The following is a 468,899-nucleotide window of genomic DNA, read 5'->3' as shown; positions in this document are numbered from 1 at the left end:
TAGTGATGATGAGCAGAAGTTCAGACTGTCCACTAGAACAAAAGATGCTAGAACTTAGGTGGTTTAGTCTCAAGAAGAAAAGGCTTGAAAAGCATACAATATTCTTCACCAAGAAAAGGCTCTTTGAAAAGGAGGGGAAAGAATCTTTTCTCTTGTTTACATTGGCTGTTATGAGAGAGAATGAGCTTAAATTGTAGCAAGAAAAATCTAGGAAAGCTTCCTAACGAAAAAGGTGGTGAAATGCTGTGATGACTTGCCTGGAAAGTTGTGGAGTGTACCTCTCTGGAAGATGAGTCTAAATTAATTCTGCCATGAGGCAATGTGAAGATTTCTGGAGACCCTTTTCCAGTCCTTGTTTCCTTCAATTCTGTGTTTTCTGTTAGAACATCTTTGTTCCTTAGACATGAAAATGTTTTGCTTGTTACTGAAAGTTCTTACATTATATGGCTAAACTGCACACACTTATGTCATCACAAGGAAAGGGATGAAGAACTGTGGAGGGCATATAATTCGTAGAATCATAGAATGGGATCTTCTTATATTGTATAAGCTCAACAGATCATTGTAGCACAAGGGACAATTTGTTCCAGGAAAGCTTCTCGAATACTGGCCGGCATTGATCAAGCCCCACCACGCTGCAATGGCAATGACATTGAGTGACAATGACAGTGACATTGAGACAGAGTGGCTTAGCTGCTCTAGCCCTAATTCTTCTCCCTTCCTGCCTCTGTTATGGTTTGTATTTCACTGGGCCTATTTTGTGCAGCTATACTGTATTTTGTATTTGCAACAGCGCCCCAGTCAAGATTCTGCATGCTTATGAATGGAACAAAAGTTGGATGGGGTGCCTGAGAAAATGTTTGTGATGCCATGAACTCAAATCCTACTGTCACTTCCAGATCCTCTATGCCAAACCCACAAAACATCTTTAAAACAGAATGTTAATGCTACAGATTACTTAGGTATTTTATGAAGGGACTTTATAGATCCTGCCCACCACCCCATTCTGTGCTTTATCTGAAATATGGAACCTCTTCATCTGGATTCTAAAAAGTATTTAGAAAGAAACACAACAACACAATAACACTCAGAGTAACAATAGCTGAGATGTACTAGACTGTTAATATTTCACAGGGCAACAGACAGGGAGTGAATTCATAAGCAGTGCAGTGAATGGTTTTCAGCAGTTCCATTGAAAAATCAACCTCTTCCACTGTCCCCCTGCACCTCCACAACTACCTGTCTGGTCTCTGTTTTGGTACCTGCTTAATATTTCAACTACATTACATATGATAACATTTTTTCCCAAGTTTTCTATTTCTAAGAGGAATTTCATCCCCTGTTGTCACAGAGACATTATGTATTAAGTTTTATTGCCATGTATGTCCTCTTGTATGTGCATCTTTGATGCCTTAGATCTCTTTACAGTCACTAGGCTGAAAACACATAGGTTAACCAGAACCAGTATTTCCTTACACATCACCTACTTACCACACACAGAAGATGTACAGGCTACCTTACTTTCACACAGATACTGTTATATATCTGTTTTCAGAAAGTTTATATTGATACAGGAGTATGGGCATGGTTTCAAAACAGGATGGGATGATTTTAATCTGTGCTGCTGTTGAAAGCGTTAATGTTTGAAAGTAATATGACAAACTAGGTCCATGGTCCCCTACAACAGCAGCAGAGCCCCTAAAACTGGGGAAGCGTTTTTGATCACTTGGCTACTCATGCAAGTGAATCTTATGATTAAGGTAAGTTTTCTACCTTTATTAAAGAAGTAAAATTGAGAAATGAAGTTATATTCTGATTTTATAAGAGTCAAATAGCAATTACAATTGCTAGACCATGAAAGAGTCATTGTTGATGTCGCTTAAGACACTTGAAAACTCAGAAAGGACTAACTGAAAGCTAATATTGTGACAGTGTTTTGAAAGAGTAAATGAATTAGCAAAGGTAAACACACACCTTTCAGCCTGACATCAGTAAGGGTAGGGCATATGAAGGACTTGATTAACTGGTAGTTTAAAGGATAGTTAACATATTGTTGTTAACGTGCTTACTGATAAGGTATCTTGTCTGTTACAGTATTCAGGTAAGATTACATTTTAGGATTAAACAGGTACTGGTATTAACATGTTAAAACTTCCACTTCCTCAGATGTCTGTCTTGGTATTACACAAGATTTTGACTAAAGGAGCTGGAAAAATGCCTATGAGCAAATCTCAAAAACCTCTTGAAAACTGGGAAATTTTCACCAACTAATTATACTTCTAATTCAGTTCTCTATAGGCATGTTTCTAGACCTGCACTATTTTTAGCACAGCATTTTAACCAATAATCTAGAAAACCAGATCAATCTTCCCCACCGTAAATTTGTCACTGATAAAGCCTGCAGATGTCTCAAAGAACAGTGATAAAAAGTAAAGGGCAGGTCACTGGTACTGGATGATATGAAGTTGAGCATATATAGTGGTAACAGAATAGCCACATACAAAATATGACCAGGGCTATAATTGCAGGAGAAGATACTGGGTCTTGTCTCATAGAAGAATATGAGAATCATCATATGGTACCCCCCTGTGTTGCCAATCATCAAAAAGGGCTAATAAAATCACTGGACATGTGTACAGGGAAAAGAATTTTAATCTTACTTCTGCACCTGGTACTGGAATGACTGCTGCTACATTCAGCCTAATGAGTACAATTCAGGATGGATGTTGCAACTTGAAGAAAGTTCAAAGAATTGCTAAGAGAATGATTCAAGAGCTGGGAAAAAAATAAAAGGAGAGAAAGAGATTTCAGGAACTAGGCCTATTTACATTAGCTAAGACACGTATAATAGATGGCTAAACGGCTCTTTTTAAATTCTTAATAGTTGAAGCAGGAAGCATTGATAATGGGCTTTTCAGTCCAACAGATAAATGTATGACAAGGTCCAACAGGTAGGCTTTGGCAATAAATGAAGCAAGACTATACACAGAGATACTTTTTTTGTTTGCTAAAGGTAATTAACACAGGAACAATCCCTTAAAAGTAACAGTGGAATTTCTCTTTCCAGGAATTCAAAAACTGGATGTTTTTTTCACAAATGACCTTTAGTTCAAACCCTCAGTGTTACTGAAGCCTTACAGCTGTTCTATGGTAAGGTAACTTGACTGTTGAAGACCTTGTGTTTACATCTATGTGAAAACTAGCAAGAAGAAATTAGCAAGTGGGAGATGGAAGAAGGGAGAAAAAAACTGAAAGAATGAAAATAAATAGAATTTAGTTTCATTTATCTATATACTTGAATTGCTTGTTTTGATAAAGGTCTCTCTATCCACTACAGTTCAATAGTATCTGTCATTTCCTTTCTAGAGCCAACATGCAACATTATTATACAATGTGAAAGAGCAGAAGGGGTTCAAGCACACAGCTACTGGCATCAGACAAGTGTACCACTTGTGTTCTGTTAATATAATCTGAGGTATAGTTTGGCATTCTCTTCCTGTCATGTCTCCAGAGGGTGGCTGTCGCTCTCCTACTGCCCGGATATACCCACATCCAAAATCTAAGAAGAAAAACAAAGAATGGTTTGCCCTCATGTTTAGAATGACTGTGGGGTCATCCAAAACTGGGCATATATCATTTAAAATTTCTGTTCTTCCATGCCAGCTCCAGAGACTAGGATGACATGACATGTTAAAATCCGTGGGTTGGACATAAAAACTGAAGGGAGACGTTCTATGCTTTTCCTACTTAACAGCCTGTGGCTACTCAAATGTAAAATATTGTACAAGTGTTGATTTCATACTAGGAGCAAAACATGTTACTTTTGTGCAAGATGATTTCCCTTTCAGACAAAACTAGAGAATATAAGCTGTATTTATATAGTCCTTTTCCATTCATGACAGTACTGTTTCCAGGGTCTTATCACTGGTATGCATCACAAGGTCTTATCACCTTTTAAACTTGTAAGTCCACACACTGCCACAGCCACATGCTCTGTTCCTTTTTCTCTGACAGCTTCAGTGTGGCAGTTGCACTGTGCAAGCTCCTCACAAGCCACAGCACCATCAGCTGAAATAAAGAAGCCTTAACCTCATCGTTTCACTGAAGACTAAGGGATTAAAAGACAGGTACTGTGCTTTGATGCTCATGATGCAAGTCTCTTGCATCCCTAGAAGAAACCACTCACCTAGTCTGGTTATCCCACAGATACTGTCATTTAGAAGATACACAAAGTGGAATAATATAGGGAGAATTTTCACCTTGAACAAGTGGAACCAGAAAAAAACACCCAAACAACCAAAATGACCTATGAAACAGTTTCTCCCTTGAGGTTTTGGTCCATCACTCTCAGTTATAAATTCTTTTAACTACAACTGTAATTCCTTACTTGTTCACATTAACATCTGCTTTGTTCCTGCCTACACATTTCTCTTGATAATATTCTTTCTACTTTCAAACACATATCCTTCCCTGATGGGACGGGATTCTCCAAATTGGAATGAGGGGCACAAAAACTTGGATTACCTACAGTGGAACACAAGCCTCACCTGCTCTGTCTTCTATCTTAAGCTCCAGCAATGAATCAACAGAATAACCCCCTGCCCTCTGAGTCCTGAAGCTGATCTCCTGTCATGTATCTCAGCTCCTCCATGAGAGCTTTCCTCTTTTCTGAATTTTCCAGATAACTCTCAGCAGCTGTCTCTGCCTGCCTACAGATGGAAACTTTGTCCTACTTACAAAGCAAAATATTTTAATGGCCATGGTAGAAAAGACAAGTCAATTTTAACCTAAAAGTAACATATGCTTTGTAGCCCTGTATTTTTTAAGTAGTCTGCAAATTTTTTTGCAGATTAAAGTTTGCTTTGGTTTGCCTCTATGAGACATCAAATCTCACTATACTGTATTAGTGACAGCTGCTATTCCTGGCCTTATTCCACTCTCAAAATGTTTTCTGTCTTGAACCGTATGTTTCACATAGAGTTACTGAAAGAGTTTCACTAGCGAAGCCTGTTGAGATGAATCATCCCTCCTTCAAAGGTGTCATGGGATATGCAGCGGAGTAATAAGAGCATTAACTCAGTTACATAGTATAAATAAAATCATACATGTCAGTCATGCGTTGCTGGGATAGAAAAAGTGACTCAAATGAAAAGAAATACTAACTGATGTGGAATGAGCTTTCCCAGGCTAGATTACCTAAAGGCAGGGAAGGTGTAGCTTTAAACTATAATAGAATTAGGATGGGTTTGTACACATTAGTTACAGGGGCAGCCTCAATTACATCTCTGGGTTTAACTGCTGATATCTATGAGATTTTTGCTTAACAACTATCCAGCAAAATAAGTCCACTTTCAGTGGTCCACATGCATGTAAACAAAAAGACGCCCCTAATAATCCATCATTCTTACCATGCTTTTTGGGGATTATTTTGCCTCACACTAGCTGCAACAGACACTTTGTGAGCCAGAATCTCTGGTCCAGTCAAGCCAGGCTCTAGGCAAGCCTGATGGGTAGAGCTGAGGTAGGTCTGAAAGACATTCAGTGTCTGCAGGTACTGCAACTGCTCAGGATACAATCCCTGGATCACAGAGCAGCTGGCTGCTCTGACTGATGCTGGGTTTCCCACAGTCCTGAAGTACAAACATATAATCTGTCCGTAAAAAAAAAAAAAAAAAAAAAAATTAAAAAAAAAAAAGGTATTTTTTAGAAGAGGTCTGTGGTAAGTGATGGATTCTCCTGCAGCACGACTGGAATAGACCTCTCAATGCAGAATGCCACATCTATTTTTGGAAAAGCACAAATGGAGCCAATTGAATGATCTCACTGGCTAGTAATTTCTTTGAAATAGTTTATCACATACATGAAAATACACTGCATGCTATCACTGTTTGCATTTTAATTAACTTATAGTATTTTTCTTGATGTCTAAACTTCAGTGTGTATGCCTTCAAGTGGCAGTATAGAAACCATTGGAAATGATAGAATCACAAAATGGTTTGGGTCGGAAGGGACATTAAAGATCATGTAGCCCCCACCCTCTGCCACAGGCAGGGGCACCTTGCACTAGACCAGGTTGCTCCAAGCCCTGTCCAACCTGGCCTTGAGCACTGCCAGGGATGCGACAGCCACAACTTCTTGAAAAGGCAACATTTTCCAATGCTTCACCACCTCCACAGGGAAGAATCTTTTCTTAATATCTAATCTAAATTTCCCTTCTTTCAGTTTAAAACCATTTTTGCTTGTCCCCTGCATGCCCTTGTAAAAAAGTCCCTCTCCAGATTTTGTGTAAGCCTCCTTTAGGTATTGGAAGACTGTTATAAGAGCTCCCCTGAGCCTTCCTTTCTCCAGGCTGATCATACCCATGTAGTTGTCCAGGCACGCAGCACTGGAGAAGTTAATTATGCACATGCAGCATTTATTGGTTGACCCACAGGTATTTAAAAATTATAGAAGACTCCTAAGGCTGTTTCAACCTACTCATCTCTAACACCTAGACAAACTTATACACATTTGCATCCAAAATCCATATTACATATAGGAGACTGAAGTTTTCCAAACTTAAATTAGTAGCATTTAAATAAGAAACCCACAAAACCAAATCAAGTATTAATGCTGGCTGCTAGAGCATGCCAGCATTTCACTACACATATAAATGTGGAAGATTTAGCATTTTTGCACTCATTCTCCTGCAGGCACGGCTGAGGAATGTTTAGACGATCTCAACCACAGCCATATTAGGACAGCATTAGGTACACGTCTCAAGTCCAGAAGGAGTTTTATAAGTTATACTCCAGACAATGGAGGCTTAGACATATAACTCACTGGACTGATGCATTCTTGTGTGTCATCCACTCATTTAGAATTTTACAGAATAAAATTGCATCTTTGGTCTCCTGCTGAAATGCAACTGTTTTCCAAGAATGTTGTTTTATCACCCAAGGTTATACGCAAGAAGAACCTTCAGGGCCAGGGGAGAGGGGTAATGAGATGAACTTTTGTTCCTAGAACTAGGTCTGGGGTGTGTGGACATCCCTCCTGCTTCCTTTTACCCACCTCTACTATTTGATGCCCCTCTTTTTAGCTTTTTCAGTGCAGCACCTAAAATAAAGCAAGAGAGACAGTGCTATTTCTAGACCTTCTAAAAGGTGAGTTTATAGTCATTATTAAGAATCAAAGTTTTTGGGCTTCTACATTTATACCATTCCTTTCTGACCATCTATGACCCATTGCAGAGGGGCCCTATAACCACATATCATTTTCAAGTTGCTTTCAGGTGATTTCAGGAATGCTGTCTCCTTGTCGCAGTGCAGCATTGGGATTCAAGGCGCCTAAGTGTTATTTTTTGCCTCTGTCACTGGTTAACAGGAAAACAGTGGCTAATCCTTCAAGCCCCAATCTTACTGTTTCTGTTTTTTTTTTTAATTGAGGACAGTACTGCTTACCTCTGTTGTTTTGAGATCTGCTACTGAAAACTGTAAAAGCTAGAAGTCTCTGCAACTCATAAGTTACTCTTGCTACAACAGTATGTGCCACACTTATCATATTCTATCAAGCAGGTAAATACTCCAGAAAACTTGCGTCCTTAAACAGATAAGAATGTATGGCACAATATATGACACATTATGTAAAACACAATTGTGATGGGGTAACTTCATCTACCTGTCATGTCTGATGATTTCTAGTACACTCCAAATAGGGAAGCCCAGCTTGTACATCTTTTCTGACAAGGGGTATTTTGTGAATCACTGGTAAATGGTCCTTCTGAGATATCAGGTCTCTAGAAGCACAAACAAAGTAAATGTAGTATAAATACTGTGAACTTCTCTCAACAAACAAAGTATAAAGTTCCAAGTTTCAGTTCAAAAGGATATAAGTTTAAACTGTCTTTTAATCTTTATGCACTTTTAATGTGCATATCTACACATAATCTTCATGGATTGTTTACAGCTTGTTTATAGCTACAGTGTGCACTCTTCAGTGAATTTATTATTTAGATATCTAGAAAGAAGTAGGAATGGAGCAGGAAGAAAAGTCTGAAAACTCAGTTTCAAAACATTCAAAATTACTTAAAGAAGGTTCATCTAAAAAGGAAAAATCAGTTTCCTTATTAAGCATAGAAACATTCAGGACAACTGGTTTGAAAGTCCCTGAAGCCACATTACATTTCTGGAAACATTAATAGACTAGGAATAAAAAGAGACCCAGATCTTACACAGATTGAACAACTATGACTATGAACTAAACTGTTTATGTTCAGTGGTCCACAGAAAGACAAAATAAAATGAAAAATTGTGATTGAACCATTACCATCTGTCCTGGGTAGCAGTCAATTTTTCTCCTTCTTAGTAGCTCGTGCAGTGCTGTGTTTTTGACTTTTGGCCTGGGACAACGCTGATAACACCAATGTTTTTAGTTGTTGCTCAGTAATGTTTAGTCTGACCAAGGACTTTGTGAGTCTCATGCTCTGCCAGGGAGGAGGAGAAGCAGGGAGGAAGCAGAGACAGGACACCTGATCCAAACTAGCCAAAGGGGTATTCCATACCACAGCATGTCATGCCCAGGATGTAACTGGGAGTTACCCGGAAGGGCTGGTTCACTGCTCAGTTGGGCTATTATCGACGTGTGGTATTGTATTCTCTTCCCTTGTTATTTCCCTTATCATTATTATCATTTTTGGTAGCAGAAGTAATTTGCGTTATACCTTAGTTACTGGACTGTTCTTATCTCAATCCGTGGGAAGATCCTCAGGACAGTGAGAAGAGCGTGCAGCAAGCTCACTGCCCTGGACTTCAAGAGAGCACTTTGGTCTCTTCAGGAACTTGGGATACAGCCCTAGAGGCAGGGGGGCCCAAGACTGTTGGTTGATATTCAAGGATCACCTGCTACAAGCTCAGGAGTGTTGCATCCCAACTAGAAGGAAGTGCAGCAGGAGGCCCAGGAGACCTCCATAGATGGATAAGGAGCTCCTGAGGAAAATTCGAGGGGAAAAAAGAGACTTATAATAAGTGGAAGCAAGGACAGGAGGCCTGGGAAGAATACAGGGATGTTGTCCGGGAAGCTAGGGACCAGGTTAGGAAAGCTAAGGCTCAGTTAGAATTAAACTTAGCTGGAGGTATTAAGGATAACAGGAAGGGATTCTACAGGTACATAGCAAATAAAAAACAGACTAGGGAGAATGTAGGCCCCCTCAGGAAGCTCTCGGGAGAACTGGCTACACAGGATTTGGAGAAGGCTGAGGTTCTGAATGACTTCTTTGCCTCGGTCTTCACTGGCGAAGGCTCTGACCGCACCACCCAAGTCTTGGAAGGCAGATGCAGGGACTGTGAGAATGAAGACCTTGCGCCCACTGTAGGAGAGGAACTGGTTCCAGACCATCTTAAAAATCTGAACGTGCACAAGTCCATGGGTCCTGATGAGATCCATCCACGGGTCCTGAAGGAGCTGGTGAATGAAGTTGCGAAGCCGCTGGCCATCATATTTGAGAAATCATGGCAGTCAGGTGAAGCTCCCGAATACTGGAAAAAGGGAAATATAACCCCCATTTTCAAGAAGGGGAAAACGGATGACCCAGGGAATTACAGACCAGTCAGTCTCACCTCTGTGCCTGACAAAATCTTGGAGCAGATTCTCCTGGAAGGCATGCTAAGGCACATGAAAAACAACAAGGTGCTTTGTGACAGCCAGCATGGCTTCACTAAGGGGAAATCCTGCCTGACCAATTTAGTGGCCTTCTATGATGGGGTTACAGAACTGATGGACAGGGGTAGAGCAGTTGAGGTCATCTACCTGGACTTGTGTAAAGTGCTCGACACTGTCTCAACACGACGTCCTTGTCTCTAAATTGGAGAGACATCAATTTGATGGATGGACCACTCGGTGGATAAAGAACTGGCTGGATGGCCGCATGCAAAGAGTTGTGGTCGATGGCTCAATGTCCGGCTGGAGACCAGTAACGAGTGGTGTCCCTCAGGGATCGGTGCTGGGACCGGTCTTGTTCAACATCTTTGTCGCTGACATGGACAGTGGGATTGAGTGCGCCCTCAGCAAGTTTGCCAATGACACCAAGCTGTGTGGTTCGGTTGATACCCTGGAGGGAAGGAATGCCATCCAGAGGGACCTCGACACGCTTGTGAGGTGGGCTGATGCCAACCTCATGAAGTTTAACCATGCCAAGTGCAAGGTCCTACACCTGGGTCACAGCAATCCCAGGCACAGCTACAGGTTGGGCAGAGAAGAGATTCAGAGCAGCCCTGCGGAGAAGGACTTGAGGGTGTTGGTGGATGAGAAAATGAACATGAGCCGGCTTCAGTGTGCGCTTGCAGCCCAGAAAGCCAACCGTATCCTGGGCTGCATCAAAAGGAGTGTGACCAGCAGGTCGAAGGAGGTGATCCTGCCCCTCTACTCTGCTCTCATGAGACCTCACCTGGGGTATTGTGTGCAGTTCTGGTGTCCTCGACATAAAAAGGACATGGAACTGTTGGAAGAAGTCCAGAGGAGGGCCACGAGGATGATCAGGGGACTGGAGCACCTCCCGTGTGAAGACAGGCTGAGGAAGTTGGGGCTGTTCATTCTGGAGAAGGCTGCGTGGAGACCTCATAGCAGCCTTCCAGTATCTGAAGGGGGCCTATAGGGATGCTGGGGATGGACTCTTCATTAGGGACTGTAGTGATAGGACAAGGGGTAACGGGTTAAAACTTAAACAGGGGAAGTTTAGATTGGATATAAGGAAGAAGTTCTGTTAGGGTGGGGAGACACTGGAATGGGTTGCCCAGGGAGGTTGTGAACGCTCCATCCCTGGCAGTGTTCAAGGCCAGGTTGGACGAAGCCTTAGGTGAGATGGTTTAGTGTGAGGTGTCCCTGCCCATGGCAGGGGTGTTGGAACTAGATGATCTTAAGGTCCTTTCCAACCCTAACTATTCTGTGATTCTATGAAACACATTGTTTCGATTCTCCTCCCTGTCCCTCTGGGAGAGGGGGAGTATGGGGGGGTGGGGTGGGGAGTGGAGAAAGGCGGGGGGAAGTGAGTGCGCGGGCTATGTGTATTACTGACTGCACTTAAACTGTGACACCATCCTGTGAGATATTCCTGTCAGTTTGAAAAATGAAATGAAAACCCAGATGAAATCAGAGAGCTGCTACTTATAATGTTGACGATAATTATGTTCAGCTTCAACTCAGTTTCATTCAGCAGCTGGCATCCTATTATCCCAAGTGGGCATGACCTACTGGAAACATTTGTCCAATATAAAATCTTCAAGGGATCCTAGAGCTTGTTGTTAAGTTTTCAGCTTGGGCCGACAAGTTACAACTTGCATACAAATTTTACTTGTGCTTCACATCTTTGCTAGAGATTTAATTTTTAAACTAAAAACGAAACGTAGCCAAAAAACTTTACAAAGTCCTTAACCAATCTATTCTAGGGAAGTTAATTTTAGCAATGATACTGAATCTCCCCTGCTGTACTTTTTTAATTAGCTGTTTTCACATCTAATGTTTCCATTTTCTTCTTTGCAGAAGCATTGTTCATGGTTATGGGCTGAAATCCCATCTTTCCTTAGTCTTCTCTTCTCTAGACTAAACAATGCCAATTCCTTCCACCCTCCCTCATGCTTCTTCTAGACTGTTGCTCATTCTTTTTTATTCCTTTCTGGATTGTCTCCAGTGTGTCTACATTTTTCTTGAAGTATGGTGCCCAAAACAGTACTCCTTGGCACTCTCCAGTGTCAAGGAGAGTGGAAGAATTACATTGTACACTTTGTGTAGAACACTTTCACTCCAAGATCCCTTTATTTTGCTTAAATTTGGTTAATACTTGATACGTAAGTGTAGGGATATTATTTATTAAACTGAAAATATATGTTCAGAGAGCATCTTTCCATGTGAAAGCTGGGTTCATGTATAGTGTTACGATGAAGGTCTTAAGGCCTCAATGTTGTAAACATTTGTTTTACTTCATTACAGGCCATGCCAGTAAACCAAAATTCATCTCTGATGCACTGTACAAAATGGTCCCCATTTACAGATCCTCTAGCAGGCACACACAGTTTTCAGAGATAGATGGCAGATTTTGTTTTATTAAAACAGAAACAGCTATTGCCTAGCTTTCTAGACACTGAGTTCAATTTGAGGAGATCTTTGCTTACAAGAAACATTAGACCACGGATACGTTCAGAAGTTTGCATGCTGTTACAAAGTATAAAAGCCTTGCTACATTAATATACCTTCAAGCTGAAACATTGTTTTATTAAAGTCAATTGCATATTGTCAACCTGGCTTTCACCATTGCTTCTAAAGCTTGGTAGGTAACAAGTGTTGTTTACTGTTTATAATTGCTCTACCAAAATTGCCTTGGATAACGGTCTATAGAGACTAAGGCAGCATAAATATTTATCCTCGTAATTGATATACCAGCCACCCCCCATTACTTCATTGTGTTGCCTTACATTTTTGCCTCCTACAAAAAAAAAAGAGGATTTGGGACAGATCTTCATAGGATTCCCTAGCAAAACTTAAGGATTATTTTTTGGTGTGAGAGAAGGTAGGAAGGATGTAGAACAGCAGTAAAAATGTCCTGACTGTAGATAACTTACTCCTTATTCTTCCACAGACTTCTTGCGTGGCATGAGCAGGTGACTTAACTATCATGTGCCCCTTTGTATTTCATGAGCTCTTGCAGAAAAACATTCTTTTATTCCTTCAAAGCAAACTCTTTTCCCTAGTTATTGTGGGACAGATTCCTGTCTGATAACAGAGAAAGCACAAGAGACTGTAAGTATCTTCATATTAAAGTGTATTATATCTACTTTGATTTTGAGATATTATTAGCTTCAGGGGTGCAATAATATTATGCTCCTATGTTCTGGCACTGCTTAGCTAAATCAATAAAAACTACAGATAAACATCACCATTTGTACCAGAGCAAATTTTGCATACTCTCAGTTTCTTCTGTTAAATAATGGTTTAAAATACATAAAAGCTTCAGGTAACAGATAAGTTGTGGTGGTCAAAGTTTAAAGACTAATATAGATAATTCTTTTTATGATTTGGCTCTTGTTCTGCTATTTCCTCAGCAAAAATAACATTCCCTTCTTTGCCCTAGTTCCTATTTAAATTTATTTATATATTAAAACATCAAAGTGCTTTTGCTCCTTAATCTATTGTGTAAGCCAGCAATGACAAGTGAAAAGAAGGAATTCTGTGAATGTTCTGGAAAAGATACAATAGTCTACAGTAGTGATTTTCCTGAAATGAATGGTTGGTTGCTATGTTTTCAATACCGTGCACTGAAGAGTTCTGTAATATCCTAGGATATAGATTGTTATTCTAATCTTATTTGCCCAGCCTTGAAGTTAGTTCACTGACGTCATTGTCTTCAAGGTAAAAGACACTGCCTATTGAACTATACAGCTATTAACTCCTGTTTGCATTCACTCTTTTCTTTCAAGTTGCAGGCTTACTTAGTAGTGCCAGTATAAAAGTTGAATGAGAATTTCAAATATACTTATTCTAGATTTCCTCTGCTGTAGCAAAGGACATGATTTGACCTGCAGTCACACTTCATTTTCCTATACATACACCATAACAGATAGTGAGACTAGATGCTTGAGACAGTTCCATTTTACTCAAGACTCACTGACCTCTGTGAATTGACATGGGTGTCTAAAACACCAGCTCAACAAGCTGAATTTTTTTCATGTTTGTCCAGTCCCAAGTGTAATAGATCTTTGACCTCTGGATAATATTTGAGCAACAGCAATAAACACTGCTAATTATTCTGTGTTAAATATGACATGCATTCAAGAACAGGAGAGTTAATGATAAAAGTTTTTGTTCACATATGTTTCCTTATTTGTGTCTGAAACACTTGACTTGCACAGTTCAATTCCATAGAGCTAAAGGCAATCTGGAAGTTATTCAGTATATTCCATAGATACAGAACTGTATCTACTAAAACTTTCTGGAAGACGCTCACTGGAAAAACTCATTTCCTACTGCCTAATTCAAATTCTTCTTCTTGCAGCTTAAAATCATTACTTTTTATTGTATATGAATGGACATAAGTAATAGTTTATTTCCTACTTTGTTGCTATCGTTTATGCACCTGAATAGGATGAGGGGTAAGGGGTGTTATCCCCTTATCTCAATGGATATGGCTGGCTACATAAGTTAGCCATTAAGCAAGCCTCCTCTCTCCCCTCAAATTCATTTGCAGGTATTGAATTTTAGTGTGGACTCAAATTTTTGGTTTTGGGTTGTTTTGTTGTTGGTTTGGTGGGGGTTTTGTTTGTTTGGTTTTGGTTTTTTGTTTTTTTTTTACTTTTTATTTAACTACCTCTATTTTCTGTTATAGAAAACACACTGGAAATTGTTTGTGCTAGAGTGTGCATTTAGTAATGCAGCATCAGCAAATTCAGACCAAAATTGTCAATGAAGCAGACAGTATACCACAACTTAGCTCTAGTTACTCCTGTACCTCTCAGCCAAATGATTACACCTTCTCCCCAGACCCAAGCACAGGACTTTAAACACTGGTTTGTCTAAGTCACAAGTCTAGACATTACAGATTTGCACACTTCAAATGTCATTTGGTTTAAATCTCTTCTTACAAGACAGCTGATTGCGGTAGAGCATGTGTTAGTAGGAGTCACACAGTAGAAGCCCCTGTCTAGTTATGCAGCACTAACAGGGACAATTGCAATGATCCCTAACGAAGTCTGTGAACTTGGGCTGACATTAGTTTCCCCTGCAGTTGCATCAGCAGTACCTGCTTACAAACATATAGTCTCCTGGCCACTCACCTTCCCAATGGAAGAAAGGTCACACATCCTCTGTTCCATTCAAATTCTTTTCTTACCCTGATGTTACTCTACACTAAATTTATATGGATGAAAAAGGCAGAGACTGGAGCTCATTTATACTGGAACGCAGGCAATAAGATATTACTTGAGCATTAGAAGTAGTAAACTGAATTAGCAATCAACATCCACCACAGTGCATTCTGAAACACAATTAATTTGCTCAAAATACAATTAATTGTATTTTGAATTTGCAACTACTTAGACCTAGCGTCAAAAAGTACTGTTTCTCACAAATAGATACAAACCTATAAATGGAACAACTAAGGTATCATTTAACGCTTGCTGCCTTTGACAAGGGATACTTCTTGGCTATAACAAATTTCCAAAGGAGGATTAGGGTTTGACAGTTGTCAGGCCACAAGATAATATTGGGCTGCTGTGAAAAAATAATGTAGTTTTATGCAAATTGAGACAATCTGTCATGAAAGTACACAAAAATTGGACTAAACCTCAAGAAACACAATGCAGTATGCATTAGATAATGTGAGGAGGTTGGAGTGCTGTAAAAGTCTGATACAATCTTCAAGAAGAACCCATATCAATCACAGGGGAAAAATTAACTTCAGAACCACAGACACTTTTTTTTTCTTAATAGTTGTAGGTAGGCAGCTCTGATAGTCCCTGAAATGTAGAAGATACAATTCTAAATCCTTTATTTTTCTAACGATATCTGGTTTCATCTGTTATGCTATTTAAATTACTGTAAATGTCCCTTAGTTGCAATGTACAGTAGTAGATGTAAATGTACTTAACTGCAATTCAAGAATCCATGAACCTGGAACATTCACTTACTGGCACATTTCTGAGAAAGACTGAAAATGTCCTCTGCTCCTTACATTCCAGATTAATGTAATCATCTCTCTGTATTAAAACCAGAAGATGCAATCATCCCACCAAGATCAAGTTCTGCTCTCAGATCTGTGAGAAGTCTGTCAGAAAGTGGTAACAGAGAAGACAGGGTTCAGCTTCCTGTGAGCACACAGTGGCAACCTCTAAGTGATATCATTTCAGGACTCTGGTTTGGCAAAATGTGCATGCCAGACACAGGAAACCGAGAAAAATAAGATAAACCACAGAAGCCTTCAAAATTGTATCATTTTTACAGTTTAATGAGAAGATGGATGTTCTCACTGCAACTGACCTCCAAGAACTAGATTTTTAAGCCAATACAAATATTAGCTTAGTCTCTGAATCTTCATATAATACCAGGCACAGGAAAATCCAGCTTAGTTTTGATCAGCTTTTTAGACCGTTAACCAACATGGGTTTTTCTTAGCAACACCAAATCAGGAGAGCAGGCTTTTGTTTGTTTGGAGTTTGTTTTAATTTATTTTTTAATACTGATTACCCTAAAAACAAAAACCAAAGCCAACCAACCAAAAAAATATTCAATGGTCTATAATACTTAGCAGCCATAATCTCAGCAAACAGCATTCTCTATGTTTACTTATTTATAAATCAATATTTAGATTATTTAGTTTTAGCTTAAAAGGTTTTTTTTTTAAATGTTCATTGTAATTCAGGTGAAAAATGAAGGTCATTGTATTTACTTATAAAAAATTGTTTTAATATACTAAAGCTAGTGTTAACTAATTTTAAATGGTCTTGATTGGCAAAAAGGTTGAGAGATGAACTAACTAAAATTGTATTTAGTTTAACCAAATTAGCTAATTACTAAAAAAAAAATAATGCTAATGATAGAAATGTGCTAACTGACCTCAAAATAACCACATTCAGATGCATTTACCAAGTGCCTTGAATGAACAACTATCTGCTGAAAACGTACTTGCCAGCTAGTCTACTTTAAACTGTTCTCATTTGTGTCACACAAATGGTTTCTGGGACAGGCATTTTTCCCAGTTTGGCCATAAATTCTAAACAAAATAATAATGAACAAGACAGCTATGGTCTGGATTTTAGGTAACACTACCTTCCATACTAAAACGTCATATTCTTTTTAGCCATCATTACTAACCCCTATATAGCAACAACTGTTTCAACAGTTCCAGGTGTGACAACAGTGCAAGTTAACCCAATTAAGCTAGTACTGTATTTTTGATGCCTAGAATCTTCCAAAGTCAAGGTACTACAGCTCTACACAGAGCAAGTGTATTTATTCAGGTTGAGAAGCGTTTCCTCTTTGTCTGATGGATATAAATATAAATAGGGTAAACATTTTTTCCCCTCTTGACTATAAAAAAATCACAATAATTAACTAAATTATGATTGCACAATAAATGTGTGTGCTATCTCCAATAAGTTGTAAGGAATCAATAGTAGAACACGCTGAACCTTCCCAGGATGCCATTCTTGGCTTTCTGAGTAGCACTGTTACAAATTCCTTATGTCTGAGCACTTGCATGCAGTAGTGAACAGGAGAACTAAATGTCAATCCAAGTACAATAGGGCATAATCTCCCCTACCTACCACTTGGCTTTGTGCCAACTTAATACTAGTTATGTAGGAAATAGTGCCATTAGTCCAAACAACCATTTAAGAAACTCTAACTATTGTAAGAACACAATTGTATCAAAAGGCTCCATATATCAACCATTTTTCTTTTAAAGAAAAGAAACAGTTTTCTACAAGTGGGCTCTCAATTCATGAGCTGATGAGAAGGAACAGTCAGATAAGTGACTCATCCTTGTCATGAGATTTGTCAAGAACCGTAACAGGTCCTCCTGAAATGTGGGCCTTTCTGCAATGAGGTGTTTTTGTGTGCTCAGCTGCATCCTATATCAATTTAGATGTATTTGTCCTCTTAGTATACTTTTAACATAACTCACAGCAGTATATAATCATGCCACTAGATGTATAATTTTTTATTTGTGTTAGTCTTGAACTGGTACTCTGACAGTTGCATGATTGTATTTTAGTAAATTTCACATGTATTTAACGTAATACTTGCAGCTTTTCGTTGAGCCAGATACAGCAGAAAAATCATGTGGTCAAAGACAAATCCTTTCCTCTGTCTCTAGATACACACTTCAAATCTCTGCAGACTCATCCTTAGAGAACAGGACTGGAACACTTCTTATTTTCATCGTACAAACTGCAAAGCAAAGTATGGGAAATGATAAAGTTTGCCCAGGATGACTCGGGTGATAGCAGCAAAGCAGGAATTCCAATGGACTACTAACAGACACAGGAGCAACTTTCATACGCCAGTATAAAAAGCTGTTCCAATTCATCCAACTTGAAGAGAAGCAGTAAACCCCTGACTAAACATTCGAAAAATGACCTAGCTAATGCTATTCTTGATAATTTGGTTACCTATGAAATAACGTTAAAATGTAATTTATGTTCTGTTTACTATTTGAAATTCTCTCACTTTAGAGTATAAGGAAAAAAAATTTTGCATACTTCCTTATCTAAAAACAAGAAGGATTTTCAAATACAAGGAGTAGGAAGGGTAATTGTTTCTTAAAAAGCACTGCCATAATGCTGTAACAGCTAACTGCAGACACTGCAGGAATTAAAAATATATCATCTGGATTTTTAAGTTTCTAGGAAGTAGTCTTATTAGCCTTGAGTTTAAAAGCTCTGTTAAGTGAAATAACACAACACCCGTTTTCAAGTGCAATCCAATTCTTTGTTTTCGTTTCACTTGACAGAATTTTATAATTATTGTTTTGAAAGTGCTGTCTAGTAAGAATGTGGCAACAAAATGTTAATGGTTTTTGCTAGAAAGTTTAGTTTAAAAATGAAGTAGGAAACTTCTCTGCTGTTGACAGCCAAAAAGTTTGGCTGTCTATGGTCTATGTAAAATTGATTAATTAATCTCATCTGTAACCAGCTCTGAATTGGCCTATATATGGTTACAATGGGAGCAAGGGGCAAGCTACACAGGTTTCTAACTACCAAGTAGTTTAAAGAAAAAAATACCAAGCAATTACAACAAATACCCTCCACCCCCCTAAAAATATTGTAAGATCCAAGCCAGATTTTCTTTCTCTTGCTACCATGGAGGTACTGACACCTTCTGGAAGCGAGTGAGGTGGCCAAACAAAAGCTTCTGATCCACTTCCAGCTGTAAAGAACTGCCAAAAATAAAATTCATTTGGCTTCAAAGTGGTAAGTTCTACTCTATTTCCAGAGGCTCTCTCACTCAGAACTTTATATTAAGTTCTGTTGAGTACTCAAACAAATCATTAATGAGGAAAGATGATAACAATTTCAGAGAGATCTATCAGAATTAAACCCAATCAGCTTGGAAGTAATACATTTAGTCACTCCCTTCATGAGGCAACCAACAGATCAATACTATTGAACTGACCTACTTTAATACAACACACAAAAATAACACAAGCCAATGGACTAAAGACAAGCCAGGCTTAAAAAACTAAAAACCAAATCCATCATTTGACTGCTTGTACTATTACAGTTGTTGCAATGATTTCTCCTTCACTGCAAGTAATTAAATGGTCTGTTTTCTAAAAAAGTCTGGTGCTCCCTGAGATACTGGACTTGAAATAAGCTGAACAAAATCCTAAATACCTGTTTAACAAGGGCTGCATAGCAGTTCATACTAACTCCTCCTGTTTTTAAAGTAATGCAAAGGAGAAAACTTCCTATTTTCCCAGACTCAGTCTTGTCTGTCTTTTGGTACTGCTCTATGTACCTCAGACATTTAGAGTGCCTTGCTCAAGGCCATATGTACATTTGAAACACTGAACACAATTACTTCAAAGGCATTAAGGAATCCTTCCCAAAACAGGACCTCACACAGGTATATGCCATGTTCCAAACCCAGAATTTTACATCTGTTAGAAGTATGAGTTAGCCTGGAGCACAGGAGTCTGGGGAGAAAAAAAAAAAAATCTATTGGAACAGAAACTAACCCTTTACACAAGGCAAGTCCCCCGACAAGCATTTTTATGCTCCTGACCTAATGTTTCCTACAGTCTCCTATATGAAGGAAGAAAATATGTAGTCCTACATTCCACAGAGAACTGGAGATCAACGGTAGTCAGATGCTGGATTTTGGGATGAATAAACTGAACTCAGTAATAAAAACAAGGCAGAGGGTCCTACTTCCAAATGGGGCAATAACCTATATCATTCACTGCAGAACATTATTCTTCAGTCTAAAGTGAAGGTCAAAACTTAGGTTTAAGAAGTGATTAAAAAAAAAAAACAAAACAACAAATCACAATAGAAGTAATTTAGATGCAGCATCAGATTTTAAACAGATGGAGCGGTGCATTTTATTGCATTACATAAGCTATTCAGGGCACAGTAGATGTGTCCTAATCTGTTTCTCACAGACATATTAGTTGTATCTCAAATTAATTTAACTCGCCTTCTTGCAAAATCTGACAAAATTGACTCCGTGTCTGGCATATGCATTCTGCAGACAAAAAATGATGTGAACTGTTTTAAATACATGCCTTCAGCATGGAATTCCTCAGTCTCTACTAAAATATTCCTTAATTGAGAAGAATGTTACACAGGATTTGTAATAGTAAGAAAAATACCTGCTCAATACCTCTCCTGCAGTAGTTTCAGAGGAACCTCCCACATCCTTCATGGTGCAAAACACCAGGAGAGACAACCCTTTCTCAAGCCTCTTTCCAAGCAGTAATACCACAATCAGCCAGAAAAAAAAGAAAAAAAAAAAGCCTTAAAACTCTGAGTACTTCCAGACAGTTACTTTTCTACCTGAGTTTGAAGGAGACAAGTTGTAAATGTCTACAGATATATGTAGATATATGTGCACATTTCTCCAGCAGTTACTTCCTGCTGCAGCTGTTCTCCACCTCTTCTGATTTCCAACACCCTCTTCAAACCTGATCCCTAGAATGGTTGTTTTGTTATTCATTCTACCTGTTGCTTTTTTTTTCTTTTTATGACAAATTCTGTTACTTTTCCTCATCTCTTCCCTTTCACCTTTAAGTTTCCATCATCTAGTGCAACTGTTTCTTGTGTGCAGAAGTCATTCTACTTCTGGCACAGCACAAACACACATTCTCTGTAGAGTCATTGTCTGTCTGTCTTGCATTCCCTATCAGTGCTATTCTACGTATTTAAAAGGCTCTACAACATAAGACCTATCCCACAGATATGGAAGTTGCTGTGACTTACCAAATATGACCATAAAAGAAAATAAAGGCCTCATCAGAACCAGCACCAGATCATCTAGAATTGTTTCTCATGTTCTCATGATGATTCTATTTTGCCATCCATAATCCCTAAGATATGTCATCAATATTTTATAATAGAGACACTAGAAGCATGTATTTTTGATGGCTGTTATTTAAGGGTACTTAGATCTAGTTAAAGTTTTTAACTTGGAGTAAATCCAGAGGTCCACAAAGATGCTCAGAGGACTGGAGTATCTCTCTTATGAGGACAGGCTAAGAGAACTGGGCTTGTTCAGCCTGGAGAAGAGAATGCTCTGGGGAAACACTAGAGCAGTCTTCCAGTACCTAAAGGGGTCTACAAGAAATCTGGAGAGGGACTTTTTATAAGGGCATATAGTGATGAGACAAGGATAATGGCTTTAAAACTGAAAGAGGGTAGATTTAGATCAGATATTAAGAAGAAATTCTTTACTGTGAGTGTGGTGAGATACTGAAATGGGTTATCCAGAGAAGCTCTGAATGCCCCAACCCTAGAAGTGTTTAAGCAGGTTGGACAGGGCTTTGAGCAGCCTGGTCCAGTGGGAAGTGTCCCTGTCTGTGGCAGAGGTGTTGGAACTAGATGATCTTGAAGGTGCCTTCCAACCCAAATCATTTTATGGTTAAATTTATGTACTCTAGCAACAGTGATTCAGCGCTAGCTCATCCTATACCTGTATAGCACTTTGTAGCTAACAAATTCAGGAATTACTTTCTGTCTTGCCTTTCCCTCCCCACACTTTCTCCTATCCTCTTGCTATCAGATTAAAGCTCTTCCTAACTGTTCTTGAAACTACATTGCCTGGTTTCTGCATTACCTATCCAGCTGGCATAAATATTCACCCTGTCATCTCACTGCCAAACTCAAACAACACAAGACAGCCACAGGAACAAGTATATTAATTTCTAGACTTTAACAACTAAATTGGAGTTGTTGCAGCCAGATTCGGGGCTGCTATCAGTATAAGACAACCTCAAAAAGGGATCTCCCCCCTTTTTCCTTCACTCTTACACTAATAATTTTAATTTGGTACCACATTATTCCTAGACCAAGGTGCTGTTGAAATAATAAGTAAGTAATTATTTTTTGATGCAAGTATTAAGTGCAAAGAATTGACTCTCAGCTTCAAAATCTCAGAATTGTAAACTTCTTTGTTACCCACAAATTGTTACCACTAATTGATACATAAAATCTAAATACTATGAGCTTCTAGTATTTCATAAAGCACCAGTATGCCAATAATACATAGAGAAAGTCACAGTACTGCAAATCCTACTAAAATACTATTTAAATGTAATTACTGATTTTACAATCAGTGTGCAAAGCCCTATGGTCTTCAAATTTTTTTCAGTCCCGTAAAAGTGACACTAACTACCGTATTGATTCATGTGAAAGGGAACATGTGGTTGATACACTAAGCGTTGTATTTTGAACAAAAAGATTTAAGCAGAAACATTCTTTTGAATTTGGACAGGTCACTTACCTACAGTTTCAAAACCATTACTTGATTTGGGTGATCACAGACATACATTAATTCTTTGTGATACTGAATATTTGCAGTTCATAAGACTATTCTGATGAAGGAATGGCTAATTGGCACCTTGATTAGACCACCATTAGTAAATTTATTTCCATATTATTTCCAGACCAGATTCACCCTTTTAATAGCATACAGCAATGCCATCTGTTTTGTGATAATACTTTGAAGTCCTGCTGATAAAATTAGAGAGTATTAGTTATAGAAACTAAAAACGTAAAAGGAATATCAGATTAAAAAGCAAACAACACACATAGACATATGCCTCTAAGTTGAGTTGCCATCTGTTTTCATTTCCTCCCACTAATTTCATGTTTTCCCACCACCCTCATATGCTCTATCTTTCAAATGCCTGCTTTTTGAAACAGCTAAACTCTCCCTCCTTCTTGCTAAGTGTTTTTTGGGGCGTTGGTTTGTTTTTGGTTTTTTTTTTTAATTATTTCCACTGGGGAACATTTTATTTTATTCCTCTGTCTCCCCAACCCCCCAATTTCTCCTAGTTTCAGTTCCTTATATCCCATAACTTCAGCACAAATATAGAAATAAGATGACTGCTCCCACAAATGCTCACATAACCTACTCTTGTAAGTAGCTCTTTTGTGAGGTAATGCAGCCGGTCACCTTAGTTTCACAGATGCAAATTCTCTTACAGAGAAAAAAAGTAAGATAAAAAAAAACTAAATCAAAAAAACACAACCTGAAAACCACAATAAAACCAACCTGCCTCTCATAGGTCAATTTCGAGCTTCAGATACTTGCAAAAAGCTTGGAGACGGAGGGAAAACATTTATCTCAGGAATGGAGAGGATGTATTTCACATATCCTTTTGTACCTTCATCTGCTGCAGAGAGATACTACCCTTTCCTGAGGGAAAAAAACAAAAAAAAACAAAAAACCAAAACACCAAAAACCCACCAACCCAAATCTTTACATTGACTCAAATCCTGATTTTAATGGTAGATATCTTAAAATCTCAGTTTTTAATAATTGAGTCATCCAAACCAAGGACTCCAGTGCTCTGGATTCTTTCCTTTTAGTTGGTCAGCTGTTAAAGACTGAAGCTTGACTTGTTGCAAGGACAACACTTTTCTGTAACCCTTAGCTTTGAGTACTGATACTTTCTGTCTGTGGGTGGATAAGACTACAAAAGTGGAAAGAGCAAGTATAACAGAGGAAAACACTGTATTTCTTCAGAGATCATTCTATTAATGTGAGAATTTTGGACCAAATATGTGATATTCCTTTTTGTAATCCCAAAGTTATTCCCAACAATAATATGACTGTATGAAACAGAAAGGTAACTGCTGAGTGAGTGGATCTTACCTGACAGGGAAAATAAAGTTATTAGAGTGCTGGAAGTATAGTGAAGGCTGTTATGAACACTGAACAGCAGTTATATTCTTCTTTTGGGGCCAGACTAATCTCAAAAGGAAACAAGAAAAAAAATAATATCAACTACTAAAAATTAAGGCACAATCTTGTTCTGCTGCTGCTATGCAAAGGCAAAGCCACAGTTGCTGTAGAAACTTGGATTGTGTGTGTGACCGACATAAAATGCCTAGGGCAGCTGAAAAAAGGTTTGGACAGAAGTTTAGCATGGAGACTTGGAATAAGAGAACATAGGCATCTGAAGGATTTTATTACAGTCAGTATAAAACTGTACTTTTCAATTCACACTTCTATAAAAAAAGATGACAAATCACTAGTCAGCCTAAAATATAGTTGGTTTTCAAAGAATCTTTTCTATATGTATGAAATATCCAGCAGGTAAATTTTTGCAATGATAAAAAATGCACCCTATTATGCACAGCATACAGGTCATTGGAATATAGCCCTCTGAACATGACTATGTTCCAGATGATTAAAGATTTCTTCTTCTGTTTCTGGAGTAAGCTGTATATTATCTTTGATTGGAGACAATGGATCTGACTTTCTACAAGAAGGAAGTTTTTCATATTCTCTGTACAAAAAAAAAAGACAAAACAAAACCCAAGAATGTTATATTACATGTTTCAAGCACAGGCCTGTAAGAACATAAGGTTTAAAGCAAAGCAAGACCCCTTGTCTAATTACCCACTTACTTATCTATGAATAAGACCAGAATAAAAATCTGGGATGGGAAGTTTTAATTTCAATTTTATTAAAACTGAATGTGATTTACAACTGCTCCAATTATCCTGTGGCAGAATGACAGCTATTAGCTTTATATATAAAAGCGTGTATGTACCCGATCCTACTCCGGGTTGTATGTGTTTCCTTAACATTTAAGTCTTCTGAATAACTATAGTTCCATACAAATGCTGCAAGTCTTGCCATTAGGACAGAACAGATTAGCGTCCCACAAGATTTATTTGCCATCAAACAATGTAATTCTGAAGACATAAGGCTAATTTAGAAACATTTTAAAATCTGAAAACAAAACCAACCACCATAAACAAAATACTCAGAACTAAATAAGACCTGGCAGTGAGAAAAGCTTTTTGTGAAATAAGAACCATCTAAAAGCTAATAAAAAAGTACTTTATAATACTTTATTTATATAGAAGTAATATGTAAAAAAAATATATATTCCCAGTACATACCCAGACATTAGAGAAAAACCAAAACTGGACATACAAACTGTGGATGTTGGGAGCTAAGTCTTGCAACCATCAGCAGAGAAAAGGAGCAGAGTGCCATCTAGGCTCACTCTGTTCTATCTGCCTGTTTTCTGATAAATCAAAATACACTCACTTTCTCCCTGTGAACAACCCTTGTCAGACATTGCCAATTAGAGGTCAAGCAAGACATACACAAATATTTTCACTTCCTCTTTGAAACTATCATTCTTAACCTGCATCAAAAGGATAATAAAAAGCAAGCTTTCTAAAAATTTTAATACTGCAGGTAACATTTTTAAATAGAAGTCAGTTGTGTGTTTATAATGGCCTATGATAAAGCCCAAACTGACTAAAACATATTCAGCTGATTTAACACATGCTCACCAGTCTCATATTTGTTACTCAGTGCAAAGACAATACTTTTGTCCTACTCACATTTGGTTTCAGATTAAAGAGAATAATAATTTCATTTGAATAAAGCTTATTTATTCAAAGTTGAGATTTCTACTTGAGCTAGGAAAACTCTGGGGGAGCTTTTACCTGAGCCACAGGAAAAGCATAAGCTAGAATACCTATGCTATTTATTTTCTAATAAAACATAATCATTCTCCTTTAAGTTCAAGCCTTGAAGATATTTGCAGAAACTTCCAGTTAGCCAAGTCATCTACACCAGGGAAAACAGTAGAATTTTATAATCTGCTAAAATGTCTCTTGTAACGAGAAACTTCAGTGAACAAACGCTCCACAAGTTCATCATCATTTCGAAAGCAAAACAGTACTGACAATCAGCCATCTCAAACTGTGAGAGGTACATAAAGTTACCTAGAAACAACCTTGCATTCAGTTAAGTTTAGCAACTTTTATGCAGCTTTTGCATTTAGACTAAGAAATGCCTTTTGGAATTTGATTCCAAACAATGGTAATAATTTTTATATAAATTATGTTAAACTAAATGCACTACTTGAATAAATGAAATTTAGCTGATACCTTTTCCTGGTTAGAAAGCAAAAGAGTAATTAGAAGAGCATATTTAACAGAAATCATACTTTATTGTTTTATCAAGATTAGGAAATTAATGTAGAAAATACCAATCTTAAGCTATTATCTTTATTGATCTGTATGGAGGATACTTGTAGAGTCTGCTTTGAAAATATTTTTTGGGAAAAATAAAAGTATATAAGGTGCTAAGTAAGGGGTCAAAGCAACTCACCTTTTAAACTGGAAGTTTTTCCAGAGTTCACTAATGGTGGCTTGCAATCCCAGTGTATTTTCAGCATCACAGTGATTTCTCTTTTGCACAGGTGACAGTTTCCTACTTAATCCACTTACTTTAGCTGGTATTAATGGCTTGAGCTTTGGTACAATACGCGACCCTATACAACTGGATTTACGTAAACCAGGAACCTGTGAGATTTCGATATTACAGTACAAATGGTTAAAATGACAACATGCAGGTGACAGGTATTATGATGCAAAGCTTATAATAAAAAAAAAAGTGGTTTACATTGTGTTGATGTAATGCCACCTGAATTGCTACAAGATATATTTAGATAGCTTCTATAATCTAAAAAGTGTCGTCTCAAACACATTAGACATAATGCAGCTGGAAGAAGTAGCAAACCAGCTCCTATAGTGGTTTGTTTTCCAAGAGGTTGCAAATATGTATTTTTTTTGAATGCATATTTTGAAGTCTATTGAAGATTTATCTTCTCATCTGTTTACATGACTCTTCAATGTCAGCTCTCAGAACTTTAACAGAAGCTACTATCTGGTATTGCACTCTCTGAAACCTGACTTTCATGAAAAATGGAGTCATAAGCAGAGGACAGGTGTCAGTATGATTACCCCAGTGATCATTAGACCTATAGTCAGACCTTCTTATCCAGTTTCTATACCTGGAACTCAAAACAGCTGTGCTTGGCCAGAATACCTCTTTCATGAACCAGTCTTAAGTTCAGCACTTCAATTAAAAGAAAAATAATTTCTTCATTAGATAGTTTTGCTATTCACCAACCATATTACTACAAAAAAAAAGTGTGCCTCAGCTGTTTCCAAGCGCAGAATCAATTTTTTCATATTTAGAAGAAGTGAAATATCACACGAAATAGGTCACGTCAGAATAAATATGTAACTTTCATTTTCATATTCTTATCCCTAACCACAATTTCTTACACACCTGTCATTTTTCTGGGGTCACTATCAGGCTACGTATCTGATAGCTACTCAGACTGCTGCTATCACACATTCTAATACTGATACAACACTGTTGATCATTTTTGCCTTTTCAGACTTTGTGCACAAGAGGTAACAAGTTTATTTTGAACAACAGAAGAAACACAATAAAGACCGATCTGGAAAAAAAAAAAAAAGGCCTTTTTTTTTTTCCTGTGAATTGCTTACCACATCTCAAATTAATTTATACCTATTGCTATTTATTTAATCATTCTTTTCCCATCACAGCACAGTAATTAATAACATGCAATATGCTTTGGGGCAGAGTTAAAACTTTGTTTGCCAAATAAGTCCAGAAGTGGCAAAAGGCCAAAAATGTCTTATTCACATTTTCCATCATATTCTTCTCTTACATATGTTTACCATTTCCCCCCAGTTTTGGGGGAAGTAGCCATTTGGAAGCATTAGCACATTTTACTGTTTGAGCCACTCTGCTACTTCATGCTAGATATGAACTACTCACAATTACCAGCTTCTAAGTGATCATTCACTTCTAGCCTGCTATTTTAACTTCTGTCTGTCATTATGAAGACCAAAACATAATTATTAGAAATACAATACCTGCAGAAGAGACAATGAGTGTCTACAATTGCAAGTTCCTATTTTACAGTTGGCTACATAAGGTAAGTTTAAAGACACCCAGGTTGTAAATAACACTCATATTTCCCATTTGGATCATGTTAAGAATAAAGCATTTTGCTCTAAATGAATCGCATTTTCCTTTTTGCTGCATCATCTGTAGAAGATGGCACAGCCCTGCCTACTTCAGGTGCTTAACTTAACTAATGTAAATAGTAAACACTCACATGAGGAAATGCTATCGATCACCTAACATTTCTTCATCTTAAAATACTAGATATTGACAGCTTTTACTTCAAAGAGAACTCACACCTCAGTTCTTTACAAAAGGATATTGAATTTTGTCACATATACTTGTTACAGTTTTTTTTATCCAAATGAATTTTTTTCTACCTGAATGGACTAAGTGGATCTTGGAATCCCAAACAAAATTGGGGGGTTAAATTTAAAATGTAGGCAAAAAAAATTTCAACAGGAATACTAGGAAAAATAAAATCCTAAACCTCCATACTTTATAGTATTTTGCTCTGGATGCATCATCTCGGCCATTTTGCAACAGCATGTGAAGTCACCCATAATTCTACATTTCTTTGTGATACTGAATTACATCAGAGTTATAACTTAAAAAACCCCAAAGTAGGCAGAGCTGAGAAACTCATAATCAGAGTAAATTGCTCTTTTGTCACAGCCTCTTTGCTGAGCTCATAGCAATTATAGAATATAATTCAGTAAAAAACTACAGCTGGAATACTATCATTAAAAGTTCCGCATGGTCCTAGAAAGTTCACTATCTTATTACCATCTGCTAGAGAAAATCTTCTATTAGTTTTGCTATTAGAGTTAACTAGCCAGGCACTTCACATTTTGAATTGGAACCATGACAAGAGCTGACAACGTCACCAAATTGCCTCATTTCTTGACGTTCTTTACAGATCAACTATATATTTTATAGCTTACCAAGATTAGAATTTATATTTTAAGTAATTGACTGCATCTTCACCAAATCTGGAACTTGTTGCTCCCTTTGGTGTCTTTTACTGTGCTTAACACCAACAAAGATTTCCTTTGTTTAACTTTCAGTAAGCAATTCTAAGGGAAAATTGAGCCAAAACTACTGCTTCTTGTCTCTACAACCACTACAAGTCTGGCTACTTGTAGTTCCAATGGTCTCACTGGTGCTACGACTCACCCCAGCTTGAGAGTCTGGACAGGCCAAAGTTCCAATACCACTGACCTTTGGGTTGCTGTCAAGTTAGTTTTCAGCCAGGTCAGTTTTCTGGTCCAAGTCATGATAGGTATTATTTCTAGTACATAAAGGAAATGGAGGAAATGCATGGCTAAGAAATGGGGAAAATCCTCCTATTAAGGGTTTGCTTTTAGCTATGCCTCCTGTCCTCAAAGAATCTCCTCAGGAGATTCTTATTGTCTGAAGAGCTCCAAGTGTCCTGAAAATTTGTTTATATATGGTGCTTATATTACCTCAATACTTCCATACTGTGTATTCCCTTGTATTTAGCATATTCAGTCTCCCAGTATACTTTTGAGTAAAACATTAAAGCAAAACATGAAATACATTCTTTAAAACAAAATAATAAAAGTGTGAATGATTTCATTTCATTGCTCAGTCTTGTTGAGGAGAAGAAGTGGGCAAAAGATTAATCTAACCAAAAAGAATTAATTCTTGTAATCAGGTGTTCCAGAATAAAGGTTTAAATTCCAGTTTAACACAGACGTTACTAACAATAACCACAAGATGTCACTATTATACAAAACACACAATACTTTTTGTCAGAGAAACTTGTGATTTTTAGTCCATCTAAAAGAAAGAAGTTAGTAGGGGTATGCATGAAAGGACGGAAGAGTCTTCTTTTGACTTACTAATCTTTTGGCCAATTCTGATGACAATGCCCAAGGAGTCAGCAAACTTTTAGCTCTTATGGTCTTGGAAGTTTTGTAAACAAGACAGGGGACATAAATTTATTCCCTTATTACCCTTAAACACTTAAGCACATAGAAGAAAATTTGCCTGTCCTTCCATACTGATTTATCAGTGCCTAACAAGGCTTTTACCTAAAAAACACTAAACAAGAAAGGCTGAATGAAACCCTTCCAGATTATGAAATTTAAACACACTTTTTCGAGTCAAAGAGGAAGGTGACTGCTAAACTAGCAAATTTATCAAAACAAGCAATGAAATGAGGTTGTATCTCATGACTGTATTTGGATTAGAACATAACTGTAATTTGTATCATAAAACCTGTGTATTTGGCACACTGAGGAAAATTAAAATTTGGAGGTTTTGTCTTAGCTTGGCTTCATATTTTATACCAAAGCATCTAAAAATTACCAAAGAAGTTGCAACTTTGATATCAATCATAAGTGGTAAGGTTATAGTTAATCTCAGCTCTGATATGGATGAACAAGTGCATAGTTTTTTCTTGCCAACAAGTGCATTGCTTAAGATTCTTTCACTGAGTCCCAAAATAAGCTAGTAAAGGCAAAAACTATTTTTTCAGACTTAAGTACAGCACAGAGTAAAGTTAAAAGAATTCTTACCTTGCTCTTTATGATAGTATTTTTTCTGTCAGCTTGAAGAGCAGAAAATACTGGAGACCGAGTACATTGGTATTTAGCCAGTTTTGAATTGGAGTCAGATTCCTTCATCAAGAGAAAATTCATTTGGTTTTAAAACTTTTTTTTTAAACATACAATGTATATTTTTATATCTACACATTAAGGCATATAAGGCATATATATATCTACACTTTAAGGTATAATTTTTTCAGCAGTTCTAAGAACTTATACAAAACACTGAGCTTATTTTCAGCAAGCAACACCATGGTGACATACAAATGCTTTTCTGAAAGAACTTCTTCAGTGACTAACAAGAGCAGAGCAAAAAAACTAGCCTACCAAGCTTTTTAATGTCTCACTGTAATGATAGCAATGGAAAGACTGAAGATGAAGTAAAACCAGAGAACAGACTTGATTTAAGCTAGTAAATCAACCCATTCTACACAGCTATGAAGCATTAACCAGGTTTGTCAACACAAGCTACATAACCTGCAGGGTATCATTCTGAAAATAAGAGTTTGCTGCCTGATTCCTTTTACAATTTAAAAGTGAAAGTAAATAGTGAAACAATGTCTAGTTTTCTTACTTCCACATCTGAACTGTTGTTAGAGACATGTGGTATTTCTGAAGACTTCAAACTGCATTCTGATAGCTTACAAGACCTTTGAGACTGTGATGACTGTTCCAGTTCTGTTAAGGGGAAAGATCCTTCCTCAGATTCGCCACACACTGCCCCAGTCTCTTTTTGTACATCATCAATCTGATCTTCCTGCGATATCTTGCAGCTGCTTCTCTGTTGGTGAAACTGCTGTGAAAATACAGTACGAGATGGACCATGATTTCCTGAATTTATAAGGCTGCTAAACCACCGGAAGCAGTTTTGTTGTGTTTCTCCAGGAGATGTAAAGATAGTCCTTGTTGATTTTTCAGTTTCTGAAATCTGGGAAACATCTTCTACATGTTCTACTTCCTGTTTCTGGCAATCCTTATCAGTATCTTGAGTTAGATCATGGTCATCCTCCTTTGCTTTACTGTCAAACATAATTGCATCATTGCAGAAAAACCTAAAGAGTAAAAGAAAAAGAAAGTAACTGCAAATGGGTATATTACCTCCAAAATCCAATAGCTCTTTATCTATCAATTTTATTTTTTTAAGTTCACTTGCAGACACAAGTTATTTTGACAATGGTCAAAGTCATAGGCCTTCAGGGAGGCTTTTAACAGATAAAAGTGAAAAAGAAGAACATTCCCCACCCCATATGTAAACATATGGCTGAAATACTAACAAGGTTGCTCATGTGAAAAAGAGAAACAATCAGGAATCCTGCAAAATTTAAGAATATATTTACCAGCTATCATAAGACTAAAGCAATGAAGTGTTTCACTATTGTTATCAAGGAAACTTGAAATAATCTAGTTCTTTTCCATGCTATAAAAGCAGCTCCTAAAAATAAATACAAATCAGATTTTTAAGAAGCTGAGCATTGCTTTAGAAAAGAAGCTACAACCACTGATAACTCTTAATTTTTGATGCAAAATAATTTTCAGCCCAGGAAACACCTTTAAGGCACACTACCTAAAAGCTAAAGAATGTCAGTATTAAGAGTTCTGTAAAATTACTCTGCACAATATGCAAAGTATTCAAGATAAAAATTACACAATAAAAGACATAATTGTGATAGTGCTTCATAAAAATCAATTCAAGTAGTTGTGGCCAAATGCAACCAATGAAGCCATAAACAAACAAAACCGAAGAACTCCAAAGTCCTTCTTCCCAAAGTCTTGCTGCAAAGATCAGGTGCACTGACTGAATGGGATTGGATAAGAGGCATTTGTCACACAATATGACCCCATATGGCTTTACTGAAACAAACAAAAATCACTGTCAGCATAAGTCAATATATTCACTAACTGCTTACATATTGGGCACAAAACAGCTACTGTTTTTTTTGGGTGTATGACATATATCAAACATCATATAAATACAACCTTTACCAAGAAAAGAAATACGTCCAGTTCTCAATTAATTTCAACACCCAGAGGCTAGACTGTATTGAATAGTCTCACTGTCTTCATGTCTGCTGTAAAATCCTGACATTATTCACTTACCTATCTCACACATAGATAGGAGGCCTACCACCATCTCAGCTCAGGTGCATTAATAGTATTTCATTAAAAACATCTGAGATAGCATTTTTCTCATTTTCAGTATTGAGGTTATTTCAGCAGCCAGGATAGCAAGGAGTATTTTTGCTACTTATTAAAATAAGTGACGCAAGCATACCTGCTTCTCGTTCCTGGAACAATTACGGCATCCTTCTCTTTGTTTTTCCTTTGTAGAAAGGAAGCAAATTTATTTCTAACTCGGGGCAGAGAGTTAGAGCTTTCCTGAGTGACAGAATTCCCTGAGGAATCGAGGCTTTGTATTGCTGAGACATTCTTTTGTGTCTGGCCATCACAATCACTCTCCTTGATTTTTTTTGCTTTTGAAAATGAATATTGGCTCAACAGATCTCCATCAGAGATTTCTTCTAAATATAAAGAATTAAAGAACTTAAGCATTACTGTAGCAGATGTTCTAGAATTAACCAGTTATGAGAGAACTAAGCACTACATTCTGACTCTGACAAGCTTAAAAGTATGATGAGGTTCGATAAGAACATTCTAGACACTACAGTTTAGAAGCCTGTAACACAGTTGTTTTCTAGTACATAGCCTTAAAAATAACTTTATGTGAAAATGGAGATTGAGTGAAGGAAGAAAGCCTGAAAATATTTTTGTTGTTCTTTGCTGTAATTTTTGTGGTTTTTTTTATTTTAAACACTTTGAAATGAACTTTAAAGGGATCTGGACAGGCTGGATCGATGAGTTGTGGCTGATAGTATGAGGTTCAACAAGGAAAAGTTCCGGGTCCTACATTTGGACCACAACAACCCCATGCAACATTGCAGGCTTGGGGAAGAATGGCTGAAAAGCTGCTCAGCAGAAAAGGACATAGGGGTGCCGATTGATGGTGGCTGAACATGAGCCATCTTGCGCCCAGGCAACCAAAAAGGCTAACGGCATCCTCACCTCTGTCAGAAACAGTGTAGCCAGCAGTTTAGGGGTAATGGTTGGACTTGACAATCTTGAAGGTCTTCTCCAACCTAATTGATTCTATGATGCTATGAAAGTAAAACTAAAGTTGACTCAAAAGGCAGGTTGCTAAACTAACTATAGATTTCAGTAAACCAGAGAGTAGGAAGATACCAGGAGTAACAAAAGCAAAAAAAGGAGTCTTAGTAGCATAATCAGAAAGCAAAGGAAATAGAAGAAAATACTTAACATAGTGTAAGCACAATGAGAACAAAATGCCCTTCTATTACAAGCCCACTTTAAACACATACAACTTAGGTGGTATAGAAGACAAGAGAGCACAGATTTACTGGAGAAAGTGAGAAAATTGGAATAAAGAATACCTATGCGATACAGCTAGCTCTGTGTTAGAAGAACACAGAAAACATTCTTTAAATTTGTCTGGCCAAATATCAACTGCAGGAAAAGTAATCTATTTTCATTTCTTCACAAGCCATTATAAGATGGAAATTCAAGCCGAAAATATAATAAATGTTATTAAATATGACAAATTTAGAATTGAAAATGACATTTTATAGCAAATCCAAGGAAGTCAAAATCAAGTGCTGCAGAAAGTTTGCTGCCATCCTTAATCATTATGTAGGCTTTAATATTGTGGCTTGTTAATCTTGCAGCTTGTGGAAAACATAGTGCAGTTAATAAAAGTCAGTTAGACCCCTAAAATCTCATACCATTAAGTCTAAGACAAAATTCTTCCTTTTCCCACAGCTTTCTACTGTTATTTATGTACTTATTTTAATAAAAACATACCACTCCTTTGCCTTTTTGCCAAGAGCTCTTTGCCTGGAAGTTTTAGCCCTTTAACACTAATTATCTTCTCCATGCCTTTGGTTGTTGGTTTCTCTAGTAAATGCGTTTCATGAGGAACAGTATCTGCATTAGGGCCAAGCTTATAGTCTCTGCTCCAAATGCTATTTACATGATTAGCAGGCCTCTCATTCCAGTCACAACTTTTCTGCCGCACAGGCTATTAAAAAAAAATAAAACAAACAATTAAAAAAAACCCAAGTCATAGGTTTACAACTTTGTCTTCTACATATGATTTCTTGATTTGGCATGTAAGGACACTTCGACACTTGCACTAAAACTAGCAATATACTCTATGCAAACATTTCCTTTTTTGTCCCTATATTTTTCATGTTTTTCATACAAATTCTCTTTTGTGCTGCCATGACTTCATTCCAATATGGTGGAAGTGACTAACTGCTCATCTCAGACAAAATTAAAAGTTTAAATTTTATTCCTATTCAGAAAACTTAATTTGGGAAAATAATTTCCTCAGAGTAATATACTTGGAAGAAATCCAAATGTCCAAAAATTCTTTTAAACCAATTATTTCTGTCAATAATATTAAATACTTATCAAAAAGTCTGTAAGTAAATCAAACATTAAAGTCAAATTTCATGAAAAGTAAGATTTTAACTGTACGAAGAATGAGAAATACGTGTGTGGCAACATAAATTTTCTGTAACAGCAGATTAGTTTTTACTACCAAATCAGCTGCAGATAATTTTCAGTCATATTTTTCCATGAATGTTCAAGATCCACATCAAAATCTTAATACATAACTTTAGAACAAAGATGTTACCTGTGCAGTGTCAGGGTTATAATTATCAGTTTGTTCCATTGTGTTGATATCAACGTTGCCAATGGCAATTTGAAAAGCAGTACCATCACCAAAATGCCTGTTCCCATTATATTAAAGGAAAGTAACCGAATATTACATTAAATTTCAATAATAGTAGCATGAAAGTTAAACTAGTGTTTTCCCATTTTTGTACTAAAAAACTCTGGCAGAATATTAACCAAAAGCATTAATATTACTATATATGGCTCAATCTGATACAACAGCTACTGTAATACACCTGCAGTGCTTGGCAAATCACAGAAGTCAAAATGAAAACCTTCACTCATCAGCAGGAAAGTTAACATCTTTCTCCTTCCTAATTTCTGAAGTTCTAAAGATTAAGCGGCTTGAAGAACACACAAATCTAAGAGATACTTCAACAGCCCCCTCATTCTTCATTTTCCTAACCGTCCATGATAAAATTTGTGCTGCACAAACATAGCAAAATGCTACTTGTTCTGTAGGAAGGGATATCTGGTAAAACAGGATATGCTTAGATTAGGGAATGAGTTGTATGCAGATTACAAGAAGTAAACTGGCAAAGATTGTAACACACTTAACAGACAAAATTTAAGGACAGTCATAAAGTGACTTAAATAGTTTAAAAATAACCTGTATTTGATGATTTGATTTTTAAAAACAAATAAAGAAGAACAAATTAAACACTTTTTAAATTGCACAAAAGCCAGGCTTTAGTCAATAGCAGAGATGCAATGGAAACGTGCAAGTACCTGCAGATGCAATAAAAATTATAAGAGACCATATCTGCTCGTCCTTATTTCCCTACTCTGCTATTTCAACACAAAGGATACCGTCCTGCATAAATTAGTGTTTCTGGATCAATATCATCTTCATATGGATTCAGAGGAACTAATTTTCTGTTGACAGGATCAAAAACTAACTGATAAAGGAATGTATTATTGGCTCGTGTAAAACCCTGTATGTATTCTTCTGGTACTGTTATATTCATCTTCAAGTACTGTCCCATTTTCTTAATAACCTATCAAACAAACAAACAAAAAAGCTTAACTGTTTCATTCAAACTGGGTACAAAAGAAGTTAAATACAGTTCAAGTAAGTATTTTTGCTTGTAATTATATGTAGAATGCATATCCCGTTACAGCAGGAAGATTCAACTTAAACAGGTGAAGGAAAAAAGTTCCATGCATTATATTCCCACTATTAAGTTGTTTACAATCACATGAATAACAATTCAACTCTTTACAAATACTTCTTGTCCAATAAATAAATATAAAAACTGAATAGAAATACATCTCCTCAAGGTATATTTGTTAAAACTAGTGCATATTAAATTGCATCGTGTTTATCATCAGACCACATTAGCAATTCATGGCTTTTTTTAGGATAGAAAAAAGCAAAACTAGGCAGATTTCCCCTTCATAATTCATCACAAAAGACTACATATCGATTTGGTGCCTCCTCCTATGTATTGTTACTGCATTACAACTTCCTAATACTTCATTGAACTCTATATTTTCCAGTTTCACAGAAAGCATATTAAATTTTTTCAAAGATCAAGTTTATCATACTGCTAGAGGCAAGATTTTCGGCTCCTCTCCAAATAAAACATCAGCTGTGTTTTGGCCGTGCATTCTAAATACAGGCAAATTTACTAATTTCAAGAAGAGTTTGAATTGGCACTGTAGGGCTCTTCGTATCTTTTGATTTATTCGTGACTTTCCAGTACTGCTGGAAAACAGCAGTGATGTATTACATAAAAGATCACTGAGTAAAAAGTTTCTCAAAATTATTAAATCTTGACATTTTGCTCAAAAAGACATACATTAAAAGAAACCATGATTTGTATGGGAAACATTAAAAGTTCCCCTTTTACTTCCACAAAAGCCAACAAAACCTGTTGCTTTGATGATGCCTGTGAGAGAAAAAAAACACGAAAGCATGCAAGTAACTGAACAAAGAAGATAATACAGGAAGTTAATTAGACTGCATATTTAAATGCTCTCCTGGACTAGATTTACCTGCCTTCAGGACAGCCATAGCCACATAAGGTATTTCTCTTATTAGCTCTTAAAAACCTCTCCTCTCTCTTACTAGCTACACAGAAATTATTCCCACTCTCTTATAGCCTCTAGATTTTGTTTTTATTGGCTAAGACAACTAACCAAAACAAAAAAACAACCAACCAAAACAAAACAAAAAAATAATTTTGGTTTTGCACCATACCAGCCTTTTCTTCCACAATGTTTTGCTATATAAATGTCAGTATCCATATGTATGTAAATACATGCAAAAAATTAATCAAATAAAATTCCAAATCACTGCCCCTCTCACACAAAGATGAAAGTGTACTTATGCAAAATTAAAAGAGTTCAATTAGCAGTTCTATAAACTAATCTGCAAAACCAGAAGAGCAGGTAATGAGGGGAAAAAACTTCCAGAGCCTTACAAAAAATTAAGTCTCTCCTCAAATACAACACCTAATCCCTTGAAGGATTAGAACAATTCTTCATGTAAGTTTGCTTTGGTGTATTTCATTAAACATACATATTAGCTCCAACATCTCAGTAAAGTTCAGCATCTTTTAGAATTCTGCTTAAAATGGACATTTTTAATTCAGTGTTACTTTTCTATCTACTGGTACAGACTCCCAAAAAGCCAACACACAAAGAGAAAGCAAATTTACCTTTATAATATCTGGATTGTTGGCTAATTTTAGTAACTTGCATGCTTTAGCTAACCCAATTCCATGAATCGATGAGAGGTAGTCACAACCAGAAAGAATACACATGTAGCGGAATTTCTCTTCTGTAAACACATTTCCAAGCTGCTTGCAGTTCCCTAGTCGAGCTTGATCTATCTCTAGCCCGTTTCCAAACTTGTCAATTTTCAGAAACACCTGGAAATTAAGAGGAAGTGAAAACAATCATTTTCACCCATATAAGCTAGTTTGTTGCACTTGGTAGAAACAACAGAAGCTGAATGCTATTCCTATGCCATCCATTTCCCCCATTTACTCTAAAAGTGTAAGTCAAACACATCTGGCAACTTCAAACTCTGCTTTAAGATATGAGGAAGAGGTAGAAGGCTATTAGTATTTTCTTCCATACCTTTTTACATCCAAAAGCTAAAAGATCAGAGTCTTCAGTAATTATAGCTTGAACAATGCCAGTCTTATTAAGATAAGCCAACTGAGCATCAGCTTCGTAAGGAGCAACAATGCAGTCAACTCCCCGGGCTCGTGCAGCCTGTACATAAACAAGAAGCATACAAGTACTTTGCATTAATCTTCAGTAACTACTTGAAGATATTTGAAAGCATAAGAACCTCTACCTTAAAAACTGAAACCATGATCTCTTTAATAAAACACCCATCCTCCTCGCGTTAAGAGTCCAGCAGTTCACATTCAACCCCAAGCTCTGAGCAGCTTAGACCTATACAGACTGACAAAACCAGCCTGTTTTTGTGGTGACAGTGTTGTAACAGTGCTACAGGGCTGGCCTGTAACACTACCCTCACTGCATTTGACCACAGGTGCCAGCTTCAAACTTACAGAAGTTACATTCTGGACAAAGGAAAACAGCATTAGAACAAATGTAATACTATTTTGATAAAGATCCTATGGCTGCAGTGGAAGGATAGCAAAAAGCTACTAGAAAGGTTTTAAACAGCCAAATTTTATTTCTGTAGTCTATTCTGAGGAACGAGCTGGGGGGAAATAAAATTGTGTTTAGTTTTTGTGAAGCAAAGGTAAAACCGTTGGTGTTACCAAAGTCAGTTCATAGCAGTATGTATTTCAATTGACACACCATCATAATTATTTATCAAGTCAAGTGCCTCTACGTTCAGACTTATTTTTAAAATGAAAGTTTGAGAACACATCATGGGGTTTGGTGTGGTAAACTGCAAACTGGCTTCAGCGGTTGGACTAGATAATCCCCAGAAGTCCCTTTCAACCCTAACAATTCTATATATGTATGTATATATTTAGAATTGTATGTGATTTATATCATTGGGCATCAAATTTGAAGTTTGTTATCTGTGCCTAACGTAATTCAACGTATGTAGGATGATTAGAGGCTAAGAAGTGGGAGATGTTTTTCTTGACTACATAGAAGAGGTTGCCATACAAAAAGAATAAAGAAATGTTACCTACTGTATAGATTATTTTTAAATCCATTGGTATCGAACAGCATTGACAACTTACTTTAATAACTTCATGAGCCATAGCATGGGTAACATTTACACTGCGCCCAAAACACTCTCTAGCTTCTGACAGTCTCCCTTCCTGCAACAATTTTTTCCCCTTCAGAAGACTGGCTTGACGCTTCCTGAAAGATAAAACAAAAATACCCACCAATCTCAGATTATTTTCTCTTAACAGAACAAGTAGCAGGAAGGACTGCAACAGGTAGGAAAGGGGGGAATATCTGTTCTACTGTATAATATTCTAAAACACAAGAATAAGTCATTGTATCAACAAAGACAATTAGATTGTCATGTTGAAACTTATAATGTTTTCTCAGGAAAACAAAGACAACTCTAGAAACTACAATCCACAGTGTAAAAGGAGATGTGCCCACTCTCAGGTTACATATCCCATAAAATATATTTAATGGAATTTGGGAGTATCTGACATTAGATACTTATTGGTTTAGAGGACAGAAGGCATCATTTATTTAATTTCAACTACTGGCAATTGTTTGCCCCATGCTGAAGGGAGCACATGTACCATGAGAACTTATAAATAAAAAGAATTAGTGAAAAATTCTCACTGCTTCAGTGAGAAGTCCCATTATATAGAGACCTGAATCCAAACATGAAACAAGTTTATTGGATTATTTGTATAGAAAGATGAGGAAGGTTGTGTTATTTGGCGATTTTTGTCCAGACATGATGAGGGAAGGTAAGCTAAAAGCCTTTAATACATTACAGGAGCTAATGCTCAGAGGTTTACTTCCTTCCTCTGTAAGAAGTGCTTTCATTTATGAACTGCATTTCTATTTTTGGAATAAAACCTCCAAGAAGAGGTTTGTATGATTCTGAAATGTAAATTAAATGAAATAACACTACATTGCAGGAAAGTTTATGGGAGATTACTACCTATCAGAAGTTTGAGGGGTTTTCAATTTTGAAAATGACTTGTAGTGTTAAACATACTGCTTTGCTTTCAAATCAATGCAGTTTAGTACTTACTCTCGTCGGGCCTTTTCCACTTCCTTCTTAGAAGGCAGGGTGCATCCATCAAATACCAAAATTGGTATAATTCCAAATGAGAGGAGCATATCAACAAGTTTCATACAAAAAGCTACATAACTGAATCAACAATAACAAAAGCAAGAAAAAAAAAGTTGAGCTTTATTGTTAAGCACAAGTCTATTGCATATTTTCTTCCAGGAAAAGAGAACTGCATGTTTAGGACTAACTGTTCAAGATCAGCCATCATATGTGCATGGAAACAAGATTTGATAATAAAATATTGATGTAGTTAAATTCAACTGTTCCAAAGTTTCCTACGACTTTTAATGTTTCTCCTGTCAATCAGTTTCTTTCTCAATGGAAGTGTATCCTACTCTTAACGACTCTGAGGTATCTCTGCTACATTCAGAGGCGGGCAGCAGGGTTGGAAGAAACACTACAGTTCTTCAACAGAAGTAGGAGTTACAGATTTGAACCCATTTGCAAACCACCAACTCCCTCTTGCCTCCAATTAAACATTTAATCAACATTTCATAAGTGAAGCTTTATCTAAACTAATCAGTGTATTTTTTTTTTCTGAAAATATAAAGCGTAACCTTCTTTTAAAATCATAGTCAATCCAGAACAAAAGCTCAACTCAGTTTTCCAGAGATGGGCAAAAACTTATGCAAATCTGATCTAAGCTCCAAAGCTGAACTTGAAATACAACTAGTTTCTCTTTGTTTCCTTCCTTAGAAATATAACTGTGTAAGTAAAAAAAGCCATGTTACATCCGAAAAACCTATTCTAAAAATATAGTATATTAAGCAAAAACACCATTTATTCAAAGCACACCACATCTGTCAGAATTCCTCAGTATCATTGTAACTGTTGCCACAGCAGTGTTGACAACCTATCACTTCATACAAACAACTTTCCTGAAAATAACGCTAAAGTTGAAACATATGAATTGCACCATAATTGAGAGCAAGACATGCTGGAAAAACAAACAAACTCACCTAACTGCTGAGGTTATAACAGAAAATATTTTAGAGCTCCCCCCCCATACTTACAGCAAACATTCCCATTTCCAAGCAGTACAACTGGGACTGGCAATTGAGAAGCAACAGTAAGAAGTGAAACCGATTTATCTTAGCTTTTAGCTCAAGACACGTTAAGCTAACAAAACTTAACTCGTAAGAGGGCCAAGAGGAAACATAACAAAGACTCACACATCTGTTGGCTCTCCTCGGACCAGCTTCTCAGCACAAGCATAAGCGCCTTTGTGCAGCCAGCAGTACGTGTCTACAGCTACCGTCTGCCCTTTGTATTTCTTCACATGGGTAGGTTCCGCGGCCTCCTTGATAAATTGGAGCAGGCCCTGAATCCCCATGATGCTGGCTGAGCTGCAGGCGGGAAAAGCCAACGCGTGAGGACAAGGAGCCTCCTGCTGGATTGCGGGCACGGCGCTGCACAGGACCCGAGATATGAGCAGCTCCAGCGCGGCTGAAGCGCCTCTCCGCCGACCAAAGAGATGCAAAGCCTCGAACGCGGCGGGAACGGGACCAGCAAGCGGCTGGTAGGCAGCGGGCACAGGGTCGGGAGGGGGCGCGAGAGGAGACAAGCGCTGGCATACCCCCACCGCCTAGCACAGGGATCAGAGGGCCCTCCCGGCGCTGTACCCGAACCCGGGAGGGCCTAAGGCAGCTCTCCCGGCTCGGCCCCAACCCCCCCCCCCTCCAAAGGCGCGACTGCCCGGGAAGCGGGGAAAGCGGCGCTGAGGGGAGCGGGGAAAGCGGCGCTGAGGGGAGCGGGGAAAGCGGCGCTGAGGGGAGCGGGGAAAGCGGCGCTGAGGGGAGCGGGGAAAGCGGCGCTGAGGGGAGCGGGGAAAGCGGCGCTGAGGGGAGCGGGGAAAGCGGCGCTGAGGGGAGCGGGGAAAGCGGCGCTGAGGGGAGCGGGGAAAGCGGCGCTGAGGGGAGCGGGGAAAGCGGCGCTGAGGGGAGCGGGGAAAGCGGCGCTGAGGGGAGCGGGGAAAGCGGCGCTGAGGGGAGCGGGGAAAGCGGCGCTGAGGGGAGCGGGGAAAGCGGCGCTGAGGGGAGCGGGAGCGCGATCGCCGAGCGCACCCGACAGCACCTCGCTGCGGGAGAACCGAGGGCCCGCACCGCCCCGCTCCGCTCAAGCCGCGGCGCGCGGCAGCCACCTATGGTTTTCAAGCATCGCGCGCTCAGGGCGCTGGCCCCGCCCCTGCAGCGAACAAGTCCCAGCGTGCTCCGCGCGGGAGAGGCCCGGACCATCACGGCGCAAGCTCCACCCTCTTGAGGCGGACCCGCCCGGTCCGGCCTGTGGGGTGGTGTGGGCAACAGAGAAGAGGCGGGAAGGAGAGAAAAAGGAGAGGAGAGCGGCGTGGTCTGGGCAGTTAGGTCGGTGGTCAAGCTGACCCTGAGCTCCTCGTCATTTAGGATTCGTTCCCGTGCTGGGTACCGGGAGATTCCTGGAGCCTGCTACTCATTTAAAACTGGGCTTGAAAGATTCAGTGCTTGTAGGACAGCTGCAAATGCGGGGAAAACAGGCTCTGAAATCTGCCTCTGGCAAAGGAAGTGCGGCTACTTTAAGCATCTAAAGAGATCTTGAAGCTTATCTGGTTAGAACCTGCCTTCCGTGAGCAGGGACACCTTCCGCTAGACCAGGTTGCTCAAAGCCCTGTCCAACCTGAACTTGAACACTGCCAGGGATGGGGCAGCCACAGTTTCTTTGGGCAACCTGTGCCAGGGCCTCACCACCCTTACAGGGAAGAATTTCATCCTAATGTCTAAGCTAAATCTACCCTTTTCCAGTTTAAAATAGTTCTCCTTGTATTGTTACGTGCCCATGTAAAAAGTCCCTCTCCAGACTAGGATGATAAGGGAGTCTGCAGTGCCAACCTTAATTTCTTCCTTCACACATGCTGGAACCTCAAATAGTCTCAGATTGATCTTACTCCTGATGTTTGTTGTCCTCATACATTGCTAAAAAAAAAACAGTATAGAAACTAAAGAATGGGGAGAGAATTGGAACAAATGAGAGACTATGCATGCAATACTTGATTATGTATGTCATTTTTCTCTACACTCGTAAAAGCATGCATGTCTGCTTCATTTGTTGAGCGAGTACTTAGATAAGACTGGAAATAATACAATACGTTTCCAGCCACAAGTAATGAGATCACTGGACTAGAATTTTGCCAGCACTCTAAAGACTAATCAGTGCACTGGAGCAGGTGTTTTTATTCACTGATTTTCTCAAATTAAAAAAGAAAGCATGATGTTTGACTGCTTTATTAAGCTGCTCCTAGTGAAGGTCTGGTGATAAAATCCTGATTAGGGGTCATGTCTCTATGAAGAGAATATGAGAAATTACGATACTGTCTTGGAATGGAGGAAATGTGATTAAATGAGGAGGAATAAAATGTAATACTTCGTTTGAAATTTCACAGAGTTTAAATATCTGGTATGTTTGTAATTATAAACAGGAAATGACTTATTTATATGATTAAGTTTTCCATTCCTGAGCAACATGGTTGTACATGCCCTTCCAGGCCTCATGGAATAGCATAAATACCATAAATAACATAAATAAATATTGCATAAATGTAATAACTAACTGGTGTAAAAGTAATAGCATAAATTCACTTAAGAGTATCTTGAAGAGCTTTCCTTCCCTCCCCCACCCCTGCCTGTTTCCTACACAGGCAGGAACTATCGGATGGGCTTATCCTTGTGTGACATGTCTGCTGTGTCCTGAGGAGATCCTGATGTCACTCCAGGAGGCACAGCCTAAACATGGAAATGAAGAAAACAGTCCTCCAGCAGAGGGCTGGTCAGAGCACACAGTGACATCTCCCACATCAAGACTAGCGCCACATTTGCCACAACACAAGCCATCTGAGATGTTGGTACTGCAGCTCCACTGCAAGGATTTCAAGTTATGAGTGAAAATTAGATTGTCTGGAGTAAAATGATCAACAGTCGACAATATTTGAGTTTGAGATATGTCATAGAGCTTCTTTTTCTTGTTAGTTAACAAAAAGGTATGCTTAAATAAAAATCTGCAGTGAGAAATATATCTGAGCTTTCCATTTTGAAGTCTGTATAGTTCTGACTCAGTCAGCAGGGCAGAAAAACAATGTTTCCAGACAGTGGACAGCAAGGCCTAAATTCAGTGCACTTTGGAAAAAGCGCATCTGAATTATAGCTCCTTAAGAATATTGTGTGTGCACTGAGAAATGCATAGAAATAATCTGGCCACAGTAACAGCGCAAGATGTTTTAAAGCTGAAAATATTGTTTAAATTTCTTTTTGCTGATTCTTCTTTTCACTCCATGATTCTGTCTGTATTTGATATGCTCTGGAAGTTTAAATTCAATTGCAACTAGAATTCCATTTGGATTAGGGTCTCTTAAGAATATGTTCTTATATAAATTCTGACATTTCTTTTTCCTTCAAACTTCTGTGTTAATGGGAAGAACAATAATCAAGGTAGACAATACATCCATACCTTTTAAAATGTCAAGAGCAATTCAATTAGATCTACTTTTGATTGTTTCCTCTAGCTTACATTAAAAATGGTCATAAGGTGAACCTCAGAGTCAGAAGCACTGAAGCCAAAGAACTTGCATTGAAAGAAGCCAGAGATCCAGAATTCTTGCTCATCTCAGATTTTCCTGTTTGATTCCTTAAATGTGAAAGGGTGGCTATCTTGGAGCTGAAGAGTTAGCATGATATGCATTAACATTCAGTTTGTTACACATATCTTCAGCCTGACTATCTATGACCGACTTTCATTACATCTCATAGCTTATACAAAATAATAGTTTTACACAGTGAGTCAAAGGCTTTGACTCAGTAGAACTGTCTTGACTTAACAAGACAGTAGAACTGTCTTGACTTAAAATGGCTAAAGATACTGGTCCTTCAGCTCAACAGTGCCTTGTGGAAGGAAGTAGTCAGAGGATAATACTTTGGTGAGTGATTCCTTTAAAGAATACTGTAGTATTGCAGTTTTATTTCCCATAGATACTACAGGAAACTGAAGAGTAGCAATGAGTTGTGGTTGTCTACAAAACTTAGAATAATATATATAATCATTTCCTTTCACAGGTAGCTCATGTATCTGGAGAATTTGCTAGGACTACAAATTACTATGCCAAATTCCTGTTGTGTTTTTTATTTCCTTGGCTTGTTTTGTAATAGTGACTGGCAGAACACATTTCAAACAGACATAGAAATAGAAAGTGTAGCAGGAACATTTTTGTTTCCTTTACAATTGTTTTGTTTCATGTAATAAAAAAGAAGAGCTATAGATTACAGCCTTGCTGACCCCCAATGGAAATTTAAGATACGTCCCCAAGATAAGTGTGCTAAAGTACCTTGAGAAGTGCTTCTTTCTCAACACTGACTATAGAGAGGAAATGGGATCACTAGGTTGGATGCAGACAACTAATCTTTTCACAGCCAAGGTCAAGCAAAATTAGATTTGTCCTTACTGTGCACCACAGTGGACAAGGACATCTTACAGATTTTCAGTAAACTTCCTTCCCTACATTGTCTGGCACTGCTTGAATTGTTTTCACAGGGTAGATTAAAACACTTGGAATGAAAATAGGCACTTTGCAGAAGCTTTCAACCAGTTCTGGTGACATCTGATCAGGTGTCTGATTTATACTAGTTTTTCAAAAATTTCAGTGAATTCCTTCTTATTGCCACTGTATTGTCTTTAGTGAATAAAAATTTGATCACTTCTATTTCAGAAGGTCTGGCTGCCAATTAGTTTGACTATTCAATAAGTATGTAGGAAAAGAAATTCAGTCTCTCTCTGATAGACAGCAGTAGTACATTTACTGCACCCTTCATCTGCCTTTTATTAAAATTTCCATATTTTCACACTTTGGTTTGTGTTTTTTTTTTAGCTTAGCTAAGAAGCCAGACCTCAATGGCACTAACAAAGTCATGTACACACTTGTACACATTTGAGAGAAGTCTAGAGAAGACATTCTTAAAGCTGTATTTAGTAGCAGAGGAGATATTTTTAAAAGCTCCTCATTTATGAGGCAAATATTGTGTCAATACTGTTAGTAAAGTCATTAAAAACCCAGATTATCTAGTTAATATTGCAACTGCCATCTGCTTCAGTAAAACCAGGCCAAAAACATGATTTATGTGAAAGGTATCTCACTTATCAACAGAAATACTAGTGAGAGGATGTAGGTTTGGTAGAAGATTTGTATTTTTTGGATTCATAAGTGGTTCCATGAGAAATATGCTGAGCAACAATCACTCTAATGTGCAAGAATGATATTAACTGACAGTTAATTGCTGTCAGTTCCTGAAAAACGTCCTTGTGAAGCTCAGCTTTATTAGCTGTATTTATCTGACAGTGTGTACTAAGTGTGTCATGATTTAAACCCAGCTGGCAACTCAGTACTATGCAGCTGCTCACAAACCATCCTCTGCCCCCCACCCTGGGCTGTATGGGGAGGAGAATCAAAAGAATGCAAACTCCACAGGTTGAGATAAGAACCGTTTAATAACTAAATTACAATGTGCTACTTCCACTACTAATGATGATGATGATAAGGGAAGTAACAAGGGGAGAGAAGATAAAACTAAAAGGGGAACGGAAAAAACATAAACACAGGTGATGCAGAACACAATTGCTTAGTACCCGCTGACTGTTACACAGCCTGACCAGAGCCAGGATTGGTGCCTTCTGGGTAACTCCCCCCAGTTTATATACTGGGCATGACGTGTTGTGGTATGGAATACATCTTTGGCTAGTTTGGGTCAGGTGTCCTATCTCTGCTTCCTCCTGGCTTCTTGTACCCCTTCAGACCAGCAGAGCATGAGAGACTGAAAAGTCCTTGATCAGGGTAAGCACTATTCAGCGACAAGTAAAACATCACTGTGTTATCAGCATTGTTCTCAGATTAAGTCCAAAACACAGCACTGCACCAGCTACTAGGAAGAAAATTAACTCCATCCCAGCCAAAACCAGCACAGAGTGTGTTCCTCCTTTCTTATTAATCTGTAGTTTACCAAAACTCAAGTAGTCTAAACAGGGATCATACATTATGTCAAAGAAGTTAAAGCAGATGACCAGCTGTAACAGAATGAAACAAGCCATGGATTACCACAATGATTCAGTAGCCAGTCTAGTTTCCAGAGTGATAGGCAGTATGTAACACATCTATTTTAGTTCTTGTTATTAACTAGCTGGCTGATTCACCAGCCATGTTGTTTTACATCAGAGGACAACAATTTCTAGGAAGGCAGGAAAGTCAATGCCTGAGGCAGTCTGTGTGTCAGCCATCTCAATCTAATCTGTTCCTCTTTGTCGCCAGACTCAGATCCTTACACAAGCTCAGCTTGCACAATCTTACAGTGCCTTGCAATGATAGGTTGGTTGTGCTCTGTTATGGATGTACTGAACACAGGTAAAAATGCCATCTTCCTTGGTCTTTACAATACAGAAGAGGCATAAAAGAGTTATATTTCAAATTTCTATTTACCTTCATAGAAAACTTTTCTTGTACACATTGTCAGTATGAGGATATATGAGCCACAGACATGACACCCAGTCACTGTGTCTGAAACTTTATAGATGATGACTGCATTCATTTTGAGTACCTGTATAGACACAACATGTTAATGATGTGAAATGCTGTCTTGTTACTCTCCAGAGGTTTGTCAGTGCTAAGGCAGGGATGTATAGGAGAATTAAGCCAAGGAGGACAATCCCAAATCCAAGCAAAACCCCACTGAAGCTTGCAAGACTTTTGTCGAAACACAGTGAAGTAGCTCAGGGGCTAGAGGTGATTTTTGCTGCTTTTTTTTTTAAATTCACCATATATGTATCACCAGAAAGCATTTTCGTCAGTTCATAAGCAACAGTCGAAGTATGTGTATTTGCAGCAACAGTTTGCTGTTACAGCAGGTGGGCATGCATGCAGGAATATTACCTGTAACACTCATAAAATCTCTCAGGCTCCGTATGTTTCTAGAGGCACTAGAATGCTAACCCCTGTCTCTTCATGTAAGGGCCCAACAATTTTTTTTTTTTTTTTTTAATGGGGGTGTGCAAATGATTTACTTTTTAGAAGGAATTTCCATTTGAAAAAAAAAATATCATAGAAGTAATTTAATATTTTGCACAACTGTCTGTAGAAGCTTAGAGGAACCTGGTTCATTATTTACTCTACAATGAGAAGCCTGAAAGAAGATGTGGAAAGAGGTGCATTTTGCTGATTCATTCTTTAAGAAAATACTGAAAAGTACAGACAGTACATCCAGTTATCACAACCAAGAGACAATTGGTTAACTGTGGTTCTTCACTCCTTATTAAAAATACTCTGAAGTAATACATAATGAGAAGTAGAATGCGATCCTATCCGTCAGCAACATGTAGCTGTGAACTGCTGCACATCAGTAACAACGTGAGAACACCAGGAAAAGAAATCATACTATGCTGGATCATGGATGCAAAACTGAATCAGCATCATGGAAGACTCCTGCATTGAAGACTACTTGGTTGATTCACTGTGAAAAACAAAACACCAGCAGTCTGTCTATTTTTTTCTACATTTCTTTATTTATTTTCTACATTTCTTTATGTCTCTGTGTTTTCTTATTATAAATTGATGTATTTTCTCCTTTCTTCATGTTGAGATCCTTCTGCTTCCAGTATTCCAAAGGACATCCCTGTCCCCACCCTGCCAATCTGCCTTTTTGTCTTCATCTTTCAACTCAGAGGACTTTTCAGCTTGCCATCTCCAGTTGTTTCAGTTCTTTTCTCTGCCAGGCATACCTTGGATTGATTCTGAGTGCAGAAAATGTATTTTCTCGTAACAGATGGCTTTAAATGCATATATGAGTGTGCACAAAACCAGATATATCCTATCACCTTTCCTACGGTGAAGTCTCGGAAAAATTCCTAGGCTTCCTCCAAAAGACCCCCAAAATTAAAACCAGAATTATGCCATTAAACCTCAAAACCCTCTTCATTACAAGTTTTGCCACCTTTACTGATGATACTGACTATTCCAAGTTTTCCCTTGGTGTGGTTGTGGTGCTTGCAGGTTTGTTGTGTTTTTTCGGTATCCATAAACGTGTCAGTATAGAGAACAAAAGCACATTAAGCTTGTAGTATACCAATGCGTATTTTTTTCCCTTTTGTGATCCTTTGTTGTGAAATGGCACATCTGGGTGCAGCTGAAGCCCCTGTGCCGCATAGCTGCATGGCTCAAACTGGCCTCTAGAGACCTCTGGAACAGAGGAAGCGCCAGCTGAAGCAAAGTGCCACGGTCAGTCCAGTTTCACTTTTGCACGTGCAGAGGAAGGAGCAACTCTCTCTCCCTTTCTTTATAGGTAAGCCTTCAAACTAGTCCCACAGTGATTGCTACCAGTTTAAAATAGCATAAGTTTAGCTATGATCAACAGAGAGCTTGGAGCCTGTTATTTTGTTCCTTATGCATGTGGACTTCCACCATTGTGCTGAAGAAGACAAACAGGTACATTCTCTAGCATATTCCTCCTAGCTGCACATGCTTCTGTGCTTCTCCGAACACCATCCCTTTGAGTTAAAATCCTTTGGAAAGGTGTGTGCTTTGCTATGATGAAGTTCAAAATAGCAGTTCTAGCCTGTATTACTGTGACTTCACATTTTAGCGCTGCAGCCCCGGATGTCGTCCAGAAAAGCAGTCTGGGTTCATAAAGGTCGTCCAGACTCTCCAGGTCTGCCCAGAGCCTGAGCTATGCTGAGGCAACTTTCTTCCAGTTTGAGAATTATATAGAGCTCTCCCTCCACATATCTTTAAGGCCTGATCTAGTAGTGTTAACAGCTTGATTCAATCATTAACAAGAAATTGCAAAAAGACAAGCAAGCTGCCGCAGATGATAACAAACAGTTTAGCAGGGGGTGGGAAAGGAACAGCTGTGTTATCCTATTTAAGATGAGAGCCTAAAACAAAGGAAACCGAAGTCCTTCTGGGGCAGGTGAGCAGCGCCTGGGAGTTGTTGCTGTTGATTTAACTTGGTGCTGGGCCTCACTATACCTCAGGTAAGCTATTCTCGCACTCGCACTTGCACTTGCACTCGCACTCGCACTCTCTGCATGTGCAGCCTCTTCTTCTGAGAAAAGGGGTTTTGAAATATTCTTTTCCCCAGTGTTTCCGGTAATGCAAACAGTGAACTAGTAGGTGAAGGTCTGTGTCTCAAGGAAATCTGAGGAAGCATGAACTATACAATGACTTAGATAAAAACTTGCTTTTAGCCTAGTAGCTTAAGTAAAAGCACTTGTTAACTGAAAGGTTAAAAAGAAATTAAAAAAGCTGTTAATTATGCTCTATAGGAAAACTGATAAGATTCTCAGGGATCTGAGTCAAACTCAACTGTTTTGGTACTTTCAGCCCAGAAAGAAGAGAGGGAGACAGATGTTTGCTTTTCATATACAGGCTCCTTAGTGTGGATGAGCTCAGTGGGCAGCAGAGTTTATCTCTAAAAAGCCAGCAGGATTCCCTCATAGTGGGAAAATAATACTTTGCTGCATTATTTGGGTGAAATTGCCCTTTTCCAAGAGTAGGCACCTGCTGGGAGGGTGCTTCCATACTGTATCCTGCCCTCTCAATATTGCTGGCTGCTTTCACACACTCTCAGGCCAGATACTATGGACAGATTCTTGCAGATCTTCTTTCTTATTCTGTCCATTGTCTGCTCCTCTTATCCTCTGCATCTCTGCAGGAGATGTAATGATAGGGGCAGGACAGACAGCAGGGCAGCCTGCCTCATCTTCAAATGCATCTGCTTACGTACTCCTCTTCTAACCTATGTTGAGAGTTTTTATTTAGTCATGGAAGTGAAAAGTATCCTTTTCTTATTCTGCTCTTCACTGACTTGACTCACTCATTTCATATCCATCCAACATGGTTACACTCAAGACACTGATCTTTCTAAAGGTGTAATGCCTTCAAACCAGAAAGCACTGCCAGCATCTTGATGGATTCCAGCTTTCCGAAAAAGGCAGAGTTAGCAAAGGCTTAGAAACATCTTAGCTCCTTTGGAGAGAGTGGAGACTTAAGAACTAAAGAGAATAGAGTCACTCCTTAATGCACTCACTGGTAAGTATCTATAATGCTACCAAATTAGCTCAGCCTGGAACACAGCTAGAGGTTGAGCTTTGTAGCCCTCAGTTTTTATCAGTCTGCTTATTTTATATGAGCCCAGTGCTGGTCTGAGCTGACATAGCCTCTAGTTCCTGTAGTCATGTGGATAACAGAAAGACATTTCATACAGGCCAATGAGATACACATGTTCTAGCAAATTTTGTTAGAATTTTATTAAATTTCAGAGGTGAAAAAAAGGGAGACTTTGGTTGAAAAGAAATTATTTCAAATATTTTGCTGGGATCTAGTGCTTTTCTGGGATCAGATAGAATGATCAAATAGAGTTTGTGCTTTCGGGGGAAATGAAGGAGGCTCAGTGATCTACCATACCCCTCACCCTGTTATTCTGGGGGAATACTGTCATTTGGAAACACTGCATCAGTTACATCTAGCCACACTATGCTCTATTCCATTTCATTTCTCATACAAATACTTTTCTTCTTTGTGCCACATGGAACAATATTAAAATAGGTTAATCAGTAACCAATGATTCCAGCAGCAGCTGAACAGTCTCTCATATGCTCCCAGCTGTAAGTAATCTAAACCCTTTCTCTTTTTCTGTTATGTAGGTACTGAGATATTCCATACTGCTGAGTCTTCCAGCAGCAAATGAAGAATATGTATATGTTCCTCCTTTCCACTTTATATTTGCTTTTGAAATCCACTGGCACCAAAGAGGTTATATTTGGTCATAATAATTTCACAGAATATCAAGTGGGCAACATGAACCTGATTCTCTCTGTCCCACACGGTGGGTCAATGGAACCCAAAGACATCCCTGATCGAGAAGCTGCTTGTTGGGATGCAAAGACATCCTCTTGTATTTTCTCTCATGAGTGTCCTCCTGGAAGTATCCAAAGTTATAAGAAATGCAAAGTGTCTACCAACCAAGACAGGTATACTATAGAGGTTGCTCAAGCTCTTGCTGAAGAAATCAACAACATTACTGGTGGCTTATTCCCACATATCATTATAAACCACCTTCAGAGATTCAAGATGGATGCTAACAGGGTAAAGGAAGAAGCCTGCTTTGGAATTCCCCAAGCAGAACAGGCATGGGAGGAATACATGGGATTTTTGACCACTGCAAAAAGACAGATGACAGAGGGCCTGATTCTGGATATCCATGGACAAGCACATCCTGAACGATGGATAGAATTAGGTTACACTCTTTCAAAAACTTCTCTTAACTCGGGGGACTTTTCTGCATTGTGTTCCTCAATTAGCCATCTGGCCAGTCAACTAGTAAATGTGTCTTCTCAGACTTTGGTTGCAGGGAACAGAAGTTTGGGTAAATATATTGAAGAACAAGATAACAGTTATGTCTGTGTGCCTTCTCCATCCAATCCTAGCCCAAATAATGGGAGCTATTATAGTGGTGGATACATAACAAAGACTTTTGGTTCCCATAGCTCTGGCACTGTTGATGCCATTCAGCTTGAACTACCCCAGTGGGTGAGAGCAGCTGAAGAACGTCCCAGATTTTGTAAAGCACTAGCAAGGGCTGTAATGAAATTCTGGCAAACTAACTACTGCAGCCAGCACAACCGTGAATTTCTGCTGTGCTGAAAGATGCTATCCTTTAAAGATAGCTTTCCATAATATAGTAATGATCTGGAACAATGGAAAAGCTGATACACTTGGAACATTTAGGCCTGCAATATAATTGTGGATGATGGTGGAAAGAAACTAACTTGCAAAGGAATACAGAGACATCTACATAAAATCCACAGCTAATACCAATAAGCCCATTAATACACAGCTTTCTACTACATCCAGCATTGAAAAGACTTCTTGAAAATAAGTGGGTATATTTGGAAGTATCATTTGTCTGGTATGCTGCTCTGTGCCTAATTTCTTTCCAATAGCATTCTGTAGCACACAATAAACTGTTCTTCTTATAATTGAATTCTGTGCAGTGTTTTAGTAGATGGCCTGTTCAAAGAAATGAAGCATCTCTGCTTTTCTTATGATACTTAAGACAATAGGATTGTCTTGTGTAATATATTTTGGGCTGGGACCAGTTTCCATTTGGTGTTTATAAAGCCCTAGGAGCTGGAACTCTTCAAGTAAACAGTAACGTTGAGCAATGACACCCAGTCTGAACTACTTCAGGTTTTGTTAATTTAATGAATAATGAAAAAAATCTCTTGAGAGCATTACAGTGCTAAAATCTTGTCACAGTTTAAGTAGCACAACAGTAAGGTGTTATCTTTAGAAGCCTTCCATCCAGTTACAACATATCATGCATTTTTGACAGTTATACTTACAGCATGCTTCCCTCCTGAGAGCTGGTCCATTGATTTCATACAGCATAGGATTAAACACTTGATTGTTAACTGGGAATAGTATTGCATTGCGGATGGGCTCTTCTCCACCACGGAGAACATAGCGGCATAAATAGATGTGAGTCTGTTTATGCTACAGTAGACAAATCAGCTTTTGGAAAACATGGGCAATTAATAAGGAAGACTGAAAAGAGTAAAATTCATAAATTAAGAACCTATGAAATCCTATCAGTGCTAAAGGTTTGATAAAAATGAAAGAATGGGTTAATAGTTCTGAGTAAATAGTTCTGAGTAAATAAACAGTCAATCAACTAAAGAGAAGCAGGATTTCTGCATCTTGCAGCCACAGTAAAATACTTAAGTTCTAACTATAAATAGGGACAATATCAAAGAGAAAATCTTGCATGACTATAAAGCAGAACACATAAGAGCAATGGAAGAGGAGCTCTCTGAACCTGAACTGTTCACTTTTAATAATCTTTGAAGACTAAGCAATTTTCAGGTAACTTGAAGAGAGCTGACTAGCTGTCTTTCAAAGGCAAATAGGACTCATGGAACTGCAGGGTGTTACCTTTCATATGCTAACTGCTAAATCATGGGTCAGATGAAGGGAGCACAGATAGTAAATGAGGGATTACATCTTATCTGGTGACACTTGTTTTGTCAGACAAACTTGATTTTAGTTTTAATCACAAGGTTAATTGTGGTTATGTAGTGGGTTAACCCTGGCAGACACAAAGCACCCACCCAGTTGCTTGCTTGCATCCAGTGGGATGCAGGAGAGATTTGGAAGAGCAAAAGTTAGAAATCTTGTGGGTTGAGATAATGAGAGTTTAATAGGTGAAGCAAAGCTGCATGTGCAAACAAAATAAAGTACAGAATCCATCCACTGCTTCCCATCAGCAGGCAGATGTTTAACCATTTCCTGGGAAGCAGGGCCTCAATGTGCATAATGGTTACATGGGAAGACAGGTACCATAACCACAAATATCTTGATTTGCTCCTCCATTCCATAAACTGTTATTGCTGAGCAGGACATCATATGGAATGTATTAGGTTCACCCCAGCCAGATCCTGAACAGTTGATAATAGTATTTTTAAACACCTTCCCGCAAGATATTTTGCTAAAAAAAAAATATTTGCAGATCAAACACCATTCATTACTAGTAATACAGAAACCGCATTTTTTTTCCCCCAAAATAGTAGGTAATAATGGCACTAGTTACAGGAATTACCTTAAATACTTGCCACAGCGACACACTTGGCAATGATTTGTACCTTTAGTGAAACAAAGGATGATAGAATATGTATTCTGTGACCTGTGTCATGTTGTGGCAGTGTCTGGGAATGCTGAAATGCCAGGAAGCATTCAGGGAATCATGACTGATAATGAATTGAATATGAGCTCAGCATGTAGTTTTCTTGTTTAGAGGGTGAACATGCTCTCTGAAAGCATAAGCAAGGAATTAAGAGGCAGAAACAGCAGGACATATTAACTCCTTTTTGGGAATCTGATGTTTATCTGATTGTGAGTGTAAAATACAGTTCTGACACATTAGACACTTAAAAAAACACATAACCACTGTGGTGGAAAGGCTTAAAAAGGCTACAGAAATCTGCCTTATAGTGACTCACAAAGCTCAAATTACAGTTAACTTTGCTATGAAGAGTAATTGTGAGGCTGACAGAGCCTGGGTAAAGGAGAATGCCATCTTTAATGGTATTTTTAAATAAGGCGGTTTCTCATCATTTGAACCTAGTTCTCAATCTTTCTTCTGTCTTATCTCCACATGATTAACAGGAATCTAAATGAAGACATTTGACTAGGATACTGTGGCATATCTGTGCTAACTACAGAACATCCCATCATCTCTTTGCCTAGCTAAGGACACAAAAGTTCTTGAGAGAAAGGTTAGAGCAGTACCTCTGGAATAACATTTCATATTCTTCAGAGGAATCTATCTATATAGCTAGCAAAAGCAAATTTATGGCTCTGAATCTTTAAGCAGTTAATCACAGTAAGGTCCTTTTCCTTCTTAACCATCAAAAAGTGGAGTGAGATAGACTCTTCTGTGAGTATCTTGTTATAACCATATAGTCTTTATCACATTTTTTTATCTGCATGAAAGACTGGATTAGAAGTAAAGATTTGATTTCGAGATGTTCTACTTAATTGTGAAATGCTTTTAAATATAATTAAAAATCAAAAAGAAACAGAGAAAAAATGAAATAAGGAACCTGTTAATCCACTTGCCCTGAAGATGGACGCTATGTTTATTTGTCTTGACCCTGTTCTCCACCTGTTCGCATTGTCTATCCAGTGGCACTTGGTGTCTCAGCTTTTCTCTTCTGAAGACCTTGAAAAATAAATTGCAAAATTTCAAGAACTAAATAATATATTCAGGTGAACAGACCAATTGATAGTGTTTTGTAACAACACAGACAAAAGAAAATATTTATTGTGCATGCAGCTCATAGAAAAAATCTGATCTCATTTCACTGTAAATCCATCGCAGTGCCATTGGCTTCAGTGTAGTTGCTCCTACTTTGCCAAGGCAGAAGACCCCCTGTATTTTATTTTCTTCTTCTGGAAGAAAATGAAACGTAGATTTCCAAGGCACAATAATGGTCAGAAGGATAGCATACGTGCCAACTATTTGAACAAGTTTTCTGTTTTCTGAGATACTCTGTAATGCTGCATGCACAAGCATTAAACCATGTAGATTTAAATGCAGAGTACCCTATTCATCCCACCTAACTAGCCATCTAGATGCTAGAGTCTCATCCAAGCTAGTTTTCTAGGTAACCTCTATAGAAAGACATCACCACCTCTACTTGGGGTGATTCTTTCCATCCTATGATAGGTGGGATAAACACCTGTGGACATTCTGGTCTTTCTCCATAGATGGAAAAACCTAGGAAGCCTTGCTAGACAGCTTGCAATAAATCAAAGCAATAGTACTTATAAAACAGTATTAACTTACAATAGCCACATCTTTGTGCAAATAAGAATTAATTTTGCGGGGCTGGCTAAAATTGTTGAGTTTGAGTAAAAAGCTAATGAGGTGAGATTGAACAGGAGAAGCAAGTGTCTGGAATACTCACTTGGTGGCATTTTCTCTTCAGCTGGCTTCTCAAGCTTCCACCAAACGGAGAATGGAGTTGGATGGGTAGTAATGCAAACCGTGTTTGAAAATTAAATTGAGAAGCAGATAGTTAACAATAGAATGGCAGAGTATATGATTGTGATAATTTACCAGTGCTAAAGGCTTCTGCTTTATGAATGCCACTGCAAAAGGTAGAAAGCACTTATACTTACCTTATATATAGGAAGATACCCAAATACTGCACCAGCCAATCTGTTTCCAGGCTCAAAACATTTCACAGGTTGTTTATAGATCTGACCAAGGGAAGCCAAAGTCAGTGCATTACTAGCTGAAGACAAATGATAATGAAGACATTAGCTCTGTTATTGGATTGCATGGTAAGATTCATGTTATCTGCAGAAATGTATATTACTACTATCTAAAGAGATTAGGGTTTATGCACAGGTTTTCTCTGTACCATGTAAAGGCTACCTTGAACTTTTTTTTTTCGTTTTCTTTAAATAGGAGGGATCATTATTCTACTACAGAAAATGCATATGCAGCAAAATCCCAGCTTCCTAAGGAACACAACATGAAGAGTTAACAGCAAAATGCCTTTTATCACCTAAGTTAAAGCTAGTTTTAAACACTTAGTTCTCTGACCTATTAACGCTTTGGATAAGATCAATGAAGGAATAGTAGTAACAGTTTAACAGATACCACATCTTCAACAATGTAAAACATTTATGAAGGAATCTTTTCCAGTATCTGTCTGCTAATTCTCAGCATTATTCATGCTCATTAATTACTAGGCCTTACCTATTTCAGAAAGATATGACAACTGAATTATGGTGAGCTAATCATATACTCTAGGTATTTGAACAGCCACTGAATAGCACACTCTAGTCTAAAGTGCAAACTGAAGTTCACTGTTTTTTTCCGCTCTAAGGCAAATGATAGGAAATCAAACTCTTTTCTCATCAAAAGCTTAATAAGAAAGAGACTCTGGTGCTAACATGTATAATGTATCTTCTGCTATGAGACCTCCCATAAGTCATCTTTCCAAACAACTATGTAAAATGCAAAGCAGAGCCTACCTCTACTGTCTTCACCTACAATGTACTCAGCCACTGACTTTGCTACAATAAATTTCATGTTTTATACCCAGCCTCAACATATTTTTCCCACTAACTGTTCTTTCTTATTATACAACACTGTATCTACACCTGCTGAACAAACGGGGACCAGTGATCAACTGCCAATATTTTGTAGTGCATCCTTCTACAAAAAAGTAGGTACGCAAGTCTCTGTGGTTTAAACACAGGCTGCTCTGGAGATTGTGGAGCACCTGTGACTGGTATAACTGACTTAAGGGAGCTCACCAACTTGTTGCTGTTTTGGGGTGAAATGATGGAATGCCTCAAAACTACACACTTGACTAGCTTTGTGTAGCAGCAAGTAATCCACTAGCTTCAATAGATTCTACGATTCTCTAAACAGTGGAGAAGTGTCTTCCACTCACCTTGTCATTCTTTCTTCCAGGGTACACGAAAAAAGTAGCTGACCACATGGGGTAATGCTGTTTTTTACTGACTACTGTTTGGAACTTAGCTGGCCACATTAGAATTGTGGTACATAGGAAACTCATGGTACCACAAAGTTTAGGAGAGGTTTTTAAAGCATTCATAACCCTCACTGGCTTTTGACCAATAACCTCTGGGTCAGAGAAAGAATGGTCAGAAAGGTACTAATGGAAGCCTTTTTGGCAAGTGGCCATAGGATTTGTATCTTTTTCTGCTACAACTGCAAGAGAAGTTTTATCTGTTCCCATGACTTTTAAGGGCTAAGCCAGGTAAAAATGGAGGACCTCAACAATTATTTAATTCAAGTTATAGAAAATATTTATAACAATATCTAAAATAACTCAGAATTCTCCTGGTTTCTGATTTTATGGGAACTTTAAAAGAACTATTGTGTATAATCAGGAATTCAGTCTTGTTCTAGTATTTTCACACTTCCTTTGAGTAAATTTAAGATACTTAGGATTTCTGTTGGAGCATGTGAAAATTCTAGGTTTTTTTTAATGCTGTTAAACCAAATAATTGTTGAATCATTGTGTGCTACCTTCTAAATTGGAATTTGTAAGTGTGAAACAATGAGAATGAAAACCAGAGAGGTTTCTTCAAACCTTCTGATCATGCATCTTTGTTCTAGCTTGTCCATTGAATGAGAAGGATATGTAGGATTATTTATGGCTAATTTCTCAATGATATATATAATTGTATTTCCTCTGTGTTGCACAGAACAGAAACAAGTTTGTCATATATGTTAGCTACCTTTGGAGAAGCTAGAGATTTGAAAAACTTTGAGTCCTGAATTGTGTCCATATGTTTAAGACCTTTTAGATCTGAAGGTGGTCTGGTCAGTGACTTCCACCTGTAAAGGCAAGACAGAAAAAATCTGATGCTCCTATAAAAATGCAACATTATTAGCTGGCTCCAAAATAAAATTATTTTGAAGTATAAGTTATTCCACATATCTCAAAAATACAATTTATATTAGGACATTCATAGGTGTCACAAAGTGCTCCACTAGCGCTTTGTCAATCCAGATACTGGCTTGTCATCTTTAGAAGGCTGGCAATGTTAATATAAAAAACACTAGTTACAATAGCTGGGTGCTAATCTGCTGTCTGATAATGGTTTTTCAGCATTTCTGTCAGTTCTAATTACCGTTCCTGTATGCTGCTTAGGAATAAAGAAAGTTCCCTCTGCTCATATATCTGGTTTCCAAATTTAGAAAGAAATGATCTGGAGCGTAGATTAACAGTTTCATTTCTTATCAGAAAAATTAAGTCAGGTCACACAAGCTAAAGTATTATAAACTACAAAGAGAAACTGAGACTGTTCTTTTATATGGGCCTGTCTACATGCTAGCATTTTTCAATAGATAACTTGAACTGCTTGTTTAAACTGTAAGCACCTATGCTCTTCAACTGGGTTTGTACCTTTCCAGGTATATGCACATTTGGACGATATCTGTAATTAGCATTTATAACTTGTTTTGTTAATTGAAATTCTAAAATAGAACTTAGTGACTTGACAGCTATCCAATAATCAAACTGTAGTAGTATCATAAAGTGACTTGACCGAAGAGAAGCGTCGGTGTCCTGTAAAGAACAAAGCCTAGCATCCATAAGTAACACAGCCTTTTGGATGATGGTTGCCTAGCTATCCATTACACGTTTGGTACAATTAATCCAGAGGCATCCAGTTAGTCTTAAGGTGGCAGCACATACAGAGTATATAGAATAAGACTGAAACTTTCTATTGTGCAACATGTGTCCACTTTATCTTTTTTTTCCCCAGTTCTCTGCACAGCTAAGCCGGCTTTGCTGCCAGTCTAATTAATGTGCTTCTAATGTATAATAGCTGTTCTCCTTTACTGAAATAGTTGAATAGTCCTTCACAACTAGTCACAGTTTGACAGAGGCATGTCATTTATGGAAAGGTTCTTCAAAGTTAGCTGGCTTAATTATAGTATCTTTGATTCCAGAGGTTTCAAATTAATTGCTGACTATTCAAAAGGACTACAGGGGTTAGTCCTTCAAACACAGCCAAGCACTTCACTATATTTGATGAGTTAGCGTTTTGACTTCAGTGGGACTACTCACATTATTAAGGATTCTAAGGAATAGTAAGTGTTATCAGGATACTGACCTAAATGGAATAATAGAAAAGCACCCAAGAGATTTGCCATTGTCCCAGAGTGCTTTGGTTAGAAGGCAGCTGTTGTGGCTTAAACCCAGCTGGTAACTCAGTACCATGCAACTGCTCACTCACGCCCCCTTTATCCCCCTGCCCCGGGTGGGATGTGGAAGAGAATCGAAAGAATGTAAACCCCACAGGTTGAGGTAAGAACCATTTAATAACTAAAGTACAATATAATACTGCTACTACTACTAATGAAGATGATAAGGGAAATAACAAGGGGAAAGAAAACTAGGAGGGGAAAGGAAAAATTCCCAATAAACAGAGGCGATGCACAGTACAATTGCTCACCACCAGCTGACTGATACCCTGCCCAATCCTAGCAGTGATCTGGGCCTTCCGGGTAACTTCACTGTTTATATACTGGGCATGACGTGCTGTGGTATGGAATAACCCTTTGGCTAGTTTGGGTCAAGTGTCCTGTCTCCCTGATCCTTCCTGCCTTCTTGTACCCCTCTTCACTGGCAGAGCATGAGACACTCTTGATCAGGGTAAGCACTACTCAGTGACAACTAAAACACTGGTGAGTTATCAGCATTATCCTCAGACTAAGTCCAAAACACAGGTCTGTACCAGCTACTAGGAAGAAAATTAACTCTATCCCAGGTGAAACCAGGACAGCAGCATAAGAACTGACTGGGTATATATGAAGCCTTATCACTAAAGTAGGCATGACTTTTAAGTCTGGGAGTAATTTTTCTCAGATTTGGACTGCTCTGTTATTAATGGTACTATGCACATTGCCTCTGAAGAGTTCATCTTCAATATTTATGTTAGTTTGGTCAATGCACTAATTAATGAACCAGGGAGCTCCAGGAATATGACTTAAGCTAGAAGTCCAAGGTTCTCTGGCTTGACTTGTAACTAACCTAAATCCCTTGAGAACTCTTATCTAGAATGAGAGAGGTCCAGGACTGCTATTGAACACACAACACTTAATGCAAGTGTCAGAATGCTGTGATCAGAGGTACGTGAATGTATCCATAACATCCCATCAAATTTAAGAAGAATGTTTTTTAAACTGAAAGATTAAATTTGGCTTATTTTTACAGAAGGATTTGGTTTTGAGTTAAAACTATTCACATTAAGATTTTAAAATAAATTTTCTGGAATCCCAGAAGGATATTAGCTTGTGGAACTGGAAAGGAAACAGGCTGCTAACCTGAACAGTGTATATAACATACATCCTCTAATTAGACTAAAATATGAGACAATTATCTAGCCATCACTATTACTGAATTCAAATCCCAAGCATCACTTAGTCCTGGCTGTCACCTAGTCATAACAATTCAGAGGTCTATCCATGCTGTGTAGAAACATTTATACAAAGGACTTTTCCAAATAACTCATAGGAAATACTAATAATTCTTTCTGACCTTCAGGTGCTTTTTACATGTATTTTCAGAACTGTTTGCTCAGTCCTACGTGTATGTAAACATATGAGATCTTACTTGTCCCTGTCCACCACGAGAGGATATTCAAGCTCCTCCTCTTCCATATACTTGCTTTCTTCTTTAATTATAATAGGAAAGGTATTAACATCACAAGGCAAAATCAACCGAGTAGTATCTGGTAATTCAAACTTCCTGGGTTGTCCGTAGTAACCAAGATAGTGTCCATTCATCGCATTCCAGAGCCTACAGACATAGTAGAAGCAGTGCCAGAGGACAGAAAGAAAAAAATGGATACTCTTAGAAGTGGCACATAAGTGAGAAAATACCGCTCTACATTATCAAGTTCTGCAGCACTGTTCTGGAGTTCAGTGTGCTAGTCATAAAAAAAAAACCAATGTGATTGAAGTTCACTGTTTATAATGTAAGTAACTTGAGAGTAAAAATGTCTCAGAAGGATGTTGTAAAAATCAGAAAACAAAGAGTTCATCTTTAGAATTACAAAACTGAGTAAAGGCAGTGGTATCCTGAGTTGCTCCTACAGTAAGGTGCTGCCACCAAAGCAGGATCTACACAAAATTTCCTCATTAATTACCCCAAATGCCCAAAAGAAACCCCTTCGTGTGTACTTGTTAGCAGAAAAGGAATTACCATTATCTATAAAGCATTTCAGGCTGCAATGGATTAATTACATAAGCATTGAGTAGATGCAGTGCTTAGGACCCACATCAATTTAACAACTATTGAAAGCTAAAATAGGATTAGAACAGGTGGCCATTTCTAAAATGATGGAGCCATTAACTATGCATTCAAGGTCACCTTGCTGGAGGAAAAATGACAGTCTGCAAAAGGTCTGACTTCCTAAGAAACCTGGAAGCTTTACCCTAAATTACTAGTTTTTTTCAGGTGCAGAACAGAAAATGCCCTCAATGTATTTATTTCAGTTCCTGCCTATATAGAAGTCCAGCAAGAAGAGGAACTCTGGAGACAGTTCTACTGATTAGCCATAGCCATAAGAAGCAGTACCTGACTGAACCATCAATAGATGCTGTTACTACCACATTTTTCTCCTCTTCATGAAATAAGTCAACCACTTCAGTAGCATGTGCCCTCCAGCAGGCCTCCTCCTTTATTTGCTGAGGTAAAAAAGCAACATAACCACATTTCAGCAGTTCTGTAAGGTTGGTAGCTTAGTGGATTTATCCGCATGGTTTTCTGAAAATTCAGAGGTGAAAAAGGAATCCCCCCATGAAACAATCTGTGAATGGCATATGGTGGAAACACCACTCAGAGGACATGGATAAATTCACTCTTAACATAGCCTCTTTGAACACAATGGAATAATGTTAACAGCTTTTTACTTATGTTTTTCTTGCTTTTCACAACACAAGTTATTATTTCAAGCAAAAGACGTGACCTTTATGTGCAGGAAACATTTTTAGTCCCCATAGTGCTCTGAATCCATTTTTCTGCTTGTCGTATCTTGGTATACTGTTCAAGTTAAGAAAAGCTGGCAGATATTTGCTTACATTTTTGTCTTTTTGCAGATCTTCTAAGAATGAGGCAATGCGCCAGCGCATAACGTGTCCCTCTGTTTAAAAAGCAAAAATCAAAACATTAATAAATTTCATTAGTGCTGCACATTCACTTGCTGCTACCATATGCTCTTGTAAACATTGGGCAGAATAAAGCAGAGATTACAGGTCAGTCAATGTTATTTTAAGGTGAATGTCACCATCTCAGTGTCAAGCACAGGGTAGAAAACTATGGGCTATTCACTAATATGCGAAAAAATATATATACTCTTTGTGAACAAGGTATCATTAAATGGATAGGTTTGAAATGGAAAAAATTTAAAGTTTTTTCTTTAAATGACATGAGTAAAAAATAAGTCATCTCGCCAAGACAGTTTTCTATTGTACAAACTAGGTACGAGAGCTTCCTGGGGTTTAAACTGTTTTACAATCCTGGTGAAATAGATGAAGTTGATTAATTGCAGACATAATGAAAGCTTGATATTTGACAACCTTTTAGTGAGCTCATGTGAAGCTAGAATCAAAGAACCATTTTCCTTATGGCCTGCAACTGCTCAGTTTACCGCCTAAGCTCTCTCTTTCCTGATGAAGTTGCCTTTTATCTCTTGTTTCTACTATTACACAGAAAAATCTTTTGTGTAATTCCAACTTTCATATTGGTCACATCTGGTTTCTAGGCCTGTATGCTTTCAGGCAAGAAAGGAGGCTGACAGAGAAGTTGACATTTTCCTAACAAGGAAAAATATATAATGGGAACAAAAAATTGGTAGTAGCACTGCAGATAGAAGAGAAGGGTGTGGAAAGCATGTAAAGCAAATACATAGTGGCACAAATACAAAAGGACAAAGGGAGGGTATCAGATGAATAGGTAATAGGGTGGATACTTTTCCACAACTAATTAAAATCCTGTTCAGTGCATGCTGAACTCATTTACTGATTTGACTCAGTGGGGAGTGGAAACTACGTTTTCAGCATCAGTATCAAGGTACTGCTCAGTTTTACAACAAATGGAGAAAATGAGAAAAAAACTTTCTCCATCCAACCTCTGACAGTATAAGAGCAGGAAGCTCGCAAGAAACAGTTCTAATAGTAATTTTAGAAGAAAACTGACACATTAAAGGACAAAAATCTCATTTGACAGATGCAGAAGAGGAAAATCTCCAGGGTGATTCTAAAGGCTTGGAGGAGGATCAGACAGCAGATGACTTTCTGCCAAATGAAAGCCAGATTTCGTGTGAAATTAAGTCTAACAAAGAGCTGCTAGCACAGACCACGAGTGCCTTCTTTCCTTATACAGCAGCATACTGCTGAAGCCATTACTGTACACTCCACATCAATGTCCAAATCATGGCTCTTGGTACAGTCACAGCTGCAGTTTCTTATTTAGTTTTATTACTATGGATGTGAAATTTTTGCCTTTTTTTTTAGCAGCAAACTTTGCCCTTGGTATTAACACAATAAGAAATGGAAATAAGATGGAAAGTATATGCAGGGCATGTGAATGAAGAAAATTTTAATGTCTTTTATAAAAACATTTCTGCTGATAATGCTGCTAAAACTAAGCTTTAATCTACCATCCTTTCATACTAGAAAATACCTTTTTCAATTATTTAATTATAGCTTTGATGGAGAAAGTCTGGAAGCATTTGGGCATTCATTTCCACATTTCTGGCACATTTACAGACTGTCCTGAACAAAATGACTATCATGTTTACTCACCCTTACTGCCTGCCAAAAGTATTTTAGTGGAGATGTCTGTACAAAGTGCTGTCAGAGGAACTGAAGGATGTTTTGAAAATGGCAAAAGTTCTTTCACCAAGTTTCCCTAAAATACATAAACACATACATATTTGTCTTTAAAATATATACATTAAACAAACAAAAATCAATGCATCGGAAGTTGAGTTCCATTGATTTGATCTATTCAGCATTACTCAGCTCATATCTATTCAAAAAGATGCTAAAAAAGTAGTTATCTAATTACTGAATGACCAAGATAGCTGGGGTGTATTCTGGATTGCTGTCTCTTCTACATCAAGAGAAGCAGCTATTTTACTGTTCAGTGATCATACCATGGTACTCCCCCTTTTTACAGTATTTACTTTTTATCTCTTGTTTAGAGTAACATGTGTGATCACATATTTTCTGGAATATGTCTTATGGATCTCAAGTAAGACAACTAAGCCATTGAATTTCTGTTGCATGACTGGCTTTAAAAGCTGATTACAGCTGTAGACTCTATGTGTCTACTATTCGCTCCCTGTTTGTAACCTTACTAGTGCTAGCTGCTAGCTGGCTTGTGCAATGTTCCAGACCTATTTCTCATCTTCTGACAATAGGATACTCTGCCTTGACTAATATCCTTTCTTAGAATATAACTGGTTTGGGTGAAAAGTCAACTTTCAGACTTTGAAATAACATTACAGTCAGTTTTTGTTAAAATTATTTCAAATAATGTTTCTTCAACTAATTTGTATCTGTGGAAGAAACTGTTAAGAAAAAAATCAATAAAATATCTGCTTCTGCAATTGCTAGTTAAAAAGCACGTTTTCATGTTTTCAAAGATTAGTAGATTTACCTTCTCAATAGTCCAGTCCCATCCCAAAGACATTCAGATAGCTACCTGAATACTCCATAGGCAGATACAGCCATTTTCATGAGCAGAAGCCAGTATGGGTGAGTGTCCCGCTTCAGCTTTGGGTACATACTGCATACTCTTGCAACTAGTTGTGTCTTCTGCTTTGTAACACAAATAATCATACATTTTCTCAACAATTTTTAGAGCTGCTTTTGAATGCCCAGAAATTACAAAATGCTAGAAAAAATGTAAATTTGAAAACAAACTCCATCATCAAGATGACATTACTCTGAAAACATTACAGATATACATAAAAGACAACTGAAAAGAAATCAGAACAATCTTCATGATCTTATCTAAACCATCCAGAACTATTGCTTCATGATGGTGGGGGAACTTTACTCAGAGTGTAGCAAAATTTTACAGAAACTGCAAGCACCAGTGAGAGTGGAGGAGAAGTGCAAGACAATGGTCATCAGGATCTGCAGCATGCATGAGGCTTCTGGAGATTACTGTAAATTCAACAGTGAAGTTTAATAACTAAATGACACTTAATTCTGGAATCACAGATTTCTGTACTTACTTTTTCAGTTCAAAACTTTAGCTTAATGCAAGGTGGTGGTTACAGAAAATCTTTTTTGAGTTCCTGCTATGACTTCCCTAGTGTTGGAGAAGCTGGGGTGGGGATGCCTTATGAAGACGCTCAGTGAAATGGATATTCAGTAGATGCAGGAATGAGTGCCTATTTCATTGGGCAGCTGCAAGGCTTAGGGATATTTTGGTTTCAGAGCATGTTTTCTTTGGAAAATCAGTTCAGCTTAAATCCACATTTCAGATGATCAAATTTCTTGTTATTGGGAAAGTCTGCTTTACAGCAGAGGTTGAACAAAGGATTCAGAAGAATCCAGGTTTGCTTCTTGCAAATTCATGACTCCATTTGCACAGCTTTAACTCTTAAGCACTTTGTTCTCTGTTGTTTTCTGTTGTTTTAAGGATATATATCATAGGAAGACTTTTCCTTCTAAAATTTCATTTTCTTTTGAAGATTTTGTCTGTGAGGTCGTTCAGTCATATGTGAGTCAAGTTGGCTTTTGCTATACTGTTTCAATGATTAATTGCTCAAATATTTATGTGGCAGACAACTGTGTACAGTTGACATTCCCATATTCTGCAAGGTTTTCAGCATCATGTCTACTTAGAAAAGGCAGCAATTAAGCCCTTGCATATCCTGCATCATGGCCTGGCTTTTGGGAAATAACTACAAATCAGGAGGGAGCAGAAGATGTTGAGGTGTGTCATCCACATACCAATGGTATACCAATTATTATAAATACGGTTTGTCATTCAAACCGACAGACTCATTTTCTGTGGTAATCTGGACCAAATTCATGGACCAGCAACAAAGAGAATGAAAAACGTTTCCATACCTGTTGTCTTTTCAGTATTAATTTCATCACTTTTTACATTTTCCTAATAGCAAGGAATAAGATGTAACAGAATTAGAAAACAGAACATGAGTGTAACTACAGAACAGTTCTCCAGTTGAAATTATTTTAAGAATTTATTTTATTTTAATTGAAGGATTTAAATATTTCCACAGTTTCCATTCAATCTGGGACAGCACTGAGTGAAAATAAGGAACAATTCATCTGAAGAGAATCAAAATCACAGATAACCAAATCACAAATGAAATTAATTGGTATTTAGCATCATGCTAAAGGTAAATTTGGATGAATGGCATTATCTTTTTAGGATAAGCAATGTCAATCATTTAGAGTCATGTGAATGTAACCTACATTTCTTAGAGAGTTTAATTCTTGGCACTACATTGAGCAAAGATGAGCAAAATACATAAGTAGCAATAACATTTACTCACATCTGCATCTTCAGTATGAGAATTGTGAGAGTCCTTCATTTGTACCTTACTACATAGGCTTTTGAGGATCCCCAAGGCTGACAGTATGCTGGTCTCAAAAATTGCCAAGTCTAATAAGGCAGGAAAAACTATGCAGCCACCAGTGTTTGAGATATTGTGGTATCAATAGGATACCACAGGACAAGCCACTTCAGTCTCATCCTACCTATTGATCTGTAGGGCTTGATATGTTGGGGTTTTGGGGGTCTTTCTAAGAGCTGCAATTGGCTGTCCGTTTTGTTGCTCTAATGACTAAATAGCAAAGATATTGTATACTTTAGTTTGTGGATGACAGTCAGGCCTGTGCCTACTTGGGGATCTCTGAATGTGCCATACTCTGCTGAAACAACATTGTGGAAAGAATCTGGGAGGTAGCAGGGTTTTTTTTTCTTTTTGCCTGCTTGCTGTTTGTTACTGTGCAGATGTGGCATGTTCTGGCATAAAAAGATAAAACATGTGACAAAAATCATAATGCTACCCTTAGTAAAAATACACAGACTGAAACACTTGATGGTAAATAAAAAAAAAAATAAAATCATACTGTCATTTGAAAGAATGCATCCAAGCAAGTGTGACTGCAAAGTAGATGTATTTCCAGTTTTATTCAAGTACTTCATGATTTCTCTATTTTACCTTCCCCTTTGAGTTTTCTGTACTCAGTACTCGCGTACTGCTGTTTCTCACCATTTGAAAGTCAGCACTGCTATTGATCAGCGTCTGACAAACACTTTGGTAGTCAGCTATTCCATGTATCACTGAGCCAGCTGCCTGACAGAATGTATTCTTAATTCCCCACCTCATTCAGCTTAGGGGAACAAAGTTTGTTTCCCTGCAATTCTTGATATTTACTTGTGTGCATGTCTTTATGGAGGGAATTTAGTAAGCTACAGGATTTTAAAAACAAAACTAAGATGAAAACAGAAATTTGCTTTGAATGCTACTGAACCCATGAAGCCACCATACCTACCTCTTGCAGGCTCAAAGAACTGCTCTTGTGATCTGGAGTGGCATCATTATGACTCCTCACAGTAGCGGTAGTAGAGGACAGGGAACTGTATTTCCTGTGTGAAAGAAATTATTGGAGATCACTCACATTCTTGAAGAAACTGTTTTCTGTCTGGAAAAACAAAACAACATCATCCAGTGTAATAAAGCATAATAAAATAGTGCCTGAATTGATCACACTAAGGGTTGGTGGTGTTTTAGAAATTTATGCAAGTAGCTAGGCAATATTTGCATATTACACAGCCAACCACTCCTGTTAGGAGTTTTGAGCAAATTAAATCCATAGTAAATCAAAATTAACACTGGTGTTTATCCTCAAGAAGTGAAGAGGAAAAAATTCAGTGCATGTCAGTGGCTTGTTCCCTTTCATCTTACCCAGCACTTTGTTCTGCAAATTTTTTTTTCAATGAATTATAGATTATTTTCAATCTGTTAGGATTCTGTGGAAGAAAATCAGAAAAAAAATGTGTGGGGTCTTCAATGTTTATGTTTCTGTGTCAAGAAAAGTTCCTACTGTGCTAATGAGAGACTCCTGCCACATAACTTACACCAATTTCACATCTGCTCTTTGTTGTATCTGAACAACAGGGATAATGCAAAACCCCTATAGGAAGTATATAGCAGGTTTCCCACTTAAATTTGGACAGGTGGCTGTAGCTTTGTAATTTTTCAATGTTTGATTTCACAAACTTGCTAGCATTCTTGAACATTGTGTGTCTATATGTTATCACAGCCAAATTCATCCAGGTACCTTCCTAATACATACAAAACATCCTAAGCCTATATGGTTCGAAGTCATTGTTGGATCCTCCTACTTATGCATAATCATAACTTTTCCTGATTTATACAAATTTCTATTTGTGAATTGTAATCACCACATTTTCAATTTAGTTAGGATTTCCCAAACTGATCATTAAGCTATAATGTAAAATGTAATGTAAAAAAAGCAAATTTATGTTCAGTTAAGTGGCACTTGTACATTTACTACTTGTACATGTAGTAAATGCATAAGCTACTTAAAGGTTTTAAAGCAAAGTAAGACCATAAATCATTCTTATGGTTCAGGAGAGCAAAAATGCTGCCTAATTGCTTAAGACCTTAAAGTCACATTAAGTATTTAAACCATATTGAGCCCTTCTGCCTACTGGTGCCTTTGAACAACCATTGGAAGCCAGGCTTCTGATGTTATGTACACGTGCAATGCTTTTCTCTCAAAATGAGCATATTTGGCTAAAATTCTATTGTCCATCCAACACTAAAACCCTATGCCAGCTTCTAGTTTGTTTTAAGATGAAACTTGAGGCTGCACACTTCAATGAGCTTGCCTCTCTGATCAGAGTATCTAATAGCATGAGGATTGTATCCATTTTGAAATAAAGAAAAAGCCTGTTGCCACAAAGATTTATCTCATAGAGATAAGAATCAAAGAAGGTACAGTACACAGGAAAACTGATACCTGACAAAAGCTGATTTCTGATGAATTCTTTAACAGAATTGAGAGTTATGAGGTCAAAAGGACAAAAGGATAGCTTAGTGGAGGAGTAAAAAAATAATATTTATATCATAAATCATAATATTTATGATTGATAAGCATTAAGGATAGGAAAGCTAATTAACTGTTTGAACTCGAAGTGATTAAATGCAAAGAAAATCTCAATTTAAATCAGCTGTCTTGGACAAATATTACATGGGTGTACAACAAATGACTGCACCTGTCCTGGGGGTAGATACAGTGCACACAGTTACCTGGAAGAGAAAGCAGTATGTACAAGGAATAACACAGCATTGACTCCAGATGCCTGAAGAACTGAAGCCTGGCTGTCTTCATTAATGTTACACCTAAAAATAAAGATGTTTGTACAGGATGTGTCAGAGAGGTTGCGTACTATTCCCAGAAAAAGTTGCAAGCTTTATTTGTAATCTAAAAAATCAAACATGTCATTTCCCAGAAAGCATGTCACCTAAAAGTGTTAGACACAGTTTTTTAGAGTCAGTTAATCAATTATGATGGATTAATGTCAGTGAAGTGTAGGTACAAAATGTGCCTGTGTCAGGAAAACCAGGAACCTGATGGAATGATGAACATTTTGTTCAGTCAAGTATTTTCCTGAGAATTAGTATCTAAGAGAAAAGTAAAGTAACTTATGTTGAAGTTAACTGCTAAGTTAATGTTAGAAAAGTACCTATTCCTGTCATTCAAACCAGCCACGTGAACCCTGGGTAAAATACTCTACTTCCAAATTGACTTTCCTGTCTTCTATGCATCCACATTAATTTGCTTCCTCATAAATGAGGAGGCAAAAGCAAAAGAGACAGAGCCAGAACTGAGTTAAGTTTCATTATTTCCTGCAATACAGAAAAACTCAGCTCACTTTCTCACAAACACGCCAATTTTACATATGAAGGATGCTATGAAACTACTGGGTAGGATAAGTAAATATTGACTTTGTATGGTATGAAAAGGCGTGTATTCCACCACCACCACAGAAATACTGCCGTTCTGCTCCACACAGTCTAACCAGACATGTTGTTGTTTTTCATTTTCCTCATTGTCCTGGGTTCAGCAGTAGCAGTCATTTTTCTCCTTCTTAGTAGCTGATGCAGTGCTGTGTTTTTGACTTTCGGCCTGGGAACAGCACTGGTAACACCGATGTTTTTAGTTGCTGCTCAGTAATATTTACTCTGACCAGGGACTTTCTGAGTCTCATGCTCTGCCTGGGAGGAGGGGAAGCTGGGAGGAAGCAGAGACAGGACACCTGATCCAAACTAGCCAAAGGGGTATTCCATACCACAGCACGTCATGCCCAGTATATAAACTGGGGGCAGTTACCCGGAAGGGCTAGATCACTGCTGGGTCGGGCTGGGTATCGGTCAGCAGGTGGTGAGTGGTTGTATTCTCTTCCCTTGTTATTTCCCTCACCATTATGATTCTTGGTGGTAGCAGTAGTGGTTTTGTGTTATACCTTAGTTACTGGCTGTTCTTATCTCAACCCGTGGGAGTTACATTCTTTCGATTCTCCTCCGAATCCCTCTGGGAGCCAGGGGAGGAAGGTGGGGGAGAGTGAGCGAGCATCTGTGTGGTTCTGGGTTGCCGGTTGGGCTTAAACCACAACACTCATGTAGCAATTTAGTCTGATGAGAATATCTAGAACCAATATGCTCACATCTTGTCACTTTCTGTGAAAGGATTTTACTCCCAAACCTCCAAATCTACTTGAGATTTCCCCTTGTTGAACCTGACTTCCAGTCATCTAGGTATTGACAATTATACTGAAGTGATAATGTAGAACATCTGCCATTGTCATGTGAAGTAGTATTATTTCTAGATGTCCTTCCAGACATGAGACTTCCTAAATAAGGATGTTTCTTCAGCTCAGTAGCAGCCTCTAGTCAATGACAGAGTGATTTACATAGAGTTGCCTCAGTGGCAGTGCTGAGTTATGTTAAAATACTATTCTTAATTACATCATCCTTTCCCCAGATGACTCTTGTCTCTTGACCATGTCTCCTACCTGCAATGTCAGGAATAGCTAACAAAGTATATTGAAGTGGGAGGGAGAGGGGCACACATAGTTTATTACTTTAACTCCTGCTTGGCCATCACCCTTTATAGCTGGTTGTTTTAGCATTCCCAGTATGCCATTTGAAAAGTTTGTATGAAATACTGGAGGTCAAAATGTCTCCTTGAAAGCAATACTTACAAGCATCTCACAGTGGCAGATTCGAAATCCCACAGAATTATTGCACCGTTTGCACTTCCTGTAGCTATCAAACTGCATCCTTCTACTTTTAAAACAGCAAAACATTTGATTTCCACAGAAGGTACAAAATTCTACAAAGAACATTGAAAAAAAAGTTGATTAGAAGCAGTGTGGACACTAGAGAGTAAAATGTTGTAACTGTTAGTTTAATAAGGTGCCTAAATTGACAGTGTCTGCAACAACTGTGTATTGAATGCTATTCTAATCCTATTGTATTTGAGCCACACAGAAGCACCAGAAGGAAGCAGGGTGTATTTGAGCCACACAGGAGAACCAGAAGGAAGCAGGGCATGATAGTACTCCCTGCTACAGAGGACAGGAGCCTCCATCTGCTAACCTGACCTGCTACCTACAGCACAGTTGCAATTAGAGCACATAAAAACTGCTGTAAGAACTAAAGATTAATCAGAAGTAGGTACCTATGGAGATAGGGTAATCAGGTTAAAGGAATAAGTCACTGAACAGAAATATAACAACCTTTCCTTAAACATCATCTAGATCTGTTACAAAGTTAGTGAAATTATACAAAACAAAACTTAAGTCTCATGGACTAAGTTAAATTGGTCAACAACTGAAATATAATTTGACATTTTACCAAAACAATAATAAGAAGAAATGGAATCACTTTAATACCCAGCTTGATCTTTATATGCCACTATTCCTGATGGTCAGTCTAGTTATAGTGATGAATGACACTGAATTTCTAGAAGACTTTATACAAGAACCTCAACTTACTATTTTTTACAGAAATGTAAGTTATATGTTCAGAGCAGCTGCTTCATCATGGCAAAAAACCATGCAATGAATTACTAGGCAGATATAGCCATTGAAAACAATCACTTTCTTACATGATTTATTTTAGACCTTCAGTGTGCTGATAATTTTGAATACTTATTTGGTTCTTATCCTATTACTAAACATTAAATCTTTGAGGGCACAGTAAACATTTTACTTTCTAATCTTTCGTAAATTATGCAGAATTTGAAGCGTTTTTCACCTCTGTATCATTCTTTGGAGAGCTGGTGTCAGACAGAAGCTGAATATCCGGGAAAAAATCATGTGTTTGTAAGGTGTCAGGCTTCAGTAAGAGAGACACAACTGGATTCTTTCGTGGAAATGATACTGCCTCAGGAAGCACCCATGTGACATACAGGTATGTTTCAGCTGAGTTACCCTATTAAAATAACTGACTCAATGAAAAAGGAAGGAAAGGATTTCTCTGTTCATAAGGCAATTATCAGTGAGTGTGTGTCAAAAGCTTATTTCTGTGTCAAACTATAAAAACTGTTATAGGTATCACCTAGCATATACCTACACTGCAAACTGACACATCAGCCAGAAATGTTCCAGTTTACTTTAAATTACCTGCTGTTATATTATAAGTTGTGGAGTTCAGAGCTTTTGATTTTATTCAGCTTAGCTACCTTCTTAAAGTAAGTTGTCTCTTCAGTTATAGCTGCTTATTTTATTAACGCTGCTGGTCTTCAGTTCACATCTACCATACCAGCAAAACTGGTGGTTGTTCCAATTGTGTGAGAAGAAGAAGCCACAAGTCCATGGCATACAAATGACTGGAATACGTCAGCAATATCTGAGTCTGAGGGCTCAGCTGCTGATTGGGACAGTAATGTTACAAAGGACAAGTATTCAGAACCCAAGGAGGTGATGCTGTGTCTTCCACTGCCCAAGGAGTGCGTTAAGGCAGAAAGGCAGCCGTGAAGCAAGAAAAAATACAGCTTCCTCATGAGAACATGGCCGTAGGCCTGAGCTACTGTTTAAAAGGAGAGCTTTTACCAGTGCAGTGGGGCTAAATACATAAACAGGAATTGCAGGAACAGTTCTAGCCAGTCACAGCTGCTGGTGAACTAGAAACTCTTAAAACAGGGTAAACACTGTCTATAATAACAGCAGCATTATTGTAAAGCTTTTATCTTAAAGTTTTGACTGAAAAGTCAAAAGTCAATCACAAACAGAAAAGCAAAATGCAAATTTCATCAGAATGAGGAAAACCAGCAAGAGCTAATGAACATATTAATACTTAGACAGAAAGGCAGAAAGCTAATTTGACAATATGCAGAAACTGGATTGTTCCTTGACAGTTTCTAAAAATGTATCTACTAACTAACGATGAAGTCCTATTTTACCGCAAAATTTAGGAGCTACCAAATGAAGTGAGGGGCGAAAAAAAGATGTATTTGAAAAACCTGAATGATTTTCATCTTCCCACTCTGTTCCAAAGCAAGAAGTGCATGCTGACTCTCATCAGCCTTCAGATAAACTATCTTCAGCAGACGACGCTGATCTTTGCTGCACTGGGCCAAAGGCAAGGCTTTAACTTCCTGGCCACTTTCAGACACCCAGATTTTCACTGTTCCTACACATGGATGAGAAAGATATACAAAAGGGAATGAACTTTTCATCACCTGTGCTTCAAGTCAGAAACTTGAACTGGATCAAACAGAGAAAGCAGAAGTAAAAAGAAAATCCAATTGGAGGTTCTGAGCTATGTCACTGGCCTTTTGAAAGCCGTAACAGCGTGTGTGTTTCTTAGGAAAGCACCTTCAGGGACACAAAACTTACAAGAAAACATCTTCACCACTAGGTCCACCATGTTTCCATCTTTTTTTTTCCGTGGCTGTTTTATGCTACAGCCCAGGATAAAAGACAGAACCTATCTTACTTCTGTTTCTGAACTAACAACATCGGAGAGCTGGCAGAGTGTGGTCTGTCAGGCAGAAGACTTTAGGTTCTCAGCTACAGCAAGGAGCAGAGGCACCTGGTTGCTGGACTTGTCCCACAGAGCTAGTGGGGAGAAAGAGTTACAGCATTATTTTAAGTGAAGCAGTTATTACGTATGACTTCACTTCTGTATGGCTTGACAGAATTCACCTTCTGTCATGCTCTTATAATCTTAAAGTGCAGTCTCTACTCTCAAGTATAAGCAAGAAACATTAGCCAGTATACCAAGTGGAAAAGGTCATCCCTTTATGTGATGCAGCTTTCATATATGTAATATATTTTAATGCTTCAGGTGTGTACTCTTGAACATTTGAATGTGAAAAGAATTATTCAGTTATGTTACCAGATTACAAAACTATGAAAAGTTTTCTGCAGAATTCAGTGTAGCACTTGTGTATTGGAGAGGTCTTGTCACATCACCTAAACTTGATGCACCCTAAATAAAACCTGTGAAAAATTCAGGAAACATGTAGATACATGTACTCTAGTGTTCAGTGTCTGCAGACACTGTAAAATTGATCTTGGATACTATAAAATTGAAAACCTGCTGTTTTCTGTCTGCAGCCATTTCATTACAGATCTAAGTGCTATGAGGAACCACCTTTTCAGACCAAGAGCTTTGAAGACAGTCTTCTGGAGAGCAATAGGCTAACAAAGTACCAGGGCCCAAGCAGCCAAAAATCACCCTTCTGTGAACTATCTACCAGATAAAACCCAACCAAGACATGCCCCCTTTTCCCCATACAGACATCTGTGAGTTCCTTCCCACCTTGGAAGAAAGCCAAAATTCAATCTTCTGACAATGTAAGAATCAAGGCAAAAAGTTCCATCTCCTCTTCTAATATGTCATTTTAAATAAGTGCAATAAAAATGTAATAAATATTTCATTACTTTACCATCACATGCTCCAGTAACAAAATAAAACCCATGTATTTCAATGGCTGCACAGGTCACTTCAGTATTCAGCCCATGCGCATCTTCCATCTGATATACTTGATATCCCGTTTCCAGGTCCCAGACCTGGAAAAATAAGACAGTAATTATTTTTACTATATCCTCTAAAACTCATCACACAATGTGTTCCAGTGTGAATGACTAATGCTTCCAAGAGAAAATTTTCATGTCAGTGAAAAACATTCTCTTTTACAATAGCACACTGCCATGTTCTATTACTGAAATACTAATGTAATTCCCTGAAAATGTTCCTCTCCCCAGAGAAGCCATTCCAGCAAGGGGGGACAGTATTTAATATGCTACGAGAAAGACCCTTGTTAAGTCAGAGAAGTTTTTGTTAAATGATTTTTTACAGTGCAAAAGCAAAGAAATCTAACTAGAAATAATGGAACTATAATTTCTATGCCAAACAACAAAATGAGGCTCTGAATAATAAAAAGTAACCACCTAATTGCCCAGTAACTTATTTGTAATTAAAAAAAGCTGAGACTTTTATTTTTCATTTTAAATGGAGACAGCTTACACTCACCTTCAGTATTGACTCAGAGCAGATAGTGAGAATCTGGTGAAAAGCCCAGTTGTAAACTAAAACGTTGATGCTTTTCTTATGTGTCCTTGGCACGTATTTTGTATCTTGTATCATATGAGTTAAGGGATAAATATCAATGACATCTGAACCTGCACAGGGTGAGAGGTGTGGGAATATATACATTTTGAGTATCATAGGAGTTACTTTCCCTGCATATAGAAAGATTTTATGTAAAACATAGGATTCGAATTCTTCTGAAGACGGTAAGGAATATTGTCTGTTTCTTCAGCATATGTGTTCTCTAAACAAGAAAACATTCACATGTGCCCCCCACAAAGGGCACTGAACAATGGCTAAGTATTTACCTGCCTTAAACCACCACCTACCCACCTTTGATGGGACTGATACCCTGACTCCAAGTCATTAGGAGTCATAAATCCCCATCTCAGATGTCAGTAGGCAATGCTGATGTCTTTCTAGTACCTTCCTTCATACAGCACTGTGAATTTGAATGGTGTTTTCCAGACATTTTACAGTGCTTTCAGATTAGAAGGATTGCAAAGACAGAGATATAGGTGGGGACAATATGACAAAAGAAAGTACAAGGTTTTTACAACGGAGGCTCACAAGCCAGACTACATATGCAGCTTCCTTTTGCAGTTCTAGTTACAGTTCTACCAGGAGAGGAGCAGCAGTCAGCAGTGAGTATGCAGCAAAGGACCAAGTTGCCTAATACTTGGTGTAAGTCCAGGCATAGAGGACAGCAGCTTGGAAAAAGGCACAGAAGGAAATCTATGGCAATATTTAAATGACGCATGAAGGTGATAGTGATTTATGGATGAAAAAATAACTGAAAATCTCTGTAAAACTAGGTACATAGCAATGAGAATTCATTTGCCCATGTACAGCCTCAGTCTCGTGCCCTTTTCAGGGGCAAGGAGGCATTCACTTAACCTTTTAATGGAATCATTAACAGAATCCAGGACTAGATTTTTTCCGATATTTAGGTACTGCTCCAGTCATTGTTTCTAAGGCCAAAGTTACCTCCTTTTGTCAAGGATTTATCAATGCAAAATCCATACACCGCTAAGCCTTGAAAATCTTACTAACAAATTTGAAGAAAAGATGATATCCTTTATCCTTTAGAAATTAAAATAATCTTTAAAAACTTGACTGATTAATATTCTTGGCATTTTTAAAATAAGAACTGAAGTTTCTTAAGATTTGCAATGAGTACCAAATGCCTAAATTGATACAACAATTTGTGGGCACTAGTCCAGTGTATATATATTTGGGCTTCTAAAACAACTTTATTGGCAATGAGATTCAGCAGAAACTAGCAGATCACTGAAAGGAAAAGAAAAAAAGAAAAAAAAGAAGTCTCACATTCATGTCCTCAGATTTGACAAGCTTTGCAAGCGTTGTGCCTTGTTCCTCATCCAAGGATAGAAAAAGCTGTCTCCAAAAACAATTATTTGTCTGGTATGTCTCAGGCCTCGATAGCCCCAGAAAAGGTTCAAAGCTGGGGTTTTTTTTCAGTGGCTACATCTCTGGGGAAGGTAAACCCTGCCAGTTTCCGGAGTCTCTGCCTTAGACGCAGAAGGCTAACATCCTTCGCCTGTAAAGCTTTGGTCCCTTGGAGGTTCCAGGCTCCTTGTTATACAGTCAGGAAACAGAGCCCAGAAACTAAGTTGAGTTCCCACAGTATTTTATTCCTGACCAATTGGATAATACATCTGTTGACAGCAGAGATTGTGGGGCTTTCTGTAGCTACTGAGTTAAATAAGGTGTTTGAATGCATTTGTGAGGTCTCCACAGAGACTGTACTTTGCTGCTTTGATCTCCAAATGGTAGGAAGGTGCTAGATGAATAGTTAGGGGAGTATCAGTGGCCTAGTAGCTTTCAAGAAATGGCAAGGCTACAGAAAATATCTGTAGTTTATTTTTTCTGAGGAAGCCTCGCCTTACCCTCAGAAAAGGCTTTCTCATTTCCTTTTGTTCCGGCTGTTAATTCCCATGCTGCATATTTTTGATGCATATTTCTATATTGAAATTAGCACTGTATATAACAAGATCCACTTTAAAATGGTCTTAATGTGCAAATACCTCCCAGTATTCTGTACATCTTATATACTTTATTTCTTTACTCAGCTTCAGCAGTATGTAACCATCAAGAAAATCTCATTCTAGGAGACGGGACATTTTCTCATACATCAACTGCAGCAACATACCGGAGATAAGCACGCCATTATCATTGTCAAATAACATGACAGAGTTCTCCATCTCTTCAGGGTTGACTTGAGTATCATGGAAGACCTGCAGCAGTGAAAGAGTCTGTATGTCCCACACTCTAAAAATCTGGAGGGAGAGAGCAGGGAGAAAATTTTGTACTATATCATGATTGGATTTTCAACTACTTTTCATTTCTATGATAGTAATATTATAGTCTCCAATGAAAATCACATTGTTAAGCATGGTACTTCCCCAAATTAGCAAAACAAATATCAAAGATATCTTTATCCCCATTTTACTAAGGATAAAAGGCCCAGAAAGGCTGAGCTCTGTAATCTTGACCTGACAAGTCCATAGTAGAACCAGATCTGAGAATTGGTGCTACTCCTTAATGACAAGATGGATCAGTTGTGTCATACTTTTCAGTCAGTCACTTACAGATATATGCCAATAGTTCAAAAGCTCATATTTGTACTGGACTATCAAATGGTGTGCAACAGTAAAAAGATAAATTTCACAGGGTTCCAGGTAAAGGAATTCCTGTAATCTTTGACTGACAGCAGATGTTGGAGCAAATCAGGATCAGGAAACACTGCAGAAGGATCATTTTAATGCATAGGTAGTTCTTGTGTTCTCCGTAAGCAAATGGTAGTGGTCACAGCCTGGATACTAATCTCTAAGGAGCACTAGATACATTAGATATATTTGGTTTTACTTTCAGTTTCAGTGGAGAACACAATGTAAAATTCTTTAAACCGCAGAATTACTTGATAGTAATTGTATATTATTCATCCTGCCTGATTGCCTGATCAAAAGCTGTGTTGAACTCACTGCTATCCCATGCAAACTGCTCTTAGTCCTAAAAGAAATCATGATTTAATTTCTCAGATGTCATGGCTTTTAGTGTGGTATATTTTCTTGCAAGATAATCTTACTATAAAAAAAAATCAAAAGTCATTCTGTCATCACATCTGACTGCAATTTTTATTCAGCTGCCGAAACCATGGTGAGTTTTATGTAGGCATTTGTGCAAGGTATCTGTATTCATTCACTTGTGTTACTAAAAGGTGGGGCTGCATTTTTAATTGGGATTTTGACATGTTGGTACAGTGCTTCCATCAATATCGGGAGTGTTGTGGGTGTTGACAAAATTCATTGAATCATTGCATTAAATGATCCATATAATGTAAATCCACAAAACACATCAGGACAAACCCCTGAAATATTCAACTGATTTTGATGACTGAGCTCCATCTCAGACAGAAATTTTGTATAAATAATTCTGCTTCCTGTGCTACAGTCCCTGGAGGTCTTCCTCTCTCAGCTGTTCCTTATTCTTTGTCACTCAGTTGACATCTTAGTGGCTTTTCTTTGGTGATTTTGATGCAGTTAGGCAAATTCGTGGGCTTGGCCAGGAAGCATGAAGCAGCCATCCTGCCCTGACTGGGGCTGGGCTGCTGTTTCTCTAAAAGAGCTTGAATTTTGGGAGATCTGATGAAGAAAAAAAACCCCAAAAAACAACTAGGAAAAATCCTAGGGAAATCTGTAGCCATTTGTTTGATTCATCCCAGGATCTCCTGTATTAATATTATGTTAAAGGTAGGTCCAAGTCCAAGGGCGTCTGCAGCATACCGCTTTGGTGAAGTTTCGTGCATTATATTCCTGAAAACCTGCTTGATTCACCCACAGGTAAAACCAGCTGTATTGGTACATTAATCCGTCCGTTGTGGATAGACCACCCAGTAAGCCCCTTGAAACCAGCCTGAGCATCAGTCCATAACAGCTGAGCATTGTAACAGAAAAAGAATAAAGTGGAATTAGGACAGAGAGACTGGAAGCTCATTTTGAAATTGTTGGTTTTTTATTTTTTGCCTGATATATTAGCACAATCACTGGAAGCTCTGAAAAACAGCCAGACTAGCCTGAACATAGAACTCTGATTGGCACTTTCATATAATTTCATAAAAGACAAGCTACTTGCTAAGGCCATTAACAAGTCATGACCCAAGAAATGACTTACAGCCAGACTTATATGAGAAGTGCTAGAAAATAGTATCTGATGTGTAACTCAAATTCAGCACAGTCATGCTGCTACTGACTTATAAAAGTTGGTGACTGGTAGAAGGAAGACAGATTAAATTATCATTAAAGAAATTTGATTTGCAAAGTAATTGCTTTTAGATCATCTTTCCTAACACCAAGCTAGAAATCTGACAGGAAGAACTCTGAGGAAAAAACAAGAACAATCTGTCAGCCTCATAAATAAAACAGCTACAATCGAATTCACTGCTGAAAATTCAGAAAATTCAGTTCCGTAAAGTTGCTCACCTTTTAATACAAAGACCTTTGAAAACTTGAAATAGCCCTGAGAAATACTTTCTACGCAGATTTGCAATTAGATAATTTTATGTCTGTAGAGCACCACTAATATATGTGCATTTGATCCCATAAAAACTTAAACTGTTTGCGGGTGTCCTGAACCCAGGACAGTGGGGTTGTTTTTTTTTTTAATGTAAATAATCCAGGAAAAAAATTCATTTTATACCTATAAAAACAGAAAGTAAGTGGTTTCCCAAATGGCACACAGCAAATATTAGTCTGAAACATAACGCACAAGTTTTGACTATTTCAGCTTTCTTCACCATAGACTTTTCCTTTCTTAATTCGGAAATCTATTTATTTCTCTGTTGAACAGAGTGTGTGCCCATTACAATTCACAGGCAATATGTCATGTCCTTAAAAATGCTTTTGATAATGAGGAAGACTTCACTTGTGCATATGTTCATGTTATGAGTTCTTTTCAATTGCCAGGAATTATTTCTTCCCAAGGCACACTCACCATGACTGAGAATGAATGTTTGTTACTCTGTATGTTATAAAATGTTACGGTATAGGTCTTTTTTTCACTAAAAAGAGGATCTCAGCACAGGGAAAACACCATTGCCAAAAAGAAAAAAAAAAAAGGCTTAAAGAAACCATGCTGAAAGCCCCCACAAATAGAAGAATGTTCACTGTATGCAGAATAAACATAGAGACAACAGTGGATGAAAATTATTCAGGGAAATACACAGATTTTGAGGTTATTGGAATTTCCATTAGTAACCTGATTTTAAAGGAAGTTATATTGGATCAGCAAAATTCTGAAGAGGAAGGAAAGAAAAGAAACAGATCCATCCTTTGGCACCACAGAGAAGTTCATGGTGGGTGTTTCAGAATTTTAAATAGAAGAAAATTTTTCCTGAATACTTTCTTTGTTTTCAGGAAAGCTCAAAAGGAAAATGCTCTAAGGAACTTCTACAGAGACTAAATTTTCCCTGATACAATACTGAGTTAGAGGAACCATGTCCAACATATTCCTCTGATAGGCTTCTGATTACATTTCAGTTTACTCAGACATGCAATTTCTAAAGCATACCAAAAGAGAAACAGGCAGTGAGAAGGCTTGAGAAAAGAAATCCAGCTGAATAGAAAAAATGGTGAAACTGTTCATCCACCTGACAGTAGACCAGCAAAAATAGAGAGAAGAACTGGTGAAGAAAGTTGAGAAAGTCAGGGCAATGTTGCAGGTAGATCTCCAAGCTCAATTCTGGCACAGTTACAATTAAAGCATGTAAAAACAGTTAGTGCTGATTTTACAGCAACAAGTGAATCTAAGTAAAAGCCTCTTGCACTATTTCTCGCTGCTTGTTCAGCTATTAATGCCAGTACCACATTAAGAAAATGCAGTCACTTAAAGTGACAGCAAACACCTGGACAAATCACAGTATTCATAAATCTCTTCCCTCCTTCCAGCTTTCTTCCTTTCCCACCCTGTGGGCAGGGATGGGGAGATTACATAGACCACTGTTCCACATGAGTGATTCCCACACAAGGCATCCCTAGCGTGGCCACTAGATATAATGTCACTGCTATTCATCTGCGTCAGCACACACATGACTGCATGAATTCAGGCACAGAGAGTGGCAACAAAAAGCATGCAATTTGGAAATTGGGAGGTGACTAGGGGGAGTTGCCTTGGGGATGCTTTGTTAATAGTAACTTCATTGTCCTACTTATTTATTGAAGAACTTTCTTATCTCGCCTGTAACAGCGTCAGCAAACTACTTTGTTATCCTTTCCAGGACCACAGTCTGGATCAGTTCCCTCTGTTCTAGGCACTCCTCTTGTGTCTTTCATTTTTCAAACCAGTGGCAAACCCACCTGGTTACAGATGGAATTTCCACAGACAAAGCAAAATTTGAAACCATATCAATCCAGAATTCAGCGGGGTTCTTGTCAAAGCCTTCTGAGAACCCTTTAAAAAAATGAAAGATGTATATTTGCATACATAAACACTTCTCTTTCAAGCACCACCTTCCTTCAAGCCCTAAAAATCAGAGCATAGAAAAAAGCCTGAACTATCTTTTCCCTCTAGTCTAAAGCGTATGTTTTATGAGTATGTAAAAACAGTAACACCCTCTGTTCTATTTTTCTTAATACACACACACAGACAGACACAGAGCAGATTCATTTTACTAAATTAAATGGGAGCAGCAGAGGGAGGCAGAACAAAGGTGGCAAACAGGACAAGACAAAATTGGTAAAGAAATATTTTACATGTTCTCAGTACAATAAAGTTCAGGTTCAGGAACACTTATTTCATGCTGGGTTGCTATGAGGAAGCCACTGTGGAAGCATGCTTTGACTTTGAAAGAAGTGAATCCTCTTCTGCCCCTTTCTGTCTGCAATTAACTGAGACAGAAAAGCACTGAAGAGCCCAGGATTTGCTGACCCTCCCACACCCAGCAAGAGATAATCCCTTCAAATTACTGCTAGTTAAGAATAAGAAAGTGACCTTAATACACTGCTTTGAAGAAAGTAACAACTCTCAAGATAAAACAGTAACTTCTTTTTAGTACTTCCAAGCTCTCACATCCTGCAGATATTTTTTGTAAGCTCATGAAAATTTGGGTTTTTTTGAAAGACAGACAACTTTCCTCAGTTTTACAGAATGGTGATGCTGCAAGTTTTTAAAACAGTTTATGAAAAAACACTTGTGCAGGAAAATCCAAAATCCAACCACTCTTGGGGCAGAAAGAAGTTACACTAGCCACAGCATGCACTATAGGCACAGACAGGAAGAGTAAGCAACAAAGCTGATTTTCTGTTTGAGTGTTCAGTTCATCTGGCCCTATTTGCTACACTGTTCAACTGTGGGGATTGGAGTCTCCACAGTCTATGTGGAATATTTACAGATTCATACAGAACCTCAAAGACAAAAATCACCAGGCATGAAGCACAGATCAGACTGCAGTTCTGCTTGCTCTATTACTTATTAGAGTAAGTTATCTGGAGAGAGTGCCATTATGTGTCTTGTGATCCCTGAAGGTGATCCTGCAAAGTATTATAATTCGCTGTAGTTATTAGAAGACGTGGGAACAAATTGATGTCAATGGGATTACTTGTGAGGCTAAGGCGAGGAGGATTTGGCTCTAAGCATATTAATGCAATGTGGTGTAGCAGATGGTACTTTAACTAGTGTCTTATTCAGACAGTAATTTGGCAAAGTTCAAAATTATGAACATTTCAATTTACTTCCTCAGATAGTACCATTAGGCTGGTAATATATAAGGTTGCTTTCCTTTTCCCAAATGTGGAGGAATGCTGGAAATAAACTGGTTTATATGCAATAGTGAGTCTACTTGCGTAGCAATGAGCCTGCAGGGTATTTACTGGGTGCTATGCAGTGACTGAGAGTGTGTAAAGGCTTTGTATGCCCCTCTCTGTGCTCTGTGTACTGAAAACAAACCTACCTGATCCCTAATGCAAACATAAAATAACCCCCAACACCTCTGGAAAACAGTTTCAGTGGACATTTAGATGGTTTGTGGGTCAGAAGCTGGAGGCTAAAGGTGTAGGACAGAGGTGACTGCCTATGAAAACCTGTATCAGAGGAGCTCAAAAAGTCAGGTTCTTCCTACCAATTTTGAGCCAATCTTAGAAGGATGCCCTAACCCTAGACATAAGGTTTGAAGTGATTTTACTTTTTCACAGAAACAGCATCACAGAACGGCTTAGGTTGGAAGGGACCACTGGAGAGTACCTTGTCTAAGTGCACTGTTCAAGTGGGGCCACCTCAAGCAGGTTGCCCAGGACCATGGAGACTCCACAACCTCTCTGGGCAACTTGCACCAGTGCTCCTTTTCCATCCCAGTAAAAGAAGTGTTTCCTGATGTGCAGACACAACCCCCTGTGATTCAGGATTCAGTTTTCATTTCCTCTGGTCCTGTTGCTGGGCGCCACTGAAAAGAGCATGGCTCCATCTTTACACCCTCCTTTCTGATACTTATATACGCTGATGATCTCCCTTGAGTCTTCTCTTTTCTAGGTTATTTTGTAGGTTTGTTTTTATTTTTGCAAACTACTCAACACACAAAGTAATTCAAATGATGGAAAATGGGACAGGAAATAACAGAAAACAGGGTAAGTTATATGAAAAGTCCAGAGAATAATATTCAACATTCTTGAAGGATTATGCAATATAAGAGGAGAATAAAATTCTTAATAGCAGGGTGGAACAAATAAACTGAAGAGAATAAAAGCTCAGCAGCAAGAGAAGGATTAACTTTAACTTTCAAAGCAGTATATGAAAGATGTTGCCACATGATTTCTGTGCAGAACGACTGGAGCAAATTTCCCAAATGCCTCTTTTTCAAATTATCTCAGTTAAATTGAATATTGTTGACATACAGAACATTCTAGTAACAGCCGCAATTAGCAAGGGTTTGACATAAAGTAAACATTGTGCTTCCAGCTCACCTGTTTCCCAGAAGACAAATGACTGTATTATAAATATATCCTTGAAACAATGTCATGTGCTTTCAAAATAGGCTGGAAAAAAATCCACACTAACTCACACAGACATTGATACAATCACAAGACAGACAAAAGACATTTATGACTTCCTACAGGGATATTGCACAGCCAGATTGCCATTATGCAGATCTGGAGAGAGAGCACTGGAGACTGATAACATAAAGGTTTGAGTAAATATGCAAAAGTCAGAAAATACAAAAATATGTAAGATATCTTTACCTCACTTCATCCTCCCTGAAACACATAAAAATCTGCCCTTGAGTTCTGTAAGAATAAAACTAATATATATATATATATATGTATATATATAGCAGAGTTAATTTAATATGGGCAAATTTCAGCAGGGAGGTGTTTATGTACTTGCATCAAGTTGGCTGTATTAGGTTTTGAAGAAATTACAAATGGAATGAAACTCTGCTATGCCCCAGAATGGAGAAGTGAGAAATCACCCTGTTTATTGTACTAGTCCCCTGCCACATGTAAATGTGTGCATTGCTCTTTTGGTATTTACTGCCAAAAATGAAATTACTTTTAGAGAGAAGAGAAAGTCTAAAGAACACTCTCTTCACTGATTTAAAAGAAAAGTTTTTTGCTGTTTACAAATGAGACCACACAGTGGTGTAAAGGCTGGGAATATATACTCCTTGCACTAGCCCTGTTGATCATCAGACAAAACTGAGATTGTTTTTAGACACTGAAGCCTGTGGGTTTAAATCTTGCTCAGCTGACTTACTTAAGTGATATAATTCAACCAAACCCACCACTGGAGGTATTCTAGTAAAACAAATGGAAGAACTGGCAATTTCGGCTTACCAATTTCCACTAACAACTCAAGTTAGGCAAGACATGAAATTGTAGCCTCTGCTGTTCCAGTTGTGAATCCCCTCTCTGCACTAAATAAGATAGAGTTTGTCACTGCTTCACAGCCTTTCAGTACAAGGACTATGCAGTCTGGTCTGGACTCTTCCATGGCCTTAATCTTGTTTCCACAGAGCACTATGAGTGTAAGATCATTTTTCATATAATGATCTGCTTCCTGCAGCATCTTCAGGTTTAATAACCCCTGTCCCTATGAGGTTGTTTGTTTTTTTTTTTAACTTAATGCTTTCTGAATGTATTCGGAGTTCTGTTATATGAAAAGAATGAAGCTATACATGTTTCAGGCTGCAGAACGAGAATAAGAATGAGCAAACTATAGACAAGAAGAGGCAATGAAGGACTGAATGATATGGAGAGATAAAAATGAACACAGCAGAGATTTCTTGTGCAGCATTCTTCTACCTAGGGTATAGTGCCAGGTTAGTTTTCCATTATTTCTCTGCTCCACAGATTGCTCTCATATTACCCTGTACTTGGTAGAATTGATTCTCCAGCTGACTGGGCCCATTTTAAAAAAGGCCAGCAATTTCTATTAAATTTGTAGAAAAATGCCTTTAGTGCCAATGTAACAACCAGGCAGATTAAGTACTTTTATAAAGGATAGACTTGCCTGGTTTGAAACATCCACCTCATGTCATGGTTCATCATCTAACTAGTGTATTCTGAAGCATCCAAGGATGCTACTTAGCTGTAATTCCAAGTCCAAAGATAGAGCTTTTTAAAGGATTTGCATATTCTACGAGGATTTCTCTTCAGTAAAAATATATTGCCTCAGTGCTTGAATAAGCTATATTATTTCATTTTGTACCCCTTCAGACCTAAGATAAAAGGTGTAAAATAGTTGTAACCAACTATAGTGGGTCATACAGCACTTTTTTCTCTTTTTTATAATGATAATGATCACTAAAATTACAAGCATAAATCAAGAGAATAGGCTGTTGCAACCATATTGGAAAATATGTTTCCTGATATGTGGGTTAGTGGCTTCTGCAGAATAATTCCAATCAAAGAGTTCCTTATGTACATTTGTATTTACAAATAAATACGTACACTTTCATTTTCATGCCAGTGACCTAATCTATGACTGCAACATGATGAAACTTTAGCAAAGTGTCCATGTATTATGTAAAAACCCAAGACTATTTTGGTGCAGTGATACAGAGGACTGGTTAATACCTTCAGCCAAATTTAAGAGCATTTTCTCTTTGGAAACATTTACAATGAAAAGGGAGACAGTAAGTGTAGTTGTGATGAATGTGGTTCGTCTTGTTCTGTGATATATAATTTAACACAGAGAATAGTTTGTGTTTGTGGGAAATCTCAACATAAGATTTGGAACATGTTGCTATGATTAAGAACAAATAGATCACATTGATATTTCAGATCTCCTAATAAATTCACTTAACTGAACAGATGGAGAAAAAGACATGGCTGTGGAGTACAACTATATTTGCAACGATGCACACTTGGCTTTAAGTTCTTCAAAACCTGGAAGATCAGGAACAGATCTGTTTCCAGGAATATTATATTCTGAAGCAAATCCAGCAGCACAGAATTAACACAGTCCCTGCCTTGGCCCTCCCCTATTTCTCAGTGTCACTACAGTGGAAACACTAAATCATATGACTAAAGGGCATAAGAAATTATTTCCAAATCTATGGCTCTGTCTAATTTGTAGTTATTGATAAGAGAATTTGAAACACACATTATTTTTAATAGCTGCCTGACATCGGTTTAGTAATGATTTGTTCCATCAAGAAATCCTTAAAGTATTGGCGCAAACAAAGTGCAGAACTAGTTTGAGGAATTTTTGTTTTCTTAAATTGAGCAATCATTTGAGTTCAAATTCCAAAACAGTTTCTTAATTCTTTCTTAATCTTTTTTCAATTAAACATCATAGAAGGTTTCTTCAATGTTTTCCAGAAAGCTGCACTGCACCCTGGCCAAAGTGCCCCAGTGTAAACAAAGAATCTGCTCAAAATAGTTTAGATGAATTTCAAGTTTGGCTTGTATTGGATGCCTTCAATATTGTCTTTAATCTAGCATCTATTTATAAGTAATTTATTGGTTCTGAAAAACTCTTGCACTTCAGAAATAAAGATAACCCTTCTTTGATTTCAGGTCTACACGATCATGCTCTTCACAGAGAAAATTTAATTTTGGGGATTTCCAAAAAAGTATTAATTTAGCCTTCCTAAGCTTTTCCCTAATTCTGTTCTGTCAAACAGCTAATGAAAAATCTGTTAACTATAAGGAGATTTTGTTTCCCTTGGTTACAGTGCTTCTGTGAGACCGTTATCTGTCTGATGTATTTTCAGCAAAGATATGTGGACTCTCCTTGTTTTGTTTCAGGAACCTCCTATATCACAGTGAATGAAAGATGAAAACAAAGTAGAGGAAACTATTTTGATTTTTCTTATGCTAGCCCTTATTGGAAAGCAAATTGGTCTTTGTCACAATAAAGTCATTGCCACTTTATTTGTAAAGTCCCTTAGACTTCTCTATGAGGGATCCCTTCTTTTTTGATATAGTTTTCAACTGTGACAAGAGTTACCTGACTTCTGAAAGTCTAGGAATTTATTTCTTTATATTTTTGAGGAGTGTGATTTCTATTTATAACTTAAAGAGCTGTTTGAAGACACTTAGCTTTTAATTAAAACACTTCCACATATTCATTTTCATGTACAACTGATCTTACTGATGTCACAGCACAACTTAGCTACATTTAGTTAAGATCAGGTATCCTCATACATGGAGACTCATAAAATAGATTTTGCTTCCCTTGGAATCATGTTGAATCACAGAAAGGCCCAGAAGGGACCTCAAGAAGCCTTCTGGTCCTTTACTTCCCCAGGGCCTTCATTCTTATTTGCTTTTCTATAAATATCTTCATGTACACTCATTTCCCTAAGTCATGTCTTATGTCTTATTCCATTTTTCCTACATGTATAGCTCACAGGCTATCTGTCAAAACCCTCCTTAATTTGGCAGCAATGTATGAGTGTAGGAAATGTACAGTTACCTACAGAATAGACAGGTATAGATTTACAGGAGGAAGGGGGAATGGGTATGGCTCTGGGATTATGTGATGATGGGAGATTTCTGGTGACTTATTTTCAGATAGTAGTACTTTTAGAAGGGTGTGGATTATTTTAAGAATAGGATTAAAGACATGAAAAGGTGGTATTTACTGGTACCTCAGTGAGCAGTGGTAAGCAGTTATGGCAGAAGAGCAGCACAGACAGAATAGCTCGGTAATATTTCCATCTATTTCCAGCAAATCTTGCAATATCTGGTTGAAGAAGTTTTATTATTGATTTTAAACAGGAGGAGTTCAGGTTCAATATAAGGAGGAAGTTCTTTACTGTGAGGGTGGTGAGGCACTGGAATGGGTTGCCCTAAGAAGTGGTAAATGCTCCATTCCTGGCAGTGTTCAAGGCCAGGTTGGACAGAGCCTTGGGCAACATGGTCTAGTGTGATGCATCCCTGCCCATAGCAGGGGGGTTGGAACTAGAGGATCTTAGGGTCCTTTCCAACCCAAACCATTCTATGATTATATTACTATTCCTGTTCATGGACAATATTTTGGACCAGTAAACCTTGTAAAAGGTGCTCATCAGAAAGAGGTCAATAGTTGAACATGATGTATAGAGTCACCAGTGTAAGAAAAACTCAACCTATGGATTTAGTAAGCTAACAGGAAGAGAGAAGAGTAAATGAAGCTGTAGGAAGCTTTTGCAGGTGATCACTACAGAATGGAGCATTCAAGTACAGGTTATGAAATAATTCCAGCAGTCGCCAAAGTAATATGGAAATTAGGGTTAATATCTACTGTTGTAAGTATTCTTTTGTCACATTCAGAAAGAAAATATGTCAAATAGTTCCATTCTAGCCTTGCTTCTCGATACAAAATTTTGGAAATTCTAAGCTAAAACTTCACCTTTTATTAAAATAAAAGAATGGATGAGATTAGGGCTATATGCCATCAAAAGTACTTACTCTAAACCAAATTTCTACTTGCATTTATAGCATTGATTTCCATGAAGTTAAGCATTTTACCTTTGCAGAGGAAAGGCTGATCACATGTTGATCTTTTTCATTTGTCACAATTTCCACAACGCTATGTAGGTGCCCCGATAGCTTCCCTGAAGGCTTACTATTAACAGCAGGATGCCACAAACGAAGATATTTGTCATTACCTGAAAGGAAAAAAAAAAAGACCGAGTAGTCACTGGTATTACAAATAAGCTTTGTAATGGAGAGCTGTGTTGTCAAGTCTCTTGCTTCCACCAAGTAGGCAATTCCCACATAAGGATGTGAATTCTTCATTCTAAGGGCTGGATTCCAGCTTATGTTTTCATTGCTTATCCCCAAACTTGTATGAAAAACACATAATTGACTTGTGTTTCAAATTTTTTTCATTTTGCCAGAGGAATGTCAGAGACATGGGGTATGACTACTAGTGCTGGTCCCATAGAAGCAAAATCCTTTATTAGAAATAGAACTGTGACTATGATTTTTTCCTTCAATGATCTAATTTAGAAAAAACATCAAAACACTTTTTGTGTCCGCTTAGCCAGGAAAGGAAGGGCCAACCACCTCTATGGAAAAGGGTGGGCATGAAGAACAGGATGGGGAGCAGGTATGAAAGTTGAGGACTGATACAAAACAATAGCCGCTGATGAGTGATTTTGTGTCTTGGCAATCAGGTCTTTCATATTTATTTGTGTGTTCAAACATTAAATTTACTCACATTATAGAGAATAATCCTTGATTGCATTGTAAATGAATCTTTCTGTACTGTTTTTGTCATAATTTCCATAAATATTTCAAAACACAAAGATGTATTAGTAAACTCCTGAGTTTACATACTGATCTAAACACAGCTGTACCTCGTGCAATGAAATAATTCACATTTCTCACAGGAGTTTCAAGAGAACATGAGCACAATTTAAGTTTGACATTAATTTATATTTCAATTTCAAATCCTGGCAAATATTGCAATTAAATGAATTGTATGCCATTACTTGAACACTTTATTAACACACAATAAATGAAATAGCCATATTTTTATCTATACTTCAGTTTGAGTTTCAGTTTTTTCTTGGCTTGAAGTGTAGAAAACAAAAAACATATAGACTAGGAATTCCATGGTCCAAGAGAACATTCACCGAACCTGAACACTATGACACTGAGCTCAGTTTTGTTAAAAGAGAGAAAAGCTCTTGCAGTCTTCTCTCCAGGGATCTTCCTTAAGCTTGTTCAATCTACTGCCATTGGTCAGTCCCTTCCTCCATCTCTCACTCCAGAAATCTGTTACTTTTTTTCTTACTACAGCAATATTCAATTCATTTACAAGCACCCCATCTCCCTTTTACTCCATTAAAAATTGTCCTCTCACTTAAATTGGTTCCACTGTTTATGTAGCTTCTCTCTAAATGAGAGAGTCTCCCTTGAGAAATGATCTATTCTTAAAATAGCTACAACAGAAAGTAATTTTGGTATATGCTGGCTCATTTCACAAGTGTGACTGAGAATTCAACCATGCAAACAGCTGCACTAGCACAATGGAGGGATAATTTCTGCACAGGAAAGAGGAGCCATGGATAAGTAGCTAACCAGCAGTAACTTCAGTGGGAATCAGTTTCTTTTCAGGGCAAATTTCAGACAGAACTAATCTACATTAGCTGTCTGCGCAGTAAGCGTTACAGGAGGTAACTTAAAAGGCTATAACTGCACTAGTGAAGTCCTTTTGGATGGGGAGCTACAGAACATGATGGGCTCCTGCTCACTTCCTCATATGCTGTGTTGGGCTTTCATAGACATGTCCTGAAAGTTAGCAGAACCTGTGTGATCCAGCCAGTACACATTACTGAGAAACAAGGCCATGGAAGTAAAACTCAGCTTGCAAACCTTCTATGGGGTCAACAGGAGGGCACAAAAAATGGTAGACAGAAGCCTCCAGTGAGATTGATGAGATGAGTTATAATGTCAGAGGGAACAAACACTGCTTCAGACAACACACCCTTTAGCAGCCCCAAATGAAAACTGTCATGTCTTAAAACTGGGGTGAACTAAGAAGGAGCTGTTGACAGTATCTGACCAACTCAGCTACCTACTTGATGCACTCTGAGGAACAGTATCTTTCTTAGTCTTCCTAATTGCTCTGTTCTTTATATTCCTGAGGTGACAGCAGATGAATGAAAAGGGGATACCACCCTTTAACTGAGGCACAGGATTTCTTTTACAGATAGAATCATTAGTACATGTTATTTACTTATATTAATAGGAATAACAAGCAACATCAGGAAAGAAAACGTTTTCCTACATTAATAATGCTGTTTGCTTCTCATGTTATATAGTGGACCAGTTTTATATCCTTTTACTGATGTGGATTTGGTTTTAGTAGATGTGTTCTGTCCCCTTTTTCTGTACTAATGCCAGATTGGCCTGAACATTTGCTGCCTCACTGCTTCACTGGAACATTTGCTGGAACATGTATTCTCTCTGTGCTCCAAATATGCCTCCAGGATTCAGAATCCTGTCACAGAAGACATGGGTACTAACCACGTTCAAGAAAAGCTTGAAAATGAATTATCTTTCTACATATCTGTTAGCAAATATTTAAGATTCTGTGAAATCAATGATTTAAATCATGATGGGCTCAGTTCAGTGTTCTCTCATCCCAACTAAATAATTATGAAAATATATAGGGTCTGTTGTTGCTTTTTTGTTTGGTTGGTTGTTTTGGGGGGTTTGTTTTTTTCTAGGCTTGGTTGTATTTTGTTATGGATTTGTTTGGTTTTGGTTTTGTTTTCTGGTTGTATTTTTTTGGGGGTGTGAGAGGCTTTTGTTGGTTTGCTTGTTTTTTGGTGTTTTTTTTAAACTCAGATTCTCTGACCACAGCTCTATTCTAACTGGATGTTATGGATTCCAATACCATTTTTGAACATGTGATGCTTTGTCAAATCATTTTCATTGCTTACACTGTTCTGCTGAGATGTCTGCGTCTCAATGGTGTTGGAACCCCCTTGAGAACAATAGCATTTTTGAATGACAAATGCTAGGCCTAGCTTAGCATCCTCTGATAAAATAGAAATGAAAAATATAACTCGTGTTTTCTTTCTATACTGCTTTTCTCACACAGACATACCCCTTATTCTTTAAAACAGCTTGTCATACCTTCAAGCCTGACTTCAAAATAATCTTGAGTTGTAATATTTACAAAACCTCTTTGGAACAGTTAGATAACTGGTAAATTAACACAAGTTCATATGTTTATCATATTGACCAATGTCTCTTTCTTTTTCTGCAGTCATATATTCTTCTTAAATTTAGAATGCATCACAGAAAAGAGTCTGCAATGCTTCTGAAGGCTAATACTAGTCCTGAAATGTGGTTTCTGTAACTAGGATTCTTGAGAAATTCCTGAAAATGTCAATGCCAATGTATAGCGCCAGTAAAAGAAAAATATGTTACGAGTTACTTCACTTGTGCCAGGAATACACAAAGAATACTAAGCAAGTACAAAGGACTTCCTTGTATCAGTCTTAAGCTGCTACTGCTATACTTAGAAATTACTAATTGTTTTTCTTCTATTTTATTGTTCACAGAAGAACCATACCTGGATTTGAGGAACTAATAGTGTTAGAAGTTGCTGTGTCATATCATTTAAAAGTGATCACCTCCAGCTTTTATATATACACATAATTTGGTTTTAACTGTAGCTGTTTCCTGAGCTGATAAGACACGATTGGAATTGAAATGGATACAGAATAAGAAGAAAACCATATAATTTTACCCTTCAACATAATATTAATGCAAAATACTACACAGAAAAGTTATTCTAAATTACTGTGGGCTATGTATTTTAGGCCACTATCAGGCTTTTAACACTTTACTGGATGAAGTCTAGCTTTTAGCATAAAAAGTGAATGCTGTAGCAAGTTTGCTTTTATCTTTCTTATTCATTATTATAAATGTCAGATATCAGGAAGACAAAATTATGTTGAGTCACAGAACTGACAAACTCATTAATTTATTCAAATACATCTAAATAAATTATGAAAGAGTAAGGCTGTTAAAACATGACTTCTGAAATAGTCACTTCACATTGTAATAATACATTGTAGTGTTTTGAGTACTATTTGCACTATAAATACCTGTCTAAATATCAATAGTTTGGGAGTTAGTAAAGTGGTTAGTAGATTTATCCCCACTGAATACTTTAGAAGCTAGCCTACAATCAAAGGTTGGATTTGTTTCTTTTAATTGCTGGATGTGACATATGAACATAGCTTCCGCAAATGTTTGCCTATGTCACCAAGAAATCTATATATTATGATACATGAATTATTCACCTGCTCTGGTCATTGATTGTTTTAACTGGATCATCAATACATGTTTCTCAGCTAGACAACAGATATGGAGATACAGAAACATAGTGCACTCTAGTCAGACTATTGCATCATCATGAGCAGTGTATTTTCTTAATATAGCACTGAACTCTAAAGCTCAACTTTTAGTAGATGGAACTCTCAAGCACTGTAACTTTGTTCTTAATTCTGGGTGCAGCTTCATAGTAGCCCTTGGTTAATCTAAACTTCACAGTGAAATTTGAAAGAGATGATCCTTTCCTGTCTGTCTTTGGCCATGCATTCTCACTGTCTCCTGTGACTGTTAGTAATTTAGCTCAGGAATAATTTAATTTTGTGCTTAAAGGAAGCAGCAGAGCTAAGCACTGGGAATAATGGTGAGAGGCAGGAGGATGCCATTTAATATCAAGGTGAAGGTCAATGAATGAACAAACAATACAGGATTCCAACTCAAGGATATGTAAATGTTATGGTCCAGAAATAGACTAAAATATTGTTACAAGTACAATTCTTATACTTTTTCAAAATCTTCATTACAGAATCCTTGAACACCGTATTATTAAGCTTTTGTCATGTTACCCATGCTTTCTGTACTTTTGTGCAGTGAAAGTCAAGACAAATTAAAATGCAGTATTGAGAAAGCTCGTCTGCTTCTACAGTATTCTGATTAGGTAGCTGTTTAGATGGGATAGGAGGTTCTGCATTCCAAGTCTAGCCTCCAGCCTCTATACTTTCAAAAATTTTAAGCAGATGAGGGCATTTCTTTCGGCAACTGCTGCTATTCAGAAAACCCTTCTCAAACTTATCTGCTCTAATTTGTGGTCTAATATTTATCCTCCTTATATTTTTAAAGACAGCAACGATATTCCTTGTTAATTACCATTTTTCTAGGTTATAAAAAATGCACTCTTCAGTCTCTGTGTGATAGGTTTTCCCCAACCTTTTTCACATTCAATTAATCTTTTTCAGACATGGCTCATATCAACCATACAGTGAATTCCAGTAAAACGTGAGGTTTTAGTAGTGTTAGATTCAGAGAAGTTAATGCTTTGTTACCTGTAGGACAGATATTTCAACTAACACATGTACCTAGGGCAAGTATTGCTTCATGACTGCCCTATTCCTATACTCTGCCATAAGCCTTTATTGCTGGTCACTGTCAATGAGGGGATAGTGCGTTAGGCTGACCTTTGGTCTGGCATACCATAGCTAGTCTTACGAAGGAAGTTTATGCAGATTTTTCTCTTCCTCTGCTATTTCTGTAAGAATTTTCAGTGTGTGACAGAAACTTTTATTAGTTCTTGTGTAATTGACCTGTACTATTCCGACACTTCATGATGGTTTTAATACTACAGTAGAATCCTCCAGTTTTACCTGTAGGAAATGCTAACCACATTCTGTTTTATAGGATCTGATTGCTTAACACAGGAAAGGATGGCCAAAGAGTAATAGGAAAGGATGGGAGCCCTGCTAATAATGCAAGGAATAATGTGTATAACCTGGCCAAGACCATCACTGTGACTTGGAAAGGTGCCTTAGAGTAGTTCAACATATTGTTTCTCCTGTTTTATCTTATGAGAAGAGAAGGCTGTGTAGAGACCTCATAGCAACCTTCCAATATCTGAAAGCGATCTACAAGGATGCCGGAGAGGGACTCTTCATCAGGGACTGTAGTGGTAGGACAAGAGGTAACAGGTTAAAACATAAATAGGGGAAGTTCAGGCTAGATATAAACAAAAAGTTCTTTACTGTGAGGGTGGAGAAGCACTGGAAAAGGTTGTTCAAAGAAGCGGTAAATGCTCCATCGCTGGCAGTGTTCAAGGACAGGTTGCACAGAGCCTTGGGTGACATGGTCTAGGGTGAGGCATCCCTGCCCATGGCAGGGGAGTTGGAACTAGATGATCTTAAGGTCATTTCCAACCAAGCCATTCTATGATTCTATGATACTTGATTCCAAGCCAGACTGAGCCCTTGATAGATTCCTGTAAGGAAGTATATCTTTTCAGAGTAAGGCTCCCAGCAATTAAAAGCAAGACATCTATTTCCTATAATTTAAGACACTATCTTAAGAATTATTTAAATTTTTAAGATACTAACTCAGCTTTACTTGATCTTATTTAACTGGGGAAAAAAAACCACAACAGTACAATCTCTTGAGAAAAAAATCCAATACTTACCACCAGTGACAATTAGTTTTGCTTTTCTACAGTATGTAAAGGCATTGACTCCTTTAGGGACAGAAAATTCCTTTACAGGTCTGTAATCATTAATGAAAGAAAAAAAAATTATTACAGGTAAGAAACATTAGGAAAATAGTCTACAGTCATTCCACCTTATTTTTCTATAGTATATAAATAGCTGTTTGCATAATGTATACAGTCTCTTGTTAAAAGCAAATTGATTTATAACAGTGACTTATATAGCCTTACAGTGATACTAGCATTAATAAAATAGGAACATACTGAACTTTCCATTAAAATAATAAGTCTCTGATTTGAACATCTTAATCCTTTATCAGTCATACTCCAAACAGTATACTAAAATGGTAGCTGTTGATAAAGTAAACCCTCACACACATCTCCATGCTTAAAGCAGTTCATCACTGAGGAAAGTATCAAACCAACTGCCTTTGCCCATTCCATACATGGAGGTGTATTATGGCCTCTATTTTTGCATGAAGTGCAGTTACTTTTCTGCTGCTTATGTATAATTGTATAATGCATAGCCTCTATTTTATCTATTTTGTGTTGTATAACAACATGAAGACACCACAGGCCTCTGAACTCAGCTGAATTATTCTGTTGTATTCACTGATGAAGCACAGGAATTCAAACACCCAACACAGACTGGGATTATCTCAGTGTCCCTTCCAAACCCATCCTTTGAGCAACTTCTGCTTGTCTCTCCATGTTTCATACATTCCTACTAATAAGTGAATATTTTCTTGATCTTTGAGCAATAGCATGACTAACACCAGCCTCTCCCAGGAAACAGTGACTGTCAATGTAAATTGGCTGTACAGAATTAAATGGGTACACATTTAATTTTTTTCCTTGAAATCCAGACAAGTAGGTAGTTCATTTATTCCAGGCTAAATTGTAACCATAGATATTGAAAACATTACTGATAACAGTAAATTTTACAAAAGACTCTGGAAACTTTGAAGATTAATGAAAGAGCTTATTCTTTCTAGGCTGTTCACTCCCTATTACATAGCAGAAGCAAAGCTTTCTTTCCAGACCTCTAACAGAGGAGTCCCAATTCTCTTAATGATATAAAATAGCAACTAATTGATATAAATGTGTGGCAGATTTCATCAGGATTTATTATCTTTTTTCCCTTAATTCTTTAATGTAATACTTTTATATAACCCTCTATTGGCTCTTTAATGAATGGTCTTGATACTCTTCTGTCCTGGGTTTAAACCACGACATCTTCCAACATCAGTGTGAATAAGGGCTTCTGGCAGCATGAATTCCTGCCCAAGTCATGGCCTTCCAACAGAAGCACCTTATGATCCCACCTACACCCTCCCAGTTTTAGATACAAGAAAAGTTTATAACTGCTTATCAGCCATTATCCACAAAGAAACTTGACAGTCACATAGGAGATAAGATCATTGCATCCCCCTTCAAGCACAATAGCAATTGCTGGCTGCAATGTTAACTGGGGAAATTTATTTTGTTGGCACCAGTAAGTCATATATTTCAAGTATAATTACGTATGAAATTGGCATTTCAAAGAAATTTGATCCATGCCCATTTTTAGAGCTATTAATTTCATTTTAACAGCTGTGTAATTTTTCAGTTGTCTAAATATAATTTCATTGAGGTGTTGCATGAAACTACTTAGAGAAATGTATTTATTCAGTTGGAGACAAAATTATAATCAATGTTAAATGAAAAAGACCTACCCAGATATTTATAGTTAATGTTCTGTATTACAATGTAAGGTGGTAGCATACACTCTTTTGACCATACTTTTGGCTCTGCAGTCTTTGTTTTCTTTCTCTTCAAATTAATTCCAAAACTCTTAACAAAATCAAATGGGGTTTCTCAGCTTTTCTCTTTATACAGTATATGACCTTGGACAAGCTCTATTTCATATTTCACTTTCCTAACCCGAACAGACATGCAATGCTCATAAAAACTGAAATTATTAGATTGATGCAAGAATTATTATGTGAATATTTATGGCCTACATTATACAAGACATTAACTGGATTATCATAATTGTTACTAGCTTTCAAAACCTATTTCTCTCTGGATGTACCTTACAGAGGAATTGTGAAACTGATCTGATGTTTACAATGCTTTGAGATATTTGAATGAACAGTTCTATCTATAAGTTATTTAAAGTTCTTTACATCCGATTGTCTTTGTATTATCTATTTTCTAATTGGGCTATAAACTATTCTAAAATCATAGATTAGAAAGGCTTGGAATCAGCTGTAGCACTGATGGCCATACGAATAAGGATATGGCCAAATAAGGAGGCCACAACCTCTTTCCTGTATAGTAAATCAATTTCACAGCTCTCAGAATAAATTGTTTTGTTGGTTGAAGCTTATGTAACTGAAATTGTGAAATTAAAACCATAAATGAAACTTAAAGATATTTTAGTGTGCATATAAATTTTTAATGAATGGATATATGACATACACGTAACAAAGCAATCATTCTTCTAACTAAAATTAGCCTGCTGAGAAGTTGGAGTGAACAACACTGCCAACACAACTTATTTTTAAGGGCTGTGAGTAATGAACATATACGGATAGTTGTCTCCTACATCAAAAGCTAACAAACAAAATTGTTATGCATTTAAGCAGCTGTATTTTTGTTTGTATTAACAATACTTACAGAAAAGACAACTTCCATACAACAGGATGGCACCTTGCAAGGCACTGATCTCATGCAAAGTTATATAGCAAGAGGTCTGTTTTTTCAGAAGATGTGATATACTTACAAGTTGTCCTCTAGTCGCTTTACATCATCCAAAACAAATGAACAAATGCTGTCTGAGGAGCAGGATCCAAAACAATGTAGGTCAGAAATATACTTAACTTTCATAACCCAGTCGTCATGTAGCTTGCGCTTAACACTAGGGATATAAATTGAGATGTTATTGGGATACACTAGCATCAACTGCAGTATGTCCATGGGGAGACAGGGATTTTTACTGTGAGATTATACATAACCTATGCTAAAATTTAATATCCAGGGCAGATACAGAGCCAAAAGCAAGCAGAGCTAAAATTAGGGTTGTATATGCACTTCTCTATTTGCAATTATGCTTCCATCTAATAAGGCACAATAAAGCTGTGCCTATGTCAAACTGGGTAACAGCAATTGTGAATTCTTCCATGGAAGTTGAAAGTTCTCTTGTAAGATCCCCTACTGGTAATGATGGCAGTTCTTTCACACAACAGTAAGCAAATCACACTTGCTACAGTTTGAAAAATTCTTTTTTTGGTAGATGGGGTTAATTTATACAGAAAAGCTAATCCTCCATGTACTCAGGAGAAAACCAAAATAGAAAACCAAAATTGCTAGACTGATACTATTTTATCATAAGCAACTTACATGTGAAAAGTTTTGGAGTCCAAGACCTGAAGTTGTGATTCTCTTTTGCCTTTACGTTTTTTTAATGCCAAGTGATCACTGTTCACAGTAAGCAAATAAACATAACCCTTATCGTCTCCCATTAGGATAGTATCCTTAGCCACTTGCTTTGATACAGTCACCGTGCAAACACAGAGCAGGCAATTTTCCATTGGTTTGATGACAAAGCAAATATTCTGTGAAATACAGTAGGTAATTGATTAGCTATTGCATGCAAGCCCTTAAGTTAACTGAACATCATGCTTATCTACTCGCTTCACCATTCAATTCTTGACTTTGTTTTTTCAAGCTCCCCCTGTGATAGCTGTTTCCTGCTATTAGAAACTCACAGAAGATCATCACTAAGTGAAGTTAAATGCAAATTTCAAAGATTTCATTGGGGCTTTATTTCATAGGTTACTTTTCTATTTCAGTGAGGAAATAGTTACAAATTTTAGGGAGGATCTCACCATGCTAAGTGGGATGGTGTATTTGCTAAGACTCTCTATGATTTCCTGTTCAAAAATAAGATGCTGTCTAGTAGAAAATGGGAAATAGACAAATTAAAGAATTATTCAAACCACTAAATGCAGCAATAACACAGGGAAAGAAATTATATTTGAGTCCTAACTATTAATACAACCTGGAAGAACCAAGTGTACTTATGTGGGCAGGTGTTTCAATTTTCAGGAATTGAGATACTTGGAATGAATACAGCTGCAAGCCACTGTGGCATTTTTCTAGACTGAGAAGGTCTGGAAATGGGATTTTGGGTCATCTCCATTATGCTGGTCACTGGTTCTACTGCCTGACTCCATCCTTGCCAACCCAAACTGGCAACTGTTCAAATGCCATAGAAATTAACTGCTTCAATGTTGTCCATGTAGCAGAAACATTAAGGAGACATAACAGATATAGAACTGTCTATATGTTATTTCTGTGGTCTTGAATGAGAACTGCTCCTATTCAGTGATAGTCAGGAGACTTTCAACTCTTGCTGACGTAATGACTGGAGGAAACCTGGAGAATAACGTGTGGAGAATAAATTTTTGAGCCTTCCAAATTGGACTGACAGAAAAGCTTCCATTCACCTGTCTGAGCATGGCGAGCATCAAAATATTTTACCCATGTGGTGCAAAATATAAATTCCACTGTTTCATGCAGTTCCTACAAAGAAAAATGTTAATGCCTTCATCCTGTTAGAACAACAAAAAGTGAATTTATATTGAAAACAAAGACTAATCTTCTTCATGCTTCCTCTTTAACATTTGCCTGACCCAACATAATACCTGACTTTTATAGTTCCAGATGATGACTGTCCTTTCAGTTACAGCCACAACACATTTCAGTTGAGGGAGGAAATCGCACCCTGTGATCCAAGCAGTATCCTGATGAAAATAAAAAAAGATAGCTAAAGAAGGATTTTCTCTATACCTCTATATACAGATCTTAATGTAAAATGATTTCTCCTGCAAATTCTAAGATTAGAGACTCAAATTCACTACCACATTGGCCAGAGGTTTGGGTTTGGCTTGGATTTTTTTAAGACATTAATAGATAGCTGTTTTTTTTTTTCCTCCAAAAATGTAATGGACCTTCCTAAACGAGAGTGAGATTGAAATGGAAAATGGTCCATTTGCTATGTGTGCAATGGCAGAATTAACTATTACTTTAAAATAATTCAAAACATTTATAAAATAATACTGACTGAAACATCTTTCTTTTCAAGATTAAAGTGACAAAGAAACTTTTGATACACATTTAAACTGTTACACTGTTACTGCAGTTCTTCAAGTAAGCTATAACCCCTTGTAGTATCTAAAAATTAGTTCCAGTGGAAATACTTGACAAAGAGTTAAAACAAGGACCTATGTTGCTAAAGATACAGTTTATATCCACAAAGTGAGTTCAGAAGCAAAAATCACAGTACTAAACCCATAGTGAACTGAAGGCAGTTGATGACACTTCTACTTTTATTTCCATTATTGAATGCAAAATTGGTTGACAGAGTGATGTCAACACTTGCAGGAGAAAGCTTCTTTCCTTCCTAATGGCCTGTGGACAAGTGGTAATACATTTACAAGGATTTCAACTCTGCTGTTTTCAACAATAACATGCAGAAAATGTCAGACCTGCAGATACCTTATGGATTGCTTGGTAATTACCTTATGGATTGCTTGGTAATTCTTATGGAAGACTTTGTCAACTGTGGCTTTTGAGGGTCCTTAAAATAGTGTCCAGAGAACAATGACTTACTGATGTGGGAAAGCTGATTTTACACTTCTAATTTAGCCACTGTTTTGTAGTGCTGGCTTGTGATGATGCAATCAAAGTAAAAGAGCTGCATCTTGCAAAGGTTTTCCTGGCTATCACATGTACTGAGATAGTAGAAAGGCAAAAGGAAAATCAAAACCAAGCAGTAAGGAGAATCTTTCCATTTGAGATTTTACGAAGCCTGAGGGACAGATGTCCCTTTGCTTTCTTTTTGTGTTGTAGTTGAATTTTAGGCAATAAAACAAGCCCTGATGAAAGGACTTAAAATATTGATACTAAAAATGTATTTCACATACTTGCCTAGAGATACAACCAAGAATCTATGATATTACTTTGAAATTATTAAACAGAACAAATCACATTACAGGACAGTGGCCCGAGAAGGCATGACTAGTCCTTATGTACAAATCAAATGTCCCCCCTCTGTTGAAAAGTTATATGCAGTCCTGGTAACTGAATCTTTCCAAGTCAGTCACTATATGCCTTGAGAGGGGACTTATCCCAGCTGAACACAAAGTATTTCTCACCTATCTGGGAGAAACAGCTCAGTTAACCTGCAAATATAATCTTGGAAGTTAGAAGAAAGTCTGATGTCTGACAATAGTTAAGGAAGAATGAGTGGGAAAGGCTAGACATTAGCTTGGCAACTCAAGGGAAATATCTTCATTATACTTAAATGTATTTTAGGCATATTAGCTCAAGGCTAGTATTCTGGTTTCCCACACTGAGGTCAGATTCAAATACTTTGAGGACACAGGACAGAGTGAAAATGGCTGTTATCATTCAGGCAGGCAGGGGACATGCTCTTGGGATGCAATTTACTAATTCTAGCAGAGGAATTAAGCAAAATATTGGAACAACAATGTTCACATGTCCAGGATTGAGCTACCATTTTTCAGACATGTTTTTTTAAATGTTTCAAAGAGCAAACATTTTCCTCTAACCTCTGCCCCAAGGCCTACTCTCAAAGTCTACTCTCCTGACGCTTTCTTCTAGAGGAGCTATAAGTAACTTCTTCAACATCCTGTGAAATCCTTTCTTTTTCTTCTTATCCCATGTCTACCTGGAGGTAAAAATGCACTGGGTATTTACTGGGTGCTCACACATGACACAGACTTCTGAGTTTTTCCTTCAGCTGAGATCAGAGCTCTTTCCACAGGATAGAATAACTGAATAGAGAAAGCTAGATCATTTCTCACTAATGGTAGAAATGAATGATAGGGACCCTTTGCCCCTTTCAAAATCTGATATAGCCACTTGAGTCAATTAATTAATTTTAGATTTTCATACACAGAGATAAATGAGATTCAACCTCTCACATCCAGGAAAAATGAGAAACATTTAACTTTCCACAACTAAGCATCTAAACTTTACAAAATTTAGGTAGTGTCTTAATTACATTAGAAACTAAGTTATTCTATATACTTACATTTTTCAGGGAGGCAGAGTCTCTGCCTCCCACCAATCTACAGAATAATTTTAGCTCCGGTTTTATTATACAATTCTGGATAACAGTTTCTCCCTCACTATTCTCTCCATGTAGCTAATGATGCTGAGTCACCAAATAGGGTAAGGCCATCAGCTTCAGCTTCCCTGTCTTGTCACAGCATCTGTGACTACAAAATCACGCTGTCAAACCAGAACTTGTCAACTCTTAGCTGGTAGGCACCCACACATTGCTAGGGAAAGGTACACCGATGCTTAGCATGTTCTCAGGGAAAACTCTTCATTCATTGGTTTGAGGACTATTACTCTCCTAAATAATTAACAGTGAAAGGGTAACAGATGTTGGAATAACTTGTGCCTTCCGTTCTGTCTGATTTTACTCCAAATAGGAACAAGTCTATGTAATTCATGAAGGGAAAGGCCAGCTTGCAGTTAAATAAACATTTGAAAACCAGTCAAGGAAAATTGAGCTTGATTTTTCTTTTCCAGTGAACCATCCTAGCCATTGTACTGTAGCATCCACTAGCTTAGAGACATGATTATCATTAAGATATTATTTCACTAAAAAGGAGAGAAAAAATGACAGAAATGACAACCTAAGAAGTATTAAACCCACTTCTGGCTTGAAGAGTAAACAAGAATGCCTGTTCATATGAAGGTTCTTTTAGAGGATCTATACAAAGGCTACATACATCAACTTATGTCTAATACATATACAAATAAAACCATATGATGTACACATTCGTATTTTCCATACAGCATCTGAATGTGAACTTTGAGTGAAAGAAGAAAGCTAGAGAAGCAATGAATACTCCAAGAGGGGGAAAATGTTGGCCTAGACAGATTTTCTTTTCTAAGATTCTCCTCTCTATAGAAGATAAATATTCTAATTGCTAACTGGGAGTCTAAAAATGTAGCTGAAAAAATCACGTTTCAACACATAACATGCAATTTTTATATGCCAGAAGAAAGCAAGAATTAGTAAAACATACCCCCAATTTATCCTTTCCTTTTGCATTATTTATAGACTTTATATGTTATATTTGACAATATAACAGCAAAAGTAGCAAAAAATGTGTTTATTGCACCAATTTATTAGAAGTTGACAGTCAGGGAAAGATCCAGCATAAAGAAATTGAAGTTTCCTGTAACAAGCAGCAGAAGTGCTTGCATGTGTATAACTGAATCATTCTTAAGATTGTCTCTAAATTTGTCTCTAATAATTCCAGAGAAACTACTACTACTTAAATTACACCAACCTATGGCACCCTATGACAAATTATGCAGAAGTCTCAAGGTTGGCAGTAGCATTAGAATAATGCTAAGTTTCTAATTATTTCATTTTAGTGCCTGCCGATTTTTAATTCATTTCACAGGAGGAAAGTGAACTTACTTCAATAGAGGTGTTTGCCAGAACCTTCATCTGAAAAAAAAACAAACAAATATATGCTGTCACAACAACAAGTTTACAATTAAATTAAAAGTCTGAAGACAGTCAGCTCTCCTCTATCACAGGTAGAACAGAACAACAGTACTCAACAGAAGGAATCTGCAGTTAAGGTCTTCTGAGAAAGATCTTTAACCTACTTGTGTGCCCCCTATATACTGAGGAACTAAAAACCCCTCTCTTTCTCTCACAGTGCTTTGTTTGTTGGCTTGTGGGGGGTTTTTGGTTGTGGGGGGTTTGTTTTGGTTTGGGGATTTTTTTGTTTTGTTTGGTTGTTTTTTTTTGTTTGGTTTGGGTTTGTTATATTTTTAAATTGAAGTGAGCTAAATAAGTGAAACCGTACCATTTTTTTTTTTTACTGTGGAGTACAGATCAGCTGTTCTTCTGATAGAATTGTGCTTCTAATGGTCCTTCACAGCTAGAACAGCTTCAAATCCTGGAAGAAGTAGGATGTGACATATAGAAACCCAAGCTACTGCTGACTGAGATTACACACCAACTAGTGCCAGCAAAATACTAGGTACAAGTAGCACTTCAGGCTGCAAATACAAATACCCATGGCACAGCATTTTTCAGCAAACTATTAGTGAACAGTGTAGTGTATGGCTCTGAAGCGTTTAAAATCCCAGGGTGGTAAGTATACCTGTCACCATCATCCAATAGAGACAGGATTGCCTGACCAAATATTATTCATTCATGTACATAGAACATGCTGACTTCTGCAGGATATATGTGCATCCAAGAACACCTTATGTTTAATAATCTTTAAAATGCAACAATTATACAAAACCAACCCTCTCTATTTGTCAATTCACTGCTCACGTACTCATATTTTGGCCCCTTCATCCAGAACACAAGTCCTACGAAGCGGCATCTTCATATTCTCTTACCAATATGCTGCAAAGCCAAACTAGAGAAAACAACTCACTAGCTGAAATTTTAATGCCAGCTCTTTCCAAATCCTTGGTGTTTGAGAGTAGAAGAATGATACAAAAGTTGCTAACTCTACATTTGCTTTTGTGATGTGGAGTCATATTCTAGCAGGAGGACTCAAAATGATTGCAATGCTAAAGAACTAAAGTTTTCTCTTGCTTGCATGAAGATATATCAGAGCAATTCTAATGAAGTCAAAAGTCATTTGCTCAGATCAACAGAGATCAGAGACTGCATCATGAGTAAATGACTGCTGTTGTAATGCCTTAGTCATTTGCAGAACATACAGTTTTATACATGAGATTTGAGGTCTAATTTGCTGTGTTAAGCTGCTGGGTGTAAGGTCATTTACACTGCAGTCACTGATGTCAGAGTGACATCAGTCCAGTTTATGAGGAGGCAGCAATTCAAGTTGAAAGCAGCATGAAGAAGCAGGGGGTGGGGAAGAGAGCTATTTTTAACACAATACTTAGTGCAATTATTTTTTGCAGATAGAGGGATAATACGTCAGAGGACAGAGAACTAGGCTTTCAAATAAATTATTTTAGTATTTACCAAAACTGCATTACTGCTTTGTTGCCTAATCATCCACAAGAGTACTTTCTTGCCTTACGTGCTCCTTTCATAAGCATTATGCAATAATTAGCTAAAGCTCCTAGAAAGGATTAGTGCTGTGTTAAAGCTTTATTGTATTGTTTGAAGCAATTTTTATCAAACTGGTTGTATGAAAATTGTTCAAATGTAAAGTGTCAATGAGTATAGATGTGTGATGTACCTCATAGCATCCAGAAATGTGTACCTCTAAATAGTAACATGATAATCTGGGATAATAATTTCCAAATTTTACTTTAACAGCATCTTGAACCTGAACTTCTACTTAAAATGGTGCTCTTTTAGAGTCTGCTGATAAGGGAGTTACTGCAAAGCAGTATCATGTAGACTGTCAGAAAATTCAAGACTTTCAGGTTTCTAGATGTTGCTATATTGAGTAACTCTTCTTTGCAAACAACTGATAATGATTTCTGCCCATTCTAGATATTTTGTGTAGTTGTAGAAAATAGTTAATTCCCTGGTTTCCATTAGATATGCAAAAGTTAATTACAGTAGCATATTTTGTATTAAGGAAAACTTTTTCTAAAAAGAAATATGTAATATTTCTAATAATAAATAATATTTATATTAAACTATCTTCTGTTAAGAATGTTTCTTATTAGCTATCTCTACTTTCTATCAACTTTTATGGACTGTTCAGTAGGTTTATAATTGAAAATCACAGTGTATATTTCCTACTGTATTTAAAAAAGATAGAAAAAGTTAACTTTAATTAAAAAAGATACCTAGATTTTTAAAATTTTTTTTTTAATGGGTAAGTTTGCATCCTGGATCACAGTTCACCCAGTTCCCATCTATGCTGCCTAATGGAAAAATTAAGTTTGTTTGAGTCAGAATTACCTGCTTGTTAAAAACAGTTAGCACTCCTTTCTGAGAGGATGTTACTATGAAATCCAGATGGGGCACCTTCACTATACCCTTAATCGCATCATCTCTCTTCACAACTGTCAATGAGAAAATATTACTCTTCATCTTCCAGACACAAAAAATCTAAACAAATTAAATCATAGTATCAACAACATTTTCTCTTCTTGAAATGATATTGGTACCAACTCCATGACAGTAGTGCATTATACTATACATTATCCTATACTTGATTTAAATAATCATGTTTCACCTTCAAATATCACTAATGCATTATGGATGTGCTAGGTCTTTTTATATTATTTGAAAATTACAGAAACGCAGAGTAATAAATAAGTAACTGCATAAATAAATACTCAGAGTCAGAACATTAATATTTTCAGAATAATCTGGGAAAATGAACAATTGGGCAAGGCAGCAGTGGAATGTTCAGATGCAGTAAGTTTAGTAAAAAAAACATATTCTGGACTACATAAGAAGAAAAAGACTCATGAATAATAAGCAAAGACAGAAATACAATCGTATCTCTGTACTTCCACTAAAATGTGCAACACACAGCATTAAAAAATATTAGTTTTGGATACAAAATGAAGTATATTACCTGTATGAGCAATCTGCTGTTTTTTGGATAGAAGAAAAACCATGTTTTCTTCTTTCAGCTGGGAAGACATGCCATCACTTTCTCCTAAGAAACAGCCAAAAATCTAAACAGAACAAACCAGGCAATTTATAATAAAACTACTTCTGGAATATTTGTTTACATGCATAAAGTCAAATATTTATCTGACATTTTCCTCATTTAATATCCTTTCAGTAAGTTTTCTAATGTTATTGGCCTTAACCTTAGCTGTCAATATCATTTTAGATTTCTGAGATCTGCTACTAAGATCAAAATGTTTCTTGAATGTTTGGAAAGAAGCCAGCACACACAGGGCTTCTAGAAATAAAAGCCATCTAATTGATGAAGCTGTTTATACAGCTTTGCCTCCTAACAACTGTTTGTAAATTATCATCTCCAGTTTCCCTTTCCCAGTTAAGCTACTTGTGCTTCCTCAGCCAGACCTCAGCTGAAATTAAAATCAGTAAAAGGCAGACAAAATAGACGTCTCTATAAACTGAGAGATTCAAAGCAAAATAGTGGTTTAGCCTACACAGAAGAAGAGCTTTTCCATACAGAAAAAGTAATCCCCTTTTGCCCATTTTTTTTAAATTCTTTTTCAGCTAACCCTAAGCCAGGCAATGTTGCATTTTTACTGATCATGACAGAGAACCCCTACACAGACTATCCAGGTAAGTAGCTCATTTCTGTTCCAGGGTGTGATAATACTTCAGTGTTTCAGTTCTCCAAACCACAAGCTCTATACCCGTGTACATTTCCTCAGGAAACAAGTTCAGCCACACTGCGCCACAGATTTTTTAACCTCCTTTCTCAGTATATATAATGGACATTATATATATAGACTTCCATGAGTTCTAAAAGCAATGCCCCTTTGGATGCTAGACAAAACTTTGCACTGTTTTCTAGCTCAGTATTTTTCATACTATACAACAGAACTCACATTTTTCTCCTTTGAGAGATTCAGATGTACATCTTTTAAAAAAGAAAAATATTCTTACACAACATTACTCTTCATCTTTCACTTCCCAGCTCCCTCCTTACCACGCACACAATTTTCTACCATACATCATCAGTCAATACATTATTTGTCTATTACAGACCCTTACATCACTCTTCCTAGTTTCTTGTAATATCACCTTGTGTGGGGAGTGAAGGCAATAGATTTGCATGAAGACAGTTTGGGAGTGAGTTCTGAGGCCTTGGTGCTTGACAAGCCCTGGGGCGATGAGTTGGAATGCTGAAGGACAGAGAAGGTCGAAAAACAAGCCTTGGGAGGACGGGCCAGGATGTAGTTGTGGTGGGAATCTCAGTTGAAGGTATGGAGGTTGTAAGAGGGTCTGCAGCATTGTGATTGGACTATTTGCCTGGAGATTGAACGTGGCATGCTTGTGCAGGTTGGGAAAGTACTGAACAAGGGGATAAAAATGGGCTTGGTGGTAATAAAGTTGGATTTGAATCTCCTCATCAACTTGAGTCCGTGTCGTGAAACGCCACAGCCTTGTGACTTTTTCTTTAATGACAGACTGACCCAGCATCAGGTCACTCCCAAATCCTGACAAGATGCCAGATGCAATGGTTGGGCTAGGCCAGTAGCTGCCCTAAAGCCAACAAAGATGGAAGTTCTCAGATCAGTGAGACACCTAGGTGTGCCCTGTCATGCTTCTTATATACATGAGATGGTGCTACATCTGAACTTCTGCTCAGCAGGCAGAACACTGCCAAAGAAAGGGCATCTTGGAAATCCCTTTCAGGTGCATAAATGTCTTCTGCTGACTCCAGCACAGAGACAGGGGATACCAACAAGCTCCACCCCATAATGTCTACCAGAGGTTGACAAAGAGCATAAAAGATGACTCAAAATGCATTTTATATGTCTCTCAGATGTTTGGCATTAGAAAAATAGAGCTTTCAAAGTGCCAGCTACATTTAGGAAAGGGATGCAGAAGCCGATTTCCCAAGCCATTGATAAATGATAGCTGCTAGACTGTCCAGTGTATGACTAAGGGTAGATCCTAATTTAACAAAGGTTAAAGAGAAGGTTTTAAATTCCTTTAATGTTGGGTTGTTTATTGTTTTGTTTTGGTTTGTTTTTTTGAATAAAATAGTGGCCTTTGAGTATGGGGAGACTGTTGTGGAGACTGCTGGGAACTTAGGAAACCCTTGAACATGGAGGTACTTGAAAAAGAGAAATGTCAGGAAGAAATAAGAACACTTACACAAGACTGTGACCCTTTAGGTCATGGAAATATATTTGGAAGATTCTGTCAAGCTAAAAAGAGGCCAGATATGGAGAGGTAAATTTGAAAGAAAATAAGATCTGTGAGAGCAGTAAGAGGGGAACAAAGGGTCAGGGACAGAGTTCTGGGAAAGAAGGGTGGGAGGAAAGAGAGGCAGAGATGATAAAAGAGAAATATCAAAGGAGCACAGTGACGTGGATCCCTCTTCCTTAACTTTTGAGACTGAGGGCGTGCTCAGCAGTGCTAAAAGCAGCAGGGGAACTCAGCAGAACAGGGATGAAATACAGTCCTTTTTTAGAAAAAAAAAATCACATTAGAAAACTGGAGCACAAACAGCCGAAACCGTGATGGCTATTTAGGATGTTGCAGAAAAATAGCTTTTCAATGATACATGGCTTCATTCCCGACTCCAGTACCTCTCCAGGATTACCTGAACCATTTTGAAAACGTACAGTTTTTCAAGAAACAAAATTTTGAAAAGACCACCACCACATAATACATAGAACACAAACCAACCCTATTTTATTTTATTTGAACCCATTCAAATAAACCTGTAAATACCTGGTTTGATGCAATCATTACAGATAGGATGTTACCACAATTGCAGTAGATCAAAAAGCTGACATTGAAGTTATGGTTGATGCAAATTAGGCTTAGACAACAATCAATTGATCAATGCAATGATTATTCTGTTTCAGTGCAAGCTAAATCTAGAGAATTCCAGGAGTCAGCAGTTTTCTTACTTCAGTTTTCAACTCTTTCTCTATACCCTGACTCTCTATACCCACACTACCCATAAAATAAATCTTAACCTTTTGACCTGAAAGGAGTTTAGCTTTATGTTCTACAATGTTTAGATAGCTTGTAATACTTATCACTGTCATATTTCCCTCTAAATGGAAAGAAAACAAAACACCCAAAAAAACTCACTGGAGGTTTTCCATGCAGTATTTTATTTCAAACTCATGGATAATGCTGTTTCAAAGTAAAGAAATCCATGTCAGATTGAAGCTGATTAAACAGTCTGATCTTTGTCTATTTCATAACTGAATTATCACCTCCATCATGAATGCATTTCCATTTACATAATACTAAATATTTCTCCCCACAGGAGAAAATAAATAAAAACCTCCAACATGAATACTTTAATCAGGATTCTTTTGAACAGAGAAATAACAAATATTTTTATTTCACTCCTTACAGCACTTATTATAATCTCACCGATATCCATCTTCTAATGAAATGCATACTGTGAGATGCTGAAGATTCATTGAATGCCACACTCCTCTTTTCTCAGGAAATTTTATACACAGGGTATTTTAAAAGGCTGTCATCAGTCAGCTCACAGTTGGTAAAATCTGACGAATGCTCACAAAAATGGTTTCTGGAGAATTTTATCCTAAGCAAATCGCGCACACATTTCATAAGGAAACTAAAGGGGCTTCACTTCCTTCATTAGACAGCATACTGTGCTTGCCTGTGTAATTATGTAACCCAGGTAACAAGTCTGATTGCATTGGAAACCTCAAGTAAGGTTTTGGAGTCAAAAACGCTCATTCCAGTAAACAAACTGAGCTTCCTTCAGAAGCTCTTCCTTCAGTTCTCTTATAAACTAATGAGCAGGAACATTATTTGCTACTCTTCTGCTTCCCTAAACAAAGGATCATCAGTCTGGCAATCACCATAAATACAGAAGTACTATACTCTACCAGTCCCTGCTTCATACCCATAGAGCAGATCTTATGATATATAGGATACGTGTCTAGCTTGCCACATCTACACAACAGACCATGTCACCTCTCTCTAATCCCAGACAAAGAGTAGTAAGAAGTTTGAAATTAGGTAGATAATTTTGAATAGTACAAGAATTTGACTACTGCTGCAATTGTGCAGTTCTTCAGCATGTCTTTTGGCAGCTGGTCATTTCAGGAGCTTAGTGTGTACATCATGTACCAGCAAATCCAGAGATATCTTCCCCGTCCCCTATTTTTACAGTTTCAAATAAAACCTGAGCAGATCCAGGACTTCACCTTTAAGTTTCCTGTCATGTTGAAAGAGGAAGGAAGAAAGGGTAACATATGAGCTGGAGACATGCAAAGATAAAAGATTTCAAATTTAGCTCTCACAAAGTGAATTTCATAACAGAGGAATTGGATTTGGCCTTAAATTCTATCTGTTAAAGAGGGCTTATCTGTAAATTCTTTAGAAGGCAGTTATGTGATGTTTAATGTCTTCTACAGCTAACTTTCAAAGATTTCCCCCAGGCCTTTATTGAAGAAAATCTTTAACGCCTGACATGAGCAAAGTTTGTGAGTAATGTGCCATTATAATTAAAAGCAATGCTAAGGGAGGTATTGATCAGAAATATTCCCACACAAAACCATATTAAATTGAAAAGACTGAACACACTAGTTTTAGGATGGTATTAAGAAATTACAGGAATTGCTAACAATATGTAAAGAACAGATGTTGGTCATCTTTAAGGTTCAAATAATAATGTGATGTTCCAGCATAACATAAATGGAAATCTGCTGATTAATTTATAGTTCATGCCACTTTTTAATACCTTGCCTTCTGGCTTTAATTCCAGCAAGGACTTGCCATGTATGTAATGCCACCTATGCTATCATAGGATATAACTCCCCTATATAGGGAGTTATATCCCATCTACACAATTCTGTTTTCAGGTGAAAAATAAAGACAGGATCTTTTAGTAACACATGATATAGATGCTCTTGATATAAATTGGCTCTAACAACGTCAAATCAGTCATTGTTATAGAGCAGTTGATTGAAATACTATCCATGGGAAATAACTTGATAGAAGATACTTTTCTAGAACAAGTGTTTATAATTTCTCATAATGTGCAAAAAAAGGTGCAACATGTTTAAAAGAAACAAGACTTTTTCACAAAATGTGTAAAATATGGATGCTATGGAAGTATCCTTTTTAGGTGAGTTGAGAAGTAATTTACAAATGGATAGATTAAAAAACCATCAAGGGTTACTAAACACAGAGTGCAGTTGCAACTTTGGCACAAGAAATCCTTAAGCTACGTGCAGCCAGAAGCAAGGAGGCGTGAGCCAGGACTACTATTTCATAGTTACCTCTTTCTTACACATTTTTTACAAAGATCTGCTATTTGCCACCATTAGAGAGAGAAAATTTGATTAAATGGATCTCATGCATCAACACAATCAGATAATACCTACTGAATTCTCTGGTTAAAAAACTCTCTACTAAAATGCTGCCATAACTCTAATGCTTCACATTTAAAGTAAAGCTCAGATTTATCCCTGTGAAAAGGGGAAGAGGGAGGAGAGGAAGCAGAGGAAAGAGAGAAAAGAGAGGAAAGAAAGGAAGCAAAAGGAAGTATTTCTGATGGTTTAGCTATAGATAGGACTTATCCTGAGAGCATAAATTGCATGCTATAATCATGACAGATTTCATATTTTGTCAATAAGCCTGCGGCCAAAGCATATCACTGAAGTAGTTTGGGAGAAGACCTGGACATACTCAGGCTCTATGTTCCAGATCCTGCTATCTTGTCAGGAATCTAGCATATCAAACTTGTGTGAGGACAAGCAGTTCTGGTAGACAGCTCAGTGCTCTTTTATAAAATAAGCAGGAAAAGTATTTTTATTTAGTTAGATCATCCTTTAACATTTATTCATGTGCATCTACATAATAGGCTCAAGGATCTTGGTTCAGAGAGAACAGAGACCAACTTCCTCAACTCATGTAAACCAGTGGAGCATAATTAAGATTTAATAAAGTATTTAATTTGCAAGTTCAGCTACCAAACAGATAGGGGCAGGAAAGAAAAGTAGTTCACCTACAAATAAAAATTTAACTTAAGCAGGCTTCATTTAATTCATTCTAATTAACCTTTCTTGTCAGACTTCCAATGACATGCCTTTATAAGGACAGATACCTCTCAGAGTTTGAAAGAATGGAATAATTAATTTCATTAAAAAATTAGATTAAAAGTCCTGCTTGCTGAAATTACTGGACAGCTTTTGTAACAAGCACAGTATGGGCAAATCTTGCTCTTAAGAGCCTGCTACAATTAGCAGCACAGATTATGCCACGTGTTAAACTGGTTTGCATGATATATTTAGAAGTCTGAAATTAGACAGAGATCTTCAGCAGAAGATGCAGTACAGTGAGTGTCTTAGCAAAAACTTGTAGAGACAATGCTATAATTTCAAATTACCCACCTGTTTACCCACGTAAAAAGGGGGAAAGGCAGGGCTCAGCAAAGGTCTTCCATACCTTATCTTTCACTGACACTTGTTAAAAATAAACATCATTTCTTGAATAGGATAACAGCGACAAGTAAGCTACTCCAAGCTACTTCTTCAATGTAGTTTTTGTTTAGATCAACCAAAACAATACATTTAATCTAATTTTCGAGTTTCAAAGGAATATCTGTTTTCCAAATAATATTGGGTTTTGGGGGAGAAATGGTGGCCGGGATAAATAACGACATGTGAGTGCCCCATTATGCCATGGAACACATGAACAACAGACTCATGAACAATACATAATTAACAGTTAAATACTGTTACCTTTTAAGATTCTAATTGGTTGTTTATATTTAATAAAGTTTTAGAAATCCTTACCTCACACCATTCTATCCTTACATCAGGATTGTTGCTGAGCTTCCAGAAAAAGGCCTTAACATTATAGTCCTTCACTTCTGCACCAAAAAGTGCCTGTGTGGCTGCACAGAACTTTTCATAGTCTATCTCATCTGCGTGGGAGGAACAATACCCAGAGAGTTAGAACCTGTCAAGCTACAGCTTCCTTCCTTATCCTCCCTACCTACTGGTTTATTTCTCCTTCAATATCAACAGCATGTCAGTTCTAGCTCCTCATACTGTATTCAGTGAGGTATTTTGCAAAACAGTTCAGTCTTTTAAAAACTACCTGATTTGCAATGCATGACAGGAAACAGATAAAAGAACAGGGGACAAATTCTTACCTCTGCTTTCTCCCCTTACTTTCACACCATGATTCTGGTATGTTGCTCTGAACCTTAACGCTGTCTGGCATAAAGTTTATCCTTTCATGCAACAATAGGCACTTGTATTGAGTAAAGCAAACCTTTGAACTCATTACTTACAATAAAGCAACTGGATTTACATAATTCATTGGTTTTGTGTTTTTACAGATCAGTAGAAACATTGCATTGTGCTAACCTGTATATGTGGCAGCACCAACAATTGTTATTTTGTGAACAATATCCATAGCATTATAATTTGACCTGAATCCTAACAGAAGGAGAAAAGCATTCTCATAGTGCGATATGCCTGTTTCTTGCAAAAATCAGTAAGTCACAGTTCGAACATTAATTTGAGGTCTATAGTCTTGCCTACCTTCTCTCCATATAAAAATTACACTTTTCCATCAGAAGAAAATATCTCTTACCATCATCTTTAATATGCAAGCCTAATTTCTCCTTTGTCTTCTGGGTTACTAGTTTTTCAACTAGTTTCTGAAACTCCTTCACAGCATTCTTGAAATCCATCAATTCAGGAGCAGAGCGACTTTCCTTATCACAATCTTTCTCAGACATCCTTCATTAACAGAAAACAAGGTAGACAGAACACGGTAAGAGGAAGAGATCTTCTTACAGCCTGGTCCAAGCCATTTTTCACTCCTTAAACTCCCACAGGAGTTCATATAAGAAGCAACTGCATGATAGGTGTACGAAGCATATTAAAGAGGTGACTCAAGCTGGCACCTTAAGCTGGCAAACATAGTATGAACTGTTGATGTCACAACCCCTATTACGTCACAGAATTCTACTGGCCCTAGGTTACGAACAAGGATCACTAATAACCTATCAAGTGAGATTATATCATGGCATCTCATGCAACTGGTGGTTAAACAGGCATGAACTTTCTCACTTTCAGAGACAGACATCATCAGGGTTCAATTCTGCTGTATCAGGCACCCCATAGCAACATCAGAGCACATTCTCCAGTAACAAAGCAACTTTATCTTATCTTTCAGACTTCTGTACACAGTGAGGAGGAAGGACAATTATACTAGTTATCTCTAAGTTTCATATTGTTTTCTTATGCTTTAGATTATTTTCAAGTTTTCTGCCAAAAGCTGTGCATCAGCTAACGCAGTTAGGAATAACTGCAACTGCGTATTCCCTTGGATCCACAATTCATCTGGAGAAGAATGACAGAGCCAATTATCTGTTTAGATATGCTCTGTGACAGGAGACTGAGACCAGCCTTATGATATTCTAGTATGTGCTACTGCTGCAAGGCTCAGCCAGGGAACTTGATCTAGGTGAGGATGTCTGGTTTTATAGTAGCAATAAGAACATTTTAGGAGGGATATTAAGTTATAAATCAGTATTCATATAGTAAAAAGAGGCCAAAACCATCCAATTCAAACAAAAAAGAACAAGAAAAGCACTTTTTCACAGTTCTTAGAAGTAGCATTTAATGTTTGCTTCTTTAGTCAATCTCAGTTTCTTGAATATATGCCTTCTTGACCTCAACTGTATTCCAAATTCCTACTCAATGAACAAGAACTTCCAACCTAGAAAAAAAATTACCCTACAGAAACATTTTCAGTTGTATAAATCATTATAAATAAGACTGCAAAAAAATCCAGTTATGGAGTGGTAGAGCTTTAGTCATTTTCAGCTGTCCAATTGCCTCCCCCTTGAACTCTTAGGGGTCTGCATTTAACTTGCACTTAAATTAAGATTAAGATCAGGATACTATATCAAAGTACCATTCTGGTTTTTGTTCTTGGGGTATACTTAAACAAAAGCAGTATGGGGCTATTCAGAAAGTAAAATTGCAGCTACCACTTTCTTTTGAAAGTGGCAGCCCAGAGCACTCACTACCTGATCAAAATTGTTTGATAGTCCACCCAATGTCTTGAGATCAAACATGAGTTTTGCCCTACAAAAGCACCAGTTCCTGTGTTATATTTGTGTTACTTTTCTATACCACAGCATCTTAAATTTTTCACGAAATACTGGAAACCTAAGGTATCCAACTGGAGTGGTGGAAAAGTGGATTGGTTTTTCCTCTGAAAATAAAGAAAAAGAAAGAAAAGATGAAAGAAAATTACATCCAAAACTATCCTCTGAATGAGTAACACAGTGACTACTGAAGAAACAGCAATACCAGTTCTTGTAAGAATATTCTAAAGAATTAAGCTTCATTCATTCCTTGAAAAGGAATGATATAAAAACCTTTCTTCAAAGAATAGTTCAGTGCAGTGACTTTTAAGAAGGAAGCATTTTCCTGAAAAAACAGGTGCTTGAAAAAGAAGTTCTGTGGTTTGCACCTGTGATCATCAGTAGTCTTCTACTGACTAAACTGTCACAGGTTTTTTAAAAAAGGTTTTAAGTATTGGTAATTAGTATGTCAATTACTTTGGATCATGTTATAATCGCAGATTCTCTGCATATGGAAGCTAGTTATCTTGATCAGGGTTCTGGATTCTACACCTCAGATGATCAACTTTTAGTTCCGAACCCTTTACCGAATCTTACCCTTTATTCTTGATCACATTTTGCAAATTGTAAAGGCTTGCCATTTGTTGACACTGCCATCTGAGGCAGTGTATTCTGCTGTGAAGTCAGAACTGTTCTTGTCTTGGCTCTGCCATTTCTTTTTTCTTGGTAAACTTATCAGGTTGCTAAAAACTACCTGTAACACAGGAGCAACACCCCAACCTGGAATTAATTCCTTTGTAGTATTACTAATCCTTATAAGTTAATGTCCACATTTTATGTGTGCCATATCTGCAGTTCTTTTTGTATCACTGCACTACGTTGACATTAAATTCTGGCATCTTTCTGTTTATCATGCTATTCTCACATCTCCTGTGCATTACATGAATATTATTGACATAATAAGCATAATTGAACTGTAATTGAAAATGAATAAAACTGTTCATGGTATTAGCAGTGAAATGCATTTACATTTGTTCACTGATCTACCAGTTAATGAAGTCATTAATTCATATTCATTACACAATCCCACATTTCTGTGATCAACAAAACTTGAAGTATTTCTGAGAAGCACATCAGTGATAATGAGTTGATGCTGGTATCTCCTGCAATTACAAAAAGGTGGAGCTCATGAAGAAATCACAAAAAAACTTGTCCCCCTTTTTATTGCCCTCACCAAGGTAATTTACATAATCCTGGATTATTTTCATTTTTATATCAGTGCAGACAGTAGTTCTTTATTAAGCATATGATTAAGTTTGGGATGAGAAAATCTGGCTAGAACAACCAGGCCAAAATATCCCCTTTGGCCCTACTGTCCTTGTTTCTAAATTTAATTGAGGCATCATACATTCATAAGGTTTAAATCCAGAAAAGACCTTGATATCTCCTACTTTCATCTCGTCCATGTTACAGATCATTAAATATCAGCCATTTATCACTATAACAAGCCAAACAACTTTGTTCTAAAGCACAATTTACAGAAAGATATGAAGTTTTAATCTGCAGATGCTCAGAGATCCATGATATTTGCTCCAAAGGTTAATTGCTCACATTGTTAAAATTTAAGCCTCCTGTGTGAATTTGATTAGCTTCAGCAGTTGTTGGAGTGTCTTCACTGATTTAGAGTAATCATTAGTATATTGTCCTGCTAGGGGCCTTTGTACCTGAATTACTTCTCCCTTTTTTCTCTTGTTAATTAAATCAGCTTGAACTCTCTGCCTCCTCCTGCAACACCTTCCTTCAGGACTCAAAATAATGTTTGTGATTCTTTTACACATTTTTTCAGCTTTTCAGTATCTTTAAAGAATGCAGATGCCACGTTATTGTGCTATATCATAATAAACTGATAATAATAATGGTCAAATAATGAATTGCAGTCTGTTTGTTAAGCTCACTTTTCATGAGACCATTTTTATCAATTTCTTTGTATTGTTCTTTACCTCTTGACCTCTAGATCAGCTTTTCTATTACTTCACCCAAGGCTGATGACAGACTTATTGGTCAAGCCTTTCTTGAATTGCTGTGCATGGATTCCCTGCTCTGTGGAGATTATGTAGTTGAAAAGAAAGAAGACATCATCTTTTTTGCTATTTAAATGATCGATATCAATCATTTAAATATGTTTCAAGAATATAAAAGCCACTTCTTCTTCTTAAAAAAAAACCAACCAAAGAAAAAAAAAACAACAAACAGATAAAGACCATAGTCTTTATACACACTTGGGAAAATCAGCTGAACATCTTTGAAATATACAGGGAAGACAATCTGGTATTAAAGAAAGTTACTAAAAATAGTGCATGCATTGCCTCTGCATGAAATAGCTAGTTCTCCAGGGGAAGTGGTGTTTCAAGATATGCCACCTAACAAAAGCAAACTGCTTGAGTTAGATACAAAAAAACAGCATTGAAAAGGGAGAGATAGCTTGGAAAAGGGAGGATAGCTTGAAAAGGAAAATGGAAAAGGAAACGGATAGGTTGAGGATGCATTTTTGCTAGTTCCAACAGTAATTCTCTAAGACAAAGTTTCCCTTGTGTGCCAAAGTACTCAGTATCTTGGTCAGAGTCCTGGTGTCTTTGATACATTGCTTCCAGCTGAACCCTTGTTCTGCAGCGTTTCCTGTTGGTTAATTTTTCATCTAAGGTTGTACAACATCGGGCTATATGTCTCATTTCCCAACTGTTATTACAGTGATTTAAGGACTACAAAAGGTAATCCTTAAGGATTCCTTAAGGTTCATCCTCAGAGTGGAAAAGGTTCAACCTCAGAGTGGAAAAGTTAAGAACATTCAACCTCAGAGTGGAAAAGTTAAGAACAGAAAGCTATGTTATGTTACCTTGCAACCACCCACAAAGAAACTTTATGTTATATAGCACAATAAAATACACAGAAACCCCAAATAAGGAAGAATTGCTTTCAGTACCAGCTGATTCTGTTGTTTTCGATGTTTAAACTAAAAAAATGTACAGCACAATTTTAAAATAAGATGTGATGACTGAGTGGACTGACATACAAAAGTGGAGAAGGTGGGAACTGCATTAGAAGATAAGCTAAACCTGAAAGGGAAATTCAATATTAAATTGATGAGTAACAGGAAGTCCTTGCATTAGTAAGTCTACAATAGCATTAACTCAGTGAAAAGCCTTTTCTTTCCTGTCTCCCTTACTGAGATTGTGGAAGGCATTGGATATGGAATAAGGCAGAGATAATGTTTATTCAGAAGTCAAACCTCCCAACTCTCCTTCTCTCAGTGTGTAATCTTACTAGTCAGAATTATTGGAAATTCTCAGGCCAGTGAAAAATCAATTATTTACAGTCTTTATCTCAAGAAGTATAATGAAATTCTATGCAAATTTCAGAGTTTTGACCATGTTATTTTACAACTCGCAACAAATAACCCAAAGCTACTGCAGAAGACAAACAAGCAAAAGGTAATAGATCTTCTTTCCTTCCTCTACTCCTTCTATTCAGTGACAAATAGTCTCCAAGTAACATGATGGTTCAGAATAGCCCAAAGAAAACACAGTAGCTCTGAAATGGCCTTAGTTCATAGAATCACAGAATCACATAACCATAGAATGGTTTGGGTTAGAAGGGACCTTAAAGATCATGTAGTTTTATTCCCCCTGCTATGGGCAGAGACACCTTCCACTAGACTGGGCTGCTCAAAGCCCCATATAACCTGACCTTGGACACTGCCAGCAATGGGGCAGCCACAGCTTCTCTGGGCAGCCAAGGTGTACACATGGCAGGTATACTAGAACTTAGATGCCATGCAACATGCTGCAGCCAACTTCCAACTCCAGCACAGGTGCTCTTACAGCATCTCATCACCTCCCAGGGTGGCCTACTTGGGTCCCCTTCCTGCTGCAAACATTTGTGCTTCAGTGAAATATGTTTGAACCACACACTTTTCTAAATCCAGAATACTCTCAGAGTCTTGCAACTTTTCCACTTAGCCTGCTTTGTGATCTAAACATCACATCCCAATGTGAACTGGATTAAATAGCTAGGATTACAATTCTGCAAGATCAAGATCTAATCTCAAACTTTGCCATTAGGCTTGTGTATTTTTTTTGCTCTTACATATTGTATTATCAACAGATGTAGATCTATATTAAAAGCCTTGTTTTAATGCCAAGTGGTGGGAACAGATGAAAGGTTCCTTTTGTCCATAAACTCTCCTTGCTCTACACACTGCAGCTATATATAGATAGAGTGAATAATCGCTTGGCTTTCATCTGCCTTTAAGGCAGAATTGCAAAAAGAACATGGAATCAAAAAAAAAAAAAGACAGGAGAAAAATGTAAAAATACAAATTAAAAAGCTGAAGCCAGGGTTTTTTTGGGAGACTTCTTTTTGGTTTTGTTTTTCTTTTTTTAATTTTTCTTTCCTTCTTTTCTCTTTTCTGGGACTGCAGCCTGGCAGCCATGCCCTTTGAAATAATTTTTACAAAGTTCAAAACAGGCAACAAATCACCAGCATCTTCTGATTCCTGAAACAAATGTATTGAGTAAAACTTCTTTTCTGCTCACTATCTGCTTGTCAGGAAAGAGCCTATGACTTGAAAGGCATGATAGCAGAAGATAAAGATAGAAACTGTATATAGATACGTGTTTTGAAAGATATCAAACCAACTCAACTACCCGTGTTTTCAGTCTCAGTTCACAAGGAAACACACCCTCAGTCTAGCCCTTTTCATATCACTACGTGTATAAGGGAGGAAAAGAAACAGAGGTATCGTTTGCCAAGACATATTTCCATGAAAATTCTGTTGCTTCCACAGGTGACATTAATTGTTTGGAATTAGATACTAAGAAGGAATTAGAAGCTTTTCCTTCTAATTCTAAACTAAGAATAGATCTAAACTGAAAGTTTTATTTGGGCCTTTGTGAAGGCTGTAACACACCAGCACATGTGTGGGTCTGCTAAGAAAGCAAACTGGAGGTCTTCCTGTGAAGAAAACTGGTGTTTGACTTGGCAAGGTGTTTTAGGCCTTGCTGAGCAAAAATTACTGTGATATTCTCAGGGACCATTTGGGTTTGAAGTCAGTACTGCCACCCTAGCACATCTGGGGGCCAGTACAACACCCTCACTAAAACCTGCTAGGGCTGTACACAGGCAGCTTGGCCGTTCTTGTACTGTTTTCACACAACACACACCAGAGACAAACATAAAACTACGTGACTTAGTAGCACAAATTTGGTACCTTTCTTGCTCCGTGGCTGACAAAAAGGTGTTCACTTGTGCTGTAAGTTTGCTTGGGTCATGATGCTGGTGTTTGCTTTAAGGGTACAAATACTGCCATCTCCGTGCACTGTGGGGAAGCACCTCAGAAGAAACTATTGCTATAATAGGAGTTTTCATCAGCAGGATATCTGGAGAAGTTTAACTATGGGTTCAGCAGTTTATACCTCTCCCAAGAGTGGGGCACAAAAGAGATCTGCCCAAACATGTCTCCTTAGAAGGAACCACTGCTGAAGGCAGCCGTGCCGAGCCAAAACACACAGAGAACTTTTTAGGGAAGATGAGAATACAGCCACATCCCAGCCATGACGAGACTGCTCACCGCAGCAAATAACAGAATGAGGGGAGCTACTTGTTGGGAAGGAGCCATCCGGCACCAGCGTGTGGCGGCAGTAAGGCCCCCCTCGGGCGGGCAAGGGTGAGGCCACTCTAGGGCGCGCCCTCAGTGGGCGGGAAGCCGGAGGGGGCTCCTCCTCCTGCCCTCACTAGCTCTCTGCTATGGGGCTAGGAGCGGGCGGAGAGGTTTATCTCTGCTGCGGCCGGTCTGCGAGCCATGCACTCGGGGAACAGCACGGGCACGACCAGCCGCCCGGAGCCCGCGGCGGCAGAGCAAGAGGTGCCGGGCGAGCGGCCTCTCTTCAGCGCCAGCACTTACGAGCTGCTGGCGCTGCTCGTCGCCACCATAGGCGTGCTGGGCTTGTGCAACAACTTGCTGGTGCTGGTGCTCTACTACAAGTTCAAGCGGCTTCGCACGCCCACCAACCTCTTCCTCGTCAACATCAGCCTCAGCGACCTGCTGGTGTCTGTCTTCGGGGTGAGCCTTACCTTCATGTCCTGCTTGAGGAGCCGCTGGGTGTGGGACGCTGCCGGCTGCGTCTGGGACGGCTTCAGCAACAGCCTCTTCGGTGGGTGCTGGGGTCACGGTCGCCTCCTGTCCCGCTGAGTCTCTCCTCCCGGCTGCCCGTACTCTCCCTGTCAGCTTTCCCGGGGCTTCCGTCCCCCCTCCTGCCTGTTCCCAATCGTCACATACCCCCTCCCCAGCCGTCGCCTCTCCCCCGCCCTGAAGCGACCGCCTCGTCCCGGGAGTTTACTTCATCATCCCTTCGTCCCCTTTCAGTCAGCTCACTCCGTCCCCCGCTCCCCTCTGGGAGAGGCGCTTTCCCTCCCGGGGAGAAGGAAGAGTGAGGAGCAGCAGCTGTGGTGGCTGCCAGGGAGAAAGGGTCGGGTCCCCCCTCCTGGCGGCTCCGCACGGCAGAGTTCTGGGAAGGTCGACAGCGCTGAGGAGAATGACGCGTAGCAGACATTAAATTCATTGGGAATCCGTTTCGGCCTCCAGCCCATGCCGATGTGACGGGAAACTTAGGGAAAAAAAGCAGCGTTGTTAAAAGGGGTCTCCGAGTTGGCTGAGTGCTGCTCGGACAGCACGAGGTTGTATTGTATGTGGGGAAACGCTGTGGTCAGCGGGCGAGTAGCGCGTCCGACCTTGATGTCAGGGCCAGCATTGCCCTGCCCCGGTGGCACGGCTGGAAACGCGGCTGCACACCGCGGCAGTTCTGCCTGTCCGCCTCCAACGCTGCCCACCCTGCGGCAGTACCGCCAATTCCTCTGACCATATGCGAAATTCAAGGACTGTCGTAGCAGTGGCAAAGGAATACGGCTTTGCTTTACTGATAAAGGATGCTGCAGAAGAGCAAGGGTTGTGTTTCTGGTGGTGAAAATGGCTATCAGTAGCCAAATCTAAAGCTCATGTCGGGTACTTTTTTTCTGGGAGAGGTGTGTAAGTTAAAGGTGGATCACAGTGTGCCCGTGCAATGTGTATGCGCTGAAAATTGGCTCTAGTAAGGCAAATGAAAGTCTTTAGTAAGCTTTGTAGTTTTCCTGCTGAGTCTTTGTTTCACATGGCACTCTGGTCTACCTTTGGGTTGCTGGAACAAAGCAGATCAGTCATGATCACAGTTGATGGAATAGATGGGAACCTAGCTGACAGCTGATTTCCACTCATGATTGGGAGACATAACAAAGTTTGTTTTTTTTGTCACAGTGTATTTGGTATATATGTTTATGTTCATCATGACTCTTTTTCAGAAAGAGGCAGGAGAACGTAGGTGTGAAGCTGTTCTATGACCTTCATACTTGGCCACACTGGGGCTCCTGGCCAATGCTCTTGGTGTGGACAACAGTGTGATCATGAGAAACTGCATGGCCCCATGAGTAAACAATTACAGATGTGGCATAGAGCCAGATGTTTTCTAAGCGTATAAAAGCAGGACTCTCTTGTAGCCAAATCTGAAGCCTCACCTACAGGTGGACGCACTGTGCAGGAATTTTCCCAGCTACCTGACACTCCTGGCATTGGCTGCAATGGGGCTTCCCAGCTGGAAGTGTGGGCCTGGATGATGATTCAGTGGTAATTGGTGATGTATTTCTTCTTAATTTGCTCTCTCTATGCAGCAATGATTTGACACATTGCTAATTTTGCGGTATACTTTACTCTTTTTTACTATATATGTGTGTGTATATATGATTTGCTTTATAGTACTTATTTACTATATAGAGATATATACCTGATTTGGATTAGTGTGCTTATTTAATAAACCGTGCATGTTGTATAGCTAGTGACTGGTACTGCATAATGCAGCAAAAACCTTATGGCTTGTATGGCTTGGAAGCTGTGGTGGATGCAAGATATAGTTACCCCCTTGTGCAAGGTTTGGTACTGGATGATTTCTGTGGTACACAGCTCTCAGACATTTGCTAGTGTTACCAGGGAAAGCAGATGTTCATGTTCTGAAACTTTTCAGTTCAGAAAGTGGCAACAGAGCTACAGACTGCGTCTAGGGATAACTGGCTGTATTTTGTGTTCTTAGCAATAGTTCCCTTCTGCATTATGATAACTTTATCACTCTGCAACCCCATGTAGTAATACCTGCTTGTGTTGTGTTGTATAGCTCAGAATTTGCTGTTCGTGCTACTGTTGGCTGCTTTTCCTGGGACTGGAAAGTTTTTCATTGAGCCTTTAGTATATTCAGAGTTCTGGTTGCTACAGTGCAAAACGGATCATTTTGACTACTGAACATACGTCCTTGTACACAAGTAGAATCCCTATTTTCTTATTTTACATTAAAATTTGAAGTCAAGATACAGTTCAGGTACATATGTCTTCACAACAGAGGCCAGGAAAAGAGCTTCTCTTTGCTATTACAAAGCCATTCTTAGCATGCCGTATACTAGTGTGGGGAAAGCAACATAGATAACTAACAGACAAGTCTTTGATGACGTTGTTGTCTGTCTTAGACAGTAATCCCCATTTAATTAATTATACTGAGTTCCAGTATTTATTTTTTAATGGGTGGTGTACCCTGGTGGAATATGATACCTACTTCAATTAAGTGATGTATTTAAACTGTGAAGGTTGCTTCTCCGTGAGGTGTGCAGTCAATTCTATGCTGGTCCCACTGAGCCTGCCACCCTCTCGTTATGTAAAAGCTTTTAACTTTTCCCCTGTCTGTAGTTGACCAAGCTGTGAACAGCAGTGATCCGTGCAATCTCTTCATCCGATTTAGTAAGACTACTCGTACCTAAGAGGTTTGCTGTCTGTCACTGAGAGCATAAGTTTTTGGGTATAATTGCTAGAGCAGACACTTGGCAGGTAAACATACCCAAATGTCTTTAAAGTACAGATACCCTCTAACCTGAAGCAAGTATTTGCGCAATACAGGCTCAAGGCATATAATCTTTGTGTGCATCTTCTGCCTTTTCACAAGCAGGTTAACAAGAGTTTTTAAAATGACAGTGATTGTTGCAGAACTTGATGTGCACAAGAGAAGTTTTTACCCTGCCCATTCCCAGGCAATGGATATCTGCTTTAATGCCTTCTGTACATAGAAATAGGTTCTTACTTCTGAACAGAAGTAAGCTAGTCTGATCCTGTGGAATGTACATATATAACTTTCAAACATACATCACTTCAGCTACAAGAAATGGCAACCATCTGCCAGTAGTGTTCTTCTAATACTTTCTGTTATGTTTAATTAAGCAAAGGAAGAAAAGAGTGGTAAAACTGAATAGTAATAGAAATGGTCTTGAGAAACAGGAGTAAAAATCACATATCTGAGGCAGTCTCTGGACAGAAGATTGCATAGTAAGGGTGTACTTTGGGGTTGGCTTTCTATTATTAAACTTCCATTGTTTGTGATTAAAAGGCTAGTGCTACTGAAGTGTGATTAGAGACATTTGTATTTCCTAACTGTAAGCTATTCTTGTAAGGGAAATAAGCACTGCCAGCTTTTAATGTCAAGTTAATTGAAAGTATTATGACCCTTCTGGACAAGTCGCCACTGGCATGTGGTGGGTTGATCCTGATGAGCTACCAAGTAAATGTTAAGATCCAGGTGTATACTCCCTTCCAGTAATGTGAACTGGATCATGGGGAATTTTGTAAGCAGTCTTACTTTTCCCTAGAAGAGCTGCAGAGTGTATAGCTGAGGTTATGCTATTTACTTGTTTCAAGGCAAGCTGACTACCTCCCTACTCCTTCCTTCTGTCACACACATATATCATGCTGAAGTAAGGATTAATTGCTAGAGACTTTCCTGTGGACCTGGCTTTAAAACAAAGCAAAGCAAAACCATTTTTCTGTGTATAATTGTTAGCTATGTTATCTAAGACTTTTCACACTGAAGGAATGAGGCCCTGTGCCACCCTCTTGTGTTACTAATGTATGTTATATGCACTGACTTAATCTCACTAAAAGCATTTTATATGGTCAGTCAGCAGATGATTTTAGGATCTTGTGTTACAGACAGATGGAGACTCGGTGTGCATTCAGCTTTAGCAATTTTTTTCCAAGCGAGTTGATCACTTGTGGGATTGAACATGGAAGAGATGTTAATTCCTCTGTAGTTTTATAGGAGAGGTGTATATAAAACATACAAGTCTATTATGCCTAGAAGTGATTTTTGTCTACCTAGATTTTCCTGCAGATGCTCTAATTTCTTGAAAATTCAGAAGTGATACATAGCTATTGCCTAAAACATATCATACACCTAATTGCTGAATTTAAAAAGACTGGTTATATGTTTTGTAATACACAGCTGAAGACTGAAGTAGCACCTTGTCTTGGACAAGTTGTTTCAACTAAATTGCTGCTGCCTAGCTTTTCAAATGTGAATGAGGCAAGGGGGATTTCAGAAGACAGGCTTTCCCCTCTGATCAGTATGCAAAATAGTAATTCAATATTTGGATGTAGGTCAAGGATTAATTGATATAGAAAATATGTTCTTTAACAGAAGTCATGGTCTGTCTCAGAGTTGAATCTCTTTTGCTACATTATGCCATAGCATAATTTCTTCCTCTCCTCTTTGAGAGAAGAGACTGGGGAGAACTTACAGTACTTAAAAGGGGCCTATAATAAAGACCGGAAGAGACTTTTTAGCAGGGCCTGTTGCAATAGGAAGAGGGGTGATGGTTTGAAACTAAGAGAGGGAAGATTCAGGCTGGATGCAAGGAAAACATTCTTTACACTGATCTGTTATGGTCGAAATTTGTCTTTCAGTTTGATTTCTGAGCATGCAAAGAAGTAAACTGGTAGTTTTATTTTCTACTGCTATGTATTTCCATCCTTTCCCACCAAAAAGTACTGTCTAGGATATTGAGTATAACAAATGCTGCTTGAAACTGTCCCTTGACATCAGTTAACTCCAGCTGAATTACATTTAAACAAAAATGTATAAATTCTCCCTTCCCAACTTCTCATTTAATTTCCTCATTTGAGAGGAAATTTTCCTTCCTTGCAATCAGTGCAGCAGAGGTACAGGTTATTGCCCAAACCAGATATGAGCGACTCATAAAATTTTATATATTAGTTTTAGTTTGTGTTTTATAGAAATACGGTTGAACTTAACACTACTGTTAGCATATGGAAAAAACTTGCAGACTGACAAAATACGCGTTACACACTGACTGTGGCAAGTTGTCTGAACAAACTTTTTCAATATCTTTGTTGCTGTGAATGTTATTAGTTTGTGTCATTACATGTGGAAGTGGCAGGCATATTCGAGCTCTTGCCACTTAGAGTCCCTTGGGCATCTTCTGCTTTTATGGTTTTGCAGCTTCATAATGGAATTTGTTGCCACAAAGTGTGCACACAGAATAGCTGAAATTCCCAGTAGTTGGAAAACTCAAATGACATATAAAGTTTCCAGTCATTGTTACAGATCATTCAAAGATATTAAAGTCAGTTTATACTGACTGATACTGGTCTCGCAATGAGGTTATTCTAGTTATGTGAGGTAATCTGTGCTGCTTCTTTCTCAGAGCTTTTGTTAGACATGTTGAATGTGCTTTGGTTGCATGTTGATGCAGAATGGAAAAGATGTATAGTGGGGAGGAATTCAGATTTTTTTTTATGTTTTAGTCTTGTTCTTCCCTATACTGAAGTTGTATTAAAAAACCAAGGACATCCTCCATCCCCTAGTGAAAAACTGGACCTTATGATCCATTGACATTTAGTGGAACATAAACTCCTAAGAAATGTTGACAATTCTGAAGATTCTACCTATTGAGATTTTTTTTTTTTTTTGGGGGGGGGTTTGTACTTTAGATTTAGGAACAAAAGAAATAGTTGGAATATCTACAAGCTGGAAAACTGTTACCAAGAATTACAGTCATTATTTTGGTCAAAAGTAAGAGCTCCCCAGTTTGTGGTGTAACTGAGAATTGTGCAGTTGCTTGTATTTTGAGGGCTTAAACAACTTGTAGCATTTGAAACCTTGAAATCCCAGGTTTAACTTTCAAATTACACAGACTTTACAGTAAAATCAAGGTAAGTTTTATGACCCCAAGGGTCATCTGGTCCAACCTTTCTTGGCAAAAGCACAGTCTAGACAACATGACCCAAAACGCTGTCCCGCTGAACCTTAAGTGTCCAGTGTTGAGGAGTCCACCACTTCCCTCAGGAGATTATTCCGATGGTTGATTGTTCTTGTTGTGAAAAATTTTCCTCTAGCGTCCAGTTGGAATCTTCCCAGGAATAACCCCTCATCTCTTTCATGTGACCCTGTGTAAAAAGGGAGTATCCCTTTTCTTTGTAGCCACCCTTTAAATACTGAAACATGGTGATAAAGGTCTCCCCTGAGCCTTCTTTCCTCAAGGCTGAACAAAACCAGTTCTCTCAGCCTTTCTCACATGTTTTCCCAGTCCTTTTGACATCTTTTTGGCTCTTGACTGGACCCTTTCCAGCCTGTCCACATCTCTTTTGCACAGCAGGGACCAAAACTGGACACAGTATTCCAGGTGTGGCCTGACAAGCACTGAGTAGAGTGCTTTGTTGATGCAACCCAGCATCCTGTTGGCTTTCTTTGCCACAGCTGCACACTGTTTACTCTTATTAAGCCTATTGTCCACCAAGATCACCACATCCCTTTCCACAGAGCTGCTCCCCAGCTGGGCAGATCCCAGCCTGTGCTGCACTCCTGGGTTATGTTTTCCCAGACCTTAACAGTTGTCCTGTTGAACTTCCACTGCGTCTTGTCAGCCCACTCCTCCAACCTATCCAGGTCTCTTGGCAGGGTGGCCTTCCCCACTCCATTTGGTATCATCAGTACACTTCATCAGGGTACACTAGATCCCATCACCCAGGTCATTCATGAAGGTATTAAATGGCATTGGGCCCAATATTGATCTCAGGGGGACCCCACTAGTGACAGGTCTCCAATTTGAAAAGGAGCCATTCACCACCACCTTCTGGGTGCAGTCAGTTCCCCACCCACCACACAGACCACTTGTCTAGACCGTAATACAGCAGTTTCTCTAGGAGGAGGCAGGGGGAGACTGTATCAAAAGCCTTGGAGAAATCCAGGTAGACAATGTCCAGCACTGGCCCCACATCAACTGAGCAGGTTGTAGAAGTCAGGTTTGTCAAGTGCGATTGCCCCTGGTGAATCCATGCTGGCTTCTCCCAGTTACGTGCTTCATTTGACTTGTGAAAGACCCCAGGAGGATTCATTCCATAACTTTCCCAGGGACTGAAGACTGATGGGCCTGAAATATCCTGGATCCTCCTTTAAGCCCTTCTTGTAGATGGAGGTGACATTTGCCTTCTAGTCTTCTGGGTTGTCCCCCAGTCTCCATGACTTCTCAAAGATTATGGAGACAGACCTTGCAACAATGTCAGCCACCTCTCTTAAACCCTCAGGTGTACGCTGTCAGGGCCCATCTATTTGTAGGTGTCAGGCTCCTGTAATATTTCATATACGAACTCTTCCTTCACTGATGGTGGACCTGTGTTTGCATCAACCTGGATTTTTGTTTCCAAGGCCTGGGATTAATGTCAAGCCCAGGAAATATGTAATATTTCCATATGTAATATGGAAACAGTTCTAAAACATTCCTATGCAGTGTAATGGGTGTTTAACTGAAGTCGTAAGAGTTACTCTCTAGAATTTCTATGTTAAAAAGATGGACAGTCAAATCTGCAAATTTACAACCCTAAGTTTTCTGCATTCTATGGGAGTAAAGTAGTGTGAAAAAGAAGTGCATGAAATATTTTATTGGTTTTGGTAACATTAAAGGAGGGAAAGAAAACAAAACAAGAAACAAACCCTGTTCAGTCTTCGGTATGCCTCTGAGTTAAATAGCTTCAGAAATGCTGATGACACTACTCAGAAATTGCTCCTCTGACTATTTCTGTTCCACTCGGCAATGTCTGAATGCTGAGAGATACTGCCTGTATTTCAATTTGCTCATTCAGTAAAAGCAGTTTATTGGTAGTGTCAGGATAAGGTAATGCTGAGAGCTGAAAAATCTCTGATTTATGGCATAACATGTTAGTAAGTGTACAGTGGGGTTGAAAGAGTACACAGATAATTGAAAATAACACTGATATTTTTATGATATCAGCAAGATAGGAAAGGACACTCAAAATAACCCAATGTCTTACAAGTGGGACTCCTTCAGCAATATAACACTTTCCTGGTTGTTCTTTGGTATGCAAAGACTCTCGAGAAATCTTCAAAGAAATTGGAATTCTCCTAGTAATTTTGGTCACGTTAAAGGTGTATAGCTATGCTCAGTTGTTGAAGGCTTTCTCTGACTTGAGTCTGAACTCTGAATTCCCTAGGTTTGTAACAGATTTTGTTATTGCTGAGTATCTCATTTCTTTATGGCAGCTAAATCTCAAAAAAAAAAAAAAAAAAACAAAAAAAAACAAATACCCCAACCTTAAAACAGTTCCCCCCCCCTCCCCCCCGCCCCCGTGAAGCCCACCCTAAAACAGACAACCCCCCCTAAAACCAAACAACCCAATGACAACAGTAGCAAACCCTTCAACAACTGTTAACAGAAGAAGCTCAGTGTGAGCATGATCTCTCACTTCATGAAGTAATATTTAGGAAGAAGTATTGGCTTGTTCTATTTTATTTTTTTTCCTTGTCCTTCTTCATGGTTATTGTATGTCATGGGTCACGTCAGCACCCTTCTCTGAGGAGTCTTAAAGTTAGTGGTACTGTTTGAGTTAGTAGTTAGTGAGTGATGGGGTGTTAACCAAAAAGTATATTGGTGTTAGATTCACAATATGAGCCAGCTAATTGTGAGTTAACCTGCTGGCAAAGGAAATGTTTATTAGGAGGACTTCAGTCCACTTTGCAATGTTTGTGAGTAATTTAATTGATTTTCTTTATTTTTCTTACAGGAATTGTTTCAATTATGACTCTCACTGTTCTTGCCTATGAACGCTACATTCGAGTAGTTCATGCTAAAGTGATTGACTTCTCTTGGTCTTGGCGGGCTATCACATACATCTGGCTCTACTCATTAGCCTGGACTGGAGCACCTCTTTTGGGCTGGAACAGATACACACTGGAAATTCATGGATTAGGTTGCTCCGTTGACTGGAAGTCAAAAGACCCCAATGATACCTCCTTTGTAATCCTTTTTTTCCTTGGGTGTCTAGTAGCACCTGTGGGGATCATGGCCTATTGCTATGGCCATATTGTCTATGCAGTAAGAATGGTAAGTTAATTCAAATAAGAGTTCTCTTACTGTAGCATTTTCAGTGAAAAATGCTGTATATTAAGCTTGGATCAGAGTCTAAATTCACACTCTTGCTTCCTATTCCAACTTTTGAATGTTTAATGTTCATTCATGTCAGGTACCAATAGACAGGATGTAGGGTTGGAGGAGAACCAACCTAAAGACACCAAGATCTGTTTGTTGTGTAGTTTGACAGGGAGGTAGTTTAAGGAATGCTCACACTCACTAACTCACATCAGGGTTTTTTTTTGCCTTGAAAAGGGGCAAATATAAAACTGCAGTTTTCCTGATCAGAGAACTGTCTTCTCCTCACCACTCCTGAGAAGACAACCCTGTAAAACTCTTCCAAGTGGAGATTAAGCCCTGTTAAAACAGTTTCTTATGTTAAGGCGACCCATTTTAATTCAGTCCAGATCCTTGTGTCAGAAAGTGTTAATGTTTTGTATTCTGTGAATAATTAGCATGGATCCCTTCAAGTTTGTGGTCAACAGTATTGGCACAACAAATAATTGTTATGGAGAACACTCACATGCATGTCCCACATCTTTTCCTCATCTTATGACTCATTCAGATAACACTGGGAACCGGCTGCCTAGTGTTCTGCTGTAAATGGAGTTTTCATAATTGCAGGGTAACAAACTAAGTGGCAGAGCAGTACAGAAAAATCTATTTATGCAATTATCTTCTCTTTAAAGATTGCTGATGACACAGATCTGCAGGATTGTCTAACTAGTCAGACAAAGGATCACTAAATGTAAACTGAACTTGCTTATGCCAGTGGGTGAGAGCAAGTCAGTTTTCTAAAATACTTATACGTGCAGCATGTTTTGTTACATCACTGGATTTGTTGTTTTCCAGCAGATATGCTATCCTGTTTTTCTTCTAATTATATTTTTACACCTAATATACCCAGTAAAAGTCTGGTATGCGTGACATAAAATTCCAGAATTGTGGTTCATATGAGAAGATATGTAGTGTCTGTGCCTAAAACTGAATTAGCAGATTAGTTATAAAGAAATGTAGAACTATTAATTTTCAAGTAAACTATAGAGCTATCGTACTTCACCATTTTATTTTTTTTCTTCTGCAGCTTCGCTGTGTGGAAGATTTCCAGACTGTTCAAGTGGTCAAACTTCTAAAATATGAAAAGAAAGTGGCTAAAATGTGTTTCTTAATGATCTCCACGTTTCTTATTTGTTGGATGCCCTATGCAGTGGTTTCCCTCCTGGTAACGTATGGCTATAGCAACCTTGTAACTCCAACAGTAGCCATCATCCCATCTTTCTTTGCGAAGTCAAGCACTGCTTATAATCCAGTCATCTATATCTTCATGAGTAGAAAGGTAGGTACATTAAAGTAAATCAGATTTAAACTTTTCAATTGGTTATTCAAATAAGAATCTTTAATCTGTAAATCTTAATTTTTTTTAATTTATTTTTTAATTTGAACAGCTAGAATAAATGGTAAAGATCTGGTATAATTAAAATCCCTGATGGTGATTTAAATACTACCTTATCAGAAACTGATTTTAAATGTCTGAATTTACACATGAGCACACACATTAAAGGGAAGGGGAGGGGTGTCAAAATTTGTGTCTGGTTTTGGCAGTTTACCCATGAAATGGATTACACCTAGAAAACCTCATCTGAATCACTCCCTCATCACAACAGAAATCCACCGCAGAAAATTCATAATATCCAGGTTTTTTTAGGAGATAAAAAGCCTGCCTTTGACTTTTCTATTATTGCAACACAACGATTGAACAACTCTGCATACTATTTCATGTTACACCAGTAACAATTTTCAGAGCTACTATTCATTGCAGCACCTCTAAAGAAAGAGGCTAAACACATACAGACCCCCCCCCATGCTTCCACAATTAGTTCTACTTTATTCACTCCAGCATGATAATAAATATAGCATACAGATATGAGCCTGAGCTATGAAGCCAAATAGAAACCACAGCAATCACAGTGACTGTCTTCAGCCACTATAAATTCCATTCTATAAACAATCACTCCCTAGGCTGTTTCCCCGCCCAGCCTTGCACCCATGCCCACAAATATTCTCTGGCTTGCTCAAGACGCAGGTGCACTGTCAGCAATCTTATTCTTTAATTATCCACTTAGGGGGAACAGGACAGCTTGCAGTTCCCATATCTCCCCCTTTTTTGTGTTGCACGATCAAGGCGGCAAGCACTTTGGCTTTGGTTCTTTGCAAGCTGGCAACAAGTCTCCACATCAGATGGAGGAGAAGCAAAGTAAAGTGGTGGTGTCCAGGCTCCAAAGACAAGATCTCACCAATGCACTAGCCAGACGTACTGGGAGCCTTGGGAACCTGAAGATAGATGCTGTTACTTCCAAAGACACAGTCCTTGGCTTTCCTTGTCTCCTTCTCTGCTTCTGCTTAAGGAGTCTTAAATCACACAAGAGCAGCTTCTTGATATTAGCATTTGAAGATGGAAGGTTCAAATACAATAGTTACTTATTGTATTATTATAGCTTATAATAGTTATGCTAACTTCTGCTTTTTTATCTTGAGGGTGATGAAACCTGCTTTAGGTGACTGTGCTTGAGCAGGATATTTGGACTAAATAATCTCTTGTGCCAACCATAGGCTGCTTAGCCTGCCCTTCCCTTCTGAATGGCCCTCTTTTAACAGAGGAGGCCACCTGTCACAGCAAGATCTGGCATAGCATGTGTTCCCAGCACTCAGTGCCTACTGAGTTACAGCCAACAGTAGAGCTAAAGGTTCTTCTTGGTGGCAAACACAGAGGCCAACCCAGCCTTGTTCTTGACTGTACTAAGAGGCATTTGGCCAGCCTCAGTCCTTGCACCTCATTGTCAAGGCAGAGTTTCACCAGCCTCATCCAGTAACAAGTCACTACCATGGGAAAGCACACACAGATTTACATTAGCAGTATAACTACTACAGGGTGCAGCAGTACATTGAGGGTAGTAGTGACAGTGGAGGACCAGCCACAGAAAACTTCCCACCAGTGATGTTCTCCCACCTTCTTAATTTGTTCTGTTACCTGCTTTATAACACTACCAGCATGATGTACAGTTATTAGGATCTTTCTAGCTTCTGCCTTAGCATATTCTAGCAGCTACTGTAAATTTGCATGCTCGACATCTCTTTTACAAGTGAGAAATCCATACTGATAGGGGTTGGGGTTTTACTACGATATAGTGTGTAGTTTCTTACTAGCAACTGGCTAGTAAATGCAGGTGGTTTATACATAAAATCATAGGCTCTAATAATAGCTACATTGCAAGCACATGTATTTGAGTTGTTAAACGCAGTCTGGTTATAGACTTCATTGATTTGCATGTATTATTATTTGTCTCTCAATTGGAGAGGCATCAATTTGATGGGTGGACCACTCTGTGGATAAAGAACTGGCTGGATGGCCTCACGCAAAGAGTTGTGGTCAATGGCTCAGTGTCTGGCTGGAGACCAGTAACGAGTGGTGTCCCTTGGGGATCGCTGTTGGGACCGGTCTTGTTCAACATCTTTGTGGCTGACATGGACAGTGGGATTGAGTGCACCCTCAGCAAGTTTGCCAATGACACCAAGCTGTGTGGTTCGGTTGATACCCTGGAGAGAAGGAATGCCATCCAGAGGGACCTTGACACGCTTGTGAGGTGGGCTGATACCAACCTCATGAAGTTTAACCATGCCAAGTGCAAGGTCCTACACCTGGGTCACAGCAATCCCAGGCACAGCTACAGGTTGGGCAGAGAAGAGATTCAGAGCAGCCCTGTGGAGAGAAACTTGAGGGTGTTGGTCGATGAGAAAATGAACATGAGCCGGCTTCAGTGTGCGCTTGCAGCCCAGAAAGCCAACCACATCCTGGGCTGCATGAAAAGGAGCGTAACCAGCAGGTTGAAGGAGGTGATCCTGCCCCTCTACTCTGCTCTCATGAGACCTCACCTGGAGTATTGTGTGCAGTTCTGGTGTCCTCGACATAAAAAGGACATGGAACTGTTGGAAGAAGTCCAGAGAAGGGCCACGAGGAGGATGACCAGGGGACTGGAGCACTTCCTGTATGAAGACAGGCTGAGGAAGTTGGGGCTGTTCATTCTGGAGAAGAGAAGGCTGTGTGGAGACCTCATAGTGGCCTTCCAGTATCTGAAGGGGGCCTATAGGGATGCGGGGGATGGACTCTTCATTAGGGACTGTAGTGATAGGACAAGGGGTAACGGATTAAAACTTAAACAGGGGAAGTTTAGGTTGGATGTAAGGAGGAAATTCTTTCCTGTTAGGGTGGGGAGACACTGGAATGGGTTGCCCAGGGAGGTTGTGAGTGCTCCATCCTTGGCAGTGTTCAAGGCCAGGTTGGACGAAGCCTTAGGTGATATGGTTTAGTGTGAGGTGTCCCTGCCCATGGCAGGGGGGTTGGAATTAGATGATCTCAAGGTCCTTTCCAACCCTAACTATTCTATGATTCTATGATTGCTAGTTAAGCCAGAAAAGTATTAATTGGAGAGGACTCCATACCTACAGCGCTCATCACAGTACTTGCAGTTTGATGTAGACTTCTCAGTTGCCCCCAAGTAATGTTTTGCAAATCTTTCCTTTTTCTCTGTCTCATTCTGATTGGGGTCTTCAAGGTCAGCTCTAGCATCTGAGGCACTGGGTTCTTCAACTTGTCTGTCCAGCTCATGGTTTGGCTTGACAACCTTTGCAGGCAACCACTGCAGACCTGCAGGTAGGAGGGCACAAGCATACCCCACCCCCAGGTTATCAGCTCCACAGGCCCTTCCCGTTTCTGTGGCCCCAAAGGGTCACGATACCACACTCCAGCACATTCAGAAGGTGGAGTGTCAGAGGAAAATGTCATTGTAGTGCAGTGACAGGAGTATTCATGCAAGATTGAGTGCAATTCAAAAAATTCAGTGTATAGATGGCATTGTCTAATTGTTCTTGAGGGACCATATTCCCCCTTTTTTGTTTTTGTAGCATGAATTTCAGAACAGTGTGAGCTCATTTCACAATCCCCTGGCTTCCTGTAGAGGACTGGGGAATACCAGTGACATGCATGACACCCGATTGTTGTAAAAATAGTGATAAAGCTAATGAATTATTCACAGGGCTATTCTCTGTTTTCAGCTGGGAAGGAACTCCTCAGGTAGCATATGCATGTGTTAAATGTTGGATAACATCACGGGCCTTCTCTCCTTTATGGGCAGAAGCTGAAATCACATGTGAAAATGTGTCAACAGACATATGAACATATTTAAAGGCACCAAAGGAAGCGATATGTGTAACATTTGTTTGCCAAATCTCATTTGCCTTTAAGCCATGAAGATTTACACCCATGGCAAATGAGGACTGAGCTGTTGACTGACAGTCAGGGCAAGACTTGACCATTTGCTTTGCTTGAGAAGAAGACAGGTTAAACTGTTTCTTTAAAGCAGAGGCATTCTGATGAAAAGAGGAATGTGAAGTGGCTGCAGAAGTAAATGCTGAGAGTTAACAGTCAAGGAGTTTGCTATGTCTACCCGCAGTTAAAAGGGCCAGGCAGGTTGGAATGCAATCTAATATGACCAATGAAAACAGAATATATCCTAGTTTCCAAACAAAGTTTTAGCTTCAGCAAAATGTCAGTGCACAGTTATTGATTTAACATGCTAAAAGGAAGGCATGATAACAATCAAACAACATATTCTGAGTCACAAACAATATTTAAGGATTCTGCAGGGAACAACTGTAGCTCATGCAAGACTGCAGCAATTTCAACAAGCAGTGTAGAGTCATCCACATGTATAACAGAGGATTGCCAGGAATCATTTTCAAACCAAACAACAGCAGCTTTGCTGTTTTTTTTCTAGAGCCATCAACAAAAATGGTTTTAGCGTCTTGAATGGGTTGCGTTTGAATTACGTATCACTCCTGTAGATCAAAATCTGAAAAAGCTTTTAGCAATTTATGTTTTGGAGTACCATATTTTTTTTTTTTCCTGTAAAGTCTGCTAACACTGTTTGGAAAGAAACAGACTGAGGAAAAGGGACCTGAAAGTCTGTTACAGTTAATGGTAAATACAATTCTTTAGGGTCGTTGCCTGTTAAATGTTGAACCCTTGTACAGCCTTTGGCGACTAAGTCAACAATCATATTTAATGGTTCTGTCACAGTCTTTCTCTGGGTATGTGGTAAAAAAACCCATTTAAAAAAGTAAACAGAATTACTGTTGATTTGACATCTAACTCCTAATGGCCTTTGTTGCGTATTAACAACAAGCAGAGAAATTGGCAAGTGTAAATGCATTTTATCTGCCTGTAGCATCTCAATTTTTTGAGTCACTGTATTCAAAGTGTCAATACTTTTAGGGGTAAGCTGACAAGGAGAATTCAAGTCTGAGTCCCCTTGTAATAAATCAGAGAGTGGTTCAAGGTTGGCATTAGTAATACTCAACATAGGACCCACCCAATTAATAGTACCTAAGAGCTTCTTTAAATCATTCAAATTTGTGATTTTGTTTGCCAATTTTATCTTCTGAGGCTTTACTGTTTTTTTTTCAGTTAGCACCCACCCCAAATATTTCCAGGGTGGCATTTTTTGTATTTTTTCCTGGGCAATTTGTAGACCAAAAGAACATAAATTTTCTGCTAAATGATTAACGTTACTTTCTAAATACTGTTCTGTTTCTGCACAGACCAAAATGTCATCCATATAATGATAAATTATTGATTCAGGAAATGTGCTCCTAGTTGGTGATATAGCTGTGGAAACTACTAGCTGACAGAGCGTTGGACTGTTTGTCATTCCTTATGGCAAAATAGTCCATTGATAGCTTTGAATGGAGCAGCACAGTTGACTGAAGGCACAGAAAAATCAAAATTATCTCAATCTGCAGGATGCAAAGGAATTGTAAAAAAAGCAATCCTTCAAATCCATAATGTAAAGAAACCATTCAGGTGGAATCATAGTAGGATTAGGCAAACCTGGTTGTAAAGCCCCCGTGGGTTGCATTACATTATCAGTTGCAAGCAGATCTTGTAAGAGTCGCCATTTCTCTGATTTCTTTAGAATTGCAAAAATGGGTGTGTTCTAGGGGCTAGTAGATGGAACAATATGTCCTGCTTTCAGCTGCTCTTCAACCAATAAATGTGGTTGCTCCAATTTTTCCCCTTTTAAAGGTCACTGATCAACCCAAACTGTTTTTTCTGTTAACCATGAGAGTTTGAGCATGGGCTTCAGATCAGTGAGGATAAATTTGCCCCATCTCTGGTAAGCAACAAATTCCATTGCATTTGCAAATCTCACCCCACAGATTCATAGAAACTGGGAGTATACATGGTTGAAAATCAGCTACAGCACCGTCCGGTGCAATAGCTTTGAGGACTCGACTACTTTTAAAAGGAGACTGCATACCTCCTATTCTGGCTACTGTTGCTAAAGTCTTTTCAAAGGGCCAATCAGTCAGCCATTGAGATTGTGAAATAATCAAAACATCTGCCCCATCATCTAGTAATCCACTAAAGTCTCTATTCTCTATTTGCAAATTCAATAAATGTTGTTTCTGATTAATGTCCTGGGTCTAATAAACCTCAGCTTTTCCACAGCTTCCAAATCCAGAGGTATTCCTTGTGTTAATTTCTACTTTTGGCACCCAATATGGAATCAAAACAAGTTGTGCTAGTTTTTGACCTTTTGGAATTTTACAACTGCCATTTAAGGAAGATGCTAAAATTTTCGTTTCTCCAGTATAATCTGAATCTGTTACTCCTGGATGAATGTTTATTCCTTGGAGAGTTGTACTTGAGTGTAGTAACAAAAGATCCATAAACCCCTTTGGTAAAGGTCCCCAAACATTGGTAGCTATAGCTTTAACAGTGGCACAATCTAATTGGGTGTTGGTGCTTGTTGCCACATCCAAGCAGATGCTGCCTGTTCTGGTAGCTGCGACATAGGAGATGGAGCATTTGCTGGAAAACCCCTGTTGTTTTGAGGGGTATTAGGTTTTGCCGCACCCCTCTTGGAGTTTCCCAACAAAGGATTTCCATCCTTATCAAATTTAGATTTACACTGATTGCTCCAGTGATATCCTTTCTTGCATCTGGGACAGAGTTGAGATGGTGTTTTTTCTTTCTGCTTTTGTTTCTTTTGGGGACACATTTTACTAACATGTCTTCCTGTCCACAGTTAAAACATTTTTGCTGACACATGTTGAGTTTTGATAATGCAGCAGCCAATGCAGAAGCCTTATGAGCCTCCATACCTATATCCTGACATGTTTTAATAAACTCGGCGATGTCTGTAAACTTTTCCCTGACTGGGGCTAAAGCAGCTTTGCAATCTCCCTTTGCATTTTCATATGCTAGCTGAAATAAAAGCACACCAGCACCCTCAGGATTATCAATCTGCCTTTGTATAGCATTGCTTAATCAGTCTATAAAAGACAAATAGGGTTCCCGAAACCCTTGGTGAACAGTTGCGAAAGAAGTAGTTTTCTTTCTTGATTCACGTACTCACCTCCAGGCTTGTACAGCCATATGAGCAGCTTGCTGGATTTGATGATAAGGGTGCAACCATTGCCTGTTAACATATCAGCATCTATTGGTGTTCCTCTTTGAGCATTATCTAATATCTGTAAAGCCACTAAGTCACTATATTCCGATCTCCAGACGAGTATTGATCAGGTGTCAAAATTGTTTGCATTAAAGTGTGCCAATCCCATGGTACCATAGATCCTGAACTAGCCATCATTTCTAGCAGACCTAATGTATAAGGACTTTGAATTCCATTTTCCATCACTGATTTTTTCAATTCCTTAAATACTGTGTACGGAATACTTTCATGTACTGGTTGTTGTTGTCCCTGCCCATCTGTTCTATAAAATACAGGTAAAGTGAAAGCAATGTCTCCAATAAGATCACCATCCTCTATCCCCAAATGAGGAATATTTGATGTGAATACCTTTAATGGCATCAGAGGCGGATGTAAATTTGGCTCCTTTTCTGAATCTATGGGGCCAGAAGTAAAAGGATTATCCGGCTTCTCAGAAAAGATATTTTCATCCTTCTGTCCTTGCTCTTTCAAATTGTTGGTATTTTGGTAATTTGTTTTATCAGGTTTCTGAATTATATCGTCAGCAGGTTGCAAATTAGATAATGCAGAATAGACAAAACGCCATGTCACTATTAAATCAACAGGAACCTCCATACCAAGGTGATTTTGAGTTTGTAAATGTTCTCCCACTCTCTCCCATATCTGAGTATAAGATGACCCTGTTGCTGGAAACCAGTTGCAATTTGGTTTGACCCATAACAAAAGTTTCATTGCTTCTCTCTCAGACAAATGATATCCAGAGGATTTTAAAATTTGCTGTAAAACTTTCAAATACAGTTTCTGTTTGGCTGATTCTACTTGTCCCATTTTTCTAATGCAATGCCATGATTCCCTGTACAATGGGTGATACTGACCTGTAACAGGGAAATGGCGGTACCAGGAATTCCCTGTCGGGTTGCATGGACACTGCAGTGTCAAGCAGTTTAGTGCCTCACATGGGGCACCATTTGCAGTGTTTGTAAAGAAAGAGGCTAAACGCACGCCCGCACACACACACCATGCTTCCACAACTAGTTCTACTTTATTCACTCCAGCATGGTAATATATAGCATACAGATACGGGCCTGAGCTGTGAAGCCAAACAGAAACCACATCAATCACAGTGACTGTCTTCAGCCACTATAAATTCCATTTTACAAACAGTCACTCCCCAGGCTGTTTCCCAGCCTGGGCTTGCACCCATGCACACAAATACTCCCTGGCTTGCTCAAGACCCAGGTGCGCTATCAGCAATTCTTCTTCTTTAATTATCCACATAGGGGAAACAGGACAGCTTGCAGTTCCTGCATTCATAGCCAGAGTCTCATGTGGATGACAGTGAAATGTTTTCTGGGGACAAAAGCATTAACATGCTGTTAAGAAGACATACTTTTCCATGAGAAACAAATTTATATTTTTGTCTGCTTTTGTGTTCTTCATTATGAAAAGTAGACTGCTGATATAATGGTGGTAATAGCTCATTTCAGTGCTTTACAGAGCAGAGAGACAATGGAAGTATTTGGAGTTATCAGTGGCATGCCAAATATATGGAAACTAGGGAACTACACATCTTTTTCTAAGTCATCAAGTTATAACCACTGAATGTTGGTGAATTTATTTAGACATAAAGATAGCTTCACCGTAACCCAGAACACTAACTGGAAGTGTAATGCACATTGTAAACTTCTGAAACCAAAATTGTATAGAGTTAAAGATATCTGGATTTTTATAGAATCACTTGAGAAAGGGTATAAAACCATGAATGATTGCTAGAAGGGTTTCCTTGGGATTTCATTGTCTTTTGGCTCATTATAGAGATGGAACTGTCTGAGATTTCCTACCTGGTTTGCAATTGCCATGCAGCAGCCTGGGCCAGCCAGCAGCCAGTGGGGACAAGGCAGCCAAGTCACTGGGTCTCATCCGCCAAGTGGGCAGCCAGGCAAAGGCCGTAGTGCAGCTCAGGCCAGGACTGAGGGCAAAGGTGGTGCTGTTTCTGAGTGAAGGCAGGAAGCCCCCAACATGCTGTCTTGCAGCTCCCCGCCTCCCCCAGCTCATTTCATAACAAGCTGATGCAAGTTTACACAGCTGCACGGTGTCAGAGCTGACACGGATATTGGGAGCTAATAATAATCATGTTCAAAAAGGAGTATTTTTCAACAGAGGGATTTTGATTTTTTTTTAATACCGTGACACTGACTCTGTACCCAGATATCAGGCTGAGTAATTTATCTGAAAAAGATTGTGTAGGTTCTGATATCTAGAAGCAAATCAAACTGGGACCAGGAAAAATGCCAGTGAAGTCATAGCCAGGATAAGAACGAATCGGCTGAACACACTGATTGGAGATACAATGTGAAGTACTTCTCACTCACTTCTAATTCCAGATTAAGACCAAAATGATATTTTCACTCATCTTCTGGGATGTTTTGCTTTTAAAAGGAATTCTAAAACCAGTTCTTCTCTAGAATATCCTTCCTCTATTTGACTGTTCTAACATGCTTGTGCTTTCTCACTTCTCTGCTACTCTGAGGTAAGACATCATCTCCAAAACCTTAAAGGCTTCCACATGACCATTCTCTTGCACCAGATTGTCCTTCTCTATCACCTTGTAACTTTATAGATCCCCTTCCCAAAAGGACCTATTGCCTCACCTGTGTCAGAATAGCATTAATTTCCTATGAGAAAACCTTGTTCCAAACTGGCATGTTGGAGAGTTTCTTGCATAATAGTTGGAAAAACAAATACCCATGCAGGATAATACAGAATGATTTTTTACACAGCTAAATAGAAGACTGTTAAGAAAAATGTCCTCCTTCCTTTTCAGGGAAAAGGTGGATTGTTTCTTTCCCTGCCCTCTTTGTTGCTGTGTGTTTTTTTTCCTTGCAAAACCAGAGAATTTCCCCAAAGGATCATATTTGAGCTTTAGATGTGTGAAGATGTGGAACTGCTGAGTGAGTGTATCTTTTAACCCCCATACCTGAATCTTTGCTTTGTGAAGGGTGACCATAATTGGAGCATGTGAAACAGTGCTACTGCTGGAATTATCATTCTTTCTCCTGATATGAGCTTTCAATAAATACTTTGCATTAATTTAGACACAAGGTCGAACAAACTTCCTGTATCATAAGTGGTTTCTAGTTAGCTGAAAGACTTCTATTCTCCTCCATATTCAGTGGGAACACTTTAGTTCTGTGTTACCAGCCATGGCAATTTCATTTTATGTCTGTGTCCTTCAGTGCTTTTCTTAACATTCCAGACTCTGGAATTAAAAGGAAGAAAACACTTTCTGTCCCCTTCCTCCCCTTGTTTCTTCCCTCTGCATCCTTCTGTGAAGTGTTTATGAGAATATCTTCCCCTGCTAGATCAAATGTGTGACCTTTGAATACAGGAACAATGCCTATACCCCCTAGGCTGTGGAGCCTAGACCCTGTGTTCTTTGCAGATCTTGCTGCTGGTGAAATATTCAGTTGCACTTCAGTGCTCCCTACTGGCTAGGTGATCCTAAAGATACCCACTAAAAAGCCACCATATTTGTTACAGAAGTCTGTTATTTTGAGTCATTTACTGTACTGCTGTCATCACTAGATCATATGTGATAGTGAACACTTAGGAAGTGAACACTTAGGAAGTTGTAACTTCATTCTATATATTCTCTCTTGCAGTTTAGACGGTGCCTCTTACAACTCCTGTGCTTCCGCCTGATGAGATTCCCGAGGACCATGAAAGAGACGCCAGTGACAGGGAATGATAAACCAGTACGGCCGATAGTTATGTCTCAGAAAGCAGGAGACAGGCCAAAGAAGAAAGTGACTTTCAGCTCTTCCTCTATAATTTTTATCATCACCAGTGATGAAACTCGGCAAATAGATGACAACAGGAAACATGATGAGACAAAAGTAAATGTCATTCAAGTAAAGCCACTATAGGGATGAGTTAAAGAGATGTGAGAATGAGATGGACTTCAGCCAGTAGACTGTTTAGGTTGGAAACCAGTTTTAGTGGCAATGCCTGTGGACTGCCAAGGGAAACCTCATTCTTAAGCTGTGAAATACTGAAGGGATTCTGCATCTAAGGCTCTGCAGGCAATTCAGTTTTGATCACAGTACTGAAATCTCTTCATCTGTGCCAAAATTGCTGATGGATGTCTTTACTATTCATTTTCTTAAAGCATATTGTAGGACTTCTATTCAGGAGATCTTGGTCAGGCTGGAGGAATGCACAGACAGAAATGTTACAAAGTTCAGCAAGGGCAAGTGCAGAGTCCTGCGCTTGGGAAGGAAGAACAATTCTGTAGCACAGCAGGCCAAGCCCTGGCTGCCTGGGATGCAGCTCTGTGGAAAAGGATGTGGAGTCCTGTTACACGAGGACGTGAGCCTGCAGTGTGCCCTGGTAGCAAGGAAGGGTAGCAGCACCTTAGGCTGTACTGACAGTATTGGAGCCAGTAGTCTGAAGTAATTATGTCCTTGATTCAGTCTTCAGTGGACCATATCTACATTACTGCATCGACTTTTGGGACCCCAAAGCAAGACAGATATCTGTAAACTGGGGTGAGTTCAGTGGAGTCCCCGAAGATTGTCAGGGGTTGTAGTACCTTGCCTTGTGAGGAGAGGCTGGGGGTACTCCTCTTTACCAGCGTGGAGATGGAGCATCCTCACAGGAACCTAATATCAGCCTTCCAATAGAAATGGGGAGGTTTTCAACAAGATGGAGCAAGGCTCTTCAGGGCAATTCATAGTGGAAGTATCACAGACAATGAGCATGAACTGAAATAAGAGATTTGGGTGAGTAATAAGGAAAAGGTTTTTCACCCAAGAATAGCCAAACAATGGAACAAGTCATACTAGAGGCTTCCCAAGGTTCCTTTAGTATGGTGTTATAAGGGAAGAAGGAGGAAGAATGTTTGAGGTTTCCTACAGTTCAGTTGGTCTGAATTGGTGCTTTGCAGTGTAGGGGGTGAGAAAAGTGATGTCATCAATGACTGGGACTACAGTTAAACCAAAAGGCCTGAGAAAGCTGTCCTCTGTGCCCAGCAAGCCATTCTCTTGGTGCTATCTGGTAGGACCCATGAGATACATAGTGAAGAAAATCCTGCCAATCAAAGCATCAATGAAAAAAGGTCAGTGAAAAGGGAGACTTGGTTTGGGTTTTGTTTTTTGTTTTTGTTTTTGTTTTTCAGTTATTACTATTATGTGCTTTATGCATCTGTATCTTACATCCATTTATTCTGTACATGAACAGAACAGGACCAGGAACATCATCCTGTATTAATCCTGAACCTGCTCTGGCATTCTGGTGAAAGTAACTGTTAGGCAAAAGTTACCTTGCTCTTCTCTAATTGTAGTTGTAATGTGAGTGATGAGAGATCTAGTTGTAGTGTAAGTAATGATTTTCTTTGAGCTCAGTGAACAGAACAGATAGAGAATTTTGTCCTTTTTTTTACACATTTTAAAATATTGTTGGTACAAAATGGTGACAGGATTCTGTCCCAGACGTGGCTTCCTGTCAGCATGGGGTGAGTAAGAGAACTAATTTTTAATTATGGCAGTTGGTTCTCCACCGCATCCATTGCACCAGTGTAATTTCTCTGCCTCAGTCTGATAACAGGCAGTATGGATCTGCAACATGCAGCTTTTCGATCTCTGTGAAAGCTGTGAGAAAAGTAAGAAATTTCTTGTTTCCTCTGGGGACAAATCTTCTGAGAGGTTCAGAGGGAATGTGCACAATTACTGTTGGCACTGTAGCTTAGTCCTCTAGTCAAGAATGAAGCTTAAAAAAATAAATACAAAAAATCAGGGTCTAAACGTAGAAGCTTTCAGCTAGTGTTCCTGGGAGTAGGGAGTGACTTCAGCTCAGAACAAGTGACATGGTGCTGTACCTGTGCTTTTGAAGAGGTAAATTTGTTATACATGCACCCCTCCAGAGCTTTAGCACTGGTAAACAGGCTCTGTGTTGTGTTTAAAAGTGCATCTGGAGTCCACTTTGGTTTCTGGATTAAATCGTATAATCTGAGAGAAAACAGATGGTGATATACTCGTCTTTGTTTCTTTCATATTTGTTATTTTTAATTTATTTAGTTTTTAAAATATGTTATTTTAAATGCGCAGAAAGTTGTCTTAACCATGTCAGATATCTGCTCTTACTGAAGCATGTTCATTGCAATTTCAAGAACTACGTTTTCAGTCAGTGATCACTACATCTATGCACATTCATATTTACAAATGGAGAAAGATGTACATTAGCATTCCATGTCATTATTCCATCCTTTTAACAAAATGTTTGGTATTTTAATGATTTCTGTATAATGAGTCTTCAGTGAGTGATTAAATGTACTTTATTTATATCAATGTGTTCTCGGTGAAGTACTTTTTCCCCCACCAAGAGGGAGATGGTTTGGTATCGTTACTTGTTAGGTACTGCTTGAATTATTGAAATGGCATTATCTCCTGAGAAAATAATAGCATTTCAGGATTCCAGCTGACCTTTGTAAAGAACAAGGAACGAGTATAGTGTCTATAAACTAAAAATACCCAAGATTTATGAAGGTCAAATTTGAGTAATTAACAACAATATATGATTTTTAATGATTGATGTGCAACGATTATTAAAATACATAGCACATTAACAATTATGTAATATATGAAAACTAAACACTAAATATTGTTGTAAAATTGTTATCTTGGCTACTTTACATAACTTGGTGGCCTAAAACGATAAATCTTGTGAAACATTTATGATAACTTGTTATAGCCCGTAAAGCTTCACTAGCTTTGTAAATGTACCCATGTGAAGTTAGCATGCTGCAGTCCTGTTTGCTCGTCTTAAGCTTAACTATTTTCTGTGGGTGGCCGCAGCACTGATGCAAAATTCACACCCTGACACAGAACTTAAGCACTGTAGCAGTGAGGCTTTTAATATCACCAGGTTATTTACAGATTTTTTTAAATCTCTCTTAAAAAATTCAAGTCAGTCTTTGTTCTATTCTAGGGATGTCACAACTGGCTAGTTTAGCAAGGACTCGTGGGACCTTTCTCTCCCGTTACAGGGAATGGAAGAGGAAGATGGTTAGCATTAACATTTGGACCATTAGCTGTTCCTAAAGTAACAGAAATGCAAACTAAGAAAGAGAGGGAGAAAGTGCAAAGGGCAAAAGGACACATTATTTATGAAGATTTTAAATAAACTAGTTGGTAAGAACTTTCATGATCCTGTCATCAAAGGGAAGTGGCAGGTGTGGTGAGTACCATGACAGCCTCAGAGCCAATTAATTTCTCTTAATGATGTTTCTTGATTTCATGCATTACTGGAAAAATACATATGATGATTTAGCTAGGATGTTATTTGTAACCTGCAAATGCAGGAACCTTGGTTAACTTGCTGCCCAGCAGCTGCTGGTCCCAGACTCTGTTGTGAGGCATTTCCACATCCCTTTCATGCTGAGGAAGGATCCCTTCTCATCCTGTGTTATGGGGCAGCCATGAATCCTGAAGCTGTATCCACTGACTGCTGCTATCCATTTGCTGCTGACCTGGGTCTTATGGAGGCAAGGAACTGTGTGATGTGAGTTTAGATCTGCTCCACAGCCTTGTGACCTTCCTCCTTTTTCAGCTTCCAGAAGCATCTAGTTTTATGCTCCATGTATCTGACTTTATACAAGAGTCAAGTCTTAAACTACTTACACATTATCTTTTATCACAATGATTACATCAGTCAGCAGATCAGTATTCACATGCATTATCCTTTGTGCTCCTGTCCTTTACGTAATAGTGGTATCCTGCTGCTATTTCGTGCTAGAATACTGCAACAGCTAAGTGAAATGGATATTTGAGCACTATATTGTGCTAAGCCATCCAGAAAGAACAGCCTTTAGGACTACATTTATCCTTGGCTTATATCAACAACCTTCCGCTCCAGAATGGAATTTCACTGAATAATACTCAGAGGTAAGAGATGAGAAAAATCTGACTATGATGGTAGAAGATTTCACAATCTCATATTTGACCCACATATAAACATCCCAGGTTTAAAATATCTCTTGTCAGGTATTTTATTTCTTTTGACAGTCTATTTCACCGCAGTTAAGGAGCCTTATTTTTTTGTCTATCACAAAGGAAAAAAGAGGAGGAGGGGGGTGAGGCTGGAACAGTCCCAGAGGGTGGGGATGCCAGCTCCTGCTGCTGTTAAAGGTTGGCAGTAGGTGCCCCTTTTGAGTTGGACTGCTACTTGCACATGCTCAAGTCCCTCCCTCTGTGGCAGCTAGAGCAGGATGAAAAGCAGGAGAGAGAAGAGCACAGCTGATCTCCCTTTCTTTTGCTGCAGGCAAGCGGTTCCGCCTTGTCCCACTTGTCTGACACCCAAGGCCACTTTGCCTGCTGCTCTGACCTGGCTTGGCTTCTCATTTATCCAGTGCAAGCCAAACATTATGAATGAGTTTTTCTCTTTCTCTCTCTCCTTACCAGATTAGTATTGAAGAATTACTTGTAACGCATTAAAGCTGGAGAGGAAATTAAATTGATTTTCAGTACAAATTAGAATGCAGGTTATTAGCAACAGACTTGGCATCAAACGCAGCCTGGAGCTGGCTCTTCTGCCTCCCCTTTGCTGCATTTTCAAACAGCGTTTGCGCTCCCTCTTGTGGCTTGCTCAGGCCAGTGCCTGTTGACAGGAGAACGAGCCTGGCCTCCTAAAACCCTGTTTTCATTACACATTTCCCCTGCATACGGGAAGAGTCACTATTTCATGTCTATTATATTTAGTTTATACTGAGTATGCTTCTGTCTTTGAAAAATTAGGTGAAATAGATATCTGTAAGTAATAGGAAATCTGGCCTGTCACAGTGATAATTTGAGGAGCTTATGTCTTTGCTCGTTCTGGAGAGTGCAGTCAGATAGGAGGCTGGTTATATAGATTGTGCAGGCATGGTGCTGGAGCAGCATATTAAAGTGCTTCTAAATCAGTTTTTTGCCTTGCTGAAACTTTGTCCAAGTGAAGGTAAAATCCCATCTGTTACTTGTCAAGGCAGCCTGAGGTCTGCTCTGAGGGAGAATAAAGTGTATGCGTGCTGGTTAGCCATGCTAGTTTTAACCAGTCTATCTTTATGGATAGATGATTGAGACTGAGGCCAGGATACAGTGTAGAATTATTAAACCTTACATACTAACTTCCTGGTTACCTACTGGCACTTCTTTATTTATATTAAGTTTCCAGGTGTAGCTAAAGTGGGATTTTGTTCCTGTGATGGATGGATCTCAGGCAGCAATTGGAAAATACTCTTATCTTCACCTATCCAATTGTCTTCATGGTTTAGGGAATTGACTTGCATCAATACACCCTCAGTATACTGTGTCTTTCATTTGCTGTGCTGGTGTGAGGTGTGTATTGAATAGATGGCATGGGCCATGGCTGATACCTTGAACAGTGCCTGTGCAAATTCCATCTGCAATTAGTCTTTTCTAAGGCATGCTGCAGCCTTCAGAAAGAGGTGCTTACACAACTGGGCAGTATTTTCTTTCCTTATGCCAAATACATCTTTATTTTGGCACTCTTTCAGTAACATGTTTGGCAGTTGGGTCTGAGGAGAGCTTAAAGCATGCTTGATGGGCTGTTGAACATGAATTCTGATTATCCTCCTAGAGGTAAAATACAGAAGAGCATTTTTGTCCACTTTTGAACTCTCATCACTGAGCTTAAAACATCTTTTGGTTAGAGAGTATTAGTACAGCATCTATGTGCATCACACAATACCAGACTACACTTCCATTTCACATGAGGGCTTCTATTAATAATGACTCATAGCTTTGTAGATATAGTTGCAAAATAAGTGTTTTCTCTGAACCCATTAGAAGACAATGAAATTTTACAAATCACAGAACTATGCATGGTTTTCAGTTGCCTGAAAGCTTCCAAATGAGGGGATATTTGGGGGGGGGGGGGAACTTGTAGGTGTAGGAAGACATTCTTTTCTTTTCAAAAATACTAGAAAAATGCCTTCTAGTGTGAGGCAATGATGGCAGACATATGACTAGTACACATGATGTTTAAGAGTATAAACAGTGTCAAGAGATGCTCAGTAAATAAATAGTTCAAGTAACATAGCTACTTACAGCTACACAAAATAGTCCAATTCATGAATATTAGATGTATTTAAAATTTTAAGTGGAAGCTTAGCTGTAGATTTCTCTTTCCTGCCCTGAAGCTACTTCTATTAAAGTTAATAGCATGTCTGGTTTCCAGAGAATTGCCATGAAATGTTCTGACAGTGGAGGGGAGCATTTGTTTTGATAAGTGTATTGAAATAGCTTGTTGGTACCTCTTGATGCAATAATGTGTGATAGAATAATAACCATATTTACTTTGAGTTTTCTCTAACTAAGTTTTATACATCCAGATCAGGGTATTGTTGTAAAAGACACTGAGCTTTTAAAATAAATTTGGGAGATCATATGCTGCCAATGTCCAAGGTGAAATAAGGCATCAGTGATTAGAAATGGATGTGCTGCTGCCTGAAGCAGACAGAATGTTTTCAGGAGCAGTACCTCCTAAGCTTTTACCTTTTCAACATCATCTCCTAATAACTGGTCCTTGAAAAACTACAAAGAGGCATAATAATGCATCTTTGTCAGAAAGATAATGAACGGCAACAGAAATTATGTCTGAAAGGTCAAATATAGAAAATTTGTTAACCATGTCTTTCTTTATCTATGCATTTATTATCCTTTGAATTTTTAGACTAACAAAGCATTGCTTTTTCTGAGTGAAGGCCCTTCCATTTTTTTTTCTGTTTTTCAACCAGTTATAACATTCTTTCACCAAGATTGTGTTCCTTTCTAAGAGAAAGGCTCAGATGTGTGGATTTTGGTGAGTAAAGAGGGAAGCACACCATACTTGAGATCTATACCTTATTTCAAGGTTTGTGAAGTTACCATTAACTTGGCAGTGGGGAAAAGGACTGAATTACTATCTACAGAAATTGTGAAGTGAGACAGCATTAGCATGTACTTTAAATCTAATATACCCAATCATTTATTTTGCACATAATACACGGTTATATGTAAACATAAGGGATCTGTTGGTCCTAAGAATATGTCAACTTCCATTTGAAAGAGTTTGGCGTGTGCTACAATTACATAGTGAGACAAATAAGGTGCGTCACCCTGCAGAGGGAGCCGTTGGGTTATCGAGCCAACCATAACTACTGTATTTTTGTTGCTGGATTTTTTGTGTGTGTGTACTTCATTTGTTGTGTGGTTGATTCGAGGGGTTTGATTTGGTTGGTTTGGTTGGTTTGAGGGTTTTATTTGTATGCGGTTTGTTTGTGTTTTGTTGGTTTTTAATACTGAGCTTGCAAGAATGTTTACAGTTTTAGTTTCCTTCCGGCTTTGCTAAATTTTGCAGAAGCTCATCTCTTAAACGATTTGCCCTTCCTAGAGGTGACAATTACATGCTTAGTGCTTTCTCTACTAATGAAACAAGACAGGAAAAGAGGTCCATCCTGTTCCAGGGTACCAAGGACAATGCTTAATTTGTATAAAATGCAGCAGACCTCACAAGGGTACAAACTGTCCAAGCATCATAAACTGCTCTGTGCAGATGGGAGCAGCATTCTGCTGTGACTGAGGAAAGGAGGACTGAGTTACTTTCATAGGAAGGAAGCCTTACCACCGCGGGCAGTCTAATGTAACATGCACAGAGAAGAGGTGGTCTTTACTTACCAGAATTGTATTTGTTGTTGTTTCTAGTTTTAATTATACTGTACCCCACCATTGCTAGACTTCTTCCAAACCAGAAGGCTTGTTTGCCTGTCGCTGAGGTAACTCTGGCATTGCCTCAGATGTTGGCAGTAGACACATGCTGGATTGTAATTATGTCAGACTGAGAGTTCCTCTTGGAAAGCTAAACCTGTTCCATTTGCATTATATGTGGACTCAACTGGAAGACACAGACCTATTCTAAGAGATTTTTAATTGCAAAGATCTTCAAGATATCTTTCATGGTGCAGTGTCATACTTCTTGTAATGTCTCCTACCTCTTACTCTCAGGAATTCTCTCTTCACTTAAAGGTATTTATTTTGCTTTCTTCATAAATAAGTGTGCCACCAAATTAGGAACTCCACTCACTTCAGAACAGTAAAAGTCTGAAAAACACAACAAATAATTTTCACCAGACTGTCAGTCCGTTTCCTACTATTTGTGACACTTTCCCCTTGATTTTGGAGTCATTTAGCATCTATAAGAAGGGATGTACCAGTGGTCTGCAGGATTTTCCTGTGTTATGACAGGCTCATAGTGTCTTTCTTGGTGTCAATGTGAAACCAAGGAGAGCTCCTGTTCTTTCACAGGTCCAAACGTTAGTTTGTTTAGTCAACTTTAAATCTGTGTTGCCTGGAAAGAGTTTTCCTATATTTTCTGGCTTGTCCTTGTGTCTTTATATCCTTTCTTAAACAGTCCTCCTTTGGCTCTTCTATACCCTGGTTTAGATAATATTGGAGGCTTCTCTCCCCACTGAAGTTTTCCATTCTGAAGAGAGAGGAGCATGCTTTAATTTTAAGACCTGCTAGTTTTTCCCTAGTAGATTTTCAGTCCAAAGGTCTCAAATGTGGCTACATTTTGGTCAAATCATGATGAGACTTACTAACTTGTAACATCTTTCCCAGTGACACTTCTCCAAATCTAACTTGCTTAAAATTAAGGGCAAGAATTTTTAATATTTTCTCAAGCTGAAGAATATACATCAAAGGTCTGAAAACTATGTTGGGGGATGAGAAAAGACCAGTGGAATGGGGAGGCCAGGAAGCAGTATCAGTGCTGCAAACAGCTCTCCCTACTCCTTTCCCAGCCAGTGAAGTGCATGTTTCTCCTGCTTCCCTTTCTTCACTGGGTAACCTTCTGTCCCAGGCAAAATTCATAATTCATAAAGGCAGGGTAAACTTTTTTCCCCATCCCTAATGGATTCAATTCAGTACATGCTGCTTGGACTGTTATGTAAACATGGAAATCTTTCACAGTGATTTTACGCTCGTGTAAAACTATGCTAGTACTTTAGTTAGGTTTTGGCTTTATATTTTCTCATGTCCACTTATGTCTTTGTAGCTCAGCCATCTCGTTGCTACTGTAAATGACCTTGGAAAAGATTTGGCCATGCAAGTCTCTTCTTGGAGGCTTTCACATGAGTCTGTAATGATGCTTTTTTCCACTGCATGTCTGGAAGTCCTGAAAGCAATAGCAGCATTTTTCTGACAGATCTACTAGATAGAAACTGGGGGACTCCTGATCCAGGTGGTGGTACACTGTAGTTCAGGCAAACCTGTGTGGTACATACAATGATTTTACTCAATCCACTGTTGCCCAGGGGATTGGCAGCAGAAGCCTGCAAAGCCCTGGTGGCACTTAGTTCCCACCTGAAGAGTCACTAAGACCTGGGCTTGGAAAGCTGAGTGGGGCTAAGGAGCCAATGGTCACAGCTTGTTCTTCGTGAGTGATAAGTGAACAGGGGCTCAATGCAGCTGGGTCAAGAAACTCTGGCCAGGGAGTGCAAAAACCAGCATCTGACTGGAATGGACTGTCTGGAGTAAGTATCATCAGTTATCAGCTGGAAGAAGTAGAGTTATTCAGCTTACCTTGAAGCAGATACATGTGTTTGATTAAATGCCAAGTTATGTGGACTCCACTGCCCTTTATCAACTGAAAACTGTATTGACAGTGATGCCTGCTTGTAGCAACTGCATGGCCTCAAGTTGCTGCTCCACGAGGGTGCAGGTCACCTGTTGATCCTGTATCAAATTTAGCAGATATCTGTGGATGTCTTGAATACCCTGGAGCATCTCAGATTGCAGTAGCCACCCATATGGGTGCAAAAGTATGGAGACTTACATCTCCACTGACTACAGTGGAAACCTATACATTTAGTTCATATCCAAGCATCCAAATATGGCTGATTATGGCTTGAATCGTCCACTTCTTGGCTTTTAATACAATGACTGTCACTTCATAGAGTTCTGTTGCTGGCTCCTGTTTCCTTCCCATCTCTTTCTTTCTGTCTTGAGGACACTAGCATGAACTTTACCCAGACAGCATAGTTACCTGGCAGTCAATAACCTAGCACCATGGCTGTCAGATGTAATAGTGCTTTATCTAGATGCATGGTCTTGCCCAGTTTTTTGCAGTTATGTCAGATGGCTGACAGTTTGATGCAAGCAGTTGTCTGGACAATACTCTGCGTGTATTGTGATCATTGCTGATTTCTCACATGAGTTTGACACTAACGAACACGGTTCCACTAAATGGTGTAATTTCCTTGGAATAGGAAAAACATTGCACTGAAATGTTTTTGGCTAGCACTACTTGAGAAGAATGAGACAAAAAGAGGTCTTTCAGTCTTTTCTATAAATAAAAAGTCTTTAAACATGTTTATGCCATAGCAAGTCTGTAGGGCTTCTTGTCATTTCAAAGTGAGCAGCTGCTGAAGTATTATAGGCTTCAACTGGGGATAGTTAATGCTACTGTAAAAGTAGCAGAAGTGAGGGAGAGAAATTGTTGAGAATATTACTCCTGAAAATCATGTTCTAACAGAAGTAGTTTTTCTTGGAACAGATTATTAGTCTGAAAAGGACAATTTTGACTTCCCCACAGAGAGTGAAGAACCATCAATTGACAAATTTACTGTTCCTGAGAATCTCTCAAGTCCACTGCTTTTTGTTCCTTCATACCTGTGGCAGCATTCTGAATCTAAAATAATTTTCAACTTGTTTTTATCAGTTTGTTGACAACCAGTGGAAATGCCAAATGGAGATGCAAAATTCTGCCAAATCAAGATTACAGGGATTTGCATGCATTTAGCTTTCTGGGGAAATCAGCTGCATGAGATACAAGGCGAAAGGGACTCAATACAAAGCTTCTCCAGTAGAATCTACTTTGCATCCTGATGCAGTAGGTATCTCCATATCACTCTTCCATTACTGCCTGATCACCCCAAATTATCCTCACATTTCTCTACAGTGACACAGTACTGTATCTCATACAAGAAATCAAGCTGAAGACAGGCCCCACAGGAAAGTCTGTGACAGCTGAGGGAATGTTTTCCTGTAGTAAGTGCTCTGTGAACTCTCCTGCTCTTGCAAAGACAACTCTTCCAACAGAGAATTGAACCGCTTTTCTTGCCAAGCAAGAAGATCTATTTACTGCTGCTAACAAGGAAGGTGAAGAAAGCAGAGAGAGCCACGGGGGGGGATGATTTTTCTGCGTGTGAAAATAATTGTCTTTCATTAAATAACTTGCAGTCCCAAACTTCAATACTATTTCTTTAGCAGCTATTTTGGGATTCAAGAACATTTGAAAGTTATATTTAATTCCAGTGTCTAATTATTTTTTTAATCTTCATTTTTAAAGGCTGTTGGAATAAAGGTCACAAAATGCTAACTATAAATTGCCCAGGTCACTGCCTTTCGGTAGCTGTTGCAAGAACGGGCAACAGTGTTTTAACTATAATATCTATTAAATATGCTAAAATATGTTTCTACTCCTATTATCCTAGCAAACATGAAGCTCACAAGGCATAATGATTTAGCAGACATTTTTCCACAGCTTGATCAACCACTGAGTTGATATAAGAATCCCTTTCAAATACAGTTGTTAGCAGTAATAGCAATGCTAGATGTTTCTTTTTATCAGCTAATGACTTAGTTTCAGGGAACACGGGTAGACATCGTGGCTATCTTTTTCCATAGTGCAGTACAAAATAAGTCATTACCAGAAGTTCAAACCTTCAAAACACTTAACAGATAAGAGCCAGCTTTGTCTGTCTTGGAGGCAGACATTCCCTTAATTTTGTGAAAAGAGAACACAGGGGTTGAGTGCCTTCCCAGCTTGTTGTCTTAGTCAGACTTCTTCATCTGTCAGATTTCCCCACAGTCACTCTCACACTTGGCTCTCAGTATTACACTGCAGTAAGATCTGGAAAATTATTAGCAAGAGAACAAGTTCTTTGGGGATGAACTTTTTGTTTTGTTTGCATATTGTGCCCGTCCTGGTTGATACTGACTGTAAATATATGACACCTTACATTACACACCTTGATGTCTCATATGGAAAGGAACAGTATTAGCACTCTTGCTCATTATGCAAGACATCTAGCTGCAGTAAATTTTGGCACATCAAGTCTTAGCTCCAGATTGACAAGACAGATCACGATAGAGGCTGTTCAGATGGCCTGAGACTGACCGTGGGTAATAAAATACTGTCTCATGTTCATGGACATGAATCCATTGTGGAATGCCTTGGCAGCAATACCAGAAACAATGCTTCAGCACATGCAGGGTAAATAAGCAAGCATGTAGAGAGAATAAAAAAGTGTAGCTTGAAATAATGTGTTACAAGCATTTGGATGAAGCAATGCTCAGAGAAAATAGGATGAGAGCAAAATCTGTGTGTGGCTGTTAAAAAGGTTTTGGCCTGGGCTTAGCAGTGAAGTATGAAGTATTGGAGCCATAGCTATTAGGCAGGGGGACAGAAAGGACATGGCAACAAAGGTGCTACTGAGGAACTGGGGAGACAGATCTACAACAGATAGCTGGATGGGAAGTGAGAGCAGAGGAAGATTAAAGAATCTGGCAGGAGTCTGATACCCACAGAAATAGCTGTCTTCTCTTCCCTCAGGCTATCCTTCTGAAAATAGGACAGCTGCTGATAGTGTAGCTCCTTTGTTGATGATATAGAGAAGTTATGTTTTAACTGCTAATTTGCCAGAGATGTCACTCAGTAAACCTGAAAATCTGTACCAAAATAAATAAGAAACTCTATTTAACATGGGCTGAATGACAATTAGTTATCTGTTGAGTTTGCCAAGTCAGAGGAGAATGTCACAGGTCAGTTGGCTGATATCAGCAGTTTCTACTCACCACAGAAGAGGTTAAAGTCAGTGGGAGACTGGTGTAGGCAGTGACCTTTAAAGTTAAACACAATTGTTTAACAGATTAAATTGCCTTGACTATCTGTGGATTTTTTATTTAAATGAAGTTATACCATTCTTCCTCCCTCTCTTTGCATTGGTATTGTCACCTGGTGGTGTTTACAGGAAGCATTAGAAAAGAAGCTAAGCTACAGACCCAGCAGAGTTCTTCAAGGTCAGCTATTACGTAGCTGTTGCCTATAAACACCATTGTGAATATGCTGTCAAGGTCCACAGGCTTTTCATTCCCAGCAACTGCCATTTTCTGTTAGTGGTAATTGGGAAGTAAATCAGGACCTTATGATATATCAAGTCACTAAATCAGAGCTTCACTTCTCCTTTTGGTGGCATAAGCACTGAGAAGCAGTTAGTATGAGTTTCATATTAATGCTTAAGGATGCTTCGATATCACAAGAAGCACTGGAATTCAAGGGCAGAAAAACTACAGCACAGAAAAGGAACACATGTATTTTGAGGCTTTAAACACAGTAACAATGAAACACAGTAAGAAACAGCTATATGAAATACTGTGGACTATCTATGACCTTCTCAGTAGAACAAATTAAACTAAGATTAAACTCCTCAAAGCCATCTGTAACAGCAAGCTCAGACCCATGCTAGTATCGTTTTGCAGTAACATTAAGGTGAAGTACCCTCTAGCGCTGAGCAGCTCTGGACACAGGGAAACCCCAGGCCTAATTCTGATGCAGTGATCTCAGTTTGAAATGCTAAATTGGTGCCAGACTATGACGACACAGGAGACAGAAGAAAAACTGCGAGTGTCAACAAGTGTCCATCTGTCTGTGTCTCTAAGCATCCTTTGTGCATGTGTAATTCACCCAGAAGGAAGCTATCAGTGCTCTGTGTTAGCTTCTGGCTGAGCCCTCTTCCTCTTTCTTTTCCTTTTCCTTTACTTTCCCTTGAGCAGTAGTGAACCTGGCAAAGTTTGAGTTCAGTTTTTTTTGTTCATTCATTTTTTTCTTTTGCTACCAAGAAACCAGTGGGTTTTTATATAGGCATTTTGGGCCAGTGAGGTTGCCTGTGTATGAAGAAATACATTTGCATGATAAAGCCTGCAGTTCTTTGTTACCTCTAAACTAAATTTTTTGTCCAGTTCTGGGTCTGCCTTTCTTTAAGTGACTACTGTTGAGTTGCATATAGCTGCAGGGTCTCCAGTTCCAGGATGTGTCCCATCCCATCTCATCCCATGACTGCAATCCTCTACACTGCATCTAGTTTTACCATTGCTTAAGTCCTCTTCTGTCATATTGGACCTGTATTTCTCTATGCCACATCATTATGTTAGAGTCATAAACATCTTACTCTAGATAAGATTTTTTTTTTTTTACTTGTAACTATTATCAGTATAGAAACTTTGCTTTTGCCATGCAAAGAAGTAAACCAAGTTAACCACAGTGACCTGGTAGTTGGAAAAATTGAAGTGAACCAAGTGAAAACAAAGCTGCAGGCAGGTCAAGCTAGGTCACACAGAGCAAGCCTGACAATCCTATGTAGTGAGGCCATGCAAACAGTGTGCAGCCTGTGACTGCAATGGCAATACTTTCCTGGCACATGCTCTTTGTAACACATGAGGAAAGGTGCATGTTTGGGTTTTAGCTTCTGGGTGCAATTCTCCCAGCTCATTCCAGTACCTCCATTCCTGTCTGTGGTTATATCTGTGTCAATACCTTTTCTTTGGCACTAGCAGTAGTGTATGCTGTCCTAGATTTCTATCCCAAACTGCAAAATGTCAGAAAAGATTTTACTCTCAAACTTTAGTTACCTTGGGCAAAGACAAAGCACGGAAGGTTTAAGCTGACAAGGAATATAATAAGTGAGGATTGTCTTCAGTTAGAAGACTCAAATAACTTTTTGCAATCTTGATTGCCTCTAGCTACTTGCAAAAGCCATAATGAAACATCTTCTCTTTAAAGCCAGATTTGCCTTCTGGGCTCATGCTGGGAGTTCAGCTTGTTAGACATAAGAAGACAATCTTCCAAGTGGAATACAGATTTTGCAGAGGTAAAAAATGAGGCAGGCTCATAGCTGATGTTAGTCCTTAAAGACCCATCAGTGCTGAACAATGTTTAAAAAACGTCTACTGGAAGATCAACCAAAACATCAGATTCTTCAAGTCTGCAGTAATATGTTTTTTTTCATCTCAATGTCAACCTACAGTCAATCTGGATTCTGCTTTACAGGGTCATCTTCAGCTACACAAGACTACTGAAGATGCCAGTATTTAGAACAGAGAACTCACCCTTCATTTTCAGTGAAAAAACAGCTGCAAGTTTAACCTCTTTCTTCACTCCCAACTGTGAAAGTATCCCGTGGGGAGAAAGTGCTGCTTGACTTGGGATTACAGTATTAAGAAACTGTTTTTTTCACTTATTAATGTTTTAAATCCATCATTCAGTTGTATTTCCTCAACCCTTTTCTGCCAAGCAGATGTGGTAGCTACGAATGGGCTGGCAGCTGTCAGCAGAGAGATGTTATAAAGCCTTCACAGGTAGCATTTTGCTGTCAGCTGCATCAGAGGTGTTAGGAATTTAAATAAGTGGCCTACAGAGTGAATTTTACTCACTGAAAGAACTTGGTGCTGCTCAGCAGCATGGTTAAAAACAAATGTTGAAATCCTAAGCACAAAGTATTGTAAGCAGAAACCTGATTGCTTATGTTGTGGGATGTGAAGGAGGCAGAAGCGAAAGAGATAGGATCCAGAGCTGGGGCAAAGGGAATGGAGAGACCATTTTTCCTCTCCTGCTGCTGCTGGGTGATCTGGCAGTGAATCAACAGCAACTGGTGAGTCTTGAGTTCCCCGTCTTTCTTCTTCTCCACCTCCTCCTTTCCTGTCCTCCCCCTGTCCCCTTCAATACCTCCCATCCTACATTACCCTTTGGCAGCAAGTTGTACTTGCCCTTGGTGGCTTCCCAGGACTTCTGTGAATCGAAGTAGGCATCAGGTCCACAGGCATTTCAGTGCCTGCAAGCAGTTCTGCCATTCTCCATATCCTATTTTGTCTCAACCTGAAAGGGTGCTGCTTATGAGAGGGACATACTTGCCTGGCTTTAATGCAGAAAGAGCCTGTCAGTGCCTGTGTGGCAACTTTCATGTGAAACATGCTTAAAAATAGACAGGTTTTCCAGAATGTCCAATACCTTGCAGCATGTCCCAGGGTTGCAACCTCCTCTGCAGCATTTGTACATCAATTGGTGACTGCCTTGATGATACAAAAGTCTCTGAAATGTCACCTTGGGAATAGAGTCACTGAGTTTATTTCAGTCAGGTCCTAACTCATTTTGTCATTTTGTGTGGCTGGGGTAACATAAACCCACCTGAGACCTCTTGTGAAAGGATCCCACTTCATTAATGAATTCTTAGGTGAAAGAAAGCTTGTATAGTGTTGAGGACATTGAAAGTCCCTAATGCCATCCTCAGTTTAATAGTGTTTGCAAAAACCAGAAAAGCTTTAAAGTGTGGCTCTCAGTCACCTCCACACTTTACCATTTTCTTTCCTCTGAATCAGAGGAAAGTTCTACAAAAACCAGGTTTATGATCACTTTTGTGGGCAATCTTGGTGTGTTAGCATGTTTCAGTAGAAAGCTAGAAGAAGACAGTGTGTTTGGGTTGCACATTTGTCCTCTGTAACGAAGTGTGGTGGGAGGTACAAAACTATCAAGGACACGAGAGATAGATTTGAAAGCTTTGTCTTAGTCTTAACATACAGTTTATTATCAAGAAAGCTCTTCCTATTAGAAATGCTAAACTGCATGGTAGCTGCAAGCTTACAAATGCAAGGAAAAGGGAGAGAATAGGAAATGTCGCTTGAAGGTTTCATTAATCTACAGAGTTGTTTAATAAATCAGTGCTTATATCTATTTATCAACCTGACAGCTGCTTCCCTTGTCGCCATCCCACTGCTTGTTGACATCATGTTTATTTCTTCATTTTTTGAGAATGGAACATTAAGGCAAGAAAAACTGGTGTAAGAAGCGACTGGTATGGGGACTAATGGAGCTACTGAAAATGAAATCTTTCATTGATTTTGCTTGAAAGAGAAGGTGACCCTACTCCGTGTGAAGCTGTAACCATGGCAGCAAATCCAGTCACTGGGAAAAAAAAAAATTATGCTGCTTTTGCAGTAGGAGGTAGAAATGGACACTGAGCTGAATGTTTTCAAGCCTATGATTGGGAGCTTGAGATTTTTTCATTTAATAGGCTTTGACTTTGAAGATGGATTGTGCTACTATATTTCTTGCAGAAAAGATGTCAGTGGGAAGAGATCACATTTGGTAATTGGGCCACACCAGCCTAGAGAGCTGAGGGATGCTTGCATTAGGATAAAGATGAATCCCCAATGATAGTTTCCAATAACAGGTATCAGGGATACAAAAAAGTGCCCCAGATACATATGGACCAACTGTTACTTAGATAATGCACTTTTACATCATTGACTGCATAAAGGGACCTTGAAGCATTGAAAAAGGGCTTGGATGTAACCAGGAATTGAGGCCATAGCACTTACAGGGCACTGTAAGTCTCTCAAGTTCTTTACAAAGAGCTAATTCTCATTATTGCCTGGGAAAGAGGGCAGCACAGCTACTGAGCCAGCAAGGTTGGCTTGCTTGCCTAAAGCCAGAGAGAAAAATCTATGTCAAAACTAGTGCCGCAAACCACGGTTTTCAACCCCTTGCCCAGAGCATTCCTGATCCTGCACCAGTTGCCCCCACAGCTCCCAGAGTGTCCTCCTGAGCTGTCCAGGCATGGCCACTTTAATCACTGATGCACGTTGCCCTAAAACATGTTGTGCTACTCTTGAGAGGTTGGAGGGATTCCCAGCCATGGAGAGAGCTAAGGGGTCCTGATCTGGCAGGTTACTCTACAGGTACATTCTCTCCTCTGCATCCACAGTGGGAGCTGTTTGAGGGCTGATACCCATTAAAAACTTAGTTCCTGTGTGTCTCCTCAGGCTTGCTTCAGTCAGTTTGCAAAGGCTTTGTTGAGCACTAGTGTATAAACAAAGAGGGCCAGAGTGCACATTCTCCATTTTACAGAAAAGTAAGCAGTATACCCCTATTCATGAGGCAGAACTGGTTGCAATCCGCATAGTGTAAGCGATCCCTTCTTGTGTGTAACATAAATACTCTCTAAGGCCATAGCTGATTGGTACACTGGGAAGGTTACTGGGAAATGGCAGCAACCTTTGGCTTCTATTGAGCCAAACCATTCTTTGGAACGTTTTTAATTAAGATTAACGTACCCCTAAGTGTATGTCAATGATAGCAACATAAACTGGTGTACAGTCCTGCAACCCAAAAGAAATGTTCATTATTATATTAAAATGTTGTATCTATTAGGCACTGTGTGCTTAATCCGGGACCCATGTTTCTCTTTGTAATTGCATCAAGAGTAATTGACTTGGACTCCAGAAATAGGAAGCTTGTTTCATAGCAGCACTTCTACTCAAAAAACATTTTGTATCCCTGCTGTGCTAAATAACCACACTAAAATTAAAAACACTTGTTCTTGTAATGTCAGGTAAGAGAGTGACATATACACAAGCTGCTGGTTCTGCTTATTTTTGATGGAGGTTGCCCTGTAGACATAATTTCAGCAGTAATGCATATCCAAGTGGAATTCACAGGAAATGAGAGAAATCAATATGCAACTTCAAATGTAGCCTTCAAAATCAAGCAATACCAGGAATCTTGCTCTCTGCCACAACTGGGAATGCTGTATGCATTCTCAAGTGGAATGCATGTTTTCTGTATATAATATCAAAAGGTTTCTTTTTAAATGCAAGCATCTGATCCCAAACAACCTTACTGGTTTTACAAAAGTCTGTGGCCTGATTTGTACATCCTGGAGACATGACCAGCATAAATAAGACTTCCTGCAGAGAGGCCAGTCACATTTCCAGTGGAGCTATTAAGAAATCTGTTTCTCAGCAGGTGATTCTTGTTGCTCCAATAAAGACATCCACTGAGGTTTATATCTATAGGACTGTCCCCTCGCCCAGCCCAAGCTAAATAGGGAAGTGGAAATGTGACTTTCAGTGGGCAATAAAGCAAAGGGAATTTTCTTCAATAGGCACCGAGGAATTAGAGTCTTGAAAAATATTTGTTTGAGGATAGCGATCAAAGAGAGAAGCAGAGGTCAGAGAAAAAGGCAAGTGTGAAAGCTAGAGAATCAGAGGATGGGAGAAAAAGAAATTGAAAATATATGGCAAACACTGTAATGATTTTGCTTGTGGATTTCAAAGGAAGACAAGGATCAGACTTCCTCCAGTGCTGGGTCATTGATGGAAGACTTCACTCAGATTCTCCAAAGATGCATTTTCCATCTTGACAGCTAACAAATGATGGTGCAGGCTGACTCGCAAACCTCTTTTTCAATAGACTAATCTGCTACTGGGATTTTTCTGGCACCTTCTTTTTTTAAAAAAAAAAAGTAGAAATTGCAAGAGAAATAGACACAATAAAAGCAGATCTCTGCTTCCTCACTTCCTTTTCATATGAATCCCTGCTTTTCCTATTCAAAACTAATTCTGGTGCTGTGTAGGGAATATATATATCCAACATAGTAAATGGGAATAGGGAAAGAAACAACTGGCTGCAGAAAGGCAGGAAAAGAGAAACTAATAGAACTGAACATTCAGTGGCAGGAGAGCATCCACACAATGGGAGGACATGAGAAAAAAATTAAAGCAATGTGATTTTTAAGGAAAAAGTCTGATTCAGATGGACATATTTAGGGTCGAAATAGTAGCTAGATATATGAACAGTTAGGGGACGCACAAGGTTAAGCAAGATGTTGTCCCAAACTACTATTCAGGCAGTAAATAATAATTTCTATACTGTTTCAGTTTTAGCAAATTTGCATATAAAAAAATCTGCAACGAACACCTCTGAAGTAAAAGTTTTAATAAACCTGTATTGGTTGGTTTTGCATAACCTAAGCAGAACTAGCAGGGTATATTTCTAAATGACTAAAGAAGACTGTTAAAACCTTATGGCAAGATTAACTTTGTGTGAGTCAGATTAGCATATTGAAAAGGCATAATCATATTGCCAACAGGAGATAAAAATGTCCAGTTTTGCAGAAATCTTTGGTTTTTGCTGTACTGTGATCAGCTGCATACTATAGCCATGTTGTACTAGGAGTTTAACTGTGAAGCCACATAATATTAGATACCTTCTAGTGTCATATGTTATTGGAATATTATTTATAAAATCCTCATTTGGCTTAGCAAAGGTGATACTAGTAGAACTCTGAAGGAATGTTTCTATGCTGAGAGATCAGAATTGTCCACAAAATGCTCTAATGGTCACTGATCTGGATAGCCATACTATTAAAAAGTTCTTTAGGCTTTGATATGGCTGTTTCAAAGTGGATGGTAAATATCGGTGAGCATATGCATCTGAATGTGTGTGTATGTGCAGAATAAAAGTTAAAACACGGGTACACACACAGAAGGCAAAGGAAAACTGCTAGTACAGAACATAAGGGTTTGTGTCTATTGAGTTACTGGACTATATTAGAATTTTTATATAAAAATTCACTTTTTGGATCCTGAAAATGCTAATCACTGCTTGTTATAATTTACACATGTTCTTCAGAGCAAAACCACACTAAACTCCCAAAACCTCTTACAAGATGCCTGCACTTCCCTCGCTGACAGCTGTGTGGTCAGAACATGAGCCAACAGGGATCAACAAACTAATGAGAAAGTCTTTTGATGGAGGTGACAGAGCTGAATGCCCACATAGGCTGAAGCCTGAGGCAGGTGCCTGTTAGTCTGGGTGTACAGAAAGCATTTACTTTAAAGACAAGGCATACCATGAGCGAGCTAAATCATAAATTGCTTCAACCCTGGCTTTTGTTGCAAAACTTCTCTCCTTGCCTCCTTTCTCCTTCTCCTCTCCACTCCCCAATGTGTTGCACTTGCTTGGATGGTGGATTCATGTTAGTACTTGACCAGTGGGTAGTTTAACCATATTAAGAAAGAAGTTAGATTATGACGGGAATGGTGACTTTGTCCAATTGTAATTAACAGGCTAGCTGCTTCCATACTTGTGATTCACATTGAACATCACAAATGCTGTTCTGTACAAAAAAGAGTGTGAAGAACATAATCAGTATGGGTAGGATTTTGAACAGACCTGTGGGTCCAACTTTTTGGGGCTTTGACCCACCTATTCACTGGTTAGGCTAATTGAAATAAACAAGAGGAATACTAAACTACAACTGTTAGGATAATGGGTAACATTACATATCGAAATTACACAGATCACAGTTTTGCTTTCTTATTAGATATCTACTTGTTCATCCACACAGCTCAGGTAGGGTGCTCTTTGCCAGGGTTGTATTGTATCACTTTGTTGTACTTATTTGGGATCATGCTCAATAATTCCTCAGGGGAATCTTTCAGTCACCACCTTGCTTGCATAAATATGTGGCTTGAATGTTGACCATTCTTTCTTGTCCAGTTAATTTTATTGTTGTTCAGAGCAGAAATTCAGGCAAATGTCAAAGACATAAAAACATTTCCAAATAAGCTAATCAGTGAGTATTGTTCAGGGTCTGCTGGTTTCCTTCAGCAATGCAGCGAAGTGAAGTCTTTCACAGACAGAGGACTACTCCTAGAAAACAAAGAGGAAGACTTTGCTTTGTGACTGGGTGGGGACAAAAATCCCCAGCTGACATATTGCAACATGTATTTCTATAATGCTGAGGAGGGAGGTCTAGTTCATTTTCTTCTTGTGTACTACAATTCCTCCCTGCTGACTGCTCCATTATTTGTAGCATGTTGCTAGTAAACATATCAAGCATCGCACTGGGGCTACATCTGACAGTAACAATACTCTTAGTTTTGTGTAAACTTTAAAAGTTAATTGTGGAGTTTTTCAATATTTCTTCTCTGAGAGTGTGGTTTTAGTTTCTTGGCTACATACTCAATTGCATTGTATTGTTTCATGGGAACAAGAAAAGGATGTAATTGAATAAATAGTCTTAGACTAAGGTTTATGTCCATCAGTATATATTTAAAATTATATGGTTATAGTAGGCCTGTACCTGTGTAGGGGGGTCCACCAGTGCTCACCCCCTGCCTGCCCTTCCAGCCAGCTGCCACCATCCTCTAGCATGGAAAATGGAAAAGCTCAAGAAGAGGGATAGAGCACACACTGGTATCTATTTTCCATTCTTGTGTCTTCTTCAGCAGCCTAATTAATTTATGTATACATGAGTTTCTTTAAATTCTAGCCCTGGGGGAAGGAAATTTAGGATTAATCTTCATAAAGAAAGAGCTTCCCTGTGTCTAAGAGCTCCCAGTGTAACCTTCCAGGATGTCACCTGTGCAGAGAATGGGCTCTTCCAGTGACTCCCCCAGCACAGCATGTGGAGTGCTGGCATCACCAACCACCTTCTCCTTCATTCAGTGTCTAATTTAGGGTGCCTTGCAGCTGCAGCCCAGAACTGACTCTCTGCCCACTTCTGTGCTGACAGAAGGGCAGGGCGATGCAGAAAGCCAATGTCCTTCAGAAACACCCTTGGATTTCTCTCTTAGTTCAGCTGTTCTGGACCCCCTAAACCAGAGGGCACGAAAGCCACCCAGAACTCACATCAGGAGGGTTACTTACTGCTGTCTTTAAGAGCATTGATGCAGCTGAAAATCTGTCCCTTCCCCCTTAATCTTACCTCCCCCTTTCTTTACTGATTCAGTGTTAGTGAATCAAAATGCCAGGCAGAATATTCAGCAGCTAATAGGTGAGAGGATCAGCTAAATAAAATAACTAGGATCAGTGGGAGCAAGCTAACCTTATTATGTGAGGAGACATGTGAGTAGATGTATTAGTAGACAAAGTTATGTTTGGTTTTGGATTAGGTGTACTGCCCTGAACTCACTGCAGTCATTTAGGTGGAAAATGGTATAGAATTTAAAAACCAGGCTGGTGGCAGGAGGGACATTTTGTTTCCTCCCAGGACAAACTAGAAAATTCGCATGTACCTTCCTATATTCAACTTCTTTTCTGTGACTGGGAAAGTAGCCAAATGAAGATGTTTTCATGACAAGTAAAACAAAAAAGTGGCGACTACCTATGTTTCAACAGATGCCTGCGGATACCAATGGAGATCAATCAGCAGAAATTACCTGTTCAAAGAAAATCATAAATTAATGATTTTATCATAAAATAATGATAATTAAAATAGATAATTCTGCTGGATGCCTGTCATCCTCGATTAGAAGATTACACTCCTCAAGATGTCACAGCTGAAAAGTGGGAGTCAGCCACACAAAAAGCCTTATTTCATTATGTAACTGAACACCTTTGGATATATTTGATGGATAAATAAAAAGGCAATGATCTCATGAATCTCCATTTGGAATAAGTATGTATTTCAACAATTAAACTGAAGGAATAAAAAAGTTGCATAGATTGTTACTAATATGACTGGTGAAATGATGAATGTCTGAAAGAGGAAAAAAGAGCTGCTTTTCCCATGGATAGACATCACTAGTTCTGCTCTCCCAGAAAGGCTATTTACTTTCAAACAGGGCCTTCCTGCATTCGATCTCCTACATCAGTCAAGATAAAGACCAGAGTGTATAAGCTTTTTCCCTCAACAGTCTCTGAAACAGCTTGGGATCTCTAGACAATAATGTGCATAGGGTCCAGTGGAGATGTCCAACAGATGGCTTGGGAGACTTCAAGCCAGTTCCCAAAAGCAATTTAGGAATTAAGGAGCTGGTGGGATGTGGATTTACTTGGGAAATGGAATTTTACATCTCCTGAATTACCACACTGCTTCCAAATGTTTGCCTCAAACCTAGTTCTGTCAAGGATACAGGGTGAGCTAAAAAGCATTCAGTTTAATTGTGTAGGTGTAAACCCATTTTCAGTTTGTACAGCTATTTAGTTTTCCAGGCAAGGTGCTATATGTTTGACTGGTTTTGTAGGTAGAGCTTATGGATGGGAAGTACAGTACAGTATTTTGAGGTCAGAACTGCTGAACCAGATAAGCAGAAGGACTTAGTGACAGATAAAGCCTGTAAAGACACTGCGAAGGAAGCTAATTTGGCAAAGATACAGAGAGGTTTTAGAAGAAAATCTGCAGAGATGGAACTTTCAGGCTGATCTGAAAATGCATCATCTGGAGCCCAGATTACTTTTATTTGGAATTTCAATTCCATGCACAAAGCTAGGAACAACAGAATACTGGAAGAGGACATTAAAAAGTGAACTCTGAGGAAGCAAAGTTAGGATCCATCCAAACCAAAGTGAAATAGTTAAACAAAAAAGCTGACAGAAGTTAGCTGTCTTTGAGCTAGGGAAAAAGTAAATGCTACTCACAGCTACTTAATACGGATAAAAAGAAATCTCCTAGAGAGATATTTTAGAAAAGGATCTTTCTGTCCCAGAAAGTGTGTGATTTATCACTGAACTGGAACAGTCACACTAACAACTCAAACAGTTTTCACAAAATACCTCAGTGGGAAGATGCTCTGAGAAAGAACACGCACAGGAGGGACACAACAATGACAGCAACAATGTCCATGCACCATGGTATCAAAGTTTTATAGCAAAAATGCAGAAAGAAAATCTGAGTTGAAAAGAGTCTCTGTTACAAGAGATGCTTCTAAAACCATGGGCTTATAAATGAGTGCGGACCCAGGAACAAGGATGAGGACAGCACCCCCCCCCCCGGTGGGGAGCAGTACCATGCCAGAGGCATCCACAGAAACATTACCAAGGTCAGCACACAGACAAACCTGCTTGGAAATACCAAGTGTATAAGATGCAACACTACCAAGTTGCTGAATATCCCAGCCAGGGGAAAGATGCTGAGGACACACTGCTGGAGAGTTGTGGCTACTCCTAAGAGAAACAGGCAGCTTGTGTTAGGCTGTTACTCTGGGAATGCCTGAGGGAGTGCTGCTGCTGCTGGGGATGGAAAGTGAGCCCTGAGTTCATATACCAGAAGCTACACAGGTCAGTGATCAGATGGCTTCTCTGCAGCACTGTCTGGCTTAACTTCTCATCCTGGAAAGGAAGCATTTTCATTTTGAGCAGAATTTGTGCCTACAGCCTTAGTTATTGAACTCACATTATAAAACGATGGTCTGGAGGCCAGAAGGATAGGTAGCCTGAAGTATTACCAGTAAGAAGCTTCCCTGAATCGCACTAAGCACATCTTTCTGTAAATTATTAAGCATTAAAGAAACAAAACAACTCACTTTCATCATCCATTTTTCCACTACACTGAGCCTAGGCAATAAAAATCAGTGGAAGGAGTTTTCACTTTCCACTACTGCAGATTATACCATATTTGTTTGAAACCAGCTACCTCTCGTTCATGTTTACCCATAAGCCCATTTACACAGTATAAAACAGCCTTAAAGAGTGTCATTTACATTCACACACACTTCAAGGGCTCTTTATTTTGCCTGAGTACCAAACAGAGCCACAGCAGCCTCCATGAAAGTGGAAATTGGGCATGGTTCCTCTAACAATGAACTTTATTTGGGCAGATCTGCACCCAGCATCATGAAGGGGAAGGGCACTTGGGCAGCTGAGGATGAGAAGTAATGTATAAAGCATTGCCCATGAGGCTGTGTCCTTTAGCACACACCTGTCCTTCCCTCTTTCCTCTCCTTCTGGTACATCTGTTGCAGTACAGAGCTCTCATCTCTAAATAAGAGAGAGGCAGCAAAAATTATTTGATCATGATTTCATGTGATTCCCTGGGTAGGTAAAAATAAAGTTGCTAAACTGGTGACCATGCATGAATCTCACAGAAGTGACAGCACCAACTCCTCTGTGCTTTTCTTTTATAGCAGTGCTAAAAATAGCAAATAGGATGTTGGCCTGAGATTTTATAAGACTGACTGTGTTTCCTGATGACAAAGAAATAACCTGGCAACATTCATGCCAGTGCCAGAGAAGAATATGGCATGGAATAAATTACATCAGGAACAACCAGAAATGAGAAGAACCTTTTCACCAAAATCTGAGGAGAAGATTTCACTGGGGAGAGCAGAAGACTGATGGGTCTCAGGGTGGTTAGTGTGAGGCTAGGACCAGGAGCAGATGGTATGCAATCAATATCACATGCTGAGAGAAGGCATGGCCCCTTCTTCCCTCCTATATGCAAGAGCTAAGTTATTTTGTTATGAATTCTAAATAGGATATCCAAGAGACTTCTCTGGTTTCAATGTCAATAATAGTGCTCAGATAGCACTAATGATCACCTCTTGCTGTTCCCCCACATTACTCCAAACATATCTCCAGATTTCTTCCCTTTTGATTTCACTTTAGGATCAAAATCTCTGCATTTGTCATTAAACAGAATTATCAGACTGTGGCCAGTGCTAGTGAGAAGGAAAATGTGGTGAACAAGAGATTTCTGTAACCTCAATGTACAATTATTTTTCGAAGCACACTTTTGTGTGTAAGGATTGAGGGAGGGTGGAAGAAACGCAGTCAAGAAAGAAAGGGCTCCTCTCTAATCAGAATCATGTCTCTGCACCCTTTTTGTCTTCAGAAGAGTCTCACAAGACTGGCTGGGAGAAAACCTGACCCAAGCAGACTTTCAATCAAGTTAAAACTGCTACCAGAAGTGCCTAATAAATCGATCATGCAAAAGCACTTCACAATTGCTATTGCTTTTCTAGCCCACAGTCATGAGTAATCCCTCGTTTCCTTCCTTCTTTCTTCCACAGGATATTACAAGGCAGAACAGATTGCCAAGAGAGCAAATGAAGGGATGGCACCACAAGCAGCTGTCAAGTTTGGATTCCTTAGATAGGAACAGTCTGATCAGCAGCAAAACCCAAGGAAATATTTGGTTTTGAAGAATTTTCTCAAGCACCATGGGGAACAGAGAACAGGAGAGGGAGAGCAGCAAAAGATTATTTTGCTGCCTGTTTAATTTTGCTCTATGTAGCCATCTATATAATTGCAGAATACAAGTTGCTCTGTGTCCATTACATAAAGGAGATGCCCAGTATGATAAAAATGAAACGGAAATTTACCAAATGCTCAAAGGATATAGCTCACATTGAGAAGAATACTATGTCATTACAAAGCCATGAGTATCTTTTATAGTTAGAATGCACAGCTAACTGAAAAGGACAATTATTGCCAGGCCAGATGAAAGCAGGTGAATGTAAAGACTCAATTAACCTCTTCATTATGGAAATTTTGCCACTTGGTTCAGGACTGGACTTCCTAATTTATTTGGGCAAGCTTCATCTATATGATTTGTTCAGTCCTTTCAGTTTTTACCTTTGATATCTCTTTTGTATTTCTAAAGGGTCTCAAGGGATTAGTGCCTAAGGTCTTGGTGGTCATGTACACAGTTAAATACAGACAGAAGAGACACTTTCAGTGATCTTTCTAGCAGCAGTATAAGTTGTTTCAATGCTTGTATGACACTAAGGGTGTGGAGTGGCAATCTTCCAGTTTTTGCAGGAGCTGGCAGCTAGTATTGGTCCTTAATGGAACAGCAACATATTTCTCTTTCAGATTTGCAGTTTCTAAATGTCACTCTTTTATTGTTGATTTATAGAGACCTTTTCTTCTCAGACCCAACCAGAGCAATATATATACATGAAATAGATATTATAAACTCCAAAATAATGCTTTTTGCCCTTGATTGAAAAAAAAGTATGGTAACGCTTTGTAATTTTTGTCTCCTTGAAGCCATTTTATAAAGTAAATCAAATGGCTGGATGCCTCTGAAAGGGAAGTCTAATTTTATGTAGAACATAGCACAGTGCACTGAAGAATAAAGATGAATGGCTGCTAATTTACAGACACTCTTGACCATATATTTAACTTCTGTAAAAGATTGTCGTCTCCCTATTTTGAAAAATTTGAATGACTAATGCACCTGTACTGTTTACTGAGAGGTATACTTCAGATTTGTCTTCTAATATTTTACTTGAACACCCTGATGACCCCAAAACCTACATGAAATGGGGAAAAAATAATAATCTAATAATAACAGTACCACAAATGAGACTTTAATTGGACAGAGCCAGGAAGGACAGTCAGTAACTCAGCAGTCTTACCCCTGTTATTTCCCTTGAAGGAAGAGATAGTATTCGATGGTCACTTCTGCCTCACAGCCTGAATCCCAGGGAATTACAGATATTTCGTCAGTCCACCAAGTCATAGTAGCCTTCTGTGTCACTAACAATGCAAATGTTGCACATACAGATGATGACTGCATCTCCATGCCTCTCTGCCCTGATTCGGTTGGCACTGACTTCCCTGGAGCCACACCAGTTTCAGGCTGTGCTGTAGCTATAGCATGTTCCTCCATCTTAGCAGAGTCATGCATCCTTTCCTGGACCACATTTTAGATAGGCTTTTGATCTCAGCAATTGCAGGCATCCTGTAGGCCTCCCTCCAGCAAATTTATCTGCATAAAAAGATATTTTGCATGATTGCCTGGACAATACCATCATAGGTGAAGCATCTGCAACATAGCCTTTGGTACAGACTCCAAAACCTTTGAAACCAGCAGGCCAGAACATCTCAAAGCATGCCCCTTTGGCCAGACATGCCTTTTCAGGAAAGCAGGTTCACAGGGAGTGATGGTGTAAATGTACTTATATCATCTGCTGGAAAGGTTAAACAACACTGACAAAGGTCATAACATCGGGGAGTAAGTGGCCTCAACTGTTGCTCTGTCCTACAGCTTCAGCTAGTGTTATCCCTCTCATGATAAGACCTTGTACTCTTCGTTTGTGCCTGACCCACATAACACAATGTTGAACACCATTTCTACTTTCTACAGAAAATCTATATCAAATGACCGAAATCTGGGGCTTTTATCAAGTGTTTATATGGTAAATACACAAAGTATTATATGAAGCTTAAATACAGTGTATTAAATCACTTTGTAAAGCCAGAAAAAAAATAATTTACAAGTATTATTGTATTACAAGTATTATTTTAGACACAATTCAGAGAATTGAAAATTCTCAGATAAAGTGTTATTGACGTTTCAGAATAAAGTATTATGAATTAAAGGAAGCAGAATGGCTGCCGAGAGGCCTAAAGATGGTTAATTTAGATGCAGAGCTTAGTCTGAGTACAAGGTTGAATTTAAAGATGTAAACAGTTAATTGCCAGTGTGACATATAATAAATTGATATGATATTTTAACATGTACTTTTGGATAATAAGAATGATTTCAGAGAAGCAGCTATACAGAACAGCAGTGAAAGTCTTTCCACCCTGGTGCACTACAATGTTACTATTTCCTGCAGTTTCTTGATGAGGTTGAACTGCATTATCCACAGTAACTATTTATGTGTGTTTGATTAAATTTATAAATAGATTGTCAGAAAATAAAGTTACAGGAAATAACGGGGAAAATAAGAATGAAAAAACTAAAGATACATTGTCATGGGTAAAGTAAAAATAAAAGTGAAACCAAAGAATTGGTAAAACTCTTCCTCAGAGGCACATGATTAACATTTCTCTTTCTAAATGACTGCTAAGTAAAAGGCCCAAGTGTTGGGTTTACCCTGTCAGATTTTTTTTCTCTGTATTCTGGTTAGTTGTAATATTAGTAATCATACTTAATCTGTCAATAGCAATGTAATAAGTGTGCTTTTTCCAGTGGGAGCCCCTAACCCTAGTTAGCTTTTGTAGTAATGTGGCCACCCGGCAACATGAGCACTGACATGACTGCTGTACCATGGCAATCACAAAGGCCTGCTAAGAACTGATAAAAAATTGCTCCATCCCCAGTTCTTGCACAAAATTATTTACTATCTGTGTGGTTTTCAAGTAGGACAATGAGACAGGAAGTCCTGAAACTTCTCCAAGAGGTAAGATGTGGCTGTGTGAAGAACTGAGAGAAATTAAATTAAACAAAAGGAAAGTCAGCAACTAAGATTGTCAGAAGCAGATTAGATCAGATGCTTTTGTTTTAGTGAGAAAAAGATTAAGATTGTTTGTTTCCCATGTTCAATGTTTTTCTTTTTTGTCCTTGCATAATTATTTCTCATGTCAAATGGCCAAACCAGGAAAGCCTAATCCATAACTGAAAAGGAAACCCCAGAAAACATGCTTTGTTTCAAGAAGGAAAAAATAATTGAAATTTTGAACTGATGATTTTTAGAATGACTGTGTCTGCTATTGATTTAATTTCTCCTCTTTTTTTTATATTGATGAAAATCTAGAGGGGATGCCTCAGAGGGATAAAGAAGACCCATTCTCAGAGCTGAGGTCTGGTAGCTGACAGGAACTCTGAAGGTGCAAATGCCTTTACATAGCACAAGGAGGATTCAGGGTTATCACAAGATGACTCAACCTGGTTGAAGAGCACTTTACTGGTGCATGCACTTTCCACACATGCCATAAAATTTCATGGCAGTGCATTAACCTGCTGGTTTGGAGCCTTCTATTCCCAATGAGGTCTTGGTGTTCTTTAGGTGGACATCTGGAGCAGATCTTCATCCAAAAGAAATTCAGATTCTGTATATTGACAGCTCACTGTAATGCACACCAACACACAGTAAATGGGGACAGCTGGGGAACTTACTCCACTACTGCTCTGAACTAAAGTACAAATGTAGACACACTTTAACAACTTCACTGAGGTCTGGTCACATCTTGTCATGCAATTTCTGTGGGAGCTTGTTCTGGAGCCTTCATTAGGAGACAAACCACAAATACAGCATTTATGATCAGGTTTGGGTGATATCCTATGTTGCAATTTTTTCTCACCTGCTCTAACAATGTAAAAAGTACCTGCTTTAAGTAGTTGTAATGCTTTCAGAAGGCGTTCGGTCAGCGGTGCTAGAGTCTGGGTTTTCCTACATCTCAGGAAGGTTTGCACAATACACAAGTCACTGATAAGTCCTTTAAGATGAAAGGATCACTTCTTAAAGGGATAATTCACATTTCTGGTGCATCAAATTATGACTTGTCAATATCGCACAAGAACAAGTATAATATATCATGAGGATCTTACTATAAAATTTTGTCTATTTGGGAAATAAAGGCATACATTATTTGTGGTTTAGATAAACTACTGAAAAGCTACCAGATTAAAATTACTTTTTGTCCCATACAATTGACTGCTACTGATGACCTAGGTGAGGCAGCTTCTAGATACCAAGCTCTTTGCCATCTGGTCTTTCAGAAGAGCAAAAACCCTGTATTTGCTTTGAAAGCAGCTCTGCCATATGGCAGCAACAGCACCTATTTGAATTCTCAAGGCTGAAGTATACCCTTTAGTTTTCATGAGAATTCTTGAAACTTCCTTGCAGAAATCTGGCATTGGAATAACATCCAAGCTGCCCATCTGAATGTGAGCCACAGGTTTTTTTTCAGTATTCTGATCCCCCTCTAACAGATACTTTCTTCATATTCATTTGCCAAACATGCATAAGATTACATGTCCTCATGAATATATTTGCCCTTTAAGTTGCTGAACACTGTGCATGTTCAGCAACTAATGCTGCATGATTCCTTTGTAAAGTGCTTTGATTTGGCCTGCAGTCAAAGCACCTGAATTACTTCTAACATCTCGGCTTGACAAGAAGATGTAATTGTATTAGTTTCTCAGTTTTTGCGAAAACACTTTAATTTAGGTCCAAATAATACTCAAATTTCAAGCAGCTAAATTCCCAGCTGAGACCTCCTGTATCATCCTGAGGATTAATTTTAGACAGAATGTCAGCTACTAATCAACACTAAGGATCCAATTACTTGTAATTTTTCCAGACTGCTAAATGAATTGTTGCTTGATGAACTGCCTCAAAAATATATTCGAATATGGTACTGTAAATTGTCTATAACGCCTCTAACAAAAGTTCACTTCTCTTTCTGCAGAGGCGTAATCAAAGCCAAAATTATGCGAGAGTGAAGTAAAGAGACAAAGTGCAGTAAATGTCACTGGCAACTAGTGGCTTTAAAGAAGGCATCTTCAAACACCTTGTAAGACACAGTGTTTACCTTTGATGTCTCTTGCTGGGCTTCTAACCTTTTTGTGCAGAATCTGGGACCAGGTGGCTCTTGGAAGTGCAGAACAAACTCTACTCCTGTTGTGAGGAAAGAGGATCTATACCATGTCTAGTGAGCTTTCTCCTCACTGTGACATTTAAAATACTAGAAACACAAGGGAATTCCTTTTGTCCCAAGTCACATTTCAATGGTATGCTCAGCTGCTTTGATGGAGGTGCCAGAGAGAAGCAGGCCAAAATTTGAGTACCACTTTCCCTCAGAGACAGCAGGTGCCATGCCAGGGATAGACAGAGGGAAGGAGAGCAACAAAGGTATGTGCACAATGCCTGGAGGTAATGTCTCTTTGAGGAGCCTGGACCTACCAAAGGCAGATCTCATGAGCCCAGGTGTGACGAGGCCTCCAGCCTCTCCAACACAGCAGCTGTTTTCAGCCTAGAATTTCTGAGATAAAATAATTTGTCAGCATGGGTCATCCCAAGCCACTCATCACCAGCTATGCCTGAAACGTTGCCCATTTCTTTTTACTTAGATAGTGGTTTAGACACAAAATCGGCCAAACTTTACACTTGTACCCTGACAACAGCTGTGGTCTGTAGAAAGGGTTTATTTTCTGATAAAAGATCACAAGTTTTCTGCAGCCATCACTGTTTTTCCTAACCCACAGAATTCAGTTACCAATTCTAAATGGCAGTACATATCATTCCAGAGCTAAAGGTAAATTGTCGTTAAAGCAGAAGACTTTAAAGACATTTTTCTCTTAGGGCTGGATCTTTCCAGTGACACAAGTCATTATCAGTACAGGTGACTGCAGTTGTGCAAATTTATCTGTTTTTTTTCCCTCTCCTTTCTTTTCTGCATCTCATTGAGAGCATGTTAAGTCCTGTAAGAAGGCTGTGGTTTACTTTTAGGAGAGAAGGCAAGAGGCTCCAGGGCCTTGGTATGCTTGAATTAACCTGGCCTAATAAGCTGTCTGAATCTACCTGTTTTTAATTGCCCAGCCAGCTAAAAACACCCCTCTTTGATCATACAGATATATTTTGTCAGCTTTGATTTTTCTTTTCTCCCCTTCTCACCTATCAGTCTGTCACCAGCTGCTGTCATCTGTGAAATGCCAGTGCAACAAGTTGCAGTCGTGGTTTACTGTCACGGTCTGGTAGCATCCACTCTCAAAAAAAAAAATAAGCAAGCAGATGCACAGGCCCAGAACTGCAATGTTAGCTGACATAAAACTTCATGTGGTGAAAGAGCATAACCAAATAAACCTTGGTTATAGGAATGCTCTGGCGGGGACGGTTGTGTGGTTAACAATGTAGAAACAACCATCATGGATCAGCCCACTCTCCTCCAAATGTGGCCAGCAACAGATGAAGAATAAAACTAGACAGATGGAGGAGAGATTTCCTCAGAAATATTTCCCTAGTTCACCAAGTTTGCAGCTTGGTAATTCCCAAGACCAGAGAAGATGCTTTTTGAATTTAATGGCCCTTGACAATTTTTTCTTCTATGTATTTGTCCAGTTGTTTCCATAGCCATATAACTTAGCACCCTCAGTGCCCTTTGTCTCCAAAATCAGATTACTTGTTCACCATTTCCATTACTAAGGAATCTGTAAAGTCCCAGTTCTCTTCATGGAAGAGCCGAGGACTTCACCCTTTCCTTCCAGATGGAGCTCAACCCCAAAACCTCAAGCCTTCAGCTGATACAAGATTTTTCTGAGTGTAATGAAATTCACAAAGTACTTTAAGCGTGAACTTTTTCTCTAAACATATTTAACAAGGGAACTGGGGCTGGTGTCAAAGTTACTTCTTACTGAAGGATCAACTACTGTTTAATCTTCACATCAGTTTTTGCTACTGAGACTTTATTCTAGACTCTAATCTTTCCATACCTCACGTTATATATGAAATAAATATAATGAAAATTACTTTTTGCTCTGTGTCATATCTACTTGCACGCTTCTCATTTTACATGCGCAGTCACGCCTGCATCCTCTGCTAAAAACTGGAATTCCGTACTATAAAGTAACAATGTGGCTGTTATAGAGTTACAAACACTGGTTGCCATTATACATTTTACCAAGAGGCCAATTTGTCCCTCCACTCTCAAGCTATTGATACATCCTGGTAAAGGGCCTGACACGACCATATAACCCAAAAGGTGCCTCTTCCTATAGCCTAAAGAGACGCTTCTCCAGCTGGGGTGGGCATGAAGTCTTTGAATTTGCTGTCGTACTATTATAGATGATTATATATATAGTTATATAGGATATGTACATATGTCTTTAAGACATGTAGAGATATATGAGGAGATACATATAGCTATTGTAGATAGATTAAGACAACATCTGGATGACTTTAGAACCACAGAAAAATCTATTCTGGGCATGCAATGGGGAAGCCTGCACTTGAGTGTTCCCACCACCTACAGCCTCCAGCATCGAGCATGCACTTGTCCGAGAAGCTTAGAAGGCTGAAGCAAATTTATTGCTCCCAGTAACTGCTTCTGGCACAGCACATCTGGTTGGATCTCACTTTCATAGTACATGCATCTTAATGAAAGTTATGGAGAAAGACCAAGGTAAAAAAAAATCATTGTTTCACCTATATCTGAACACAGAATTGTAATTTGCCTTTACAATGCTGTTCAACTGGTAACTTTTTCTTGGATATCGTAACATATAGGATGTTTTATGAATACACAGAAAAGTTATTCATTCTCTTTCCCGTATGAGGCAACAGTAACTATTTATACAGCTGCAGAGCTGTCTGGGGTTTAATTTCCCTAATACAGTTTCAATATGAACTTCCAATGCAATCTAAGCACACCACTAATAATAAAATCTTATTTACTTGTGATATCAACTACACTATAATTTTGCTAAATGATTTTTCTTAATTGTCTAGCTTTTTTCCATGAGTGCTGTCAATCTGCTTCCAGATCTTCATTTAGCTTCAGCAGTAGTCCACCCTCTCATCCAAATGCAATGCTGGAATGCACCCGAGAACCATCATACCCCATAGAAAATGTTTAAATATATGCAAAAAAAGGATTTTGAGTATTTTTAAATCAAAATGTCTTTAGTTAAGTGTTTACAATTTACTAACAATTAGGCTTGTAACTGTTTCAAACAAGCCTGCAATCACTTTATGGCGGCATGTAACAGGAACCGATTAGAAGACACATCCTGGCTTGAAGAAGTTGTCATTTAAATACATCAAGCAATCAAAAGTGGCAGAGGCAAACAGCACCGCAAGCTGAAATCTCTTGTTAATGATAAATTAGCGGCAGAGGCAAGACAATAGTCAAGGTCTCCAGGGCCTCACTGTTTCTTGATCACTTTGCTCCATCTTGCACATGTACATTTTGGCCCTAGCCACGCGGTCTTTCTTTCCAGTGAACAAACAACATTTGCTTCACTTCCAGCAACAAACTTATATTTAATCAACCAGTTTATTAAAGCATGAAGGAAAACTGGTCATGACTTCAGATGCTTTACTGCTGGAATTAACAAGCTGGCTGTTGCCAGCACTAAACTTGGAAGTGCTAATGGTAATTAAAACGTATTTTCAAGTAAATCTGACAGTTTTAAGGTGGAGAAGTATTTGTTACTCATGTGAGTTTCCAGACTGTGTATTAAAAAATAAGTGCTACTTTCTTCAGGAAGATGTCAGCTGTGAGAAAGAAATAATTACTAATGAATTATTAATGATGTGTGATACAGAATTTTTTCTCCTACAGTGAGTTTATGGCTGTATGTGTCCTCCAAACTCTTTGCATAAGAGAAGCTTGAAACTAGAATTTAACTGTATTTTGTTAACTTTTTAATTGTTTTACTGTTGTTATGCAGAAGGATACGGCAAAATAGTGTTGACATAAACTATCAGGAAATTTATTATCATTTCACAAAACCCCATGTAGCCCATTCAGTGAATTTCCCCCCAGGTGCTTTTGTGTAAAACACCTTACATTAACAAAGTCCTCTAACACTAGCTCAAATGGGACTTCTCCAAAACGTAATCTTCTTAGTTTTTCAACATATTCACATTACACAGTGTGAAAAAATAAAGGAAGGATAAATATGCTTTGTTTTGCACTTCATTTTCTAATCCTGCTTCCTGGCTAATTCAATCTACTGGATCACTGGCAGGGACATGGGATAGGTTAAAAAAATGTCAACTGCCAGATCACCAAGGGACTTGAATTAATGTTCTTTTGCGCAGAATGGAAGCATATGAACCAGAGTGCAGCTCTACTTGGAAAATTACCGTCAAACAGTACCATCTCTATTAACACAGCTGCTGACTTGTGCAGAAATCAGATTTTACTTGAGTTAACCTTCAAAAAACAGTGTCAGAGTGACTGCTAACTAATATTCTCTTGCTACACCAACAGTGTTTCCTATTAACAGCTGATGCAGGTCACACCTGTAGAACTCCACAAGTGTTACTTGTAAGAACCCATAGACGCCCTTACAATAATGTGAAGAAAGCAAGGTCATATTCATTCAACTTGACAACTGCTATCAAGATTCCATTTTCTTCCTGTAAAAAGGGAAAGCACACTTGATAAAATACCCTTCATATAAATAATACAGGTTTCATAGTATGGGCTTCTGCTTAGTTTGTCTTCATTACAGTTCCTTTCCAAGGCTGGAGTTCTGTCTTCATGTATAATCAGACATTTCCTTCAAATACTTCTTCCACAGATGTTCTAGCTTGCTTCCCTATCAACTTCGACAGGAAACGGCGAGGATCTCTTACCAATCATTTCTTTAAGTGCAAGCTATATAATGCTTTATTTGAAGAGAATGCTAAAGGCTTGAAGTTATACTCTACGAGTAAGAGGCTGAAGCTAAAGCTTTATCTAGGCATTATGTAAGAATGCCTCCAATAAGCAACTTTTGCTTCTGCAGCCCATGCCTGCCTCAGCAGGTGCCAGAAAGGAGTGATGACGAATTCTGCTGAAACAAGATACTATTGACTTACACCATTAAAAACCTACAAATTTTTGTCATCTTTGCTCATTTCTTTCATCCAGCTTTTTATGAGTCACTGAATTATTTCTAAATCCCAAACATAACTGAGTGACTAGCTCACTTACAAAACAACGGTGAAAAGAAGGACTCATACTGGATTATTAAATTGATGACTGTAAATCTGTTTACATAGAAACCTTTTAATAACTTATTTATGCATGACTTTCTCAAATCATTGCTAAAGGGCAGGCATTGACCTGCAAACGGAAGGTACTCTACAGTCCCTGTTGCCAGAGCACTTGCCTTCTGAAGGCCTCAAAAAGATTTAGCTTTTAGCTACTACTAATGATTTGAGAATGAATTTGTCATAGGAAATTATTTGTTACTTAAAACCCATTGCAATTCTGTCATGGACACACTAACTCAAAATGCTGCCTTATTTTTTTTTAAGGTTTATAGCTGGAAATGCCTTTTGGCTTCATGTGGTTTCTTTCCTGACAGGAGGAAAAAATGGGGAAGTCGGAAGGTCTGCAAATGGCATAAGTAGGTCTGTTAAAGGGGTATGAATCTGCTTTGGAGAAAGAAAATATGCTCTTTCAACAGAAGAATACATAATGGGTAATAGATCACTTGTGAGGGAAAACGAGCTATTGGCTGCATGTTGGGATGGGGTAGAGGTATCGGCACAGAGGAGCCTCTTCAATCTTCTGGTGAAACACTACCTGGGCATGGCAAACTCTATATGGGAAAATATATGTCCCACACGGGACACTTTCTCTTGACACCTTGATAACACATACAAAATGTTTTGATGATCAATATAAAAATACACACTAAACTCTCTGTGGAAGCAACCTCTGCCAATAGTCTTTAGACTGATAAATATCTTGTGGAAGATGCAAACAAACTGGTGTTAGAAGTCTTTCTTCCTTCATAAAATCCAAGAGAAGAAAATCAGTGTTCCATGTGTAAGACCTGCTCAAAGAAACAAGGCAGTGGCCTATTTTCTAGATATGTGATATAAGACAGGTATTTGGAAAAATCTGCCTCTATGGCAAGGGGAATAAATCTGTAAAAAAAAATCCAAGCAAAAAATTAAAGGTTTCAAGGAGTTAATGATTTGTATGAAATAACCACTTTCCTACTTCATTGAAGAAACACCAGTTACAGGCCACAAACATCGTACAGCTAAAATGTTACTGTGAAAAGAAAACATAAAACCCAGTGTACATATTCAGTGACTGCCTTATATTAATTCATTAGCTTAACCCTTGTAGAAAACCCCACTGACTTACTGGAATGTACAAGACTATAAGGGGACGTTGAAGTTTGACAGTCTTCTGTGTCTTCCTAGACAGAAGTCACAGTCCTCAACAAGTAACAATGAGAAAAAGTGCACCAGGGAGTAAGAAGTTTAGGGCTGTCCCATGAGGAGGCACAAGCAGGAGCTGTGGTGACCCCAGCACATGCCATACCCTCACTGACCATGGCACAGTCACACTTTGTCTTGAGATGGCAGATGAAGATGGGATGCTGGTAACAGATTCCACCCACAGCCTCAGGCATATGAAGTAAGTGATGAACTGGTCCAGGGTCCTTTCAGTGAGTCTTGTCAGGAGCAGCACGAGACAGGGCTGAAGACAGTGCTGGAGAGGTTACAATGTAGTTTAAAAGTCCACATGAGAGACAGGTACCCCTGCAGTCACTGCTCAGGGGAGAAAAGGGGTTCCTCAGGGCAATTAAGAGCAATCAGTGGCCCTGATACAGTATCACTTACATACAACGTGTTTTAGTACAATGTACACACATTGATACTAAACAAAGTGCTGGTGGTATGAAAAGCCTGATCAAGGCCAGTAGAGCTGTTTCTGGATTTTGGCCTGTTACCGCTGTTTGAGTTTCTTGGTGACGTGTGCTTCTTTTTGATAATGTGAAATAATCTGAACAATTATGAAGCTATTAATAAGCAGGAAAAGTAAGCCTGCCAACCATATAAGTAAAAAAGTGTTATAGCCTTTGAACTCCAGAAAATACGCAGGAGCAAGCCACAGGCCCTGTCCAACAAGCCAGAGGAAGAGAAGCAGCACACTACGATGCCAGGACATCTTAACACTAGGCATTATGAGGGGCAAAAGGCAGAGATACCAGACAAAGTACTGGGATGTGCACACTTTGTTGAAAGTCACAAAAACTGCAGTGTGAAGGAAACAACAGAAGGCAAGGTCTCTGTAAAATGCTATGGACGCAACCAGGAGCAAAAGCAGCTGAGGCAGGAAAGCTGCAAGCCCAAGGGCAAAACTCCATTTGCTCTCTGCAGTTAAGTACAGCATGTAGAAGTAGGGAGAGAAGTTATGACGGATATCCCTCCTGGTCAGGTGGTAGAAGTAGGCATGCTCCAAAAACTCCCAGCCATAGAGGTGGTAAAACACAACAGTCAAGGCAGCCAGCACAGATCCAGCAACCGCACCAAAAAGCAACACATCGCGGTTCAGTACCTTCACAAAAAGCCGCCAGGGGTACGCTATTAATGTAAACTTTGGGTTTCTGCCACCCCCTGCCCCTTTCCCGCCACACGCTTTAGTCCGCAGGTGAAGCGCTATGGGCAGCGCGTAGGTCAGCGGGTATATTTTCATGTGTACAGCCAGCCCGTAGCAGACCGCGGCCTTCCCTACGCTGCCCCCCTCCACCAAGTACAGCGTGGCGAGCACCAGTACCGCCACCAGGGCCTCCGCGTTGCCCCGGCTGGAGATGGCCATGGGCAGCGGGTTGAAGAGCCAGGCGGCAGCGCAGCACCCACACGCCTTGCCGGCGGTGGTTCCCCGGCGCCGCAGGGCCCAGTAGGCGATGACAGCAACCGCCAGGTCCGCCGCCACGAAGAGCAGCTTCCCGAAGACCTCGGCGAGGTAGACGTTGGGCATCAGGACCCAGGCCAGCAGCGGGGTGTAGCGGTAGGTGGCCCGTCCGTAGGGCGACCGCCCCTCGGTCACCAGTCGCGCCGCGTCGGTAAACACCCGGTAGTCGACGTCGGTGTACCGCACACGCATGGCGCCGTCCTGGTGTAGCCCGTACAGCACCAGGCCCAGCCTCGCCAGCAGCGCCGCGCACAGCGCCGCTCCCAGCCCCCACCGCCCCGCCGCCATGCCCCTCCCGCAGCGAGCCGCACCGGCGGCGGAGGGGGGGGGGGGGCGCGCAGACCCCGCGTGCCGAGCGCGGGAGAGCGCGTGGTGCGCGGACACGGGCGGCAGGCCGCAACCCTGACTTCCGCCTGCGCGCGTGGGAAACGGGCGGCACGGCGCACGCGCGTGGCCGTTGGGCGGCGGCGCGTGCGCAGTGCGGGCGCTGAAGCCGTAGCCCTTGGGGCTGGTGGGATGAGGCTGGGAGGCGCGGTTACCTCCGTGGCGGGCAGGGATCTGGTCCCGGGTGTTCCGTGCTCTGCCCGCGGCGCGGCCCCGTCGGCTCACGCCCAGAATGAGGGAGGTGTGCGGCGCCGTGGCGCTGCTGTGGTGCTTTGTGTGTGTTCTGGCTGCCCTGCGGCTGACGGGCACCCGAGTCAGGCGTGCAGGGGGCTGCGGTACCGCCAGTGCTCCAGCGGCGGCTGCCGGCGCCTCCTGAGGCAGGGCGTAAGGTGCGGTGTAAAGCTGTAGGGCTCGGTGAGCAGGGCGGCAGCAGCCTCGGTAAGAAGGCGGAGGAAAAATAACATTTACCTTTTGCAAACGGCTGTGTTTTGCCTAGACGTATGAGCTCTTTCTAAAGCACTTAGGCAAGCTTCCTTACCACAGTACCTCTCTTGTTTAACTAGATCAGAATCAGTACCGTGGAAATCAGAGCTTAAGAGTTATTTATAACGAAGAAATTAATTTCACCATACTTTAATCCCCGCCCCCCCCCCCCATGTTTTTTAAATAGTTTTCCTGTCTAACTATTTTATCTCAAATTTGAATTGGGGCCGACTGAAAACCTGATATTTATTACTTACCCATATTATGGTTTTCATATTAGAACCGAGTAGGGCATTTTTAGACATGCTTTATTCATCAAAACCCATGTGTTTGCTTGTTCAGTATCTAATTGGAATTGCATTCTTTCTACTGAATGGTGGTGTTTGGGAACATTTGGGGAGCTGCAGCATTGCTGGTTTACACTGCTTACAGAAAAGTCAGCTTTTTCTCTCTTCGGAGAACTGGGAGCAGATGTTTTTTATTTTTTTTTGGCACAGAAGTCTTGGAGCCTGTCCTAGCTGGTAGGGCATCCCAGGGACAAAAGACGTACCTGTTTGTGTGCACACAGCTATTCATTTTTGTATCTTAAGGCTGTTTTACTCTGCATAATAATACATGGGAGAAGCATAGTAGCTAGCTAGATCAACTGATTCTTGTTTGGTTTTCCTCTTGTTTGTGTAGGTTACCAGATATTTATGTATTATGTACCAAACTGGACACTTCAACAGGAAACTCAAAAAGACTTTGCCAGTAACCCTCCACATTACGTAGTTAAGACCGAAAACTGATGGTTAGGGTATTTTGGGGATAGGGTATGAGGGTGGTTGTTACTCTCTGATAAATAATTGATTACTCATTACTGCTGTTCTACTTTATAACAGGAAAGATTTGTAACATTGTGCTTCCTTCCTTCTTTTATGTATCTTGTTCTATAATGGTTGGGATGCTTTTACAGAAGGTTGTATTACCTTATCCTTTATTGTGCCCAGGGTATCCTCTGAAAATGCTAGAAGTGGAAACTTAATAGAATCACTGGGACTGAGATCACTTGATATTCTGTGGAACTACAAGTCTAAGCAAAAGTATGCATATAGATAGTCTTACATTTTTTGTTTCAGGAAGGTTATTGCTTACGAAGAACTGTCCTTGCCATCTGCCTACTCTTTCCCAGGATTGTTTCAGATGCCTTTGTTGCCTCTTTGGATGGATTATGTTTTATTATTTCAAATCCTTTGGGGAAAGTGTTTATTGTCAGAACAGAATGCTTTGGAGTTTGTTTGCTGAAGTGTCTTAAGTTTAATGATACTGGTTAAATAATACCAGTTTAATAAATAAACAGGAGTTTGCTGGTCTCAAATGTTTTTTGTCTGACAGTCTGTTTTCAGACAAATCTTTTATTCTCATCTGAAGTTAATAGAAGTTATGAACCTGTCCATAGTGACTGTTTTATCTGGATTCTAAAGAGTAAAAGGCAGGTAATTTAATTCTAAAGGCTGTGAAGTTAATAAAAAAGCTACCCTAGCTATTGTTGCATATACTATGTCTGTGTGCATTGCCTGAGCTGTAAAAAGAATTGATTTTCCTTATCAATAATGTAACATCTTGAAAATAAACTTGAAGCTCTTTGGAGAATTAAGGTTTGGCTCAAATGTGAGTTTGGCTTTAGATTTGATACCAGCTTGCTTAATGTGATTTGTCATGTACTGTAGACTGTAATGCAGGAAGGAGAGCCGTCTTATTAAAGTTATAAATCTGTTGTTCCTGTAAAATGCTAGTTTTATTTATACAAGCCACCAGGAGCCACTTTTAGGAAATGCTAGGAGATAAAAATAATAGAACTGCTGGGACTGAAGCTGATTGATTACAGTTTGCATGAAGATAGATGAAACATTAACTAAATAGAAATGCATATATATATATATATATATGTATATATATACACACACATGTATAAACAGATTTTTTCCATTACCTACCACACCTGCATTTGGTTTACACAGTTTCAAAGATGATACTATCAGAAACTGGAGTCACATCTCTGTGTGCCTCTGCTGTGTAGTCATGATGCGGGGGATGATAAGCCTGATCTCAGATGTTAACTTCTCACATCTTCATCTTCTGTAATAGAGACTGCTTCAGCAGCACCAGGACATACATTCGAGAAACTACCTCACATGGCCTGTTATTGCTTAAGACTTAAAACAGTAGTTAGTAGCAGTGCAGGACAGTGAAGCTAGAACTATTGTTATGCAAAATACTCTTAGGCCTAAAGAAAGTTGCAACTATCTGAAAAACAAGATACAACTGGACGGTGACAGCTGGTGAGTGAGGGGGAGAGTGACAAGTTGGTTCCTTGTCACTCAGGAGCAGTAATGGCGGCTGGTTATGTACTTGCCTTTCAGGTGTTTTCTGTCCACAGTATGGTGAAAGGAGGAGGGATAAGCTGAGGCTGCTTTCATAGATGAACAAAAACTAGAACTGATAGATACAGTAGGGCTAAATATTGGAGGCACTACCTAATTACATTTGAGAAGCTAGAGGAGAATAAGAAGGCTAAGGAAGGGTTATGAAGAAGTTGACAATGAATTAGAAGATGATTCCAGTAGCAGTGCTTTGAAATAACAAGGGGAGACATGGTGGCTGGTAGCAGTGCAGGAAAAAGAGAGAACAAGTGTTGGGTTGCAGTGATGAGAGCCTTACTAATATTCAGGTGGCCTGTGACAATAAACAAGCTTAAATACCTGAAAAGTTACGGAAGAAAGAGCAGTAAGAGGCTTCTTGGGAGGAAGGCAGCTGGAGGATCCTTTCACGTGATGTATTTTGAGCTCATTCTATTAAGGTCTCGGGGTGAGGCAGTTCTCATGCATGTTTGTTCTGCATTAGCTAATTGTTGATGGTTAGCTGTAGTTTGAGATAGTGCTGTTGAGTTAGGAAATAAAATTTGATAATTTTTTTAATAAATTGTCTTACTGTGTGCAATATCAGAAGTCTGTATGTGTAAAAGGTGGTAGGAAAGCTGAGTATTTAAAATACTTGGAAGATTTTGGAAAGTAGTTGCTATATGGTCTTCAGACTTCTGAAAAGGGAGGCTGCTGAGCTATGATTTATTAGAGTTCTTTTTTATTTTTCTTGGGTGTTGAATGCATAATGTCTCTGCACAAGAAATACTTCTGCTCAATATATTTGTCAACTGACAGTAAACTTTTGATAATGTGATTAGTACAATATGTTTCTTTCAGCACATGAAATTTGATAGAAAAAGTGCCTAATGCTTATGTTAGATATTTTTGGCATAATAAAATGGATTTGTTTTGCAGATATGATTGATGCCTTTCAAATATTTGTAGTGTGTTGAGCTTCAGATATTATTGGCAAAAGGGAATTATAGTCAAGATTATGTAATGAAATGTTCATTTCTGCTTTAATACTGGAATAAGTAATACAAGAGACTTTGCAAAAAATAGAATGAAAACACGCATTAGAGCTCTTCACAGAAGGAAGTCACTATTATAGATATGCCACCACTATTCCCTTAAGCTTTTTCTGTTAACATGTTTACATAAAACTGCTTGATAAATCTATACCCTTACTCACACATTGTGCTAAAAATCTGTTATTCAGAGGATCTGCCTTGTAAAGGGATTTTTTTTTTTTTCACCACATGATAATTTTGCACAATATGCTCTAAGTGGTGTCTGCAGAGTTCTGTTTGCAGTGGTTATGCTGATTTTATGTCAGTGTATTTGGTAAAATGCTCGCCCTTCAGGAAAAATAAGTATTGGATAAAAATGAGCCTGTAGGGAAACCTGTTAAAAATTACTATTTCAGGAAAAAGACTACGGCTGAGAAAATGCATATGGCGGGTTAGTCAGCAAGAATAAGTCTACTGGAGTATGATGCTGGCCTAGGGAGAGATTCAAAAAAACATGGCCTGTTTTGCCTTAAGGCTGCAGTGTATCTGAAGTGTGATACTGTAAAAAGAGTTACCCACTTCTAAGTTGGGCAAGAAAGTGCTTTACCCCTTTTCACATTTCTGCTACAGCACTAACTAGTGGGGCGGGCAGCCCAGTGGATTAGGATTCCAGAAGTGTGAGTGTACAACAAAGAAAGGAGTTGAATTTCCTCCGCTTTTTTTTTTTTTTTTGGTCTGTTTACTTCTGCTAACAAAAGAATGGATGGAGAGAACTGCTGAGAGCCCAGGCAGGAGAGAAACTAGAGCCAAATGACAAATTCTGAATTTAAGAGATTGTTGGATGGTGGAGTGTTCTTGGCATACAGCTGATGGTTCTGACCATTGTGCAGAGCCCAGCAACACACTCAGAAAGCATGAGCTTCTGGCATCTATAAACAGCTGAATCTGTGTTAGGCATAGTTTCTTGCCAATTTTTGAAAGTGTAAGGGAATCAGTTGTTATCGAGAACTGGTGAAGTCTCTGTTAGAGAATTCTATAGACGTATATACATATTCATATATTAAAGCTATATATATTATATATATAAATTTGTTATATATATGTATGAAAAGCATACTTAATTAGCTGTGTCTTTCTTTCTGATTGTCCACTTTTTAAAATCTTTTTAGATATCTCTGTTTTGTCTGAAAATTGGGGCAGTGGAGCTTGAGAATGACACATATGGGATCTGTCCTCTGTTCAAACAATAATATTTGTGACCCTTTATATAAAGTGAGGAGATTAGGTTTTGCATGTCAGCATCTGAGATGCCCTCGGCTCAATAGCCATTACCCACCAGTGCAGCCAGCCGTAAGCATCCTAAACAGCATTCAGTCACGATACTCGATTTTTACATGATTAAGAAAAACACTTCTTGTACTTTTAGTTTATAACCACTTGTTTTCCAATTCTTTGGAGGAGGAAAAGAGACAAAACTTGGAATTTATTATTTGATTTTTTTTTTTAATCTCCTCACACAATTGCTCTTTTATGAAACATAGAGGACAGCCTGTAGTTAGGGGGGCATGGGAAGAGAAATCTGTCTTCTGAGCCTAAGACAGACCACTGCCTTCTGCACCTACAGTGAGACCTCCACTAATACCCAGTTCATGAGATTATATTGAGGTACAGGAAAGAAACACACAACTGTATTCTGAATCTCTGGTCTTGCTTTTAGGTTGACAAGTAGACATCAAGTATAGAAAGAAAATTACATCAGGTTCTGCTGCTGAGCTTGTTTATTTCCTAACAGTACTTTTGCAACAGATGGGACATAGACATGAAAAAGTGCAAAAGGTAATCAATAGTTTTTTTTTCAGAAATAGGTGTGAATTTGTCTCAGTGGTTGAAGTAATATAATAAGTTAGTTCTTTTGGTGCAGAATTCTGGGGTGTAACTCATAAGTTAAAGGATTTGTGGTTGAGGCCACAAGTTTATCATCATCCCTTGAAACAGCACAAGCTGGCGCTGGAACGCAAACTGCTTCTATGGATAGCTAAACTCGGGAAACTTGGCCTCTTCTAGCTTAGGTGACAGTTGGGTTCCATGGGATCAAAGAACATGAGAGTTTTGATCAAACTTTTTTTCAGAGGAAGAAACAGCCATAGCTTCTTTTGGTCTTTCCCATATCCTTCCCTGGACTTTATTCTATTTAAGATTCTGTTTGTGCTGTTGCTTCTCTAGTAGGGAAATTCTACTTTTGAAAAGTTGGTGTGAATTTAATCTCTGAATACTGTTCAGTATTATGCTACTGCAGGAGAGATGGGGAGACAAACACAGGTATTATGAACTTACTGTGCCCAAAGTAAAAGGAAACAATTCTGATTAATGAGTCCTTTAATGTCTAGCAGAGGGCTGTAACCTGCCACAGCTCCATTTATGACATTTCAGTATCTTCCCATGCTGTGCTCTCTTCTCTTGATTTCCTAGTTAAGAGGACTAAAATGAGAACTAGTTACGCCGACACATAGTAAAAAAAACATAATTGGAAGGCACAGGGTATGAAAAGCAAATCAAACAGGGGTATAACTCTCTAATAAACAACAAGTTCTGTGGAGAAAGGTGAAATGTGATTTATTTGCTATTGCAAGTTTGGTCAATACAAATAACTGTATAGTCATAATGGACTTGAGTTTATCACTTGGAATGTTGTGCTTCAGTGGAAGTAGGATAAGCAAGAAGATTGAACGTGTAAGTTTGTTAAAAACCCCTGCTTATTATTAGCAGCGTTGGATACCATTTCTTAAGAGTTTCTGCTGGAAAAAATGGTTGCAGATGCTACAAAGGTTTAGTTTACACAACTGCTAAGAAAACTTACGCAGTCCATCAGAATGGTAGGTGATTTACCCAAGATGTAGGACACCTGCATCTGGAAAGGTTTACATCCTGGAAAGGACACCTTCATCCCTGGAGGTGCTGTGCGGCATAGTTTTGTAAACTCTGGAGGAAGAAGAACAATATGTGGGAAAGACAGTTCTTAACTGCAGGTTTGATCAACACTGCTGTGGGATTATTTTGGCTTGTTTAAAAAAGAAAACAACCAAAACTAAACAATTCTGTGTTAAGACTTGCCAGAGGACTAGAGATCTCAAGTGCCTCTGCAAGTTTTGGGAGAAAGGTGATAGACTAATAGAAATGCCGTTATTGCTCCTGCAAATGAAGGACTGCCGTGGGAATTGAAGACACCAGGAATGAATGTCACTCTAAGCATCACTCCTAAGAGCTTCAGTCAGAAATTCCTGCTTCTTCTAGGAGGTACAGTTGTCCAGACATGCTACAGAGTTGTTGCATACCAGGCTTTGCTGTTCTGTGCCTGTGTTTGTAGTTGTGGAGATAAGAACAAGTAACTCTGCTTACAGATGTAACTAAAACTCACAGATTTGGCTGAAATGAGCAGTAGGGACTAGACTGTCCTCACCCTCTCTGTTTCTTATGCTTTTGGGCATGAAGTGGATTTCCAATGACGTGTTGATGCTTTTTTTCCAATGATGTGTTGGTGCTTTTTTTTTTCCAGTAGACACAAAAATGAATTATAAATCTCTACTGTAGATAAAGCAGCTGTATTATTTTATGTAGCAGTTAAAGGTTTTTAAAATTACTTAATAAAATCAATGATTCAGTTTCCTGCTTTTATCTTCATGGTCAAAACTAATCAGTGGATCAGAGAATGTCTTAATTTCTTTTATATTGTGTGACCAAAAAAAAAAAAACCCCAAAAACCTTATAAAGAGCTGCTGCCTTTCCTTTTCAACACTAAACATCTTAATGTTTCTTCTGTCAGTAATCCCGATGACACTGTTGCACTTACTTTCAATACCAGATACAAATGCTGAAAACTGAAGAACAAAAATAAAAGTCTTTTAACCTTCTCCTTTCTTCTTGATGGTGTTTGGATCTGGTCACAGTGAAAACAAGGGGAAGATAGGTGTGGGGGTCAGTGGGAGCACCTTTTAGCTTCCTTTGGGGAAATCTCACATGCTTAGTTGAGGGCTGTTTTACCACCTACTTTTTTTGTGCTGACGTAATGTCTTGGGGAGCTGTTCTGAAGCTGTATGTTATGAGAAAGCAGGCCTGTAAGCACTGTATTAGAGAATAAATATAAATAAAAGCAGGTGCTTTTGGATTGCTTCTTGACATCCTTTTACCCCATGGTAATATTCTGCAGCCGGACTATTTTCTCAGCTGTGACTGTGCAGCTGATTAGAAACAGCTGTTAAAAAAAGGCAGTGCCCAGCTGCTGGGGCTAACAGTGCTGGTAGGGCTGCAGAGGTACTGTTTGCGGGGAGCTGCAAGCGTGTGCAGGGAGAAGGTAGGAGTTCTCCTGTGGGAGTGGTGAAAGAAGGAATAGCTCTCTGTTGTTCAGTTTGCTGTTCTTGAATGGTGATGTATAGAAAAATGTGCAGGTGAGGTTTCTTAGCTCTCCTGGCCTGGGAAGAAAGAATAGCCTGTAGGAAAGAGGAGCAGCTGTTAGGGACCTGTGGTCTGTAGAGACATGGGTAATGCTCTGGTCCTCCCAAAGCTGGTTTTGTGCTTTGCTTCCAGGTATCTCTAAGCTCTATCTATCCAAGTAGAAGAGGTCTACACTGAAAAAATAAATCATGTGTTAGCTGTGCTCACAAAAGAGTGCTCTGGGTAATGGTTGATACTGCTAGCCAGCTATATAGTGTGTGTGGAAAAATCCGAGTAAAGATTATCTGGATTTCTGTGTCCTTCAAAAGCTTTGAAAAAATCCGGTTGTTCTCTGTTGCTTAAAATTTCAAATACGTGCTCTGAAATGGAATAAAATGTTCTTTTAGCTGCCTTTGCTACCTATGGTGCTTTTGGCTATAACAAATAAAGATCTTCCCTGTCTTATCTCATGAACGATTTACAACTGGTTAAATAACTATTTTCTGCAGATGGCATAGTCTTCTAAATATTTGTTAGAGAAAGAATCCTTAATTTTGCTGAAAAAGTTGAAGTGCATTTATAGGAAAATGTGTAGCTGTGGTTTTAGTGCTGTTGGGGTTTTTTGTTTGTTTTTGATTTGTTGCGTCTTCTTTTTTTTAATAGCTCATCAGGGAGATCTTGAAAAGTGTCCCTGAGTAATAATTCTACCTTAATATTAATTTTGCAGTATCCTGTTGTGCACAGTGGCTAAGATGCTTTTGTACTTGGCACTACAGAATCATCAACTAAAGGTAGACTGTCCTAGAGACTTAGCTGTAGAGGATGTATTCTGCAGTAGCTGTCTTTGGAAATTCACTTTTTCTTTTCTTTTTTTTTTCTCTCCCAATGACTAGTGTTTTCTATATCCTAAATATTTAGATACTCTTTATTCAAACTCTGGCAGTTACTTGGCTGGATTAGTTGCTTATGCACACTTTCTGTTTGAGCTCTGCCTCTTGCTGTGTCAATGATCTCAGGTGGTGATGCTTCTGCAGAGTGTAATTACCTGGTAGCAAAGTTCATATTGTCTTTGGTGCTGTCTATAGCTGTTGCAGTTCTGTTCCTGCTTCTCTCACCTCCTGGTTGTATAGGATGATTCTGCCTCTAACCTTATGTACATGTGTCTCTTAACTCAGCCTTCAGAGCTTATTCATTCATTGTTGATTCAGAGTGACAGCTGTGTCATCAATCTGTTAGTCATTTTTCCCCCAGTTGGTGTGCTGAAGTATACTTTCCTTCCTACATAAGCTCAAGGATGCTCTCTGGCCCCTTGTGTTCTGCAGGACTGCTGCACCTGGATCTGAAGTTGACTGGATCCAAAGATAGGGTCCATTGATATGAGTGCTCAGTGTCTCAATGGTAAAACCTCTCTCACAGGAAAGTAAAACCACAGTGCAGAATTCAGGCAAGCCATGGTTGTAGACTTGGGACAATTCATACGTAACGTTCTACATCTGCAGTGTAACTGGGAACAGGCATGTCGCTTGTTTCAGTATTGTTTGGCTTTATTCATTCTGATTACTGTTGAATTTCAATGTTTGTCCTTGCTGACTGCCATGTTTCTGAGTTTGAAAAGCTGCTGCCAGAATTTGAGTCTGCTGATACATACTTTACATATGTGTAAGTAGAGATTCAACCAGTGATTATTCTCTGTCAGAGTAGATCCTGCTTTACATGTGCATAGTAGATTAGGAGAGGCTGCCTTTTCAGAAAAAGAACAGTTATGTCTGATGTTCATTTGTCAGATCTTTCAAAGAATTGATTGTGCCAAAAAAATACAGCACAAAAATATCCCCTGGGTAAGTTGTACATTAGGTTGAAATATTGATGCAATGAAAAGTAACAGTGGCGTTCCTTATTTAGATGGTTTTGTATGTGTACAAAATGTAAGGTAATAATTTCTGCAAAATTTCTGTAATAATTTCTGTAAAAATAAATCAGTCAGCACTTGATACTTACCAAGGGGCTGTGCTATTTAAGGATGATGGAAATCTTCAGAGTTCCTTCAGCAACCCAGACTGGAACTGTGCAAAATTAACATTGTGTTGGACTGTGTCATGCTTTTACAAAATGCATACATTACTTGCGATGGATCTTACTATTTAAGTGCTTTCTGGGGTAACTGTATTTCCTAATTTGACAATTAGAATAAAAGAAAAATTTTCTACTTGCAGTATAAATCATACTGTCGTAATTTTTAGCTGGCATAAACCAGAAGCAGTTGAAAAGTGGAACATCTGCATCAGTGAGCCTGTGTGCTTCTTTCTTCTGGAGGACCACTCTGTCAGGTTTTAATTCCTATTAAATTAGGAACCCTAGTATCATTAAAAGATGCATCAGTTCTTTATATTAAATGGTTAGGAAAATCAAGAACACTTTTTTTTTTCCTGGTTTTGTGTTGTATTTATTGAGTTGCTGGCTGTTCTACAATTGATATCTAATAACAGTTTTTCTTTCTGAGAGCCAGGCTACCCATAGAATTGTGTAGGAAAATATTGGGCAGAGCTTGCTTAGAGGATGTTGCTAGCCTCCTCCCATAGCACCATCTACATCATAAAAATTCATTTATTTGGTGTCTCTTCTGATATTCGTCTGAATTTGAAAGTTCAATCTTAATATCTCAAGTGGAAAGAGATATCATGTTGAGAGTTGAGTTCCACATATCCTTTAGTGTCCTATGAATGCAAAACCTTGTGTGTATTTTCTGATTGAAATAAATCGGTCTGTCTACCTCACCCCCTGGAGAATTCTTAAGAGCTTAAAAAATGCATATTAGAAAGTAATTTTTAAGTCTGAAATATTTAATCTCTTTCTCCTTACACCTCACAGACTTCCATGGTTGTGGCTTTTCATGTGGCAGTAATCATGGGGGCATCACACATTTCTGTGTTTATGGTTTTAAAAAAGAAAGCTAGGCAAATTTTCACATAAACCAGTAGAAGTTCTAATAGATAATTCTAATCTATATTTGCTTTAATTTGTAGGCAAATATTAACATAACCTATGTACTGTTTTTCCAACCCGAATGACTTACAAATGAACACTGGTGAAAAAATGCTATTAACAATTTTTATTAATGTAATCTTTGCAGCATTCTCTGTGGATTGGACAATACTCTGTCACCAAGGTATTGACTTCTGTGGAGATACTTGAAAAATAATAGGTACTCCATGAGACTGGGAGGCCTGGTACAGCTGGATAAGTAGGAACCTTGAGTGTTTTGATCACTGTTCTTTTAACCTGCTCAGAACACTCATAATCAGCACTGTAGTGATGATGTAATCATAGAATCATTTAGGTTGGAAAAGGCCTTTAAAATCGAGTCCAACTGTAATGATCCAGATTCATTCCCTTCCTGCCTTTTGTAAGCCTGGGACATCTGTCCTGGCTGTAGATACCACTGTTCTAATGAGAGAGGTGGGTAGGACAGAGAGCTGCTGAAAAGAGCTACGTGGTGTTGGTGGTGGTGAAGTATTTTTCAGGTGTTTCATGCTAGTGACAGTGGTACCAAGAAGATCAGACACCAAATGAATTTGTCTGGTTATTTAAGAAAAGTCATTATGCTATGTATGTAATGTGTTTGCAGTAGGATTTATAATAACCTCAGGAGCTGATCAGTATTTGTGTTCTCACTTGGTCTTCAGGATGTTGCTTTGGGGGTTACCAAAAAGCAATAGAGAATGTGACAGAATAAGCCATTTCCTATAAAATAGGAAGTTTACTTTAGTTCAGAACTGAAATGTATTCTGTTTCTTGAGCTATGGAGGCTTTTACTATAAATTAAGACTGATATGTTAGTGTAGGTTGGGTTGTGCATGTGATAGGTTTACTCTGGCATTCTTCTCCACTTTTGATCTTTTAGATATGAGAAATGAGGAAGGCTACTGGCAGATTGGGGGATGGTGAGTGCTAAGTCTGACCTTGATTGCAGTGTAATCCTTGTAGAGGAGGCAGCAAATGGGCCTCCATGTTCAGAACAAATCATAAAGCAGAATTGAAATACAGTCAGTACATTTGTGTGAGGTGTTTACTTTGAGATAATATTTACTTATACACGCTCCTCTATTGTACGGCAAAAGCACATCCAATAAGCCTGCTCTGAAGGGTTCTTTATTTTCTAAAGGTAAATATTTTTCTATATGTAGGGGAGGGGAAGGAGAATGACTATCTAGGAGGCAAATGTGAGCAACAGTGAGAGGCAAAATATTGTCAGTCTTCCCAGTGATTTCTGATTGCATTGTTTTTTACTTCTTTTTTTTTTTTAAAGCTACTCCATGTCATCATAATATATCTTTGATTAAGTATCAGCTTATGTGATGTTGCTACTGTAATTCTCTGAAAGTCCAACAATTATGACATGAATTACTGCTTTTCCATGGTGCTTTTTGCTTAAATGCAGAGGCATATAAAGGTGAAGGAAATCCCGTTAAGCTTGGCTAGTTTAAGCTCGTTCAAAGAAAATGATTGGAGAGTAAAAAAAAAAAAGCTAGAAGGTTGTTTTTTTTTGTTTGTTTTTTTTTTTTGAGGTATCGTGAAAAGATTTAGGGTCAGTATTAACAACTCCATGTGAGAGTCAGTTTGATTTGAATGTCATTTCCAGTGTCTGTTCCCAAAAGGCCTAGATCACTCTATCTGAAAGCCATACCGAGTTAAAGATTAATAGCAATAGAGAGGGAAATATTGTGAGGGATGGAGTGGGGGAAGACTAATGTCTTACAGGCTTGATTTACTAGCTTTTAGAGGTTAATTTGTAACACAGAATTTTATGAACTATTGAATTTCATGAACTACTTGACTCTGTTCCCATGTAAACTTAAGCCTTCATTCTTTCAACTTTTGCAGGATACCTTTTAAAGTTTAAACTTCTGTAGGTAAAGAAAAACTAAAACTAGTCTTTGGTTCATCAACGCAAAATATGATTCACCACAGTAATGTTTCTGTTCTCTTTCTGGAACAAGATAATGCAGGATATCAAGGTTTTGTGTGTAGACAGTCAGTAGTGGTACCTAAATCAGTAGTGCAGAACTATACCAGCTGACCTTAGGATGATTTGAGAACTGACTGGCTGTCAGCATGCCCTTGCTTTAGAAAGGGCTTAGAAATACTTAGGGAATGTAGAATTGAACAAAAGTGGCCTGGGTTTATCTTACAGAATGTTTGCTGTCCAAAAATTAGATGTTGTGGTTGTCTAGCCCAAGCTAGCTCTCTAGCTTCCCTCTGTAACTAATGAAAAGAACTTGTACTTCCAAAGAGCTGTAGCGAGTCCGCCAAAATGTAACTGTCAGAAAAAGATGGATGACAGGAATACTTTGTTTCTCTGTGTCTTTCATATATTCTTATACTGAATTGTTAGGTGTGACAAATTCCTTCCTTGGGTTTTGCAGGGCATGGCACTGATAATTCTGTCCCACAAACTTTAAGATGGTAGTGCCCATCACCTATGTTTCCTACTTAGTTTAAAACATTTTATAGATGCTGTTGTATTATAACTGGGTAGAAATACCTGCAGTCAAATAGCCTGCTGAAAGAGAAGATTTTCTATGAGAATCTTCCCTTCCATGATATTTTCACAGATTTTTAGCATTCTAGTTAGTAGTGTAGTTCCTCTGTTCTTAGTCAGCTGTGAGACTTTCTTCAAATTACGCTTATTAAACTGGAGTTCTTAAATATGACCTCTTGGGGATAGTTTTAGTAATGAATCTCACTGAACTCAGGAGTGCTACTTTGTGAATTAATCTCAGCTCTGACCTGTGATCTTAGCAGGTAATTAATAATAAAAAAAGGTGACAACCCTAATTTCTGTAGAAGATCCCAGGTAGAATGAGAGAGGCATGTAAAGAATTTTGCTTAGGAGCAGTAGGAGGAAGGCTGTAGCAACTGTGTGTTAGCTTTACCACAGAACCATTACCAGGGAACTGGCAGTGTTAAGCAGTTCAGCTTATGAGTTAATGACATAAGCTAAATTTACTCCTTTATAGTAAGTAAAAATGAAGGGTCCAAGGAGGGTGGTGGGAGGAAGATCTTATGCAAGGTGAGTGCAGTATTAGGTTCTGACAAAGTTTTACTGATTGAAGGCTTTGTATTTAGAGGTTGTACTTAAGGGGGGGAGGGGAAAGTGGTTTTGGGTACTAAAAAGGTTGAGCCATTCTAGTTCAGACTGCCAATCCATACAGAAGACCTTGTACTTTCTTCCCCATAGTCCCAACCCACTCTTACTTATCTATTTATTTATAGATGTGGCCAGTTCTGAATATATGTAGAAGTGATATGAAGAATCCTTAACCAGTAAATCATTTGATATTAGTTTCCAGCCAAATCTTTGGAATAGCAAAGCCTATCTGATATGTTTTGATTGTGCATATAAGTAACTCTGAGACTTTTGTGAGTCTTTAATTTTTACTTCAATGATATATGGTATGTAATAAAGCAGCTTTTCCCATTCAGAGGGAAGACAGCCTTTAAACTTTGCCTTTTGTTTCCAGGAAGAAAATATTTTTTCTTCAGATAAATAGTTCTGTAGCTTTTTGGTTTTTGCTTTTTTTTTTTTTCTTTGAGAAAAAAAAAATCCCTCTCCCATCCTCTTCAGTTTGTGAGCGGAGAGTTCACTGGGAAATATAAGATGCTGTCCTCCATCAAAGTACACTGGAAGGATGTGTAGGATTCTGCAACAGATTGAAAACTTTGCTTCTTAACCCAAACTGTTCAATCATTAGAAAGTCACCCTTGTTCTTAGACTTGTATTTAATCAATATGCCTAAATTGATTGTACAGCTGAGAAAGGTACCTCTGTGGACAAGTGACTTCAGGATTACTTAGCAGCGTAAAACAGTATCTGTCCTCCTTCAGATCCGTGTACAATCTGTCTCTGTGCCTACACACCAGCTCTCTCTTTCCTTCTAGCTTCTTTTCCAGTTCCAGTGTCTACTGCCTTGGATTCTCAGTTCATGTCCTTTTGTTAAGTCCAGAGAGTTCTAGTGTCATTTTCACCTTAAAACCCCCTCGTGCTTTTGAATTGGCCTTTCCAGGGGGAAAGGTCTTTGCCCTCCATCCAGATATGTCTCTTGTGGGGACCTCTGGCCTCCAGCTTTGCTCACAACAATTCAAACTAGCAAATGCAGGGTAATGTCTGGCCACAGCAGCCTTCACCATCTTGGTGAGGACTTCAGGACAAGTCGGCCTTAGACCATCACCTTTTGAGGGAATAAATTTAGCCCAGCAGTTTTTGGTAGAACTCTAAGCAACTTCAACACTTTTAAGAGCAGTGTTAGCTTTAACAGATGATATTACCAGTCTTTTGTATGCTTGCTTGTTTAGCATTGTATGTTTTAACTTGGCAAGTGAATCTTGTCAGTACAATTATATCATGGTGTAGAAGTCAGGAGTTTTTCTAACACATTAGAATTTAACTGAAACAGAACTGAGTCTGGGTTCAGGGAGAGGAGAAATTATCATCTGAAACAAGTAGTTCTTGCATCAAAACCAACCAAGAAGTATTTTGACGAGACACAGAGCACATATACTTCTAGAGAGCTATGGGCTTCTCAGCATGACAGTGCTTGCCATACAATTGGTAGGAGGGATACCTCCTTAAATTTGGAAATGAGGAAGTATCTGTACTAAACTAAAATGGTTGTTTAAAGTGTGGAGCGCTTGGCTTTGTGAATTTTCATTACTAGATGTGTTATTTTTTGCAAAATGTTCTAGTTCAGCTTCTTTCTTCCCCCCATCTTTTTTTAAAGGAGTGGGAAGGAGTCACACATTTTTAATGCATTTTTAATATGATAGTCTGAAAATAATTCTAAACAGAATATTCACAGTAACTGTAATGAATAAAGAAGCTGTTATCTTAAACCTTGTTACTTCTGTACTGCTACATTCCAAGAGATGATATCCCTCTCGAGGAGAGCTCAGAAAAAGTTGAGAGCACAGTCTTTTTCAAAAAGACCTTGCTTATACGACCACAAGTCAGTTGTTCAGACAACCTACGTGATGTGGTTTTATTTCTCTTTGCACACTAAATGGAACAATACGGGGGAGGGAGCAATAACCAGTTTAGGCCTTGTGACTACATCTACGTTAGGAAACTTAGCAGGGCTAGGAGTTGTGTTTCAGCACTGTGCAGTGATTCTCTATTCAGTGAGTTTCCTGGTGTGATTTTTACCTGAGGCAATCATTGCTCTTTCTGACAATGCCTTGTGATGGATAGCGTAGGCTAGCAATCATTTCCAGTAGGCAGAAGAGAAGAAATTCTCCTTGTTTTGAGGGAGGACAGGTTTGCCATATGGTTGCAGACTTTTGAGCCACACTTCCTCATAGTAAGTGAATGAAGAATGGCTTCTTTTTAATTTCTTATAGAAATGTAGTTCTGCAGCCCAGTAGGAGAAGGACTGAGTTCTTAAAAGATGCAAGTGTGAGAAAAATTGGAATTATTTTCAGCAATGGGAGTCTCAGCAGAAGCATCTTGGAGGAGATGGCTGATACCCTGAGTCTGTAGCAGTATGCAAATGGTGTAGGAAACAAATATAGTTAAAGTTTGAGTTCTTCCAGAATAACAATGGTCACGAAACACTTTTTTTTTCAATTTATTTTTTTAAAGCCAATTGGTTTGCAAATAGAGAATGGAAGGTTATCTGTAGCTTTTGAACTCTTACAGTTCAGGGAAGTCAGTGGAAATTTTGCATGAAGCTGCTGAAACAACTTGAAAAGTAACTATATATCAAGCCACCTTCACCTGGCACTGATATTCAGGTGCTGATTAGTGTTTGGAAATACCAGAAAATAAGTTATTCCTCGGACTTCTGGTTCTCCCTGCAAAGTACACTAATTATCTGCACTTGAATTTAGTCAGTGTCAGGATCTACTTTTAAATCTTATTTAAAAGTCCATAATTAATTAACAGACAGAATTGTTAGATTAAAATATGAAACATCCTTTTCCTAAACATTCACCTGTCACTGGAACAGTGCTTACTAATCATACGATAGGGTTTGTATTAAACACTGATTTTTGAAAAGCTAATAATTATTTTCATGTAGAAATACTGTTTTCCTGACAACCTACATAAAATCGAGATCTAGATAGTTTGTGGAATGTATAAAAGCCCTTGCCTTGCATGTTACGTGTCTCAGAATATAAAGCAAATGCAGTTTTTAGCTTCAGAAATAATACATCTTCCATTTGAAATTGCTTATGTGTCTGTATTTGAGTCTTTTACAAGCCCTTCTTTCTGCTTTCTTTCTCTCATGTAAAACATACTTCCGTAATCCTAGGAATACCACGCCTAGCTTTTTAAAAAAATTAATGTCTTCAGAGAGAAATGCCTCTCTGTATGCTAAAGCCTCCCTCTTGGGCAATAAATTTTGTCTTTTTATTCTGTTTTTGGTCTACCTGTACTTGACTAACTATGGGTCAGAAAGTTTTCTTACTACTGTCTCTCTCCTTTAAATTCATGGTCCTAACTTTGTCTCCAGTCCTTCATCTCCTTGTGTCATACCTGCAAGTTTCTCAGGTTTCTTATTTTCCTCCAAATGTCTGTCCTCATTTTGCTCCTTATTCCCAAATGTTTGTCTTGGTGCTATTCATTAAGTAACATACCAAGTCTGTCTTTGATTCTATTTGTGACCAAGGGCTATTGCACTTCTCTCCTGTACTAATCTCATGTATTTGTATTAAATGTCTCTGTTGTGTTCTGTGTCAGAAACAAGCTCCCTGGGTTCTTAGGATGCTGCTGGGATGAGATTTCAAAGAGGCCTTGTCAGGTGGAATTCTTCAGGGCCAGGATACGCTCCTTCTCCTTGGTGTACATCAAGGAGCTGTGATTTCTAAGGTCTTTGCCATGTAGATGGGATTTTGAAAGCTCTGGAATTACCAGGTCTGTCCTAACTTCTCAGGCCTCTCACTGTACAAGTTGGGAAGCTGTTGCTGTCCTGAGAAAAGTTTCTGGGTTTTTCTGTGCTTTGAGAAGCTGAGCCTTGCTTGGAGCCCTGTGCTGGTGCTCTGAGCTCCTGCCTGGTTGGGTGGCCTGGATAGTCAGTGTATCAATATGTAAAGTATTAAAAAATAGTGCAGGATTGAGAGAAAGGCAGAGGAAGGAAGGGATTGTTGCTGTCTCAGTGCTGTAACTGAAGGGTAAAATTCAAGCCCCAGTGAGCACAGAATCCTAAGGGTTGGAAGGGACCTAAAAAGATCATCTAGTCCAACCCTCCTGCAAGAGCAGGGTAACCTAGAGTACATCACACAGGAACTTGTCCAGGCGGGCCTTGAATATCTCCAATGTAGGAGACTCCACAACCCCCCTGGGCAACCCGTTCCAGTGCTCTGTCACTCTCACAGTAAAGACATTTTTCCTGATGTTCACATGGAACCTCCTATGCTCCAGTTTACACCCATTGCCCCTTGTCCTAGCACGTTGGACTTTGAATTCACTACACAAGAAATTAGTTTTCCAGGTTAGTTAGTGTCTCGCTTTCTGAAGGCAGTGTATTCCTAATGAGAGAAAACAACACAGGAAAGGAGAGCATAGTTTCTCGGCAACCCAGAACTGACTCATGCTGCCAGCATCATAACTAGCAGTTAGAGCCCTCCCAGGCTCTGTAATGGACATGTTTCTCTGGTAATCATGACTGCTTTTGAGCTTTTCCCCATCTCTTTGAGAAAGAAATCAGGAAGATAAACTATAGTTTATCTGGTTCTCCTGGATATATCTTAGTTGCAGTACAGCAGAACAAATAGGAAGGAATTCCTTCCCACCTTGCCTTCCTGAAAGAGGTGTTTGTGCTATAGCCTTTGGTAATTCCAGAAAGTGAAATCCTTTATTTAGAACAGGATGCAGCCAAACAAGATCCTGGAGCCAAACTCTTGTATAACATCACATTGGTATAGGTAATAAGAGCCACATAAGATTGGTGCCCAGAGCTGATGCATTAAATGGCATTTGGTGAATGAATGAATGAATGAATGGTGGAGATGCTTGGTTAATTTTTTTCCAAGTCATCTAATTTAATTTACAGAAGTGAAATACTAAAGTAATGCCATTAAAACTGATAATAATTAGAAATCACAGCATTTGTTGACTATAGCAACATTAACCTGAGAGTAATGTAAATATGTTTCTTCTAATTAAACAGAATTATAAAAAGTTGAAGATCTGAAAAAAAAATAAATTAAACATGCATTACATCCCACTTGTGATGCCCCAGAAAGCTCCTTTTTCCATTCTACTTTTTGCTGCTTCATATGTTTTACATTTGCTTCCAGTCTTTTAGATACCATTCCAAGAAAATCTGCAAAAATAGTTCATCAACATTAAATGAAGCCAGTTGGACTTTGGCGGACAATGTGCTCAGGTTCCCTCATTGGTAGAGATGCTCTATTGGGCTTGAACATCAGTGTTGCATTCAAGTGATTATTCATTTATTTTTAAAGGGAAGAGATACCACCTTATAAATGGCTTATTGGAACTTTTGAAGATCATATCTGATTTCTTGCTTTTTAATTGGGGGGGGGGGGTGGTGTTTTGTTTTGTTTTTTCTGGAGATAGTTTCTACAAGGCTGGGTTACAGATGTTTTATAGCTACTTGGCTTCCACTATGCAAATAAATTAATAATGTCTTTTTTGGCAGGGGAGCTGGGCAAAGAAGGATCTTGGAATATTGCAGAAAAGATACGTTGAAATAGCAAAACTCAGTTCCTTGTGCTGATGGATGAACCTATGAATATTTGATCTCAGTAAATACTGAGAAAGCATTCTTCTAGGATGTAGAGCAGTGGTGGTTTGAGGAAGAAGGAAGGTCCCATGAGGTGGCCCTCTCTGTTACTTTGCAAAGGTTTTGATGCAGATTGTATCTCATTTCTCGAAGGTTGTAGGACTTCCTTTTAGAGGATTTGTTCCAGAATGAATACTGCTTAAGTTTGTCTGTTTTGCCATGTATAATCATTGTTTCAAAGCAGTCTCCTCTCCGCACTCATGGACTGCACTACTGAGTGGCAATTCTTTGCTTTTCTGCAGACTGCAGGAAGCAGGAATCAGCATTTTGTATGAGGAGGAGGAAGTGTGACTTCTCTTCGTTTCCCTCTGAATGGCTGGCCTGAAGAGTTTATCTAGGTAGCATTGTCCAAGCACTGTGTAGTTTAATGGAGAGAAGCCAGCCTGAAGAGGACTGTTGTGGATGCAGCACTAGTATCCTGTGATGACAGCATTATTACTTGGTAACATTTAGAACTGAAACATTTTCATGTTGCTGTTAAATTGCCCATCATCTGTTCAAGCTCATGACTTTATCCTCTTCCTGCTCTAATTAATGAGTGCTGGCCTTCCACTGTCACAGGTGCCTGCATACAAATTATTGGGATAGTGGGTGTACCTTCCGAGATGAGGGTGAGGAGGACAATTGAAAGCTGTATTGTGACTAGCAAAACAATATAGGTATTCATTTATTTATTGCTACAGTGTTAGCAACAATATACCGGGATATGCTTCACCAAACCAAAGTGACATTAACTGGCTAAAAGAAGTTGTTAGGCAGGGATGTGCCTACAATTCCATATCTGCAATTTGCTTCCTATAGGGGAGTCTCATGCCTAATGAATCTTATTGTGAAAGTGATTGTTATTTTGCAGGATATTATCAGCCTATATTGTAAGATTGATTCCATATTTCAGGGTCCTTCCTCTTAATATCTTTGCAAAGTTCAATTTTCAATTTTTTTTTTTTTTTTTTAGGAGAATGAAAAGTACTTCCACTTACAAGAACTGAAATGGTAATATGGCCATAGCTATCATCTCTAAACAACTCAGAAATGAAACATGAAGTCAACTGAGAAAAGCTGTGGCTGAATCTGTGGGCCTAGCCATTGGTCACTTCTGATCAGTGGAAGTGTCTTGAGTGCTGCTTTTTGCTAGGTGAGCTTTTGGTCTAAGGTGAACTAAGTAAGCTAAATGCAGATTTTCCTTCTGTTTATTATTCCACTACCAAATTTTTTGGAACAATTTAAGCCAATATGAAACCACTTTCTCTTATGAATATATGCTAGATATAACTGCATTTTAGTGCCATAAAATTATCTGTTGCATATATTACATAGCCACAGTCACAAATGTAGAACAAGCAATATCATGAGGCCAGACACACAAGTTAGAAAACCTTTGTGTTAGAATCCTGTGGCACTATCAGATGAGCAAATGCTGCATAGGAGAGAACGTGAAAGAAACTATGAGTTTGACTGTAAATTTCAGTTCCCTCTACCACATAAAAGCCATTTACTTAGGTTTTTACAGTCCCTATTGTGGCTTTTTGTGCCTTTAGAGAAATCCCTGAAAACTATTATGGCTTAGACTAATAAATTAGCTTTCTATGTTTTGCAACAAGCCTTGTTCACAGTATGCTAGAGATTGGAAGGGACCTCAAAAGATCATCTAGTTCAATCCCCCTGCTGGAGCAGGAACACCTAGATAATGTTACACAGGAATGTGTCCAGGCGGGTTTTGAATGTCTCCAGAGAAGGAGACTCCACAACCTCCCTGGGCAGCCTGTTCCAGTGTTCCGTCACCCTCACTGAGAAGAAGTTTCTTCTCAAGTTTAAGTGGAACCTCTTGTGTTCCAGTTTGTACCCATTACCCCTTGTCCTATCGTTGTTTGCCACTGAGTAGAGCCTGGCTCCATCCTCGTGACACTCCCCCTTTATATATTTATAGACACTAATAAGGTCACCCCTCAGTCTCCTCTTCTCTAAACTGTAGAGACCCAGCTCCCTCAGTCTTTCCTCATAAGGGAGATGCTCCACTCCCTTAATCATCTTCGTTGCCCTGCGCTGGACTCTCTCCAGCAGCTCCCTGTCCTTCTTGAACTGAGGGGCCCAGAACTGGACACAATATTCCAGATGCGGTCTCACCAGGGCAGAGTAGAGGGGAAGGAGGACCTCTCTCGACCTGCTAACTACCTCCCTTCTAATACACCCCAGGATGCCATTGGCCTTCTTGGCCACAAGGGCACAGTGTTGGCTCATGGTCATCCTGTCGTCCACTAGGACCCCCAGGTCTCTCTCCCCTACACTGCTCTCTAACAGGTCGTTCCCCAACCTATACTGGAACCTGGGGTTGTTCCTGCCCAGATGCAGGACTCTACACTTTCCCTTGTTATATTTCATCAAGTTACTCCCTGCCCAACTCTCCAGCCTGTCCAGGTCTCTCTGGATGGCAGCACAGCCTTCTGGCGTATCAGCCACTCCTCCCAGCTTAGTGTCATCAGCAAACTTGCTGATAGTACACTCAATTCCCTCATCTAAATCATTGATGAATATATTAAATAATAGCGGTCCCAGTACTGACCCTTGAGGCACTCCACTAGTTACAGGCCTCCAACTAGACTCAGCCCCATAGACTACAACTCTCTGGCTTCTCTCCTTCAGCCAGTTCGCAGTCCACCTCACTACCTGATCATCCAGACCACACTTCCTCAATTTAGCTGTGAGGATGCTGTGGGAGACTGTGTCAAATGCTTTGCTGAAGTCAAGGTAGACCACATCCACCGCTCTGCCATCATCCATCCACCGTGTTATTTCCTCGTAAAAGGCTATGAGATTGGTCAAGCATGATTTCCCCTTGGTGAAGCCATGTTGACTGCCCCTCATAACCCTCTTATCCTTGATATGCCTTAAGATGGCACCAAGGATAAGGTGTTCCATCACTTTCCCAGGGATGGAGGTGAGGCTGACCGGTCTATAGTTACCCGGGTCCTCCTTCTTGCCCTTTTTGAAGACTGGAGTGATATTTGCTTTCCTCCAGTCCTCAGGCACCTCTCCCGTTTCCCAAGACTTGGTAAAGATGATGGAGAGTGGTCTAGCAATGACTTCCGCCAGTTCCCTCAGCACCCGCGGGTGCATCCCATCTGGACCCATGGATTTATGGATGTCCAGATTGCTCAACTGGTCTCTAACCCATTCCTCATCGACTAAGGCAAACCGCTCCGTTGACCTGACTTCATCTAAGGTCTCAGGGGTAAAGGACTCTTCAGGACTGCCTGCAGCAGAGTAGACAGAGACAAAGAAGGCATTGTTCCTTATTAGCTAAATTTTTTCATAGATACAAAGCCATGCTCTCCCTGTCTAAAACTTGTTCAGAACTTGGTCCCTCATTTTTGTAGTCAGGAAGTAGATGGTACCAATTAATTTTAAAGACTCATTGCTAATCAATAGTGGACTGTTTCTGCTCTGTACCTGTAATGCTCTTTGCTTTTTGTCCTGTCTCCAAGTATTTTGGTTCCTCATGACTCCATGAACTTTACCTTAATTTTCTTTGTTGAGATGAAAAGCTAAGTGCAGTCTTCTTTTCTATAGTGCTCAGATTTTTTTTCCTTATATATCACTGGGTTTAGTTTTCCTTTTGTTAATTTTATCCTGATAATCTAACTGATTTGTAGAGAAAATGGGATCAATTCTTGCTTTCTGTATTATTATCCTCCTTGCTCCCTCTCTCTCATCCTAGTTCATCCTTTTCCTTTGCTGTTGGCAGCTGCACAAGTTTCATTTGACATACAGAGTCATTGAGATTGTCTGTTTCCCCATTAAATAAGTAGTACTGTCCTCCCCCACTGTGGAATATTTTTCAGTCTGGATATATTCATGCTACCTTCCTGCTTGATGATCATGACCTCTTTATTCACTTGTATCCACCTCTCTCCTATTATCCAAAGGCCCATGACTAAGTAGCTTTCTCTACTCCTGGTCTTTATATTGTGCAAATCTCATGCTGAATGCCAGATTCCCTTGCATAAAATTTTAGTTCCCTATCTAGGCACAGCAAAGCTCTGCTTTCTTTAGCTTCAGTTTATTTTAGTGCTCTTTTTTGTCTCTATTCTCTTGCAAAAAATAAGATTTAAACCATTGGTATATTAGGGGGAAAAAATTCTTGTCATGCTAAGCATTTTAGCTGTCAGACACCTCATCAGGATTCAGTGTCTGCTTCTAGTACTGCAGTAGAAGCTAGTGACAAAGCCAGCCACATATATCCCTGTGTTTAGCAGTTCTTTACATTAACTAGAGAATGACGCTGTGCACAGTAACAAAGATGTGACATTTTGGAAAGAGAGTACACAAAATGAGATTTTCTACATGTCTTGTATCTTCTAAATTCCTTCTTATTGTTTTACCTCACTGCCTGGCTATTTAAGGCTATGAGCCCAAGGTCAGGTTTACTTAGTTTTCCTTGCTTGCAAAGTAGCTTGATGTTATCGTATAGTTTAAGTAAAGATGTGTGTGTTACACAATAGCTCCCAAATATTGCAGCTGAGGCAAGTTTGATATCAAAGGTTTTGTAAGACTTCTTGACTGTCTAAACTGTTCTGGCTGACTGCTTTGAACATCTAGATTTATTGTTGTTCAATCCCTTCTTCCTAACCTCTTGTTATGATTTGTGAGAGATTACAGCCAAGAGGTGTTTTTCTTTGATTGTTTGTTTTTAATAAATATAATTTGATGTCTCAGCTAATTGTTTTGAACTACGCATTTGCACTTTGGAGATTTAGAAGTTTCCTTTAATATTTGAGATATTGTATACAAGTTGAAGGTCTGCTAATAAACGTGAAGTCTGAAGGGAAAATCTTTGTGGTCAGGGGTGAGTTCTGCAAAGGGCTTGAGTTTATACTGTGGTTTGAAAAAAAAACCAAAACCAACCCAACCCACGCTCCTACTTTATGGTTCTGTTACCTTTTTTTTTTTGCTTAAATGGAGATCTCCGGTCAACATAGAGACCTGCTTATTTGCTTTTTGTCATTTTTAGTCCCTTGAGTTTCTGAGAATTTAATTTTAAAAACCCAACCAAAGCCCTCCTTCCAACCTGAATGCTATGTAGGGTTTTAAAAGTACGAAATGCCATTTGTTTTCTGAGAGAGAATAACTGTATCTATTGTGTGCACTTGTATATAAATGGATGTAGATTGGTTCAGTTTGTGATGCATAATCAGCAAATTGATTCTGTCTGATTTTAACCTTTAGAAAAACAAAGTGACCTTCGGGGGAAGAAAGATGTTTGATTAGATTATCTGTGGATGTGAGGCAGGGAATTCATGAATGATAGAGGGAACTTTAAAATGAAAGGTGGGGGAAGGGAAGGAAAGAAAAGTGATGAAGGAAGCCTGTTAAACTGCTGAGCTCTCTTTTTCTCCAGTGCATTCAGCTCAATGAATTAATGAGATTAAGTCACATCGACCCTTATCGCTGGATGGACTGAACAAAGGGAGTATCAGTAGTAGCTTGCATAGCCAAGTTAAGCACTTGCAGGCTACCTACAATGGTGTGCTATTTCCTGACTTGATAGCTGCCACAGATTTTATCATTTTTGTAACATGTGTAAACCTAGCTTACAGTTGAAAAGATATAGTGAAAAAAGATCTCTTTTCTAATATGAGAAAGCACCTGTAATGACTGACAAAAACATACAAAATTCAGCATGTACTCTACTTTTGGCATTTACCTATTTGTCAGAACCTTCTAGAAATTTTGTCTTTTGTGTAAACAGGAGGAGATCAAATACACTAAGGACAATTTTTATTTTTCAAAATTTCTCAAGTTTCTCCTTAATGTCTCATTATGAACTTAAATGCATCTGCCAGTTCCCCCAAAGCATTTCAGCGATTTGCAAAACTGCTCCTGCTTATTCTGTGCCTTCTGTATTTCTTCTGAGCCTCTTCTTTTTTCCTTGTTTTTTTCTGCTGTGTTATTTTTATTTTTCAGCTTAATTCTTTGCCACACAAATTATTCCTCCAGCTAATTCTTGGTGTCTCCCATTAATTCTGTTGTGCTGTATTTCAAGGATTAATCTCTTCTGGTCTGTAACCATGGTATTCTCATACCTTGTGTACTTTTCCCCCTCCCTTTATAGGGTTTCTGAGTCCTCCTTACTCTAGTCCTTTCATGCCAAAGGATTCTAAATCAGTAACTTATTCCTGATTAATTCTTAAGTGGCTTATTCTATTTTGATCTGAGCAAATGCGGTCCTATGAATCAGGCCTGAGAGAGTTCCTTGATTAAAGGGGAAGGGCCAGTTACTTGGTTTGTTGGAGTCTTGATGTTTTAGCCACAAAAACACAACAAAATACTACTGGTATGGTTTTTGTGTTTGTGTTTTCTTTCAAACATGAAAGTACTGTCAGTTTGAATTAGGCTAATGGCTTGGACTAAAAGAATTGCGGGTAAGTTTACAGAACTGCAATCACTGTTTTCTTTCTCTGCTTAATATAAAGTTGCTCAGTAGTTGAACACTCCTGTGTGACATACACAGCATCTGAAGATATGTGTATTAACTTAGAGATTTCTAATATTAGCCTCTGAGGAGAGTGTCATAAATACCAAGTGTTAAGAGATGCTGAGAGCAAATACATTCTTATCGGAAGCAGAGACCAAGTGTGCAGTTCCCCAAAATGTTTGTTTATTCTGTGTCAATAATATTTTTACATAAAATGGAAAAGCCTCCCCAGGAGCTGTTTTGGGAGTTGGGAGACCAGGACTCAAAATCTTGCTTGAGTTAAGGATGTTGGTATGATGAGATCCAAATTTGACTCAAAAGCCCATTTCCTTTTTTCTGGAGATTAGTTCTATTCCTACATGCTTGCTTGATTTTTCTAGTTGGCAATTTAGATGTAAGAACAGGACTAATTAATCTTGAGTTTTCCAGGCAGTTTTTAAGCAATACAGTGTAATATGTCTCATTTCTGTAGGTGCTTCAATTTTTGGAGGAAATGAGGGTGTATGGCTGGTTGTGGTAGTTCTTTCTGTGGAATGAAACTGTTGATCCCTACTACTTCTGAATCAGAGAGCTAATGTAACCTCTTTGACTGAGAAAGACTGCCCTCTTTTGGGTATAATTAGAACTGGTTTAGATGTCAAGACTGCAGTACAAGTTTGTTCTGCTTTGTAGAAGCTGTTGAATTTTCATGGATAGCTGCGGTAGGGCACCATGTTGTGATCAAATTCTATGTAGCTGTGGATTTTCTGTGACAGCAATAAGCGACATTTTCAGTAGGGTTTGAAATTAGTTTCATTAAAGTTTTAAATATATGCAGATTTTACCGTAGTGATCTATATGGTGTATGTGTATATATAGTGTCTGTACTTTAAAAAAAGTATTATGGAAATTTGGGCTTTCCTTATTTATGAGAATTTTCCATTCCTGTGTAATATATCTGTCCATGAATAGTTTTTTTCTTATTATTATTCTATTAGTTCAGAGTTTTTTTTCTTGTTAAATATAGACTGGGGTTTTTTTGTTACCACCTTCTTTTCTGGTTTTAAAGCCCTCTTTTTATTGTTTTTTAACTCTTGCTATAACCAGCAGAATACAAATAGCTTTGCTCTTCGGCATCATAAATTGACAAAGGTAATTGCAGTTTCAGTTTTTGACAAACCAAATGCCTAGGGCTTAAAAAAAGGTCCATGAAAGAAGCAGTGAAGTTTCAGTCCTGTGTTCAGTTCTCGCAAATATATACTGTAATCGGTAATCATCTGAATGACATTTGAAGACCTACATTAAATGGATTGATTGCAATTCACTCCTGAAGGAGCAGGTGTTCAAATCACATAAGAAAGGTCAAGAATTTGGCCTGGAATCACTAGCTTCCAGTTCAGAGCCTGGCAGTGAAATACTTGTGGTTCTGCAGGGTCACAAATGTTATCAGTTCAACTAAAGTAGACAGACCTTCTCTGTGCTTAAACAGGCTAGTGGAAAAAAAAACTGTGTTTTATACTTTAAGGTAGCACAGTACTAACTCATGCTAGTATTTAGAGCCTGGGTAACTAGAATGTTTGAATTTTCAGTAAATTTAAATGTGCTTGTTTATAATGCAGTAATGTTTTAAAGACTTGGTCATGGAACAAGATCATGCTGTGCTAAGAGCTTGCACAGCATGTCTTTACTCCAAGGAACATTTGGTCTAGGCATAAGATGGGATAAATTGATGAATATAGGCAGCGTACTGACACAGTGCTACAGCACTGGTCAGCAGGACAGACAATAGAATTCCTGATCTCTTTCACATCCAGATAGATTGTCATATACTTTCTGACATAATATTTTGAGTTAAAAATGCCCGTGTACTATGTGTACCATGGCACATGATGTTAGTGGAATACTTGAGTTGTACTGATGGTGCAAACTACACACAGAAAATGTAGTTACCACCTTGCAAAATTATGTGTGCTTTATTGCCTTGTTAGATAAAGCTGCCCCTTGGCAGCCTTTCTCATCTTCTTTGTTTTATTAATGAGTAGTTTTGCCTTGCATTTTGAAGCAGGCCATTCCTCTTCTGGCAGACTATGCTTTCTGGGGATGCTAATGCTGCTCGTGTATGAGATAAGTGATGACTCTCAACATGGGAAAGATGTGTAAGTAATTTATGAATTAAAGCCTTTTATAGGCTATTGAACAAACATATTCAACTGTAGTAGAATGAGATTATCCAGTTACATGTGTTTAGAAGAAATTACTTTCTTTGTAACTTGCATTTATGGAGATAGTCAAGCCCAGTGTCTCTTTCACCTCAAAGTAATGACAAAAAGGAAATTCTGTTGGGCTGTTTGTGGTTTTTCTCTTCAGTTTAACCCTTTTAGCATTTAGAGCTTCTATTTCATTTTGATAGTTGACATGCTAATGAAGTGGAAGAAATCTTGGTGTGCTTCAGCATAGCAAGTCTGTAGTTACGAGACACATTCCTGGGATGTTTGAGTTACTTCTCTGTTTCTGAGGACAAGATTAAAGACTGTGTGTGAAATATAGTTCCTTTTGATGTTACTGGACAAACACGTATTGACTTCAGTAGGTCTGACTACATACTTCCTTTAAGGTAGGTCTGACTACATACTAAGTCTGTCTACATACTTCCTTTAAAACTTCATTTATGATAATTAAATTTGGTTATTTTCAAAGAAAATACATAAACCTTACCTAAGTAGTATAGCGTTTTGTATTTGACTTCATTTGCGAAATTAATCGGAATGGTTAAAGCAAAAGCAAGACTGGAGGCAGTATAGCCAAAATCTAACTCAGCTGGGGATACCTCTGCCTTTAATTTTGAAGAGATTCTCCGAAAATAAAAGCTTGGAAATGTTGCTGCCTAAATTAGACGGGTTTCTTGGGGAGTTTTTCAAAGACACATAACCTGTGCCAAAAATCTATTTTCTGAATAGCTTCTAGTAAATAGGTAGGTTGGAGTCATCTTGTACACAACATGTATGTAATCCAAGAATTGCTATACAACAGTTTCATTTTCTCTGTTTTTTGGTTTGTTTTTTATTTGGGTTTTTTGTTGTTGTTTTGTTGTTTTTTTTTTCTCACTTGGATTAGTAACAAGATGAGGCTGAGTAAGAAAACAACTGTATGACTTTATTGGAAACTTGCTAATGTTTGATTTTTCTGCCCTTTAATGCAATTACTATGTTAAGTGTTGGCTGGCAGAACAACTGGAAGGAATCTGGGTATTATATTTTTAATGATTTTTCTCCTTTCCTTCCTCTGGGGTAAAATTGCATTTAGAGTGTATTTTGTGCAGTCCCCACTTTTAGTCACAAAAAGAAGTTTGTACACCAGTCCGATACATAAGATTTTGAGTTTATATTGATGCCATACAACCACAAGGGTGTTGCTTCTTAACATTTGGAGGCATTTCCCTTGACTGCCAGTGCAGCTGTCAGTCCTGCGTAGTCAACTCTGTGAGATCTGAATGCTGCAGTGCTGCTCATTTAGGTTGTCAGTGTGAAAGCTAAGAAAGTTATAGACTGGGGTCTTTATTGCTGGTACCCATTTCTCAACGAGAACTGGACTCAGTTACAATGTCTGCTGGAAGATTAGCATTTTGATTCACATTTTCTTGCTTAGGTTCATCAAGACGCTGTTGTATGTCAAGTGGATTTTAATGGGAACAAGTCTTAGCTGTGTTTGCTCTTTAGCGTCATAATTTTTTCTGCCCACTATTTTCACCACTGATATTTCTTCACTTTCCTCTTGTGCTGTTGAATTCTTTCACTTCTGTTGATCTCTCTTCCATCTCAAAACTCCAGCTTACTTTCTTGTTCACACAGTTTGTTTCCACATTGCCTTTTCCTTGTGATACACTAAATTATTTTATCCTCTGTAAAAGTCAAGACAGGTGTCTGCTGCGGAGCTCCTTTCCTTTATCTCATTGAACTGAGTTGTTGATTCCTACTGTATGTTGTGTCACTCCACCTTTTTACTATTTTTCTGTCTGAAGAACATTCCTATTAGTGTTTGAGATCATCTTTCATACTTTGATGTTTGTTGTAGGACCACTCTCAAGCTGATGTCTTCCTTTCCTCAGCTCACCAGGGAGTCAAGATCAGCCCTGTCCTTTCTCCTGTATTTTGTTTTGGCCACTGTGATTACCAGATGTTGCCTTAGCTAACTTATCACATTCTTTGTTAAAATATCTGAAGGCCTCCAAAAAGTTTGGAAAAGTAGTTAGAAGTAGTTGTAATAGCAAACTTCTAGCAGGATAGTGTTGATTTGCTTGAGTCTCTGAGATGTAAGAAAGGTAGAAAAAGTAAGAGTAGAGATGATGCAGTATGTGGGGAAAGCACTGTGCTGGATTGCTTAATTTACCAGCGCACTTAAGGTACAGTGCACAAGAGGTGATGACTTCTTCTGCAAGACCATCCTTGTATTAAGAGCTACTGATTCCAGAAAAAGACTTTCAAATGGGAATATTCCAAAGTTTAACCAGTTATGTATCTTTTGTGTTCTTGAGGCTGTTGAGTTCTGGGCATTTCAGCCCTTACATAAAATCAAAGCCTTCTTGTCCATAAATCATGAAGGAGACTTGGGGACCTGATCTTTTTTCTTTTATCTTGGCCAGTGCGAAGCCTTCACAAGTTAGGGACATAGCAAAACAGCCCTGAGCGTGTCCTGAGATGTCCTTAAGGCTCCTTCCTATTCGGCTGGAGCAGACTCGCTCTCTGCTCTCTCCGTTCTGCTGCTCAGAGAGATCTGCAGTGCCAACACGGCACAAGCTCTCCTTAGTTCTTACTGAGAAAAAAAAAAACAACAAAATACGTCAAGTGTCCAGTATAAGGCAGAGGAACAGGCAGATTCCCTGTTGCTGTCAGTAAAGGTGTAAGAAGGCGGCGACACACTTTCCTTCCCGGTGTCTCTCCACCACCAACTGCCCGCCCTTCTTTCCCCTATCCCATTAGCCCACATTCTCTTCCTGCCCAGCCCTCCAGTGCTGCCTAATCTCATTTACAGGGGCTGCTGCCAGATCTGCTGGCAGCTGCAGTTTCTTGGCCGCTGTTTTCGGTGAGCAAGCCGAGAGCGCCGAGCTCAGCAGCAGCAGGAGGAGGAGGAGGAGGGCTGCTGCTGTGTGGCAGAGCGGCAGCAACAGCAGCGGCAGCAGCACCTTTGACGTGCCCGTCCCCCACGTGACGGCCACTCCATTGCGGGGAGGGAGCTGAGCTGAGCTGCCGCTGCTTCGGCAGAGCAAGGGGGAGCCGCAGCCTCGGCGGCGGCACCGGCAGCGGCGCCTCCGCCCGCAGTGCGTGTGCGTGTGTGTGTGATGAGCGATCGCCGCGTCTCTCCGCCCGCTGCCGGCTGACACGGACCGCGCGGGGCGCGCCAGGAGCAGCAGAAGGAGGCACGGAGCCGCGGGCACTGCGCAGTGACCTTGGCCCAGGAGGTAAACGAGCCGCTCCTCCGCGCCCCGTGCAGCCCGCGGGGGGAGGCCGGGGCGCCGCCGACAGCACTCTCCGGAGGCGCTGCCGCTGTCCGCGGTGCTGAAGCGACGGGCGCGGAGCCGGGCTCCCGGCGGGTTCTGCCGGTCATTTGGTGCCGAAAGGTACCCACGGACGGGCACTGCAGGGGCAGGGCAGAGAGAACCGGCGCTGTGGACAATGTGCAGTGGAGCCCGCACGGGAGAGGTCTGGGGGCAGGGGAGGGCTTTGGAGCTAAGTGTTTGGAGTAGAGCTCATCCCTCCGTGCTCTCGGCAGCCGCCAGTGTGGTCTGTAGATAGAGCGCATTCTTACACCTGCGTGCAAAGCCGGAGCTACGGCATGATCTGAGCTCTTGCTTGGTGCTGCTCCCGTGTGACCGGGGGGGGGAGGGCGGGGAGAAGACGGGGCTGGCGGCGGAGCCGGCGTTTTGCAGTGAAGTACGACGAAACTAGGTGAAAGCAACCGGAAAGATTTTCTGGCTTGTTTCTTCCTTGAGCCTCATCACCTGCTTCCCTCCCCCGGCGTATGTGTGAGAGCACGCACGTGCTGGAGAATTAAAAAGAAGTTTAAAGCGTCTGGTTTGCTTTTTGTGCATTTGAGGGCTGTGAAAGTTGCTATGGCCCGAGCCCTGAGGAGAGAGCACTGCCGGATGCGCAGTGGTGGGCTGAGCCAGCCCTTCCAAAACTGTCGTGTTCTGGAGGGTGCAGGGTGTCCTTTGAAGAAGCCTGGTCAGGGGAGGGAGGAGTACTTCGTGAGGAGGCGTCTTCATGATGGGGTTGTTTGTGGTATGTTAGGGAGCCATTCGGAGTGACAATTCATTAGTGTCTAAATTAGATTAATATACTGCATTCATTATTTACAGGCAAAAGAGAGTAGTGACAGTAAATGGTGAATTAGCAGCTTTGCTCCAATGTAAATATCTGTTGGAGTAAAAGCATACGCCTGTTCTGATAGTATATTGGTAGAAAGTCAGGTCCATTAATCATCAGGGAAGGAAGGAGACGTGAAGTGATGTTTCACTGAAACCACTTTTACCTTTTACAGTGTGACATTCAAAAGAGGATCAAACTTGTGGGACATGGCACAAGGAAATAATTATGGGCAAAGCAGCAATGGGGTGGCTGATGAATCCCCAAACATGTTGGTGTACAGAAAGGTAAGCCTTTGTGTTTCAAAAGCTGAGAAAGGGCCTTCAGGAAATGGTGAAATCGTGGGCTCTTTTGCCTAGCAAGTGAGGCCATTATTTTTGTTGTTTCTCTTCAATTTAATGAGTAGATGCTGCTGCTGTGCTCTGTTGAATGGAGCAGTTTGATTTCAGAAAGTGATCACCTGCCACTAATCAGGAGTATTTTGTGTCTATTGACATTTGTTCTGCCTTAACACAGTTTAAATGCCATGTGCAAAGTAGATCTCTATCCCAGGTACTACTAAATGACTCTTGTTTTGAGAAATGGCTGAATCAGTTGTTTTCAAATGGTAAAATACATGTGTCTCAGAAGCAGTTGGTTTTCAACCACCTATATGTGATGTATTTCATTCATTTTCTGCATCGATACACATGGTGTGTTATGGTAGTGATCTTCCAGAGACTGGAATATGTTCTGTATTCAAGTGTTCACTTGTAAAATGTGTTTGTAAAATGAATTCCTATATTCTAAAGCTAAATATTAACTGTAGAAAACAATATTTCATATTTCTGTGTCTAGACAAAGATTTTCAGAGTGCAGGGAAATCGGAACCATTAACTTATTTCATATGAGGGGAAAATCTGATTAAAGATATTAGTTATCTGCAGTTGCTACAACTTAAAACAAACACATGCACTCCAGGGAGTCTTCCTGGGAAGGATTTCTAACATAGTTGTTCTAATAGCATCAATATACAAATTTCCAGACATTGAACTCCAGTAGTGGGGCTTATTTGGCCACTGTACTTTTATTTAAGTGACAGTAAATTCTTGGGAATTTTGATATATGTCTATATTTTTATATTTTTATAAAGCTTTAATTGTGCTCATAAAAAAGGAATAAAATAAATTAAAATAATGGAGAAAACCCAAATTTGCTGTCACAAACTGAAATACATAATTAAGCAACTACTTATTTATTTGTAGAACACAGTGCTTTCTAACCTATTTGTGGTTGGTTTTAATCATGTGGGAAAAATCAATATTTTTACTTTGTTAGAGGCATTGACTTTTCCTTTTGCAAGTTCACTGTAGTAGAAAGTATTTGGTATATATTGAGTTTAGTCTTTGAGGTGAACTGAGGTATCATTGGTAATGGTGGTAAGTGTTCTTTTCCCAGAAATTAAAAAATAGTCTTAAATTGAAGTCTGATTCATTCTTTATCTTCCTATTTTCAAGTAAGTTGCTGGTTTCTGTTAGTTGGTTGTATTTGCTGTTTTGAAAGATTAGGCTCTTTTTACGTATGTGAATGTATTTATGAACTAGTTACTTCTGTAAAAATACAGGATTACCTTACCATTAACACCACAGGTTTGTTTCAAAATACAATTGTGTGCATGAATTTATATGTGAAAACATGCTGCATGTATTAAAAGCAATACCAAAGCTCTTATTGTTCTTTACAGGTTTTTGATCTTTCTAAACAGAGTATTTGCACATCTGTTGTGTACTTCCACTCTGAGATCGGCTTATTTAGTACACAGAGGGGGAACCCAGAAACTGTTTCTCTTCTCCCGTGGTGACTTTGCTTGGTCAGGCTTGTGACCTGTTGTACTTAGAGTGACCTTATGCCGAAAATTAACATTGTCCCTGAGCATCTTCCAGATTGAAATGAAACTGTCAAGGCAAGGGATGAGAATCCTGGTGATACAGACAAATTTTGAAAATGGGGAGCTGAGTAGGGCACAAAACCTCAGGTATATGCTCAGCAATTCATAGCAGTTGTCTGTGAGAAAGGGATGATATCAGTCTGTGTCTTCCAGTGTAGCAGTAGTCCTTCCCTTGTTGCTGCTAAAGTGCAAGTGGTGCCCTGAATATTAAACTTCCGAAGAACGCTGACCTTTTACAGCATTACCTTCAATATTTAATTTTGTACATGTCAACTTATTTTTGTAGCAGGGTGAATCATAAGATCATTTAAGATTGTGCACACTGATGTTAGAGCAGACTTAAGTAGTCCTTCATTTGGCGGTTTTCAAGGAATAGGCAACAAAATAATAGATAACTTTTAAAGAAGATGTGAAATCATCTGCCTTTTGTGTGGTATGATGTTGCTGTAATCAAATGTGTTATAATTTTTGTGTCTGAAATGCAGGAGGAGGATAGTTAGGTGGAAATAATTTTATTTCAGAATATGTCATCTCTGAATATAATTCTTTAATAGCAACAACTAAATCACAGGATTCCTTGTAATACATTTGCAAAACACAATACTCCTCTGTCTGTCACTGTGGGAAATGAACGCACTGTGCTGTGTGAACAAAGGACTAGAGTTGCCAGCTTCATGAAGGACTTTTTCTTTTTTTTAACCTGGAAAAGTATTAATAGTTGTTAGAAAAAAACACAAATGCTGGCTTCAGAAGGAAACTGAATTTGAAGTCCTGTATTTTGAGTAATGCTGTGGAAATCCAGTGATGCAGAAGTGCTTTCTTCCAGTAGTTTATACGACATCAACCCTTGGAATAGCACACATTTTGATATGTGGACCTGCAAGGAATATATGGAACAATTCTTACTGCTTGTGTTAATGAAGAGCTAAAACTTGGCGTTGTTGAGTGAAGAGGATTACTTTGGCTATAAAGCACAATTTTGTAATCTGGCAATTCTGCTAGTCTGTCTAACTTTCAGATATAATCCGAACTAAGCATGTTCTAAACTACATGGAGTTGCAGCTCTGGCTTTCCTAAATCCTTATTCTTTCAGGAGCATTTTAGAACAAATTTTGCATGGAATGAAGTTCTGGTATTTACAAATGCAGTACTTAAGTCATGAATCACTATTACACGTTAAGTAAATTGCAAACTCCTCACAAAAAAGGCGGCTTTTCTGTTTACTAAAATGTATTTGATTTGTAATTAGTTATTTATTTGAAGGGTTAAAGAGAGATGGATTTTCGAATTGTTATCTAGAGTAATACAGACTGTAGATAGCTGCTTTTTCTCATAGTAGGTTTTATTCATAGACAAAGAAGAGTTTCATTGCGTTTTGCTTTCAGATATGATTTTTTGGGTTTTGTTTTTTGTGTGTTTTTTTTTTGTTTTTAAATCAGCATAGGAAAATTAAATGTTCAATGAATACCTACCTTAGAATTACTTATTTGAAGCTGTGATGGAAAGATACCAGCATTGATAAATAGATCCTTATATCATTTTTACACTGCCTTTTAAGATGCTTGTGTCAGTGTTTTTACACCTTGGGGGATAGTTTTTATTTTAGTAGAACGTCAGATGCATTATTCTTTTTGGCTATCAGCCTAATTATAAAGTAGTGACATGTGACACATCATTGGTACTGACATACCTCAGAAAAAGTCCTGAATTTTTCTGCTAGTAGCCTGAAGCAAACATGAAAAATGTAAACCCCCTGCTTTTACTTCCTAAGAGTCCATTCCAGTCAGCAATTAAAAGAGATAAGACACTGGAATCTGTAGTGTTTTAACATCACAAGTTGTTCACAGAAATCTCAGATTTCAACAACACTAACATGTACTGCTGTAAGCTAGGTCTTAAAGTATAAACTTGAGATGTAATCTAAGGCCCATGTTGTGCAGCTTTTTAGAGCCTCACCTGATTTTCTTTTTTTTTTTTTTCTTCAAATGCATGGCTCAAATAATTAAAAGAATAAGACTTGTCTTCTGAGGAAAGTCCATTTTAGACCTACAGCTGGTCCTGCTAAACCTTTGTTTGTCTTTCTGGTCTGTGCTTTACTTAGTTTTTTTTTAGTCAAACATGTTGCAAGGATTAGGAGTTCTAATTTGTAAGCGTAACGGTTACTGTATTGCTGTCTGAACTAGCTTCATTTAAGAGATGATAGCTTTATTTTGTAGCAATAAAATTAACCTTGTCTAAATAGTAATATTCTGTGGCTGAGACTTTAATTCTCTACCTTCCTCACTGCCCTGAGTGTTAAAGTAGCTTTTGCCAAAGCTGGTCAGAATTACTAACATTTGGGGCTTTCAGTGCTGTAATGAAGATAATAAGGTGTTTGCTCTGTTCTTGTGACAATTGTTGAAGGTTATATATGCCAGTACTCATGTATAGCAAGGGCTGAATTTGTAATCTCAAGCTTCTTAGTTTCCTGTGATCTGATATTCTTCATAGAAGCTATGCTTCCAAAGCATGATCCTTGCAAATGTTGTTGTAAAGGAACAATAGCTATGCAGAGACAGCATTTGAGGAAATAGTGACCACCATCTTCTAATGACCTTCTCTCCTCTGCTTGCACCAGAGACTACTTCCAGTGTAGTGTGCAGGTAATACTGTGTTCTCATGTGGCTTTTATCAACTGCTCCCTTAAAAACGATTGTGTGAAGAAAGTGGTATTGCAGATAACTATTCCTTAGAGCCTGTGAGACTAGAAAGGGCATGATAGGTAGGATTTTTCTAAGTTCTGTCACTCACTTTGATAAGGGATGAGTTAGTCTGACACTGTGCATTTCTGAATATGCTATCACATCCTATGGAGGCATCTTGCTTCCAGTGTAAAATACTGAGTTTATTACTAAATTGCAAATGCCAGGGTACTCTGAGGTACTAGAGATAAGTGTTTTTTGTTTTTAATTACTGTATACCTCTACATTATGCAGTTTCTTCTTCTCAGAATAAGGGTGGGACTGGTCTGAGTTTTGGATGCTAGTCTTGATTTTATTCCAACACTCACCATTATAAAATTGACAGAGAAAGGTCCATTCCACCTTAGGAATTCCAGCTGTAGGAAGAGCAAAATTTACCTCCCTATCCAGTACAAAGAATGGCTGAGGGAATTGCAGTTGTTTTACCTGGAGAAAATGAGGCTGAGGAGAGACCTTATTGCTCTCTACAACTACTTGAAGGACATTGTAGAGAGTTGGGTGTCAGTCTCTTCTTCCAAGTAACAAGTTATAGGGCAAGAGGAAATGGCCTCAGGTTGTGTCAGGGGAGGTTTAGGTTTGATGTTAGGAAAAGCTGCTTCACCAAAAGGATTGTCAGATGTTGGAACAGCCTGCCCAGGGGAAGTGTTAGAGGCACTGTCCCTGGAGGTATTTAGAAGACGTGTAGATGTGGCACTTAGGGACATAGTTTAGTGGTAGACTTAGCACTGCTAGGTTAATGTTTGAACTTGATTATCTTGAGATCTTTTTCAATGACAATCTTAAAGTGGTTTTCAGCCTAAACGATTCTGCGATTCTATGAGTGTTATGAGGATGATGATGTAGTTCTGGAGCAGTTGGTTGATAGTTAAGTAAGCTATTACATAGGTAATATTTAGGGGGGCAGGAACTTGGTACTGAAGGACAGAATAGTTGCTAGATGCTGTGGAGTGCCTTTCATATGGTAAGACTGCATGTTTCCCTCTACACTCTCACCCTCATGTTTGGTATTTACCCCCTGTGCAGGTCATTCACTTTCTTGTATCCTCTCTTGGAACGGTTGTTGATAGTACTATGTGCAGTGTGTATGTTTTGGCATCTTTTGTGATAAGAGCAGTATAGAGGATTTGATTGACTTCACAACTATACAGAACTGCTGAAAATGCCAAGGAACCCTGATTAAAAATACGTCAATATGAGTCTGCAGGTGGCTAACTCTGAGAAAGAGGCACCTGTCATGTCTGTTTGCTTTGGAGAGTCTTGTTTGTATTTTCCATCCTTTCTGTTCTCCTTTTCCTTCCACTAGGTGTAGAAATGTATCAGGTGATACTGCAGTGAGAGAGGTTTACTGCTGCTTACTGTTCTGAGCTTAATGTGCTCAGATCACTGGCATTACTGGCAAATGCAAAAACCCCAAAGAATTCTGTGCCTCCATGTTACTTCCTTTCTCCATCCCACATGTGCCGTCTGAAAACTGTATGTGCCTGTTTTGATTGTGCATTGTCATTTTCAGTTTCTCTCCTTCTTTCCTTTGAAGCAGTCTACATTTGTAGCTATGGAAACAATGATGCTATTGATAGTGACATGCAATTCAGAGTCAGAAATTGTTTGTTTTGAAGTTTTGAATTTTGTTTTCTTCAGACTTACAACCTTCTCTGTGGACTGCAGGAATTTTTATAGTAACCTCTATCATATGATAACATTTGACAGATTTCCACCAAAGCTGATATGAACTATAATGAGGCCACATTAAAATACTTGCATGTAAATACAACCTGTTATAATGTGGCTATTTTCCCAATTCAAGAATCATAAACCCACTGAAACACAGTTGTAATTTTTAGTATAGGAAACACTACACCAGATTCTACACATCAGTCTGTAAAAGCTGCTAAAGGAGAAGAAACTGGGCTTATTTTCCACGGCAAGGGGATTGGTAGAGAATATTGATTCTTTGATTGCCACCAGCTATATAAAAAAAGTCTATTTACAAATCTAAATGTCAGGTCAAACCTAGAAAGAACAGAATAAAGTCAGCAGCAGAATGTTTAATTGTTTGGTTTTTTTTTTTTTACATGCTATAAAACTTTTCAGACAAAATGTTGGGGAAAAGTAAAGATACATAATATAGAATGTGATCAATAGCTGGTTTTCAACTCTAAAAAATAAAGCTTTTACAAAAGAGATGCATATAATTATTCTGTGTGTTACAGGTGGATAAAATGAAGCGTGACAGTGACATTTCAGAGCAGTGGAAAAGCTAAAAATCTTTTGGTAAAACAGAGCAAACTATTTTCTACAGATGAGCGAGCCGTTAGGGCTGAGTTTGCAATACACTGTCTGGAATGGCTTCCATTATTCCTTTGTAAATTTTATTTATTGTTACTAGAAACTGACTGCAGTGTTAGGGAAGAAGTTGGAAATATAAGAAACTGCCTTTTGTCAACTTGTTCAAGGCAAGAAAAATCTGGATTTTCATAGTGGTAATATGACTCTTACAAAAATGAATAAGGGAGGAAAACTTTGAGAGTGTTAGTAGTAGTAGGAGGAGATTGGCCACTGAAGAAAAACATCTTCAAACAAATCTTTGAGATGATGGTGCAGCAAAGTGGATTGTTTCATGTACAATTTTCCATGGTGAAGGGGTCAGCTGAGAATTTTAATTTTTGGTCTTGCTTGCCACTAGCTATTAAAAAAAAAAAAAGTTGGAGTTAAAAAGGTTGAGCTAGTTATTAAAGTATGCATCGGTTATAAGAGTAATTAGAATAGATACAGTGGGAATGAGGTTGGCCGGGAAGCCACAGGGGACATTAGTTCTTCAGGCTGAGCTGTCTGAGAAGCAGAGTTGAGAACTGTAGCTTCATCTGGAGAGTGAGGTCTGCCTGAGGTTAGTGTAGGAAAGCAGGCTGGCCAAGAAATGGAGCTGTAGGAACAGGTATAGAAGCATCTTATAAAGCCATTGTTACTGTTAGTGAAGCTTTTACTAGATAACATACAGACTTCTTAACTGACAGGAATGGAAGTTTGGCATTTGGACTATTTAGCCTCCTAAAATGTGGGGTCTGTTTCGTGATCATGTGTGTATATGTTTGAAAGCTTCCTTTGTCAGATGGTGCTATGGATCTCTCTCCATTTGTTTGCAATGCTCTATGTATATCTGAGAAAACCACTTTATGAGCTGAGTTTTGGAGATAATGCTGTGTTTGCGAATGGTGATTGGGGCATCATAAGCCTGTCGTTACCTCTTTTCTTCTTCAAATATACTTCTGGGTAAAAGATTACTGCTGATGAATAGGAACTGGAGAGATGATGCCATAATGTGTACCTTATCCATATTTTTCTAATGAAGATACCTTTTTTTTTATAATTGTGCTATTTCTACTAAATTGAGGACATCTTTGATACCCATTAAATAAAATCTGGAGTGTATTAAATCCACAGTGTCATTCAAACGAGAAATCCATTTGGTGAGTTCTCTAAGAATCAATCATGTTGCATTCATATCAAAGCTGCTCTGATTTAATTCTGAAAACAACTGAATCAAGAACCAAATAGACCCCCAGGACCAGAGATAGAAATTTATCCTTCACAGTGAAGCTGTCATTCTCCAGACGTTGTTGTACCAGTTTTACCAAAACCATGTAAAATGGGAATTTTGAAGCTGTATTAACTCTTCTGCATCAATTCTGCTAGAGTTGTGTGTTTGCTTCTGCACTGAATCCTCTTTGACTAACATAAAGTTCTAGGAAGGACGGATTGTACCGCAGAGGAAGAGATGCAAACGCAGAAGGTCTCTTCAAAATTCAGTTCAGATGTGCAAGGATTATCTAGCTGAAAGTGAAAATTGCTCCCTGTAATACCAAAGGATATTTTTTCTTTCTGTTCCAGTTACTCTTGATGACGTAGATGGTTGTATAATGTGAATGTACATGCATATGCACTTCTAGTATTTCAGCAGTCTAACCTAACAAACGGATTGGCAGTTATAAATACACTCTCAGCAGTGCAGAGTCCTGCTCTCGTGTGACGAGCAGTGGTGTAGTGGGATGGATCTGCTTTTGTGATAGTGTGGGGGGCCAGGACTCTTGCTGGCATGTTGCTTTGGTGGCCGTCATGCTTTTCTGAGTGTTCTTTGCTGTTTAAATACCAATCCACAGTAAAAGAAGAAAATATTCACACAGCCCCCATGGAATTTATTTGGAAAGAACATTAGCCAGGCCCACTTTTATTGTAATGTTGTTATTGATTCATAATTGATCATAATTGAATAAACATGAACAAAAGATTCTATTAGAGGCCATTTAAATATATAATAGTTTTAAACAATATCTCATGTATATAATGTAACACTATGATACTTCATTTTCCGTATTGTAAAAATAAATTGCACTGAAGTATTTTGAATAGCTGTTAATTAAGAGCACCTTAAATTCTGGTGGAAAACCACAGTTTTTCTGATCTACTTTGATACTGGGATGAATAAGCAGTTTACTGAATGTCTTTTGAAAGAAAGACATACTAGTGCTTCGTAACACCTACACTTCTCTGAACTATAGGCTGTAAGAAGCAGTAATCTGTGAACTAGATTCTGCACTCGGATGTAGATTCATGCCATTGCTTAATATTGGCAGGAACCATACGATTGCATTTAATATAGAGTCAATACCAAGAAGAAGAAGAATGTCAAAGCTTAATAATAAAAGCTCAGAATTACACAAACTTGAGGCAGGATTTTACAATAAAAATTCTTTTTACGATATACATTTTTGTCTGTATGGAGGAGAAAATATAGAACATTCCATGGCTGTGCTACAAAACCCCAGATGTTGGCACATTTAGTTCTGCAGGCTTATAAGTGTGTTCTGAGGAATAAGTTCCAAATTGTAAAATGGGATGGCTTCTTAGTAGCAAGTGGAAAAGTTAGCATAGCCCTGTACAATAGCATTATGCATAGATTAAGATTTCTGCATGGCTTGAGTAGTTTATTTTAGCTGTGTCACCTGTAAACCAGGTGGTCTGCAGTATAATTAAAGTAATCTTAGGTAAAATTCTGTGAAGATCAGTTGTTTACTTTGTACAGAGTACCTTAAATTTATCGAAGTACAGCATTACATGGTAAAGTACAACCATCACAGGAATGCAGTTTTAGACAATTAGAATACTATAAACAATGAGAATTCTACCCAGCTGTTCACAGTATTACTAGCTTTCAAATGTCTTTTTTTTGTATTTTTTTTTTTAAGAGTTACTAAGCAACAGTAAACCTCATTCAAGTCACTAGGAGCTAAAGGTTTTTAGTACCTTTTCATATATCCTGTCTATTACTCTGTGGAATCATCCTTCTACGTGAATGAAATAATTAGATTCTGGCTCCTGTGGTTTGGAGGGAACACCAGTGTCCATCAGAGTAGAACAGCCATTCAACAGAGTGAAGTTAATGCATTGGTTTGGTTTCTAAGAGAGAGAAGAAATAGCTTTGACTTGTTTATAAATGATGTAGTGCTTTATTTGTGCTCATTTCTTAAAAACCTGTAGTAGCACAAGAATAGAATCTCTGCTATAGGAAAACCTTTCCAAGATTTAAGCAATTGTTCTGTTCTACAGGCGGTTGTGACCTGAAGCACTTAGGCTCATTTGTAGTGGGAGAAAAAAAAAGCCCCCAAAAAAGGAATATTGGATCTTGCTTTCTCTTTACCATCACCACCACTTCTACAGCATTACTTCTGGATATTGAAGTTCATGTTCAGTGGTTTACTAAACACGATGTTCTGTTCTTATATGGAGGTAGTGTTTGTATCTCATTTTGAGGTACATTTCAGAAGAAAAGCGTTTGGACACGTTTTGTTTATAGAGTTGTGTTCGTATTTACCTGTGTGGCATCATCATGCATTAACCTTTTAACACAAACTCTGGTACACAGTTGGTCAGGCAGGCCACAGCCAGTACTATTTTCTCTGGGTTTCTTTTGGTTTATGTTGTTTTCTGTCTAGAAACCGGGGGCTAACTGATTCCAGGACACTGGATTTAATACTCCTTTCTAGTTCTGTATTCCAATGCTTAGGAGCTCTCACTTCAAACTACAGAAAATAGGACATGTTGTACAGGCATAAACGTGTAACCATGGATTGCCTCTGAAGGTTCTACCTTTCCTTCCAAATTGCTGATGTCTGTTATCTAAATGAAGGTAAACACAGATGCTGAGATCTCAGTTTATGTTGTCTAGAAGGGTGTTAGCACAGGACTTTGGCTTGACAGCCTTTTCTTTTTTTCTTTTTTTTTCTTTTAATGTATTGAGGATCTGTACTTCTTGCTTCCCTTTCAAACAGGAATTCTACCCTTTGTGTCCTGTGTAATGGTTTCTTTAAGTAGATCATTTTATGTGGCTTGTTCTTGGTCATTCTTGGCGATATTAAAGGCCATAGAGCAGGTTCAAGGACAAAACGCTGAAAGAAAACTTCCCTTGTAATATGTTTGTCTTCATGCGAGCTGTACCATCAATTACTCTGTCTAGCGAATATGGCAAGATAAGCAGGTTTGAATGAGACAACCCGGTTGGTGCAAGTGCTTCTGAAAATGGTGCCGGAGCTTCACTAGGTGGTGCTCGTCTCCCTGAATAGTGAGCAAGCATCCATCCCACACTGAGAGGGATTCTTGTTGAGGAAGCACTGAGTAAACGCTGTCTTGTAAACAGTGTCTTCCACGCTAGGTATTAATGTTGGTGTCCCGGTCAAATTGTTGATCAGGTCTTTTGGTGGTGGTTTTCTCTCACTGGTGCTTGTTTGGTGGTTTCCAGGGTGGGAAGCCTCTTTCATCAGCCAGCCTGAACACTGCTGTTTGTTGCTTGCACTCGTGTTACACAAAGGAGGCTGCTGGGCTTAGTGTTCTGTTGGCAAGCTGAAAAGATAATTTCTGTGCATAAAATTTACAACCTAAGTATAAAAAAGAGAGGTGGCAAAGTGATCTGTGGAGACTAATCAGAGGAGGCTGAGCCTAGGTAATTTCTTTTTTTTTTGACACAATACCTGGAATGGTCATTGCATCATCTTCAGAATCGTATTTGAGGATCACCAAGATGAAAGTAAAGCTGCCTACAAATTCATAGTCTTTCACATGACTTGGTCCAAATACTAGTGGTTTTGTTCTTAGCTTGACAGGCCTTAGCAAGAGGAAATATGTTTCTGTATGTTCTTACTTTTCTCCCTTATGCCACCTTTTTGATCTTTTCATAGAATCCGTATAGACATGGTAAACGGATTTTACCTGAGTAGTCCATAGTTGACATAAATATACTAGCATCAGTATAAATTTTAGCTATGTTGTTGATTACAGATAAATGTTTTTGTCCTATTCTTTTTGCAAGTAATCTTGAATAGTACTTACATGACAGACCACTTAAATGCTTATGTATTAGCCACATAGACTTCAGTATTACTAAAAACGTTCAGTGTGCTGTGTTATTGCGTTATTAGCTATCCTTGGGAAAGGTACTTCCTTGAATATTTGAAACATGTAATAGAAGCAGTTGAGGGGGAAAATGTCCTGTCCCATCACCCTCTCTCCCCTTCCCCCTTTTTTAATTTTAAAAGTAAGTTCTTTCCTATTTACCTTGTAGAAGTACCACTTGGGTTATTAAGGTTAATTCCTTGAAAAGCAGTCCCACACAGTTCCTATGTCAGTGAAATGCTACAGAAGTTCTTACATGGTGGTGTCCTGGTAGTAGAGTAGTAGCATGCTAGATGTCTGAATTCCAACTTTTTCCCACTGACGTAGGCTATACTGTAGAATGAATTAGATGAAAAAAATGTTTATATTTTCCATTCAAAACCAGTAAATGTAATGACTTTTGAATGAATTGCCCTTCTACAAGCTAAATTAGTTTTCATAATTGACATATCACTTGTAGTATTACCTACTATTAATGCAGTGAATGACTTCTGACAAGTGAGAACAAACAGCGTAACAGTCATTAGCCAGTGTAACAACTTTTTCTTCAAAGAAGAGATGGAGGATGTCTTGAGGATGTAATCTGCATTAGAACACAATGGAAAAGCAGTGGCAGATAGCTTGTTATACTGAAATGCAGCAGTAGCCATACTTTCTGCTAATGCTGGGATGCCTTGTGATGAGTAGTCTGTTACACCACTCTTCTAATCAGTCAGATCTCAGATGATTGCCTCCCTTTAAGATGGAATGTGATCATGCAGAGGGAGACTCTTGAGTGTGAGAGAAGGAAGGTTAAGTCTAGGTTGTGCTGCTGAGTAGTTTTGAATAAATCATTCTATGTCAAGCAGACTGAAAGTCATGCATACACGTTGTGCTTAACTCCTTAGGATGCTGATAAGCAAGAGATAAGTATTATTTTAGATAGTGTATGAAACAGCATTTATCTGAAAAATCTCTCCCCACTTCGCTGAGTAGGAAGATTGGAATTGGAGAAACTTTTAATTTGTGCAATGCAGTAAAACTGTGAATTCTTCTTGGCTGGAGAATTCTAATATTACCAAAACGTGGCTTGCTTAAGAGCAAGGAGAGTATCTACAGTCAAGTATTGCATTTAGAAAATTGAGCAGTTGGAACATGGTTATGAATCATAGTCCTGCTGTCCTGTTTGACAAAGTGGTAGTAATTTTGTGCCTCTCTTTCCTAAGTGTAATTTGGAGATAATTCAGATGGATTACAAAGAGTCACTGAGGTTAAGATAATTATATTTTTGGCTAGCGTATAGTATAGCGATGACAATATTGCAATAACAAATATTGCCTTTTTTTTTATTTTTTTTCCCCTGGTACACCTTTTTTTTCAGTTGTTTTTCACAATTCCACTGTGATTCATTACAGATGTAACCTTTGACTTTCTGACTAACAGATTTTGTGTTCCTTTCGAGTGAGGTTTTGTCAGCATGGAGATCTCTGTCTGACTCCCAGCAGAGTGTTAAGTGGAGAGACAGTGGCTGAATTTCCACATGGTGTGCTGATAGTGTACTTTCTACAGTCATTGTTTCTGTTTCTTTACCTGCTTTGAAATCGTAAGCGAGCGCTGACATAGGGAAAGGAGATGTATGTGTCTTACAGTACAGGCCCATCTGTGAAGACCAGATGGCATCTGTAACAATTTTTCCAATGATTTGGTTATTTTCCCTGCCATTTCCTGTAAATTGTCTAGGGGAAACTCATGTGCTGAAACAAGCAAGAATAATGGAAGTGCTGACCTTTATTGACAGTGGCATTTTGTGCTTTCTAACCTCTGCAGCCTTATCTCACTTCTGTAATGCTTATAAATACTGTGTTTCAAATAAAATGTAATTCTATGGAATCCAAGCACACTTCTTTTTTGTTTTGCCGCTGAAAGAACAGAGGATATCTGTCACTAAAGTGATGCGTGGGAGCCATGTTTATGAGATTTTGCTTTCCAGCAATTTAAAACTAGTCAGAAAACCGAATAAATTGTGGCAAGTGTAACTAAAGGGACATTAATCCACACTGTATTTTCCCCATGCTTTAATTTTTGTAACAGATACTGTGATTGTATGTCTCAGCAATATATCCTAACATTCAATATGCTGAAGCAGAAAGTCCATTCTCTCAATCTGTATTCATATGTATAGTGAGAGTTTAATATGAGTAGTGATGATTTTAGTGAACCTATGCAGCTTTCCTACACAGTATTCCTGTGAAATACTTTGAACAGAGTCTTGGGTGACATGGTTTAGTGTGACATGGTTTAGTGTGATCCCTGCCCATGGCAGGGGGGTTGGACCTAGATGATCTTAAGGTCCTTTCCAACCCTAACTGTTCTATGATTCTATGAAATATGAGTAAACATACAAAATAGATATTATTGGCATCTGTGCCATCACCAGGGTGCAGTTCCTCAAACTGTGTGTGTGCATGTTTACAGCTGGTATTCTAGCTATCACTAAATTTTCCCACCCAGCTTACATAGTATGGTTCTCTCTGTTATTATTACTTTTTACATGCATACATAGAAATGTTTTGCCTTTGGACAAATGGGGAGAATCGTGTAGAGGAAAGAGTCTGCTGTATAAAAGTACATGGAACTTTATCTGCAGGTTTGGGCATTGATTATTAAATAACCAGTGTTACTTAGCTAGGTCATATCTTGTCTAAGAGATTCAAATATATTCAGATTTCTGACAACTATTACTCCTGAACTAGCAACTCCCCTCTTAAAACTGTAGAGCATTTCTCTTGGGCACTTACCTCTTCTACTAACAGAACTGTGTGCTCTGGAATTATTTAGATTTGCTAATGACATAAACCATTTTCCTCACTTTGGATTAGTGTCCAGTTTCTTTTCCACTTTTCATAAACTTTTGTCAAGTAGCATTAGAAGTACCTTAGCATGTAACTTCTAAAATCCATGATACTAAACCAATTTATTTGTGAAAAATACCTTGACCTCTCAGAAGCTGTGAGTTTTCTTGATTATAAATGGCAACTCGGGAGTCCTAACAGTAGAATTGATGTCACTTTAATTTTTTTTTTAGAATGTTGCTGTCTGCTAATGAGATTGGGTCATGGTCCTAGACAGTGCATGGTTTTAAGTCTGATGCTATGTTAGGTTTTATGCTGTGTCCAAGCAAGGTATATGAAAAATTACAATTTGAGACTGACCAAACTTTTCCTTCTGCAATCACAAAACACTTTTATGAGACATCGTGCATTTATTTTTATACCTTTGGTTCAGTTTTCGCTGCTTCAGTTCTGTATGGAAATCTAATAAAAACCTTTCATTAGCATCATTTTATTGCCTTGAAGTTCTAGGAAAGTTCTGTGAGCAAGGAACCAAACTAAATGCCCCATGCAGTTTGTGGGCTAAAGAAATGCACCTTGTATGTATAGCCAAGATTTTTTTTTCTTAGTCTAATTTAAAGTATTAGCATTCTAGTAGGAGTTATTTGTCCAGTTGGAATGCTCCGCACAGATAGACACATCTATATCCCTAATTATGCAATTGTTGTCAGTTACAAATTCTAGTATAGTTAAAACTTATATACAGAAGCTGTTCAGTACCTATTTCTTTCTCTGGTACTAGGCTCAAGTTTTCGAGGCTTCTTAGGGTGCTAGTGTCAATAGTGCCAAGTTACATTCTAGAAGGATGGTAAAGGAGTACATCTGCATCCTGATATAAAGAGTATGATGTTGATACTGAGTATTTCTTCCTTGCTTCTCTTGGATTGGTTTGTACTTTTGTGTTTGTTAACACAGTCTTTCTTGCTTGCTCTTTCTTTGCTGTTTCCCAGATTTCATTTTATATCTGAATTTTACTATATGTGGTATGTTTTACGCAGGTCCCAAGTTTGCATTCCTTTACCAGGAATTCAACGAGACTTGATTTGTAATTTTACCCCTGGCACACAGGTATCATCCTGTGCTAGCACTGTCAAAAGTTACTAGTGTCATCTGCTGCTTGAACATTTGGGGTCTTCTTTTACAGACCCCTGTCTACAACAGCCTTCAAGCTTCTTTAACATAAATATACTATTAGCACACCCTTGTCATTCCTTTCTATTAATGTCATTGAATTGTTTACCTCATAAAAAACAATGATCCATTAGAAATCCTGTCGATATAATAGATACAAGTGGATATACTGTTTTGGTAATTACTTGCTGTTAATTTTGCTGGTGTGTCACCAAAATTGCCTCATAGCTGTTTTCACACTGAAAGACAAAATAGTCTGGTTGTAGATTTGAAAGACTTTATTTGCAGCTTCTGATTTTTTGACTTTGCTAAAGTAAAGAGAGAGCCACAAGATTTGTCCTATAAATCTTTTATAGTCTACAGTCTGTGGACCACAACATACCAGTAAAACATAGGTAAAGATAACAGGTCAAATCTGCTGAAGAAGAAATTCTATGGCCATTATCCAGAAATAGACACTTGTACAGATTGAGACTGCTAGTGAGTGTAATCTAAGAGGACCCATTAAAAACCACGACCTTTAACAAACAAGTGATTATTACCCTATGTTCCACTCGAGTCTTATAACTGATGGCTGACTTTGCAGCAGTTTGAACTTTGCAGTCATCTTAAATGAATGCAGGCAAAAGACCTTATTAAATAAAAAGCTGAAGCAGAATGATTTTGGACATAATTTGAACATCCTTTTGGGTTAATGATGCTTACTATATTAATCAGAGACCCTGAAAATCACAGTTGTTGATGCCCAGAATAATTGAAGCATCTCAGCTGGCAGTGTTGATGCTTTTGAATTGTGATATGTGAGAAAGAGATTGTATTTGCAGATAACTTTTCTCAATGTTTCCAAGTGCAGTCTGTCATCATTTTTTTTAAAAGGCTAAGAATTCCAATTCCATTGTGAGAGTGAAAAAAAAAATATATTAGGCAATATTGTTGTGAAATCTAAAACTCAGTAAATCAGCCAACAGTTGCAACTGATAGAACCAAGTATGTTCTTAACTACTACAAATCATGACTTCTGTTTGTTACTTTTTAGGCAATGGTAATTCTAAACAAGAAAAGCTATCTCAGCTTATTTAAATAATAATCTACAAGGGCCATTTTGGTGTTGGGTCTTCATATTTTTCATACCGTGAGTGATCACCAGACTTTAGTTATGATGAACACGGGCTTTGATTGTGTTTTACTGAGAAGGCAAGAGAAAATGCTTTTCATCTCACAGCTTACCAAATTGATTTTTTTTTTCAACAGAGGGCTGTTGGATCTTGCAGCTTAAAAGCAGTGTGGTAATGTCCCGGCTCTATTTCCATTTGCTGTTCCTTAATTGGAATTTGCAGTTTCCAAATTCTTTGAGTCTTTTGTTAAGGAAGAAGATTTTTATTTATTTTTTTTTAAATACACACAAATGTAAGGATCATATTCAATGTGTTATTTCATGACTAACTTCAGCCATACTTCCTCAAAGGAGATGTGTTTATTTTCTTTCCCTTTTGAAGTACTTTGAACTCCAGTTTTAAAATTGAATTGCAATATCACATGAGATCTTGAAATTATTTGTTACTTTAGTACATTGGGGTTTTTTTGATGTTTTTATTTAGAGGAGCTGTGCAGGTGATTGAAAACTGAGCTGTGCATCCCCTTGATTTTGCTTTGAAATACATGCTTAAATGGGGTTCTCATCAGTGCAGGTGTCCTCAAAAAAATGATATGATTTTTGCAAGTACTTAATCTGCTGGATAAATTAATGGAATTCCATGTGCAGGCTCGAGCATGTCAAACAGCATGAAAAAAATAAATTGACAATGTTATATTATTTTATTATATGAAATTATCTTGCTGGAGGAGAACATGTTTAGGAAAGTAAATTGACAAATGAGCTTTGGCTTTTGTTCTGCAGGTTTGAGGGATAGAATATATGAACTGCTTGTTACTCTTAAGTGCAGTTGCCATAAAGATCTTAACTGTTCTGTTTGGGAGGCTTTTAAGTTTCAAGATTATATTATTTCTCTCATGACTCTGTAACAATTTGCAATTACCTTTTCAATTCTTGGTCATCATAAGCCTTAAAATATTGTAAATGTTACCTGTAGGTACTTGTTAGAACAAGCACTCCTGTAATTTTGTAAGCTACCGATCACTGTAAACACACAGGCCCGGGTATGCTTGAAAGAGCTCTACTATTCAAGAGTATCCCAGTTGCAGAATAAAATAAAAAACTTTAAGTGGTGGGAGCTCATATTCATAAGATCCTGACACAGTGGTCAAGTGTTAAAACTGCTAGAAGATATTTTGGCACTGTAGATATAGGCAGTATTCTCAACTACAATTAGTAGAAAATAATAAAACATTTTTCTGACTGCGTAGTCATGGCTAGCTGATATTTGACAAATATGAATAACATTGTGTAAGTCAGCGTAAGTTGGGTGAGCTAAAGGTCCCTTCCAACCTAAACTGTTCTGTTACTTTATGACGTCATCTGAAGGCTTGTTTTTTAGGTTTTTTTTTCCCCTTCTTCTCTTCTAACAAAGCTAGTTCTCTAAAGCTTAGCAGAAGACAGGCTTCAGAGTGTTGCAGAGCATTTATGATGCCAAAATGGTAAGGCAGATCCATTCATTAGTAGGACTACATGGCTATGTATTTTTAGAACCTTTCTGTAGTTGAAAACAAGCTGTATGTTATTTGTCTGTGATCCAACAGCTAGCAGAGGCAATGTACCATGCTGTTGAGTTGACTTTTAGCATGATCGGGTTTTATACCTCCTCTTGCAATGCAGAACATTAGGCTTAGAAGCAAAATACAGGGCAAGGTTTGCTGGTTGAAGAGCGCAGGCTGGTGGGTATGACACCTAAGGGTGTGGATTTGAAGATTCATTTGTTTCCATCTGAAATAATTTCAGTACTGAAGGAGGTGTTGAAATTAACTGTACCAGAGGCAGATTGTTTTGGTCTAAGAAAATACAAAGCTGTTAATGACTTTTAGATTTAGTGTTTTTTTTTTTGGGGGGTGGTGGTGAGTTTTTTTGCCCCTGAGGGTCCATCATGCAGTGGCCTAACTATAATTAAATCCCTTCATATTTTTTCTAGCTATTAATTATCTGTATTTTGTAAACTAGAGAATATACATTTCACTCTGAAACAGTATTTTCAGATTGACTTTTAAAAGAATTTTAATAAAAATGTGCTTTGTTGGGTATAGACCAAAAGTTATTGATGGTGATTTTCATTAATGCTGCTTTGCATACGGCAGCATCTGTCACCTGATGACTTCCTTGCAGGTGTACTCATTGACATTAAAGTAGCAGTTGATACCATTCTAATTTGTCAGTATACTGATCTTAGTCTATGTTGTATTTATATTTAACTACCTTCTTTACCACTGATGAGTATCTGTTGGCTCCCTTGCTTACCTGCACATTACTCTATTGATCTCTCTTCTTGTCTTGCATCTTGTACTCTTGTATTTGAGTCAATTTATTCCAAGGACACAGAGTACTTTTCAAGTCTTTTAAAGACACAGTGAGAAGATTATCCATATGATAGTTTTATCATCGATTTTTGTAAAAGGACTGTTGTGGTTTAACCCCAGCCAGCAACTAAACATCACACAACCACTCACTCACTCCTCCCCCGAGGGATGGGGAGGAGAATCAAAAGGGTAAAAGCAAGAAAACTTATGGGTAAAGACAGTTTAATGGGTAAAGCAAGAGCTGCGCACAGAAGCAAAGTGAAACAAGGGATTCATTCACCACTTCCCATCGGCAGGCAGACATTCAGCCATCCCAACATCCCCTCTTTCCTTCTTCCTTCAGCTTTGTATGTTGAGAATGACATTATGTGTCTGGGATATCCCTTGGGTCAGTTGGGGTCAGCTGTCCCAGCTGTGTTCCCTCCCAGCTCCTTGTGCACCCCCAGCCCACTCACTGATGGGGTTGTGTGAGGGGCAGAAAAGGCCTTAAATCTGTGTAAGCACTGTTCAGAACTAACTAAAGCATCCCTGTATTATGAGCACTGTTTTCAGCACAAGTCCAAAACATAGCCCTATACCAGCTACTATGAAGAAAATTAGCACTATCCCAACCAAACCCAGCACAAATTTTGGGGGGTACGCTATTAAAATCTAGCTGCAGCTAGAGATGTACTTGAAGAGATGAGCTTTATATTTAGAGAAGCAATAAACAGTTTTTATCCTCTGTTTCTGAAAACATGTCTGGGTAGGGTGGCTTTTGTTGTTTTTTTGTTGTTGTTTTTTTTTTTTTTAAAGCAACAAATGGGTCTGAGAATCATTTTTGAGTACTCTTCTGGGGATATGGGAGAACAGTTAAATTTTTCCAGGTTTGTGGGCTTGAACTATGTAGTCAGTCTGTTTTGTGGTATGTCAAAAGAGGTCAAAACCCACATCCATATGAGATTAGAAGTTTCTCTTTATGGTGCATTGCCTTTACATTCAGATTTCAGAGGGCTTATGTGGAAGCTATCCTCAGCCTTTGATTTACTATACAGTAGTTCTCATGTACTCTCAGTGTTGTGCAACTCCTATATCATTCTCACTTGTAACATCATTTCTTCAAAAGTTTGTTTTTCTGTTTCATGGTGACTCCTCACACTGTTTTACACCTTGTTCAGTCATTCAGCCATTGTTCAACATGGCAAAGTTGTATGAGTTCCTCCAAAGCATTAAGTTGAAAATTAATGGAAATGGAGAGCTTTTGTGAGGTAGGGGGTGCATTGCTGGAAGATCGATGGTATTGTTTGCAAGCCTGTCTGCATTGCACCTGGAGGCAAGAGGAGGAAAAATGCTTTTTAATTAGATTATTTAATTTGTGGGCAGAAGTAATGTGTGCAGAAGTAACTTACAACTCCGATTCTTGTGATGCTACTGGAAAAGTTTTGTTGTAGAAGCTACTGCTAAGTTTCTGCGAAGTGACTGAAGTTTTTGTCTTCTAATTGCCCTCCTATGAAATTAAGGCCTGTAAGACCTTGGGGTGCCTTGGGGTGTCTTGGGGTGTCTTATTAGCCAAAGCATAATACTTTCATTGTTTCCTTATCCTTCTTCCCTCGTTTTAATAACTAAAGTTGTTAGTACAACTTCAGTTGTTCTTTCTTTTCCTGCTTAACTTTGCTTAAAGCCAGTTCTGTTTAACAGCTTCCTTTCTCTTGTTATTCATGAGCATGGATGAAATGACTAGTTAAGCATCAGTACCTTGCAAATCTGGTGTTCCCACAAGCAGGCTGTAATGGTCTTGTCTGCTTAGTAAAGTGGGAATCTCCAGTCAAAGTTCATTTTGAGCCAACAGAGTTACGTCTGCATAAACTAGCAGAAGATAAATAGCAGTTTCTTTTACTAACGCTTTCCTCACCAGTTCCTGGGTGATGGAAGAAAGTCTTTCCAGAGCTCTGCAATAATTGGTTTTCCACTGTCATAACAAAAGACTGCTAGTATAGAACTTTATTTTTTGTAAAAAAGCTGTTGTCAGGAAATTCAAAGTAGCAGAGAGGCCTTCCCCACATTATATCCAAGATCTGCTAAGATGATAGGAAAAACAGTGACCAAGTACTTTCTTGTAAAATATAGCTATTCTATAGATAACTTCTGAAAATCATTGTCTTAGGGAAGGCAAATATTAATTTATTGTCTGTTTGATTAGTTAATATTCTCTTTCGGAATGTTTCATGTTTGTCTTATGTTTGTGCAGCCCATTTATGACTACTTCAGCTGATGGAACTGTTCCTGGTACACATCCTGTGGAATACACTTTAAAGAGTGCTGCGGTACTGCATGCAGATTATCCATGTTGTTTATCTTTTGGCACATTATCTACTTTGCACTAAAATGCTGACAAGTCTTGTTTGGCTTGTTCCCCTGGTGTTTTATATCAGTAAAAGGATCTTTGAGAAAATTAATGCCAACTATTTCATTGGCTGAGAAGCTTTCTGCTATATTCCCTGTTTTGTACAAAGACATATGAAGCTGCTGTGCTCTCACAGTGCTTTGGATGAGTTCGCTTCCAGCATTACTGTTAAGAGCCATCTGTGGAAGTCAGGTGTAAGGTGTGCTAGTTACTTCTTAATTCCTGCTGTGTGGATTTCATGGTAAAGCATTTTGCTTGGCAACATCACCTGTGCTTTCCCCTCTTCCGGTAATGGGACTGGGCCTTGCAGAACACCCAGAAACAGACACTTTTAAAGTCCAAGCTTTCTATGTGGTGGCGTTTTTGCTATTGGATTTCTCCCATCACCATACTTTCAGTACCTTCACTTTGGAGGTACTGTCACGGTTCTAAGTTGATGATGGACTTTTTTATTAGCTGGTGAGATGGAAACTAATGTTCTGAATTAATACAGATATGCCCTGGAGCATTGAATTAACACATACACACCCCTAGATTCTATAAACAACTCTGAAATTTAATCTCTTGGTCAAGTTGTATGCAGTATGCTAAATACTTATTAAGGATAAGCTGTTTCTACTTTTAGAACAAACATTAAATGGCAGATGCCCACAATTCTAATACCAGATGCCAGTGATGGAAAGGATTTGTGACCTAAATACTCCTGAACAATTTCTTCCTTAAATGCACATTCACAGTGGCACGTGACTTAACTGATCTAGGTAACTGGAGTGGGCTTTGTTATCTCTGCTCATGTTAAGAGAGATACATTGGCAAGGCAGTGTTGATGCCATTCTGTTTAACTAGAATATGCCTTGCTGTTTTGAGAGGGAAAACAGTATAATAGGTATGGAATTACTCTGTTTAGTGAAGTCAAACACTGACTTCGGTGTGGAAAGCCTATAAGCCAGTGCTTTAACTGAAATCTGAAAGTACAAAAGAAAAGTATATTTCTCACCTTCCCCATATGAGGAGCTCTTAGGTTATTTTGGGTTCCTTCCTATTGTACTGTGAAAAGGGTCATACCAGTGCTGAATATATGTACAAAGACTGGATTGTTTGGGGGAGAGAAGGATTTGTGAAGACAGAGTGGATGCAGGAGGCTTGTTTTTGCCTTTCCGACACAACTGAAAGCCCTACGATTGCTGCAGAATTAATTAGAAGAGGTTCTTTTGTACTATGTTATGCATAAAGTCATAGACTGCTCTAATGGTCTCTTTGAGCTTTGTATTAAAACAGTCAAACAAAAATACACTCCCCATTTAATTAGAAGACCTAGGTTACCCAAGAGAAAAGGTTCCTTTTGTTTCAGAATGACTTGGCAGCTTTGTCAGTACAGCATCCTGTTTTTCTTCTTTTATATATATTTATATATATGCATGTATATAATTTGCTTATTTATTATAACTTAAACAGAAATAAATATTTCCTAACAGTTGTCACTTCTTCCTTTCTGAGGCTGTATGTACCTGCAAATGTCACTTGAGACAGGGATCAATATGTCCCAAGCTATGGTGGTTTCTAGTGTTGTTTTATCAGGCTGGTGATAAATCAGTTTCAGTTGGTGAGAGGGCCGTGCACTTACCACTGACCATTGTGCCCCACACTTTTGGTGAAGGTGGACCTACCTTCCACTGTTGGTTGCCTGTGATGCTTTTTAAGTGAAGAAAGACTGATGTACAGGTAACTCCAGCTTGACAAATTTTAACATCTGTCTGGATTCAGAGGAAACCTATCAGGCTGGAGAAGTGGATTAGAATCTCAAGAAGTCTTTGCTGTGAAGCTCTTTGTGAGTGGTGGTTGATTTTATAACATAAGAAGTACAATAAAAGTGCCAAAGCACTATCCAAAGGTACCTGTTGATTTATACAGATTTCTTTGTATTGGTAAATAGATGGGAAACATATAAATGTGGTTGTCAGTTGTCATATCTCTTTTTCCATTTCCTGTCCTCCTGTCAAGTCTGATTTCTTTCATGAAAGACTGAATATGGTATGGTACTCACTTTAAATTATTTCCTAAATAACTGTTTCTATGGCAGCAGCTGCTGCTGATGGAATTTACATGCAGAGCACTCCAGTGAGGAGATTTACAGAAAAGTCATTGAAAAATGGTCAAATTTGTCAGCATTTTTATAGCCCACCCACAAAGCAGTTCATTATTCATCTCTTTGCTAGAAACTAAAAGTTCTGTTATGACTGGCACAGCTAGCAATGTAATAGGGGAGAAAGAAAGGCCCAGGCTATGTTGGATAGGGTCTTTGCTAATTTGTTTAACCCTTGCAGGATGTAATTTGCTACTTGATATAGTAATGAGACCTCAGTTTGATATTTCTCACCATCAGATGATTCAGTGCAATGTAATTTTGTGATTATTGCTTGCACAATAAAGCTGAGCTCTTTAGGAAAACAGCTTTTATTTTTTATTTTTTCCCTGTTTTTTTAGATGTGAAGACTATATTAGTATACTAATTTTTAAAATATTCTTAAATATTCTTAAAATATTCAATATTGCTTTTGAAAGGGCTTCTAACCTTGTACCCTGACACCTGCTAAGAAGCAGCCCAGGCATTGTGACATACAGTTGACTCCCAGAAGCGGTTTTGTATATATGCTGAAGGGATTATGAGTAGCTGAAAGGGTTGGGTGTGTTTTCCTCATCGTTCTGAAACTTTGTGGTGAGGTTGTAATTTTCTCCTGAGTTACTAGTAGTGAATATTTTAATTTCAACTCAAGGAAAAGTAAACTTTTACAACATGCTTTGAAAGTTCGCGATGAAATGAAATGATGGATTTGAAGAACTACCATAGAAGTTAAAAGGTTTGTCTGCTCCTTAACAATTAACATTTATTTGTCTTGTCTTTGGCATTCTTCGAGATCTCCAATCAGAAATTGATTTAATCTTGCAGCACATCTGTGAAGTGGGAAACTTTCTGCGGTTATGATACAATACAGATGTCATATGGTACATGTGGCAGGTACATACTTCCAAATAGATTGTTGATATCTATGCCAGAACAGGGAAGAAAACTGAGCTATGTTAGTCCATTCAATGTAAGCAGAACCTTTTCCCCATTTTCTCCTTATGCTGCCTCATGTTATTGTTCATTTTGATTACATTACTCAGGACAGGTTGCTGATCAGTGAGTGATTCTATCTCAGATAAACTCTATCTGTAAGGATGGAGTCCAGAAGTTTAGAAACCGTGAAGCACTGGTAAAGAAGTGTCCATAGTGGGATGATGCTTGAGCTATGGAGAAAATCAGCTCCACTCAGCAGCTGATTAAGGGCATCAATTTTCCTTCCTTGTTAAGGAGCTTCAAAGCCCCTGTTGTTGTGGACAGGATGTTAATCTTTTTCATTGCACTAAAACATGAATTAACACCAGATACTTAACTTCTTTCCCCTGTTTTTAAGTGGCATACAGGCCCTGTTTGTATGTAGTAAGAATTAAAAACAAATCTCGTGTATTTCAGTGAGGAAGTAAACATTTCTGATTTCTTGCTATGGTATAAGAGGAGAGCAAATAAAATGTAGATCACATCTATCCATTTTATTTATCCCTTGTCAGTCATTTCTGTGAACCAAGGAAAATTGTAGCTATTCTATAAGCCTTGGAGTAAAAATCGACTTTAAAAGCCATCTGACATGCTCTTGAATTTTAATTACAGGTTATACGTTAGGATGATTTGAAATTCAATTTTGACTTAAACTGAAACTCAAAGTACACATGACAGCTCCTGGTTTTCTGTTAGATTTTGAGCGGTGGGGGAGAAATCACATAATCCAAATAGCTTTGGGAGATAACATGGCATATAATCAAGTTTCTGACCTTAAAACAGACTTCCTGTAGCTATAGGGAGCCTACAAGAGCTCTGAGGAGGGACTTTTTACAAGGGCATGTAGTGACAGGACAAGGCTTTAAAGTGAAAGAGGGTAGATTTAGATTAGATATTAACAAGAATTCTTTACTATGTGGGTGGTGAGACACTGGAACAGGTTGCCCAGAGAAGATGTGACTGCCACATCTTCGCAGTGTTCAAGGCCAAGTTGGATGGGGCTTTGAGCAACCTGGTCTAGTGGAAGGTGTCCTTGCCCAAGGTGCCCTGTCTTTAGGGACAGGGTGTCTCCTTGTCCCTAAAGATCATCTAGTTCCCTGGAACTAGATGGTTTGGATTGGAACTAGATGATCTTTAAGGTCCCTTCCAACCCAAACCATTCTATGATTTTGTACAATGGTTCAGGCATTCTTGTTTCCTCTGCTTGTCCACAAAGATCTGAGATTTTTCTTTCTTTTTCCTTCTTGCCTGTCCATCTTTGTTGCCCATTCAGTTGCCATACATTACATAGTCACATGTTCAAGAAAAGGAAAAAATAATTTCAAATATCCACACTGTACACTGGGTACAGGATATATTCTTTGAGCAGGGCACAGCTAGCATCCTTTTTGTGTAATCAAATCATCTTGAAAATTTAAATGAACACTTAAAGTTCCCTATTGTACCTAACTGAAAATAATATTGATAATTATAGCAATTGTTGGAAAAATTTGGTGGTGGTAGTTTACTAAGGATTTTTTTTCACTTGTGGCTTACACAGTTCAAGCCATATGTATTAGAGTCATATATAGTTCAGTTCAAGTCCCTAAATGTGAATGAAATATGCTTTTTATTGAAATAAGCTTGAATTTTGTGAGTTAAAAATTAGAATACTTTATGCATTTGAAATGGCAACTTGCACCAGCATTCTCATAAAGCCTTTTTAGCTGAATTTAGCTAACTTCAAAGGCAGCTGTTTCTGTCGATCTTTGGGAATTACATATCCTTGAATGCTTCCGACTTTGTGAGATGGAAGATTGGAATAAAGTGACAGCACCAGATTAAATAAGCTAAATACTAAATATTTTACTGAATAATCTAAGTGCTGTTCAGTCTTCTTGACCTGAGACAAGGAGTAATCCATTAGGCTAATGGACATAGATAGCTTCTGTTTGCTTAGGGGTTTGGTCACATCTTGTATTTCTCACTGTTTCATCAGCTTAGAGTAAGCTTGCAGTGCACAAACCTCACAGTGGCCAAATTTTCTACACCTCTCCTGCAGTCATTACAAGTCTGAGTAACAATGTAAGGCGAATTTGTCCTCAGGTTACATACAACAGCCTACATAGGAAGTAACCAATCAAAAATATGTCTGGCTTTGCCCAGATGTTGTGGTTCAAGCCCAGCCAGCAACCCAGAACCACGCAGCTGCTCGCCCACCTCCCCCCCTTCCTCCCTCCACTCCTGGAGGGATGGGGAGAAGAATGGAAAGAATGTAACTCCCATGGGTTGAGATAAGAACAGTCCAGTAACTAAGGTATAACACAAACCACTGCTGCTACCACCAGTAATAATGATGATAAGCGTAATAACAAGAGGAGCGAACGCATCCGCTCACCACCTGCCGACCGATACCCAACCTGACCTGAGTGTCGATCTAACCCTTCTGGGTAACTGCCCCCATTTTATATACTGGGCATGACGTGCTGTGGTATGGAATACCCCTTTGGCTAGCTTGGGTCACGTGTGCTGTCTCTGCTTCCTCCCAGCTTCCCCTCCTCCCTGGCAGAGCATGAGGCTCACAAAGTCCTTGGTCAGAGTAAACATTACTGAGCAGCAACTACAAACATCGGTGTTATCAGCGCTGTTCCCAGGCTGAAAGTCAAAACCACAGCACTGCACCAGCTACTAAGAAGGAGAAAAATGACTCCTACTGCTGAACCCAGGACACCAGATCATGCAACATTATGAAACTCCATATATCAAACCAGAATTTTTATAACAGTACTGAATGCCTGTAAAGCATTTATACACACTAAGAACAGACAGTAGAAAAAGAAAAGCGACTTGCAATTCCAATAGCATTTCACAAAATGCCAAAAAAAAAAAAAATTTGGAAGAGATGGAAAAAGAAAAAGGCTGAGACTTACTTAAACAGTATCATGAAGGCAGAAATTAGTTTCTTTTTGCAGTACAAATTTCCATGCTTATCATGTGTAATGCTGTGCTGAGGGCAAGAAAAATGCCAAATTTTTCAGAATATTATGATGATACCAGAAAAAGCTAAAGATAAGTGATACATTCCAGAAAATCCTACTTTTTATCCTAAAAGCAGAGAGAAGCTGTGATTAAACTCCTGCCTAAGCTATAGATGACCCAGTTAAAGCTTTGTTCATAGCAGAAACTGTAACTTTAATCAAGCCTGGCTATAAAATCTAATTATGTATCCATGTGTATTTAAGATTGAGGATGTATTTGTTCTTAGCTGGGGGCAAGAAGTTACAGCTTCCTACGTACAATTGTATTTGTTCTTCAGAATTAACATAATCATGCAGTTCTGTTTGCCTTATATTTTAATTGATTAAAAAATCCTCGTGTAAGTCTTCATGTCTTTCAACTTGCTATAAACACTTTGTAGCATCATCTTCTATGCATGCAACTTATTTTTCTAAAGATGTGCATCCTGTAGTTTCCTGTAGCTTGTTTTAGTTTTGCAGACAGTGATTTCTTATCACAGGAAAATAAATAGGAGCAGAAGAAACTTCAGATCTAAATAATTCACCTGCAAGTAGTTTTATTATCCCTGTTTTAGTGGAAAGTGGAACCCAGGATTAGTAGTGATTAGTAGAAAGTAAAATATTTAATGACTTTGAAAGAATTGAGCTTTCCTGTTTATAAAACGCTATTAAAAATACAAACTTTCAGAGTAAGTGCATGAGCATTGCCTTGGAGCAAAATTACCAATAGGGTGGAAATTACTATCACCCAAAAAACCCCAAACTATATCTCTTAAGTTACTAGACTCCTAGACCATGGTCTTGGTTGTTCTCCACTGATGTTAGCTTCTTGGAGCAGTCTCGCATATTTCTTGTATTAGCCTTACATGGAAAGAAATTAAAGGTATCAGATTAGAAGTAATGAGATAAGATTTATATATATATGTGTGTGTATACATATGCTGGAGGTAAATATATGAAATAGTTAAGTTTCTGAATCAATCAGAAAGCTAAATCAAGTGGAGCCTCAAAACAATACACAGAAAATATGACACCTCCTTCCTTTACCTGCTCCTTGTCCCCACGGTGTATTTTGTTTAGTGAAAGTTTTGTGTGTCAGTGAAAGAGTCAAAGAGTAAAGAAGGTGGGACAGCTGAAGATAAAGGAGTTAATGCAGAAGAATAATAGGGTGCTCCAGCTGAACAAGTGAGTTAAGAAATGATTTTTCTGTGTGTGTGCGTGCATGTCTTCCTGCATTCAGAATTGAATTCTTTACGTTTAAGCAGGACTCAAATTGTGATTTGTTGTCTGTAGTTTCCCTACCTCAAGAAATGTTTCATTGTCTCTCATAAGCTTGAAGACTCTTGACTTGAACTAGCTGATCAGGTGAGAGATGAGAAATAGCATGCTTTTCTTTGCAAGTAAGTGCTAATTCTGGTGTAAACATATTTCCCTTGATTTCTTTGTCTAAAAACTAGGTTGCTTAACTGTTTGGTTTTTTGTTTTTTAATTTTTTGTGAGGGAGAACCCTGTTATAAATGATGCGGTGCTTTTTGCATGTTCTCCAAATGACGGGTATGACTGCAAAAGGAATGGATGATTAGAGTACTTAGTGTGTGATGGCTACTGTGTTTCAGTTGTGCATTGTAATTGGCAAAATGAAGAGGATCCTTAAATCTGTTCTGAATCATATAAGAGTTCAAATTCTCCTGTAATACATCTGCTGATTTGAGGAGAATAATATGTGGCTGACATCCACTGTTTTTTTCATCTGTGGTGATCTGAACCAAGAATCTGACCTAAATTATTCCACTAAATTATGCACGTGTTTCAGACTTGCTTTGTTGCAGAGTGGAGAGTTGTACTAATCATGGGGAGATTCTTTAAATCAGTTGCTACATTTATGAAAGTATGAAAAAAGTAAAATCTCCAAAGCAGTAGAGGAGAAACTAATGTCTGTGGCACTAGTGACTTTCCAGTTGGAACTAGATGCGCTCTTTTATTCTGGCATTCTTTGTTCTAATTAAATAATGTTAAAATTACATGAATTGCAATGGCAACGACAATGCATCTGGTGAAGGGTCTAGAGCACAAATCTTACGAGGACCTACTGAGGGAACTGGGGATGTTTAGCCTGGAGAAAAGGAGGCTGAGGGGAGATCTTATCACTCTCTACAACTACCTGAAAGGAGGTGATAGTGAGGTGGGGGTTGGTCTCTTCTCCCAAGTAACACATAACAGGACAAGAGGAAATGGCCTCAGGCTGCACAAGGGTAGATTCATGTTAGGAAAAATTTCTGCACCAAGAGGGGTGCCAAGTGCTGGAATAGGCTGCCCATGGAATTGGTTGAGTCACCATTCCTGGAGGTATTTAAAAGACATGTAGATGTGATGCTTAGGGGCATGGTTTAGTGGTGGACTTGATTGTGTTAGGTTAACGGTTCAACTTGATGATCCTAAAGTCTTTTCCAACCTAAACGATTCAATGATTCTATGATCTATAAAGATATGGAGATCTGTAAAGATATGGAGATCTTATTCTGAAGTTATAGTAGGTTTTCAAGGATTTTTATTTTGCTTGTTATAGCTCATTGTCAGAAACAAGACTTCTACTCTTTATGTAAATACCTTTTGGTTAGATAAGCACAATTAGGCAATTGTCATTAATACCACCACCAGCAGCAGCTCCCTCCCATAACTGACAGAAATAGCAATTACATTTATACAAGAATATTTGCTGGGGGCCACTCACTTGAGTGACAGCTCCGAGCAGTCCATCAGTGAAGATTCAAGATTTGATGGTCCCCCAAAAGATCTTTGATAGAATCAGGTCCAATCTGCAGAGTGTAAATGCAAATAGAATGGAGTTGTCCAGCTCAGTGGTAGACAGTCTGGTTTGAATTCCAAAGGATTCAGCTACAATTATGAACAGGAGTGCCTAGTAAAGCCAGTTGAATTTCAGGGTCAAATGACCTCTGTATCTGGCCATCTTTCACACTTTTACTCTAAAATGTTATAGGAATTGTTTTAATATGAAAGAATATTTTTTTCCTTTGCTTTTTATTCTTGGAATTCTTGGTTTGTCTGAAATATTAAGAAATAATCTTTAGCACATGTCAAGCATTTGGTCCTTCTGGTGCATTGGTTTATTTGGTATCATTTTATGGATAAGAAAAAGCTTCTTATTATGGGAATTATTGGTCAGTCTTAACGAGGGATGTTCTCACCCCATCCTCTGTAGGATGGGTTTTATTTTTGAACACTGTCCACTGCTGGACATAGTGGAAATATCTTTCCATTTCACTAAATACAGTTCCATCTCTTGTGAGCCATCAAAACTGCAGAAGTTCTTTTTATCCCCACTGTGATACCACCACAAATTAATTTTGTCATAATAACCTCATGAGACTTGATGAGCAGTGCTTTTACCCTTCTTCTCTGTTAGGCAAGTTTTACTGTAGGAAATGAGCAGATATCAACTTACAAGAATAGCAGCTGTGACCTAAGGTGATATTTGTTGGTATCTTAATCCATTTTTTTCTAACTTACTGAGAAGTGGATGTTGCTTTACAAATATAGAGTTGTTCTGTGTATCTCCAGAGCTGTGTTATCTCTCTCTCAATGCAGCTTTGAAGAAAAAAATTCTGAGTATACCATGTTACCCTTTTGATAGCTTTCTGCAGTCCTTCTCTCTTCCCCATCTCCTCTTTGTGGGTCGTCAACATTATTTTCACTAATGTGGCAGAATCCTTTATATTCCTGATATAAATGGAATAATGCTTAGATAACAAAGATGCAAATCACTGGGAACTCATCATGGCTTCCAATTCTGTTGTTAATTAGGTGAAGCTTTTCAGAACATCTGGACCTGCTTCAGGCTTCTTCTAGTCCCGTTTCTGGACTTTCATCATAATGATATCTATCTGAAGTTACATGGTTATTTTTGGTTATCAGCACATTCTGCTAGTAGTCAAGCTTCTTTGGTTGGTTACCCTGAGGTAACCAAATCTCTGAAAATGCTGCTAACCTGAATCTTGTTATCACTCCACCCCAAAGTTGTGTGTTTGGCTTTGACATACCTTCTGTGATCAAAGGCAGAGTTTCTGTCATAATCTATAACTGAACAGTGTAGCCCTAAAGCTGCTCTGTTTCTCATGGGAAAGTAAAGTTCCATCTCTTGTCAACAATATGGAAGTTTTTTGTCCCAAATGTGATACTACACCACATTAATTTTGTCATGAAAACCTGTGAACTCAGGCTTGTGTTCAAGAAGTCAAAACCTAAAGTGCTTTAGAGGTTCACCTTAGTTCACTAGATGCTGTAGAATCTTGTTCTGCAGAGTGCAAAATCAGATAACTCTGGACTTCCAGAAAAATCAGTAGAACTATTTCAGGGATTAATCTGGCTGTAAACTTCCATGATGAATAATGTGAACTTCATATTGTGTCTAGCCCATTTGTAACTTCAGTCTAGGCTTTGATATCTACAGCTGTCTACTTACAGCAACTATTAATAAAATCCTTTTTAAAGGAAGGCATTATGACTACATAGTTGAAGGGACCTCTAGTCTTTATAGTTGTTGAAGGCATTAGGAACTCTTCTTGTCTAAATCCTATGTCCTTTATTTTATTTTTTCAGTGTAACCCTCCAGTTTTGAGAGCACTTGCATGCACGAGGTATGCAAAATTTGTCCCTAAATCCCTAGAATACTTAGGAGAACACAAACTGGCATTTCCATCTTCCCACAGTTATTCTTCTTGGCCTGAGATTGAGACTGAGATTTTTTTGCTTTAGATTTATTCTCTGTAGCAACAACCAAATAGATAGAGAGTTATGAGTGTTCCTTTTAATGTAGAGCTGAATTTAAAGCTTATGTTCTGCTTTCTGGATTTATTTTATATATTTTTTTTTTTTAATTCCTTTTAGGAACTACTTCAGTTTTTGGCATCACTGAGGCATTTGAGCAAATACGCTGTACATTTACCTTGAGAGTCTCAGAGAATAATGGCAGATCACTTTAAACTGTAATTCAACCTCAGGCTTATGCTTGAAGATTAAATTCAAAGTGATTAGCAACGAGTAAAAACGTCCAGTTCCAGCCAATTTTGCCTCAGTTCTCCAATCATTTTTAACACTAGCTCCAGTATAATTTAGAGTCAAAGTTATATTTGTTCTGCAGTCATACTAAGATTGCAGTTGGGTATAAAAGGCTCTTCTGAATTTGGCCAAGACTGCGAAGTGGCTGCTGGCATCAGTTTGTCAAGGATTATGGCATGTTTTTTATAGTTGTTGTGAAAATTTTGAATTGCAGTTGGGAAACAAGAAGCTTTTTGAAAATGATACATATCTGAAAAAATATACATTGTGAGAACATGCCGTGTTGAATACGAAGACTTATGTATTCACTGGAAGACATTAAGTTCTGCAGCTGGTTTTTTTTTCTTTTTAATTGATTTCAGACTAAAATGTGAAATTTAGTTCTGTGCTGAAAGTTTTGAATATGAAAATAAATAGTGTGAAGACATGTCCTTCTTGGTGATAAAGTTTTTAAAGGCAAATCTTTATTCAGAGGCAAATCTTTAATGGCTTAGAGTTCAAAAAAACTGAGGCTTATTCTATGCAAGAAAATGTAGGAGACTGGTTTGTTTGAAAAGCGTATTTGATTAACCATAAGGTATTTAAGGGTGATGATGAAATGAAACTGCAGAATTCATAATTCAGAGCTCTTATGTCAGGCTTTCTGCGAATTCAGGCAAAACATGGCTTCAACAGCTTAATTGCAGCTTATGTTCTTAGGGTTTTATTTCCAACCAAAATGCTACACTAGAATGATTTTTTTTTTTTAAATAATTGTACAGAGTCTTGATTTTTCCACAGATATCATTTGGCAGACTGCAGCTGCACACTTTAAAACCATACAGGCTTTAGTATGGTTTGTTATTCAATTCTCGTACATTACAAATTACACCTATTCCCTTTTATAAGAAGTTTGGAGTATGTAAGAAAAGTACGCATATTTCTCCTAGCATGTTTTGCTATATAACAAACCATTTTTTTCTCTATAGTTTTTATCCTTTTTTTTTTTTTTTTTCAGCTCTCCTATCCCCACCTACAGGTATAACCATGAAAGTCAAGTTGAACAACATGAATTCTACCTCTGTTATGCCCTGCCTCTTGTAATGTTTGTAACTGTATTTCAGTTAAGTGAAAGCTGCATACAGCATGACAGATAATCAGGACTCTTAACACAATTTTAACGTAACTTTACCTAAGTCAGACTGTTCTGATGCCTTTGATTATATGATGTGGCATATTTTCAATAACAGATTAATACCTGTAAAGCAGGGAGGAATCTGTAAAACAGGTGAATCTATTAATCAGAATGGTTTGTCCATGGTTTGGCCTCAAGCACCCTGAACAGAAAATACCACATTATTTCTGATAAGACTAGAAATGAACGCTGTAGGTGCTAGTGAGTCAGAGTGAATAGAAACACCAATTCAAGTTTGCTAATGGAACTGGCCTTGGAGACCTTTTGAAGTACAACCATTACTTCATAGTACTGATAGCACGTATTAGGGACTGACAGCTTCTGCTCAGAGGTATCACTGCCAGGTGTGGCTGTCTGTAAACAGATAGCTAGAATTGAGTTGTAAGACTATGGATTTTCTTTTTTTTACCTTTTTTTTTTTTTTAAATTTCATCTTTGACATTGTGAAGTTTAATGTAGAAGAATCATCCCTGAAATAGTGATTGAATCGGTCATTTTACTTTAGGCTTACTGTACTCCATGTATCACTTTGCTGACTAAGAGATAACGTGTCTTTGAAAATGTTACTTGGCCTAGATGCTAGTGTTACATGTTATTTAGAGGTAGGAGGATTTCTATTTCACTTTGGTGTGTTTAGCTGAGCAGGGGGGTTTGAATCACTGTGGGCATTTGGCTTTGGTTTGAACCAATTTTTAATTTTTATTGATAATGGGATTAGACATGATCATCCAAGTCATCATTGGGTCTTCTCCTGCTTCACGGAAGGTAACTACATGATATGTATCTAGCTCAGATGAGCTCATGAAACAGTTCTCCCCGCACCACAAAACACATTCGAGCATTTCATAATAAACTGCATATGCTGCCAGATGGTAAAAATGCAAAGCTTCTTCAAATGTATAGTTTAAAAAGTATGCTGTCTCCTTTCTCCCTTATTTTTCTCCTCCCTTCAGGTTCTTGCTCACTTCTTTCCCACACCTTCCCCCATACTTTCGTGACTTCGCTCTACAGCACCGATTCTTCTTTTCCCACCCCTCACCCAGCTGCTTCCATTACTCCTCCAGCTCTTTAATTCTATTCTCTGCTTCTTTCTTTTTCTCTGGCACTTTGCCACTCTTCAGATTTTAAAGCTTTAAATTCTTTCCTACATTTTTAATCTGATATCGGAACCCTTCTTCCAGTTTGTCTTTATAAGCATCTTCATGAATTGCCAGTATAGAGAGAAACTAGAGGGATGTAGTTAACACTTGGCACCTTCTTCAGTTTCATGTATGTCCAGTGGCACTTAAATCATAACAAAAAATTATCAGCTTTTGCTTTCTGCTTATATAAGATGAAGTAACATATTTATTGCTAAAATTAAAGCAGTTCTGTACCTTAATATGGATAGCAGATGCGGTTTTCAGAAAAAGATTTGGAAGTCTAAAAGACCACTCCTTTAAATGTACCTTTCACAGATTATTTGCTCTGCCTTGGGCTATTTTTACCTTGCCAACTAAAAGCAGTTCTAATGGAGGATGGTAGAGTTGCTTCTGAATGTCAAGAGACCTGAAATGCTTTTGCTTTGTTTTGAATGAACCTCTTAAGCTTTGGTTTTCTCTGATGATACTTTTGCAAAATAAAGCGCCTTGTTCAGAGCTTCACTTGTCTCATCTCCCCACTGTGAATCCTCTGTTTTTATCCATTTGATGCAGCATGTGCAAACTTTTGACAGTCTAATATACCCACCGCAGTGTCAGACTTGAAGATCTCTGGGTATTCTGGGGAATGTGAGTTATCCTTTAAGACAGAAGTATTTGGAAACACAGGGAAAACCATTCAATTCAGTAGGGAGTGCATCCCATCTTCCCCCCCTCCTCCTCCTCCCCCCCTTTTTTTTTCTAAGGGATGATTGGGATGCAGTGAGGACCTAAGTGTAGCTCAACTGGCAGTCTTGCTTTCATTGAGGGAAGTACATGGCAACTGGTGAGAACAGGAAACCTTCTGTGTCTTCTCATATCAAGATGATGATGAATTCAAACCTCTTCCATAAAAAAGAATAGATGCTGTAACTAAAATCTGAAGTGGGTTTAAATACTTCAGTGGCCTGTGGAGCTGGATGGACATGTTTTGAGATTCATTTTTCTATGGGAATTTTTGATTTTTCAGACATAAATTATGATGAGAACTTTGTTTCATTTCAGCTCATTCAGATAATTCCAAATTCTTGAATAATCTGACACAACACCTCAAAGTCTAGTTTGAAGTGATTTAATTTGGCTTTGAGCTTTAACAATGATCTGGGTAAACCCAAAATATTTTAGACTTTTTCCAAAATGCTTTTAGATTTCTGCATAACAGAAATGTGGTTTTCCTCACATTTTAGGACTGAAAATATGTTTGAAATCTTGTCTCTTTCTTCCTGAGACAGGAAAAATCTTGATCTAGTTCTAGCAGCAGCTGGCTGGTATTCTGTTTAATCTTACTGCATGTGAAAGAGCTAGGATTTGTATGTAAACTTCAGTAGGTGCTGGGGTCTTTTAGTGTGAATGAAAAGGACTAGGTACCTGATTCTCCTTGTTTCTATCTTCCTGTCTAGTGTCCTGTCTCCCTTTGCCAAATGAGGCTATGTGAAGCCCTGATTCAAACAAGATGTTCTTTTAAGCATATTGTACCAGAATTATATATTTTGGACTACGTACAGACACATCTGTTGTAGAGTGCACGTGATGTAAAAACAGTTTCTTGGGGATCCACCCACTATATATACTTGGTGAATCTAGCATCTGAACTGGATTCAGTGGCCAGAATCATCCCAAATTTGCTAGAAAGCTACACATGAGGGCAAGGACGCTCTCGAATTGATGAAGACATGCAGTTGATCCAGTCCCCTCAGATTTCTCTTTACGGTCAGTGAGGATAAGCAGACACTCTGTGGGATTTGATTTTTTTCTCAGCCAAATGTTGATGTTCTCTTTAGAATAGAGACATCACACTCTAGAGAAGACTGCTGAGCTAAAAAGATTGCTCAGAAGGATTAGCTCCATGCACATGTGTGCAGTGCCTGATGAAGTCTGTTCAGATGTCAGGAAATCCCAGAAAACTGTTGGCATGGTTTAAGCCCTGTCGGCAAGTCAGCCACGCTTTTTCTCTCCAACCTCCCACCCCTCCCCCCCCCCCCCCCCCCTTGCCCTCCCCCTGCTCCCGGAGGGATGGGGAGGAGAATCAAAAGAATTCAACTCCCACGGGTTGAGATAAGAACAGTTTAGTAACTAAGGTATAACACAAATCACCACCGCTACCACCAATAATAATAATGATAAAGGAAATAACAAGGGAAGAGAATACAACATCTCACCGCCCGCCCACCGCAGCACCAACCGATACCTCATCCAACCCCTCAGTGAACCAGCCCTTCCTGGTAACTCTCAGTTACACCCTGGGCATGATGTGCTGTGGTATGGAATACCTCTTTGGCTAGCATGGGTCAGGTGTCCTGTCTCTGCTTCCTCCTGGCTTCCCCTCCTCCCTGGCAGAGCATGAGGCTCACAAAGTCCTTGGTCAGGGTAAACATCACTTAGCAACAACTGAAAACATCAGTGTTATCAGCACTGTTCCCAGGCTGGAAGTCAAAACACAGCGCTGCACCAGCTACTAAGAAGGAGAAAAATGACTGCTACTGCTGAACCCAGGACAACTGTATTTGTTCAAGCAGCCCTTATAAGAGGGGGCTAAAAGCTTCCTAGTCCTTTTGCTGCCACTGCATTTCCCAGGACCAGATTAAACCTTGTTTTGACCTGATGCTTTAGCTGAACCTGTTGGAGGCAAGAGACTGTGCAATAAGAGCCTGACATGAGGAGCCAGGGAATAAACCTGTTATCAGACTAAAGTGTTTTTCATATGATAGATCTATTTCAAGGCTAGGAAAATCCGTAACTTCCTGAGCAAGTCTTTCACACAGAGTCCATTTACAGAATGAAATAATCCACATGCCTCAGTCTTTAGTTACATGGTATCGGAAATACAGAAAGCATAGGAGACAAAGGGGAGAACAAAGCCACTTGAGCACCACAGTCTAGACGTCAGCCGTGCAAAAGAGGGAAATGCTGTCTCAGTTTTCTAGAGGTATTTTTAAAGAACTGAAGTTAAATTTTTCACAGTGATAGTCTTCAAAGTGCTAATGAGTTGCTAAAATAGCAGATGTGGAATCATAATAAAACCAAATAGTGTGACAAGAATATAGACTGAAGAATTTTACACTTTGGGAAGAGGATAATTTCACTGTTAATGAAAATCACATTTTCCAACTGTATTTTAGCCTAGAGGTTAAAGAATAGGTTGTATCTAATAAAATGCAAACCAGATTCAGAATGGAGCTTGTTATATCCTATCACATGGTGTGAACTTTTTAAAATTGCATCACTGTTGTTTTCAGCTGTATAGTAGTTGTTGTCATAACCTAATAGGATTTGCAGTGCCACCTTTCCTGCTTTTGAGGAATGCCACAATACCCTACTGTAAAAGCTGTCATTTAAAGAAATATGGAACTACACAGATGGTGAAAATAATCTCTGCTGAAGGTTTTGAGAAATGCAGTGTAAATGCAAAGTGCAAAAAGAAAAAGCTTTGGGAAGGCTGGGGTTGGCATATCCGTCTGAAATGCAGAGAAGAGGTCCATGAGGTCAGTGAAACTTGGCTAAGATGTGAACCCCAACATCATGTTTTAAAAAAAGACTTTTAGGGTAGGATGGTGTGTGAAAGGCTCTGTGCACTACTTGTGCATTCCACTTCACTGCTTTCTGCGGCGCTTCACAGGAAAAATACTGTGTTCTGTGCCTCATTGTTACAAAGATAACCTAAACTGTAGCATTGATAAATCCTCAACAGCCAAATGTGAGGCAGCAAGTTTTTATTTGTGTGCAGTGGCATTCTAAAGGCTTTAAGCTATGCTCTGTGAACTTTAAGAAATGCAATTTACACCGGTTTCCTTTTGAATGGAGAGGATTTTTTATGCAAAGATCAATGGGCCTTATGCAAGAGCTGAGGCTTTTTCTGATAGTAGTAGAACAGGAGCCTTAGGAAACTGCACACTATGCACTTCTTACAACCTCTCAAATAAATATTTCCTTGTATCTCATACTTTAATTGAGAAGCAGTTTGCCAGAAGGGGCAGTTTAATGTTGCTAGCTAAGAAAAATATTAAATGGATTGTATTTTCTAGTTTTCACCTGAACTTTCGTTACAGGTAGCTTATAGCTGGCAAATATAATCTTATAGCTTGTTTCCTCCAGTCTCTTGACTGCACAGAGATGTGCAAAATATGAAGGTTGTCTGAGTTTGTATCTGGGAGCTGATGCTAACTGTTTTGTAGTAGTCTACCATATCCTTATTTTTTCATGAGGAGTTGCTTCCAGTGAATTTTTATTTGGGTTTGTGCATTAACCTTCCTTCTTCAGAGAAGGCACCTTAAGAGAAAAGGCAACTTTTCCAGCAAAAGTGTCATTATCAATGCATCTAATGTATTTTATACTGAATACCTGTATTGAAGGTGTATTTTTATGGAAGGAGAAGTACAGCTGGCATATTCATTACGTATTGTAGCATCAAAGCATTTTCCTAACTAAAAAGTATCAGGCAGCCTGCAGAGACATAGAGTTGCTTGCTGGCTTGTGTAAGGTGAGCTGACACTGAGCTCAAGTTATTATTAACCCTCTTGTCTCCCACTGGTGTTGTGTTAACTACATCCTGCCACTTACTTTTTTTATCTTGCCTATGTCTCATAAACAGAATTCAGATGTATAGAAGAGTGCATTTTTCAGCTGTTCAATCCATTTTCTTATGAAATGGAAAAGAAATATTAACAATAAATGTTTGGCTAGTTGGAGGATGCCAAGGAAACGATTTTGCCTCGGGTGACTCCCTCTCAATGACATTCTGTCAGACCTCAGTAATATGGTTGTTAGCATAAGCTGTACAGTTAAGCACTGGGCTTTTATAAAAGCTGGTGGAATTTCATGCATAAAGAATAGAATTCCTTTGCTTTTACTTCTACGAAACTTCTCACATCCTTGGAGATTTTCCATAATATGAAACAAGGAGGAAACTAAATCTCAAATGTGTTTGTTTCATAGGTGAAACTCCTCAGGGAAGCAAAGCTGCTTCTGGGCAGCTTATTTAGTGAAATTGTAAAGCAAGGTAGGAGGACTGCTTGACAAGTGGTTTTTATTTTTTCAAGTCTCTTGATTATGGAGAAGTAAAATCTAAAATGCTACTGAAGGAAACCCAGTTATACTCTGAAAACTGTGGAGAATGGGCAGCCTGCCTACTCATGCTGTATGTACTCTGTTTCTAACTTGTCATTGTTCTACTGGATGACATGGTGTCATTTGCAGAGTAAAACTTATCCTTTTTTTTTCTTTTGTTCCAAACACACTTTGTCACACAGAAGGATCAGGAACAGGAAATATTCCTTCTGAAATTCTGAACACCTGTAGCCCATTCTTTCTCAGTAATGCCACTGCGTTGTGGAAAAAAAATCTAAAGGAGGTAGGGGAGAAGATAGAAATGCATTAACTCATGTGCATTCTATATGACCTGACAGGAAAGGCCTTATTCTGTACTTCAAACCACAGTCTTACTCTTTTGGCATGTGACAAAAGAACTTGGTTTTGAACGGCTAGATGCAGTCAAAAGTCTGCCTTCTGATAACTTGCTTGTAATGAAGTCTGCTGAGTCATAGTCATCCTTCATTGTCCTTTGAGCTTGCCTGCATTCAAAAATTGTACCACTTTGTGTATACTTATTTTTGTGTTGGCGTTATAAAGATAAATAGCAGCATTATCATGGGAGGAGAGTTGAGACATTTTTGTAAGGCAGTCTTAGTTAACTAACATTCCAGGTAGCAATTATACCATCTATTTTATAACTAATAGGTTTAGTCTAGACGTTATTAATGTTACTATTGTAACAGTAGGAAAACTCAGGCTTCTTAAACTGCCAGTAAAAGCTGAACATATCTCCTGCTATTTATTTGAAACACCTAGGCCATATTGCAGTGCTGTCTTGACAGTCATCCGTTATCCTAACTTTATTTATTTATTTATTTATAACAACATTTATTTTCCTCTTTGGCATTAAATATTGACTGTCAAATCACTGAGTGTGAGTAAATCCTTTTGCAGTTCTTTTGTGCATGAATTTTGTTCTACTACTTGCTTTTAGGCTGGTTACTTGTCATGGTTTAAACCCAGGCTGTCACTCAGAAACGATGCAGCCATTCATTCGCTCCCCCCCTTCCTCCCCCCCGCTCCCGGAGAGCTGGCGAGAAGAATGGAAAGAATGTAATTCCCACGGGTTGAGATAAGAACAGTCCAGTAACTAAGGTATAACACAAACCACTACTGCTGCCACCAATAATGATAATGATAAGGGAAATAACAAGGGAAGAGAACACAACCGCTCACCACCCACTGACTGATACCCAGCCCGACCAGAGTGGTGATCTCGCCCTTACGGGTAACTGCCCCCAGTTTATATACTGGGCATGACGTACTGTGGTATGGAATACCTCTTTGGTGACTTTGGTTCAGGTGTCCTGTCTCTGCTTCCTCCCGGCTTCCCCTCCTCCCTGGCAGAGCATGAGACTCAGAAAGTCCTTGGTCAGAGTAAACATTACTGAGCAGCAACTAAAAACATCGGTGTTATCAGCGCTGTTCCCAGGCTGAAAGTCAAAACCACAGCACTGCACCAGCTACTAAGAAGGAGAAAAATGACTCCTACTGCTGAACCCAGGACATTACTACATGGATATTATCTGTGAAGGACTTGAACTCTCTTGAAAAAGTTATTTTCTTGGGTAGGCAATACTGGTCCTATTGGAACAACCCCTCGGGGTTACCTGCAGGAGTACATGTGGAGTGCAGCTGAAACTTGATTCCATGAGACAAAATGCTTCTCTCAGCAAGGGATGGTAAAAGTTTTGAGTGACTCAAGATCTCCACACAGGGTAGTAGGGGTCAGTGGGAGCAGATCTGTGAAATGATTGGTGTGGTCCACATAATATACATTTTAGTGGTGTTATTTCAGCCTACCTCTTGTTTGGACCTATTACTAGTCAGGGACATATTTTCTGGTTTACCTTAATGTGAAAAGAATCAAGCTGATGTCCTCTGAGGCTGCTTCATAATGGGAACCAAAGCACGGTTAAGCAAATTTAAGGAAAATTTGCCTTGGCTTCATTATCTGAACTGATGTACTAATGTAGATGACTTTACAGGGAAGGTAGTTGTCCTGTTTGGAAATGCCACCAAGTAGCACTTCACTCCAGATATCTAAGTTAAGCCTTGGGCATGGTACATATCCCACGGAGCAGTCTCTCTACAGCTATTGATTCTTTTGAGGCACAGAAGGTCAGATTCTTGGCATCCCAATGTACTGTTACAATTTTGCTCCTACAAAATTCCAGCTAACAAACAATACTCACTTGTATTTTGTAGCTGAATCTAATTCATTTTCAGATTTTATGGAACATTATTATATTTGTTAGTGATGAAATTCTGTTCTTCCAAAGAACAGAAATCTTTTTCTAGCCCACTTGAGGACAGTATTTGGAACTAATAAGGAATGAATAGCCTCCAGATGTAAAGCTGTCCCCTTTAAAACCATATTTGTTAAGAAGCCTTATGAGAAAAAAAAAAAAAGAAAAAAGGTGGACGTCTTAAGTCCATCTGTTAAGGTAACTTTATTTGTCATCACTTTGAAAAAGAACAACCAATTATGAATAATTCTGAATGGATTTAGTAAATTAATACATCAGCAATTGCAAAAGGTTCTTTATTCAGTTTTTTTGGTAACTTTTTTGTGATGAGTGCTGATACTGGACAGGAAGATTCTGTGAGCCTTGATTTTGTTGTTTTTGTATTATTTGGTATTTCCTTTTCATTACCCCACAGTATCTTTGCAACTGTGAATTGCCTTCGAAAAGACAGCTTCCCTCCTGATATATGAAATTTTTTTACAGTGAGAACAATCATTCAGCGGAACAACTTTCCCAGGGACATGGTGGAGTCCCCATTGCTGGAGGTTTTCAAGATGCAACTGAACAGAGTGCTAGATAATCTTATTAAGGTTTCCTTTCCCACAGAAAGTTGAACCAAAGTCCCTTCTAACCTGGGCTGTTCTATAATTCTATGGTTCTAAAATTTACTGTCAGTTTATCTTGCGCCTGGTTTAATGGAAGCTCTGTGTGTGTGTCTTATTTATAATTGCTTGAGTAAGACTTTACTCCAGCTCTAAATTTTGCATCAGGAACTGATGCATATAAAACTTATGTAGGCTTAGACAGTTTTGTACTTACAAAACACTCGTTCATCAAGCAATGGGAGTATTTTTCTCAACTGTAAAGCTTTCTCTTCTCTCTGCTTCTGCTGAGTGATAACTGTGTCCTCCCCTTGTTCCCCTTTACAGCTTCCTCATCCAGAATGGCCATCTGAGCTCTACCTCTTTGCAAGGTGAAACTTTCAAACAGGTGTTGGTAGCTATTAGTGGATTAGGTGAAAAATGTTGCTCTGGGAGGCCATAATTTATGGTGGGTTTTAACTGTTCTTTCAGGGGTTGTTTGTTTTCTGTAATAGATTCAACCATCTTTCAGTTATATCATAATTGAAGAAAATGAGAAAAGCAAAAAGCATTCTGTTGTGAGGGGATTTTGGTGGACAGCACATGTAATTTGTTTTAGCTTCTACACGTTAACTTCTTCCAGGTATTAATCCACCTTCCTAGCAAGTCTGTCTCAGGTGTTTAAAAATGCTTCTGCTACTCAGAACTGGTTTGTGCTCTTATAAGTCATGCTGAGGTAATTAGGATATAAAAAGTTGTCCCACTGTCAGCTAGACTAGGCAGTAAGAAATTGGTATTTACTACCATTTCTTCAGGCAGGATAATGCATTTCTCCAGAAAGAAATGGGTTTGAGAATGGGGAAGGGTGTGAACAAGGCTACCAAAAGCATTTCAGAGTCCTGTCTTCACTGCAAAACCAGCATGATTTATTTTAGGAAAGTCTGGAAGCAGCCAATAGATGATGTTTAAAACAAATTTAGTATCTGTTCTTTTCCCTTAACACACGCTCATCTTAATGCACGACTGGTCAGTTAATTAGAAATACTTTGAATATTGTGGCTGCCTTTTGGGGAAAACAGAAAGTCAGTAGCTACTTTTTACTTCTGTCTTCCAATATGGGTATGATTATCTGATCTAATGAGATGTTGATGTTAGAAGCCACAAGACAAGTTCTTTTCAGAAAGTAAATCTTACTGTGATTATCAGGTGAACCTGATCAGGTTTTTCAGTCTCTATCTTGAAATGAAATGAAGGGACGCTGATAGAAAAGACTGTCAAAACAGCAGTGAATGCAGAGTAGACATCTAAAAGTATAATGTTGCAAATGTTTCAAAATCTGTCTTTAAAACATGAAGCTTAATAGGTGTCTTCTAAAAGTTTCAGTTTGTAAATATTGTTACTGACTTCTGTTACCGCTCCTTCCTTCCACCATTCATAGTCCAAATTATTTGGAATGGTACCTCAAATCTAGGCTTGAGCTGTATCAGTTCCTGCTCTTCAGCAAGAGCAGTTCAAAGAGTATAGGTTACAGACCTTCCAGACCCAACCTGCATTTAACCTGCATTTAATTATCAGCTTCTGATAGTGGAATGAGTAATTTTGATGCGTGTATCAAAATTGAGGTCTCTTATTCCTGAATATAACTGGTGAATACAGATGTCAAAGCTGCAGGGGTTTTCATCCATAAGAAAGTCCATGGTTTTCATTATTTTTGGTGGGCTTTGGTCTTAAATAGCTAGTAGTACTTTTAATTACCTTCTAGACAGAGATTCTTTTTGCTTTCCTAGAAACACTGAAATACAATATTTCTAGATTTTAGCATTCCCCCTGTGTGCTACAGTTGCTCAGTGACATTATCAAGCAGCCAAGGGTTCCTGAGGTTTACAGTCACAGCTCTGCAGTAGGGTGCCAATATCCTTACTAGACTTCCCTAGCATGCCTGACTGCCAGCTTTGCGAAGGAAATTCTGGCATAACTTTCTTTCCAGTACCTGGCAAATATAGGGCTCAGTGTCCTTTGTTAGACACACCTGGCACACTTTTCCACATCCTACAAACTTCAGTTTTGAATATCCCATAGCGTTAACAGTGTGTTTGGCATATATGTTCTACTCTACTCTGGTGAGACCCCACCTGGAATACTGTGTCCAGCTCTGAAGTCCTCAGTACAGGAAAAATACTGACCTAATGGAAAGGGTCCAGAGAAAGGCTGCAGAAATGATCAGAGGGGTGAAGCATCTTTCCTATGAGAAAGGGCTGAGAGAGTTGAAGTTGTTTGTGCTGAAGAAGACAAGTCTCTGGGGAGACCTTAGTGCAGCCTTTCAGTTCTTAAAAGGGGCCTATAAGAAAGAAGGGGAGAGACCTTTTAGAAGGACTGTTGTGATAGGACAAGGGTTGATGGTCTTAAACTAGAAGAGGAGAGATCTAGACTGGATGTGAGGAAGAAACTTTTTACACTGAGGATGGCAGAACACTGGCACAGGGTGCCCAGAGAGGTGGTGGATGTGCCATCCCTGGGGACATTCAAGGTCAGGTTGGACAAGGCTCAGAGCATCCTGACCTAGATGAAGATGTCCCTGCTCATTGCAGGGGGGTTTGACTAGATAACCTTTGAAGGTCCCTTCCAACCCAAACGATTCTGTTGTTCTATGCCCTAAAGCACCAGACTTCTGTACTTCACTTGCAACTTTTTGTGTTTGATGAGAATTTTGGAGAGCTCAGAATGTGTTGGAGGAAGTCCTCTGGTAGGAGGAGACTTACTTTTGTGTCTTCGTTATTCTGCAGGAGACAATAAGGTTTAGAAAGTACTCTTTTAAATTAATGTTTTTTTTCCGGATGCCAGACACCTTTCTAACTTCATCATTAAAGTTTAAAAAACTAAGAAATTATTCCTGGAGTTGTACAGGAACTTTCTTACAAAAATATCCTAAAAAAAAAAAAAAATTGGAACTGAGATGTGGATTTCCAGAAACAAAACCAGAATAAAGTACTTGTGAGTATCAATTTCACGCCTGACTACAATTTTTCCTTTGAAAAATTCCTCCTAATAAAAAGATAGTATCTGATTAATATATGTTTTGTTAAAATATCAAATGCTAGGAAGCAAGGTCATGCACCTGAAGAAACTCAGAAATCTGAATAAGAAAGTTTTAGCAGAAATAAGTGGGCAATTCTAGGAAAACCAGGAGTTTCTATTTTTGATTCACTTATATCACTCTAAAAATACTTGTTATTATGCATCTAATATGATTATTATGTCTTACAAAGCAGCTACAGTTTTCATGATGTGCCAACAAGTTTTGTGAAAGCAGGCAGTATTACTGAAGGCTGATGATAAATGTTTTATCATAACAATGCAGACCTTGAAGCAGTAGCATAGTGTATTGTGGCAGTTCCACTAGCAGGAAAGTAAAAACTGGCTTTCGTAATGATGAAACAACAAAACATGGCAGATCAGGTAATGGACACATTTGGATTTAATTTTTCAGTCAAGCTCCTATTGTTATGGAACAGAATGGCTTGGATCTAGCATCTGACCTAGAAATTTTTCTGCCTGTGCACCCAGGCAGTCAAAATACACATGCTCATCTGTGTGCATTTGTGGGTGGAGAAAAGCTAACAAAGAAAGTCTTTGAAGCAATGTCTGCTTTTTCTGTTTTGCTACTGTTATATAAGGGCCAAAATAATATTATGAGATCATCTGAGAATCTTAAATATGCAAATATGTGTTAGTGTTACCTAACCTCTCTTGTTTATTTTTCTGTTCTCACTCAGGAGGGTTCTGTTTGTAGAGCAAAATTTAAGAACCCCTGTTCCTAGGTGTTTGCTATAAGGAGCATATTTAGATTCTGTGTATTTCTAATGAGATAATGAAAGTGTGAGTTTGTGCGTTTCTGTAGCTCAGTGGACCTCATTACTGTTGTGGTTTTTTATACTTAATTAAATAAAACATAGAGTTTTCCATAACTTCTTCTTTTACTGGATGTTTCAATGGGGTTTCTGGCATCGCTAGGCAGTCAGGTAATTTATGCTGGTGATGTCAAGAGCCAGACAGTAACAATAACATACAGCAGGTGAATTTGATTCATGCAGTTTATTGAATTGCTAATTTGAAATGTTTAATTGTATCTGAGTGCTTTGCTGCATCAAAATATGCTACAGGAGGAGTCTTTCAGTATGTCTGGAGCGCACCTATTGCCTTGATAAGAAACTATTTGGAACAGATGGTGTTCACCCAGGAGTGCTAAAGGAACTCAAGGGGGAAATAGCTGTATTGCTATTGATGATAACTTTGTTATTGATGCATAACTTTTCATTAAAATCATCTTGGTACTTATGATTAGAGGATGGCAAATATGATGCCAGTGTTTAGAAAGGATTTTATGTGAAATCTGAATGTCTGTAAGTCTTTGCTGTATGAAGTAGCAGAAATTGCTTCAGATTAGATGTTGTGAACAAATGAATAAACAAAACCTAGATATGGGTGATATACTTGTAAATACCATGGCTTTTGTGAAAGGAAGTCTTGCATAACAGTCCTTTTTGGTGTTCTCTGAAGGACTTGGCACCTGTTATTGATGAGGGTGACCTGAATGATGTGTTTTACTTGGACAACCCAATGTCTGTTGACAAAATCTCTCAACAGAGGCTTTTATGAAAACAGAACAGACAAGACTTAAGAGAGAACATCTTTCCTTTCATAAATAACCAATGGAAAGACAAAACCTGAGGATAGTAGCAAATTATTTGGTTTTGCGATGGAGAGAAAGAAGTCTTACATGGATTTATTCTGGGTTCTGAACAATTTAGTATATTTTTTAAGTGACCTGGAAAATGGAATAGTGTAATGACGTAGACAATTTATAACTGCAAGTTACTGTGGGGGAAACAGGGCTATGGCTGACTGAAGAATGGCAGAGGTACTTAAAGACACTGTCTGAATGGGCAACAAAATGGCAGGTGAAATTCTACTAGATAGATATTAGGATATTTTTTCTTCCTTCATATACTAAATGATGGCTTCTGAGTTGGTCCTTGCTACACAATAATGTGTTACTGTGTAACAAGGACAAATACCAGTTTTTCATTACAGATACAGTCATGAAAATATCAGCCTAATGGTAAAGATCAGTCAAAAAAAGGAAATAAAATGCTAAGGGTCATATAGGAAGAAAGAATGGAGAGCAAAGCAGAAGATCAGTGCAGTGTTACAGAAATCCATGGTTTGTCAGCTTTCTGAGCATTGTGCACGTTTCTGCCCTAGTCAGAAACAATGTAGAAGAAGTAGAGAAGATTCAGAAAGAGCAAGAATATCAACAGAACAACTTTCATGTTAGGAGGGTGTTGCTTATGCATTCTGTAAGATGAAACTTCAATATTTCACCCAGTGTTTACTCTCTTACATACAGATAGGAATTTAAGCTACTACTTCCAAAGTGTGCCTAATTTGGTAAAAAGTCCAAGAGAAATCTATTTAATATTTTCTAAGCAGCTTTTCAAGTTGCAGTTGAATCAGAGCTTAATGACATCAGTTGGACAGCTTCCCATGAACTGCAGTAGACCTGGAATCAGTCATCCCAGAGCAAATGTTAGAATTTGGTGAACACAACTGCATTGGAGTTATAGTTTATCTACCTTTTCCCATATATGTTATGCATACAGTTTGTGAAACAGGTGATGTGTCATCTTGGCTTGGCTAGGGTTTGGGTTCTTACATAACAAAGCAGCAAAAAAAGAAAAAAGTGGGCAATTTTGCTAAATATCCATTGAATGTTTCCTCTCTCCAAAAGTAATTCTTATGCCTGCACCATGTTTCATAAGAGTTAAAAAAAAAACTTTCTAAAAACTTTAATCACTCTTTAGGTTGCTTTTATTATTGCCAATGTGGATGAGATAACATGCATAAGCGAATGTAGTGGTGAAATACGTAATGCAGAGCACGATTGAGAAGATTATTGTTAGTTCTTTATGTAAGAAAACATGCAGCATCTTGAAATGCAGAAAAGAGATATAGTAAACAACGTTATGTTACTTTAAACCTCTGTTAGTTGCAATAAATGCTTTTGCAAATCTCACCTACTCTGCAGGCTCTTGTTTGCAAATAGGGTAGTTCCTCCATTTTCTCTATTATTTGCAATTTGCAAATAATAAATTGAAATTTGCAGTTTAAACTTGTATTTCAATCACTGGCAGGAGATGTTATTTTTAATAAGTATAAGCAGATGCCTTCTTTTGCTTTTGGCAACTTTAACGCGAGGGAAAAACATTAATTAGTAAATCAGCCTTTTTTTTTATCTGCCTGCTGAGACTCCTTGCCTTAAGTAAGCCCTGTTTGTCACAGTTGCATGGCAAGCTTTCTGTCCTGAGGACTAATTGGCAGGCTGGATGGACTGTGACATTCAAGAAATATGGAACAGAAGTCAAGAAAGTAGAATGCAGCCAGAATTTTAGACACTTCTGTGCATTTACTATGAAGTGCTCTCAGTGTTTTTTTCTACTGTTTACAGCTTCTTCTGGGTATGTTGTATTGCAACAAATTCTACAGCTTTTTTTTCTTTCTTTCGTTATTCCCACCCCTCCTTTCCCCTTTCAGAGTAAGCATCTGATTTTAAACCAAAACATTTCTTTTGGAAATGACCTAGTTTTTTTTGAGGTGGTGGTGTAATGATGGAAAATTACTTGTGGCTTCAATATACTCATCCTTTAAGATTGTACTTCATGTGGGGTATTTTCCCTCTTCTTTCCCTGCCCCCCTCCTTCTGTTTGCTAAGTTGTTTTATCATTAGCTGATATAAGACTACATCAGTTTAAGAAGTGCCCATTATTTTACACACTTTTCAGAGGAACTTCTTGTGGAAACTTTACTGACATAGTTATATTCCACAGATGATCATGTATTCCCATCTAGCTTTGACACTGTGATTTGAAGCTGACTTTATTCTTAGTCCATGTAACTGCAGATCAGATGTTACTGGTCTTATAAGTAGTCTGATCCCACTGAATCCATTGTGACTAAAGAATTAAACTTTATTTAATATTTACTTTAAATGTAGTATTCCATTGTCCTTAATTGGAATTGCCCTGTCACTGTTTCCTTCACTGCTCATTTATAGGTTTTATGTGTTTGCTTCTCCTACATACATTATTTGGCATTAAAACTAATGGTTGTTTGGATTGCTACAGTGCCTGTAAAGCTCAGTCAGGATCTGCACCATTGTGCTGCGCATAACCAAATGTGGTTTTTTCCTTAGGGAACCGTCTGAAGGTTGCATCCTGGAGTTTGCTTACACCAGCAACTGTAGGCTGGACAAACTTCTGACAGTTTTGCTATATACTGTAATCCTGTTATGTTTTTAGTAGCATGTTAGTAACCAAGGAAATACAAGCTCAGAATATTTGGTTTGATTTTAATGGTGATACTGAGGTCAAGTTTAACTCTTGGTACAGTAGATTAGACTTTGGAAAGAAAAAAATGGTATTCTTTGTCCTTTTATAAAACAACCACCAAACAAGCCATGAATGGAGATGTGATAGTTTGCTCAACCGGGGCATGGACATTTAGTCACTTATTCTGCCTCTGAGTTTGGGCTGGCCTTTTTCAGAATACTTCTAGTGAAGGCAGTGAAACAAATCTCCATTTACAGTATGGTTGCAAGTTGATGTAGTGATTGACATAAAGCTTGCTAGCAGAAGTACTGCCATGCTTCCTGTTTGCATTTTCATAGTCTGTCAGCATGCTTTGTTAAAGTATAATCAATCCTTTTTATCCACAGATGCTGGTGCATTGAGTATTTCTAGTAATTAGGAAGTCTTTAGATTTACCTCATCAGTGTCAAATAAAATTGAGTACCTATTGAGCTTTGAACATTATATCTGTAAAACCTGAAATTGATGGGTTTTAGCAAATATATGGGGTTTACTGTGTTTCTGAAAATTCAGTAATTTAATCCTGGAATTTAGTAATTTGATCCTGGTTTAGAGTCAGTTATGAATAGTTATCCTGAATGATATTTGCATAACATTTAAAGCAGAGGTGGGATGTTGACAAGAAGGACAAAATTTAGTGCTTAGTAAAGTGATGGTTTTTCAGTTATAAATAAACGATGTGCCGGTATAGTTAATGTTTGCAAAATTTTATTTGTGGAACTGTAATTTAACTGGCTTTTATGCCTTGTTGCTTTGAAAATTAGCATCATTAACACAAACTGTATCAACATACCTACTAAGACTGCCTTATTTAGCAGGGATAACTCATATCTTAACCTATATTTGTGATTTTTTGAAAGAAGAGGTGCATGAAAGGAACTAGCTCACATTAGACAGAAGTAAATTAAATGTGGACTGAATCTGAGAAGCTTCCTTAAATTTATATCTCCTCAAAATAGTATCTTAAAGCATTATGTGGGCTCCTGTCTTATCTCATATACCCATGTGCTTCAGCATCTGATATATTGGTGATCCAACAAAACTTTTGATCACCATATTTGTCTTTATGCCCTGTTTTGTGCTTACATGTCTACAAGTTGTACATGTAGCTTTGTTTATTAACTCCTTTTGGACTTCACACTACAGCATTGTCAGTAATAGAGAGTGCAGCTAAGACTGCTGCAGATTTGTGGACATAGTTTTTAAAATTTTCTTGGCTATTTAAGGTGTGCTGTTTTCCAGAATTTTGCCATCCTTTGTCGTATTCTAGTTTTTATATTTTTTTCTTCAGGCAATTTTCGGTATGTTCTTGCAGCACCACAATGGAAAGGTTTTGGGATGTATTCTGTGAGATAATGTTGCTGACTTCAGGTTAACCTGGATGACAGATTTATTTGTATTAATAGTAAATTAATATCTTGCATATGTAATGTTTGAATTCTCCACGTATTCATGTTTTTTTTTTTTGTGTGGCATTTCTACTTGCATTAATTGGAAAATATGGAGGTGTATTTATGCAAGGTCCTAAGTTCTTCTCAGATAATATTAAATTCAAAATGTGCACAGTAAAACAAAATGAGCTTAATTTTTTCCTCATCTGTGGACTTTGAACTGTACACATTTTTAAATGTAATGGAACTTGGCAAAATCCACCCCAGTCCATGGAAACAGCTGCTGGCAGTTTCAGTGGCTTTTTGATCATAGGGCCTCTTAAATATTGTGTGTGAGGTATGTGCAGTCTAATAATACATACAGAGGTTGTGCATCTGCCTGTGACGCATTTTGCTTTCTTATCCTGAATGTCTATATAAAGCACAGGGTCCAAATCTTTGAGGCTTGATGTGTGTATTTAAGCAGGAGTTTAACCTAGTTGAAGCCAATGGGGCTATTGGTAGGATTAAGAATGATGATGTATGAGTTAAAATTAATATAAAAAGCATTTAGGAATGTGTTTATATACTTCGGTTGTTTAATGCCAAGAAGCTTTACTGTAGGAAAAAAAAAACATAATATCTGTTCTAGTGTTCTTTACCAACTACTAAAATTAGAAAGGCTTAGATTATGGAATGTATTTTATCCATAAGTTTGATTACAATTCTTAATTAATTGAAAGAAGAGGTAGTATATTAGTTAATTTGTATTCTTGTTCTTTGGAAAGGTTACAGGTAGGAAATGTTTGACACTGATCTATTCCTTCTATTTTATCCCTTTCCCCTTTAACGCACAGTGTGTTCCCTTATGTTATGCAAGAAATGTCTTATTAATTCCTTCATTAACTGCTGAAGTTATTAACTGCCATAAACAGAGAAGTCTTGGGAAGACTGAAGTTCATTTCTTCAGGTGCTTCCATGTTTGGGGGGAAGTTATAAAGCTGTGAAAGTCTTGTGCTGATCCAGAACAGGGTATAGATGAGGAAAATCCTCTGTGCAGTTTTCTGGGAAGACTTTATAGAAGAATGAGAAGATTATATTTATTTAAAAAGTATTCAAAAGACTGATACAGCAAAGTCTTACATTCTCTCAGAGATTACCTTGAATGCTTCTGTAGAGTTTCAGTATGTTCTAAGTGGAAGTTATATTTAGTACTTTAGCATTTTCAGCGTCATTTAGAACATTAATAAATTTGGAAACTGTACCAATTGCTTCCCAGAAATTGAAAAATTACTCTTTCAGTTGAGGATTCCAAGTACATAATGTTCTGAGACTGAATATCGGTATTTACTGATGATAAACCCCATAAAAGGCAAATTCAGTGGACAAGGGAGAGGAATAATGACATGACGGTACTAGAGCTAAATGACTTAATGAAAATAATTTTTCAAGAGCACCTTGGTGCACTCTGAAAATTTGGATTCATTTGAACAATAGAATACTAGAAATGGTATCAGGCTTCTCTTTCTTCAAGATCTTTTTGCCACAGACAGATGGCATGTGATGACTACAGTGGCAGAGGGACTGCTTTTTTGTTTGAGACAGTTTATTCAGAAATGATACAGAATTTTGTTTATATTGTTTCATGTTGTTGCCTGGAAATCTGAAATGAAATGAATGGTTGATTGGAATGACTTTCTGTTTTTAAACCTTTCTTCTGCCTTCAGTGTTTACATGTTTTGAGGGCGGTTATGTCTTTGAAAGGTGTAGCGCTTTGCTTTTGTCGTCATTGGATTTGGTGATACGGATTTTAGATTTCTTTTGGGGGGAGGGAGGGGTGTATACTTAATTCTGACCTTTGAAGGGCTTTCTGTGAGTTCTAAATCATCCGCAAATATCCTATTGAACAGATTAGTACCCGCTATCGCAGAAGAACTTCTACCTGAAAGTCAGTGTGGTTTCAGAGCAAATAGAAGTACCACAGACATGGTATTTGTTCTCAGACAACTGCAAGAAAAGTGTAGAGAGCAGAATAAGGGGCTCTATGTAACTTTCGTTGACCTCACCAAAGCTTTTGACACTGTGAGCAGAAAAGGCCTGTGGCTGATCTTGGAACGATTAGGTTGTCCCCCCAAGTTCCTCAAAATGATTATTCTGTTACATGAGGATCAGCAAGGCCAAGTCAGATATGGCAATGCTCTCTCTGAGCCCTTCCTGACAACCAATGGTGTGAAACAAGGTTGCTTTCTCGCACCAACTTTATTCACAATCTTCTTCAGCATGATGCTCCAAAGGGCTACGGTAGACTTTGACGAACAAAACAGCATTTATATTCGATATCGTACTGATGGTAGCCTGTTCAATCTAAGGCGACTGAAGGCCCACACTAAGGCCCTAAATAATCTTGTCCGTGAACTGCTTTTTGCTGATGATTGCTGCCCTTGTTGCCCACACAGAAGCAGCTCTGCAGCATTTAACATCTTGCTTTGTGGAGGCAGCTGAGCTTTTTGGGGTGGAAATCAGCTTGAAGAAGACAGTAGTTCTCTACCAACCTGCACCACAAGAAGATTACCATCATCCCCACATTACCATTGGTGAGTCAGAGCTTAAGTCAGTTCAGCAGTTCAGCTATCTGGGAAGCATTATTTCCTCGGATGCCACGATTGACAAAGAGATAGACAACAGAAGAGCAAAGGCATATAGAGCCTTCGGAAAACTCCATAAAAGAGTCTGATGCAATAAACACCTGAAGAAAAGTACAAAGATCAGTGTCTATAGAGCCATTGCACTGTCTACTCTTTTATATGGGTCCGAATCATGGGTCATCTACCGTCATCACCTGCGACTCCTCGAACACTTTCATCAGCGCTGCCTCTGTACAATTCTAAACATCCATTGAACTGACTGTGTCAAATGTTACTGTCCTCGAACAGGCAGGGGTCACCAGTATCGAGGCCATATTGCTGAAATTGCAGCTACGCTGGGCAGGGCACATCTCTAGGATGAAGGATCACTGCCTCCCTAAGATCGTGGTTTACGGTGAACTTGCCACCGGTAGCCACAAGAGAAGTGCCCCAAAGAAGAGATATAAGGACTCCCTGAAACAATACCTTAGCCTTGGCCATATTGACTACCATCAGTGGTCCACCTTGGCCTCCAATCGGGAGACTTGGAGACACACCATACATAATGCCGTTGACTCCTTTGAGAACTCACACAGAACTAGTCTTGAAGAGAAAAGACAATGTAGCAAGAATTGCGCCATGCCCATACAACACGAGGAGACTTTTTGCTGTGCTTTTTGCAGCCATGTTTGCCTATCTCACATTGGCCTTTGTAGTCATCAGCACACTTGTAGTAAGTGTGGGTAAAGCCCTTCCCAAATCTTTGTTCGCGAAGTCAAGCCATGATGATGATGGTGATGATGATGATGATTTGTTTTCTCCATCATACTTTGAAAACAACACGAACTATTATAGTAGAGTCCTCTGCAGGAAGATCCCAGACAGATTTCCAGCTTGACAAAGAATGATTCTTCCTTGAATGTTTAGCATAGTCAGATATTTTCCTTCAGAAATTTTATCATGATTTCAATACTTGTTTATGAGATTCTGTGGTGTCACAAAAATGGATCCCTTCCAAAAGTGTGTGAGATCAAACATAATCCTAGGCCATCCTGATATATTTTGTTGTGAAACTCTTTCTGTCAGAAGGGCTTTGCAGACTCTTGATGCTCTTGTTCCAGTGCTTAACTGTGCTTTCCTAATCCTTCTTATTTTATACCTAGTTCATTCCTAAACTGTTACTCTGAAAATTAAAGCACAGTTGCATGGGTAGCATCAAAAGCTTTCTCTAAGCATGGTATCTATTATTTCGCCCTTTGTTAAGAGTCAGCTCATGTAAGAGGAAATGAGGGCTCATGGATTAGTTTAATTGTTGGGGCTGGTGTGTGCTGTGTTCCCACAAACCTCATACTGAACATCATGTTATCTTGTGTATACTCTCTAAAGTTGTTGAGCATTGCCCAGTGTTTTCCTGAGTGCCAAAATCTGGCTGTCTAGCCTGTGAGTTTGTCTACAGGTTGCTCTCTCTGACTTTAAAGCAAAGTATTATGTTTGCATTTCACAAATCTTTTGAGATTTCATCAGTCTCTCTTGAAGTATCAAAGACATTGCTTTAGCTGGCTCTTAAAATATTCTAGATTAATTAGTCCATCTGACTGAAATGTAGTTAACCTCTCTAAATATATTTAGCTTCCTCTTTCTGATGTGTGTTTCTGCAGACAACAGTTCTTACGTTCTTCATCATGTGGAAATGAGTACACTTGAACAAAGGCCAGGTACAGACTCAGAGCAGTGAAGTGCTTGCCCCTTGGCCTGCAGCACACCAGTGATTGCTTCAGTTGATGCTCTTCACCCAAACTGGAGATTTGTGAGATGTAACAATGGCTCAAAGTCTTGTACATTATGCATTTAGATTCAGTAATTTGTTTTGACTGTTGCTGGGAGTATTTAACACCCTGTGCAAGACAGCAAGACAGTTACCTTTCACTGAAGTAAGAAAAAATATATAGGACAGACTTTAATCCCAACTGATTTGGATTAAATCTGATATTTGTCTTCTAAGTAGCTCTATACGATTATGCAGCTATAGGACCAATACTCTAAAGCTCAAAATAAGTAAGTAGTTAAAAGCCTGCCTACTCAATTTTTTCCTGAGTGCTGCTGCTGCTTCAGTCCCAGAATCAGATGGGTTGTTTTTTTTTGAAGCGATTAGCAGTTAAATAGTTAATAAATAATTGGTATTTGTTTATCTCGGGCATTGTGACACCCAGAAAATGAGGAAAAGCATTTTGCTGTCCTGTATTTGGACCTGTATTTAGAGACAAAGCCTAAACCAATTTAGTCATGCAAGTAGGTTAATGAGTGTAATTCTTGAGTTTACAGTTACTCTTTCTGGATGTTCATTTTGTGACTATATGGCTAGCAACACCTGTTCATGTTTTTCATAAACATAGATTCTGTAGTCATTAAGACATCTAACCCTGAAACAGGTCCTAAAACTGAAACTAGCAGGTGGTGCGGTCTCTGACATTCTGCCTGTTCAAATGTTTTCTATTGTTTGGTCTAAATTGCTATATCTTGATAAAAATCCATGGTTAATCTAAAACATGAGAATCCTCTGCAGTTTTGTTCCCTTATCTCAGAAAGGTTATATTTAGAACTAAGAAAGGTTCAAAGATAGATGGCAAGTGTGCTTAAAGGTATGGAATAAATTACTTGCTATCGGTCCATTGTTAAATTCTGCCGAATCTGTTTTCCACTTCTTTGTCATGATGAGAATTTGTGCTCATGAATTACAAAACAGCAGAATTTATTGGTTATAGCAGGTACAGATCAAATGCTAGCATTTTGCTTCCATTGTTCAGATCCCACTGGCAAAGTGTATATTTAGAAGCAGTAATCTTTCCTCTGGAGTAAGTCTTGACTTTTCTTGGCCCCAGATAAGAAATAGTAGCCCTTTCATTTCCTTGTGCTTTTCAGTGTGGAAACAAACTTAACTATAACGACAGTGTTAAAAATATAATTTCTAGAATGCTGGTGTTAGAATAAAAATCCATTGTACCCATCTGCCTAGAATGCTTACGGTAGACTGGGAAAAATTTCAGAGTAAGCTCTCATCTACTCCAGTATCTTCTGCTGGAAACACACTTTTAGTTACTGACTGGAATAATGTGACCTGAAGGTATTAGGATTGTTTTCCTTTCTCTAAAATGACCCAACAAAAAAAAAATTACCAGTTCTTATGGATTGGATTCAGGAAGATTTATTCATTGTTTTGCTAGAAGAACTTTGTAAATCAACAGAGCTTAAGAATAAAGCAGTACTTGTACATTTCCTTTAGCAGTTTAAAATTGTAGTATATCATACTACTAATCTACTGATATACTACCATATCATACTTCTAATAGGTACATACTTTATTTTAAAATCTGTGGCAGCACACAGCTTTTATAGGAAAGAAATAGCAGAGGAAACAATTTTATAGGCAGAATTTGAAATAATGTGTATTTTCATGCATGAAATACAAAGATTCAGTGTCAGTGGCATGGTTCATGAAGCATTATGTATGAGGAAAATCATATTCTTGAACTTAGAAAAGTGTGAAAACGCCTTAGGCTGTGCTTATCCTGGGGAAAATGCCACATGTAAAGAATCTCGGTAGTAAGCATATTTGATCATGTGTTAAAATTGTTCTCTATTTCATGTATTAGTTCAAAAATACAGTTGATTCATTGAGGCTGTTTCCATATGAAACTATTATTCAAATAATACTTTTGTACTCAGCCTTGGAGAGCTTTGGGGTTTGTGAAGAAATCCTTAAGCCAAAGACCATGCCCATGAGAACACGGGTAGGGTGAGCATATCAAGTGTGGCCTTGTCTCTGCTGCATCTGTCCCTATGCCATCTATAGTCAGCCCCCTGACTTGCCCTGTCAAGGTAGTATAGTATAATATAGTGGTAGTATAGTATACCTGTGTCTTTTAAGCTAAAAGTGTCAAGTCTTCTTTGTTTTGGTAGATCTTTCCAATCTTTCATTTTCTATCTTTCTATCTTTCTGATAAATTTTTCCTCTCAATAGGAGACTCTACAAAAGAAAAATTCATTTTCAGACTTTATTTCCAAACTTGTCCTGGTTTCAGCTGTAAAAATTATTTTTCTTCTTAGTAGTCGGTGCAGTGCTGTGTTTTGGATTTAGTCTGAGAACAATGCTGATAACACACCAATGCTTTAGTTGTTGCTGAGCAGCACTTATTCTGGTCACAGACTTTTCAGTCTCTCATGCTCTGCCAGTGAGGAGGGGTACAAGAAGTTGGAAGGGAGCAGAGCCAGGACACCTGACCCAAACTAGCCAAAGGGGTATTCTGTACCACAGAACATCATGCTCAGTATAGAAACTGGGGGGGAGCCACCTGGAAGGAACTGATCTCTGCTTGGGCTGGGCTGGGCATTAGTCAGTAGGTGGTGGAATTGTGTATCACTTGCATTTTCTGAGCCTTCATTTCTTCTCTTGTTGTTTCCAATTGTTATTGTTATTGTTGGTATTCTATTATCACTATATTTTACTTTATTTTAGTTGTTAAACCCTTCTTAACTCATGGGGTTTCCATTCTTTTGATTCTCCTCCTCATTCTGCTTGGGAGGAAGGGGTGTGAGCAAACTGCTGCTTGGTACTGAGTTACTGGCTGGATCTAAACCACAACAATGTTAGGTTTGTAAAGCTGCCAATGAGCAGGAGGTTGCCATTCATTTTCATTGCAGTTAAATGTAAATGCACATAGGGTGACCAGGAAAACCAAGAATTTTGTCCTCCTGAACTCAATGAAAAGCCTACCAGTCATGTATCTTTATATTACAAGTGGTCTTTAAGGCCTAAAGCATGCAGCAGGAAATAGAAAGTAAAATGTAATTTAAGTGATTTGGTAAAAAGACTGTAAACCAGTTGTTTGATGTGATTGCAAATGTTGGAATGCATTAGCTGTGGAAACCTTTTTCCCACTTCTTAGTGGAAGCAGTGTTGTTTTGCTGGACTTAGTATGACTGCCTGTGTTAGTTGTTAAAATCTGTTGATAATGAAGAACTGCTTGCTGTGTAGATGTATCTAAAGTGCTAGAGGCTGTGTGCTGTCACTGTAGATTCAGAATACTTGGAAATAGAAGCCAGGTGTTGAGAATTTAATGTTAGATCTCTGAGGATACAGCTTGCAAATCTTGCATCCCCACCTAAGGGTTATTTAAGGATTAACTAAAACCTGGAAATAAAAATTTGTTGGATCTGAAATCATGTGGCAGGGAAATGAATGCTCAAAATATTTAGCAAATTCTGTGCTGGAATTCTTTTTCAAACTGGTGTTGGTACAATGAGCAGGTGAATACTTTATGGCAATTCATCAATCAAAAAGAGAATTAAATTAGATAATGCAGTGGCTTTAAGAATTACCTCCATCTTCCTGATCGTAATGAGGAAAATAAAAATAAGCAGTTCAGGATACATTTAGAACATATGTGAACTAATTCAGTTGAGTTTGTATTATTAGGGCCACTTATGTTGTCTGGAACGTAAAACTGCTTTTGAAGTAAGTGCTGTAGAAGAGTTGGCTATTGATAAATTGAGCTCTTGTTCTTTAGGCAATTTAATGCCTCCTATTTTGAATATAAGGGATTTATCTAATAATATAATCTGAAAAGATTATGTTTGAAAGGAAATATAATTTGCACACAAATACTTAACTTTCCTAACAGATGTTTAGAGGAAAAAGATACTAGCTATGTGACAGAATAATTTGTACAGTACTAATTGGAGGCTTGATTTTGCCAAGCAGATGAAAAGATGATCAGAAAATGTGGAGAAAGTTGGATCTGAGGGACAGCTGTGCTCAGATGTTGGAAGAATGTTCACAGATGTGGATTTATGAAATCCTGTTTTATGGCAGCAAACCAAAGATGCCATGACTCATACAAATTGAGAGCTGCTTTACTTATTCATCACTTTAACAGTTTTCTTTGACATGTGCATTAGTTAACAGAGACATGCACTGTATCTGGTTACAGTGAGTTATTGCAGATTTTCATGAAAAACCTGCTATTTTGCAATAGAAATGCAATACAAATGCAGGTTAATTGGATAAATTTTAAATATCTGTAGAATATAAGAAAGGTCTTTATGAGTAGTTACTTTTCATAATGCATTACAAATACTTTTTCAGTTTCAAGCACCAGTTTGGAAAATACACTAGTAGTATATACTCACATTTTCCATCTGAATATTCAGATAATCCATGATTATAGAACCCGTGCATGTTACAGTGACTTGTTAAAAAAAAATCTTATAAATTTCTTTATGATTTATATATGTCTTTATTCATGCTTTCAGTTACATTGAAAAGTATATAAAAATAATAAAATTATAGAGTGTTGGAAAGACTCTTAAGATCATTGAGTTCAACTGCTAACCTAACACTACGAAGTCCACCACTAAACCCACTTCCCTGGGCAGCCTGTTTTTATATATATATATATATATATATATATATATATATATAAACATTATAGGAAAGTAAGAGTTCTATTTACCTAAGATGATTTAGAGTCTCTAAGCTTCCACTTAAATTTGAAGGTGTTTCAGTCTTAGTTTCCTTTTCCTGTTCATTTGTATAGGGGAAGTTCTGTGGGGAAGTTCTGTAGGGAAGTTACACATACCATTGCTGTTGGGAGTTAAGAATAATACTTAAAATTTCAGTAAGAAAACAACTGAGCAGGGAAGGAGCACATCCCCCAAACTTTGAATGGCATGTGATATTGAATCAACTATTGATATTCACAGAGACTTTGTGATAGTAAATGAGTCTTTTTTCACTAATCTTGCAAACAGTATTATCTCAATGACACGGAACTGTTTTTATTGATCACTGATTGAGTTCCAGTAAGCATTTTTGTTGCTTTTCTGGTTCTTGACTTTTCAAGTAGTAACTTTTTTATGCTTTGATTCTATTTCTTTGTTCAGAAATACTTGTGTATAACGTGTATACATCTGTGTGTATTTTACTGTCATTTACTGTATTGTCCTGTTTTATTCAGGACTCTTGTGAAGATTAAAGTTTTACCTCTCAGAATAAGAGCTATATTCATGTGTATATTCTTAATGTCAATAATTAAGGTACTCATAAAGAGAAGCAAAAAATATAAATCTTTCTTTTATACTAATTAATTCATTTAATGTCTTCCAATAATTCTTTTGTAGAGCTTAAGAAAGATAAAGGCTGTACTTAAATGGTAAGAACTAGAAAGGCGGAGTCTTATTTATTATGACAGTTTAAGGTTAGAAGGAGTTCTTGGTAAATGCTTTTCATCAAATGTATGTTGTGTTCATGTTTTTAAGACTTGAGATGGAAGTATGCATATAAAATATGATAATACCATCAGAACCATTCAGAAACAATATGTGGTTTCCAAATAGTTTGGAATAGATTATTTTTATCTCCACCACCCCCAACTTTGAAGTCCCTTTTTCTTGCTTCCTTTAAAAACAATTTTGAAAGTTTGAGTCATACTTTAAGCAAATGGTGGAATTCTCTGGAAAACTGAATTTGAGTTGCTTTCTCTCTCCACATGAGATTCCTTCGATTTCAGCTTGTGGCAGGTTCAAAGAAGCACAGACATTTTTTGAACGCACAAGAGAATTTCTTCACTAGGACTAGGAAAAATGAATGGCATCTCAGCCATTGCTTCTGAACATAAAAGCTTGGAGCTATAAATGGAATAGGCACCATTTCAGTTCCCAACAGCAATTTAGTCTGAGAGTCTAGATTCATTCACTTTAATGCCTGGGATATTCTCAGGTTATAACTTCCTCTGGAGCTGAAACTGTTCTTCTGTGCAGCCAGTGGTTGTCCCGGTGAGAGTTCACCGTTTTGTACCTCTTCACATGGCTTCCACATAAGTGCCTGCTGTGCAGCTGTCTGCCAGAATTGTTGCTGTTCCTCTTGTCAGCAGTGAGCTGCTTGCCAGCCTTCTTTCTACAGCCAGCTCTCATCCTGCTGCCCTTACTGCCTCCTCTCTCCTTAATATGGCTTCTGACCTCATGCTAATCAGTTTCTTTTATTAGGCAGTGTTGGACCTCAGCTGTCTTGGGGCAGAGGATTGATGCAGTGCTTTGTACCGAGTTTCATTAAAAAAAAACAGAAGTTGTATCAGTACATGCATGCATTTATTAGAGGCTTGCAGCAGACATTTTAAATATGGCTGAGCTTCACAATTTGATTGTGCATCTAGTTCTTCAGTCTTGGACTGTATTGTATATGTCTGAAATCCAACTATCTTCAAACTCTAATAAAGTTAGGGTTTACATTTGATTGTGGTGCCTGTAAATTCTGAAAAAAAAGAGCAGCTCTTATCTTATTTACATGTACTTGTATTTTAGCTAAAAGCTAAACAGTATGAGTTGCTTCTATTTCTAAAATTATTACAGTGTTCAAGATTTAATAAATTACTATCCTGGCATTTTGCCTCAGAGAAACACAGCTTAAGAATAGTATTTTGTAGATTTTTTTTGTTACTAATATTGAACTCAGACTTTTCTGATCTTCTCTCTGCCCATGCAAAAGGAATAGTTCTGTTTAGTTTGTTCTTAACAGCTGTAAGGGACTGAACTTGTTATTTCCTAGCAGTATGTTTATTAACACATTGTCTTCAAACTTGGGAGCCATAGGAAAAAAACCTGTCAGAACTGCCAACCTCCAGCCTTATCCAAGTGTCATCTTCATGTATTAATCACACTGATGAGAAAATTTTAATGCCTGGATCATTCTGGATACTGAGTACCCAGCCCAGGGAAAGAATAGTAGCTAAGCTATGCCTTTTTCTCAAATGAGTCTCTTCCTGTAGCCACTGGTTCTCCTAGAGGACAACTTAATGGTTAGGAACTTTGCAGTTAGGTAGAATGAGCTGAAATTTGCCCTGAGATCTGGAAGCTAAGGCTAGAAAGGGCACAAAAGTGTCAAATGCATATTAACTTCATAAACTTGATGTCTTTGAAAAACCAGCTATAACCTCTCTCCCTTACTGACAAAGCTAATAGGAAGTAGCAGTGTAAACCAGTTCCTCCACTCTCCCTCAGGCTCTGAAATGGCACCTCTGTTCTCTGCTACCAGTAAAGTCTCTAATGGTTTCCCACTGGCCAAAGTGCAGAACTGGGATATACCTTGCACTATAAAGCTAGCATTCGCTTCAAAAATTAAGCTGTGTTCTTTGTAATAATTTCTGTTATTTAGCTCCCATGACTCATCCTTCTTCCTTCTTCACTGTCTGCAGAGCTATAGGCCACCATTCTTGATCCTGTTCTTCAGTGATAAAGTCACGGAATAATTTTATTTACGACATGACTTTAGCTACAATTACTATGGCAAATTGATAATCTGTTTTTCTGTTTCAGACGAAATCATCTTCTGTCAAAGCTAAACGTTTGCCTAACTTACATATTCAGCTGCAAGGTTAATTAGCAAACAATTTGTCTTCTCAAGCTTTTGTTTTTTATTTCTCGGCTGCTGGAGACCTCAGGCTGACAAATACAAACATCCTTGGTTCAGAATCAGTGAATCTGGCCATTTCTTCTTGCTTCTTGCACAATATTTCTTTTGATACTTTTCATCTCCAGCCATGCAGCATTAATCCAGACTTTGCTAAATTATTTCAGTTACTGAAGTACTTTCCCCTCTGTTTTGTGAAAGTGCAAGCTAGTCCAACTCATACCTTTCAAATTCTTTCTTTATTCGGCCTGTTGTTTTCACTGTGGCTGTTTCTTTATTTTCCTTTCACACACTAAGTTCCTCAAATGCTTCACATTTACAAACCCTTTTTTCTCCAAGCCTTGAAATACTTTAGATTGTGGTCCTTCATTCACAGCAAGGTGTTGTTTCATTCCTCTGGCTGGTTAGCAGCTTCTTCCCCACTTAACAAATCTCAAAACAAGTGCTTGTTTGGAAGAACATATTTAATGCTCAGTTAACATTTGTATACTCAGATTCCCAGCATCATCTTTAGCTTTTTTTCTGCTCTGTTTTGCCTATACTTATCCACTCCTCATTTAACATCTCTTCCTTCAATGCTGTATCGTTTTGGGTGGTTAACTTTTTTCTTGGGTACTATCTCAAAACTGTCATGATTCTGTAACTCTCTCTCACCTAGGTAGTTCAGTTTGAAGTATGCACTGAGTTTTTCTAAACAGAATGTGTTCATCATTTCATAGTCTTTATTCCAAATGCATTTTTAAAACTAGATTATCTAATGATTAATATTTCTACAGGAAGAAATGCTAATTGTGTAAGAATGTCGTATCACAGGCTTCCTTAAAGAGTAGATTTAATCATTTAACTTGAAACATTAAGTATTACTCAGAGTATTTAAAAAACTGTTAATCTCCATGTCATACAGGTTGGCATGGCTGTATGTCCAATTATTTTCTTTTTGCTGTGTTTCCTGTTGAAGCAGAAATGGAAGGCTTGGACAAGAACAGGAAGGGGTGCACATCCAAATGGTGGATACTGTGTTCTCAAAAAAGCTAAACACAAGAGATTTGCAGCTGTTGACAAGCAAAAAATGTGTTTCCTAAGTCAATAGCTGTCATTAGACATGGAGATAATTTTATCTATACAGAAAAGTGTAAAGAAAACATAAAGGTGATTGAGTGCAGCTATTGTTTATTCCCCATACTGTCACAATTTAATCCCTGACTGTGGCTGTTTGTCAGATAGGCTCTGCTCCTGAAATTATTTTTTTTAATGAAGGTGAGGTGAAGCACAGCATTCTAGAAAGAGCATTGAATTTCAGGGGAAAAAAGAACAAAACCAACAAGACAAGAAGCTGAAGAGTTCTGTAAGTGCTGCTGTTCTCATTCTCAGTCCTCTTACTGACAGAGAAACAGAGTGGCTGTGTTTGTATTTAAAGCACAGTGCTACAGTGCTGTAGCGCAGAGTTCTGTCTTTTCATTAATCACATCTTTTTGAAAGTCAACGCACAGAATATTGGCAGAGCTTCCTATCAAGATCTGGACTACAAAGTTGGTAAAGATGTTTGAACATCAGTTCAATTAAGCCTAAAGCAATTAACTGGCTTACTCTCTCCTGTTCTTAGGAATGAACCAGATGTGAACAGACAGCACTGATGTGTTTATATAAAACTAGCTTTTGTTCTTGTGCAATACTTTGATATTCTCAGTAGCTTATAAGCCTCCTGGGGTTCTATTTCCCCTAGTCAATTGGCAGAAGAATTAATAGTTTTGTTCATTACAGTACTAATGAAAACAGTTTTAAGAAGTTCATGTAGAAGTTTCTTCATTGATGGCATTAACATGACTTTACAGGGAACTTTTCTGGGGAATGACAATATGTGATAATAATTACTAGCATAAACAAAACCTTTCAGTAGAGATAACAGAGGGTACAATGGACAACCCCAGACTAAGAGCTTCTGATTTGTTGACAGAGTGTGTAGTTTACACAGCAGCACATGAGTACTTTGTGTGTGTGTTGTCAGACTGCAAGTGTTGAAGGAGTTTAAGTGTAGAAATGCTGTACAAACTTCTGCATCATAGTCATGACTAGTTACTGCTGGTTTTGCTTGTGGGATGTACTCTTCAAATTTATTTTCTATGGTCTACGTTCATAGGAAGTGAAATTTAAGGTCTTAAAAGTTTTTTTGATGATACAGCATCAGAGTGCTTTTCCTTAGTCAATCAGAGTGTTTTTTTTTTCCTTTGGCTTCAAGGGATTGAAAGGAGAATTTTGTGTAATGACCAAAGTACCAAAGAATTGCAGAGTCTCAAACAAATGGCATGACTGGAGACCAGGAGTCCTTATTGAATGTCTAGAACAAAGGAAACACAAGATAAATTAGCAGTCTTTTGTACACACTAGATTTTCTTAATTAACTGGATTCCTTTTATCCTGTGAACTATTTGCAGAACTGGGAGGTAAATGAATGAATACACCTATTTTTCCACCTCTGTGCTTTCTCGAAGTAAATTCCAGCTTGCCTGCCTCAAGGAGTACTTCCCAACTGACGTTTTAGAAACTTTCTACTTGATGTCATTTTACTCTAGTTAAGTTCCCTTAGTAACCTTCCTAGAGTCTTCAAGCAGAACAGCAGCAAAATTAGCAAGATTGAGATCTCACTGAGAGAGCTAAAGATCTTCAGGTCCTTCAACATAAGGGAAATAGCAATATACAAATTGTTAGTGGCAGAACTTGTGTTAACTTTATTATATAGAGCCAGTGCGTTGGTTTTGGACAGGTTCTAGGCATTGAATGTGCACAGAAGATAAACTAAATACCAGCTGTGTCAACACTTAGTATAATTTTGAAGTTTGAAGTGAGTCTGAAAAAATTTCTTATTTTTCTGATAAACTGCTGTGCAACGAGTGAAAAATATTTGTCTAAGTAAAAGCGTGGCTTTTTCAGATCTTTAGTTCCTACCGGTTTGAAATCAAGCCTATCTCCCATTCATTAATATCTGTTTAATGTTTTGTTGCTTAGTTGCTTATAAAAAAAACAATATTTTTCACTCTACCCTGTATTTTCAGAATGTTTGCCATTGTTTAATTAGGTTTTTCTTTCATCAGTGAAAAAGCTGAAAACTTCAATAATGTGTTGTATTTAGGCCATAGCACATATCTCACCCTCTAATTAAAAGCCACTATTACTGTTTAAACTATTAAGCAGCTAATATTATTTAAACAAGCAAAACTATTTGCTGCTTATATCTTAAATTTTTCTACAGGAATGTAACAGTTTTAACTATAAGTTCATGATGCTTCAGTAGGTAATAACACAAACACTTGCGGGAATAACATAAGGATTTAGGCTATTGGTTTTAGACAACACCACAGAATTTGCATTGTTACTACTTGCAAGTGCCCTAAAATTACTGAGTAAACCACTGAGGTTTTGCAGTTCTCTGAGCTGTTTGCATTCAATTGCAATTTAATTGACCCTGTCTTGAGTAAATTTTTGGACTAAATGACCTCCAGAGGTCCCTTCCAATCTCAGTGATGCTGATTCTGTGTTATCATAAAAGCAAGCAACAGCCAAAGGAAGGTACAGTCTGCTAGTGAGGTCCATCGATCTCATGTCTCAGTATAGTTAGGGAATGGAGATCCATGTGACAGCAAAGATGCATGAGTTTTTGATGTGTTAGAAACCATGGAAGCACATGAGAATGGTTATGTGGGAGTTAGGGCTTTTTCCCCCAAAAGGTGGCAGGATCAACAGTCCAAATCGAGTGCATCTAAACCAGTGCATGCAGCATGGGCAACAAACAGGAGGAACTGGAAGCCACTGTGCAGCAGGAAAACTAGGATACAGTTTCCACCCTGCACTTGGTTCATGACAACCCTATGCAGTGCAACAGGCTTGGGGGAAGAAGGGCTGCAAAGCTGCCCGGCAAAAGGATCTGGGGGTGTTGGTCAGCAGCTGGCTGAAGACAGTGTACCCATGAGGCCAAGGCAGCCAACAGCATCCTGCCTTGTATGAGAAAAGTGTGGCCATCAGGAGTGGGGCAGTGATTGTCTCTGTGTACTCGGCACTGGTAAGGCTGGACCTTAGCACTGCAGAACTGTGTTCAGTTTTGTACCCCTATCTAAAAGAAAGGGGTACTCTAGCACCTTTTCTGAGGTGCTAGAGCATGTTGAAAGAAGGGCAGTGCAGCTAGTGAAGGATCTGGAGCACAAATCTTATGAGGAGTGGCTGAGGGAACCGGGGTTGTTTAGCCTGGAGAAAAGGAAACTTAGGGGGATTCTACAACTACCTGAAAGGAGGTTGTAGCGATGTGGGCGTTGGTCTCTTCTCCTGATTAGCAGGTGATAGGTTGCACAATCGGAGATTTATATGTGATGCTAGGAAAAATTTCTTCACTTGAAGAGATGACTAGCATTGAAATAGGCTGCCCAGGAAAGTGTTTGAATCCTTATCCCTGGAGATATTTAAAAGACATGTAGATGTGACACTTAGGGACATGGTTTTAGCAGTGGACTTGGTTATGTTAGGTTAATAGTTGGACTTGATGATCTTGGAGGTCTTTTCAAATCTAAATTATTCTATGATTCTATTTGAAGGATACTCTAGAAACTTACTGGAAGTCAAGTAGGAGTTGCCATAGGAGGAGTCTGTTTCTACACGTCTTTGTAAATCTCTTTGGAGGAGGATAGGTGATTTACAGTGCCTTAGTTTATTGGGATACCATCCTTGAGGCAACCTCTTAGACTGGCTTTTATTATTGAAACTATTCTTAAAAAATGGCCAAGCAACCAAAGAAAAGTGAAGTAGACATGAGCTGGACACTGAGCCAGCTCTAAGCTAAAAGCTTTGTGATTGACACTTTTGATAATCCATACATCACAGAATCTGAGGTAATACAAGCTGGCTGCACAGAGTTGCTTCTGTCTGCTAAAACAAAGTCCTAAAGTGACAAAAAGTTCCATAAAATGACAAATGTTGTCTTCTTGCCCTTACATCATGCCTATGGAATATAGCTCAGTTAGCATAACAGCAGTAGCGTTATTTTATTCTGCACCTATCTTCTTTCCCTTAAACCCAACCTTGTTTCATAGTCATCACATTATATCTAACCTGATTCAGACTGACTGCTCATGGAGCAGAAATGTTTCTTCTGAAAAGTGCTGCTTATGTAAGTAAAAATCTTACTAAAGTTAGTAAGTGCTTTCTGTGAATTAGGTCCAGAGTATTGGGTTAATTACAGAGGTTGCTTGAGACTTTAACTTTGTAGTTTGCTGTACTACCCATATGTTATTTCACAAAATTCTTGGTTAATATAAAGTCCTTGGGAAACCAGTGTTATACAGGTGTTGCAAGTTTTTAGAAATACTTTCTAGTGGGAGCTTATAAATAAAAGAATGGAAGTCTTCACTCTCTAAAGTATAAAGGAAAATCTTACGAATATATAACTGGCAAGAAATAGTACATAGTCATTTTCTCCAAGAGAAGCATAAAAAAAGATGTGTCAAGATGATGGCCTGTTCAGTTGCTTACTCCTGTTTGATCAGAATAATGTGTATGAGTATTAGAATATAATTAACTTTTTTTGATTATGTGTTATATGAGTGCAGCTGCTTAGCTGTTTTGTGAATTTTTTTCTTTATAAACACCTAACTTCAGATCTTAGAGTTACCTAACATGTGCTGTTGGCCACATTGAATTCTCTGTTACTATACAGTTAAGGGATTTTCAAAAGAAGAGTATATTGCCTTTGCTTTTAAAACTGTTAATCTAACTGTAATTCCAGTTACTTATATTGGAGTATAACTTTTCTTAAAATGGCTGTGGGTACTAGTGTCTGAAAACTTCATTGTGTTCTTTTGTGGTGTAACAAAAAGACAAAAAAGAAAAGCCACAAAGAGTTGGTAAGGGAATAGCATTTCCTGTCTTTGTAACTAAAATGATCAGAATTAAAGATCTGTGTATGGTTCATTTATTTGTTTTTCCTGATTTAAGCATACTGTTTATGTTGCTGAACTGCTACTGAAGGGGAAGAGGCAGGTAATTCAGAGAATTTCTTTTCAGGCCACGGAGATTCTCCCACATTAGTCTTTTCTAAGCGTGTCCTTGTATTTGGACGAAGTGCAAGGACAAAAATGTCAAGAGGTGGCACCTCTTGACCTCCAGTGTTGAGTATAGCTGCTTCTAGTGGTTTTGCTACTTGGCTAGCAGTAGTTACTTTCACTGGTCACAAGAAGAGTGTATCTAAGGCTATTGTCTTCTCTAGGACTCACAGAAGCCTGTATAACCACATCTAAGAGCACTGCAGATTTTAAGAACAACAGCAAAAAAGAAGCTTTATGTATGTGAACTATGATTTGTAAAAGTAGAATTGCACCGTAGCTTTTCCCATCAAAATCTATACCATTCTAATAACACACTAATGTTATTTAATTTTGATTTATGACATATCTTCATATGCAGTCATTTTGTTCAAATTTCTGAAAAGTTGAAGATGCCTTTTGAGTTTAAACAGCTATTTTGACTCTGTTTTGAAAAGCTCTCTGAAATTCATTCTTGGAAAATGGTGTTTAACCCAGACTCCTACACGTCCAAAGAGTGTTCTTTATTTGTGTTTCAGATGCTCTATCATCTTTTTGAGAAGTGAAGATGGTGGTTTGAATCTTCAAATTGTCATTAGAATTCTTCCAAAGAAATTGAACAAGAAAGTGGACAATTTATAATCTCATACGTAAACATTGCTTTCAGATGACAATGTAATCTGGAAGAATCATAGAATCATAGAATAGTTAGGGTTGGAAAGGACCTTAAGATCATCTAGTTCCACCAGAAGAAATTAGATGTCATTTATATATTTAAAATATGTTTGGTAAGTGACATTATATATTATTATTATATATATATTATTATATATATATTATTTATATATTTAAAATATGTTGGTAAGTGACATTTAATAATAATCCTCAAAGAGAATATTTGCTGAAGAAGGCTTTTTGGGGGTCTTTTTGTTGTTTTTTGTTTGTTTGTTTGTTTGTTTTTTTTTTTAGGAGTGAATGTGATTGGAATATCAATATGAGCAAAGCAAGTTTTCAGTAGAATTTAAAAAGGAGATTCCAACATAGCCTATTCAGTTTCTGTCACTTTTGTATCTACCTTTAAGTTTGTTTCATGCATAGTTTCTTGTTAATGGACCATGTACAGAGTACATGTGTTAAGCTTGTGGTATACCTACACAGAAGATAGTAAAAACACCACCACAGTATGTGCTGCTTTGCAGTGCTGAAAAACAGTAGCATAACTGACAAGAAAGCACTGTTCATTGCTCCTGTTCTAAATCATTCATTTTGAGATTTTTAAAGAGTAATTTCTGTGCTTATTTGCTTACTATGACAAGCATAAACTATTTACAGGTTTTACGTTTATTAATAATACCACCATTCCAAACTTTGGCAGAGCACATGCTTCATACTGCATCATCTGTCCTGGGTTCAGCAGCAGCAGTCATTTCATTTATGTACAGAAGTTACTGAGATCATGGTTTATATGTAATTGCATAATGCATTATCTGAATTGACCTTCTTATTCCAGAATTAAGTGCCGGGATGTCAAGCACACAGTTGACACACATATGTGCAGTTCATACAACTAAGATGAAAGCTGCTGTGAAACTCAGTGGGAAACATTATAAATATTAAAAGCATGTGTATACTGAACTAGATAGGAATTCTTCAGATAACTCATTTAAAGGAACTAAGCCATGATAAAGTCTTTCCTTCCTCAACTACATCATCTTCAGTACAAAATCTGTGCTAATCCTTTTTGTTATAAACACTGCAATTGCTGTATTCTAGTGAAGCAACAGCTGGGTTACATACCAGCCTTTGAATCTGTGATAATTTTCACAGACAAATCAAACAGTGATTAAATCACTGGTAACACTCCCACACCCCTCAAACTACTAATATAAATGCAAACTTATTGTGTCATTTAAGAATTTAATTTTTCATTCTCTAGGTTAATCTTGTATAAAAAATGTAATTATATTCTTAATTGGCTTAATTGGTGTGGCTTCAAAGTAGCAAAGAGACTATAGAGACAGAACAATAGAAAATACTATAAATATCTAAAGATTTGTCACAACACTCAGAGCACTCCAAATGACCTCATCTTTCTTTGTCACTGAGATGATGGAATTAATATGCAAATCACATTAAATCAAAATGCCTTCATGCATGTTTCTCAAAAGTCAAAGAAAGATTTCTGATTCAGTTAAATACCAGTGCCTCTTTCTTGTGTAGGTCAGATACTGCGCTGCTCTGACCTCTGACTGAACGCTGGCTCCATCTGAGTTTATAAAATGTCACTCTTGGGGAACCATTTGACCATAAGAAACAAAGCAAAGCAGACAACTGAAGGAGGAAGGTTTTTTAATTGTGCTCTGCTACTGAGGTCTGTCTTTGGTGAGGAATACTTTGTGTGAAGGTGTATGTTTTTCTAGAGTGTTCCACTGTGCAAGGGAAAGAAAGAAGGAATGAGAAGGGCTGGACATCAGGGTTTGTCTGTTGTGAATCCTTCTTCTGGGTCTTCAGCACTCTTTTTTTTTTTTTTTTTAATCCTGTGTCACCAACAGACCTGTGAGAGGAGCCAAGTAACCATTTATAAAAATCATTAACAGTTTTGCATGTGGGGTGTCCTTCATCTCCTCTAAGACAATGCCTTTTCTTCTCCTTTGGTGGTTTTATATGGATTAGCAATAACGTAATAACATTCTGGCAAAGGGCCTAGAGCACAAGTCTAAGCAGCTGAGGGAACTGTGGTGGTTTAGTCTGGAGAAGAGAAGTCTTGGGAGAACCTTATGGCTATCTACAATTACCTGAAAGGAGGATGGAGCCAGGAGGTGGCTCTCAAGTTAAATGTGATAGGACAAGGTGAAATGGCCTCAAGCTGCGCCAAGAAAAGTTTAGCCTGAATATTAGGAACAATTTCTTCATTGAAGTGATGATCAGGCATTAGAACAAGCTGTCCAGGGCAGTGGTGGAATCACTGTCCCTGTAAGTGTTCAGAAACCATGTAGAGAAGGCCGTGACATAGTTTAGGTGGTAGACTTGGCAGTCCTGGGGGAACAGTTGGTCTTTTCCAACCTAATTGATTCTATGATGAAGTAATTTCAAGACCACTGAGGTGCCCCCAGCCTGGTACTAATTTTGTTTTAAAGAAGCACAGCTTTTTTACTTCAAGGCAGTGCAAATCGGCAGCATTATCCACCTCCTATGGCTAGGATCATATGTGGGCTGCTGGCACCTGGGTCACCTCCTCCTGCCTTCTCCTGGGCTGGCCCAGGTGTTCACAGTGCAGTTCCTCACACCTTTTTTCCTTATTTCTCTTTGGTCTTGTGGCAGTTCTGTTGCCCTTTCTGAACTACTCTTTTTCTGAGGTGGTCACCCATGACAGCAGGGTTCAGCCATGCCCTGTGGTCTTGCTGCTGGAGTCTGCTGGAGTTGGCTGTGCCCAGCATGGGGCACGCCCTGACTCCCCCCACAAAGGCCACCCTGCAGCACCCACTGCTGGCACACAAAGCAGAGGCCATCTTGCAGCAGCTAATGCATCGGCTTGTATTGTATTCCGTGATTCCTTTCAAGAAACAACCACTGAAAAAGAAATCAGCCATTTCTGTCATGGAAACAAATCACAGGCTGGGAATGATGGTGTTGCCTGAGAAAGGTGAGGTATCCATACTCTCCAGTTGCTCACCCATGCCCCTGTGAAAGACATTAAAACAAAAGGCACAGTGTTTCTACTGCTTAACGTTGTGCAAAGGCATTATGAATTATTCCTGTTGAATCTGGGTTCCCCAAAACTCTTGGAAAAGTTGGAAAGCACTTGTGTGCTGCAATACCTGTATCATTTCTTTACACTGACATTATCAGTGCTTATAACTGGAGTTTCACAATCCTCCCCTCCTTCAGGACCATTACTGGCTTATCTTTTTTTTCTTTTTTTTTTCATATTCTGAAAGCTTTCCTAACTTTTTGTACTTGGACTTGTAGAAACAAACATGAAATCTTTTAAGGATTTTGCCTTTGCTCTCTTATTTATATACATCTTGAGATGTTTGAAAGGAAGGTTTTATCTTTCTGCTAATTAGTCACAAAACCCCCCAGATACGCGATTTTAATTCAGCAAGAATTCCTACCATGTTAATAGCTTAGCAAAGAGCTAAATGTACTGACATTCCTATTGTCTTGCTTCTTAGTGTTTAAAAAGACAGGAAATTCTGTGTATGTTGATAGACTACAGTAATATTAAGTATACAAGAAGAAAATCTCAAAAGTCAAGGTACTGATCAGTTGCCCACACAGTTTGAATATATGCATCATTACAGGGCCTGCTTTTACAAGCTCACATATGCTTTTTCTCACAGCAACCTGGATTAACCAGAGCGCAGTAGATGTGGAGTAATTCAAGGTCTTGCATGAATAGATTTAGGATTTAGTCAGGATGTATAAAGTGGCTCCAAAAAGAAATACATTCATATGCCATCTTTAAAACAGGTATGTTCTTTTGCTTTAGCTAATACTGCAGTAAAGCAATTATCTTTGGATTTTGGAAATACTGAGTTCTTGGACAGAAGCTAAGCAGTAGCTATCTTCCTGTTTCAGTTCTTACAGGCAATCTGGGTTTAAAAGCATTGCTGTATTTCAGTTATTACAGTTAGTATTATAATGGATATTATAAAATACCTTATTTATTTCTTGATGCTGTGTATAGCCATGTGTACACAACATATGTAACCAAACCCTGGCTATGGCGAATAAACTGTGTCTGTATAGATCTGTATGTGCGTGTAAATGAGAACAGTCAGTTTTCAAACGTAATTGTAAGACTATACAGATATCAGGGTATTGCCACTAGCTTACACTGAAAGTCTTTTTATCACTTTGTGTCTTGGACTAAACTACTATTTATTTCAGTCTTTTTTGCATAGAAAATTCAAGGGTACTAGTAAAATGCTTGCTACTGTGTAAATGTAGTGGCTGTGGGAGTTCCAAGAAGTGGTTGTATTAGTATGTTTCTATTTTCATAGCTGTAGCAAGATGTTCTCTATTACCGTCTGTTCTTTTGAGAGCCTGACATTGAAATGTGTACCATACATCAAATTACAAATGACACCGTGCTTTGGATTTTGTTTAGTAGATATGAAAGGACTGATAACTAGATATAGCCCTCTCTCACTCAATCCACTTTTGAGATTTCTCCTGGGGATAGTAAATTGAAGATTAAAGCTGATGGTTTTATGATAGAATAAAAAATGCAGTTTGAGTGTTTTAGGTGAGTTAGACATATAGAGGCAGTGAAAAACCATTAAAATTCAGAATTAGAAACAAATGAAAGTGAAATAGTACCTCTAGTCTATTTCTGTTGTTGGATCCTCCTGTTATCATCAAACAACTAGCTTGGATAAAACCAACAGTTCAAATGGATTGCTAGAACTCTGTACAATGTCTATTTATCGAGGACAAAATTTCGAACAGGAATGTGTGTTTTTGCTGCATCATTTTTTCCTGACCAAAAGCACTGACTGAGCCTTCTGCCCCTACAATAGCACATGCATCATCAAGTAATTGATTTGGCACAGATAAGGATGTGAAAATTACTGGCAGTATAGAAAAGGTGGCATGAGAAAAAAAAGTGTCTGGTTTTGGAAAGCTTCTAAATAGATAACGGAAGAATAGAATAACATCAGTGAAGAATAACATCAGTGGTAGAACTACTGTGCAGCTATCTGATTCTTTATACACTGAAGGTTTTCACCTGTTATTTTAGCTACCTGCTAAATCAGCTTCCTGATAGGTGATTTTTCATGGTTTGAAAATCTTGGAATAAAGTTAAAAGTGAAATACCATTTTTCCATTGATATCAGTGGTACCTACAGCCACAAGGTTGACAACCTTATTATTCTTTTAAAGCTCTAGAGTACCTACAGCCACCCTGTGAGACACTGGGAGGAAGTCAGTGCGTCCTGGGTCCATCTGTCAGGCAGTGGAAGAGGTAGCATTCAGGTTCCTTAAAATTTGGATGGGTCTTGCTTGGAAAAATCATTAAAGAGAATTTGTAATAGTCATTTTTTTTCATGCAGAATTGCTACCAGAGTTTGTTGTCCTGCTACAGTATTTCACTTCTTTTGTACAGACACTTGCTGCAAAAAAAAAAACCCACAAAACAACAAGATGTTGCAAATGATCATTGGCACGTTAACATGATTGTAACTGGTTGAAGTTCAGAATTTCCTAATGCAATTTTACTATTAAAAACCATGAGTAAACGTGTAATAAAATACTCTTCTGTCTCTAATTCTGAACTAAATTAAGGGAAACATACGTTGTGAGTTTGTAAAGTATATAAGGCTGGATGTGGTTCTGGGCAGCCTGATCTAGTTGCACGTTCCAGGGGGGTTGACTACATGATCTTTGAAGGTTCCTTCCAACCCAAGCTATTCTATGATTCTGTTTTTAATGCAGTAGAATTGAAAATTTTAAAAAGCAAAATTAAAGCTGAATTTTTAAAACAAGAACCTTTTTTCAGTGGAAGGAACAGGAAATGGGAGAGCAAGTTCTCAGCTCTACTTAAGCTGAGAGCTACTAGCTCCTGTTTCAGACTTAAAATTTTCATTGAGATCCAAGCTTATGAAAACTGACTGCCTCGTAACTCTATTCTGATCTTAAGAATGGGTTTCTTTGAGATTATGTGTCATGATGCATATATATATCTTACACTAGAAAAATATTAAATGGTAAAATTTCTTAAATATCTTTGTGAGTTTTATTTTAAAATACGGTATGTATTTACTTGTTCAGTCTTTTGGTGTGATCATGTTAAAAGAGATGATCTTTCTGTATCTGAGCACAAACTGTCTGAAAATGACTATATATTTGCAGGTTTTGTGAAATGTGCTAAATACATGTTTTTGTCCAGCAGTAACAACTTGCCATTTTCTCTCCCTTTCCTTTCAGCTTCTTTTTCTTTTAAAGATAATTTCTTTAATAAGTTGGGTAGAAAAGCTGGCGGCGGTTGTGGAAGAAGAGGGTAGCAACAATATTTTCAAGTATTTACAAAGAAGTCTGAATTAAAAGAAAGAAAATGGAAAACTTCTAGCTTGAGGCCTGAACTATGATGATGGTTTCCTGAGAGGATTCATCACCAGTACTACTTAATGTAGTCCCTTTCTCTGCGATTTGTCCTCCCAGGCATATCAGTGCAGCTCTCTCTGAGGCTGTGCCGTAGTCTAGTTTCGCAGCCACCATAGTCTGGACACACCTCTCAGACACCACTTAGCAAAGTTCTTTGTATTTAGGGGAGAGAGAGCCCTACACCGATTGAACACACACACACAAAAAAAAAAAGTCACTAGAAGCTTTTTATAGTATTTTAATTAGGCTTTTTTTTTTTTTTTTTTTTTTGCCTCTTATTCAGAAGCGGTTCATGCTGCAGGGTGAGACTCTACAGTGTTCACTAGCTGGCTCATCACCTGTCACTAACAGCTTTTTTTTCCCCAGACACTTAAGTGAAAGTGAAAGATCAGTCTATGTAACTACAAAATCATAAATAATTGAGCTGGAATAGAGCCTGGCCACATGTCTACCTGTAGATAACTGACTCCCAAGATGCTGCTTGGAAGATATTTATGTGTAGTTTACAAACAAATTATTGTATTTGATTTGAGGATGTCAGTTACTGTCTATACTATGCAATGGATGACATGGCAGACACTTGTTATGTGGGAGCTTGGCAATGTCATGGACTGAATTCTGAATTGCAGAGCTGAGTTATGTTTGTCATTAGCTCAAAAGCGTTGGGATCTTAGATGGGTTCAAGGATGTATACCAGCAGTTCCAAGGCGATAGAGTAATGTGAGATGGAAAGGAGAGTAGCTTATATCTGAGATGGAAAAGCAGAGAGGGGCAGAGAGAAAAAAGTTGCTGAAGTTGGTTCTTAGAGAGATAGTGGCGCACTTTTGAATAGTCACTACTGAGAAGACTAGGTATAAATAGTATTAGAGTTGTATTGCATTGGGCAAGACAAGAAGTTCTGTATATATCTAATAAACCATACCCGTGAAATATAAAATAAAAAACTTGCAAGAATTGCTAGATATTATGTTAGGAATTGATCATCTCATTTAACTTCCTAACTGAGCAGTCATTCCTGTATTGCTATCACTCTTCTGTAATTCCTTGGTTCATTTACACTTAATTGATTCAAATAGTTGTTTATGAACCCAAATGAAATTCAAAAAGAAATTTGCATACCATTGGGTGAGAGGCTTTGTTGCCACATTTCCAAGTATGAAAGAATTTATGAATTTTAGAAGCCCTTAAATGCCATGGGAATAATTCTTTATTATGACTGAAATAAAAATGAATTCTACGGTAATATGCTGCAGTATAAACAAACCATTTCTTAGTGGGTTTTATTTTATTCTCCACACTGTTATTTAACAATATCAGTTTCTCATGTAGCTTACCTGAGGTTGAGCCTCAAAATAAAAGCTATAAGCTTTCTAGCTGATAACCTACAGGCATAATATATGTAGAGAAAGCAATTATTGCAATATATGCAGAAAAATTCTGAAGTTAAATTTGGAGATTGAAATGGTAGAGGAATTCAGCAGCAGTTACTCAAGGAGGTACAGAGGAGTTTCACTATATTGCAGCTTTAAACAGTAGTAAAGGAAGTCTCAGAGAGTGAACAGAAAGTAATAAAGTATATATAATGTTGGGGGAGTTCATAGAAAGCTTCCTTTTGTAGTTTTCAGGCAGACTATTCAAGGGCATATTTTTGTCCTTCAGATAGTGTTTTTCAAATAGATTTTAACATGGAGCATCATGTTGATGTCAGAGTTGATATAAACAAGCAAACAAAAAAATTAAATGAGAAATGGGCAAATGAAAAACAAGCAGAGGAGAATGCCATCAAGTTCTGGGATCGGCTTCAAAAGGAACAGAAATTTAAAGCAGACTAAATCTTTCAAACTAGGCTTTGATGTATAATAATAATAATGCTCAGGTGCCACCTAGAAAAGAATTTCCCTTTAATGAGAAATTCCTTTGTATGCTATTTGTTTCACATGGTCTGCTGTCATAAGCTGGTCTTCAGCTTGATATGGAACAGGAATGGAATGACAGGCATGGGCAGCTGAACTTCTTATTACACTATCATCATCTTGTTTGCAATACAGCTGAAATCATCTTCATTAGTCCTGAAAAGAGATTGTAATGCCTCAATCACAGCAGCACTGCAACCAGAATTCACTAATAAATGCAATGTATTTTCATAAGTGTGCCCATAAATCCATGATCCTACTTGTGATTAAACTACTGAACATTTGATGGCCTGGGGTGATTTATTCCTGAAAATTGGGATGGTAGCTAGAATCAATTCCAAATTGAGTATTTTTCTGTTTTTTTGTTTTGTTTTGTTTTTTTTTTAAGATGACATTTCTGTTTATGTCTTGTGGAAGGATTATTAAATTTTAAAAAGTCCTTTTTTCACTTGAGCTGCTGAGGCTGACATCGAATATACCTCTTCTCCAGTTAGGTGTGGAAGAATGATAAGAATCATAAATAGCAATGTTGTTTTCTATATTTTATTTTATTCTATATCTTTTAATTTATAGCATAACTTATAGAATGTAAATTGACTGTCTTCGTCTTTGCAGTCCATGTGTCCTAGGCCCAACAATTAGAGTTTGCTTCAACACATGGTGTAAGATAATGGACACATGTGATTGACACCACAATAAGAGTAAGATGGTTGACTTGCTTACAGTCTATCCTTGTGAAGTTAGGATTAATTTATTGGGGGGGGGTATATTTATTTATTGCTTATAAGAATATTATATTACTATAATATCTATTGCTATAATAACTATAATATTATTTTTTTGTATTTATGTATTATTTTCATGACCTTGGCAAAGGTCATGAAATACCATTAATAGCACAGATATATTGTCCTTCATAGGTGAATGTAGTTGTGCCTGCACTGCCTGGGAGCTGCACACAGAGCACAGACCTAATCATGTGTTGAAAAGGATGTTAGTCTGGCTCTGTCATTAGTTGTCTTCATGCTTATATGGCTACCTGGCTTCCCGTTAGTGCAGAGCACAGGCAGGGCTTGCTTGTATTTGCATGTTTTTTCAAGTTTCCATAGGTACATCCTCTCTCTTCAGTGGCCTATGTAAAATTGATATGTCATTTCTTCATGAAAGGTTACTGTCAGGAAAGAGAAAGTCCGTGTTATGAGGTGACCAGGAATTCTTATGTTTGCAGAGAAAGAGATTATGAGGGTTAAATAATATTGCTAAAGTGTATGTTAGGCCCAAGAACTATAGTAGATAGTATCTTTACTAATAGATTATTCTGCTTCTCAGAGTTGCCCCTTTCATACATTGTCCCCTCACTTTTTAAGTGTGAACTTTGATTCAAAGAAGCTGAGAGGGAAGGGAATTTTTTTCTTTCCTTGGGGAAACTATTTTTCTCAGGAAAATAGTTCTGATGAAGTCCGTTGTATAGCTAAGACATCAATGCATGGAATAAAATAGCAGCCTGAACAGATCTTTTGAGGTATCATCTTGGCTGTTTTTTATCATTCAATCAGATTGCCCTTTTATGCTGCTCTTTTATTTTCTCCCTTTTTTTTTTAAAGTTTCATCATTATACTTGAATTTTGAGACTACATAGATGTGTTTTTATAGTTTATGTATGGGTTCATATTGGCTTTGGTTTCTTGCTGCTTATTTGGATTAAAAAAAAAAAAAATTCCACCAGAAAGACTATCTATTTTAGTAAAAATATTTTATAATACTCATTAGATGAGTATTGTTAAAAAGTCAGTGCAGTGTCCTAAATGCTGTATACCTTATGTTTGTATATGAAGCATTTTCTTGATGATTACAGTAACAATCTGAATAATATTCCATTCTATACATGAAAATATAACCAAAATAATTCATTAGTTACTGAAAAGTGAAAAGTTTTCACCTGGCAATTGCTTGTAAGCCTTCATTTTGTCAGTAGGGAAACCAACTAACCAACTAGTTAAGTGTGATCACCTTGGTTATCTCAGGGAGACCTTGGAAGATGAAAGAACTCATTGTTCTGCAGTATTTTGAGTCCAACTTTCATAAAAGCTATTATCCAGAGAAAAATAAGCTTATATTCAGGCATTTTTAATCCCTGAGCTCTCATTTTATTGCCATTCCTCAGTGTGTACAGATACTTCATTCAGAAGTACCTGCTAATAAGAAGGGGTATTGTATGTGATGCTTAAAAAAGTGTCATTCAGCTTCTTGAGCTACCAGAAAAGGTTAAATGGCAAATCTAATTGTATATAATATCTTTTTGCTTCTCTATAAAATATAATAAGGCAGTTACAATTTGGGACTGAACGATTTTGTCATTTTTTGGGGGAAAAACATTGGGGTGGTAAAATAAAATTTTTGCATTTATCATTCAATCCTAGGCTACGTACATGTCTTCATGTTGATGCATCAGGTAATCATGGGATTGCTGTTAAGTAGTAGCCTAATGACATGCCTGGTGAAATCACAGAACGTTTGAGGCAGGAAGAGACCTCTGGAGATAAACTTATTCAACCACACTGCTTTAAGGAGGGAAGAAATAGTCTTAACTAGAGCAGGTTGCTCAGGACTGTGTGCAGTCAGGTTTTGAGTATCTCCAAGGTTGGAGACTTTACAAGCTCCCTGAGCAACCTGTTTCAGTGTTCTATCGCCCTTACATAGAAAAACAAAGTAATCTTTTTTTTTTTCTGGGATTCCTTTCTCATAATGACTGCGGCAAAGCATTGAGTACCTCAGGTTCTTCCATGACCTTTGCCACCAAGTCTCTTGCTCCAGCAGCAGGACCCTCACATATTTCCTTGTCTTCCTTTTGCTGCTGATACACCTGTAGAAACCCTTTTTGCCAAGGCTGCCCCAAACCATTTTTTTTCTTGAGAGGACATGAAGTTCAACAGGGCACCTGCCCTTCTCAGCTTGTTAATCATCTCTGTCAGGAAGATGGTGGAGCCCAATATCACGGACCAGATGAATTTAGCAGCTTTATAGGGATTGGTCCATGGACTAAGGAAAAACACCTCTGTGTGTGTGTGTGTGTGTGTGTGCTTGTGTGTGTGTGTGAGACAAAAGCGATGGTATATTGAAAAATGTGGGATCTAAGCATGATGTGAATGGTATGGAATAAGGGGTGGAAACTGTCCTGGGTTCAGCAGTAGCAGTCATTTTTCTCTATCTTAGTAGCTGGTGCAGTGCTGTGACTGCAGCCTGGGACTTTCAGCCTGGGAACAGCTCTGATAACACCAATGTTTTTAATTGTTGCTCAGTGATGTTTACTCTGACCAAGGACTTTCCGAGTCTCATGCTCTGCCAGGGAGGAGGGGAAGCCGGGAGGAAGCAGAGACAGGACACCTGACCCAAACTAGCCAAAGAGGTATTCCATACCACAGAATGTCATGCCCAGGATGTAAACTGGGGGCAATTACCCGGAAGGGTTAGTTCTCTTCCAGGGTTGGGCTGGGTATTATGTGGTGAGTGGTTGTATTCTCTTCCCTTGTTATTTCCCTTATCATTATTATTATTGGTGGTAGCAGCAGTGGTTTGTGTTACACCTTAGCTACTGGACTGTTCTTATCTCAACCCATGGGAGTTACTTTCTTTTGATTCTCCTCCCCATCCCTCTGGGAGCAGGGGGAGGAGAAAGAGGAGAGTGAGCAAATGGCTGCGTGGTTCTGAGTTACCAGCTGGGCTTAAACCACAACAGTTCTTGCACTCCAGAAATCACTGCACTCCAGAAACCTCCTGGATTGTTTGTGTCCTGCTGTGTTGCACTTCCGTCAGGTATCAGGATGGTTAAATCCTCCATAAAGACCAGGGCCTGTGAATGTGAGGCTTCTTCCAGCTGTCTGAAGATGGTATTTTCTGCTTTCTGATTACAAGATCTGTAGCAGACACACTGTAACATCACTCATGTTGGTCTACCCACTAATCCTGTTCTTCAGTGGCTCCACATCCATCTAGGGTAGAGCTCTACACATTCCCAATGCTCTCCCATGTCACAGGCAACACCTCCTCCTTCCCTTCCAGCCTGTTCTTCCCAAAAAGCTCCTATAAACTCATTGCAGTACTTCTACTGCGTGTGCTATGAATGGAGAGACTACCTGGTCTCCAAAATCCCAGTAAGTTGTAGCCCTGCAACTAACTGCAAACAGATCTTTCATTCCTCTTGCTTGTTACTCTTGCTGCATGCATCGATGTACAGGCACTTCAGAGAGGCACCCAGTCATGCTGACTTCCCAGGAAAGGTAAGACAGGTTTCCCCACAGTGCTTTCTTGTAGGCACATCCTTATTTATGTGCATACACTTGAGGTGGGCTCCCTTTGGGTCCTGTGATGTTGATCACAAGGACCCTCGTGTCTAATAAACTTCACATGCATTTTGTTTGCCAACCTTGTCCACCACTTCCTCACTTGATTTTTGCTAATCTTTCCCTTAGTTTAAAGCAAAGATGCTTTTCCCCCATTTTCTCAGAAATAACAAAATAATTAAATTGCTATGTCTGGAAAAAATTTGAAAAGTGGATTTTCAACTAAAACATACTATTTGAGAAAGTTTTTCAATTTTAGTAATTTAAAATGGAATTACTGGATAAAGATTTAAATAAAATGATGCAGTTTGAAAATAGTATTATTTAAAATAGCTTTTGAAGATATACAAATAATCTAGTTCTTAGCGATTTTGATGGGCATGCAGAAAGGAAGAGAAACAAATACTAAAACCATGGTTTTTGTGTCTGTGCACTTCTGTATGCCAGCATGCACAGCTCTGTAGGTTCATTTAAAAAAATATTCTTTTTTTGTTGATTCACTTTATTATGATTTGAATTCAGCATGAAGCCATTACCTTATTTTCTTCCTTCTTCCATTTATGAACTGTTCTCAGTCATGTGCACAAAAGACACAATATATGTAGCATGTCCTCTGTCATGCATCATCCTATCAGAGGCACTAAATGGTTATCAGGGTTCTCAGAAGCAAACAGTCCCACCCCACCAGCCTTTTCACAGTGAAGTCTTGAAGATACCAAGGATGAGGAAGCATGACCTAAATGTAAACAATGTGTTGAAAATAGTATACCATTGTTTATGCATCTTTAAAAACTGCAACTGAGGTTCTTTCAGTGGCAGTGAATGCTGTGCTTTTCTCCTAGTGTAGCTAACGTAGAACTCAGTTAATTTTAAGTCTCCCATGTGCTGCAGAAACATGAGTACCCTTTAATTTTATTTAGCTGAAGTTGTGTCTCACAGCTAATTTATGTATAAATTTCTTCCTTTGTTTTAAGCCTTTTGCCTAATGTGACTTCATTTGATGTCTTTACTTAATGTGTCATCTAGTCCAATCCTCCTGCTGTGAACATCTTTCATAAGATCAAAGCCCTGCCTATGTCTTTCACATCTGTCTTCTCTCTATTTGGTTATTTTGATTCTGCTTTTTTCAATCTAGATGTTAACCCCTTTTCTGCATAGACCCCATTCCATAGCTTCATTTATTCTTTTCCTCCCTTCACTTTTTCTCCACTGTATCTTCTCTAGCCGTAAATGATAATTCTTTCTGTCTTCTCTATTGTCAGAAAAGGGAATGCTACTGTTGATTTATCTCTAACAGTTAAATTAAGAAATCTGGATAAGCTGAACCTTTTAAGTGCTGTTAGGGTTGTAGCCAATGTAACAGAACTACTGCGAATGTTTCGAATCTATAAGCCTTGCTGTATGTCTGAAGTTCTGAAGTAAATTTCACATTAAACACCTATTATTTATATTAATTTGAATTTTTGTGCTGGAGTCAGCACTCTGACAATTCCTGAGGTGACATCAGGTGAGAATTAGTGAAGCTGAGAATTAATTATTGCTTTACATATGTGCTTGGCAAAGATGCAAGAGAAGATGCAGCAGAAGCAGCTTGGTACTGTTTCAGAGCAGGAGCCCTTATGGTGCTGTGCTGTCCCAGTTGCCTCCATGCAAACTGCAGAGGGACTGAGCACCCATCCTGGTGCTGAACCAAGTTTCAGGGCAATGCCAGAAAGCCCTCAGCCCTGTGTTAATGGGTTTCTATCTGTTGGCACCTCATTTAACTTTTTAAAGTTGGCACTGAGACTCTCAAAGGACATGCAATGTGCTGCATTCAAGTTCTTGGTTAGAAATTACATTTTAATGATCTGTTTTAGAATATTTAATCATTGTAATGACTTGGACCCTAGAATGAAGTCTAGATTCTGAGATTAACAAATGTTATTTTTGTTAGCTCCTTGGTAGTGTTAACTCATTTCACTATGAAGGCTCTTGAACATATCCTATTTAATTCTTTCCAGTTGCTTGTTACAACTTCTTCAGGTGCTTTAGAATACACAGTGGGGATGCTCTGACAGGGTACTAAGCCTAACTGACATAACAAAGAAAAGGAAGTAAAGCATACTATCACTGCCTCCCTTTCGGGATAAGGTGCAAATTGATGTCCTCTTTATTTCTAATGAACCGTCTGTGTCTGGACGTTTCTTGGATGTATTTTGTTTGGAAAGTACAGTTAAATGTGTTAAGTGATTACTGCATGAATTCATAAGTATAACTTAGAATATAGAATGGTAAGCAAATAGTTTGATAAAAAGTCTAAAATCAGTATTTCAACATTATTTTCAAGCAACCCCTTTTGCATCAAAGTTTATAAGGTTGTTTTTTTTCATAATATAAAATTTTAAAAATCCCACTTATATGCATCTGTGTGCATATGTACATATATATGTGTACCTGTATTGTATAAAAATACTGGGATAAATATCTACTCTGCAAAAGTGGGGCTACAATTTGGTGGATGACATACAAACTCTTAAATTTAATTTCTAGAACTTGATAAATAGCTCAGCTTTTCATAGGAAAAGAGGAGATACGCTGTGACAGTCATAAAACAATTAATATTTAGAAGCCCAGTGCTGAGAGGTACGAGGATTTATTCCCAAAATATCAAAGGACATGCCTGTGCTGACTACAGTGGGCTTTAATTCATGCCTCTGAGAAAAGATAAGGTAGAAAAAAAATGTCATGACTCTGCAGATTACTGAAATGGAAAGAAACTGCAGCTTGTGGAAAATGTGAGTGTTTTAATTTTATGTAGCGTTACAGCGCTCCAACACATCATAAGTATTTAGAAAGCTGTTTTATTAATGGTGGTTTTCTTAGTTTTGTCTTGGATTTCTCAGGCAAAGGAGGTTACAGTGACTTGCCACAGGTCAGTTGGTGGCAAATTGGAGAAGAAAACCAAGAATTTCCAAGTCCTAGTCAAGTGATTCCTCTGCTAAATGGAGCTTGCTCTGTTGAAATGTCAGAGGAATCATACCACCCTTGGTGTGTTCAGGTATTTTACTTTTCTCCCACCTTGTTTGAAACAATTCATCAGAACCGGGACCGGTATTATTTAATATATTCATCAATGATTTAGATGAGGGAATTGAGTGTACTATCAGCAAGTTTGCTGATGACACTAAGCTGGGAGGAGTGGCTGATACGCCAGAAGGCTGTGCTGCCATCCAGCGAGACCTGGATAGGCTGGAGAGTTGGGCAGGGAGTAACTTGATGAAATATAACAAGGGAAAGTGTAGAGTCCTGCATCTGGGCAGGAACAACCCCAGGTTCCAGTATAGGTTGGGGAATGACCTGTTAGAGAGCAGTGTAGGGGAGAGGGACCTGGGGGTCCTAGTGGACGACAGGATGACCATGAGCCAACACTGTGCCCTTGTGGCTAAGAAGGCCAACGGCATCCTGGGCTGTATTAGAAGGGCGGTGGTTAGTAGGTCGAGAGAGGTCCTCCTTCCCCTCTACTCTGCCCTGGTGAGACCGCATCTGGAGTATTGTGTCCAGTTCTGGGCCCCTCAGTTCAAGAAGGACAGGGAGCTGCTGGAGAGAGTCCAGCGCAGGGCAACTAAGATGATTAAGGGAGTGGAGCATCTCCCTTATGAGGAAAGACTGAGGGAGCTGGGTCTCTATAGTTTGGAGAAGAGGAGACTGAGGGGTGACCTTATCAGTGTCTATAAATATATAAAGGGGGAGTGTCACGAGGACGGAGCCAGGCTCTACTCAGTGGCAAACAATGATAGGACAAGGGGTAATGGGTACAAACTGGAACACAAGAGGTTCCACTTAAACTTGAGAAGAAACTTCTTCTCAGTGAGGGTGACGGAACACTGGAACAGGCTGCCCAGGGAGGTTGTGGAGTCTCCTTCCCTGGAGACATTCAAAACCCGCCTGGACGCATTCCTGTGTAACATTATCTAGGTGTTCCTGCTCCGGCAGGGGGATTGGACTAGATGATCTTTCGAGGTCCCTTCCAATCTCTAACATACTGTGATACTGTGATACTGTGAACAGAGTTATAGTTTACTGTATTTGTACATGTCATCTGCAGCTTCTTAATTTTGCCTGGGTAAAGAATAGTTGTATAATCACTCTTTTCAGATGAAATTATGAATATGTGTTTCTTGCTTGGAAGGGGTAGATGCCTCCAGATTACTTCTATGTATTGTATTTTATCTTATTAGTGTAGATGTCTCTTGCAGGCTAATCCCTCTGTATAGGGACATATGTTTTCTTGAGCACCCTATTTCTTGTAGCAATTATTAATCTCTAATATATTTGGAGTGTGAAATGGGTCCTACCAAGTGCTCCCTAGCACAGATACAGGACTATGTGAAGTGGTGCATTGGTTGTTAGACCCTGTTATTTTTCAATCCTTTGAGCTGGTAAGACAGAGAAACTGGTGATGGAAAAACTGCTCTTCAAAAGGAGTTGGGATTTTTTGAGTGAGAAGTGTCTTTATTACAATCAAGCTTCTCTGTTATGAGAGTAAGTTCCTACGAAACTTGTGATCCACGGTTTCTAAGACCTACATTCACGCTACCAGTTTGATCCAACTGGATCAAGTACAGAGATTATAACTCTTCCAACTCTTCAAATTAACCAAGACCACATCAACTGAGAGATTTGAGATTGAGCTGTCTTGTCCAGATTTATGGCTGGAATAAAGGTGCATATGGCATCCAGACTTCCATTATAGAATCATAGAATCATAGAATAGTTAGGGTTGGAAAGGACCTTAAGATCATCTAGTTCCACCCCCCCTGCCACAGGCAGGGACACCTCACATTATGCATTGTGTCATATATTCTGCTCGCTGTAACTAATACCTAGACTGATTCTGGCCTTCTGGTAAAATAAAATTTGGCTGAAACACACCATTAACTTCTCAATTAATTCTTTCATGCGGCATTTTGCCTAATTTTTTCCAGAGTAAAAAAATAATTGCACAAATTAATTGGTGGCCCGTAAATCCATTTTCAGTTTTTGGTTTTAAATGACAGTGCTTCTGATTTGAATATTGTTCTGTTCTCATTGTGTACATGTGTATGTGAATACCAAAACTGATTTATGGGGAAAGAATATTTCCTTTCCAGATTGTGTATCAGATAGGTTAAACAAATGGCTTACAGGCATCATTCACAATTTTCAGAGTGCACATATTTCAAATCTGTTAGTGACTGCTGTTCTACTTGCTTTTGTGGCACAAACATGATTTGACAATAAAGACACAGGATATTTCTAATGAAAAGGGATTTGACTGCAAACGAAAATAAAATGTAAATACAGTAAATGTCAAACTAAGACTAAATTGGACAAGTACAGAACATTCAGACCTGATTTGCTTTAAAGTGTCTTAATCATCAGAATTCAAAAGCTACTGTTTTGATGGCAAGATAGCCTTTTTTAATGAAATTACTTGCTTTATCTCTAAGGAAATTATAGTTGGATATACTGTAGAAATCTAACATGAATTCATTTAATTTTTTTTTTTTTTATAACAGAGAAAAATTATATGAGAGTTAGTTTTTAATTTCATTAATTCCTTCAGAATAAGTCCTGTGAAGTGCTAGAGACAATGTAATTGCTACATGCAATTGAAAAGAAGTATCACAAAATGCGTTCTACTTTTGCTAATTATACTGCAACCAGCCAAAATATAAACTAGGAAATGTTACATTGGAATGGGTTCCTATTTTACAAAGTACTGGAACGTACACACTCTTCTTTGTGTCACCCACTGTCTTTTGACGTATCAGTCCACTGTTTTTTAATGTGAATTAGGTATTTAGTTACTTTCATTTTCAGGCTTAGAGTTTACCAACTGTTTTAAGTGCTTTGATGAATAAGGCCTTATTGAAATTGATCCTGTACCAATGCATGGTAGCGGTTCATTGAGAAAATAGAGCAATGCTGAGTGGGAGTGAGAAAAAGCTAGGTCCTTTTTTAATGGAGAATGACAGGGCTTCTGGACATCTGGTAATGACAGGGCAAAAACCAGTGCAGAAATTACCGGAATATATTGAATTTTTCTTCTCCACTTGTTGGTGAAACACTGGAACAGGTTGCATAGAGAGGTGGTAGATGCCCTATCCCTGAACGCATTTAAGTCAGGTTGGACCAGGCTCTGAGCAATCTGATCTAGTTTAAGATGTCCCTGCTTAATGCAGAGGGGTTGGACTAGATCATCTTCGGAGGTCCCTTCCAACCCAAACTATTCTATGATTCAGTGATATTAGTGTTCCTCTTTGCCATTTCATTGTGAATGTAAAAGTAATCCTCTGCTTTGGTCAGCATCCACATCAGCTGTTATAAACAGGCTCATTTTCTAATTTCATATTCCATTTTCATATAATTGTTTACCCTGAAATGTTATTTCTGTCAATGTAATTTTAAACATTTCTTGTAACTACTTCTCCCCTCTTCAGCATTTGAAGAATAATGGTGGTGAATATTTTTGAAAAGGTCTCCTTGCTTGGCAATATCTGCTCCTAGAGTGATCTGCTGCTGTGATGTTGCTTTGTAATGTTTGGGATCATCTGACAAGTGAGAAAAAGAGATTCCAACCAGGAAAATTTAGATTGAAAACCGTTAGCAACCAATGCTGTAAGAAAGCTGTTCTAATTTAGAAAACATCTGTTTTTGTGGACTTAGAATTAAACAAAAATACTTTGCAGTAAATGCAAGTATTCTCCTGAGGAATGTCACTTGTTTTTTAGGCACATGAATATATCATAATTCTGCTCTATCCTGTATCTCATTTTTTTGTTAGTATTTTTTATGAAGGCAAAATGCACTTTCACTATTTTATCTGAGTTAGATATGTATAAGTATTTGTTTTGCATCTCCTACAAAAATGTGTGCTTGTGTTTTCTGTACACTGAGCAGTGTACCAGAATATGTTCTGGGTTGTTTCGGGACTTTTTTTGTTTCAGCTGAGTTTTGACATTTTGCTTTTGTACCTTCTTGGAAAAAGATCCAAACCTTTCCAGCATTTTTATAATGTTGTTTTGAAAAGTGCATTTGAGATGTCAGAAGTCAGGTTTCCAGTTGAGCTTGCCTGTTTGAGAAATATACTGGAGACTCTTTTTTATGTCAGGACCAGCATATCACAAGCTTCAGTATAACTCAGGAAGCATCTTAGCTTTGAAAGACCATATTTTAAAAATATGAATTTTGCCTAAGAAACATTATTTCTATCACTGGGAGCACAGCTTAGAAGCTGAAGTTATGGCCAGACAAATTAATAAATATTATTTATAGGTTTAGTTACTTAAAAAAATTTATTCTGAATGAAGTATTCTTACAGAAATCCCTCTATTAATATAAATTATTTTGCCAAGACTTCTTTCATCAAGCTGTTTCCTTACCAAGTCCCTACAGTGATGCTTCCTTTTCCTCTGTCATTCTAACCAGCGTTTCACACCTGTGATGAAAATAATAATTTTACTGAAAAGCAGAGATCCAATTTCCAAAATTATCATTGACTTCTTTTGTTTTGAAATTTCACTGACTGGATGTGGTTTTTAACTCCTTTGGATAAGCTTTCTCTGGTTTTGTTGTGCAACACTAGTGTTCAGGGCTTCAGAATGTTGTATTTCTAGTTAGTTCTAATTAATAATTTCTAAGAAAAACATATAAATAAATGAAAATACTTTTTCTAGCTGGAATTTAACCATGAAACCCATTCATTCAAAGTGGTAAATTCTGCATGAGTGCATAGATTTTTATCTTTTCAATGTCTGATTGTGACATTTCCTAAATACAGAGAATGCTTCTTGTCTTGGAAAGGCCAGAGTAAAAATAAACTATGAAGTATTAATAGTATAAAACAATTTTAAAGAATATTTAAATTATTTTTCAAGTGGTTAATTTAAAGGATTCAACCTTTGTCTTTACTTAATAAGTTTTTTTGTTGTTTAAAATTTCATGAAGGCCAGGGATCTGGAATTGCCACCTACCCAATTTCTGGTATAATTAACACAGCATTTTCTGTAACCTTTTCTTGATTCCAAAGCTGCATCAGTGCGATATATTCCCCCAAAGTTACATGATTTTTTCTGTAATACCAATTGAATAGCTTTTACAAACTACTTCAAGTCTGCTGTTCACTGTCCAGACATATAGCATTAATACGCATGCAGCAAACTGGATTTATGTCCTATATATTTAGATGTAGGACTCTTAGGTGAGGCAAAAAAATAGTCTATTTTGAAAACAATGGAACTAATAGCCCATGCTATGTTATGGCTTTGTTGACATAGTTCTGGCATGCTGAATTCTTCAAAAACTTTACTGACAGAAGCAAACATGGGCTATTTTTCTGAATTAAAATAGAGCAGTGCTTAATTTTTGGTGCAATACAGTATTAATTAAATGCTTTCAATTCAACTTATCCAAAGAAGGCACAGTAAGAAATGGAACATTACTGGGAGATCTACAGTTTACCCAGTGTATGAGGCAGAGAAAAAGGTCATATTATGTGATATCTTGGTACATCAAACCACTAGTTGAACATTAGCAGTCCAAGGGAGAAAAAAGAATAACTTATTGACCTAAATCACTATCTACAGAATGCACTATATGGTATCTTCAAGATTTTTCCATTTAATGTTAGACAGTTTTATGTGATGGGAATTAACCTTTATCCCTATATCCATTCTATATCTAGGGATCACTGACAGTTGTAGCTTCCAAACAAGCCACATGATTACATAAATATGCTTTTTAGTTATCCATCTTCCATGAAGTGTTAAAAAGAGGTCAACTAAGTTCTATTTCAGTAGACTATTTATATTTTTCAGAATTTTTAATTCTGAAACTGTATATCTTCCTCACATACTCTCTCTTCCAAGTAAAACCTTGTAAGGTAACTTTGTAGAAAATTCTTTGCTGTGCAGTAGTTATCAATATCTGAGCTGCTAATAACTTTAACTGATTTTGCATATTCTGTGTGATTTCAGTAAACTTTACATGAAGATTACACTTTTCGCCTTTGAGAGAACATATTTAGGAAGGGATTTATTTTCATCAACTTTACTATTAGATAGCTCAGCTCTACTGAAATGTGGATACTGCTTCTTTTAGAGTAGACTAGCTGCATCTCTGTTACTGCATGCTCATTCATTGTCCCTTGAACTCTCTGCTTCCCCAGGTATTGATATCCAGAATCTGGTATAAGTGCTCAAAAAGGGCAAGGCACAAGAATTAAAAGCAGAAAAGAGCTACTTGTATTATTCATATTAAACTACAAGCGCTTTTAAAATTAAATGCTGGGTTTGTTGATTAATCATTTTTGATGCGTCAGTAGTACAAGAATATGCTTAAAATTATCATTCCAAAAAGCACAGTTCTAAATGAGCAAAGTGTGCAGAATCTAATGTATTAATGCAAGTTCAGTGGTGAACATGTAGTGTTGATAGCAGGGACAAGCACAGTGGGACTGTTCATCTAATTAGAAAAGAATCAGGTCTCAATAATAATTGCATGGAACTGAAATTGTTTTTCAAATAAATTCAAACTAACCTAAATTATTCTTAACAAATGACAAAAGCTTGCCCTGCACCTATTTAATGTTAGCAAAAGCTGATAATATGTATAATGCCAACCTTGTTTTATAACCAATTTGGAACATTACTTATTTGATCTATCTGACACAGTACAGATAAATAGGGCCAATAAATTTGGTTCTTAATTAGAAATTCAGAAATTAAGAACTACAAATGCAGATATAAAAATGATGGCAGACACTGCTTCAATACAGAGTTTTGTTCTACATGTGAAGCCAAAACACCTTTGCTTTCCACAAGTATTCTCTCTGAGGAGAGAGAATTAACTATTTGATCACATCGGTGGCTTCCTTCTGCAAAAGGAAAGGAACATGAGACAGGTGTGTCAGCATCATAGGTATATGTAGTAAATGAGACTCTTCAAACTATTTCCATTGCATCCATTTAATACGACTGGAAACTTTTGTGTTGATTTGATGTTTAATTTTATCGTGTCAAATAATTTAGCAAATAGAGGTTGTGAAAATAGGAGATTGGTTGTCCTTGTATTCTTTAGTTATTCTCTAATTTAGTGTTCATCAGAGAGTACTTAGGGCAGTTCCTTGTATTGGTAGACCAGAGAACAATATTGCCTGACAGCATTTTTATTTTAGCAAGCTCAGATAGTTTATGCATGACTGTCATTAACAGTTTGTTTAATCTTGCATGTTTTAAGCCATTTTTCAGCATTGTACTTTAGTCAAAAATCTAAATTTGATTTTCTGGACTTATGAATGTTTTAAACTTCTTTTTTTTTTTCTTCTTCATCCCAACTAAGAATAAAGAGTTGAACTAACCATATTCTTTATTAAATGGAAAATGCTAAAATCTTTGATACAGAGATGTCAAACCATCTCATTTTTACACACTTGATTTAGAAAGAGTTGTCAGCACTCCTGACCTGAGATGATTTGCTTTAGTTTGTGAGCAACACTGACATATTTTATCTGGCAATCAGTTTGCCTGTATCTCTGCTTGTCAGTGCAGCCTCCCAGGATTTAGAGTTCCTGTATTTTGTGCTCTTTTCTTCTCTGTGATACAGATTAACTAGCTGAACAAAGCCCCCTGGTTCACTGAGTTGGGCAGCTCCCAGGTGGCATTATAATGATTCAATTAAAGAAAGATGTTGCTGTGATTGTTGGCATGTGTAGTCCTGGCAAAGAGCAGCTCACATGGGAAGGGAGAGAGTCAGAGGCTTCTAAAGTGTAAATCTGATGGGGCAGTTTAGCCATTCATGTAAATGTACAGATCTTTTGCCTCAATGAACCACATCAAAATACTTTCTTACAAATTGTCTGCATCGTGCAATTACAGGCTTTTTAGCTGATGGAGGTCTCAACAGAAAATTTGTAGTATAATTGGCAGCATGAGACAGAGCATTTGTCATACAGTGGAGTTTCAAGAGAGGAGTGCTATTGAAAGGATGAGCAGTTACAGGTAATTCATTTTCAGTATAATGCTAACAAAATGAGACTATATTCTGTGTAGTTAGCAAGTGTTGGAAAATGGAAAAAAATTGCCATTACCTTGAAAACAAGCAGTGCAACTTGTTGCTTCATGTGTGTCTCTGTAAGGGGGTTGGGTAACAAAGGCCTCCTGCAACTGCTGGCCAACCACACTGGTGAACTTGGACTTGGTAATGTGTTTGACTAGGGAGGGGAAAAATTGCCTAGGGAAACTTGGTGCATAGTGTAAGAAATTATTACATATTGTAACTTGGTGTACTTTTTTAACAAGTTTGGATGAGGTTTGTAGTTACTTCCACTGCATTATTACACCCCTGCCTTTGGGTAAAATGATGAAATATTTTAGCAAAATCACCAAAGCTGTAGTGTGGGTGGACCCCAGTATACTCAACAGCAATTCCCTGTTCTGAGGTACCATAACTGAGTACAAAATTGTGGCTAGTTTCATTCAAGTATTCCTTGATATAGATTTAATTCCCTGTCATTGAAATTTGTTTTAGTAATAGAAACTGAATTGAGATACCTGTAAATGTGTAGGTAGGTCAAGGCTTCAAGCATTAAAATGCATGTCTTGAACTTTAGTTAGTTCCAGACCATTGCTTTCCTTTTTTTAGTCTTGGAATCCTTGTATCTAGTGACCATCTTTATGTGGAGTTGATTTAGCCTTGCTTTTAAGGGCAGAAAAGACTCTTGTACTGCACTGACAAACTTTCTGAGCTTTTGACCTTTGTCATCTTTGAGTTAATTAAAAACCCTACTTCTTAAGAATCAGTGATGCTGAATTATGGTGCAAGGGGATAATTTTTGCAAGATGTGTGGATGATTAGCAATGAAATTCATATTTAGATTTAGAAATGGAAAGTTCAGGGTCTTCCCAAACCACATGGAGTGAAATCTAAGTAACCATAAAAATTCTGCTTCTAGGAGTTGTATTCTTTTCATGTAGCTGTAAGTAGCTAAAGGATACTAGTCCTGGTTTCTTGTCAAGACTTCCACGGTCAGTAATTGAGAAAGACAGATACCTTTAGATAGTAACTGATGATTAAAGATAGAAGGGGTTAATTTTACCTTATATGGCAGAAACCTCTTATGGTCGTATCAAAGAAGAGAAGCCTACTAATAAGCCTAGTCCTTCAGTGGACTTCTAGCAATACACAGTATTGAGAGCCATCACCTTCACTTCCCATTTGATAACGTTTAGTCTCTCTTCTCCAAGGCCAGATACTCTGTGGGCTTGTTAGTTCTGTATGGGTTCTGCCCCTGAGCTAAGTTATGCTTGTCTCCATGCCTAGTTCCCAGTGTGTTTGGAGCAGAGTCGGTGGTCATTATTCAATGGCTCCTGTGTCCTGTAACCTTTCTATTACAGGATATTGCTATCTTCCTTTTTGCTTCATGTAAGGTGCATTGTCACTGTTGTCAGAGTCAGTCTTTGAAACAGATTTCAAAGAGTCCTTATGTGTCAGGCTGAAGACTGCAAATTATCTTTCACATGGAGATGAGTGAAATTTTAAATATTAATACTATAAGCTTGGTCTGAGGTGCCTATGCATCAGAAGATTAGTGAGTTTTTGTCCCAGTTAGAATTGTCTCACTGGTAAACAAACAGCACATTTTTTAGGGTATATGTCTATTTAGAAATGCTCCTGTAGAATCTGTGCTTCACTGTGAACTTCCTTCTAGCTACCCCTTTCCCTGTTAATTGTGCATAATGATAACTGAGAATCTAACAGATACACTTCTACAACTTCCTTTTCTCAAGCACATTGAGCTTCATTGGAAGAGTGATCAGGAGGCAGCTTTTTGTGTATTTGTTTTCTCTGAGTTCTTTGAGAAGGTTTAGGGCTAAAAAACATCCCATTGGATATTGGCATGACCCAAGATAGTCAGGTTTAGGTAAATAAGCCCATAAAAACAGAACTGTGAAAGCCTAATTCTGAGGTGAAGTGGAGGAGTTTATGTTTCACGTTTGAGCATCGGGTCAGGTGACTCAGAAGCAAACAGTGATACATCAGCAAGGAAAATTATTATATTGAGCAGCAGTTTGTGTTCCCCAGATTAGAATTCTTGAGCAAAATTAGATTAAGATTTTCTTTTTTTATTCTAATCAAACTGTTCTGCTCTTTCCATTGTCTTAGGTCATTGTTGATGAATGATAGACAAGTGCCTTGAGTGCTGCTTCCCAAATATAGTTGTGATGTTTTTCAGTGGACAAGATTATACGTTTGCTGAATTTAAATCAGCTAAAACAGAAATAGGGACTACATGTATTGAAAGTTAAGCTGTACACCTGCATATGTTGAGTTAGATGGTTTTGAATCTTTAATTGATGTGTTTGATTGTTGTTTTTTTTTTTTAATTTGCCCTTCATTTCATTGAGTTCTTACATTTAAGATAACCACAGAACACACCTTTTGGATTTGTGCTCAAAAAGGGACAAGACAAAGAAGGATTTTGTAGCCTAGCAGATAACATACAGAATCCCAGGGCAATGGTATCTTATCAGGAGTCTTCTGTTGTGTTTTGTATGTTGTATCGGAGCATCCCCTCTCGTTTATGCAGTTATCTTTGCACACGGAACTAACCAGGCAGTTCACAATGAAGCTGTCTGGAGTGGGAGCTGCCTTTTGCACAGGTGTTTGCACCTGACATGGAACAATAATCTGAGCTAAATGGCCAAGGGAAGGTGTGCTTTTGAAGTGCAGACATCCTAGACCTTGCTTTGCTAGTCAAAGCCAGAGAACTTCCTCAAAGATACAGCTCCAATCAGAGTAATGTTTTATACAGCTTAGATTAAATCTTGTTCATGAAGCAAGTTTAGGAAAGCATATGTGCATGTCAGTTAACAATATATTCCATATACCCTTGAAGGACTGATTACTGACAATGCTAGGAATGCTAGGTATTAAACGTTTGCACTCTTGTGTGATCCTGAGAAAGAGGTAACTGCATATCATTACCTGCAATGTCATGTTCCAGGACTGTGTCCTACCTTTCTAGTAGTCCTTATTATAATGCAAAAATACCTTTATCACATTGCCTTATGTATTGCCTTCCAAATTTTGTTCCAGTGTAACACACATTATTATGCACTCTGCAGTTCTAGCAGTATTTCATAAGCTTACATTGCATGCATGGAATTTATCATTAAATTTACTTCTGTTTATTTTCATAGAAGACCATGCATCTATGGTTATAATTTACTTCCTTGTTTAAAGCAAAGATATTCACCTAAATTTGAGTGACTTCTAATTCATTTAAGGGCTCAGTAAGACAGTTTACCAACTGAATTTAGAAGGGGTTGGAACAAGCCTCCCTTTATTGTATGGATAACAAATGTAGGGGCAGATTCCATTTCATAGCATTTTGTCTACTTGCCAATTTCTTCAGAATAATATTAATGGCCCTTTCTATTTAAATTATTGAATTCCGTATCAGATGAAACTCATTACAATGAATGGTGGTGTTTTGGTTTTTTTTTTGTGACATTTGTACATTCCCTAATTCTGAGCAATAGACTCGGTCTTCCATATCCTGTTAACAATATCTACATCTTGTGTGTACTTTGTATTTTGGACTATGCCACTGGATTTTTGTTCCTAGTGTTGTTAATGTGTGATCCATAAGTGTATGCAGCATTCAAACCTCCAGATACTCTCTGTATAAACCTGTTTTTCATGAGCAGTCGAACTAATTGATCTTGGTTTCACATTTTTATACCCACTCTGTTACCTACAAATATCTTACACTTCTGGCTCTGCTGTCTCCAGGGATGAAAAGTTGCTTCATGTATTTTTTTTCCTCTTCTCAAAAGAAATAAACCTAATGTTTGGTCTGAACTTAAAAGCTCTATTTTTATTTTGAACAGACTTTTTGAGAACTGTATCAGTCCCCTAGAAGGATGCATGAGTCTATTTTGCTTTTATATGTGGTACAATACCAGTAAGACAATCAAAACACATTCTATATCCAGCAGTGTTTTTTAACTACTTCTTTTAATTACTTTAACTAAATCTCTCTGTTCTCATTTGGTATTTCTTTTTCAAGAGACTTTGAGTACATACAATTTTTTAATGTTGTCCAAGAATAAAGTACTTGCAGGTTTTTTAGCCTGTTCAATAAAAATATAAAATATTAACTATAAGTTTTAAAAAAAATACTTGTCATTCTGAGAGACTGATCTAGGATTTCTTGGAGAATTTATTTTAGGAAATAATTCTGGATTTCTTTATTCTTTCTCTCTTTTACCTATGTTCAGATGGAAGACGTCATAGCCCGCATGCAAGATGAGAAAAATGGGATTCCTATTCGTACAGTCAAAAGTTTTCTTTCCAAGATTCCCAGTGTCTTTTCTGGTAAGAGTAAAAGCATATTTCATGTATTTAAGTTTCCACACTACCTTATGTAAGGGAATGCTCAAATGGAAAATCCTTTTAACTGAGTCTTATGGGGAATTCAGAGTCATCTGTTCTGGAGGAGACATTGCTGGAAAGCTTTAATTATAGGAATCTTTGATGTTTCTCGTACATTGGAATGGGCTTACACAGGGATGGTTTTGTCCTATAAATGAAGTGAAGGGAATACTTAATTTACTACCAAAAGTAAGTTATCTGAAGATGGCAATATTTTTATTTCAGAGTTTCTGCATTTCAGATCTTGAAATGCAAGATCTGATTTTAGCCTCTTTAGCAGCCTATGAGGTTAGCGTACAGGCCAGTATATGAAGATAAGAATTGCCATAGCCGCAGCAAAAAAGGAAAACCATCGCTGCACTCTGCAACTGATACTGAATTGGGACTGTAGAAATTAATTCAGACATTTAAGTGGCTGCTTGTACCCAAGAAGCTAAGGCTGAGATGTCTGTGGTGATCTGCAAGACAGCTATAAACATCAGTAGCATCATATGTACCAAAACCAGAATAATATATCTATTCACTTATTTACATGTTTTTATATCATTGTCTGTGTTTTTATATGTGGATATGTCTCTTTGTGGTACCAATGAGTATGGAGTTCCTCTGAAATAGATGCCATTGCTAAGCCTACTTTTTTCTGTACTCTGTTAACAGTTGCAATTTTTGTAGTAGAAAAGGTAATCCTTGCCTAGAAAATATTTACAGAAGTTTGTCCTATACAGAACAGCAAGAAGAATTTTATACTTTAATTTTAAACCCTTGGAATGTTTTTGCTAATGAATAATTCTGGCACAAAAAAGGAAAGAGTTTTACAGATGAACAAAATGTCTTTATGATTTTAGAAACTACTTGAATACAAACTAGTCTCTGAAGAGTAGACTTATTTCCCATAAGTTTGTACAGCATGGTATCCTATTAAATGATCCGTATTAATTGCTGTTCTCTGCCTTACCTTGTGTGCTATGTATTTTAAATTAGATAGATTATGGTTATTTGTATAGCAGGAGACACTATTTGTAAATTTATTTTTTTCTTTACAGGAATGGACATCATACTTTTTTAAGGTTGTTTTAGAATATATATACAGTAGTGCACAGAAGTCACTGATACGACTTCTGGATTGAGGCATTAACTCTATCAACTGCAGTGGGAAAGAAAAAGCATAGGAGATTTGGGGGTTTCTTTCCCTTTGCAGATTTTCTCACTCAAATACCCGGGCAGTAATTCTTTCTACACATGACTAAGAAACACACTGGAACAGCAAAACTGTCATTTGAGTTCAATTAATCTACTTTCCTGTCTCTGTCCTGGATGGATCTGTACTCTTAAAAACTTCATGTTGAGAGTAGCAGCATTCCTTTAAAGTGCTAGAAGTGTGTATGTAGCAAATAAATCTCATCTAGAACTTAAAACTATTGACTACTAGGAAACATGAGAATATTATTGTCTAAGGATCATGATGATAATAATGAAAATGTATATAATAACAACTTACAGTACTGTTATTACCAACAAAAGCATCAATATGAAAATGATCAAATCAAGAGGAGATGCTCTCCAGTTAAAATATATATATATGTATGTCTATATGCTCATATATATCTATATATCTATATGTATAGATATATCTTTATATATCTGTGTGTCTATTCAAAAACCATATATTATACCCAGTCATCTATTCAGGACTATGTCCCATAAAACCTGGAACTTTGCAATTGTTTGTTTGTGTGCAAAATGGGTAGATCTGCCACAATTAAGTCATGTTCCTGCAAGGACTTAGAAAGACCTGGAAGAGTCCTTTACACAACATGTAAAACATAACATGTAAAAATTAAGGATGTCCATAAATTGTCTGTAGTAAAAAGGTTTTATGGGCCAACATTTTCATTACGTTGTTATAAAAGCAAGAGAGGTATCTTTGTTTATTTTTGTTTCATAGTGTTACTTCTAAAACAGCAAGTGAAAAACTAGTTGAAAGAGCAGTCACTTTTCAATGCAGAATTACTGACACTGTCTATTTAAGGATGTCTACATAAGCAAAATCATCTTGGGAAATGGTACCTGAATTTAACCTTTTAGTAAAATGTGGCACTTGTAACAAATAGAATGATGTGACTGTATTATCTTGTTTATGGAGTCATTCCTTATATATTTTTACAAGTAAAATATCCACACAGAGAAACATTTCAAATGCATAGAATTCTCTATAGGCTGTACATTGGTGCACTTCAGAAAAAAAAAAAATAAATAATTGCTAAGATTATTTCACCTTGTGAAATTTTGGAAAAACTGATGAGTTATTTTGCTATTTCTTATATTAATAGAAAGCAAGAAAGTTTCTGATGTTGATATTTATACATTCATTTTTGTGAGAAGGCTGCTTGAATTAAAATACCATTTTTGTTCACTTGCTTTTTTGAAATCTTTCAAAAGCAAGTCATTTAGTTGTCTTTACCTGATTAAAATATGCTTAACATGAGTTTGCAGGCTACTTGATGATAAGGAATGCAAACCCATAGATGTGTGCTAATTGCTGTTCATATTTTTATCCACATTTAGGTGTGTATTACATTGACTTTATGCAGCAAATTTATCTGTAGTGTAAATTCTCTAGAGATGATGAATGGCAGACCAATTTGGATGATAGCATTCCAGTCACCTACAAGCAGGAGGTGGAATGGATTGTGAGAAAGAACCCCAGTCCTTGACTGAGCTCCAATATATTGCATATGTCAAGATAAAAATCTCTGAAAACAAGACGGCAAAACCAGAGATGTTTGTACCTATCCTGGTTCTTTACCTCATTCCTTAATGCCGAGAGATTTTTCCTAATTGTTTAGCATTAATGATGTTAATGATACTCAGTCGAGTTATTTTGATAAAGAATCTATACAAAATCATACTTCTTTTAATGCAAATAACTATGGCAGACATTTAATGCAAATAACTATGGCAGACAACTTAGTATGTTACAAAGTCTTTATCAGAAATTATGGGGCTTATTATATATAGAAATAAACAATTATTGGAGGGGGAAGAATTCATCCTTGTCCATCCAGGTGGGATTCAACATAAAAGAATCAGTGGAAGTAAAGCTTCAGTAGCTGACTACTCTTACTTGCGCTGCCTGTAGACCTGCAACCTATTGTACTCATCAGTGAATATCTGTGGTGTATTTTAGTATGTCATGACAAGCAAGAATAAATATCAAACACCTCAGAATGGGCTTGATGAGCTAATGGTTTCATTGCATTCAAAGCTTATTTTGCACTAAGATCTGCATCATTCATTGATGCAGAACAGATATTTAGTCTCCATGCCCAGTGTGTTTGGATTTATCTTTTTTTTTGAGCTACACATGGCTTTTACAGCATTATTCTATACTGACTCATCCTGAAACTAGCTCACTGCCTTCTGGGGCCTGTGTAGCACTGTACTGTATCCCTATTACAATTTCAGCCAAAAATGGGTTTTGTGAAAGACCTTAGCCTTTACATAGTCTCACTGAATTACCTCATCCAGCTAGGGCTTCTGAGGGTAAGTACAATTAGGCTTTTGAGCAGAGAGGATGTGCTGTAGCAGATGGTCTGTAGTGATGGTTCACCTCAAGCTGAGTCACCCACGATCTTACTTGCAAGTAGGCTTAGACTGAGTGCAACAAATAGATGAATTTGCATACATAGCTTTGCAGAAAACAGACTAATATACTTATGTGCCCTAGTACACTAATGACTGAAACCAGATATGCTAGATTATATTTTAGATCTTACACTGGGCACTGTTAATGGAAATTCTGCTGGAAACCGTAGCATTGCTTTAGTCTTGACTGTTTAAGTGTGTAAGCAATGCTATGGTGCAAACCATTATTGTTTGAGTAAGAGCTTCCTGTCTTCGAAAATGGAATAATCTTTTTATTATGAAAAATGCAGTTTGCTTTTGGTCATTCACATTATAATCTTGAATGTGAAAATCACATCAGAGTTTGTGCTTTAAAAATTCCATAGTTCTAGAAGCGTGTCCTCTAGCAGAGTCTGAACTATCTCTGAACTGAATGTCAGGTGAACTGAAAGTTTCTTGAAGGAGGGATTGAGTCAGTTTTCTCAGTAGCTTTAAGCATAATTACACATCTGGGCTTCTAAAGCTCGGCTTGACATGTAGTTTCCCATGTGGATCTTGGGAAATTTGACTTTGTTTTAATTTTCCCTGTTTATGGATCTGAGTCACTTTCTATGGCTGCTGCAGATGACCACAGTCATGGACACTAAATTTTCGGAAGGCACAAGTTTAAAATAGTGGTCAATGGCTGACTAGACTACAGTAATGCAGTACTTCCTGCGTGCTTGCCATGTAGTCACAGTAATGTTATTCATCAGCTATGTATTATTGTGGCTTCAGTTTGAAACTTTAAAGGCTCCAAGGAAAAAAATAGGCAGAAGAGTTTGCTCTTTCTATGTGATTATGTGTTTTGATGAACAAAAGAAGGGCTTGCTGTTGTCTCCATGGTTTTAAAATGCTTTGGAGGAATGAAGAAGATAGTTTATATAGACATCTTGCCAGTCAATTGAATGAAGGTTGTCACAGGCATTCTTTACTAACACTGATTAGCACATTAGGAATAAAAAGATAGCAATTTGCCTCGAACATGGTTCAGCATTAGGCCTGGAAATGGATAAAAAAAAAACTTGCTTGAAATGATGAATGTAGGGAGTCTGACATATGAATCATAGGGATTAGAAGGAGCTCTAAAATATCATTTTTATTTTTACTAAGGAGAGACAGCAAGTAAATGCCAAAGTTTTGCTGTTCACTTTCAAGCATAAAGAAGCATTCAGGGTTTACAGATAAAGGACAGCAATAGCCAAGGGTTTGCTTTGGGGGTCTTTGTGGGGTGGGCAAGTGGTTTGGTCAGTATTAGTACTGAAAGCTTCATGACGTAATAATAACGTGGATATTTCATTAAGAGAGACGTAGTGACATAGTGGTGTCTTATGGTCATTACAGGCTATCAGGACTTTATAGGACTTTAAAGTGTATGCTGCTTGGGTATAATTGGTGATAAATAAAATCTGTGGAGAGTGTGCCAACTGAGTGGTGTGTAAGCATGAATGAGAGATGCTGGTGTTTTTATTGAAGGAGTGAGGAGAACTATAAAAATGTAAGCTCAATTAAAGAATACATGCATAGATGGAATAAAAAATATGTAAGGAAAGCATGTTCATACTAGTTGTTGCTGGCTGTTTCTGATGTGTGGCTCAGTAGTTTTGGAAATAGTCACAGCTTAAACCAACAAATATAGGAGGAGATCAGTAGAAAGGTGGGTTTTAACATCTTATAGTTAAAAAGGAAGGGAAAGGATTCGTTTACCCTTCCCAGGAAAACATAATCCGTGTAGTCATTAGAATTTTTCTCCTAGATGTGAAGCTGATATTGTACCTTTTCCATATAGACATCGTATTTTCACAATTTTTAGACAGATTATTGCTATTGTATGCCATTTTTATTCATTGTTTTTTTCTCATCTCCCAAAATGCTTATTTCTCTTCTACCTGGGAAATTAAGGTAATGAGATGTTGCACTTTGACTAGCAAATGTATTCTCATAATCATTAGTTACCAGTCTTTATTTGAGCACTAGTAGTACTATGCTTAGTAAAAATAGAGAATTTATGTGTTCAAACATTAAAAAATTTCTGCTGAAAAGCAGACAGTATCCTGGTGAGATGTAATGAGAAACCCCAGAGGAAAGCAGTGTCATCTCACGCACAAATCACGGGTGGGTGAACCTAAGGAATGATTCACAGGAGCTACCTGCACAGTATTGCTTGTTATATAGATGTAGGCAGAAAAAAAATAAGGAGCAGTAAAATGGGAATTGGATGACTCAAGGGACTAATAACAAGATCGAGAGCATTTCTTCTGTCATTGGTTTTGCTCTTTCCCAGCTGAGTAATGAGTTGTTAGCATCTGATGACTTTTCAGTGCTGCTATCTAAAATACAAGATAAAAGAGAAAGCTCTACTGCTTGGATTGACAGAAGAGCGCACAAAGGCAAAACACCTCAATCATCCAGTACCTTTGAAGCAAAGTAATTTTGTCTTATAGGTAAATACAAGGATTTGGGAATTTCCATTTTTGATACCTTTACCAGACTAAATTAACTATGCGTGAGAAGCTGGGTTTCCCATCTCCCAGGCTTCTACTTTTATGGACCCTATTTTTTTTAATTTTTCCCTTCAGCGTCTTCCAACGACAGGTTCCTACTTTCTTCTTCTCATCATTCCTTCATCTCCCTTTTCTTGCATTCTCCTAGAGGTATAATTTAATAGTGGAATCATTGCCGGTTTCTTTACACCAAATCAGACTCTTGCTGTTTGCAAACAGTATTAAAATTGTGGACTCATGGCCTCAGGGAGGTTCCAGTCTTAGTAAAATGCTCTGCTGAAGAGATCTCTGTCATTACACGAAGGACAGAAGCTGGCTTATTCCCTATCCTGTGCCTATTCTGAAGGGCAAATATGAGCAGGAACTTGCCATTTTTAGTTTTACTTTTCAAAGCATAACTTTTGAGAATGAAAAGTTAATAATCCTCTATCCCCAAATGAATAGTCGGTTTGAAGTTAAAACACCAATCTCTCTTGTGTGTTGTCTCCATTCATCACTTTGTCAGAGTGACTGATTTGCATTCAGATGTTAATGGTCTTTTGGGAGCAGATATTTTTAAAGAGGAGGCTGGTTCTCTTGTTTACTGAGATCATGTTCATGATTTTTAGAGTTATGGGTAGAAGAGATTGAGTAAGTGGTGCCATAAGGTTGGACATACAGACATTTCAACATAGTGAGGTAATTAACTGATTAATGAGTGGTGTTTTGTGTGCTTCAGAATATCAGAAAAAGTGTATTTTTGAGCGCTGTCTGCATACCTTCACCTCCTGTTTCTGTTTGTTTGCCTGTCTGCTTTGGCTGCATCACTGATATTGTAACTTGGCCAGGGAAGGGTGCTCTTAAGCTGCTTAAAACTTCACAGAACTTTTGTATGTTATGGAAAATCACCTTAGTGACAAGTGTTGCAGTTGTGAAGCTCAGAATGGCCATGTGACAAGCTGTGGTGGGCTGGGATCAAGTAAGAGCTGAATACTCTTATTTGAAATGAAAAGTGAATGAAAGAAATTAAGAAAAGTTTCCAATAACTTTAATGCTCCAAGATGATCATGCTCTCCAGTTTCATTTTAAGGCATGTGTTAACATCAGACCTTTAATAAATCACTGTCAGAATTAAAAGCTTTTCAAAATGTGAAAGCATTTTCATTAGCTATTTTGAACAGAACAAATTCTTAATTAAAAGTTGCTGCTTCCTCCTGCCCAAACAACCACAAAAAAATGTATTTATATATTTACCTTTCAATTCTGTGGTGATTGCATTGGGAACATTAGTAAAAAGCAGAAAATATAGTGAAGAAAGTCTGAGGCAATTTTGCAAAATTGTTCTAGGAAACTGAAATATATGAAAACCCATTGAAAAGTCTTTTAAAGTAATCTGTGTGTAAAGCAGTCATCATAAATGTCAGTTCTCCTAAAATCAGTAGCTATGAAAAGCTTATTTTCACAGACATTTGCAAAAGAAATAGGAGTCATGCATTGATGGGCAAAATATCTTAATAATTGTTCTCTTGTTGTGAGATAGGAGATTGCTGGGAATACTCATCTTATTTGTTGTTCGTCCACACAAAGTGCACAGTTTGAATTAGATGATCTCCTTTTTTCTCAAACGCTGTGTAAGGCCTTACAACTCAGCATGTTTCCAGAGAAATAGCTGGGGTGTTTGTTCATCATAGATACAGATTTGTTCCTAGCTTTTCCTACTATGTTATTCTGTCATGAAAATACTTTCCTCTATTTTCCACAACGCCTTCTTCATAGCCAACCTGCATGTAAGATTTTGCCAATTTTTTTAGTGGAATGGGGTTGCACCTTTCAAGCATGAGTACTTCTAAGAGGAGTACAGGAAAACCTACTGCCTCCACTGTGGCCAAAAATTTACCTACTTTGCCACCCTTGACACCCAGCCTCTGGACATGTAACATTCATGGAAAGGGTGGGGTGAAAAGGGAGCCCTGAATCAGGCTCACATTAACCTGAAATTAGCAGGAATTCTGCAGTCTATCACAGGTTCCGGTTAGGTAGTTTGCCATTTTTTCTGGCATAACACCAAGTAATTATTTTATTTTGTTATGCTAATTTTATCTCAGCAACGAGTAGTACTTGCAGAAAGCAGAGACAATAATCTGCTTCAACACCCAGATACACAAACATGCCATGCGTATTTATGCCATATAAATTTTCCTATGGAGGCAATGCATAATATATCAGCTTAAAAAAATATTTTAAGCTGATATAAGCAGCCTCTGTAATAGTGATTAATAACATAGGCTCACTGAAATCTGTTGTGTGCATAGAGCCTTGTGGGAAGACAAGACTGGAATATGTCTAAGAGTGACTGTACAGAAATATGTCCAGGGGTTCTATGAAAATTATTTTCCTTCCTGGCTATCTCTTGGAAATGTCTTGGAAAGACATAGTGTTCAAGTTGCATAGCAATGATTAGAGCCATGAAATAAAGATCAGTGAGAATTATCCAGGCATCTGTATTTTAAGTAATTGTTTTGATTAAGAGGCAAAGTATACTACTTGACTCCATCCATTATGAGGTACTTCTCTGACAAAGAGCTGTTTGTTTAAATCACATTGGAGTTTTTCAAGGAGGCACACAGAAGAGAAGCATTTTCTGAGGGGAAAGAGTTGCTACTGTGTTCACAGTCACTGATTCTGATTTCTGAGATTGGAGGGAAATCCACTGCTCATATTAAGAATGCAGAGAGGAAGGGTATAGCTGAACACAAATGAAGTCCTTGTTGAGTATTAGTGGGGGTCTTACTAAAACTTGAAATCTGTTTTCAAAGTATGCTTGATAAATAGTCTCTGGAAACTATCCCAGAAAAGAACATCCGCTTAAAGATGAAAAGAAAAGAAACTTCTAAGGTCAGAACCCTTGCGTCCAAAAAGTATTCATTGTGTTGCCAACACCTTTGCAACAGTACATAGATTAAGTATCATTTTGAATGACTGAAATGTAATCCTAAAGCTAGGAATGTGTGTTAGTAGGTTTGGGTCTTGAGCATATGGTCAATTAGAATTGAACAAAGTAGTTACAGAGAATATCTGTGTGCGAGGATGTAGTTAGGCAGGTATTTATAATTGCTTTATAGCGACAATAGATATTAATACAATTGCATTGTGAAGTATGTGTTAAAAATATTCAGCTTTTTAATTTGTGCAGCATTGTATACTGTTGTCTGGTGGCACAGTGATTGACTGGTGATTATTTATTATATGTGTATAGGAAGCAATACAGACATATGGTAAGTATTGCTGGTACAGATACAAATAATACCTTCTTTAAAGGAATCTGTTAGGTGTAATACAATGTAAACATATACATTCGCTTTCTTTTAAAGATGTTAAAAATGCATCTGGAATGGTAGTTCCCCTATTTCTCTTAAATGACGTCTAACATAGAATTTATGAACCTAATTTCTTTCTGCTTCAGTTTTACCACTTTAGTACATGAAATTCTATCTTAGAATCATAGACCCATAGAATAGTTAGGGTTGGAAAGGACCTTAAGATCATCAAGTTCCAACCCCCCTGCCATGGGCAGGGACACCTCACACTAAACCATCTCACCCAAGGCTTCGTCCAACCTGGCCTTGAACACTGCCAGGGATGGAGCATTCACAACCTCCCTGGGCAACTCGTTCCAGTGCCTCACCACCCTAACAGGAAAGAATTTCCTCCTTGTATCCAATCTAAACTTCCCCTGTTTAAGTTTTAACCCATTACCCCTTGTCCTGTCACTACTACTACTATCTTATTGTCTTTAAATCTACTGTTTTAAACTGTTTTGAAATATTTAAATGAACAGCATGCAAAGAGAAAGATTTCAATTGGCCATTTTTACAGCCAGATAAATATAGCTGGCCAGCAGTTAAAATAATCACACCAATTAAATAATTTCCTGGAGACTGTGCCCCTTAAGGAAGAAATCAAGTTAGCAGGATTTACAAGATGATTTGTGATTTAGCTCCTAATTCTATTGGTTCCACCTATGAGGAAAAAGACTGTCATTGTAGTTGCATCAGAAGACTGCAGACTTGTCTCTGCAACGGGACAGCAAGGAATAAATTCTGATAATTGTAACTGTTCGTATTTCTGTTGCTGCTGAAATTATCCACAGACTAGTTTTGCATGGTGCTATTATCAAACAGTGGATGTACACTTTATGATAACAAATGTCACCATAAAAGCAGGATTTTACGTGTTAGTAGGATGTCATTTCATGACACACACACCCCCCCCCCCCCAAGTAAGCTGCACTCAGTGTAGCTGGTTTCTAGTAAACTAGGATCTAATATGCATCTGGATTGTCTGGAACTTTTTACCTGAACAGTTGCCTGGTATGGGCCTATCTGAGTGTTTGTTTGAGCTTGGGCATGTTTAGTGAAGTGAATGATCATGACACAGCCTGAACAGTCCTGTGTGGTGTATCTGGATGTATGAGATTTCTATTTGTTAGGGATTCCAGGTATTTGTGATGGTAAGAGAAGCAAAATAGTAAGATCTGAGTTTTCATTGCTTGGTTCTTACTGCATACTGGCAGTCTGAAAAACAACAAAAAAAATGATTAAGGAATTTTGCTTTTTCTACAGTTGGCAAGACATCCCAGGCCACGAGAATTTGAAATAGTTAAAACATTTTTCTCCTGACTTAGGACAAGAAGCTAAATTCTCAGCTTTCAATGTGCCAAAACTGAAAGGTTTTAATTAAAAAATAAAAATTAAAAAAATTCCAGAGCAGAATGAAAAAATGGAAAGTTTATTTTTAGAAAACATTGGAAATGGGACATTTAAGACTTTTAAAAAGTTTTAGCTTCAACAGATAGGTTTTCCAAAAATCCCATCAATTTGACATTGAAAAAGTCATAATGAAGTTCTAATATGATTTCCTGCCAGCTGTGTCCTCAAAAAAGTAAGATAAGTTTAAATTAGAAAGTAACTCACCCAGGAAATAAAGGTAGTTCCACTCCTCTTACTGTGATTGATTATCACTGTGCAAATAAATGGACCATAGATATGAATTCATTTTCACAGATTATCAAGTAATTGAATAATTGGAACAAAACAATTTGTTAACAGGAATTAAGAGCACTCAAATGTGTGATGAATGTTACTTATTCCACTGCAAGGATTTGGCAGAGCCTATTATAGGATGCTCCTGAGCTTCACAATAAAGGCCAGAAGTTTAAAAATCTGCATTCCAGTCTTTGCAGTTGGAGAATGAGCCTGGATGTTACAAAACAAGCATGTAAGCCTACAGGGCTTCCTTTGTTTTCCAGGATCCCCGCCCCACAGACTAAGCAGTCCCTGAGGCCAGAGGATATTGGCAGCTTTGAAGGCACAAAGCCCAGTGTTCCTGCTGTGCACCTTGCCATTTCACTTCCACACAGCATCTTTTTGTGCTACATGCTGCTTCCCTCCCTGCACTGCTCCACAGAGTAAGGGTGTAGACCACAGCAGGAAATGGGCAGAGCTCTTGTAGCAGATGCCAGGTAGTCAGGAGGTGCAGGCTGATAACTTTGATGTCTGAAGAACAGAGCAGAAACCCAAGACTCTCCAGGAATCCAGGTAGAAGGCACAAATAAATTACTTACGAGGTCCTCCTTTGTCTTAGACATTGCCAAGCCTTGGGTAGTGGAGTCAAACTAATTGGAAAGCATTGAGAATAAAAAAATAAAAAAAGGGAGGAAAAGGAAATTATTCTTAAGCTACCCATATGCACATTTTGTGGGTTAATATTTTTTATTGTACGGCCTGGTAGTGCTTCGATGTAGGAGCAGGCAAGTGGGACTGATGGGTGTTTGGTGAATGTTTCACTGTTAGAATAATGTAATGTCTCTGAAGGGTTTGAGTTATGGCTGAGAATTTGGTTCCACTGTATTATTATATGGAAAGCCCCAGACATGAGGGATTTGCAGGAGATGATTCAACCACCTCAGCTGTCCCTGAAATATTTACCTTTTGAAGGTTTTGATAAAATGCTTTGAAAATGCAAGGCTGTTCTTTAAAATAGTATATATATATTTTCCAGACCTGCAGAAGGGTCTGTAACCTTTTGTGATAAAACAGCTATGCATGTAGCTTTGATGTACAGACACCAGCAAGGAATATGCATTTCAGGTATTTCACCATATCCATTTGGATCTCAATTTAGTCACCAATGTGAACAAATTTTCCTTTTATGCATTAAATGATTACAAATTTCATGAGAGTAAGCCATTTAAGACTGCTGCAAACTTGGGTTTTGAATATGTATCAGCTTTGTGGAGAAATATTGAGAAAGGAAGTTGATGTTTAATTTGTATTTTTCTGTCTCTCTTCAGGGATAAATACAAAATTGGTATGTGCATGTGGGGGTCTCAAGCACACCATGGACTGCCTTGTGCCAGAATTTTTGCCCTTTAAGCTTTTATAATCAATTGTGAAATAGTGAAAATGCAGAAATACTTTATAGACCTATAGACTTCTGTAGACTCTTCTTGTAAGTTTTGGACTTACTTATTGTGTAAGTAAAGTCTTGCAGACCTTAAACAAAATAAGTATTTAGTAAAATGCCCAGTTGTTGCCTGAAATACTTTATTTCTAGAACAAGGGAATATTTTATGAATAGATAAAAGACACTGGGCCAAACCTTCCTGTTAATGGTTTGTTTACATAAATTACACCTTCTACTCTTCTTCCCACCCCTTTAACCCTCTTTTGATTTTTCTAATTGCTGTCATCAGTAGTCATTTCAAGTTTGATTTCTTATTGCTTCCATACTCTTCAGAGAAAAAAAACTTCTTTGTTCTCTAGTAACTTGTTTTCTGAGTAGTAGTAGTATTATTTTTGTGTTCCTACTATTTGAATTCTAGAAGTGGGTGTTTTAAAACAATTTTATCAAGTCCTTTCATACTTATAAAGACATTTATTCAATAGAACAAATCAGAATTCTGTCTTAATGGAAAGTGGAGGTGGAATGACTCATTTCTGTTGTTTTTCCACCTGGGGTCAAATACAGATTTGCAGAAATACTTAGGTAGGCCTTGCATGTTACCTGCATGTTTCAGACTGTTGAAATATCATCTAAAAATTTTTATCACGAATTCTAAAATGCCAGGCCACAAAGACATAGCTACAATGGTCAGCATATGCAAGTGACTGCAGCTGCTCTGCTTGTGCTGTGGGTTGGTTGCTCTGGACTGGAAGTAGATATAAAATATAGTTGTGTTACAAAGAACATCGTGTTGTTCAAGCAGAATATAGGAGGCTAATGTCCATCTTTCTCTGTGTTTTAGTCATAGCTCTTTTCTCCTTTGGGCAGCCATGTAAGGGACAGGGAACTCAGATTCAACAAACAGTAGTACACTGTTGAACTACTGAGCAGGTACCATTCAGCAGTGGTTGTTCCAGGCTCTGTCAGACCAGCACAAAGGTAATGTATACATGAGTTGGATGGTCTAATATAGTGTTTAATTTCATATGACACAGCTGAGATTTAAGACACTGCTTATAAATTATCTCTGCAATGGGTTAAATGAGTTCTGTAAATTAGTCTTAGTAAAACTCTCCTCCTTTTATTCTGAGAGGTGATGTACCATGTTTAATCCAACCAGTCACCCAATTAGTTTTGGATTTAGTCTGATATAACTACACTTCTTAGATGATGCTTAAGCCTGTTATTTCTAACTATTAGTGATGTCATGTAAAATAGAAGTAAAAGTAGGAGTCAGTTGCTGGGGTGAGTAGCTTGAGAGAGGACGCCTGCAACACCAGAGCGGAGTGGGGCGGGATCAGCATCCAGGAGCTTCACCACAGAGGGACAGGAGCCACCGAGGAGAGAGCCTCAAGTCCTCGACAGGACCTGCCCAGGAGCCTGCAGCTCAGCTCACGCGAGGAGCTGACTCACCAGGGGTGGAGCCAGGAGGAGCGGGACCAGCCCTGAGTGGTTAAAAACCTGCCCAGGGAGCACAAGCGACCACGAGCACGGCGGACAGAGAAGGTCGTGGCAGTTCGAGCGGGGTGACCGCCTCATCAAGGGGACTTGCCGGGAGCGCAGGAGGAAAGACGTCTTGCTTGTGCAGAGAGACGTAGACGGACCGATCGACCAGATAGATCATGGTCACAACAAGGTCAAAAGCTGTAGTGATGAATAATGTGGGTACCCAGACTGAGCCTTCCTGCAGACATGCGACCATGCAGGTCTCTGGCTGCAGTAAATGCCTGAGCCCAGCACTTGTACTGGAGAGAGCCAGTGACATTGCTTGTGTGCAGTGTGAGCGAATAAATGATCTGCTCAGGCAGGTGGCTGAACTGAGGGAGGAGGTAGAAAGGTTGAGAGCCATCAGAGAATGTGAAAGTGAAATAGATTGGTGGAGCCACACCCTAAGGCAAGGGCAGAGGAAAGTGGTTGAACAAGTGATGGATCCCCTTCCCTCCTACCATCAGATAGAAGGAGTGAACTTAAGGGACAAGGAGGTATGGAGAAAGGTCCCTCTTTGGAGAGGTAAGCGATCCCTTTCTCCCTCCCAGTTGCCCTTGAATAACAGGTATGAGGTCTTGGAACTACAGAGCCAGGTAAATGGAGATGGAGGGGTAGATCTATCTAGTGAGTCACCTAGGGCTTGTCACTCACCCCCATGCCTTAGAACTTCCTCAACTAAGAAGAAAAGAAGAGTAATTGTGGTGGGTGACTCCCTTCTGAGGGGAACGGAAGGGCCCATTTGTCAACCAGATCCATCCCACAGGGAAGTCTGCTGCCTACCTGGGGCTCAGATTAGAGATGTGTCCTGGGTTCAGCAGTAGCAGTCATGTTTCTCCTCCTTGGTAGCTGGTGCAGTGCAGTGTTTTGACTTTCAGCTCAGGAACAGAGCTGATAGAGATGTTTTGGTTTGGCCAAGGACTTTGTGAGCCCCATGCTCTGCCAGGGAGGAGGGGAAGCTGGGAGGAAGCAGACACAGGACACCTGACCCAAACTGACCAAAGAGCTATTCCATACCACAGCACGTCATGCCCAGGATGTAACTGGGAGTTAGCCGGAAGGGCCGGGAGACTGCAGGGTTGGAGGAGGTATCGGTCGGAGCTTGGTCGGGCTTGGGGGGCGAGTTATCGGTCAGCGGGTGGTGAGGTGTTGTATTCTCTTCCCTTGTTATTTCCTTTATCATTATTATCACTGGTGGTAGCAGTAGTGATTTGTGTTATACCTTAGTTACTAAACTGTTCTTATCTCAACCCGTGGGAGTTGCATTCTTTTTGATTCTCCTCTCCGTCCCTCCAGGAGCAGGGGGAGGGCAAGAAAGGGGGGGAAGTGAGTGAACGAATTACCTGACTGGGTTTAAACCACGACAAGATGTTAAAAGGAAACTCTCTGATCTGGTGCAGTCCTCTTACTACTATCCGCTGCTGGTTTTTCAGGTTATCAGTGATGAAATTATTACAAGCAGGGCAAGGGCAATTAAGAGAGACTTCAGGACCCTGGGAGGGCTGGTTTGAGGGTCTGGAGCACAGGTGGTGTTTGTCTCCATACCTGTTACAAGCAAGGGTGAAGAGATAAATAGGAAAAGTCTGCAGATTAATGTATGGCTACCTGACTGGTGCCAAAGGCAGGGTTTTGGGTTTTTCAATCATGGGCTGCTATGTGAGACACCTGGTCTGCTGGTGGCAGGTGGGATACACCAGTCCCAGAGGGGGAAAAGGTTTTGGGGGCAGGAGTTAGCAGGGCTCATTGACAGGGCTTTAAACTAGATATGAAAGGGGAAGGGGAGAGAACTGGGCCTGTTAGGGACAAGCCCAAGAGAAACACGCTAGGGCTTGAAGGATGGCAGACTAGGGAGGACTCTCAATCTATTGTTTCATTTGAGGGAAAGAATAGTTGTTTAGACCCTGTCCCGCAGGGGAAAAAGGGTACCAGGGCAAGAGTTAGCAGAGCTCGCTCACAGAGCTCTAGGTTAGATTCAAAGTGCGAGGGGGTTGTAGCTGGGTTTGAACTAGTGGGGCATTGTTCTAGTATGAATGAAGACCAGAAGGCCTCCCACCTCCCAAGGATGCCACTAGCGTGCTCTGCTCGCTCCCTGAAATGCCTGTACACCAATGCACGCAGCATGGGGAATAAACAGGAGGAGTTAGAATTCTGTGTGCGATCTAAAGGTTAGGATCTGGTGGCAATTACAGAGACATGGTGGGACAGCTCACATGACTGGAATGTGGTCATGGATGGCTATGTCGTTTTTAGGAAAGATAGGTCAGCAAAGCGAGGTGGTGGAGTTGCTCTTTATGTGAGAGAGAGCCTAGAATGTATTGAGTTCTGTCCAGGGGCAGATGAGGAGCAAGTGGAAAGTATGTGGGTTTGAATCAAGGGACAGGCTGGTACGGGTGTGTTGTGGTTTAAACCAAACCAGACAACTCGTTCACTCACTCCCCCCCTTCTTTCCCTCCCCCTACTCCCGGAGGGATGGAGAGGAGAATCGAAAAGAATGCAACTCCCATGGGTTGAGATAAGAACAGTTTAGTAACTAAGGTATAACACAGATCACTACTGCTACCACCAATAATAACAATGATAAAGGAAATAACAAGGGAAGAGAATACATCACCTCACCACCAGCCAACTGATAACTTGCCCCCCCCAGCCCGACCAAGTACCAACCGATACCTCCTCCAACCCCACAGTCTCCCAGCCCTTCCGGCTAACTCCCAGTTACGTCCTGGGCATGGCCTGCTGTGGTATGGACTACCTCTTTGGTCAGTTTGGGTCAGGTGTCCTGTGTCTGCTTCGTCTAGGCTTCCCCTCCTCCCTGGCAGAGCATGAGGCTCACAAAGTCCTTGGCCAAACCAAAACATCATTGTTATCAGCTCTGTTCCCGGGCCGAAAGTCAAAACACTGCACTGCACCAGCTACCAAGAAGGAGAAACATGACTGCTACTGCTGAATTCAGGACAGGGTGATACAGTTGTGGGGGTCTATTATAGACCTCCTGATCAGGACGAAGGAGTTGATGAGGCTTTCTACAGGCAACTGAAAGCAGCCTCACGACTACATGCCTTGGTTCTCATGGGGGATTTTAACTACCCCGATATTTGCTGGAAGACTTACACAGCCAATCATTCACAGTCCAGGAGGTTCCTCCAGTGCATTGATGATAACTTCTTAATGCAAATGGTGGACAAACCAACTAGGAGAGGAGTGCTGCTGTATCTAGTACTCACCAACAAGGAGGTTCTGGTTGAAGCGGTGATGGTCAATGGCAGCCTTGGCTGCAGTGACCGTGAGATGGTGGAGTTTAGAATCCTGTGTGGGAGGAATAGAATACCTAGCAAGGCCACAATTCTGGATTTCTGAAGGGCCAACTTTAGCCTCTTCAATCAACTGCTAAGGAAAGTCTCATGGGAAAGGGTACTAGGTGGTAAAGGGGCTCAAGATAGTTGGTCAGCATTCAAGGACCACTTCTTCCAAGCTCAGGATCAGAGTATCCCAATGGGCAGGAAGTCAAGTAGGGAAGCCAGGAGACCAGCATGGTTAAACAAGGAACTGCTGGGCAAACTCATGCAGAAAAAGAGAATCTATGGATTATGGAAAGAGGGGCTGGCCACTTGGGAGTATTATAGGACAGTCGTTAGAGAATGTAGGGAGGCAATTAGGACAGCTAAGGCCTCCTTGGAACTTAATCTTTCAAGTCGGGCTGGGGACAATAGAAAGGGCTTCTTCAAATACATAACGGATAAAACTAACACAAGAGGCAATACAGGCCCACTGCTGAACGAGGTGGGTGCCCTGGAGACAGAGGATATAAAGAAGGCAGAGGTGCTGAATGCCTTCTTTGCCTCTGTCTTTACTCCTGCAGACTCTCCCTGGGGTACCCAAATTCCTATAGCCCCGGAAGGAGTCAGCCCCAAAAGGAGGCGTTTGCTTTGGTGGACGAGGATTGGGTTAGGGATCAGTTAAGCAATCTGGGCATCTATAAATCGATGGGTCCGGATGGAATACACCCACGGGTGCTGAGGGAGCTGGCAGAGGTCATTGCTGGGCCACTCTCCATCATCTTTGGTAAGTCGTGGGAAACAGGAGAGGTGCCTGAGGATTGGAGGATAGCAAATGTCACGCCAGTCTGTAAGAAGGGCAAGAAGGAGGACCCGAGTAATTATAGACCGGTCAACCTTACCTCCATCCCTAAAAGGTGATGGAACAACTTATTCTTGACACCATCTCTAGACATATCAAGGATCAGGGGGTCATTAAAAGCAGCCAACATGGTTTTACCAAGGGGGAGTCACGTTTGACCAACCTTATAGCCTTCTATGAGCAAGTAACTAGGTGGCTGGATGATGGTAGAGCAGTAGATGAGGTTTTTCTTGATTTCAGTAAGGCATTTGATACTGTCTCCCACAGCATAGAATCATAGAATCGTTAGGGTTGGAAAGGACCTTAAGATCATCTAGTTCCAACACCCCTGCCATGGGCAGGGACACCTCACACTACATCGTATCACCCAAGGCCTCGTCCAACCTGGCCTTGAACACTGCCAGGGATGGAGCATTCACAACCTCCCTGGGCAACCCATTCCAGTGCCTCACCACCCTAACAGGAAAGAATTTCCTTCTTATATCCAACCTAAACTTCCCCTGTTTAAGTTTTAACCCGTTATCCCTTGTCCTGTCACTACAGTCTCTAATAAAGAGTCCCTCTCCAGCATCCCTATAGGCCCCCTTCAGATACTGGAAGGCTGCTATGAGGTCTCCACGCAGCCTTCTCTTCTCCAGGCTGAACAGCTCCAACTTCCTCAGCCTGTCTTCATACAGGAGGTGCTCCAGTCCCCTGATCATCCTCGTGGCCCTTCTCTAGACCTATTCCAACAGTTCCATATCCTTTCTATGTTGATGACACCAGAACTGCACACTATACTCCAGGTGAGGTCTCATGAGAGCAGAGTAGAGGGGCAGGATCACCTCCTTCAACCTGTTGGTCACGCTCCTTTTAATGCAGCCCGGGATACGGTTGGCTTTCTGGGCTGCAAGCGCACACTGAAGCCGGCTCATGTTCATTTTCTCATCCACCAACACCCCCAAGTCCTTCTCCTCAGGGCTGCTCTGAATCTCTTCTCTGCCCAACCTGTAGCTGTGCCTGGGATTGCTCCGACCCAGGTGTAGGACCTTGCATGGTTAAACCTCATGAGGTTGGCATCAGCCCACCTCACAAGTGTGTCAAGGTCCCTCTGGATGGCATTCCTTCCCTCCAGGGTATCAACCGAACCACACAGCTTGGTGTCATTGGCAAACTGGCTGTGGGTGCACTCAATCCCACTGTCCATGTGAGCGACAAATATGTTAAACAAGATCGGTCCCAACACTGATCCCTGAGGGACACCACTCGTTACTGGTCTCCAGCTGGACATTGAGCCATTGACCACAACTCTTTGTGTGCGGCCATCCAGCCAGTTCTTTATCCACCAAGTGGTCCATCCATCAAATTGATGTCTCTCCAATTTAGAGACAAGGATGTCGTGTGGGACAGTGTCGAACGCTTTGCACAAGTCCAGGTAGATGACCTCAACTGCTCTACCCCTGTCCATCAGTTCTGTAGCCCCATCATGGAAGGCCACCAAATCGGTCAGGCAGGATTTCCCTTTAGTGAAGCCATGCTGGCTGTCACCAAGCACCTTGTTGTTTTTCATGTGCCTTAGCATGCCTTCCAGGAGAATCTGCTCCAAGATTTTGCCAGGCACAGAGGTGAGACTGACTGGTCTGTGATTCCCTGGGTCGTCCATTTTCCCCTTCTTGAAAATGGGGGTTATATTTCCCTTTTTCCAGTCATGGGGAACTTCACCTCACTGCCATGATTTCTCAAATATGATGGCCAGCGGCTTCGCAACTTCATTCGCCAGCTCCTTCAGGAACCACAGATGGATCTCATCAGGACCCATGGACTTGTGCACGTTCAGATTTTTAAGATGGTCTGGAACCAGATCCTCTCCTACAGTGGGTGCAAGGTCTTCATTCTCACAGTCCCTGCATCTGCCTTCCAAGACTTGGGTGGTTTGGTCAGAGCCTTTGCCAGTGAAGGTTGAGACAAGAAGCCATTCAGAACCTCAGCCTTCTCCAAATCCCGTGTAGCCAGTTCTCCCGAGAGCTTCCTGAGGGGGCCTACATTCTCCCTAGTCTGTTTTTTATTTGCTATGTAGAATCCCTTCCTGTTATCTTTAATACCTCTAGCTAAGTTTAATTCTAACTGAGCCTTAGCTTTCCTAACCTGGTCCCTAGCTTCTCGGACAATATTCCTGTACTCTTCCCAGGCTGCCTGTCCTTGCTTCCACTTATTAGAAGCCTCTTTTTTCAATTGAATTTTCCTCAGCAGCTCCTTATCCACCCAAGGAGGTCTCCTTGCCCTCCTGCTGCACTTCCTTCTAGTTGGGATGCAACACTCCTGAGCTTGCAGCAGGTGATCCTTGAATATCAACCAACAGTCTTGGGCCCCTCTGCCCTCTAGGGCTGTATCCCATGGAACCTTCCGAAGCAGGTTCCTGAGAGGCCAAAGTCTGCTCTTTTGAAGTCCAGGGCAGTGAGCTTGCTGCACGCTCTTCTCACTGTCCTGAGGATCTCAAATTCGAGCATCTCATGATCGCTGCATCCAAGGCTGCCCTGGAGCATCACATTTCCAATGAGCCCTTCCCTGTTGGTGAGCACGAGGTCAAGCACGGCACCTCTCCTTGTCGGCTCCTCTATTACTTGCAGAAGGAAGTTGTCTTCCACACAATCGAGGAACCTCCTGGATTGCTTGTGCCGGGCTATACCGTCCTTCCAACATATGTCAGGGTGGTTTAAGTCACCCATCAGAACAAGGGCCTGCGAGCGTGAGGCTTTTCCTATCTGTCTATATAGAGTGCTTCATCCACAGGTTCTCCTTGATCAGGCGGTCTGTAACAGATGCCCACAGTAATGTCTCCCACAGCTATATTCCCTTTAACCCTGACCCACAAACTCTCTGTGGACTGCTCACTTGTCCCCAGACAGAGTTCCATACTCTCCAGCCTATCCCTAACATAAAGGGCAACTCCCCCTCCCCGCCTGCCAGGCCTGTCCTTCCTAAAGAGCCTGTAACCTTCAATTCCGACACTCCAGCCATAGGAGCCATCCCACCATCTTTCTGTGATGCCTGTTATATCATACCGCTGTAGATGTGCCCACATCTCTAGTTCCTCTTGTTTGGTCCCCATGCTACAGGCATTTGTATAGAGGCATCTGAGCTGAGCTCCAACTGAAGCCGGCTCATTGGCTGGAGCAGCTAGGATATCTCTACATTGCTCCAGGCATTTATTATAGGTGCTGGCAACTGACTGGGTGTGTTGGAATGGAATGATGCTCCCCTCCCCCAACACATCTAGTTTAAAGCCTCCTTGACCAGTCTGGCAAGCCTCCTACCAAAACTGCTCTTTCCCTTAGCAGCAGCTCCACCATCCCCCAGTAGACCTGGCCTACAAGCTTGGGTCCCGTGTTCAAGACACCCAAACCCCTGACTATGGCACCACCCTTTTAACCATTTATTAACCTGGCCAATCCTCCTAGCTTTTTTTAGGTCCTCCCCTGTACCCTGGAGAATTGATGAAAAGACCACCTGAGCTCCAGAGCCCTTAACCACCTCCCCCAGGGCTCTGTAGTCCTTCTTTATGTTCCCCAGGCTACTACTATCTATATCCCTAGCACCCACATGTATCACCAGGAGTGGGTAATAATCCGTGGGACTTACTAGAGCAGGCAGCCTCTCTGCCACATCCCTGATCCGTGCCCCTGGTAAGCAACACACCTCCCTTGAGACAGGGTCTGGCCGGCAGACGAGTGCTTCTGTCCCTTTCAGTGTAGAGTCCCCTACTACTACGACCCGCCGCTTTTTCCTGGCAGCACCAGTAGAGATCTTCTTTACCAGTGCATCAGCCGGCTGTTTCTGGCGTGAGTGCGTTTCCTCATTAGCCCCCTGCAGGACAGCAAAGCGGTTCTGGGTGGGGACAGGGGATTTAGGGGGAAGCCCCTCGCTTTTGGTTGTCCTTTGCCTTCTTTTTTTTTTTGTTTTTTTTTTTTGTCACTAATTCCCAGCTTCCCGGGTTAACGGCCTCCTTCTTTCCTTCATGAGGCAGAGGTGAAGCTTGAGGCCCTGCACGGTTTGGGCCTGGAGCAAGCATTCCTGCTTCCTCTCAGCTTCCCTGACATCTTGCAGTCTATTAACAGCAGCTCAGCCCCTGCTGCAGGAGGACCTCCACCAGGGAGCACCGAGTGCAGCCCTGCCCATTGCGCACCCTCCCCTCACCAGACCAGTGCAGGCACTCTCTACACCCCGAGCTCTGCACTGCAGCCTCCCCTCTCATCGGCTCTGTCTGGGTGCCTACGCTGGCCACCGCCGGGGCAGCCAGAGCAGAGCTCCCAGACGGGGCCCTGGTCATACAACGAGTGCCCATCATCCTGCTCGCCTGCCCGCGCAAACTGCCTCGACCCGCTCTGTTTACCCGCTCTGTTTGCCGCCCTCCCTGAGGCAGGTTTTTACCCAGTCAGGGCTGGTGCCGCTGCTTCAGGCTCCGCCCCGTGTGAATCAGCTGCTCGCTCTCATCAGCTGAGCTGCCGGCTCCTGGGCAGGTCCTGTCGAGGACTTGAGGCTCCCTCGGTGGCTCTCACCGCTCTGAGTTGAGGCTCCTGGACGCTGATCTCCCCCTCGTTCCGGTGTTGAAGGCGTTCTCTCTCGAGCTACTCACCTCAGCATCCTCATAGATAAGCTAAGGAAGTGTAGGCTTGATGATCAGGTAGTGTGGTGGATCAAGAACTGGTTGAAAGGAAGAAGGCAGAGAGTTGTGGTCAATGGGGCAGAATCTAGCTGGAGGTCTGTGACTAGTGGAGTCCCTCAGGGGTCGGTGCTGGGACCAGTGCTGTTTAATGTTTTCATCAACGACCTGGATGAGGGAACTGAGCGTACCCTCAGCAAGTTCGCTGATGATACTAAACTGGGAGGAGTGGCTGACACACCAGAGGGCTGTGTTGCCATTCAGTGAGACCTGGACAGGCTGGAGAGTTGGGCGGGGAGAAACTTGATGAAATTCAACAAGGGCAAGTGTAGAGTCTTGCATCTGGGGAAGAACAACCCCATGTACCAGTACAGGTTGGGGGGTGACCTGCTGGACAGTAGCGAAGGGGAAAGGGACCTGGGGGTCCTGGTGGATAGGAGGATGACCATGAGCCAGCAACGTGCCCTTGTGGCCAAGAAGGCCAATGGCATCCTAGGGTGCATTAGAAAGGCTGTGGTTAGTAGGTCAAGAGAGGTTCTCCTCCCCCTCTACTCTGCCTTGGTGAGGCCGCATCTGGATTATTGTGTCCAGTTCTGGGCCCCACAGTTCAAGAAGGACAGGGAATTGCTTGAAAGAGTCCAGCGCAGAGCTACAAAGATGATTAAGGGAGTGGAACATCTCCCTTATGAGGAGAGGCTGAGGGATCTGGGTCTCTTTAGCTTGGAGGAGACTGAGGGGTGACCTCATCAGTGTTTACAAATATGTAAAGGGTGAGTGTCAGGATGATTGAGCTAGTTTTTTTTCAGTGATGTCCAGTGATAGGACAAGGGGCAGTGGGTGTAAACTGGAGCATAGGAGGTTCCATGTGAACATCAGGAAAAATGTCTTTACTGTGAGAGTGACAGAGCACTGGAACAGGTTGCCCAGGGGGGTTGTGGAGTCTCCTACATTGGAGATATTCAAAGCCCGCCTGGACAAGTTCCTGTGTGATGTACTCTAGGTTACCCTCTCTTGCAGGGGGTTTGGACTAGATGATCTTTTGAGGTCCCTTCCAACCCTTGGGATTCTGTGATTCTGTGAAAAGTTTTGAAAGTGTCTGAGGAACTTCATAGAAATTCAACTGTATTGAAGTAACATTGTATATTAGGCAGAAGAAAACCTTACAGAGCAGTTGATGAGCTATGAAACACATGAAATTATAGCAGGCTGGAGATATACCATTTTTAGAGAAATAAACCTGAGAATAAAGTGAACATCAAATACCTTTTGAAAATGCATTTTAATAGAGTCAAGATATATTCATAGAGTAATGAATTTAAGCTAGCTTGCTAACTGGAAATTCCTAACTCAGGAACAGGATCACCTACATTTTAGGAAAGGGAAAGGTATTGTTAACACTCTCAGTTACAGGGAAAAATTGCAACAGACTCCTGAATAGGAAATGAGTTGAGAAGATGGAGGGCAAAATTAAAGATTTTAACAAAAGAAGGAAAAACATTGCCAGGTGCTACTAGTTTAAAGGTTCCAAACTGCTTGAAGATGTTTGCTTTTTGAACAAAGGCATTGCATGTTTTTGGAAACAGTATCTGTTTGGATTATCCAGGAACCATAATTATTCATTTATGGATAAGAAAATAGGAAAAGCTTTCCTCGAGGAACGTAGATTATTTAATATAGAATGAGTGATGACTTCTTGTGGAAGAAGCAGAATCTTGTAGGGAAAGTGTGTCTTCTCAGTGCTGTGAGATTTGAAGGGCTTTGATATTCTAAATTAGGCTATTTGAATTATGGCTATCCAGGACAAGGTGTGTGTCTAGACACAGTATCTGGTAATCTCACTATATTGTAAGAATGACCTTTCTTCTTAAACTGCTTTGGAAAAGAATCCTAGACATGCATACTGTTACATGTTTACACTTATATTTCTGTTTTAAAATGTAATATTCTAGTTAGTTTCAGCTGAAAAGTCACTGCTTGATATCTCAAAAGTCTGAAAATGGAAATTTCCTTCCAATTTTTTTTTTTTTTGACAAAAGGCAAAATAGATAGTGAAGTCAGAGAGTGAAAAAGTAATGTAGTCCTATATGTATCTATTTTAAATCCAATCATAATGGCTCTTCTGAAAAGTGCCCCCAGCTTAAGGGTTTTCTGTCAAATATTCTTAGATCCTTTGTTATAAAAGATAAGATAAAATCTATAACTCAGTGTTTGTGAAATGTTCTTCTGGCACATTGCTAGAGCTTGGCAGTTCAGTCCACACCATCGAACTTAGACGTCAATATTTGCTGAGTCTCTGTGCTCAGTTTATTACTAGTCAAGCCAAGATAGAAACTGTCTGTACTATCTGTACTCAAAAATAGAATCCTGATGTGCAGGTAGATGTAGTAAGAGATGTAGAAGGAATAAGAAGAATAAATAAAATGCAATTTCATGAATGAGAATTTGCTATCTTCTGTACAAGGCATTAGGTACAAATACCGATAATGTTCTGTTTTAAAAATTGTACTTAAAAATTGCCATTTGGGGTTTAACAAAGGAATCACTGAATTTAAATGCTGTTTTTTGTAATGAGCTATCCAAACAGAACATTTAATTTCCAAAAAAATAACAAACAGAAAGAAAAATGGAGACCTCACAGTTCACAAGGCAGAGTTCTTAAGTTTTGCATTAGCTACAGCAAAAATATAAACAGGTAGAATGTGTAGCAGAAAGAAAAATGGAATATATTAGTTGTAATATTTGCAGTAGGTGTCCTCAGTCAGCTGAAACTCTTCTCAGATCAGCATATCTGTCAAATAAAAAGGAGATTATAGCCCTGTGTCTCAGATCTAATAAAGATTTTCTATTATTTGGGAAGGAATATGTTCTTGCTGACAATCTAAAAAATAAAATATGCTTTTCATCTTTGATTGGTATTGACTTTGAAAGAAAGAAGCAGAAACAGAGAAATCCTGAATAACAAATTCTGCCTTAAATCAAAAAGTGCTTTTTCTCACTGGGCCTTACTATTTCCAATACTCAATTTTTCTCCTGGGAAATGAACACTGCAATTATAGTACTAGTAGAAGGAATGGATTCATTTTGAAATATTTGTTTACAGAAAAAAATGCTTAAATACTTTTTACAGGAAGAAAAACTTCAGTGAAGTCCATGGAGATTTAACTAAACCTTTCTTTACTCAGAATGTAACAAAATCACTGCAGTTAATATATGCGTCAGCACTGACATATGAAGCATGTGTCTTGGTAGCTATTAGAAACAAATCTGGCTTTTATGATTATGGGCAAGCAGTCTGAAACTATTAATTGACTAAAAATGAGACAGCACCCAGCAAGGTCAGAGAAAACCAAGAAAAAAGCCACCCACCTGTCATTGGGTCAGGCCATGTGCTGCTGCATGCTTGAGGAGATGGGATTTCTGTGCCTTCTGCTGCCGCCAGGAGCTGAGGGCCTGCGAGCAGGTACTTAGTGGAGCTGCAATCCACTGAAGTGCAGAGCTTGGGATCCCCAAACTTCCCTCATCCAGCACCACACTGTGTGCCTTCATACCAAAGGCAGACTTTGTGGCTGTGTTAGTTGTGTCTGATGAAATAGACTTTGTTAATTGTTATGAAATAGAGGCTTTGTTAATTGTGTCTGGAATATAACAAAATGTGGGTGCACCCACTAGGATCGGGGATTTCCAAAGGTGGGTTTTTTTCATCTTCAAGTTTCCTCTCTATGGTTTCCAGCTGAGGGTGTTTATTAACAGTGTCAAGCCTGGCATCGAAGGGCACAAATTGTCCTTAATGATCAACTGCAAAATAAGCCTTTTTGGTTTTTCACGAGCCAGTTTCTGTATAATAGAGCAGACTGTATTTAGCACTTTGGAAAATAGATAGGACTGGGTAGGAATTAAAGTGCAAGAGTGATCAGTATTATATACATGCTATATTTTTCTCATGTTGTTTTTGTCTGGCAAATACTTAAGGTAATATATAGTTATAGCATTCCTCTCAAAAAAAAAGAGAGGAAACCTGAAGTTAAGCTCTTTTTACTGCTCAAGCATTCAGTTTATATTCCCCTCACCTGCTTGAGTAACACCACAAAAAGAAAATAGTGCAATGACTAACTTTTGCACAAAGTAGAATATTTTTTTTTTTTTTAATTAGGACAGTATTTGACATCAGCATATTTAAAAGTTAGTATAGAAAATGAGGAATAGTGAGTGCAAACTAGTCACTTTCATTTCATCAACACAGACTCTGTTTTGAGTCAAAATAAGTCAAACATTGCTACTCAAAATGCTACTTTAAGAAAACAAACCCAGAAATGTACATTGTTTTAAAGAGCAATGCAATTAAGCAGGAAGACGCAAGAAAACATGTGTTAGCATGAGATAATTTATGCCTTAAGGGTATTGTTGCCTAGGAAGTGTGCTATCTTACAATACCAAAACCTTTCAAGAGTCCCATTGTGGTTAAAAAAATAGCAACCTGCATAGAGGAAAGAATAAAGAAACAGCTACACGAGGCAGCTAAAGCAGTCCTTAACTGAAGTGTTTAAGATAGTTCCCATTAACAACAAAGTACTGAATTTATAAGAAGAAAATTAGTTATGGGAGAAAAGAACTTTAAATGACTGTTATATGGTATGAATGTATATTCATTTGCAACACATCTTAAATCTGGAAGAGTAGTTATGTAGTATATTTAAGAAAAAATGTCTTTTAAGTTACCCTAGCAGGACACGGCAGTCAGCAAAGAAAGATGTCACATATGCAGACTGTAATAACAATTATCATTGCTTCGTGCTTTGTAGTGCAAATGAGCAAATTTATTGGCAAACACTTTCAAGCTACTATTTAAAAGGAAGACAATCCAACATGCATCTTAAAACCAATTTCCTTTAAGGAAGACATAGGATAAAATGTGATGGATTAAAACTAAGTAGAATGCTAAGATTAAAAAAAAATGCACCAAACCCAAACCCCGTTTATTTGCAGCTACTAATGCAAATGATATGTAGAGTTTTCATATGGAATAAAAACAAGGACAAGCCTGAAATGCTTAGAAGCCCTGTGTGAATGTTACATCTGAAACACTGACCTGTATCTGTATGTTTCCTGCATCTTGCAGGGCTTTTATAAAGAAATAGAGTAAGGCTGATTCATTATTGAAGAAGTAGTTGTGATAGCTAATTCAGCACTTTAAAAATCAATAAATTATTAAGAATAAGTCTTGCCTACTTGAAGTGACAGGAAAATTTACCTGTTATTTTTAGTTATGTTCATTTAATATTTTGAATATAGTACTTCTCTTGTAAATGCAATCCCCCCCTCCTCCCCACTCCCTCCCTCCAAAAAAAAAAAAACCAAACAAAAGAAACACCTTCAGTCTTTTCAGTGTTGTCTAAGGCATGATGGTCTAACCTAGGACTCATAAGTGCGGCTTGGAACTAAGTCTCTTGGATTTTCATCATTGACTTGGCCATTCTGTCTCTGTGGTAGCAGGCTATTGGTTTTTCCTCACTGGCCACCACTCCTGTAGAAATAAACCAGACCATGTCTTCATCAGGGTAGTACTAGGGAAGTTAGTGTTCCCAAAGTTCTTGCACATACTGTTGTGCAAATTGTAGATCACACATTATTTTCTGTAATTCTTTGCTAGGCACTTTGTAAGTTTTACATGTTTAGGAGATACACTCACTTTAAATGGCATGATGTCTGGGACAGTGTATCATCGTGTTTCCTTTCTGAAAGGCTTTTTGATCAGTGATCGTTCTTCTGACAAATCATATCCTTGGTGCCAAATATAGCAGGTGACCACATCAGTCAAAACCAAGACAATAGCAGGTACTCTTTTTTTGTCTTGCTTTCAGCACAATCACCTAACTGACGTATAAGACGCTCCCCATTCGATGCCCTATAGACCCATCCCTACTTGGCTTCCTTATGCGCAGAGAGGAGGGAGCACAGTTGCTAGATAGTTGTCCTGGTCTTAACATACATGATTTCAGTTACAAGCATTTTTCTAGGTTTCCTTGTGAAGGTGTCAACTGTACCTCAAATAAAGGTTTTTTTGATAATGGGAGGGAATATAGTCTAATGCCTTCAGTACAGAAAATATTTTTCGTGTAAATTAGCCTCAGTGATGCTGCTTTATAGATAGTGAGAGTCGTGATGATATCTCTTTTAGAGCAGGGCTGCTTCAGTTTGCATACCAGAAGAAACTACTTGAAAGACATTCAGGACATCTTTCTGAAGAATATAAAGAGTTGGACCTTTTTTTTTTCTATAGCCTTTTTACCTGTCAGGGCTAGGAAAGGTGCAAGCACGTATAAAAATTTATGGTGCTGTAGAGTGAAGTCCTTGTTATGGTTGAAGTAAAATACCTCTAGATGGTTACGGTTTCAGTACAAGTTTGCATGCATACTGATCTTAGAAAGAATAAAAATTAGACTTTAAGTTTCTTAAGCAACTTTGAATCGCAATTTGTTTAAGTTTCAGCATATGTCATAGCTGAGGAGAACTTGAGGCGTATTTCAGTATTTTAGTCAACCGCTTCCTGAAACTGTTCATACAAAACAGTTAAAACATTTTTAATGACCATAGTGAAGTTACTTCAGATTTTCCCTTTGTAACTAAGACAGAGAATGGTTTCATAATGTTCCCTTTGATTTCACAGTCAATAAATAGAAATTACTTTTAAACATAGCACTGGAATGTGAAATACACCTGAAATTAAAGCTTAAAAGGTTATGAATCAAAATTGCCATAATACCAAGTTCAATTTTACTCTTATTTTCAAAGAGAGCATCTTTTAGAAATTAGATTCTAGAGAGTTCCCAAATGTTTTCATCTGGGCTATATATAACTCACTGTCTGGAAACCGATATAGTAGTTACAGGAGTTACAGGAGTAGTTACAGATTTGTGTTACAAATACATTTTCCAAATGGTATTTGCTGTGTAAAATTGCAAAAAGTGTTAGCTTTTCAAGGCTCATCCGTTTTCTTTACTACATGGTAGGAGGAGAGATGACTCATCACCAATAGAGAGGCATGATATGAGCTAAGCAGAACTAATGCTGCAATAGTTGTAGTGTTTATATTGTATGAGAATATATTTCAGTTTATGTTACAATGTAAGCAGTATGTAATTAAAGAAATACAATGGAATTAAAATTTTGACTCATTCTGATAGAGTTAATAATTGACAAGGTAACACCTTAAGAGAAGAAGGCAGATGAGATTGCCCTTTATTCTTTTTTTTATTTTGTCTTGTGCCTCCAAAACCATCGATTTCCCTCAGTGCTCAGTGTAGCAGATCCTATGGCACTGTCCCCTGGTCTGGTCAAAGAGGTGAGACCATCATAGCATAATGAAGCACATCCATCTTAGCTCTGTTCAAGCCTTCTACATGTTTAATTTAGAACAGTTATCCATTAAGAGCCTTTCTGATGCTTTACGTGGCAAATCAGTTTTCTGCTGGGGAATGTTTTCACAGCTGCACTGTTCCATGTGAATTTTTTTGATGATGTTTTTATCTGGAAGTACTGAAATACTTCATTTTGGTTATGTTGTTTTATAGAAGCATCAGAAAGATGATGAAACATTGTTTGGTTTATACTAAAAAAAGGCTTTGCTGCTATTGAATTTAGCATTTTGATAGCGTTAAAGGAAAACATTTTGGATTTTTTTGTTTTGTGCAAAGGTTTGATGCTTGGTTCCACTTCACAACAAGATGAAATTTGAGTTTCAGAATTTGTGTGATTCGTGAAGCAACCTTTTAAGGATGCACTTTTGGTCAGGGAAGTTCAGAAAATAATGGAGAAGTTGGGGGCTATATTGGCCAACCACAGAATATGATCAACACAGAGAATCTTCATTATCCAGTCAAATTTTCACATCAGAAATGCTGACTGTACAGTCCTTAGCAGAGATACTGTCTGTTCCAGTGTGTTTGAATCTCAATTAGGGTAAGATGTTTCCATACTAAAATTACTGAATGATCTCTGCAACACCAAACTGCTGAATACCTTCTGCCTCTGCCAGATCTTCTGCCTTCCCTAATATACTTGGCTTGGTGATCATCATCTTTACTAAGATTAGAGTACAGCACGTTAAGGCACCACCAGAACGTTACATGTATGTATTTGCTTTATATGTAGTAAGAGTTACTTGTGGGTGCTTCATCTTAAGAACCTGCGCTTGGAGCCGTAATTTTCCTCTATTTTCTCAGTGCGTACATTTTTGTTTGATAAAGAAGTTGTCTGTCTTTGTTAGCTCACTTGCTACAAAAAAAGAAAAACTAGCTAGCAAGTACATCTGTCGTAAGGCAAGCTCAATGGTGGTTTTAAACATGTGATAAGGGAAAATTACTGAAATTTAAAAGAGTATTGACAATGCTGGAATCTTGTTGCTTGCTTTCCTTGAGTGACAGTCATTTCTAGAAGCATAACTTGAGAGGGGAGCTTCATTAATATTCTTAAAAGATATGGAAACTAAAGTTTTAAAGGTGAATCTAAAGGTCTTTTTAAATATACTCACCTAAACGAATAAATAATCACTTTCTGTAAAAGAAAATAATAATAAATCAGAAGCATATAAATATATTCTAGCAGCAATTACTTAAAACTGTGGAATGTCTGTGTTCCAGAAATAGTGATCATCAAAGATATACTATCTGCAAAGTCAATAAACAACTAGTGAATTTGAGATTAACAACATCTTCAGGCTCTTCCTGGCTGGCTTGAATTGCTGCTGAGTTTGTGCGCTGCATGACAAACTGGTTATCTCTTGTTTGAGCAATATGTTTTACTGGCTGTTAATATGACTAGCAAAAAAGATCTGCACCCCTGAGACACTGCTCTCCTGTAAGTGTAAGGAAGAAATGCTGGACCTTAGACTACCATATTTCACAGTGCCTTACAGTATGGGAAGCCATGCTGTGCAAGTGGAGTCAGGCAGGCTAATGGTGGACCCACTGCTAGAGGCTGGCAAGCTCTCAAAAGACACAAAGCAGATGAGCAGAAGCATATGCTAGTCCAAAAATTTTACAGAGGAGCATTCACAGCGTTGCAAATTGTTGCTGTGAATGCCATGCCATCCACAGCAGTGTGCTTTGCTGAGCCTGTGGAAGGGATCAACAATGTCAGTTTGGCAGCAGTAAAGGCAACAGTTTGGCAGGTATGAGGAAACAAAGGTGGCTATGTGTAAGCAGGAGCCTCTATTCCTGTCTGTTGGATATTATTTGTTGAAATCAGTGGTATGGCGGGCATGTATTTGTCTGGTGGTATTTAACAGGAGCTCATTTCTGTGCATGTTCAGATAGAATTAGCATAACAGAAAGGAGAGCTAAACCAGCCTAGTATACACTTAGTTTCTAACTATAAAGTTTCTAAGTATAAACCTGCCTCATGCAATGTGAAGTAGAAATTTGAAGAGAATAATCTGCTTAAGTTTTCCCTCCTAGGTGACCTATACCCGTTCTCTTTTGCATCAAGAACAATTCTTACCAGTCATATTACCATTACTCCCTTTCCTCTGTATTTTGGAGAGCAGAGTGGCTCTGTTCCCAGGCTATCAAGCAGGGGGAAATGATCCACCTACTGCCATCATCAGACTATTTGCTAGTCCAGGCATGTGTACCCTCTGCTGCTCTCCATCAATTTCTTATCTATCAAAGGGTACCAGGACAATTGTATTAATTGCTGTTGCCAGATTGAACAAGGTATAATTATTTCATGGAAAATTACTTTCATTTTTAAATTTAGGGGGTTTGTTGTCTTTTCTTTCCTGTTGCAATACACTGCTGCTAGCTCTATTCTTTAATCAATTGATTAGTTCATTTTAGCTCTTTTCAGGTTGTAAGAAGATTTAGCAAGAAAGTGTTTTTCCCACACCTCTTCATGCCCAGTCCCTCCCAGCATTGGGACTGTATTGCATTTAGACAGCACAATTCTTTAGCTGACTGACAAAACTTTATTCTCATCAGGACCTCAACACAGAAATTGTCTGCTTTCACATTCCACTAGTAAACAGCAGCCCTGGTACTGGATGACTGTTTGCTTTCTGTATCTTTACTGGTCCTCCCTTTAATTTCCAAAGAGAGGGTATACCATCCATTCCCGAGTCTGCAGTCGATGGTTACAGAAGAAATGGTGGCCAACAACAATTTACATAAAATATGTACAGGTCTTAAAATGTTGCATGGAGAGGCCAGAATACAAATAAATAAATAGTTGTGTACAGAGGCTGGGAAGAAGAGGAACAGAACTGGTTTGGATATGTACGTGAGTGGTTTTGTATATGTGTTCGCTTACCAAGCTTGGGTTTTTTTCCCATCTTGCTACTATTTATTCTTACTCTGACAATGTAAACAGCAAGGATGCAACAGGTGCTAAAAGTAGTATTCATGTCACCGTGTACTGCTAGGCAACAGTAGGAACTTAATTTTTCTCTGCATCTCGTGAAAAAGGAAAAAAATGAGCTGCAGCTCATCCTCACAAATAGCTTCTGTACTTGCTAATCTAAGTTATAAAAGACCCATCCCATGTTCACAGCAAGACTGCCATCCATTCTTAGCTGTTTCATCCAATGAAATGAAACATTGAAATGTACAGTAAAATAACATGAAGAATAGAATCTAGACTCCAGGATGCAAAGTATTATGTATTACACTACTACCTACAGGCTGATGTTTTCAAAATACTCCTATGTTCTCTATTCCCCAAAATCTACAGCACAGTATGGGGAAATGTTATCCTTATTACAGAGATAAGTACACCGCCTGTGACCTACCAAAGGTTGCATCACAGTCTAGTGGTCCAGCATTGTTCAGAATAATGTCTTTTTTTGTTATTCTTCTACCTGATAATGGATAGCTGAAAAGTAATGTCTCCTGCTTTTTCACAGAAACTTCCAAATGCCTCCCATGCACCAGCAGGTTCATGTATCAAATGGTAGCTCTGGGTATAATGAATGTGAGGGTAGGGATGGCGGAAGACAGGAGTTTTTTTGCAGAGGTTGTTACTTTGTCCAGGCTTCAAGAGACATTCCTAAAATGGAGACATTAGTGATGGCTCCGTGGTCATTGCCAGAAGCTGATATTGCTGGAAAGAAAAGTACTTTGCTTCTTAGAACACATTTGATTAATATGGTACCAAGATACTTGTAAAAACAGAAACACTGCTTTAAGTTCCTATAAAAATGTCATAGACAAAAAGCCAATCCTAGCTACAGGGCTGCAATTAATATCTCACAAATGCTCATGTGAATGTCTCTGGGGAAACAGAGCAGCAAAGGAGTGAACTCAGTAAACTAAAAAATACGGGAATTTATTTTCTCTAAGTTTTACTTTTTGGTTTGCTATGTTTACTGTGGTTGGTGGGAGCATCACCTGTAAGATGTCTGCTATATATGAGCATATAATATACTTCAGTTTGCAATTTTAGAAAGAAATACAGTACTCGCTATGGATGGTATGATTATTTTAAACCCAAGAGCTCTTGATTGCATATTAAAATGCATATTTAAAGTTTTGATAAATCTCCATTAATGCATAAATCATGTTAGAGAATTTCAATTGTCAGCACAACTTATATTTTAATGAATTGCTGGAATTATCCTCAAGAGCTAATAGATTTTGCTTGTGTTGTGACAAAGTGCTTGAGGTGCATAAGTAAAGAACTACCATGAGAAGAACAATGACATTTTTACTTTGAGAACAGACCCAGTCATATCTGCTTCAGACACTTGTGCTGCACAGTTATTAACATTTAGAATAAATTAATTCATAATCCCTGAATAGCGATGAAACACTGCAGATGAAAAATATCCTGAATTGGGTGGATGTATCGAGTTGGAGCAAAGATCAGTCTTACTTCTAACACAGTTCATTCGTGCTGTATGATGTAAGTGATTTTTATTATGCCAAGTAATTGAGCATAATACAGTCTTTAAAAAATTCGGATATTTTGGTAAAAGCTGAATGGAATTAGATTTTCGGTCAGACTAATGCTCCAAAATATAGGTTCTTGGAATTTGAATAACTTCATTTCTTTTCCATTTTGAAAATGTAGCCCTGCAGCAAATCTTTGAAGTGTAAACTCTGAGGCATAGCAGTATTAAAATAATCATGGATCTGGAGGAAATAGCACAAAAAAACATCCAGCACAGCTCAATCAAAAATAGAAATTCATTTGAACTTTCTGTGGTCTATTGAATATTAAAACATTTCATTTTTCAAATAACAAAAAAGAAGCCTTGAGCGAAGTTCTTATCATAGTCAGTGACATTTCTGGTGTAAAACTTGAATATTAGAATTAAGGATGAAAGTTTCTTCTTAGCTTCAGCAAACTTTCCTGTATCTTGTATTTTGTATTTATTGCTATTAGCTAAAAAATAGCTGGTCTGTGCTGGAGACTGTGGAACACTAGGACCTGTCTGTTAAAGAATAAAAGCGCTAAAACCCCAAGATGACTTATTTGGCCAAAGTATTTTTATTCAGTAATTCCATGGCATTTTGTCATTAAATTCATGTTATAGGGATTTCTGTTATAGCCTGTGCCCCCATGCTAGATAGTATCTCTGAAGATGAGTTTTTGTGCAACTGCCGTGTGGTAGAATTTATTTTCTTGAGATGGGGTTTCCCATTGGAGATGGGTCTTTTGGTGAGAATGACTGGCTAATGAGCAAATTTTAGGGGAACTTCTGGATTCTTTATATCCAATACTGCAACTTTTATCAGGAGTTTCTGCAGAGCATCACTTGTACTTAACATCACTAAAGTTTTCTGAAGGATGTTTTTTGGTCAAAATAACTAAATTAAATAGCTATTCAGGAAATCTGTGCTGATCAAAAGGGTGTTTTGGACATCAGTTTTCAGAGTCTTAAGCATAGAGAACAGTAAGAGCATGAGTCACTGAAAGAACGTTTTGAAATAGCAATGGTGAAAAAAAACATTTTCAAACCAGCTGTATAAATTAACCAGTATTGTGTAGGAACGCTTTGTGAGATAAGAAGCAGGTTGACATTGTTGCTGGGCAAATGTCAAAACTGTAAGTCACTGTGTCTCCACTCACTGTCTTCCTGGATTCAAAATTACAAATCAAAGTGTATATAATTTATATATGTATTCCTGTTACCCCTGAATTAGGACTTCAGAATTTTCCCCTGTGAAAATCCTCTGTGAATATGAAGTATCTAGCAAAAATTACATTGCTGCCTCACTTCCATTGCCATCTGTGTGTGGGTGTCTTTGGGGGGCAGTATGGCAAGAATTAGAACCATTTCAGGAGGAAAATATCATATTTCTTGGAGATATTGAAGTGGAAATATGAAAAAAATCAATTGCTTGAAGCAGTAGCGTGGTGAAGACAAAGCCTTTTTGTTGAACTTGGAGGTGTTTGTTTTTACACGCTATTTTCAAACTGCTGATGTAAAAAAAAATAGGAAGTAAAACTGTTTATTGTGGCAGAGATAATCTCAGGCAGCTTTTACTGTGTTGCAAAGAGTATCAAAGCGCAATTTGCAGACACTGATATGTGTATGAAAGAACATATTTGAGTAAGTGATAAGCAATTTTGTAAAAACTAAGAGGGCGGAAGCTGCAGTATGTGATGACAATGCTACGGAAAGCTAATAACGTTGCTGTGGATAATGCCACTGCTATGTTGTTGAATATTTTTTTTTCCAGCTTGGCTTTTTTTTCCAAGACATTGTAATTGTGAAATCTGCAGAACCACTGTAAGTAGTATCTCAAGCTAGATACACTGTGTAATTGTATGTGTTCTTAAAAAAAATCTTAAATAGTCAGGTTTTATATTATAAGTAGGTATAAACTAAGGTAATTGAGTTTTATGCAAAACATAAAATTATGTATGGATACCTACTACAGTTAAGAAGGGGTATAAAATTACTTACAGTGGTTGTTCCTGTCTACGAGCACTGCATTGAATAATGTTCTCTTTTCCCTTCTGATACTAACCCACCGCCATTTCTACTAGGCAGCTTTTCAGTTTTGGGGTCTCACCTGATTATGTTCCCCTGGAATACTTAGCATATGGTCTCAGTATAGAAATACCTTATTTTTGCTCCTAGAGAGGAAGCAAGCCATTCAAATGACCTAGGAAATCCCTTCATTTAGAAATTTCAGCTACTGCTGAATTATTGAAGAAAGCTCCTTTTCAGTATTTGCATATAAATACACAGGGTAAAGGAAAAAAACCCCTGTGCCTTGGTGATACTTTTGCCTGAGGAGCCCTCCTTCATGACACTAACAATAAATTGTTCTTCTGTAACTCTGAAACTTTCTAATTAAGAAAGAAGATTTAGGTAGTGATCAGTGAAATTTTGTGGTGCTCCCTCCGCAGTGAACCCCCCAAAAATTGTGCTTATCAATCTACCCATTTGCTGTACAAAGTTGTCAGCAAGATACAGTGAAACATCTAAGAGACTTAAAAGAATTCCAGATGAACAATTTCTGGTAAGTAGCAAAATTGTTTCTCAAAAATGTGTTTTCAGTTTTCCTGAAGTAATCCTGGATGAATTTTCAGAATGAGAGCTCAAGATAGTTATGCAGGAGCCAGAGGACAAACTTGGGACGGGAGCTACATATCTGTTTCCTTCTCAGCTTTTCTTGAGGGAGGCTGCTCTTGCGTTCATACGCTGCTGTGTGATGCACCAGGATGCACTTGCTGATACTGTTCTACTTTCCATACACCAGCCTTCACTGCAGTAGGGAGGGGACTCCAGGTGCTCAACTCTCTACATGGGTCTCCTACAGGGTAGCAAATAATTTATTTTCTCCTGTTATCTCCAAAAATATTTAACAAAAAAGCATTACAGCTCCTTTGACCAGAATGCCTGAAGACTGAGGTGGAAACACTCAGGTTGAAATGCCTGTAAACCACTTGTGTCTGAGCAGAAATTTGGAACAGATTGCCTCATGCTTTAGAGAATGTAATCAGCAGGCAATAGAGACTGTTGTCTTACACATGGAATTTCTCATTCTTTGCATAAAGAAGTTATATTTTCACTGAGACAGAGATAAAAAATTGTTCTCTGGGCTTGTGGCTAAGCATTTGCCTACAAGGGGGGTTATCGACTTTGCAGAACAGCTTTATTACCTACTGATTTATGCAGTACACACGAGCATTGGGAATAGCATGAGCACCGTTACGTTTGGTGTTCAGAGGGTTCCTGTTCTCTGCTTGGAGGTGAATCCAAAACTATTTGGAGGAGGGGATTTAGCTCAAGAGTTCTGAAAGGTTATGAGGAAAGGGGAACATGATGAGCTGCTGAATTTCTGGCTGTTTCTCTCTTAATAGTATCCAAATGTGTTTGCATGTGTTTGAAGGGTAAAGAGAGGAATTGATTGAGAGGAGAAGGCTGGGTCATAATGATGTGGAAAACTGAAAGTCACATAGCTTCTAATCTTCTTTTATCATTATTGAATATTTCTGATGGACTGGAAATCAAGTAATTCTCACTGAGAATCCTTTTAGGCTCCTTGCTCATCTCAGACTTTAGAAGTTTTGCTTGGAGTATGGATATAATATTTAAAAATGAAGTGTTGTGATTTGTTTTTTTTTTTTTTATTTGGAGATGAATTTTCTTCAGGGCAACTTTATGATGTTCAGAATTCTACTTATATTTCTTGTTCCTCACCCCCTATTTAATTTTTACATTGAAGAAGTTAAGATTTTGTTGTCAGCAGTATGTGTGAAATAGTATTTTCTTTATCCATGTCACTTGAACACTGCTACTTTGTTATAGTCAAATAAGATCATATGGCTTTACATAATTTTGAAGAAAAGGATAAAAAATCTGTTACAATAGGAAGGCTGTGCTGGGTTTTCACCCTGTTTTTCTAAACTGTCAGTTTTGTCATCCAAATGTTTAACATGAAGCAATGTAGTGAAGCACTCTAGTGCTTATTATAACAGCCTTGGGATTACAGGGGTCCCATCTGTGGTTACTGGTATATTGCCAACTACGCACAGCTAGTGTCATCTAACGCTTGCGCACTTGTGAGCAAAGTCACTTGTGGCTGTTGAAGAGATCGAAGTAGAAGATGTCTTTTGAGAAGCTTTAGAGGTAAATGTTGCTGGAATGAAGCAGCAGTTTCTTTTGCTGAAGACAAGGAGCCTGTATGTATTGACACTTAAAGAGTGGACACAGATACACAACCATCATTAATAACCTAATGGGTTATTAATAACCTAATGGGTACAAACTGGAACACAAGAGGTTCCACTTAAACTTGAGAAGAAACTTCTTCTCAGTGAGGGTGACAGAGCACTGGAACAGGCTGCCCAGGGAGGTTGTGGAGTCTCCTTCCCTGGAGACATTCAAAACCCGCCTGGACACATTCCTGTGTAACATTATCTAGGTGTTCCTGCTCCGGCAGGGGGATTGGACTAGATGATCTTTTGAGGTCCCTTCCAATCTCTAGCATACTGTGATACTGTAACCTATTTAGTCTTTATGAATCAGATATCTGTTCTGAACCTTGTTTATGAGATAGAGTGTGAAGTAAGAAAAAAAACTCTATCCCAGCTGAAACCAGGACAAGCAACATCAAGAAATATATTGTTCTTCACAGGGTTATGCTAGCCAGAAATATGAATCCTTTCTGCTCTTCTAGGCTTGAGTATTTTTGAGGAATCCTTAATGTAGAATGAGAGAGTCCAACTCAGAAGCATTGGGATGATTCATTTGAGGGTTTTATTGCTATAAATTCCTGTGTCCATCTTCACTTAAAAAGAAGTTGCAGCCTTTATTGTTTTAAAACTAGTAAACTAATTTTGTGCTTGAGAAGTTTCATTAAAGTACATTATATTCTATGCACAGTTAGTATTATTCAGATGAGGTTTTTAAATCTGCAGCTTGTTACAAGGTTTCTTGAAGGGTAAGGGGACTCAAATGTGTGGTCCACCTCTAATTATAGTAAGTCAAAAGAGTAAGTTTATGCATTTGTTTTCATCCGTATTTTAAAAAGCAAGTGGCAGAAATAAGTGTGTGAAAGTTGAGATGCAAATTTTTTTAATCAAACTGCACTTTGAACAATGATGTGTTTCTTTTAAAAGTCAGCCCATTTAAATTGTAAAGGTCAGTATGTTAAAGATGTAAATGCAATCAGCAGTGTATTCAAATTATCACAGTTTCAGCTCCGTTGACATTCATGGTAAATGATTATACCAGATTAGGTCTATAAATTTATCTTACATTAATCCACAATAATAGGGCAATGTTAAACAAAAATACAAGGTGGAAAGAATTTAAATTATTATGAAGTAAATTCAAGTTTAGTTACACAGCTTCTTTGAGTCATTTGCCTTATCTTCTCTACTTTTACCATCTAAATGTTTGTTACCATCTTCTGGAACTAAGAACCGGGCAATCAAAGCACCTTCGAATACAGTTTCTGTTAGAGTGAAATTCAGTGCAGTTTAGTACTAACTAGAGCTGTGGTTTATGGGAAAATAACTCTTTGTGCCTTCAAGCATTACTACAACCTCAGCCTCAGAGGGGAGTCCCCGTACCCTTCTATCTTTCACCTTTCTGTGCATAGTGCTATCAAGTGATGCAAATCTTCTCTTTGCTCCGCTATAATAGACATAGAGGAAAAAATAAGGAGAATTAATCCAGCATGGATCCAAATATGTTTTTGCACAAGTATAACAAAAGATAACATAGTCATTGCTTTTCTTCCCTCTGCTCTTCTGTCCTGAAATATGTGGTACTTGATTTCTTTCAGATATATGCATACAGAATTCATACACAAACTGTGTTCCCAGAGAAAGAAAAGAAATTGTAAAATATCCATGCTGATACAACAGAGTGACGACATATTCTATGGCTTGTAACCGCAAAAAGCGTGAATGAGAATGCAGATAATCTTATAATGCTCACCAGTGAAAGCCTTGTATTGCGGAGTCTAACTGTTACACAGCAATTTTTGTGATAAAACAGCTAGTGCTGAGAACCTGATAGGCCACTGGCTTTTACAATCACCCTGCTAATCTGATCCAGTTTCTGTGTTTCCAATATCTGAATCAGTGTTGAGAAGTGAATTGCACTTTTTTTTTTTAAAGCCTCATATGACCAAGGATTTTGAAGTGTCAGTAAATAAACTTTCCTGATGTATCACCATGAATTATTAGAACAATGGAAATGCAGTGCTCTTTCCTTAGAATGATAGAATCATAGAATAGTTAGGGTTGGAAAGGACCTTAAGATCATCTAGTTCCAACCCCCCTGCCATGACAGGGACACCTCACACTAAACCATTCACCCAAGGCTCTGTCCAGCCTGGCCTTGAACACCACCAGGGATGGAACATTCACAACTTCCCTGGGCAACCCATTCCAGTGCCTCACCACCCCTACAGTAAAGAACTTCCTCCTAATATCCAATCTAAACTTCCCCTGGTTAGGTTTTAACCTGTTACCCCTTGTCCTATCACTGCAGTTGCTAACAAATAGTCCCTCCCCAGCATCCTTACAGGCCCCTTTCAGGTACTGGAAGGCTGCTATGAGGTCTCCATGCAGCCTTCTCCAGGCCAAACTTTCTCAGCCTATCTTCATATGGGAGGTGCTCCAGTCCCCGATCATTCTTGTGGCCCTCCTCTGGACTTGTTCGAACAGCTGCATGTCCTTATTATGTTGAGGACACCAGAACTGTACACAATACTCCAAGTGAGGTCTCACAAGAGCAGAGTAGAGGGGGAGGATCACCTCCTTTGACCTGCTGGTCACGCTTCCTTACTAATTTACTAACAGTCTTGCCTAAAATTTAGAAACTGCTATTTTCTAGAGTAATGTTCATTAAGTTTTCCTACTGTGACTTGCCTGCATAAAATTCTCCATATTCTCAAGACCGGGTGGTGAAGTGCTGAAGGTCACCCAGTCAACCAAGGCACTCCCTTGAGGCTGCTCCTGGATGATCTGCTGCTGCCTTTCAGCACACAAGCACCCACCCAACAGGCCCAGCTTCCTGGCTTTCACAGCACAAGGCAAACATCTCCATGGTTATGTCACTCTTGAGAGTTCAGATGGCAAAAGTCTTAATGAAGAGAGAGTAAGTGTTAACCGGATTGTCAACAGCAAGCCCCTCTCTCTTAGTAACTGAGGAGAGCTTCCTGTGTCCCTGTGTCTCTTCACCATCTGTAAATACTCTGAGGTCTACAAGTGAAAAAAAGGATAGATTTTTAGTTACTAAACCAAGATATTAGCAGTAAAAGAGGTGTTTTTGTTGTTTTTTTTTCAAGGTTGAAACTATCTCCTTACGAAATAAGAAATCATTGAGTTAAGTTTCTCAGTAGTCTCATAGTTTGTGATTCAGATTAATAAAATATATTTTCTTGCAACTTGAATCTTCTTCAGCTAGATACATTCTTGAATTTTTAAAAAGATAAAGCATTTTGAATTTTAATTTTCTTTTGCAGAATGACTATCAGATCTTTTTGTTGTCAGATCAAGGCTTACATGGCTCATTGCATCTATGCACAGCAAAAAATGGATCTGTAATTCCCATGAAATTTTCTGTAGTTCAACATCAGCACTGTTCTGAAATGCACTCTGTAAAGACTTGTTTGAAATAAGGCTTTTGCTCTTGAAAGCTAATCTTAGCATTGCCCTGCCCTTTATGGCTTGACTTGGAAATTAGCATTGCAGAGTCCAGAGAGCACACTTCCTCAAAAATATTTTCTTAAGATGCTATGACAGCTTCAGCAACTGCTATTTTTGGACCATTTCATTTAAAATTAATCATTTGTGGAGTTGTCAGCAAGTACACTTTACAAAGAATACACTTTTTTGTTTGTTATGAATGTAGACATATTTTTGCCTCTTTAAAAAAGTTGAAATAGTTTTGGACTTCAGTAAGATCTTCTGAATTTTATTGCCTTTATCCAGGTAGATGCTGGCATTTAAGAAATATCAGTATTGGCTCTCTGTCTTTTTTTGAATGTTTTCTTCTTGTGCTGGCTTAAATTAATTATTACAGATTATCACTTTGCTTTCTCCAGTTTTATTTGCTATAGAAATTAACAGGATATTTGAGGGTTGTTTCGGGATTTCAAAATTCAGTTAGCAACTTCATTCTTTTGCACCTTAGAGATCTAATAGCCAGCTTGCCTTTTAGGTGGCTGGAAGTGAAGCAGGGAGATTTGGAGAATTTAGCTTGAGAATCTACTTTGAAAATGTTATTATTGGAGCTTTGTTATCCCACATTACCTCTAACTGGCACATAAAACAGTATAGAAAACTGAGTATCTTTCTGGCACAACGAATATTTTCCATCTGGGTTGCTGAAGTTTTCCTTTTTAAGGCAAGTCCAATATCAAGGTAGTAGCTTCCATTAAATTTATGTTGTCCAAATAGCTTGTCTTTTTGATAGATTCTTCCTGATTGGTTCAGGTTTGAAGGTTAATGATGTTTTATCCTATAAACATTAGGTTTTGTCTACAAATAATCAAGTCAGTAAGATTTTTTTCATTCTAATTCTTGGGTCATAATTCCTGTAGATGAAAAATGACATGAATTTACTGGTCACCAGATTTTCAAAGCTAGGACTCAAAGGAAATATTTTTTCCTGTAAAGTGTTCACATCCTTTGCTACCTTGTTCTTTTCATGAGATAAGAAATAATAGTAATGGTTTTGTTTTTAGAAACACATTTGCATAAGTAATAAACCTTAGAAGAGAGCACAGGAATAATCAAATGAAATTGTTTTGTTGATTTAATGTCAAAAGTAGCAGTTAAAAAAAAAACCAAACAACAAACAACACATCAAGCAGCAAGCTATACAAGATAGTACCTTTATTATTCTTTTTTAGGAATAGAATTGGCCACAAGGTCTCTCAAAGGAATATGAACTGATAGGTTTCTCACTTGTGATATGACAAATTACTTGCAACTTTGTTTTACTTGAATAGCCTTCACACTAGAAGAAGAGTGTTCGTGTTAATATTTATTCATCTGGGCTTTTGTCATTGAAGTCATGCAGCTGAAATCATTGGAGTGTTCAAATGTGATAGCTGGCTTAAACTGCTGTTCAGGCTGTTGGGTACCAGGGGAATGGCTTCAGTGTAAAATGTGGGTAGAGCAGTAACGATCTTTCAAATCAGACGATCCAATTGTCAAGAAATACCATTTCCCACTAGTTTTTATAATAAACCAGAAGAGAGGGTAACATATGGAGGTAAAATTTCTGATATATAGGTAACGTATTCAAATGTGATGCCAGGAGTTGAGGACTAAAGAAAAGCAGGTAAAGAGGTAAGAAGTATTTGAAGGCGAGATAAAAAGAACAGAAAATTTCTGTCCATAATGTACCCAAGAGAGTTAAAGGAAGCCAAAGTTGAGAATCAGTATTTGAAAATGTCGTGTCGTTTTTCTAATTACTTTTTGTCTCTGACCTTTGAGAATTTAGGAAAATAGTAAGGCTAACTGACTTCTCAGCTGACAAAAAAATATAGCTAGGCTTGGAATTGTGTTGTTGAACTCTATGAAGTTTCATCTTATACCGTGGTAAAATTCTTCCTTCAGTGTCAGCCTCATAAAGTTGATATTATAAATAAAGTACAGAAATTGTATTTATAAAAATGCCTACGAATATAATATCTTGTTGTAGTGATATCTGTCTGAAACATTTTGTAGACATTCAAGAGCATGCAAAGGAAAATTGCCTCATTTAAGGAATAAATTTAAGTAAATGCTGTGAGAAATGGTGCCACTGGAGTTCAACATTATCAAAAATTTAGACATGTTATGTAGTAATTAAAGCCTCTGCTCTGGACACAGAGAGAGTTCTCTCTGATATGTAATCAATTTAGTAACACATATGCATAAAAATTTCTGATATAATTAATGAGGCTTTGTAAAATACATTATAAAGCTATTCATTGTGTAAATTATAGTCTTTAAAATTCAAAATGTAAGAAGAAATAAATTTTCTTTCTTTTCTGAAATACCTTTTAAAAATGTCATATTTTTTGCCTTAAGAAGTTTAAGGAAAACTGTGCACTATGGGAATGTCATAATCCAAAACCAGGGAAGTATAGAAAGAAATCTCAGTCTAGGGAGTGACAGGGAAAATGCCCTGCACATTCTAATGCCATGTATTCATGAGAATAATGTTAAGTCCATTCATGAGACTTGATTGTTTTAATATATTTTAGATTCGTGTAGATTGTGTAGACTTTTACTATAATTTTAAATTTAAGGTTTGTAAAAGAATTGTGTTGCTCTGCCTGCTGAGAAATGAATAACTTAAATATTGGTTCTGCAAGGAAGTATTATGTGACATGGCTGTCTATTACATTGCTTGTCTGAACTGGAGGGCTGTATTACATTGCTTGTCTGAACTGGAGGGCTGTTGATGACAACCGTTATGAAACATGGAGAATTTGCGCATAAACCCTCCTCGATGTTTCATTATATTTTCCCCTTAAGCCAATTTGGTCATTTAAAGTTGTTTAAATACTAAATGTGTTTGTCTTTTTGTTAGTATAGCTGCTTTATGATTTATTTGGTACTTCATGGTCACACTGCAGGTTTCAGTCTGAAAAACAAGACTGACTTCAGCTTGTGACTTGACACATAGAGTGCAGTGTATCACAACTGCATGACCAAGAGGAGTAGAAGGAATTAGGAGGTGAGGTTGAAGGATACTCAATGTGAAAGACAGCAGGGATTCTGGTATTGAAGGTGTTAAGTGGTGAGCAACAATATGGAACCTTAAAATAAGGAAGGAATTTAGAAAGAAATGGATAGGCAGTAAATGAAGGGATACAGAAAAAGGAGACTGGAGTGGTAAGGATAGATCTCTAGCACCAGATGTCAAGAGCTTAGCCACAAGACGAAGTTTGAAACATTGGTAGTACATCAACACCACCGGTACTGAGAGCAGTAACGCTCTCATTGGTGCATGTCTGTCCTTCCTATACCATACACTTCTTCAATATGATTTCTCACTAGTAAGTGAGACTTCCTGATGTAATTTTTTTAAAGGCTGCCTATGCTCAGTTAACCACTTTTGGTTTTCTTAGGTGTTCTTCTATATGTCCATCCTCTTTGATATGAAACAAAGGAATCTGCTTTGAACAACCTGGTCTCATGAAAGGTGTACCTGTCCATGGCAGGAGGTTGGAACTAGATGATCTTGAAGGTCCCTTCCAACCGAAACCATTCTATGATTCTATGATCCTATGATTTAGGTAACTGAATATGCTTTTACAGGTAGCCAGTGAAATGAATTGAAAATAACTACAGCAAAAGTCATAGTTAAGGATATACAATCAGAAGGCAAAGTTGAACACAAACTGCAGCTCCTAAGAGGACTTCATAATGCCATGTATTAGACCCAAGGAGGTTTTTAAGCCTACAGCATGGCCTACAGCACATACCCCATATACTGCATAATCACAATGTGTGTTGAATTTACCTTTTCTAGGCTTCATTAGTAAACTAATTTTGAAGGTGTGAAAGTCTCAGTATTAATATAGTGTTTATTTATTCTACATAAATTTTGCAGTAGTTTAATTTTTGGAATGCAGGCTGTTATCATACCATTAATGCACTTCTATTGCATTTTATGAGTCTTGGCCTAAACAAAAAAGTGAGTGCTATATCTCTTTGTTAAAAAAACCAAACAAACAAAACTAAAAAAAAATAAAATAGAATGGTCTGTTTTTTTTCTAGACAAACTGAGCAAAAAATGTAGATCTCTCTTACATGGTAGAACAATATTAGTTGTCACAGGGAACTGAAGAACAGAAAGAGGGAAAAAACATACTAATCTAAAAATGCTGTTGTTTTATTCCTAGGTTCAGACATTGTTCAATGGTTAACGAAGAATTTATCCATAGAAGACCCAGGTAATTTCACTTTTTTTTTTTTTTTCATGTCTGAAAATCCTAGTTTGTCTTTTCAAATGATTGGACCTGACTTTCTGTGCTGTTACAGTGGGACTGGCCAGGCAGCATTTGACCACTATAATTTCAATAGCAAAACAGAGAGCATCAACCTTAGAAACCTTTGCTAAGAATCTGAGGATTTTTGTTATCCGTTTTATTGGAGCAGGTACCAGGAAACAAGATAATGGCCAAGAATGAAAATGATAGCTGCTTTCCTTAGCATAAAATGAGTTTAAAGTTCTACTCCATGAAGAATTTGCTCAGTGTCCGGCTACATAGTTTATTAAACATGGCCTGTTTTCTCAGCAGAATTTTTCAATATATAAAAAATAAATAGAATTAATAAAATAAGCTTTTGTACAGTTATTGAGAGCTGCATTTCTGTTCTTAAGTTTTGGACATTTTTATAGCATCTTAAATGGAAAATGAACTGTAAATAAAATCACTGCAGTGAGGAAGAACAGTTCATTGCTCAAACAGCTGGGCTGGAAAGTGGAAGTAAAGCTTTGGTTACAATCTCTGACACAGGTTACTCGTGTGGCCAGCATCAAATGCACTTTGGTGTGTATCTGATATTTATTTCCCTGATTTACAGGAATCTTGTTACATGATGTGAAATTTTCTGGGAAGGAATGATTTCTAGTAGAAAATGCTGAATGCCAGAAAAAAAAATATTCTGTGCAAGTTCCTATTATCTTTTGGTTAGAGAAAAAAATCTTCCTTTTTTTAAAGCATGATTAAAAATACTTATTTTTCCTCTCTCCTCTTCAGTCTTTGGGGAATGGAATTTATGTTTTATTTTGGTTTTTGTTTGTATTTCAAAAACTTTGTTTTTTTTTCTTTTCTGTCATTTTAGGAATGAAAGGATGATCATTGTGTATTTCCACCAAAAAGTAAAATCACTGTGTTTAAAAGTGTGACTTGAATAATGAGGAACTGTTATAAATTCATAATTCAGTGTTTGGAGGTAGCCAGCTCACAACATATCGATATGTTACATGAAAGAGATCACTAACAGCTTCCAATTTTATGTAACTTTATACAGAGTCTCATATGTTTGCTTCCCGAAGGTTGGAGGAGACCTATGTGTGATATATTTCTCAGTTGTCAGCTACTAAACACTCACCTATCTGTATTTATCAGAGTTGGAAAGATTGTTGTACTATATTTATTTGGTCTGGAAGCTTAACCTTCATTTGTAAAACCAGAACTGCAATACTACGGGAGGCTTTCTTTCAGATTATCTGAGTGTTGCAAAATTTGGAATAGAAGAAACCTTAAACTAAATGGAAAAAATGGTTTCCTGTGCTGATATCCAATTAAAATTAAGCAAACACATAAAATAATAACATATGTAGCCAGAACACCACAGTCATTTAAGATGGGTTTTATTATCTCAGATTGAATGGGTGGAAAAAATTATCCGCAATGACAAAAACGTCTTGTGCATGTTATTCGTAGTCCAAAGTCAGCTATCTGGAGCTGGCTGAATGCAAATCTTCAGAAAGCTACTCACTCTAAATGCTGCCTTTGGGGAGTGCTCAGAATTACCAGATAGCAGTAAACCTGACAAATGGTGGGTAAGAAGTATTCACATGACAAAACCTCTGAAAAGACTCTGTTTTATAAAATCTTTTAAGAGTGTGACTTTTTGTTCCAGTTCTAGATTTTCCTGTGGAGAAGCCCTAAATTTTTGTGAACTGTTGTCACTATAATTTGAATTTGCAGTATCTCCTCTCTGCTTTTCACCAGTATATCAGGGTTTTACTATGACTCTGTTTTAAAATTCCCCCGGTAGGGTCCTGTTACAGAGCTCCTGTGAAGCTATACAATTTTCTGGTGCAGAAATAAATAATACCTGTGTTTGCACTGACAGTTATCCTATCCATCTAATTCTCATATCAGCAGCATACCTGTAAGAGCAATGTAAAGTAGATCTTGGTTCACATATTTTAAGAGTATGTTCTACTCTATCCTGAAAAATTTCAGGTCTATTTGCATTCCTCATCTACCATTGCTGTGAACTACTTGTGCAAGCAAAGCATGCAAATTGTGATTTAAGGAGACAGATTCACACAATCATAAAACAGCCCAGGTTAGGAGGGACCTCAGAAGATCGGCTAGTCCATACTTTAATGGGAAAGAGAGCCTAGTTGGGATTAACTAGCACCCTGTCCAGTTGCATCTTGAAAACCTCCAGTGATGGGGACTTCACCACATCCCTGGGGAGGTTTTTCCAGTGATTGATTTTTTTCACTGTAAAAAATGTCTTTCTTATACTAAAATGAAATCTTTCCCCATTCAACTTGTACCCATTGCCCTTTGTCCTCTCCAGTGTCGCTCCTTTTGAAGACAGCTTCCATCGTCTTTTGTAGCTGCCCTTTAAGCACTGGAAAATTCTGTTGAGGACCCCCCTGAGCCTCCTGTTCTTCAGGGTGAAAACACCTAACTGATTCAGTCAACTCATTTTTCAGTAAAACAAAGAACTAGTAAGAAGCAAATGGCACTACCATGCATTAAAACAAAGAAACAAACAAAGTCACATTTTGTGGTGCAATATTTTCACTGTTTCGCATAGGGAATACAACTCCAATACCATTTTGGTGGGAATGAAGAGGGCTGCTTTATGGATAGTGGGGTAACACAAGGCAGGATAAGGTCAGGCAGCATTTGCTTTCACTGTATTAATAAGTGTAAAACTATTATCTGGAATCAGCAGTTTCAAGTTTAAACTAGTTACAATTACAAATTGCCAATCAAAAAAACAAAATAAAACCAGACCACCACCACCATCACCCCCCCCCCCAAAAAAAAAGCCCCACAAAGCAAACCCCCAAAAATCAACAACCAAAAAAACCCATGCACGTTTTTCACAAATGGAAAATGATTTTCTGTGGAAGATTTGAAAGATTTTGGCTTGCTGCAACAAATCTCCATCAAGAAAATAAAATGGAGATGATGGGTGGATTCAGCGAAATTGTACCAGATTTGAAGTTATTTCAGTGCAGAAGAGTAGAGCTTGTGCCCAGAATAGCTGTGTGCAATGTATAGTTGCTGTTACATTGTTTGCTTTTCAATATGTACTTAAAAAATGTTCATGTTTCAGCCTACAACTCATCTGTAAAATTTTAAGGAACAGAAATTATCCAAGTTATTTTTAATGTGGAAGTTTAATTCAGTCATAAAAATAAGCCTGACCTCAACCCGAAAAGAAGCAATTAACTGAGTTTATAAGAATTGTAAGGGCTTGTGGTTTGGCACTTAGATATGTGCTTGTCGAATTGACCATTACAGGGTAAGTGCTGACTCTTCACTGATGGTGCCAATTACTCTTAATGGGGAAAATCTACTCTGTTTTTCTACAGTGTGTTTTCCTTTTTTAAAGTAATAATAATGCCCTGAGATGTACCCGATTGACCACACTAGAGATTGAAGTACTTTTAATCCCCAGGGGAAAAAATAGAACAAAAAGGGCAAATGAGCTGATTTAGAAGTGTCAGCTGAAATTGCCAAGAGACTAACTCTGTACTTGGTTCTACTACTTATTTCTTTGATGCCCTTTGGGCAGACGATTTCTCTATTCCCAAGCATTGCAACTTGCTAATGGCAAATCATACTGTTGTCTCTTTAAAGGGAAAAAAAATGTCATTTTTCAAGTATTTTCATAGTGAAGTATGTGTTACTCACAAACATGCATGTCATCCTTAAGTCAGCCTGTGAAGGATTTCTACCTAGGTGTCTTAGAGCCCTTAAGAATTGATAATATTTTTAGTCATCATCCCCTTGTTCCTTTGTAGTACCTTTAGTCCTCAGTGTTGCTTTTTTAATTTAGTTGTATCTACAAAGCCAATTGTATTTGGCTGAAGGCACTTCATTACTGTATCCACAGTATTGCAACCAGCTCCAGAATGCACAGCCTTTGCATTCAGATTGGTTTGGTGCAGCTTATTTTGGCAGTCTGTTGAAGGACTTTGCTACCGCTGTTGGACATCAACAATTATATTAATATCAAATATATCAAATCAAACTTTGTAAGTTATATAACAAGACTGTACCTTGAAATAGACACCCTCCTGTGATTTTTCAGCTTTTACCATTAATAATCTTTTCACTTAACTGATGCAGCTAATTTGTAAACAGATGCTCACCAGCAGCCATCTAAACTGTGATCACTGATCCAGTGCAATAAAAGGGGAAGTCTCAGGAGCACATCATCTGTGTTTCTCCCACTTTTCCCTCCTTTGCTTTGTAGTAAAATCTCTCTCCAGCAGCTGCTGCATTAATAATGACCTTGAATAATACACAGTGCTTGCTCTAAAGAGTTAGAGGAAAAAATATTAGGGTTTTTATTTGAGTTTATGAAAGTGTACTTGAAAAATTGGTCAGCTCTAAGTTTTTTCTGCTCCTTTCCCCGTGCATATGCAGTAAGGTAGCAGCAAAAAGCAGGAGCCAGACAAGGTGTTCTAAATGATCGCTATTTGGGAGACAGCGCCAGACAACTGCTAGTGAAGGGGGGAGGTTCTTCCAGAGTTTGCTAACAGAGAAAAGAACCTCTTATGGAAAGGAAGACAGAAGAGAATGGAAAGGTCATGCTTGTTTGTAGTCTTTGCATTAATCAGAATCTGTGGAAATGGAGCAAGAGTAAAATGCATCCCATTTATCAGCTCAACTAAAAGTAATATACACTGCCTGCCCACATACCTTAACCCTCATACTAGGAATCTGGAACACCAAGACACTTTTTTAATTTGTTTAACAGAAACTCAGGCACATTTTGTTTGACAAGACAAACCTCACGAACCTTCCTCAAGTCCAGTGTATAATAGAATAACTTTCTAACTTTCTTCTACTGGGTGAATTTGGTCTGAGCTTGTCAGGTCCTGTAGCATTTAAATGGAATAATGACCAGTTTTGGATGAACAGAAAGAAAGTAAAACTCAAATCCTGCTTGGGAATAGAAAATGTCAAAATTTACAGACACTGTTTTAGTAGCAGTAGTATTAATGTTGTGATACTGAAGTAAAATTAAATTGTATTGGTCAGTTTTCCTTTAGTTATGTGTAGCATGGTTGGCACTTACCTGTGTGTGGCAATTGATGGGCTTCTAGCTGCTGTAGTTTAAGGACTGCAAAGCTAAATGTTCATGTGCAGAGATTACTGTTCTGTGCCCAAAGCCTTCAGACAGATTTTGGAGCTGGTGAACAGAGGTGTATTGCCTGTGATTAAATTGAGATGGGTAAATCAGACTTGATGGATTTCATGGTTTTCCGCTTAAGTTTTTTCCATTTGCTTGTAATCTGTAACCCTGTGTAGAGTGCGTAAGTTAAGTGTCTCCCAAGATCACAGAGAGCAGCAGGACCAGCCTGGAGTAAGCTTTCGCTCTACGTATGTGCCAGTACTGTCAGAGCAGGCTCACTCCCACATAGTCACTCTGGAAGGTGATTAGCATGTTAGCCAGTTTATTTTCTCACTTGCAGGTAGGTGGTAGGCTGTATCAGTGCTCATTTCCAATTTCTTTCAAGAAGCAGTCATTTCTTCAGATATGTTTGGTAGTTTGACAGCTGGTTAAAAATGAACATTTTTTTACAGTTGCAGGAAAGAAATGGAGTTTGTGACTGGTAGAGATGCAAAGAGTTCATGGTATCATTGACAAATCACTTCCTTTACATAGGCAGATAGGTCAAACTATCACGTTTCATCATACTATGCACGTCTAAATAGGATTCTGCCTCCCTGGTTGCCTTAAGGTGGCATTATTTTACAATATACCATAAAAATAGTTAATGTTTTTTCATCCTAGTAATTAATATACACTGTTTACAGATAGAAGGATTTATAACAATACAACATTGTAAACTCTGAAAATCCCTTTAGAAACCACTTAATTGTGGTGAAATATATTAAAATTATTATCAATATATAATAGGTTATATTAGCCATGTACAAAACAGGGCTAGTCTAAATACCTAATCCTATTTATCATTAGAGTATTTTTATAAACTGTTGAATTATCTGTAATGTATTAATGAATTGTATCTCTTTAATTTATAAATGTGATATTGGAGGAGTGGGATAAGACCACAGTTATGGAATTTGTTGCCTTCTAGCATAATTTGCTATATAATGGTAAGAATAAAATTATATCGCTGGTGGTGGTGCAACAAAATGTAAATGTTCTGTAATATTTTTTCTGTGACCAAGCTGTTTGCTATTGTCAATAGCATACTAATTCAAAATATACCTCTTTTGGTTCTAATTAGGCTTCGGGGAACCTGATCTAGTGGAAAGCATCCTTGGCCATGGCAGGGGGTTGGAACTAGATGATCTTTAAGGTCCCTTCCAAGCCAAAGCACTCTATGATTCCATGATTCAACTGTAACTTATGTCATACACATTTCCCATAAATAGTTACTTTGGATGAGAAAAACACTTTCAATTGAGTTTTTAAATGTTATTTTTCTTAATACTAAGCCTGATTCCATGGCCACGTCTACAGAGATATTTATTTTTAATGAGGAGTTATTTGTGCTTTTAATATTAAAGTCTCCAAATTCTACTCAGAATTATTTTCTGTGGCAAGTGTAATACCTTCACATATCATCCACTCCTCCTCCACCTTTAATCATTAAAGGTGAAATTCTAACCCTGCAGAAGGCTGGAGGTTTTCTCATTATTAACTCCAAAAGAAACAAGATTTAACTAGATGACTTTTAAAAAAAGGAATATGTGTAACATGGCCTTTATCGCAAGGTAGAATCCAAAAGCTAGTTTATAAAAAGTGTCTGATACCCAGTTAGATTTCAAAAATTGGAACAAAGCAGCAATCAACATTTTCTTTAGAATTCAGTGGGCCGTATGGGCTTTATTTCACTGAGGTCTTTCAGAATCTGACTGAGTGAAGAGGAAGAAAGAAGTACTGAATAGAATACAAAACAATGATTAGGAAAATAAGTCTGAAGAAGCCTATTCAGATAAAAAGTTCATGTTAAAACTATTACCAGATCCAGATAATAGATGCTTAAAATTGGTAAGCATTAATGTCAAGTAATTTCATTGGAAAGAAGTTCACATACTCTGTTGCACCAATTAAAGGAATGTATTCCATCCTTTCTGTCACAGAACAAATTAGGCTATGGGAAATCTAAATTAAACAACTGAAATCTTTGCCCATGAAGTTACCTCAAAGAACAGAGCTTCATCATAGAACTATATATAAGTTGAACTATTCAAAACTAATACTGGCTTCTGCCAAATGTGTTATAAGGTCTGGAAAGCATTGTAACCAGTTTTTAGAATCAAGTCCTAAATTGGGCAATTTTTGTTCCTTAATTTTCATTGAAAATTCTCCACTTTGTTCTTCTAAGGACCTGGTGTTCCTAACTGGATATCTTCTTCCAGGTGTTGCACCAGCCTCTTTTCCTTGATGCCATCACTCAGCATATGGAGCCAATATCTCAGCCTAAGGCAAATGCATGTAGAGCCAATATTAACTTCCAAGTGATGCACCAGGTTTTCAAAATAACTGACTTCAGATACCAAATACTGCTGATTCAAAAATATTATCCATTCCCCATCTTGTCTGCTTGCATTGTAACTGCGCACACTAGCAGCTGTCATTTATTGATTATTCAACATGCTCAGAGATTATTATGTTGCTGTCTTTGTTAATAACAAGAAAACATACATTTTGACTCAGCTAGGGGCAAAAGTACAAGTGAAGACCAATGGAAAGGTGAGCCCTTCTAGGAAGAACTCTGATAACTTTTAGAAATAAAGCTCATAAATTAATTGCTTAAATTAAATTATAATAACATTCCTAATAAAAGATTTTATCCCATTTTTACTATAGTTACATATTTTGTGATTTTCTTACTGTTTGACAGCCTCCTTCTGAACCTTTGGGATTGTAGACATTTAACTATTCCCAATTCATGTTGGCTTTAATTAATTAAAAGTTAATTGTCCAAGTTCATGTTAACAAACTTTTGCAAACATATGCTGTGAATTGTCTGAAGCAGACAAAAAATTATGCATATGAGAAATAGATCAGAAGTAATTCAGCTATCCACAGAAACTTTTACTATAGATATGATGGCTGACTAAAAGTTAATTAAAAAATAAAAGATGTATTTAAAATTCTGCATGGTACATTTATAAGGTATGCTGACACACCAAAAGTATTTCCAGGAAAAGGGATTAACAAATAAATATGTTGCATTTTCAAATTTCAATATTAAAAGAGACTGCACACCAAGAGCATTTAAGTGAAATAGTGGTTAAGGATTGGTTTGGTTTGTTTTTAATTAGCAAGCCAGAAATCTGTACAGCAACAAAAAACATAGGCAGCAATGCAAATTAGTATATATCCAATACATACTCCAAAATACTAGAAATTAAGTTCATTTTGTTCAGCAGCATCAGTAGGAGCATAAGAAAGAGATGCAGTCAGACCATCTGGACCATGAGCTGTTTCTGGCAGTGGTCAGTCACAAATGCTCAGGAAGGGACTTACACTATAGGAGAAAAGAAAGGTGTTGTAGTGGTCTGTTGCTTTGCCTGTCCAGATCCTGACAGTCTGAACCTTAGGGAATCCCCTGACCCGCAAGTGTTTCCAGTTTCTTGTTTAATAGCTCCTGAATGACCTTTCTTTCATTGCTTTTTGTAACACCTCATGACAATATGTAACACAGGTTGATCAAGTATTATGTATGTGCTTTTTTATTTTGAAGGGTCTGCCTGATAATCACATTGATTAACTCTAGGTTCTCAGGTTCTGAAAGGGAAATTATTATTCCTCATTCATTCACTTTCTCTTGGTTAGTCATGATTTTACAGACTGCTATCATGTCTGTCCTCCATGGTCTACTTTCTGGTTTGTGATATTTCTTGTTATATGAAAACCTTCATAGATCTCTCGTAATCATTATCCTCTTTCTTCCTGCATTGTTGGTTTTGGAGTTTTTTGTTTTGTTTTGTTTTTAATATATAGTTTGAGGTGAAATGACCAGAACTCTGCTTGGAATTTATGATGTGGATATGCTAAGCTGCATACTAGCAGTGTCTTCTGGTTTCTTTTGTATTTTTTTCCTCATAACTGTTCTGTTTGAGATTTGAGCAGGCAGTTTCACAGAATCATATAGTGACTCTTGTTTTTCTTGAGCAGCAGCATCTGACTTGCAGCCACTTACTGGGCATGAGAACACAGGGAGGGAGAGTTCATATTTGAAATATTTAGCATTTATCAAAATTTAATTCAATCTGCTGTTGTATAATCTAGTGCATCAGTACCCTGAAGTCCTACATCTCCTCTCAACTCACTTTTTACTTACCTCAGAAATTATATACTTTCAGCAAATTTTGTTATACCATCAGTCACACCCTTCTGTAGATAATTTAAGGTGATACTGAACAGTTCAGGATCTGCTAAATGCAGCTACAGTGGTTAACCCCCTTCAGTGTGTTAACAGAGCTCCTGTGCCTTACCTTTATTCCTGCTTCTGCCTATTGCTTTTTCCATAACTTTCTATCCCAGATCTGCTTAATTACGTTAGAAAATATTGAGAGGAATCATGCCAAGAGCCCCTGGAAATCCAAGGTATATGTTAAATAAATTTTCATGACCTTATATGTTCACTAATTCCACACAGGAATATGCACAGAGTTGTGAGACATTGCATTCAGCAACAAAGGTAGTGCTGAGTCTTGTTTTTCTATTGCATTTATTTTAATTTTCATTCATTCTACCCTTTATCATAGTTCCTATCATGTTGGCTGTATGGACATCTGTTACATTGATCTTTTTTCGACAGATTTCCCCTGGATGTCTTTCTAAAACACAAAGACACATTTTGTGACTTTTTTTTCCTTTAGTACTGAAGGTGGTTTGAATGATAATTTCCACACTAGGGGTAACAGTCCAGCAGTTTAATATTTGACTTGCCTTAAAACAGAGAGTGACCATTATGTTGATCCAGCTAGATGCTTTTGTCCATTTTATCAATTTATTTTAAAGCCTTTGATAGTTTTTGCTGCAGCTATTGTCATCAGTGCTATCTCTTCCTTCAGATTCTTCAGATTAGATTCTGCCACAAGTGAAGAAATAGGTCATTCACTGAGACCTCTTCTCTTTTTGTGGAAGAAAAAAGAAAAAAAAAACACTTAAAGTTTTCATTGAGCTGTTTTTGCTAGTTAGTATTTCTATATTTTTAGTAGCAAAATTTATCTGGCTGAACTGGCAGTTCTCTACAATTACCTGTGTAAATCCTGTGCGATGGGGAGAAGTGAGCACTGGGGTGAGGGGCGGTTATGGCAATAGGAACATGTGATGGCATAAAATGGAGTTTTGCAACATCTGAAAAGTTTATTCTTTCATCCCTCATTTTGATGTGGACACTGAAATCCATTTTACTTGCCACTCAAAGAAATTAATTACAAAGAATGGATGAAGAGAACTTTCTAAAAGTAATCCTGTTTGTAGTAACTGCCTTGATGTTGTACATATGCATCCCAGACAACTGTATCTGATCACGTGGGGAATCACATTCCTGTGTTATTGTCTAGAAAGCTACCTCCACACTCTTTGTACTTACATTGCCTGAGCTTTGATGGTATTTTTCCCTGATGTAGATCTCAATGACACCAATTTACTTATAAAGCTTTTCTCTCCTGCTGGACTTGAAAAGCATAGCATTCTTCCCATTGAAAGAAATACATTATTTTCAGCATTTTATGCTCTCAGTTTGATGGAGGTATAGAAATTTTTATGAAGAGGATTGTATTCTTCTTTACTGTGCTGAGTGCAGTGAAAAAGGCAGTTATTTTTCTAGCTGCTGCTGCTTCATGTTCTTTGTGTTGTCTGAACTGCCTGGTCACAAGTGGGTGTTCGGTGATTATGATAGCAACGAATGACAATGATACAAAATTAATGGTTGATGTAGTAGCAACTGATATCCAAACAGACCTGGAGATTAAAAAAGTGTCATGATTCATCTTAACCAGCAGTAATCATAACAAGAGTTTAGTATGACCTATTGCTTACCCTCACCCAACTCCACATTAGCTGCCATCCCTTTCATTCAAGAATATTGTCTTTGGTAGTTCCTTCAGGAACAAATATTTTGTGCACTGAAAAATCCTGTGCCCGCTCTTGCTATTTACTGGCCACAAATCCAAGTGGTGCATGAACCACATCTGTTATTGACATGCCCTGGTTCTGGCAAGGCTTAACCATGTGAAGAAAGTAGAAAGGTCTGGTGTAATAGCAGCAACTGGCAAGCAATATACAAGAAAACCTGAAATAATAACACAGTAATTCTACTACTGAGTAGTTTATGTCCAGTATTTTAGGTCTTTTAGAGATGCTTGAAATTGTGAAACAAGATTTCTCCTAAGATAATTTGAGTGAGGTATCTACAATAATAGATTTTTCTTGTAAATTTTTTAACTTTTTATTTGGGAGGTTTCCTCCAAAGGGTGCACATACAACTTTATGCACTAGCATAGAATTTCATACTAAAAGGGGGGAATGAGCGAAGTGGTAGGAAATATCATGAAGATAAGTTCAGACTGTCGTTAGGGAAAACAAGGCACACAGGTTTTGATTTTCTGTATTTTGCCCTGAAGAAGCATGGGAATCAAAGCTCAAACTAAAAAGTTGTGGGAAACCCACATTTCAAAGAAGTCTAGATTTCATCCTTCTATCATGTCAAGTAATAAAATAGCAAAATGTCTGTGATTTCTGCAAAATTGAAAATGGAAAAATTTAAAAGTATTAATTGTGAAATTAGACTAAATGTTTTATGAATGTTGGCTTGGGTTGGTGGGTACAGAGCTAAATTACACTCTTGCAGGGTCTGATTGCTGGTGTGATATTGGTAGGTACTTTAAAAAATTGAGGAGAAGGTGACAGGGAAACTAAAGGCAATTTTAAACACTTACAAGCAACTGTTCATCATCGTGTGCTGAATGAACTGGTTTCCTAGTGATCAAACTGTGCCATGTTCTGGTTTCCCTTGTAAACCCTACCCAATGCTTGCAGCTTCAATGGATTTCTTCCACCCTGTGTAGCTGCACATTTCCAATATGCTAAACAAACACACTTAGCAAATATTTCAGATGGGGATCTTTGTCAAAACAAAATCTATGGTGTTCACCTCAAGTCATTACATTTTGAGGTCTCAGGGGTCTGCCTTTTCAAGATACAATTTTATTAAAAGAATGAAAGCTGAGCTTTAGTAGGAGGTAGCAACAGTTAGTGTGTGAATCACCTAAACTCCATTGGGAAACAATCACGTAAGGAATTTATCAGAGAACACTTTAAGTATTTTCAAGAGAAGGGTTTGTATATTGCTAGCAGTGAGATGTAACTTCTCTTTCAAGGACTAACTCCTTTTTTTCTCCCATTTGATAACCATTTTCTTTCTTCTTTTCCTTATTTTGATGGGGGTTTTTTGTTTTTGTTTTTGCTTTCCTTTATTTCTTCTCCTGTGAGTGGAAAAGTCTTTTGCTTTGTTGATTTTGTTTTTTTTCTTTTCTTCCAGGAAACTGTAGGTCAGCTTCCCCTTTCATTCATTCTTTCACAGTAATATAACTTCTGTTGATCTTGTGTGGGTCTTTCTAGAGTTATGTCACTTAGGTGAGTTCCAATTCACTCACATCCTGTGAGCATGGGTAATGTGGCCCTAGTTTGCTGGAAGTTTTTGTGAACAAAGAAGTCAATGTTTCAGGTATACATTATTGTCTCTACACTTGGGATATCCATATAAGTGACACCCAGTGTTACGGATCAGCTCAGACTGTAGACTGTAAGGGTAGGCATTACTGTTCCTTGGGCAGATGAGGATTCGTGACACATCTCTGATAGGTTTTACCCATTACCTGCTGAGTGACATTCCTGCTGATGCCTCTGGCCTGTTGATGGCATTAGCAGCCACTGTCTAGCCCACAGCACAAGCAAAATCCTACCTGTTTAAGTAAGCTGCGGTAGTGACAGATAGCTTGGTTTGTGATGGGTATATTGGAATCAAGCATGAATCTAATTTTAGCTGTGTTTGGGTAAATAGTGTTTCTTCCTTCAGTGACTCTTTTGCCCTCCCTGAAACAACTCTGAGTGCTGCTCCCTTTGTAAATTCAGTCCTTCAGATGGGACAGATGAGGGAGGCTTACAGTGATGTGGGTGTTGAAGAAATTTTCTAGCTGTTTTATTTTCCCGTCTTTAAATGCAACAGTCAGGACCAGAGAGAGTCTCCTACACTTTATGTGAGCATGAGAAGCAGGTTGTATTTTATTACTTTAAGTCAAAGTTAATCCATTGCAGCTTGTGTTCACACTGGCAATGAAATGACAGCAGGAGTAAGGTGAGAGTAAGTGATAATCTCTTGGCATTTGACACTTAAAATGAATGTGTGCTTGGGAAGTTCTGACTCATTAATTCTTTTTCCAGTCAGTCGTGTGGCTTAGCAATGCACTTCAGTACTGTGATGGATTTTAGATTAAGCAAATAATGCAGAATAACAAACACTTTATTGTTTGATGGGAAGGGAAGTTTTCATTTGTTTGACATATTTGTGTCAAAATGTATATGAAAAACTTGCAAGTTTGCTTTTTCACTGTCACTTACATCATATAGCAATCTTAAGGACACAGAATGCCAAGCCACATTCTTTTTAGGAAATCTTTCTCCAGGACTTTGCTGCACAAAAGAACATAGACACTGAAAAATGTCATTTTAAAGTGGAGCAGAATTGGGAAGCACCCACTTTTGTGGAAAGGCACTTCAGATGTTGTGAGACTGTAACTACAATGATGAGATACTATAAAGTATTTTATGGACTTTGGAGTAAACATAGAGACTACATCACCTGAAGCCCTGGAATGCGTAAGGAAAAGCCAAATCAACACTAATCACTGAAAACATACTCTTTAAGGCAAACAGAAACATGTTCTGAAGAAAAACAAGGAACATACATCCTTTTTAATTCCCTCCTGTGGATGTTATTACAAGAAACAACTTATTTCGCTGATATTACCATACCCTGCAATTTAAGATGAATGAACTATCATCAATCCATATAATAGTTATTGCAATAAGGAGAAAACTGCACTATGTTTAAAAGGAAACTAATATGAAATCTCAACAACCAGGGTATATTTTTCATTGGTTAGATTTCATCAGGTTTGCATTGTCCCAAAACATTGAAAATGTCTTTCTTGTATAAAAAAGTATATTAAAAGTGACTGGCATTTAATCCATCAAGATCACTCTCCTTGAAATGGCACAGCAGATGTCTGGGCAATATTACTTCTCACAAAAATGATTGCTAATCAATGTATGTACATGTGTGGTTTGCTTCACCCACTCAGCTAAATAAAGTTCAACAGCAAACTGAACCCCATGGAATGTCAAGCTTTTTCTGAGGTTTTAGCCCAGCAATAGCACACACATTAAAAAACTACACCCACAGCAACATTTTGAGTTTATATAAAAATATTTCTTATCCTGTTGAAATGTAACAGGTTCATAAAGATATATTTCTGTCTTTAGAAGAGGTGTCTCTTTGCCATTAGCTGTTATAACTTACAATACTGTCCTTTAGATATGAAAAATTGAAACTGTGGTTTGGGTAAATTTGTTTCTTGAATGTGACATTCCATTTTTCAGCAGTATCAGTGCTAGGAAAAACAAGCAGTCAAGAACAGAGGAAGCTGAAGTCTACTAGTCTACTCTGTTCTACCTCCATGAGCTTTGTCTCCCTTGGAATTTTTGTGTGACATCTCTGGCTGCAGTTTTTATTGATTGTGTAGCAGTTGACTGCTATTTGAATTATGACTTCTTGGTGAGGCTATCTGGGTGTAATGGAGACTGTAGGTTACATTGCATATTCTTACACGCAATGGCTGAAGATTTGGTAATAATAGCTGTGTAGGTACCACATTTCTGTGTGCATCTGTGTACGCTTACAATCTAAAATAATATTTTCTTGCTTTTAGTCTATGTTCCTCCATTTTTTTTAATTTGTATTATGATGTCCTGGTTTCAGATGGGATGCAGTTGATTTTCTTCCTGGTAGCTGGTACAGTGCTGTGTTTTCGCTTTAGTCAGAGAACAACACTGATAACACACTGATGGTTTAGTTGTTGTTGAGTAGTGCTTACTCTAAGTCAAGGACTTTTTAGTCCCTCATGCTCTGCCAGTGAGGAAAGGAACAAGAAGCTGGGAGGGAGCAGAAACAGGACAGCTGACCTGAACTGGCCAAAGGGATATTCCATACCATAGAATGTCATGCCCAGGATATACACTTCCTGGGGACAGGCTGGGCCTGGGTCAGTGGGTGATGAGCATAATTTGTCTTTCTTGGGTTTTATCCCTCTCTCACCTTTTCCTTTTATTATTATTGTTATCTTTGATTTTTTTATTATTATTTTACTTTATTTCAATCACTAAACTGTTCTTATCTCAACACACATGTTTTACCTTATATTTTTTTCCAGTTCTTACTTGCCATTCTTCTATATGAAATGTGCTTCTTTACATGAAAATCCCCTAACTGCACAGGCAGGAATAGCTGGGGGATGCAGAATGAGTTTGCCAGAAGTGAAAGTTAAACCTGCCTTCATCTCCATACATAACTGAAGAAGAGATATAGGCTTTTAATTGGGAATGATTCAGATCTTAACCTTAGTTGGCTTCTGGAGAAGGCCAGGTCAGTATGTCAGTTTTTTGCATAGAGAACCAGCATTTACTGTATACTTGCATATATGACTCAATGGTCAGTGTGAGAAATATGAGCTCTTGCTCTTACTGTAACCAAGCTTGCCAGGATTATACGCTGCTCTGGCAGGAGCTTCAAAATAATTTCTAATTCAATTGTTGCCATACTTTTTTTCTGCTCCTTGTTCCACCTCTGGTTAACCCACCTGGAATTGTAATATAATTCAGGTTAAGAGGGACCTCTAGAGGATTTAAGAAAGCTGGAGAGGGGCTTTTTTACAAGGGCATATAGTGATAGGACAAGGGAAATGGTTTAAAAGTGAAAGAGATTTATATTAGATGTATGGAAAAAGTTCTGTCCTGTGAGAATGCTGAGACATTGGAACAGACTGCCCAGAGAAGTTGTGGATGCCAAATACCTTGAAGTATTCAAGGCCAGCTTGGATGGGCTTTGAGCAACCCAGGCTAGTGGAAGGTGTCCCTGACTGTGGCTTGGGGGATGGAACAAGATGAGTTTTAATGTCCCTTCCAACCTATCCATTCTACAAATCCAGTCCAATGCCTTGCTCAAGGCAGAGTCAACTGTAAGGTTACATGACTTTATCCATTCAGGTCTTGAAACCCTCCAAAGGATGCAGATTGTATACCTTCTCTGGGAAGCCTCTTCTGCTGTTTGGCAGAAGTCAGAACTACCCCTGATTTAGTTTATTACCATTGGGGTTTGTTGGGTTTTTTGTGTTGGTTTTTTTTTTTTGGTGTTTTTTTTCTCTCAATTGCTATGAAACTCCATAAGGACATAGAGACCTTGGCTCCCTCATTCCCTCATTTAGTAATCTCCTTTAGGCAACAAAAAGATGCCCAGCACCCCCAGCCTCTCTGTCACATTTTCCAGCCCCAGCCATCTTGGTGAACTTCCATGGGACTCACTCAAATTTGTTGATGTCTTTCTTACATAGGAATTGACACATTATTCCCATATTAGTCCAGATGTAGTCTAAAAATTGCTGGGTAAAGGAAAATAAAGTGAGCTCCTTGTGCTCTTGAAAAATATTACAGTCCAGAATCCAGTAAGAACATGAAACAAATCTGGAGCCTGTTTAGTTTCTGCTAAATATGACGAGAAAGCACACTCAACTGCGTCAGAGCTCCCTGGCATGTCCTGTCACCCTTATTTGAGAAATCCTTTCTCTAAAAAATGACAGCACATTTTTTTCCTTTATTTATCTCTCATTTCACACAGATGTATAATACCTGGAAAAAAAAAAAAAACAAAAAAACCAAAAAAAAACACAAACCCACAAAGGTTTTGGAATTGGCAATTGGCAATATGTGTCAGTGTGGAGAGCAAAGAAAAACTTAATAAAATTAAAAGGTAGACAAATCGACCTGAAATGAACAGAATCTCAGCAACCAATTCACTACAGAAATTTTACTCAAAATTTCTGATCTAAGAAATAATAGAATTTAGGGGCTTGAAATACATGGGTAACAACGATACAGACTTACATTAATTAGGATGAAGTTCAAATGGGGATTTGCAGATATCTCAAGCACAAGGAACAAAGCAACACCTTGCTCTGTCAGGGAGATTACTTGTGGACTTGCAACTAGGAGAAGGCTTGTTAACAAGAGAGTGATATTTTATAGCAGGCCAGAGATGTGCTGCTGGAGAAGATGGGTTGGATTTTCTTAGACAATTGTTCTGCTGGAATGACAGGAGCCAGTTTGCTAAACACAGAGATCACTTTAGTAGGCTTGTGTGCTCTCAGTTAAGTACTGTCTAGATCTCCTTTCTCATTCCTTTCACATGTTGCTGGCTTTGGGTTAACTTAAAAAATGTCCCACTCTACCTCCTGTATCTCCTGCATCAGTGGATGTCTCAGGTGAGCAAAAGGGTGAAAGAGGGAATTTTCTGAGATGCTCATGAAGTATGGGTAAGTAATAAGCCTGTGTTTCCTTCTCATATTCAAAATAATAGTGGGTGAAGCATAAGTGAATTCCTCTTTCTGTGTCTATTAGCAAGGGCACACATCTCAGGACTCATATTTCTTTCTGTATGATGCTGCGACTGCTGGTCAGATATTGCAGTACTGTTTTAAACAGGCAGGACAAGACAGATCTGTGTTACAGCATCTCTTTGCCATTGGTGAAAGCCAAATTACAGGTAATAAGAACAAATAAGCTTTTTGTAGAGGCTGAATGAGAGTCTGTTAATGTCATGGTTCTGTAATATATTTTCCGTAGTGCACACATTCATCCTTACTGATTCTGCATACTTTCTGGATTCATGGTGAATTCATATTTAGATCAAAGATCGCTCATTTCTTTGGCAGATCTTCCTATTTCTTTCTTCTATTAGTCTTTTTCTTCCTCACCTTTCCCACCTTCCCCTTACTCCCTTTGTGTCCAATATAGCCTTTTTATTGATATTTCCTTTTCTCACTGCTGATGTCGTCCTGCAGCAGCGTTGTCCTTTCTAGCACCAGCTCCTGTAACTGGTGGCTTTGAAACTCAGAATATTTGAGAAACCCTTGTGATTCTTTCCAGGGTTCATATTTGAAAATTAGGAAGAGTCAGTGGATGTGGACTAATAGCAGGTTATGCTAGGAAATTTTTAATGTTACAGCAGAAATTGCTGTGCAGCTATTTCAGGGATACGTACTTGAGTTGTTACATGGTTGGTAAAGAAATATGATAAAGAGATAGTAGGACTTAAATATTGCAGCAAGAGCATGACTCTACTGCTGTTCTTTTCTTGCAACATTGTATTCTTGTCAGCTAAATAATGACAATACTGAGTAAGAGACTTTGAGGACTGGTACCAGACAGTGATTCACTTAAAATACAAGAGCACATATAAACCTGACTCTTATGTTTTACGGCTTTATTCATTAAATTTAATTGAATTCACTCTCTATGCATCCAATTCTGGAGTCATCACTACAAGAGACATGTACATGCACTGGAGAGAGTTCAGCAGAGGACCATGAAGTCCGTTTAGGGTCTGGAGCATCTTTCCTAATAGAAAAGATGTTGTTCAGTCTGGAGAAGAGAAGGGTTAGGGGAAAGTTCACCTATGTGTATAGATACCTGGTGGGATAGTGTAAAGAAAATGGAACTAGGCTTTTTTCAGATTGACAGGGCCAGAGTCAATGGGCACAAACTGAAACGCTATAGGCTCCCTCTGAATATCAGGGAACACTTTTTTACTGTGTGGGTAACTAAGCATTGACACAGTTTGCCCAGAGAGAAAAAAGTAAAACGATGTCTAGGTATGTTCCTGGTTCTAGGTGTCCCTGCTTGAGCATGGGGATTGGATCAGGTGATCTCCAAACTCAGCCATTCTGTGATCCTTTCTTATTTTCCCAGTAATGAGGAACTTTTATGGAAATCTCTATCCTTTACTGCAGTTCTGGTAAAGCTAATGAGGAAGATATCATGTTATTGTAATCAACTCTTTTAACATTATGTAATCTTAAACTGTTCTGAGGAAGAAAAGCACGCTGCACCATCAGGGTGAAAATGATAGCTGTTTTCCGCTTCAGAACAAGTGAGTGAACATTGCTGTTGCTACCTGCTAATGCTGATATAAGTTGTGAATCTGCGGCTACACATGAGACATCTAATAACCATTTGTGAAGGAGAGTAAAGGGCGTTTTTTAGTTGCATCTTTATATTACACAGAAAAGGACAGCACTTTCATGATGTCAGGACCTTGACTGAGAGTCAAGTGGTTATCTGCAGCTCATAAGATGAATCTGAACAAGAAAACTAAACTGATGAAAAGAAGGGGCTTTGGTGGCTTTTTTTTTAATTTATCTTTCTTTTGTTCTTCAAACAGTGGAAGCTCTACATTTGGGAACACTGATGGCAGCACACGGTTATTTCTTTCCAATCTCAGACCATGTTCTAACACTAAAAGATGATGGCACCTTTTATCGATTCCAGGTAAGTGTTTTCAACACATTCTTAATTTATGCAAATGAAGGCTTATATTAAAGGCTTTATACAAAAGTTCATAGCAAGTTTTAACATACTTTGTTTAACATACTTTGTCTCTTGTGTAACCTAGTAAATAGTGGCAATTCAAACAAAGTAGTATTGAAGTACTGTGTATTCTTCAAACAATTGCAGACACATTTCTACATTGATCTCTCAGTCTCATTGCATACAAAAAAAAAACATACAGATGCTTCAGAACAAGTTGGAAAGTTATATATGTACGCCTATACCTACACATATTACTCAGGTACCTACATAGTTGTATTTTATCATACTAGATTTCAAACTATGGGCTTGGGGACCAGGACTGTTGCTTTTCTGATAATGAATACCAGTCTAGAAATTTGCAGAGAAATGCCACCTTTGGCTTGAAGCAAATATGCTTGTACAGCATCTGATTATGTATTCTACAGAAGGAATTAACTTTGCTTGCCATGTATCACCACTGGCAATAGTGGCTGCATTTTGTATTGCTCTTCCTATTAGGTGGCCCAACAGCTGCTCCAAGATCTTCCTTAGAGATTTGTTGTTTTGAAATGAGATGATGATTATCGCTATGAAACTGATGATATGAAATACCATAGTGATCCTGCCATGTTAGTTTTGTGTTAAATACTAACAGAAAAATATCTGGTACAACAAAATCCATTGTCTTCAAGATATTTACATCTATGCTTTGTCTTAAACATTGTTCAAGCAAGAAGCTATCAAGAATATAAATAACTGAGATTGTGGTCTTTAAAATGCAGAGAAAACCTGATATATTGGAGACCAATCATAGTCTCAACCATTGTATTACATTAATTGCTGTGCAATACTTTCATCAGTATTTTGGCTTGAGTTCCACAGACCCATATAAGAAAGGTTCATAATATTTGGTCTAAAACAAAATCTTAGAGTGAATATAATTAATTATGTATAGCACAGTGTGTCAAGAAAGAGAATGATAATTTCATATGTGCATACAGTATTATCATACTTTCATATGTAGATTCTGTGGGTCAGACAATACCAAAACCCTGTCCTTCAGCGAGACCATAAGTTACATGTGTATGTGGGGAACACAAAGAGCAGTCACTCCAAGCCTCCTTGCCCAGATTCACACTTATGTTTGATCTTGGAGAAAGAATTTGAAGGAAAATATTTCCTTCTCATGATGCTTCAGTCCCATCAATGTTCAGTATTAAAGAGGAGAGGGATGGCACATAGGTGAAGGAACTTACTGCTGAGGGAAGGGCACTGATGTGATGAGGTAACTAAAAAGTGTAAAGAATTCATGGAGTGGTTGAGGCTCCAGTTCTTGGTTTTCTCTGCATAAGTAGTGGCCAGAAGGAGAAAATATCTGAGGACTTCATTTTGTAAAGAATGGGGCTTATTTATGGGAGTGTTGGTCATCAAATTCTGAACAGCTTCTGGACTGCTTCTCTCTTAAACGTGTGAAATTAGCACATCTGCTAGCATGAAAATTTGACTGAAGGAAAGTATAGATTAGAATTAGCTGCACTGTGAACAACTAAGAGTACTGCAGCTACCCTGCTGTGGGCTTTCCTCAGAGATGTCTACAGCCTGCATGTTTAGACATGAAGTTTCAGTGAGGGTTAGTTATTAGAATTATGTCAGTTGATTTACATAAGTTAAGGATTTGGCACCTATTTGACATAAGCATAAGAATAAGGTAATTTCCTCAAGTGTTACTCAGTATATATCCGCAGTATTTTGTTTGTTTGCTGCTTTGTGGTACTTTTTGCATTGCTATTCCTATGTTACAATTTTAGCTGTTAATGTATAGCATGAGAAAAAATTCATAGTGGTGTCATACTGTTAACTGGAGTTCTAACAGCAAAAGTTATAACTTCACATTCCCCACCAAAATAAGGCTAATATAAAATCTGCTGCTAAAGCTGCTAAATTGGAAGATGAAGACAACATACTCAATGAGGAGGGAAGTTTGACTGCAAATGCATGAATTTTGAACTAGAATAGTTGTTTGGGTGCTTTGGAATTAGGACTCCCTGAGTATTGGACAAGATTCACAAATATCTGGATATTTTAATAAAAAGAGTAAGTCGTGCACTTGCCAGCACTGAAAAGTTCAGAAGCCTTCCCTGCAGAGTAATCTCTCTCTTCAGTACAAAGGTCTAACCTACAAAAAACAGGCTATCTACAATAATGTTCTCCATGCACTTCATTTTTTGTTTTCGAAAGGGTGACACATTCCCCCATGACGGTAGAATTAATTTAATTTGTTTTAAACAACCTTCTGTTGTATACAAATAGCTAAAAGCAATGGAGATTGTGCTTCATTTATGCAAATACCCTTTTACAGGAAAAATTATACTTTTTCAGTTATTCCTCGTGCCATCAGGAGGGCTGTAAAGCCATAGTTATATTGGCTTTTTTAAATAATAGCTCCTTAAAAATAATAATAAAAAAATCCAGATCATTCTTTGACCTACTTAGGTGTAGTTAGGTTAGTTTCTGTGATAACAATTTAATTCAAGGGGGGTGGATCTAAATATTAATTGCCTTACAGAGGAAACTTCCTAGTAGTCTCAACAAGGCAAATCAGAAAATTCAGGGGCAGTGATACTTTCTGAGCCATCTTGAACAGCTGCATTGTGTTTTTGTGGTAATTTAAGCCAGGGACCAAAGAAGAAGCTGAATAGTTGCTAACCACCCTGCTCTACCTCAGGGCAAGTTGCTTTAGAAAACAGATCTTCCTAGGGCTAGGGATTACTCATTAAGACCTTTCATCTGAGTCCACATCAGTGCTAATAAGTCCTGGCAAGAAATGCCTGACTGGCCCTTTTAGCTTGTAAACTTCTATAATAGTCTCCCAGGGAAAGTTATGCTTTTTTTTTCAAGTTGCACATGCATTCTGAGTGTCTCAATGTTCATAGTGAAAAAATAATGTTTCCTATTATCTTTTGTCTTTAAGGAAGCTCCTAGGATCCTTGACGCTAATGATAATGACACTCCTATTTTTCTATAAGACTAATTTGTGATTTAATGTAAATTAATTTTTCAGAGATGAAGTTTAGGTTCTGCTGTTGTTCTACAACTTTTAAGATGGAAGGTATAAATACCTGAGAGAAAACGTGAAAATGGGAACATTTTCTTGTGAAAGTATGAATCTGGTGAAGATAGCAACAAAACCCAGGGATCTCAGCAAGATGAAGATTTCACCTGTGATGTCTTTTGTTCTATCACTTGAAACACTTTCTTGACACATTTAACTTCTCCAGCCATGTTTACCTGTGGCTACATTGGGAACAAAAATATGTAGCAATCATTGTAAGGATCTTGGCATATCTTTGCTGCAGAAGAGTGTAGACCATGAAGTGTTTTGGATCCTTGTGTCTCAGGTGGAATTACATTGCTTCCCACATCTCTCTGAGTCAGCTTTGCTTGGCTGGGTACCTCTTGGCTCAGTCCTGGACCAGCCTCCGGCCATTCTGAATCCTGAGGCTGTGGCTGAACATCACAGCTCTCTAGCCACTCTCCACAGCCTTTCTGGATAATCTACTATGCCTTGAGGGAAGGAATTTACTGGGAGCCAGATTTTAGAAATAAAGGAGAAGCAGGTATCTTATGCAGCATTTGGCAGATTTTCTGTGGCAGTTGCAGGTGCAAGGACTAATTCATTGTCTCTTCAGCTCAGGCTCATCATGAAAGGATCTGTTTAGGTTTCAAAGAGGCAAAAACAATTTCAAATCCCTGTGCTGACTACCCTATCTGTGTCCTTTTTCCTTTTTAAACTCCTTACTCAGGCATGCTTTCTCCCTCACTGCTTTCTGTGCTCATCCCCTTTCCAGGTTAGAAAAGAGGAGTCATGGAGCCAAAATCTTTATTGTTTCAAAATTCCTCATCTACTTTTTTTTTAATAATTCCGAGGTAACTGTGGAGCACTACTTGCTGTCATCCTTCCTCCATGGGCTTGACAGTGCTAGAACAGTGATCTTACCCTTTTCTTTTACCAGGAAATCATTTGAGCCAACTGCAGTGAATGTAAAACTGAATGCGCATAAATTCTGCCATCCATCATGCAAGGCATTACTTTTTTTTTAGCAGACTTGGTTTCTGCTGTTTATAAAGACTCCCTGGTGCCTGTGAAAAGAATAGCAGCAATATGCAAAGGAAGGTTTATGAGTGATTTGAATATTCCTCCTTCATCCCAGTAATTAGATTTTAAAAGATTTTGCAGATTGAAGCAGCTTCAGAAACAACAATTCTTTTCTTATTACTATCAACAAGGGGTAGCTGAAAGATGCTTATGATTTCCATCCTTAGTAATACAGTTTAATGCATTGAAATTAGTCATGTTTTATAAAAGCTGATGGGTAACACTGATTTTTATAAGTGGCTCTTTCATTAGCTCAGATATTATTATTGATTAATTTTTATGGTAGGGCCAAAGCAGATCTATTTGTTTTATCACAGGATTACCCACGATGCATAGCAGCTTCTGCTGCCAATTTGTTTAGTGGAGAATATGTACTATATTACAGGATTTTGTTTCATATGACTTTATTAATAGGAGGATTATGAATTTCTGTGGTTAGGTTTACCTAATTATGTTAGTCTATAATGTGAGAGAGCCAGTATGTGTTTGTGTGCAAAACCATTTTTTCCATCAGCAGCATAAAGATCGTTGTAGCAGCCTGTTTTTTCTGAATGCTTAAATGGCTCTACAGTTGCATGTACAGTGCTAGGTAAGCATTATTTCTCCAGCTGTTGACTTGTACTTATTCAAGTTACAGATACAATTAAACAAAGTGCCTTCAAAGTTACTGATAAAAACTGGCAGCATTATTTCTGCCTGGGCTCATAAACAGTGCTTGACTTTGCCCAAACCATTCTACCACCCACCTTCCTGCCAGCTATCAGTGGGACATCATGGCAAAATGACAAATGTTCCCTGTTTAATACTTGCTCATGACAAACTGCTTCACACTTCCTTCTGAGGAAAGGTAAAATTATTAAGTACAAGATTTCCTTCAGGTTTTCTATATTTCACCAAAAAAAAACAAAACCTTGATATTTCATAATCTTCTCTTTGAAAATGGTAGTGTAGAGGTACAACATGTTATATCACATCCATAACTCTCGGGGGGGGAAAGTCTCCACTTTGTATGGTTTCTACAATATGAAACAAAGCGCACAGAGTGTATAATATTTGTGCTATAGGAATATGGGATATTGCAAGGGATGTTAGAATTCATCTACAGTGTACTTGGGATATGCAAGTTGTAACAAATAGTTAAGGCAAGCTTTTTTTTTTTTTGCATAGCCCAGGTATAGAGAAGGTAATTTAAGTGGCAGGAGCCTCTTTGCATTGCTGTGGAAGATTTTAACAGATCAGATGAGAGCTGGAAGCTTTCTTCATTGCACACACCTCCTATTCTCATTCCTGACCTCATTCTGTGCTAACAGGGGTCTTCTTATTGGACTCTTTTAACTTCCTAATGTTTTCTTGTTGAATGAGGCAAATCTTTCCCCCGTCTTCATGGATAACGTCTCTAGCAAGTTCTTCTAAAGGATTGTTAAATATCTAGACTATAAAACTGTGTGGAGACTTTTAAAACAGAAGTGGAAAGATGTAAACTTAGCACATATGTAGTCACATGTTATGTGGTAGAACTATTTGAAGGATGAAGTAAAGACTCCAGCTGTGGGAAAATCAGGGTTTTGGAGTTAAAGGTTCCAGGGGGTTATGTCTGAGATCTTGTGCAAGCTCAGTGTTAACTTGCTTGGTGCAGAGTCTGGGACAAAAAATCTCTGCACAAGTAAGAGCCTGTGAGGGGTTGCAGCTGGGAGCAGTGGGGATTCACTCAGAGCAAACCCCAGAAGAATGAAGACAGGCAAGGGACTTTCCAGTGCACTTGAGGGATGCCTGAATGGGGGACCTTGATACACCTTTCCCTCAAAATTTAACATATCCTTCTAATAATTTAATTGTACTATTGTGGGAACCTTGTGACGAGGTTTCTCCCTGGGTCTCTTTTTCTGCCATGAGTAACATTACTTGAGATTTACTTTTGTTGCTATATTTTGTTAAAGGGTTTTCCTGTTTACCCAGTCTGCATGGGACATGGTGAGGTAGATTAAGACCAGAACTTTGTTAATACCAAACAATTAAACAAGAAAATGTGGAACACACCTTTGGGAAAGCATCAGTCATTTTAACTACACACAAGTTTATTGTTGTTGTTGGGTTTTTTTTCATACAATTACAGCATTGCAAAAATCCTTCAATCATATTCCATTTCCAGTGTCTAGGATTTTTTAAAGATTTTTCTTGATTTTTTTTTTTTTTTTAACCGGCTTTTTGCTTAAGTTTTTATTCTATCCCTTACCACTATTTTTTTGTGCCTGGTTTTAGAATTGTCCTTGTCTCTACACCCACTAATGCCATTTCCTGCTTTGAAAATGAATAATAGTTATCTACTCTTTGAATGCAACTTTATCAGCTCCTGTAGCTGCTTTTGAGCACATATCTTCCAGTGATACCATAATTCTAGAATTATAGAATGGTTGGAGTTGGAAAGTCCCTTAAGATCATCTATTTCCAACCCCCTTGCCATGGGCAGGGACACCTCACACTAGACCGTATTGCCCAAGGCTCTGTCCAACTTGGCTTGAACATCGCCAGGGATGGAGCAGTTACCACTTCTTTGAGCAACCTGTTCCAGTGCCTCACTACCCTCACAGTAAAGAACTTCTTCCTTGTATCTAACCTGAACTTCCCCTGTTTAAACTTAAAACCATTGCTCCTTGTCCTATCACTAAAGTCCCTGATGCTTTATTTACTGGTTCTTTACTTACTGGTTCCTTACCTACTAGACAGAAAGTACTGTAGAACTTTGCCTTGGTCAAAATACATAGCATCTACTGTTTATGTCTCATCTGGCAGGGGCTTTACACTGTCAATGACCTAATATGTTTTTGAAAAATCAAAATTTTAGTAACCTTTAGCTTTTAAGGATTCAGAAATAGATAGTTTATTACAGTTGTTCAATCTAGACATCTAGAAAGATTAGAAGATGAAAATTTTGTCTTTTTCCCTTTTCTAGAAATGGTAGACCTTCCCTTGCTGTAGTCTCCTGCGGCCTTATGAGATTATTTTTTTTTAATGACTGCCATATTTCAAAGGTTCCTGAAATTAATATTTTTACATGTGTAGCTTGCCCTTCAGGTAACTTGCACCCCTTTAAACATCATGCAGATAATCCAGTACTTTTGATAACTTTTGACAGTTATATGCTAGGTACTACAGAGAGAGGAGAAAGAGAAGTACCAGAGCAAAGTTGCATCATGATATTTCCATATATATAACTTACATATATATAACTTACAGTGCTGAGAGACCAGAAGTCATTCCTTAGGTTGGTGAGGCTTTTTAGTTTTCTACAAATAAGCACCGTTTACCCATGTGAAAACACAGTAATTCCTTAAGCATTCTGTGTTGAATTTCAGCAGGCCTCTGACCTGAATTGTCTGACCTCATATAAATGTTTCTCTTCCTGTTTTCTGTCCTGTACTTTGCCCTGTAGTCTTACCTTCATGTCCAAAATAATTTTGGGCATGTTTGCAGAGCTGATTGCAGGCAGGCTTGAACTTTGTTTCCACTGGGAGCCAGCTGGCTGGTGGCCAGCTCCAGTGCTTGAGCTGATGAGCTGTATTTCTCAGCAGGTCCCATTAAATGCATCCAAGCACCATGCAGGCAGGGTCTCGGCTTGTAGTTCAAACACAGCTTGTGCCTACCTGGTTCAGAGAATCAGCAAGGAGAGCTCAGGCCTGTGCATTATTCCCTGGGCAGGAGGACTTTTATCTGAGCAGTCTCCCTCTTTCTGGAGACTCAAACAAGGAAGGCATTTAATAATCTTCTGTACTTATCCGTACCAACTGTCATTTGAACCCCTTTCTGATATTGTAATGTTTGCATTTTGCTGGGATTTCTGTTTTGACCACCCTTATAACACATTATTGAAGCCTTTTGTTACAACTTATCATCTGCTTTGCTAACTAAACCTTATGGTCTAACTTTTCAGGGTTTATCTCCCTGATGCAGGTAGGCTTAGACTCCTTCTTAGTACCATGCGCATTAATTTGTGCTTTTAGCATGATCTTTGTTACATGTTTAGTTGGTTTGAGATTACCAGTAGGTGATTACACTGGCCTGTCACTCCACTTTGTCTCTAAAGGTACTTGGACATTTAGCACAGTCTCTTTCAATAACTGCCATCTGCCATTTCTTTGTCTCTTGGTATACTTTCCTCAGAGACCTCGCTTGCCTTTTCTCTGAGCCTGCTGGCCCTTATGCTGCTGTACTCTTCTTTGCAGAATACCAGTCTCATCCTGCAGTTTCACTCCAAGTACTACACAGCTGCAAAGTCTTGGTTATGTATTCTGTAAAGGGACAAAATCTATTTTATCTGTTCCCTCAAAAGTGTTGTTCAGCTTAAGAAAGCAAAAAGTGTCCTTGGTGCATTTTCACACTTCTCAGCATTGGTCTGAACTGAGTCCCTCTGTTAGAATCAGTTCTTGCCACCGGAACACACCTTTTCATCCTTCAGAAAAGCCTTGGCCACGTTGTCTCCTAGTGAGCTAAAGTGACATTTCACGACCTTAAAGATCCTGTCCCCCTTCCCATATTCTGTTTAGTGCCCACACTCCCTTTGCCACTGATGTGTAAGTCCCAGTAAAAAGTTTAATGTTATTTTAACTAAATACTGAATCCAGAAACATCAGATGTATCCTTGATTGTTATGATGTCTTTGATTGCCTCTCAGAACTATTTACTGCAGTATTCTTGCTGGCTGGGAGTAACTTTTCCTTTATGTATGAAACAACAGACTTATTCGTGCATCATAAACATATAGGTGTGAATATATAGTATTTCCTCATAGTTTCTGTGAAATGAATGCCCAAAGCAGTTGTGGAATTTGCTTAGAATCAGAAGACAGAATTTATTTTTTTAATCTTTGCTGGGATAGGAGTACATGTAATTTCTCAAGTGTATTCATGTAATTTGTCTAAGTGTGTATGAGGAGGCTGAATATGGAATCTGCAGCAAGTATACCCATAATTGAAAGAATATCTGTCTCTCTACTTCCAAAATGGTTCTTCCCCTGTACCTTTCTCCAGACGTTCTTCACCATAACTGCTACGTTCCCGTGAATAAAACCTAAGCCCCAGCCACTTTCAGCTCAGGAGCTGCCTGAGTGGATGTGGTTTATATGTATTTAGTAACCCTCACTGCATCTTTAGGGGTTTCTCCTTTTTACTTATACTGGTCACTTTGATTTCAGTGGCACCGCAAAGGAATAGTTCATAGGAGATTCATTCATTGCTGCTTCAAAGAACAAATTAATTTATGAGGAACACATCCTTTAAAGTTAACTTTTGTTCTTTTTTACCCTTTAACTCATCTTGGGTGCTACATAAATAGCAACTTCTAAATTGCTCCTGTTAAAGTTGATGGGTCATTGTTACAAGAGAGAGAGGTTTCTCACAACATGCATTTAACCTGAGTAGGTGTGAATGTATCACCCTTTGCCCCTGTTGCTTTCCAGATTAACATTAAAAAGGTTTGAGGGAAGTGGGCAGCAAGAGAGGTTTCCATTTTTACATCTGGGAGATCTTGGAGAAAAAAACCGTAAGAAACAGAGTGAAGCAGAAATTTTTCCTAAGAGAAGCACCTGTGTTTTGAAATACCACCCAGACCGATCCACGAATTTAATGTGATTGATTCAGCTGCTCAAATAAGATATAATTATCTGTCTATGCATGTATGTATATAAATATGTATGAATGTGTTATGTATAAAACACTATAATCCTTTACGTTTTATTAAAAACTTGCCATTTTAGAAAATAAGTTATTTGAGTGAAAAATGTCTTATATTCTTCATTTGGTAGAAGCAAATTATTTTAACAATACAGTACAGTTTTAATAAGCATAATGTTCAACTAGTTATCAATACCTTTATTGGTTTTCCATTTCAAATGTCACATTTTATATCATGGTTGGTAAAAAATTAGAAAAATCCCAACTTCAACAGATGCAAAGAACTTTGACAACTTTGTGAAAAGAGGTTGTATTTAGTGGCCTTTTTTAAAACAAATAGAAACAAATAGCTCCTAGGAAAGAATATTGACTATTAATATATACTAATGAAACCTCTCCAAAATCAAGAACTGAATGTACCCCAAAATATCTTCTGTCTTTTCACTTTCTAGAACTGATTCTTCAGGACATGTAGGAGGTGTTTTGCTAGAGAAGATGAAAAAGACAAGCTTGCTACCTAACCTTGTGGCTTTTGTTCCCTTAATTTTAAGAATACAAAGAACACTTTGTTCTTTTTCAATGTTATTCTGACACTAGTGCAATAAACAAGCATACAAAAGTAATTTTCTGTTTTGGTGCATATTTCAAAATTGCCAAATTAACAATATAATAGATCTACTAGAAATGTAAATTGACTCTGAAAACCAGTATCAATCCAAGGACTGTATAATACTTGCATTGTCTAACTTGAGTTCCCTACTTTTTTGTTTTGTCTATAGACACCCTATTTTTGGCCATCAAATTGTTGGGAGCCGGAAAACACAGACTATGGTCAGTGTAGAAACCTTTCCTATTTCTCTCGGGAATTATGTATTATATGAATGAAGACATCATTGCAGTCTGTCTTGTTTAATCATCCCACTGTTAAAAACATAATTATATGTCATGTAATTCCTGTACAAGAATTGCTGATGTTGAAATGAATGTCATGTTACATTTTTTAAAGTTTATTAAAAGTTTGTTGAAGTCAAACTTGGAGTTGATTTGAGGGGAAAAGAAACAAAAAAGCCTCAAAAGTCCTCAAAACCTGCCTTGCCATTTACATCTGTTTGCTCCAGGAAGTGTAATTATTTACAGTAACAAAGTCTCAGTAAAGCAGAGGACACTTTACTGATGGTTGTGCAATAGGTATTTTCAAATTCAGACTCAAAGATATGCCTAGCTTAGATATCTTACATCTGATACAAACTGTGTAGAAAATTATTCATTATGGAAACTAGTATGGTTCTAATATTAGCTATATTAGAAAATACCTTGTTTATTTGTCTGTTTCTTGGGGTTTTAATCATAAATTAAACACTGTAATTACTGATGTGTGCTTAGGAAAATCTGGACATAAGAGTAAAGTATTACAAAAAACCTCAGAAAATAATTATAACAAAATTAGGTGCTGCTCCACACCAAATAGTGATATAATTTTTAAAGAAAATGGCTTATCTATGAACAGTCTCCTGTTCATTCTAATCTAGACCGTAAGTCCACAGCTCATCTGAAGACTAGGTCACTTATTTAGATAACTAAGCATGTACATGATAGTTTACCTGTTTAAAAACTCAAACTTTGAAAGTCTCTATTTAAAGCTTTTTGGAAATTTAGATATGTGTTCACTTGTAATATGGATTTATTCTCAGCCCTTAGGAGCTGAAAACTGCAGGGATGGATGGTTCCAATAGATGCTTCCTTCCTGCAGTGGACAGAGTTTAATTTCAGATACATTGCTAAACAAAACAATTTCAAGTTGAGACTCTCAGCAGAGCTGAGTGCATTCAATGTAGAGTTTGAAAACAGTGACAGTTTCCTCATCTTATAGAAGGAGAAAAATGTTAATCTTTCTTCATTACACTGAAATTTGAAGATGTCCAGCAAATTGTTATTGAAAGCTAGAGAGGAAGGGTAATCCATACCACATCTGAGTGATTAGCCACTCTATATGAGGAAATTAGTCTCTGAAGGAGAAATGCTTGATTTACCACTTATTACAGTGTTTTTCCTTTCCTTGAAACTGTTACTTGCTTTTCTCAGAGGGGCACTTCAGTATACTCTCCTAATATGTTAAAGATCAGAAAGTAATTTACTATGGTTTTAAGTGACATTAAGTTGTTCAGCTGTAATATGTGTTACATTACCAGGGGATTTTAAGAAATAACTATATGCTTAAAAGGTCTGAACTTGAGATCAGGCTGGGAAAGTTTCAATTAATATCCTTTAAACTAAATTAGGAGAGATTAACTTTCTAGTCACAGCTGATGGCTGGACTGGAATTACACACCTTAGTCAGTAAATAGAAATCTTATACAATCTGTCCATTTTTTTTTGCATACCAGAAATGCAGAATTAAATTTAGGATCAGTTTCTTCATCATGCAGGAAGGTGCCTTTGTTGACAGTAAACATACTAATTTGAGAGCTTTTAAGATTTAAATATAAGTGGAAAAATATGTTGCAATTGGTGAAGTTAAGCTTTCCTGTTGCAGAGGGTTGAAGGAAGGGAGAGCCCTAACCCTGCCATCTCATTGCTCCTTCTGAGTCATGAGCCAAAGGTGCAAGCCTGTAAGAAACCCACCCACAGTTCTGCCATGCAACAGGGGCAGAGCACTAGATCTACCTAAGGTGGCTGTGTGCCATTTGAATTGACTAATGCCAGAGCATTCACAGGAAAATAATTTTTTGAGACAACTTCTCAATACTTTTCTTATTAGGTTAGCATCTTCCCCACCCCAGAACTTAACATTTGTGTTGTGACCTGAGGATTTTTTCCTGATGCCTTTTCATGAGTATAAAAAGAGGGCAGATAAGGGGAGAACTGAATACTGCTGCTTGTGCAAATGGTGGCATAACTGGTGTAAACAGTATTCATCAGAGGAATACAGACAAATCAAGCAGATAATATTCAAGAATCCAATCTAAAGTAGGATTGAAAAAACTTAAGGATATTGCATTTCACATCAAATACACTCCAAAGAGGTTCTGCAGGCTTCAGAGTAATTCTGTTACTTCCTAGAAAACAAATAGAATTTGTGTTCTTATAGATATGCAAATTCATTTCATACTTGTCATGTATTATGGTGTTCTGCAGTGCTTCCATTTTCATGGTCTTGTCCTGAACAAGCTTGAAACTACATCTCCTAAAATTAATGGCTGCCGCAGGCAATAGGAGTCTCTCAAGTCCAGCAAAAAGGAGGCTTTCTCTGTAATTTCCCTGTATCAAAGTTATTAACAAAGCAAACCACTTTCTTTGGCATTGACCTGATTTTACAAATCTTAACAAATACACTACAATTTCATTTTAATTTAAAAACTGCTCCCAACCATTACTCAGCCATAGGTGGGCTACTGTCCAGAATGTAGCATACTGCTGAAAAATAATGAATCTTAAACTAGAACTTAAATGAGATTGAGGTATTGCCAGAGTTAAGTCAGAAAGAAATAATCTTTATATCTTTGTATAGCATGTTGCTATCTTCTCTAAACTGTAATTTCTTGTTCCACATGAGCTTGCAATGTCAAATATTTTCATTAAAAGAGATGTCTCTGTAGAAAATGTGAACAAAAGAGAAAACAAGAGTCTTCCAGAATGTCAAGAAGCTGCATGCCCATTCTCATAATAAAGCTATGTCTTGGTGGCAAAAAAAGGGCTTGAATTAATTTATTGTATGTCAAAGTGAAAAACTGTAACTTTTGGGTTTGATTATAACCATCAAAGTATTGACCATCTGATCATTCTGAGGTTACTAAGAAGCTGTTACTTTTCACTAAGTGCTCAAAACATCCCTCCCTTTTTCTTGAAAATCATGCTTTAAGAGACCTCAAGAGAGATGCCTCAAACTCCAAACAATTTTTTTAAAGGCAGTTTCTGAGGTTCCATCTGTTGAATATATCCTTTTTAATGCCAAATGTCTTGGAGTCCACCCATGCAAGACATGCTGTTTTCTATAGAATCCCATTGCTTTCAGTAGGATTTTATTAATGAAGTCTGCATATTTATAATAATTATTTATAATAACTGATAATAATAATGCCAGTGTAATTCAAACCACTTTGCATTTTCTCTGAGTTAAGTCATGTTCCTGAATTATGATTTGGTTTTGTGACAAACAGAATTTGATCCCAGTTCAGAAAACTGGCTCTGGAAATGAATGCAGCTAGTGGCTGAGCATAATGTACCTGTAATCATCTCTTTTCTTACAGATGTACTTTTGTAACTGACAGATTTTTTTTTTCTGGCAGATTAAGAGTAGTTCATGTCATTAAGAATTACTTACATATGGAGACTTATTAAGCCATTGCCTCTCAGAAAGGAGAAATATAGCGCCAAACATGAATTTCTTATTCCATATGCATTTGGCCTCAGTTCTCATGGGACTTGTCAGGTTCTCTTGGAAGTTTAGTGGCTTACAGCTGTTGCAAATTTGAGAAATTCAATTTCTTACTGTTCTCTTTTTTTGAATGAGATAAGAAAGGTTAGGGAAAAATTCAATTCACAAAAAAAGCAATTGTTTTTGTGTTTGGAAAGTTCAAGCTTAGAGCCTAAGTAAACAAATGAACATAGTTGTGGCAATATTGGAGGCTTATAAGAATTTCAGACATATAAGATATGGAGAAGAATCAGTAACTTTTACTTGTTTTCTGTAGTCCACTTATGTTGATTTTTAGGTTCAGAAGTGTCTGTAACAGAGACCTTTTCTTACAGTTAACTGTGTATTAAAAGAAGTATGTTCAAAGGAGATACAGAATAAACTTTTGGAAGTGCCACAGTCACTCACAGTGTTAAGGAGGTTTGGACTGATGCTAGAAGGCAACAGTCAACTGCTTCTACATAATCATAAGAGGATGATGCACTTTCAGCCTTGTAATTTTATGTGTGTGCATTTCTCCCAAATGAATTAAAAATGGAGGAGGATTGCAGGATCTTGGTAAGTTATGGAGAGCACAGTAAATAACTGATAATGACACACAAGTTTAAGAGCACATGTCCATGTGATCTGTAAATGAGACTGTTTTTCTGTATAGTCAAAGCAAAATGTTAAATCATGCTGCTGTGAAGAAGGGCTATTTTCAGTAGCCTTCCAAGTAAAGTTATGTGCTGTAAAGACAGTTTTCTAGGGAATTAGAGCAACTACAAGGACAAAAAATAAAAAACAAACAAACAAACAAACCAAAACAAAACAACCCAGGAAAGAAAAAGACTTAATTGCTGCCTTTAAAAGTGTAAGTTATCTGTCTGGGTAAATGCTGCTTGGAAATTTCTGTGGCAGTTCTATATATGTTCATGACTGTTATACAGTCTGAGTTACAGTAAAATAAGGAAACTATCTACTTTTGTTATGTGAAAGTTGTTGTCTCATAGCTGTTTTTCTTCAGAATTTTTATGAAAGCAAAAGTGTCCTTTTATTATTTATTTCTTTTTTATAATTAGCTAATAAGTCAGTCTGTACAAAGCTGCCTTCCTACTGCTCCTGTATTTCTATCGTTTAAGAGTAAACTGACAGTGTTCAGCCTCTGCTGCTCTGTTCTGACCATGAGCCATCACACCTGTCTCATCCTCCTCTCCTCTGCCAAACTTGCAGTCATGTTAAAGAGTGCATAGTGCACAAAAAGTATCATGTTTTTCACATATTGAAAATTTTCATATATTTTTCTCTCTAGAGTTTGTTGCCTGCTTGTTTTACGTGCCTAGCTTCAAACCTCTCTATAAAAATCTGGTTAGTTCAGGAATTTTCTCTCTCATTTGTCTTGCTGCACCCTCTCCCATGGAGTGAGTAACTGTACTGAGGATGCATTATATAATTTCTTTGTCCAAATGCTCAGGCAAGATTTCCTTGGCAACAGCTTATTAGTAAGTGATTTGTGCTTCAGAAATATTAAGCCCTGTTGCTTACCTGAAATCTGCTTGAAAACTGCATGTGCTCAGCTTCTCTGGAAATCAATCCATAAATATGGATTTGACTCAGTAGCTTGCGTCAAAACTGGTGGCAGAGTAGTATTTTCTTTTATACAAATTGCCAGATATTAATAAAAACATGTTTGTTAAAATTTATGCCACGAGAATGAGGAGAAATTTGCTAATCTAGTGTAAATAGTTTCTGGAGAGTTCTGCAGTTCTGTAATCTTAAATCTCTTAAATCTTGATGCCCAGTCCCATTTTTATAACAGCTAGTGTCAGCTGTGAATGTCAGCAGTGAAAAACTCCTGTAAGCAAACTCTTAGGTCCTTAATAGAGATCCTTCCTTTAAGGACCTGTCTTAAAGTGTCTCAAAATTTGCTGGATTTGTAGGTGTAGTGAGAAACAGACTCTTCTACCAGACTCAAGTAATGTACTAGTTCGTTGCTAAGATTGGGTTGTGAGTCCTTAAGTGAGTGATTTTGAGAAAATACATATACAGAATCTACTGAATCTTGATGGTGGGACTAAGTGAGGAGTACAGTCTGTCACCGAGAATAGTCCCTCAGGATAATGTGGCCAGGGCCAGTGCTTGCTATGCACAGAATTTAATCTGGGCAGAACCTAATCAAATGATCTTTAGGAAAGGAACTTGGCATTTAGCAGAGAGATGGAAGAGGTGACCTACAAGATTTTTTTCCACTCTGAATTCATATCACATTATATTTCTCTGCAGAGCTACATAATTCACTCATTAGGAGCAATCTCTGTCATATAAACAATGGAAAGAAAGTCTCACTTCAACAAGCATATCCTGACTTTTTTTCTGATCCTTGCTAATTCTGACGTTGACAAACCACAGTAGCAAGGGCTCTGTAAGCAGAAGGCATTTCCTGAAAATGCACTCCAGTCAGCTCACCATTTCAGTTTTGTGCTTACCTGATTTTTTTTTTCCATGAATGTGTAACTTATATCCACAATATGTAATGCATGGAAAATGTGTTTGGCCAATGCATTTGTATGCACACAAATGAAAAGATAACTGACACACGTACATATTTTCTTCAGCATTATTTTAAAATCATTATTTTAAAATCATTAATAATCTGCATCTAGGTCCCCTATAAATAGGGCTAAAAAATTTTATTAATAAATTCTGAGATTTAGAAACATAACTCATAAATTTCAGAATTGCTTTCAAATTACCTTGTTGAGTAAACTAAATAGGTTTGTCTGTTTCATTATCAATATGGAAATTAGACCTTTTAGGCCTGCTTTGTCCTGTAATGGCCACCTTCTGATGCCATCCCTGTAGGTAGTTTTTGCACTTTAGAAGAAAAGACTCTCTGTCTTCTCACATCCTCAGCTTTGCCTTGAATTGCTCATCCCCTAAGTGGTTTCTATGCAAAGTCAGTGTGTTTGGATTTGTTACACCTCCTCTTAGAAGCGTTTTAGCAAGTGCATTTGAGTCCCCCTTAAATCTGAGAGTCTGAAGAGGAGGTAGGAATTATTTTTTTTTTATGCCAGAGCAGGGTGTTAAAATCTTGAATGCAAATTGAAAACTTAATCATAACAACAAGAAGTATTAAATAATTCAATGGATGTGATTTTAAATTAGATTTGACAACAGGACATTATTTATCTGATCCTAGAGTTTATGTAGCTTGGGTGACCTCTCTTCCACACCTCTTTTTGTCACCCTGCAGGACTTACTGAGGCCAGCCTCATCTGGAGACTTTTGAGTGTTGAAAATTCATTTGTCCTTTCCTAATTCTTGAGCTTTCTGGTAGTTTGAAATTTGGTTTCCTTCTTGTCTTTGGTTTATGTAAGAAAGTGCTCTACCCATCTAAATCAAATTGCATTCCTTAGATATTATAGAAGTAGTGTCATCAAAGAATAGAAAGTCAAGAAAGGGAGGAGTGTTTCAGAAATTATGGTTTTGACCATTTGGCAATTTAGTGCACATCAGTTATCATGGTCTAACTTCTAACTTAATGTTATTCTCATCTAACAGAGTGCAGTTCTTTTATAGGTACATGAAGCTGATGATGACCCATTTGTCCACCTAAAAGTTATATTTTTTTTTAAGATTAAGTGAAACTCAATAGCTGTTGTGAAGAGCAAAAAAATTATTTTTTTTTTTAATTGGGTAAAAGCAGAAGTGACCTAAAGAGGGTTTAAATAGCCCTAGGGATCCCAACATTTAAATTACGTAGTTTATTTCATTTATTCCGTTTCACAGTCATGTCCTGTAATTCTCCAACTGATGCAGGCACTTGCATGTGGAGGGAGAACTTCTATCTGCCCACTTTGAAACCCACAGACCTTGAGGTGCTTGCTATTTTCTTTGCTCTTTAAATACTGACTAGGCATGTACACACTGACTCTGAAAGCAGGATTTTGACTCACAGAGAGTATAAATTTAATCTGGCCTCGGTGGAGATAATGAATGTTCAGTGAAAGTTACGCCCACCATCTGGGACTGAATCAAGCTGTAACACCACTGGCATTGGGACAGTTATGTAAGGAGTTTAAGTTTGTGTACATGGTGATGGATGTGTAGGCGGCGTTATCCATGGTCTTCAGAGGCCCAGTTGTACTTCCATTGAATTTAGATGAGGCTTTTTCCCCGCTGTGGTAAGAGGGAAGATTTAGACCCTTTTTAGCAACAAACTTAAGTTCCCCACTTTAACTTTTGGGTGAAAACTGTTTTGTTTCTTTAATTTTTGTTTGTTTGGGCTTTCATGGGGTTTGTTTGGTTGGGTTTCTTTTTCAGTAAGTGTATGTAATACAATGTGTACTCAGTCCAGTTTCTTGATTCTATAATGAAACCTCTCATTATCATTATGACCGTATTTAAATATAAAAAAAAAATCTACAGATATGTCTTAGGAGCTTTCAGGTACAAGTGAGCAGTCAAGAATATGAAACAAAGGTAGCTAATAATGAAAATGGCTTATTTTGGGTGTAACAGTTTAAAAACTTGGAGGAAGGAAAACCCAGACACCCTCTTCATGAAACTCTTGCTAGAACACTTTCCAGTCTCACTTTAAGCTCTCACATTGCCCACATTTTGTGAGTGCCTCAGTGAATTTTCAGGAGTGAACAGTCGGTATTTACTGCACAGCTACCAAAGCGTGCTTTGGTATATTTTTTTTTTTGGTTCAAATGCCCATTTATAAACATCACTGACCATCTTTCATTATGAAATGTTTATTAATATTGCCTTTGAAATTATTGGCAAATTTGTTTTTTCATGATAATCAGTCACTTCCAATGTACAAGCTAAAGCATCTAACATAATTCACTTTAGTGGAGGCAATTATGTTGATTGCAAAATCCATCAGAATACACTGGCTCTAAAAATAAGAGTGTATGTAGCAGTCCATATTTAGCAAATAGAGGTTATTAATCAGCCCCTGTTCCTTGCATATCATTCAACCATATGTTTAGCATTTTTCAGCACCCTTGTCAAGGGGTGGCAAGAGCAGGCAGCTCTGCAAGGGAAGGTGAGCAAGAATGAAGGCTGCCAGCAGTGCAGGCAGGAGCGGTGTCCTCACCAACAAAGTCTGAATTGTCCAGGAAGGTCCAAAGTCAAGCCAGGAAGCCAGGGCAGCATTGATAAATTACAGGGCTGGTTAGACCGGTATCTACAACGTAACTCTAGCTGGGACCAGGGAAGATAGCTGGGCTTAAGCACAGCTCCTGGGCACAGGAGGCCTCAGTGGAGACCCCTGGTTGGGATGCTCAGGGCAGTTAGAGGTCCTTGATGTACTGAGGGCTCATTACTCTTCTTTGAGAGGGAAACTGACTGACATCCTCCCCAGATGCGCAAGGTCAGGCTACTGAACACACGCAGTTATTTCACATATGTTTTGGTGTGGAAATGGGATAGTACTTGCAAAAGGTGGAAGTATCTGTATTTCAGATCTTATTGCTTTAAAAGCTGCAAGAATAAAACTTCATTTCTTTGTGCCTTCAAATGTTCTGGCTGAAAATGAGAATGATTTTCACATTCTTGCTTTCCCACATGCTGATGAATTTTGTTACAAGCAAGCCAAAGAATATGATAACAGGAGTGTGAACTGGTGAACTCCAATTCCTGAGCTGCTGCCAGCAGCTCTTAAATAGATTTTCAACCATGAGCTTCTATAATAAGGGTGTAATAGTTAGCACATAGCATTGGGAGTAGATTGAGTCAAAGAGTAGGAATGACCTTCAGGGCTATTTTCTTCTACACTAGTTGGTATGTTGTGTTTCCCGACTAACTAAAACTTGCATGGGTAGATTCTGCCTTACCCACACTGGCACATGGAAACATTTCTGACATGAAGAAACTACGATACAGTTATTATAACCTTTAGTCTCCTGAAGGGGAGAGGATCTGGATATTTCAGAGAAGAAGTGGTCTGAGGGACAAACGTGACTTTTTGAGTCTTGGCTAAAATATGCTCATTATGAATAACAAACATTTGTGCACGGACTACTTCCAATGGAGTTGGAGCAAAAAGGGTCATTAAAAGAACCCTGCAGGGAAAATACTGCAGTAGAGTCGCACAATGAAGATAAAAGTTTTCTTAGACACAGTATTAGATTAATAGTGTTGCAAGCTAATTCCTCTCTCCTGCTCCTGGTGATCCAGTGGTTTTTTTTTGCCAGTGTTGAGAACTCTGTGATCTGAAGATGCTTTTTTGTTAAAACCTATTCTGACAGGTTGTTGTTTTTTTTTTTTTAGAAAAAAAAAACCAAAACACACAACCCCCCCAAAACCCACCAAAACCCTACAGCAACAATTTTTGTTGGAGGTAGCAGGAGGTGCTAATCCCACAGTAAACTCAAGGAAGTGCTAAACTAACAGTGCCTATACAGGGACCATGAGAATGTGATTGACAAGGGTTTAATTAAGTTCAGAGAACAGGGAGTTTATTTTGTTTGTTTTCAGATGGTATCAGACTGGTTATACTAGACAAAAGTTGACCCCTACAATTCCCAGAACTGTCCACATATTTCTGTTAAATATGTATTCTAGTGCTAGTATTTTCAACGGGTTTAGGGACTTTTTTCACTTGTTCAATGAAATAACCTGTTTTCAAGGAAAAGAGAGGAAAAATCTTCACTGTGAAAGGAGTTAAATGACAAAGGCTATCCCTCTCTTCAGTATTCTCTGAACACTGTATTGATTGTGGATGCAGCCTAGGTACAAAGGGTCCAGAATTCATCCCATCATCTTTTGGTGACATTTCAGCATGCATGCCAATGCATTAGTATAAGTGTATACTAATATTACAATGCATGGACATTGAGGCTATAGAAACTGCTTGTCTGTTATACTTGGTATGTGAATGGATTTGTAGCTGTATTTGTAGATTTTTTAGACACAGAAATTCCTTTGGAACCAGAGGGGATATGAGAATGCCAGGAATAGAGAAAAATCATGGCTTCTTATGGGAGTGAAAAGTGAAGAAGTATGAAAGAAAAAAGACCAGCTAACACACACAAAATGAGAGAGAAAAAAAAGACATAAACATAAAATTTCATTTTACAAGGACACCTGTAACTGCAGCTGGAGTTATTAGAAATGCTTGTCATCAGTTCCACTGAAATAACAGCCACTGGAGGGGGGTTGCATGTATTTGCAGGTGACTTGTTTCCATGGAGTTGTAAAATAGAATTGTTTTGACTACTTTAAAAGTCAAAGCTATGTATATGTAAGATGAGCACCTCCTTCTTCCTAGTGATTGAAAGAGTTAGGTTCCTATGTGAAGTTTTTTCTCTTTGCTCCTGTATTGACAAGCTGGCAGTCAGGAAACAGGAACGTTCCTAACCACAACCAGTAAATATGGGCTCTTTTTGCTGACAGTAGACATCATAGATAAGTTAAAGTTTGCTTACCTGCACTGATCAAAAGATTCCTCCATCTGACACATCAGCAGGTGCTCTGGAGTAATGAAATGGGTAAATATGACATCATAAAGAACTGCACCAAACTCATTGTCTTACTGGTGGGGGAAGCTGTATGAATAGAGTTGATGTGAAGTATTTGTTGCTAAAGTCTTCTGGAGATGTACCTCATTCAAGGGTAATGGAGTGCATAAAGATTTTAGGATCAAGCAACATAATGTAAACCACTGTGCTGTCTATGTAGTCTCAGATTTCATTTTCATTCCTGAATCTTTTCAGTATTTAGCTGTCAGTATTCTATTTTATTAGTTAAAATTTTGTTCTCTCTGGGTGAGGTGAAGGCAAAACAGCTCTCCTGAAGGATTTTGGATCCAGAAAATAATATTTTTTCTCATTATATTTCATACATGATACACTTTTTCATTTCTTATTCTCACATTATTTTCTATTTTAAATATTTGTTGTCACAGACTAATCTATATGAGAATTGAGTTTTATCTGGAATGAGCTTTTAGCTAAAATCTTAGGTTGAAATTTTGTGATTTCCAAATATAAAGTAACAATAAGTAAAACCAGGTATGAACATTCTTAAAAAATATTTGACTGATATAGCAGCAGCTCTTTATCAATCTCTTACGCATTGTGAGTTATAAATACAGAGTTTAAAAAATGTTTTTACCATTTCTTTTAATGTGCCAGTTCCCTAGCCATTAAACAACTTCATCCCAAGTATCTCATAGTTTGTATACGATGTCTGTTACATAAAGCAGATTCATTATTTATTCATTATTTAATGAATCTCTGTATCTGACCCATCAGGTTAGTTGCAATACTTTTTAGAATAGAGGGAGAATTCAAAACAAAAATTGTTAGCAGTAAACTAGAGATGAAGCCCCTAGGTTTCTGGTCTGCTGTGTTTATGAGATAGTAGCAAATTCTGTGTTCTTTCATTCCATTCCAGCTGTTTACCTCTGCAAGCGGACAATGCAAAACAAAGCAAGGCTGGAGCTAGCAGACTATGAAGCTGTAAGTACCTGATGAAAAGTGAATTTCTTTGCTGAGACTAATAAGCTTGTGAAATAATGTTAAGAACTACAGACATTATGTGTGAAATTTATTTGGGGTTTTGACACTTTTGCCAGCCTGTGGGTGATAGATGCTGTTTGAGGGACTCTAGTGAGGGCTGAGTGGGCAAAAGTTGAGATTTTGGTTCATCTTTAATGTTACTCTGTTCAGATCACCGTGACAAAATCAGAAATAACTGTTCATGAACCCAGATATGCCACAGGTGTTTGAAAGTAGTTGTACTCTCACTGTGTAAGGTCTGAATGAAGGATCCCTGGCAGCATTTTCAAAAGCACTTAGTGGTTGTAGAAGTATGAGTCTCATTCTTTAAAGTGATGCTGGGGCTTAAACCCTTGTCCCATTGGTTAAATGAGAGGCAAAGAGGGTGAGATTAGAGGCAATTCCCATTCCCTGAACTTTTGCTGTGCCCCAGGCAGGTGAGGTAATTTGAGCCAGGAAGAACCTGAAAATGTGAGAGTTTGATTAGCTGATGGGGATGGCACTTGCTAAGGAGAGAGATGTCTTGAGTTTCATCTCTAACCCCCCAAAAGTTCCTGAATTTTTTATGAAAATGTCAACATAAGATTCACGAACAGCCCAGGCTCTGTGGTGAGTGCTGTCCAGCTGTGCTGCTGTGACATGATAACACGATAGCCAGGCCTCTCAACATGCTAAATACTCCAGCCGCAGCACCCTGCTGGCACGCTTTATTGCTTCTTCTTGGCACAAGCTTGCTTTTCAGTGTACTGCACTGTGGGGTATCCACAATTGTATGCTTACGTGTCTTGGAAAATTCACCACCAGTATGCAATCCATGAGAGCCTTTACTGCTATTGACAAGATCTCTAGAAAATGTCTCCACTCTCTGTGGTCTTTATTTTCAGTAAATATGCCATAGAGGTACATTTGCAATGTATACAAATACAGTTGAAGCAACACTTTTTGTTAGGATATTTACAGATAATTTTTCACTTAGTCTCAGTAAAAGCAGTGCAGAAAGGGAACTGGGGGTCTTTTTGGGGGAAGATAACCTCAGCCTTCTCCAAACTAACAGACTGCATACTGCTACCGTTTAAGCTGTGGGGAGATTGAAGAAGCTTTGTTACAGACAGTGAGGCTGTTCCAGCATCACTGAAGGAAAGAATTTTGCTAAGATTTTACAAATCTTCCTCCTGTTATTAACAGTAGGCTGCAGGTTACATTCATTTCTTGTGCAGTAGTGGAAAACTATAGTCTGCATGTTTTTAAAAATGGGGATAGCTGTGGAGGTCATGGAAGGTTCCTGTACTACCAAAATATTGATAGCTTCTTATGTTTATATTTGAAGTAAATTGATAGGCAGCCAATGTTGTTCAGTAGAACCATTTGTATAGGTAACCGACAGGAATTGCCCTGTGGATTTTGTCCTGGGTTTTCTCCTGCTGTTATTAGATACTTTCAAACCAAGAATGTTTCTTTGTATTGTTACAAAATTACTCAACCACCACCCACTAAATAAAACTGCGTCAGAAATTCACTGTTACGCTGATGGTTGCATCCAACCTTGTCACCAGTTTCAAAACTAAAATAGTCGGGGCATGCAAAAGTAGATAGATCTAGCATTCCATCCTATTTGGTGTCAAGCAAGGACTTTGTATTGGATAAGTAAGGTCCATTTGCATTTGCGGAGAAATCATGACTTAAATTGCACCTTAGAGGGAAGAGGGAAGGATAACCTAAAAGCTCTAAAATAGTAAATAACTTTCAACCTAACCAACTAAAACTGTGATGTATTTTCAGGAGAGTTTGGCCAGGCTACAGCGAGCATTTGCTCGGAAATGGGAGTTTATTTTTATGCAAGCTGAAGCACAAGCAAAGTAAGTTCCTTTGAAGTGAAGATGAGAAATTTTGGGTTTGCATGCCTTTTGAGGGGGAAAGGGAGGGAAAAGCAATTGGACACTTCTCTCTTTCAAAATTAATGTCATTAGCACTGTTTCTTTTAAATATTCCTGTAACATTGACAGAGTTGACAAGAAGAGAGACAAGATAGAGAGGAAGATCCTTGACAGCCAGGAGCGAGCATTCTGGGATGTGCACCGTCCGGTGGTGAGTGAGGGTGGGGCTGCTCTGCCTGTGAGCAGGGCCACTGATGAATGTGAGCCTCTGTGGAGCATTGGGGTAGCCTGGAAACAAGTTTTTAGTGTAGGGCTGAGGGTTGGGGCTTGCCTCCCTTTTTGCAGCATCTGGCGTTTTTACCATTCTGTTACTGAAGACTGCAACTGTGTGTACTCTCCATTTGGAGTTTGCAGTGAATAGATTTGTTGTGTCTGATTTCTTGAATCAGAAGGTATCTGTCTTTGACTATTACCATCTCAAAGGTTTCCCAAGGTGTGAGTCACACAACCAAAATTATCAGCATAGCTAAAACACTTTAAAAAACATCTGCCTTTTTTTAACCTGCTTTTTTTGCTTGCCAAGCCTTTCAACTTCACTCTGGTCCTATTTTCAATTGATTTTTGAGGTACATAAAGGTTAGATGATGTTGGATTTGAGCTGTGGGAGTCATGCACTGTCTAAACAAGATTTGCCTGAGTTCCTTGTCAAAGTCCCTCTGAAACAAAATATTAAAAAAAGAAAGGGTCTTACATAATCAACTGCCTTTGGGAGCTAAAACTCTGAAGAAGAACGTCAAATGTCACAAGACTTCCACAAGAACTCGGTAATCACACTTTTCTGCTTTACTACAGAATTACCTCTGTTTCTCTTAACTAGAATTGAGTTTTCATTTTCTGTGCAGAGAGTTTAGTATTGTTAACAGTGAAACCATTTATGGATTATATTTTCCATGGTGACATTGGGAAAAGACACTTAACGAAAACTAACTGTTCTGGGAAAGTGATGATACCTGTAGAAAAGATGCATACACTGAAAAATTTCAAACAAAAAATAAGCTTGGACATGAACAGCTTGTATTTGTGACAGTGGAATTTAAAGAGCAGTAGAAGAAACGGATTTTTAGGCAGGATTTAGAATGTCAGGTAGATAAAGTCATTTGAAGTGAAAGATTAAAACCTCAGGCATTAGATGCGAGAAGGCTGGGACATTGTTGTCTAGTCAGTGGCATAAAATAGGGAAGGAGGACAGAAAGCATTTTGCCATCTGATGTTGATGGAAGCTACATATAGAATAAAACCATAAAGTTTCTATGGACCTGGGAACTTTAAAGGTGCAGACAGCTTTTATATTCCCTGCAGAAATGAATCTGAAGGTTTTGAATCTGAGAATGAGATGCTATTTCCAGGTTTGGAACAGAAGATGAATTACTGAAGTTTCAAATTAAGATATTGGCAGACAATAATGAGAGAATTAAAGGGGAACAGGACAAAAGAAAATCAAATCTGATTAAAAGCTTTCATTGAACTGTGGATATATCTTCCTGAGCACATGTTTTAATCTGGCTGTAGGCATAGATAGGAAATATCAGAGGCAAAAGACTGGCTTAGAGTCAGCAATGTAGGCTCTTGACTTTAGGAGATATAAATAGAAGAATGTAGAGGTTCATACTTTGCCTAAGCAGCTCCTCTCACTAGTTAGTGAAATACTTGTTTTGACAACATTGTTAAGAATTTACTGTCACAGTAAAAGCTAGAAGCTTCTTTAAAAAAAAAAAAATAAAAGGAGCAAACTGAAAAGAGGAAGGTGATGCTAGAGGTAATTACAATTTCTAATGTTTTTTCAAGCCTCCCAAAACTCATAGAAATGTTGCTTTTGAGAGGAAGTTAAGAGAACAGTTTTGATAACTCACTGATCAGTTTCCATTCCAATATTTTTAATTGCAGGTTCACTATATATTTAGTTCTTCTTCCTTTGGTGTCTTTTTTAGTGTAATGTGAAGTGTAATCTTAGTTCTGTAATTTTCAGTTTCTGCTTTATGTAGAAAGATTTTAGCTTGCAGCTAGAAAGAGCATGACTCAGCTTCAACTGTAGGTACTGCAGCCTGCAGAGACATTCCTGAACAACTTTTAATCTTACTAGTTCAGACTAGTCATAGTAAAACCATGGAAATGTGTGTCAGGGAGTGCTATACAAATTCCTGAGATCCTGAGCAGCAGGCCTGTGATAAAGTCCATGCTATTATTTCTAAGGTATAGCCAGTACCTAACACAACTCTGGGATTATCCACATACATTCACATACATTCACATACGTTCGTGCATTTCCCTTTTTGATGGCAGAGTAAACATGGTTTATAAGCCTTCCTTTTCCTTCCACCTGCCTAGGAAGTGTATAACTTTCACAATTTTGAAACTTTGTATCAATAACTGAGTATGGAAATGGAAAATTGGTTGGGAGGATAAGGGCATTATTCAAAAAGCAGTAACAAATTGGGCTAATGTGGGGAAGTCAGTTCCTTCCAGGCAAAAGAAATTAAGAAGCTGCTCTTGTTTGAAAAGAAATGTCATGTTCCTGATTGAAGTCTTCATAAAAGAACTCATAGCTTTCCTGAATTATTATGTCTGTTTAAAACCCCTTAAAATCTTACGCTTGTTAAAAAGAGACAAACAGGTACTAAACCAGTAAATCCCCTGAAACATTCTGAAATCCATATTAAATACAGTAGGAGCAGAGTAGCTATGGCTTGCTGTAAAATTAGCTCTTAGATAATTAGCAAGGACAGCTGATGTCTTGCAGTTGCAAACAATTCACTTTTCTTCCTGGGTTACACATTAATGTAATTTGAATGAAATGCATAATAAAGGCCTGTTTGGTACTTGTTGACATTCAGATTAATTCAGAAGATAATGAGGGAAATATCCTTTTCTCCTGGAAGACAGCTGTATACTTCCTAACTATAAGAAGTTGAAAAAACCTTCTTTTTAATCCAGGGCCGCTGACCTTTGTCATCAGTCAGAATGTATTGCAGTTATATTTAGCAGGCTTGTGTGCGGTTGTTTTTAAAAGGAAGATAGGAAATTTCTAAGCTTCCTAAGCTGTGCTAGGAAGCTACACTGGTGTGTCCCTCTCCAAAGCTGGAGTTGGCTATGGTTTAGTTATATTGAGATTTAATACAGTATGCACCAGGGGAGGTTTAGATTGGATATTGGGACACATTTCTTCACTGAGAGGGGTCTCAGACATTGTAACAGACTTCCCAGGGAAGTGGAGGAATCATTGTCCCTGGAAGTGTTCGAAAACCATGTCGATGAGGACCTCAGTGACATGATTTAATGGTGGTCTTGGCAGTCCTGAGGTAGCGGTTGGACTTGCTGATCTTAAAGGTCTTTTCCAGCATATCTTATTCTATATAGAATTATAAAATCAGCTATGATTCTATAATGTGCGATCGAGTTCTTTCATTCTACTATTTGTAGCTTTTTTAAACCTGATCTGCGGGACTGAAAAACAAAACCAGTATTTGTGTGATTTAATACAGTAAGACAAAATATCCAGGGTGTATATGTTTGGTTAGGACAGCAAAAACGTTAAGGGCAAGTGTGGTTTTCAGATAATTCACTGATGATGTAAAATTCAGAAATACATGTGATTTCTGCATTTGGGAGTTTCATGCCATTGTTTCCTAGTAGCAAACTATGAAAACAGTAACCTTTACATTTTAAAGCTTGTCACACATCCCACACCTTTTGCTTCTCTCTCCATTTAGTGTTTGGGGTTTTTTTTCAATGAGATTCTATCTCAGTTAATCTCACTTTCTCTGTTTGTATTTTTAAGTTGTATTTTATGTGGTCTGAATATGACCGTCAGTATCTGAGCCAGTAAGTAATATTACCAGGTGTCAGGGTCATGCAGCAGATACCTGTGGTTATTTGTTCTTGGTTTTCCTTTTTTTTTTTTCTTTTTTTGTTGCTTTTGTTTTTAATGGCTTTTCCATCCTGTCCTTCGAGATCAGCCTCAAAGACTCGGCAAGAGACTGAATTTAACTTGGCTAAGGTGGTGCAATCCTCCGTTTCACTCTTTGTCTGCTACAAATCCTGGACTTTTCTAGGCCAGTCACTTCTTTAGCCAGAGACCACTTCTGTCTGCTTTATCATACTGTTTTCAGAAAGTTTTTAAACACCTCTTGGGAGTGAATGTGAACCGTGCCATCCAGCTTCTCTAGTGATTTATCCACATACAATTTGCATGCCTTCTTTTGCACCTGTATATCCTTTACAAGGCAGTTACCTATCCAGCAGGCAGGGAGTGCAGCCTGGCAGCAATTGTCAGCCTCAGATAACTGCACTTCTGTTAATGAACAAAACCTTGTCCAGAGTTTTATTTTCAGAAAATGGTTATAATATTTATGATCCATAATCCAATCTGTTTCAGGCAGATATTTATAAACCTTGTAGCTAGCCTGCCAGATATGACTTTTATGGAAGAATTTGTACTCACATTACTTATCATTGTTACTTAGTCTGACGCTTGAGTAAGGGTGGGGCAGATGTGGAAAAGGAATCCAGCTTTCTTGCAGCAGTGCGACAAACTGAGAGTGCTCAAGTTAAAACTAAGGATTCTGAGGAGGTCAGAAATTGTGAAATAGCTGACTGATGAGATGGTTGAAGGACACAAGAAAATGAGATGACTTTATAGTTTCTAGTATGACCGAGTTCTGGTAACAAATAGGAAAATTAGCCGAAGTAGTAAGGATAAAGAATTTTTTGAATAAGCTCAATGTTTTTATATTTATTTTTCTTTCTGTGTGAATTAAATTTGCTGCTTTAATCCAAAGCAATCTGTCAAGGATCTTCTACAAGTCAAAAGGCAGATAATCAAATTTCTGAATGTCACCTATATTTGCTGTCTACATTTCCAGAGAAGTGTGGTCAGACTTTCCTATTGTCACTTCTTTCAAGCCCATCACCTAAATTTGTCTGTATGGAATCCATAAAACAGCAGCTGCTTGCATTTTGGGGTGAAAAAAAATGAGAAAGCAATAATAACTCTGAGTATTTAGCATAGGGGCAACAAAGCAGATTAATTTAACAGGTTTCCTTATGCAACAGTGTTGCAAATACTAGAATCTTCACATACCCCAAAATCACATTAATACAGCCTTACTTAAAATTAATACTACTGAAGCATCACTTGAATAAATACAATGGATCTAATTTCTGTCCAATAATTTCTGGTTCTGGAAACCAGTAACTACAAAGCTAAAATAGTCTATTGCAAATGAAGAGTAATCAGAAATTAAATTAACTTTCAGAAAGAATTAATCATATAACTTTCATGTAGTACTATATTCTTTAGTACAGCTTCTTCATACGACTTGTCTCAAAAATGAAATTTCAACATCCTTTTCACACGCATTTTGCACATTGTGTGTTCCTCTGACACACAGACCACTAAAATATGGTTTTTTAAACAACATTATGAAATCCTGTTATCATAACCTGAAAGCCCAGCTTTGTGGTGGATCAGTCCCTAAACAAGCAAGTATGTGAGAATGTGAGAATCCCTGTCAAGATTCAAGATGCTCTATCTGATATGGATTAATTTTATGGTTTAATTTACAAGTATTGTATTCCTTGAAATTTTCTCTATATCTCTTTTTTGCCTGTTCCAAGCAGGTCCTTGGTTTGAACAGCCACTGGAATTCCATGTGTGTCTGATATAACTCAGGGAAAAGATTTGCACTGTAGTTTGAGATGACAAATAAGTATAAGCAGGGAACTGGTACAGTGTAGGTCTTCTTTTTTAAAAAAAAAAAAAATGCTGAAAAACTGTGAAATTCTAAGCAATCTTAAGTTTCATGCTAAATGAGACTTCCCATCTCTTAATTTGAAAACTATCCGAGTTTTACCATGCTGCAAATGTAATTAAAGTTTGATCAAACTAGTTGATCGGCTGTCTCTCCTTGGTCTGATGGTCTTTCAACCTCATTTGTCTTGTCCAAACAAGAGAAAAAACTCAAACTTTTACCCCTTAGTTGTACTCCTTACTATGTTTTGATTAAGTCCACTGCAGAACAACAATAGAACTACTACTATTTTGATAGTACTTGAGTGATCTTCAAATAAATCCTTGAATAGAGCATTTATTGATTTTACTAACTGGTCCAAATTGCAAGCTTTCACTCCTTCATGTGGGGCTGACTATACTGCGTTTAACTTGTGCTTAATTGCTTATGCCTTTCTCTGCAGTTCTCAAGAATTCATTATTTCTGCATCAGTATATTTCTAGTGGATGCCACAGTCAGGTTTATATATATTATATATTTATATTATATATTCATGTCTATATTAGTTTAATTTCTATATAATAATATAAAGTTCTGGAATTTTATCTCTGTTCTTTAATGAGTCAAAATGAAATTAGCTAATGAGGACATGTATTGAGCATTTAAATTCATTTGGCTGTTTGCATAATTCTCTATTAAAACCTTTAACATAAGGGAACTAACAAGGAATCCTAACAACACAAGGGATCCTAACAAAGCTTTTATTCATTCTTACAAATTAAAAGAATCCTTTCCTTTGAAGAAAGCAATTCAGTAAGATTATACATTGAAGATTCTGTAGCCTGAAATATAAGATCAGTAAAAGAATAAGAAAAAAAGAGAAAAGTTATATTTCCTTAATTAAAAGCCAATAGGTTATAGATTATTATCAGGTGATATAGACAGGTTTTAGCAGTTAAGCTGTGTACAGCTAATGTGTTTCCATTATACTAATGTATTGACTGTGGATCACTATACTCAAGGATATTTGCAGCATATTGTCAGTTGTATCATGTTTTAAAAATCGATTCATATTGAGAAATATGAGCACATTTGAGGCTATTCTATGCAAGTCCAGTTCCAAGATGTATGTGCTTATTTCAGCGTCACAATGAATGCATACGTTGTATTTATTTACCCTGTCTTGTGTTCCATAAAGATCGTATTTAGTAGCCCAATGCATCTCTTTTTGTATCCATAATGAAAAGGCTGTACAAATTGGGGAAAATGTCTGATGGTTTAGTAGAACAAGTGGGTTTTAATAATTTTTCCTTGATTATCTGACAAATTTATGAGACATCGGGGAATGAAATTTAAAACATGCTGCTACGGAATTTATACTTGAGAACAATCTTGGGATTTGCTTCCTACTCATTAAATATGATTTAGAGCTGTTAATTGAAAGGTATCGCTGTACTTCCCAGATAAGATAATTTCTAACAGAAGAGAAGCTAGAAAAATTGTGCTAATTTTAGGGAAGTTTTGTCTGGAGTTCTGGGGAGGTGAAAACTCGATAGAAGCTACATACAAAGTCATCATCAAACTTACATATTTATTACAATTTATATATGAATTTACCATGGCCATAATGGACTGTAATCCAAATATTCGTCTTTCTGTGTTTGCTTCTTGTTGGAATTGTAATGAAAGTGGGATCTGAGTAAAAGAAGTGCAACAGAAGAGCAGGTATTAAAAGTCCAGTCACAGTGCTTGTGTGTCAGTCCCACACCTGAATCAAAAAAAGCATGTTTCCAAAGACATAGTTGTGCTAATTGTGCAGAAACTGGAAATATGATACTATTAAAAAAAAAACTAAAAAAAACCAAAACAAACAAACAAAAAAACAAACAAAAAACAAACAAACAAAAAAAAACAAACAACCAGAAGGAAGTGGCTCCTCTACCCCCATCCTAGTAAGTACTGGTTTGGCCTTACTGCCTTGGGTAGTGTCACAAAGGCCAGTGAGATCCCCCCTCGCAGCAGTTTCAATACATATTTGCAGGTTCTGGCAGCTATGGCTACTGGGTTTAAATCAGTTAAGGTTGATTTAGTTATAAAGTGAGATACATTTTAAACAGCTCTCTAGTCCTATCAGATAACCACCGGAAAAACGGGTTTGTGAAATTTGTAAAGGGTCAGAAATGTGCTGCCCTCCTGTGACTGGACTTTTAATAACAGCTGGTTTTTCAAATCTGGTGAAAGAGCTGACCACTTGTACTCAGCACATCAGAAATTTTTCTCTGAGAGTTTCTATTGCACCAGCAAGTCATTAATTGTGCAGCTCTTCCACTGCAAAGCCTCTTTACTCATTGACCCTGAAGTGTGCAAAATGAAGTAAAACCCCAAAATAGCCAAGTAATCTATAACTAAACCTCAAACTTTTCTTATAAGCCTTAGCAGGTTCTGCACACTTCAGTGACCTCCATCTCTGGGGAATGAAAAATTGGTGCATTGAAGGAGGATATAGCTGGGTTTTTCTTTGTGAGACCCTCAGTTTTAGCTGTTACTGACAATTCCCTCAGTATAGGATTTTAATGTCTCCTTTGATGCTAGATTTTGCATGAGAAAAAAATGAAAAATGTTTCCACATAACCAGAGTCAAACTGGGTATTCCTCCAGCTAATAACTCCTTTGTTTTTCTTCCAGATGAGTACCACTGGATTTTTTTCTTTGCCTCATTTATTTTTTGTCAACTTTCATTTTATTATTGTTATGATTTTAAAATATGCACCATTCAGCTAGCTACACTGAAATATAAAACCTACAAATAAAAATGAACTCTGGTATTCTGCTTATCCTTCACTGCCTAATTAGATTCATTTTCTTACTTTGGAAGTGAGTGTGTGAATATTGACTGCTGAGGGTTAGAAGACTCCTTTCCTAGAAAAATGACAGAAATAGCAACAATAACAGAAATAGCAGATTAGGTTGTTGCAGAAAGCAACGTCAACATCTGACACTCAGAAAATTTCAAACTTCATATATTTATGATAGCCTGATATTATGAATAATGTAAAAGACAGCCTTCAATTTCTGCCTTGCCTTTATGTTGGACAGGTTGGATGGGGCTTTGAGCAACCTGGTCTAGTGGGAGGTGTCCCTGCCCATGGTAGGGGGTCAGAACTAGATGATCTTTAAGGTCCCCTCCAACTCAAACCATTCTATGATTCTGTGTTTTTCTGTCTGACTTTAATTTTTCCAACTGGAAGTGAAGATCTGTCCTGCTTGTATCCATGACCATGATTTAAATTTATTGTGCTTAAATTTTGAAAGCCCAGAGATCTTGAATTTTAGTATTCTGCAATTAAACTTAACAAGTTAGCCCATGCTTGCAAAACAAATATAAAGGTCTATTTCTAGTGTATTGACAGTGCAATGCAATGAAATTGTGAATGGTATGTGAATCAGTCTGCCTTAATATTTACTGCTTTAATGCACCCTGAATTTATGGGTGTGCATTTTGAAATGAGGTAATTATTTTAAATAGCACCTGTGTGGTTTTAGCTGAAGAAGCTGTGAAATTACATTGCCTTAAAATCATCACGAGGTTCATTTGTATGCACCACAGGCTGCTAGAGGGCAGAGGCAAGAGCAAAGAAGCAAATACCAGACTTGGCTTTCCATTCTGCTGTTGTGGGGAGGGGAAGGCAGGGTTGTGAATTTCACGGTGCCATGAATTGGAGTGTTCTGTAAAGTTGATTATTGTAATTTCAGTCTCTGCAGCTTGCAAAGATCATAGGCTGTACCTGAGAAATGTAGGCCAAGAGGGACCTCTGGAGGCCCCTCTAGTCCAACCTCCTGCTCAAAGCAGTGCTAACTTCTAAGTTGAGCAAGATTGTCCAGGCCCTTGGTTAAACAAGCTTTGAAAATCACCAGGGATGGATATTCCATCTCTTCTACCTTTTATTCTGAAGAATATTTCTTTATAGCTAATTGGAATTCCCTTTACTGCAATTTCTGACTATTGCCCTCCTGTCCTTTCATGGTGCATCTCTGGAACAGGTCTAGCTCTGCAAGCCAGCTTTGGGCAGCAGAAGCGAACAGTCATCGCTCCTCTTTTGCAAGCAGAAGAAAGCCTTTTCCTTGATTGGACTTTTCCATTTTAAATACATTTTTTTTACATTGCTTATGGCGCCCAAAACTAGCCTTGGTGTTCCAGATGTATCCTCGTTATGCCGAGTAGAAAGAAATAACCACTTCTTTTGCCTGCTGGCTAACGCAGCTGGGTATGTGGTTTGTCTGCATTGCTGCAAGGACATACTGCTGACTCATGTTCAGCTTCTCCCTCAGATCATTTTCTGCAGCGCAGGAATATGGACAGACAATTCTCAGCTTATTGCAGTGTATGAACTTATTCCTTCCTACATACATGGGTGTATTTGTTTCAGATACAAAAAGTACTTCTGGTTATTGTGGCTTAAACAGATTCACAGTCAAATTGCAATATGCTTTAAGAAAGAAAAAAACACCGAACTTAAACTGATGTCATTGTAAACATTAATTTAGTTTCTGTTGAGGATTTCACACTTACTAGAATTACAAATACATCATACCAAAGATATTTTTACACAAAAAGGTGTTGACAGCAATTGATTTTAGCTATGTGGCCAGGCAAGAAAAGGGGCCCTTGGGATATGCAACTTTGTACAGCAAACAAATGATAAATATTAGGTATTCTGCACTATTTGGATGGAAACATACCAGGCCTAAAGCATGCCATTTGATTTAAAAAACAAATTCTTCCAAAGATTTGCTGCAGGTATCAAAAAATTAATTCACTGTTAGCACTGTTACAAGCGCTTCATTCATTCATTCGTCACCATTGACACCGTTATCAGGGAAAGATTATGAATATCAAGTGGATTTTTTTAAGGAAACATTCTCTCGGGTGCTTGTTCTTTTCAAATGTTGGCTGTAGCCAGATCCAAGCATGTAAGTCCTTGGACCACCACTAGTTGCAGAAGAGGCCTTCTCTTTCCACTGTTTCTTGACAGAATCCTATCATGCAGCCTCCTAGCAAGCATCACCAGAAAGTTGTGCTGCTTGGAATTCATACTAATGTGATTACCCAATAATTGAAGTAGCAATTAAAAAATATTCTATGTGTGGGTTTTCATATTATTTATCTGCATCCATTTATCTCAGCAGTGAATTAATCATGACTGGGCTGACATGTCCATTGCTGTAAATTAATACAATCGCATTTGCACTTTGAGATAAGAGCATGTAACAGATGGATGAAAAGAAACTGTTTCCTTTGAATATATGTCAGTTTTTCAGCCAGGTATTTAAAAACAGATGAGGGACAAATTCTATCCTGGTTATGATCTTGCTGTATGATTAATTTCAACAAGATCACAAGATTTTCCTCTATGTATCTAGAGGGGGGACTGTTTTCATACAGAATGTTAGTTGTGAAAGAAGAAAGTATTCTATTTACACATACAGAAAAGGTTTCAAGCCTTTCAGGAAATCTGTTTGAAAACTATTTATGGTATTAGTATGCAAATTATATACTACACACTAAATGGGAATCTTGCAGTAAAGCACTCTGACAGGCATTTCACTATCTGAACTATGGTAGTCCAGTTAAAAAGGCAAAACAAAAAGAAAACACAGCTGGATGTAATTGTATCCAAACACATGCTTATTATGTTAATGGGGGCATACGAATAAAATAAAATGTTGTCCAGCAAAGGTTTTCCCAGAATGACTCAGTTATTGTAGCAAAATGTTCAAATAATGCAAGCTTTTGTGTTTGTTTTAATTGAAAACATGTTTCCTATTTATTCCTAAAAATTGACAGATGAAGTGTGGCAGCACCAGAGAAACAATAAATTCCATCTCATATCAAGTATTATTTTATTAAGTATTCTTCAGTTGAGAAGAAAATACGAATTGTGGCCGTGATCACATTAGGTATTTCCAGTGATATAATTTAAATCAAATTAGGAGATTGGTATTGTATGTCTTAAACTCCTACTGTTATCCCGGGTTGTCAGAGTAGTGATACACCTTTCCCTTTTGCACTGAAGCTTTCTGATGTTTCCCTGCCTGTGCCTTCTGGCTGCTGCTGCTGCTCTCCCATCAGCTTCCCGTCAGTCACACCGTGGTCTAATTTCTGCCCACACAGCCTCTCATGAATCTCCCTTAAGCATCCTACAGAAGTTTTACATCAGTGTGAGAGGTTTTAAGCAGCCAGGTGTTAGTAAGAATCCATTAGATGCTGTAGGTCAGTACTGGGTTGGGTCTTTTTCCAACCAGAAAAAGCTTTGGCCTTGTTTCATTCCTAAAAACCTCCCGGAATTCCTTGTTGTGTCCCTCACATCAATCTGCACAGCTCTGCAATGTAAATTATCTGGGCAAATTGCTGGATCTGTTCATACCAATTTACTGCTGGTGGACTCGAAATCTTTGAAGAGACTTTGCATCAGGTTTATGCTCCCTCCCTCCCTGGCCCTGCTTTGCTTTTTGTCCTTTCCATTTGTAAGACATGCTTTAACAAACCGTAACTGAAAACTAAACAAACAGTTTTGTGCCTTATGTAAGTTGCCTCTTATTCAAATCGTTTCATATAAGGGCTGTGCATATTGTTAAAAGCCTATGTCTTCTTCGCTGCCAGCTGCTACCATGGTCCTAAAGTAGATGCGTTGTTTTGCTTTTAACTTTATATCTCACTATACTGCCCTGTGAAATTGCTTTCTGCCTTTAAATTGACCATCATGAAGAATTTTGTATTTTTCTACCTGTCATTGTCTCTGACAGTTACATGTTATTCTGAGTTTAAAAACTAACATTTTTGTTCACAAGCACAAAGGATACCTTCCCTAATCTAGGTCAATAGGCATGTCAATGCAGTCTTGAGAACATTATCTAAGTGCCTATTTTTATTCTTAGTGATGAGGAACTGTTTATACTGCAAATGTGATATGAGCAAACACACATTACTTTAAAATAATGATATATTAATTTAAAATTAATGGATAAAAAGTCAGTCTGTTACTTAAAATATTTCCCTGAGGCAAAATACCCCTGGCCTGTTTAATGAAATGTGTTTGTTTCTTGGTCCTGCCTATGTAAGAAATGTTTAAATTTTGTCTGTGAATACTTGCAAGCCACTTAAGCATTTTACATTATGATAAGAAAACAAAGCTTGTATCATTAGTGTGATAAAAAGTCCAGCTTGGTTGTGTGGCAAGCAAATTCTACATCTGCTACTCCCATTAAAAGAAACCTAACCTACTTTCACTAAAAATTTGCTACTGCTAGAAAGCAGATTTTGTACTTCCCACTGTCAGTGGAAGATGTAATCCCTGTAAAATCAATAGATAAAACTCACCTGAGAGCGTACACTTATTATTAGTTGTTTCCAGCAACGGTTAAAGAACAGATTTCTGCACAGAGTTTGTGCTTAGAGGGAAGTGTCAAAGGCAGATGAATTATGAGACACTAGAGGACCTGTGTCCTTTGGGATGCTATAGAATTGTGAGAAAGAACCTTTTAAGGCCAAACCATATGTGTTGAGAGTCATTCTGTTTAGACTGTCCATCCTTTTCTTTTCTTTTTTGACAAACAAATCTCATTTTGGCACATTTTCTTACCTGTTTTGAAAAAAGATCATCTTTTAAAAAGTGACCCAAAACCAGATGCTCCTGAAAGGAGCCTGGGGTCCACAGCAGAGGTCAGTAATGCAAAACTCGATTTATTTTATCTCATTAGGTCAACCACGCTTAGAGGGGATAGCTAGAATGCAAATTGTATGCTTCTGTGACAAAGCTAAAACAGAAACATGTGATTTGTTTCCATTGAAAATCTTGAGAATTTATTTTATTTCAAGTTCACAATGTCATGAGCACGAAACATGTGGTCTTCAGTGTCTCACTCTGAAATGCCCAAATAAGCCAATAGCAATTTGATTTTAGCTGGTACGTGTTTGTTCTGCAAGCATGTATGCATTTGGATATTTTCTGCTCCTCTGTACATTGCTTTCAGTACTTTCAGCATAAAAATATACAGTAAAACTTGTCTTAAAAAACATCACAGAGTCCAGCAAACAAAGCTGTATAGCAGAAGATCCTCTCTTACAATAAGCCAGGTAGAATGGTACTTGAGATGCTTCCTGAGACTAAACGTTGCTTAGGTTTTTGGGACTATTACAGAAAGACATCAAATTGTTATATGCATCCGGTTATTTATTTCCTTAGCCTTACAAACTGAATTGCAGTATCTCCATGAAAATAGTATGGAGTTCTTTCATAGCTTTTATCCTTGTGCTTTCCCTTCTTTTTCTTTTAATAGCCTGGATGTGTAAACACTACTGAAGTGGATATAAAAAAATCTTCAAGAATGAGAAATCCACATAAAACAAGAAAGGTAAATACTGTTATTACACCAGAAGCAGGAGGTGAGGGTAATTTATAGCATGAAGTTCCATGGTTTCTTAAAACAATTTTTTCTTACAGCTGCAAAGAACAAATACATGAACCTATATTATTATTTCATAAGCTCTTAAATAAATAAGTATTAACAAATTTTCTAATATCAAGTAAATGCTGTCACTGATGAAAGTCTTTTGGGAAATACACAGAATATATGAAAATAAAATTTATTTTTGCATGCTTTATTCATGTTTAGTAGATTGAATAAGGCATGCTGTAATGTTCCTGCTGGTAATTCAGGAAAGATAAATTTAAAGTGCAGTGTAAACTAGAAAAGTAATTCTTCTTGTGCTGGTCGTAATTAAAAGGGTGTCTCTAGTTTGCAGTTGTGCCCCAAATGGTTGACCAGAAATTGTGGAGGAAATTAGCTTCATCTAAACTAGGATCCAGACATGAACAGCATGAGCTCTCTAGGGATGTATAGACAGATCGGAACAACACTTCTCTCAAATTCTTTGTATCTTAATACTTACTCCTACTCTAAAGTACTTCCTCTCAGGTATATGTGTGTATCAACTCATGGAAAAATATTTTTTAAAAAGGAAAGTGGATTTAGAGAAAGTTTTATCTTCACTTATTTACTTTAGTGAAAGGTCAAGTTTAATGTAATTTACCAAGTAGTAATTGCAAATCTGGGAGTCATCCAAATAAGCCATTGTGATTGTCTACCTTTCAGGGTGCTGTTTCTTCTTTTCCTATCAGTCATCTCGACTTACCATAATAACTGCCTTTCAGTGTCATCAAATCCTTTTACTATTTATTTACTATGCTGTTAAATAAAGACTATGTTTACTATGCTGTTAAATAAAAGTAGATCCTGTGTTCTATGGCATTATGAAATTGTGGGATTTGAGGGGTCTTTATTTTACACCATGGTATAAAGGCACTATTTTGTCTGAGTGCATGGTTTATTTGCAATTTCTTTATAAAAAGATGATCTCGTCCAACTTCTTGAGCACACTGAACTAAAATGTCACAGTTACTATGGGTATGTGTAGAAAGCATTGTCAGAAAGTAACTGTCATTGTTCCATGTTTTTGTGTAGTCTGTCTATGGCTTACAAAACGACATTCGAAGTCACAGCCCTACCCACACACCAGTACCAGAGACTAAGCCACCCACAGAAGATGAACTACACCAAGAGGTTTGAAAAATGACTGCAAACATATACTTTTAAATTACCTTTTTAGGAAGTAGGTATTAAACCAAAAATTATCGTAACTCACAGGGCTTTTGTTGTTCAGGCTAGATCTAGCAGATGTTTAGTAGGCCTTTTCCTTGTTTCAGGGCATACAGATTTAGGTATGTAACTGCTATTAAAACTAGGGAGACGAACACTGACATTTTTTTATATCTTGTGTTGCACAATTAAAGGCAGTGAGCAGCAGGCAGGCCAGTTTGTAGGCTCTTTGCGCAACTAAGACCATTAGCCCCTTTAGCAGTAGACAGCTTGCTTTTCCTTTCAACACTGATTCAAGATTTGGGAGTATATTTACCTCTCCATGTATGCACATAGAGGTTCACAGATTTATCTACTGTTAATGCTTCATGGAACTTTCCTAAGATGTTAGAACTGGGAGAAGGTAAATGTCAAAAGAATTAGTAGTTCTCTTCAAAAATCTAAAAAAAAAAAAGGCTAATTGGATTTCTGTTAATGAACCTTTAGGGAAAATGTTATACTGGGTCCTTTTTTGTCTCTGTACGATATTCTCTCTTTGATGGAAAATTCCATTTATTTTAGAAGTCCACTGGTTATTTTAACTCAAATATATTTCTCTTCCATGCCCTAATATAAATTAAGGTTAAATTACAGCCCTAATAAAAAGGTATGGAAATAGAGTCAAAAAATGAATTGCTCACAAAACTCTTTGCCTTCCTTTCTTGCAGATTAAGCATTGGCAAATGCAATTAGACAGACATAGATTAAAAATGTCAAAAGTTGCAGAGAGGTAAGTATATTGTCATATCGTTTTTTTTAATTAGACTGACAAGTATTGGGAAAATATCAGTATGAAAATAGCTTCAAAGAAAGAGGGACAAAGGAGCTCAGGTTTCCTAGAAATAACAGTTGAGATTTCACTTTAAGTGGAAGGTATGAAATTCTTTACTGATAAAAGATGGCCCAGATATTCTGTGATACATTTATGATAAACCCAAGAGTCACTGAATGAACCTCAGACCACGTGGTCACAAGTTTAACCTTGCACCGGCAGGGAGGCTAAACGGAAAAAAGGTCTGGGGTTACCATTTTGGTATTTCAAAAGGACAATCACTGATAAAGGGAGGGAACTGTTTGGCAGAGCTGTCTGGGTGAAGAGCCTGGTGCTTGAACAAAGTGAGTCTGAGCTTACTTCAGGTCAGAGGATGTAACACTAGTAGGAATCTTTCTCCAAATGAGACCAAAATTTGTCAGAAATGGGCTAGAAAGCAAATAAAACAAAAAGCCCCTTGGAAATACTAACTGCAGCATATGTAGTGAAGAGGTAGAGAAAAGGAATGTTCTATTTTATTTATCAAGTACAGAGAGAGTGAAAATTGAGCTGCATAAGACTTAGTAAAGGAAATTATGCCAAATACAAATGGTTCTTCATCCTCTCATATATGTTTGTGTGTCTACTTATATTTGTGTATGTATGCATAAACTTAAAACCACACATATATATAAAGAGAACAAGTTAAGAATATGTGTTTGCTGAACAGTAACAGTAGAAATGGAGACTAAATATAATATGAATAGCAATGAAAAAAAAAAATATTTGTCCTCATTTGTCCAGAATTTTCAATAATTATGGGGCAAAAGGAAATGGAAAGCAGGAATAAGGGCATGGGAGATGTAAATTACCAGAACGCAAGCAAAACTTTTTCAACTGAGTCAGACCAATTCATGAATACTGAAGAATTTGGAGGAAAACACGGCATTTTTTGGAAAGCAATACACCTGGGAGTAGTGCCATTTGATTAGGAAATACTAAAAATATTAGATGTACTTAAAAGAGGAAGAAAGGCGTCATAGCAGCTGCAGGGCCAATAAATATGACCTGAATACCATGCTGTGTTTTAGAACAGGTTTTAAAGGAACTGATAATTTAAACCGTAGGGTTATAAACCATGTTCCTTTGTGAAAGCAAATGTGCATGGAAGCGGTTGCTTGATTTAATTTATCAGTGCCTGAAGGACCCCCAAAAGGAGCTATGTGGAAGTAATGGGGAAGTTTGTCATTTATTTTATATTATTTCAGCTCTTGAAAAGACTGAGCCACCCCTCCTTCTTCAGAGGTCCACTTTTAAAAGGCTTGAGCAAACCTACTTTAGCTTGAGCATGTAGCTGACTTTTGAGTATGTGCGTGCCCGATTACCATGGTTCAGTTGGTGCAAGTAACTTGTTGACTGGCTAAACTGATCAGGTTTCCTCACCTCTTGACATGACAATGTTTGATTCTTTTGTTTTCCTAGTCTATTAGCTTATACAGAGCAGTATTTGGAATATGATCCTTTTCTTGTGCCCCCTGATCCCTCAAACCCTTGGATATCAGATGACACCACTTTCTGGGAACTGGAGGCAAGGTATATAATTTTATTTCTTCCTTTGGACAAAGGGGTATAACAGGCTTTTCTTGAAATGTGAAGATGTCAGTCAGAAGTAGGCAAATACTGAGCCAAAAGGGCAGTGCAGTATCCTTTTGGTCTTTGCAGCTTTACAGTTTTATAAAATGGGAAGAGCTGTGGATTAATAAATCTGTGTAAAAGTTAGAGTAACAAGTTTCCGAGGTTCCCATGTGAGGAAAAAGGGCACCTTTAAAAATCTGATAGCATTTTTGAGTTGGAAGTCCTATTCTTCTGTGTAAATGCGTGCATATTAACTTCATCCTTGTTGCTCCTCTCTGCACATTGCACAGATATGAGCTATCTGGAAAGTGGAAAGCAATCTCGAAGTGAAAAGTCTGTGGCTGAACTTTAAGATGGTCTAAATTACAAACACAGAGTATGAGAATACTGAAGTACTGCTCATTGTGTGTTCTGTGTTTTTTCAATTCTGTAGCAAAGAGCCAGGACAACAGAGGGTGAAACGGTGGGGGTTCGGCATGGATGAAGCTTTGAAAGACCCTGTGGGAAGAGAGCAGTTTCTCAAATTCCTGGAGTCAGAATTCAGTTCAGAAAACTTAAGGTAAATGAGAGTGACTTTGGTTTTTACTACTTTGTAAGGTACATTGATGTTTTTTTTTTTGTCTGATGCTTTTCATTTTTTGAACCCTTAAAATATTTACCTCTCAGAATCCATTCATGCACATTGCCTCCTGCTCCCATATTCAGGCTGAGGGGAAGATTGATACAGTTAGCAGAGACTCAAATGAAGCATATTGTCCCATGCATGTCCAACATTTGGTCAAACTACCATGTAAGAGTTTTTCTCTCAGCTCATTTCATTAAACAGGTTTAAAACATTGATCTGTTCAAAGCCTGTTCAGTATATTTTATTAATCCAATATTATGAGAACAGTAAAATTAAAAGAAAGATTTTGTTAAAAAATAAATAAAGGATTTTAAAGTAAAATTCACAGACTCACTGTTGGTCAGGTCTGTTGGGAACATTGGTCTTTTAAGTATCTCCAACAAGATTCTAGTACCCGTGGATCTAACACAGCAAAAGCAGTGTGACAGCTGGCTCTCAGATTCCTCAGTAATCACAAAATGGAAAGGTGTTGCTATTATATGAGACTTAAATACTATTTTCTTTTGAAGTACATACACAGAATTACTTTTAAGTGAAGGACAACATTTATTTGATTCTAAACGATAGCCCATCCACTGGCTAATAGTATGTATTGCTGTTGCTGTTCTAAGGAAGACATGTCTTGGTAAGAATTACTTCAGAAGGATTAATAACAGCCTTTCTATAGATAAGACAAATTGTATGTAGTAAAAAAAGCATAGATGACATATTTTTCTGTTGTCAGATGTCATCTATATCACTTCCCATTTGCCAAAAGTTTAAGGAGTATAAAATCCTATTTGCACACATTCTAGAGCTCAGAAAAATCACAAATGACTTTTTTCTGTGACAGTTCTCAGTCTAAAGTGGTGCAGCATAGTCTTTCATACTAGTTACTTTTATGTAGCATCTTGCAAGACCCATTTAGCATTTTGCGATATGGGTTCATAAATCCTGAGTAATTGCACAGACCTCCTTGTTAATGTAAGTTTATCAGCAGAATAACTGCAGGTGGACCATATTCATATTCAAATATTGAATTCAAACAGGCTGACTGTGCTCGTATTCAAGCACAGAATTTTGCATCATAAATTTATATTAGATACTTTAGACTTTATGATGTTTTCCAACTTCTTTGTTTGCCATTACCCTCATGAAAATATGGCCCAATCTATATGTGTATGTTGATAACTTCATTAGTGACAGATACAGATGTTTTTTAATTAAAAAATCCAAGTGATGAAATGAAATTTTAAAAATCAGAATAATACCAAGAAAAGAAAAGGTAACTTTTTTATTTCAAGAGCATCCTGGTAATTCCTTATGCAGAGCAGCTGTTCAAACACAAACCTCTCCCACTCAGTGTGTGCTGCACTTTATGCTTTTCTGTGATTAATTTGTCTCTCTGCCAACTAGACTGTTACCCACATAATCCCTAGGTCTTTTTTCTAATCCTATTTACAACACTAACCACAGGCAAACTGCAAGTGACTGATCCAGAAAAAATTCCCTAGAGAAATTTGTCCAGAGCTCATTCCTTGACATGTTGTCTACTTTTCTGTCTCTCTCTCTGAATTCTTATACTGGCATTATAAATTATAATATCTGAGCAAAGGTGAATCTGAGCTTAAAGTTTGTCCCTGGCAAGAATCAGGCAGGGAATCAAACTTGCACTGAAAAGGTGCTTTCTGTGATGATTAGCCAAAGGAAAACTGCCTCACAAGCTCAGAATTATCTTTCTAAAGTCTCAAAATGTAAGGAAATCAGTCCAGTATTAGGCTCACACAGTAAAGTCAGGTTAGAAAACATGATTTTTTAAAGCCTGTTATGTGTGGGAGTCAAAATGTTACAGATCTCAGTAAAAGAAATTAAAAGCTTGATGTTTTCAGGCATTATGTCTGAATAAAGCTGAAATTGAAAAGATCACCTATGTCTTTGCTCACCCTTTAACCCCATGGTGGCAATTTGTTTTTTTTTAGGGGAGATTTTTTTGGATTTGACAGCCACCATGAGAAAAAGATTCATTTCTGTCCATATCTTCTCACTCCAAAAAAGTGAACTTGAGTCAGTGGCTGGCTCTTGTCCTTTTTACAGATCTAATAGTGATAATGATGATTTACAACAAGCACAGTCAAACCTACCCTGAGATAGACAGCTGTGACCTTGAATTCAAGCTACCAAGTGCGGTACACAGGATACAGCAGGGAACTGCAGACACTACAGAGAGGTTCAGTATTAGCTAAGTCTCCCACCTCGCTTTGGTGAAAGAAATACTGAAACTGTGAAATAAGTCTACCAGATTCATCTTTTCTATTCAAGTGTGATTATGTTACATAGCTAAACGTCCCAGTGTTACTATTTCGTTAACTTGAACTGCGAGTGCCTAAGCTGCCTGAGAATCTCATTCTTATTGGATATAGATCCTGTCCTAAGAGACAGAACAAGGATGAAGAAACTTGAGTTGTGAGTTAAAACTAGGAAGAGTATAACAATTAGGAATGCAACCAAGTTTCACCTTACTCTATCTCAAGGCTTTTTTCTTTGCCTGTAAATCGGGATTAATAGTATTTCACTCTCTAATGGGGTGTTTTAATGCATAGCAAAGGAATAAAACTGCCTAAGCAGTTCTCTCAGCGTGGTAGCTTCATTACAGTGACTGAAGTTTGCTAGCCCCCAGTTTGGAGTCTGCATTCACCTAATGCAGGCTATGACTTGTAATGTCTTGTTAGCATGAAGATTTTTTTTGAGGGATTGCTTTGTATGCTGCTCACTACACAAAACAAAGAGCTAATGAGACATACGATTTGGATAATAGATTTATAAATTTCCCACTGCCTATTACAAAAATGGTGGCCATCGTTTAAAATTCACAAGACATAAGTTTGAGCATGATCCAACACTACCAAGCATGGTCACAAAGCTGTCCAAGCACTGAAAAAGGACTTTTTAAAGACAGCAAGATAATGAAATGAATCTTACTGCTATATGGCACCTGTAAACCTAATTTTGTTACAAAAGAAAGAAAATCCCCATTCCTCTCCACATCTTTGCTTTGTCTGTAGTACTGCAGAATTCTTTGGAAAGTTAGTATGCATATGCTCACTGCAGGTTTGCTCCCCAGTGGTTGTTTTGTAGGAATTGCTGCCTAGATCTAAATGGTTTCAGGTCTGCCAACCTGAAAGCCTGTCCAAGTTGTCACACAGTATTGCACTAGGTGCAATCTCCAAGGCAGAACTAAGACTGCAGAAGCCTCCTAGGATAGTGAAAGGAGAATGGTGTCAGGACATCTTCCATGATGTGCAGAAAGAAAAGCCACTGGCTCCCTTGCCCCTTCCTTTGATTCTTATTCATTAGCTTCCATAATATATGAGTAAATAGGGAATAGGGGCTTTGAGTTCTGGTTGTCCCGAAAAAGAATAAAGGGACTAAAGAGTTAGCTAGATTTAGATGTTTTCTCTCAATGAATTTTCTCTGACCATCCCCCTGCAGGCTGAGATTTTGTGAGCTGCTTATTTTGGACTCATCCATTAAAGTTGTAGAAATGTTCTCTACATAGAGATAGAGGCTTCCATTATGTCCCATAGGAAAAAAAAAACCAAAACCCTAACACATACACTACTGAACATTTGCAGTTGTGCCTACAATGTGATTCAGTCACAGTGCTTAATTTTATGTTTAATTTACTTCGGTGGTTCTGGCTATTCTCCTAACACCATAACAATGCTTTTAGTTGAGAGGAGGGAGAATGGTGCTGTAAAATTCTTTTTAGTACAGCTTGTATCACTTTCATTTTTTTTGCTCTTTATTACTGATAACCACTCTGATGACTTTAAATGCAAGACACTTCTGTTTTCTCTGATGGTGGAGGTGTTCTGCATGTTATAATGTATGAAGATTGATTAACTGTAGTTGATGTCTGTCCTGCAAGTCTGAACAGAAGTGTTGGTAATGATACTTTCCCACACTGTGTGGGAACTGATAATGTTTATCCTTCACACTGTTTATTACATTGATTATGAGGCCCTGTTTTGGTTGCTAATAACTTGACCAAAATTTAATCCTCAAGGCTGAAATTGCCTGTTCTTTATTTCTAATTCAGACTCAAGCTTAAACTCCAAGTCCCAGCAATGTTGCCACTTCTTCAGATTAGATAAGGAACTAGTTGCAAGATTAAATGTTTTTCTCTGTCATTATATTGAAGATCTTCAGCCCTACCACGTCTTGAAGCTTGAAGTTATACTTGACAAGAAGGTGGACACCAGGAATCAGAGTAGTCTTTCCTATCTCTAAAAAAAAAAGAATGGTAGCTGATTTTCTCCATGGAGTTTATTAAGGTTTTTGTTTGTTTTTGCTGAAAATGCTGAATGGTCTGTCCCCTGACCTGTTGTGTCACATGCACTGGGTGCAAAGCCCACATAATTCCCCCTTCATTGTCTCCACACTGCCTAAACCTCACACATTTTGTGGAGAATCACTGCAGCCTTCCTCTCTGTGTTCCTGTGTGCTAAGTTTAACTGATTAGCTTGATCTGGGATTTGCTGATGGCTACATCTGACATTTTGGTCAATTAATGGGACAGAACCTGTGTTGCAGCTGTGTTGCTGTGCTGTATATCTGGCAATGCCAGCATCACTTTGAAAATAATCCAGCTGGAGGACATAATCCGTAGATGTCTTGCAACATGAGTCTTACCATGTCATGTGGCTGGATGTGTAACTGTCACATGCTATACACTGTCACTCGGCTACACATCTGGTGTGTGACCCAGTGTGTGGCAGCCCAGATGATGGGACAGAAGACAACAGTAAGGTTTAGATCAAGCTACTCAGGTCTCTGTTCAAATGGTATTGAGCAGCTTCTACAGAGGTCTCACAGACTCCAGCTTTATCTGTGCTATTGGTTGCCATGGGATATTCAGAAAAGTTATTTTTGAAGACGCAAGAAGTGGCAGCCTTATTTCTGGAATTTCCTAACTTTGCATATTTGACTTTAACTCTGTGGGAGGAGGGCAGGCATTTTTTTCTTGAAAGATCAGTAAGTAGATTGAAATGTTAAGAAGTGTGTTAGCTGTAAAGCACCCTAGACATAACATACCACAAAAATCAGCATTTTCTTTCCACTTTACAGAGGTTTCTATATTTAGAACCTCACAGTTTCAATAGGTATTTTGAATGCTAATGTTAGAAGGGTAAAATAAAACTATTCTATCAAAGAGATGGTGTTCAGCCTCTAAGGAGCTGTCTATACAACCTGCCTATTCTATGCTGGAAGCTGAATGTGTCCTCAAATAAGTTAAATTTATCTTCCATCTATTTCCCCCTAATTGAGTATAACTTGCTATATGGAAACAGGTTACTTGCAAAAGAAAACAACATCCTAAGGCATGTTTGTGGTGACTGCCAGAAGTATTGGCAGTGATATAATGGAACAAACTAGAATGTGACAGCGTTGAGCTAGACCTTGTTTTTACAAAGAACATCCTTCCCTTTCATTTTTCTATCCCTTACCTGACTTTGACACATATGAGTTATCAGTCAGTCCCAGAAGATGCATTTGAAGGGGTAAGCACTGCAGGATACACACTTTTAAATGCAAATATCGAAAGCAGCTTAAGGAAACCAAAGTAGGTTGCCTGAATTTGACAGACTGAACTGAATTAGAGTTTGTGAGCTGTGCAGCTTTTAAAGATGAGTTATGAGGCCTCTGTGCTTACTGCATTGCCACCAGATTCTCATGATACGTCCTCAGGCTCTGTGCTGATCTATGTTCAATTCACATTGCAGTTCACAGGGATAAGTGATGCTACCCAGAATTTTTGAAACTGAAGTTCTGTTGGCACAGACTCCCTTTGTGACCTTGAGAAACCATTGTACATTATTACTTTATTAACACATTAGCAAAAGTGGAACAATATTACTTCTCTGTCTCTTGGAGAATCTTAAGGGATCAATAGATAGATAGATTGTCCTTAGCTCATGGAAATTGAAGAGCGTAGAGATACCTGAAAGTCATCTCAGTAGAGTGAAGCCATAATGGCTTGTGAGCAATGAGCATGGGCTCCTTCTGTCTGTGTTACAAAGGAGTTTCAAAACAGGACTATGAAGGACTAATTCATCACAAGTAAGGAATGTCTTACAGGAGGAATGCTGTAAGGTTTCCTTTGCTATGCTTTACTATCCTCTTTTAAGAGTTGCTGCTGTTGAGGGTGGTATCATTTTCCTTTCTTGGGGGGTCTGAGTACAGTTCCTTCACCCTGTCCCATCTTTGTTTAACTAAGCTAAGAAAACTGTTCGATGTCACAAAGTAAGCCAGGCATTGTCTCAGCATTGGGTCCTAGTTGAATTTAGAAATATTTTGTGCAGTGAGCTAGTCTGAACACCCATAGAAGAAATAATGATAAAACAATCATAATAGCAAATGAAAAGTAATTATCAAACATAAAGCTAGCCAGCTGTGTTCTCAAAGTGCTCAAGACCTTTTTAGTGGTCCTGCTCCAGACTGAGTGCAAACGGTACAACAAACTGGCCTGCACTGTATGTAGCTGCCCAGTGCTGGTTTGCTCAGAAGCAGAAAAGAAGAGAGAATGGGTACTTCCATTTAGCATTTTAATAAAAATATGTATAGGAATACAATACTGAAGAAATAAATTAAATTATAGTGAGCAAAACAAATGCTTTACCAGTTTCTACATGATCTGTGAAGTATTGGTAACAAAATTACACAGTTTATAGTTTAGCAGGGCTCCGAGAGATTCATGTAGATAGCAAGAATATAAGTTCTCATTATTTTTTGAAAGAATGTAAAAAAGCAGTAGATTTATAGGCAATATAAGCGCTGTGGTTCAGGTGAAATGAAATCTCAGTTTAATTCCAGCTGAATGAAAACCTTCCCATAAGCAAGTTACACATATGTAAATAATGAAGGATTTTCAACCTGTCTCATGAAGAGGCTTGTAATAATTGCTTCTCAACATGGTTGGATTGCCTAAGACGGTATATCAAAATGCTGATCCCTACATAAAATCACAGTTTTTTCTTAATTTAGCATGGTTTAGATTAAAACTTTAGTTCATTTTTTTTTCTTAAGAACAATGAAAAGTTTGAACTCTTCATTAATGATTATACTGAATTGGAAGTCATGATGCTATATTGTGCCACAGGTTCTGGTTAGCAGTAGAAGACCTGAAGAAGAGGCCTATCCGTGAAGTTCCTACTCGTGTCCAAGAAATCTGGCAAGAATTTCTTGCTCCAGGTGCACCCAGCGCTATCAATCTAGATTCAAAAAGTTACGACAAAACCACGCAGAATGTAAAGGACCCTGGAAGATACACATTTGAAGATGCTCAGGTCAGTTTGCAGTCCTGTTTGGGGACATTTGAAATAGAATATTGTCTAGTGAAATATATTTACAAAGGAATAAGATATATTTGGGAATTAAATGGTAATGCTGTTTCTTAAAATGCCATTTTGGCAATGCAGATGTGTAACATTCTTTCTTTCATGAGGCCTATGAATTATTAAAACTTCATGAAACTTCTGCACCTGGTATGGAGTCACCAAGTGACTTCAAATAAAACACAGCATTTAATGCGGTGAAAATGGTATTTTCATGTTCTTGGTTTTTTAATTTTCTTATTCAGTCACATTTAAAGTCGTCCCCCCCCCCAATTTTTAGTTCTCAAGAGCTCCCTTTGAAAGACTTATCTTGATACAGACTGAAAATCAATTCTTGCAATGCACGTCCAAAAGTGTTATCATTTGTAGGATTCATAGGTTCCTGTCATGAAAAGAATATGACCCATGTGAGAAATAACATTTTGTAACAGCTTGTGCAGAAGTATCATATTTCATGGATGTATATTCTATACCTTATTAAACTACTATCTACAAAATATGGGGCAAAGATCCTAAAGATCTTTTCTTCAGTAATCAGTATTACAACAGTAAAGAACAGTCTGTAAATGTCTGATTTGTCTTTTGGGGGTCTGATTTAGTCACAATTTGAATTCTATCATCAAAAGATACTCTTCACCAGAGCTATATTTGTGAAAGTGCTTATATTTTTGAGTTAGGAATTAAAAGTTAAAAAATCAGAATGGTAAAATAGAACTCTGGGTTTTCCTCAGAAGAAAAACCAATTACTTCTGCATTAAATGTGACACTTCATGTAACTTATAACTTAATATTTCATCTTTGCAGACTTCTAAGAAAAGCAATAGAAAATAATTGGATTCACAGTAAAAGCAGTAGAACTGGTACCATCCTCCCTTTTTCATCAGCAGCCCAGTGATGAGAATTTAATTATTAATGCAAAGTGAAATGGTGTCAAAAGGAGAGATTGCGATCATATCCCTGCAGAATTTCCTACAGCTTGATTATTAGGTCATCATCTTGGGAGTCAGGAGATGGTGCTGCAAGTCCCACAAAGGAGAAAAGGGAATTGAATTGGGACTTTCTATTTTTGGCAAAGTGTGTCTGCCCTAAATAGGAGGGGGATTAATTCTACCACCTTTACATTTTGCTATTGTAAGAATAATAACCTATAATACAGCAATAATGTTTTCAATAGACGCTATGTCATGCTCAATGTTTTGAAGTACTCTGCCTTAAGCCAGACACATAGGTTTTCCTTGCTTCTGCTGACCCCCATGAGAGTTAGGAATGCAGCATATAGCGAAGGCTTAAGTTACACAAATAAACAATTTAGCAAGATTAAAGGTTTTAAAAAAATATGTCTTCGCAGTTGAGTCAGTAAAGGACAACTGAATTCCTTGTCAGTACCAAATTTATGTTTTTTTAATAGGTGTAAAATTTCAACACCATTTTACTTCCAGATCTCCCTGGGCTTTTTTATGAAAGGCATGGAATATGCAGCCCTTATGGAAGCAGGACTTTTCCTCCTGTCAGACTTCCGCTTATTTGATCCAGTTCAGCATACAACTTGAAGCTGGAAGCCTCCATTTCTCTGGGAAAGGGGGCAGACTGTACCTGTGGTGTTCTGACTTGAAGCTTTAGGACATTGTTACTGAACGCGCCACCTGAAGTGGCAGGGTTTTGTCAGAGGTAGGGCTCTGCCCCTGCAGTGGGCTCTTTATGGCTTGCCAGTTGGGAAGAGACCACTTATAAGTCATTCTGGTAGCCAGCAGGTCATTTAACTGGGGTTAAAAATGTTTTGAAAAGCATTTCTGGACTTGAAAGATGATGTCATGGAACTCCTTGTCAAATGAAAGTGATACATAAGTAAAAATAGACTGATCGTGCTAAATAACATCCAGCCTCAATTCTCAGCTCATGCGCATTAGCAATACAGCCTAATTTATTCTTGCTTTTACGGGATTGATATTTTGCACAGAAATAACATTCTAATGCCCGTTACCATTGATATGTAGAACAGGAGCAGAGTCCTTTTTTCTCTCTGTTGGCTGTATTGGCTGCTTTTGTAGAAACGGAGTGGAATAAAAACTCCCCAAATTAACCAACCTAAGTTTTGAATATATACCAGCATTTCTCTCCTTAGTGCAAGAAATACAGTGAAAGGCACTTAGAATCATTTCTAGACTTTCTAATACTAAAAAAAAATTAAAAACTGCTTTAATTTAACCTTGCCCTAATTTTCAAGCAAGGTCATTTGTTTTTTTTTTTTTGTTTTGTTTGGATTTTTCTTTCCTATTCTCTAATTTTATGCAGTACCAAACTGATAAACAGTATTTATTTTACAGTTTATCTGTTATTTTGTGGTTGCTGCTACAACTTTCCTACAGTAAAGGGTAGGGTTTAAGTAAAAAATAAACCAGATACAGCTAACACAATTCAGTAGATTGTTTAAAAATACTTTGGGTGGTATTTCCTATTTTTATAGCTTTTTCTACAAATCTCTCTCTTAACATTATAGACAGTTTTTCATATTTCACAGAAATTAGAATGCTCAAAAAAAAAAGAAAAACTCACAAAAAAACCACTCTAGAAACTGTCCGTGTCATTTGTTTTCTGGATAAGGTTTTCCAAATTTTCATATGCCTCTGAAGAATAAATACTTGGAAATTGAATTAGCCTGGTTTTCAATTTGCATATGTATTTTCCTTATTATATTGTCAGCTGAAAAGCAAACTAAACATCTGTTCAGAGGATGTTTTCAAGAGTAGCAAGGGGATATCCTCTCTAAACTAACCTGCTATCCTGTAAGACTTCCTATTCAAAATAGTGCTAGCTGGTACACATTCCACAACTGAAACATATATGAATGCCTCCTATTTTGCTTAGGTCTTCTTTTATGGGAGTAACAGCTCCTTCTTTCCCTTTCAGGAGCACATTTACAAACTGATGAAAAGTGATTCTTATCCTCGTTTTATACGATCCAGTGCCTACCAGGAGCTGCTACAGGCCAAGAAAAAGGTATTGGTCCATCTTGCCTTTGTCTTGCCACTGTGCAAAGCAGTGGTTATGTTTGCAACAATACTCAGTCTTCTCTCCCCTGTGCCAGTGCAACTGGATATCTGGTAGGTGACCAGCTTGGCGTGTTTGGAGGGTCACATACACACAGGAGTTTGATATACATATATGTGTATATATCCTGCATGTGGGCATGTTTCAATAAGTTAATCTAGCAAAACTTATTTTTATTTTTACATCCCATATTGTACTGTTTTCTCTGTTATGAAGCACCTTAAGTTGCAAAGTGCTTTACAAATACATTAAAAAAATAAAATAAAATCCCGGAAGAATAGTCTTTCATGTTTGCAAGTTTGCTTATGTAATAATTGTTGTTCTCTTTATTCCACCTATAAACAGAATGCGTTTAGAAACAATCTTATTCATATAAATAACTTCTAATTTCAACTAGCAATACAGGGGCTTCCTAATTCTCTTTCTTTCCCTATTATTACATGAATAGTTTTGAGTAGGGTAGGAATCTGACTTAAAAGACTGATCATGTCACACTTCAGCAAACAGAAGCTCATGTCTTGGTATGTAATATTTGATTAAAAAAGTCCAGATTGTGGAATGAGTTTTGAATAGACACAGCCCAGAGTATGTGGAACAACTTGTGCAATGCAGTCATGATAAAAACTTTTATTAGTGGGCTCTAAATAGTAATCTGCTAGAACCAGCTGGGAGCCCTGTGCCTTGCAAAATCAGGGCCCTGATCATTGCTGGAACAAGGTAGTTACTAACACCATAGCATTCTACTGTTTATAATGACAACCTAAAATTATATGAAAGTACTGTGTGATTTTGTTTTTTGTTCAAACATTGATTTCTGAAGATCCAATATAGAGAGAGATGTTGAAAATACCAGAAAGCTACAACTGTCCGTGTGAAGTCCTTAAGTTTGTGAATGTCAGTTCATTAACACAAGATGTGCACTTCATTATTTCTTTTTATTTTCAGTTTTTCTTTAAATCAAACCAGTTCAATCCCCATGAAAATTTTTTTTGTTGAATACTCTATCCGCTTTGCCCATCCCCTGTTTTTCAGATTCCCATAGCTTCATACCTGTGTTTGCTTCCTGATTTATACAAACCTTGTTTTGCAGTCCATTGTTTCATCAATCTTTCTTTTCTACTCCATTTTTTCTTGCTTTTCTTTTTCTCGTCCTTTTTATTTTGTTTTCTTTTATTATTATTATTATTTTAAATTTAAGTTGGAAAACACTCTGGATCGTCGAACATCTTTTGAGAAATTCACACGCAATGTGGTAAGTTTGTTGCCTCTGAAGACTAGTAAACTTGATGGGACATCCTTCTCCCCTTCCCCTCACTGACCCTATTTTCCCTTTTTGCTTATTTAACCTGACAGTTAAAAGTGTATTCATCACAGTTTGTGAATTTTCCTAGGAATGTCAGTTTTATAATGTGCTTTCATTACAACCCCTCCTCCCTAGTCCCTTTCCCACTGACCTCAGTAGTCTCACATGGAGGAATGGACCTTTGGGAGCCATGTTTTTTTCATTGGGAAGCATGAAATTATTCACTTTTTATTTTTTTTTTTTTAATTGTAGAATCTGTGAAAACCTGCTTGGTGTTGTTCCTTTTTCTGGTACCTCCAAAAATACTGAGTCTAACACTGTTTGAATGCATTAGACTTCAATGCTCTCTCCTTTTTATTAAACTAAAAAGGAGCTTGTCCTTTTTTTCTTTTTTTTTTTTTTAAATTTGGCACAGGGAAAAATAAGCTATAATAATTCTCCCATCTTCCTTAATGTCTAGCACAGCTTCTTCTGGACCAAAGAATTCATGCTGATGGTGTGCAAGGGTTTGATTGGGATTTCATTTTGATAATGGACTACAAGAACTAATTTTTTTAATATATAATTTTCAGAAGCTGTTTCACAAAGGTAATAATGAAGGCTGGTAAATTTGCAGTGGGCATTCTCCTGCCACCTGCCAAAAGATCCACTGATTTCCTGATATGTGGGATTCTTTTTACTTATCCAGTTTCTTTGGACTTTTTTAAACATTGTGAAAGTGCAAACTAAAGCATTCAACGCATTTATTTTTGTAGGGCAGAAACATCCCTATTTTCCCATGCCATAAAAACTGTACACCAACACTGAGGGCGAGCACTAACCTGTTATGAAAGAGGTAGAAAGATCTTGGATTATACTCAAGTTTGTCTGCATTGTCTGTTGAATTGTGCAGGTGACGCTGCTGTGTGTGTGTGTGCGTCCGTGGCTTTTTTGTGACCTGGTTAGTGGATCTGTGTGTATTGAAATGAAAAATATGAGAGCTTTCAGCAAAGATCATGGTTTTTGTTTTTTAGTTCCTAGGGAAGGAGAAGCAGTTCTCAGAAACTGCCTCCCCTATAATGAGGCTCAAGAGTATTTCCCCCACTATTTAAAATATATATATGTATATATATACTTTCTAGTAACCAAAAAAATAAACACAGTGAAAGAAGAAAATTTTGTGAGGCTGTGGGAATATCTCACATGTTAAAACAAAACCGTAATTCTTTAACCTTTCTTATAGGTAAAGGCTTCCTGTAATATGCTTTGAATCCACTGTAATCAGGAAGAAATTTGGATTCAATGGGACAAAGTCAGTAAAGGACACTAAAAAGTAAATAAACAGTCACAAAGGAAACTATCCCAATGATTGAAACAAAAACCCCTCTATTTTGCATGGTGGTGTTGCCATAGCATGTTGCAGTGTGATTTGTGTGTTGTCTAAGCAGGTTGATTGACAAAACAACATTGTACATGATAAAAATTGTACATGGTAGTTACATGACAATCCCCGAGGAAGTTTCATATGAATAAAGAGCCTGTGTTAATAAAAGAGAGTGTGCAGAGTAGGTAGTGCATCTGGGACCTCTGAGACTCAGGCTTGTTCCCAGTCATGGTGCCTGGCAAGCATCAGTAACAACTTTTATTCATGAGAGTTTAAATAGCCCACAGATCAGGAGCTGGTTGTGGTAAAGAGTATGTAAACAGATGGCTATAAGGAAAAAAAATAGCAAGCTGCAGACAGATGTGAGGAGAATACAGCACAAAAAGGAAAAAACTGAAGACAGACTGGGAGGCACTAAGAGGACTCTCTGATAATCCCTCTTAGAGCAGTGTTACTGATCAACCAGCAGTTCTGTGCACAAACACTGAAGCATTATGCCCTGCAGGTGTGCCCAGTTTTCATCGTGTTAATCTCAGGGCAGAAGTACCAGAATAGCAGGATGCCAGAGATGCAAGGCAGGCCCAGTAAACCAGCTGTGAGCTAGAAATGGGAATGAGGATTTCTGGATGTGAAGTGTTAGTGCTTCAGTAGAAGATGGTGGTTGTTTTTTCACAGAGCAAGCTATAAAATAAAAACTGTGGTTTTGCTTTTCCTCAAACTACTACCTGTGAATCCGGGTGGAGTCTGTCAAGTCGTGTCAGGTATCAAAGTAAAACGTCACTGATAGATCTATATCCTCCATTAGATTGGCAGCTCTGAGGCTTGCAAATTAATCCACTCTGTCAGGATGCTCAGGTGCAAACCTTTTCTCCAAGACAACTGACTTCACATCACCCACTGCCCCAGGAACCCTTGCCACCAGGCATCCTTGTTCTTCTGTTCTTATTCCCACTTATGATGAGTTTATAATATGTAATTATCTACCCTGGTACAGCAGGGTATGAGGGAAGTGTTTCTCAGAATATCCCACAGTGGACTGATTAACTTGTTCAACTGTGAAGTGAGGGACTGAGGTATAGATCTGTTCTTCTGATTAATACAGAAAATAGGTGTGAAACAGGTCTTCTACAACCTGGATAAACGCTGTCATTGCTGAATGATTTTGTTAGATGAAAATTACAATTTCTCTTCTGCTCTGATGGATTAGAAAATTTAGACTAATTTTCACTGGTTTCTTTTTTCTCACCTATCAAAGTGGGTTTGTATTGAACTAAATTAGACCTCAGCTTTTTCCATCTGAAGTGTTTAAAAAACCCCAGGAACCTTGCTTGTGTCTAGGGACTGAACCTGAGAAGTTGACCTCGTAATTCATAACCTGATTTTTTTTACGACAAAGACTATAAGAGGCTCCTGATCAGTGATACCTGAAAGTGGGTTATACTTGCTACATAAAGCATTTGTTAAAATAGAAAGTTTAGAAATTTTGTAAAGACAATCCCTCTGTACTGCTCCTGGAATTAAGTGTAAATAACCTAGTGTATTGAGTCATTGTTCTAGTCTGATGGGGAAAATATAAACGTGGAGTTATATACATGGAAAAACCCTAGGCTCAGCTCTGCATTTCTTCGACAATGGAGAGTTTTCTTTCCAGAAAACTTTGAATAAGCTGCTGCACTTTATGAAAGCCCTAAATGCTCAGTTTAAAAAACATCGTCTAGCTTGCTCTGTAGATTTTATTGTGCAAAATCACTAATGCCCTTGGCAGTACACAATAGACAATATTAATAGTGTTAGAAACAGGTCTGATTCACATACGGTATAGATGAAGTGATAGCAAACTGGCATTTGCTATGCATAATATTATCTAACGCTTTGTAGTAAGCACAGCCATCTTTAGTTTGCCTCACATATTCACACTCCAGGGAACTGCATGGAAATACAGAGCCCATACACATCAGCACCACTGGAATGATGCCGTTAGATAAGTGCATTGCCTTGGAGTAACATGGGCAACCACAAGTGTCACAGCTCTGACTCCAAGGCATGGGAGCAGTGACAGTGTGCTCTGTGCTCCCCCCTGCCCAGCCAGCTCAGCCACTCAGGTTTTCCTTTGGGAATAATTAAGGTCTAGTCACCTGCAGCTCCCTAAGGAAGTGAGTACAGAAGCTAAAGGCATAAGTCAGGGAGACTGAGAATTTCACTGGTTGCTACAGTAGTGGAGAGAGGGAAATCAGATGTTTCTGTGTCATTAAAAAAATGAAATTCTTTTGAAGAGTTCACATGGGAAAAAACATTAGACCATTTCATGCATGAGATGGGAAATGTGAAGGCCATTGAAAACAGCGCATTTTCGGAGGCTCAGTCCAATGTCACCTGACATAGAAAATTACGGTTTAAAGATGGAAATTAAAACTCATAGCTTCCTCAATTCTTATCAGTGAGGGATAAACTTTCTAGATTAAACCATTGTAACCTCTTGTCATGTTAAAATCTGTCCCTTTATTGAGAAAGAAGGCAGACAATACTTCAATTTAATCAAGGATTTTTTTGTATATGCACAAGTAAAACTTACTTACACAAGGCTCTATTTTGCCAGACCGTAAGTCCATCTAGCACTGAAATGCTGCTGACGGCTAGATTTTTCTTCAAAATATCATTGTGAATAAGCTTCAATGCAGTATCACGTTTGGGACTTCATGTTCAGTGTACAGTCATAGAAGAAATCCTAACTAGTCTTTGAACTTACTTCAGGTCATTCCTAAAATTTACATAAAAAATAGTCAGAAAAAAAAATAATCACAAGGCTTCTTCTTTGACAATAATAAAAATAATAAGTATTTATAGAAATTAAGGCTTTTTCCATTTCAGGAGGAAGATGCCTTATTGATTTTTAATTAAAAAGAACTGATGAATTAATGGAAATTTTTAGTTTGAACTTATAATTAATCAAAAAATCTGGTTATGGGGTTTTTAGGAATGATGCCCAAGCTAATGAGGAAAATCAAGAAGAGCACCTGTAAGACATGCCAGTGTGGACTAGCCTTCTTGTCCTGCCCTGCAGTGACTGGAGCAAAGCTGTTTTGCTGGAAGAGAAGAGCTGGAGTAGTACTTGCACAGCCAGGTCCCTCTAAGTGAGGAGCCAGTGTGTACTGTTCAGGTGTTAGGCCAGTGTCTGCCATTTTCCACCTGACAAACATTTACCTGAGTCTTAAGCTACTTGCAGGAAGGAGAACTGCTGAGAGGTATAAAAACCCGAGGGGTCAAGCCTAGGACAAGTATACTAAATATATTTTAGTTCATTGGTGCCTTGGAAAACCTTATGTGTTACCCCACGCTTCAGATACACCCCATCTGGGAAGAGTTTGTAGTTTAATCACAAGTGAGAGCTACTCATCAGTAAACGTAAAGATCAGTGCAAAATGAGAAAGAAACTGGAAGTGTCAGCCAGTTTGGAATGAGCTTAAATAGGAACACAGTCACTCAGCTGCTGCCTTCCTGTCTATGGACTGCTCCAGAAAACAGTATGGCCATAATGAGAAATGAACAGAGGACTGCAAATCCCTGCAATAAGCAAAAGGATTTTCCTCCACATGCAACCACTTAGCACTGCAGCTGCGCTGACAGCTTGAGCCCCAAATTCAGTAAGTGCTAACCTGCTCCCCCTCTTCACACGTCTGAAAGAGAAATACACCTGCATGGGTGGCTGAGAGCAATGTCCTGTGCTCCCGGGGAAATCAAAGCAGAATCCTGACCTGCTGCATGGTGCTAAAGCAGTTCCCCTGTGCTCAAGGAGCAAAAGCTGCCTAATCTTAGAAAGGGACTTACTGTTTCTGCTCCTGTGCCTCTCCAGATGTGCTTCTCTCAAGGGCTGTTTCTATACTGGCTCGGTATGTGATGCACTGCAATGTCACTTGGGAGCTTCCCCTGCTGATGCTGGCTGAGCTGCCACCTGGCTGCAGGTGTGTCATGGATAGGGATAGGATAGCGAGAGCAAGAGAGTCGATTCTCTCTCTGCATCTTATTTTGCTCACAGCAGGGTTCACACTGTTTCTCTGTTTCCTAGTCAGATGCATGAAGTTCTCATTTCTAGTCCTACCAGCACTGGTCCTGGGGAGTAGCACCTGTGCTGGCAATAAAGAAGCATGAAAAAGGAACCATCGAGGTTGCTTAGCAGAAAAGAAGAGAATCTTCTAAAGAGAAAAGATTTGATCTTCCCATACCATACATTTCAGCTCTAGTCCCTATATAAATTGCATATTGATTTCTTATAAGCCACAGAGTTGTTGCTGACTTGTTTGCCAGCTAATTTGAGACGTTAGTGTCATGATGCATAAATAGGTCAGTCAGCACGTTTGTATTTAGCAGCTTAAACATCTGCACATGATTTTGTAATTTCCATCCTAAATTCTCTGAAAGTACAGATAGAAGGACAATTCTATGTTAAACAGTTTATACACTAAAGTAGGGACTGAACACTGAGGCCAATTGATTTAGTATTCCTAGATGTACTTGTTAAACTGCTGTGCTGCCTCCTCAATCTCTGACACCCTTGTCAGGATATGCAGTTCTCATTTTAGCTAGTGTATTATTAGTAAAATTGTTAAATAGCTTCAATTCATATGTCCAAAGTGCACCAGTACAGTCCAAAATCATGTTCAGAATTTGGCCATATACTTCTAAATATTAACGGCAAGAATATATTGAAAAATATTAAGGATCTCCTTTCCATTCTTCAGAAAAATATCTGCTACTAATTCTGACTTCTTTTCCAATTGTTCTTTAATCTCATTAGCACAGGAAACATTTCCCTATGTGTGATGATTCATATGCTACACTTCTAAAAAGTGGATTATTAGATGTATTTTCCCAAATCAAAATTTGACTTGTGGAAATGCTATTAACACTGTATCTGAAAGAAATAGCTAGGCTCAGCTTTTAAAATACAACCCACAAGGGGTGATCTTTACTTCAGCCTGTAAATTAAGTAAATCTGGAAATCTTCTGGAAGTGGTAATTCTGAAACCCTAACATACAGAGCTAAAGTAAAAGTATGCTCTGGAACAAAATTTGAAATAAACATTCTGTAAACTGAAAAATAACAAATCCCTGCAGACCTGAATAAAAAGGTGGGATAATTCTGTATTTGGGGCTGCCATGGATTCTGTGTTTAATACATGTGCTTATTTTCCCAATCACAGAACTAAGTATGATTCCGAGTAAACATGGAACGTCTCTTAAGGACAGTGTATCTTCTAAGCTATCACTTTTCCAACTATAAGATAAATTAGAACTATTAATACCTGGAAAAAGAACATATGTTGTTGTTGTTCAGGTGGAGACCTCATATCTGGAAGTGTAATATTCTCTGAGGCAGCAAAGGGAGGTGAAGGAGAGGACCATGCCAAGAATTTCCTATCAGTGTAGGGCTTAAGAGAAAAAGTATTCAGAGAACAGCAATATTCAGGAAGCAAGTGATGTACAACACAGGAAAAAAAAAGTCATGACAGCTGTCAGTATCTATAGGGGAAAATTCAAATAATATGTAGAATAAGGTTATACAATTCAGATCAACTAACAGCTAGGTTTTGTGCTGCTTTTAGGTCAAATCTTCCTAGTTTATGTGGTATCACAATTAATTCCTGAGATGCTAGAATTTTGTTGTGGATCATCTAAAAATGCCAGGAAAGGTGCAACTCCCAGATAATCAATTGTGAATAAAACCAATATTTGCACAGATTTTATCCCACAATAAAAGCCGGTGCAGCTTTGCAGTATTGAGCAAATAGTTTTACTAACTAGTAGAGAATACCTGGTTTGATTGTCTTAACTGATTTATGCAGGTCAGTGTTAAAGGGAACTCGTACATATCTACAGAAAGTAGCCAGGCCTATAGACCTCTAAAATTAAGCATAAAAACTTCATGAAAGGCAAAGTTAAGCATATGCTAAATATTTTCTGAGATTATGTCCAAGCTGACAATCATGAATTGCCTAACAATACACTGAATTTTGGACATGCTGTTTGAAATTGTATTCCAGTGCCACACAATTGTTGAGACTTTTTTGACTTTTTAAAAGGAAAAGATGTTTCACTATAAACAACTTTCCTGTTACATTAGAGGAAAACATAACTTAAGTGTTAACAAGGGTCAAGAAGCTGTGAATTTAATGTAGGTAAAAAGTGACAGAATTAAACCTAAATACAGGGCAGACTTCATGCCAGGAAGATCACTTTCTGTCTTCAGAAGCAGTGAGTATTAATACTGTCAGGTGATACAGTGAACCTGATGGATGGGCAGTGTAACCCAACACTGCAGATCATGAGTTCCCTTCAAAGTTGTACTGTAAGGGAAATACTCATCCTGTTTTTTTCACCTTGTATTTCATAGCACAAAATAAAATATTTACTCTTACTTTTGTGAAGACCTACTCTGATATACTGCATCTGAGCCAATGCTTGAAACAAGCTTGCAGATTCCTGTGAGCATAAATTTGATTAATAATGACAATAGATATTAAATTGGGGAATTCTACTGAGTTATAATACAGCAGATGACTTAACTCATTGATATGGCAGAATAAGTTAATTTACCATTTACTGCAGAAAATGTAACATCTCCCCCATAGCTACAGTATTTGTTACTGTAATCTCCTTGAAATCAGTTTCACTTTTCTGAGTTGTGCAGTTAAAATTAATACAGTAAATGTAAGTATTAAGTATCTAACGGGAGAGTTAGAGCCATCTTTTATTTAATGATATGATCTATTTGTGTTATCTTACCAGGGTATGCCAGTGGTATTTTGAGGAGTGATGTAAGCTTGCTGTGCCAGCTCTGCCTCTGTTGGATCAGAGTCATAGCAGGATGGCCCTAGGAGAGCTGTTTCTTTTATGTGGTCTTAGGAGAACTAATTCCTGTTATATGGCTTCATGGTTTTTGTCTGGCTCAGCTAAAGCTCAAATCTGCCTGAAATATACCATGGTGACACACCCAACACCATCCTCTTCATGCTGTAGGCTTAACTCTTATGGGCCAGTCATTATAACTTGTTAAAAGAACGTACGGTAAAACTGAAACTGCATCCTTGCAAAAGGAGTTATGATGAGGAAAATAAAAGTGTGGAAATCCAAACACCTTCAAAGCAGTGTTATGCAGTCACATGTGGTACACTTGACCAATGTCCCTAAATAAAGTCTCAGCAAACCAATAGCTGCATTCATGAAAAAGCTGCTTTCCCACCTACATGCAATCTGCCTCTTACTTTCTTACCTTAACTTTAAAGTAGCTTTTTGTCTTCTGTGACAGAGCTACTGCAGTTTGCACGTTCATCTTTGTAGCACAAGGCACTCTTACTTCTTCAAGTTCTGAGTATGACTGACAGCAAAACCCTCAGCATTAGTTTATCATCAGCCAAAACCAATCTCGTTCAAAAATGGCCTTTAAATTTGCTGGTTTATTCTGTGAAACAACCTGGCTGGCTGCAGTGCAGGTATTTTCAGCATAAGGGTTTCCAGTGGTTTAAGATTTGACAGACTCCAGTTGGTGCCCCTAGTTATTTGACAGTGATGTGGCAACACTGAGTGGTTGCTGATGAACAGGTTTGCAGTGATCATGCCTCTGTTTTCTGTTTTTGTTTTTTGTTTTTATCTTTTCCTCAGGGGAAATCGCTCACATCAAAGAGGTTAACCAGTCTAGTGCAGTCCTACTAAAAGGATCACCTTGTAGCATGGAAGCAGACTCAAATCATTATACATACTTTGTAGCTCACTGATTGCCTGACTCAGAGGACAGTAGAACAAGATGTTGCATGAGCAAGGACCTGACTTGTTTTCTTTTGTGTATACTAAGGCATTACAGACTCCGAGGGACTCTCTAGCCTTTCGATGCCACCATTTCGAAAACTGTCTGCTCACTTCCTCCTTCATATCAAGCTGGATCTGTGTCTTTTTATTTTCTGCAAGCTGAAGTACAGTGAAAAAAAAGCTTCTGCTAGGCACAGTTTATTAAAAAAAAAAAAGTCAATCAAAACCTGGAAGAAATGTAAAAAATGCATATATTAATAAATATACATATGGCATCACATTTATTGCACAATAAATTAGCACAGAAGGTTTCATTTCACTGATGTATTCACATTGAGAAAGAAAGCCTGTGTCTTTGTCTGTTGTCTGTATATTCTCTGTTAATGTTTCTTGCATTTATTTTTATACCATATTTAAAAAAGAACACCTTTTACTCCAGATGTATTAAAGCTGATCCTTTCTCTGTAAATTTGTGTATGTTTATATTGTTGTTTTATCTTTCATTAAAAGATGCAGAATCTCTTTCCTTTGGGAAGTTTGAGATTTTAATATTGAATCTGAAGATCAGTCAAGAGCAAAATCATCCCCAAACGTTACACATCTTGTGCTTTCTAAAAAGTGACATGAAATGGCATTTTCTTTCTCTCGGTGACACCTAATCAAACACACTTTATTGATAATCATTTACTTTTTCTTTTCTTTTTATCAAGCTAGCAGCAGAGAGACCTTTCCAGCTTGCTCATCATCACATAAGCAAAGTTTTCTTTAAGCTAGACTCGTTCTGTCATAGTGCAGCCTGCACAGTGATTCAGTCACTACCCAAGACCAGGTCGACTGACCTGCATTTCTTTAGGAACGGACATGAACAAAGCTGGCTGAGAACACAAGTGCATATTTGCTAATGCAAGGACAGTGTTTCTTCCTCCTTGTCACTTGTGATCCAATGCAACATTTTAAACTTAAAAGGTAGTGTTTTGGGAGTGGTAAATGTATTGTCTGTAGAGCAAACCTTGGTTAGCAACCCAGGAAGCTGTCATTTTAATTCAAGGGCTCTCTTCAGGTGTCCTGTTGAATATATACTGCTGAGTTTACTCACAGAGACCTATTGCCAGGTTTATGAGAGCATTTAGGCATTTCCCATGAGGTTGCAGATATGGATCTTTTGAAGCTAAACTGAGCTGTAACCAGAAATCTGCTTGGCCTAAGAAACAGCAGTTTTGACTGGCAGAGATGATGTAAGGAGTGTAGGCAGAACTCCGAATAGAAAAACAATGAGTCAAACAACAAAATGCTAATGCCTCCAGGTCATTGTAGGGTGCATAGGACAAACAAGCCTTTTTAGCAATACACAGGAGAGACTCTAGCACCATCCTTCATACTGACTTTAGTTTAATATTGAGAAACAGGAGTCTTGTTTTGAAGGGAGTACCAAATCTAAAAATGCACAGTGTGACAGTCATAGACACAATAAGAATAAATTTGAATACAGTAATGCTAGCCTCACTTCATTTGACGTCAGATACGTACCTGCATTGCTGCTGCTAGGGACAGGGCTCATGCACAGAGAAGCTGTGTAGGCAGAAGGTAGCTGAGCTGCCTTCTGCAGGGAATGCTCGCTTCTCTGCTGGCTCTGTTGGTAGCCTGGTGCAGCCATAGCCCTGGATGTAGCCTGGCTGAACCCAGGACAAAATGCATTATAAATCAGTGGAGGTTCCCCAGGTTTTACTCAGTTGGGGTTTCTGGAGGTTTGGGATTTTTATTTGTTGTTTGTTTTCACATGCCACTGTGTTTCTGGTTTCTAGCTAGGATGATAACCACTGATTTCAAGTGTCTCAGGTTTTGCTAGCATAATTCTATTAAGCTTTAATCAGAAAACACTGGAAATGCCCCATGAGAGCTTGAATTTGTCATGAACTCCATTTAGGTCAACACAAAATATTCACAGTCTAGGGAGGCCAGATGAATTTTAATAAATAGACACACTGAACCCCAGATCCTAAACTCTGAGATTTTCTTATCCTTTACCACAGAAATGTGAGCTCTGAGGCATGAACTTGGGGCCAGGCAATCCACAGAAATCTGAGCTCTGCTTCGCTTCTCAGTGCCAAACAGAGGTATTTATTTCCAAACTTCTGCTGCCACCAATTGCATCAGCTGGTATTGCCTGCTTTGCCTTAGGAGTTAACTGATTAGATACCAGTGTCTGCTTTCAAGAATCACTCCCTTCAAATAACTAATGTTTCAAATTCATGCATTAGGTAATTCATGCAGCTTTTCCCTAAGATTTCCACCCCCCACACCCCAAATCATTTTGCAACACCAACTGGCTGATAAAAAGATGTGGAGCATTTGTATCCCTGAACCCATTTTGTACTTGTGCTAGTTCTGCCCTTTCAATAAATACGAAGTCACTATTGAATGGCTGTCTTTCCCTGGATTTTAACACAGGTTTTAACAGTGTCTGCAAAGTAAAAAGATGCAATACTAATAAGGATTTCAAAGTAGTTGGGGAGCTCTATTAAGGTTTAATTTGAGTTTAGTTTTCAACTCCATTGTTACACAAGTGAATTTGGCCCAAATAAAATCTGTCCACTACCTGATTTTTAAAGGGTTTGTCTGCAACCTTGTGATACTTCACCTGATCACTGTCACCTGCCAGTGGTACCATACTTGGATTGAAAACTCCAAATAGGCACAAACTTCCTTTTGCTTCCCCCAGAGAAAAAGCTAAATATCTGTTGCCACATCATAGCAGCCTTCCAGTATCTGAAGGGGGCCTATTCGTTAGTGATAGGACAAGGGGTAACGGATTTAACAGGGGAAGTTTAAATTGGACATAAGGAAGAAGTTCTTTACTGTAAGGGTGGTGAGGCACTGGAATGGATTGCCCAGGGAGGCTGTGAATGCTCTGTCCCTGGTGGTGTTCAAGGCCAGGTTGGACAGAGCCTTGGGTGACATGGTTTAGGGTGAGGTGTCCCTGCCCATGGCAGGGGAGTTGGAACTAGATGATCTTAAGGCCCTTTCCAACCCTAATTATTCTATGATTGTATGATTCTATGTGAAGATCCACTTCTAGAATTAAGACTAACTCAGATTAAGGCTTGTTTGTAATATACCTATTAGGAATTTCAATGAGGCCACAATGGGGTAAAAAGGACCTAGAGAGCAACCCAATCTGGAGGGACCACTTTTCTGTCTCCTGGGGAAGAGCCATCAATCAGTGCCATCTGGCTTTGCCCAGGAAGCCGTAAATACCCTCTGTTGGGAGATATTAATTGTAATAGTCATTAAAATAACAACGTAGTGCTGACAGCTTCCACCTGAGAAGTTGAGGTTCATCAGACACCTTGTTCCTCATGCATGCCTGTGCATAAAAGCAACTCTTAAGCCTTCAGGGGAAAGAATTGTTTGCTGATGATGCTGCAGCCTTGAGATTGCTTCGTGCTCCCACACCAGCCTGGGAAGGAAAACAGCTGGTGAGATATATGTGAGCTTCCCTAGCACCTACCTGATAACAGCAAAATATTCACCTATTCTTTTGTGAGGTGCAATTGAAAATTGTCCTTCAATCCTACAAAACCAAAGAGGGAGGAACAAGGCCTTAAACAGTGACAAGAGAAATTGCAGAATGCTGAGCTGAAACAGTAATGGAGACTGGCCAAAAATTAATGAGCTGGAGGTGAATACAGGAGCAAGAAGTGGGAGTTAATTGTAGTGACCAGAACAAAACCAACAAGGGAGGAGAACTGGGGAACTGATCGAGAGGTGGAATGCAGCTGGTGGATTCCCAGCCTGCTAGCCATGGCTGTGCAGAGCTGGAATCAAAACCACCCAAAAGTCAGACAAGATCAACTGCAGGTGGCCCTTTAATGACAGGTTTTTTGACTAGAAAGCAATTAATACCAAGTATCTGTAATTACTTTTTTTTTCAGATTGTACCGCTTGTATTGTTTGAAATAATGACATACATAAATGCCAAATAGTCCCCCAAGAAATAACAAACTGGAGGGCTAAAATCAGTTCCAGAAAATGGGACTTTTAGGAGTCCATTTAGGTTGTTTAGTTATTAAAAAAAGAAAATAGCGCCAAGGCAGACAACTAACCTGAGGGAAAGCTGTTTTCTTTAGGTACCTGGAATGAGGAGTTGGGAATGACCAGTGATTTATGTGTGGCTCTTCCAATTACATATCTTTCTGCTAAGTGATTAACAGCTGTTTGAATTTAGATTTTTAAATTAGTATATTTTTAATGTCCCTTTTAGCTAGAGATGTTGTGCACAGAACTAACACTGGTCTGATTAGGTGCATAAAACACAGAAGTTTCTCTAAAGGAAAGTTAATAGCTATAGAAACGTATATAAAATAAAGCTTTAATCCCAAGATGTTCAAGGGAAATTATCAACAACTTCTTTGACCATATTCCATGTCCACAATTTATATAAGCAAATTGCTAAGTGGTTATGAATTGTACCAATCTGCCTTTTGATCTGACTGTGCTGAATAGATTAATGCTTTTGTCTCCTGTGAGTTGAAGGTAGGCTGAATTCCCACTATCAAAGAGATGGAGGGGAAGCAAGGATGATCTCTCTGGGACTGAGCTCCCCCCCCTTGTTCTGTTCTGGACTATAGAGTCCTCAGGTGATGTGCAAATAAATGGGTTTGTTTGTACAGTCATTGTCTTGAGAGCTGCAGAGTCTCTCTAGTCATTATCTCTGCCACTATGAAGTTTATTTCCTGGTATCTAAACTAAATCTTCTTTGCTTCAATTTATCCATTTATTTTTGACCAGGCTGCTACAATCACTATAAAATGTTCCCTACCTTTTTGCTCAAGTACATAAATGGCCACTGCAACATCACAGCCTCCTTTCCTTTCTTTACTGCTGTTTTCTGAAGTGGTGAATGACTTCATTGCTCTCCTCCAGGCTAGGGGGTGTTACAGCTTACTTGCAGGACAGTGCCCAGAGCAGGCTGCAGGGCTCTCACACAGGTTTTACAGGAGGAGGGCAGAGGATTGCTGTTGTACTTCTGTCCATACACAGCTATGAGATTGCCCTTTTTGCAGTAGGTGGCCACTACTGAACTGTGCCAGCTTATGCATGTGGCACAGTGACACCCAGATCCTTTGCACTAAAACATAGGTGGTTGTTCTCCTTTGTGTGTAGCTGAGTCTTCCTGGGTCAGTGAGGCCTCTTCTGTTGTCCATTGAGTAGTATCCTAATTTTTCAGGCCATCTCTTTTCCTAAGATCACTTACCTTTTTTGATATTAACCTGTGAAATACTTGTAGTCCTCTTACCTGGGGGTATCTTTATGTGTGGGTGAGAGTGAGGAATTTGTGGCCTGATTCTCTAAAGCATGAATGAGAGCAAGTGCCATTGTCACTATTTGCCGTAAGGGATCTGTATGTATAAATTGCTAAGAGAAATTGCTGTGACAATAAATCCTGAGAACCTGCTCAAATGCTAGATGATAGTCCTTATTTACAAGTGTGGACGTGGACAGTAAATATCAAATATTAAGACACGATTGTAAATGTTACCTTGTTAGTGGCATTTGCACAATTTTTATTGCACTTTTTCGTTGCTCCCAGAATATATTCTGCTGCATTCACCTTCATTGGCTCCTGTTTGATTTGACTAGATTTTGAAATCTCTCATTAGATTCATCACAGATGTCAGCTTTCAAAATAGATACTCTTTACCACCCTTCCTCTTAACCTTGTGGGTGCTTCTTCTGCATGTATGTCACATAAACGAGGCATTTCATTATGCACATGTCTTTTATATCCACCTCTTTATGCCTTTTCCCCTTTCCTTTTTAACAGATGTGTGGCAATGGCATATTTAGTGTAACTTACTTTTCTACCTTTCTGCTGAGAGGAATGTATAACCTGAAATCTCTGACCCTTTTTGAGTTCATCTCTTCTGATGTGCTTATCTTTGTATGATTCATCTTTTCTTTTAGACTCTCTTTCTTCTCCTCCCCCTCAGTAACATCTTTTTTAGGATTCTCCATCTTTTATGTTCCTTTTCCTTTGTTCCCCTGATCCTCGCTCCATTGATCCCTCCTGTGTGTTCCTATGGTGCTCACTAATGCTCTTTACACTTCCCTCCTCTGTTTTATCTTTCATGGAATTGAAAGAAATTACAGGCTAAAAAAAAAAGAAGAAAAAGCATTAAAGGAAAGGCAGGCCAGTGCTAGGGCGAGGGCTGAGGTAGAACGTGCCTCTGACAGTGGTCTGATCTCAGGGGATCACCCTGCCTATGGGTGCCTGCCTTTCCCTTCCCCACCCTGCTGCCACCAGCTCTCCACTCCTCCACTAGCCACTGCTGCCCCAAACTCCTCTCTCTTGGAGATGTTGGTGAGGATTCAGACATAAGCACACAGAGGCGTTTCTAAACACCTGAGGTACTGCCCTAAGCTCCTCTGTGCATCAGACAGAAGAGGTTCATAAAATCCTTACTTTGGCAGCAGGACTAAGGATTAGGCATTCAAAAGCTAGTCTGGCATGCCATGGCATGGCAATAGATCATGGAGTGGCTGTTAGTAATGTTACCACCTTTGTTTAAACTGTTCTCCAAGTCTCTCTGTAAAGCCCTTGTACCAGGAGGGTCACACCCCCAGGTGTCCTTGGGCTGGGGGAAGGAAGGGGGCAGGTACTCATGTCATTCACTCCAGGAACTGCGGTTCCAAATAAATTGGGAGCTTCAGTTTCTTTCATGGTAACAGCAAGGTGAGGGAGGTCCACAGAACGATGCAGAGAATCTTGGTCTCCTATCAAACAGTCTGTGGGAGGCAGGAAGGAAGAGTTAAGCCCATGCCTATTTTTCTAAGTCCTGGTTTATACTGGTCTGGGAGGTAGCTGCAGTGAAGATAACGAATGGGCTTATGGAAGCTCATGTACTTAAATCACAGATCAGGTTTTGGGGGTGAAGGGATATAAATGTGGAATTTCATCAATGGGTAGACTTTATTTAAAATTATCTGGTGTTTTAAAAGGTGACACTAGCAGCAAAGTAAACTGCTGAAGATACAGTGCAGATAATTAGATAGATATTGCAAGGGAAACGGGTTCCAGAAAGTTGGGTTAGGAAACAATTAAGGTTGTAATTCCTAGGTCATTTTGGGAAGCTCCATTTCTCTTTCCTGCACCTTACCTGAAGTACTTCAACAACCTTGCTGTGTTCCTGATGAGCAAGGCCTTGCCTAATCTCTCTTCCATTACTTTCCTTCTTAATCTTTTTCCTCATCTTTTCTGTCACTGTTGGACACGCCAGGCATGAGACAGTAGCTGCTGCTGCTCTCTCAACAGCACATTTGCGTGCAGGGGGGATTTTCATTACTATCTCTGTTTCTTCCTATAATAATAAAACTTAAAATGTCATGCTTATATTTTCTTCCAAAGGACTTCTTCCAAGGGCAATTCAAGTCATACAGACCCATATCACCAACTGTTTCTGTCTACTTGTGTATTAGCAGTATTCATTTTATTGGGAAAAAATAGCAAAACCAAAACAAAAATGTGGAAGTTATGAATTTCAGATATTTATTCTGCTGTTTGTCAGAGCTGAGTAGAAAAACAAATTGCCCTTTACTCCCTGCTTAAATCCCATTGCCGTGTTAAAACTGCACTTTGCTATTCCCATCAGCAAGGGGCATGGAGCATCTGCTGACCTTTCAGTGTCTCTGCTGGCATCTCTCACTGTTTCTCCCTGCCCCAAACTCCCAGCATACTTCCCCTTAAGTCAGGGATGTGAAACCTGTAAGACTGACTTTAAAGTATACTTGCTCTTTGCTCAGCAGGTATGCTTGTGCTTGCTAGATGGATGTCAGCTGTGGTACCTTTTCGGTACCCATGGGTTTGGGGGATTTTTTGAAAGATGGTTTGGACTTCTACAGCCCCAGACCCCACCATGTGCTGGGAATTCACCTTTCTTTCTAGAAAGCTTTTGAAGGCAACCTCTTTCCACCAACTGCATGGACTAGGAAGAGTGGCTTTGATCTCTTTGTGTCTTTTAATGAGAAATAAAAAAACAAGGGTTTGTAGGCCAGAAGACCTCAAGGAATAAAACAGAGAGAGGGAGAGGGCAAAAGAAGAGTGTTAAAAATTAAAAAGGAGCATTAAAGTAACAGCTGGAATAGTGAAATCAAGGCCCACCACCTGCCTCTTGTTATAGCTATCATTTATTTCTCTATCTTGAGAGCAATCATTGATGGCTGCTCTCCTCCTATTCTGTGTTAATGCTGTGACTAGTGAAGCATCAGGAGAAAACAGAAGAGGAGCCAGAGACCACAGGACACTCGTGTGTTTGGTGGCATTGCCTGACATGGGGGACAGCACTGGGAAGACAGGAGGACTTTGTTCTACGTACCCTGCAAACCATGTAGAGCCTGCTGCTTTTATTTTTCATCTAAACAGAGATTTTGGATGTGCTGCCCCAATTGTGTTGTGTGAAAAAAAGAAGAAAAGAAAAGGCCTTTCCATGCCCAGCATGGTGAAAAAGTCCAGTGTTGCCCATAGAAGTTGCATCCTTTTCCAGTTCCTGAAAGCTCCTGCACCAGGATGGAGCTCGTTACTCATCATTGTTGAGGCCTCATGGTCTCGTGCATCCAGCAACAGTGGCAGCTGCCTGCTTCTTGCTCTGGCAGAAAGGAGCTGTCAGCAGCAGTCCTTCCTGTGATGCAGAAATGGCTTCTCCTAACAGTGAGCCCTCCTGGATACTCTTCTGTCATATTGGCACGGACAAGGCAGCACCAGCACGGCTGGTGTATCAGTGCTGTTCTCGTTCAATACGGCTAAAATTTTAATTCTGCTGAGGAAAAATGAGTAACCTGAATGCTATTACTTACTTTGACTTGTGTAATGCTGAATATGAAAAATACTGATGATACAAATTTATTGGATGGGACATTTTTGGTATCCATTATAGCCCATTATTTGGAAAATATAAGTAGAGCTTAGAATTGGAAACGAAGAAAGTTAAAATAATTTTCTTCACTTTTCCCCTGCAATAGTTCTGAAGTGATCATATGCTTTTTTTTTCTGTTTCTTTTTTCCGTTGCTGTGTCTTGCTGACTTTCATGCCGAGAGCCAATGTTCATAGGAAACAAACCAACCCGATTTAATTTTCCTTCTCTAAACCCTGAGCCATGGTGATGATACAAGTTGCTGGGCAGCAACTGCAGTTTCACTTCCAGCATCAGCAATCAAAACATTTGTTATCCTTGTGTAGCACAGGCGCTCCTTAAAGCCTTCTTCCCAGAAGCCGGGAGGAGGGCATAGGGCTGGGGATAGGGCTGAGGATGTGGCTAGGGCTGGGAATAGGGATAGGGATAGGGATAGGGATAGGGATAGGGATAGGGATAGGGATAGGGATAGGGATAGGGATAGGGATAGGGATAGGGATAGGGATAGGGATAGGGATAGAGCGGGGGCTGGGGCTGGGAGCGCGGTGCGGCGGCAGTGACACCTGGTGGGTGCGTGCAGGAACGGTTCCGGGTGAGCAGAGGCTGGTCCCGGCAGTCCCGAGTGGGAGCCCACGGGAAGGAGGAGGCTGTGTCCTGCCCGTTCCCGCGGAGGCGCTGCCTGCCCTCCCCTCTGCAGCTCTTTCTCCTGGGCAAGGAGCGGGTCCCGAAGCGGAAATGCAGGCGGGGGCAGACAGGGACGCGGGAGCTGGAAGTGAGCAGTAGGTACCGAGTAGGAGGCAGTTGATGCGCTGAAGCTGGTATAGAATTGCATCGGCTCAATAGAAGTGGATGAGACCAACGCTGGTTTACTGATCATGAAATTTACTACATTTTACTTTACGTTGCACTTTACATTTCAGCTTAATGGCTTTAAGCTGAAAGCGGGGAAATTTAGATGAGATATTAGGAAAAAAAATCTTCACTATGAGGGTGGTGAGACACTGGGACAGGTTGCCTGAAGCTGTGGTTGCCTCATCCCTGGCAGTGTTCAAGGATAGGTTGGAAGGGGCTTTGAGCAACCTGGGCTAGTGGAAGGTTGGAACCAGGGGATCTTTAAGGTCCCTTCCAACCCAAACTGTTCTATGATTCCATGATTCTTCATATCCCAATGAAAATAACATGGATTATTTTTGTTAGATTATGCCAGAGGAGGGTGTCTCTGTTAAGACGGTTCCCAGAAACCAGTGTTGCTGCAGTGCAATCTATTAGTTCTAGGTCTTTTGGATTGTATCAGGATACATTTGGCTTGTCTCAAGTTGACTTCACTAGCTTTGGGAACTGATTTAAATAATGGATGTGAAAGGAGCCTGAAATGAAGAAGAAACAATAACAGCCAGTACATCAAGGTCTGGTTTGAGCCTGGAAACATGCAGATGCTGAGGACTGATGGAAGAAGTGGTTACATAGATTTGACTGCAAATGCCTGAGGAAGCCTGGGTATGTTCCTGGGAAGAAACAGCAGAGAGCCCCCTCCAGCTTGGCTGCCCATGGTTAAGGTGGGCTTTGAAGTCATGCATGGGAGTGTTGCTTCCGGTTGTTCCTCTGATTGCATCCAGGACACTGGGATTTTGGTCCTGTGATCTGTGAGCAAACAGCCTGCCAGAAGGAAACCCACTCCCACCTAGTTCTGGTTTCAGGGGGAATCTCTTGGCAAAGGCTAAAATATCAGTGGTTAACCACTGCCAAACTGCAGTGGTACGGTCTTTACAGCTCTCCCCACTTCAGTTCCTATCTGTTTCTGAGAACGAGAATGAGAGACTGAATATAAAAACGGTGCTTGAATTTCATGGCCTTCCACTTGCACGGTTAAATTCTGTTTTGTGGGTGCTGCAAATACATGGGATTCGTTTACATCAATTTTGGGCTTCCTTTCCCTTCTTCTCCAGAGCCCCCAGACTGTGTGATGGGGTTGATGAGGAGCTCTGACTGTTTTCCAGCCTTTTCCGTCTCACTTTTGCATATCACATTCCAGCTTTCCCAAAGAATCTGCAGTCTGGCTGTGAGGACAACAGGCAACCCAGGGCTATGCACCCTCATGACCTCAGATGCTGAACCATTCTGGGGAGACTATTCTATGGAGAATCATGTATGTGGGGAGTTACTTTCCAACTTTGAAACTCAAAATGCTTTTTTTCCCATTAGTAATAGACAGCCAACTTTCATAACATAATGTTTAATAAAAAATATATTAGGTATTTGTATGTAATTTTTTTATGTCTGGAATGGATGTTATGGAAAGCAATTGCCTTGGCTTTAGGGGATGGAGAGAAAGTTTGTCTTTGCTTGGATATATAGCACTCCCCTTTGGGATGGTGTCATTTGATAATTCCTGCCACATGTTCTCATGAGTAGGATGTTTTTGTTTCCTTACTGTGTCTCCCCCCAAGTCCTGCTGGGTAATATTTCAGATGGTCACGGTCAAAAAAAGCATGTGACAGCTTCCAGATGTTCAAATAATCAAAGCGATCTGCAGATCTAAGGGAGCACACCAACAAACAAATGAAGGATAACTTGAAGGGCTGCAGTCTAGGTGGGGGGCCACATTCAGAGGTGGTGTAGCAGGCTGAAGGATAGTCTTTTAATATCTGGAGAATTCACTGATGTCTACATCACTTGCTAAAAATGAGACAGTCTGATGTGGCTGGGCAGGCAGTAGAAACCGAAAACATCGGATCTGGTTGTGGTTTTCCCGCAGCTTGGAGCAATGATAGCGTCCCAGGGGATCGAGGAGGGCTGTCACGGTGCAGCACAGCTCTGAGCTGTGCTGGCTGCTGGGCTCCAGCTCGTGTGATGCAGCTGGGACTAAGAAATGTGACCATGCCCTGCTGCCGTCCACACCATCACCCCATCTGGGCTTTGTCCTGGCTGAGGGGCTGGTGCCCAGGCAGTGAGTGCTGCACTCAGCTGAGAGATGGGAGGACAATTCTCAGAGCAGGGAAACACGCCTGCTTCTGGCTTGCTCCTACCTGGCTTGTATAGGCACCTGTTTAGGCATTAGTAACTAGTTCAAAGCTGGGGTTTGGGAGACATTCAAAACCATTAATCATCCCAGGTGATTTTTGTTGGTCAAACCAACAGCTTTATAAAAACAGACAAGCTTCCAGCTTTGTAAAAACAGACAAGACAATTGAAAATGTACAATGGGACACTGTATTCCTCTTTGGGAATGTAAAATCTTCCTCATAAAGAAAAAAATGAAGCTTGTATTAGTCACTGTCAACCTGATGCTTGTAGAGGTGAATGAGGACAGTTGTGTACCTCTGTGCAGTGTGTATGGACCAGCAAGCAGGAGCAGGAGGCTGCACATCACTGACTGCTGTCCTGCAGACTGGGCAGTCCTCTCTGGTCACAGGAGGGACAACAGCCCCACCTCACAGGGTCCTACAGCAAGTCTGCTGGTGCCTTTTCGCACGCTGGCATGTCGTGTGGCACTGCCTCTGCTGCCGGTGGCACATCCTATGAAACAGATGTAACAGATGTGCTGTGGGTGTGCAACTGGCACAGCTGTGCTGGAAAATTGTTTTACAAAGCCTTCCATGTCAGTGATCGGGAGGGGCAGACATCATTATTACTATTATTATTATTATTATTATTTCTACTACTGCTATTACTTCTACTAATTTGTGTGCAAACAATGCTGGCTCAAAATCTGCCTCAGCTGCTGATGGAAAAAAGCAGATCTGATCACATCAAGAGAGCTGCTGGTGGTTTGAATGTTACTGTGACTCCTACAGGCTGATGCTTTTGAAGCATAACTATTTGGTAGATGATTGCTACTGACTACTCTTTCCCCTTGGTAGTAAGGCTTTGTGTGACTTTTCATGCAATCCTACACAGGCATTTTACTGCATTGAGAGGTAATAGTGTAGCATGCCAGCAAATTCAGTTCCACACTTGGAAAAGGAACAGCTTTGAGACAGTTGTCCGCCACCAAGTCAGCTTTTGTAAGTCGGGTTCTGTGTATTGCATTCCCCAAGAATTTGGAGAACTTCTGGCAAGATTATTTCTTGGTTTTGTTCAAAGAATCCCTTTGTATGTACATAGTGGGGGGAAGATCAATACACTACTCATCTGGAAAATTGGACTATGGTGCCCATGTACGTGGAGGGCCTGAGCCTGAGAAGGGCATTGTCAGCAGTATAGGGGCCTTGGACGAGGCACACCATGACATGGGCAAACACCCAAAAGTGAGGAGGATGCTGCTATGCACGAGGACACTGGTACCTGAATGCGTTGCGGGAAAGTGGTGGCCGTGAAAAATTGGATCTGGGTCACACAACAGATATTTGCTATGATGAGTCCTTGCTCTCCTGGTTCATGCCTGTAAAACTGGGATAACAAGGTTGTTTCACGCTGTAAACCCTGAGAAGGTTTGGAGGGTTGTGTTTTTCTATGAGCTGGAGCATCAACATGTGCTTCCATCATTTATCATGTGGTTGTCAAGACTGCAAGCTCATTGCCCACGTCCACAGGGAAAGTTATAATTACTTATATATGGTAAACTAAAAATGGAAATCATTCACTGCAGTGGAAGCTGACTCAAGAAGGACAGATCATCAGTGGGGAGAAGTGATAAGAGAAGTAAAGCTGCTGCATTGTAAACCAGAAAACAGTGTGACAAAAAAACAAGTGGCCTCCATCTACTGTCTACCCATCCTCTGGTCATCCCCCCATCCCTCTGCTAGCTACATATTTGTATGTTTTTATTTAAAAAACAGGCTAGGGAGCAGCATGGAGCGGGGTGGTTGGGGCAAGAGGAAAGCGGATAAAGGCCCTTTTCCCCTTGGCTTGTAAATCCGTGCCTGGTCTCCCTTCAAGGCTTCGTAGTTTAGAAAGAATTGCAGTTTGTTCTTCAAAAGATGTGTCAGTCTGTTATGGATTAAGAAGACAATATGCCTTCCACATTTACTCTCTTTGCAAAGACTGATTTTTGGAGGATTTGCTAGTCACTTCATTTCAGACGCATTTTTTAACATGTTCACATTTCTTTGTGGTTAAACTTAGATCCTGTCCTTCCTGAATCCTATAAGGCTTGCTGTGTGGTGTTTGTCTTCTCATGGTCATTACTGATATATACCCACTGCACTCATTGTGCTCCACTAAAACAATTTTGTCAGGGTAAAAATTGCAAATTAAAATATTTTCTCAGAAGGCAGACTCCAAACATAGTTTTGTAACAAAAAATCCCCAATTGTTTCCAAACTGAGCTTAATTTAAAGTGAAGGATAAATATTTCCCTTTACTATTACCCAGATGTGATCTTCCTAAAGCTTCAGACATGAATAATCTCTCTAAATTTTCCAGCTATTTCAATATCCTGGCCATATTGAACTCAGCCTGTGGATCTAGCACCCATTCAGGAAAATCTGCAGACAAGGCCAATGCCTGACGTCTCTATCCATTAAAATCAGTGATCACACATTTTCTACTTTACTTTCGCAGTTTTGGTTTCCTTTCAGCTGCACCTTCATTTTTCCCTTTTTAGTGAGAACTTGGGAAGTTCCCACTACCTTCCTGCCTCTGCCTCTTCTTTCTTTAGAATCGCTAGTCTGCTTGCCTTATTTTAATAGCTATCATTCTCATTCGTTGATTGCAGATTTTGGCCAAATCCTGATAATGTCAACAGAAAGGTTTTCCCTGGAATTTTAGACGTGTTTCTGTTGTGTTTTTTCTTTCCCCTCCTTCTTGCTGCCTGGCTGGCTGATTTAAACAAATATTTTCAGAACAGCTTGTCCTCAGTTGACTAAACTGGTAAATAATGGATAAATATAGTTTTGATTGGGAACAGCTTTCTGGCTAAGGATGGAATACGGCACTAAAGAAGAATTTTTCTCACCTTGAGTCATGGGATCTGGTTGGTTAAATTAAAACCGTTTACTTAACCTGCCTGTACAACACACAAACATCAGAGATGTGCTTTAGCTGTACTGATACTTTGTGCTGCCTACACTACTACGCTAGCTGCCACACCTGGGCAGTAATTCTATTTTGTGAAACAGAAATAGCCTGGCTTTCATTCCTTCTTTGTGTCAAATTTAAGTTAAATACCTAAGTAAAGTCTCAGGCTTATTCTTCCAAGTCATACCTTCTTTTTTTTTTTCTTCTCGCCCTCTGGAAGGGAAATGTTGTTCTGTCATAAGCCTCAAGCTTCTATGTGTATAAATTCATCAGTGTCCTAAGGCTGGCTACCTACCTCCATAACTCAATCCTGCTATAACTGTACTGTCTTCTTACCAAAATGTACTTCACCAAGCCTACAAAAGGGATGTTGCTATGTTTGTTCGGGTTGCCTTTGCAGCATGCAGAGGACTTCTATAAGTATTTTTCTATCTGTTTATTTACACAGAGGGGCTAGAAATATTACAATGTTCTCCATATACATAGTAAAAGTAAAAACCCAACTTGCAACAGTAATATGAATATAAGTCATTGTATTTTGAATTTTGATTGTAATAAATTACAGCTATAGTTCGCACAACCCAGCTATTATCTCAGATTGTCTCTCTGCAGAATCACAAAAACAATCTGAGTCATTCCAACTTGATTCATGTTCAGTTCCTGTTTGGGAAAGCTTCTCTCACCATCAGACCGCCTCATAACTTTTTTTCCTGAGAAAGCTCAGATCCTGTACAACAGTCCCAGAGCCTATGGTGGGTTCTGCAGCATGAATCATGGAAAATATGCATCCCTGGTTATTTGTAGCTGGTTATTTTTGCAGAAGTCCATGTGGAAAAAGAGCCATGTGATTTTGTTCTATGCGATACGTGTGTCTTTTTGGCACTCTAATGGGAATTGTTTAATAGAGACTAATCAAGCATATCAAAAGATGTCAGTACTTGAAAGAGGAAACAGAGGTGTGGTTGACATGTAGAGCTGAGATAGATTATGAACCAGTTTCAGAGAGAAAGAGAGTGAATTTGCCTGTCTGAATAAAGCAAGGCCTCAGAGAGTTTCCCTGTTTCTCCCAGAGCACTCTTCATGGTTTGTCACTAAATTATTGTGAAACCTCTATTCGTCTTTGTTGTGGTTTCATTTCACCTATGTATAATATGTTAATTCAACTAGTACATGCAGAACATATTATTTCAAGTAGTTCACGGCGCTGATTAATTAATAAATAACTTTGGCACTCTTACCTGAAAAGCATAATAGAATCAGAGAAAATGCCTTCTACTTGCCAGCCTTCCTTACATCATTTGAGAGACCTCTCTCTTTTTAGAGAGCTCCCTCTTTTGAGCTGAAAATACAGAACAGCAACTCCATATAATATCTTAGACATGAAGTGAATAATAATGTATAACTTCAAGGAAATGAGGCTACACAGTATAATGATGATACTAGCTATCATTTCTGTAGTTGAACAGCTCAGCAGTGAGCAACTTTGCTTCTGATATGTCCTGCAAAAATATGGTACTCATTTTACTATTAGTAACAGAGGTAGTATTAAGGGCAAGTAAGAGAATAAAATCATCAAAACATTGGCAGATGTTGCAAAGATTAGGGTTATCATATATAATGAGGATTAAAGGAACTCAGAAGTAAAGACTGAGGTGCTTTGTCATCTGATGTCAGATGACTGAGCAATAGTCATTTATCCAACAGGGAAAAGTAGAGTCAGATGCAGAGAAAAAAGATGTAGGGCTGTGCATACTGTCGGGAGCATCCTCAACCGGGTATCAGTGAGCTTAAACGGGACAGGCGGCTCATGTCCCAGGTATCAGCTGGACATGAGCTCCAAGGTAAAACTGGTCAAAAACTAATGTGACTCCTGGGATCATGTGTTTTTGGCAAGGATGACTTGTTTCCTCTATGTGTGTGCTGGGCTCCAAAGCAGGGTGTTTGCTTTAGGCACTCCTAAAGCCTGACAGAAAACCAGACAGGGTGCAGGCAACAGCTCGGAGAGCAACCAAAAGACCAGAAAGCACCTTCTGGTAGAAGCTGTAGGTACACATTTTTTTAAGCATACCCAGAAAAGGTTAGCGGATTACTGGTTACAGACGGTAAGTATTTACTTTAGGACTAACACTCTTCCAATCTAACAAATAAAGATATAAAAAGATCTGGTGGCTGGAGCTGGACAAATGAGCAGGAGGAAAAGGCTACACATTTCACCAGGCAAATACTTTGCTGTTGGCAGGGATGGCAATAGGTTCTTGTGGCTTTTCTACCATTAGCAATTCTTAAATCGAGAATAGATGTTGTTGGGTTTTTTAATCTAACACATGTACTCAAGTTTAAACTGGCTCACATTCAGGCATGTTCTGTGTCCTAAATTATGTGGTTAGGTGACCACATGGCGACTCCTGGTTTTATAATCTGAAAATCCTTTTGCTCTGACAAATAGCAGTGGAGGAGCTTCTACTGTGGCTGAGATTTTGGATTAATGGATGCTTGTTGTGTTTACTGGGGTCAGCATTTACCTTTCTTCCTTCTCTGAACCAGCTTACCACTGACTGGTCCTGGCTGCCGAGCTGCACACTAGGCAGACCTGTCCTGCCTAGCCCAAAGATGCTCCTTTTTCACTTATTTCTCTCCTCCCAGGCTGGAAACCCACATTCATTTTTCCGAGGAGCCAGGAGCCACCTTGAACCGGGGAACTTCTGTAGCGCTTTGAGAGTAACCATTCACAAAGACCTTACAGCTCTGAACTACAGCACGCACAAAGAACACTTTTTTTCTAGCGACTACAAAATGCTGCAATAAGCTTTACTCAAATGAAACCTCTATTAGCGGTAGTGGAGCTTTGTATGTTAGTCACCAAGGATTTGACTATCAGATAATTGTGATTATACGTTCTCCTCAGAACAACATGCATTATTTAAGAAGAAAATCAAACTCCAATCAAGCTGTTCAGAGAGTTTAAGATATTCAGATGTAGAGCTCCCAGCGTCCCTGTTTTAGCCATTGGGGTATAGTGCAAGATGCTGCTAAGCAGGCAACAGTCTCAGGATTTATTGCAGTGACTGAAATTATAAATACAGAAAGTTCACAGAAAAGCCTGCTCTCGTGAACTTTCAACCAGCATTTGCAAAGTAAGAAGCCATAGATTATTAATATAATAAATGGATGCATATCTGTCCAAATGTTTAATAAAGATAATATGTGAGAAGCATGAAACAAGTCATTTTCCTCTGCAGTAAAAATATATTTCTTCTATTGGATGCAGAACAGTGTCAGTAGCAGTTGAAACTTGTTGAAGTTTTCAGGTTCAGAAAATGATACTCTAACAAGAATCATACCAAAAACACAGGTCTTAGAATAGGAATTGTCCGGTCAGAGGAGACCAAAATTTGACAAAGTAATGGTTGAATTCTCTGTAATTAAGAAATATATACATATATACACACACTATTTACATAAGATCTTGATATCAAAAGGTAAACTGAATCATGCAATACAATCCAGCAAAATCTATTTTTATAAATACTCTTTGTCCCCAGGAAGACATGGGGACAGCAATGCTTTTGATTTTAAAAGGTCGGATCACCTGTTTCTGGTTGCTTTGGCTATTGGAGTATGGCTGGGCTGAAAAGGCCAGTGCTTACTTGGCCTACAGTTGCCGCACACCCTACAACTGCCTGCTTCCTGCATATGCTTTCTCTCTCCCCTGCAAAGCACTGATAAAGGACACATGAATGTTACCAAGCAAATAACATGAACTACATCTACACAGTCACAGTAATGTTGATTTGTATTTCCTGAGTGGTCCCAAGAGACATGAACACAGTCTGAAGCCCCAGGCAAACATTCATCTTTCTATTGCCAGCACCGGTGTCTCCAGGACTGGGAGTCTGGTAAGATGAGTAAGATGGTCTGCCATACTCTAAGAACAGGTCTGCTCATTTAGCTTGCTTAAGTCTTTTCACTTAAGCACACAGGCACATATGAAATGTTTCTTTTGAGTCTAATTCCTTCAACCTGAAAGGATGCAAAGATGCCCGTGATTCTTGCTGCCAAAGGACTCCCAAAGCCTCAATTTTTTGGAAGAGGTAAGTGGCAGAGGAGACGGACCTACAAAGGTGAGAAGTATTTCCTCACAGCTAGAGATTACACAGCAAGTCTGGTTAAGATCCCAGGCTCCAGGTTTACTGGTTACAGTAAAGAACCTCTAGTGACACTAAATGCTGCTTTACTGTTGCTATTAATATCAGGCAAAGAGATGTAACAAATAGTTCCAAGCCAAAGATGTTACTCCATACAACTTTATTAGAATAGCAGAAGGTGAAGCCAGATGATGGAAAACGTATGTCAAGAATGTCATGTGCTGTAGTATATGCTTTACATTCCTACACAGAGTTTTGTGAGAGGAAAAGATCAGTCCTTTCAAATCTGATAAAGCAATGCTGGCATTGATTTCTGTGGATGCAGTCATGTGTCAAGTGATTATTTGTGTTGGCACAATGAATTCAATACACATCTATGACCTCGATACTTGAATCTCAAAAATTTCACTAAAAGGGATGCCAGTGAACTGTTATTTTCTCTAAACACCAGTTCTCTATAGATGTAATCATAGTAACAGCCATCACGTTTGTGTTGACAGTGGCCAGCAAGGGCTGAAAGCTTGGCCTGTTGAAATCTTTGGTGAAGATTTGGCTGAGAAGTGCAACTAGGTTTTCACACAAAAATAAAAAGACTGAGGGTTCCCCTGAGGGTTACCATTTTGTGTAATGGTAAAATATTCTTGTTTTGTTTTTCAACATCTTGGATGTCAATGCCCTTAGCTTATGAAAGTTCAAGTTTATTTGTGCTAAAATGAAACAACAACAACAAAATAACTGTATTTCCATCTCTCCCTTCAAATCAGAAAACCTTGCAGGACTGTGTTTTAATGCAGGCACTGGCAGAGCCACAGCCCAGGTA

General features: G+C 38.5%; 6 protein-coding genes and 1 long non-coding RNA gene across 14 annotated transcripts; 3 read left to right on the top strand and 4 right to left on the bottom strand.

The window, feature by feature from the left end:
* Positions 1-24,125: 24,125 nt before the first annotated feature.
* EXO1 (exonuclease 1) lies at positions 24,126-42,588 on the bottom strand. Its single transcript, XM_057414466.1, has 14 exons — positions 42,553-42,588; positions 41,652-41,825; positions 40,438-40,557; positions 39,449-39,572; positions 38,352-38,489; positions 37,928-38,140; positions 36,075-36,262; positions 35,224-35,320; positions 34,386-34,602; positions 32,785-33,031; positions 31,087-31,564; positions 30,483-30,584; positions 26,326-26,519; positions 24,126-24,475 (listed from the first exon to the last, which is right to left on the bottom strand). The coding sequence occupies exons 2-14, from the start codon at positions 41,810-41,812 to the stop codon at positions 24,334-24,336; spliced, it is 2,421 nt and encodes an 806-aa protein (XP_057270449.1). The 5' UTR covers positions 41,813-41,825; positions 42,553-42,588; the 3' UTR covers positions 24,126-24,333.
* Positions 42,589-49,731: 7,143 nt separating this feature from the next.
* LOC130602031 (uncharacterized) lies at positions 49,732-53,463 on the top strand. The gene is made up of 2 exons (XM_057414529.1): positions 49,732-49,817; positions 52,180-53,463. The coding sequence occupies exon 2, from the start codon at positions 52,220-52,222 to the stop codon at positions 53,177-53,179; it is 960 nt and encodes a 319-aa protein (XP_057270512.1). The 5' UTR covers positions 49,732-49,817; positions 52,180-52,219; the 3' UTR covers positions 53,180-53,463.
* A 2,676-nt stretch (positions 53,464-56,139) lies between these two features.
* WDR64 (WD repeat domain 64) lies at positions 56,140-117,482 on the bottom strand. Of its 2 annotated transcripts, XR_008972798.1 has the most exons (27): positions 116,967-117,482; positions 116,159-116,289; positions 109,279-109,381; positions 108,654-108,757; positions 106,215-106,244; positions 102,391-102,489; positions 101,084-101,298; positions 100,467-100,601; positions 97,679-97,758; positions 91,186-91,325; positions 79,392-79,518; positions 77,162-77,310; positions 76,575-76,698; positions 75,144-75,313; positions 73,937-74,113; positions 72,880-73,010; positions 70,925-71,017; positions 69,141-69,234; positions 67,686-67,728; positions 66,304-66,416; positions 65,400-65,505; positions 63,675-63,736; positions 63,172-63,281; positions 62,206-62,391; positions 59,321-59,420; positions 57,004-57,298; positions 56,140-56,255 (listed from the first exon to the last, which is right to left on the bottom strand). XR_008972798.1 is itself a non-coding variant. In XM_057414519.1 (26 exons), the coding sequence occupies exons 1-26, from the start codon at positions 117,112-117,114 to the stop codon at positions 57,176-57,178; spliced, it is 3,093 nt and encodes a 1,030-aa protein (XP_057270502.1). In that variant the 5' UTR covers positions 117,115-117,482; the 3' UTR covers positions 56,886-57,175. The 2 variants fall into 2 exon arrangements, 1 of the variants encoding a protein (XP_057270502.1); XM_057414519.1 differs by lacking the exon at positions 56,140-56,255 and having other exon boundaries at positions 56,886-57,298.
* A 6,794-nt stretch (positions 117,483-124,276) lies between these two features.
* On the top strand, positions 124,277-147,515 carry OPN3 (opsin 3). Its single transcript, XM_057414520.1, has 4 exons — positions 124,277-124,682; positions 133,466-133,785; positions 134,897-135,148; positions 146,024-147,515. The coding sequence occupies exons 1-4, from the start codon at positions 124,331-124,333 to the stop codon at positions 146,285-146,287; spliced, it is 1,188 nt and encodes a 395-aa protein (XP_057270503.1). The 5' UTR covers positions 124,277-124,330; the 3' UTR covers positions 146,288-147,515.
* A 2,972-nt stretch (positions 147,516-150,487) lies between these two features.
* LOC130602020 (uncharacterized) lies at positions 150,488-178,386 on the bottom strand. Its single transcript, XR_008972797.1, has 3 exons — positions 178,284-178,386; positions 169,399-169,453; positions 150,488-151,987 (listed from the first exon to the last, which is right to left on the bottom strand). It is a non-coding gene; the product is annotated as an uncharacterized LOC130602020 (long non-coding RNA).
* A 6,616-nt stretch (positions 178,387-185,002) lies between these two features.
* Positions 185,003-186,437, bottom strand: PIGM (phosphatidylinositol glycan anchor biosynthesis class M). The gene has a single exon (XM_057414559.1). It carries the CDS (start codon positions 186,405-186,407, stop codon positions 185,151-185,153), a length of 1,257 nt encoding a protein of 418 aa, XP_057270542.1. The 5' UTR covers positions 186,408-186,437; the 3' UTR covers positions 185,003-185,150.
* Positions 186,438-215,191: 28,754 nt separating this feature from the next.
* On the top strand, positions 215,192-467,160 carry RGS7 (regulator of G protein signaling 7). Of its 7 annotated transcripts, XR_008972804.1 has the most exons (19): positions 215,216-215,237; positions 219,616-219,727; positions 318,442-318,538; positions 365,320-365,370; positions 384,960-385,066; positions 395,689-395,740; positions 407,712-407,776; positions 409,595-409,671; positions 409,819-409,900; positions 423,813-423,887; positions 424,998-425,096; positions 425,840-425,901; positions 427,405-427,515; positions 427,991-428,116; positions 435,321-435,507; positions 438,463-438,552; positions 439,802-439,855; positions 440,662-441,218; positions 448,926-449,591. XR_008972804.1 is itself a non-coding variant. In XM_057414555.1 (18 exons), exons 2-18 carry the CDS (start codon positions 219,650-219,652, stop codon positions 448,974-448,976), a joined length of 1,464 nt encoding a protein of 487 aa, XP_057270538.1. In that variant the 5' UTR covers positions 215,216-215,237; positions 219,616-219,649; the 3' UTR covers positions 448,977-449,591. The 7 variants fall into 7 exon arrangements, 5 of the variants coding, with proteins under 5 accessions (XP_057270540.1, XP_057270538.1, XP_057270537.1 ...); XR_008972805.1 differs by lacking the exon at positions 439,802-439,855; XM_057414555.1 differs by lacking the exon at positions 440,662-441,218.
* The last annotated feature ends 1,739 nt before the right edge of the window (positions 467,161-468,899 follow it).

Source organism: Pezoporus wallicus, unplaced genomic scaffold, assembly GCF_028554395.1.
Source record: "Pezoporus wallicus isolate ANWC-B61680 ecotype Strahan unplaced genomic scaffold, APGP_CSIRO_Pwel_v1 contig_8042, whole genome shotgun sequence".
Classification (NCBI taxonomy): Eukaryota; Metazoa; Chordata; class Aves; order Psittaciformes; family Psittacidae; genus Pezoporus; species Pezoporus wallicus.
This window is presented reverse-complemented; position numbering and strand designations above follow the sequence as displayed.

Coding starts and splice junctions, on each gene's coding strand:
- PIGM (XM_057414559.1), bottom strand. CDS start 186,407: ATGGCGGCGGGGCGGTGGGGGCTGGGAGCGGCGCTGTGCGCGGCGCTG.
- OPN3 (XM_057414520.1), top strand. CDS start 124,331: ATGCACTCGGGGAACAGCACGGGCACGACCAGCCGCCCGGAGCCCGCG. Junction 124,683..133,465: donor CTTCAGCAACAGCCTCTTCG/GTGGGTGCTGGG, acceptor TTTTTCTTACAG/GAATTGTTTCAATTATGACT. Junction 135,149..146,023: donor ATATCTTCATGAGTAGAAAG/GTAGGTACATTA, acceptor TCTCTCTTGCAG/TTTAGACGGTGCCTCTTACA.
- EXO1 (XM_057414466.1), bottom strand. CDS start 41,812: ATGGGGATTCAGGGCCTGCTCCAATTTATCAAGGAGGCCGCGGAACCT. Junction 31,565..32,784: donor GTTCCAGGAACGAGAAGCAG/GTATGCTTGCGT, acceptor TTTACTCTTTAG/GTTTTTCTGCAATGATGCAA. Junction 30,585..31,086: donor ACAACAGTTCAGATGTGGAA/GTAAGAAAACTA, acceptor CTCTTGATGAAG/GAATCTGACTCCAATTCAAA.
- WDR64 (XM_057414519.1), bottom strand. CDS start 117,114: ATGTCTGAGAAAGATTGTGATAAGGAAAGTCGCTCTGCTCCTGAATTG. Junction 74,114..75,143: donor GGAAGATGAAAATCATTCAG/GTTTTTCAAATA, acceptor TTATTTTAATAG/GGTAACTCAGCTGAAACATA. Junction 65,506..66,303: donor TCTGCCTATGGAGTATTCAG/GTAGCTATCTGA, acceptor TATGTATTTTAG/GGAAACTTGGTGAAAGAACT.
- LOC130602031 (XM_057414529.1), top strand. CDS start 52,220: ATGAAGAATATGTATATGTTCCTCCTTTCCACTTTATATTTGCTTTTG.
- RGS7 (XM_057414554.1), top strand. CDS start 219,650: ATGGCACAAGGAAATAATTATGGGCAAAGCAGCAATGGGGTGGCTGAT. Junction 219,728..318,441: donor ACATGTTGGTGTACAGAAAG/GTAAGCCTTTGT, acceptor ACCTATGTTCAG/ATGGAAGACGTCATAGCCCG. Junction 427,516..427,990: donor TTCTGGGAACTGGAGGCAAG/GTATATAATTTT, acceptor TCAATTCTGTAG/CAAAGAGCCAGGACAACAGA.